A 556,553-nucleotide genomic window follows, 5' to 3' on the forward strand; every position below is an offset into this window, starting at 1 on the left:
TGGAACAGGATATTTCTAATAAAATATATTGATAATATCTATATATTTAATTGGAGTCTTATTATATAAGATAATTATTTAAAGCTTTGATATATATATAAATATATTAAATAATAAAAATAAATATATATATTTAAATTTATATTTATTAAATACAGTCTGATCCACCTGGTCAGATATTATATTTTTATATTAATATATTATAATTTTTATATTATAAAGCTTGACTAATTCTTCTATTTAAAAAAGATTAAAATTAAGTTTACTAAAAAATTTTATTGTCTAGATATCTATCTTAATCCTGATCTATGAGAAAAAACTTATCTGAAATAGTTATAAGTTAAAGTAATTAATTTAATCTTTATATTATCTTTAATTACAGGTTCAATATAGGAGATACTTATTTTAAATTTATAATATATATATATATATATATAGTAATCCTGATTCTCCAGCTTCTGTATGGCTGTTAAATAATAGAAAATAATAATTAATATTATTAAAATTCTAGAAATTATCTAGTATTATATACTCTGTTATATAACTATAGTTTTTTAAATAATATTTTATATAATTAAAATTTATTTTTATATATTATTTTCTTATCTTGTACTTAAGTAAGCTATTAAGAATATTTATTTATAAATCATAATTATATTCTTTTTTAAAGTATTCTGCGCGATGTGTAATTAATAACTAATAATTAAAATTTTTTTAAAAAGGTTTTATATTATTATTCTTATAAAAATTAGAGATTAGCCTAGCTAAGATTCTCAGTTAAAAGCTATCATTAGATTTTAAAAAATATATATAATATTTATAATTTAATATTTCTACTTTATTTTTTAAAATTTAATAATTATTATCTACAGAAATTTCTACTACAGAAGGACACTAATAAATTTAATAATTTTAAAAATTTTTAATTAATTTAAAATTATATATATTAGAAGTCTAAGTCTAACTTAATTAATTTTTATAATGATCTCTTTAGTTCAGACTAAGCTAGAGGCTTTAAATCTAGAATAAAGAATTATATATTATGAATTTTTAATTCTAATAACTAAACTATTCTGATACAAGAACTAGAATTTAATTAATAGAATCATTAAGAATATTATTATTTATAAAGATTTTTAGAATCTTAAAGTACAAGATCACAGCTAGACAAATTTTTTTTGATAATATTTTCATTTATATATAATATAAAATATATGTTTTTCTAAAATATAAATATTTTCTAGTATGATATTCAAATTCCGTAAATATATAATTATAATTACTAATATAAATATTAATATGATTAAAAGAAACTAATGTTTTTTTCTATTAATATAAATAAATTAGACTTATATTTATTAGTAATATTTATTACTGGATTATTAAATTAACAAATATTATATATAGAAACTGAACAAGACCTTAAAATATTTTAAAAAAATATTAATTTATATTTAAGCATAAAATTAAATCCTAATTATATTACCAGTTGAATAAAGTATTTAGATATATTATATAGTTAAAAGTCTCAGAACACTCAAAATTTCTTCAATTTCTAATACTAATAACACTCTCACAAATTGAGATATAAGCCTCTAATTCTGAGTATATATAAATAACTATTATTCCTATATATAAATACAATAAATAATAATTAATCTTTTATTATTCACGAAATAATCTATAATGAATTAAAATCTTTACTATTTTTTTCGATGCAAATATATTAAAAAGTTTATATGATATACTATATTTTTTATATTTTTTTATATTACTTTTCAATCGATTCTAAATATTCTTTATATATATTATTTCTTATAAAACTCAAACTTGATCCATTCATATTTTTTTTAAATATATAGATATAAAAATCTATAATTTTTTTCTATATAAATATATAATTTTTTAATTTTGATTATATTTAAATCTGTACAGTTTCACATAAAAAATTATAAAATAAATATTTTAGTAGAGTATCAATCTTTTAATATTTAAATATAATAATATCAGTTTCAAAATCCACTATATCATATAAATTTGTCGAGATAAATAGATTTAAAATAGATAAGTTTTAGTGTAATTGAGGGGGTTATCCTAAGACTTTTAAATACTTATTATAGATATTATATTCTATATTAGCAATTTTAGTATTATAATCTATAATAAAAACATATATATTCTCTTATATAATATGAAAAATATGGAAACTCTCATAAATATTGTCAATTAATAAATAAATTAATTAATTTATATATATATATACTTATGTCAGTCCAATAGTTAAGTATAGATAATATTAATTTAATAACTAGGCATTACTGCCAGAGTGGCTAGTAAAACTATTTATGTCCTAATAAATTATATAATATATATAAAGATATTTATATATATAAAATACTTGTAATTTTCTAGATCTCATTATATTTATTTTTATATATTATATTTATATAAATTAGAAAAATTATAATTTATATATATCTGCCTGAGGTCCTGTTTACTGAATATATTTATTATAAAAATATATATAAGATTTATTTAACTCTATCATTTATTTTTAAATAAATATTCTTATTATAATGTTTTTCTCTGTATAGTTAACTAGCGGGAAAAATATATATTATTATAGAAATATATAAAATTATAGAACTATTATTACCTTATAAAAGAGTATTATTGCTCTAAAAAATCTTATAAATCTGATAAAATCATGAATTAATCTAGAATTTATATTATAATAATAAAAATATTACTTTACAGGCTAGACTAGTAAATCTAACCTCTAGTACTTATTAGTAATTATTTATAAGATATTTATTTATTTATTTTTATATACCTGCGTGTTGTATATATAAGAATAAAAAATAATAAAATTAATTATTTTTATCCTGCGTAAATACTTAATTCATTTTAAAATTATTTTAAAATTTTTAAATTATATTTATCTTAAAGTATAGCTTTATATCTAGTATAATTTATATATATAATAAACATCTTATAACTGAGCTCTGGAAGAATATATTATATATATTATATATATAAATTAATTTTTCACTAGATTTTCTATATTATATTAACTAAAATTTTTCAGAAGAAATAGCATGCTGAAGGCAGGATTAGTTTAATAGTAATAATAAATATATTAGTAATCTCTATAAATAATAATTTTAATACTAGTTAGTCTTAACAACAATATAATTAACATATTTATTATTGAGAATCTTTTCATGGTTTGATAATTATCATATAAAACTTTATAATTAAGAATATTAAAATCATTTTGTATATATAATAATACTTTATCAAATATATTATAATAAATAGTAATTAAAAAATCTAATACAGGCCTGGATAATAATCTAATTATTAAAAAATAATTCTTATATACCTTCAGCATAAATATACTATAATATAATAGAAGAACCAAAACTTAAATTATTAATTATTTTATATAATATAATTATTTAATAGAAGACCAAATTATATTAATATTAATTAATTTTTTAATATATATTATATTATATATAGTAATTTAAAATTTACAGGATAACAGATGCTAAAGAATCTAAGAATTATCATTATATTAATATTAATTTTATAACTATTGCTATCAGTATAAAGATAAAATCAATCTTTATTAAATTATTAGTATTATTTAAGTATTAATCTATTTAAGTATATAATTTCTGTGTACAGTAAGCTTCTTAAAGAAATATATTATAAAATTAAAAAATTTAAGATTAAATAGATCTGCTGGATCTTTATCTAAAATATAAAATAAAAATTATCTTAAACCTTTATAAGACAAAGAGTATAAGGTCTTAGAACTTTTATAATTAAATATTAATCATATATATAATATATATATAATAGAATTTCAAATAAAATAGTGATATTCAGAGCCGCAGATAATTATTTTTAATAACTTTAGAAAAATAAATTAGAAAATAATATAGATCTTAAAAAATTATATGAAGTACTATATAGAATATTTTACCAATTTAGTAAAGTACATAGTATAAAATATTCTTATAATTTTGAATAATATGATAATATATTTTCTTAAAAAACTTTAATATTTTATATAAGCCATGTGGAGCAGCTATTTAAAAATTCAAAAAATGAAATTATAAGGAATTTTTTCTATTTTTATACTAATAGTAGTAACTGTAGTAATAATATTAATATAATAATAATTAAAAATTTTTTATATTATTAGCTGCCTTGTAGAATTAAATATAATTTATATAATATATATAAAAAAGTTTCTTAATATAAATATAATTCTAATTATTATTAAATAACTATATATTATAGATTTTATTTATTTTAACTGTTATCTCTATTATATTGAGCTTCACATTTCCAAATATATAATTATAATATACTTATTTTTAATAATAACCACATTATTATCCAGGCCTGTACTAATCTTTTTAGTAATTATTATTATATATATTAATTTATTTTGATATATTATCTAGAGAGTGTTTTTATAATAATATTCTAATTATAACAGAACTTCTAGTTATCTCATCAAAACTGGTACTGAGACTATTATATAAAAATAAAATACTAATACTAAATATATGAATAAACTAATCCTGTTCTTAGCATGCTATATATATCTTAAAATTCTAGTTAAAAATAATATAAAAAATCTCACTTATATCTAGTTTTTATAATTTCTATATATTAAGGCTTCTTCCAGAGTCTATTTCTAGAATATTTATTTTATATAAAATTTACTAGGTATAAAGTTAAGTAAATATTGATATATTATATAAAATTAAAAAATAGTTAGTCTAATACATTTTATTTTTATATATATAACATGTAGGTATATATAAATAATCCTATAAATCATCCTGGCAGTAATACTTGATTATTAGATTAATATTATCTACTACTTGGCTATTAGGACTGATATAAATATATATAAAGAATTAACTAAGGTGGGGAAATTAAAAAATAATAAAAGATTCTAAAATAATGTTTTATATTATTAAGTTTTCAAAGCAATTAGATTATGCTAGTTTTTTAGGTGATATTATATACAATTTTCTAAATTTATTTATTTTTATTTTTATAAAACTTTAAAGGTAACCTGCATAGTGTATTATTATTTTATATTATATATATAACTATCAATTAATTATGAAAAAAACTTTAACAAAATATAATACTTTCTTTTATGAATATTTATAATAGATTTTATTAAATTTTGAAGCTGTTTTAATCTCAGTATTACTAATTATAGAATAACTTTTTAGTAAAGCCTACTATATACAGAGATTATGAATTTATAGAAATATTTATGTAGTATTAGTAATTTAATATTAATTATTTATTTTATATCTTTACTTGTAGTAAGTAGTAACTAAAGAATGAAATTAATATAATATTATCACTAGATTGTCCTGTATTTATTACATTATAGATTTTGAAATTGCTTATATAATATATATCAAAAGATATTATTAATATAATTCTAGTTTTTCTTTCATAATTTTATTTTATAGTTGACGTTATAAAATAATTCTAGGAGGTCCTGGTCTTAACCCTAGATATAATTTAAGATTTTTCAATTTACTAATTTCTATATCTCTAAAAATATATATTATAATTATTTTATAACCAAGCTGTTATCCAGGCCTGTGTTAATTATTATTTATTAAATTAATATAGTCTATACAATATTATTATATAATTTAATTGTAATATCTAAATTAAAAGATCTTTCTGCAGTAACTTCCTAATTATAAAGTTATTTTTACTAAAAGGTATACTGATTATCTTGTAAAGAGTAATACTGAACATATTAATGATAAAATACTTAATATAATAATCATTATTAATTAATTATTTAGTGAGTTTTCTATATTTCTTAGCTAAAGTCTTAACATGTATTTACTATACTAAAGGCAAATTTAAATGATCAATTTTTATAATTTTTATATATAGAGAATTAGTCTAAAGACACTTTTACAATATATAATTCATATATGTATATATATATATATATATATATATATATATACTATACATAGAGCTCTGTCCTAGTATAGTCATAGATGAATAATTGATTTTATAATGTTATAGAATTAAGTAAATATCTATACAAATGAAGAGAATAATTTATTCATTTTATTTTCTTGTATATATCATGTATAGATATATAATATATTTATAAAAAATATCTAATTTTAGTCTTTTTACAAATAATCATGAGTAAATACTAGAAATCATATATTTTAATCTAGCCTATAAAGTACTATAGTCTATTGAATTAATATAATTTCTAGATTAATCAGGACTTTCTAATTAATATATATATTAAAGAATAATAATCTTAATTTATATAGAATTATTTTTATAATAATATCGCTCTTATTAATCAAATAGAAAAAGATAATGTTATGGTAAAGATAATTATATAAACTTGATTAATATATAATGAAATTGATTTTATAATTACTTAATAATAAGTATGTCCAGTAAACAGAATCTCGGATGCTTATAGAAATAGACTTATAGAAATTAAATTTAATATTTCTAATATATTTTGGTGAAGTAATATATTAAAAAATAAAAAAAGTTAAAGAATTATAAATATTTTATATATATAATATAGTATTAGATACAAGTATTCTGCCAGCTATTCTAGTAATAATATCTAGTTATAAAATAAATATTATCTGGTATTCAGTTGTTAGAGCTGATATAAGTATATATAAATTAAGTTAATTGAACTATTGATTAATCAACTGTTAGGAGTCTTGTAGGAGATATAAGGTTAATTATATATATAAATACTAACTACTGTTTTATTTAAAACTGATCACTAGCCCCTTATAATATTGAAAAGCTAGTAAAATATAATATAATAAATTATATAATCTTACCTCGTTTACATAATCTGTAATTTTATATTACTTATATGATCTATTAAGTAATAATAGATTAGCTGATTTATTTTAATATTATTTTATTTCTTAAGGCTGTCTCCGCAGCTGTAAGAAAACTTATATAGTTTAATATATTTTCTAATTAAGAAGTCAGAGAATTAAAATAATTTAATTGATTGATTATTTAAAATTAGAGTCTTCGCTGTTAATATATAATATATTTTTTAATCTTGAAATCTTATATATAAATATAATACTACACATGTATCCACAGTAGGCTGATATAAAGTAAAATATATTTATTATTTATTTTAATGATATATTTTATTATTTATTTTAATGATATATTTTATTATTTATTTTAATGATATATTTTATGATTTATATACAGTTGATACCTGACTTTATATAAATTTATATGAGTATAGATAAAAGTTTTTTAAGAAATAATATTAATGTTTTTCTTACCAATTATTTTGAAATATATTTCTATTATATAGTAGTATTATCTTTTCTATCTTTAATTAGTATTTAGATTCTGTTGTTGTAGTTAGGATATATCTTGTATTACATTAAAACCTTATATATTCATAATGTGGAAGCCGTTCAAATGGTCAAATTCGGTGCTATCTAATGAGAATTTTCTAGCGTGAGGAAAGAAAAGGAAGAAGCTCAGGGAGGAACATATAATTATATAAAGATAAGTAAGTCATGCAAAGTAAATAAATAAAATAAATAAAACAGATATCATATAATCTAGAAATATATTTACTATTATATTACTCTTCTGCTTAAGTCTGGCTGCCTTTAACTAGTAGTAGATTATTTTTCTTATAATCAGATATAAATTTATTAGTCTTTATAGCTGCTAATTATTATAGAAAGTATTTAAAGAATCCAGAACAGGTAAGATATTTTATATAATAATTTTAAAATTAAAAAAAAATATTCTTGAAATTTCCTGCTAGATACCAGATATAATTTATTATATTAGATACTAACTATTTAATCTTATACTAAAGATAATCATATTATAAACAGCTTATTAGAGTATCTTTAATCTTTTATTTTATTTAATTATTAATTTTGATAAATATAATAGTATTATAAATTTATTTTAATAATAAATTAAATATATTATACAGGCAGAGCTTCTCGGAATAAAATATATGTAGATATATATATTCTTAAATAAGTAAATTTTATATATATTATTTATCTTATTAATAATAAATACAGGACTGTATTAACTTTCAGATAATTTTTATAAAAACTAGCTTTATTTTTAATTATAAATATTAATAAAAATTTTATTTCTAAGATTAAAATTGATAAAATAACAGAATTAATTAATTTATTATATTTATTAATTTTATATTTTATAGATGCTAACTTATATAAAGATCTAGATTTATTTTATATAATAAGTAAACTCGCGAGCTTGGTTCTAGATAATAATATATAATAATAAATTAATTAGAGAGATCTAATTAAATAATATATAAAATTTATATTTTTTAATTATAAATAAAAATAATTTAGTAGATTTATAAAGCAGAGCTATAATAATAAAATTAATTAATAATAATAATTCTAACTAGTTATCCTGAAAGTAATTAATAAATAAGATAAATTATTAAATTATATATTAGTTAATAATCTTTATTTATTTATTAATTTATAAATAATATATTATTAAAAATTTTACTTTAATCTACAAGATTTAGCAGAATTTATTTTAAAAATTAATTATAGATTAATTTTCTTAAAGATATTAATATCAGGAAGCCCTGTCTAAATATATATTTAATTAATAAATAAATAAATTATACTTTATATAAAGATCTGCTTTATACAAAAAATAAATATTATATATTTATTAAAATAATTTATTATTATAAAAATAGTACTAAATCTATAACAGTTCTTTAAAAAAAATAAAAATCTATAGATATATACTGCCAAGGCTAATCAAGAATTAGAAAAAATTAAAATAATCTAGATAATAAATCTTAATATATATTCTTTTTTTATAAATCAACTAATTATTTATATAATATTATATATCTCTGTTCCAGGTGCTCTAGAAGTATTAATATTTAATTAATATTATTATTTTTATTTATCTAGAATAAGCTAGTAATAATTACTAGTAGATTTTATTTGATAACTGGATCTGTAAATTATCTTTATTAATAATTATCAATTTATTTTAATATAAAAGCAGTTTATTTTATAAAAAATAATTAATTTTTTAATAGCAGGCTCGCTCCCGGAGATTTTTTAAAAAAATAATTATAATTAACTATCAGAATATAATCTATAATATAAAGATTTTATTTTATAAAAATTACTAGTATTAATTTTAAAATTATATCAGATTTTAGAAACTCGGGCTTTAGCAGTATTTAATAATAATAATTACTAATTATCTCTGAACTAGTCTTTTTTTATATAAAATAATTAATTAATATATTATTCTTTCTAAATTAATATTTAATAATAAAATAATATTTAAATAATATTTCTGCTCAGCAAGCCTGCCGGATATTTAAATTTTTTAATAATTATAAAATATTATATATCTTTAATCTACTGTTAAAAAACTTTTATAATTATTTTATTAATTATATTAATCTTAATATATATAGATCTAGATAAATTATAATAAATTAATATTGGAATTAATATTAAAATCTGTTTTAAAGCCTGGAAGATATCTTTATAAAATTAGTTAGTAAACATAAAATATTTTTTTAAATAAATTAATTTATAGACTTAGTAATCTGGCTGTAATTTTTTATAAAATATTAATAAAAATATTAAAATCTAAGAAATGATTAAATTTTTTTATTATAATTATATATTATTATTTTATAATTATAATAATCTTCACAGAGTTAATCTAAATATTTATAATAATAATAATAAATTCTAGAAATCTAGTTTTTATTATATTAAACTCATATTTATAAATTACTATTTAAAATCTAGTTACTTGAAAATATTTAATAATTTAATAAATATAAAACTTATACTCTGCCTCATTTTCACTGAAGATTAATATATTATTAATATATATTATAATAAATTCATCTAGGAAATCTATAAAAACCTTATTAATAAGATACTAGAAAGCTATTAATTTATTTATAAATTTAAATAATAATATTCAATACTTAAAAGTCCTATAGCAGGTTCAGAAAATAATTAAATTCTTAGATTTAAAAATTTATATAAATATAGTAGAAATTTTAATAAATATTAAATTTTATAAATATTTCTATATTCTGGAGGCGGTCCATCATCTTATAAATTAAAAAATAAAATAAAAATTATTTTAAATTAAAATATTAAATTTCTAATAATTATATTAAATATAATAATTTTTTTTTAATTTTTAATAATATAGTTCTAAGCAGCTTCGAGTTCTTCTAGAATTATTTTATAAAAAAAATTATTTTTAAGAAATAATTTTCTTTAAGCTAGATATGATAATCATAAAATTAAAAAAAATAAAATATTTAATTTTTTTTAAAAAAGATATCTACTAAATTATGATAATATTTAAAAAGAATTTATTTTATTTTTTTCTTTAATCAATTAAGATATTTTATTTTAAAATTTAGTTTTTTTTATAATAACCTTTTCAATAATGCTCACGAATATAATAAATATTTTTAATTTAAAATTTTATAAATATTTATAAAGATAGTAGTCTTAATAAAAGTTATTTTAATTTTTATAAAAATACTTTTTTCCTAAAGATTCTAATAGATTTTAAAAATTATATATTAAAAATTCTAGTCTGTTAGATTTTAATATATCTTTATTAAAATTTTTTATAAAATATTTTAATAGATTCAGAGTATCTCAAGTATTTTTTAAAAGGGATATTTATAATTAAATATTAATATTAATTATTTTTTAAAAATTATAATTTTATTAGGTAGTATCCTACTAGTAATTTTAATTAATAAAATATTATGATAAAGTATACTAGAGAATTTATTATAATAATCTAGTTTTAATTTTATTTAATAAAGACAGGTAGTCAGGCTATATAAATTTATTTTATTAATAATTTAATAAGATTTTATATTTTATAAATTATATTTATTTTAAAATAATATTATAGCAGTCTAGTTGAAGTATTAAAATAGTATATTATAAAATTAGTATTTATTAATTATAAATATAAGCTAGATAATATAAATTAAAAATATTATAATTTTATTATTAAAGTCTGTAATAATATAGTTAATTTTAAAAAGAATAATTTTAATTTAAAAATAATAAATTATCTAGATAATAAAAATAATATTTACATAAGGATAAATATTAGCTCCAGTATTAATAAAAATATATATAAATATTATTAATCTATTATTTAATATTAAAATTTTAATAATAAAGTTCTTATTCTCTTGACCTAGCAGATCTTATAAAATTAATAATTCAATATAAATATTTATTTTATCTAAAAAAGAGACTTTTCTTAAATATTATTTTTTATTAAATTATTATTTTTTATTATTTTTAATAGCTTAATCTAGTTTATTTTCTTTTTTAAATAATTAAAAATTAGATATTCCTATTCCTGGTAGATAAAATAATATTTTTCAATTATTATATAAATATATTTTTTCTTTTTTTTATACTAGTAATATAATTTATATTATAAGAGGTCTTAGCCAGGATAAAGAAAATTATAATTATAATAATAATAATTAATATAAACAGCTAGTAGTTTAGAGTATTTATTTTATTATAATATTATTTTATTATATTATTAATTAAATTTAATAATTAAATACATTTCTTAATATATTATTTAAATATTATATTATTATTATTAGAATAGAATATTATTAGCTCCTGTAGCTTTAGTAAAAAATATTTTAAAAAAATTATTTTTTTAATAAATTTCAGTAATGCTTATCTTTACTATAAGATAATAAAATATAAATATAGAATTATAAATTTTATTATTTACTATTATTTTGAGCTTCTGATACTGCTAATATATATTATAAAATTTAGTTAAATTAGTATAAATAATTTTTAGATATTTAAATATATCAGTTATATTTATATATAAATTTAAAATATTAAAATAGAATTAAAGAACTAGATACTTTTTAGTATTATTTTTTAAATAAAATTATATAACTTTATAAATACTAGCTGTGCTCAGGTAGTCTGTATTAATTTTTTATTTTTATTATATTATAAAAAATTAGTCTTTAGAACTGATAATCTTATTATTACTAAATAAAAATAAATTAAAAGTTTTTATTAATTTTATAAGTTTAGAGGTCTCAGCTGCTTAACTATTCTAATTATTAAATTAGAAAAATTAAATTATATATAAATTATATTTATATATTAATTTATTATAATTATTATTATATTTATTTTATTATTAGACAGTCTTGTATATTTTTATTTTTAATTTATTTATAATAAAAAGAATTATATTAAAAGTTTTATTAAGAGTCTTTATATACAGCTTATAAAATTAATTATAAATAATATTTTTTTAATTATTAAGTTTTTCTTCTAGCAGGAGAATCAGATATTATTAAAAATTTATAATATATAATATTAATTTAATATAGTTTTTTCTAATTATTATGAGCATTCTTGCTGATTATTCTAGTTTAGATTTTAATTAAATTATTTTATTTTAACTGTATTTAATATTATTAAGTATATATAAAAGATGATACCAGCTGTTAAGCTAGATAATTAATAATATATAATATTAATTTAAAAAATAAAAGATGAAATAATACTAGAAATTATATGGAAGCTATTTAAATAGTTAAATTTAGTACTATCTAATAAGAATTTCTAATATAAAAAAGAAAAGGAAGAAGCTCAGAGGAGAATATATAATTATATAAAGATAAGTAAGCCACACAAGGCAAATAAATAAAATAAATAAAACAGATGTCTTATAACCCAAAAACGTCACTCGCCGTCACATATAATATTATATTACTGTTAGCTATTCTTCTTTTATCTTATAACTTATAATATTGATTATAAGATTATACTATTATATAAGAATATACAGTGCCCGTTTGAGATCTTTATATAATAAAAACTAAATAAAATTATGTATAACTTTGTTTATTACTAGTTTATAAGATTTTATATATAGTTTATAAAATATATATTAATACAGGACTTTTGGATATATTAATTATTATTTATATTATAATAAAATTGAAATTATTTTATAATTCAAATTCTAGTATCACTACCGCACACAGGACTGAAATATTTAATTTTTTTATTTATATCATATTTCCTAAAGAATAAGTTATTATAGATCAGTTTCTAGTATCTATAGTGTTTAATATTAGATATAGACTTATTTATTTAAAATCCTTCTATATTTTTTAAAAATCTATCTTGAATTTTAGAGATTATAAAATTTAATTTTTTCTATTATAAGCACTTCATGCTTTAGTATTTAATCCTTAATAATCTATAAATATTTAAAAAATTATATAAATTTTTTCTAATATTCAGACATATAGATAATCTCTATTAATACTTAATGTATAATTTTAAAAGCTAAATCTACTATTATTAAATATATATTATATAAATTCGTGTATAGGCTGATAATTTTTTATTTTATCTCTGATAATAATAATTTATCTAGATATATTTATAAAATTATTAAATCATTGAAAGAGCAATAATAATTTAACCAGATTAGAGCAGGCTACTTACTAATAAATATTTATTATTATATTATCTTTACTGGATGAGTAGCAGGGAGAAAAAATGAGAAATAATATTTATTATCTCTAAATTATCCTAAATAAAATAATATAAATCTTAGATAAGATGATTTTTTATATAAGTTATATAAATATAATATTTAATTATCTTTTTATTACACTATTTTTATCATTATAGATGGATCTAGCTAATAGTTTTATTATTTATAAATATATATAAATTTTTAACTCTTTCTTAGGAGTTTCTCTGTTATAAGAAAGAGACTAGTAGAAAGATCTTATAATTTATAATATTATTATCTTATATTTTTTATTATCTTGTAAAGATCTTTGAGTTATTTCTATAAATATGTTTATTAAATTTAATGTTTTCTTATATAATTACTACTTTAATATAACAATGTTTTTATTCTTGAAATATTTATAAATTCAGAAATCTTATTAATTTTGATATTAGTTAACTATTCTCTTTGCAGTTTTAGTTATTAAGAGAAATTTTCATGTCTTCTAACTTCTTCTGATATACTATTTGAAATATGATATATTATTTTATTTATTAGATTTTTATTATAATAGAAAGAGTTATGAGACCTGTGAGGGGTCTTATATAATATATAATAAATTTCATTATCTATATAAATACTAGCTATCATTTTATTTAAAACTGATTACTGAATTTTCATAGTATTAAAGAGACTAATTAGATATAATATAAAAATAATTTATATAATTTTATCTAATTTACATGATTTATGATTTTAATTTACTCTTATATTCAATTAGATTATAATAGGCTAGCTGACCTACTCTAATATTAATTAATTAGAGATTAACTGATTAAAGCTAGTTATTCTTATATAAATAATTGAGTTAAATATTTATATATACCTGCTGCTGAATATTAGATTATATAATTTATATTTCTATATCTATTTTAATATATCAATAAGTTCCTACTTCTTTATTTTATTATTAATAATATAATAAGCTGTTTTAAAGACCAGTAATATAAAACTTATCATGATCTTTGAAGTTTTAATTTATTATAAGTAAATTAAAAAATAATTAAAATCTTATCTGATACGTAAACCAAGACTTTTTTAGATTAGATTATATAATAAGTTTATTTTATAAGTAGTAATTTTATATATTATTTATATTATAATCTATTTTAGCTGAAAATATTTTATGAATTGTTATTATTACCACTACCTTTACAGGCTAGACAGGCTATTTATTAAATATAAAGGGAGGCATTATCATCATACCAGCCAGGCTTCCTCTATACCAGCCTCCGGTCATGCTATATTCTTTATCTTTTATTTAAGATAAGGCTTGCTTTCTTTTAGGTAAGGCTCACTCCTGTTTCAGTAAGGCTTGCTTTCTAAAATAAGCAGAATCCTATTATTTATTATCTTAGAATTACTATTATATGAGACAGAAAAATTCAGACCTCAGGCAGTATATATCTAAAGTAATAAGTAGTAAGATTCTGCCTGACTCAAAAAGTAAGTCTTATCTAAATAGAAGTGGGTCTTATCTAAAGGGGAGTGAGCCTTACTTTAGGAATATGGTATGAGCGGAGGCTAGTATAGAGGAAGCCTGGCCAGTATGGTGGTAGTGTCTCCCAATATAAATAATAATGAATAATATTTTTTATTTTTGACTTTTTATCTTAATTCCTATGATTATTTTATATTAATTTCCGTAATCTTACCCACCCATATTATTTATAGAAATTGAAATAAAATATATATTAAAAATTTTTATAAGTTTATCTCTGATTTAATAAATTAAAAATAATATAAAGTTACTTTAATATCTTCTACTACTTATTTCTATAATGACTATTATTATTAAATTGTTCTAAGAAAAATTATTAATTTCTTTATATAATTGCAGAATAAGAAATTTATAATATAAAATTTTTTAATTTGCTGTATTTATATATATAATAATCTTATATTAATGTAGTATATATTATAAGAAACAGGAAAAATATAAATAATAATATTTTAATTTTATGAATATATAGAGCTTTATTATATTATTTTTTGTATTAGTCTAATAAATCTAATATTTAATATATATCTGTAATTTACTATAAATAATCCTAATTTATATAATTTTTATTGATATACCTTTATGTTATATATATAGGAATGAAATATTTTAAATGAATTATGTTAGTATATAGTATAGACGGTATATTTTATAGTATTAACATAATGATATTAAATAATTTACTGTAATTGATAGAATTATCTTTCTAGTTCAAATTTATATTAATATATAGTTTTATATTTAATATAAGCCTGTATATAGAATAAATACCTAAAGTCCTAAATTTAGAAAAGATTATATATATATTTAAATTTTATATATTAACAGATTCTCATATTTTTCATATTTTATTAATCTTTTATATATAGTATATTAGAATCAAGTCATATCTAATATTATTTTATAGTTAGAGTATTCTTGATACTACTAATAGTTAATTATTAATATATTGATTAATAGAGATAGGTTCCTTTATAACTAGGAAGCTAGTTTAGAAAGATTTTAATTAAAAGATTTAATCTTAATTAAGATTTTATATTTATATTCTATATGTAATAATATTAATAATTTCTTGAAATAATATTTTATAAGATTAATATAGGGATGGTTACATTATGGCCAGGTTATTAATAGAATAATTAATTTTTTAATAAAAAAATTAAATTTATTAAATTTATTAATATTGTAATATATAATTTTCTAAGTTATATTCTATTTAATGGGCTTTTATATATATATAAAGAATAATAAACGTCTGAGACTATTGTGATAAAATCTACAGTGGGATGTCAAATATTTGCGTTAATCTGAATTATACGCTAGCCATATTTGGTTCCGCATTCCAAATCAGGTTAGATGCAATTTATCCTGCCTACCAAAACAACGCGTATGAAGTCCCAAAATATGGAAATTCTATCAAAATATCTAGATAGTAATATTATTTCTCTGTAATAAATTATATTTATATAAGCATCCATACAAAGTATCATGATAACGGGCTTTATACGCGTCGTTTTGGTAGGCAGGATAAATTGCATCTAACCTGATTTGGAATGCGGAACCAAATATGGCTAGCGTATAATTCAGATTAACGCAAATATTTGACATCCCACTGTAGTTAGTTTTTTATTTATATAATTATAAACTATATTATTAATACTAATTATTAATATTATATGAGTATTTTCTTTTTAAATTCATGATCTTAATTAATATATGGCAGATCTCAATAAAGAAAAAGTTACTTCAAAAATTTATATAATTTTAGAATTCAGTAAATCTACTAGATTCTTATCTAAATTTATCTAAAAATCAAAAAATTTTTTATGCGATTATATACAAAGATATAAGATCTTGAGATGTTATTTTATTATAAATTTAAGATTATATATATTATAAAAATTTTTAATAAGATAATAGGACATAGATTTACAGATAGCTTACTTCAGTTGTTAAATTATATGAAAATAAAAAATACATAATAATAAGAACTGTGGTAATCTGATGGATTATATAATATAAAATATATTCTAATATATAATATAAATCATAATCAGGCGGCCTGTATAATCACGCGGCATATCAAATAATATTATATAAAAGTTTTTTTCTGTTTCTCTAATATCTCAATTATAATAGAATGATATGACTTTATCTTAGAGAAATAAATTATAATAATCAAATATTTATGTTTAATATTTCTTTTAAATATTAATAATTATGTATAATAGCCGGTATTATGTGATACCTGTAATTTACTTAATATTTAAAAGAATATCTAAATAAGATATAGATAAATTTTTCAAAAATGTGTAAATATTATTAATATATTTATTTTATTATTATTATTCTCTATTTATTATTGTAGACTTATATTAAGTATAATTATTAAAATAATATAGTATTATAGAAAATAAATTCTGTATAGCTTTACAAGATGGGCTGTGTAATTATACAATATATTATAATATATCAATCAGCTGTATAAAAGCTAGAAGATTAGATATAATAAATATATATATATATATATATATATCAAGATTAAAAATAAAATAATATTTTAATTATTCTAGATTATAGCTATCTCAAACACAATTCTTCTAATTTAATAAAATTAGTAATAAATTCTAACATAAATAAATTTCTTTTCCGAATAAAGTTTTAATATTTATAAATAATTATTTATTTAATCTCTCTTATTCAGAAATAATAAATAATAAATAGAATAATATATTATTCAATTAGATAAGCCAGGCTGTACTAAATTAATAAAATAATATATATTATCAAATTACCTATGTTGAAAAATAAATAAAATATAAAGAGATAAGAAGTCTTATAGAATATTAATTATTATTTGATATCTTGTTAAAATACTTCATATCTGTAAAGATTACATATTAAAAATGAATAAAATATTTTATTATAAGTTTTGAATATTTGAAAATCAAAAAATTACAATAAAATACCCGTAAATTAAATAGCTTTTAGATATTAAGAAAGTATGTCTTTAAATATTTTTATACATAACATAATTTATTTCAATAGATTATAAATATAGAATTGAAATGAGAAATTATTATAAATGTAAAAATAGCTCACAGAGATCTGAGTAATTTTAAAGATTTTATTATATATCTTAAATATTTTAATATTTATATTTACTCTCTGCAAAATAATAAATATTATAATATTAAAAAATATGTATTTACTAATCATTTATTATTTAGTAAAAATCAATTATTGAAGTAAATAATAAACTTAAAAAATAAAGAATTATATATTATAATAATTTTCTACATTATACTTCTAGTATTTTCTAAAAAAAACTATGATTAGTTACTATAGTTATAATAAAAGAAACTATTATGAATCAAAAATCTGAATAAAAAGTTTTGATAATAAAAGGTAGAAGACCTGGTTATGAGTATTCAAAATTGTTTTAAAAGAGAGTTTTATAAATAGTTTAACAATTTTTTATAAGATAACTAACTCTTACTGATACAGTAAAAGTCTTAATTATTATCTTTATAAATTAATACTATATTTATAAAAGAAAGCTAATTATACAAAAATAACTAGTAAAATATATAAAATACAGAATACTACAAAAAGTATTTATTATATATACTTTAATTTGTGATTATATAGAGAAGATTTCTTATATAGTAAAGTTCTAATATTGTTAGAGCAGGTTAGCTGGCTTACTGCGACCCATGGGGGTAACACATGGTCGCAAATGATGTAAAATAGGCGAAGTCATGTAATCTGTTTTTAATAATATATCTTGCTATCTCTCCCAGTATCTAAAAAGGATAGTAATCAGTTTAAAATAGAATAGTAATTAGATTTATATATATTAATTTTATCATGTTTTTATTATATTTCTAATAATTTTAATTACTTATTTGAATAAGAGATCTGAAAAATAAAATAATATCTTATATTTAAAATATTATATTAGAAGAAAACTTATAGAAATTCTGTAGTAATCTTATTACTAGATTTTCATAATAACTAAAACTGCAAGCAGTGAATATCTGATCAATATAAGAATTAATAAGATCTTTAAATTTTATAGATTCTCTAGTAATAAAAATATTATAATATTAAAATAATAATTATATAAGAAAAGAAATCTTATCAGGAAATTATAATAATAAAAATAATTTATAAATCTAGATTAGATAATAGAAGATATAAAATAATAATATTTTAAATTATAAAGTCTCTTTACCAGTCTTTCATAACTGAGGAAATTCTAGAAAAAAATAAGAAAAATTTTATATATTTAACAAGATTATTAGCTAGATTTATAAAAAAATAAGAAATATTATAAAGAAGAAATAATCAAATACTGTACCTATATGGCTTATATAAAGAATTATTTTATATAAAATATATATTATTTTATTTAAAATAGTTTAAAAATAGTGGATACTGTTTTCTATTTATATTTTTATTACTTTTTTAATAAAAGTAATATAGTAAAGAAATATTTATTAATAAATAATTTATTTTAATCTAGCCAGAATACTATAATTTTCTTTTTTAATAATTTAATAATTTTATAAATCTATAAAAAAATATAAATTAATATTATTAAAATATAAAATAAGAAAACCACTAATTAATATATAAATTTATATAATATATTTATTAATAATATATTTAACTTCTAGAGCTATATACTAAAAATTAATAAAAAAAATTATTTATATATCCAGATACTAGAAAAGATTTATAAAAATTTTTAAAATATTCTAGGAAATTAGATATATATAATATTTTTAACGTTTATCTATAAATTATTAAGAACTAAATACTAAAACAGTAAGAAATATTTATAATAAAATAGAAGAATACTAGAATATCATTTTAAAAAGATTATAATAATCTAGATAATACAGGACCCAGAAAATATAAATAAAATTATAAAATAAATTCAAATATAAAAAAAAAAGATTTTAAATAAATAATTTTATATTTAATATTAGATATTACTAATATTAAAAGCTGGATTATATAATAGCTTATTATTTAAAAAATATAATATAAATAAAAAAGAAATATTTTAGTTTTATATATAATGGTATACTAGGACTCCAGCTATGAAAAATTTCTAATTTTTAATATATTTAAAGATCCTGTACTAGTATGTACCTTAATAAATTATAATATATAAATAAAATTTATAATTTAATTATAAATAGAGTAATAGCTGGATTTATTAAATCAAGTTTTTTATTATATAAAAATCCTGGATAAATACTGTATATCTTTATATAGATAATATAATCTTATAGTAAGTATTATACTTTATAAAAAAGAGAAAAAAATTAATAATATTTTAATAGAATAGATATATAAGAATTTAATATAATATTAAATATATTTTAACTGCGAAACCAAAATCTAGATATTAATTAAAAAAACTAGTATTATTATATAAAAAGGATATAGTCTGAAATAATCAGTAAAAAAATATTAATATTATTTTTAAAAAAAGGTATATATCTATATAATATAGATTTATATAGACTCAAATATTATTTATATATAAATAATAAAAATAAATATTATATCTGAACTTGTGGATAAATAAAATAATTTTATAAATATTTTTTTTAAAATATAAATAAATATTTTTATATTATATTCTAGCTATGACCACATAATTAAATTAAAAATAAAAAAAATAATTTCTATATTAATTAATTGAAAATCCTTAAAAAACTGAACTCTAAATCTTATATAAATTTATTATAATTATATTATAATAAAATAAATTTATTTTTTTGAAGGTCAGCAGGTACACTAATTCTATTTATTTTTTCAAGAAGTATATATTATATCTATATATGAATTATTATAGATTAAATATAATTATTAAGAACTACTATCTTTTATTTTTAATTAATAAAATTATAGATTATTCTAATAAAATTAAGATCTTTATAAAGCTTGACCTATGTAATATCTACTATTATATTTAAATTTAAAAAATAATAAAAAACTGCTTTTTATATTTATTATAATTATTATAAGTATACTGTTATATTATTTAATTTAGTTAATATATTTATTATATTCTAAAGTTATATAAATTATATACTTAATCATATAGTTAATATTTTATGTATTATATATCTTGATAATATTCTTATATATGTATAAAATTATAAGAAATATATTAAATATATATAGATAATATTAAACTGCTTAAGAAAATATTAATTAAGAATAGAAATTGTTAAATATAAACATTATATACAGAAAATATGCTACTTAGGGTTTGAAATCAGGTTAAAAAAAGTAAAAAAATAAATTAATATAATTTAATTATAACTAAAGTTAAAAACTGCATGTAAAATCCTGGTATTTATAAATTTTTATATATAATTTATTAAAAAAATTGTTTTTATATTACTCTCCTTCTCACAGGACTTATATATAAAAAAAAGAAGAATCGGGATCTCTTATAATATTAAAATAAAATTATTAATAGTATATTTTCAGACTAACTCTTGAGCCTTTTACCTAATATAAAAAATATTGAAAAAATTAAAAGAAGTCTCTTAAAATATATTATTTTTATAATATCTTAATTTAAAATTATGAATTAAGCTTGAGACAGACTCCTCAAAGTTTATTATTAATATAAGTATAATATAATTATAGATAAAAAATAATATTTTATTATATTTTTTCAAGGAAAATAACAGATGTAAAGTATAGAAAGTTTATGAATAATTAAGAATTACTTATTATTATAGAAGTATTTGAATTAAATAATTAAAAATAATATTATCATTTAAACAAAAGTAAATTCCCCTGATTATAATAAAATCTGATTATATTAATTTTAGAACCTTTTTAAGCTCTGTACTTAAAAAACTAAATTTATAATAAATTAAATAAATAGAATTACTTATAGTATTTAATTTTATAATCAAGTATTAGTCCGGGAAGAAAAATCTTGTAAATATATTAAATTAATATTTAAATCTTATACTTTTACTAGAAGAAGCAGAATAAAGCTTATTATTATTTATATTATTAATAAAACTATTAAAAGATTTAACAAATCTAGAAAAATAGATGGAACTACTAGAAAAATACTAGTAGAAAATAGCTTAAGTAACTATATAAAAGATTAACTAAATATTCAAATATATATTTACAAAACAGAGTATCTGCAGAGATTAAAATATATAAAAATAAAAAAATACTAATAATAATATAGAAATTCTAGATTTTTTAATACCACGGATCTATGTATATATAATAATTAGATCTAAGATAATATACTTTAATCTAGAGAATTTTATAATAGATCTACTTTATAAAATACAGGAAAAAAACTCATGGGTGTAAGAATAAAGAATTAAAATTTTTATTAAAAATTATATAATTTAATCTAGAAAATAGATAAAATACTTAAATCTATTTAAAAAAAAATAAATATATAATTATCCCAGCCAGCTTATTAATAAGATAAAAATTATTATAAATAAATTATAATATACCAGAGAGCAGACATTACTAAAAATAATATATTTTAAAAAATATTTGGTATAAATATTAATAACATAATATATATACTGAGATAAAGAGATATATAAAAATATATAATTTCTATCAAAGAATTTTAATTTATTATTATATATTTTATGATAAACTAGAACTGCTACTATAGTTTAATAATTTAAAAAAATAATAATTATAATTTTTATTATAAGTTTATTTCTGAATAAATAGCAAGAGAAAGTTTATAATATAATTCTAATATATATATATATATATATATTAAATTCATATTCTATTGATTCTGTGAGAAGAATATTATAATTTTATAATCTATAAAATTAATATATAAATATATTATATTTATTTTTAGAAATATAAAGAAATTAATAATTAATAAAAAAACTATTTTTATAAGTAAATACTAGATAATTCTATATTATTATATAGATATTTATAAAAAATTATTAATAGTATACCACTCCCAAACAGATAGATAAATTAAGTATTAAAATTAAATTCTTAAATATTACTTATAAATTTATTTAAATTTTTTTTAAAATAACTAGACAATAGCTTATAATAATCTAGATAATTTATAATAATATAATTCATAGTATTATAAGAATTTTATTTTATAAGATACTAATGGACTTTATATTTGAATTATAAATTAATATAGGTTGAGAACTTTTTCTGGATAAAGTATCTATCATAAAAAAATAAACAGATATTTTTACGAAAATTAAAAAACATATTTAAAGTCTTATTAAATAAGAAAAAAAATAATAGTAAAGTAATATAATTATAAATATAAAAAAAATCTTAAATAGAATAGAAAATTATAATATAAGCTAAGAATATTATAATTATTTACTTAAGTATAGAGCTTGATTATTAATAATTCAGATTCTTTCTAATAATTAATACTTAGAAATTATAATTATATAAATTATGATTATTATTAAAATATAAAATATATTACTTCTAAATAAATGAGTTTTATTGATTATTTCTAATATTAATAAATAAATATTAGGAATAACTGGTAGAAAAAATCCTTATATATAGAATTACAAAAATTTAAAAAAAATTCTTAATATAATAATATGATTACAGCCCTGAGAAAGATATCTAAAAATTTTTTATAAATATTAAAAATATACCAGCCTATTAGAATTAATTATTTTAATCAATATTAAAAGTAATATTTATTTACTGGTAAAAATAATATAAATAATTAATGTCATATATTTATTTATTTAGGCTCTACAAGGATATATTATATGTATATATAATTATTATTATTTAATAATTAATTATATATAAAAGAAAAATAAAATCTTTAAATATATTAGATTGATTATTTGACTATATACTAATATCTAATTAAAAAAATATTATATAAGTTAGCTAACTTATATTTCTATATTATTTTTATAATATTATATATACATGAAGAACACACTCCAGACATAAATAAAGAAAAAAAATAATAATAATAAATTACATTTATTTTTTACTTCTATAGCTGGATTCCTGGGATTAATAAATTATATATTAAAAAGCTAATATTACTATTTTAAATATGATTTAATATAAGATATTGCTAAGCTGTACCTAATAATAGTAATAAATCTTTATAATAATAATTATTAAGTAGTGATATTCACTAGAAATTTATTATATTAATTAATTTAATATTATATTTAACATATCTAATATAAGAAAATTATTTATCAGTATATAGGAATGGCAGTAAGCTGAATAATAATTATATTTAATATAATTAATAACTATTATATAATAAAGATTAATATCAGAGACAGATCCTGTAAAAATAAGATACTAATAATATTAGAAATATATAAAATAACTATAATATATGAAAAAAATAATAATAGTAATAATAATAATAATAATAATTATAAATAGGGGGACGCTACTGCCACACCAGCCAGGCTTCCTCCACACTGGCCTCTGCTCATGCCATACCCTCTAGCTACCTTCCGCCTACCTTAGTAGGTAAGGCGCGCTCCCATTTAAGTAAGGCTTACTTTTTAAATCAGATAGAACTATATTATTTATTATTTTAAGATTATTATCATCTGAGGTAGAAAGTTCAGACCTCAGGCAGTATACAAGAAGATCTCAGGTAGTATATATCTGAAATAAGAAGATAATAGGATTCTGCCTGAGCTAAAAGCAAGTCTTATTTAAACAGGAGTGAGTCTTACCTAAAAGGGAGCGAGCCTTACCTTAAATAGAAGGCAGAGGGTGTGGCATGAGCAGAGACCGGTATAGAGGAAGCCTGGCTGGTGTGGCAGTAGCACCTCCCTATAAATAAAGTAAATATAAAGATAAGACAGATATAATAATAATAATAATAATACTAATATAGGCAGCAGCACAGGTGGTAGTATAAATATAAATAATATATAAAATATATAAAAAAGATTATCTTATAATTTCTTTCTGTAAATTTCTTAGTAAACAGTAATATATTTAACCATATATTTTTAAAAAAAGAAAAGAAAATTAGTAATTAATATATAAATATATGTAATATATAACCAAGCTGTATATAAACTTAAAACTATTTAATATAATCATTTTCTTATATAAAATATAGATTATGAATTTTTATTATATAAATTATTATATAAACCGCCACCCACGCAGAACAGTAAGAAAAGTATATTAAATAATTACTTTTTATAAAATATTAAAGAAAAACATGTAAGTTATTTTATATAAAAAAATATCAATAATAAAAAGAGATATTAGAAAATATTATTATTAAATAAATAACCTAGTATAATAATATACTAAAGAAAAGAAAAAAGAGATAGTTATAAAAAATAAAAGAAAACTCTTAATTTTATATAGTTTATCATTATAAATTAAATATAATGAATAATATTATATCTCTGCAGGCAGGGCCCCAGAGTAAAAGACATATTTTATATTAATAATAAAGAATTATGATTCTGATATTTTAATTAATTGGATTATTATAACTTCTTGATTTTTTAATTAGGAAATATGTGAGGCTATATGAACTATTTTATAGCTGTAGGGACAGCGTCTCTGGAAAAAGAAAATAATATTAAAATAGGTCAGCTGGCTTACTATAATTTATAGAAATAATATATAATCATAAATCACGTGAAATAAGTAAAATTATATAATCTACTTTTAAAAAATACACCTCACTGCTCTCCCAGTATCTAGAAAGGGCAGTAATCAGTTTAAAGCAGAATAGTAAGTAACTAGGTTCACACATAATAATTGAACTTATCATGTATCTTACTACACCCCTAACAATTCTAAAGGTTTTTAAAATTAGTTAGATACCTTTTTTACAAATATTTATATTAATTTAGAGATTTTATTATACTAGAAGATAGCCTGCCTGACTATATAGCCTGCTGGACCATTAATTATATTACTATTAAATAGATTCAATAATATAACTACACTTTATTTCTTATATATAACTCTAATTATAAGAAATAAGAATAATTAAATTATTCTATATTTATAATTCTTAAGATTACATGCAAAGCTAGTTTTATTATTAATATATATTTATAATTTTTATTTTATATTTAAAGTGTATATTCTTTGAAAAATATATTAAATTTTGGAAAATACTATTATTATACCAGCCAGACTTTCTCTATACTAGCTTCCGCTCATGCCACACCCTCCAGTTACCTCCCATTCATTTAATAGATAAGACTTACTTTTTAAACAGATAAAATCCCACTATTTTCTTATTTTTTAATATACTTTCTGAAATAATAATAATCCTAAAGTAATAAGCAGTATGATTCTGTCTAACTTAAAAATAAGTCTTATCTTAATCAGACGAAATCTTACTGTTAATAAATAATATCTTATCTTAAATAGAAGATAGAGGGTGTGGTATGAGTAAAACCTAATATAAAGAAAGCCTGGCTGGTATAACAGTAGTACTTTTTTAAATCATTAATTATATTATAGTTATTTATTTATTTAATAAATCAATATTTATTTCTTAGGATAGTATGAGCAGTCAAGAGATTTCTTCAATATATTATATGAATATTCTTAATAAGTTTTGATATTAAGATTATTAATAATTATACTGAACTTCTGTAAACCTTTATAATAATTTAATATATATCTATTTTACAGCTATTTATTAGAAACTCGGATATAATATTGATGAAAAATATAGTTTTATTATATATATATATATTAAATTAGATAATTTAAATATATACAAGAATTGATCTTTCTCAAGAATTATATATGTAATCAATAATAAGTCTTAAATTAATATTGTTAATTTAAAAATAATATCTAAGATAATAATTATAATTATAGCTATAGAAATCACTTTCCACGCAAGCATTTGTTAAATTTAAATAAGAAAATAATCATAAATATTTGAATTAATATACTTATTATATTTATTCTGCCTGTATAACTATCTAAAATTATCAATTAATATAGTTAATATTAATCTTAATTTTCTTAATATTTATGCTGCATTAGTTTACTTTAATATTATTATAATAATTTTAAAAAGATTAATATCTGAATTATCTATATAATTAAATACTTAAGCCTAGGATTATTAAAATAATGATTTATCTTAAAAATTATTTCATATTTTTCATCTGATATATATACAGTCAAAAATTATTATTATTAGAAATTTTCAGACTATTAACTACAGTTTAATTTTAATTGAATTAATATCTAGTTAAATCAATAAATAAATGGGAAAAATCTTATAGATTTTTAGAAATTATTTATACTTAATATATAGCAGTAATTTTATATTGGGGGACGCTACCGCCACACCAGCCAGGCTTCCTCCACACCGGCCTCCGCTCATGCCACACCCTCCACCTACCTTAAAAGGAAAGGTGTCTTCCATAAATGGAAGGTAGAGGGTGTGGCATGAGCGGAGGCCGGTGTGGAGGAAGCCTGGCTGGTGTGGCGGTAGCGCCTCCCTTTATATAATTTTGTTTTATATAAGTAACTGGTATATCAGGATATTCCTATATATATTAAAATTAAAGGATTATTATTTTTATCTAATATAATAAATAAATTAGCTTTATTACTGTTAAAAATATTTAATATATTTTATATATAATTAATATTACAAGCTGTAAGATAATTTAGATTTTTTATTTTAATATATTGATTATTTTCTAATCTTATTATTAATACTATTAAAAATACTTCTTTTATTAATTCTAATTTATTATATATATTATTATACAGCTCATGCCTTTGAGTAAAAGATTTATAATTTTATAAAATATATTATAAATTTTAATATTGAAAAAGATAATTTATTAATATTCTAAGTTCTATTTTAAATAAAGAAAATACAATATTAGTTATTTTTTATATTAGGTCTCGTAATCTTAATCTATATAATAAAAACTTTATTTATTTAAATATTTATAGACTATTATTTACATATAATTAGATTAATATATATTATTTTATTAGTTTTTATTAGTTTTATTAATTATATTTTTTAATATAAATAAATATTTTTGCTCAAAAAACACAGTAAAATATATAATGAATTTATTATTTCATAGTATTGTCTTAAATATTAGTTAAATATTACTATTAAATATATATAATTAAGTATATATATAGTAATAATATATCTGACTATTAATTACTTATATTTTATTATTAATAATAAGATATTAGTCAGAATCCTGATCTGTAGTACTGTTATAATCTTAATTTAATTATTAAGATTAAGAACTGTTATCTGGTTAAATCTTATATATTAATTATAATAAAAAACATATTATAATCTAGAATAAATATTATATAAATAGTATAATATACTTTAAAACTTTTTGATAATTAATAACTTTAAATATTTATATATAATTTACTCTATTTTTAAAGAAACAAGTCTTTTTATATTTATTTATATTAATAATATTTTTTACTTATATTAGACAGCACTGTAGCTAATGTTTTTAAAATATTACTTATTAAACTTATAATAATCTCTACATCCCTTCCCTATATATTATAATATTATATGAGTAAATAAAATATTTATCCTTTTTAGAAATGTTATATATATATATATATATATATATATTATTTAAAATACTTTAGTATCTTTACTTATAAGATTTCTTCTATATTATATAATTCTAAGAATTTCTAGTAAAGTATAATAGAACAGCAGATCCTGATAATATTAAAATATAATAATATATATTTATCTGGATTACAGTTAATACTTATTTAATATTATATTTATAGCAAATAAATTCTTATTTTTTATGAGTAATTCAGGTAAGCTATATTTTTATAATAATGAATTTTATTTTATATTATTTTTATCATATAATAGGCCTGCACTTTAACTCTAATAATATTAATTAAGTTTTTTTAATATATTATTAATCTTTATTTACATATTCCAAGTCACTGGAAAGATTATTTTGGATAAAAGATTTTTAAAGATTAACTACTATTATATTTTCTAAAAATAAATATATTATTCAAGTAATAATAAGCCACAAACTATTCTAGCTTTAGCTGTTATTCATTAAGCTTAATATTTAATATTTTAATATTATATTTATTTTAATAATTTATTCTATTATCTCATACGGATAACTAACTAGTCTATTATTATTCTAGCTAAGAATTCTAAATTCTATATTTATATAAGATATATTTTTATTAAATAAAACTTTATATATTACAAAGTATATACTAAGAATATCAAATTTATTTATATTAATAGAACTGAATAAATATTCTATAATTTTATTAAATTACTTAAATTTTGTCACCTACTTCTGCTTTTCCAAATAATTTAATATAATAAATTATACTTAAAATCTTATTTAGTATTTTTATTCTTATATACTCTTTATCTTCTGTCTAGAAAATATATAAATCTTATTTTTTTATTTTTATATATAATATCACCCACCATGTCTTTGCTTATTGAGGGAGTAAAAAATTATATAATCTTAAATTTAATGTAGTTATCGTCTTATTTAGTTAGCTAATTAATATATATATATATATATATAATATTATCCATATTACTGTCATAAATCTTATATCTAATTTTAAGCTTATATGATATTTTATATTGCCTTGGCCGCAGTACTTTCTGTATTTTTATGAAAATATATCTACCAAGTCTTGTAAAAGTCTAAATATCTTAGTATATTATATTTATTTGTTTAAGTTTATCTATATTACTTTTCCAGTATTTTTTAATATTATAATATTATAAAGAATTACTAGAAAGGCTATATGATCTTAAGTAATCAAACTAACTGTATATAAGAATTTATATATTTAAGTATTTTCAAGAGTGCAATACTGGATATAAATCTTTGAAGAATAAATTTATAAATACTATAATTATATATATTTAAAGGGGGATATTATTATTACATCAGCTAAACTTTTTCTATATCGGCCTCCGCTCATGCCACACTCTTTATCTTCTATTTAAGGTAAGACTCACTCCCTTTTAGATAAGGCTTACTCCTGTTTAAATAAGGCTTGTTTTTTCAGTCAGGCAGAATCCTACTGCTTACTACTTTAGATATATACTACCTGACATCTGAATTTTTCTGTCTCATGTAATAATAATCCTAAAGTAATAAATAATAAGATGCTGCCTTATTTAAAAAGCAAGTCTTATCTAAATAGAAATGAGCCTTAAAAGGACACAAGCCTTGTCTTAAATAGAAGATAGAGGGTGTGGCATGAGCAGAAACTGATATAGAGAAAGCCTGGCTGGTATGGCGGTAGTACCTCCCTATTCAAAAAATAATAAAAAAATTTTATAAAGATTAAAAATATTATATACTTAAACTGATCAGATGAAATTAACTAAATATATTATTGTGACAGCAATATGATGATATTATGTGGTGTGTGTAGGCTATCTAGCTAACTACACAAGGAAGTAACTAGGTAACTAAGTCCGAGATCATGTGATCTTCTTTCATATCCTCTATAAATGAGGACGTAGTCAGCAATATTATATATAAATAAGAAAGATATAAGGTTATTAACATTTCCTAACCAGAAAATAAAAGATATATAGATACAGAAATATTAGATAAGATATTAAATATAATCTACAATATTAAGTTACTTAATAAAGCAGAAGTAGACAAGATATTTAAACAACTTAGTAAGATTATCAGCTACTTATTTATTTATATTAATATAAATAAATTTAATACTCTTAATATGTACTTTATAATATATAAAATTCAGGATTCTTAGCCAGAGTAATAACAGACTAGTTATCTGTATAAATCATAATAAAATAATTTATTAAAATAAATATAGTTTTAAAACATTAAATATCCAGCTTAATAAAAAAATAGGTAAAATCAGATTAACTTTTATATTATTACCGCTTGCGTGATATGCATATTTTCAATTAAAGATAATATAATAATAATTTATTTCTTTAAATTTTATAAGATAAACTTTCTAGTAAATTAGAATATATAACCAGAGATTAATATTATATTAAAGAAGTAAGAACCAGTCTAATTAATATTATAAAAATTAATAAAATAATATTAAATAAGATTTATTACCTGGAGATATAATTTAGCAGGATTACTTATTAAAAATGAGGTTTACTTATTATATATATAATATCAGGATATATATTAACTATAATCTAAATAAATATATTACTATATTTCTGATATATTCTAATATTATTAGAGTTTACTGTTCTATTATATCTTAATAAAGAATTCAAAAAATTATATAATATAAAAAAATCTTACAGGTAGAAAGACTAAAGTATTTTCAAGAATCTTATATATATAATTTCTATAAAAGATAAATATTTTTATTTATTTATATAATCTTAATATCTAGAAAGCAAGTACAGGGACTATTATTAGTAAATTTAATTGATTTAATAAATAATATTTTAAAAATGTCAACCACAGTACTGTCTGATATAAATAGAAGAATATTAATTATTATTAATATAAATAAATATAAAGAAATTCTTCCCTGTAAATATGAAATAATTTATATATAAATATTTAAAATTATTTATTATTAGAAAATTATAAAGTATATTATATTACTTATATAATATCTATTTCAGATCATATAATAACTTAAGAAGTTTATTATATATATTATTTTCTTAGAAGCTGTCCAGCAGCTTAATATATATTAATTTATATAATTTTATTAATATTAAGAAATTGATAACAATATCAGGATAATATAAAATCTAATAAAGCTTAATAGCCAGAATAATAAAGATTTTAAAATTAATACTCTTAGTAACAGCTGTATATATTTCTTTAATTTAATAAATTTTATTTATATGCTGCTGGAAGTCTTTGATAATAAAATAGATTTCATAAATATTATTATACTTGATTTTAAATATTTGAATAAAAGGAAATATATATTAAAAATATTTAATCTATTCCTGTATCTCGTGATATATTAAAATATATTATTTAGATACTTTTATACAGGCTACAATATCAGTATATAAAATAAAAATATAACTAGTATCTTAAGATATTAATTTTTTATTAAAAATAAATTCTCCAGCCTGCAGACTGGCAGAAAACTATATAATTATAATTTCTAGAAATAAAGTACCAGTAAGAGAGTTATTAATAAAAAATTTATAAAGAATATTGATATTTAAGTTTGAATTATTATTTATATTCATAATATATAACTCTAGAGACTCAAGAAGCACGCATAAAAACTTATAAATATATATAAGATAATATAATAACTGTTCAGATAGTAATATAAATTTTATATTAAAAAGAACAGATTCTGTATAAAAGATATTAATAATTAAAACATCTATAATAATTAATAAATCTTCAGACTTATTATCCTTAATAATTTCTAGTTCCGATATGATATTACAGATAATATCATTGATTATAGATAAAAATAGAAATATATTATTTTATTTATATTCTAGTAGCCAGTCCAGTTTCTTGTTATTATTTTAAAAATCTATAATGAAATAATTAGAAAAAGAAACAGAAGCAGGCTGCTGATATTGAAAAAAATATATTAAATAATAACAAGTAATAAGAATCTTTCTGGACTGAAATCTTTATATTAATTTTATTATAATATACAGAATTAAAATTATATATAAATATTATAAACAGCATTTATAAAATAGGTTTTTTATGAAAAATAATATTATAAATCTTATAAACTAAATTAAGAGTAATTGATAAAACAGTTTTTTTATATATAATCTTCCAGTTTATTATAAGTCTTTTTAAAAGTAAGATACCAGTAATAATAACCAAAAATCTTTTATTATAAAATCTCTGGTTATATACTATACAGAATTTCATAAAAAACCTTTTTAATAGTACTGTATATAAGTCTATTCTATATATAATTAACTATAAGAATAATATAATTCTATAAAAAATAACTAATTATCTGTTATAACTAATATATAGAGCCTAACTAGATAATAATTTTTGTGTTTAATAATTAAATTAAGATTTAAGTAGTAGTATAAAGTAAATCTCTATATAAATAATTAAGAAATTTATTATATGTATTATACGGATATTCTTAATAAGCTTTATAATACTAAGATTATTAATAATTCTACTAAACTCCAGTAATTTTTTATATTAATTTGAAATATATTTATTTTACTGCTGTTTATTATAAATCAATAAAAGTATTTTTCTTAATATTAAAATTCATAATATATATAATAAAATTGTATAAATATATTAATATATATGAAATATAATTAATTTTTGAAATTAATAGGATATATTCTGCTTATCTGCTAATTTAAATAAAATAATGTTATAATTAATAATATAAAAGATTCTATTAATAATAATTTCAACTGTGTGTACACAGGAAGTAAAAAATATAAAATAGGGAGGCACTACTGCTATACTAGCCAGACTTTCTCTATACCAGTCTCCGCTCATGCCACACCTTTTACCTTCTATCTAAGATAAGGCTCGCTCTTTTTTAGGTAAGACTCAGTTCTGCTTAGATAAGACTTATTTTTTAGATTAAACAGAATCCTATTATCTTCTTATTTTATTTTAAATATATACTGCCTGAGGTGTGAATTTTTCTGTCTTAGATAATAATAATCTTAAAGTAGTAAGCAGTAAGATTCTGCCTGACTTATAAAGTAAGTCTTACTTAAATAAAACTGAGTCTTACCTAAAAGAAAGCAAGCCTTATCTTAAATAAAAGATAGAAAATATGGCATGAGTGGAGACTGGTATAAAGAAAGCCTGGCTGGTATAACAGTAGCATCCCCCATAAAATAATATTTAAAATGAATTATTATTTTAATAATTCGAGAGTTGAGTAGATTATCTAATCATATAAGTGATTTAAATATTAGTTTTTTGATCTATAATAGTAGTAATAAAGCAGACTAATATAATATAAATATTTTAAAAATTAAAATTAATATTGACTATATTAGTTAATAGTATTTCAGATAATATTGTGGATAATAATATATAAATAAACTAAATTTAATAATTATATTAATTTAAATACTTATAATTATTTTTTTTCAGATTGCACAAGTACTTAAAAGAAATAATACCTATAATTTCTATAAGAAATATATTATATAAGATTATTATTGGCAGTATTAAGTTACGCTTTTTTGTATTATATAAAGATATTTATTTAATCTTTATTATAATTATAAATATTACTATATCTATGTTTATATTTATAACTGTAATAGCTATGATTACTACCTTAAATGTTATTATTATTATTATTGTTATTTTAAAGCTTGCTATTAACTATATATATAATTAATTAAAAAGATTAATTCCTATATATACACTATGTACTCAAAAGTCTCGGGACACTCAAAATTTCTTCAATTTCCAACATAAATAACTCTCTCAAAAAATGAGATATAAGTCTCTAATCTTAAGTATATATAAATAATTATCATTTCTATATATAAATGTAAAAATAATAAATAATATTTATTATTCAAGAAATAATCTATAATAAATCAAAATCTTTACTATTTTTTTCGACGCAGATATAAGAAGAAATTTATAGAATATACTATATTTTTATATTATTATATTACTTTTTGATCAATTCTAAATATCTTTTATATATATTATTATTGATCATCTCGTGATTTTTTAAAAATATAGATATAAAAGTCTATTTTTTTTCTAGAAAATTTTGTACGGGTTCCCATACAAAATATATAATTCTTTAATTTTAATTATATTTAAATCCATACAGTTTCACATGAAAAATTTAAAGAAAAGAAATTTTGGTAGAATATTAATCTTTTGATATTTAGATATAATATTATTAATTTTAAAATCTACTATATCATATAAATTTCTTGAGATAAATAGACTTAAAATAGATGAGTTTTGGTGTGATTTGGGGGGTTGTCCCGAGACTTTTGAGCACCTATTGTATATATATATTGAAATCATATAAGTCAAATATATATAAATAACAGAATTATATTTTTTATTAATTAATATTATATATTGATTTATAATAAACAGCTGTAAAATAAATATATTTTAAATTAATATAAAAATTACTGGAGTTTAATATAATTATCAATAATCTTAGTATTATAAAGCTTATTAAGAATATCTGTATAATACATATAATAAATTTCTTAATTATTTATATTATCATAAGAAATATTTATTTATCTATTATATAACTACATAACTGTAGTAAAATTTAACATCTTATATATCTTCTAGAAAAGCATATATCCTCTAAATATAAAATTATAATTTCAAAAATATATTACGGGACTGGTCTTACATAAAATTTAAAAAAATATAGATATAAAATAATTTGGTTATTTCTATTTTTCATAATTAAAGTTACATATAATAAATAAAATATATTTTATATTATTTAGCCGGCTTTATATTATATTATGTTTTTTATTTAATAAATAAAGTACTACTATCACTAGTATAAATAATTAATATATATATCTTTTTTTTAATTCTCAGAATGAAAAACTAGTTTTTTTTAGAAAAATATTTATTTTAAAATAGATTACATGTGTCTAGATTATATGAATATAAATAGTTTTATAGATCTATTTATTACATGAACTAATTAACATAGTTTTTAAGTTTAGAAATAGCTTTAGAGATATTAATATTAAATAAATCTTTAAATAATATTATTATATAAGTTTAGCCATGTTATTCATATGGTAAAAGATCTAGGTAATTAATAAATATTGAGTTTAAGTATTAAGCCAGTTGAATTACCGCAGAAGTATATATTATATTAATTCAAGTTATAAAATATCTTAATATGAAGATATTTATATATGATATATAAAAATATTAAAAAATGATAGAAAATGTAAATATTTAATGATTTATAATTATAAGAGCTCATAACCTGTTAGCAGCAATATAATAATATTATATATATATAAATTAGCTAGCTAATTATATAAAAAAATAATTTAACAATTATATTTAAAATTATATAATCTTTTTCTCAGCTTTCTTAGTTTTTTTTCTTTTATTTCTTAATTAGTTTTTATTTTGCCTTCTAGTAAGGTCTGTATTTTTATTGTTTCTTTAAAAAATTCTTATTGATAATATTTTATATTTAGAAAAGTGCTTCATTATTATACAGAGAATATATAATATAATATAAAATAATCAAAATCTTTTAAGACTGTAAAAGCTTATTGACTAATTTCTTATATAATTAAATAATTTTAAAAAGTTATATTTTACTACTAGTTCTTTTTATCTATATTATCTTTTTCTGTATTCTTTAATATATATAACTATAATATTATAAAGATCTATAAGAAAAACTGTACAATCTTAAACTAATTATATATAAGAATTTTATATTTAAATAAATTTTTTAATTCTGGCTAAGTCAGAGCTTCTGATAAAATCTAGAATTATATATAACAAATCTTAATATAATAATAATTTAACTACTACAATATAGAAACCAGACATTAATTACATTAATGTAAATTATTATTCATAAAGATTTTATGATTTTAAATCATGAAATTATATTTAGATAAAAATTTCTAAGTTATGATAGGGGGATGCTACTGCTATACCAGCCAGACTTCCTCTATATCAGCCTCTGCTCATGCCATACCCTCTATCTTCTATTTAAGATAAGATTCACTTTCTTTTAGATAAGGCTCACTCCTGTTTAAGACTTACTTTTTAAATCAGATAGAATCCTACTATTTATTATCTTAGAATTATTATTATCTGAGATAGAAAAATTTAGATCTCAAGCAGTATATATTTAATTTAAAAAGATAATAAGATTCTGCCTGACTTAAAAAGTTAATTTTATCTAAATAAAAAGTAAATTTTACTCAAAAGAGAGCAAACCTTACCTTAAATAAAAGGTAGAGAATGTAGCATGAGCGGAGGCTGGTATAAAGAAAGCCTGGCTAGTATGGTCGTAGCGCGTCCCTTATAATATAATATAATATATTATTTATAATAAAAAAATAAAAAATATTTTATATATATGATTATTTAGTGAAAGCTAAGCTTAGATATAAATATAGTATATAATTATTATAGATCTTAAAATAATTTAAAATAGCTTTCTAAAGTATTAAATCAAATTAATTAAATATTTATTCAGTGTTAATATCTAATACTGGACTGCTATATCAATAAATATTATATATATAAATTGAATAAAGTTTTGGAGAATTTTCTAAAAATTATATATATATAATAATAAACTTTAATAATAAATTATAAAATATATTATCTGTATGCAAATTCTGCTTAGTAATAATAATTTTTAATTTTTTAATTTATAGTTAAGATTAGTACATTGATAATATTATAATATTATATATATTAATTTTATTATAGATATCAGGTTTATATATATTATATAAAAGATTATAAAAATATTAATTACAGTTATAAAAGTAATATTGATAAAGTTAATTATATTTCATCCTTTATAATTAGAAATAATATATTTTTAACTATATCTATAAATATAAAAAGTTATATTTAGAAATCATTTATCAAAAATATTAAATTATATTATTAGATTTGTTACTAATTTTTTGGTTATGTATTATAAAGCGAAACATATTTTTTAATAATTTAATAATATAATTATAATTTATATATAGAATATCATCTTACAATATTAAAAATTTCATTAATTATAATATATTAGGTAATCCTGTTCAGAGGCTAAAGAAGGTTTTAATTTTTAATATAAAAATAAATATAATAAGAATTATAAAGCTCTTCCTAGAGAGAAGTAATTATATATTAAATTATAAAATATTAAATAAAACTAAATCTAGAATATTAATATAATAATTTAATAATAATATTACTAGAAAACATTTTTCTTTATTATCAAATTTGGTAATAAAATAATAATAAGTATAAAAAAATAAACTTTTTTTTATACTGGGCCCCTGGTTGCCTAGATTAATAAAATTAAATTAATAAATTATAACTAAATTAATGAATATATCAATCTTAAAATAGCAGAGACAAGGACTCTTTAAATCTTAATTTTAGTAATTATAATTATAATAATAATAGTTATATATAATTATCATATAATCTAATATATTATAAATTTAAGTATTAGAAAAGTTCTTAAATGATAAACTATTTCATTAATAAGAGAAAATATAGAATTTTAATATAATATTTATCTAGAAGTTATATTTCTATTTTATATTAATATATAATGATTTAATTATTATTTTAAAAAATATATAAAAAGATTTATACTGGATCTACTTCTTTAGTAATATTAAAAATCAATTTTAAATATAATTTATTTAAAATTATTTTTTATTTCTTAGTATCCTAATTTTTATAAGATTTTATTTAAAAATAATAATATATATATACAATGTTTATAATACTAAGCTATAGAAAGTTATTTTAATATTAGAATTTTCGTATAAAATTATTTTTACAGTAATAATTTCATTATAAGTAATTTTAAATTATATTATAAATTTTAAACTATATTAAAATATAATTATTATAATCTTAAGATAAAGATTAATTAACTGAAATTATTAATTAAGAAATTTATTAGAGCTGCTATTATAGAAAAATTATTATATATGAAAAAAATGCATATGATTCCTATTTATTTAATATAAATTATTTTATAATATAAAATTGATTTATCAGCCGCCAGCTGTTTAAAAACTAATAATAAGATATTTACTTTAAATTAATATTAATCTAACGATATTTTTAAAATATTAGAATATTTATATCAGAGAAGTAGAATTACCTAATTAGTAAATAGAAAATTATATTAAAAAATTTAAAATATATAGAAATTATATTTAGATACAGGTACTATATTAAATAATATGAATATTTATAAAGATAATCAAATAACACTAAAAAATAAACTATAGAATAATTCTACCTAGAATATAGTATTAAACCTAATTAAAAAAGGAATAAGGCAGGTGCAGAGATAATATAATATAAATGTATATATCAAAATAGAAAAAGAGATTTTATATAATTTAATATTTAATAAATATATTAATTATTAAAATATTACAAGTAATATATATAGAAAATAAATTTATATATGATTTCTGGCAGCTGGTATAATAAATATAAATTAAAATTAATTTAGAATTAATTTTTAAGTTTATAATATATGATCCTAGTAGTATAAATAATGTTATTATAAATAATCTGGAAAAGAAAATTTGGTAATTGAAAAATTTATTTTTGATTATTACTGACCTGAGTAACAGTATGGAATATTAATATTTATTATTATTATATTTATCAAAAATTATATTATAAGACGATTATAAAAATATATAATCTAGATAATAATTTAAATTTTATTATTTTATTATTTTAAAGTAAATAAAAATTTTTGAAATATATACTATATACTTAAATCATACGTATTATTCTATATATTTTTATATCTTAAGTATTATTATACTGTATACGCTAGATAAATATAATTATATAAATCTAAAAAATTACTATTTTATAACTATATCAAATATACTCAATGAAATCCTTAGAGTTAGTATAATTATATACTATTTATTTAACTAAACATTATATATCCGTTTTGCAAAAGTATACAAATAATTAATAAAATGATTTATGAATATTAATATTATATTTTTCTTGATAATTTCGCTCTATCTAATATAATAAATATCTTTTATTAAAATCTTTTTTATTTTTCATATATCTAGAACCTATAACTATATTTTATATTTATATTTATATATAATTTCTCAAAATAGCAAGTATTTATAATACTTATTAATTAATTAATTCATTTTTAATCATTGAAATATAATTATTATTATATTTGCAAATAGTTTTAAAAAATTATTATAATTAATATCTTACAGAGCTCCCTATTATCTTATATTTCATTTATTTTATAATATTAATTTAATCAATAATAATAATATATAAATCTTCTATCAATTAAATATATAATATATTTATCTTTAATCTACAGATGAATAAACTAAATAAGGAAAATAAATACAAATATTTTAATCCCTAGTAAGTACAGTTTGATTTATTAAAAATAATTATAATTTAAAGTATTTAATCTAGTCTCTATTCTATGTTTAATAATTAATTTAATAAAAAACTATTTACTTTAAGCTTTTACTATATATATTCAGATTTTAATCTTTTACCTTTTATACGCCTGCTTTACATAATTTATAATATTATTAAAATTAACAGGATTTTATTCTAAATACCTTATCTGATCACTAGAGGTTTTTTTTATTCATGTTATTTTTGAATAAACTATTAAAAATGACAATTTGTAAATCTAACTATTATTATTTTATCAAGTAATCTTGTAATATATATCATTAACATTCAATTATTAAAAAATCTTAAATAAAATCTAATACCTTCTTAATATAAAAGTTTAAGATAAATTTTTTGAATAAAAATACAGTAAATCTACTTAATCTTAAAATTATCAATTCTTATAAGGAATTTTAAATAAAGTTTATTATATATATATATAAATTATTGACTTGGCGGAACCAGTATTTAAATAATACTAATAATTTAATATAATTAATATATTTTATATTGATACTGAGAGAAGTAATTATAAAAATATTATTGGTAAAATTATAAATATTAAATTCTGTAATTTTTACTGCTTCATGAACTTTAGTATACTTTATATAAAAATTAAAAAGATTATTAATATTAATCTAGTCCGGGTTCTTATTAAATTTAAATAATTATATTATATAAATTATATTAATATTTATATCTCTCTTGTTTTATCTATCTTTGTAGTTCCAAAAATATCTATTATATTTTTATTAGAAATTAAATTATCATCTAAACTTGTATTATTTTCTTCAACTCTTATTCTCAAAAAGTTGATTAAATAATTCTCTTATAATAATTTTTGAATTATATAAAGATTCCTGGTAACAAGCACACTGATTATTCTTTAAATTATTATTTAAACCTAATATCATATTTAATTCAATGAATTAATTATATATTTAATATAATATACATGCTCTAGAACCCTGATTATTGAAATATAAAAACTTAATAAAAACTAATATTATAATCCTATATAAAAGATCCTTTGACAGTCTATTTTGCAAGTTAATAGTTTTCTAATATATACCAGGTATAAAGTTGTATCTCAATATAAATTAAAAATAAATAATTATCTTGATATTATTAGAATTACAAAAGTAACAAAATATTTATGTGAAATAAAAATATAATAAATTAATATATTTTATCTTTATGAATTTAATACGCAAGTATATATATAAAAGTATTTAATTATTTTATAAATAATTATTAGAAAAGTTATTATAACTTACAAAGTATTATAATATCTTAATAATAATATAAATCTTAAATTAATTAAGAACCCTATAAAATAAGATATCAAAAAATAAAAACAATCTTTATAATAATAATAATATTTTTATAAGATAATAATAATTTTCTATTTTTTTATGTTTTATTTATGTATTTTAATAATAACACCTCTCCCTGCTAGTCATATAGAGAAGAAAAAATAAAATATATAAATCTAAAAATAATATTATTAAATTGATCTTCTATTCTTTGCATTATAATAAAATAATAAATAAATCTAGTAAACAATATTTTTGAAAAAATAATCTTTTTATAAAATCTTTTTTAATCCACGTGGATACAATGCATAGAGATAAATATTCAAAAATTTCGAAAATTATAAGTTATTTATATATATATATAATATAATCTTAGACAGATAATCATTCCAGCTATTCTAGTAATAACTAATATTTTATTATTGAATTAATATTAATTACTATTTAACTGTGGGGTCATAACATACAAAAATTAATTTTTATAAAAATCTTTATTTTAATGAAAGCCTCAAGCAAAAAGCCTGAAGAATCTATAATGATATATATAAGAGATCTTTAATATAATAGGTTATTTATTTTAATACAGGAATCAGGATTTGTGCAATTATATTAATAAAAGAAATTTAAATATACAAATTTTAAGATTTAAAGTTATAAGATTACTGCTAGAAAATTCTTTTTAATTATACTTTTTATTATTAATAATATGAAAAATATAAAATATTATATATAGATATTATCCATGTGAAAGCCCTGAGAGTAGATATAATATATAAATATTATAAATAAATTTGAATCTTTATTAGTACAGATATTAATATAATTAGAAAAATGATTTTTTCCATGATCTTATCAAGTTATGTAGCCTATATATATAATTTTATTAATATAATAATATAATAATAAATATCAATAATTAAAAGATATTTAATAAATTTATATTAATACTTTGAGAATTCTTTATTACATTTATATCTATATTAATAAAAATTATATTATTAATTAAATTATCAGTTCAAGAGTCCTGTTCAACAATAATAGTTTGAATATTATACTTAAAAACTATATAGATATTAGAATACTATAATTATTTGAATTATAAATATATATATATTATTATTTAATTTATATATACTGTACAGAGGGCTATTAAAATATTGATTATTTTTATAAAAATAATATTGATAAAAATATTATATATTATATACATTAAATGAATTCTTTGATAAGAGAGACATAAATCATATAGAAAAATATTAGAAAATACTTTTATTAATATTATTAATTAATGTAATAAATTAATGTAATAAATTGAAATTTAAATTTAAAAACAACTATAAAAGAGAAGAATAAAAATTCTTAAATTTATATACATATTTTTAAAATGATTAGATATAAATTATAATAAATATTTAATGACTTTTTATTAATACAGGACTCTAATATTGTATTTATTATTTTATGTTAAAAAAATTGATATAATACTATTTATTAAAGTCACAATATAATAATATATTACGGATTAAAGGTAAAAATAATACTTGCATAAATATCCAGTTAATCAAGTAATTTAAAATATATTTTTCAAAGATATATGTCTTTCTAGACTTGTTTATATAATTTCAAATAAAAAAATATTATTAAAATAAAATATCTTTTTCTATTATAATTCAAAATATTATAGTATAAATTATAAATGATAAAAATAAAATATAATTATATAAAATATTGATACTTAGTGCATGACAAAATTATGATAAATATATATATATATATATGCATATATATATACATTTAAGACTATTAATAATAATTCTTTATATCATATATATATCTGTCAAAAGCGCGCAAAAGGCCGTTTCACCTCATTTTGTACACTTTCGCCTTTTCTGATTAGTTAATAGTATCTCACCGCCTGCAGATAGATTCTACTGTCTTCTCCTATTAATTTTATCTTGCTAATCTATGTTTATTACTTATTATTTTATACTCTCTACTTATCTTTTTATTATTATTATTCTCCGCACCTGCCTCCTACTGCGTGGCTGTCTTGATATCTGATTATATTACTTATATTCATTTCCCTTTTTATTTATTTTATTTATATTTGCCTGCATCTATATGTTCTTGCCTGGGCTTTATTTTTTATGTTTTTATCTAATAATTTAGTATCTTTTTTCTTATTTATATCTCTGTTTTATTATATTGCTAATCTATTTATTTACTTTAGTAATTAAGTTTTCTATTACTTTATTCTCTGCACTCGCAATTACTTATATTATTATTTATTATATTTATTTCAGAGTATATCTGATTCTGTATTAAGATTATTATTAATATATTAATACTATTTTTTCTTGTTTTTAATATTTTTATTTAATTATATTATTCTTTATTTTAAATAATATTAATCCTCTTAATACTTTATATATCTGTTAAAAATTTCTTATAATATTTTAAATATACTTTTATTACTAGTCTCTCATTAATGCTTGGCATCTATTTATTATATATTAATATATTTCTTATTTTAAAAAATTTTAATAATTTAATAAAATTCTTTTTATTTATATTTATTATAGAGTAAGTATTTCAGGTAAATATCAGTATTTTTAATTATAACTATATTATTTTTTATTTTCAGTATTGGTTTCTTTATCAGTATTTTATATATTCTATAAATAAATCTATAATTTTCTATATTTAGAGATACTATCTTAACAGTTACTAAACAACAATAATAATAATAATAATAAGATATAAAAAGATATTTCTATATTACTAACCTTATTAGAATAGAAAATAATAAAAGAAATTACTAGATCTCTAGTATTATTTAACTTTTTTAATATTATATAATTATATTTTTTTACTTATATTATATATATCTGAATTATCTAATCTATTAACATCTTTAAATATAAATTTAGTTATATAAATTAACTTCTTTATTTTTTATATTATATATTCTTCTCTCTTACTCTGCTATATATTTTAGTATTATTTATTATTTTTAATATTTTTTCTCTTTATACTCAGCCAATACTAAATATATCTTTACTATTAATTTTATTCAGTAATATTATTTAATAAATTATTTTTAATACTTCAGATATTCACTTTCAGGTATCTCTAGATTTTATATAATATTCTTTAGTTATATTAATCTTTATACAAGATATAATTAAATCTATTTAAATCTAATATTATATTATAATATATTTATTTTTTTCTTTAATAGGTTACAAGAACTTTATTATTTTTAAATAATATTTTTGTTTTTAATTTTTAAAGTTTAATTAGTAGTCTGCAGTCTGGTAATTTTTATTATAAATATATTTTTCTTTCTATTAATACAGTAAATATATATAAATATAATATAATATATTATCTGTCTGTTACTCTTTACTAGAAATAAAATATAAAGTATTTATTCCTGCTTTTATATATTTAAGATTTATATTTATTTTATATCTTTCTTTTTTTATATTTCTAGTATTTTATTTCTTTATATAAATAAGTGTTTACAGCTTTATTAAAAATATTATAATATCTATTATTTTCTTATATATATATATTATTCTGTAATTCTGGTATCTCTCTATTTTTTATTATAAAAATTTAGATTAACTATTATATTATATTTTATTATATTTTTATTTTTATTTATTAAAGTCTTGCTGCCTCCTTTATATTTCTTATAATTTACAAGAATTTAATATACTGTTTTTTAGGCTCTATCTTAATATCTTTATTTCATTATTTAATATATTCAGTATAACTGATATAAAAAGATAGATTTTTATATTTAATAATAATTAAATATATAATTTATATAAATTTTCTATTATTAATCTTTTTTTAATTATATTCTTAATATTTTATTCTATGATTTTATTTGCCTGTAGATATATAACTTTCTATTATCTAATATAATATTATTATTATATTATATAATAAAATACTTTATTTTTTTTATTTTTATATAATTTTTTTTGTCCTGCTATACCTATATATATATATATATATATATATATATATATATATATATAATATTATTATAAATCTGAATTTTTAATAATTATAATTTTATTTTTATTTATTTTTATTATTCCATCTATTTAAATATTCTGTATAAATCTAAATTTATATATTTAATATTTTTTAAAATTACCTTCTAATGATTATATTCTATTTTTTTCTATTTTTATTTTACTATTATGTATATTACGCGGCTTATTTACTGTTTAATTTTTATATTACTAAATATTCTTTCTATAAGAAGATTATTAAAAGTAGTAAATCTATATTTCAGAATCAGTTTTAGTTTTATATATATTATACCACTGCTATCACCGGTTTTTAAGTATTATATTAAATACTAGATTTACTGTATATTAATAATTCTTTTTTAATTTTTTTGAATATTTAATCTATACAGCCTACTCTGACTTCTAATATATTTATTTAAAATATTAATAATATTACTGCAGCTCTAATATATATAAATATTTTTAATTTTACTAATTGATATTCTAATATCTCTCTGGGGTCTTTATTTAAATTATTTAAATTATTAATAATATATTCTGTCTCTTCTACTTAATAATAAGCTGAATAATATTAATTCTATAAAAAGAAAAGAAAACTATATATTTTTAATAATGATTATTATATTCTTAAAGAGAAATCTGTTAGCTTAACCACTATCTTACTAATCTTAATATTATTCTATTTTATACTTATTATTTATCCCCATTTTAATAGCAGTTATTAGATCTAGATATTGTAGATATTATATATTTATATTATAATATTTCTTTCAATATTCTGACATCTACTTATCTTTCTCTAATTAATTTTTATATTTATAAGACTGGCTTCTTATTTTTTTATTTAATATTTTATTTTCTTCAGTAGTTTTATTATTAATTAAGTACTAATATAACTCAGGTAGAATTATTTCAAAAAAAATATTCAATTACTGAATAATTCTTTAATATATATTTCTATTAGTTATTAATAGGATCCTTATCTATAATTATATAAGAATTTCTATATCTTGAAATAATAAAATAATATTTATTATATATAAAGTTCTTTATCTGACTAGCTTTTTTCATATTTATTTTTATTTTCTTAATTATCATACTGCTACTAATATATGTTTTTATATAAATTTTTTCTTAGCAAATATTCTGTTATATTATATAAATTTAATATTATATTTTGTTTTTGTAATCTATTTTACTATTTTCTTTTTTATATTTATAAGATTTATTCTTAATTTTTATAAATTTTATCTCTTTCTGTTACGCCACAGGTATGTTATAAATAAATTATATATATATATATAATTTATTTTAAATACTAATTTATACAGCTTTATTTAATATTAAATTAATTTATTAATGATCCTTATAATCATGTTTCTATAATTTCTGCGATTATTGCTTTTATTTCTAATATTTTAAATAAATATATATTAACTAGCTATCATAATATTTAGTTATATTTATATAAAACCTTTATATATAAGACTATAACTTTTTTATTATCAATGTTTGGCCTGATTATTATTTTTAATAATAATATTTTTTTCTTTTCTAATTAATTCTACTTATATTCTTGATCTGGATCCAGATAAGAATATAACCTTTTTTAGATTTATATTCATTAACAGCTGTTTTTATTATTTATCTTATATTTATTTGCAATATATATTATATATATCTTTATATTTATTTTTTATACTATTGGCAGTTGTAGCTTATATTATATTTATTTAATTAACTTAATTAAGAATAATCAGGTCTACTACTAAAGTAATGTAATCTTGATAATATATTATTAATAATCATTATATATATATATATATAAATAATTTTTAACATACTTTAATATAGTAGCATATTCCTTAAATAAAAGATAATTAATAATTTTCTATCTTATAATTCAAAGTATATGGAAGTTTCCTATTTTAATAAATATATAATCTATATAAATATATATATATATACTGATACTTTATAAACCTTTTTAGATAATATCAATTTTGTTAATATTAATTATGACTTTATTTTGTTTTTCATAATTAAAGAGAAGTATATACTACATATAATAATATTATTAAGATTTTATAATAATTATATATTATTTTAACAAGCCCTGCTTATTTATTATTTTTATTCATAATTTTTACTGGAATAAGATTACTGATAATCTTATTTATAATTATTATAATATATTTATATAAATATAATATAATTATTTTAATTTAATTATTTATATATTCTACCTTAAACTACTAATTTTATATAATAATATTACTAGATTAGGTGGATTTTTTGGTCCTTATATTACTAATATATATATTATTAAGTATTAGAAATATAGAATATCTTATTTCTATATTTTTCTTTAGCTAAAGAAGGATTATAATGTTAATATTATTTAATTTAATTAATAAAGTTACTTTTGCTGAGTTCTTAGATAAGAATAATAATAATCTTGAATATAAATTCTTTAATATTATAATATATTATTTAATTGATCTACTTCATAATAATTATAATTTTTTTATTTTATATATAAAGATTAGAATTGCTAAGCCTGTTTATAATTAAAATCTTTTATATAATCTTATTTAAAAAATTATCTTTATTTTTAATAATCATTTTATATATTATTATTTCAACTGTACTATCAAAGTCAAATATCTAGTTTAAAAAACAAGTTTAATAATTAGAAATAAGTTTATTATATTATATAATTATTATCTAGCTTAAAAATATAAAACTTATATTAATATTAAAATCTACAATTCTATTAAAACTATATTAAAACTATTAAATATATATATAAATATATATATAAAAGCCCTGACCGTGGAACTATAAATTTTAAGATTAATAACATTTATTAATATTCAAATAGTTATTTTATAGACTTTTTTAAGACTGTATAATATTTTTTAAAGTTTTCTGTTTCTTTAATAATATCTTTAATTATGATTTTAGTTATGTATTATAAAGATAAATATATTATTAAATATAATTTATTAATTATTTTTAATAAAGTTGTAGAATCAATAAAGTTATAAATATTGTTTTATATTTTAAAATATACCATTGTATCTTATTTAGAATGATAAATCTTAAAAAAATATTTATAACAAAATTTAACTTAGTTATCTTTATTTAATATCTCTTATTTATATGTCTTTTTATTTTTGCTATTTATTTATAGTAGTAAAGAATTTAAAATTATATAAGGATTTATAGACTATCTGATTAGCTCCAGAAAAAATTCTAGTAAATAATTATAAAATATATATTAATAAAAGATATAAGAATACTAATTATAATATTTTTTATGATACCCGTTATGCTTGAAATATTTTTCAATATAATAATAATTATATTACTTTTACAAGATAGTTACTTTATATATAAATTAGAAATCATATTACATATTCATCATTATAATATTATATAGGGATCTAGATGATGCTCTATCTATTTAAAATATAAAAATTATTTTTATAAATATTTATTAGAGAAAATCTATAAGAAAGAGCTTTTCTATAATCTTACTCTAGAAGATTCTTATTTAAATTATAATTTTTTAAATTTTTACTAAACTTCATATTAATAATGAACTATTTAAAGATTTTAATTTTTCTTCTTTTATAAATGACTGAAATTTAGTGGTTAATTTTTTTTTCAATTAAAGAGAAACTAAATTATTTATATAATTAAGAATATAATTCAATTATTAATATACTTAGGAAGCTTGATATCAAGCAGTACTATACTTATAATTATATTATAATAAAAATATTAATATTTATAATATATTATAATACTTATTTCTTCTTATATAAATCTAATAATATGAATAATCTTTTTATATTATATTTTTTACACGTTCCTATATACTGAAAATAAAATTATAATATATATCATTTTAACTAATATTACTTTTCTACTTTTTCCAGGCGGTTATACTGCTTGTTTGTTTGTTTATTTGTTTGTTTCATTCCTTACTCCGTTTCAGCGCCTTGCAGGCCACGCTGGAGGTCCTAGCTAGTCACGTGAATATATCCCGACTTTTCAGCCAAAAATACAGTTATCTCTCTGCTATACTAATAGAGCTATATAAATAACAGTATCATAATAACTACCAGGCTTAATTCTGTTAAAGAGATAATATATATTTACTATTTAACTGTTCTTAATTCTACTGTTTATTATCTCTATTACCCCTGTAAGCCCCTGTATTATTCTATTAAAATAATATTTTTCTGTAATAGTACCCTGCTACATATCCCGTGTTCTCTTATATATTATATTTCTCTTATTTACTTAATCTTATATTATTTATTATTTTTTTCTATAGTATCTATCTTCTTGAATACCTGCTTTTATATCTACTTAAATATTTATTCTAATTATCTTTTTATATATCTATAAATCTTTTATTAGCTGCTACTTGAATACCTTCTAAGTATTTTTTATTTATTATATTAGTTATCCTGCTAATAATTATTATACTTACTATTATTTATTCAGCTTTATTCTTAGTCTCTTTTTATATAATTTTACTAGAATAATAAAAGTTTATTCTATTAAAATATTAAGAATAGGCTCTGGGGTGACAAGTCCCAGTACTTTTATAAAATATATAAAGTATATATAAATAAATATAAATAATAGAATAATTTTATCTGCAAGGACTCTCTGCAGCTGGATACTATTAAAAATCTAGTCTAGAAATAAAAATTTTTATAAATAAAATAAAGTTATTGGTATTATATTAATCTTTCTGTATGTAGCATGAAATAGATTTTTATTAAATATATTCTAATAATAAAATATTTATAAGATTTAAAAATATAATTAAGTCCTAAGTAGTTGCAGCAGGATTAAAAATATTAGTATTTTTTATATTTTAGATTTCTTATTAAAGTGTATTGTATTTCCTGTATATAATTAATATATAGAAAATAATTTCCGGGGTCCTGTATAAATATCTGTTAATATTAATTTATTAAATATTATAAAAATATATATTAAACCTGATCTTTCCTGTATAGAGCTATATAATAATATTTTATTTAACTAGAAAAAAATTATTATATAAAATTATATTTTAAAATATCAGCTCTAGTAACAGCTAATATAAATAATATTTATATAAGAAGTATTTCTAGTTCTTTAATTATTTTATTTTTATAATTTTCTTAATTTAAATATCTAGCAGGACCTGTACTAAAGTATAAGATTTAATTAATAAGATTAGTTAGATTTTAACTAAAAAATCTATTATATTTACTAGCTTAGGCTCTTGCTAGTTTATAATCTTTTTAATCTTAAAATTTATAAACTTATTACTAATAATTTTTAGATAAATTATGATTCAGTAATATTAAATATTAAAAACTTATATTAATTTATTATATAATTTAAATATTTTTAATAATAAGTACTAGCCAGAAGCCTGTATAGAATATTATAATATTTTTAAAACTTTCTAATTATCTAAATATATTTTTATATAAAAATAATCTGTAGTAATCTATATCTAATATTATTTTTTTTAAAAAAGCTAGGTTCTTAACTAGTCACAGAACTGATAATAAGCTAGCTATTTTTATAATTAGTATATTAAATTTAATCTATATATTAAGATAAATTTATTAAATTAATAAAGGGTCTAAATATACTACAGTTATATTTATATATTTATTAATATTAAAGCTATTTATATAGATTTAAGTAATTCCAGGATTAACTAGTTTCTATATATTATACTCTATAATTAAATAGTTCTTATTATTAGTAATATATATTTTTTAAAATTATTATTACAGGGGAATTATCTACAGGAGATATATCTTAAACTTTTATATATTAATATTTTTAATTAAAAAAATCTTTTTTTATGAGCTCTAGCGGGCTTTATAATAAGAGATTAAAATAATAATAATAATAATTTAAAATATTTATATATACTAGAATACTAGTAATTTAATTTAAGACTTAGATTTATTAAGCTCTCAGTTACTTTGTTATTAGTAGTAAATATAATTTTATATTATATATTATTTTATTAATTATATAAAAGTTTCTAGAGATTAGCTTACTAGTCTATTTCTAAAAAATTATTAAAATCTGAATTTATTTATTATAATATTATTTAATTCTGCAGATCAGGAGCGTGTATCAAACTAATACTATATATTTTTTATATATATTATAAATCTTATAAATAGAGACTATATTTTAATTTTTTGAGTACTGTAATAGCTTATAGATATTTTATAATAATTATATTAATATTAATAAGATATTTTATAAAAATAAGATACTTATTAAGAATAATCTTAAGTAGTTTAACTAATTTTTAAGCAGAAATTATCTAGTTTCTGAGAATAAGTAGTATTCTATAGATTTTAGAAATTATTATTAGAATTATTCCCGGGATTACAGGTCTTTATTTATTTTATAAAAAATAAAAATAAATAAGTTAAAACTTTAAGACTTTAAAAATTAATATATATATTTTTAACTAGTATAATAAATTATTATAATATTTTTAAATTAAGATCTTATAGTTTTTTTATTCTGTAGATCTCTGCATAATTAAGATTATATTATTTATATATTTAATATTATTTATATTATTTAAGAAGTTCTTCTGGATCGTAATATCTATATTATAAAAAATATATAAAATTAAAAATAATAAGAATCCCTGGAAGAGACCTGTATTAATTAATATATATAATATTATATATTCTAGAAGAATAAGAGTAATATATCAGTACTAGAGGAAGTTATAGAATTAGATAATATAAATTAAAAAGATTTAATATTTACAGAGATTATATAGTAGATATTTATATAATATATTATTAAAAGCTCTAGAAATATTTAAAAATAAAATAAAGATTATATTCTTGATTTTTTATCTAATATATATAGTTTTGAGTACTGTATATAAAGCTGTCTCAATACTCTATTTTTTATTTATTAAAATAATTATTTAGAAGAAGTATATAGATTTTAATAAGATAATTTAACTAGTTAATTAACAGGACTTCTATAGTCTTACTAAGTATATTTAATAAAATAATTAATTAATAAGTCTTTAGTATAGAATAATTAGACTTACTAAACTTATAAAAAATGATTATTTTAGTTTTATAAAAGTATACAGGGCAGTAGCTGGCCTTGATATAATAATTATAAAGTTTTATTAATATAAAAATTAAAATTTTTATTATTATTTATAATATATAATTAAAAATAATATTTGGTCCAAGGGTCTTATCCAGCTTAAATATCTTAATTATTTAATAAATCTTATATTTATTAAATAAAAGAATTTCTAGAATTTCTAGATAATAGAAATCTTAAAGATTATTAAGATTTATAATTAGTAGAAGTAAGAAAAAGATTATAACTAGAATTATTATTTTTTTTTCTGGAAGATAACAGGTACTGTTCAGAATTTTAAATAATAAAATATATATTTAATAAATTTCTTATTTTTTTATTTTTTATATTACTTTTTATACAGATTTTATATTACTAATATTAGTGATTTACTGGTGATAGATTATTTTATAATATTTATATATAATATATTTACATGCTTATAATATTTAAATATATATAATATATATTATTTTCAGGATTTTTCTTTTCCAGCAAGAGCAGTAACCTGTAATATTTTATTTAAAATATTTAGTTATTTACAGTAGTTTCTGGTAGATATTATTAAAACTAGATTTTATTTATTAATTTAGACAGGTCTATAGGACAGTTTTATTGATAATTATTATAATTATTTAGATAATCTGGTTTATATATTAATTAATATTTATAGAATTTATTACAGTACCTGTAGTGCCCGGGGTACCTGGAATAATTAAAATATTATTATTAATTATAGAAACTAGTAAATATTTATAAAGAATCTTATTTAGTACTACAGAATCCAGGATCTTCTAATCTTTATAAGACTTGTTTTACTGGGACTAAAATATAATTATAAATTTAATTTTAATTAATAGATAGTCAGAGTTACTCTAAATCTTTATTATATATATATATCTAATCTAATTAGCTAGGTTCTATAATATTATATAAAAATTAATAATAAAACTAAGTTATGCTTCTAGTAAGCTCTGTATATTATTAAATTTTATATTATTTTTTATATTATTTTCTATATTACTTTTTATATTATTTATATTATCTAAGTCTGCTATAGAGATCAGCCGGGTAATTAAATTAATAAAAATTATATAATTTAATAGATATTATTTTATAGTTTATTTCAATTTCTGGGCTTTTTAAATATTATTTTTAATTATAAAAAAATAGTTCATCCCTGCCCATAAAGAATTATATATATTAAAATTATTGATTATAATATATTCTACTATTTTATTATATATTTATTAATATTAATTATATATATTTAAAGTCTTGAGCAGGGTTCAGACCTTCTTATTAATTTTTATTTATAAGAGATTATATATATTATATATAAAGATTAATAATTATACTAAGATTTATTTCAGAATCTATTTCAGGGCCTGTTCCAGAATTTATTTTATAATATATTCTAGAATTTATTCTTCCAGGATCTGTTCCAGAATATTAGGAGCTAGATAAATACTAATTATAATAATATATATTAATATATATATTAGCTATTAATCAAGGTCCTTCTGTATATATATACAGATCTAAAAGTCTTTATTAAATTAAATCTATATAAAATAATTTCTTATTTTAATTAAATAATATATTTTCAAGTTCTTGCTGCAGATGTTAATCCATAATTTTTATATTATAATTATTATATATTTCTGGATTTATTTATTTTATAATAATAGATTTATAATCTTCTCCAGTAAGTTTTAAATATTATATTGAAAAATCTTTATCCTCTGATTTTTTATTATATATTATACTCTTTTTTAAGTCTGGAAAGTAGTTTATAGAATAAATAATTAATTTTAATAAATTATTATTATTTAAATTATATATTAAACTGCCTGTGTCAGTCTTTATTTATTAGATATAATTATATTTAAATATTTTAAAAATAGAAACTATGCTTACTAAACTTAATATTTATTAATAATATTAAAATATTAAATATTAGAAATACAGCCGGGAAAACAGGGTCTTGAAAAATAATTTAAATAATAAAATATTTAGAAATCTTAATAATAGAAAGTCTATAAAAGAACTTAGAAAAATATTAGTATAACTATTTAATACTGTATATAAAGTCCTGAAGATACTGGATAAAATATTAAATAAAATACTGATTATTATAATTAAAGCTCCGGAGGAGGTCCTGAAAAAAATATTAATAAAAATATTTAATAATAAATCTAAGAATATATCTAGTAGAATTATTAGAAATTAAATATTAAATCATAGAATACAGGCCTGAATTAAAGATTTCTTATAAAAATATATCTTTATATTTAATCTTATTAATTTAATTAATTTAATTAATTTAAACTCTGCTAATTTAGATATCTTAATTAATTTTAATATTTTTATAAAAAGCAGTACTGGTGGTCTTATTTTTATTTTTAATATTAAAATTATTAATAAAGTCCTGTTCTCTGTATTATATAATTTAATAAAAATCTTATAATAACTGCTGCTTTTAGAAGAGTCTAAAAAATCTTTATCTAGATTTTTATTTAGATAACTGGACAGGTCCTTGCTTTACTAGATAAAAAAATAATTTAAAATAATAAAATTAAAAATATTAAAATTATCTTTTAATAATAATCTACTGGTTAGGCTTCCTGAGTATTTTTATTTTTTAAAAATATTTAAAATACTTATGAAAGAGAGACTATTAAATAATAAGATTTCTATTATGATTAGACCCGGGAAAGGGCTAGATTTTATTAGTAAAAAAATATAATTATTTTATTTATATTTCTGGCTGGCTTAAATAGATAGAATTAAACTAGATATTTTTATTAATATTAGAATATATTTTAAAGATCTGCTGCAGTAAGCTGTACTTAATAATATTATTATTAATTATATTACTAGCTATATAAGTCCCAGCTGGAAGATTAATAAGAATAATTATAATAAATTTATTTATTAGTTCTTATGAGGCTTCAGATAGAGTTACTTATTTATTTTTATTATAATAATTAGATTAACTATAGCAATGTGTCCGTCTATTAAAGAATACTAGATTTATTTTATTTATATAGAGGATTCCTGTATTAGACTCTGTATTAAGCTTTATATTAGATTTTATATTAGATTTTATACTAGGCTTCATACCGGACTTTATGCCGGTACAGCTAGTATAACTATAATATAACTACCAGAAATTATAGAGAGAGCTAATACTATAGAAGTTTTAATAATTATGATAATTACAGGGCTTATCAGGGTTATAGAAACTATAATAATTATTAAAATCAGGATTAAAACTAGATTATATATAATATTTCAGAGAATATACTTTTTAACTGTTTTAAAAATTATAAAAATAAGTTTTTTTTATTATTATTATTAATATATTTATTTTTCTTATAATTTCTAAATTTAATATATTTTATTATCAGCCTGGTAAGATTTCTTGTAGTTAATATATTTATAAAAATTTAATTATAATTTAATCTTATAGTATTTCTTATTATAACTTTTAATATAATATAAATATACTATTCTTTAGACTATGCAGATAAACTAAATATATTTAAATTAATAATATTAACTATATTAAAAAATCTTATAATAAAAATTATATAATTTAATTTATAGAATCAGGCCCTGCAGGATTATCCAGACTTTTAATATATTATTAATATTCTATGAATCCTGAAATATAATAATTAAAAAAAATTTATTTTAATCTAGTCTAAAATACCTGCCAGTCTATTCTACTAATAAAATCTAGTTAATAATATTTAGATTATTCTTTTACAGGTTCTTCTTAAGCTGCTCTACTATTTTTTTTTAAAAAAAAAGAAAAGAGATAGAAATATAATAAACTAGAATTATATACTAATATTTAATAATATAAATAAGATTATTATTAAACAGAAGAAGAAGCCAGATAATATTATTATAAATAAATTTTTTTTATTTTATAATTATTTAGATAAAAAGATTAATATTTTTATTTTAAAATATTTTAATAATTATAATCTTAGTAAATAAGATTATAACAGGATCCTGGTTCAAGAATTATTATATTTTATTATAAATTACAGAATCAGAGATAGTCTTATACAGAAAGTATATATATTATAATATATATATTAAATTTTTATTTTATATAAATAATACGGCCGGGGATAAGTACAGGAATTAAAAAGATTAAAAATAGAAATAAAAATTAGAGAATAAAATAACAGGATTAATTATTATTTATATTTAATAAAAGGCCTGTCTGGCTCCCAGAATTATTAATAATAATATTTTTAAGATATTCTTCAAAAATCTGTTTATAAAATCTGCTAGATATTATTTATTTATAATTTAATTTATAAGCTAGATTATTATCTATAAAACTTATTAAATAAATAACTTAATCCAGATAATCTTTATCTTTTATTTTAGATAAGTTACTATATACTAAATAATTTTTTATAATAAATTATAAAATTATATATTTATATAATAATAAAATCAGTATTACTAATTTCTAATATTAATTATTATATTATTATAAATAATAACAGAGAGACAGGGGCTAGAATTATAACAGTATATAAAATAAATATAAAATATATATAAAATATAGACTTGCCTAGGGGAGTATAATAAATATTTAATTTAATATATAATAATAGATAAATAAGCTAAAATATTTTATTTAATTAGATACTTCCATACAGAGAATTTTTTTCAGTAAATTCTTTTATAATAATACTAGTAATACTAGTAGTTATTAAGAGTAATATATTATAAATACAGATATATTATATATATATATAATAAGAATTAAACTGAAGAGCTTTATCTTTTAAAGTTAAATAAAGATTTTATTTAATATAAATTTTATATTTTTTATAACTTATACAGGGCCCTGCCTTTAGTAATTATATAAAAATCAAAGATAATATCTTAATATCAGCTTCACTGCTGCTCTGCTAGATATTTTTAAAGATATTTTTTTACTTTATATATTTTTAATATATTTTTTATAAGAAATTTAATTTTCTAATTTAATTTATCTTTTTAAGCGAAGATAAGAACAGCGGAGAAATATATTAAATTAATAATTTAGAAAATAAAAAAATAAAAGTAAGAGTAACAGAGAAATATACTAAATTAATAATTTAAAAAATAAGAAAATAAAGATAAGAACAGTAGAGAGACATATTAAATTAATAATTTAAAAGATAAAAAAATAAAAATAAGAGCAGCAGAGAGACATATTAAATTAATAATTTAAAAAATAAAAAAGTAAAGATAAAAGTAATAAAAAAATATACTGAATTAATGATTTGGGAGGTGAGGAAGTAAAGATAAGAATAATAAAGAAATATACTGAATTAATAATTTAGAAGATGAGGAAGCAAAGATAAAAATAATAAAAAAATATATTAAATTAATAATTTAAAAGATAAGAAAATAAAGATAAGAGCAGTAGAAAGATACATTAAATCAATAATTTAGAAGATGAGAAAATAAAAATAAGAGTAGTAGAGAGATATGCTGAATCAATAATTCAGGAGATAAGAAAGTAAAGATAAGAGTAATAAAGAAATATACTGAATTAATGATTCAGAAGATAAGGAAACAAAAGTGAGAGTAGTGGAGAGACATGCTGAATCAATAATTTGGGAGGTGAGGAAGTAAAGGTGAGAGCAGCAGAGAGATGTGTTGAATCAACAATTCGGGAGGTGAGGAAGCAAAGGTCGAGTAGAAGGTATCGCTGGGAATGTAAAGTCCGTGGGGAAATTGTAGAGGCGCGAAATTACTAGCAAAGCAACGAAATAATGAAAAAGCAAGTGAACGAACGCGAATTGCAGCAAAAGAGTGAGTTCCGGTTATACTGCTTATAAATATTTTTATTTTTTATTTAATTTATAATCAGGAATCCCAGGAAATATTAACCAGGATATTTACTTTATTAAATTACTTTATATTATATTTTTGATTATTTAGAATAAGATTTCAATAATATATCAAGAATATTCTAATATTATTTATCATAATCTACAGAATATCTAAGTAAACTTACCTGATACTGATAGTAAGCAGTCTTTTAAAGAAATATTAATTATTTTTAATAAAGATTTTTGGCAGATTCTACCAGTTATTTTATGATTGAATTAAATATAAACTGTTGATATCTATCTTTAGAAACTAATAATATAATTATATCTAGAATATTTTGTCTTATATTAAAATTAATAGCTTAATATTATATTTCGTATTAATAATTATAATTTATTATTCTGGTTATAATATATAGCTTATAATAATTTTTATTATAATCAAATATCTTTTCCTGCTGTAATTAAGTCCTGTAAAACTAAATTAATATCTTTTATTAATTATATTTATTTTTTTATATTATTATACTATGCTCCTGACTATTCTGGGTTTTTTTTATAAATATATTATTTTAATATATCATAATAAGAATATTTATGAGCTGGATAATATACTGCTTAGATATATATTTAGTATTATTTCTGTTTGCCTATAATTCTTCTATTGTGGATACAGGGAAGATTATCATGGTACTAGCTGTGGAGTACAGCCCGGACTAACTGCCCGGGCACATGATCTAAAAAGACATAAATATTACCTGTCTCCCAGACCCCATCTGTAGCTTTGAGCTATATCTTATCTATCTTTTTATATATAATCTGACTGTAATTAGCCAGCTAATCTTTTATCTATTTCTGTTTTTTATTTAAATTACTTTTCTACTATCCTGCTTACCCGCGTCTTAATACTATATAATTTTTTCTTTTAGAATAGATAACTAATTAAATATTTATTATTTTATAATTCCTGATTAGTTTTAACAGGCTCCAGGAATTCATATAATATATTATAAAGAATCCTGAAAAATAGTATAACTATTATAATTAAATCTCAGCTTTTATAATAGAAGTAGATAATAACTATTTTTAATTCTAGTAAAATTTTACTGTAAGAAATATAATAATAATTTATTAAATTTAATAAATTATAAATATTAACTGCCAGCTTATCAAGGCATTTATTACTAAAGAAATTATTATTAAAAAAAATTAAATATTAGAAAAATATACTAAAATTATTTAAATTATTATATCTGTAGTTAATATCTCTGATTAAATATTTAAATTTATTATTAAAAATATTATAACTGCTCTAGTAGAAGCAGCTTTATTAATTAATCTTAATTTTTTTATTTCTATTTATTTTTTTAAATATATTTCTAATTTTAATAAGTTTAAAGATAATTATATTAATTTTACCTGATTTATCTTCCAGATCTAAAAAAAATATTTATTAATTATAATTATTATCTAATTTTATAAGCCTGTATATCTTATATTATAAATTATTTAAAAAAATATTATATAATTAAATTTAATCTTATATTAAAAATAGAATCTATACCCTGGCAGATTATATAAAAATTCTAAAATTTTTATAATATATTTTTAAAAATTTTAATTATATTTATAATATCTGATTAGAGCTGTACTGCCTAAAATAAAATAATTAAAAATTTAATATTTATTTTATTAAATTTTAATACCTGGCTTCTCAAGCCAGAATATATTTAAATATATTATTTTTTATACTAGAAAAAGATATTAACTATAAATTAAAAATTATATTTCTAAATAATATTCTGTTTAAAAAAATTATTATATTTTAATTTATTTTTTTTAATTCCTGAACAGTAGAAAATTATAATATATTTTAAATTTTTATAATAAGTCCTGGAAATTATTTACTAAATTAATTAATCTTATTTTTTTAAGAAAATCCTGTAAAAATCTTTTATAAATTCTATTAATAAGAAATTCTTTATTCTAAACTATAATTTTATAGATTTTTTTATTTTTTGTTATTTATTACCCCAGTCCAGATCTATTTAAAAAAATATTTCTATTATAACTTCAGCTAGTATTTAATCTAAAATTATTTTAAGTCTAATACCTGTACTCAGTATATTAGTTACTTTATATATCTAATTTTATTATTAAAAATATATTTATTATCTTATTATTATTTTTTATTTATAATTTTAATTTTAACCTGTTTCCTGACTTTCCCGGTATTTTAATTTATTAAAATATTATATTTAAAATATTTATATTCTCTAGACTTGAATAAATAATTAAAAAAAATTTATTTAATCTAAGCTACTGCCAGAATATACTTCTAATATAAATTTATATCTTATCTAAAATTATTATTAAAGAACTTTTAATTAAAAAAGAACTTTAAAGAATTAATTTAATAATAATTTTTATTATACTGAATTCTGAAGAAGAATAAATTTTTATTTATATTATATTTAAGACTGGCTGTACTATATCCTGTATTATAAATAAAAACTAGACTAAGATTTAATAATTATTATTATATTCTTTAAAATACTTTAAATTTATTATAAGATTTAACGGCTGTAAAAATAAGACTAGAATAATTAATTTTTATATTTAAATTATTTTAAAAATATATAATTATATTAGAAAAAATATTTTTTTCTTAGTTATCTAGCTAGTTTATTTTCTGATTATAATTAATTTATTTTAACTGAAGCTTTATAATTCTTATATAAATTTTATTAATTATATTTTTTAATTTACTAGTTTTTCTTATCAGAAGCTTTATAATATTTTAATTTAGTTAATTAAAATCTATATTTTTATAATATTCCAGCCTGTATCTAACCAGTAAATATATATTTATTTAAATTCTTAAAAAAAATATTTAGTCTATTTTTCTAAATATATATATTTTATATACCTGCTGAAATTATCTTATTTATATAATTATTATTATTTAATTTAATATAATACTTTATACTATCTCTAACCAGGAAAAGCTCAAATTATCTAAAGAATTTTAAAAATTTATTAATATATTCTTATTCTAGAAAACAGAGAAGCTTCTATTCTATTATATTTATAATAATATTATTATTCTAGAGAAGAGAAAGATTCTACTATTTAAATTTTTATATAAAATATTCTAAGAAGAATTAATAATTTTTTATAAATAATTAATTAAAAATTTATAAAAAAAGTTTATCCGCCCCAGCTTTTTTTTTAATAATTTTCTGGTTTTATTTATTAAAAAACTAGATAAAGACTTAAGATTTTATATAAATTATTATATTTGAAATACTATTTTTATTAAAAATTATTATCTGCTACTGCTGGTTAAGAAAACTTTAAATAATTAAAAAAAATAATATTTTATTAAGATTGATATTATTAATATCTTTAATAATATCCAGATTATTAAAGGCTAGAAATATTTAATAATATTTTATATAAAACTAGGCCTTTATAAATTATTAATTATATTATTTAAGTTATCAGGAATCCTTATTATTTTTAAATATTATATTATTTAATAATATTCTACAGGATTATTTAGATATATTTTATATAATTTATTTATATAATATTTTTATTTATGATTAAACTAGAAGCAAGTACCTGGACTATATTAAAAAAACTTTCTAAAAATTTTATATAATTAGTTTATTTATTAAATTATTTAAATATAAGTTTATTATTTCTAAAACCAAGTTTCTGGACTTTATTATAGGCTGTAATAAATTTTATATAAATTTTAAAAAAATTAAAATTATTATTAACTAGCTTATTTTAATTTATATTATTAATATATAAGACTTTCTAGACTTTAGTAATTTTTATTATTATTTTATTTAAAATTTCTTTAAGCTGATCGCTCTGCTTATATATCTTATTAAAAAAATATCTTTTTCTAGTAGAATATAACCTGCTAAAATATTTTTAATTATTTATAAAAGATTTTTATTAATACTTCTGTGCTCCAGCCTTTTAATTAATTTTATAAAATAATATTTAAAATTAATATTTCTAATTATATTTCTACTAAAATCTTATTTTAATATAATAATAATGATTTATTATATTTTATTATCTTTTTCTCTAAGAAATATATTCTGATAAAGTATAATTATAAAATCTATAATAAAAATTTTTTATAATTATTTATTATTTTGAAAAATAGTATTCAGAGCTTAAAGAAATTATGTTTCTAATTTAAATTATTATAAATTATTATAATCTAAAATATTTTATATTTATTAAGCTTCTGAACTGCTATTAAGCCTAATAATTAAAATTTTTATTTTATTTGAACTTTTATATTATTTATTATTTTAAATATTAGAAAATTAAGCCTGACCTCCTGATTAAAAGATTAAAAAGTTTTTTTAAAAAAATAAATAATTATTATATCAGAGCCAGATTATATTTAAATAAAAAAGTCTAGATTTTATTTATTTTATAAAAAAAGATCCTGACCTGTTATCTATATATAAAAATTCTATAAAAAATTTCTATTAATATTTTTTAGATCTAATTTATTTTATTAATAATAAATTTAAATAATTATAAAAACCTGATCTACCAGCTACCCGGAGAATTTTATAAAAGACTTTTATAAAATTATTTTAACTTTTATAACCCAACAACTAATCTAGATTATTTTTAAAAATAAGATTTATAATTATTTTCTGAAATCTAGATTATTCTATAAAATATATATAAAAAGAATAAACAGATACTAAATATTTTAAAAATATTAATAATAAGTAAAGACTAATACCCAGGTATTTTTTTAATTTTTTATAAAAAAAGAAAAAGTCTGTTATATTATAAAAAATATTTATAAATTCCTGATTATACTGACCTGAAAATTAATTTAATTTATTTAATTTATAATAAATTCTTTTTAGGGTATCCTGGAAGACTCTATATTTATAAATTTTTAATTTAAAAATATTATTATCTAAACCAGTACTACTATATAGAATAATAAATAAGAAATTATTATATTTATTAAAAAATAATTTTTTCATAAAAGATTAAGTAAAGTATTCTAAAATCCTTACTAGTTTTAGAATATATTTAATAAAATATATTTATAAATTTTATTTTTTATTTACCAGAGAGCGGGAGCTATAATATAAAATTAATAATTATTAATTATTTAATTAAAATAAAATATCTAATTCTCTGTAATATTATAATTAAGATTATTATTATAATTTTTATATATATCCAGTATATATAGAAACTATATAAACTATTTTATTTTATTATTTTTATTAAAAGCTTTTAATTTATTACTAACTTCTAGAGATACTTAATCTAGTATTTAAATATTATAAATAAGCTATTAATAGTTTATTATCCAGAAATTAATAAATAAATAGAATAAATAAATATTATACTTAAATAATATCTTTATATTTATATAAATTATTTATAGAATAACTAGTCCAGCTGGTTATCTTTAATTAAATTTATTTTAAATATTATTTATTCTATTATTAAGATTAATCTATTTTTTATTAATTATAATTTTTAATTCCTATATAAAATTTAAATCTGTACTTATACTGAACTGATTTATTATTAAAAATATAAAATAATTTATTATTAAAAGATAAATAATTATTAAATTTATATAAATTAAATTAATTATAGTCTAAGCTAAGCACGCAGAATAGATAAATAAAAAATATTATTTTAATTTAAGATTTTAGAAAAACCAGAAGGTCTAGCTAGATATTTAATTTATTAAAATATTATAATTTAATAAAAAACTTAACTGGAATACTCTAGGTCTGTATTTAATTAAAAAAATTATTAATTTATATATTTATTATTTAATACTTCTATCTAATATAAAAATTTATTTAATATTTTATATAAGCCTGCTTATTTTTATTAATAATAATTTATTATTAAATTAATACCAGTCTCTCCCTCTTTATATTAAAATTAATGATTTTAAAAAATAAAAAGTAAAAGATATATTAACTTTTTTTTTAATTATTATAAACAAGGCTGATCCCGGCTGTTTTATTTTATTAAATAAATAAAATATATTAATCTTAATACAGAGTCTGCTAAATATCTAGAAAATACTTATTAGATTATTAAGAACCTTTATTATTATTATTTAAATAAATCCAGATATTTCCCTTACAAGAGCTTGGCTTAAGAAAGAAGAAAATATTATTATAATATTAATTATAGAATATAACTTAGACTGATTATCTGGATATATAATCTGAAAAGATATAAATATATTTATTTTCTAGATTTTATCTATAGCTTTAAGTTATATCTTATCTATCTCCCTGTATATAGCCTAACTGTAGTTAGCTAGCCAGTCTTTTACCTGTTCCTGTTTCCTGTTTAAGCTATCTTCCTACTACCCCGCCTGCCCGCGCCTTGACAAAAATATATATTTATTTTGTGACGGCGAGTGATGTTTCTGGATTACATAACATCTGTTTTGTTTGTTTTATTTATTTATCTTGTATAGCTTACTTATCTTTATATAATTATATATTCTTTCTTAAGCTTCTTCCTTTTCTTTCTTTATACTAGAAATTCTTGTTAAATAGTACTGAATTTAACTATTTAAATAGTTTCTATATAATTTCTAATATTATTTTATCTTTTATTTTTTAAATAAATATTATATATTACCAGCTATCTAGCTTAGCAGCCGGTATTATTTTTTATATATATTTAATAATACTAAACACAGCCAAGACAGAATAATCTGTCTAAAATCTGAACTAGAATAATCAGTAAAAATATTTATAATAATTAAAAAAAACTATACTAAATTAATATTATATATTATAAATTCTTAATAATATCTGATTCTCCTGCTAGAAAAAAAAAACTGATAATTAGAAAAAATTATTCATAATTAATTCCACAAGCTATATATAAAGAATTCTAATAAAATCTTTAATATAATTCTTTATATTATAGATAAATTAAAAATAAAAATATATAAAGCTACCTACCAGCAAGATAAATTTAATAATAATTATAATAAATTAATATATAAATATAATCTGTATATAATTTAGTTTTTTTAATTTAATAACTAGAATAACTGAGCAGCTGAAATTTCTAAATCTAAAAAATTAATAAAAATCTCTAATTTATCTTTATTTAATAATAATAAAATTATCAGTTTTAAAAACTGATTTCTTATAATATAATAAAAGCTAGAAATTAATACAGATTATTTAAATATAATTATTATTAGATAAGCTTATATGATCAGTTATTATAAAAATAATATTAAAAAATATTTTATTTCTTGACTCTGTCCTGATGCTTTAAATTTATATATAAATATAATTAATATATTTAAATATCTAAAAATTATTTATACTAATTTAAATAAATCTTATAATATATACTGACAGTATCAGAAACTTAAAATAATAATTAATAATAAATTTTATAATTTTATATTTATATTTTATTATCTTGCAGTAGAGGCAGGCATTATTAAAATTTTTTAAAAAAATAATTTTTTTTAATATTTTTTACTAAAATTACAGGAACTAATAATATTCTATTTTAATAATAATAATATAATATTTAAGTAATATATTAATAAGTATACCTGATTATTAGATTTAATTAATAATATAATAAAATAATATTATAATAAAATAAGTATCTTAAGCTGCCAGTTATTTATATTAATTATTATTATTATTATAATTATAATTTTTTTTATTCTAGTTAAGACCTTCTGTAATACTAGCTGTATTATAAATATAAAATTAAAAAAATATATTTATATAATAATTAAAAAATATTACTTTATCTACTAAGAACAGGAATACTTAATTTATAATTATTTAAAAAAGAAAATAGACTAGATTAAAAAATAAAAATAATAAAAAATAATAATTTAGTAAAAGATAATATTTAGGGAAAAAAAATCTTTAAATAAAATAAATATTAATATTAATTTATTAGATTTACAAGATCTGCTAGATCAAGAAAATAAAAACTTTATTATTAAAATTTTAATATTAAATAATAGACTAATAATATTTATATATATTCTTACTAATACTAAAGCTAATATTTATATTTATATAAATATTATCTTTACTATCTAAATAAGTAATTATTTTTAAATTAAAATTATTTCTTTTAAGATTAATTATATTATTATAAATTTTAATAATAAAATTATAATGTTTTTAATTTATATTATCCAGCTCATGCTTATAATTAATAAATATTAATTTTATAATATATTATTTCTAATATTTAAACTAGACTGCTATGATATTATTTTAAAATAAATATAATTTATAAAATATAGAATCTTATTAAATTATTAATAAGAAAAATTTATATAACCTGACAGTCTTTCTTTATAAGATAAAATTAAAACTGGATTACTATATTAAATTCTTTAATATATTTTATTATAATATTTTATTAATTAGAATTACCAGCAGGATACTATCTAGTAAAATTATAATTTTTAAAAAATAATTAAATTTAACTACAGATACTTTTCTCTAAAAAAAAATTTAAAATATTTTAAATTTATTAAAGTATCCTACAAGAGACTTTAATAAAAACATACTAAAATCTAATAATTTAAAATTTTTAATATTAAATTCTTAAAGTCTTTTAGAGCCTTCAGAAAAGAAATATTTTTATAAAAATTAAAATAACTTTTATCAGGACTGCTATTTTTTATAAATATTTATAAAATTTTAAATTAGAAATATTTATTATATTTCTAAGTATTATTAACAAAGTTATTATAGAAAAGACTAAATTCTAAAATAAAATATTTTAATTAATTAAAGAAAAAGAGATAAAGCAGATCTTTTTTAAATATTATTATAATTTAATAAATATCTTTTTAAAAAAAGAATTAAATATTTTATTTTTTTCTTGATCTTATAATTACTATATCCAGCTAGAAGTAATCCGTTAAGAATAATTTTCTTTTATAAAATAATTTTAAAGAAATTTAAAATTACCTGGGACTATATTATTAAAAATTTAAAAAAATTTATTATATTTAATATAATTCTATTTATCTCCCCTATTCTAATAATAAAAAAATCCGGAGAAAGATTATACTTATATATTAATTATTAGAAGCTTAATATTCTAATCTAAAAGAATCTTTAATTTATTTCTTTAATTATTAAAATGATGGACCGCTTCTGAAATATAAAAATATTTATAAAATTTAATATCTATTAAAACTTTTATTATATTTATATAAATCCTGAGTTTAAAAATCTAATATTTTTTAAACCTGTTATAAAATCTTTAAATACAAAGTATTATTATTTAAATTTATAAATAAACTAGCAGCTTTCCAGTATCTTATTAATAAGATTTTTATAGATTTTCTAGATAAATTTATTATAGTATATATTAATAATATATTAGTTTTTAGTAAAAATAAAATAAAATATAAGTTTTATATTTATTAAGTTTTTGAGTATTTTCAAGCAGTTAAATTTCAAATAATAATTTATAAATATAAGTTTTATATAACAAAAACTAGGTTTCTAGAATTTATTATCATTATTATTATAAATATTTAAATTAATTCTGTGAAGACTACTATAATTAAAAAATAATAATATTTAATTATAATTTAAAAAATTTAATTATTTCTTAGATTTTATAATTTTTATTAATATTTTATAAGAAATTATAGCTGGATTACTAAACTTATAAATTCATTTATTTAAAAAAATATTTTATTCTTTTAAAACTAGTCCTGTAAAAATATCTTCCAGATTTTAAAATAGATTTTAATATTAATTTTTATATTAATCTATTATAATTTATCCAGACTTACATATATTAAAACTAATATAATTAATAAAATAATTATAAAAGTTCTTTATTAATAAGTTAAAGATATATAATATTTTATAATTTATTATTTAAAAACTATATCTCTATCTGAGTATAATCATAATATTTATAATAAAAAATATTAATAATTATATATATTTTCACGGAATAGAGAGCAGAGCTAGAAGACTTATAATAATTAAAAAAATTTATAATTTTAATAAATTATTAAATTCTGAAATATTTTATAATTATAAAAAAGTTTAATATCTGACAAACTTACTAGATAAAAATATTATTTTAATATTATTTTATTATTAAATATTAATCTGAAAAGAATAACATGCTAGCTGATTATTTTATATAAAAAAAATTAATTTAAGATAATTATAGATTATTATTATTAAATATTATTAAAGCCTGAGTCCTTGGAGCCTGGTATAATTTTTAAATTAATATTAATAATTTTTATAAAATAAGATTTTTATATTATAAATTATATTCTGACAGCTAATTATATTTATTTCTTTTTAAAAAATCTCTGGAAGTAAGTCTATTAATAAAAATTAATTATTTCTTAAAAAATAAACTACTTCTATATTAAAATAAACTAGTAATTTTTAATAAAAATAATCTACAGATTTAATTATTAAATAAAATTTATTAATAGCTATTACTGGCCTATTCTAGATAAATAAAAATAATAATATTAATAAAATATTAATATTCCTAGAATATTTAGAATAGAAATATCTGATACTATATAAATAATTACTTAATTTATAAAAGAAAAAATATATATTAAAATTTATTATTTAAATTACTTTAATCTCTTCTAATTCTAAATTAATTATAATAATATAAATTTATAAATTTCTACTTCTTCCTGAAGGATTATTATGGATTTAATATTATTTTTATAATAATAAATTATCTTAATAAGTATATAATATTTATTTTTTATATAAAATAAATCTCTATATAAAATATAATTTATTTATTTATTAATTAAGTTTATACTTGAACAGAATTCTCTAATATTATAATTTTTAATTATAAAAATTAATTTATAACTAATTTTTAAAATAAACTCTGCTAAATTTTTCAAATTAAATTAAAGTTTTTAATAATATATTATCCATAGATTAATAAATAAATAAAGATTATTAACTAATATATAATTTAGTAATTTGTTTTATTTATTAATTACTTTCAGAATAACTGATTAAAATTATTATTATTAATTAATTTTATTAATATAGTCCTGTCTTATAAATTTACTAAATTATTTTTATTTATAATTAAAAAAAATATAAATTCTATATATTATTTAATTAAATCTTTTTAATTAATTTATTATTATATAATATTATCCAGGACTAAGCTCGTGAGTTTATTTATTATATAAAATAAATCTAGATTTTTATATAAAATAGAATCTATAAAATATAAAATTAATAAATATAATAAATTAACTAGTCCTACTATTCTATTAATTTTAATATTAAAAATAAAATTTTTATTAATATTTATAATTAGAAATGGGGCCAGCTCTTATAAAAATTATTTAAAAATTAATATAGTTCTGTATCTATTATTAATAAAATAAATAATATATATAAAATTTATCTATTTAAAAATATATATATATATTCTATTTTTTATCCTGAGAAACTCTATTTATATAATATATTTAATCTATTATCTAAACAGATTTAAAATACTATTATATTTATTAAAATTAATAATTAAATAAAATAAAAAATTAAAAATATTCTAGTAAGCCGCCTGTAATATAATTACTTCTAATATAAAAATTAAATAATTAATATCTAATACAGCAGATTATATCTAGTATCTAGTAAAGAATTTTAAGAATATTCTTTCTAACTCCAGGACTATTATATAAAATATCTTATTTATTTCAGATTTTCTAAGTATTTTCTATAATAGTTAACAGCTATAAAAGCTAATAAATTTATATCTGATTATAAAAAAATAATTTACTACTAGTTAAAAACAGTCAGACTTAAGCAGGGGGGTGATATAATAGTAAATAATATTTTTAAATTATATAATATCTATTTTATTTATTTTATTTATTTATTTTATATAATTTATTTATCTTTATATAATTATATATTCCCCCCTGAACTTCTTTCTTTTCTTTATTCACGCTGGAAATTCTCGTTAGATAGCACCGAATTTGACCATTTGAACAGCTTTCACATATTTAAATAAAATTATTATAATATTTTTAATAGTATCTACTATAATAATTTATTTTTAATTTATTTATATTTGAAGCATGGTACTTTAATGATAATTATATATAATATTAATTTTCTAAATAATTTTTGTAATAGTATGAGATATATGATTAAATATTTTATTAAATATATCTTTAAAGTTAGAATCAGTAATTCTTTTTTAAAAATTTTTATTAATTTATCTACTACTACTATCAATTTATCTACTACTATAAGTTATTAATAATAGATGTTATCTTATTATTTACTTTAATATAATATTAATTTTCTATATATCTAGTATATATTATAATAATTTTTAAATTACAGAATTAGTTACTTACTTATATTAGTCTAGATTTATGGAATTGAATATTTTTTATAATTGATTTTATATTGCTTTATTATAAATCATAAATATATTTAACATTACTTTTTTAAACAGTCAAAATAAAGATAAATTAATTAATAATATTATTTATAGTAAGATTCTTAATTTTTTTAAAATAATTATTAATATATTTAAATATTCTTCTGATTTTGTACACAGAGCCGCTAATTTCATTATTTTTATAATATCTTATATTATTCTTATCTATATTTTAGCTATAAAGATTATATAATTATATTTTATCTTAAAATTTACTACAGCTCAGATATCTTCTTATATTATGATTTAGTAATAAATTTATTTAATATAATTATAATTTTACATATTTGCTATTATTATTTTGATATATATATTTCTTATAATTTTTTTAATTAATTGATTAACTGTTCTATATTTTATTTTATTTTATTATTTATTTTTTTGTTTTTATTATGTCTGCAGACATAACTTATTATAAATATATTATAATAATAATTCTATAGATATGATATTACTGCTAACTACTAGTATTTTTTTTTATTTTATCACCTCCTGCGATGGTCCAGAATAGGATTAATTAAATATTTTTATTATTTCTAAGAAGCTATAGTATACTATATATTATTATAATAAATTTAATATATCTTTTCAACAAGATTAGGCTGTTAATGTTAATAATTACTTAATTATTAATAAAAAAATAAATAATTGTTTTAAATTTTTTATTTTTATAGATCTTATAGCTCTTTTCTCCAGTAATCTTTAGAATAATAATTATTTAAATACTCTATTTCTAATATCTAATTCTAAGATCTGTATATCAGTATAATTTAAATATACTAATTCCCAGGATATTTATATATTTATTTTTTAAATAACTATTTATACCGGATATTAAGATAATAGAAAAACTTATACTATATTTTATATTACCTGTACTATTCTAAATATTATTTATTACAAAAATAATTCTTTTAGATTAAGTTATATTCTCTAGATATCTGGCTGTTTTATCTGGTTTTATTTTTAAAAGAACTGCTATATTATATATATATATTTTTATAATCGTTTTTATATTTTTTAGATACAAAATTTTATTATAGAAACTATAGCAGCTTTTTCTATTCTCAGTAAAAACTAGAAGTCTAGGATATTTAGCTATTAATTGTTATAATTTTTATTTAATAATTTCCTTAGTAGTATACCTGCTAGTTTATAAGCTAGTAAGACTAGTAAATTTTCTTTTATTAGTAGATTTTTTTAACTTTATTTTAATCTTTACTAATATAATTATGATATTAGATATTATGATTAAAATATCTTAAACTTCTATCTTTTCATTATTGTCTCCAGTCTACCAGACCTGCATTATACAGGTAAGTAATATAAATTTACATATAAGACGAAGAATAAGTTAAAGAAAAATAATTTATATAATTACCAGTTATATAATACTCAGAATTATAAGAAAAAATATTAGTAGAATTTGTCTGATTAGCTAGAGTTTAATTAATTGTATTATAATTAATTATTTAAATATGTATATACTGTACAAGAAACCCAGGTGTTTAAGAGATTAGTTATTATATACGGAGGTGTGTTTCAAAAGTCATTAGCAAGCGCTAGTAGCTTGGCGGTAAGCTTACAATCTCATATAAATTAATCTATTATATTTATAAGAATAAGCAATATAAAGCTATTCAAACTAATCTTTTTATATTATTTAAGATCTTTTATATTAATTCTTTTAATTATCTACCTGCCTATCTGCCTGCCTGCCTATCTACATACCTATCCATATATTCATCTATATATCTACCTATGTACCTGCCTGCTAAACCCACTAATCTTGATAATATATGAGGTTAATATTATCCAGTTAGTATATATATTCAAGCGCTTATCTTGCTCTACTATAATATTTCTATCAGTTAGATTAAAGCTATTACTGGCATGTCAAGCAATTCAGTAGTAGAATAAAAAAGTAAGATAACATAAAATTTAATCCTGCTCATGATCCACAGATTCTAATTAATTATATTAAATATACTCCGAGGTCTAGATAATCTAAGATATCTAAGTTTATATAAAAAAAACTATTAATCTTATCAGGGAAGACTGTAATAGCTGTAAAAAATCTTATAAAATTCTTATATTTAAAATCTTAATATCTCCTACTTCTTTATAGTGAATTGTCTAGTAATATAATTCTTGATTAATCAAATCTACTACCAAACCTGGCCTGAGTGATAAATAAAAAAATATTTTAATTTTTATCTTATTCTTAAAGATTAGACCCTGGATAATTTTATAAATATTATTTTTATTAATAAAATATTTATATCTTTAAGATAATACTGAGATATCTACTGTATATAAAGAATTCTTGATAAAATATAAGATATTATCTATATTTATTACTATTAGAAAGGCAAGAGTAATTTTATGCTTTAAAAATATTTCTTCTATTATAAGAAAGAATTTTTATATATTTCTAAACCTGAGACTGCTAAGTAAAAGTATAATATAATTAATAAAATTAAATAATTAAATAAACAGCTTGAATTAATCAGAAAATATAAATAAAAGATCTTTATCTTTTTAACTAAAATAAAATTATATAGTAATTATACACCTGGTCAAGAATCTTATTAATTAAAAAATAAAAAAATAATAGTTTAGAATATAAATTTAATAAAAATATTAATTAATATCAATAGTATCAGGTCAGTTATTTCTGCTTATTAAATTATATATAAAAACTAACTATCTCTTAAATTCTAGAAAATCCTTGTTCTAATATTAGTTTTTTTACTTGGAAATATTAATATAAATATTTAAATACTATTATTTATAAAAAATAGAGTACCTGCTTACTATCATCACTTTTAATATATCATATATACTATATATAATATATATAAAATCCTTGACTGGTCAGGAAACTTACCAGATCTGAATATAATTAAGTATATATAGCTCTGGATGAAATAATGTATAATTTATATAATATATCTCAAGATAAAAAGACTGCTGAAGAGGCTTAGTTTTAAATATAAAATAAGTTATTATAGAAAAAGATTTAATACTGGATTAAATACTTAATAAGATATATATAAGAGATTATTTACTTAGAGAGAAATAATAAATACAAGAAGGATCATACAGAAGTTAATAATTATATATAAAAAACAGTTAGGATCAAAGATTATCTATTAAAAAATAAGGATATAGGCGAGGGATCTCTATTTTAGTAATTTAAATAGCTTTAAATCAGCTGCTTTAAGTAGAGTTTATAGATATTTAAACAGGGATTACAGGCAGTCTCCCTGCTTTACATAGAATAATGATCTATTATATAAATTATTATGTAAGAGGTCTTAACATAATCCACAATCGCGCGGCCCACCCCCCTACCCGAATCACTCAATATCTTCAAAATAAAGCCTTTAATTCAACATAAATGCTTATAAAAATGCTATATAATTAAAAACTAGATGGTTTTAAACACTATATATATCTATAACTAATAGTGAAGTAATTAATGCACCATAAAGACACCCGTAAGGAGATCTCTATAAATTAAAATATTTATTTAATCTTATTATTAATACTATTAATTTTACCACTAATCTCTGTATCTTGATTATATTAGATAGCTTATTATATATCTTTAACTGTAATATTTTTTATATAAATTATTTATCTCTTTAAGTACTTTTTCTTTTATAACTGCTTTTCATGGCTAATATATAATTTCTTATTCTTTTTAGTAAATAAGATTAAATTAGTTATTATAAGCTCATACTTTTTAAAGAGCTGCTGTAGTGTAAAGTAAATAAGTAATATTAAATTTATTTAATATCTCTGAAATAGATATTCCACGGTATTCTAATATTTTAAAAAATATTTTATATTATATAATATTTAAAGCATTGAACCACTTGACTGGCTATCTAGAGAGAATAATATTTTTAAATAAATATTTAACTAATAAAGTACTTGATCAGGATTTAGAAAAACTAGATTTATTATTTTAAATTCATTGATGATATTTGATCTTGTTAAAACTTACTAGTATACTTTAAAATATATTTTTAAAAAATTAAGTTTATTAATATAATTACAGCTGTAGTATATCTGCTGTTTAATTAAATCTTTATATATATATTTAAATATATTAAAATAACTAATATCCAGAGATTAAAGTAGATGGAATAAATATAGAGATATATAAATAAAAATAATCTTATTTTTAGTATAATATTAATTAAATTCAGAGGTTAAATAACTACTGTAGCTATTAAAAATTAGAAAATTATATTTATTTATTAATTTATCTCTAACTAATGGAACAAAATATTTTTGAAATTATTATAATCTAATTATATTAATTATTTAATTATTATTACTGACTTTGATCTTTCAGGTAGAAGAAATAGACTAATTTTTATATTATATTTAAAAATATATTTTATTTTTAAAAATTAGAATCAGAGATAAAATCTCTTTATTAAATTAAATATATTTAATTAAAGTGACTCATTCCCTGTTTCTTAATTGAATTAAAAATAGCTAATTAATTCTTTAGAAATTAATTATTATTTTAATAATAGTAATCAGTTTTATAGCAAATCCTATTTCATTAAAATTATATATATTATCTAGTAAGATTCTATACTTTTATATAATTTCCTATATTTATTTAAATTAATTTTTAATAACTTCAGGATTCTTTATTCTAGTTTTTTAATAATTATATTATCTAGTATAGTGGGTTCGGAGAAATTTATAATATTTAATAAAGTTATAAGCCTAGTTAATACTGATTTCTTAAAATATTATATAATCTTGCTTAGAGAGTATCAAATTAACTATTTTCTTAACTTTAAATAATTATAAAAATATATCTTACTTATCTAGAGACAAAATCTATTTAATAAGTAATTCTTTTTTATTTTTTAATAATTTTTAATATGTATTAATCATATTTTTAATAAAGTCTTATCTAGCTAAATGCATGTGGAGGATGGTTCAAGAGATATTAAAAATATATATAATCTTATAAATACTAGTAATTTGGTGTTTCTGAATAGCTTTAATAATAAAAAAAATCCTACCTTCTTGCTCAGCTGCAGATTTTAATAAGATAACTGACTTTCGTGGTATTTGTGGTGGTCGAATTGCCTCAGGTAAATGGTTGGGGTGGTGTTTTGGAAGGGGGTGGGCCGCGCGATTGTATGGGCCGTGCGATTGTGGATTACGTTACCTGTAGGAACACGCCAAGACACTAGCACATGCTAATGACTTTGAAACACACCTCCGTAGATAAAATATACTATATAGATATTATCTATATGTTTTTTTTTATTATTTACTATATGTAGTATTTGAAATAGTAATTATAGAAAGATTATATTTAAGATAAGTAAATATAGAAAGATAAGCACTGATCTTATTATCTTTTGTTATTCATATTATCTGTTTTATCAAAGTACTAATGTCAACTGGCGGGTTCTAGGTTTCTTAGTTAATTAATAAAAGGCAAGGCGCTGCCCGAACTGCTTGTTAATCTTAATATCTACATATTAATATTTTTATTTATATAAATATTTATAGATTACTGCTTATATATAGCCAGATTTAGATATATTAATTTATTAGAAATTAAATTGTTACTTTTGTATATTCTTATTCATATATCTTTAAAATTTTAATTTATTTTTTTTATTATCTTATTAAATAAAAATTATAACCTGTGATTTTATTTGTTATTATTATTTAAAATTTTATTTAAGTATCAAGTTTAATACTGTTATCTAGTTAAATGCTTTATATTAATTAATCATTTTTATAATTAATAAAATATTATATTTACCATTCCTATGATCTTTATTTTAGATAATCTTGTGATAGAAAATTATATATACAGAAAATTTCTCTAATAGAAAATATATAGGATTCAAACTTATCTAATTAAATATATTTATAATATTACCTGTGATAAATGTCTTTTTTAGATAATATTAAATATATTTAAGATCCTGATTCTATATATTAGATCATAAAATTAATATAATAATTTTATTTTAAAAAAAGTCTTGTTACTCGTAAAGTTTTATTTAATATAAATTTAAATATTACTAAGTTTTTATTTTTTATATATTTATTCTATAGTCCATCTATTAGTGAATAATAAGAAATTAAATAATTAAATATTTATAATTAATAATATAATTTATAATAATATACAATATGGTTCAAGAGTCTCGGGACATCCTGCTCCCGCGCGACGCGTGTTAAAAATCTCACTATCTTCAACTAACCACCATACTACTAAGATAAGGTCTTTTGGAACAGAAATTAATGTAAATCATAGTTTTTCTTATGAACTTTCTCCTGAGGCATACTCTGTAATCTTATTTAGACTAGAAATAAAATAATCTTTAGTTAAATTAATTAATTCAGAGTCTCATGTTTAACAATTTATTATATAAAAGAATACTTTTAAAGTTATAACCAAGTTAAATCTTTATTTTATTCAGGAAGATCTTACAAGCTTAATTATTCTATGTATTATTATATCTATTTAATAGTATACTATTTACTAAAAATAAGCTGGAAAATACTGGTTTCTGTCACTTATATTAATATAGGTATAATAATCTTGAAAACTATAATTAAATAAGTTTTATATATTTATAAAATATATAAATAGAAGGCTAAGAAGAGGATACTCTTAACTAGAAAAAATATTAAAATATAATATAATTTCTACAGAGAATAGCTTCTAAAATATATCTGGAATAATATTATATTCTTTAATAAATATTTAATTAAATATCATATCTTAAAAAGCACTAAATATATTTTTCAGATAATCAGTAAGGCTTATAGATCTGATTCAGTTAATATATAATATTATAATAAGATTTACCGGTAGATAATTTAGATTATTATCTGGATTAGTAATTATATGAATCTGATTATTATAAAGCATGATTTTAAGATTTTCTGGAGTAATAATATTTAATCTTTATATATCTAGCTAGGTATTAGAGAATGGTTTATAATTTATATATAAGTCTGGAATTAATTCTAATAAGATAATATATTAATCTATCCAATGTAAAAGGTCTAGAAATAGTTTAAAGTATATAAGATTTAAATTACAGATTAACTATCTTATTCTTTTAATTTAAATCTAATTAAATATACCTGGGTGTTTTGAAAATATATTTTTTATAAAGAATATTTAAATCTCTAGCAGGAGGGCCTCAAATTAGAGGATAAAGAAATATTTAACAATATATTATATATATATTAAAATAGTATATCTTAAATAGTATTAGATAATCTTATTTACTTAATGCTAAGATATATTAAAGCTATTTATAAAGTAAAAGGTTATTATTTAAATATTAGAGCTAGAAAAGGCCAACACCAAAGATCTTTTAAATATAGAAAGATTTGGTAGAGATATCCTACTTTGAATAGAGTCATTTGGTAGGGCAGGAGGCAGGTGTCCCGAGACTTTTGATAATATATTATATCTAAATTGATATTTTCTGTTGAAGATAAGTATGAGAATTAAGTAATTATTATTAAATCTATAATGGTTAGTATCTTCTGTATAAAGTCTAATATTTTTATATAAAATTTATAATATTATTATATAACTAGCCTGGTTTGGGGGCTATATTAATAAGAAAATATTTATTAAAAATAAGTCTTTCTATTATATATATATATATATATATATATAATTTTTAATATAGTATATATTTCCATATAGAACAAAAATATTAGAAAAGTTTTGGAAAGTTTAAATATAAAAATTATATATATAAAATATTGCTATTATATAATCTTTTCTTATATTCATTTTTACTTATACTATACTTTCTGCTTATTTGGGAAAATAATATAATTTAAAATAAGATTTGATTTTTATTAGAATCCTACTGCCTGTTATTTTAGAGATATTATTAATATAGTATGATTTTAGTATCTCAGGTGAATAAATTACTAATTATTATTATAGAAGAAGTTATATTTCCGATTAATAATAAATTTTATTTTTTAAGTTTAACAATATAAAATAAATAAAGACTAATATATAATTAATCTAGCTAGTATATTAGTAATATCTGTTTATATAATTCAATTAGAATATTAAAATATATATGTAATATACTAAGAGATTAACTTATTAATAATAATTATAATTCAATATTATATAATCGCAGATCTAGTTATTAAATTTTATAGAGAATTTAGATAATTAAAATAATTAAATCATATATAATATTATTATATAGCTTCTAAAGATTATTCGTATTTATTCTATTAAAATGTTAAATATTTATATTCTCTATATATTTTTATTATTTCTATATATTATATATAATATTTCTATTTTCTATATCTAAGATTTCTTATGTTTATAATTGAATATTATATACAGAAAGAAGTCTTCTAGTAATTTATTTGATTTTATTTAAATATTATAATATATATATATCAAGAAATTCACTCACATTAATATAATGCTAGTTTTTATTAAATAATTATATAAATTAAACTAAAATTCCTAGACTTGATTTTCTTATTATACTAACAATTATACTATTGATAATATATAATATAATTTCTTTATTAACAATTAGATTATTATCTAAGCCTGTACTACTTCAATTATTATTTATTAACTTTAATTTATTTTATGAAATATTGTTATAAGACTTATTTCTAATATTTTAGTTGAATAATTTTCTTGTAGCAACTTCTTCATTATGTGAAGTTTACTACTAATAAAATAATATTAATCCTAAATTTCTAATAAACTAATCCTACTCTCAGCATGCTGTAAATACCTCAAAACTTTGAAATATATAAAATCCTATAGGCAATAGATCTGTGTAGTTTTTATATATATAAAAATCTTTTAAATTTTAATTCTAAAATACTTACTCTGTATAACATGCGCCGGATATAAAATTTGATTTTAATATAGATATAAATTAGAAAACTTATTTTATAAGTTATTTTAATATTATTAAAATTCTAAAAATGACTGGATATCTATATAAAAATAATTGATTTAATATATTTTACTCTTATACATACAATATGAAGGTATATATATAAGAAAATTTAAAAAATTCTTTGAATAAACACAGATAAGTACTGGAAAATAAACTTACTAATTTGGTTTATATAATAATAAATTTATCATTATAATAAAGATCCTGGGTTAATTCGGATCTTATTCAATGCAAATTTTAGAAATATCTGTTATAAAATAATAACAAGATCTCCTGCAGTATAATAATCAATTTATTTCTTAAATATTTATTCAGATAATAACACCCTTCTCACTAGTTATGCGGAGAAAGAAGTTACTATAATAAAAAATATTTTAATAAGAATAATCAGTATAACTGAATGTCTTATATCTTTTCAATAATAATATACCTAGTAAATAAGATTTAATATAGATAAATATATTTATATAGATCAGGGAGATCTTTAATCTATATAAAAATAAATATAAAAAGATTTAAGGAATTATAGATATTTTATATATATATATATATCCCAGTATGTATTACATAATCTTAAATATAAATAATTTTGTCAATTATCCTGATAATAATACTTGACTATTAGATTAATATTATTTACTACTCAGCTGTTAGGGCTGACATAGGCTTATATAAACAAAGTAATTAATTAATTAATCAACAATAGTTATATATATAATATATTATTAAATTTTTCAAGGATATTTAGAAATAAAAAAACTATACTCCTTATCCTCTATCTAGCAAGAATCATTATTGATATTAATTTCCATACTTTATTTTTTTACAGTTTCTGAAACTATTAGACAAAAATAAATTATAAATATTAATTAAATAATTTAGCTAATTAACTAACAGGATTTTTATGATTTATTAAAGATATTAGATTAAATATTTGGTTGATATAGTTTTAATATAAAAATAATCAGATTTACTGGACTTGCAGAGAGTTATTATTCTAATTTATAATTTAATTAAAATAAGTAAGATAGAAGCTAGTCTTGATATATTAATTTCAAGAAAATTAATTAATATCAAAATAAATATTTCTGTAACTACTATTATTCTATAATATAATCAAGAATAATATTAGAGCCAGAGACTTGATTTAATTATTTCAATAATAATTAAATAATTTATTAAATCAAAAATCTATTAAACAGAGGTATCGGGTATCTTGATTAGTTCCAAACAATAAAAATTATATTATTAATATTTATAATTCACTGTTAAGAAACTATTCTGCAGGTTTTATTTATAGATTATTTATATGTTTAAAATATTTTCAAATATATAATATATATTCTGCTTCAAAATCTTACTGTTAATATATATATAATTATTTATAATATTCATTTGATTATACCAGCTTCTGGTAAGTCTTATTAAAGCTCAACTTTATTTCCAAAATTAAATCAATGTAAAAAATGTCTACTTAATAACCCGAACGAATAATAATTTGAATATTATTTATTTATAACATATTAAGTTGTATTTATTATCTCTGGCAGTATCTGGAAAAAATAAATAGTTATAAGTAATATTTTTATAACTTAGTAAAATCCAAGGCTTCTAGAAAGTTTTAATAAAATTTATTCTGATAGAATAAAAAAATAATAAGCTAAACTTCTATTTAATAAATAATCTGAATCCCCGTGTAGATTTCATATAGGGAGGTGCTACCATCATACCAGCCAGGCTTTCTCTATACCGGTCTCCGCTCATGCTACACTCTCTGGCTATCTTCTGCCTACCTTAGTAGGCAAGGCCTGCTTTCTTTTAGATAAGGCTTGCTTTTTAAAGCAGGTAGAATCCCACTGCCTTCTTATTTTAATATATATGCTGCCTGAGGTCTGAATTTTCTATTGGGGGACGCTACCGCCACACCAGCCAGGCTTCCTCCACACCGGCCTCCGCTCATGCCACACCCTCCATCTGCCTTCCGCCTACCTTAGTAGGTAAGGCGTACTCCCTTTTAGGTAAGGTTTGCTTTTTTGGGTCAGGCAAAACCCCACCGCCTTCCTATCTTAGATATGTGCTGCCTGAGGTCTGAACCTTTACTGCCTGAGGTCTAAACTTTCTGCCTCAGGTGATAATAACCTGAGGTGGTAAGTGGTAGTATTCTGCCTGACCCAGAAAGCAAGTCTTACCTAAAAGGGAACGAGCCTCACCCTAAATGGAAGGTAGAGGGTGTGGCATGAGCGGAGGCCGGTGTGGAGGAAGCCTGGCTGGTGTGGCGGTAGCGCCTCCCTTTCTATTTTAGATAATAATAATTTTTAAAATAGTAAGCAGTAGGACTCTGCCTGACTTAGAAAGTAAGTCTTGTCTGAAAGGAAGCAGGCCTTATCTACTAATATAGACGGAAGATAGCCAGAGAGTGTGGTATGAGAGGAGGCTGGTGTAGTGGCAGCGTCTTCCTTTAAATATATTTGATTGATGATATTTTGTAATATTATATAACAATTAATAATAGAGCTATTAAACTAAAGTAGATCTCTAATAATAATATATTATTTTTATATCATCTTTTATATTATTTCTTTACTTAGTTTTATCTAGATCTGTAATAGAGATTAGCTAATTGATTATATTTATGAAAATTATATAAATAAGTAAAATTTCATTCATAAGCTACATTAAGTTCTAGATATATTAAATATTATTTTTAATTCAAAAATTAGTCTAGTTCTGTCCAGAGAGAGTTATATATATTTAATTTTCTAATTATAATATATTTAATAGATTCATTAATAGATTTATAATGAATTATTTATGTTAGTTATACTCCGGTTGATCCTAGTAATCTTATTAATGTAGTAGAGAAATACAGGGGGTTAAATTCTGATAATCCTATTACTTATATAATTATAATAATTATTCATACTTTATATAACTATTTTCTATATTAATTACTACCTGGTATCTTACAGGTATACTATTAATTAAATTATTCAATAATATTTTTATTAAAGTATTGTATATAGCTTATATAATCTCGTGTAGTTGATTATAAAATAATTACATATTCTAAAAAATAATTATTGACTATTTTTAACCAAACTACAAACAGCTTTAATTAGGTTAAGATCTGCTAAGAAAACTGGCTAAATAATTAGAAAAGTTCTATATATATTAAGATTCAATTAATAATAATCTTACTTACATGACCAGGAATATATAAGGGTGAATGTGTTGAGATAGTGTGAAGAGTATATCTTATTCGCGAGAGTCAAATGTAGGGTCTATTTCCTTAAAGTATTATTACTAATTATCTTATTCTTTATCTGTAAATAGTCAAGTATTTACAGGCAGTCTATGGATCATATAATAATACTAACTAAGTCTTATAATAGGACTACTATCAGTATAGATATTCTTTATAATAATCTAATTACAAGAATTATAAGAATTTAAATTCTTATAATTATTCTTCTCCTATAAGGTCTTAGTCCCTAAGACCACAAGTATTAATAATAATTATAATATCTATCTATTTATAAAACTAGTAGTTTATACTGCTATTTACAAGGATTAGATACTATTAAAATCTTTATTTATAAATCTTTATAAAAGAAATTAAATAAGAAAAAGATTATTTACTCTTTCTATCTTATAATATTTTTATAAAGATTTTCTTATACTGTCCCCCGCAGAGTCTTATTATAAAATATTATTATAAGATTTTATTTTATCTTATATTCTACTTATCTTTCTTCAGTACTTTCTATAAATATATTTCTTATAATAATCTTTTTTAAAAGTCTCTTTCAGTAAGACTTTTTATAAAATAAATAAAGTATTACTCCCTGCTTACAGGATTTTATAATTTATTATAAAGTCTCAGGCTTCTTATAAAACATCTTTTAAAATTTAACATGTATTAATAATAAATTTATTTTAAAATATAAATCAAGATTCAGAACTCAGGATTTCTAGTAAAATTTTATATAGATTTTTTTTTACTCAGAATCTAATCTTTTTTTTTTATAATTTTTTTTTTCTTTTATCTTCTCCCCTCCCCCGCAAAAACATTTATATGTAATTCTTTTTTATATTCTGTGGTAGCCAGCTAATCTGTCAGGTATAATATATTTTATTATATTCTATAATAACTAGCTAGCCTGTCAGATATAATATATCTTATTATATATTATAGTAACTAGCTTGCCTGACAGGTACAATATATTTTTTATTTTTTATAATATTATACTGATGTCCCTCTTTTATATAATTTAATAAAATACTTATTATTTTTATTATATATAGTTACTGCCTGCTTCTTTCTTTCTATAAAAGAAAAAGTAAATAATTTCTCTACAGGTAATCATTATATTTTATATAATATAATATTCTTATATAAAATTTATTTTTTTATTATATACTAGTATACCATTGTTATTATTGCTGTTAAATAAGTTTATCTTATAGCTATTACTATAACTCTGTTTTTTATTAGCTTATTCTTATTATCTATAACTTTTTCTTTTAGTTTTTTTTCTATAATAAGCTTTTTCTTTTTTATAAGATTAACTAAGTTTACAGCTAATAATAGCAGTTATTTATTATTATTATTATTATTAATATAGCTTCTTCTCTATCCGCGGCCCCTGTACCTTTTATTATAATAAATTATTTTATTTCTGTAAATATTTATATACATATATAAATATTGATTTATTATAATTTATATTTCCTGTAGATGTGTCCAGTACTATCTGATTTTTTATAATATTTATTATTTATAGTTTTTACAAAGATAAGATCTGCAGGAAGTAGTATACTTTAATTAATATATTAATAATTTTAATTATAAAAGATTTTTATATTTATAGGCTATTCCTGTCTTCTATAAATATTTTTAAAATAATTTAAAACTAGCCAGTCTTATAAATAATAGAATTTATAAACTAATTATTATATTAATTTATAGAACTGCTCACAGAGTTCTAGTTTATTAAATATTTTATAATATATCCAGCTATCCTGCCTGATCTTTTTTTCTAGAAAATATTAAAATTACTTTCTAGCTAAGAATATTATTAAATAATAATATCTATTCTCTGATCCATATTTTTTATTAGATAAATTTTATAAAAATAATTAAAAAAATATATCCAGCTCTGTAAGATTATCTTTATAACTTAAATTAAAATATTTTTTTTCTTAATAAAAAATTAATATATATTATAAAAACTAGGACAGTACCCGGGCTTTTATAGTATATATTAATAATAATTATAATAAGAAGTATAATAACTGTCTCTATATTAATTACTAGATATATTTATTCTAGTAATAACTAGAATAAATATATTATAAGACTAGTATAATTTATTTTTTATTTTACAGTATAAACTCTATCTGTATGTAATATAAAAATATCAAATAATTAAAATTTACAGAAAATTAAATAATTATTTTCTTTTTACTCTTATAGTATAATCTCTGTTATTTTTTTTATTTTAATAATAAAAACTACTTCCCGGCCATGAATTTTTTATATAATTATAAATAATATAGATTCATGGCAGGTTTCTATATATTATTTTTACTAGAATATTTTTTCTATTTAACTAAGATTTCTATAATCTAATTTTATTTTTATAAAATAAATAATATTTCCAGGTAGTACTTATAAAATTCTTTTTATAAATAAAAATATTTTTATAAATTTATTTTATCCATTTTATAATACTCATAGAGTAGAAAGATATAGAATATATTATAAATTTAAATATCTACAGGTAATTTAAGTCTATAGATTTATATATTTATTTTTTTTAATATATAATATAATTTTTTATTTTATAGATCTAGTTTCTTACTAGTCTGCTCTTATAAAAGATATTTTATAAATAATTAAATTATTTAATTTACCGCGAAGCTCTTGAACTGTTTTATATAATTATAATATTTTTTTTATTTTTTATAAATAATAATCAGATTCTTCTTAATTCTCTTATAAATATTCTTAATTTTTTTAAATTTTACAGAGATATCTGTCTTCTTCTAAGTTTCTTTATAAGAATCTAATCTAATTATTTACAGGTGCTCTGCAGAGATAATATAAAATAATATTTTTTTAATTAAAATTTATAAAAAGTTATTATATATAAATTTTATAAATAATAAGAAATTAATTTAATTATTTTATTTAAAATTTATATAATTTTATAAGTACTATTTAAGAATATTATTTGAATATTTTATTTAATTATCTATTTACAGGTAGTAGACTATACTTAATCCTTACTTTATTATAAAAATATATATAAAATCTAATTAGAATTTCTTTATAAATATATTACTTTAATCTGTAATAATCTTTACAGGTATTCTATATAATTAGAAAATTTTTTTTAAAAAAATTCTTATAAAATTCTCTTCTGTAAGACTTTTTTATAAAAAAAATAAAATAAATTATTTTATTATATTTATTTATTACTACTAGAATACTATCAAAGGTTTTTTATAAATTCTTTATAGTATTAGTACTCGCAGGTAAATTAATAATAAAATTTATTATAATTTTCTTCCATAGTTTCGCGGGTACTGAAAATAATTTTAATAAATTTTATTATTTTTTATAAATTATTTTTTTTAATAAATTCTGCAGGTCTTATAGTATGCCTGTATAAAATTTCTAATTTTTATTTATTAAAATTTTTATAAGATTAGTATTATTATCTTTCTACTTATAAAATATCTTATAATAAGATTATTATATAATTTTATAAATATCTGTAGTTTTAATTTCTGTTTATCTAGAATATATAATTTTCCTGATTTCTAGAAAAGATTTTTATAATTCTTTTATCTAATAAGCTTATCTACTTTTTTATTTTTTATAAATTTAAAACTTATAGAATTTCTTAGTTCTTTATAGATCCTCTAGGCCTGTTTATCTTAGATTAATATTTATAATATCTTTTTAAATAACTTCACGGATAGGTCTTCATAGTAAAATATTTTTATAAAAATAATTTTCTTTATTATTTCTTTTTTTATAAATTATTTTTAATTCAAAATATTTTTACAGATCAGGATCTATCTAATTATTATAAAAATTTTTTATTATATTATATTCTTAATAAGTTAGAGAATTATTATAATATTATCTTTTTTAATTTTTTATAATCTTCCACAGATACCTCTCTTTTATAATTTAGTTATTATAATAAAATATTTATAGAGTTTTGAGTCCCTGGACAGTATATAATATAAAATTTAAATATTATAAAATATTATATCTATTATATTTATTTTTATAAGAGTTCTTTATTAATTATGAAATATTTTAATATTTTATAATTTATTATAATTTTTATTATAAGATCTACTTTTTCTAGCCAGTATTTTTATTTTCTAAAAAACTTAACTATTATAAGTAATTCCTGGTCTGGAATTCTGTAATTTTACTTTATTATAATTATTTTTTATAAATAAAATATAACTAATGCCCACTGGCTATTCTTATTTTTTTATAATAATATTTTACTAATTATAAACATTAATATATTTATTTTAATATATATTTATTTTTTTTTCTAGAAATAAGCTATAATAACATTCTCTATAAATATATTCTTTAGTTTATAAAAATTCTTATAAACTTTTTTTATTAAAAAATCAGGATTAGACTTTCTTTTTTCCTCTTTATAAGACTTTTTAATTAGATTAATAAATAAATTAAATATTTATAAATATCTCTGTATAAACTAATAATATTAATTTATAAAGTTTATGAATTATAAAATCTTTTTTATATTCTGTAGCTCAGGCTACTTATAGATTATTTAAATTTATTTTAATTTTATCTGTATACCTTTACAGCTGATAATAAAATTCAAAAAATTAATCTCTAGTTTTATAAAGTAGTATTTACTTTATTTTATATATAAGTTTATCTTTTCTAAAATTTATAATATCTTACAGATCTGCTTTTTATATATATCCAGGTCTTATAAATATACTATAATATTATTTAAATAAATAATAATAAAGTAATCCAGGTACTCTGTGAATAATAAATTTATAAAATTCTGGAATCCCGCGGGGGTATTAATTAATTTAAAAAATATAATTATATATTTAAATAATTTATATTTTATACAGAATACTATTTTCTACTTATAGTCTTTTATAATTCTTATTCTATGGTAAGCTTTGTAAAGATTAAGCTAGATAAATTATAATATTTTTATAAGATATTTAATATATTTATTAATTTATAGTAGAAGGTACTTATTCTTAATAATTTATTTATTTAATTTATAATAATTAATATATATTTATAGATTTCTATTCTTCTTCTTTATAAATAAAATTAGAATATTTATAAATAATTTAAAGCTCTGAATCTATTTTCTTATAAAATATTCTTATAAATATTTCTATAATATTTTCTATTTTATAAGAAATATCTTATAGATTAGACCTGCTTTAAATTTATATCTTTTTATAAAATTAATTTTTAAATTAATTTTTAATTATAAAAGAAGATATAATATTACTTTCTTCTTTATAAATATTTTTTAAAACTTCTGTAACTACTTAGACAGTTTCTTTTTCTAATTTTTATAAATATCTTAAATTATTATAATATATATTTATTCTATTTTTTTCTTTTCCACAAAGAACTCTTCCGCGGATATTTAATAAATTTAAATTATTTAAATCTTATAGAATCTCAGGTAGTAACAGTTAAATTCTATAAAAGATTTTATAATATATATCTAAAATATTCCCAGTATAATCTTCTCTGTATTAAATATTATAATTATAATATTTTAATATTTTTTATAATTATTCTTAATATCTTTAAGATTTATTATAAATATAATTATTTTTTTTAAATAAATATTACTTTTATTTATAAATTTTATAAATATTTTTACAGGTACTGGCCCTTATCCTATAATCTTTATAAATATTATTAAAACTAGATTTACTTTTATTTCTATATTTACTAGTATTTTTATTTTATAAAATATATCAGAATCTTCTTTTATAAGTGGTCTTTTATATATCTGTAAACTAAAATATATTATAAATAATATTTTTTTAATAATTCTTATTTTATATAAGTAACTAATTATTTTTTTATAACTAGTTTTTTTTTATATATACAGTATTCTGCTGTAAAGTAGCCTTATTTTTTATATTTAAAATAAATAATAATTCTAGAAATTATTATAAATTTAATTACTGGTATTTATAAAATAATATTTTAATTTTCTTTTTTTTATAAATAATAATTCCGCGGCTTTTCTTCTTATAAAATATATTTATAAAATTATTTTATTCTGTCTGTAAAAAATAATTATTATTTTTTTTATAAATAATTAGACTTCTTATTCTGCTAATTAAGATTTAATTATATTTTTATAAAAAATATAATTAGATTTTACTTATTTATAGAAAACTCTAGCTACTCATAAATCTTATATTTTATAATTATAAAAAATAATTTAAAAAATAAATAAAATTATATTATATCTAGCTTCTAGATCTTATAACTAAGTTTTATTTTTATTTTTTTTATTACTAAAAATATATAAAATTCTTTTTTCTCTTATAAGATATAGCTTTGAGAATTCATAACTAAATTTCTTATTTTTTATTATTAGAATTTTCTAGTTAGATTTCTAGGCATTTACAGAAATTCTTTTATTTATAATTATAATAGGTGCTCGCAGTTTCTTTTTTCTAAAAATTACTAAAAGTATAGTCTAGATATACTACTATAATATATATTTTTTATTTTTTATTTTAATTATTTATTTCCGCGGTTGACTCCTGCTAAGTAATAAATAATTAATAAATAATATAATTATAAATATTATAATATTTATTATCTTACAGAGAGCGGATGCAGATATTAAAATATTTAAAATTTATAATAGAATTTTTAGAATTACTCAGATTCCTGCAGATTCTTTTAGACTTTATAATAATTCTTAATTTTAACTTCAGGTTCATAATCTATTTAAATAAATTAAATTATTTATAAAGATTATTTAAGAAAATTTATACTTTTCTAGATTCTTTTATAATTATTTTTATATTAGTCTTGTAGACTAGTAAATTAGAGAATTTAGAAAACTCTTTATAAGTACAGTTTCTGGTATTTCATATAAATATAATTTAATAAATTATCTCGCGGGGTTTGAGCAACAAGATTATAAGAATAAATATATTAAAATAATATAAAAAGTATATCTTATTTATAAAAGTTAAATATAGGATCTATTTTCTTAAAATATTATTATTAACTATTCTATCCTCTATCTATAAATAATTAAGTATTCGCGGGCAGCCCATGAGTCACATGATAACACTAACCAAGTCTCACGATAGGACTGCTATCAGTATAGATATTCCTCACGATAGTCTAATCGCGAGGGTTATAAGGATTTAGGTCCTTACAGAATATCATCTTATATCAATTAAAATTATAAATATTCATTTTAACTAACCAAGTATTTAAAACTATTAATAATAGAAATAATATGATTAAAATTATTTTTAATATTAATGAATCTTTATTCTTTCTTCCAAAAGGGGATGGTCCTTTTAGATTATTATAAATTAATTATATTTATATAGTAGATTTATATGAAGATAAATCTGTGATAGGATCTACTTGTCAGGGTAGAAAGTCTGTTAACTAGGTAAGGAATCAGCCACTAAACGCAACGGATTGGTTTAATAATGTTAAAGGTAGCCTATATCCACGAGATAGACTGATCCTTGAGGAATCAGTAGTATACTACAGAGAAATCAGTATCTTTTAGGTGTCAATAAGCTGCGGAACTGTTATTAATGATCTCACAATTCTTATAACCACTTTAATACGTCATTCCGATGCCCAAGGCCCCGATAGTGTGAGACCTCGGTCATTCTATGCCTTATCACATGACTATCACGCACAGATCACATAACCTCCTAGACCTAAAGAATTGCTGATAATAATTCCTGAGAAAATAATTAAAATATAAGACTTATCAGAGACAAGACAGGAACTAGCTAAAAAACAAAAAAATGAAAAATTAATAAAAGTTAATAAGAGTTTAGCAAGAAAAAAGATAGAATTTACTAAGAAAAAATTATTTTTTGAATATATATAAAATAACTTAATCTCTAGAAAGTAGATAATTTTTTTAAAAAATTATTAATCCTCATGAATACACAGGCTTTATTTAAATATAATTAATTATTATAATCTTTAGATTCTTATATAACTAATAAATCTTACTTATTTTTTTATAATAAAAAGATAATATATAATTCTCTTAAAAAATCTCTTTTTAAGAAATTTATTAATTATTATCTTTTCTTAAACATTTTCAGCATTACTTTAAAAATGCTGATAAAAATATTAATTAACTGAAATATAAATAATTTTAAAATATTAAAAAAAATATTTTTTTTAATTCCAGAGTTTTCTATAGTAAGAAATCCAGATAATATATCTTAAATCTAAAAAAACTTTAATTTTTAAATTATTTTAATACCAAATATCCAACTCCTGAAAAAAGAAAGAAAAAGAAAAAAATTATTAAAATAAAAATAGAAAAATAAATATTTTCAGAATTTAATAAAATTATAAGGATCTTTTACTAAGCCAATAAAAAAGATAGAAAAGAATTAAAAAATATCTTATAATAATCTAATAACCAGACATAGATTATTTATTAAATAAACTATTAAAAAAATAAATATATAAAACCTAACTCATTCTATTAGAATCTATTATTATTATAAAAAAATACTAAATTTCTAGATTTCTTAATATTAATTAACAGTAAAACTTGTTATTACTAAGAATAAGAGAACCAGATATATTGAAAAATAATAATTAATATTAATTACTTTAATATTTTGGTCAAGTATATATTTATAATTATTATAAAAGTAAGATTTTAATATATATTATTATATTTTATACTAAAGCCTACAGATATAATATCTTTTAAGATACTAAAAATATACTAAAATTTCTTAAAAGATTTATAAAGATCTAAATTGGACTACTTATTATAAAATATAAATTTTATATTTTATAACTGAAGTACAAGTCGTTATATTAAAATGATAAAAAAAGTTTTATTATTAATTATCTAATAAATTAACCAAGTTAATTATATTAAAGATAAGTAAATTATATATTATTTTTCATAATTTTACAAATTATTATATCTAAATATCCAATTGGCTGAAGAATATTAAAGTTTAAAATATTTAAAAAAACGTTTATTTTATTATTTTAAAATTAGACTTAAATTATAACTCTCCTAGATTTTTTATCATTAAATTTTTTATAATTAAATTTTGGAATAATATTATAGTTCCTGTAGCCTGGACTACTAGTAAAATATAAGATATTATAAACTAATAATAATATATAAAAAAAGAATACTGCTCTATTTATAATAAAGTTAATTATTAAATTGAAAATAACTATTTTAAATAATTTAAGACTCAAACTAATAGAATCTGAAAATATAGAAAAAATAATAAAAAAGTTCTTAGAAAAAATTAATATTTGAAAAATATTTTATTTTGAATAAAATTAATATTAATTATTAACTATCTAATATACTTATCTCTTTAAATAATCTTTAATTTAATTTTTTTATTGAACTTTTAATCTTCCACTCTGATATAACCATAAAAATTGGAATATTCATTAATTTTAAAATAAATATTTATAATTATATAAGTATTTAATTATTAATCTAACTAGCTAAATATTTTAGTTTCAGTATAATTTTATTAAAAGCTTTTATCTGTATTTTGGAATTTAATAGAAAAATTAGATTTATTCATATAATTCATTTAAATCTCACCGTGAATAGCTAATTTTCTTATAATAAATTATTTTTTATTCCAGATATTAAAAATTATAATATTATTTTTAAATAAATATAATTTTGTAAGTAAAGATTACTCCTGGACTATACTAATAGCATTATTATATAATTAAATTTTTTGGAAGTCAAAGAAAAGATAAAGATAATCCTATTATAAATATTTATATAAAAGAATAATAAGATTAATATAGCTGATTTTGGTCTTTAAATAAATAAAGAATATTAAAATAAGATTTTCTACTAAAGGTTCTACTAAAATATTAAATATATCTTTAGTCTATATAAATTATAAATTATAAATATATAAAAAACTTTCGGGATCAAAAAAACCTAAGAATTAATAGAAAAAGACTTATATTTATATAAAAATAAATATAATATTTATGAATATTTTTATAAATAAAATATTATTTTGATTTTATAAAGTATATATAGTATATAATAGTATCTCTATTAGAAATCCTTTTTTAATAATAGAATACTAATCCAGTCTTTCTTTATTTAATTATTAAAGATAGTAAATAGCTGTTTAATTATATGATAAATATTAATTACTATTTTATAGCATTTTTTGTATTTATAAATATTATTTTAAATTTTTATAAATTAATTTATTCATATTAATCATAGATTGTATATATAAGACTAATAAATATAAAATAGCTATATTTAATATTATCAATATTAATATGATCAAAGTCAGCTTTTATATTAGTTATATATGTATAATAAAAAATAGTTTTTATATACATTTATTATGAAGACTTTTTCTAATGTATATATTGATCTTGAGATTTTATTTTTATATATAATTTAACATCTGCGAGAAAGTCTTTTTATTTATAAAAATATGAATTTATATATAATATAGTAATAAGAATATATTATCAAAGATATATTTTTATATATATAAGAATTTTCTATCTATAACAAAGATTCTTGATTTATATAATAAAAATATTATAATTATTTCTTTATACAGAAATTAATAAATAATAGAATAAAATACTAAAATATTAGTAAAAGACTTTTTAAGTAAAGTCTTATATAAAAGTAATAATATTCTGGAAAGATCTTTAAGTGAAACAAATAACTTATATTTAGAGCAGGCTAGCTGGCTAACTGTAATCTAGTAAATCACAGAAAAAATATATGATCATAGTCTACATAAAATAAGTAAGATTATATAACTTCCTTTTAGTAATATATTTTACTGGCTTTCTGGTACTAAGAAAGAAAGTGATTAATTCTAATATAATAATTAGATTTGTATATAGTAATAAAATTCATTATATTTTTTATCTAACTTTAATTAATTCTTTATATTTTTATAATTAATTTTATTTATTCTATATAATAAAATTATAGTCAAAATATAAAAATAAATAAGGTAATAATTACAATCTAGATATATATATATAAGTCATTAATTTTATTTACTGTAAAATAATATTTACTATAAACTAAAATTTAAATTACTATTTATACTAGATATATAATAAGATATAATATAATATAATCCTGTAAATCCTTTATAGAATAATCTATAATATATATATTAATAATAAATAAATATTTTGTTACTATCACTTAAGTCAGTGATATTTAATTTTTAAGAAAATATCTTTAATATTAATCTGACTTTCTTTTCTAGATTACAAAAATAAAATAATATTTTTACTTATATTAATATAACTAGATAATAAAATATTATAATAATAAATTATTAGTAACCCTCACCGCCTTATATCTTTAAGATATATAATATTTTATTTTACTTAATTCAGTTAAAAATAAAGTAATTTAAATATACAGATAGTATTTCATTAAAATAAAATATTATAACTTATCTGTAAAGTCTTTAACTGAGATTATTTTACTATAAACAATATATAATACAGTATTCAATATTAAGATAAGTAAATCCTAGAAAATACTTAATACTAAATTTACTATATTATGATAATTATAATAACCAAGATTATAATTAGTTTAAATATATATAAATAAAATTAATATTTAGTTTACTTATATATATTTATCTGTATAGTACTGTATTACTTTAATTTAAATTAATTATGATAATTTCAATAGAAAAGCAGTAATTTATTATTATACTAATTTATTATTTATTTATATTATAAAAACTAAATATGAACATAGAATTTAAATAATAATATAAAAGTTCTTTATAGACTTATTTCTTTTTTAATTTATTTATAATATATAATTCTTCATACCTTAATAGTCCTTTAATTTATTATATATTAGATTATATATAATATTTCTTTATTTTTCTCTAAAATCAGCTATTTGTGACGGCGAGTGACGTTTCTGGGTCACATGACTTCTGTTTTATTTGTTTTGTTTATTTGCCTTGTGTGGCTTGCTTATTTTTATATAATTATATATTTCTTCTAAGCTTCTTTTTTATTCTCATACTAGAAATTCTTGTTAAATAATACTAAATCTAACTATTTAAACAGTTTTCATATAGTTTCTAGTATTATTTTACCTTCTATTTCTTAGATTAATATTATATATTACCAGTTATTTAGCTTAATAGCCAGTATCATCTCTTATATATACTTCATAATGTTAAACACAGCTAAGATAAAATAATTTAATAAAAACCTGAACTAGAATAATCAGTAAAAATACTTATAATAATTAAAAAAAGCTATACTGAATCAGTATTATATACTATAAATTTTTAATAATATCTGATTTTTCTACTAGAAGAAAAGTCTGATAATTAAAAAAAAATATTATTTATAACTAGTTTCATGAGCTGTATATAAAAAATTTTAAATAGATTTTTATTATAATTCTCTATATTATAAAAGAGTTTAAAAATAGAAATATATAAGATTATTTACCAGTAAAATAAGCTTAATAATAATTATAATAAATTAATATATAATTTTATTTTTCTAATTTAATAACTAGAACAGTCGAGCAGCTGAGATCTTTAAATTAAAAAAATTTAATAAAAATCTTCAATCTATTTTTATTTAATAATAATAAGATTATTAACTTCAAAAACTAGCTTTTTATAATATAATAAAAGCTGGAAGCTAATATAAATTATTTAAATATAATTATTATTTAATAAGCTTACATAACCAGCTATTATAAAAATAATATTTAAAAATATTTAGTTTCCTGACTCTGTCCTGATACTTTAAATTTATATATAAATATAATTAATATACTTAAATACCTAGAATTATTTATATTAATTTAAATAAATCTTATAATATATATTAGCAGTATTAAGAACTCAAAATAATAGTTAATAAAAATTTTATAATTTTATATTATATTCTATTATTTTATAGTAGAGATAGATATTACTAAAATCTATTAAAAAAATAATTTTTTTTTTATTTTTTATTAAAGGTACAGAAGCTGATTGTTAAGGGTGTAGTAAGAGACATGATAAGTTCGATTACTATGTGCGAACCTAGCTACTGTTTTACTTTGAACTGATTGCTGTCTTTCCTATGTACCAGGGGGCAGCGAGATATATTATTAAAAGTAGATTATATAACTTTATCTATTTCACATAATCTGCAACCATATATTATCTTTATAAATCACAGTAAGCTAGCTAGTCTATTTTAATATTATTCTTCTCTTCCAGAGACAGTATCTCTATAATTATAAAGTAATTTATATAGTCTCACACATATTTCTTAATTAGAAAATTAAAATATTATTATAATCTAATTAATTAAAATACTAAAATTATAATTCTTTTTATTATTAATATATAGTATACTTCCTACTCTGGGGCCCTGCCTGCGGAAATATAATATTATATATATATCTTATAATAGACTAATATAAAATGATAAATATAATCTCGCAGTTCTATACCCTAGGAAGTAAAAACTTATTTATAAATAATTTTATTATTTACTATATTTAGTTTATAATAACAAATTATATAAAATCAGAAATCCTTTTTTTATTTTTTTTATAATTATCTCTTCTTTCTTCTCTGTAGTATATTACTATACTGGTTTACTTATTCAGTAATAATAATTTTTAATATTTTTTATATTATTTATATCTTTTTATATAAATAGCTTACTTATATATTCTTCTTTATAAGAAATAGTTATTTAATATATTTTCCTTGCTATTCTGCATAGATAATAATTTATATAATAATCTATATAACAAGAATACATAATCTATATTTTATATAGAAAAATAGCTATATTAAGCAGATTTCAAATTTATATATAACTTAATTATATATTATATATATTTTTATATTAGCTACTAATTTTCTTTCCCTTCTTTTTAGAAATACGCGGCCAAATATATTATTATTTATTAAAGATTTTATAAAAATAAATAATAAAGTAATCTATTTTTCTTATATTTTATATATTATCTATATCTATATTATTACCTGTACTACTGCTGCTGCTATTATTATTAATATTATTATTATTAATTCTGTTATATCTATCTCATCTACTATACTTGTCTTATCTACTATATCTATTATTATAATTATTATTATTATTATTATTATTATTATTATTTTTCCCCTTCCTGTATATTATAGCTGTTTTATTTACTAGTAATATTATTAATATCTTATTTTTATAAAATCTATTTTTAATATTAATCTTTACTACATAATATCTATTAATTATATTAAATATAGCTATTACTCAGCTCACTGCTACTTTTATATACTAGTACATAATTCTCTTATTCTAGATATATTATATATAATATTTAGTTAACTAGTACAGTAAATCCCCAGTAAATATTATTATTTAATAATTATTATTATAAAAGCTTATTATTACTACTGGACACAGCCTGGTAATATCTTATATTAAATTATATTTAAAATAGTAATATTAATTTTCTAATATATAATTTATTAGCTCCGGGGGTCCAGCCGCAGAGATAAAAAATAAATATAATTTATTATTACTATTTTTTCTTTTTTTATTTATATCTAGAATACATTATTCAGATATATATAATATTATAAAAATAATATAAAAGTATAAGTTAATTAACTTATATAATATTAAATATTTCTTCTAATTAAATATTAATATATGACTAAGTAATTAGTTAAATATATTTTAGTTTTTCTTTTATTTTTCTTTTATAAATAATTAATTATTAAATAATAATAACTATATATATATATATATATATATATAATATATTCTTATAAAATATGAACAGTAAAATATATAATACTAATTATTTATATTATTTTTACTAATAAATAGATACTACTTTTAGTATTAATTAAAATAGTCAGTTTTAGTAGACTTATATATCTTTAACATTTATAAGAAATTCCCAGATATCTTTCTTAGAACTGTAATTATATTATTATATTAAAAATTTCTTCTAGATTTGTTTAATTCTATATATAAAAATCTTTTTTACCAGTTATTCCTGATACTTATTAATTAATATTATGAATAATTAATAAAATTTATTTATCCAGAGATAATACAGCTTTAAAAATAAAATATAAAAAACTAGATATAAATCTTTATATTTTAATAATAATTATAATTTATATAATTATGATTCCTAAGTATTAATTATCAGAAAGAATCTAATTTATTAATAATTAAGTTTTATATTTAAATAAGTAATTATAATATTTTTAGCTTATATTATAACTTTCTACTTTATCTGGAAAGTCTTTTTTTATATTTATAATTATATTATTTTATTATTATTTTCTTTGCTTTATCTAATAAAATTTTAAGTATTTTTTCAATTCTGGCAAGAATATTTATTTATTTTTTTATAATAAATACTTTACCTGAAGAAAATTTCTAATTTATATTAATTTATAACTAGAATATGAAGTCTATCAGTATCTTATAAAATATAATTTTTATAATATTATATATTATATTATTATAAGCTACTTAAGCTATTTAAAACCATTAAATTTAATTATCTTAAAAAATTTAAATAAGCTTATAAGTAATATTTAAGAATCTGGTTTTAATACTTAATTTATTTATATTTAAAACTAGTATACTATTAATTATTTTTTATAAATACTTATATAGTGGCACAAAATTATCTAATATTTATTTATAAAAATAAATTTTTTATCAGTTATTAATTTCTTCATATTTCTAAGAATAAATATAATATATTTATATATTAATTCTGTAAATTATAGAGCTCTAATATCTTTTTAATAAAATAAATAAAATATAAATTTAATATATATATTTACTATTACTAGAATTATATTATAGACTTTTCCTTGCTATTTATTTAGAAATAAATTTATAATAAAATCTATAATTATTATCTCTCTAGATTTATTAAATTATAATAATAATTTTAATTTACTATAAGATATATAATAATAGATTTAAATTTTTTGATAGAAGTTATATATTTTTATATATCTTTTTATCTCAGTATATATATTATGCCATTAATATTTATATTAGATATTCTTTAAAATATATTATTCTCAGTAATACCCGTCCTCTAATATATTATGATTTATTTATAATATCTTTTATTTTACTAATAAGCTAGCCAGGATTATTATATATTTATTCTTTTTAAATAAACTTATTTATTTTCCAGGTCAGATTACTTAACTTTTCTTTTATAAAAATTTTAGTTTTTTATTCTTATACCCACGGGTTCTCTTTCTATATTTTATAAAATAAATTTATTATAGAAACTTCTAGATTAAAATATATTATCTCAGATTTAATTATTATATATATATAGATCCGTAGTACTAGAAAATCTAGAATTTCTGTATTACTATTAATATTTTTTTTATTTATAGATATATTTTAATATTTACAGATACTTTTTTTATAAATATATATTCAGATATTTAATTAATTTTTTATATAATTATTTAAACTATTTTCTACTAATATATTTCTGGTAATTCTATTTATTCTTCTAGATTTATTAATCTTTTTAATAATTTTATTTATAATATAAATAGTAGTGAGCTTCATCCTGCTTTTTTTAATAAAAATATAATATTTAAATATTAATTAAATATATTTATAGAATTCTTCTCCCCGGACTAATATTTAATTATAAAATTAAATATTATAAATAGTTTTATTTATTTAATTTACTAAAAACTTAATTTCTTAAATACAAGACTTAAAAAGATTCTAAGATTAATATAATTAGACTTTATTATAATCAGAAATTTATTTTCTTCTTAATAATAATACCATTACTTAAATACTTTTATTATAATAAGTAATTCTTAGTTATCTATAAAATATCTATACTTTATATTTATTATTTTTCTTAAAAAAATATAATAAAATACCATACTTCTTTTACCTGTAATTATAATATAATTATATTAATAATAAAATTTAAAAAATATATCTTAAGCTTAATTTATAACTCTGGATTAAAGTACTATAAAAATAATATATTTTTAAAAAAAAATTTAATCTTTTAAATATTTTTTTATATCAAGTAAAAGACTCAAGAATCAATCTAGAAATATATATTATTAATAATTCTAGTTTAATATTATAAGAATTCTTAATTTCCTTTTTTTTCTTTAGCATGTGAGCTCTGTAAGGAAGAAAATAATATAAAAATAATTTTTAATAAATTACTTATAAAAGTTTATAAATCCTGTAAATACCAGGATTTTATATATAATTTTTAGTACTAGTTATAATTAGATTATATTTATTTTTTTTATTAAGACTTTCTCTAGCCCAATTTCAAATTCTAAGTAATATATTTTCTATATATAAAATTTATATTTTAAGAACTTTACTATCAGTTAATATTTCTTTAAATAATCTAGTATTATTTATATATACTTAATATAGTCCTCATAACTCTGCAAATATATAAAAATATTATTAAAATATATAATACAGCAGATATTAAGTAAATTATTAAATATATAATTTATATAGCTCTGGAATATAATAAATATATTAATTAAATTAAATAATATAATTATATATTTATAATAACTATAATAAATATAAAAAGCAGTTTTTTATTTATTATTCTTTTTAATTTAAATATAATAGTAGATATTATATAAATTAAGCTTTATAAAAATTTTAGCCCTACTGAGGTAATTTATAATTTTACTAACTAAGAATAAAGAATAATAATCTTTAATAATAATTATATTTAATCTACAGTAATCTATATAAAGGTATAGTATATTAATTTTTTTTAAAAAATAAACAGAATTAATACACCCGCTGAATTTTAAGAGAGGTAAATCTATTTTTATTATAATATAATTATAATATATTTATATAAAATCTGGAGCTTAGTCTCTGAAAAATTATAAATCAATTAATATAAAACTTATTTCTTTATTTTTAATTTAATTATATAATTATAATTAAAATATAATACAAGAATACCTGCCTATTCTTTAAAGAAATATTTATAAAATTATTATATTTATCCAGAAACTTAAGTATAATATTTATATTTACTACTTATATATAAGTAATTTTTAAGTCTATATAAATCTGTATTACATAAATGCGTGCTTCCTTTTTAAGAATAATATTAATAATTTTTTATTAATTATTTCTAGCTATATTTTCTTTATATAATAATATCAGTTTTTTTTAAATTAATATCTAGATTTTAGCTTCGCAGCCAGAACATATCTAATATTATATTAAAATCTTATATATTAACTATATTAAAATACTATTAGTTTTATTAATATACACGCCAGTACGGGGCCTTTAGATATATTAATTTCTATTTATATATTAATAAAATTAAAACTTTTTTATAATTAAATTTCTAGTACTGCTGCTGCATGTAGAATTAGAATATTTAATTTTTTATTTATATTTTATTTTCTAGATAACAAGCTGTTATATAATCCAGCTTCTAGTAATAATAATATTTAATATTAAATATAGAATTATTTATTTAAAGTCTTTTTTCTATTATATTTAGATTTATTTTAAAATCTTATTTACACTTCCTGGGTCCTGTATTATTTTAATTATTATAATTTTTTAAAATAATATTTTAATATTTTTTTACTTTATTATAAGTATTTTCTATTATTTTAATATTTAATTTTTAATAATTTATAAATAAGTTATAAAAGTATTATATATATCTAGTTTTTTAAAATATTTTAAAACTTTTTTATAAATTTTTTTAATACCTGGGCGTGCAGATGGTTTTTTTATTAATTTTTAATATATAATTCTAAAAATTAAGTATACTATTAATAAATATATTATATATATTTATATGTAAATTAGTAATTTTCTTATTTTATAATTTAATAATATTAATTTATATCTTTCTACAGGTTTATAGAATTATTAAATAATCAAAGAAAAAAATTATAATATTCCAGTTAAGTTAAAATAAGTTACTTATTAATAAATATTTTTTTATTATATTACTCCTACTAAAGAAGCAGTGGAAAATATAAATAAAAAATAATATTTATTATATTCAGATTATCTTAGATAAAGTAGTATATATTTTATATAAAATAATTCTTTATATGAATTATATATATACAGTATTTAATTATTTTTTTTATAATATTTTTTATTCATTATAAGCCTAGCTGGTAATTTTATTAAATATATAAGATTTTTTTATTCTTTTTCCAGGATTTGTTTTATTATAAAAGACTGGTAGAGAGGCTGTATAGTCTAAAATATTATTATTTTATATTTTTTATTATTTTATCCAGATTTGTAAGTTATTTTTATAATTATAATTTTAATAAGATTCTTCTTTTTATACAGCTATTACTTTAATATTATAATATCTTTATTATCCAAGAATTTATATAACTCGGAGGTCTTACTAGTTTTTATATTAATTAGATATTTACTACTCACAGTTTCAATTATTAAAAGAGATTAAATAATAAAATTATTAGAAAATTCCTGTAAATCTTCTCCTGGTATTATACTTTAAATATAAAATATTATATTACTTATCAAGTCTCTTATCTAAAAGAGTAATCAGAACTGTTAAGAGTATAGTAAAAGATATAATAAATTTAATTACTATATATAAATCTAGCTACTATTCTATTTTAAACTGATCACTGCTTTTGTAAATACCGGAAAGTAGTGAGATATATTATTAGAAGCAGATTACATGACTTCGCCTATTTCACGTGATCTGCGACCGTGTATTACCCCCATGGGTTGCAGTAAGCCAGCTGGCCCGCTCTAACACTGATAATATTCTATTTTAATAATAATAATATAATATTTAAATAATATATCAAGAAATATATCTGTTTATTATTAAGCTTAATTAATATTATAATAAAATAATATTATAATAAAATAAATACTTTAAGCTGCCAGTTATTTATATTAATTATTATTATTATTATAATTATAATCTTTTCTATCCTGGTTAAGATCTTCTATAATACTAATTATATTATTAATATAAAATTAGAAAAATATATTTATATAATAATTAAAAATATTATTTTATATATTAATATCTAGTCTATAATTATTTAAAGAAAAAATAGATTAGATTAAACTGTTAGAAATAATAAAGAATAATAATTTAATAAAAAAATAATATGTAAAAAAAGTTTTTTTAAACTGAAATAAATAATAATACTAGTTTATTAGATTTATAAGATCTGCTAGACTAAAAAAATAAAAACTTTATTATTAAAATTATAATATTAAATAATAAATTAATAATATTTACATATACTCTTATTAATACCAGAGCTAATATTTATACTTATAGAAATATTATCTTTATTATTTAAATAATTTATTATTTTTAAATTAACATTATCTTTTATAAAACTAACTATATTATTATAAATTTTAATAATAAAATTATAATATTATTAATTTATATTATCCAGCTCATGCTTATAATTAACAAATATTTGTTTTATAATATATTATTTTTTATATTTAAATTAAGCTGCCATGATATTATTTTAAAATAAATATAATTTATAAAATGTAGAATTTTATTAAATTATTAATAAAATGAATACAAATAATCTGACTATCTGTTTTTATAAGATAAAATTAAGACTAGATTATTATAAATTTGTTGATATATTTCATTATAATATTTTATTAATTAAAATTATTAATAAGATACTATCCAGTAAAATCATAATTTTTAAAAAATAATTAATATCTAATTATAATTATTTTTTTTAAAAAAAAGTTTAAATTCTTTTGAATCTACTAGAGCACTTTACAGGAGATTTTAATAAAAATATATTAAAATTTACAAAAAATTAAAATTTTTAATATTAAATTTTAAAGCCCCCCGGAGCTTTCAGAAATAAATATTATTATAAAAATTAAAATAATTTTTATCAGAACTGTTATTTTTATAAATATTTATAAAATTTTAAGTTAAAAATATTTATTATATCCCTGAGCGCTACTAAGAAAATTATTAAGAAAAATTAGATTTTAGAATAAAATATCTTAATTAACTGAAGAAGAAGAGATAAAATAAATTTTTTAAAATAGTATTATATTTTAATAAATATTTTTTTAAAAAGAAATTAAATATTTTATTTTTTTAGTTTCATAATTATCACATCCAGTTAAAAAAATTAATTTGTTAAAAATAGCCTTTCTTTATAAAATAATTTCAAAGAAATTTAAAGCTCCCTGAAATTATATTATTAAAAATTTAAAAAAAGATTTATTATATTTAATATAATAACTCAGTAATAAATATTTATAATAAGTAAATATTTAACTAGCTTATATTAATATACTACAAGATTACTTTTTCCAATTATATTAATATTTTTTGGGAGGATTATAATACAGATATATAATATTTAAATATTATATCTATATTTAAGGTTTTAACCCAATAAATAGTTATATATATATATATATATTATATTTTATATTTTTTACATTATTACTTAAAGATCTTTTAATTTAATTTCAGATCTTAAGGTCTCTATAACCAGTAATATCTTTATTAATTTTATTAATTAATAATTAAGTTCTAGTTCCTATAGTATAACAACTGAATTAATTTATTATAAATTATATATATATATATATATAATTCTAGATTTTTTATCTAAGATTTTCGCTTTACTAAAAGTAAAATAGTTATAAATAAGTTAAAAATTAATATAAAACCTTATATTATTTCTAAAATATAAATATAATATTAAGGCAGGTACAGAACCCTCTTTTATAAATTTAAAAATAAATTTAACTAATTTAATATAATCAGCCTGTTATAAATATATAATATATTTAAATATAAAATTTACTACAAAATTACTTATATTAAGATTTTAATTATATTAATTATCTAATCTAAAATAACTATAAATATTACTTTATTACATATTTAAGATTTTTTTTCGAGAATATCACATTGCTGTCATGCTAATATATATAAAAATATTTAATTAATATTATTTTATTATTTTTTATATAAATAAAGATTATATAATACCTGCAGAACTTTAGTAGATAAGATAATATAAATAATAAAGTCTTTACTATTTTATTATTCTCTTTGATTTTATTTTAAACTGCAGTCTACTGGTTTAAAAGAATATTATCAGTATTATTAATATTATTTATCATATTATAAACGTGCTCTTCTAAAAGATTTAAAAATTAATTAATTTATATAAAATAATAAAATTAAGAATATAATTATAAGCATTATCTAAACATATATATATAAATTAATAATAAATTATATTATTTTTTAAATTAAGATTTTATATAAATATTATCTAACAGAGTACTTATCAAAAATTTATTATAATTTCAAAACTATATTTCTAGTATATTTAATTATTATATTAGATAATAATTATTATTTCCAGTAAACTTTCCAGATCTGGATAATATTTTAATCAAGTAATTAATATAATAGTATTAAATTAGATAATAACTATATAATTAGAATATTTAATAACTATATTTCAATCTCTTTATATATAATAAACTAAAATAAAATAAACTTTATAATAAAATAACCTGCCGGCTAATTATTTTTAATTAAGTCATAAAATTATTATTTAAAATTTTTAATAGTTATCTAAATTTTTTAATTATTTTATTATTTATAATTTAATTTCTTTGGGTTTATACCTGTTATTTAAGTTTTTAGAATTATTTATATATTAGTAAATCATAGAAAGATATCAGAGATATTAATTTTATAAAAAAATAAGATATAAAATACGGAAAATTAAATAATTTACTAATTATATATAGCCTTAAACTCCTTAATAAGATTTAAATTAATAAGAGTATATATTAATTTATATTAAATATATAAAGCAGCTTTTCAAGTATATAAAATATAATATTATTATTATTCAAAACTCTGCTTTAACATAATACTTAAATAAAGATATTTAAAATAATCTTTTTAAACATCTAATATAAATAATTTTATATAATAAAAGATCAAGAAATTAATATTTTACTAATAATAAAAAATATAATAATTTTCTATGATATAATAATTCAGACACAGTGGCCAATTACTTATAATATAAAATTATTTTTATAGAATATTATTTATAATTATACTCTACTCATTTTTTAAATTTTTCTATAATTTTTTTATAATTTTATTTAAAGAAAAGACTTTTACTATCTTATAAATATAGTTATAATATCTGAAAAAATTATAAAAATATATTATAGAAATATATTTACTGCTACATTTCTAATAATATTTAAAGTTATTAATATCTTCTAGTAAAAGATTTAATTATATATGTAAGTTCTTCGCGGTCAGGTTAATTATCTAAAATTATATAATTATTAAAGCTATTTAAACAGTCATAATTAATATAATATAATAAGAATTTCTAATATAAAAAAGAAGCTTAGAGAGGTATATATACCTATATAAAAATAAATAAATAATATAACATAAGTAGAGAAGATAAATAAAATAAAAGTTATATAATTCTAGAATATTACTTATTACTATATTAATTTTTTATTTAAGTCTTGCTGTCCTTAACTAGTAGTAATTTATTTTTTTTTATAATTTAATATAAATTTATTAGTCTTTACAGCTGCTAGTTATTATAAAAAATACTTAAAAAATCTGAAATAAATATAATATTTTATATTATAATTCTAAGAATAGAAGAAGATATTCTTGAAATTCTTTATTAAATATTAAATATAATCTACTATACTAAATATCAGTTATTTATTTTAAAAATATTAAAAATAATTATACTATAGATAGCTTACCAGAATATTTTTAATTATTATTTTATTTAGTTATTAATTTTAATAGATATAATAATATCTTAAAGCTGGCCTGGCAGTAACCTAAATATATTATATAATTAAAATTTTTTAAAATAAAATACAGGATATATATATATATATATATATTCAAAAAATAAATCCCATATATATTGCTGATTTTATGAATAATAAATATAAAATTATATTAAATTTTTAATAGTTTTTATAAAGGCTGGCTATGTTTTAAATTATAGATACTGATAAGATTTTATTATCAATATTAAAGTTAATAAAATAATAAAATTACTTAATTTATTATATTTATAAATTCTAGAACTTCTAGATTCTATTTTATATAAAAATTTAAATTTATTTTATATAATAAGTTAAATTCACAGGCTTAATTCTAGATAATAATAAATATTAATAAATTTATTAAAAATTTAATTAAATAATATTTAAAACTTATATTTTTTTATTTACAAATAAAAATATTCCTATAAATTCATGAAACAGAATTATAATAATAAAATCAATTAATAATAATAATTCTAAACAGTTATTCTAGCAATAATTAATAAATAGAATAAATTATTGAATTATATATCAATTAATAATCTTTATTTATATATTAGTCTATAATTAATATATCATTAAAAACTCTAGTTTAATCTATAAGATTTAATATAGTTTATTTTAAAGATTAACTATAAATTAATCTTTCTAGTTAAAGATAATAATATTAAAAAATTTTTTATTTAAAAATTAATTCAGTTAATAAATAAATATGCTATATCTTGGGCGGAAATCTGTATATAAAAAAATATTAAATCTGTAATAGTCTTCTAGAAATATTTTTTGAATATATATTATTATAATTAATTAAAGATTAGAAGGGGTTGGAGTAATCTAAATAATAAATTTTAATATATATTCTCTTTTATATATCAAGTAATTTTTTATATGATATTAGATATCTCTATTTTAAATATTTTGATAATTATTAATAGATCTTATCTATTAACTAGATTTATAAATTATTTTTGTTATAAAGATTACTAATTTATTTTAATATAAAAATAATTTATTTTATAAATAAGAGGTAATTAGTTTCTTATTAATAAATCCATTCCTAAAAATTTTCTAGAAAAGTATAAGTATAATTAATTTTTAGAATATAATTTATAATATAGAGATTTTTATATTATAAAAATTATTAATATTAAATTTACAATTATATCTAATCTTAAAAACTCAGGCTTTAATAATACTTGATAATAATAATTACTAGTTATTCTTAAATTAATCTTTTTCATATAAGATCATCAGGTAATATATTATTCTTTTTAAATTAATATTTAATAATAAAATAACATTTTTATTTAATAAGTCTGCCGGGTATTAAGTTCTTTAATAATTATAAAATATTTTAAAACACAAAAATTTATGAAAATTGTAAATCTTTTTATTTATAATAGATTTTTTAGCTCTGCTTTCTATTCTGTAAAATTATATATAATAATTAATATTCTTTATTTATAGATATTATCGTTATACTTAGATAGAAATATAGTTTCTATATAATAAATTATAAAATATTATATATTTTTAATTTACTGGTAAAGGATTTCTATCATCATTTTATTAATTATATTAGTTTATATATATATATAAATTTGAATAAATTATAATAGACTAGTACTGGAACTGATATCAGAATCTATTTTAGAATCTAGAAGATTTTTTTATAAAATATATTTTAAATAAATAAGATATTCTTTTGAAGAAGCTAGTTTATAGACTTAATAATTTAATTATAATTATTTTATAGTTATAATAATTTTTATAAAATCTATCTGGATACCTGTACTCTGTAATAATAATAAAAAAATCTAGAAATTTAATTTATATAAAATTTATATTTTATTTATTTTTCTAGATTAATATATTATTTATATATATTATAATAAACTTACCTAGAAAATCTATAAAAATTTTATTAATAAGATATTAGGAGATTACTAGGTTATTAATAAATTTAAATAATAATATCTAATATTTAAAGATTTTATAATAAATTTTATAAAAAATTAAGTCTTCAGGTTCAGAATTTATATAAATATAATAAAAATCTTAATGAATATTAGATTTTCTAGATATTTTTATATTCTTAAAATAATTTATTATCTTATTAATTAAAGAAATAAAAAAAGAATTCTTACAGGTCAGAATATTAAGCTCTTAATAATTGATATATAAATATAATCTTTTTCCAGACTTCTTTAACTATCAGACTACAAAAATAAATAAAATTATACTATATAAAATATTTCACTAAACTTTTAATTATATAATTACAGGCAACTTCAAGTTCTTTTAAAATTATTTTTTAAAAAAAATTATTTCCAGTAAATTATCTTTCTTTAATTAAAAATACAATTATAAGATTAAAAAGCAGATAAAATAACTATTTTTTAAAGAAAATATTTATTAAATTATAATAATATTTAAAGAGAGTTTATTTTATTTTTCAATTAATTTAAATATTTTATTTCAGAACTCTATCTTCTCTGTAAGAATTATCTTAATTATATTAAAAATATAAAAATATTCTTAATTTAAACTTTTCTAAATATTTATAGAAAATAGTAACTTTAATAAGAATTAACTTAAATTTTTTTACTCAACATCTATTATTATCTATAATTAAAAAGATTTCATTCTTAGGGCTTCCAGGAAGTTCTAAAAATTTAATATAAAAACTTTTAATTTAAATTTCAATATATTTTTCTTAAAACCTCCTGTAAAGTACTCTAGTAAATTGAAAATATTTTAAATTTTATTTTAGAAAAGAGTATCTGTTATACAGTATTAATTATTTTTTAAAAGAATTTAATTTTATTAAATAATCTTTTACTAGTAAATCTAATTAATTAAATTTTATAATTAAATATCTTGGAAAAGTTATTAGAATAATTTAATCTTAGTTTTATTTGATAAAAAAATAGATTAAATAACAAACTATACTAGCTTATCTTTATTAATAATTTAATAAGATTTCTTACTTTAAAAATTATAATATATTTATTTTAAAACAATATTATAATAGTTTAATTTAAATATTAAAAATAATATACTACAGAACTAGTGTCTATTAATTATAAATATAAATTAAATAATCTAAATCAATAATATTATAATATTCTTTGTAAAGTTTATAATATACATTTAGTCTCAAGAAGAACAATATTAATCTAAAATTAGTAAATTATATAAATCCAAATATTGGCTCCGATATCAGCAAGAATATATATAAATATTATTAATTTACTATTTAATATTAAAATTTTAATAATGAAGTTTTTATTCTCTTGGTCTAGCAGATTTTGTAAATAATAAATTAATATTAATATTCATCTTATTTAACAAAAAGACTTCTTCTAGATATTACTTTCTGTTAAATTATTATTTCTTATTATCTTTAATAATTTAATTTAATCTGTTTTTTTCTTTAAATAATCCTAGACTAGATATCACTGTTTTTGGTAAAAAATTTTCTGGCTCCAGGCTGGTAGCGCAGCTGGTATTATAAAAAAAGTTAATTAAAATTAAAAAAATAATTATAATAATAGTAATATTAACTTAAGTTCTTGAATTTAATTATATATTTTTATTTTTTATTATTTATTATTAACATAATATATTTCCAGTTCATGGCATTTTCTATATTCTTCATTAAAATTTTATAAAAATTATAAATCTGTATACACTACTAGCAGTTCTAATATTTTTTTAAATATTATTTATTTATGTTGTAATTATATTATTAAAATTAATTATAATATTTTTTATAAAAGAAGATTTTCTTTAAGTTAATAATAATTTATAATAAAATATAGCTGATTAAATTCTTTGATATTATAATTTTAAAAATATTTTTTATATTATACCACCTGTCTGAGTCAAAATAATATTAAAATTTTTTTAAAAATTTTTAAAATTCTTATTATCTTACTGAAGAAAGTATAATTTTTATAAAATTTTATTTTTTAATTCTTATTTTTTATAGATTTTATTTAATTCTTTTATTATCTCTTTATAGATAGCTATATTATTTATATTTTAATATTATAATAAATTTTTTTCTATATTTTTCTTTAATTATTTAAATATATAAACTACTCAAGATATATTATCTGGATATATAACTAAATTTATAAAAAATTTAAATTTTAAATATATTTTAAATTTAAAATAATTTCTCTTATTCTGCTTACTAAAGGGCTTGATTTTTAAATATATAAATTTTAATTATAGAATTATATATTAGAAAAGAAAAATAATAATATAATAAAAAATATTATCTATAATTTATATATTAATAATATTCTGTCATTTAATAATATATTAATTTAGTTATTTATATTTATTCTGTTAGATTTATTAATAATAATTTTATTATTTTATTATTTATTATTTAGTTTCTTCCAACTTGCTTATAAGATTAGTGAGAAATTATAATTATATTATATTATTTATTATTCTTTTATTTTATTTTATTTTAATATATTTTATTAGCTGTATAGTCAGACTCTATCTTATAAATTATTTAGAAATATTATTCTTAATATTAGAAATTACTTCTTGATTCTAAAAGTATATTATTTATTAAATAAAAAAAATAATTACTATTGTAATAGGGTCTCAGAGCTTCCAAGATTTTATATATTATAATTAGTCAGCACGCAGCAACAAGGCCGGGTAGCTGAGTCCTCCAGTAGGGACCTGTCCCATAACAATAATATTAAATATACCTATAAAAAGTATAAATTATAATAAATCAGTATTTATATATATAAATAGATATCTGTAAAAATAAGATAATTTATTCTAATAAAAGATATAGAGGCCGCAGCCAGAGAAAAAATTATATTAATTATTAATCTAGTTAATTTTACAAGGACAAGATTACTTAACTATTATAAGTCTAAAAGACTCAATATGGTATAAATAGATAATAAATAATATAAATAACCATCTAATACCCCTCAAAGAGTCAAAAATATATATAAATATGAATAGTATCTGACTATAATACAGTATATATATTTTATCTGTAATTTTGGATACATTAACATAATTTATATAAGAAAGATTATATGTTATTCTTTATAATGTCTATTATCCATACATGAAGTTAGAACTAACTAGCTTCCGTATTAATTGAGATATAATAGATTCACAAAAGCATCTTTTATAAAGATAACCAGATGGGCCGCCCAACCGTGTGAGCTGTCCAACCGTTGATTATGTTATTAAGATTGTAAGCTTACCACTAAACCACTCGCGCTTGTTAATGACTGTTGTAGCCCACCTCCGGACATCCTTTTGCCAATATTAAGTAAGATAGATGGTTAGTTATATATAGGGGAAATGATGACTGGGGACTTACTCAGCTGAGTGGGCAACTTGTTTAGGTTGCCAAATTATCAGAATCAGTACGAGCGAAGCAAGCAGTTATAATTGTCTGTTGGTAATCCGTATATAGATTATTATATTAAACATATTCATTAGAGAGGTTCTGCACTATTATAATAATAATATTATAATAATAAGTTGCTAAAGGGGTTTAGCGCGGGCTTAAATAGGAAGGCGGTCTTTCACCTGACTAAGCAATGGATCCATATTTAGTATTCTCATTATAGTATTATTATAATGAGAATAGTAATGTAATGGGTTTAGCGCTGTTTGGAACAGGTTTAGCACTGTACTAGGAATCCAGCACCTAGAGGCCCCTACCTAGAGATCTTACGTAGGGACTCTACGTAGGCACTCAACGCGTTGAATTTATAAGCGATTTCTGCTCTCTGCCTCTGCCACTACCTCCATCTCTTCATCATTCAAGAGTAGTAATATAAACATCATTCCGGCTATTACGAATAGCTTCATCCTGTCCCTTTCGGGCAGGCGTTCCATGGTTGGGCCACGTAACTGCCTGCGGATGCCTGGAAGCAGTGGTTGATGTCCACTAAACAGCCAACACACCAAGAATTATTGAAATTGCCTTATTCCTAAAGAGTTGAATAGCTTCATTAGTAATAGAGTTGATGCTATTCCTAGTTAGGTTCTGCTGGCAGAATTTATTATTATAATATTATTATTATAATAGTGCAGAACCTCTCTATTGCCTGGTACTATACCTATGAAGGACAGATGACGACTGATTGTCCGGCTGTTGATCAGAGAACTGTAAGTACATACACCCCACTAGTTATTCATGCAAGGGTCAACGGAGCCACTGCATCATAACTCTCATCGACGGCTAAGTAAACCCCCTCCCCACCTTTTGTGTACAATACGCTGTCTAAGGTGGTCATGAATGATGCCCAGTCTGACTTGTCAGGCAACAATGGAATCTGTGGGGCCCAGTGTCAGCTACTGTATATTAGGCTGCGATGGAGCAACAGATGATCTGACTTTTGTTAAGTCCGTCCACAGTACGAAGATAGTCATAGTTTTCAGCCTAACATGCCGGAGAAAGCCTACCAAGTCACAAGAAAGTAGCCATTGGTGGGTACACCGCTAAACGGAATTGGTGCCCCTCAATGGATCCCAAACAGACAGCCAACAGCCTTTGCGCTCCACCCCCCTTTTTCTATTTATTACACAGTAATCAGTACTCGACCCCGCTTTCCCATGGCTGTTGTCGTCATGTGGTAGATCATTTACCAAACCCTCTCATCATATGGCTTTCCCATAACATCGTATCATTCGCTGTCAAAGCGCCAGGCCGTTCCTTCTGATTCATATTTGACTTGTAATTGCTCAAGCGCTAGGTCACCAGCCTCAACCTCTGATCTTGCTCCCAGCTATCCGGTGTTAGGCGTTTGGGATTAGACGCTGGCACGGTTCCCCTTTACTGCCACGCGCCAACCCCGCATGAACAATGTTGATGTATTTCATTACTGCTACTAGTAGTTCCCATCCGGCACATTGACTCATACGCCTGAGTGCCGGTTCTTACCCGTCGATAGGAACCAGCTCGCTGTCCTACAAGTCTTAATTGATTCTGTCTCCTCAAGGAACCCAAATTTTCGAGTAAACTTGGACACGCAATACGGAACACCAGGAGAAATAGATTGATTACTCATACTCAGTAACTCTAGCCTACTCGGCCATTGTGAGCCTTATCGCCGAGACCCAACCAATATCCATTTATTGCCACCAGACAAAGAGGCGGCCCTGACAAATCATTTGCACGTGTGTCTGCCAACATTATTGCCAAACATCTGTTCCATTGACTTCCATATCACCATCTCATCAGCGTACAAACGTTCTCTCGCCTTCAAACAGATGACTACCTGAAACTGACCTCAGAAGCAGATTTCCTGTTGTATTTATTCTCAGCTAGTCGTCCCACCACATATTCTGCTCACTTTTCCATTGTGAAGCAATCAAACCATCAGATTGTTTCAGGCGATGACCTCATTCACTGCTGCTTCTTTGACCAGTCGTGGTGATAAGGTCAATATGAGTCGTCTGCCGTCTGTTTCGAGTTTAATGTCCCCCCCAGAGACTAAGCCCCTCGAGAGCTTCAGTCCCACCACAATCTCACCGTATACAATGGCCCAGGATCCGCCGTATAACCATGAAGTGAGGCTTCCTCCCATGCCGAGTGATCACAAGCGAACACAGTCGGAAATGAACTTGCCATCGCCGCCAGTCACTCCCTATACTGGGAATAAGAAACGGCGATCGAATGGACCAGAACCGATTGATAAGGATGCCGTCGTCGGTTCCTCCAGGGACCCTGTTCTCTTTCCCCGCCACGAAGGCCTTACTGATATTGCCACTGATGAGCCGTTGTTTGGGTCCATGCTCCCCCCATCGGCGGAAGCGTTGGTTGACCAGCATATAAATTCTCACATGGCGAGATTTGAAAATAAACTTAACAAGCCGACGCGTGACGAATATCTTCTAGCTCTTTCATGCGTGCCGATTGTATCTGCCCAATTTAACCGGAACCCAGCAGCATGGGCTAGGGAAGAGCGGGAGACCTTAGAACGCCAGCTTTTGATGATGAATCGGTGTCGTCCACGTGCTATAGATGCGAAGCTGAAGAAGATCGCTCCGGCTCCCGCAAAGAGGGCAGTTGCTGCCCAGCCTCGTCTGCAACGGACACCAAGGGTAAAGCGGACGCCAAAGTCCACACCGAAGCAAAGGATCCTCGATACATTTGACTCACCCCCGTCGAGTGCCAAGCCGCCTCGCGCCATAGGCACAAACCGGGATGATACAGATTACAACTCCATTAAGGACTATTGCCCCTCAATAGAGACCCTTGGAGGCAACGCAAAGGCACTAAAGGCAGATTGGAAAGGCCAAGTGTTAGATCTCAGCCATGATCCGGATCGGCATTTGCTGAGCTCTGCAGAGCTCAACCTTGCTGCTACTTTAAGGCTTTCATGTGCGACCTACCTATGCAGCAAGCGTCGCATTTTCGAAGCCCGCGTGAAGGCTTTGAATGTTGGTAAGGAATTTCGGAAGACCGATGCTCAGCAGGCTTGCAAGATTGATGTCAATAAAGCAAGCAAGCTCTGGACGGCGTATGAGCGGGTTGGTTGGTTCGATCCCGAACATTTTCGACAGTATCGAAGATAATATGCTTGGAACTGTTGAACCCTGTGGATCCCGATGACCTGCCTTCCCCATTGATATACTGGTAATGATGCGTCAGAGACGTGGTCGCATGCCTGTACCATCATTAGTCCAATTGCATTTCTCAACTCACAACTTTCGCGCCCGTCAATTAGCCATCGGATATTGGTACGGTACTTACATTTGTCACTGAGCATAGCTGGATTCTCTGCAACAAGTGGCAAGGCTGCATACGGTGTTATATTGCTCTTTCTTTTCCCCATTTTCCTTTCGCTGCGTTAGGCCATCAAATACGGATGTTATTGATTCGATTCAACACTTGGCGTCTTCAGACAGCTTTCAATTACCCTTAGTTTTTTTTGTCTGGCGTTATTGTTTCTCAAGGGCTGGAACAATTGGCTGCGATAGGTTAGGTTTTGTTTCTCATGTCGTTCTCCCGATCATTATGCCGACGGCTTGCCATGGCGTCTAGTTTTCATTAGAGTGGTAGATTGTTTCTCGTTGCTCAATTGACATGTTTCCAACAATAAGTTTACACTGGGGTAGCATAGTCAATATTGTAACAGTAACAATTCATGCACTGCTTTTGAGCGGATCAAAATTTTCGGAGCGTCCGAGAACAAAAAGTAATGTTCATGACAATGTAACAGTATCCCCCAAGCGGATATCGGGATGTCAAAGCCCGCCAATTACGCAATCCCGTCGCCTGCTAAGCCTGCGCCACCATCATTCATCCTCACTCTCTATCCATCTTTATAATTACTCTCTCAAAATATCACTTCTTCTACTGCTTCTGCAACTGCTGTAGTAATTGCCCAGGACATTTAATGGAGGATTTGAACAACAATGTCCCATCCCGAAGCGACCCGTGCGGAGTCTTTGGACGAGCAAGAACATAGGGGGGGAGCTGACGATAAGAAGTCTAAGAACAGGAGACCAGCAAGTGAGACTTTTGACTCTTTGTGAATGAGATGGGCCATTCTTTACTAACTCTAGTTTATTACCACAGATACTGCGTTCAGACAGCAGCGCTTGAAAGCCTGGCAGTAAGTTAGTTTGATGGTATACTTTGCCCTCGTGCTGACGCATATAGACCAATATTGACCCCAAAGAGCGTACTGCCTCTTTTTTTTGTTATTGGTGTGATATTCGCCCCCATTGGTGGTCTCCTGCTATGGGCCAGCTCACAGGTATGTAATACCTACCATAGAGTTTCTTCTCAATAACCGACGAGCGATCATCAGGTACAAGAGATTGTCATAGACTATTCTGAATGTGCTGAGAAGGCGCCCACCTCCTATGCAGCCTCTATTTCAGACCAAGTTAAATCTTCCTTCAAATCATCAGGCGATAGTTCCATTCCAACGTGGCAAAGATTCAATGAGAGCGGAACTACAGTCTGTCGATTGATGTTTGAGATTCCGGATACCTTGGAGCCGCCTGTGCTTCTATATTATCGCTTAACGAACTTCTATCAGAACCATCGGAGATACGTTAAGTCCATGGACACAGATCAGTTGAAAGGAAAAGCAGTTGACAACAACACCATAAATGGTGGCTCTTGTGACCCCCTCAAACTTGACCCCTCAACTGGCAAAGCATATTATCCATGCGGCCTTATAGCCAATTCTCAATTCAACGATACCATCCGCAGCCCAAAGCTTATCAACAATGGTGTGACTGCTGAGACCTACAACATGACCAATAAAGGCATTGCTTGGGACAGTGACAAGCAGCTCATCAAGAAGACTCAGTATAATAAATGGCAGGTGGTTCCTCCGCCTAATTGGCACGATCGATACCCTAACGGTTATGTCGACGGTATACCTAATCTTCATGAAGACGAAGAGTTTATGGTATGGATGAGAACTGCTGCGCTGCCGGCTTTCAGTAAGCTATCCCGCAGAAACGACACAACGGCAATGACTGCAGGAATTTATCAGTTGGACATTGAAGACCGTAAGCTTCCAGATTCAACTTAACATCAAAGTCAACGCTAAAACGCGCACAGGCTTCCCTGTCACCGAGTACGGAGGTACTAAATCGATACTCATATCAACGCGGACTGTGATGGGCGGGCAAAACCCATTCATGGGTATTGCCTACGTCGTTGTAGGTGGACTATGCATTGTTCTTGGGGCATTATTTACCATTGCACATCTTGTTCGGCCGAGGTAAGGAGATTTGGTGAACTTAACGTGTTTTGTCCGTGCCTAGGCTGATTTATTAGGAAACTTGGCGATCACACTTACTTGACCTGGAACAATGAGCAGGAGAGCTCGGCTGTGGCAACCGGGCGGGATGGCAGATTTGGTTCTCATGCTACTTAAGAAGCATACTTTCATTTTCCCCTTATTGTTCATCGATGTTGGTTCTGCTCATGCTCTTCTTGGTCTACGGACCTAACTTACAGTGTGAATCTTTACTAGGCGTTTGTAGGTGGCGTTCCTAAACAGGATCTGATACCCACAGGTATTTCCCGTGGGCCTATGTTTTATGATAGTTTCGACACATCTGTCTATCTAGGAAAAATAAACCGCACCTGCTAGTCGCTGTGCCCTTCCTGTTGGCGCGATCTGGGAGAGTGTCAATCTTCTCGGCGAAACGCGTGTATCCCTTCTGTGGGACATTTCCCTGGCATGCAGCATTCCTGACACGGGGGATTGTTTGGGATCTTTACAGATTCCACGTAGCGGTTGGCAATGAGGCTTATGATCTTATATCTCTCACCTCGTCTCTTGTCTTCGGTGCAATAGAAAACCTTCACTGCCCTATACACAATATGACATTGTTACTCAACTTACACGCGCTCTTTACCGCCATTGTTTTTGCCAATCTTTCAACCAGATGCAGCGCACTGCTCTCTGGACGTGACTTTTGCTCCACACCGGCGCCCGATGAGTCACTCCGAGCAGAGCACAGGAGATTGTATGATCTACAGGCCCAACGTGGCAGCACCGCTGAGGAAAGCCGGGAGGTGGTGTCTATGATTGAAATCGAGACATGGTTTCATATCGTAAGCAGCAATGAAGCATCCAACGCAGTATCAGACGACATGATCACCAGTCAGGTCCGTCACCGTTGATTTGTTGGCTTATGCCTGCGCAATATCCTGTTTTGGACTAACAACTCCTAGCTTTCCTATCTTCAGAAGGCATATGAAAGTGCGACTATCAGCTATCGGTTGGAGGGCATTACTCGTCATATAAATGACTCTTGGGCGCGAAATGATGACGAATTGGGGATGAAGAATGCCCTACGAAGGGGCATTTATAGCACTTTGAATGTCTATTTCCAAACAGATCTTCAGGCGTCTTCCGACGACACTTCTCGGGGCTTCCCCTATAACGGCAATCGACGAACAGATGTATCGGGTCAATCATCAACAACTGTCCTTGGCTTCTGTACGTTGCCTGATCCGAGCGTGAATTCCAGCAGCCCACGTTCTAGTTACATCAAGGATGGTTGTAACGTGTTAGCCGATACCATGCCGGGTGGTAGTTTAGCGCAGTACAACCAGGGCGGCACAGCGGTTCATGAGGTTGGCCATTGGAATGGGCTGCTGCACACGTTCGAAGGTGAATCGTGCTCCCCTGATAATGAAGGAGATTACATTGATGACACCCCTGAGCAATCGGAGCCTACGAGCGGATGCCCCGCCGAGAAGGATTCATGCCCAGATCTTCCTGGCCTTGATGCAATCCATAATTTTATGGACTATTCATCTGATGACTGTTATGAGAGTTTTACTCCAGATCAAGCTGAGAGGATGAGGAGCATGTGGTCCGCTATGCGGGAAGGGAAGTGACGGAGGACGCATGCAGGGGTATATATAATTTGCACATATACCAGCTATAGATAGAAAAGAATGGCAGCACGAATATTAATGTCTCATTCCTGGCCCCTCGAGTTCCTTGGGAACTGACGATTACAATTTATGAACATCTCGTACAATTCAAGTATTAAATAGCGATTGATGCAAATTGAAGGCCACTTGTTCGAAATTCACAGCTGGCTGTCATGTAGTATGCGGGAACAGATCATCGCTTGCGCTTTTTCCCACGATCTTCATCATCCAGACCACTTTCCCTGTCCTTTTTCTTTGCCTTCGTTTCGAGTTCGTCCCAGTCTTCACCACTCTCTTCGTCGGCACTGAAGTCATCGCTAGCCTCGGCACTGGCATCATCGTCGAATTCACTGTCGTCTTCTGAACTCTCGTCGGCGGCCGCCAGCTCTGATTCAGAAAGCTCAAACGCGGACTCCTCGTCTTCGTCTGATCCGCCCTCTGAATCCGACTCTGCGGCCAAGAATGACCAGCCCCCATCGGCGAAGAAACCGTATGGGTCACTTACGACTGTCTTCATGATTGTTGTCCAGTTCAAGTTCAGTGGACCCTCTGTGAAAGCTATATCAACAGAATCTAGCCAGTCTTTGACACCCTCTAGCGATTCGACAGGGATTGTATTGATATGAACAGGGGCCCTGTGGAAATCCTTGAAAACAAAAACCAGGTCAAAGTTTTTGAGTCCAAACTGGTGACATTAGCAGCAGTAAAATACCAGTGGTAAAATTCGCACTTACCTGTACTCTCTCTAAATGAGCAATCTCTACCTCATTCAGAGTAATCACCAGGAAGGGCGGCTCTGTCAATTGGACAAGAGCATCTGTTGTGGGTTGGATCAAAACATTAGAGCGGTTTGGTACGCCAGTGAAACCAATTTCTCTGAAAGGGATGTCAACATCCACGCTTTCGTCTTTTCCGGCATCTGCAATCTTTTCGGCGAAAGCCTTGAACTCCCGATCCAGAGCGGCTCTCCGCCGTCTCTCTTCCTGTTCAGCTTCGAACTCCTCTTCATCCCCATAACGATGCTTGCGCCTACGATTGCCGGTTTCATCAAACTGCATTTCGGTTGCCTCCCGGTAGAACTGCACATCTCTAGTCTTCCTTTTCCCTATCATAATAGGTGTTTTCAGATGAACATGTATCAGAACGATCAATTCGTGAGCGCAAGGTTGGAAAAACAGGTGCTTCACGTTGCTGAACAGGACATCTACATGTTCATTTCGGAAAGGTGACATGTAACGAAGACCGTTCTGATGGATCTCAACTTCCCCTGGAACGCGTTTACCATCCAGAGGAGGCCGAAGGTATACATCAGGCAGTTTTACAGGACGACGATCTAATCTAGTCAGTCCCCGTGCATTCAGATGGTTGAGTAGCAATACTTACTCCTGATTTCAACCAACTTGTCTTGTTCTACCACATCTTCCATTTCCTTCTTCTCTTGTTCCCGCCGCAGAGCATTCTTTCGAAGTTCTGTGATGTCTTGAGCGATCTGGGCCAGTCGGTCGTTGTCCTTGGACCGGAGTGTCAAATTGCGCAGAAAATGGGCGGAGAGGTCTTCGAAAGGCTGATCATCCTTTCGGCCCACGCCTTGACCCGGTGAAAGGAAATTGATTCGGAGATACGCATACTCTCCCTCGTCACTCTTGCTAGCATTCTTGATCGTGTTAATATGGAAGGGTACTGGCCGACCCATAATTGGCACAATAACCGTGGAAGCCTTCTGATCTACATAAACGGTTAGGTCTTTCACCCTCGTTGGGAGCTGATTGTCTCTCTTGTAAGACTCGAATCTCTTGAACTTTTTCTGTGTGACTCCGTTATCATCGCCAGTCGTACCGGCAAATCTGTCCAGACCTTCCTTGGTCTTTTTGCCAGCCAACTCCTTTTGATGCTCACGTCGCCGTGCTTCGGCACCTTCATTAATCTGAGTGGGTCTTTCAGCACGAAGCTTCGTTCTCGTAACATTCCTATTGGCAACAGAGCTTGATTTCGCCTCCTTCTTCTCCTTTACTGGTCTCTGTGGCTCTTCTTCATCCCCAAAGTAGAACGATACAGAGTCCATGTCAACACCAGCATCTTTCGTAAACACCAGAGGCCCGGTTTCTCCGACGCGAACAGTGTCTGTAATGATCATCGAATAAACGGTTCTATTCTTGTCTTTGATGCTCGCGTCTTCAACGTCAGTCAGACCAACTGTGACAGCGAATGTCATTCCGCTCTTCAAAACCTTATCGTTCTTTCCGTTAAGAACCATATTAGCGTCTCGAAGCTCAATTCCTATGCCAGCGCCGACGGTTTTCAGGAAATGAGATTCAAGCTCAGGCTTCTTTGTCCGAACCATATTCATCGCCTTGCTGTATAGGTCCTTAGCCACGGCCCCGTCACGGACGTCTTTCAAAATCGCTTCGCGGACGTTTAGTAGAAAGGCGTAATTTGCCTCCTGAGTTTTCGTCGGGTCAACTAGGTAGGTGCGTGCAATCATCGAACTGTAGGTCTTGTAACGAATGCCGAAGCCAGCAATTATTATCCCCGGCTGCAAATTGTTGTTGTCGGATATCGCAGTCAGCTTGAGATCATATTTCCCTCCACTTTGGATCACTGGTCCATATGCCCAATCGATTTGTTGGGGGTCAAATTCGGCCGGCAATTTCGCTAACTTGTTGAAGAATTTTGCGTCGTCTATTTTCGCATCGATCCGCATTGAAAGAGCTTTGTGGCTCATCTGCTTCTCTTCATCAAGTAGGCGGGACATTTCATCCACGAAGTACTCAGACATCAGACCACTGCATGCCCGCGATGCATTACGTATAGATACCTTTGTCGTGTCAGCCAGTCACACCTCCGAAGACATGTAAAAACTTACTAATTCATCAGTATCCTTGACAGAGAGAGTAGCTGAAAGAGCGGGCGAAATATCAACTTCCTCGACTTCATTTGACAATGTTGCATAAGCCTTCTTCCAATCTTCTGCGAAAGGACCTGCGGTTGTGTCTTTCGGCAATACGCCAACTTTTTTCTTATCATTTCAGGGCAGTCAGTTCCATCCAAGATTGCTAACGCTGAGGACAGTAGGACTCACACCAGCATTTTTGATAACGTCAATGCACTTTTCGAAAGATTTCATCTTCTCATCTGGAGTCTTGGATGTCACTAATATCTCCACCGGAATCTTGCCACCTTTCAAGGGTTCAAGGTGCTTGGCTGCAAACAAAATGTGCCTGTCAGTAATCGAGGCCATGCTAAATTCATATCTTATGAAAGAACTCACCTTTCTTCGCGGTAGTCACCACATACACCATCTCCGTCGTAAAAACAAGAAGCGTAGCGGGAAATTCATAGCCAAGGAGCCAGAACTATTTATGATGGCAGGTGAGCCGACAAGAATAGGATTAAGGGGTAATGAAAGACATACGTGCATTGCGTTGTTCTTCTGAAAGCTGTTCGCTTCGTCGGTTTTGCCCATTAGGATCACAATCGACGACACACCACCGAAATTGGCATGACTAGATCGTTTGTCGGCTTTCCATGCATTATAGAAGCTTGATAATCTATTGAAGAAAGTAGATTTGTCTATCACAATCTCTTCGGCCATGATGTGAGTGTATCAATCGGTGCAGCCTGCCAGCTTGGCGTAAACACTTCAGCTTGTGCAGAAAGTCCCCGTAGGAACCTTAGAAGGTAGGGTGAGATTTAGTGGAGGTCAGTGAGCGAAGTTTCGTATTGAGAAATTCAATGTACCAGATTTGCGGAAGGTAAAGAAAGAGATATACTAGAGGATATCTTCACTTGAGCAATGGAAGAAAGTAGATTGAGACTCATCGACTAGCTCTTACTTCTGTAGAAGAGACTAAGATAGGGTAGCGCAAACGCGAAACCTCCGAAGGCGCGTTCGCTCAAGTGTTCCTGACAAATCAGCGGTGTTTGAGTTGTTTGCTCATTGGTACCCTTCCATGCTTAGTACCTCTCCACCTCAAGGCTAAATATTTCATCTCGGACATTGACTTCTTAAGTATCTCGTGGGCTATTCACTTCTAGCTCCTCATATGAAGCTGCCACTCTATTTAGTCATCAACAGTTTTCATCATAGCTATCCTCACCTTACGAGTTAGCCCTCATTCAGTGTATGATGTGCCTCTAGTTAGGACATCTTTCATGGAATCTTGCAGCGCGGGCTGGCAATGTCATTGGAATAAGCGCTATGCTTATATTTGTATATCACCGATAAACTGTCACCTCTAATGCTTTCTCACACGCCTCAGCATGGCCACTACTCAGACATTACCCGCATTTGATCATACCTCGAGCTTGGACTCGGGGAATCCGTCACGCAGAAAATCGCGACAGAATGCAGCTACTGGTGCCTCTGCTGCGGGGGTGCGGGCTCTTAGTGCACAATTGGTTGCATTCTACTTCAGAGCACCTATTAAGGCATTTTTTCGCACCCGAGTTGAGTATGATACTAGACGTCTCATAAGTATTGTCCCTTCAGTCACTGACAGCCCATGCTCTTGTTCAGTTATATGGTATGCGGTTGCATTGTTCCTTCGCCGGCCCGGTTGCACTGATCTCTGGAGTCCATGTCAACTGATATATATGGCTCTTCCTGTTATTTCGCTAGGCCTTCGCTAGAGCTGTCAATCCTCATTCTGCGAAAACCGGTTGGTCTCTGCATACAACTACTCCGGGGTTACTTGTCCATGCCGTTCGCACATATGGGTGGCGCTTCATCCCTAATCAAGTTATGCCACCTCTCCTAGCCAATGCTGGGTTGGTTTACCTAGTCTCAAATTTAATTGCCTGGGTTGTCTAACTGTTATAGATAGAATTGGAGCCGTCCTTTACACGTCATATTTACAAGTCCTTGGCGCTTTGTACGAACCTGCGTCCCAAGGCATCAAACGCGTATATCCACCTGCTCCCCCTTCAAACACATTTGCAGCTGGGTTTATAGCGGGTACAATTCAGTCAGTAGTAGCCGCTCCTCTGGATGCGCTTCAGGTCCGTCTCCGAGCGAGTGACTTGCTTGAGGGCCCATACAAGAGCATGTGGCATTATGGCCGCCATAAACTCAATCAAATTGGAGTTCGTGGTATATTCGCAGGGTGGGGTTTATCCTTTACTCGCGACGCTTTTGGTTATGCAGTATTTTTCTCTTTCTTCGAGTTCGTGAAGTCGCAGGCCTACTATTCATTTCTGACCTGGTACTACGGCTCACGGCGGACTCATTACGCGGAACAGTTACACCACATCCAATCGAGTGACCGCGGCGTACCGCTCATAAGACCACATTATGCTCTGGAGCCATGTTTCTTGATGGCTGCAGGTGTTGCAGCTTCAGTTGCTCAACAGAGTATACAGCACCCGCTAAGTGCTATTCAAAGTCTCCATGTTGCTCGCCTGGAATACATTGACCATCAAGCGAGTCTTCATCCTTCAAGACGGGAAATGCTACGCCTGTATTACTCTGCATACCAAGAAACCTTGAAGAGATGCAGGAGAAAGGCATCCAGAGCAGGTGGCTGGCGTCGTTGGCTGTTCCGTGGGTTTGCAAGGGACGCCATCCGTCAAGTACCTAGCACTAGTGCAGGCTTGGTGATATTCGAGCTGGTGCGTCGTAAGTACGCTAATATGGCAGACGCTGTATATATCCAGAAAGATGGCTATGACATTCTTTTGACATGATAAATATGCTTGTTTAATCATTGCGCTTCCCCCAGGGGGAAGAAAAAGCCATTGGCTATCGAGAAACGATGTGTAGTGTGTTCGGTATAACCGCTAAGTTGATTTCGGATAGAAACTGTCAAGATGATAAGAGTTCGTTGTCGCTCGTGGTCCATGAAAGCTAGGTATACATAGTAACGACGAGTAGCAAAGGGGCTACCCGTGCTATGATTACTATCTACTAGAATCAAAACAGGCGATAAACAACAATGTTTCTAACAAACAATGTCCTACGGACGAATCATCATTATCTGCTAATACATACAAGGAGTCTGTCTACTTGTGTGCTCCAGACGATAGCCGCAATGACCAGCCAGCTTTGCGTCACTCCTTTGAAGCATTTCGTTGTATCACGAGTAATTAGCCGAGACACCACAAGGCTACAATTACAGGTCTATATATAGGAGTGTATAATACAGAGATCAACGATACGATACTGATTCCTGGGTCTATATGGGCTCTTTTCACATAATCTAGGCTCTAAGGGGATCCACCCAAAGATATGCCTTGCATGACAGTATCATTGAAACAATACCACCAAATGAGATGTTATAGATAGTCAGAATTGAATAGCGACCCTTGTAGGTGAGAATCATGAAATACCGCGCCTCATATTAAGTCATCTTGATCTTCGTAAATATCATTAGGCACGTACTGGAAGGGTACCCTCGTTGATCGCACCGCCACAGATGGAATCGCTGATGGGCACTGCCGGTAACATGGTTGTTGGTACACTAAAGTACTACGTATGTAGTCTAGTTTACTGGGCACAATCTCGTACCCACTTAGCGTCAGTGTTTGCGGGGTCTCCGACAACCCCATCAAGGTACGTAACGGTAGTCACATCGATGGCTTGACAGCTGCCTCCCTAAATCATGGCTTAGTCCCCCTGGGAAACCCAGCAAGCAACCTTGGGACGGATTTATGTACACAAGCCAAAGGTTACCTCTGGACTGATTGTCAAACATATGCTATTTAGCCTTAGCTCATCTTGCTTTCCTTTCTCCCCTCTTAAGTTTTTCACCTGATCATTTTTAGGCCGTTGGACCTCCGGGCACCGTCATCCTGCGCTGTTGATCTGCCAAGTATTGCCTGTCTCGTGAGCAAACCCCCCAAAGGATTGTCATCACCGCTTTCTACACCCTTTCGGTATCCTTGTGAACAGTTGGTTCACCTCACTCGCTTGTCTCCGCTTTGGCGCGTGGTCTTCCATCCTATTGCAGCGATTACTCTGCACCGCTGTCCTTCTGATCCATCCCTTCCAAATAGACTAGCAGTTGTCTTTACATGCCGCTTTGATGAAAACTCACAATTCGGATTGTTGCGGAGCGTTACGAAAATTACCAGCTCTCCCTGATTTTTACTCGCAGCGATCTTATATTCTGGTCGCGTGAAAGAGTGGTGACAGAAAGAAAAAAGCTAATATTCAACCAAGAAAGGGGGGCTGTAAATCCCAGCCCATTACAACCGCCAACATTCCTCTCACAACGACCCCGACCCATACTTCTTCTGGCATACCCTTGCAAAATCTTCCTTCAAGTTCAAGGTCCTCTGTCCCTCAACCCGCTACGGTAGTAGAACCTGCTAGTGGGAGGAGCAGTCGACGCTCTTCCTCTATAGCGACTCACTCCACTGGGTCTGAGCATTTTACCTGGACTGACAGTGGGGATCTGACGGAACAGCTTGCTAATGCCGAAGATTATCTTCGGATCCCACTCAGAAGCTCTGAAGATCGTGAAAGCTCTGGTCGGGTGGAATCCAGTGTACGGACCGAGAAACAGAATCGTGTCCATTACCCCAGCCAGCTTGTTATCGGCGAAGACGACTTTGAGAAGATTGAAATACCCTGCCCTCCACCCCGGAAGATTCCTCGGGCAGAGCGCCTCTTAGCTGTCATAATGTCACCCAATAATCGACAAAGCGCACACTTGCATGGCTTGGTTGGGAAGCCATTACTGTAAGAGGGTTTCGTCATCGACAAATGTTACCTACTAGCTCTGCTGACCAGCTATGTAGGTACTTTACGAGTGTTTTCGTATCCTTGGGCGTCTTCCTTTTTGGCTATGACCAAGGTGTTATGTCTGGGATCATAACGTCCGTCTTCTCTTTCTTCAACGGAATGGAGGGCTTTGCTGACACACGACCAGAGGCTGGTATTTCAAGGATTACTTCAATCAACCCTCGCGAGCTGCAATAGGTACGGTGGTTGCGATCCTCGAAGTAGGGGCTTTCATATCTTCTCTACTTGTCGGTCGACTCGGCGACTTAATCGGACGCCGCAAAACGATCTTGTATGGATCCATAGTATTCTTTATTGGCGGTGCATTGCAGGCCTTTGCTACCGGGTTGCCTATGATGATGGCCGGTCGAATCGTCGCAGGTTTGGGCGTTGGGGCCTTATCGACAATTGTACCTGTCTACCAGTCTGAGATATCGGTATTCACGATCACCCTTGTTGCATATTGCTTCGGTTGTTTTGCTAATGTTCTCTAAGCCTCCCCACAACCGAGGGAAACTGGCATGTATCGAGTTTACAGGGAACATCTCCGGATACGCAGCCAGCGTCTGGGTGGATTATTTCTGTAGCTTTATAGAAAGTAACTACTCGTGGCGCCTACCATTATTGTTCCAGTGCGTCATGGGTGCTCTTCTTGGTGTGGGTAGCCTCATCATTTGCGAGTCTCCAAGGTGAGTCCATGCGTGATGCAGGAGAAAACTTAGCTTTTCACCATGCTAACGCAAGACTAGGTGGCTGTTGGACAATGACCACGATGAAGAGGGTATGGTTGTCATTGCAAATCTATATGGAAGTGGAGACTTGCACAGTGACAAAGCCAGACAAGAGTATAGAGAGATCAAGATGAATGTTCTTCTGCAAAGGCAAGAAGGCGAAAGATCTTACGCTGATATGTTCAGGCGTTACTACAAAAGGGTCTTGATAGCGATGTCGGCACAGGCCTTAGCTCAGCTCAACGGTATTAACGTCATCTCGTATTACGCCCCGCTTGTATTCGAATCAGCAGGTTGGGCTGGCCGTGACGCTATCCTAATGACTGGGATCAACGCAATCTCGTATCTGGCCTCTACAGTACCTCCATGGTATCTGGTGGATCGCTGGGGCAGGCGCCCCATCCTTCTTTCTGGAGCGGTGGCAATGATTGTTTCACTCTCCCTGATTTCCTATTTCATATATATCGACGTCGTGGCAACACCTACTCTCACTGTCATCTTTGTCATGATCTACAATGCTGCTTTTGGTGCATCATGGGGACCCATACCATGGCTCTACCCACCGGAAATTCTCCCATTGAGCATTCGTGCAAAAGGCGCAAGTCTTAGTACAGCCACTAATTGGGCTTTTAATTGGCTTGTCGGAGAGGTCACGCCTGTTTTACAAGCTGCTATCAAGTGGCGCTTGTACCTGGTGCATGCGTTTTTCTGTGCCTGCAGCTTTGTCCTGGGTAAGCGCCATGTCAATTTTCCCATAATTAACCAAAAGTCTAATACATTACAACAGTTTACTTTTTATATCCGGAAACGAGTGGTGTCCGCTTGGAAGACATGAATCTGCTGTTTGGGGATGCAACTACTGCCATGCCAACACCAGCAACTCAGGGAGAACGTGGCTCTCTCATGAGTGCAGGCTCTCCTGTACCTTCGCTTGACATCAGACGCCAGTATGGCCGTCTGGGGGCAGACAGCGCCATTCCTGGCTTGGACATTGACCCACCGAATGTAAGTTCTAGTACCGGCAGCAAGCCTGGCAGGACAGGCTTCCGGGAAGACACTAGTAGTCGACCAGAGGGCTTTGGAGGCTGGATTTCGAATATGATTACCCGACACAAAGGATCGGAATCAACAGGACAGGCCGGTCAGTATAGACGTCTTGGGCAGGAGGAGAATGAGTAGGGCCACCGCGTATGGTCCAGTCTCATGTAACAGATACAGACATATAAACATCCTGTTGCTGTACCTACCTCTTTCACTCTTGTTTTCTCTTTTCATCCTTATGTACACCGACTTAACTGTATTCTTTTCCTTTTCTCGTGGACTGATACTAGGATATTCTCGACCCTGGTCTCGCATATGCTGATCTTGTCGAGGCTCTATTTATTTACTGCACCGTTTTTTTCTGACATCATCTATATGTATGCATGTAAATATATACCGAGACGTATACCACGCCCCAGAATAGGTTCTAAAACATGACAGTTTGTGAAATGTTTGAAGCGTGAGGCACATATCGCGCCATCTGCTACTCCGTGACTTCAGAAATGAGAACCCGCGTGCAACTATCATCTCGAAGACCCAGTATTATCACGGGCCTTTCAGGCTCAGAGGTAGTTCTCTGACTTGCATAATATGCTACCACAAGCCATCGATGTGGAAGGGTGGTAATAAACGATTAGAGAAAACTGGTCCCCTTGCATATTATAGTACCAACGAGATTTTCGGGGGGGAAAAAAAAAAAAAAAAAAGAAAAAAAAACATCATTTCGTACGTTTTATGCAGACCTAGATACATGAGAAGCTTGGGGAGCTTACCATGGCACGCACTTGTGTCCCTATGTCAATTGAAGCACCCTGCCTCTCATAGTGCTAGCGTAGACGTTATTCGTCTAGGTTCGGGTTTACGACCCTCGTTGCGTACACACAGCCAGCGCAGATTCATTCATTATCAATCTATACCCCGAACCATCTACGAATTGTCCGTGGCTCCTTATGCCCTGAAGCTAATCACCAGGCAGATCACACCGCCTTCCTCCTCCCTGAATAGAGGTGGAGAACCTTTACACTCGAACATGGAATGTCTAACCAACAGCCGGTGAGGTAGGATACGCTGACTCAACCAAAATGTTCCCATTCATAATTTGTGCGTTGCATAATCGCATTCAATTCGACAGATTGGCTTTCGTCTCCGTGAACTTTCGCAAAATACCGTAAAAGGCAAACTTCATCGACTCCATGGTACCTGGCTGATAAGTACTTTTCGTTAATAGACTGTCAGATGCCTGTTCTACTGGTGATACTCAGTCCAGTTTGAATTGAAGGAGAGCAGCAAAAGCTGGAATCGCCAACCTACGGCAATCTCCGTTTTTGCATCGCATTTCTTCAGAATCTTTAATCCGCGACAGTGAGGCACGACGGTGATGAATCATGACAGTAATCAAGCCCGGCTAGACAAGTATGGGGAAAATTGGAGAACCAGTTGAACAGCAAAGCCACTTCGAAGCATCTGGGACCCGATTTTTGTCCAAGGATGGGAAGTTTAATCACCCTTTGAACAGTCAGTACAATTTCCATTGTAGAGGTCACACACATATATGATGCCACAAATGGCAGTGACATACATGCCTGCCCCCATTAGACACGCTATACCTCTTTCAGTAATTCGCCGTCATTGCCGACGAACAAGACGGAGGATGCAGTCGAGGTTTCAGAAGTGGCCCAGGCGGAACGGAGCTTTCAGGCCACGCGCCCGAGCTTTCCGTGTTATCTCCAGGCCAACTCGCCATTTGCGCTTCCACTCCGTCTTACATTCTGAGTAGGGAACCCTTCGAGAGGCTGACTTTCTTTCCCACCCTCAACATTCGACCCCTTTTCTTTTGCTTCCGATCTTTCTATTCTTCCCTTTCATTGCCTCAAATTTTCAGATTGCCTTTATCATTTTAACAAACCTTCCATTCTTTACCTTACTTTACCCATTTGACCCTGGTTAAGCGGTGTCTGCTCAATCTATCCTGATTTCCCCTCCATACTTTTGCCTTGTGTTCTCAAGGTACCTTCTCATCGGCCCCTCTCTTTTTTCTTCTTTCTTCTCTCCAGACTCTCAACAAAAGCTGGAGTACTGCACGCTAGACCAATCACTGTGATTTTCTCATAAGAAATGTTTGCAACTCACACCTGAAGTCAATCCCAGCGAGCTGCTCTACATTCAACCAGCTTCCTGTGGCAGTCTGATACACTCTACTTGCTTTCTCTTTCGCCCCTCCCTGTCCCTGCATTTGTTTAGCTGCTCATTATACCGCAATCATGGCGGGAGTAAATCAGGCGTCAAGCTCTGGGGTTGATCTCTCCTCTGAAGTGCGGCGCAGAACTGCCCCTCTTACGCAGGAGCCCAGCCGTGCTCCTGATCATGATGCATATGATGCCAAGAAATCAAAGCAAGAGGTATGATGCTCGCCTTAGACCGAAGCTTCATAAAGCTTTACTGCACCTGATAGCCGATAATATTGACGCGTGTCTTAGCCCTCCTCGTTTCGTTCGGCGGTGGCCAGCTGGGAGCCTATATTTGCGCCTCTCTTTCTGACTGCTCTGGCAATTTTCACTCGAATGTATCAAATTGGTCGTTCAGATATCGTGACATGGGATGAGGCACAGTATGACCAAAAACCTTTCTATCTTAATCTTTCTTTTTGCCAGTAAAGGGTGCTAACGTCTTGTCCTGATAATAATATGCAGCTTTGGAAAATTTGGCTCACACTATCTGAAGCGCGAATTTTATTTTGATGTACACCCGCCCCTGGGGAAGATGCTAGTTGGCTTGTCGGGATTTCTTGCTGGTTATAATGGCTCGTTCGAATTCAAATCCGGTGAGAAGTATCCCGAAGACGTCAACTATACGTTCATGCGTATTTTCAATGCGGCTTTCGGCGCGGTATGTGTCCCGCTTGCTTACTATACCGCACGGGAGCTGGGTTATCGCAAGGCTACTGTCTGGCTTATCAGTCTGATGGTGCTATTCGAAAACTCGTATGCCACCATCTCGAGATTCATCCTCCTTGATTCCATGCTACTTTGCTTCACGTTTACAACCACATTATGTTGGGCCAAATTTCATCGACTGCAGAAAGCTAGTTTTTCGGCAGAATGGTTTGCATGGCTCTTTCTCACCGGCGTGAGCATTGGCTGTGTCTGCAGTGTCAAATGGGTCGGTTTCTTCTGCACCGCTATTGTGGGCCTTTATACCGTTGAAGATCTATGGAATAAGTTTGGCGACCTTAAAATGCCTGAGGTAAGCGGCTTACTGGAATGTAAAACGACTTCAGCTCGGTGGTTAATGCTCGGCAGGTTGTGGTAGCGAAACATCTAGTTGCGCGCATAGTGGGCCTAATCATCGTGCCCTGCATTGTCTACATTCTGTCTTTCTATGTTCATTTCTGGGTTCTCGAGAATAGTGGTCCAGGAGATGCCCAGATGAGCTCACTTTTCCAGGCAAACTTGAAGGGCACCGAGGTCGGGAAGGATAGTCCTCTTGAGATAGCACTGGGATCGAGGGTGACACTGAAAAACATGGGGTATGGTGGTGGACTTCTCCATTCGCATATCCAAACGTATCCTGAAGGGTCAACACAACAGCAGGTGACGTGCTATCACCACAAGGATTCCAACAACGACTGGTTCATCTACCCCAATAGGTATGAGCCGGACTATGACCCCGAGGACTCCTTGAGATTCGTTGGTGACGGAGACATCATCCGTCTAATCCATGGGCAGACGGGTCGGAACCTACATTCGCATGCTATATCTGCACCAGTTACTAAGAGCCAGTTTGAAGTCTCCTGTTATGGCAACATTACCATTGGCGATGACAAAGATCATTGGGCGGTTGAAGTCGTTGATGATGTTGCATCCAGGGACAGGAGCAGAATTCGAACTCTTACTACGGCATTTCGCCTGAGACATCCTGTCCTGGGCTGTTACTTGCGTGCAGGAAATGTAAACCTGCCCCAATGGGGCTTCAAACAGATTGAGACCACATGCGTGAAGGAGAATAAGCCCAGTGATGTCTATACTCATTGGAATGTCGAGTCACACTACAACGAGAGGCGTAAGTTTACCCCTATTCCTGGTCTATTCCTTCCAGATTGTGGCGACCGGATATTGATTTTGTTACATAGTTCCACCAGGTGATCCCGGATCTTACAAGTCTCCGTTCTGGAAGGATTTTATCCATCTGAATGTCGCTATGATGACGTCCAACAATGCTCTTGTCCCTGATCCGGACAAGCAAGATGACCTCGCCTCTAAGTTCTGGCAATGGCCTATACTCAATGTGGGCCTTCGTATGTGCTCCTGGGATGACAACACCATCAAGTACTACCTTCTCGGAAACCCTTTCGTATATTGGGGGAGTACTTTGAGTCTTGGAATATTTGCCCTTCTGGTTCTTTGGTATCTCGTGCGTTGGCAACGAGGATATACTGAACTTACCCAAGCGGATATTGACCACATCCACTATTCCGGTCTTTACCCAGTCATTGGGTGGGTGTTGCATTATCTACCTTTTGCGGTCATGGCACGAGTGACTTACGTTCATCATTACTATCCGGCACTCTACTATGCCATACTCACATTCGGATTCTGCGTTGACTGGTTCACACAGCAGATGAGCAACAAGCTACGTTGGGCGATCTATACCTTGCTTTACTGCGCGATCGTTGGCTTGTTCGCATACTTTCGGGCTATTGTTTTTGGTATTGAAGGGCCCAGCCAGCAGTGGTCTCATTTGAACTGGTTCAGTGGCTGGCGGATTGCCAACTGAGCCGTTCCATCTCATCACCACCACCGTAATCGCCACCCTTATCGTCAACACCTGTTTACATATACCGCTTCTCGTCATCGCTGTACCTCATGCAATACCATACTTGTCACTACTATTGTTGGCTCGTGGACTATCTACTCTAGTCAGCTGTAAGATATTTAGATTGGCTGTGTTTCAAATTTTGGTATATGCGCCCCGCGCCTCTGTTATTGTGTAGCATTCAATGTATATTGCTTCGCTCTTCTGTACCAGTTACCTCGATCCTCATTAGCCCGAGATGTATATAAACCAAGATCACAGAGATTACTGGGCGAAATCTGTGCCTATTCCATATTCCTACACAACCATACCTCTCCAAGGGCGACTATAAAGGACCGTTACATGTTTGCACAAGATATAGTCCCGTGACAACTTTGAACAACAAGCTTGATATAAGGTATAATATCCTGTATCCATCAACAACAGCCTCCTGCCAGGCCACTTCCACCCTTGCGCATGGCATCATCCAAGCCTAAAGTGACAGTGTTTGGGATACCTGAGTTTGATCCACCAGTAGCACCATAGCCCTTCACACCACTTCGACGGTCGTGGAGGTCATATTTGCCAGCTTCGATGTTGCGGTATATCATCTCGGCTACCTCAAGAAATGCACGCTCCACGTTCTCTCCGGATTTCGCGCTTGTCTCAACATACCGTGTGATGTTATTCAAACGGCACCACTCCTCCGCTTCTTGCCTAGTGACTGTCTGATGCGATCTCGACTCATCAGCGGCAAGATCGCTCTTGTTGCCGACCAGAACAATTACAATGCCATCTTCCGCAATTTGCCGCAGATCATGGAGCCACTGTGTGCACGATACAAATGTAGAAGGTCTAGTGATATCGAAGACCAGTAGGGCACCCGAAGCACCACGGAAATAAGAGCGGGTAATAGATTTGTACGTTTCTTGGCCAGCGGTGTCCCATAGCGACAACTTCATTCTTTTCTGGAGCTCCTGTACCCGACGTGGAGGACTGGGCAGTCCAGAAGCGACTGATTCGCTGGCTGTAGTCGTAGCGGGCAATGAGGGCGAAGATGTGAGTGAAGGGGCACGATTGCGGATAGAATCGTCGAACTCGCCTCCCAAGGCCTTTGAAGCCGGCGGGCCCACCGGAACAATCCGTGAACCGAACTCGACACCAATTGTAACATCATGGGAGGACGAAAAGCGCCCTTCGCAGAGTCGGATCGTTAACTAGAAAGTCGCGGCCGTGTGTCAGCGGTATGATGGTCTGTCAAGCGTGAGTGTACCCACACTAGACTTCCCAGTTCCCGAGTCCCCGATGCAAACAAGTTTAGCAATATAATCCCATGGCTGTGACATGGATACAGCAGAGGAATGTCGCTTATGCCGGCACTCGAGACTTTAGGTGAATAATTTTTTTTTCTTTCTTTTTTTTTTTCGATCGATCAATGCCCGTGGACTTTCAAAGGTCTGTAGGAGTCATGCTCCCAAAAAATCAACTGATGGAAGATGGCGACCAAATAAAACGGATACTCGCCTTGGGAAATGGAAAGGTTGGCTCAACCTGGTGTCAGTCGGCCTATGGGGAGATAATCGTATGATAATTAATGATGCTAAGTACTCTGTGAACTTCTTCGTCCTCAGCACGGGAAGGGATTCTCTTTTTACGTTCAGCCTTACTAAACTCAGTCGGGTATAACGCTGGATTCCAACCTCTTAGGAAAGTGCGGGATAAGATAAGTAGTAGGACGGAATCGATAACCAGTCTGGAGTAGCCAGTAGATGACCAACCAAGCTATAGTGGAGCTACCGAGGAATGCTGGGTACAGAACAAGTAGCTGTTATGTAATGGATGGTCTTTCTGACTAGTTATCCACTGGTTAAGTACGGGAGGAGCTGCGATAGTTTAGTCCCCTCTAGTAGTAGTTCCCCAAACTACTGTTATCTACCTTGTTCAAGCCTCACATATATTGACTGCAAGGAAAATTCCACCGCAACCCCCTTGTTTTTTCTTTCTTTCCGGTATGGTCTGAAGTGCTCCAGTTTCCTGCTCTGCACACCGAGAACATTTGTACTTACTGGGCGCATTCTGCAGTCCAAGCGAATTAAACCGATCAGACGAATGGCATGGATGCTGAGTCATCTATCACCATGACCTTGCCTGATGACGCTTGCAACCTCACCTACTGATCGCAAGGGAAGACTACTGCTACCTTCATACGCTTTCTGCCTGTCTGAACTCTTTCTGCAGGTTTATACCCCAATCCGTCATCTCTTTTCTTTTTGATGGATAGCCCTATCCCATCTGGCTTCTTTGCTATGTAGTCCTTCGATTCCCACTGAATTTCAACTGCATCGGGTTTATACCGCTCACACCGCTTCGTCTGCTATAAGCTGGATAATCAGTGATTTGAATATAAGAAGGTTTAGCGGCTCATTGGTCAAGGGTCGGGTCAAGGTGTCAAGAAGACGAAAACAAAGATAGAGAACCAGGTCCGACATGTTCTCCGAATGTATGAATACCCTCTACTATTCCATCTCTTATACATATACCGTGCTCCTCATCGCTCACTTGCTGCCCAGATGCCTCCCGTTTTCTCGCACAGTCCCAGTCACGGGTCGTGAACCATCCAGAAGAACCCCGAAGAAAGGGGCATGAACGTCTCTTGCAACAACCTCGAAATTCTCTTTTGCCCTCTTCGCGCTCTTTCTTCCACAGGAATGCGGCCGACCCATACCAACCTGCCGGTTCTCAACTATCAGGCTTCCCGTTTGGTTCAAGGGTTGTGTCTCAACCTGCGCCTCTCTTCTACAGCGCTACCGATGAATTCCGAGAGGAGGATGATGAGGTTGAGCATGAGCGAGAGATTGCTGACTTCTATGCCTTACAAAAATCTCGGCGCCAATTTGGGAGCAGCTACCTTAGGGAGTCTTCAGAAATTGGCGACGATAACGAATCTGCCAGCTCGAAGGAACAACAGCCCCCTTATACTAGGGGGAAGGGCATTTGGAGCTCCTGGCGCGACGCCGAAACTAGTGACAGAGCGCAAGATTCGCGTCTTGAGTACGACGGGGAGCCAAACGGAATGGAGGAGTCTATTCACACAGAGCGAAGTAGAAGCAGGCTCAGGGGGAAATTAGTTGACGTTCACCTGGAAGATACACTGGCATCCGATGTTGGCCGCGACCGGGCTGACTCTCCCGAATTTGGTGATGATAAACCGCCTTCCGTTCAACGGTTTCGAGAGCAGCCACAGTCACGAACGGGCAATCTCGGACTAGACTCAGATCTCCTTCCTATAGATTCAGATAACGCAGTAGTGCCAGAAACATCCCAACCGCCAGGCACGTCACGGCCATATCGAACGTCGACCCCACCGGTAGGCGCTAGCTCTCCAGCTCATGATGGCTTTTGGGGTCACTTGTTTCTCATATCCGTGGCCTCTCTCTTCGCTACGTCATTTCTTATCTACCTTCACACTTCACCTCCTTCCGGTGACAAGTCGAAATGGGGTGACACTGTCTACTTGACCATCCACAGTTCATTTTACCTGCTGGGTACCTATACCATCGTGTCGATATCTATATCTCTGCTTTGGCTGGCACTATTACGCTCCTATGTACGTCCATTGGTTTACGCTATCCTCGTCGCCGTTCCCATAATACTGTATTCCTTCTTTCTCTACCCCTTTATCTCGAGCTTTGGGGGTGTCTGGCACGGATCAAGTGTTCAGGACAAAGTCATGAGATGCGGGTCTATTATTCCCTTTATTTTGGCCAGCGCATGGATTTACAACGTCGTTCGAGGCCGCCGCGCTATAGGAAGGGCCGTCGACATACTTGAGTTTGCATGCCGCATCCTCGCCGTGAATCCAGAGCTTCTAGCTTTGGGGCTCGGTGCCCTCATTCTCATTGTCTTATGGACCTGGTTATGGATGCTCATGTTTACGCGAGTGTTTTTGGAAGGCCATATTTCTCGGTCCAGCCTTTTCGTTGTCGATTCAAGCAGCTGGTGCTTAGGAATCTACTATGTGCTCGTTTACGCATGGTCACTGGGAGTCATCGCTGGTATTCGACGTACAGTCACAGCTGCCGCGGTGAGTCAATGGTATTTTCATCGCTTTACGACGCCAGCGCCGACCTCCAGGCAAATAGTCCAAGCCGCAACTCTGCACTCCGCTACAACCCTTTTTGGTACAATTTGCCTATCGAGCCTCCTGGCTCTAATGATCCGCGTCCCGCTTTTGTTGCTTCCCGGTCGTATCGCGTCACTTTTGAGTTTCTGCGCCTATTCCTTTGTACCAACTCCTATAACTGCCCTCACGGACCCTCTAACCCTCACCTATGCGTCTATTCATTCCCAGCCGCTTACAGTGTCCGCTCGTGGTCTGGTGCAGATGACAAACCTGACGCCCTCCATAGCGACGACTTCTCTACACCCACGGTCGTTCTCTTGGTCTCGTGGGCATTCTGCAACTCTTCTCCCTTATCGACTTTCCAAGCTCATTCTGCATGCGGCCCGTCTCATGATGTCTCTTGCGCTTGGGTTTGGTGGCTGGGTGAGCACTGCTCGGAGCCTAAGTGTGATGAGTACCAACGGTTCAATCCGCGGAAGCATGTATGCCTACATGGTCGGGATCATTGCTGGGACGATCGGTTGGAGTGTGCTGGGAGCAATTGAAGGTGTACTTGCAGATACTGTCGATGCATCAATCATTTGTTGGAGTAGCGAAGTTGGAGCCTACGGCCGGGAGGCAAGGTACTGCCGAGAAGCTGGCTGGCTCTTCGGCCAAGAGCCTGGGTCTGTTTCCAGGAATACGCGCTTTGAGGATCCATGAGCTATCACTTGGTAGGTATACCTGTGCGACCATGAAAGGAATGTCAGATTCTCATTGAGAGGACATCTACGGCTTAGTAATTACCGCACTGTCAATCCTGAGCTCGAAAAGGATTTTCGAATCTCTGGTGATGGCGGTATTGCGCTTCGGGGGGAGGGGGGGTTGAGAGGCTTCGGCTTAGCGATTGTGTTTATTCTTTTATCACTATGTCTGCGGGAGACATCTGCTGCTAATTGAACGACTTATGCCAGGTATCATATCTAGATCATTATTAGAGCCTATATCATCTTATTTGACTCTTTGCCACTTTGGCGTAAGGTACCTCGGAGCGTTTTTAATTCGCCTGGTTGGACTTTCTCCCGGAAGAGAATAAATCATTACATAGAATAGAATAAGAAAAGATAAAAATTCAAGATGGCTACCACTAGCGTAGTAGCGTAGTTAGATTCGCTTTCCAGATGTGGTTACTAAGTGTGCAGGCGCATTACCCTACAGGCCCCAGTGCCCGGGTCTCCAAGCTCCAATCCCATGGATGTACGCTGAATGATATAGCATGTAGTCGATTGAAAATTCTTGCACCCCCAACGTATCTCCCAGACCTACGTTGCAGATAAATAAAAGATGAATGTTTGCCTCCTCTTAAGCATAAGCACATACAACCCGTGGTATCATGTAACAATAACAGCAGGCAAAATATATTCCCTGTACACGCCTGCTGCCACAAACGCCAACTGAAAGCCATTGAAATGGACCGCAGATTGTGACACGAACGACATAGCAGAACGCCTGGATGAACTCGTCACAGTTACAGCTTGAGTCGGCTGTTCCATCCCACACCTTCCTTGGCGCACCACTCACTCAGAAATGCGTGACTGAACCGGACTACCTCTAGGGGGGTGTTGGTCCGTCCAACTGGCAAAAAAAATTCGCCAGAATAGTCGCCAGCTCTCAAGCGTTGCCTTCCCAACTCTGAGAAATTCTTGGATCGTTTAGACCAGGTACTTGGAAACTCACGCGAAAGAACATCTTCGCAAAGACCGCGTGAGCCTTCGAGCCATAACTTCTGGGATTCTCTATAGCACTCGTGCGGTCTATTCTTCAGCTCCACAAACTCTTTCCGGCTCTTCTTATGGTCTTCCGATGCAGCAGGGTTTTCATCGCTCCCTGGAGTGGGCGCTGGCGTGTTCTCCCCAGGTAAAGGTGTGGCGGCAAGTCGCTCAAGATCAAGTGCGTGAATGGCATCATAAGAGACAGCACCAAGTATGAGGCAGAGGCTATGCAGGCGCGGATAGGGAGTGCTATTCTTTTTCACAACACGCCAATATGCGAGGATAGATAGCCAGGAAGACGAATCTGCAGTTTGCCGGGATAGCGCTTTGGATTGATCATCGGCAACAAATGCCACGATGAAGCAAAGAATAGCCTCAATTGCTGTAGCGGCCGCGAGTTTTTCATCAACGGTAGTTACGTGATCTTTGGCTGTGTGCCGCTCCGCAGCATGCTTTAAATCACGTCCCAGGTTTGAATATTTCTGATACTCATCTTTCCAAGCTCGACGGTCGCATTGACGTGATGCCGTATTAGTCGATTGCGGAGATGCGAGTTTTGTAGGAGTGGCCGAATTACCGGGGCGCTTGACGGCTGGATGAGAAGACGGCTTTCCGTCATTGCCGCTGTATGGATCAAACCGGCTGGCAGAAGACTTAGGGTCTTTTACCGGCGTCGTTGAACTAGCTTTCGATCTGTCTGATGGATTTACAGCCAGGTTTGAGGAGAAAGACATAGGCGTTTGAGGCTTTTCAGGGACTTTTGAGTGCTCCCGAGAGACGGTAATTGTGCCCATATGCTTCCCTTTCCCTTCCAACCGTTGTGGCTTGTTGTGATCGGGATGTTCCGACGCTGGAGCCTTCGCTGCCGCCTGCCTGGCTTTCTGAGTCTGAGAGGGCTCAATGTCTAGTGCACTCTTCACAGGTGACCCCGGCGGGGCCGGCTTCTTTTTGCCAGAAAATTTCAGGAGAGCCTCGATCCGCTTCCGGTTTGATCTTCCATATTTCAATTTCACGACCAACTGCGCTCTAGCCGAAGCATCCTGTAGAACCGGTGGCGAGCCGATTGATCTTGACATCGTATTTCCGACATGGTTTTTTGGATTACCTTTGGAGGCCAGAGAATTGTCCAAAGTTGAGACATCCGTGCTTGAGGGCCGTCGTTTGTCATTTCCATGATAAAATTGCTTGCTATGCAAGCCCGAAGAGTGTGTTGAGTCTGGCTGTGACGAAGCGTGAACGGCAGATTTGGCCTTCTGGATTTTTGATCCCGATGATAAATCATTATTCGAAGCGCCGTCGCTTTGTGATGATCCTAGGCCCAGGGGGCCTTCTCCAAGCCCAGCTAATTCCTTCTCAATATCAGGCGGAAGAGTAGGAGACAGAAGCCGAGGCAGTCTTGGACTGTTTGAAGTAGGGGGAAGGGTCGGTGACAGGAGAGCAGGCAAGCCGTTACCCTTCAGCCGCTCGGTCTTTGCAGGACTCGGAGATATCCTCGGCTTTTTGGGGGCCGCGACCTTATGCTGTGACCTCGAAGAATCGGAGGTGCCATCGACAAACGGGCGCTTGCGCTCGATGCCCCCCGAGTTAGACGCAGCTCGCGATTGGACGGGAGGTTTTCCCGCGGGCTTTTGCGAGTCATTGCTAGGAAGGCTAGCCCTAGCAGCTCGCTGACTTGCTTCGGGGGTATCAAGGACTGAGGTGCTTTGCTTACTGACTTCAGGGCCGACAGGGGAAGCGGAGGCGCCACTCTTCCTTCTGTTCCTGTAGTCGTTAAAAGTTATCTTTTTCTTCACCGAGTTGTTGGATGGTGTGCTTGCAGCACTCTGGCCTCCGGAACGCTGGTCGGACATGACGTTTCCTGTCGCGTCAGACCAGTCACCCACAGCCACTAGCAAGGAATCCCCTTCGTGATGTGTAAGGAATGTCATATATTGTAGTTGTTGCTCCTCCGGTGTAAACGGCCCGTCATTACCCACAGCCCAGTTGTTGACAAAGCGACTCCCCAGGCGGAAAGGCACATCAGTGGGAACAGTGAGAAGGAAGGGGTAGAACGGAAGGATTTCTTCCCTAAGCCGCTTCAATCGTTGGTCGATTGAAGATTGACCGGAGTTATGTGTCTGTTCGTTAATGAACTTGGGATCTTTTATTTCATCATCCGCGGAGCGATAGGGCTGGTCCCCCGACATTGCAGTCCGTTGATCAAAAGCCTACGTGGCTGACGGCGAGCAAGCTCTTTTCGACTGACCATGAACCAATACCAAGTATTCCTTCCTTCTCTTTTGACTTCCCTGAGTGGCGTTAGCTCCCAGTATCATGTGGCTACGCGAATTGGAGTTCAATTGCCGCCACTATCGAACATCGCACTTCCCAGGAACAGGTTCAGGGACCACGTAGTGTGACCTTGTGAAAAGTCACCTTTCAAGAACTGCCAGCGCGCCTCCTTATTGTTATTGAGTCTTCCCCTTTCCCTCTATCTTGTGTCAAAATCTGGATACCGAGCGGACTGAGCTCCTCGTTGGCCTTTGCCGACTGCCCCCCCAAAACTGCGACCTGTGACGCTAAGAGAGAGACCGAAATAAACGAGCGTTCAACAACACAAGCGCTTTAAATCCGAATCGATTCACCCACAGCCAGCCGGTCTGGATTCAGCTGGCGGGGGATTTTGCACAAAATTGGCTGGAATGGGGAACGCGATAAGAAACCAGCCCCGACCTGTCGTACAGAAGTAGCGTCGACAAACAGCCAATGTATGCCGGAGCTAGAATGAGACTCTCGAGGCCATAAGGATAGAGGACGGGAGCCTCTGGCTCGCTAATGTTGATGTGGGCGTAACAGCAAGGAATAGACGACAAGGAAGGAGAGCGCCGAGGAGCTTCCTCTGGAGATGGGGATCGCCTTTCCGTCCGACAATGAGGGTGGGTTGGGGGGGCTTGGTCGCGACTGGGGATGCTGGCTGGCGGTCGAAGCGGAAACGCTTGGCAGTAATTGATTTGCTTATGATTAGTCTAGAGCGGGTCTTCTCCGCTTATCTACTAGGCACCTTACTCCGTACCAAACTTACAAAGATTGAAGCTCTTACTTCTCAACCAGTCTTCTCCGACTACGTACCGCTTGCAATTCTCCATGGCCCTCGTTCTTTTGGTCCCTATCTATGTGCAGTGGCAAACGGAAGACTCATGGCTGTATGTCCTAGTACTTGGTTATCACAGGTAAATCTGCATTAAGGGCAACGACCTCAGATACCATTAGCTTGACGGTTCATCAGAAATCACCAGGCTTGAATCTAAATTCATCCAACAATCTCAGAACAGGCCTGAGTTTGACGCTGTATACAAGTATGACCAATAGTTTTCACGAACGATCTTCTGACGCGAACTTTCCCTGCCAAAATGCCCTGAAATGCTTCTGCTGCCCCGCAGCGGAAATATCATCAATCTCCCTAGGAGTCAACTGAAAGGTTAAGGCGCGCAAATAGCTGCTCAAGCGGGATTCTTTGCTACTAGTCGTGATTGTTATACAGCCACGGTCTATGGACCATCTCAGGAGGATCTCCCCTTCACTGACTGCATATTTTTTGGCCAGATGTGGCAGCAGGTCATCCACTGGCCCTCCCTTTGATCGGATGATAGGAGTTAAAGGCCCATAGCTTGCTGTTTGGATGCCTTGGCTCTTATGAAAGTCGAGTAGATTGCCATGCTGTAGATAGGGATGGAATTCAATCTGGTTGATGGATGGCGGAACTGTGGCTGTCTCCAAAATAGCCTCCAAATGGCTTTGCAGGAAATTAGACACGCCAATTGACCGTGCCTTTCCAGCGGCCTTCACCTGCTCCATAGCAGCCCAGGCTGTTTGAAGGTCGCTAGATGAGCTGGCGAAAAAAGGCGAGTGAATTAGATACCTATATGTAACCCCCGTTAGTCCTCGCATCTGGCAGTAAACCAAGGTTCTTCGAGCCGGTAGAAACATATTGGCGGGGCGGATCACCTACAGATCAACGTAATCCAGCTGAAGCTTTTCTAGACTTGCGTCGATTGCCCTCGGAATATCTGCGATGTTTACGCTCACCTTAGTGGTTACGAATAGCTTATCTCGTTCCACGCCACTCTCCTTGATGGCAAGACCAAGCTCAGGCTCAGTTCTGTAAGTCTCGGCACCATCAAGGTGGAGATACCCCAGTCGGATAGCATCTTTGATGGATTCAACGAGCTCTCGGTTGATACTAGTGTCCCCTTCCTTCTTATACCAAGCTGTGCCGCAGCCATATCCAAGCTGCTTCCGTTATCAAATGTAACTGAATTGGTTGCCAAAAGAATAGAATTGCAAATGAGTCTGCTCCTACTACAACTTACCTGGGGAACACACGTGCCGTCATTCAATTTGACGGATGGCATAGATTTCAGGGTGTTGGCCATCTTTGTTGCTATTCAGTATGACTGGTGTGGTAATATCCTTGTTCGTAGACACGACTGATTCCAGTTTCTTTCTTTTCTTTCGCAAGGCAGAGGAGACCTTTGGAAGTTCTATACTTGGGTGCAGAAATGGATGATGTATTAATACTCCGTTCTACGAACCGGATCGGATCAGCTCCGGCTCCACAAGCCATCCAGCTTCATCCCGCGCTGCGGCTGCGCATGTCCTGAATCTCCGAGCCTTCCGCCTTGCCCCGCCATAATCCGACGAAGAGGTTCTATCTTACAATGGTAGGCAATTGTGTTACCAGCCTGTAGTCCATCAAGAGGCAGACAAATGCGGGATCGGTTGGCGGAACTGGTTGAGGAGAATGATGTCATAGCCCAGGTCTCGCCTCGCCGGCTTACTTAAACTGACCCAGGTCAATTGCTAATACAGAGAGTACTCGTCGGTTAACTAACTGATAAACTAAACTTAACAGCTACACTGGCAGTGATAGTCAAAACTCTTCTTATAGAACCCGGTAAAAGCCATCTTCCTATTTGCCTAAGTAGCTTGTCGAGGGTCCGTGTATACTTGACACATCCCTCGCTCACTGTTTTAGGTCTTCCATGGGCTTATTTGTCGCTCATCCTGGCCTTCTCCGCGCTCGTTTTATGTTGGCCCGCAGTACCCTCTATCCATCGCGGATCAGTCGAAATCGCTTAACTCAAATGGCGTCGCAGCTCTCCGACGCAAACGGAGGGCTTTCGTTGGCCGAACTCCCTAAGTCCAATGTCTTCACTTCCAAGCTTCCTCCCGACCCAGCTTTTGAGACCCCTGAGGTGTCACATCGAGCTCCCCGTGAGACACTCGGCCCACGGTTAGTAAAAGGTGCTTTATATACCTTCGTCAGACCTGAGCCGGCGGAGGAGAGCGAACTTCTGGGGGTGAGTCCAAAGGCCATGAATGATCTTGGTTTAAAGCCCGGTGAAGAGCTTTCCCCGAAATTCAAAGCTTTAGTTGCGGGAAATGAATTTTACTGGGATGAAAACGAGGGTGGCATATATCCTTGGGCACAATGTTACGGAGGTGAGAGACGTTGGAGACCTTTCAATTTCTTAGACCGAAATTAATACTCACTAATACCTTCAAGGATGGCAATTGTATGTTTCCGGACAGTAAATATCTTTGTTCCTTGAAATTGACAAATCGCAGCGGCTCGTGGGCTGGGCAACTCGGCGACGGAGTAAGTGCTTATTTCTAGATACAACTTTTCATTGATGGAGCTTAACAATTGGTTGTTTTCCAGCGTGCAATCGGCCTTTTCGAAACTACAAACCCGAAAACCCGTACTCGCTATGAGTTACAACTAAAAGGTGCGGGGCGGACTCCTTATTCCCGCTTCGCCGATGGAAAGGCTGTGCTTCGCTCTAGCATCAGGGAATACATAGTATCAGAAGGTATTGCTTCCGCATGTCCTAATTGTGCAGCTTCGACTAACTGCGAGCAAAGCCCTTTCTGCACTTGGTGTTCCAACCACTCGAGCTTTGTCTATAACCCTATTGCCTCAGTCAAAGGTGTTGCGCGAACGTTTGGAGCCCGGAGCTATAGTTGCTCGATTTGCTGAATCGTGGCTAAGGATCGGAACATTTGACCTCCTACGGGCACGAGGAGACCGTGAGCTGATTAGACAATTGGCGACGTATGTCGCAGAGGATGTGTTCCAGGGCTGGGAGGCTTTGCCCGCTATGCTGCCGTTGGACCAGAGTCAGTCATCCGATACTGTAGACAACCCTCCCAGACATGTATCTTGGGACCAAGTTGAAGGGCCGCCAGGCTCGGAAGAGAATCGGTTTGCAAGGTTGTACCGTGAAATTGCACGACGAAATGCTAAAACCGTTGCTGCTTGGCAAGCATATGGATTTATGAACGGGGTGTTGAACACTGACAATACTTCAATCTATGGCCTTTCATTAGATTATGGCCCATTCGCGTTCATGGACAACTTCGATCCTCAGTACACGCCTAACCATGATGACCATCTCCTGAGATATTGTTACAAGAACCAACCCAGCATCATCTGGTGGAATCTGGTTAGGCTCGGCGAGTCACTCGGAGAACTCATTGGTGCAGGTGAAGACGTTGACAAGGAAGATTTTGTGAGGGATGGTGTGACAGAGGAAGCCGCGCCTGCCATCATTAAACGTGCGGAGGAGATCATTGACCGAACAGGCAAGGAGTTCAGGATGGTGTTCCTGAACGAATATAAACGCATCATGAGCAACAGGCTAGGCTTGCGCAGCCAAAAGGAAACTGACTTCCAAGTACTGTTTTCGGAACTGCTCGATACATTGGAGGCTTTGGAGTTAGACTTCAATCACTTTTTCCGAAGACTGTCAAACATATCGCTGTCGGACATAGAGACGAAAGAGACGAGAGAGAGGACAGCATCTATCTTCTTTCATAACGAAGGGTTTGGTGGCATCGGATACACCGAGGATTCCGCGAGGCAACGAGTCGGAGATTGGCTTGACAAGTGGAGACAACGAATCATAGAGGACTGGGGCGTTGATCAAGACTTGGAAAGACAAAGGATCATGAAGAGTACAAACCCAAAGGTAAGCCTACCATTACTATTTTCGCTGCTGGCCCGCCACGACACTAATGGGTGGCTATATTTCTTTAGTTCCTGCCTCGCGGCTGGATCCTCGATGAAGTTATTGAACGTGTTGAACGCCGTGGAGATCGAGAGGTACTCGGAAGGGTAATGCATATGGCACTCAATCCCTTCAATGAAGAATGGGGACAGAATCATGATGAAGAGGAGCGCTTTTGTGGGGATGTCCCTCGCTTCAAGAGAGCCATGATGTGCAGCTGCAGTTCTTGAACGTGTTCTCAGAAACCGTGACCGATACATTAGTCCGCGGCGTATGATGTGTTTAGAATAATGGAATTTTTTATGCAAGTAGCTGATGCTACGGAGAACTGAAAATGATCACCAAAAAATATTGTTTCCACCCTGTTTCTGACAGATAAACACTACTCCCCTAACGATTCCCAGGAGGTACATGCCGAGCAGGCAAAGGCCTGACTAAGATGGAACCGTGGAATTGAAATTGCTTTCATATGCTAGTTTTGTGGACAAGTTTTCTTCCGCATTACACATCATTTCACATGTTTGCCCACCCGCAAACCCAGGCCACCACTTATCAGTCTTACAAACTGATTCTCCCGCTTTTATTGTTTGGAACACCGGACTTCATCCGTTTGATTCCACGATAACTGGATATCATCTTGGATATCATTGTCAGCCGGCGGAGGAAGTCAATCAGAGACAGGCTCGCAAGCCAAGTCGTGCATTAGACCAGAGAAATCGGGGTAAAGAGATTGTAGATCATCACGGCGAGCGCGATAAAGGTCATCCCGATATCCTGGTCTCGCGTATGATAGCGCGACAGAAGACAAACGATGCAGCATGCAGATCAACTATTTAGTTAGGGCAAGCAGCCTGGACGTGACCAGGTTGCTTGCAGTTGTAGCACACCCGCTCACCCTTGGCCTCCGTAGGGCAGTCGCGGGAGACGTGGCCGACCTCACCGCCTAGGAATACAGTGTTAGCGTGTCTGACTGAACCTGAGAGATTGTGAAGGGTGCAGTAGCCTACAGTTGTAGCACTTCTGTCCGTTGGTGCAGTCGCGAGCCATGTGTCCGAAGCCACCGCAAGAGTAGCAAGTCTGCTGACGGCCGCCAAAGCCACCACCGTAGCCGCCGCTCTGAGGGCAGTTCCTAGCAATGTGACCGACACGGCCGCACTTGTAGCACTCCTGGCCACCACCAGCAGCAGCACCACCGAAACCCTCGGCGGGGCTAGCCTGGCACTCACGGGAGATGTGGCCCACACCACCGCAGCGGTAGCAGGACTTCTCCTTGGGTGCTACAGTGCATTCACGGCCTGCATGATAGGCTTGTTAGCATCTCGGCAAGACAAAGGAAGATATATATATATAATCAAACGACGGAGAACTGGAGAATTTGCTGGTTGACTTACTGACGTGTCCCTGTCCTGTGATGGTACAAAGGTGCGGTTAGATAGAGTGGCTAAGAATCAACGGAAAAGGGCGCAATGAAATTGGGCCAGTGAACGAAAAGGAATGAGGGAGATTGGTCATTGATGTAGAGACAAGGTCGGGAGACATACCACCACAGTTGTAGCTACCGAACTTAGTCAATAATGTTTACAGTAAGAGGAAAATGGACAGTGCAAGTTAAGCATACCAGGTAGGAGTGCCCTTCTTGGGACAGTCACGGGCCTGTAGAGATTAAAGGTTAGAACGTTCCCAAACCATGATTATTGAAACAATTCCAGAAAATGCTGGCCGAGGATGTTATGAGGGGACGATGGTGACAGGGAAAGGTTTACCTGGTGGGAAGCATCACCGCCTAGAATGAATGAAGATCTTTTGTTAGCTTTTCCGTGCCAATCCAGAGATTCGCTTCACCAGGAATGGTAGCCACCGCGCTAAGACGGCAGGACCATTCGCTATGAAGAAGAAAAAAAAATGAGACAGATAGGTGAGTGATCATGAAAAGTCAAGGGATCCCAGCTGTAAACTGAGGACACCAAGTAAAACTCGGTGGATGATGGGCAATCATGATCAATGAAGCCGTTTTTTTCTCCCCCTCGGCTGGAACTGCGGGAATGGAGGCACACAAGGTGCATGACAGAATCGAAGGGCTCAGGTTTAACAATCGACGGAACAGAGCGGGGGGGACTCACAGTTGAAGCAGCCACGACCTCCAGCTTGGAAACTCATTGTGGATATAGGATGTAGGTGAACTGGTAAAGAATTTTTGGGGTGAAGAGGTAAGTAAGAGAGAGGATGGTGATGGCCAGGTGAGGGTTTGAGAGGGGGGTGGAAACTGGGCGATCAGAAATTTAGGTAGGGATTTCTTGCTAGCGCCGATAAATAATAACCAGAAGGAAAAATAAATCAGACATGCGGACAGTCGGTGCGGGGGAGCGCTTCCCGTGGTTCCTGCAGGGCTTTAACGCCGGGAGGCCGCAACACACAACACCTGCCCGCTTCCAGACCTGGGTGAGATCCTGGCTTTTCGCGCCATACCCACACCCATGCTGTGCCCTTAAGCCAAGTCCTACTTAGCTTTTCCAGGTAGCGTTTAGCGATCCGCCATTATGCCGTACATGTGGTGGCGATCGCAGCAGTCACGATGAGAAAGCAGAGGAGGTCTTTGGCGGGAGGGACCCTAACCAGACCGTGAGATTGGTACATTACTCTTGCTTTTCCTTCGCGACAACGAGGACGAAAGCAGGCTCATCCTATCCTAGATAATATTCTCATCAGTCGCTGAAATTTAGTTTCACCCTCCGTGCCTCATATTTAGATGCCTTTCAATTAGCGAGTGTATGCGCAGCCTTATATCACAGGGGTAGAAGTGTGGATATTGTAATGAGATTGTCCCCTAGTAGGCCGCCCGTGTCGAACAGTAAAGAACATCGAGCATGGCGGCGGGAGAAAGAAAAGTACGAGGAGAGGAAAACCATCCGTACTTCAGGGCAGGATGGTAGCGCTTTAAACTACGCCGTGACTCTTATGGCTCCCTCCCAAGGTCCTCTCCGGGACCGGACACCTTGGTTGCTTGCACCTTGAGGTTTCCCATGTCGATCTAGAAAGGTCTACGCTTACTCTTCGGTTTTCCCCATGCTACTGAATGCTCTTGCCATGAAGTCCTCTTCTCGAATGGACGTTCGGAAGTTTCTTAGCGACATGGTCGGACTTTTGGATAGCAGGTGGTTCATAAAGGCTTTCATGACCAGGCTTGAACTCTGATCTATGGTATCTATAGATTACAAGATTTTCATTTCACGTGAAGTCATATAGTTCGAGCATCTGCGTCCCAACTTCCTTTTCGCGGAGTAGAAGGACTCGCTCATCGTCGAAGCCAACACAATTGTGCATCCTTGTTAACCCGGAGGTGTTGTCGACCGAGCTTGATCGGTTTGCGTTGAGCTGACCCTGAGAAGACTCCGACACTAAGTCAAGGCTATCATGTCGCTGATATGCCCTATTCCCTGGGCTTACTCGGATGCTATTCCCGTCCCTGAACGCCCTGTACCCTCCGAGTGAAGAGACCAAAGATTCAAGTTCCCATATTCTGATATCGTCTCCTCTGGAGCTCACCGAAACTGCCTTACCACGATCACTAACCTGCACGGCTGAGACGGACGATGTATGGCCCCAGAGACGCTGGCAGCTTGTCACGGAAAGGCTGGTCGAAGTGGAGACCACAAGGTACACAGTCAAGGTATTGTCCGCGTGCGAAGTCAAAAGGTAAGGATGAGAATAGGACACCGAGGTTGGTGGTTCATAGTGTGATATCGAAGGTCCGGGTGGCCTTGTACTTAGCTCATTCCCGGAGCCTACCACATATGTGGTGCGATAGTCCCTTTTTGACCGGCTGCGAGAAGTTGGGGACACAATCCCGTATTGGCAGTCGACTGTGGTAGCAAGCCGAGAACTCAGCTGCTGACCGTCCAAGCCGAACTGCAATTCTTGAATACCTAGTGACCAGCCGCAGCCTATATGGTAAAAACTGTACACTATAGACGCTACTATTTTGGGACCCGCAGCGCGGACAGATAGCGATATTGGCTCCAATATACTGTCCGCCTTGAGAGTAGTTAGTAGTCGTGGAGTTAATGACCAACCGTCTTCGTCTGTGATTGTTTCATATAGAGATAAAACCTTGTGTTGAGAAACTAAAAGCAGGAAAGGGGAGTACGAGGCCATTGCCGTGATGGCTTCACCGGTGCCTTCGACGTAGGCGAAGCGCGTTTCAATCCAGAAATTTGTTGTGTCTAGAGTGTAGACGCCGAGACGGCCATCCTCAAAACCAATTGTAACATCTATTAAGCTCTGCCGTGGACCGCTCGTTGCAGCCGCCATTGCTGTGGGAGCGGGTAACGATCGCGACGGCGATTTTGCCAAAGGAGACCTTGCTAAGCATTGTCCAGGCTTCTCGGCGGCCCAAGCTCTTAAGCCGTGATCTGAATCCGCTGTAAACACAATACCAGCACAAAATGTTACTAGCATCTGTCGACGAAGCGGTTGTGGAAACTCGATCTCTGTGACCCGACAGGCTCCCCTCGACCAGTTGTGTCGCAGACGATACTGTCGTTTCCAATTTGTGGCCACTCCTTCCTTTGCCAAGTGACTGTGGTCAAGCCAGGTAGACACCCTAGGCGAATACTCGATTTCAGAGCGGGATAAGAGTGTACGCCTAGCATTTGGTAACCGACGTGCTCGAGGCCGTACCCATCGAGAATAATACTGTCTTTTCCAGAGCTCCGAATCTCCAGCTAACACATGGAACCGACGCGAGAGTCTATGTGGGGAGAAGTGATGAGCTGTGAGGCCGGCACTTTAACTGAGGAGGACATACTGTTGGCAGACAAGCAGAGAGGGGAGGGGAAGAAAAGACAATATATGAAGTAGGAGCTCGTCACTTAGTCTGGATATGTGATCGAGATGGCCGTTGGGGGTCATGCGGAGACGCTTTGGCGGGGGAAGATCTTCAGCATTGCGCCTCTTTGGCATTTTGTGACTGGGAATGCAATGCTGGGTTAAAAGGAGTCACGAAAGTCGGAACAACCGACTGCACAAGTCAGTGCTTGCTGGATGAACGCAATCTTAAGTCGGAGGTACCACTTCCTATTCCGCCTGTCCGCCTAATAATGTCAGGGCGGAGCTTATCTGAGGGTGGTTGATACGGTATGTATGGCGGACCGATGTCTCGAACGATACGATACGTGCCGAGGTAATAGAGCGGTCCTCTGTACTTCATACAATCAGGAAACTACTGGTGGTATTAATGCGGGTATCTATCTTTGCGCGTCAAAGTCGCGTGTCACAGCCGCCCTATGCTACTACGTACATCCGGGAGACCTCTCCTGTATGTAGCATAGGCTTTAATCAATGGAGGCTCTTGAACAGTTCCAAATCTCTCTTACCCAAGCCTTTGGCGACTGTTTCAAAGATGTCTACAAGACCCTTCAACGAGAACTTGCTCTCCGAGACGCGAAGGTGCAGGCGGCCGAGGAGAGGGTTAGAATTGCAGATGAAGCACGGAAAAGAGCGGATGCAGAATTGACAGCCTTAAAGGATGAGATTACTATTCTACGGGATGAGCTGCGTCTCGGGGATGTTGGGTCCACTGAAGACCAAGTTACTGCTCAGAAGTCCCTCGAATTGGAAGCAACGTACGCGCCGCATCGCGCTATAGATCGTATATGTGCCAACCGCAAGGACTCCGAGAGCTTCGACTCTACTGAGATAATGGCTGTGAGGGACTTGTATGCCGCGCTTTACACAGAAGCTCAGACGCTTATGAAAGCCTCTGGCGAACTTCGAAGACAAGTCAAACGTCACAAAAAGAAATTAATGCATTGGAGGAAGAGCCTGGACCGCGACAATTTCACATTGGTGCTCGATGGAGAAGCAGTGGATTTTCAGCGGGCTAAGAGAAACAGCTGTGAAGAACATTCACGCTTATTCACTAACTTATCAACGTCTATACCAATAAACTCTTCGAAATCGGCCATGCATCCAGTTTTGCGAGGAGGTTCCGCCCCTATTATGCATACTTCAGGACTAGGTGGCTATGATGAATCTTCGAATGCCGACGTGCCAAGGGAGCCAGCTGCAGCTCAGAGTGCAACTGCTCCGGCCGCAACTATCAAACGGAAACGTTCAGCATCACAACCGCCTCATCAAATATGCCCAACACTTCACGATAATGCCCCTAATCATGGTAACAGTGGTTCAAGCCAGCCTATTTCTATCAGAGACGAGGGTTTATCATCTAGCCCTTTGGGGGGGTCATTATCTAGTTGCGGGGCTACTGGGACCCAGGACCTAGATGAGGTTGGTGTCTTGGTTCAAACGCCAACTAAGAGAAAGAAGTATAAGGAAATTGGCTCCGAGCGAGCGGCTTCACCAGCAATTGAAGCCAGACGCAAAGGCCTGCCCCCAGCAAGATCTCAATCATTCTCGAGACGACCCACGGTACTGCAATCGGTCAATGGCAACACAAGCATCAATAGATATGACCAACGGTTAGGCACAGCAGCCGCGAAGGGATCAAAACCGAGACTCAAATACCCCATCTCGGCGATGGCTGAGGATGGCGAAGAGAATGACGTGAACGTCGCTACACCAAACCGACTTAACACGTCGGCATTTGAAGCTAGGTCGCCACTTCCAGACCCAGGAAAGGAAGGCCAATTTGCCGTACAGAGACTGGAAGGTCTTCTTGAAGGACCGGTGCCTGCCAAACAACAGCTCCAACCCAAGAATATCAATGAAGAATTCACAAGGGGCTGCGCAGTGCAGCGATCTCCTTCTATGTCTAATAATAGCAGGGGAGGACAGACAAATTCTGAATCAGAAATCATGCAGGGGAGTTCGAAACTTGATATTCAACATGGTTTCACTCAGGCCACCTCGTCTTCGGGAAGCGAAGCACAACGGGTGAAGGAGAACGCCACGCGTATAGCATATAGAACTTTGCCGCTGCATCGTCTCGAACTCACCCATTTCAGGATTAATCCAAACTATAACCAAGGGGTAAATTTTGCGTTTAGCAGTGTCATCCGCACCACAGACGAGCGCAAGTGTGCGAAGGGTTGTATGCGCCCCAGCTGCTGCGGAGGCAAGTTCCATGCCATGGCACGCCTGGGCGGACTTCCGACGAACGCAACCTCTAACAAGGACAGAGAACAGGAAGAGCAGAAGATTCTGGAGGACTATTTGGGAGAGGAAGCACATATACTCGATAAACTAAGCACGGAGGATCGAAAGAGCCTTCTGCAAGAGGCGAACGCCAGGCTCATTGCCAATCGGTTTGGGAAGCATAGGCATCACCACCAGCGATCGGGATCGCCACCGGGATACTGGCGCACAGATATGCCTGATACACAGGAATTGCAGCGCGATCATGAGGAGGCAAGGGAAATTGAAAGGGAGAAGGTGCGAGACCGATATCGAGAGGCAATGCGTCCCGGTGGCCTTTGGAAGTTTGCAGATGAGTGAACACAGTACACTGGGCTTCAAGGGCTGCGCTTGGGTTTACAGGAGAACTTCCACAAAAGCTACCTAGGCAGTAGATAGATGCCAATGCTCTTCTATCGGGGGCTTCCAATATAACCCAAGCATTATCGCTTGTTTGTCCAAGTCGCTTTCTAATATAATCACTGTATTGTTGTAATATCACATTTCTTGGCAAGCACCCGACACGTGCCTTAGCCGCTACCCTGGTGCCTACCTCGGCCTACCTCTCCCTACCCACCCGGAACTAGTTCACGCCGTAGATAAAGTCGTTCATCCAGCCCAGCTGACACGACTGGGTACGCTTGGGGGGACCTCCACTCATATTCTTTCAAGCCACTTCTTGATATCAAGGACATCAAGCCCATCCTATATTTTCCATGGTTTTGCCCTGAATATGGAGTCATCATGGCGCGCCCAAAACCCGATACCTGCCGCACTGTTGCAACCTTCCAAATGGCTCCCACTGTACGAGGAGTTCGTGACGAAGAATGCTAGTTCTGTGGGCCAAGTGGAGTCCGCGTTGAGGTCTCTAACATACATCATCCCAGGTTAGTGCATGAAGCTTGAGGTACAGAAACTTGGCCGAGGAAATGGAAAACTGAAGACCATGTGTAGGACGATACCGAGATTCGGAGATAAGCTCAGAGTGCGGTACGTTATTCAAGCGTTCCTAATGGTTCCCTCCTAGACGAAGAAGCCGTTCATTTAATACTGACTTTTGCGAAAAAGTGCATTCAGGGGTACAGCTTCTGTCTCTCTACCATGACTCTTTGGTTTCGCGAGTCATTTCTAGGCTACCTTCAACGATCCCGCGGCCTACACCATCACCTCATGCGCGCTACACGAAGTATTGGACCTCCCACTCTTCACTGTATCAGAGGATCGCCATCGCACTACAGATGATTCAGTATACGGAACTGCTGTGGGAGATGGCGGCTCGGCGTCGTGGAGAGAAGGTGCGCTGGCGTGTCATCGTCCTAATCGAAGCCGCTAAGGCCATCTGTCGCCTGTTGCTCCTTCGTCTCACCAACTCTAGACCATTAGTCAGTCCTCCACTTCCTGAACGGGAAGTAGATCCCAGATCGCTGGAAGAGGAGGACAATAGCGACTGGAATGGCATGCAGACACCTGTTAGCGAAAAGTCGTCGGATTTGTGCTGGACCATGCCTCGCACAGGCCTGTCGCTTCCTTCTCTGCCTAATGTGGACGACCTTTCGAACTATTTGATATCTAAAGTACTCACGGCCGACGATATCAAGCCACCGAAAACGCTGTTGCACCGAGTCACTGGCCAGGGCCAATTCGCTGAGATTCTATACATCCTCCGACCAGTAGTCTATGCGCTCATGCTGCAACGATACTGCAAAGACAGGCGGAGTTGGAAACCCTGGCTCATTGGGTTCGGCATGGAGTATGGCTGTCGACAACTAGCCAAAGCTGATCTTCGCGAAAGAGTTGCAGGCGGCCTTCGGGGATTGACCGGGCTGGAGCGGGAGGAACTGAAGAAGAGAGGTTGGGCGATGGGTTGGTGGTTTATGCGTGGGGCTTTCTATGAAAACATTACCAAGTACGGCACTCCCGCCTTTCCCACACTACCGACAAGGAGATAGAGTATTGTACTGACTTTTACACAGGTCCTGGTTGAAAGGCCTGACCGGCAAGATGAGGGGCAAACCTCTGCTTGATTTGGTAGGCAGTGTCATTGATGATTACGAGTATCTTTGGGACAACTACTACTTTGCGACTACAACACTGTGAAGTTCGCTGTGTTCTGCCAGCGTCAGATGTTTCTGCCATTTTTGCCAGCATTTTGCTTTACCTCGGGAGCCTCCTGTACCTTCACACAGCCCGTCTTCTCGTACTTAACTTAGATACCCGATGGCTTACCATCCCCAAGCTATCCCCTTTTAATATGTTAAACCGCTATATTCTGTTTTTGCTTCAACTTTCCCATATAAGTGCAAAATACAACAATTACATATGCTTCCATAGAACCTAAGAGCAATCACATTGCAAAAGAAAGTGGGTATCATTTGGTCATTATTATCGTCACCTCCGCATCTGCGTATGATATAGGATAAACTCATGTTTGGCTAAGAGAGGACCTCAGTGGACCTTGACCCGTACCATTCCAGTAGCTCGTGCTGAGCTTTAGTAGTGTTACTGGTTGAAGATAAGAGGAAGTCCCTGAGCTGCGTATTTTCTTCTTCTTCTCCAGGCCAGTCGACCTTTGGCCTTCCCTTCAATTCGAGCAACTCTTTGGCGGTGCCCCAACTGAATCGGCATTCGTTGCCCCATCCGAAGATCGGATCCATGTTCTTCTTCAACCAATTAGCGCACTTTGAATCAGAGGGATAGCCGCTTCCCCAACTCTGTGGCACCACCGCCTCCGATGCATCTTCCGAACGGACGTCTTCATATATAGCCTGATGACAGAGATCCAATGCGACGTCTCTGGTGACTTTGGCAGCAACGCTTGCAGCACTCACGCACGGATATAACGAGTCGGCCTTCTTCGCCACGGTGATTCTGAGTGATGGGAATATCTTTTCGAGTTTCTGTTGGTAGGTTGCGGGGTTTCCAATCGTATCGATGTAGACCTCTCGAACATCCATGTCGCGATCCTCAATGATCCCACGGATGAGTTCAATTGTAGCATCCATTGCCTGCGCATTCAAGTTATAAGCTCCCGCTCCAGGCCGCATCATACCGGACGAGATGTCACGCGCTGATAGTAGCTTCACGGCCCATCCGCAGGATTCGTGTAGGGGATTTCCCGGGGTGCATAATAGCTTCATGAGATTAGCGCGCACGCCGGGCGTGAGAACTTTGCTGTCGTTGAAACTGTAATCACGAGTCAAGAGGGAATGGTGCAGATCTTGGGGCAAGTAAAAAGCGCTGTAGACCATGGGGCCTAGAACTGGACCGCGTCCGGCCTCGTCTACGCCCAAGACAAGGCGATTTGGTGAAGAGCTCGTAGCAGATTCAGTGACTTTGGAGGCTGCAATGACAGGAGGACAAGGTGAATAGTAAGAGTAGGACTCTCCGGCGAAGAGCTGAGAGTGATCTATACTTGGAGGGATGAAGAGGCCTGTTGCAGTAACGGGAGACTCCCCCGGGGGAGGGCCAGTGGAGTTGTCTGCTGAATCGCCCATGATTGTGTTGATTCCAGGCGGGACTTTGCGATCACGATAAGCGAGCGAAAGGGAAAGAAAGGTGTAGTCAGGGAGTGCAACTGAGATGATGAATCGTTGAAAGTGAAAGATGGACGCGTCCCAAACGGTTCCGGACTAGCGGCGCTTCCGCGCGTGTTTGTTCGCCGCCCTCACGGATTCCAACTCCCCTCCGCAGCATTCATTCGCCATCCCCAAGACCTGGGATTTTCTTTCCCCTCTCCGCTAAATCGCAACTACTGTGATCTCCTACAGTCGCCTACTTACGTTTTACACGGCAGGTCTCCCGCGCATCCTGCCCGGTCCGTACGCGTCTTACCGCTGAACCCCTCTCGTTGCCTCTCTCAAAGCTGCCGCATACAGCTCCCGAATCTCCGGAACAATGGCTCCCCGGGGCCCTGCGAAGGCTCGCGAGTTCGATTATGCCAATGTTGGCAAAGCTGGAAGGTCGGTATCATTGATGCCATTTCTCCTTGATCGCCCCTGTTCAGTATTTGTTCTATCCCCTGCTCCCGTTCAAGTCGCTTCCACCTATTAGAATTTCGGGAGGCTGATGCAGGTGACTGTCACAGGCGCACGGGGTTAATGTTGAAGGAAGGGAAACGTGATGAATATGGAATGGAAGAAGTTGATGGGATATTCTCTTCGCCCGAGACGTCGCCCGTAAAAGAGAATGGCTTCAGTGACCAAGCTGAGGATTCTACCGGCTCGGATGGCATGTCTATCGACGAAGGTGCGTTTCACAGCTCGTCATTATTGTAGCTGAATACTAACGATGATGACTATTTGGCAGGGAATGGTCCGAACCCCACCGATTTCCTAAAGAGCAGACGGAGCTCTTACTTCCCGCCTCCTGTTGCGCGCTCTCCCATGAAGACCGGGCTGACTGGCTCACCTCGGAGGACTCCCGGCTTGCGATCCTCCCAAAGCCCGCAACGCGAACAACCGTCTTCCAGTCCCTCAGACGGTAAAGGCCTGGGGAGTGCCAGGGGGGAATCACGACGAGATGTATCTCCACTTACTAGTCGTTCCATAAATGCGCCACCGGTTCTAAACCAAGTCAATGGTGCACGGAACAACAAAATTAATGATGAACCAACAGAGGAGCCTATGGACTCCGGCTTTTCCGATAGCGATACCGAGAATCAGCTAAACAGAGACGAGAACGGGCATTCATTTGCACAGACACACGACGACATTATGGACAGCTTCAATGCAGGCGATGATGCCTCGACGGACGACCATGCAGATGAACAAGATGACACTGGCGCCGAACTGGACTCGCCGGTAACCGTCTCCGAATCCCGCAGCAAGAGAGGACAGGCCAAACCTGTTCCAAGGATTGTTAGAGGTGTGAAAGGTGCAAGGGCCGGAGCGTCCACGGCTGCGCAGGCGCAGGAGATTGAGGAAGAACAGCCGGCACCAAAACGCAAACGTCCTGGGAGGCCGCCGCGAACGCAACGCAAATCTGGCGATGAAGTGGAGAAAGAACGGCCGTCGAAAAAGCCTAGGGTATCGGACAAAGCTGATAAAAACCCAAGTCCTTCAGGCAATGCAGAGCTGGACAAGGTGGTGGAGAACTATGTCAACCGCACAGGGCCATTGAAGGGTCGGAGTCTTTATATCCTGAAGCGCGAAGTACCTTCCGAAGGCGCTGCCACCCATACACGATCCGGGCGTGTTTCTGTCAGACCTCTTGCATACTGGCGAAATGAACGATGCGTCTATGGCGATGGTGAAGCTGTGGAGGGCCAACGGTATCCGCTATCGACCATCAAGGAGATCATTCGTACGGAAGAACTCGAACCAGAGAAACCGAAATCGAACAAGCGCCGCCCTAATAAGAAATCTAAATCAAGGAAGGGTAAAAACGACGATTCCTCGGATGAAGAAGACGGATATGTTGATCCCTGGGAGAAGGAAAGCGGGATTTTGCATGGCTATATCAGGAGGTGGGACGAGGAAGCCCAGGCAGTTGGTGAAGAAGAGGAGATCGTTGGTATGTACTCTCCTTTAACTGTGGTTGCCGTGTACTAACGTAGTCGCTCGTAGACCTTGCGTACGCCCCTGCTGGGATGGAGACAAGGAGTGTCAAGGACTCCTCGTGGCGGTTTGCCAAACTTCTCAGTTCGCCCTTCTTGGGCTCTGGGATTGTGGAACTGCCGCCTGGAGGGGTTAAGAAGCCCAAGAATTCTAAGAAAATGCACATGGTTTTCTACATCTGCCAGGGTCGGGTGCAAGTAGACATCTCCGGTGTACGATTCAGTGCCGGCAAAGGATGTGTCTTCCAGGTACCAAGAGGTGAGTGAGCTCCGTATTACAACCTTCCTTGACAATATGGGAGACTTGGCACCGTACCGATGGAAATCCTAATCGAGTTTGCAGGCAACTATTACAGTTTTGCCAATACGCAGAATAAGGATGCCCGGCTGTTCTTCACACAAGGCTGCGTCCCGGTGGAGAACGACGACTCTGCTCCCGGGTCGGCAACCAAACCCGGAGCCATGGACGGGGATTCAAGCACACCGACTGGCCGTCCGACCGGCGTAAAAGGTCGACCGAAGGGCAAACAGAAAGCAGGCGGACGTAAGGCAACGTGATCTCGTTTGAAACGTTGTGTCCGAGTTCGCTCTATACGTCTCCTATCATCTTGAAACACCCACCACCTATATCCTGCCCAGCACCGGGCTTTGACCTCTGGATTAGCGCTAGTTACGTGAAATTGTTGGGATGGAAGTCTGCTCACGTCCTCAAGGCTTCGTCCCCCCTTCTTTTCTTCTCCTGTGTTCTTTCCTTCTTTTCTCCCTTTTTATTTTGCAGACAGTGGGTTATCAATGAACAAGGGGACATGAGCTGTAGATTTATCGGAGTAACTTGAGGGAGATTAGGAGTACATTGTAGCAGGCTTTGCTTTATTTTTGTGTTAATCCGTGTGTTCATACTTGACTCTTTGGAAGAAACGTATCAAATTTCCTCCATTAATTCATCATCCAAGTCATCCAAGTCCAACGGCGGGAAGTCTCCTACCTCGACTTTCTCAGGCTTCACGAAAACACCAGCCTTATTCGGGCAGGTAAAGAACCTTTGGCCGCCTACGCTGCCATCGTTCTTCCCCAACGGCTCATCAAGCTCAATGCCCACCCAGAGAGGGAGAGCCTCGGGATCTAACTGCACCTTCTTAGGGTCCACGCCCGGGAAAGGGATCGTAGGCACTGGACCAACAAATCGAATCGTTCCTCGTCGGATATGAGGCGGGGACGAGGGCAAGACGATAGCACGTTTATCAACAGCAATACCTAGATAAGTAAAACCATCAGAATTCTTCTGCTTTAAGCCCCAGGACAGTTCCTTTTCGAGTGGAAAGTTCGCTAAGCCAACACCCCGATCAGAGTAACAAGCTCAAGGACATCTGGTTACTCACCTCTCTGTTGAATCTCAGCAGCATCTCTCTCAGATTGCTGACGGATCGACTCTTCCGGGGTTAGAGCGTTCGGATCGAACCGGCCAAGTTTTTGGTTCTTCTTCCATGCTAGAACAGAGTTCGAGAGTGATTCGTAGGTGGATGTAGGAAGGACGTATTTCTCGACGGATGATAGGTCGGTGAAATTTGGCCGGGCTGCTTGAGGACGAGTATCGTGCACCTAGGTTGAGACATGAGTAAATGCTCATTATATAAACTGGCAATCTCCTGGTGGAGACGTGTTTTCAAAATGAATGAAAGGAAACCAAGGTCTTCAAATGAAGCAACACATGGATTCGTTGAGCGGGTAATAATCGAAACCGATCATTGACCAGGATCTACTATCCCAAGAGACAGGAGAACGTCGGGGATTCCAGAAATCGAGATGAACAGAAGAACAAGACCTACCTCAATCTCACAACCCTTCATCAACCCCCAGTCCCCAATGATGGAGTCGTCGCCTTCAACCCATTGGTCAGGACGACCGGGGGACTTGAGAAGCAGCCGCTGGCTACCGGGAGGTACGCCTGTCATAGTCTCCAGCTTGCCCTTAAGCTGCGAGACACTCCAAGTGGGAGTGATACGACGCTCTGTTAGCAAGCGTGGCTCGGCACTAGAACTTGCCATGGGCGTGGTAATGGCGACAGAAATGTCCGCCGGAGTAGGTTGAAAAGCCATGGTTTTGGAGCAGTCTGAAGCTATTCAAAGTGGTTGTGATAGAAATATTGTGGAAGCTGAACTGCTTCTGGAGCTCAACGATCTACGTCGTTGTGTCTGTCCGTGTTTGCAGTCCAACAGGGAGGGACTTAGTTCGTTCTATGTTCACAAATTAGATAGAGTAGTGTCAAGGGGAATGTTCAATGAATGACAGATGATGGCATGAATAGACTGGAATTCTCAGTGATTTGCAAGTAATATTCAAGGTCAGGCTATTCGTCATTCATATAATCAAATTGCCCCGCGAGGGGATTCTTCCACTATAGGAGAATGTACAGAATTGGGAGGGGCCACAGGTGCGTTCTTGAAATAGCTTACAATGTCTGAAAGGGGGTAATTATGATACTGACCAGATCAAGATGCCTTCCCAGATGGAGGAAAGCTAGAACTTATATCGGAGCAGTGGCTGTTGATATCTGATATTAACGCCGGGAGGAATTGACAAGCAAAAGAATTGCTGCTACTAGTCTTAATGTTCCTGATAAATCGTGGGGATTGTTTGCTTCCTTTGATGCCAAACCGCCAATGAGCACGTGGTGTACGGTAACTAACGTGATGATTAATATTACATACAGAGAGCTTTTAGGTAGTATTACCGATACCATACAGCATACACAGTGCGAGATGACGTCTTGTGTGTTGAAGGAGAATTTCGGCCCCTCCTCCAAACATCCAAATTTGTTTCGTTTCTTTGCACGTTTTCAGCTCCAATCATTCAATCAACTTCTACATCGCACTGCAGTTCAGAGGTCTGGGTTGCTTCCAAGCCTACAGCGGGCTTGCAATAATCTCTAGAGAACGATCCCGAAACTCTCGTAGAAACAACAAATTTCATTTCTATCGTGGGAGGGGTATCTGCAGGATCAGTGTTATTCAGTGTGGGAAACCAAGAGGGAAAACCACCAACAAAAAAAGATGGCTGCCCCGAATGTTCCAGCCCTGGCAAACATTCCCTCGGCTGATCAGGAATCGTATGAAGAGCAGAATGTCCATGAAGTGTACCAACAAATTGCCAGTCATTTTTCCTCCACTCGTTATAAGGTACTACCGCTTCTTTTCCTGCCGAACTCACCCCCCCTCCTCGATATTCCAATTGCAATATGGGGATTCTGTGTTAACCCTTCGACAGCCTTGGCCCATTGTGGAACAGTTTCTCAAAGGTTTAGAGCCCGGTTCCGTTGGTTTGGATGTGGGATGTGGCAATGGCAAGTATCTGGCCGTGAACCGCGAGGTCTTTATTGTTGCTTCGGATAGGTATGTTTCTTTCCCTTGCAGAATATCTCGTCTCGTCTTGGAATATTGGATTTCAATTTCAGTTTTGTTTCTTTCTATCTACCGTACTTCGTATATGGGTATTCTCATGTCATTCCTGTCCCAAAAAGAGCCTGTTGTACGCAGGCATATACCTCCCATTGTAATCAAAAGCTGATCATTCCATGTCAGATCCGCGAATTTGGCCCAAATTGCACAAAAGCATCAGCCACATTCAACCATCATAGCCGATATTCTCCACCTCCCACATCCTGATTCCTTCTTCGACTTCGCCATCTCGATTGCTGTCGTCCACCACCTGTCCACTCCTGAACGAAGGGTTCAAGCTATTCGCGAGATCCTGCGTACGCTGAAACCTGCTACCGAAGATTCTCCGGGTGGGAGAGCGCTGATTTATGCTTGGGCCCTGGAACAGAAGAGCAGCCGTAGAGGTTGGGACAAAGGTGATCCGCAAGATATAATGGTTCCCTGGGTCATGAAGGGAACCACTTCTGCGGACGCTCCTTCCAACGAGCCCAAGGTGTTCCATCGGTTTTACCACCTTTACAAGGAGTCGGAACTCCAGCAGGATATCAACAAGGCGGGAGGCCATGTCCTGGAATCAGGATATGAGAAAGACAACTGGTGGGCGATCGCAACACGGATAAACCCAGGATCACCATGAGATACATGAATGCAGTGGGATCATCGAGATCCAGCCTCGAAGCCCGTCTCCCACATCTGCATAGCACTCACGACAGGAATGACGATACGAGCATTGGACTCGTCAAATTGAGGCCTCCTCTCGAAGGTGCCTTTTCATGTGTAGCAAGATCAAAGCCAGATGAGGATAATGAAAAACGCGCACACACGCACTCGGAAGAGCTCTTATATGACAAGCCCTCCCATGAGTGAAGAAGATATACCTCCAACCAGCGCTATGCAATTCGTAATAACGCAAAACACACAGGCATAGACATCGTTTTCTTCATACCCTCTACGGGAGGGTTCGAGGGGGCAGACCGAGGTTGGGTCCCAAATGACCACTGTGACCACCCAGGTCCAAGGGTCGCCCCAATCTATAGGGTTCGCGAGGAGCCGGAAAAGTTGGGTGCGGTGCAAATGCAGGAACTCCAGCGGTAAGTTCTTCCACCGAAGGAAGTTGCGGCGGAGGAGGGATTGGACGAGATGTCGATCCTTTTCTCGGTCGAGCTAGAGACGTGCTGGCTCTGCGAGTTCGGGGCGCTGGTGGATCTATGGCGGTACTTGATAATGAGAATGGGACTACTCCCGCTCGACGCGCCATTTCCTGTTCTCCCAGTTGCCAGTGCATGGCTTCTGCAGCCCTCCACGGAATGGCCATCTCCTCTGCTACCTTTGACCACATCTCTGCCTTGAATCTGCAATGACAATCAACAACCGTTTGATTAATCTCGAGGCACCGCCTCGCTGTCGCATAGAACATACCTTTCATATAACCTCGCAAGTTTGTTCTTCTTGTCCTCATCCCACTCACTTCTACGTTCCAAATAATTTTGATAATGTAGACGGCAACTGATGGCACTTCGGCCAGGAAGCCGTTTGCTAATATCCTCCCATTTCATGCCACTCCCTCGTAGCTCAATAATCAGGGCATCTTCCTCCGGGGACCACTTGGATTGCTTCTTAGCCGGCGACTCTGCTGTGTGGGCAGGTTGAAGGCGCTTGGCAGGCACCGTAGCCGGGATCTTGGACGTAAGCTGGGGCACTGGAGGGACCGAGGACAACGACGCTGGGGCAGCCACTGGCAACGTCGGTGCCACCGAGGGTGGTGGGATTGCGCTGGGTTGGTAGCTAGGCGCTGTAGTCACCGAGGCGGCTTCCTCTTCATTCTGAGGCTTCAGCAGCAGTGAGATATCCACTTTGGCGGGAGGAGGCAAGATAGCGTGATTTTGTAACGCAATCATATGCGCGGTTCGCAGCGGAAAATTCCTTTCTCAAGTAAAGATATGTATAGCAAAGAGCACCATATGCCAAGATGTATAGAAAATGATAGCTCAGAAGCCCAACCCGACTAGATGCAGAGGTGAAACGAACTGAGGGAAGGGAAGAAGTTGTAGGATAACGAGAAGATGAAAGAGATCAAGAATATATCAACCGAAAATAGGAGAGAGATAGCCTGGGTTACCAAAGACGTCCCAACCAGTGAGATGAATTAGTACCCTTGTTGAACCTTCTTCTGTTTTCCCGGAAAAAAAATCTCCACTAGTTAGTGGCGAGTGTATCGGTGGCACTGCGGCAGTGTCGATAGGGTAAAATAAGAGAGGCCGCCAGTTAAACTCCGAGACTGTTAGAGTGGGTGTGCGAGGAGGAAATGGATGGAAAGCAAAGCGATAATGCAGACAAGAGTATTCGCCTGGCGACTGTCATATATAATGACGGGGCCTTCAGGTCGGAGAGAAAGTTGATATGTCCGATAGGTGTCGAGGCGATAGCGTCAAGCTGGAATCGAGCGAGATATAGTAGGGATCAAAAAATAGTATGTCTGAACAGTGAAGAGAATACTTCTGGGGCTGAAGAATGTACTAGAGGTAGCAGTGGGCACCAGTTAAGTATAAGCAAGAGTCAAACAGAGTGGAATAGTCAACGAGGGTAAATGGAAGAAGAAGAAGAAGAGGTAAAGAAGTAGAAGACGGGAAGGAAAAGAGAGTCAGGGAAAGGGAGAAAGGGCCAGACAAGACAGATGAAACGTCTGGAGATGCATAAGAAGAGAGATCATCGGGGACCGTTGACAGCTGGTTGGCGCAGCAAATAAGAAGCTCAGCAGTAATATTGCTGCTATGGGGAGGGAAAAGGAAGCTAACGAAGAGGCGAGGCCAGGGCCAGTGGGTTCGAGAAACCGTTTAATAAATAAACATTATTACTAGAGATCATTAGTTAGCGGTCGTTATTATTTTCGATTCTTTTTATTTAATTTTATTTTATTCTTTTTTCTTTTTTTTTCCTTTTTTTTTTCTTTACCCTTTCCCCTCCCCTTCTTCCTATCCTATTCCGTTTTCCTGTTCTGTCTCAATCCCATTTGCCCCTCGAGGGAAAACCGTTAATCCTCCCCTCCTCCTCCTCTCCTCCTCACTCACTGCCTTTTAGTCCAATAGTAAGTCAGACAGAAAGGGTTAAGGTCCACGCCCAGCCGTCAAGTCACAACGGAAGAGTATCAGATACTGTGGTGCTTCCATTAGTGGGATCTAAAAGTAACCTATTTATCTATCTGGTACATTGGCTTGACTACTGTCTGTGGGCGCATAACAAAGTCAATAAGGAGGGAATAAGGAAAAGAAGGGAAAAGGAAGAAGAAAACTACAATAAAATAAATCAACACTGATCATCATCATCATGATAATGAAATGATGAGATTCATCTTTCCCTCAACAATAATCCCACCCCCTCCTCCCCATTCAGAGCAAGAATCAAAACGGCACTGGGCTTAACCAAAATAATAATTAAAATATTATTATCAACGCGGCGATGATTATCAAAACGGTTCCACACCCGGGTACTATACTTGACGGGAAGGGCCTTACTGGCGGTCAAACCTCTCCGGAAGAACGTTCGAGCCCAGCCTCGGTCATGTTAATGACTCGGTTGGTTGGTTCGTGAGTTGGCTGGCGAAACAGGATGGATGCAATCAACTCCGTCCTAGCCTTACCTAAGGTACCTGCCCACCTCCTACCAAGACTTGTTGACTGTCTGCTCCGAACTTACCCAAGAAAAGCTCAAGCTGGGACGCGAGTCCCTTTTAGGTCGACCATGGTAAATCGTCAACATCATCGTCGTCATGACCATAAACGTACTGATAGAGAAAAAAAAAATACAAATATAAATGGATAATAAGAGTGATATTAATGCTGTGAGCAGGATGGAGACACACAGTCGATATTAACACACGACGATGCTCTATTCAGGTGCGTTATCCTGCTCACTCCGGGTGTAGGTCGGTTGGTCCTTTCGAAGTATAGATAGTAGTATTGGTACATAGATGTCTTGTCTGTGTTTTTTATACCCGAAAAGCGTTTTTGTGAGTTGTAGGATGGAATACTTCCTGGCATACGCATGAAGGGCAGAACAATCGAAACTGTCTTGTGCTGCATCTTAATTAAGACCGCATTATCTTCGAACTTTCCTACTGATCCTAACTCGAACTTGGTTGGTCCATTTGGGGTGCTTCTTAGGTGCTTTATGTGGGTGTGGGAGGGAAGAGGAAGTTGCGTACGGAGTATATGCATAGCACACTGTTCGGTAGCTCTCAGGAGGGGCAGCATTGGTATTGCTAGAGAAGGAAAGGGCAGTGAGCAGCAAGTGTCTAAGCCACAGGTGGGTAATAATAGTGGGTAGGTGGTGGGGAGTTGTTTTTCACTTGGCCTTGAACAACCGGGAACCCCGGTATAGGACCCGAAGGTTAGTTAGGGTAATTGTCTTGAACAGAAATTAGGAGGAAATAATCTCATTAGACGGTTGAGGAGCATGGTTCCTCCCTGTGGAGAAGACCACCGCCCTAAGCCGGGAAGTGGAATGGTCTTAAAAGCTCCAACCAGAGGGCGAAAACGGCCGATAATGGGGAGCATGCGTAACGACGACGGCGTCAAGTCCCCAGAGGAGGCTTTGAACCACCACCCGTCGGCCGAAACGGCGAAAAAGGGAGAGGGGATGTACTTTTCACTTTGACTTGGAAAAGGACGGGAAGGAATCGGCTGACTTTCTGTCATTATTACTCTTTAGGGAGCCAAAACTAATACTAGCAGATGGTAAGAAATTCAGTGCTTTCAGAGAAGGACCATAGTATAAAGCTCATTTACTCGCTTCCCGTGTTCTCACAAATTTTGTTACTTATTCATTCCAATTTGTTTCAAATTACTGTTATTTTTCTTTTTTTTTTTTTCCTTTTTTTTTATCCTTTTTGTGGAATTTCCGGTTTTCTTCATGGTATTTTTGATTGGGCGCCGCTCAATCTAATTAAATTTCCGAGGCCCAACGGCCATGGGTTGCTCCAGCCAATTAGTCCCAGACCGTCTGGATGGATCTGTCAACGGCGAACGAACCCCAAGCCTGGAACGGCAAGTATCGTCCTAGGTAATATCGCTAGCCAGGCGCTAACTAGGATCCGGGGTCTTTTAGCACCAGTTCGCCTCGTCCACCTTTCTGCACTTCATGCCTTAATTGACTGGCCTTATCGGTCCAAACGTCAGCATAGTCCCATCCATGATGAATATCTTTCCCGTTCTTCGGGTAAGTCTGAGCGTCCATGTTGTGACCAATTTAGATTGACTCATTTGGCTGCCTCACAGCCTTGCCTTTTTGATCAGTTCAGATGAGAGTGGAAGTAAGTAAGATTATGAGTGAGTATTTTGTAGTGATGAGATCCGTCCCTATGAGATCTGGCAGCTTTCAGCAAGGGAGTGAAAGGAAAAAGTGATACATCCACTCGTGGTGCTGTCAATCAGGTGACAAGGCGGCAAATGGTTCTCTGCCGAGCCTGCACTGGTGGATCAACGCGGGTTCATCTCTCGTAAGTGGGCTTTTCTGTTCCCTTAATGTTCTAAGTGGTAATATGAAGCTTCGCTTCTCTGTTCCTACTTTGTAGCTAGGTGCGTCCTAAGGTTGTCTTTAGTGTCCATTTACCTATTCCGTCAGGCTAGCAGAGATTGGAGAGCGGTCTTTGCTTTTCTGCTGTATTCTAGTTATTCTTTGAATTTTCTTGCCTTTCCCTGTTTTTGCTTTTTCTTGTTTTGTCTTTCCATCTCCCCCATCTCCCAAAAGCATGTGCAGGCAAGGTTTCTACCCTTATCCCTGTCGGGTTTGACGCACTTATTCTCCGAACCCATCAGTCAACATGTCAATGACCCTGTTACAAGCAGAGAGTGATATGGGTATCTTGTCAATACTACTAACAAAGTACTGACAGTAGTGGTAATAACAAGAACGCAAAGATTCTCCCACCCAATCAGCTGGTATAATTAAGATGAGCTATTCAGGCTTTTGCATTTGTTTCTTCTGGGTCTTAGATGTATGAAACATAAGAACCCTAATGTAGGCAAATTTGTATTTTTTGGTCCTTTTCCTTTCTTCAAACAAGAAGAACAATTGTATGAGGTTTGATTTGGATTTCTATGATATTGGTACCATCACCCCGAGTCTATTGCCTGTTAAAGGAGGGGCGCCATGGTGCCATAGGAGAACAGGTGGTACCATAGCTCACTATAGTGTACAGTATACACGACCTTCTATTTCGTCTTGTTTTTTTTTTTTTTATTTTTCTGTACCTCTCAAAATCCAGCGCTTGTTGCCGAGAATCTTGGTCGGCGACAAATTATTGCCTGGTTGCAAAGTTCGCTGTGGCTCTTCGAGTTCTATTCCTGTGGCAGATACTATGGGGTCATAGGTTTCGATTACCGTCCCGTTAAACCCTCACGGATGACGGTTGAGATTTCGCGATCTCCGGGTCTCGATGGCTCCCATTTAATTAGGAACTGTTGATCGTTTGGGCTGGAACCACAGAAGTGCTGGTACGGCGTGCTTCCAGACTCGCTAAACCGAACTGATTGCCGCCAAAGACGCGTCGGTCTCTTTTCTCTCTGCGCTTGTCTCTGGTACTATGTATCCATATGGCAGAGATTGATGGGTCAATGTTCCATTCACATCGTCTTCAACACAGTAGGTCCTTCACACTTGTGATTTCGGGAGGAGGGGACGAGGGCGATGTGCCGTTCGTCTCTAATTTCTTTTTGACTGGCTTATTATGCCAATATTTTTTTTAATTAACTCCCGTCACCTACCAGTCCTAACTAGGAGCTCACTGCTACCTACATACTACTAAGTAGGTAAGGTAAAGTAAAGCATTCCCTTTTCAAAGGTACAATTAACAGAGAACCATCTTCTGGTTCAGGGAAACAGAGGGTAACAATGGGTATATTTGGGTAAAAAGAGGGAGGGCTGCGGAGAACCTGGATCACAGCTGGACATCGAACGACGGGGCCAGCGGGAACAAGGGGTTTCCCGCGCAGCTGCAAGCCTGCAAGATTACCTAGGGACCAGTGGAGACGGGTCAAACGGTGGCTTGCCTTAAAAGCATTCTTCCGACGAGAGTGGCGGAGGCACCAGAGGCCATCCATGCCCAATCAGCACCAGCTTGGGCCCCGTGTTGACAGGCTAAGTGGGACCGACAACGCCAGCTTAGTCCGTTCCATTACTCAGTGACATGGCAAACGCACTGGCGGTCGCAGGGCGCGAGGCTTGATTTCGAAGCTCTCTCTCTCTCTCTCTCTCTCTCTCTCTCTCTCTCTCTCTGCCTCTCTCTCGCACTGATGGGCCTTATTGGGAGAGGGGTGAAGGGGCGGATTACTCGCTACGAGGCTTCTTTAGCCTAACTGTAGTTAGTTGTGTACTATACTCTTAGAAGTACTAGTAGTCCCATTTTGCCCCCCCTCCTCCTCTCTACTTTCCCCTCCTCCTTCCTCCCCTCTATGCTCCAATAATCTCCATTCCCCTTCAAACTGGCTCTGTTCAGCGTTGAGTGTTTACTACTACTTGTAGTAAAATAGTAATTATAGTTAATTGGTATCTAGCAGCTATCTAATCACTCTCACCGGTAATCAAGTCGTTGTCTAGTATACACGCCAATGGGCATTACGTACAACTCGATGTGGCAACGCAATTCGCATCGTAGGTAGCTGCGTACCCTACCTACCTCAAAAGTATCCATGTACCATTCTACCATCCTGTGTAGTAACTTCATGTGCAAAGTAGCTTTCAATTTGCGTTGCCTTGAATTGATTACACTTGCCAATGGCTGTTCTTCCGCTTTCCTGATTTTCTAAGCAGCTCGGTGCGACTCTACCGACAAACCATGGAAAACAGGCTGCGAATTTACCAATTATAGTTTTGGCGAACGAGCAATCCATGAACACACAATGGCATCCAGGGTGACGCAGAAGATGCAGTCCACCTACCATGGAACCAGAGGCGGTAAGTCACCGCCGGATAGATCCATTCGGAGAATTCATGGGTCTGAACGACGCAAACATGGGCCCTTTCGTGACGCGAGCCATGTTACTGTAACACATCCAGCTTTGACCCGATCGATAAACATCATCATCATCATCATCATCATCATCACTATCATGGCAACCTCTCTATGAGGCCTTTTTTTGCTCTTCTGTCGATTGATCTTGACTTTTATCGAAAAACACTCTGCTTTCGCTCTCCCTTTCATCATTCTCTTGGATTTGTCCTCCAACAATATTGCCCAATGACGATGATGATGCCACCGTCCATACCAGGCGAAACACTAAGTATAGCGTAAACAACTGTGGGTTATGCTCTGCCGTTGGTCTAGAACTTTTTCGTGCATCTACTACAATATTCTCTTCTTGTCGAAACGCGTCAAGCTGCTGCTTGCTGAGTCGAGTCTAGGGCCCGAACGAACATGATCCAAATCCCGATTGTGGCCAGACTAAGTGCTTTCCCAGCCGATCATCATAACCATCACCCCTTATGATAGTTGACTAGTACTTAGGGGCCAAGCAAAAAGTACTATAGTCTCTGCTGCTAGTAGTAGTGCTAGTACGGAGTACTCAAGTCTTCCACTGCGTAACGGGTGGCCAGATGGCAAGATCAGCCTCCACATCCGGTTGGTTGAAGAAGTAGACCTTGACTTGTTGCGGTCTATCGCCCCTCCCCTCGTGTTCAAGGCAAGTTCGGAGTTACACGCGCATGAAGTTTGTAAAACAATTCATTTATTTATTCATTCTGTTTTTTTTCTTTTCCCACTCCATGTCTCTTGCACTTCGGTCAAAACAGCTGTAAACTTTTGAAGCTTGTTGTACAACAAGCAGTTCAGTCCCCGGCCGCTAGCATTGGGAGGGGGTCCAACTGTCTATTAGCATCCCAATGAGGGTTCAGGAAGCTCGCTCATCTCCGTCTTTACCGCATTTGAGCATACTCGGTACTCAACCAATGTTTAGTAGCTTTGAACAAGAGCTCACTGAAGTGGACATCTGGTTAAGGCGGTCACACTCCGACCCGCTGGGCACTTTGAGCCGTCGACGGGGCTACATGTCTTTCTTGGGAAGGAGACGGATCTTTCTCCAGTCTAGAGCGCAGTAAGTACGTCTGTTAGCGACGTTGACCAGAAAGTCCAAACGGCTTCGAGGGTGGTTGACAGCCGTCATTGGACCAACGCCAGTGGAGTCGGGCAAGGATTCCATTGCTCTATCTATTCCTGGCTCGCAGTGATCGTCGCAGGAAAATGTCCGACGACCTCAAAGAGGGCCCTCTCTTCTCTTCCCCCCACACACCCATGGTCGCATCCTCATGTCCGTGTGTCATGACTTGAGGGTTCGGTTCTACCGCTTCGGGGGCCATATCTACTTGTCCCCCTTTCCTTTCCGCGCTCTATTTCCTATACATCTCCTCGGCCCATCTGCCAGATAGAAATAACTGCAATGCCGTGATCTAGATGCCAAGACTCGGCTATGGCTGAAACTGGGAAATCATCATCGGACTTGTCTTGTGGTGCTTGTTTCATTTTGGGGAATTGTTACGATCATCCTAGCCTATCCATCCCTCCATGGTGGTGTGATATTTTTTTTAACTCAGCTAGCCCGAGTGACCGATAATCTCGATAGTCGATACTAGTAACCCAACTCTATCCATGTCCAGGCAGCCTTATCCCTTCCTGAAGATACTCCAAAGTTTCAATCGCATGGTCTGTGCCTGTGGGGTAGGCAGGGCCAGGGTGGTAGTAATGGATACTAGGACTTTGGCGTGACCCAACAATATAGATAGAGAGAGAGAGTATGTTACCGGGAATTCCGTGGGCAAGCATGCTGCCGGGAGAGGAAACAGAACAACGGATAGGTTTCAGTCTACAAATCAGACATCGGAAGGCTTGCATTGGGCTGGAAGACAAATCGAAACGGGCATTGGATCACCGCTTCGTGGCAAAGCTGAAAGGTGGTCCCGTGGCTATGGAGCCTGGAGCAGAACGCTTGATACTCGCTCGGCGCTGCCCAACCTGAGTGGATCTCCGAGTCAACTGGAGGCCTAGAATTGGCTGCCACCGAAGCAGGTACTTTGTTGGCATCAAGATGCGAACTTTGGAGGAAGCTTGCAATTATCCCAACTCTACTCCGGTATCTACAGCAATACGCTGTACTACCCGATGAATTGATTCCTTTTGATTAGGTGCCCATTTGCTACGGTAGTAACTAGTGGTAGTAGTACGTATTTATCATTTCCAAAGGCCATGGTATAGATTAGATATAGCCCAGCTTAAAAAAAAGGGCGAGCCTCCGTTCCGACGAGTGCTGATACTCGCGTTGTGTGATGTATAGTGTGTGGCTTTCCGACTCCGCAATTATCCCTCTGTAAGATGATTAGGGAGTCAGTAAGTGATTTAGGGAGCTTTATCTCACGTTCAACCCTCGAAAAGTGGGTTTATGTGGATGCTGGCAAAGGAACTCAGCTGTCACCTTCCCAAGGCAGACTAAACAAGACCCATACAAAGTCCATGGAAGAATTATCCATGTCTTTTTCTTCCTTCCCTTCTCCTGTTCGTTGCCTTGCTTCCATGTCTTTTCATTTCTGTTTTGCTTTTGCTTTTTCGCCCCCTTCCCTCTGGGTATTTGCTTGTTTTGTATACTCCATATACTGTAGGCCCGAATTTTGGGAGTATCTTTAGTTTTTCGATCACCCCCCTCCCTTCCTTCCCTTTCTATAGTTTCTTTTTTTTATGCGGTACTTTGTATGACCTGTTCTCAATTGCCGGTCTCTGCATCTGCATCTACTGGTGCGTAGTTGGTCAGTCAGTTAGTTACTGACCTGCAGGAAGGAATTAATGGTGGGACCTATCTACCACCAACTGTATCCTACCCCTCCCCTTCAGCCGATCACTCACAGCTGAACACGAACAAACGAACCTACCTTTATGCATACATACTATACTACTGGGGATACCTAACTACTTGCGCAGTAAGTCTTCCTACCTTTTGCCTCGACAGCACAAGCCAATAATCATTTTACCTTTAATGGCAATTGAACAAACCCAAGGCAAAGTAAGTATCTACCCACTAAATAGATGTGTCTGGAGTAGAAAGAAAGCTAATCACTAAGTCATTAACTAAATAACTAAGGCAAAAAACCGACCGAGCAAAACCCGGTACTGGTACTATCCTTCTACTGGCAGCGCCGTCCCAGCTACCTGGATAATATTAATGTTGAATGGAGAGCTAACGTAAAGTAAAAAAATATTAAAAATAAGAAAACCGAACCAAACCGAACCCGACCTACGGAGAACTCCGTTAGTTACTTTAGCTACTTATGGAAATTTTGGCAGACAGGTCACTCACAAGAGAGAACGCAATTCCGCGATTGAGGTACTCCGCCCGAATCTATCATCCACTTTTGCGTTCTTTTATTTTCTTTTTTATAATTCTCAAGTAAGGGTTTTCCGACTTGGTTAATCTGCAGGAAACCATGGTTCGTCACAGATTAGATGCAGGTTTAGAGTGTTATCTAACAACTTCCTTCGTAGTTGGACTTTGATTGCTACGGAGGAGTATGGCCCGATGGGTCAAAGGTTCGCTAACCATCCATTTCACATGGGAGGGAGACAGAGAGCGAGAGCGAGAATGGTGTGAAGTAAGTGGTTACATTATTTACTTTGTGAATGTAAAATGTAGAATGGGTTTTGAATTAAAAGCAAGGATAGAATGGCCCCTCTGTCTTTCTGGAATTGCGACGCTCCTGGACTGGGTCTCAGCTCTCTTACCTTGCTCTGTGTAATGTGTATGTTTGTCTATCATTCTCTCTCCCGAATCAGACCATGTGGTCGGTCAGAAGGAAAGAAAGTCGAAGGACTTGACTAGACTAAACTAGAACAGAGAGAGAGAGGACCGACCCAACGGAAAGTTTTGTGGTGAGATTGCCGATAGAGATTGACTTGGAGCGTGAGATTAATTAAAGCTCGTCCCGGTGTAATCAATATATGATGCCGGTCTAGTTCTAGTTCTAGTTCGAGTCTAGTATCTATCTAGCTGACGATGATGAAGAAAACGAAGAGGGGGAGAGGAGTACTACGTAGTGGTGTGAGAAAGGAAGAAGAGGGGTGGTTTGGTTTGGTTTGGTTTGGTCTTGGTTTGGTTTGAAGGGGTCCGTCCGGGCTGTCGGTAGGAAAGGCCAATTTGTTTTTGGGTGGTAAATTAATTCCGCTCCACTTGATGACCAGATGAAACCAAAACCGAGGCCGGGTTGTGGGGAAAGGTAGGAAATTACCACGCGTCTAGAAATGATTTAATTTATCTAGTCGTGGGTATCTTGGTTGAGAGAGGAGTCTTATTGTCTGTTCGACCAAAGTTAAGTCTACTTTAGTATCCATGATCTAGTAATTAAAAGGTTTTTGGATCGCGATCGAGGAAGGACAGAACAATGGGAGAGTATACTTTATTACTTAGGGAAAGAGGAGGGAGGGGAATTTAATATCGCGATGCATATTTTCCGGACACTACTGGACTAGCAAGAACCAGTTCATCGGTGAAAGACGGGTGGTCTAGACTCGAAGGAGATTTCCTTTTTTTTTTTATTTTTTTTCCTGGTTTCGCGTCAGGTTCTCTTCTCCATCCTGGTTGTGTTCGGCTATAGGTTGGTTTGGTGGTAGATTGAACGTATCACTTTGGGCTGGAGGGGGAGAGGATGACGGAGGGAAAGCGGCTGATGAGGGAGCGAATAGTAACTTAACTTGTACTATACAATGGTCATGTTAAGTGTTTCAGATAACCCTTCATCCCTGCCGCTTTATTTGACATACATGAGCAGGAAGGCGGATCGAATCGGATCCTCCCAAAACACACATGAAGGACCAAACGGACACAGCAGAAGCACACTGGCAACGGGCTCGTGTGACATGGACGGTTTGACCATCATAGCTGGGCGCCTCTCCTAACAACCAGTGGTGAACTGATTCCAACGGATACCCGTCATCATAGCCTATCTACTGAACCATTGACACTGACACAACCGTTGAACGGCCAGGTGCCGTATCCCGCTGCAATAATCCTGTTCGAAAACTTCCCGTGTTCGAGACAACTCTTAGAGCTCACGTCCATCTCGTTTGTCGTGGAGGGCGCCAGCCCCGTCATCGTTCGCTACCTCCGTAGAACCAACTAAGGGTAATCTACCCAGGCTGGACTGGCCGGAAACCTGTAGTCCTTGTCGCAAGTACCAGGGCTAGGTACTATGGATTTGTCTGCCGGACCGGGTCAGGGTGTACCTGACTGGTCAAGTCTGGAATTCTCATTTCCGCGCGGGTGGTCTGGCAGCCGGCCAGAACTTGGGTTGAACCCCACTCGATCTCGGCCGTCGGGAGTCTCTCAGGACGTCATTGCAAAGGCCATACAGCATACTAGGATGCAAGTACTCCGTAATCGGGACCCAGTCCCTGCGCTGAATCGCTCCATACAGCTCTTGAGTGAGCAGCTGCTGGTAGAATAAGGAAAACAGTATCCGACGTCCTATAATAGCTGAACACGTCACATGGGCATTGGATGTGTGGTGATGAAGGAAGCAAGAGTCGCAGAGTGATATTAACATGTGACATCTGGTTTAGTCATGTGACTCTAATGTCTACTACGCAGGACTGAATAGGAAATCAAGGACCCGGAAACTTCAATTGAGCTCTTGGTAGATAGATATGTTGGGGCTTCTTTCTGCTCAGATCCTTATGCATGGGTACAACGCTACCCAAGTCCTCGGGCCTACATCGCTTTGGACTATACCACCCACTAGTTCGAACAAACAGGATGCGGAACACTGATGGACTCCAGAAGAACAGCCATAATAGGCACCTTGATTTTTCTTTGTTTAGGCATCCTAATTTCTATTCTGAGAGACCTGGCCATTATAGAGGTGGTCGACAATGACCGCTGCAAAGCTGTATGGTCCTTTGTTTCTCTATATTCACACGGGCTACATTGTCTGGATAGCATTCTCAAACAAAGCCTATATATAAGATCATATTTTTGAATCTCTATGTTTACTTTTGAGTCAATAGCAATGCTGTCATCGGAAACCAATGACCACACGGCACCGTTCATTGTATAGCGCGCAAGGCTGTCTCGATTTAAGCAGTTCAAAGAGATCAGAGGGTGAAGAGATCCCTGCACCAAGTGCAAACGAGATAATGCATTTTCTTTCATTCCCACCTTGTCGCTATGTGGTATTCAGACATAAAGCGAGCAGCACTCTCCTTTGCCGGCATACCCCTTCAGCATGATACAGAACGTCTCTCCATCCTACTAAGTTCGTCTATTCTCGAGCTATACACTCATACAGCCGTCGTTATTTTTACCATTCGCTGGACAAGGAACGAAAGATATTGATAGTCCAAGATATGAGCGAGCCAAAACCGGAACCGGAACTACCACATCGACGGCTGTCACAGTCACCAGAATCGGTATGTACTCATGGATGGCCGAGCTAGCCAAAGGTTACTTGACTAAATGACTGGCAGGATGACCTTATTACCTCTGGCTGGGCCCCTCTGGGATTCAGTCGGGAGAAAATCAGGGGATTCAGAAATCCAGGTACTTTATGCTACCGGAACGTGGTGCTTGTTGTACTTATGAATACACCTATCTTTCTGAAATGGCTTATAAAATATCGCAAAACCCACGAAGCGTGTACTCCAAAACTGCAGAAGTGCTTGACTTGTTGTCTCTATCGTCTTTATTATCTATATTGGGTCGAAAAGGATGATGGAACGCACAGATTGCAGAGATGCCTGAAACCGTTGTGGAGAATACTTGCAAAGACCTCCTGGAAGGGTTATACCGAAGGGCAGCAGGATGCGCGTGATTTCATGGAAAGCATATTCCAGCAGCTACTTGCAGAGGTAGATGAACAGGGGTAAGGTTTTTTCTTCATACGTACGCCACACCCCCGATACTAACTAGAATATAGCCGCCGCGAACTGAACGATATCTTTAAGATTCGACTGAGCAGGAACGACAAGTGCTGCAAATGCGGGAGATCAAAGAATCGGCCTGATGAAAAGTTCTTCATGGTGTATGCTCCTGAGGATGAAAATATGCCTGGGTACGCAAACATCGAGGAAGGACTGCTAGACAAGCCAGAGCATTCGAAGGAAAAGTGTGGCAAGTGCAGGCAAGAGACAGATCATATTATGTCTGAGAAGGCTTTATACCTTCCTGAAGTTCTTCTTGTTCAATTTCCCAGAATGAAATACGACAAAATCACGAATGAGCCCAGGAGAATTAGGGTTCCAGTCTGGCTTCAAAAAGACATAGAACTCCCACCTGGCTTATTGAGTGATACAGTGAAAATCGAAGGCTGCGCTCGTTATGAGCTTTTCGGCATAGTATTCCATGAGCCACATGAGACGGACATTCAGATGGGCCATTACACCTGTGCTGTCATGGGACCAGATAATAAGTGGGCACATCAAAACGACATGGAAACCAATTCTTATGAATCGCTGGAAAGTTGTCTGGATTTTGGTGTGGATAACCACAAAAGATTCAAGCCTCCCTACCATGATCGCGTCTGTTGGGCGGTCTACCACCGTGTGCCTCTCGAGAGGCCATTAGATCTTGGATCAGGGGTCTGGGAGGAAGATCAGGCTCCGTCCATGCAGGCAACTGACAACGATGAACCGCCCAGCAACCTTGGATGTCATGGCGGCCCGGATGCAGGCTCCCCAAGGGGCTCTTCCCCAGAACCTGGCCCAGGTTCGATGAGCATCGCGCCTCATAATGCTGTATGCCTGGAACAATCCATTCACCTAAAGGGACGAAGATTGAAATGGACAGTCGACGACCAGCTGGTCATACCTGAGGGGGATGGGCCCCTTGTCTGGCTGAAACCGGGGAAAAAGGTTCAACATGCCGAGGTCAGGCTTAGACTTGTCTGCCGAAAGACGAGAGAGGTCCTCAGAGGGCGAGCTATCATTCCCCTCAAGCCAGATATTATACCCGAGCCATATGACGCCGGACCACGGCCGGACACACCTGTACGAGACATTGGAACACAAACACGACTCAGTGCCCGCACGGAAGACAACGGGTCAGCAAGACCTTCGGGAAGTGCGCAAGATAGGGTTATCTCTGGGAGAATTACAAAAGCCAGTTGCCAGAAGCGGCCTCGATCTGCTTAGGGGGGGCGGGGGGGGGCTGGCTTCTCTTGAGAAAGACGCTTCATAGGTTGGGCTTGAATCTGCTGGAAGTCGTGTAGCGGTTGAAATGGTAGTTGTGTTGTTCGATTATATATTCTTTCTAGTGTGCGGATACCTCGATGCAATGATTCCATAGTACTTCAGCTTAGCGTCCTGTCGCGTTCGGACCAATTCGAGATTTGATGGATTCAACAATGCCTACGCTGGGTTTTCCATTAGCTATCACCATTTAAACTTTCAGATTCTATTGATATCATACTTGTGAGATGCTAGTAACATGAGACCTTTTATCGAGGACAGCGAAATTCCCTAATCAATCGGGTTGTAACCTTCCCGCGCCCTTTTCTACTATCCAGAACTATCTTATCACGTTTCATCTCCAGCTACACTTTCCCCAATGGCGTCTCAAAACCAGTCAGACCATCAACTCCCCTCCCAAACAATTCCTTCAACTGCCCAATTTATCGATCAATTGATCTCCCACCTCTCCACCTTCACCATCCCGCCCGTAGACAGTAATCATGACCACCGGCATCAACCACCAGCCCGACACCACCACCGCACACCCCTCTCTACTCTCCCTCCATCCCAAATGGCAGAAGTCAAGGCAACAATGTTAACACTCCACTGCATCTTTCCAAATGAGCTTCTTCTCGCTCTGGACATCCTGGATAGGAATCTAGTGAACCGGTTCATCTGCAACGACACGACCAATACCAGCAGCAGTCAAACATCTCACCCTGCAGCCCTCCATCATTCCTCAACAACAAATGTTACCACCAAAGACATTCATGATTATTTTTATGTTCGCTCAGCATCTACCATTGCCCCCGATCAAAGCGACCCATTCTCGACCTCAACTTCAACCTCATCATATCACACCAAAGAACCAGACCCCAAAGGCTACGAAGTCCGCCTAAAGGCCTGGAACTGCACGTGTCCTACTTTTACCTTGAATGCATTTCGAGACTCAGGACCCGATGAATCCGAAGAGGAGGATTCATCCTCCACCACTGGTCACGATAGCCTATCCCTAACAAAGGACAACCACTTTCCGTTCGGGGGTTCGTTCACCAGGAACTCCACTCGCTCCTCTCCCCCCGTGTGCAAGCACCTTCTGGCCTGTTGCCTGGCCGTGCGGTGTCCGGGTCTTTTTGGGGGCGGAGAAGGGAGGTCTGTTTCCATTGTCAGTGCGGAGGAATTGGCGGGCTGGTGTGCTGGGTGGGGTGGATGATGAAGGCTCTAGGCTGGCTTTGTTCGTTGTATGTTTCGAGTCGGTGAAGGGATTCAAACCTATTCTTGGGTGTTTTGTTCTTCTTCTGGGTGGAGTACATGCATGGTATGCTTTGTCTCTGTGTACTGAGGAGTGGAACACTACTCATTGTCTCATTGACTAGGTCCCATTGAGGATCGTGGTGGAGGGGCCCTCGATGTTATTCAGACCTGAGTCATGATGGCTGGGAGCCATTACGTGGAAGATGACCCAGCAACGCTATGGCATGACGTGTGCAGGGCAGTGGGATGATCGTCTGTTGGATACGTGCCGGTCTACAAAGACTACTATTACTGTGCCGCTTGTGAACGGCTCCAAAATGTGGAGTCCACTATGAAAGCTTTCGGAGCTTGCAGTTCCATAAATTCATCCTCGACAATATCTCACGCAAGTGCTGCTCCGAGGATATATCCTACCAATACAGATGATATAGCAGCATCGTTGCTGGCCTATAACAAGCAGATGCCCCCGAGGTCGCAATCGGCCGCGTAGAGATTACCGTAATATACATTCGATGGACTGCATTGTTCTAGATGATCGTATCGCATAGAGTCCCTGACCCGTCTACTCCTTCTGGCTCTTCTTGGCCTTCTCCTTGTCTTGACCCTCCTTCTGCTCTCCATTGGCGGTGCTGTTGGCCTTCTTCGCGGCCTCCTTCTCAGTCTTGGCCGCGTTGGCCTCTTGCTCCCTCTTCAGCTCATTCTCTTCTTGTTGCTGCCGGTTCTGGATCTTGTTCTCGATCAAGTCGTGGAATGCGGTGATGGCGCGGATCAAGCTACTCAAGTAGATCGCCATTAATTGATCGTTGGTCTTGATGCTCATGGCCCGTGCGAGTTCGCTGTTCTCCGACGGCTGTTCGGGGGCGCCACTGATGCGCGGCGTGGCGGCTGGTGTGGTAAGGTTGGGGAGGAGGTTGAAGACGTCCTGGAGATTGCCCAGAATGGCGTGGTTGACGGGGAGTTCGTGATCAAGAACCTTCTGCAGGTATTGGCCGATGTCGCGCAAACGCAGGTGCAGGCCCTGCAGCGACTGAAGCTGCGACGTTATGCGGGTAGAGAGGGTTCCGACAGCGACATCCCTGATATCCCGGAGAAGGTGCTCCACTCCAATTTCCTCTGCTTCCTCGGCTTCGATTATAGACGGGGTGTGGACGAAGGTCTTTGATGTTGTGGTGCCATCCTATTACAGAGATTGTGATGATTAGTTCGAAGAGTCCACAGACGAGGCCCGTCACGATGGCGCGCATTGCTACTCACATCCTTGATCTCATCCACGGCAAAGTAAGCATCCGTAGGAACGCCAACCTCCTTCGGTTGGACATCCACAATCACCAGCAGAGGGTTCGGTGTGTAGCGCTTGAAGAGTTCGTTGATTTCCAAATCCGAGGCCCGCAGCTTCGGGCCCGAGTGATACCACCCAACCAGCTTCTCACGAGCATTGATCTTCTTGAACATGTCCCTCATCGACTCGACAAAGTTGTGATCTAGGAACCAAACAGAGGGATCCTTCTCATCTTCCTCGAAGGGCACTGGGAGAGGAACTGTCAGCATGTGGACACTGAAAGAGATACCGAAGGTAATAAAAGGTCAATGACGCACCCGCAAAGCTGTTCGATACCCGGACATTCTGACCCGAGTTCTCACCCAGCAGCACACCAACCACACGTTTCCGGGTACCCTTGGCCGAGCGGCCGTAGTGATCTGCGACGGAGAGAAGGACTAGAGGAGCGACCGTGACGGTGCGCTGAACGAGGGAGAGGGCGTCCGCCGTGGTGGCAGGCATGGCGGAGACAGAAGGAACGCGAGACGAGCTGTCACCGGTGGAGATAGGATTGAGAGGGGGAGGATGAAGGGTATGTCAGAAGAGAGTGGGAGGGATTGTTGCGGGATAAGCAAGGGGATGAAGATGGGAAGATGAAGGAGGAGGAGGAGGAGCGATGACGATGAAGAGGGAAGCTGTTGTTGGTTGGATCAACGGAGAGCCTCTGGATTCATTGGAGCTCCGTGCTTGAGCCACATTTGAGTGGCTGATGGTTGGACATTGACACCTCGACACCTGAACATCAGCCACACATCTACATTACTGGTTCCTTTTTGCCTCAGGCATACAATACGGGACACGTGTTCCGGGACTAGTCCCAAGCTGGACTCCTTCAAGGCTCAAACCAGTGGAGATTGGCTCAAAGAAAGGACGTCATGTTGGAGATGAGAGATTGCTTCCGGGTCAATGGACGCCTCTGAAGGCCATTGAGGATCTACCAAACACCTCCGATCAGAACCCCGAAGACTAGGGTGCCGGTCGAGGCGAATTTCCCAGGGCGCAGGAACCTCGGGTGGGAGACTCCACTCCCTCCGGTCGGCCTCTTTTCTCCCCCAACATGCACTTTCTCCGTTCCCTTCCCTTTCCCCGGTCTGGTTGATATCTCTTCCTCATTCCTAGCCACTTCTCTCCTCTCTTCCCTCCTCCCTCCCCTCCTGTTCCCTTTCCGGACACTTTCTTGAAGCGTTCTCTTTTTCCTCTCCTCTTTTCACATCACAATGGCTCCCATTACGGACGAGGTCGTCAACGGCCTGAAGGACACTATCGGAAAGCTGGAGGCTCGTGTTGAGGAGTTGGAGGGCCGCCTCAGCAACCAGGTCAAGCCCAAGTCGGTTGCTGAGCAGATGCGCATCATCCTGATGGGACCTCCTGGTGCCGGTATGTTCTCCATTGACAATCCTTGGACTCTTTTCGCATCCTCTTGTTCCCTGCTTTTCCGTCCTGCCGGAATTCTGACCGATTCTCCAAACTAGGCAAGGGTACCCAGGCTCCCCGACTGAAGGAGAAGTACTGTGTCTGCCACTTGGTAAGTTAATCACTGGGATGTTATAAAAATTGCTTTTGAGCCCGATGCTAATGTCAATTTCCACTTGTGCAGGCCACCGGTGACATGCTGCGCTCCCAGGTCGCCAAGAAGACCGCATTGGGCAAGGAGGCTAAGAAGATCATGGATCAGGGTGGTCTGGTCAGCGATGAGATCATGGTCAACATGATCCAGAGCGAGCTTGACAACAACTCCGAGTGCAAGAACGGGTTGGTAACCTGATGCCTATTCGATTCTGCTTTTGGCTGACGGCGCGCGCGCCTCTTTTTAGATTCATCCTGGATGGTTTCCCTCGTACCGTTGCCCAGGCTGAGCGTCTGGACGACATGCTTAACGCTCGCCAGCAGAAGCTCCAGCACGCCGTTGAGCTTCAGATTGACGATGCCCTTCTGGTGGCCCGTATCACCGGACGTCTCGTCCACCCGGCTTCCGGCCGCTCCTACCACAAGATCTTCAACCCCCCCAAGGAGGAGATGAAGGATGACGTTACTGGCGAGCCCCTCATCCAGCGTTCCGACGACAACGCCGATACCCTCAAGAAGCGTCTCGGCACCTACCACGCCCAGACCGCTCCCGTTGTCGAGTACTACAAGAAGACTGGTATCTGGCGCGGCATTGACGCCAGCCAGGAGCCTGGCCAGGTCTGGAAGAGCCTGCTCGGTGTTTTCCGCCAGAACTAGATGCCTTTAAATGGCAGAGGACGTCCACCTCTGAAGGCCGGAGTGATGTACCTTAGTGATACCCATCGTTCCGGTGCTTATGTCTTTGCCCGGAGGTAGAGGCTTTTTTTTGATTGCCCTCACGGGCCGGCGAAGAAAGGCAGACAAAACGACCTGCATTGTCCGGGAATGGAAGTTGTCTTTCTCATGTCCTTATATAGACTCATGCCTTCCGGCGGGAATCTCTGTTTGTATAGTAGTAATTTCGGAATGCGAATAACGTCCGACAAGTAAACCGCCATGATCATGTAGCTATTGATCTTTTGGACTGGCGTATACAGGCCAAGGGTATATACTCTCGACCGTAACACATGAACAAAACTTGAAATTCCAGATCATATTATCCAAATTACATGACTACTAGATCTACAGCTGCGTAGGATACACAGTCGACTCGATCTTCTCCGGATAAGTCAACCCACCCTGCCGTCTGACCTCATCCATCACCTCCATAATCACAATACTCTCCTCCCATGGCAGAGTCTCGCTCTCCAGCTTCCCGTCTCTCAAGCACCGCGCCACCTCATCCGCCTCCCAGAACATTCCCTTGCCATCGCCAGGGAACGGGCACTCAACCTCCTTCACCTCACCGTTCCCCTTGGCAGGGATGATACGGTACCGCTCAGGCCGGAACGCCGGTCCATCCACCTGGATCTCACCCTTCGTACCCTGGATCCGGATGGCCGGACGGGCGGTGTTTGCCTCGTCGGGATCAGTGGAGACGCGGAGATGCGTCATGGCCACAGCCTGCGACTGGCCCGGGTGAGGAATATTGGAGGGGGTGCTGGTCGGGAAGCTCAGAAGGATGGTAGTGGCCTCATCGGCGCCGGTTAGGTGGTAGAGGGTCATGTGGGCAGAAATGGCAGAGGGGGGTTTACGTTGCTCCCGGGGGAGGGTGTGGTAGAGGGTCTGGAAGACCCAGGTTAGGGAGTAGATTCCCACTGTGCGTTCGAATATAGTCAGTTATCAATTACTCGTTGTCATCATTCAGGGGGAGGAGGGAAATGGTAGGTAGACACCACATACAATCCAACAAACAACCACCCGCCAAATCCTTATTAACCATACGGTGTTCCGTACCCCATCTCTCCTCGACCGGGTCTCCGAAACTGTTATCAGAGATCACCCGCAAGACCTCACCAATAGCACCCTGCTTGATCAAGTCCCTGATCTGGATACTGAGAGGGAAGTAGCGAGTCCAGACAGCTTCCATGAGGAAGAGGTTCTTCTTCTGGGCGGTCTCGCAGAGGATCTTGGCCTGAGCCGCGTTGACGGTGAAGGCCTTTTCGCAGAGTACATGCTTTCCGGCGTTAAGAGCCAGCATGACATTCTGGAAGTGGTGGGAGTGTGGAGTTGCGACGTAGACGACGTCGACGTTGGCGTCGGCTACGAGATCTTCATAGGAGCCATAGGCGGCACAGGGGGACGGGATGCCGGTGTCTGAGATGAATTTCTCTGCTCGTGCGGCGTTGGAGGAGGATGCTACAGCCACGACGGTGTGAGAGACGTCGGTGACGTTGCGGATGCTGGGGTCTCTTAGGAGATCGCGGGTGAAGACTATAGTGTTGATGTTAGATATATCTGCTGACTGTGAGATTTCGGAGGAGGGGCTTTACCTTCGGCAATCCACCCCGTAGCTGTAGAGGCGCAATGCCATCCATGTTCGTTAGCCTGGGATCTTTTTGTTTGTTTGGTCTGGATGCGGGGAAATTGGTCCCTACCCATGATACCCCACCGGATATTGTGGGGAGCCATTGTGAAGATGGAGGACTGGAGATTTTCTTGGATGCTGAACAGAGATCAACAAGGCTAAGGAGTGCAGGGCAGTCGCACGGATGTCTCGGGTTCTGAAGAATGTTCGACAGATGTCGTGGGGAAGTCAGGAATAAAAGTAATTCTAGCTGTGCTGGGCGGAGTTGCGCCGAGCGGGGCAGCTTCATTTGCCGACGTCATTCGCCGAGACTATAAAGACTGGGGGGGTTAGTATCTATATATAGTGGTTCTACGTTATTAATCACATAGAAGACATCCAGGATGTATATGAATGACCTGATATTTGGTTCATCTGGTTCTACAATGGGATACTATATACAAGGCAGCGAGCCCGGGAGTGCTGTATGTGTCCTGTGATCCATCACCATCGTCACTTGCCCCGGAACGCCCAGGGGAAGGGGAATTCATTCAACCTTCCCATGCAAAATACAGCCGTGAAGCTGAATGAACGATGCATCTTCGCTCAAAAGCAGAGAATCATCAACAAAGAGTAGGAGAAGAAGAGAAGGGAGTGTACACCCCGATCACACGGGCTCTGTTTTAATCCGTACATTGGATCCAGGAGAATCGGTTCCCTATAATACGTGTTAGTCACAAAAATTTCCTAGATAACTCTCATTGATGAATAACTCACCTCGGCCTTGCGTTTGCCCAAAACAGACTCGGGAGTCCCAGTTCGTCCTGACGGCGTCCCCCGGTTGGCTGGCGTAGGTCCGTCCTTGGTCACTTCGGCATAGCAACTGGCGTGGTACACGCGACTTCCCACCTTGACTGCGTCCTGCCAGATCCAGTCCTGTACATCCTCTGACCACGTTGACTCAAACTTCTCTTGGCAGATAGGGCAAGGGGTGTTTCGCAATGTCGCGTCATTCGGGGCGTGGATCCACTGCTTAGGAGGCCCCTTCTTCGTCGCAGCGCCGTCAGCACCAGCAACACCCTCAGCAGTGGCCTCCGTCTCCGCAAGGTCTTGTTCATCTCCCGCCTCACGGGATTTGATCCAATCCTGGAGATAATTAGTATTGCAGGATAACTGGTTCGGAAATGGTGCGTGACTTACCCGTTCATCAACGTACCAGCTGCGGTTTTGGGCCCGCCTAGCTGCCTCAGACATGCGCTGGTTGGTTCGGAAGTGCCAATCCAAATGGCGAGCTTTCTTCTCCTTCCCTTCTTCCGTTGCAAAGAAACGTTGACCGCATGTTCCACACCGGTTTGACCGGGTCTCGTAGAGGCTGGAGAGCAGCATTGGTCGCGGGCTGGGGGTTCATTTAAGTTAGTGATAGGAAAACCAATGTAGCATGACATAGGAAACTCACATCTTGATGGACGCTGTACTCATTTGAACGTTTATCTGCGCATTCGATGTACCTTGTTGTGCCTGCGGCGTCGCGACGGGAGGCGTGACTCGCACCTGACCCGGTACGATTAGTGGGAAAGCAGGCGCGACATTTGGTGGCGGAGCAGCAGTGAAAGCGGCCGGAGGTGCCGAGGCCGGTGGAAGTAAACCCTGCGCTCTTAGGGCTGCAATGAGAGGATTTTCTGGTGCGGCGCTGACGGATGGTTGCGGCGCGGTGGTATTAGTGGGCATCTGTGGTAGGATATTGTGGATTTGAGGCGGCGGAGTCGGCTGCTGACGTGTAGCAGTAGCTTTGAGGAGCCCGGCAAGCGTGCCAGGATTGAGGAGCTGTTGTAAAGGTTGCGATAGTGTTTGGGCTGGGGGGGTAGCCATGGGGGGCGTTGAAACAGCCGGAACAGTTGGAGCAATAACTTGAGGAGCCGGAATTGCAGGCTTCGGAGCGAGAGCTGAAACCTGGTCGCGGACGAGTCTCAATTGCTCCTGGGTGAGTTCTTGCCGTTGCAAGATACCCTGAAGATCCAAAAGAGCCTTCAGTCGTTGCTGTATCGAGGGGTCTAGTGGATTGTTGGCAAAATCGCTTCTGGCGGTGGCAATAAGAGCCTCAATATCTCGGTTGAGAGCCGCGAGATCAACCTCTGTTGTACGTGGCTGGGCTTGGGGAGTCGGGGTCCCCCGTGAAGAGTACGATTCACCCTGCTAATCGAATGAGACCTTCCACCACTGTACTTAAAATGTGAGATGATACTTACCGATGGTGGATATCCGTGACCAGAGCCATTGCGCTGGTAATGCATGGGTAAAGCCTGATTTGCAGCAGGTGGATGGCGGCCCATGCCTTGCGGTGGTGTCGGAGTGCTGTTCCAACCTGGAGGAGTGCCAACTCGACCGCGAGCGAGGATGTCTTGTTGAGTTCGAGCCTGCTGCTGCTGAAGCGCTGCAGTCCTTGCTTTGATCAGAGCACTCTCAATACTGCGAGTGATTTCTGGAGGGAAAACGGGCCTGGTGTCGAGGGAACCCGGCACCGGCTCCTTCCAGGTTTTGAGCATCTCATCCAACTTCTTGCGCGTCTGCGAATCGACCAGTGTGTAGGCGTTCATGAAGGTCTGATACAGATTGCGACCCAGGAACAGAGTGTAGGGCGTGCCTACGTTCTTGACAATCGAATCGACTACATACAAGGCGGGCAATTTCTGAGCCGGCGGAGTCTACAGAGCAGATTAGAATTCGTTCATCCCAAAGAGAGACTACAGACGGGTTGAGCGCCCTCGTCAGATTCGACGAGGGCCCAACCGGTGGTATTCTGAGAGCGTGTCACCTACTGTTCGAATGTGGTTCTCCAACACGCGGGAGATGGCCATCGCATGTTCAGTGTTCTCCTTGGCTATGACAGTCAGATTGCTGATCTGAAACCTGTCATTGTTGGTTAGATCTTCCAAGGAATTCTTGTAGTCCTCGGCAACTTCGTCGGAGGCCAACCCGGATGACATGGTGGGCAGATACAAAGGCTGGTGAGGCTGATGAAGGGGGAACAGGGGGCAAGTGAGAATAAGAAAAGGGTATCGACAAAGAAGAAAGAAATGAACAATGGACAAGCGCTAAAGAAGGGCGTAACACTCGGAAAGAATATTTATGTTCCTTGTGTTTGTTCTTTCTCCTCTGAATCCTCCTCTTTATATTAATTATTTGTTTTTTCACTGAATTTTCCAGTTCCTTTCCTCTTCCTTGGACTTTGTTATCTTCTTGTTGTTCTCTTGCTTTTTTCTTTTTCTTGACTTTCTTCCCTTTTCTCCTTTCTTGTTAGGAACTTGTCCTTCTTATTGCTTTGTTTTCTCTCTTCTTTTCTCCTCTGATTTTTTTGTCCCCGGCTTTGTCCCTTTTACCACCGTATATAAAGATTCCTATATCCGCGTGCTTTGTTTCTCTCCAAGTAAACGTATCTCCTGAGTGCAAGAGATGGAAAGAGCTGTCGGAACTTGTAGAATGCTTGCTAGCTATCTTGGTCAGACTTGAGACAACAACAGGAGGCCGCAAGCGCAAATCCTCCACCAGAACCCGAAAGTCAACAAAGAACCCGCGCTACAACACCCCGTCAACCCAGTGTTAATCAATCTATCTCATACAATCACCCGTACTGATTGACCCTTCCAGTAGACAATAACTAGTAGAGGAACCAAACTGGGGCGAAGGGGAGTGGATGAGAGATGGAGGGGAGGGGGAAGGTCTCGGAGTGAAGTTGGAAATACCCCCAGCAGTTACACACCTCGATGGGGAGATCGGACGTGCAGAGGGGACCAAAGGAAAAGAAAACCAGCTGAATAGAAAAATCAAAGCTCGACCAGAATGACCAGGAAAATAGCAAAGCAGCCAAAATCGGCCGGGAAGAAGCGAGGGAAGGGGAAGCGAACAGGGAGCAGGAGAGGCAGGCAGAATTGCGGAAGTTGCGCTCACGAGGTCCGAAGAATAGAAAGCGTCAGCGCCGCGGCGTGACTGGCTGAGTCAGCGCACTAGTTTGAGACTCTGGTTCCTTATCCGTTACCGACTAACCCTATTCGGGCAATGCATTCCAGGTAGTATGACGCAGTCACACCTTACTCTCCCAACTTGACTAGGTACAACTCCTTCTTCATCGCCTCTATCTCTATATTACAACCACTGGTACTTGAATCTGGGCCTTTGTAATACTATCATCGGTTTTTTAGGAAATATTACCCTGTGTCGATTTCTTCACCATGAAGTTATCTGCTACTGTTACCGTCTTGGGGTTGCTCCCCTTGGCCCTGGCCGAATCGATTCTGGTCACGTTCCCTTCAGGTACCCCTGACTCGGTGGTTGATCAGGCAAAGCAATCAGTTAAGGACGCTGTATGTGACCGGGTGCTTTGAACAGCGTTGGCACATCTATATGTTACTAACTGGCCGTTTCTGGTAGGGTGGCAAGATCACCCATAATTACAGTAAGCAATTATCCCTAGTCATCCTTGCGTTTTGGGTAGATAGTGGCAGTGCTAACATATTGCTCTCTATAGCTTTGCTCAAGTAATTCTCTCTTGAAAGTCCTGAGGTGCTTGCTTGGTCTGACATACATACACACAGGGGCTTCGCAGCCGACACCAAGGCCGACTCGGTTCAACAGCTGTCAACTGAATTCGCGGCATATAATCCAACTGTCGAGAAAGACATGACTGTCACTATTCAGTGAGGGCGATATTGGATAGTCCGGGAGAAGAAAGCTCCCTTTTCTCTATTCCAAATTACTACTGTATGATGGATGGGGTTCCCGCTGGTTTCGGGGCTCGACCATTGATGGTCGATAATGGATGGGAAAAAATTAGCTTAGATTGTAATTCAGGATTCTTGGGTATCATTTGTCTTCTTCTGTTTCTGGAAAGAAAGTTTGTGTCTTGTTATTGTCTAATGAACCATCTAATGTCATAACTCTTAAAGCCGGCGACTGTTTCCCATAACTCAACAAACAACACAAAAGCAACCAGAATATGAATACATGATAGGGATCACTTGTCACTTTTCCAATCTTTCAAACCATTTTCATCCTCAGTGGATATTGTTTCACATAGGGAAAGTAGAAAATAAGGAAGCAGCGCTGTGGGTGACCCTAAACCATTCCTTTCCCCCCCAAGCGGGACATCGGTATTTATAGCTCGTCGATGCGCGTAGCGTGGATCCCGCCTCCAACGCCCCGAAGGCGCTCAAAAAAGGATCTCATCGAGGCACAGTCCTCTTCCTCCGCCGTCCAGGTTTAAACTCAACCGTGCTGAGGGGTCGCAATTAGCCCCTCCTGGCCGCGATCCGAATACAATTGCCGGCAATTCCACCCAGCCGTTCCTGGAATTTGCAACAACCGCCGCGTTCCCCGCCCAGTTGATTGCCTCCGATTGCAGTCAACATCGCCGACCATGGCTGCGGAGCATACCGTCACCCAGGCCCTGCTGGAATGGGTCAACAGTTTCGCCTTGGGTAAGACTATCCGGACGACCGAGGAGTTATCGGATGGCACCATCATTTGGGAGATCTTGCAGGACATCGATCCGCAGTATTTCCTCGACGAGATCCCCCAGCGCGCCCCGTCCGACCACTGGCTATCCAAATGGCAGAACCTGAAACATATCCACAAGTTGCTCGTCAACTACATCCGCCAACAACCCGATGGCATGCCCACGGGTCTTGACCCCAATCCCAACCTCGAATTGGTCGCCGAAAAGAACTCCGTCAAGGAGGCCAACAAACTCCTGAAGCTCCTTCTGATCGCCGCCATCCGCTCCCCCAACGCGCAGACCTACGTCGAGACCCTTCAGAGCCTAAGTACCCCGACGCAGGAGACCCTGAAAAACATCTTCGAAGAAGCTCAGAATGGTCAGCATGAGGCTATCGATGGCGAGGACGATGTTAAGGAGGAGCGGGATCTGCCCGTCGACCCGGAACTGCAGTTTGAAGAGCGGGTAGGAAAGGTGTTGGCGGAGAATAACCGGATGGCGCGTGAGAAAAAGGACATGCAGAAACAGATCGATGATATGCACGATCGCCTGGCGCGCCTCCAGGAGAACAACGATACCTTACAAAGCCGGCTTGCATCGACCGAAGACCGACTAGTCAACTTGAGGTCTGGGAAAGGTGATCTTGGACTCAGCGCAAAGGCTCTCGAGTCCAAATCCCGCCAACAAGAAGACATTATCGCAACTCAGGAAGCAAGGCTGGCTACAGCGCAGGATGAGATCGACAGTTTACGCATGACGGTGGAGTCGTTACGCGTCAAGAACCAACGATTCCAGAAGCTTCAGGATGACTATGATGAGCTGAAGACTGAGCGAGATCAACTCGCTCGTAAGGCAAATGCGGCCGAAAAGTACCGCCAGAAGCTGCAGGCTAGCCAGGACTTCGAGAAGGAGAACCAGTCGCTCAGGAACCAGATCAAAGACTTCCAGCAACAGCTGAAGGAGGCGGATTCGCAGCAGAAATGGAACTCCGAGCGTGAGGTGGAGCTTGAAGAATACCGCAGAGTTTTGCCTCGCATTGAGCAGGAGTGCAGTGAAATCCAAAACCTGAAGAAGCAGCTCGAGTTCAACAACCATGCTCTCACAGAGCGACTCAGTAACGCCGATGAGCAGCGCGAACGTGATGATGCTTTGATAAGCGAGCTCCGTGAGCGAATCCGTGAACTGGAAGGTTCTCCTGGAAGCCCATCCCTGACGCCGGGTACTGAAACTCCCAAGCTCGAGGGCACTCTGCAGAAAGACTTTGAGGCGATCGGTGTGAAGGAATCACAGCTGTTAGAAGACCCTATGCTACAGCGACGGAGATCTAGACTAACTCGCTACAGGAAATCTGAGAATGAAGAGCTGAAGAAGGAAGTGGAATCTCTGAAAGGGCCATCCGTATGTTTACATTCTATGGCTACTATCATCTTATATGAAGCCGCTAACAAGGTAATTACAGGTGGGCTTGGACTTTTCCGAAGCCTTCAATGAAACGCTGCAACAGGCCCGCGCAAATTCTTCGCAGAGGTATTTCCTACTAGGAGCAACCTAGTTAGTACAACCGCTAACGATGCATCAGTGATGATTACTGGAAGTTGTACGACCAGTATACATCTGCCCTCAAGAGATTGGCCGAGGCCCAAGAAGCTCTCGATGTATCCAAGAGATCGCTGAACGATGCGCTGGCGGAAAGTGAGTAGCTACTGTTTGGCGAAATCCGTGTGTATGAAATTTACTTACACGAATACAGTTGAACTCTCCAACAAAGAGAACATGGATCTGATTACCGAGATCAAAGCGAGCAGCGCATCGGATTTGACTAAGGCTCGTGAAGGAGAAGATGATGCTATGCGCAGACTGTACAATTTGCAGGCCGAGCTTGATTCAACCCAGGCTCTGGTCCAGGTCACATGTGCCGAACGTGACGATCTGCGAAACTTGCTCGAGAAGAAGCAAGCGGAGTTCCGTGCGGAAGATCATGAAGCCGCAGAGGAAATGAAGAAGCTGCTGGCCGAACTCACTGCACAGGAAAATGGCGATGATCCCGAAGCCGCCCAAAAGTCGGCTGTAGAGCTCATCAGACAAGTCGCCGCGCAGATTGAAAAGAATCTGGAGAGGCTGGCGAAACGTGCAGAGGTCAGTTACAAGAAACCCCATCGACTCTCAACTTGTGTTATCCCGAACCAAGCAAGGGCTATTCGCCTCGGTAGCCTCAGTGGCGACAGGAAACGTCTCGATCTTCTTGCGGATCGGCCATTTGGCGATTCGACCCAGATATTAGCAGCGAAGGCACCCGGTCTATCGCGCCTGGGTCGATTAATCGCCAAGCGGTTCAGGCGCTGAGGCTCGGCTGCCACCTTGACCCATTGATACATCCTATCCCGTTTGCACTTTACGGCCTACAAAAGACTAATACGAATCATTCTGCAGTATATCCATCAACAGAACGAACACATCAAGTTCCTCCAAGAGCGGATAAAGCAACTTGAAGAGGATACGGATGATGGAATCAGCAAAGAGCGCGAGGTAAGTTGTCATTTGACACGGACTAGCTATTGCAAGCCACTAATATTCAAATTTTCCAAACAGCTCGAACTCCAGAAGATCATCGATGCTCAAGCGCGGGAGCTGACTTTGATGGGCTCCTCCTGGTACGAACTCCAGAATCGATTACAGAACAACAACATTGGCTTGGCCCGGTATCGGAATGGATCCCTGGCCGATGCTCAGAAGGGCTGGCTAGCCAGGCAAAGAAGCGTGGTCGCTGGTCGATAAAGCTCCGGTTTGTATGTTGGCGATATGGTCTACGTCCTATCTCTTCTTCGTACATGTCTTTCTAATTCTGCCCTTTCCCCTTTTTCCTCCCCTGCGCATTTTCCATCGTTACCAAGACTGTGTTTATTGTTGCTGCTATACCTTTTCCTTTCTACATACATATGTTTTTGTTGCTCGCCGCGCTATACCAGCTCGTTGCGGCTCAACTACTACGACTACTACTACTACTACTACTACTACTACTACTACTACTACTACTACCCCTGGGTTTTCCGTTGGAGCTTGATCGGCATTATAAACATATCATACGCACCTTTATGGCATTGTTGCATGTGTTAGACAAGTGTATATTTTGAAAGTCTTTCTTTTTTCTGATTTCTAAAGACAGTGCTGCTTTTGACGTGACGTAGCCCATAGATGCAGCTCATAAAATAATATACATGCAGATAATACATAATTTTTCAGGAAAAGAAACCATATCCTTGCCGATGATCCATGATTCATCTGATTCAGCAGCATTACACCCACTGTCTAGGATGTTTCAGAACATCCATGATCTCCTTCTCGCGCTCCTTGCCCTCGCCCAGAAGTGCCTCATCACCATCTACAGAATCCTCCGTCCGGGTTCCCGACACGGGGTCCATGTAAGCCCAGCTTGCGGTACGGGGCAAACTCATCAGAATACTCTCAATGCGGGCATTAGGGGTGCGGAGACCGAAGCTAGTACCGCGATCATAGACGAGATTGAACTCGACGTAGCGACCGCGTCGAAGCTGTTGCCACTCCTTTTGCTCGGGTGTAAAAGGCATGTCCTTCCGGCGTTCGATAATGGGGACGTAAGAGGGGAGGAAAGAAGCGAGACCGTCCGAGACGAAGGAGAAAAGGGTCTCCTGGGGGTTCTGTGAGGACGTTGACGAGGACTGGAGGAAGCTGGCGTCCAGGTCATCGAAGAAGATACCTCCTACACCGCGGCATTCGCGGCGGTGGGGGATATAGAAGTACTTGTCGCACCAGGCCTTGAACTTCGGGTAGTATGTGGCGTCGTGGCGATCACAGGCGTCTTTGATCGTCTGGTGGAAGTGTTTGGCGTCTTCGGGGAAAAGGTAGGTGGGGGTCAGATCTGTGCCACCGCCGAACCACCAGTTCTTGTCGCCATTGAGAGGGTCCTTGGGGTCTGATGTCTCGAAGTACCGGTAGTTCAGGTGGACGGTTGGGGCCATGGGGTTGTGGGGGTGGAGGACGAGGGACAGACCGGCAGCGAAGAAGCTCAAGGAGTCCACGTCGGCGCCAACAAAGGACTTATGGTCTGCCCGCATCTTCTCAATGGCTGGCCGGGGGAGTTCGCCGTAGACGATGGATACGTTGACTCCGGCTTTCTCAAAGACATTCCCGTCTTGAAGGACACAGGATATTCCACCTCCGCCGTTGGGGCGCGTCCAGGTATCAGTCTTGAATTGCTTTCCATCTATCCGGCTCAGCTCTTCAATGATTTTCTGTTGGTGATCCTTGATCAGCTTCTCCATGCGCAGGCGCATGGGAGATTGTTCGCTGATCGTGGCTTGCTTCTTGAGCGTTTCATCGAGTTCCACGAGGGAAGGCGAGTCGAGTTCGGTTACTTCTTCTGTCATCTGCATTGAATCTAGTCAGATTAAGACGTTCGCGCAAAGTACATGGTGGGTAAAGTCTACCATGGAATATACCAAAGCACCGATGAAGGGCACACCAATGGCCAGCCGTAGGTATGGTCTCCAGACAGTGAATGGCTTGGGTTCGGAAGGGGGTTTCTGTTCCGAGGAGTATCTGCGAAAGGGTGCTGAGAGGTTGCGAGGTGTGCGACAGGATCGAGATGACAATTGGCAGAGCGACCTCCGAAGAGGCATATATGGCCGGGGAACAGCCATTGTTGCAGAGTAGATGGAATTGGCTGATCTGCCAAAGATCAGGTGGTGCCAGGTATAGTGCCTGTCGAGAATCAACCGGTTGTTGTTCCCTCCGAGCTCCACCTATGGTCTAGAGCCAGTAGTGGGAAGGGATTTGGTAATGGAGGATTTGTTCAGATTATCGGCTCCGAGGCACAGTATGGGACCACCTGCGGCCTCGATATTCCCGAATGTCGTGAGGATATGAATCCTGTTTGTCCAGTTTGCAATGATTGTTGGGTTTGTCTGAACATGGGACCCGGCCCGGCTGAGATAAGCACTTTTGCATGTTTGCAAGGCTGCCAATGCCAATGCCGAAGCCAACCCCTGGGTCCGAACAACCCCCAAGGCAGCAGCACAACATCAAGCGGGATTGCTCCATGAGTGAAGACTGTGTCAGTCACTAGCGGAGTAGACTTAACTACTAGGCAAATAGTGAGCGATCTTGAGTCACTCAACAGCAGTAACTAGATAGAGTGCAGGAGATGTGGGTGCTGCACCGAGCGGTAGACAGTAACCATTCTAGCATGGGAAACCCCATAATCTAGGCGCTGATCCTAAGTGGAGGCTGGAGGCATCGCCCGCCGAGCTACCACTTCACTACCGATGCAGTAACGCAAAGGCGGCCCAGCTCGATGACAACCAGACGGTATCATCCGCATTGGTCATTCGGATAAGTGCACGACATCCACGTGCCAGGATGACGACAGGAACTGCCCTGACGAACTGGCTTAGATATCCGAAAGATGATCGAATGTGCTATGAATCGAGCCAGCACATGACCCGACCTGACTCACGTGTGGGGCCGCTCACCGCCTCCACCCCGTGATCCACGCTTGCCTGGCGGCCTTATCAGCCGTGGAAGCCGTTCCCTCACCAAATGACGCGGGGCTGTCGCCTTCAACTCTCTACAACTGCCAGCCTGCTCACCTTTTGTCATCATCCATCTATCTCTCCATCCCATCCCATCCATCTATTCATCGACCATCTCACCCTTGCTCTATTATCTCTTAGCTTTCATCCAGTTTCTGTCACCATTTCGCTCCTCTTCGTCTGCTTCGTCACTATCTCCCCCTTAAGGGACCCGTCGGACCAGACCTATTAGCCGCCCTCATCAACTTATCAATATGCGTTCCAAGTTTAAGGACGAGCACCCCTTCGAGAAGCGCAAGGCAGAGGCCGAGCGTATCCGCCAGAAATATGCCGATCGCATTCCAGTACGTCTATCCTCTATTTTACATTCTACTGTGATTTTGGTTTCACGGTCTTTTGGGGGGGAGAAACCGGGTTCCTAGCTCACCGCTTGTTCGAGTCGCTAACCTAGCTTCTATCCTACAGGTAATCTGCGAAAAGGTCGAAAAATCGGACATCGCCACCATCGACAAGAAGAAGTACCTTGTCCCTGCCGACCTTACAGTTGGACAGTTCGTCTACGTGATCCGTAAGCGGATCAAGCTGTCTCCTGAGAAAGCGATCTTTATCTTTGTCGATGAGGTTTTACCACCTACAGCTGCTCTGATGAGCAGTATCTATGAAGAGCACAAGGATGAAGATGGCTTCTTGTATATCACGTATGCCGACCCCTCCGATACCCTAGTATCTCTGTTCTGCGTGCATAGTGCTAACCCGGGATATTTATTAGGTACTCCGGCGAGAATACGTTCGGTGACTGCTAGGCGCTGGTCGATCTCATCTTTTCCCTTTTGGTCTGATTTCCCTGTCTCTTGAAGTGAATTCGCTGCCGTCATCGTTAAGTCACTTCCTTCAGTTGCCTTTTCCTTCTTTTGGGGAAGTTGCAGATTGACTTCCTGGATGTAGGGGTTGGTTGCTGTAGGACAGGGGTGGATGGCGAGCTCGACCACGCTGTGATGTTTCTATGCTGTGCTGTACGCGGGCGTTATCTTGGGGGCTCTTCATTAATCTTCTTCGTGAACTCTCTTGGCGAAATGAGTATTCTTCTTCAGATGGTAGTTTAAATGAGAAACAATCGTTGCTATTGATGGAAGCTTGTCTTGTGTGACCGTAAATACAGGTTTGACAAAAAATGTGCCATGTGATTGAACAAGCTACTACTACATATACCTGGACATGGAATAACTAAGGTAGAATTAGCTAATGTATGGATTAGTAGTTTAGATAACTAACTAGATTATCTAAAACCAGTTAGTTTATCACCGGCTGCTGAGATAATCAGGGCCGCTCCGCTCCGATCCAGGGCCGGTAGTGCCAGGCCCAAAGGGGGCTAGTGGCGTTGAAGCACCGGCCGCGACGCTTGGAGCGGTTCCGAGTCGGCGCAGAAACAGTCAGTCAGTCCATCTTTCTCGGTCTCTTCCTCTTCCTCTTGCTCTTTTCCCTCCCCTCCCTCTCTCGTGCATCCGCCTTACCCATCATCCTTTTCTTTGCTGCATTGCCTAGCCCCGGCTGTGGTCTCTTGTCCTGTCTTTGTTGGCATTTCTGTCCTATATATAAATCTTTCCGTCCTTCCCTTTCCTTCTGAATCGCCTTTTCATCTCCCCGACGGAAAAGAAGCCTCAGGCCCGGAAAATTTTATACTCTCCAATCTCTACCCCGACTACGCCCAACTCAGCCCAATTCCCCATAATCAAGATGTCTCCCGCTATGGCCCAAGCCGGTGCTGGCTCTGCCGCTAAGGATGTTAAGAGAGAATCCGCGACTGCTCGTCTTCTGGGTTCCGGTATGTGTCACACCCATATTGTGCCCAGGGCGTGGGGGTTGCGCTCAAGGACTAACTCTCCGTCTCAGGAACTGCCGGAATTGCCGAGTTGATGGTCTTCCACCCTGTACGATTATACACTACCCTCTCGAATATTGGCGCATCGATTGCGCTCTTCTCGCCTGAGAAATAACAAAACTGACTCATCGACCAGGTTGATACTATCTCCAAGCGATTGATGAGCAACCAGACTCGGGTACGACACTTACTATCCCTTATCCATACCATCATGTAGAAATGCATTGTACTAACTGTGCGCTTGCTTAGATTACCTCCACCGCCGGTCTGAACCAGGTTGTCTTCAAGGAATACGCCAACGCCTCTTTTGGCGGAAAGTTCACCTCCCTCTTCCCCGGTCTGGGTTATGCCGCCGGTTACAAGGTTCTCCAGCGTATCTACAAGTACGGTGGTCAGCCTTTCGCTCGCGACTACCTCGCTCAGCACTGGGGTTCCGACTTCGACAATGCTTTCGGCAAGGGTACCGGCAAGGCCATCATGCACGCCACTGCTGGAAGGTTCGTTTTTGTGTTCCCGCCATTGATAGTAACACTCTGGCTAATCATATGGAAATAGTTTGATCGGTATCGGAGAGATTGTCCTCCTGCCCCTGGACGTCCTCAAGATCAAGCGTCAGACTAACCCCGAGGCTTTCCGTGGCCGTGGTCTGTTCAAGATCATCTCCGATGAGGGTATGGGTCTCTACCGTGGTGCTGGCTGGACTGCCGCCCGTAACGCTCCCGGATCTTTCGCTGTATGTTCCCATGGTCCCGATTGTTGCCTTCTTCATGTATGAGTGTTTGATACTAATGCCTGGAAATAGCTCTTCGGTGGTTCCGCTTTCGCCAAGGAGTACATCTACTCCCTGAAGGACTACAACACTGCTTCCTGGAGCCAGAACTTCGTTGCCTCCATCTGCGGTGCCAGTGCCTCCCTGGTTGTGTCGGCTCCTCTGGATGTGATCAAGACCCGTATCCAGAACCGCAACTTCGAGAACCCCGAGTCCGGCTTCCGCATCCTGTCCAACATGGTCAAGAACGAGGGTGTCACCAGTTTCTTCAAGGGTCTGACGCCCAAGCTCCTGATGACCGGACCCAAGCTCGTTTTCAGCTTCTGGCTGGCTCAGACGTTGATCCCCGCCTTCGGCCAGGTTGTTTAAGATGTTGATGATTAGCTGATCCGAAAAGCGAGTGTCTTTCTCATTTTCTACCCATATCCGGGGTTATTTTTGACATTATTACTTTTTATGTTCGATTCGGGGCTTTGTTTTGGTGCTGTTATAGAGCATTCATTCTGTTAAGCCTTTGTGTATTTATGATAGACTCTTTTTTCCCTTCGGCACTGTTCCGGATGATGGGTGCAAGATGGTATGCTCTTGGATACGAAATACAACTCCTCTTAATCATGAATTCTGTCAGTAGTAGGTGTCAGTCTACTGGATTTCAACCGGTATGCATCCTTCTGGCTGCAGCCGGTATTGAAGAAAATGCCATTGTAGGGACTAAACGTTTAGAGTAGCTACATATCGACCAGTCACCAACTTTGCATTTACATTAGCAGCACCAGCACACTGCCATCTACAACTTAACAGACATTATCATCAATCCGAATCGAGATACACCTCAACCAGCCTATATATCACGTGACCCATGACAACCGGCGCGGAGTTGCACCAGCTACAGCTTCCAACTAGTATCCATCTCAAGTCTACAACTCATCTTGATCCAGCGCACATTCTCCACCAGCCAAAACCTGCACAGCCAAGCCGCCCAAAATGCCAGTCTACCTAATCTCCAAGTACGTCGTTCTACCTAGCGCACATATATCCTAAATTCCCTCATTGCCGCATGCATGCACCTCTACCCATCCACCTACCTACCTACCTACCTAATATGAAGCCGACATCGCATGGCAATAATCCCTCTCTACCTGTTCCTTGAATTTAATCGACAGATCGCATACATACATACATACATACATACACCCAGCGCACATCATCAATCAGTACACATATACACATATCATTCAAGAATACTAACGAATAATGCGAATTTTTGGGGAAAAAAATAGAATCGCAGACCCCATCTTCGCCCTCAGCATCGGCACCTCGGCGGCATTATTGCGCATTCAGCGCGACCAGCGCGAAAAGTTCCCCGATCAGGCTAAGGATATTGGTATTGGACATGTGGTTTCGGTGGGCGCGGGGAGAGTGAGGAGGTGGTGGGCGGGGGATTTTGAGGGGTTGTGATTTTGACTTCGTGTCTCTCTCTCTCTCTTATACCTACCTATACATCCCTGTCGCTCGATCACTGTGGACATTGCTTTGGTCCTTTTTATATCACTGTTGGGGGTGGTGCTGGGGTATGATACTATGATGGGTGGTGGTGTGCGTTGGGGAAGAATTGGGGGAGGATTGGATAAATGAGGATGTGGATGTGTTGTTGGCGGGGAAGGTGCGAGGATTATGTTTATTTATGGGTGGGTTGGGTAGGGCGTTGAGGGTTCTATTGTTATTATCAGTCACTTTGTGGGATTGAGCGATGTTTACTGAATACATATGATGCGATGATTAATTGAGTATTCCCAGATCATTATAAAGTACTAAGTAGTATCTTGGTTTAGAAACCAGACTAGGCGGAGGGTCTAGACAAGGTAGTTCTGACGGGATACAACAAAGTTCAAATTCAAGTGAACAATAAGTGGGCAAGTTTTAGTATGAAAAGTCGATTGTATCTACAATTGCACGAATTCGAATTAAAGTAATGTATTCGTCGAAAGGAAACTTTTTCCCTCCCAGAGTCTGCAGAGCAAGTCATCATGCAGTAACAACTAGCAACTCGAATCTATGCATAGACAAAGAAAAAGTGATTCCCATAAATTCGTTAACATGATACTAGGAAAAAGAAACAAGCAGATCCATTAAAACCGCTCGCCTATCTGCAAACGGCTGGAGGTATAATGAAGAAAGAACAAGAAAAGAATCGAGACCGCAGCTGGTTAAAGCATTTAGTCGAGCTCCTCAGGGCGCTCCTCGACCTCGTCAGCAGTGCGGGTAGCACCGGGGGCAGCACCGCCGGGGGCGGCACCAGCGGCACCACCGTAGGCAGCGGAGATGATGGGGTTGGCAACACTGTAAGTCAAAAAGTTAGCATCATGATTCAAATAGATCTTAAGATGGGAAGAGAAAAGGATGAACATACCCCTCAAGCTCCTTCTGCTGAGCCTCGTACTCGTCCTTCTCGGCGGTCTGGTTGCTGTCGAGCCAGCTGATGACCTCGTCAACCTTGGAGGTGACCTTCTGCTTGTCCTCATCGCTGATGGTGAGCTTGCCCTCGTTGATGGTGTTCTTGAGGGAGTAAGCGTAGGACTCGAGACCGTTCTTGGCCTGGATACGGGAAGCCTCAGCCTCGTCCTCAGCCTTGAACTTCTCGGCCTCAGCAAGCATGCGCTCGATCTCCTCCTTGGAGAGACGGCCCTTGTCGTTGGTGATGGTGATCTTGTTGGTCTTTCCAGTGCCCTTCTCGATGGCAGAGACGTTCATGATACCGTTGGCATCAAGGTCGAAGGTGACCTCAATCTGGGGAACACCACGGGGGGCGGGGGGAATGCCAGTGAGCTCGAACTTTCCGAGCAGGTTGTTGTCCTTGGTACGGGCACGCTCACCCTCGTAGACCTGGATCAGGACACCGGGCTGGTTGTCGGAGTAGGTGGAGAAGGTCTCGGACTTCTTGGTGGGGATGGTGGTGTTACGCTTGATGAGAGCAGTCATGACACCACCAGCGGTCTCGATACCCAGGGAGAGAGGGGCAACGTCGAGCAGGAGGATCTCGTTGGTGGACTTGGAGGAAGTGTCACCGGACAGGATAGCAGCCTGGACGGCAGCACCGTAGGCAACGGCCTCATCGGGGTTGATGGACTTGTTGGCGTCCTTGTTGAAGAAGTCGCTGACGAGACGCTGGATCTTGGGGATACGGGTGGAACCACCGACCAGGACGATCTCGTGGACGGAGGACTTGTCGATCTTGGCGTCACGAAGGACACGCTCAACGGGCTCCATGGTGGAACGGAAGAGGTCCTGGCAGAGCTCCTCGAAACGAGCACGAGTGATGGAGGTGTAGAAGTCGATACCCTCGAAGAGAGAGTCGATCTCAATGGAGGTCTGGGCAGCGGAAGAGAGGGTACGCTTGGCACGCTCGCAAGCGGTGCGGAGACGACGGAGAGCACGAGCGTTGGAGGTGAGGTCCTTCTTGTGCTTGCGCTTGAACTCGTTGACGAAGTGGTTGACGAGGCGGTTGTCAAAGTCCTCACCACCCAAGTGAGTGTCACCAGCGGTGGCCTTGACCTCGAAGATACCCTCCTCAATGGTCAGGAGGGAAACATCGAAGGTACCACCACCAAGATCGAAGATGAGGACGTTGCGCTCACCCTCGGCCTTCTTGTCCAGACCGTAGGCAATGGCAGCAGCGGTGGGCTCGTTGATGATACGGAGAACGTTCAGGCCGGCAATGAGACCAGCATCCTTGGTGGCCTGACGCTGAGAGTCGTTGAAGTAGGCGGGGACAGTGATGACAGCGTTGTTGACGGTGCCACCGAGGTAAGCCTCAGCGGTCTCACGCATCTTGGTGAGGATCATGGAGGAGACCTCCTCGGGAGTGAACTGCTTGGACTCGCCCTTGAACTCAACCTCGACGATGGGCTTGCCACCCTTCTCGACAACCTTGAAGGGCCAGTGCTTCATGTCGGACTGGACCTCAGCGTCGCCAAAACGACGACCGATCAGACGCTTAGCATCGAAGACGGTGTTGTGGGGGTTCATGGCGACCTGGTTCTTGGCGGCATCACCGATGAGACGCTCGGTGTCGGTGAAAGCCACGAAAGAGGGGGTAGTGCGGTTACCCTGGTCGTTGGCGATGATTTCAATGCGGTCATCACGGAAGACACCCACACAGGAGTAGGTGGTTCCCAAATCGATACCGACAGCGGGGGCCATGATGAATGTGTATGTGTGGTATGTGTTATGAGTGTAAGAGGAGGTTCGTTAAGTGGGAGAGAGAAGAGGGAGAAGGGAATTCGTTAGGAGAGAGTAGTGTACAAAACACAAAAGAAGAATGGGAAGATTGGGGTATAAAGAGGAAGAGATTGATGGAGAGAAAAAGAAATCGAGAGGGCGAGAATTTGTGCGAGAGCGAAAGCTGATATAGTGGCGGGCGGTGAGCTGCTGCTCCAGCGAAGCTTCTAGCAATTGCCCGTTTCGATGGGCATCCATCGGGTTCGACTGGCTTCCATCCGCGCCCCAGTCCTGCCCAGCATTCACTCGACCCTTCGAGAATTCACTCGTCAGGGTTTAGGGGAGAAGGGGGGCATGGGCATGATCTGGGGGGGAAGGCTACGATCTAACACTAGTTACTATCTCCCTCCCTCTCTCTCTCTCTCTCTGTGTGTGATGCTACGATCTACTTCCCTGCAGCATTGAAGATAGATAGATCTAGAATGACTCTTTGAGGGGATTTTTTTGGTGGGCGGTTGGCGGGGTAATCCGGATGACGTAATGGGCAGAATCCGAATTTTCTTTGACATTTTATTATTTTTGATTTGATTTTACAATCTTTGGTTCACAGCCATGACTCACTCGCGTGTAATTCACTTTTTTTGAGTTATTCTTCTTAGTTTACCATGTTAGTAGTGTTTTATTATTATCTCATGATACTACTGTTTCCGAAAGAATGAATTCCCAAAATGAATTGCCGCCCAATCCCCCCTCTTCAATTCCTAACCTGAGAAGAATTGTGCAGATAGTAGTAGGATAGAAGTGCTAATTGTACAACATAGCTTACTCTGTACTCAATTCTCACCTTGTTTGGGGAAGATTTTGGACATCCATGGAATTGGGCAGAATAGAGGCCGTCATAATGACGCTGGTTCATATCATTTTCTCCTCTCTCTTTCTTCTTTCTTCTCTTCGGAGAATTTCGATGGATTTTCCATACTTCCATTCTTGTTCTTTTCTTTCCCACGCATTCTTGGCCAGTCCAGAACTGTCACATGATTCGAGTCACTCTTTGACAAGGTACCTGGCACAACATGAAATTAGTTATAACTAACGAGTCTAGCCCCTTTCTAGCGGAGCCATCAATCGCTCCAGCAATATTCCTCAAGAATACTCCTTCAAAGAATCCATTACATTCCACATAATATTATTCCTCGTTTTTGTAGCTGTATATCCATCCTTTTGAGAAACTTCCACTCCAGCTACCCCTGCTGCTAAATCTTCCCCGCGAATCAAAATCCGTTGTCTGAGAAACCGCCGCTGCACTGCTCTCCAAACAAAACTTCTGTGGTTTGTCACTCTGCCAGTGTGCAGCAGTTCTAGTAGAACAAACTCATATCCTATTCGTAGTGACTATGTCTGATTATAGAGAGCAGTAATGGCAACTCCCTTGATTGCAGGGCCAGAACTTCTAACATTGTTTGTTATGAGCCCTCCCAACAGGGCAAAGCCCCATCACGGGAGCTGCAGCTGATCGCCACCCCTGGCAACCAATCATCGTCCCAATGCCCGCCGAGGTGAATCTCCCCTTGCGACAGGAACTGATCTTGCCTTGAAGAGTGAGAGAGACAGACGGACAGAGAGACTGTGTGTTATCCTCGCTGCCCTTGACACCGCTGCCTACTTAAACTCCACGCTTCCTGCTATCCCCTGGTTTCGAATTTCCTGTTCCTTACGAATTTTCTCTTGCTCCGGAGTATTTCCTTCCTCCTCGATTGGCTTTTGCCTTTAACTTCCAACACCCCTACCAATCCATCTTCAGAACCACCCTCCCGTGTACTACCACTACTCCTCTTCTTCATTCATCATGGGTGACAACAACCAAGCTACCACCGGCTTCGACCCTGCCGCCAATGCTCCCGATGCTGCTGCCTGGGACAAGGGCAAGGGCAAGGCCACAGACCCCACCCAAGACATGCGCATGGACGATGATGAGAGTGACGAGAGCGAGGCCGAAGAAATGGTGAGTTTCCTATCATCCACTGACTTGATCTCCCAAGTGGAACGTGTCCAGCTAACTGATTTCGTTCCTGTTCCGTTTAGGTCGATGATGGTATGATGCCCTGATTCTACTCTCCTCCGTTCATTGGACACGGATCTCTTGCTTCCTAGCTCGAACCCCATACTAACTGCGCATCTTCACTGCCAGACGACGATGAAGACAACGATAACTTGGAGCCTATCTCCTCGGAGAACATCATCTCCGGCGGCCGCCGTACACGCGGCAAGAACATTGACTTCCAAGCCGCCGCTGAGAGTCTGAAGGATGAGGGCATGGACGAGGATGACGATGAGGACGACGACTACGTCGGCGCTGGTGATGACGACGAGGACAACAAGATGCAGGATTAGATTTTTGGATCAAGCTACAACGATACCAACACACACTTAGGGGCGGCGAGCGCACATGGGATTTGGGATGGATAGGCGCAGGGTCTGTTTTGAGGGTTTCTTCGGTTCCTTTATGCCGGTTACACTTTCATCTCTTAATCATATTATGATGTTTTTCTTTTCCAGGTTTTGGGATGGATACGGATCATTATGATTGCCTATGCGCTTTTTTGTCATTCCAATGTTATTTCCCGATAGGCACACCCTGGACCCTTTTTCTCGCCGGGCCAGGTTCGGCTGCAACTATCGCCTCGCAATGGGGTTCAACTGAGCTATCGCCTCCATGCTAAACTCACCTCATGTTCTGCAGAGGGGATCTATATGCAAATATCTCGATAATAAAAAAGAACCCATGTACATTGTACAAACAAATTTCTTCATAATGTAGAGCACCTGCTAGGTTGTACTTTCTAGAGAGTCACGTGAGCTACCCCGTGGTCTCCGGGGATGGCCAGCTATTAGCTCTCCGCCGCGATTTGTCCTCACTTCTTCCTCTCCTCGAGAGCCTGCTCGCTCACCCATCGTTCCCCTGCTGTTTAGGGCCTCCGTCTTGCGACATGTGCCCCCGCTGGCTGTGATCGCCTCCTTTAAAATATCATTTCATATCCACCTTAAATCCTACAATTAATAATCTGACGATCTGTTATGGCTTCACGGTATGTTGACGTTATCCCATCTGTCCTTCGCCAGATACCCCAGCCGATACTGATTCTTGGCTTGTATGTAGATTCCCACGCTCCAACCTACACCAGCGCGATCCTCGTGCCTCCTCGTCCCTTTTCGATTCATACGGTGGCGGTTCTCGACCCGCCAGTAAATCCCCGGGCAGCGTAGGTGGTTACGGGTATGGAGGATACACGCCCCCGGCCGGGGATGGCTCCGTGAATGGCAACTCCAGGGGAGGCTTTCGTTCTGCGACCCCAAACGCCAAGTACGTTCTTACAACAATGGAGATAGAAGCTGGATTTAGACCTTCCCGTGCAAGAAGCTCACAATTCCGGTCTATAGGGGTCATTACTCCGACGCTGTACTCTCCCATCTAGAGTCTCAGAATGACGCAGAGGTCGAGGGAATCAGTGCCAAGGTCAAGATGTTGAAAGATGTGAGTTTCGCTTCTTCTGCTCACCAAAATTGAGTATGTACACATGCTGATACCCCAATGATAGCTCACGGTTGCTATTGGCGACGAGATCCGGGATACCTCCACCATATCGGACCTCAATAACACCTTCGAAAACACTCGTGTTCGTCTCCGCGGAAATATGAACCGTATGCTGCGGATGGCAGAGCGCACCGGCGTTAGCTGGAAAGTGTGGCTCGCTTTCTTCTTCGCCGTCTTCTTGCTCTTTTTCTACGTCTGGCTGACGTGAGGGACGGGACATGCTGCTGCTGTTAATCTAGCCAAGCATGATATTTCGGGAGCTCTATTGGCCCAGTGCGACGGTTTTTTCTCTTGGTATGGCTGTATAGCAGAGGGCCATGACCTTGAGCTATTTATCCATATACAGGGACACAATTGCGTCAATCCCTTCACCTTCATCCGCCCAGCTCCTTGCCCAGAGAACCCATGGCTTGAGGCCAAGGACGTTTCTTTCGACATCGACATAATTAGCATCTTTGCACATAAGCGGCCTATAGGAGCATACCTATTCTTCTTTCTTTCTCCCGCGACCGACAGTTCTACCTGGCTGGGCATTCCTAAAGGTTGCATCCTTGTGCTCTACCGATGATAGTGCATGCTGGGAGTTTGGGCCTCTGCGATTTACGTTATGAATGCTTGCTTGTTCGGTCTGTTCGCCATACATAGGACGGCATCTGCTCCTCTGCTGTACAATGATATGTGAGATGTATAGTATACTAATTTCATACCCATCATGTCATCTACCTGCCTATCTACATGCATTTGATATCTGAACCTTTTCGTTTGCAATACGATAGACATCCTTGACCACTACCTTGAACGTCATTTGTACCATACGTAATAGTTATACATATAGAATGAGTCTATTAAATTCTGTATGTGCCCAAGACGCCGTCTTCGGTTTCATGCAATTATATAAGCACAATCATCCCTCCTTTTGCGATATACCCAGGACTCCATAACCCCATTCCGAGGAACTATAGTACACTCATGCATTTAACAAGTGAACTTGCAGTCATTCAAGGCTGTCTCTCGGCCCTCCCGTGCGCCGTCTCGGGAATCGACTAAAGAAACTCCGTCGGCTGCCCTGACTCGTCAAAGAAGCGCGGAGGTCTTCATCGTCGACGAGCATGCTGCTAGTGTCAAAGGCATCTCCGCCACCACTCCACCTCTGTAGGAACCGCCGTTGGGCTTCGGTTTCCCTCTCCCGTCGTATCGGCGGTGGCAGGCCTCGACTGCTAGTTGTACTGGCACGGAAGCTCTGCGTAAAGGGGTCTTGCGAGAAGCTGACATCCTCCTCATCGTCAAATTCGGCGTCGGTGTCGGTATGTTGCCATTCCTCTTCCTGCTCTGACCGGTCCTCGACTGCCTCGGGGATGTCATCATCCAGGTCCCGATCCATGTCTTCCTCGCCTTCGCTCATTCCCTCATCGTCGTAATCTTCTTCAGCTGCACTGGGGAAATCATTGTCCAGGTCCGGCTGATTGTCAAAGTCGTCATTTTCTTCCTCCAAGTCTTCCTCATCCAGATCATCATCGTCCGGGAATGCTTCCGGAATATCATCGTCTAGATCACGTTCCATGTACTCTCCCTCATCCACGACATCATCCTCTTCCAGCCCTTCCTCGCCTTCCTCAACCAGTCCATCAGCATCCGCGTCAGGGATATCATCGTCCAGATCTCTCTCCATGCCCGTGTCATCCTGGCCATCGCCATCAAAAGTACCTTGCGTCTGGTTCCCGAGCTCGTCTAACCCATCCACGCCCACCTCCGCCGCTGCCGCCGCTGCTCTCTCTGCCGCTGCGGCGGCCAGCGCCTCTTCTCGTTCTGCCTCCTCCTCTTTCATACCCAGCATCGTTTTGGGACACCCGGCCGGCCTGATCCACGAGTATCCGAACGAGGCAATATTGTTCTTACGCGCACGTAGAGCCCGCTCTTCCAACAGAAGGGATGAAAGCATGTTTCCTGACGCAGAGGCTGAGGCACGTCCACCTAGCGCAGTAGAGCCATTGCGACGGGCATGTGGTTGTGTTTCTCCGGCGGACGGCTGGTGCTGGGAGGAGGTGCGGTAGGGTTGTGAGGAGCCGAACCAGAGTTCGTGAGACTATCATAGAAATAAATCAGCCAAGGATGCACTTCAATTGGAGGCCAAGGGTGTCTGTGTGAGGAGCTCGCAGAAGCTGATAGCACGTACATCGCGAGGTGTAATGAGTGGAAGGGAGAGCATTCTTGTTGGCGGTGCTATCCTGAGCTAACACAAGGAATATGGAAGTACTCGTTCAGACTCAATTGAATTGCAATGTATAGATGGAAAGAAGTTCGAGTGATTCGCACTCTATATAGGTCGGTTGGTTTTTATCGTGAGGTGGTTCTGAGCCAGAGTTGTTCCGTCGTCATGCGCAAGACCAGCTAGGCAATTTTATCGGAATTTAATCGAGTCGAATTTGTGCCGCTAGATCAGTAGTAAGAGACCACTGGTAGATAGCTGAAGGGGGTATCTTGAAATCTGTTTGGAGAGGAAGAAGCGGAATTGGAGAAATCGGAGAGGTCGAGAGGGGAAACCAAAACAAAAGCAGACAAGCTCCCGCGCGGGGATCTCCCGACTTACCGCATCTGGCAGGATGCGTCTCGCCGCTTCCTTTTGCGATTACTCTTTTACTGGCGAACTGGTCACGCAGCAAGATTGGAGATCTGTGTAACCCTTTCATAGACACTAACAAGAAGAGTGTATATAAGTTTGTTGGAGATTGCTTTGGAGTCGATAGGACTTGCATTGTGTTGCTTCATGTCCCATCTAGTCCTCTGTACTATTTTAATAATATATATTCCGAGACTCAATTCCCGATTGTCACACTTCATACCTCGGACGGTACGAAGTAGTATTATCTAAATCGCCCATGATTCGACAACAGGAATTGAGCTGCATGGTACTTTGGGATTAGTATCGTGTGTTAAGCGGGGACTCCAGTCTACTACAGTACTAGATGAAGGATTCTGGCGAACTACTATTAACCTTACCCTCATAGAGACAAACTTCCCTGCACTTCCATCCTAGCGTCGGCCTCGTGTTGTGAGACAGACCATCCGGCTAAGTAGTAACACTGTATTATTCACAGAAGACTGGCTCATCGACTAACCAGTGACTCATGTCTCAAGTCTACTTGACTATCTACCGACGGGCAAATATTCGTCCCCCAAACGTGCAGGTCAAGACCATATTCTCCATCGATGATTGGATCACTGTGCATATTGACATTGCTGCTGGCTGGCCGCATTGCAGCATGTAGACAGAGGCTTGACTCTGGACACGCCGTAAGCAAGGGAAACCCTCATGCAATGCCTCTGTCTGCTTCAATGCGTCGCACCAGCCAGACCAGAAACAAGGACGCATGCACAGCAGCGGTTGTATGTATCTATCTCTCACCCACGCTCCGCACCAAGGCCCGCATCAGCCCACAGCGAGGCATCCGGGGTTCTCCGTAGTCCTGCATAGCTGCCGAGTATAACTGCGCAAAGATCACCTGAAGCATGAGCCTAGCCAGCTGTATGAACTGTGCAAAGCAGCAACAGCGAGCCGTGAGAAAATCAGGCCATGGACGGACTACTCTGCTCCACCAATTCGCACAGCTGTAGATGTTGATCTGACATCCTCGTCAGTGTCCTTCTGCAGGAGGGAAGCGTTGTCTTCAATAAAAGAAAATTGTGGCAGTAGCAACTCAGAAATAGCCAGGATAGCCTGGAAAATTACACATGGTAGATCCAGATGCCATCCAGTCAGATGGAGACATTTTACTGGGTCTATGGCGCCTCTGCAGCGGGAGAGATGAATCAGAGTCACGCTGAAATTAATTCGGTCTGCATAAAGACCTACTAAACTAAACCAAACCGTTTGGTACCTTACCGGATGCTACTGGTGTTGTTTGTTCCTGTAATCACGAAAACCGACCTCCTGCTGGCCGCCCCCCCTCCTGCCCGGTTTTCGGTCGCTTCCGTTTGCCAGGCCCGAGAACTCCCGAGAGGTTGCAGGCTCCCGCTCCGTTGTCAAGGTCACATTCGGTGAGCCCAAAGCGGACAAGCCTGAACAGGAAGGATCGGGAGAAAACGGACACCGGAAACATTGGCATCTCCGCTCGGTCATGTGATGCCCGTCGCTCCAAAGCGGATCCTTTCAGTCTGCGGATTGCCAAAAGGCTGGCCCGAATCGAGGTCTGAGATGCGATGGATACGCGAAGGGGGAGAATCGGAACAGCAGTTGCACCTCTGGACAGAGGTAACACGGCAGCTTTGTTGCGTAATACTCCATCTCTCGATAGATCGATCCCCAGCAATGCACCAGACGCAGTCTTGCAATTAGTGATCATTCCACAGCTCCGAGTCATCCCATCCCTCTCGTGCCTCCCGAGCAAGTAAGTCTAAGAGGACCAGTAATTAGCGAGGCGTCAGGACACGCCCACTAGTAGTAGGTGCTATTGCTTGGCCGTTGGAGAGACAAGTGAACCACAGAGAGGATGGGCGAATTTCTTCGGCCTTCGCAGATCGGCCGAGAATTTTAGTCGTTCAGAGGTAAAAGGAAGGAACCGTCTCAGTCATCTGTCTCAAGACAATCCTTCCCGGGGAGCTCACGCCTGAAGCCGTGAAGCCAGCCCTCCAATCGGGCCATCCTCGTACTCATGCGAACTGTCGGACACCTCCTAGCTCCAAGTTTCCCGGAGCACGCCAAAAATGATTATTAAGGATCTAGAGAGGGGGGAAATGAAATTGGCTGCCAGTCTGGCATGGTGGGATCCATTGATCTGTCAGCCAGTAGAAGGTGAACACAACACCGTCCAGGCAACTCGGACGAGGGAGGGGGGGTAAGGGTAAGAGTGGGAGATTGGAAAACAATTGATTTATGTATTACCATAATCATATTCATGCTATTAATTTTCGAATAAATAAGCTCTTATCGGGCCAGGGTTCCGAGTTAGCCAGCATAAAACACCCCCGTGATTATTCCGAAGGGGAAGAAGGAGGGGGGATAGGAAAAGGTTACTAGTTCGATAGCTGGTGAAAGGATACGTTAGTATGGGCAGATCCCGACCTGAACTTGACCAGTGTAATCAGAGCCATACCGGCTTGGTACCGCTCGTATTTCCGGGGGTGTTGGTGTGTGTTCTTCCTGCATGCTCATTGGTCGGGGCCAGTCAATGGCCACGGTCCTACTCCTACTCCGTCCGTTCAGTCCTGTCCGGAGACCCGGACAAGCCCATGGGAATCATTTCACGGGGAGGGTGGGTTTTCCCCAGAAAATTGACCTAGGTTTGGGTCAATGGAAGGTTTCAAAGATCTACGGATGGGACGTCTAGATGCCAGATGGACAGATGGGCGTCGAGTAAGAATGTGGCTATTTGAAGAGGGTGACTGATAAGAGGTTTGGATGACCTCAAGAAATGAGCTTGAGAAATTCGACCGGGTCGAATCCACTGGCATTCTTGGAAACGCAAGGTGCGTCTCGGGGCAGTGGCGGGCCCCGAAATCGGCGGGGCAGGGGTACAGGAAAGCTACTAGGCAGTAAGCTACGGGTGAATGTAACGGAGAGAAGGCAGCCTAAAAGACTGTATTAGAGGGAACGTGGCTCGGAGAGGGGTTGGGTTAATTGTTTGGGGAGGGAGGGAGGGACTGAGAGGGAGGAGGGATTCCGGGACGGATAGGGAAAGGTGCCTAGCTTGGCCGTTGTCGGAAAGGTTGGGCTGACGGAAATTCAAAAAAGGTGGGCGGACAACAGCACTCAGCCATGCTTCTATTGCTGAGGTGAGTGGTACCGCTCCGTGCCAGTAAATTACCCACCATTCCACCTGGCCAAAAATACATATACCGGTTACAACAGCGTATACGCTTGTAACGGGCAAACTTACCAACTTACCATTGATCGCCCGACCACCTGCACCTCAGCGTGGGGTATGCGAGTTTTAGTTCAAAGGCTCTCTCTTCTGGCTTAGGATGGGCAAAGGAAGCGTCTGTTTCTATTAGGGCCCTCCCTCGGTCTAGAGAGCAGCCCACGGGCGAGATCACCTATTGCCCAATGCACCACTTAGCGCCTAGGTCAAAAGTCCTTCGGTTGCAGTCCTCTTGCAAGTTGCAGGCCGCGTGTGCCGGTTGTTCTGCCCTGTCCCTTTTTTTTTTTTTTATTATTCTTTCTTTCTGACTATTTCCGATTGATCAACTTCACAAAGATGTTTAGGCGGCAGATTTATGCACCATGCAATCTATTGCCTAGCCTAGTCGGAGAAGCGAGTCACCAGCCTAGTATGGGTGCACCTTACCACTTCGTAATTCCTGTGGTATACGATGTAGGCAGAGGCCACTTGCGGGCCGTGTACTTAATCACGGTATACTGACACACACCGTAGGGGCCACCCACTTCCTCAATTCCTATGACTACATCCCAATTACTATGACTACAAAAGTTCATCTCCCAGGACGATCTGGGATTTTCTCTTATACATAGAAATAATCGACTTGGAGACTTCATCTCCTTACTGTTCTAATGTGACGCCCAGTGCCTGCCAAGCAATTTTGGAGTAGAAATAGAATTGCTTCTTTAGTAACCTTTAATTTTTGCAGTGCCGCCGGATTTGTCTTCTTTTCCGGGTTTCCCAGGCCACTTGGGGATGACTTACCATGTGCAGCAGCGCACTTTCAGCACAGGCCGACCAACTGATTGGGACAGAATCGGGGATAAGCACTGTATCCCTGCGTTGCCCCACTTATACAACGCCCAATCATTCCATCCAGCTGGGCCCTTTCCCTCCTGCTCTGGTCGAACAGTTGGAGGAAGATGAGAAACTGCGAGTCGTGTAACTAGCCCAGACGGTCTCACCAACCATTGACCATCATAGCCATGGCTTGCACACGGGCATTGAGATGGGCCCTCTGGTATATGCGGTGCTCCAAAAATTTAGTAGCTACGGAACGCTTGACGTGTCTATGGGGCTCCTGCTCGGTACTTTCTACTACCTGCTATACGTATACACTCCTACTAATTTGTTGCAAATATTCCTTTGACTAACAGTGCTTGCACCACCCAAGGCACACTGTAGCTCATGATATGAACCGAATCTTTGCGAACTGTTGGTAGATACAGTTGAATTGGATTGAGATTCGATCATAACCGTCACGACCAGGATTAATCATGCGAGCATATACGAATCAGTGTTCAGGGAATAAGACCACCACGTACCTACAGTGGTTTGTTATCGCATTGATAGGTTTCGTACATTGGACCAGAGAAAGGTGAGTTATGATCCCATGAGCATGAAGTGGAACAGGCCACCCAGGGCATCTACTTCTTCCATTTGTGGATGTTGTAAGTATCACCACCAGGACGATTATGTTCCGGTTGATCCAACCTCTCCAACAGCACTCTGGGTCCTCTTTTGACCTGACTGGGTATGCCAGCCAGCCCACTTGATAGAAGACCGGCCAGATCTCTCACCTGATGGGTCAATTTGTAATTAAGAGTTATGGTGCAGACACGAATGCCAGAATGGAGCTCTGCATGATGGGGAAAAAAAACGTTTCATGCCCACTTGGAGGCAGTGCATTAATACAATGGAGACCAAATACTACTACTACTTTGACTACTACTATGTTGCGTCCCGTAATCTGATTGAATACCACAAACTCGACGATGCCCGTATTGAACGAACGAGGGGAAACAGCATTACGGGACGATACGAAACAAAGTACCCAGTAGACTCCCACTAGCGCCGTCAGCGGACAACCTTTTTCTGTTTCCCTTTTTCTTCTTTTTGGCCCGGGCCCCACCGGCCTGGATCTTGACGTAGCCAAAACCTAATCTTTCTGCGGAAGGTTGTAAAACCGTCATGCTGATTGGTGGGCGCTAGTCTTATCTCCTTCTCTAGAACAAATCCCCGGCTGGAGGTGAAGTACTGTAACAGTCAGTTCAGTCTCCCTTGGTGAATGGGCAAAATGGCTAATCTCTCTCTCTCTCTCTCTATTCCACCTCTCTCCCTCCCTTCCAATACAATGAGCGGATGGAAAAGCTTTCTTCTCTGAGACAAGTCAGAAACCCTGTTGCCAGACTAACTAACAAGCCAGACAACATTTTTAATCCACAAAAAGTCGACGTAAGCCACTCACTCTTACACCACCCACCTTTTTATTTTATTTTATTTTTTTTTGCCTTCTGCACCATGATGACAGAAGCAATAACAAACTTACCTCTTGTAGATCACCATCGTGTATGCATATGGAACTACATCATACACGGGATATTTTGGTGACTGCCGGCAGTGATGCAGCAGAGAGAGGGCAACAGAATGATGAATGATTGATGGGATTGATTGTCATTCAATGCGCCTTTCCTTCCACCCACCCCCCTTACAGTACCCTCCGTAGTCCACTCCGTAGTAGGCGCTAGAATTCATTGCCATCTGCCAGCCCGCATTAGTTCCTTTTTCCCTGCGCCCGTCAACAACCACCGTCTGACTGCTTACACCTGCCTGGCTTTAACCTACTAACTACAACTGTCTTTCCTTTTTAGCACTCCGTCTTCGCTCCTGAAGCTAGGGTAAGCTACGATTTGCCACGGGAATCTCTTGATCATCCCCACCTTCGGTAATTTTCGGTTTCCGTACCATTTGGGCGTTTTTAGAGTAGATTGGATCTGGCGGTGGATTCACCCGACTTGAGCCTACTACTGGAGGTGCGTTCATCCGCCCAGAAGACCGAGAAGGGAAGGGGGGTAACCCCAATTTTACATACTGGTTTGGTACGGAGTATCGGAGGAATCTCGAGGTGAATCCCCGGACCGCACCCCCCCGTAGTAGGAGCTCCCGCTCTCTCTGTCTGTCTTGCCCATTTTATTATTCCCTTCCCTCCCTCCCCTCTCCCCTGGTCGCTTCTCTCCTTCTCTCCTTCTCTCTCTCTTCTTTCTCCCATTATCCATCCCACAAGGAGTCAGACGCTGGGCCATCACCATTAAAAGTTTCTGAATTTTGCCCCTTCCTTGCCCGCGTCATTGTACACCACTCCCCCCCGTCTTTGTGACGACATCGTTCTTATCTATAACAGAACGAATTGCCCCCCTCCCCCCGCCCCGACTTGTTCCGCGGCGATCCCATTGTCCCCCCCATCAACAACCACACCAATTCCCCTAGATTCGCTACTCCATTTTCTGTCGGCCACCGGCGGAAGAATGGGTCTGAACTTGGAGGAACTCTATGGCAAACCTATAGTGGACGAGGAGACTCCGAATGAGTATTCGGAGTACCAGCCGAAGAAGGGATATGGCTGGGCAAACACCTTGCCCGAGAGGCAAGGTCTTTATGACCCCGAATACGAGAAGGATGCTTGTGGTGTAGGCTTTGCAGCGTAAGTGCTCAGCAGGGAACCATCTCTCCCTCAAGGAGTGATCCTCTTATGATTGCGCCTTGGGCTTCATGGATCGACGGGCTAACAGCAACTCTCGCAATCTAGTCACATCAAGGGCAAGCCTAGCCACAAGATTGTCAGTGATGGTAAGCATCTACAATCCTATATGCCTGGTAGGGTTGGAGTATACTAACTGACTTCTGCAGCTCGCAATTTGCTTTGCAACATGACCCATCGCGGTGCCGTTGGCTCGGATGCACGCGATGGTGATGGTGCTGGTGTGATGACCAGTATTCCCCATAAATTCTTTATCAAGAACTTTGCCCGTGAGGTCGGAGTTGATCTCCCTCCCCTCGGTCAGTATGCTGTCGGCAACCTGTTCTTCAAGCCTGAGGAGGAGTCCGTAAAGGAGTCTGTACAGAGCTTCGAGGAAACTGCCACATCCTTGGGACTACGGGTGTTGGGCTGGCGTGAGGTCCCCCGCGACTCTACCATTCTGGGCCCCGCCGCTCTCTCCCGGGAGCCTACCATCCTGCAGCCGTTCGTCGTTCTGAAGTCCGCTTATGGCGAAGGAAACAAGCCAGAGCTTACCGACCCAGAGCTGTTTGACATGAAGACATTCGAACGTCAATTGTATGTCCTGCGAAAGCGGGCTACTCACGTCATCGGTCTCGCCAACTGGTTCTATCTGTGCTCCCTGAGCAACAGAAACATTGTCTACAAGGGTCAACTGGCCCCCGTTCAGGTATACCAGTACTACCATGATCTGGTAAACGTTGACTACGAAGGTCACTTTGCTCTCGTCCACTCCCGTTTCTCTACCAACACATTCCCTTCTTGGGATCGTGCACAGCCCTTGCGCTGGGCCGCCCACAACGGTGAAATTAACACCCTTCGTGGCAACAAGAACTGGATGCGCGCCAGAGAAGGTGTGCTGAAGTCGGACATTTTTGGTGAGGAGCTGGATTCCCTGTACCCCATTGTTGAGGACGGTGGTTCCGACTCGGCAGCGTTCGATAACGTTCTTGAATTGTTGATGATCAACGGTGTGCTTTCATTGCCTGAGGCGGTTATGCTTATGATCCCGGAAGCCTGGCAAGATAACCCGGCTATGGACCCGGCCAAGGCTGCTTTCTACGAATGGGCGGCTTGCCAGATGGAGCCGTGGGACGGCCCGGCTCTCTTTACCTTCTCCGACGGTCGCTACTGCGGTGCAAACCTCGACCGTAACGGTTTGCGTCCTTGCAGATTCTACGTGACCGATGATGACCGCATCGTTTGTGCCTCGGAAGTTGGTGCTGTAGACATTGACCCCGAGCGCGTGGTCCAGAAAGGTCGTCTGCAGCCTGGAAAGATGCTCCTGGTCGACACCGTGGCTGGACGCATCATCGATGACTCTGAGCTCAAATACACTGTATCTCACAGACATGACTTTGCTTCGTGGCTGGATAAGGAGCTCCTCAAATTGCCTGCCATCAAAGAGAGCCTGGACGAACAACGCGTGGACTTGACACATGCCTTGGACGAAACGACCATTCAGAACGACCCTCGTCTGAAGGCCTTTGGCTACTCATTCGAGCAAGTCAGTCTACTCCTTGGTCCCATGGCTGCAGACTCCAAGGAAGCTCTAGGATCCATGGGTAACGACGCCCCCTTGGCTTGTATCGCTAAGCAGCCTCGTCTTATCTACGAATACTTCCGCCAACTCTTCGCTCAAGTTACCAACCCTCCTATTGATCCTATCCGGGAGGCTGTTGTTATGTCCTTGGAGTGCTACGTTGGTCCTCAAGGAAATCTTCTGGAGATGGAACAGTCGCAGTGCCACCGTTTGTTGCTTCCTTCCCCCATCCTCAGTATCCCCGAGTTCAACGCTCTGAAGAACATTTCCCAGGCCCACAAGGACTGGACTGTGAGGACCATTGATATCACCTTCGAAAAGGAGAAGGGCGTTCCAGGATACCTGGAGGCCCTCGATGCCATCTGCGATGCCACCACTGAGGCTATTCAGAATGGTGACAAGATTCTCGTCCTCTCAGACCGTGCCACTGGTGCGGACAGAGTTCCGGTATCTGCTCTTCTAGCAACTGGTCTTGTTCATCACCATCTGGTCCGCAACAAGTGGAGATCTCTTGCTGCCATCGTTGTGGAAACTGCCGAGGCTCGTGAAGTGCACCACATGTGTGTCCTCGTTGGTTACGGAGCTGACGCCATCAACCCCTACCTTGCTATGGAATGTATCTTGAAGATGAACCGGGAGAAGCTGATCCGCAAGCAGCTCCCCGATGAGAAGGTCATCGAGAACTACAAGGCTTCTTGTGATGGTGGTATCCTCAAGGTTATGAGTAAGATGGGTATCTCTACCCTGCAGTCATACAAGGGTGCTCAGATCTTCGAAGCCCTCGGTATCGATGACAGTGTTATTGACCGTTGCTTTGCTGGAACTGCAAGCCGCATCCGTGGTCTGACCTTTGAATTGATTGCCCAAGACGCGTTTGCTTTCCACGAGCGTGGATACCCCTCTCGCGAGATTGTCGATATCCCCGGTCTCCCAGAGTCGGGTGAATACCACTGGCGTGACGGTGGCGAGGAGCACATCAACGACCCTGTCAGTATCGCAAACATGCAGGACGCTGTGCGCACGAAGAACGACAAGTCCTATGAGGCATATGCCAAGGCTGAGCACGAGCAGATCAAGAACTGTACCCTCCGTGGTATGCTTGATTTCGATTTCGAGCAGCGCACACCGATCCCTATTGATCAGGTCGAGCCCTGGACCGAGATTGTTCGTCGATTCGTTACGGGCGCCATGTCGTATGGTTCTATCTCCATGGAGTCTCACTCCACCCTTGCCATTGCAATGAATCGCCTAGGTGGAAAGTCGAACACTGGTGAAGGTGGTGAAGATCCCGAGCGAAGCAAGCTGTTGGAGAATGGCGATACGATGCGGTCCGCCATCAAGCAGATTGCCTCTGGTCGATTTGGTGTGACATCTCACTACCTTGCCGATGCCGATGAACTGCAAATCAAGATGGCACAGGGTGCTAAGCCTGGAGAAGGTGGTGAGCTCCCTGGTCACAAGGTTGTCGGCCCCATTGCGCACACCCGTTACTCTACTCCCGGTGTCGGTCTTATTTCGCCGCCACCCCACCACGATATTTACTCTATCGAGGACCTGAAGCAACTCATCTACGACCTCAAGTGCTCCAACCCTCGCGCACGTGTCTCTGTCAAGCTTGTGTCGGAAGTCGGTGTTGGTATCGTTGCATCCGGTGTCGCAAAGGCCAAGGCTGATCACATCCTGATCTCCGGTCACGATGGTGGTACTGGTGCCTCTCGTTGGACCGGTATCAAGTATGCCGGTCTTCCTTGGGAGTTGGGTCTGGCCGAAACTCACCAGACCTTGGTTCTCAATGACCTGCGTGGACGTGTTGTTGTGCAAACTGATGGTCAACTTCGTACTGGTCGCGATCTTGCGGTCGCTTGCTTGCTCGGAGCCGAAGAGTTCGGGTTCGCTACGACGCCTCTGATCGCCATGGGCTGTATTATGATGCGCAAGGTAAGACGAATATGGAATTTCCCCTTAGACTCGTGCTAACTCATGCTTAGTGTCATCTCAACACTTGCCCTGTCGGTATCGCAACTCAGGACCCGGCACTTCGGGCCAAGTTCCAGGGTACGCCCGAACACGTGATCAACTTCTTCTACTATGTTGCCAACGAGATGCGTGCTATCATGGCCAAGTTGGGCGTCCGCACCGTGAATGAGATGGTTGGACGTGCCGAGCTTCTCAGGGTCCGTGACGATATCCGGAATGCCAAGCAGGAGAAGATTGACTTGTCGCTCATTCTTACTCCTGCCCACTCCCTGCGCCCCGGCGTCGCTACCTACAACGTCCGCAAGCAGGACCACCGTCTGCACACTCGCCTCGATAACAAGCTGATCGCCGAGTCTGAGCTTGCCTTGGAGAAAGGCCTCCCTTGCAGAATTGAGTGCGACATTGTCAACACTGATCGTGGCTTGGGTGCTACCTTGTCTTACCAGGTCAGTCGCCGTTATGGTGGCGAAGGCCTTCCCCAGGATACCATCCACGCCAACATCAAGGGCTCCGCTGGTCAGTCATTCGGTGCTTATCTTGCTCCTGGTATCACTCTCGAGCTGGAAGGCGATGCCAATGACTACGTTGGTAAGGGTCTCTCGGGAGGTCGCCTTATCATCTACCCCCCTCGTGGTGCTGCATTCAAGGCTGAAGAAAACGTCATTGTTGGTAACACTTGCCTTTACGGTGCCACTCGCGGTACTTGCTTCTTCCGCGGTATGGCTGCTGAGCGTTTCGCTGTCCGTAACTCCGGTGCTACCGCAGTCGTTGAGGGCGTTGGTGACCACGGTTGTGAGTACATGACTGGTGGTCGCGTCCTTGTTCTTGGCTCGACTGGTCGTAACTTTGCTGCTGGTATGTCTGGCGGTATCGCCTACATCCTGGATATGAAGCAGGACTTCCACTCCAAGGTCAACATGGAGATGGTTGAGGTGTCCGGCTTGGAAGATCCCGCCGAGATCGCCTTCGTTCGTGGCTTGATCGAGGATCACCATCACTACACCGGATCGGAGCTCGCCGCCCGTATCTTGCTGGACTTTACTCGTGCCCTTCCTCACTTCGTCAAGGTGCTGCCTACGGATTACAAGCGGATCCTACAGGAGGAAGCTGCCAAGGCTGAAGCCGCCAAGAAGGCAGAGTTCTCTTTGCCTCAGCTTCCTAGCACTCCAGTTCCTGCGGAGAAGCCCAAAGCTCAGTCCGACGATGCCAAGAAGGTTGAGATGCTAGATATCGAAGATAGCATCAGCGACTCTAAGACTGAGAAAAAGCGGTCTGCGCTCATTTTGGACAAGACCAGGGGCTTTATGAAATACAACCGGCGCAGCGAGAAGTACCGCAACCCGGCAACTCGGACGCGTGACTGGGCTGAGCTTTCTAATCGCCTGAGCGAGGATGAACTCAAGTACCAGTCCGCGCGCTGCATGGACTGTGGTGTACCTTTCTGCCAGTCTGACACTGGTTGCCCGATTTCCAACATCATTCCCAAGTGGAATGAGTTGGTGTTCCAGAACCAGTGGCAGGATGCTCTCAACCGGCTACTCATGACGAACAACTTCCCCGAATTCACTGGTCGCGTTTGCCCTGCTCCTTGCGAAGGTGCTTGTGTCCTTGGCATCAACGAAGACCCCGTGGGTATCAAGTCTATCGAATGTGCCATTATTGACCGTGGTTTCGAGATGGGCTGGATGGTTCCTCGCCCTCCCAAGACTCGCACGGGCAGGAATGTTGCGATCATCGGCTCTGGCCCTGCAGGTCTCGCTGCTGCCGATCAACTTAATCGGGCTGGCCACACGGTCACTGTTTACGAGCGTGCTGACCGTATCGGTGGTCTTCTGATGTATGGAATTCCCAACATGAAGCTGGACAAGAAGGTCGTGCAGCGTCGCGTTGACCTGATGGCTGCTGAGGGTGTCAAGTTTGCTGCCGGTACCCCCGTCGGCCCAGAGCATGAGATCACGCTAGACTCTCTGCGCCAGACTAACGACGCTGTTATCATTGCTACTGGTGCCACGGTGGCCCGTGACCTGAAGGTCCCTGGTCGTGAGCTTGACGGCGTTCACTTCGCCATGCAATTCCTGCACCGTAACACCAAGTCTTTGCTGGACTCCAACCTTGCCGACGGGGCGTACATCTCCGCCAAGGACAAGCACGTCGTGGTTATTGGTGGTGGTGATACTGGAAACGACTGCATCGGTACATCTGTGCGTCACGGTGCCAAGTCTGTCACCAACTTCGAGTTGCTGCCTCAGCCTCCGCCGGAGCGTGCCCGCGACAACCCGTGGCCTCAGTGGCCCCGTATCTACCGTGTCGACTACGGTCACTCCGAGGTCAAGACGCACATGGGCAAGGACCCTCGTGAATACTGCGTCATGTCTAAGGAGTTCGTTGACGACGGTAGTGGCCGTGTCAAGGGTATCAACACGGTTCGTGTTGAGTGGACCAAGAGCGCTTCTGGTGGCTGGGACATGAAGACCGTTGAAGGCAGTGAGCAATTCTTCCCCGCGGACCTTGTTCTTCTTTCCATGGGCTTCCTTGGGCCCGAGGACCGGGTCCTGGGCGAGGAAATTGAGCGTGATGCCCGCAAGAACGTCAAGACCCCACCAGGACATTACTCCACCAGCGTTCCGGGTGTTTACGCTGCTGGTGACTGCCGTCGTGGCCAGTCTCTCATCGTGTGGGGTATCAACGAAGGTCGTCAATGCGCCCGTGAAGTAGACACTTTCTTGATGGGCATCAGCTCCCAACTCCCTGTCACTGGTGGTATTGTGCGCCGGCCCGCTATCGATGCCGTTCCTCAGGCTGCTCAGCAGACAGTATCTGCTTAAGTCCATCAGAGGTTGCGCCTTGCCGCTAAACTCGCTAGACTGGTTCTAGCTTTGACTGCATGAAACCTCAGTCATGATAGCAACGAATCTACGATTTTCTATGTCGAGAAGAGAAAAAGTGTTTTGACTCGGCCAGGCCATGTTGGGTGGCTTAAAATCTATCACGGCAATTACTTTTATCTTTACTACGATACGTTGCGTCCGTCTTCATGGAAGTTTAGGGTGGGATACAGTCCGATGAAATTATATTTTATTTGGTTTTGCTATTTTGAAGGATGATTTGCAGCGTTCTGTTCCTTCTCAAAAGAGGTGCGAGGTGTCGGAGCGTTTGTGATTTCCGTCCAACACATTTTGATGTACATATTCTCTTCATGACCATATCAATCCCATGGTTCAGTCCATTTATCCCCCCTTTCCAATTCATAAGAACGCACTAGTAGAGATCCCGAAATACCATCTATCAAAGTAGTATGTATGGCTCCGCAGAGTAAATGCATATGACCGGACTCCCATATACTTGACGCATGCCAGTTGCGTGGTATATACCAGCCAAGCCAGTCTAAGACAAGTACTATAGTAGAATAGAATAGGACGGGCAGCTCTACACCCAGTCCCTAGTATCCATATCCTCATCCTCATCAATCTCATACCCCTCCTCCCTCTCATTCACCTGCTCCCAGAACTCCGCCCCCATAACATCCGACGCCTTCCTCTTCTTCATCATCTTCCTCATCTTCCTCTTCTCCACCCGACCCCCCTTAACCGGACTCGGCCGACGAGGGATCACCGCCCCAAACCCACCATTACTACCAAAAGGGCCAGCACCACCTCCACCAGCAGCAGCAACAGAAAACCGCGCAAAATCCCTCTGCTGCGCCTGTCTCGCATGCATCACCGCCACCTGCATCAAATATCCCTCCTTCATGAGAAGGACCTGGTCCAGGAAGTCACCGCCCAGAAAACTCAGCGCGTCGTAGACGATGTTTAATCGAAGCGTGCTGATCTGGGACATGTGATACAGGTTGCGGTAGAACATTTCGTTGTCGAGTTGGGTTGGAGGTTTGCGGATGGGTTTGAGGGGACGGTGGATGATGGGGTGGCTCCGTGGTGGGCTGGGTTTGGGGATGGTGGGGGAGAAGGTGGATGAGGAGGTTAGGGCTGCGGTGGAGGAGGTTGCTGATGTTGTTGTTGTGCTGCTGAGGTCGATCCAGGAGGTCGAGGGGGAGGGGGAGTAGATGGGGATTTCGGTGATGGGGCCCCAGGTTACGGATTTGGGGGGATGGAAGTGGTAGGGTGGTTGTTGTTGTTGTTGGTGGTGAGGGTGGGTGAAAGAGGATGGAGATGGGAATGGGAATGGGGGGTGGGTGGTTGTTGGGGCTGCTGGTGGTGGGATTGATGTTGATGTTGATATTGATGCTGGTGGTGGTGTTGGTGTTGGTGGTCTGTGAGGAAGTTGACGAAGTTGAGCTGGGAAGGCAGGTCCTTCGATAGTATCCAGCGTCTTCTCCGTATTCGTGGTCATATTCACGTCCATGTTAGGGTAGTTCCTGGTGAGGCTGCTAGCCTTCATAGTAGTAATAGTAGTAGTAGTAGTATATTCAGAATTCGAGTCCTCTGTATAATTGTTGGTGGTGGTAGTCAGCATGGCAGAAATGCGATGGAAGAGCGTGCGCATGCGATATGTGGCGGTTAATGGGAATTTCAGTCTCTGCTTGATGCGAAGAGGTTTTTTGAAAGATCCAAAAGGACGCATCATATCAGATGTTTATTGTTCCCGAAGGAGTTCATATCGTAGCCATGGTGCTTGAGTGGCCCAATGGTTGGCTGTTGGTGATTGCTGATGATGACAAGGGTGCTGTTGTTATGTGAGGTCTATATATAGGAGCTGCACAGAGGAGAACAGGTCAAGAGGAATAAAGACACATCGGGATTGTCCGTCGGAAGCAAGTCGCTTTATTGTGTGCGTGAGAGACGGAGACTTCCTTTGTCCTGGGGATGGTGGCTGAGACAATTGGGATGCTCAGATGATGATGGGTGATTGATTTCTGCTAATGCTATTGTACAACGTGCCCCACGAGTTCGGGAGACAGGTATCCATCTACATGGTATCAAATGTGAAGAAAAGGGGAGATCCCTAGGTATGTGTGAAGAGATCTGACACAAAGACGAAAAAATGGATGGGGTCATGATTGGTTGGCTTCTTTTTAGGCCGTAGCAGCTTTCTGCCGCGCTGCTTCTTCTTCCTCTGCCTGCATTTCCCGTTCCAGGGCCGCGAAATCCCCGGAGAATGCATTCTGCACCGGCTCTGTCCGCACGTCCCACACGTCTTCGCTGCTGGGCCCTGTCTTGTACTTGATGGCTTTCTTCCGGTTGTGATCGCGGATTGCCTTCCGGCGCTGCTGATCCGGTAACGTGCGGGTCTTCATGCACATCCAGAAGTTGTCCCAGTGTTCGCTGCAGGACCGCAGCTCACCATAGCGGTAGACGTTGACAAACTGGCCTCCGAAGGACTGGCAGAAAAAGGCATAGTCGAATGCGGAGCGACAGGACATGGTATCATCGTATAGGGATTCGGGGGCAATGGACGAAGGAGGTGCTTGAGGATCGGCGGAGTTGGATGGGGATGATGCGGAATCGGATGATGTGGTATTACCAGCAGATGGTGTCTGCTGCTGCTGCTGCTTTTGACCACTGATATCGCTTTCCAGGCTGGCGATCAGCGTCTTCCATTCTGCGTCGGCCTGCTCCTCGCGGGTGAGAGTCCGGGGTTGCGGTGGTTGTGAAGGTGCGGAGGTGGTCTCTGGAGGGGGTTGTGAAGCAGGAGAACTGGAGGCAGCAGGCGTGGAAGACTGGCCCTCTTTAGGGGCGGAGCTCCACCACCAACCCATGGCAGTGACTGGTTTCAATGGAGGATAGAATGGGAGTCTCCGGGGGATGTTTGGATGGGGACCAAGAAGAGACGGCGGAATTAAGTTGAATGGATTCAAAGCGGATCGAATCCTAAATTTCACCCGAACGCGCCGTGACCGTAATGCGGAGCTGCCCCGCACCACCAAAGATATAATACCCGTCACATCTTGTATTGGTCCAGATCATCCAGTCGACGTCATAGTTGGAGACTCCAGGTACAGCGTCTCTTGTTCTTCAGGAACCCCTCTAGCTTCCTGCACAATGCTGTGAGGTCTGCAGAGATGATGCGAATCCCCTATCGAGCGGTGGTGCCACGCGCAACTTTACCCCATGCACGCTTCAGTAGACCTTCTGCGATTCTTTCCTTGACAAAGGCGTTCATCGTCAATCGGCGTACTTCCTCACATGCCTCTTTCATCGAGACTGGGCACATTGATGTGAAAGACGACGAGGGTCTTGTATTTGTGAATAGTATGGGTTTCGCGCCTCTGATACTGTATGCCTTGCTAACAATCCATGTTGGGGGTAGATATCTTTCCGTCGAAGCTACAATGGTTGCTACAAGGCCCGCTGAGCGGGACTAAAACCTACGAAGAGGCGTTGAAACGAATCAACAGACCCCATCTGGCGGCGTCGGATCCATTGCATATAATCCGCCGTGTCTTCCCCCAGAGCCTGAACGTCGACATCCGGGAAGTCATTCCGCGCTTCAGAGAAGGCGGTGCTTTCGTGAAATATGTTCGCAAGGATGGTGTCCGAGACACTGACATTGTAACCGCCGTGCAAGACCATCTGGAGCACAATCCTATCCGGCCCTGGTTCAACCCGTTTCAGCAGGTCAAGGTTGCCCACGTACATGGCAGACCGTGGATCGAGGATCTATATCGCATCCCAAGCCAGCGGCTGCGCGTGGAATTCCTGCCAGGCTCTGTTGATGGAGCCGCAACGGAACTGACCACGGAAACGTTGTATTCTTTCTTCAGAAGATATGGAAAATTAAGGGACATTGAGAGACAGCCGACCGATTCGAAAATCGCTCCGAGATATGCCTTTGTGTCGTTCACGCGGCAAAAGTACGCAGTCATGGCCAAGAACTGCATGCACGGGTTCACCATCCCGGAGCAAGAAGGTGGCGGCAAGTCCGGAACGAGGATTAAGATCAAGTACGAGCGGAAGATCAAGTTATCAGTCATCAAGGACTGGATCCTGAACCATCCGAGGATCGTGATCCCTGCCATTGCCGCACTCATTGCGGCCATCACTGTGACCATCTTCGACCCTATCCGCACATTTTTCATCGAAATGAAGATCAAGGCCACTCTGCAAACTGAGGAGAACAGTGTCCTTCAATGGATCCGGAATCAGGTCAACAAGGCCAACATCATCTACTTCGGGCGCCAGAGAACAGACCCTCGTCGTCTCACTGCGATATGGGAGGATCGCCAGGGAGACATTAAGCAGTTGCAGTCCTGGCTGATGGAGAATGCCGAGACGTTCATCGTCATCCACGGCCCTCGGGGCACGGGAAAGCGAGAGCTTGTGTTGGACAGAGCACTCGAAAACTACAAGTACAAGGTCGTCATCGATTGTAAACAGATCCAAGACGCCAAAGGCGATACTGCAAAGATAGCCCGTGCTGCTAGCCAGGTCGGTTATCGGCCTGTGTTCTCATGGATGAACAGCATGAGCAGCTTTATCGACCTAGCTGCGCAGGGCATGATCGGCACCAAGGCTGGCTTCTCTGAGACATTGGATGCGCAGCTGAGCAAGATCTGGCAGAATACTGCCACTGCCCTAAAGAGGGTTGCCCTGTCTAACAGGAAAAATGATGACAAGGAGGCACACCTCTCAGACGAAGAGTACCTAGAAGCTCACCCCGAGAAGCGTCCCGTCGTAGTCATCGACAACTTTCTGCATAATGCCTCTGAGAGCAGTGTGGTGTACGACAAGATCACCGAGTGGGCCGCAGGCCTCACAACCGGAAACATTGCTCATGTAGTATTCTTGACTACTGACGTTTCCTTCTCCAAACCTCTGAGCAAGGCATTGCCAAACTCAGTGTTCCGGACCATTACCCTAGGTGATTGCTCGCTCGACGTGGGCAGAAAATTTGTCCTCAGCCACCTTGAGCATGGGGAGAAGGATGGAGCCAACTTAGGCCAGAGCATGGAAGAAGTAGGAGACTTGGGTACCCTGGATAGCTGCATAGAAGTGCTGGGAGGCCGAGTGACCGACCTTGAATTTATGGCACGGCGCATCGAGACTGGAGAAACGCCCAGAGGTAGGTTGGATCCACTTTGGCTGATCAATGGCGCGTATGGCTAAAAATAAAACAGCGGCAGTTAATCGCATCATCGAACAATCGGCATCCGAGATCTTGAAGATGTTCGTCTTTGACCCGGACATTGAATCCAAACAGTGGAGCCACGAACAGGCCTGGCATTTGATTAAGACGCTAGCCCACTCTCAGGATGGCACTTTACCGTACAATCAAGTTCTCCTCTCCGATTTGTTCAAAGAGAACGGCGAGGCCACCCTCAGAGCTCTTGAACAAGCCGAGCTTATCGCAATCAGTTCCGTCAACGGATGCCCTGACGCAGTGAAGCCTGGCAAGCCTGTCTATCGGGCGGTATTTAAGCGGTTAACGGAGAACAAGACGCTGAGTAGCCGGCTGGACCTGGACATCGTCAAGCAGCTGCTGAGTAGTGAAAACAAGAGCATTGGGAAATATGAGCAGGAGCTACAGGTATTGGGTTCTCTCCCCAAGCAGCCCCGAGAGCTCAGCGCACGGATTCAGTGGCTCCTGCAGAAGGTGGCAAGTTCGCAGAACAAGATCAGCCAGTATGAACACGAGAGTGCCATCTTACAGAAGGTGTTGCGCCGAGAGCATTGACCACGAGGAAAATATGTATATTTTCTGTATCATTGATAGTAATGACTAGTTAGTTGCACCGAATGAATGATGAGCCATAAATAGTACAGAGAGTACGTAGTAAACAAGTTGAAGATGAAACCAACCGGGAACGACTTTAGCCGCAGGCCAGATCAGGTGTGGCTGAGCTAAGCGTCACAGCCCGTACGGTAATTTACTGAATAATCCAGTTTGGCCATCATTTCAAAGCAAGAATCAAACTCTCGTTTCTTTTCTTTGCTTCAGGCGTTGCACAAATTTTTCTTTACTTTTTGTTTTTATTTCTTCGATTTTCCCCTTCTGAATGGGAATTGTTTATTTACCTTTGGTGTAAATTGCGCTCTCTTTTTCTGGATATCCATGTCATCTCACCTGTGATCGCATCCCCCGTCCTTCTTTTCCCTAATTCTGCCCCCGTTTTCGGGCCGGTTCTTCCTCGTTCATTACGATGGAACAGTATGACTTGTTAGCGCCAGGGAATCTTGTACGATTCGTCGGCGATGTTCTCAAGACTATCGGATGGCCAGCCATAGTGGCTATTCTGGTCTCCATCTGCGTGGTGACTCGTCTCATCACCGAATATCAAAGTCGTTCCCGTGGGATCTCCGAGGGACGTCCGCGTCCCGTAAGGACGGTGCCATATTGGCTGCCCTGGCTAGGCCATGGCCCGGCTTTTGCCTGGGACCATGTTGATCTCATTCAAAAGTCCAGGTTTGTCTCCAAATCAGCCAAATAGCTGCTGCAAAGTTCTCACAAATTCTACAGAAAGTCGATGAAGGAGGCCGTGTTTGGAATCTACATGGGTGGCACCAAACACGATATTGTCCTGGCCCCATCCCTGGTCAACTCGGTATTGGCTGCTCGGGGTACCTCCTCGACGGACTTGATCAATTATGCCCTTGAGAAGATCTTTGGCGACCGAGGTGTGGTTCGTAAATTGAATCCTGTAGACCATCATACGCTCAACCACAATATTCCCAACCTTCTCATGCGGGAGCCTTTTTTGACCGAAGGCACCAGAACCGCTACCCGCTTGATTGAACGGGAGATCCCTAATTTGGTGACCAACTGCCGAAGCATCGTGGACCAGATGCTGTGGGAGCGCGGAAGCCAGGCTATTGTCGTTGACGGGGAAGACCCGCTTGCCTGCGAGGTGAACTTTTTCGCCCTCATCAGAAGGTTCGTTGGACACGTTACTACGGCAATTTTCATGGGCGAGGCCATTCTTGAGGCTTTCCCTGCCCTGCTGGAAGATGTGTTCACGCTGGACAATCAGTTTGTGCCTCTGTCCATGGGCATCCCTCGGTTGGCCCACCCTGGGGTTTCTGCAGCGCATGTTGCCCGTCGACGGCTCCTCGATTCTCTTACAGAGTACCATCAGGCCTTCGTTGCTTGGGATGATGGGATTGATCCTGGACTCACGTTTCGAGATCTTGACGACATCTCGGAACCTATAAAGGAGCGGATCCGCAAATGCAAAGAGCTAGGACTTTCTGCAAGGTCTAGCGCACCAATACATCTATCCTTGCTTTGGGCGATGAACGGAAACTCCCCGAATGTTGTCTTTTGGCACCTTCTCCGGATGTATGCCAGCCCTACGCTCCTGGAAGAGATTCGCAAGGAGGTCGCTCCTTATGTGAAGATTGTCCGGCAGGAAAGCGGCTTCGCTTTCCAAGAAGCCCCCAAGCTGTCAATCGATACAGATGCCCTAGTCAAATCGTGTCCTTTGTTGAAGGCAAGCTTCTATGAGACATTGCGCTTAGATTCAGCGCCTCTGTCGTTTCGGGGAGTTACCGCTGACCTCACCATCACGGAATCCGCTGAAGATGCCGCTATCGCCGGCGTAGCGCAGCCTCGGTCATATGAGCTCAAGAAGGGCGATACCGTGGCTATTCCGCACGCTGTTCTCCATACAGACCCCAAATACTTCGCTAATCCTCGTGATTATGACCCAATGAGGTTCATCTCTACCGACTCCGAAACCGGCCAGAGGAAAGCGAACGTACACACCATCAAGCCATTTGGTGGCGGAGTATCGGGATGCGAGGGCCGTGCCTTTGCAGAGAGGAAGCTCCTTGCGTTCGCCGCGGCAATCATCACCATGTGGGATGTCAAGCCCGCCCAAGAGGGAGGCTTCACCATTCCTGAACATCGGCCGTCTGGCGCGGCATATCTGCCTCGGAAGGATGTCCGGGTGCGGATCACGCAGCGTGCTTAAGGAGCGGTGGGGGCTATAGTACATTTAATTACGAGTATAATCTGAAATACCTCTAATCAATCTAAGGCGTCAGTGATTCTGACAAAGTTTGTAGACCGACTAGGAATAGCCGAGTCCTCATGCGGCATTATGACGCTGCACACATATTCCTCAGCAGTTGTGCCTCCACAATATCATCACCGTCTTCGACCCTTATATGTGCATACCTGCAATATTCGTCTTATTCGTCTCTACATATCATCTGCAATCACTGATCCTTCCTTTATCGTTCAAGGGTCTTTGAAGATTCTTCCTAGATGACGGAGAATCACGGTGCCGGGATCATTTCCCAGATGTCGACTTTGGGGTATCTCAAAGAAAAAACATTATAGAGGCCCGCTACTTGTGACGGTAGGCCAAAATAATCTGCTGTTAGGAAAGACTGCCATCCGTGGCATGATCTTGATTATAAGACCACGTCTCCATGTTTATGCGGTGCCAGCGAAGATACACGCAAATAAGATGGTTAAAGATGGTTCTGAGGTTACATGTCCAATCTCTATCAAGTCCTTTACATGCTTCGGTCTTCCGAGCGAATCTGAGCAATCGAGACCAACATAAGCACTCTGGCCCCTGCATCCGGAGTGCCATTTTAGCGCTCCGATAGGACAATTGAGGGGAAAAGTAAGTAGGATCTTTGGGTTGAGTGCGCTGATCAGCCCATGCCCTCTGGGAATCCTTCAAGAAGACTTGGTGCTCCAATCGGAGGACTGGATTTCACCTAACCTGCTGTGTCAGCGGAAATGGACTGGGAGTCACCTGGATTTCTCGTCTTTTTGTCGGTTTGTCTGGACTTTGTCAGCCAGTGACGGATATGTTAATAATCTTGATGCCTCACTTCACGGAGGCGCCAATGGGTTGCCGCTATACATGCATCATAAGCGACACTACCATTTCTCGTCTCCTCGGACCATTTCATGATCAGTATATATGCATTTCAACCCTTGCGATAACTCCTTATACATTCATTGGCCTTGCATTGATCTAAGTCTCTTCTAATCATAAAGAATATCTCCCCTGCCGAACAACTTCCACAGCGCACGGAGCTCTGTGATATGGAGGGAGTGATGGAAGACTATTTACAGGAGGCTCGAAATAAGCCTGTGTCATTGCCAAAGCTATCTTGCGCTTCCAAACTCCCGTTCCCTCCACCTTTAGGGGCCGACGGTCTGCCTCGAAGTGTCCCAGATACTTCTTATGACGCTATCTGATCGCCGAAGAATTGAAATTACTTGGGAACTGTGTCCGACTCTCACTACCCTAGCTTACCAACCACGCTTGAAAGACTTCGGTTGGGTTGTATCTTCGTAATGCGGAGAGGGAGCTGAGACTACACAGCCAGTTTGCTAGTGCAGGAGTTGCCTGTGCCTTGGCATTGTACCAGAGAAGGACTAGATTATTGACACGAAGTTTAGTTCCATTATGTTCTCGTTCATAGATCCTCTAAGCTAATTGAGGATGATCGGTTGGTTATCAATGCTCGGGCCGAAGAGTTGCATCGTTCTCTTCCGTTCCGTCTAACAGCTACTGTAACTGTTCGCTAGCACGTCGATTGAGAAGGCTCTAGCGACTTAGCCCGAAGGTTAGGTAGGCTACCCATGTACCCGAACCTAGTGCTTTTTCGGTTTGAAGCTAGCAACTAGTCATACGAAGCCAATGGGGAGAGAGACTATGCAGGTATGACAAGCTTTTGCTGCGGAAAAGAATCCGGGCAACCCTACCCACAATGTCGCCATCGCTCGTATAACATCATTACGCCCCATCTTCAATTGCAGACAACATTCAATTTTCGGGGAAATAACGTGTTGCTTTTGCCCTCAGAAGATATCAGTCATGGATAATATCTCACACACCTCGCCTCGAAGCGACTATGACCTATCGACCCCCATAACCTCCACCTCTGGACTCCGTCAAGGCCTATCATCCTATGGCGATGCGCATTTCTCTCTATTCCTGCGAAAAGTCTTCATTAAGGCCCTGGGATACTCCGATGAAGCGCTCTCTCGCCCCATAGTTGGCATTATCAATACCTATTCCGGGTTCAATCCATGCCACGCCAATGCCCCTCAGCTGATCGAAGCCGTGAAACGGGGCGTTCATCTCCAGGGAGGGCTTGCTATCGAGTTCCCGACGATTAGTATCCAGGAGAGCTTTTCTCATCCAACAAGCATGTTTTTGAGGAACTTGATGAGTATGGATACCGAAGAGATGATTCGTGCTCAGCCGTTGGATGCGTGCGTTATGATTGGAGGTATGGACATGCCACCTTTCCCCTTCCTATCTCTAGAGACACAGAAAATAAATTCAGGAATTGCTGTTCAGCTAACATCACATAGGCTGTGATAAAACTGTTCCTGCTCAGTTGATGGGCGGCATCTCTGCCAATAAACCCATACTTCCGCTTATCACGGGCCCGATGTTGCCGGGGAGTCATCGCGGGCAACGCATTGGGGCTTGTACGGATTGCCGGAATAACTGGGCAGCATTTCGAGCGAAGGAAATTGATATTGAAGAAATATCGGCTATCAATGAGGAGCTGGCCCCGACGGTTCGTATTATAGTATATGATGCTCGAGAAGACCTTAATCTTTGCTGATTATATTTGCAACAGGTCGGAACGTGTGGGGTTATGGGAACTGCCAGTACAATGGCATGCATCACAGCAGCTCTGGGCATGATGCCGCTCCGTGGCGCGTCCGCGCCAGCAGTCTCCTCAGCGAGAATCCGAGTGGCCGAGGAAACAGGGGCAAATGCAGTGGCGGTGGCACGCGCTGAACGACGACCTCAAGATATCCTCTCGAAGGAGTCCTTTTTAAACGCCATCACGGTGTTACAAGCTATCGGAGGTTCGACTAATGCTGTTGTACACCTAATGGCTATTGTGAACAGACACCCCAAGTTACAAGGGGTAATCACTTTGCAGACTATAGAGGAAGTCGGCCAGCGGACACCGCTCCTCATTGACCTAAAGCCAAGTGGTGACAACTACATGAACGACTTCCACAATGCAGGTGGAATGTTGGTGTTGCTTCATACTCTCCGCCCACTTCTTCATCTCTCAGCCATGACCATAAGCGGTCAAACGTTGGGCGAAGTACTGGATTCTTCACCGTTCAGGACATTTCCCCTTTCGCAGCAGATCATCAGACCGCTATCTGATCCTCTCCACCCTTCATCCTCGCTAGTCGTCCTCCGGGGAAATATCGCGCCCGATGGAGCCGTCATGAAGGCATCTGCATCCAAGGATCGACGCTTGCTCTCTCATTCTGGACCAGCCGTTGTTTTCGAGAACTCCATAGATCTTGCTAAGCGCATCGATGATCCCAACCTCGAGGTCACTCCAGATTCAGTCTTGGTTCTGAAGGGCATCGGGCCCATAGGCAACCCCGGAATGCCCGAAGCAGGCCTGATACCTATCCCTCGTAAGCTTGGCTCCGCAGGCGTCAAGGACATGCTGCGTCTGTCCGATGGACGCATGTCAGGAACAGCAGGAGGTACTATTGTTCTTCATATATCACCCGAGTCAGCGCTGCGGCAGTCGCCATTCGGAGTGGTACAAACAGGAGATTTAATTACTTGCGACGTTACAAAGAGAAAGCTTCAGCTTGAGATTTCAGATGAAGAGCTGAAACGGCGAATTGACGCCCGGAAACAGGCGCTCAAAGCTAACGGGGCGGAAAGATCGCATGCTAATCAGAGGGAAAGAGGGTATCGGGGGCTGTATGAACGATCGGTGAACCAGGCACAGGATGGCGCTGATTTTGACTTTCTCGCAGCGAGTGGGCCATCATTTTATGATGGAAAGTAAACCATGGATATTGAGTTGTTGTTAGGAATGAGACAGGTAGATAATCGGCAGCCCTGACCCAGTGCCCTAAGCCCTTCATTCCCGCCCGAATAGGCAAAAGTAGATGCAACGCGCGGAACGCGTTCCCCAAATCGGGCGGCGCGTTGCAGGAGAGCCGGAGAGAGTCTCACCTCCGCATCGCAACCACGAGCGTCACATACAATGTCAGATCGGGGCTAGATCGATGCGCTGAAATTACTTACTTTATTTTATCATAACTCCAGAGGCATCGTATTTCTCGTCACCCCACCATGGCTACTGAAGCTATGCGTCCCCGGGGCCGACCAGCCCGTGAGTATACAATCGCCCTATACCTTCCTCGACTTGCTAACATTGTGTGATTGCCTGCCAGACACCCCCGGGACTACGGTACTAGCATATACACCGGACGGACGTCGCGTTATCACGGGCGGTTCCAACTCTGCGATTCGGATCTACACTGTTGGACAGGATGGAGAGCCGAAGACAATTGATGAGGGTGTGGATGGACATCTTGGAATCGGAGCAACTGTATGCTCTCTGACACGCTATGCGTAATATATATGCTTGGATAATATGCTAATACATCCCGCGGCAGAATGAATCATTTATCATGGGCGCCGAAGACGGTACCGTCTGGCAATACGAAATAGAGTCTGGCCGGATGGAGAAGCTGCTTGTTCGATGCGCTCTACCGGTGCGCGATATCGCCGTCTCGAAGGACGGGGAGTGGGCGGCTGTTGCAAGCGAGTCAGTAACCTACCTTTATATTGAGCACTTGATGTATCAGGGATGAGGCTAACAAAATGTGCGCTACTGCTAGTGAGCTTACGGTCAAGATCGTGAACATCGAGGACATGACAAAGGTTAAATATCTCCGGGAACAAGCCAAGGGAACAAAGCATGTCACCTTCGACCCCAGCGGGCGGTACGTTACAGTATCATGTACAGACGGGATGCTCTATATCTATTCGATGCTTTCCGACGAGCCTGAATTGGTCCGCAAGGTGGATGGAGTGATCCGAAGGCTGGAACCGGAGGATGAAGCGACCGCGCGGATTGTGTGGCATCCGGATGGAACTGCCTTCGCGTCTGCGGAAGCGACAAGGGATATTGCTATCTTCTCGGTGGGCGAGTGGAAGAAAGAGAAAGTGTTCTCTGGTGGGCATAACGGAGAGGTCACGGCGATTAGCTGGTCGCCTAATGGGGCACTACTGGCGACTGCCGGTAAGGATGGCCAGGTTTTGCTCTGGGAGACGAAGACGCAAAAGGTTCTGGAACGGTACGATTTTGCGAATGTGATCAATCTCGCCTGGCACCCCAGCAATAATTCGCTGTCGTTCACGACATCCGACGGAGAGTTGTTCATCTATGACGGTATTGTTCCGAGAGAGCACCAACCACTCCTCCAGAAGCCGCTTCAGGCTGCACCGATTTTTTCTGGACCTTTGACGGAGATTTCGAACAACGTGAGACCACCGCTGGCGAACCGGCCCAAGCAGTCAGTTGAACGGCGGGCGCGCACACCCGATTCATTGGATGATGTCCTCGACTATGATGTCGGCATGGAAGATTTTGTGGAGGATGATGATGGAGCTGGGTATGCTGAGGATCTCGCACGGGGCAAGCGTGCGGGCTCTCATCTCGATGATGCAGATGGCCGTCCGGACAAGCGGCTATTGACCTCGTTTGCAAAACCTAAGGTGCATCCTCCTCTTCAGCCGGGAAGTACGCCTTGGAGGGGTAACCGACGCTATCTGTGTATGTGTGCTCGAGCGGCTTGAGTGGTGCTGGTCCCAGGTGTGCTGACTCTACTAGGTTTGAACCTGACCGGCTGTGTCTGGACAGTCGATCAAGAAACCCACAACACAGTGACAGTGGAGTTTTATGACCGTGAACTTCATCGCGATTTCCATTTCACTGATCCCTATCTATACGACCGGGCGTGTCTCAGTATGTTTAATGGATCCCCTAGACCAGATCAACGGTGTGGCTAACGATATCTAGATGAGCACGGAACGCTATTCTCCAATAACCCCACAGACGGCAGCCCTGCTACGATCTTCTATCGTCCGCATGAGACGTGGACGACGCGTGCGGACTGGCGGACACAGCTGCCGAAGGGCGAGTTCATTCGAGGTAAGCATCAGCCGAGTAAACACCCAAGGAGACTGAGGGTGCTGATTTAATGGCAGCGCTGGCGCTCAGTGATTCCTACATTGTCGCTGTCACGACAAAGGACTATGTCCGCGTATATACGCTATTCGGCACACCATTCAAAGTATACCGACAAAAGAGCCCGGCGGTTACTTGCGCCGCTTGGAGAGATTATATCATGACGGTGGGCAATGGCCCGCTAGGAAGCGATGGTCGTACCGCCACGCTGCGGTACACTGTGGAGAATGTCAAGCGAGATGAAGTGTGCCAGAATGAGGATGTGGTCGCCATCCCTGAGGGTGCCGAGCTGCGGAGTGTCTTCTTTTCTGATGCAGGAGTGAGTAAACCCTAAGCAGGTTCACCAGGTTCGATGTGCTAATGACCGTCTGTAGGACCCGTGTATCTACGACTCTGAAGGCGTTCTGCTCATCCTGCAACACTGGCGCACAAATGGGCAAGCTCGCTGGGTACCGCTGCTGGATACGAGACAGCTCGAGCGTCTCGCGAGCGGCCGCAAGGAGGAGACTTACTGGCCCGTTGCCGTGGCTCAAGACAAGTTCCACTGCATCATCCTCAAGGGAGGGGATAAATACCCGTACTTCCCTAGGCCTTTGCTGAGTGAATTCGACTTCCGCGTCCCCATCACGGACACGCCTGGGAAGGGGCCGGATGAGGATGAGGAAGAAGGCAGCACACGCGGAGAGGGGCCACGACTCGAGGAGGCGTTCGTTCGCAGCAACATCATGCTGTCCCTGTTTGAGGACCTCTTGGGATCTACCAACGCCACTACCGGCCAGCGAGCAGAGTTGGCGCGGAAGGAGTTGGAAGTGGACAAGTTCTTGCTGCAGCTACTGGCGGTGGAATGTCGCGAGGGTGAAGAGCGAGGCATGAAGGCTCTGGAACTGGTGCAGATGATGCGCGACCGCAATGGCAAGATGGTGGAGGCAGCTGTTAAGGTTGCGCAGCGTTATGGACGAGGCGTGCTGGAGGACAAGATTCGCGAGCTGGCAGAGCGACGGTACATGGGGGCAGATGATGATGATGAATTGGCATGAGAAAGCAATTTAATTATATGCTACGGATGTAAATTAGATACCAAATGCACGGGGTTTTGCATTCTTGATCTTCGTTTTCTTCGTTCTTCGATCTATAATCTTGTGTTGCCTCAGGCTGCGACGGGGCGGGCCGACGTCATCTTCCGCTTACTTTCCATTGAACTTCATTTGCATTTCGATGCCATTTCCATTACTTTTCGACTTCCTTCCATCCTCACTCCATCTTCCCTCTGCACTTGCTGTCTCATGCATCTGTTAGCTTATGACTTGACTCAACCCCTCCGCTGCCATCCCGCAAGGCATGCATTGATCTGTTCCCAACACAAACTCCCTGGGTGAACCTCCGGGAATGCCGCCGAAGCTGGTCTCTGGCCCTGCGCCACGCGCTCTCCGACGTCGTCTACTACCTCCTTCAACATCCTCTCCGATAAAACCGCCTGTCTCCCGAGAACAATACTTCGTCTCTCCTTCCCCCGGGACTCTGGCCCAACCACGACCCGATATCATACATGGCCCGCAGTTGACCCGCGAGTCTCCGACACTTTTCTCGCAAACTGGTTTCCGACCATCTGTATCGGATCCTCTTGACGGGGGCTCGAAACGAGATCATGAACCTCCCGACGAGCGCATCCTGAAGCTTGGAAAGAGTGAGTGCTCCCCAACAGGAAATCCTACAGAACGGACCCGGTGCTGACCGAGCCAACCTCCCACAGCTCTCCGCATCCTCTCGCCTCTTCTCCCCACCCTTCTCATCAACCCGCTACCCCCGAATATTCTCTCCCCCAGCATAGCCCTGCACCTCTTCCCCTCGACGCACCCACATCTCCCCACCGTCAAGGGCCGAACACTCTACCGCGCCGCGCTCTGGACCGTCCCAGTAGCATGGAGCAGCCTCCCCCTACTAGGAAATGTGAAGCTTCAAATCCTCAGTGAGCGCATTGTCCGCGCAGGAACGGTCCTCGAACCCGAACGACCGGACAACGACCACGATACCAGCGACGAGCGTCTCGTCGTGCGTTGGCGAACCGAGCCGCGGAGCGAATCCACCACCTCCAACTCGGAACATTCCAGCACATCGTTCACCGCCGCATCTCCTACGCCACCAAGTGATACCCAAGGCACCAACAAGAGTAATGGCAGTCACCTCTCATCTTCGAAAGCCGGGATCAACAAAGGCCTTAGCGTCCTGCTGGGCGGGGACGCTCCGATCTTCAAGTTGAAGAAGGAAGAGCAGTTCACGGGCCTATTCATCTTCTCCTTTGACGAGGAAGGTCGCATTGCGTCGCATACGATCGAGCACGCGGATGATGCGCGTGGATGGAATCGCACCCCGAAATTCGTGACTTTGACTGACTGGTTGATCGGTAAGGCGAGAGGATCGCTTGACCCTGCTGCAGAGCCGGGGCTAGCCATGCAGGGCTGTCATTGGCAGGATGCGCAGGAGTACCTCGATAGGGATCGGTACCATCGTGAACAACATTATTATCCTCATGGTCGGTGTTCGTAGGCCCTCAGGCCTCGTTTTACCCTTCCGATATTACTGATATGGTTATACGGCCATGTTGGTTTCCATTTGCTTATTCAATACTCCACTATTTGAGACTCTCTTCTATTCCCATTACCAAGGGGCACAAAATATAGAGGCAGTTTCGGCGCGGTATGATGCGAAAAGGAATTGCACGGTCTCAAAATCGTGTTCAGATATTCTGATTTTGTTTGTTCACGGTGGCTGGCTATCTGCTTTGCTTGTTTCAGCAGTTGGTGGCAATCTCTTCAGAGTTCTAGATGTTCATATTTATTCTCCTCTCTTCTCCACTCCTTGTCTTGTTATCTATATGTATTCTTTCGCTTACCACCACTCTCCGATGTGTATTATACCCAGCACTACTATTAAAGTCTGTTTTTTTTTTTTTTTTTAATGTAATGTAACGTGAATATATGTTTTGCTAGTACCACTACTCACCGATACAGCCACTCAGCCAGTAGATAGTAAATTCTATCTGATCTACTGTACATCATGTTGATAAGACCGCAAAGATGAATAACGTACACTCAACAGAAGACTTCAATCTATAAATCTATCTTTATCGTCACAGGATTTTTCAAACAATCCAACAGAAATCAACTGAGAGCTAACTACGCCTTGGCAGGAATATTCGGCGACTTCAAGCACGTGAACACAGCCACGCAAACGGTGACCATCGCGATTCCACCCGTGGTGTAGGCGATTTCGCGCCCAACCCACCAGAACAACGAACAGAAGAGCAACGGTCCCGCCGCGCGCCCGACCTGGCCCCAGCTACGGAGTCTACCCAAGACCGCACCGCGGTCTGACTCCTGTGCCTCGAAGCTACCCAGGCTGTTGAGGCCCGTGACGACCGTGGCGCTGGTGATAGCGAGGAGGCTGCCGGCGGCGTAAAGGCCGGAGAGGGAGGAAACGCGCGCGAGCATAAAGAAGGATACGGTGCAGGCAAGGACGCCGGCGCGGACTGTCACGAGTGGGGGCAGACGGCGCACGACAGTGCCTTGGAGGAGTGAGGCGATTAGACCCATCATTGAGAGGAGGCGGCCATTTAGAGCGGAGGGGCTGGCTTGGCTGCCGGCGTAGAAGGTGGCGGTTAGGAAGGGGAGGGAGAACTCAAGTCCGGAGAAGGGGAGGAGGAAGAGGAAGTGGATTGCGTTGAGGATGGCGGGGTTGTTGGTGTGTTGTTTGCGTTTGGGAGTGGGGGTGGATGTGGACGTGGGGGCCTTCGAGGCAGACGTGGTGGTTGAAGAGGTATGAGTGAGCTTGGTGAAACGAGGGTGAGTTTCCGGCAGACAGAAGTAGATGTATGCGGTTTCGACGACAATGAGCAGAAGGGAAACGCCGGCTGCGGTTGCGAAGGGGTTTGCTGCCACAGTGGTGATGTTCGAGAGAAATGCTCCTAGGGCGGGTCCGCAGGTGAAGGCGATGCTGAAGCAGGCGCCCACCAGGGCCATGGTCGAGCCGCGCTGGCTGGGGTCGCTGATGTCGGTTGCAATGGCGTTGGCCAGCTGCACATTCCCTTCACTAAGACCACCGACGATGCGACTGGCCAGGAAGGTGCGGAAATCCGTAGCAGCGACCCAGAGAGCGACGCTGAGAGTGTTGCCAACCATGGAGTAGAGTAGGGCGGTCTTGCGGCCGCGCTGGTCGGAGAGACGGCCGATAAAGGGGGCGGCTAGGGCCTGTAGGAAGGAGAAGAGAGATCCGAGAGCGCCACCGAGGAGAACAATATCATAGCGCGAGTCGATGGGCTTTGCGAAGGAGTTCTTGTAGGCATTGAGATAGTGGAAGACGCGGTTCAGCAGCGAGTTCGGGGAGGGGTCTTGGTTGCGGTAGAAGGAGAGGAGAGATGGGAAGAGAGGAAGAATGAACGTAAAGGATATCTAGACCGACGGTTAGAGAGAACAACTCATGAGAACGAGAGTAACAGCAGCAAAACATACCAAATCCAAGAGCAACGAGGTCATCAAGACCTTGAGGATCTTCTTCCGCTGGTCTGCGGCGACCGCCATAGTGGTGAGAGACGGCGAGGTGCGGGGGACACTAAAAGGTCAAGACGAAAGAGAGAGAAAAGAGGACCGGAAGAAGAGAGTGAATAGAAGGGGTTTAATTAAACATGAGGAACAGAAATGGAACGAAGGATAGCAGCGTTCAGCAGCATAAGAAAGGCAGGTCGAAGAAGAACAACAACACGATGGCATCTTCTCCTCCGAGGCACCTGCCAATTATGTCATAGCCCTGAGCCCTATCAGATGCGGGACTCGGCCTTGGCTGCCTTTTCGGGTAAATTCGAGTTGATCTATTCATTTCGCTTACATTCATACTTGCATCTACAATGGTCTTATACTGATTCGTCCAATCTGGCGAGGAAAAAGTAAGTGTGCCGCTGGCTTCCATTGCCGCCGAGCTGCACTTTGACCCTATATTCCTAGCAACTTCGTCCCGGCCGTCAACGGCCAGACATTCTCCCCTGCTCCTGTCGCTGCGAACCGCCCTGGCCTGCAACCCTCCATGTCAACATAAGATGCAAATGAATAAAATACAGGAAAAGAATAGTAGATGGCCAATATGACGAGCTTTGCCGCCACCATCCGAATGCAATGGCCCCGTGGAAGCGGTCATCACAGCTCGAAAGACAAGGTAAAAGAAAAGATATGAAAGAGCAACATTATGCACGCTCAATAACTGCAAACATATACAACCGGAACCTTGGGGAAGAGAATCCAAAAGAAACGTCGAGCAATGCTACCGGATGACTGGTTCATCGGCAGCGTGTCGCCCTCATAGCTCCGTGTTGTAATCATTTCAAGAGTCATTGCTTTCGTCAACCATGACACCACCATTACCCATGAGTTTATTAGTATGAGAGAGGATAGACAAAGGAAAGCACAACGCCCCGACGGCTGCAATAATAAAAGCGGGGAAGATGTAAAGATGTAGCATGGACAAGGCCCAGTGCCATTCAGAAGGCAAGGAGCCAGCATCAGGACCGCGTCGGCATTGAGATGTACTTCTCACAGAGGAGCACAACCCACAAGCCAGGCGACGGATCGATCCTGTTCCGAGCTGCACTGGCTTACTGGTTTCCAGCAGGAGCGGCACTGGGAGCGCCATTGCCATTGGCGTTGGCTCCGCCACGGCCCCGACCACCACGGCCCCGACCACGACCGTGGCCACGGAACTCGCCGCGTCCGCGTCCCCGGAAACCATCACCACGTCCACGGCCATGTCCGCCACGACCACGTCCGCGAACACTAGGCTGTCTCTGGTGGTGGTGTACCTGCTCGAAGCCGTCCTTCGGCACAGTAACATTCTCGGTGCCCTGCTCGGCAGCCGGGCTGGTCTTCACCTCAGCTTGCGCCGCTGCAGGTGTGGCCTCCAGGCCAGTATCGGTCTCGGCGGGGTCCCGGGGGACTTCTACCCAGCCTTCGGTGTTGGCCGAGGAGACACCAGAAGCATTGGCATCCCAGTTGGCCTCCGCGACTGCGTTACCACCCTCGCCAACGAGAGTCTGAGCAGGCGGCTGGACCTGCTCCGCCTCAGGCTCGGCGGCAGTAGCGGACTCGTTAGCAACGGTAGCAGTAGCGTCGGTGTTGTAAGAAGAATCCTGGAGCTCGGTGTAACCGGCGTTGGCAAGAGTAGGGTCCGACTGAGGAGCGGCCTCGGTGGTGGCGGTGGTGGTCTCGTCAGTTGGTCCAGCAAGCTCAGCAGCGGCCTGCTTTACTCTTCCGTCTGATCAACAGATTATCGTTAGCAACAGGCAAAACAAAATACATGGGATGACGGCAGTGCTCACAGGTGACATCGAGGAGAGTGCTGTCAACGCCAACCACCTTCTCGTCCACGCCCTCGATGATCTTAAGCATGGAAGAGACAGCATCCTGAGTACCGCCGTAGATCTGGTAAAGGACACCCTCAAAGGCACGGCTCTCATTCGAGGTCTCGTCTCCAGAGTTTCTAACCCGCGCAGCCGCACAGAGGAACTTGCTCAAGTTAAGCAGCTTCTGTCTGAGCTCCGTCTCTCTCACACCGCTAGCAGCTTCGGTGGCCTGCTTCTGAACAGCTTCAAGCTGCTCCTTGTGGGCCTGCTCCAGCTCAGCCTTCTGGCTGACCAACCGTTCCTCGTAATAGGCAGCGAAGCTCTTGAACTGGGCAATCTGTTCCTCGATCTGAGCAACAGCGGCCTGGAGGGAAGGCTTCTTCAGGGCCTGAGCCTTCTGATCGACGTTGATCTTCTTCTCCGCGACGAGCTCGTCCAATGACTTCCCAGGGTTTTCGGCGATGATGGCGTCAACCTTAGCGGTCGCATTCTGGATGGGGCAAATGTGAGCGGTGTACAGGGACCTAAAATTGAGTCAGGTGAACGAACCAGCTTCTTCATAGCATTGCGCAGACTCCTATAGCACTGTGATTAGCATCCTATCTAACTTGGTCTCCTTTCCCCGGTCAAATGGTGGGAAGCGCCGAGGCTGATTTTCTCGGATGACTCACTTCTGAAGTTCTTTGAAGTGTTGATGCTCATGGTTATCGGAACCGTTGACCTCTGCCTTGGAAGCGATCGAAGGGCTAGAAGCATGGTTCGGCTTGTGCTTCTCTGAGGTCTCGGACTGTGCAGGAGGGTTGGTGTTGACAGCGGCGGCGGCCATTGTAGCTGAGTTGTGAGATGCTAGACGCTGGGAGGGAGTCTAGTTGTTTGGTAGAGAAGGGGGGTAGTAGGACAAAGAAAAAGGGTAAAGTAGAAATAAAGAGGAGAGGAGGAAAGGAAGAAGGGTATTTGCGCAGGTTGAGGGAAAGTAACTGGAGAAGAGTAGGAAGAGAGAAGAGAGAGAAGAGGAAAGGAAGCCAAGGCGGCAGAAGTGACAGAGCGAGAGACACAGCGAAAGACGACGAAGATGCGGGTGGAAGGCTTCCGAACCGCAGCGCCGCCTTTGCTTTGTCGCGTGGTGTTCGCCGCCAGCCCAACAACTTTTGCCCCCAAAACGACGCTCGGACGATCGCGCAGCTTATTGTGAACTCAATGGCCTACAAAAGAAACTGTGGTTGGAGGAGCGTCTCAGACGCATTACAGATTTGATATTCAACAGGGGGAATCCCTGCTGCTTTAGATCAACATGATCGTTGGGTATCATCACAAACAACTCCTAAGTAACGCCGCGCACACCTCCCATCATCGTCTGACCAAGTCCCATCGGTCATTGTCCCGTGGGGGAGGCATGGTGCGCAAAAGAAAATAAACCCCAGAGCGAAAGTTAACCGCCTACGGATATTCCTCCCCAAGTCCAACGCCATCTCGTTATAGTATAATCCCGTCACTACAAGGCCATTGCGACATCATACATGCTCTCCAGGAGCCCGGAGAAGAAGGCCGAACCGGCACACGGTGCACAAGCTTATCCTTTAAACTTCCGAAGGGTTCTCTAAATCGCCGGAAATCCATAGTCAGCCTAGATGATAACAGGCTATCCTTGTGATCCAACAAAGCAAACATACCTCAGTCACCTTTCGAACACTGTTGGGGGAGATGTTCTTTTCGCCCGCTTTGCGCGATTGAATTGAGGATTCCCGCATCAGTCTGCAAAGACAAGCAGACGTCAGCAACTAGCTTCATATTACTCCGCCCAAGCAATCCCCAGGTGATTGTAACCCGTAAACAATGACGTCGACTCACTCTTGCATAAACAGCATGTAATCCAGGAAGATCTATACAGTAAAGACAAACACGTCAGTTTCTGAGTGAACATGATAGTAATTAACAAGGGTTTCAGGGTCGCAGCTTACCAGAATATCGGCATTCTTGCTCACGTTGCGGTTGGAGTGCGCCTTGACGACGCGTTTGACGGTCGCGCGGGGGTATAGCTTTTGTGTAGCTGCCATAATAGCTCCTGGCGCAAAGGATTGGCAGCACCGAGGTTATCAGTTGAGGCGGTGGTGCTGAGGGTAAGTGAAGTGGATCAGGACGGGCGGCGGAAGGGGAGAATAGATAATGGGAACAATAAACATGACTACTAAGATTCAGCACTAGAAGTTGATCTCGACTCGAGCTCTCAAGCTTAGCTGCTTTTTCCTTACCGCTTGCCCTGTTTGTGTAATTTACCCCAGTCCCTAACCAAACCGTACCATACGCAGTCCCAATCAACTTCTTATCTAATCGACAACCGGGCAATAGATAAATATTCGCCGCAGATGGGATCTGCTTTGACACTTTGAAATATATAATGTGAAGGTGCGTCGTCATCAACATTGTTACTCACAGAGATTATATATAAGACTTGAACCATGGGCATATTTGATATCTACTTTAACCGACGAAGCAGCTTCCATGCATAGATGGCGGCTGTAGAGCCCAGTGCGATCCTCCAGGCCACAATGATGTAGATGCCAATCCGCACCCGTTCATAGTAGCCCCGGAGCATGATACCCACTGCATATGCACTGCCGCTAGGATCCGTATCAGACGACCCAAAATATCTACCTACTCCAAGCCCTCCGATGCCGACTTGGTTGTGTTCTGCATTCCCATTGGTCGCTGTGGTCTTCGTGACCGGCAGTGCGGCGGTCTGGCTATCCACCGCCGTGTTGCTGGGCCGGGCACCCGACCGGACCTGGCTTCGGTTGTGCTTGCGCAGACGATATGTCAGAACATTTATGATGAATCGCAAATCTAGTGCTGTGAAATTGGGATATTTCCATAACTGTACAGCGGTATGAGGTGGAAGCATATCTAGAAAATCAGCCATGATACCCAGTGTCAAGCCCCAGAGAAGGAGTGGCCGGTCTTGGTTGCTGAAGTGCGTTTGACTGCCCATGCACCACGCTTTCCATCGCTGAAACAGAGATGTGGACAGTTGGTTGCCTTCTGGAAGATAGCCCGGGGTCGAGTTGCACTGTAGGCTTTCAGTTGGAGCCAGCCGGATGGCAGAAAACTGCATGTAGCCCATCATGGAGCGATATGCAAGGCGGGCCAGAATTCCGCCCATATTCGCCAACCTCTGAGTCATGTCCACATGTTCCACCGTTCTTAGGGATGAAGAAAGCAAGGCTCTGAGGGGTACCCAATGTGTCGAAGCGACTTCCGTAGGCTGCAATCGGAGGGTGGGAGAGTCACTGGACGTTAACAAAAAGACATATGGACATAAAACCATCAATCTAGAAAGGATATAGTCAGTGTCATGCTTTCTTGAAGCGACAATAAGGAGACGGCGGAAGACACGCACGGTACTGTTCCCCAACTTGAAGTTACTACTCTCTCTGGTAAATTTCCCACATGGATACAGTCACTCGTTGACAAGTCCAGTCCAATCTCTTCCAGAGCTTCTCGAACCGCGGCTGCTTTATCGTCGACATCTTCTGGATCCCGTTTCCCTCCTGGCAGGGCGACATGGCCAGTCCAGCGATCGCCTACGCGCGACGCTCGTTTGATAAAGAGAGCTTCCGGTTCTCCATTCTGAACCCAGTCCTGGGCGAAGAACGTCTGCAGCCGTTGCGGAACGGAGGCAGAGACATCTGGAAGTGAAACAGACGAGGCATCGGGCCAATGGTGGTATGTGGGACGGACACGGAGGATCAAGGCGACAGAGGCACGTTTCTTACACGACGGCGGATTGGGGACATGGGGATATGGACGGTTGTGTAAGTCTGCCAGGACGTCATGGAGGGACGGGGCCAACGAGGCGGACATTGTAATCGATGGTGGATCCATTTACCAGGAGCCTGTGGGGGAAAAGGGAATTTGTGTCAGGCACGGAATGCCTATAGCTGAGCCTATAAGGTGTCAGCGAAAGACAGGCAACAGAAAGGATGCGAATAACATCAGGATGGAGGCCGGAGATTAGTGATGGGGCCGAGGCTTAGTATGGTAATGGTATTACTGATACCACAATATCAAGATGATACTAGCTTTCAACTGGCTGGGGATAGCTTGAACTCAATTAACCAATCAGAGTGTCATAAGGAAGACATGACGGGAGCACGTGCGAGGATACGGCGATGGCAGTCCTTCTGGCTTGAAGCTGCTAAAGTAGTCGCTATCTAGTCCTCTTTGCTAGTCATGATGCTGTTGCTGCTTGATCCCCTCGCCACTTTCTTCTTTTCTTTTTCTCTTTCTCCTCTTCCTTCATGAAAAATTTCTTCTCGACCCCGATAACAAAAATACGGTGCATATAGCTAATTGCTTATCCCCCCTTGCATCGATCGCCCTCCGTGGTTCCCGGAATCGTCTCCGCTAGGACGGCATTCCTTACATCTCTAGTCTCTCCCGGAGTCCATCTCTCTCTCTTCCCCGCCTCGGATCTTCTCAACTGTCGCGTGCGTACTTGCCCATCACAGTCATGCGTTTCGGGAAGACTCTACGCAACTCTATCTATGCCCCCTGGGCGGGCAAATACATCGACTACAATAAGCTAAAGGTCTTGCTCCGAGAGCATGATGTCACTGGTGATGGCAGTGACTCCGAAAGCAACCCATGGACCGAGCAGGATGAAGAAGCCTTCGTCCAAGAGCTCATCAACGTCCAGCTCGATAAGGTCAATGCTTTCCAGATGGAGACCCTCCAGCAGTTGCGAGAGCGTACCACTACCTGCGAAGCCCGCTTGCGCCCGTTGACGACCTCACCCGAGGATGATGCACCTACCGTGGTGGATGGAGAGGAGAAGAAGCGTGTTGCTTCCGATGTCCTGCAGGAACTGGACAATATCACAAAGGAGGTGACAGAGCTCGAGAAGTACAGCCGTATCAACTTTACCGGCTTCCTCAAAGCTGCAAAGAAGCATGATCGCAAGCGTGGTACCCGCTACCGTGTCAAGCCTCTGCTGCAAGTGCGTCTTTCGCAACTTCCCTTCAACTCGGAGGATTACTCCCCTTTGGTCCGTCGGTTGTCCGTGATGTATTCCTTCGCCCGCGAGATCCTCAGCCAAGGTATAATCGAAGCCAAGGACCCCGTCGAGCCTCGTGTCGGTCAGGATGTCTACTCCTCGTTCAAGTTTTGGGTTCATGCAGACAACATCCTGGAGGTGAAGACCTACATCCTCCGACAACTGCCTGTCCTTATCTACAACCCTGGCACTTCCAAGGATCTCAACACCATCCCCGATGACCCCACGATTACCTCCCTCTACTTCGACAACCCGCAATTCGACCTTTACACTCAGAAGGTGGCTCGTGCCCCTGAAGCGGGCTCGCTGCGGCTGCGCTGGACCGGCAACTTACGGGATAAGCCCGCCATCTTCCTGGAGAAGAAGGTGGTCACCGATGATGACCGCAGCCGAGAGGTCAAGGTGCAGCTCAAGCAGAAGCATGTCAAGGAGTTCCTGGACGGAGAGTACCGTTTCGATAAGAAGGTGCATCGCATGGAGAACATGGGCAACGGAGACTCCGAACAAGCGGAAGCTTTCAAGAAGGATGTCGATGAGCTCCAATCCTTCATCAAGGAGCACAACCTGCAGCCCATGCTCCGCGCCAACTACACCCGCACTGCCTTTCAGATCCCTGGAGATGACCGAATCCGTATTTCTCTTGATACGAACCTGGCACTCATCCGGGAAGATGCGCTGGACGAGCTGCGCCCGTGCCGTGACGCACATGAATGGCACCGGAGGGACATTGACGATGCTGGCATGGAATATCCCTTCCAGTCCATCAGAACCGGCGAAATCGCTCGTTTTCCCCATGGCCTGCTGGAGATCAAAATCAGAGGGGATGTGGCACGTAGCGCGGAATGGGTCAAGGACTTGATGGTGTCCCATCTCGTGAAGGAAGCCCCGCGGTTCTCCAAATTCGTACATGGCGTGGCCCAGTTGTTCGAAGACTATGTCAACAGCTTCCCCTTCTGGCTCGGTGAGTTGGAAAGTGATATCAGGCGGGACCCTGAGACGGCTTTCCACGAAGAACAGGAGCGTCTGGCGAAGCGTGCCGAAGACGATATGGCTGTCGGGAGCTTCTTGGGAGGCAAGACACCGTCAACTCGACACATTGTCGGGTCCCCCGTCCAGATGTTCACCGAGACAGGGCCTTCACGTCGCCGCCAATCCTCCCAAATTGTACAGCCGATCCCTCGTCCGTCTGCCCCAACAATGTCACAACCGACCCCTGAGCGTCAGGAGCCTGCCGAACAGTCCGCCGCAGAGGCGGAACAGCCAGTCACCATGAAGCGCCTGGCTTCTCTCTTCCCCTCCTTCACTATTTCCCGTCAAAACCGCGCACCTGCAGACAATGTAGTCTTGCCCCCCGGTGTCCGTGAGCCGGGCACATGGATCAAGGACTCGGGGCCAGTCCGTGTCGAGACCAAGGTCTGGCTCGCCAACCAGCGTACCTTTATCAAGTGGCTCCACATTAGCATCCTGCTTTCTTCGCTATCTTTGGGCTTGTACAACGCAGCTGGCAAGCACAATGACATTGCTCGCGCCCTATCTATTGTCTACACCTGCTTCGCCATCTTCGCTGCCGCCTGGGGATGGTACATGCACGAGAAGCGCGCCCGCCTGATCCGCCAACGGAGCGGAAAGGACCTGGATAACATGTTTGGTCCGATCGTGGTCTGCGTGGGTCTGGCCGTTGCCTTGGTATTAAACTTTGCGTTCAAGGTAGGCTCTTATCCCGCCTGCATCCCTACTAAAGAGCTCAAACTAACCTCTAATCCAGTACAACTCTACCATGGAGAAGCTCCGAAACCGTGAACCTGCGGTCATGGAGCCCCTTCCCGGGCTCAACTCGACTGCGTTCCTGAACAAGGCCAACATGTGGCAACTCGTTAACCAAGGTGGTCAGACTCTGTGAGATGGTCCCCTTTCTTTCAATTCTTATGGCGATATGTGGCCCCAGAATGTACTCAGTCACAGCCACAACCACAACTTCTGTAAAGTCCAAATAGATTGTATGAGACGGTCGACACACCCACCCCCCCTTTACTTGAAGTATATATGGGGGTGGTGTATTGTCAATGTACGTATCTTTAGCATGTTATTATGTGATTAGATGGGTTTTTGTCATGTCGACACGAGCGAGTATCATTAAAACGAAAAGTGAATATCATGATTATATGGTATGTCTTGGTCGGTATCTTACTTTTCATGCATTAGTATTAGTGTATTAGTATAGCCACGATCTCATAATAAACCATCGAGTTCTCTTCATACAAGTTATATATACAGCTGAACATGAAAATTATATACACACATACACACACTATCCAAACGCCACGCCTTACAATGAGCATCACATCATAGTATATCGTATCTAAACATAACTGTCATAACCTTTATTACGTATACCTCGTCCCAGGCCCTCCCTCAGATTGATAGTGAGACTGAGGAAGCAACGGCGCCCGCTCAGGATCCACATCCAAAGTATCATCAGCAGGGTTATACGAAGACTCAGCTTCGGCTACTCCTACCCCTGGTAATGCGGGACGGCCGAGGAATTTGCCGTGGGGTGTCGCGTTATATAATATGCTGGGGACGTAGCCTTCGAAGGAGGTTCTGCTGGCGGTCAGTATTGATGATGATAATATGATGTTTATGGGGGAGTCCTACCGATCAAAGAACCCACAGAAGAGCCACAGATAGATCGTTCCCAGGAACGCAATGATCCACTCGAGGATACCAGCCGTTCTGTAGTCATTTGCGTCCTCAGGAATGGTGAGGGAGATAAAGGCCACGCCGAGGAAGAGTTGTATTAGGATGAGGATGGTGGAGAGGGATGCGCTATATATTCCCGGCATGTTAGAAACGATGTGTGTATCTGGCGATGTAGTGCAGAAGAATAGAAGGGATATTGTGCACATACAATATCCTAACTCGATTACTCCTCTTTCTCCCCCAATCGTTACCCCATACCCCCCAATGGTACAGATACGACACGAAACTCAGGACCTCCGTTGAGTAAACAATCGCGGTGCCGGCCGACTGTATAGCAAGACATCCGAAGCAGATGCGAAGGAAGATGTGATGGGCAAATTTATAGCGGAATGTATCCATTACCCCGAGGAGGATGAGCGCTGTGCTGGCTGTTCCGGCTGCGAGGATTGATAGCAGGGAGATGACTTTGAGAGTGCGGGTTGTTTCTTGGTCTTCTTCTTCTTCTTCTTCTTCTTCTTCTTCTTCTTCTTCTTCCTCACTATGTCCGCCTCCGGTTATGTGGTTATAGGCGTTTCGGTGGCTGTGGTCGCTAGAATGGGTGTAGGTATTATTGTTCCCCTGGTGGTTCGAAGTCTCTTCAGAGATAACTGGACACTTCACCAAGGCGAAACCGGGCTCGTAGCGCATGACGTGCACAGCAGCTACCGTGAAAACGAACCCTACGGCGGTCATAGAGGCACCTATGAGGAAGAGGGGTTTTAGTTCGAAGGAGGCAATGTCGGAGATGAAGCTATCCTCCACATTAATATCATTTAAGTATGTAATGTATAATTGAGATAGAGGAAACACCCACGCGACATCAGGATTACTTTGGCCCGGATAGACGGGCATTCCACGAGCCAGCCATGTCAGAAGCAGGGACGCCAGAGTCAGGAACCAGACCGAACCAGCCAAGGTAGGGAAGATATAGAGTCGGGATGGAGGGATGTTGAGGATAGTGGCATGGAGAAAGGCCCAGATGGAATCATGACAGCGGAGAAGGAACGAAATGATCATGGAGAGGAGAGGAGGCAGCAAGGCAAGACTGGCTCTGGTTCCTGAGATCTGGGAGGGTAGGGTGAGATGCAAAGAGTACTAGTAGTCAACAGGTAACAACTAATAACTAGTTAACTATTCGATGCCAGCCATGTGGTGAGCGGGGGTGCCAGAAACAGTTGCCTTTTATTGAACTGTCGGTCTGCCGCGTTCCACCGCCTGTACTATGACGACACTGCTCTTAGTGGTCGAGGATCGCGCCCGTGTTGTTCTTGCTGCTTTTATAACTATAAAACTAGCCTTAGGACTAAGTCAGTCACCTGCCGCCTCATGCCTTCCGCCTACTTGCCCGATAGCCGCTATTAACCGCCGTATGCCGCCCAATTTAGTATATAACCCGTCTATCTTTCGCCAAAAAGTCGACTGACTTTCAGGGCAATATCACGGTAATTCATGCTTGTGAGGTAAGTCTAATAGTTAACCACTAACTCTATAGACTGTATATACTATGTATAGCGTGTCGGTCACTACTGAAACTGTTCCGATTTAAGGCCTTCAGTATATAGTTTGAACAGCAGTGCCTTTCTACCATCAACCACTGATGGATTGCTAGTACTGTACTTCTACTAAATAATAAGACATTCCATGTAGATGACACCATTCTGTAGACCTAGCTGTTCACACGGAAGCTGTCTGTAGGCTTCTCCGCCAATAACATGATGTTCTGTGTTCCTGGATGCTCACTAGCATCGGTCCCATGCGCGCTATTAGATTCATCATGTGCTCCTGCTGGGCTTCCGACACATTATGCCACACTTTAAGGAGAATGTTGTTTTAGACTGGTTAGAAGGATGCCAGCTTATTCATCGGAGATAAGAAGCCTGCGGACTTGATTCATAAGAGCACACCTTTGTCCTTTCGTTTACTTTTTCAAGCATCTCGCATACAAATCTATAAGACAATCAAGTCTAAATCTACCACATATGCCTTACATGCATTGGATCTGGTCCACAAGGCCATAAGAAACCTGTAATGACTGCAGCTGCATGAGGAGGACGTAACCAATCCCAGGTTAGGCTACGTAGAATGCCTGCGTAGCTGCAATCGAGGACTTCGACCCAGTTACCCTTGGGTTTGTATGTCAACACCACAGCCAACGTTAATCCTCTCGCTCATTCCGCAACTCCAATTCGGCGGCCCCAGCAGCAGGGCCCCCCTGCTGCCTTGACCGGTCGGCCCCCAGCACGGCGCCCTCATTCTCAGTCCGAAGCTTATGCGCTCGCACGAACAAATTAAGGACGGTAGCCAGTCCAGCAAAGGCCACATACTAATAGCACACAGGGAATAACATTAGCACAGATGCACTGAAGGTTTTGAAAGAGAGCAATGCGACGTGTTGATATATCGCAATGACCTACCATGACCCACACCATTCTCAACGCCTCAAAGTAGGTCTTCCTAACCAAGGCCTCTTGAGCTGCATCTAGTCCGAGAGTGCTAATCTCCTCCACACTGGAAGCGGCATTGTCGCCGTTGAATTCGCTGGCCAAAGTAGAGTTGGAACCCAGCTGGCTTGCTAAGTCCTCGTTTTTCGCATTCATCTCATTCTGAAACACAACACCCCCGACAACAACCGAAATAGCCGTAGAGAGAGACCGGACAAACCCCATTGTCGCAGTGACAGCTGCTGTATCCCGGATACTGGTTGCCGCCTGAGCAGCAAGAATCGGCGCTTCAATGTTCATGCCTACACCGATACCGACTAGGATCTGGAAGATGACTAGTTTGGTGATATTAGCTTCAAAATCAAGACTAATTAGTAGGCCGGAGCCGAGGACCAAAAAGCCCTGGGCAATATACATCACCGGGAGATATTTCCCGGTTTGCTGCATGAAGATCCCGGCTGCGGCCGCAGCCAGGGAACATGAGACAATTAGTGGTAGAAGGTAGAGGCCTGATCTTAGCGCGCTTGCGGCCAGGACGGACTGCGCATATAACGGCAGGTAATATGCTTGTCCAATAAACACGTATGAATTACACGCGAAGACAACGTAAGGCGCTATCTTGGTCGGCGAGGTGAACAGCCAAACTGGAATAATTGGGTTCTTGGCAAACTTCCATTCGTTGACCACGAACAGCGCCATCACTGCCGTTCCGAAAACCAATAGACAAATGACGGTTGCAGAAGACCAGGAGTAGACGACGTCGCCAAAGTCGAGGGCAAGGAGGACCATTAAAGAGCCGCCTATGATCAAAAGACTGCCTGTCCAGTCAATGACTTTCAGGCCGGCGGCAATGGGTGTTCGAGGGCTCGGAACCCTCATAAAGAAGAGCAAGACCAGGAAGGAGACGGCACCGACTGGTACTATACAGTCGAGAATGTAAGCTAAGGGCTATCAGGTTAGATGATAATGTCTTACAGTTAATCCAAAAACACCATCTCCAGGTGAGCCTCGACGTAAAAACGCCACCCAGAACAGGCCCTATGGCACTGCCAACTGCCCAAACGAGCGAAGTGATTGCGAGGTACAACCCCCGATCTCGTAGTGAAAACATATCACTGACAACAATATTGACCATAATCCCCATTCCGGAGCCGCCTAATCCCTGAATCGCCCGTCCCGCGATCAGAGCATCCATATGCGGTGCAAGGGCACAGACAAGACTGCCGACGAGAAAAACGGCGACTGCAATGAGCATAATGGGTTTTCGGCCCCAGATGTCGGAGACCGAGCCCCATACTGGCGTAATGGCTGCGTAGGCCAGGGTGTAAGCACTTCCCACCCAAATATAGCTGGCCGAAGATTTGAACGTGCCAACTATAGCAGGAATTGCAGGAGTAACAATTGTTAAGTCAAGAGCGGAGAGGAGCACAGACAAACAAAGCGACATCATAGTCCACGCAATTGTGGTGGTGGTGAGACGCGCCCCAGGCTCCCTGGATGGGGAGGGTGCGGGCGCGGGAGTGGCATTGTCAAGAGTGCTGCTGCCAGTCGCATCAGTGCGGGTATTTGGCGTTGAGGAGACTCTAGCAAGTCCTCGAGCCTTGGACATTGTCAGGGAGAAGTGGAGAGGAAAATTACCACCAGATGGGGAATTCAAGGGAGGAGGGGAAAGCAGATGGAGGAGAGGACGTCTTATAAAGAGGGATTACACCCCCCGGTCCTGTCACCTGACCTGGCTGTGTTTACAATGAAAGCAGTATACTAATAACATGTATGGTTTAATCCCAAATAGGACATTCCCAATCATCTTAGGGTAAAAATCTTGCTACTTGTATCATTCTACGGTCCAGACACTCCCACTTCTTCCTGTGCCCCCCGCCACGTAATCCTCACTTTCATACCGAAATGCGCTGTCAGCCCATGGTTAGCCCATCGAAAAGGCTCAACTGGATCGACCATGGCAAAATCAAACCGCCGAAAGAGCTGTTAAAATATTCAATTAGTGCGAGGAATCGGAGTATCTAGGAGATGGCACCTACCTCAAAAATCGTCTTTCCCAGCTCTATGTACGCAAGCCGCTTCCCCAAGCACTCCCACCTTGTTCCAGTCGCAAATACCAGTCCGTACGAGGCATCCATGTCCTTTTTCTTTTCCACTGGTGCGTCAATCCAGCGTTGCGGCTCATATACATCTGCATCATCTCCAAAAATGTCTCTATTCCTCATAATGGCAAGCGCCGACCAAGCAACTTGGGTGTTTGCAGGGACCCTAAAGCCACAGATAGTATCATCGCGCGGACACACCTTACCCATAAGACCCATACTGGGTGGGAATATCCGTAACCCTTCTTTGATGCATGCCTGGAGGTAGGGAAGGGCTTTGGCCTCGGCGTCTCTGATCACCGGGCTGGTGACGGTTTCTACAGCACCGTCAATCTCAGATTGAAGCGCGCGGTATGCTCGAGGGTTGGTCGACAGGTAGAAAATAATATTCCTTAGGGCAGTAGACGTGGTGTCTGTTCCGCCAAAGACAGTCACAAGAGCTTCGGACTCGACTTGGGGTCTGCTCAAACCGGAGTTGACGAAGGACTGGAGGATATCAGTGTGATTTGTTTTTAAGTCATCGTATCGCTCGTCAACAAGGTCCTTGATATAGCCGAGGAACCGGCCAACTCCGCTGCGGTCATGGGGCTTGGGATGAAACGGTTTTAGCAGACGACTTTCCAAAATTTTTCTGAGAGTTGGGAGCAGGGTAACCATATGGACGGGTCTGTGGAGATTCTCGGACGTTTCTAGGATCCCATGTATGTCGCTATTCGCCTCCAAGTAGCCCGCTGGTTTGCCAAATCCGACGGCCGTGATGACATCCTGCGTCAAATATTGCATCGTTCGAGCTAGATCGCATGGTCGCAAGGCTGCTTGGGTAGAGATATATCGCTGCTTGATTAGTGCTATGAGATTTTCGATCTGTTCGTCGACTAGCTGTTCCTCATTTGTGATTCCCTTGCCTCCGTACCCTGGCATGAGGTGGCTTCGAAGCCGGTGGTGCTCCTTGTTATCAATGACCGACAAGACGTTGTTCACCTCGCTGTTCAGACGAACAGCCTTGTACCAATCCGAGCGGTGATAGCCAGATTTGATCCCCCATATTCGGCGGATCTCAGCGGGATCACCGCACAGCACCCACTTTGGGCCGATGCGGACGAGGGGACCTGGCAAAGGACATCAGTCTGTGTATGATATTCGCAGGACAAGAGGCTGTTCTCACCATATTCTCTACAAGCATTGTAGAGGCTGTCACAGAGCCTGCCAGACCAAGCCTGTCTTACCAACCACAACTTTGTCCACCCAGTTCCTGGGGGTCCTGCAATGTGCCGCAAACGATTCCATTGGTAGACTCGTTGCCCAAGGAAATACACCAGAAACCAGAGAGCCCCAAAAAGCCAAACATGAGGGGCCGGCATGATCCAGGAGCTATGATCTATCTGTTTGATAGAACCTCGCAAGTCTTCCGCTCGCGCGTAAAAATTCGAGGACACGCAGGAGACAATGGACGGGACATCCACTGCATCAATGAGCACAGTCTGCTAGCAGTAAGTAAAGCAAGAGCTGTAATATATTTGCATGGCTTTCTTTTTGCAAAATGAGATTTGCTGCCAGTCGAGACACACAGCTTACGCCGTAAATACATACTGTAGACTAATCAATATCGGGTGCTTATCGCGTCACTTGATGCATCATGCAATGCAACGCCGTCACCTATCTTACCCTAACTTGCAGCCAGCTCCTCACCAACACCCGCAAGTTTAAATGACTGGCTGGAAGGCACCAGATATTACAGGAGTAGGCCTGAACTACAACAGCTGTGATACCTTGCAATTGCCTAACTAGGTAAATTCCCATGTGTTCCGAAGTGAGACATATTTGGGGCTTACAAGGATCGGAGACGAAACGGGCGCTTCGGCACAGAATTACCAAGGACTAGTATTTTTCAAAAGCCCGGAGCTTGCGCCTCCTACTACAAATGTAAATATAATTCTATAGCTGAGGCCGCGTGATGATGCTATGCGCCAACGTACATTGCTTTCTCAAAAGGGAGCCTGAGAGAACATCACACCTAGCTGTGCAAAATGGATCCTCTTAGGCGAGCAAAGATGATACTACTTTTTTCGAACATCGGCATTGTTCTGAGCGTTGTGATTTTCATGGCCGGGTACTTCAGTCCTCCTCAGAAGCTGCCATTTGAAGATGATCTTGAGCAGACTGGGTTGCAAGGAGCTGGAGAGGAGGGACGTTATTCTCAGCCACCTGCGCCCTTTGACAAAGTCGTCTTTATGGTTATTGATGCGCTACGCAGGTGCGATACCTCCATTACCCCGTCATCTGTGCCGTGGGAGCTAAGGCCGGCTAACATCATATTCATACATAGTGATTTTGTCTACGGAGAGGACTCGGGCTTCGGCTTTACACAGAGGTAATATGCGGTCCCCATCACGCCAATTCTTCCTCTGACACCGTACAGTCTCATAAGATCCGGGTCCGCAATTCCATTCACTGCACTTGCTGCCCCGCCAACCCTAACTCTGTCTCGTATCAAAGCCATGACTCAGGGGAGCGGGCAATCCTTCCTCGATGCATGGCTCAATGTTATGCACTCTGCCGATGCGAGGCGGCTCGTCGGAGAGGATACATGGCTGTCTCGCTTCAAGACAGAGAGTGCGCCAGAAAAGAAGATGGTCTATTATGGCATCGACATGTGGTGTATGCTGTACCCCGAGATATGGGACCGGTATGAAACCGTGGACTCGTTTTATTTACCAGTGAGTTCTCATTCGTTCGATGGAGTCTTGATGGTCTATAAACTAACAATATGCCCGTTTACATAGAATTTCAGCGAGGTCGATAGCAACGTCACGAAGGGATTAATATCCGAACTCGACAAAGATGACTGGAAGGGGTTGGTTCTGCATTACCTCGGCCTCGATAATGCAGCTCACTTTGGGGGCGCAGGGAGGTACGTTAATCCTTACTATTATACATGTTACTATTTATGATAATATGCTGATCCCAAGCCTACAGCTCGATTGTGAGAGCAAAGCAAGTTGAAATGGACGATGTGGTCCGCCAGATATACAAAGCATTGGTGGATTTGCCCAGTCACGCCAACACTCTATTTGTCCTAGCTGGTGACCATGGGATGACGGACAACGGCAACCACGGGGGTGATACACCAGCCGAGATTGCTTCTGCGCTGCTCTTCATCTCGCCCAAGTTCGAAATTCTCGGCAACACATTCACGAGTCCTCTGCCGAACAATCCAGAGTTTACCTACTATTCTGTTGTTGACCAAGTTGACATTGTTCCCACGTTGGGAGCACTCCTGGGCTTCTCAATCCCCACTGGAAGTGTAGGAGTCGTAATCAAGCAGTTGCTCGCACTTTTCCCGGAAGTCAGTCAACAGGTGCGAGTCTTGATGCGCAATGCGCGACAGATGGTCAACCTTCTGTCCTTGAAGAATAGGTTGGGGGCTTCAATGCGTCTGGAACTGTGCGACAGTAACTGCCATTGCGGTTCCGATAGAGCTCGTCATATTCTGTGCCTATGGGAACGGCTGAATGCCGAAGGCTCTGCGACAGTGCAGAGTGAGGATTCCAATATGCACAATATAGCCCGCTTGCTACAGGAGGTAAGTCAATTCGGCCATGAGCAGCACACGTGGATGTTTAAGTAACCTGGAACAGATCTGCTTTGACGCCCAGCAAGCTCTTGGCGTGGCACACAATAATCTCAACATGCGTCGCATGGCCACAGGCATAAGCCTTTTGGTTCTGGTGGTAATCTCTCTACTTTCAACATTGGGCGTTCGGAGAAGCGAGCAGAGTAATCTTCATCGGCTAATGTCCGGAGCCGTCGTACTTTTCCATGGCATCACAATGTTCTCTAGTCGCCTAGTGGAAGGGGAGCACCTTTTTTGGTATTGGACATCTCTAGCATGGTTTGTATATTTGGCTCTCAGATGGTATGACTAACCAGCTATGCTATCCCGCTTTACCGTGATTAATCTTTCTAACAAATATCTAGGTTACCAACAGCGACAAGCAAGGCCGGCGCGATTTTTATGCCTCTTCTTCACATTGTCGGCCAAAGCTTGAATCCAGCTGGGGAAACCCCTTGGGGAGCCGGCAAATACCTGCATGGCTTCCTCGATAACAGTCCAGTGTGGCTCTGGATTCTGGCAGCGGGTGCGCATGTACTGGCAGTGCGAACGTTATCCGAAGCTATCGGCGTCGCCGTTGGGGTTGGAAGATACGCCTCAATATTCGGTGCGTGCTTGGTGTGCGGCTTGACGGTGACTTTCAAGATATGCTCGACACATACCTTCAACCCAGAGCTCTTGGAGTTTCTGCCTCCATGGCTCCAGTCAACCTTTAACGAAGATGTTGGAAATCAGGCTCTTTGGTCATTGTGGAGTGGGCTACTGGCTCTATGCATTGTCTTGCTTGTCCGCCGTCGTGCGGGGACTACCACCGTGAGCCAGGCGACTAGTAGAGGTTGGTCTGTTTGCCAAGTAAGAGGTTGGCTTATTGCTAATGATATCTGCTGCTCTTAGCTGTTCTTGTTGGAATTGTTGAGCTCGGCAATGTATATCTGCGCGCACAAGCACGACCAAAGAGTCTCATTCTCTTCCTAATCTTCGACCTGCAATTGCACTGGCTCCGTATGTTCTCTCAACTTTTATTCTTGCTTCAGAGTTACTAACCCTGCGTAATATGTTAGTGTCGGCATCCTCCAAAGTCCAAACCAATGTCTCCACAGTATCCCTCACGACGCTCCTCCTCACCCAAAGCGCTTTCTTCTCTGGCGGCCGCAGCAACTCCCTCGCCTCATTAGATATGATGAATGGGTACAACGGCATCTCGCATACTGACAGCATGCTGAATGTTATCCTCGTCTCGCTACAGACCATTCTGAGTAACTGGCTTGGTCCGGTATGGTGGTCGCTTGCTGGGTTGCGGCTCCTAAGCGAAGCAACTGCATCAAAGAATCGAGACTCCAGGGTGCAATGCTTTCTGGAGTATTGTACCTACCAAGCACTCTATGCAGCAGTCAGTGCTCTCGCCGTTATGGCGTCATGTCTTTGGTGGCGCGATGATGGTGTCCTGTGGACGGTGCTCGCACCGAAGTATGTCAATGTTGCGCTTTGGGCTGGATTTCACCAGTTGCTGGTTAATGGGCTTTTGGGCATGGCATTGTGGTTTGGCATTGCGGTGTAGGGTGACTGCATTAATAGTGTGGAACGTTGGAAAAGCATTTGTGATAGATTCTGCTTCTATTATCTTAACTAGAATATGTCGCGGTTTCCGAGTTGAGGTAGGCATCCTATATATCACAGACTTCTCCCTGGCGTCGATATATAAAAGAATAAAAACCTTGATTATCAAGATCACTTCTTCCCTTCCATATTCAAAAGGCGCTGCACCCACTCGGTCTGCACCTGATTGACATTCCCCTGATGCGCCCCCTCCAGAATATCCATGTGAACCGCGCCCTGCTGTACATACAATTCTTTATCCGCCGACATCAAAGTTTCAAAATGCCTCTTCTGCGTCTCCGTGCCTACAACTGCATCCTGTTCAGCCAGAACAAAAAGCACAGGGCTCTTGAGATACTTCCACATATGGCTTGGCTCCCAAAGCAGCATATTCCGATACGTTCCCACAGTCGTGCGGTTAACGTGGTTAGGCGCCAGCTCAGCCCTGAGCGGGTCATTTACGTCTTGCGTATTGAGCAGCCTGATGGCGACCTCGCGCTCAAAACCCAAGTTAAACCCGGCTGGGTTCTCACCCGTTTTCGTGAGCATGGGGACGTAGAATGGATCGTTGCCTTTGAGGCGGGACTCGCGGTCCTGCGCGGCTTTGGCGAGTACGGCAGAGAGTTTTGGCAGGTTCTGCGTGGCGCCGACGACGGGGCATACTGCGACGGTGAAGCGTGCGCGTGGGTCCAGGGCCGAACTCACGAGAGCAATGCTCGCGCCGAGTGACATGCCCCAGAGGCCTACACCTTGGGATCGGTCGATGGTTGGGTGGGAGAGGAGGAAGGTGAGAGCGTCGGAGAGGTCGTCGACGCATTGGAAGGGGTTGATGTCGTTGCGGGGGCTGCCGTCGCTGAGACCGACGCCACGAGGGTCGTAGATTAGGGCTGTGATGCCGGCGCGTTGAAATGATGCTGCTGTTGTTGGGAGGCCGAGCATCTCTTTGGTTGCGTTGAACTTGGTTATTCCATTAGATTGAATTGAGTCAATTGGGGGGAAGCGGGGAGTTGTTGATCGTACGTACGCCGGGAGTCATGATGATTCCTGGTCCTCGCTCGTCAGCAGGGAAAAGACATCCTCGAAGGATTGTGTTGTCGAGGGTGCGAAACTCGATGTTTTGGTGGGAAGGCATCTTGTGAGAGGCTATACGTGGTAGAACGGAGAGGAGCGAGATGGACAACAATTTTTCTCTCACTGCTCTCTATAGACCTGGAGAAGCTGTCTGTGAGAGGCTCTGGGGCTCAGCTGGGGCAAGAGGTATTTGCATATTCGGTTACTAGTTGCAATTGTTCGTACTGTAAGTTTCAATTCTCAGCTTGCGGGCGCCACCATTCCTTCGAGTGTCGTCAGCATGGACTGGACCGGCCGGTCACAAGAGTAAATGCCATTTCTGGATTAAGTTGAATTGCTTCCTGACATACACGTAAGCAGAGTCCTTGTTGCAAGTGTTGGAACCAGGGGTGTGATAGGTGGGACGCAAGGTCCGACGCTTGGTTGACTCAGGTCATACTATACTAGTATACGACTTAGCGTGTCTTGTTGGTGATTGCCTTCTTACAAACCCCCACCTGAAGCCACCCGAAGCCATCGGATCTTTAGGTGGAATCTTATCTTATATCAGCAAGTTAACCCTCATGGCACGCCATGCGTGGGGTTTAGCTAGCGCCGAGAATTAGTGCTGAGCACATCAATTAGTGTAAACAAGGTCTTGCTGCATGTAGCTATTGCTATTGGCCTATTACATACTAGTAGACTGTCCTGAAACTCCTCAGCAGCGTGTGGCTCGCGTGCTCATGGCTACTCCATGTCGGAGCTTTTGAGAACAATATGATAATTTGTACCGTCGGGGATTACATGACTCTATGCAAGATATTCAGACATCGGAGTTGGTCAACTTGGTATTGTAATTATTTATGATAAGTCCTGAAGCTCTAGTAGGTTGAGGTACAATACAGCAGACATTATAATAGTATATTGATACGAGAGGAGTAGAAGATTTAAGATATCCATCCTAAGATAGGTATCTAGCATTCACTACTAATCACGATAATATGTTGGAGCACTGGTGCCTGGTTTATTCCTGCTTGTTGCAATCTGCAATCAGCAATGGTTTCCTGATCGAGATGCGTGCATACTAGGAATGGCACGGGACCGGGGGTTGCCACATGGGTAGGGCTGTCTGGGGAACAAGGCCCTTGGCAAGATCGATATGAAACACAAAAATGTAGCGAATAGTTGACTGGTTAGTTATCAATCAGTACTAGTGCTGATGTTATCTACGCGTAGTATAACTCATCATATGATTCAATGTCGAAGCACTAACCGCTAGACCAAAAACAATTGATATCGCGTCTAGTCAGCCAGGCGACGGAAAAATATGTGTCCCAAAGTCCGATTATATCTATACGAAGTAACAGTTAATTGAGTTGTATTCTTATAATTATGATAGAGGCTCTGTGCATCTACAGAGTGAAGCTTCGAATCTATCCTTTATAACTCCCGTATCCGGTGGCAGTTATCACGGTAGTAGGAAGCCAGTTCTTTGGTGGGAGGTTTCTTTTATCAACATCTTAGATGAGATTGAGCAGGATCAGCATGGAATCAAGTTTCCGTATACCATCAGCTGGGGGACACGTCATCTGATTGAAAAAAAATACCAGTGGATTAGTCTTACAGCACTTGCGCTAGCCCTTACACTTTCGGTACATTCTCCGTACCTTCGTCTGGCTCCATGATCTACTCTGGAAGTAGTGCAATCAATACGGATTGATTTCCATACATGTGGCTTGCTCTCATCAGGCTATACCCCTTGTCTGGCCCCCATTATTGCGGGGGAGGCCAGGATAATCTATATCTGTTATTATAGCTCGGACTTTGAAACAGGAGAGCATTATGCCATAGGATGCGCTACCTTGATCACTCACAGTTCAGAATGCGTTGGGGTTTGCGCCCACCTGATAGGACGTCCTAGTGTAGAGAGATGGAACGTTGGCTATTACATGGATGCCAACAATGGCCAGGGAGAGCTTCGAGATGGCATGGCCGAGTTCCACTATATGTAGCGAGGGTAATACTGGTATTATGACTCTATCCAACTTCTACTATTTATTCTGGTCTGCAGTACAGTTGGCAAAAAGTCCGACTTCACAAACGGTAACATGAACGGTAACATGAATGAACATCCCAAACTCAATGGAGTCAGTGGCACAAACCACGCTCCGAGCCAGGATCCTCACGTGGAGTTTCCCAACAGCAGCAGTCCCTACATCCAAGAGCCTGTGGCTGTGGTTAGCATGGCCTGCAGGCTACCGGACACATGTCACACCCCGCGAGCCTTCTGGAAGTTCCTCGAGCAGGGGCGAATTGCGATCAACACGCCCCCAGGCACTCGGTACTCCCTGAACACCCATTACGATGGTTCACTAAAGCCGCAGACTATGGCTTCCCCAGGTGGAATGTTCCTACAGGATGTTGACCCCCGCGATATCGATGCCCAGTTCTTTCACCTTTCCGGAATAGAGGCAACCTCTATGGATCCGCAGCAGCGTCAATTGCTAGAGGTTGTCTATGAGGGCCTCGAAAACGCAGGCGTCACCCTGGAACAACTCGATGGGGCGTCGGTTGGCTGCTTTGTTAGCTCGTTCGCCAGTGATTATGGCGACATGCAGGCGCGAGACCCGGAGAACCGTGCATCGGCCACTGTTGTTGGGGTTGGTAGAGCCATGCTCAGCAACCGTCTCAGTCACTTCCTCAATATCAAAGGACCAAGGTGCGTTGATTGCTTTCCAAACATCTGCAACTATGTAGGCCGCTACTAAAAGTACCCGCTAGTATGACAATCGACACTGCCTGCTCCGGGGCTCTTATCGGAATTGACCTCGCTATGAGATATCTTCAGTCCAAGGAGATAGACTCGGCGATTGTTGCAGGCGCCAATCTATACTGCAGCCCCGAGCATGTCATGGATCATTACATGGGGGCGAATGGCGCCGCGTCGTTATCCGGGCGTTGCCACACGTTCGACTCCAAAGCAGACGGATACATCAAGGCCGAGGCAGTTAACATGGTGTATTTAAAGCGTCTGAGTGATGCTATTAAGGAGAAAGATCCTATTCGCGCCATCATTCGTGGAACTGCTACCAACAGCGATGGCTGGACAGCTGGCATCGCGAGCCCCAACCCCGAAGCACAATCGGCTGCTATACGACAGGCTTATAGGAATGCTGGCATAGCTGACCTCTCGCTGACGAGCTACGTTGAATTCCACGGCACTGGGACAAGAGCGGGTGATTCTCTAGAGGCGAACGGGGTTGCCACCGTCTTCACGCCGTTCCAAGCACCCGATCGCCCCTTGCGAATTGGCTCCGTGAAAAGTAATATTGGTCACTCGGAGCCGGCGGCCGGTCTATCCGGGCTGCTGAAGACTGTACTCAGCCTGGAGCACGGAGTCATTCCTGGGAACCCGACATTTATTGATCCTAGCCCGAAGATTGATTTCGCAGCATTGCGGTTGTATACTTCGCGGACGCCCACTACCTGGCCAGAGGTTCCCTTTCGGAGAGCCAGCATCAACTCGTTTGGGTATGGTGGTTCGAATGCCCATGTCATCGTCGACGAGGCTAGGGACCTCGGTCACCATCATGTCTCTTCTTATGTAAACGAGGAGACAGATGATCTATTTGCGGAGGAATCAGCGACACGACCTTATCTCCTAGTCTTCTCCGCAAACGATGAAAAGGCGCTGGACGCCCAAGCCGCTGCATTGGATCGTCACCTGTCCGATCCGGCTGTCAAAGTCTCTCTTCGTGATCTTGCATATACTTTGAGCGAACGAAGATCTCGCCACTATCACCGATCCTTTACAATCACGAGTAGCACCACTTTAGACCTTGCCACTCTAAATCAAGGCCATATATCCGAGCAGGAGCCCAAGGTTGGGTTCGTCTTTACAGGACAGGGCGCCCAATGGCCAACAATGGGGAGAGGGCTCGTTGAAACATTCCCTCTAGCCGCACATACGATCCAGCACTTGGACAGAATACTACAAGACGCCCATGATCCGCCATCCTGGTCGCTCTACAAAGAGTTGACGGCCGACGGTGCCCAGGTACAACGTCCGGAACTATCTCAGCCGCTTGTCACGGCGCTTCAACTGGCACTGCTAGCTCTATTTCAGGCTTCGGGTGTGGTGCCTCAAGCGGTCATCGGGCATTCATCCGGGGAAATTGCCGCAGCTGTCGCGGCAGGCTACATCACCCCTGAGCAGGCTATCTTGATAGCGTATTATCGGGGTAAAGCTACATCCGAAGCTGTCTACCAGGCACCTGTCGGGATGATGGCTGTCGGTCTTGGACCTGATCAGGTCTTACCATACTTGGAGGGCTCTACTATTGAAATTGCCTGCATCAACAGCCCGCAGAGCGTCACCCTCTCAGGCATCAAATCGGAACTTGTTCCCATTGAAGAACGTGTCAAGAATGATGGGTACTTTGCACGACTACTTCGTGTGGATGCAGCATATCATTCCCACCATATGAAGTCCGTCGCTGGGCGATATGAGGATCTGCTGAGGCAACATGTCGAGTGGCCAAAGCATAGTAAGAACCAGAGGCAATCACTAATGGTGTCGTCGACCACCGGCAAGGCACTCGAAACCCCACCCGGGCCTGCCTACTGGGTCGCCAATATGGTTTCGCCTGTGCTCTTTAGCCAGGCGGCACATGAGCTGGTAACGGGACCAGAGGCTGTGGATTGCCTTTTCGAAATTGGGCCAAGTGACGCACTATCCGGACCAATAAACCAGACCAAAAACGCCGCCTCCTCATCAGTTAAGTATGTCTCGGCCTGGAAGCGCGGCCCTAACGCGATCTCAACCTTGCTACATGCAGCAGGGACGCTATTCACCATGGGCTACCCCATATCCCTGACAGCATTCAACGATGATGGAGGCGAAGCTCACCCTGTGTTTGTGTCGGACCTGCCCAACTACCAGTGGAACCACTCCGTGAAATACTGGCACGAGAGTGAATCCAGTCAAGACTGGCGCTTCCGCAAGTTCCCCTATCATGACCTCCTTGGCAGCAAAATCCTCGGCAGCCCATGGACTAATCCAACATGGAAGAATGTGTTGCGGCTAAGCGACATCACTTGGCTGCGCGACCATCTTCTCGGAGACAGCGTCATCTTCCCCGCGGCGGGCTACATTGCTATGGCCATCGAAGCCATCTACCAGAAGACGTATGCGACGGGGCAGATCCCCGAGGGGACTTCCATCTCTGAACTCCCTTTCAAACTGCGCAACGTGACATTCCCCCGAATGCTCACATTGGACACAAAAGCCGGTACCAAGATCCTATTGTCGTTGCAACCGTGCTCCAGCACTAAGGAGTCCTGGCACGAGTTTACGGTCAGCACGATCACGAAGGATGGCTCAATTGAAGAACACTGCCGAGGCCTTGTAGGCGTTGCTAATCAAAGTCTTCCTCGACCACTTGCCAATGCGTCAGATATTGCACCTTTGCAACACCCGGTCCCAGGCGCCGTATGGTACAAGGCCATGCGTCGGGTTGGCTACCACTTCGGCCCTGCCTTCCAGCCCTGCCAGCAAGTTGAGGCCAAGGCGGACTCGCGTCAGTGCCGGGCGCTGGTACGACTGCAAGCACCCGAATCTCGTTACCCGCAGAGCCAATATGCAATGCATCCCGCCGCAATCGACGGCTGCTTACAGATTGCTACTGTCGCCCTTAACCGTGGTCATCATTCTGCCATTAACACCCTCATGCCTCCTGCACTCATTGATGATCTCGTGATATTCCCGCACACGGTTGCATCTGGCGATGAAGCGATTGTAGCCTCGGAGGCCGTATGGAGTGGTGTTGGGCGTCCAGATGACAATAAACGTTATGTCAGTGATATCAGAACAATCGCTCAGGGAAGCAATGAGCTCGTCTTCCACCTCGAGGGACTGCGATATCACGCAATAAATGCGAGTGTTGACCGTCCTCATGCGTTCACGGAGGTCGTTTGGAACCCAGACATTGACTTCCTCACTTCCACCCAGATGGCATATATACTACAGCGAGCGTTGCCATCACAAAACGGCAATGACGAGGGCAATGGAGATGCCGCCGCGGCAGCCTTGACGCAGATGGCCAAGCTGCTGTCACTGATAGCCCACAAACGCCCATCGGCCAAAGTGCTGGAGGTGGCGGCGCGCGACGGCCCAGCAGCTGGCGAGTCCCTGTACCTCGACCATATCCGATCCAGGGTGGGTCCAATTGTCCAGGGGTGTAACTATCGCTACTTGGCGCCATCCCAGCAAGCTGGGCTGGTGGCCCATGAGAAATACGCGGCGGAACCGCGTGTTGCTGTGCAGGTGGTGGATGCAGATCATGGACTTTTTGATGATACCGATGGGAAGTACGACTTTATTATCTTGAAGGTCGATGAAGGGGCGCATGAAGTTGAGCAAATCATCCGGCAGGCACGAGATATCGTGACAGTGAATGGATATTTGGTTGTGGTGAGGGTAGTAGGGCTCCCATTTCTGAATGGTATGTATTTTTCACAACGGCCTAGAAAGTATATGGCAGTCGAAAAAAGCTGACTAGGGGTACTACCAGGTGACTCTTCCAGCTCAACTGGTCTCGACACTGTTAATATTATCCAGACCTCCAGGAGTGGCGTCCTCAATCTGCTCTATGTTGGAAGACTGAGGGAGAAAGACCTAGAGACGGACTTTCAGAACAGACAGAGTACAAAGGTGCACTTGCTTCATTTTGGCAGTCCGGTCCCCTCCACAAACGCGGTTCAAGATGTTCTTGAAAAGAAGGGATGGACCGTATCGCAGCACAGTCTACCATTCGAAGAAGTCCTCCCGGATAGCACGGTCGTGCTGATAGAAGAGATGGAACACCCGATTCTCTCCGCCCTATCAGATGAGCAGTTCACCGCACTACGAGGTCTGCTAGAGAAGCAATGCCGTGTGGTGTGGGTCACTAGGGGGTAAGTCTCGAGACCATGTTGATCTGACCCTCCTTTGCAGAGTTTCTAAGAGTATATAGATCTCAGATGCAAGTTACCCATCCAGAGCAAGGCCTCATGTTTGGGGCTGCACGCTCACTTCGGGCAGAATATTCTTCCAACCTGCTCTTGTGTCTGGATGTCGAATCTCCAACCAGTTCCGGCAGCTTGGAGGCGATTGATACGGCTCTTCGCCATATCACATCTGTCGCTAACCTCCAGGATGCTGATAGTGAGTTCGTGGAGCGGGATGGGATGTACCATGTCAGTAGAGTGGTCGCAGATGCTGTGCTCAATCAGGCCCAGAAGGAAAGTGAAGACGGAGAAGCAGGAGGGGGACTACCTATTCGCGAGGACATCATCCACGATCACAATTCCCTCATTCGATTGGTCAGTGAACGACCTGGTACATTGGATACACTCATATATAAGGAGATCCCCGATCTGCCGAAGCTCGCAGACGACGAGGTCGAGGTCGAGGTCCACGCCGCAGGGATGAATTTCAAGGACCTGGCCAACGCAATGGGATTCGTGCCGGCCAATGAGCACCTGTTTGGCTTAGAGTGTACTGGAGTCGTCACAGCCATTGGAGACGCTGTGTCCACTGTCAAACCCGGAGACCGAGTGCTCATGGTCCGACGAGACGGAGGCTGTTTTGCCAATAGGGTGAGAAACCGCTGGCATGCTGTTCACCCGTTGCCCGAATGGATCTCGTTCGAAGCTGGTACAACCCTTGGGATTGCAGTGCACACAGCAGTCTACGGCCTCGTCACGTTGGCCAACCTTCAAAAGGGGCAGTCTGTCCTGATCCATTCCGCATCGGGTGGAGTCGGCCTGGCTGCCATCGAGCTCTGTCACTATCTCGGGGCAGAGATCTTCGTAACAGTAGGCACGGACGCGAAACGGGACTTCTTAGCTGAGAATTACGGAGTGCGGCGAGACCGCATGTTCTCCTCTCGCAGCACGGCCTTCGCGAAAGAACTGATGCGGGCGACCAAAGGCCGAGGGGTCGATGTCTGTCTCAACTCCCTGACCGGAGACATGTTGCACGAGAGCTGGAGATGTATCGCCGAGAACGGCACTCTCGTTGAAATCGGAAAGAAGGACATGCTCGATCGAAACAGTCTCTCCATGGAGCCCTTTGACCGCAACTGCTCTTACCGTGCCCTGGATCTCTCGCGAAAGAGCATCAGTGATGAGACCACCTATCAAACGGGAGTCTACATCATGGACCTCGTGAGGCAACGCCATATTAGACCACTGTACATCGGCGCGACCTTCCCCTTTACCGAGACTGTGGACGCATTCAGGTACATGCAGCGAGGAAAGCACATCGGCAAAGTAGTTCTCTCCTTCGAGCAGAGCAAGTCCGTGCCCCTACCCTTTCGGCCAGCAGGACCTGTCTTCCGCCTGCGCCCAGACGGCTCATACCTCATTGCCGGTGGACTCAAGGGCCTTTGTGGAAGCATTGCAGTTTACCTGGCGCGGCATGGAGCGAAGAATCTGGTGGTCATCTGTCGCAGTGGGTACGAGGACCCGCGATCGCAGAAGATCATCTACGACTGCCAGTGCCTGGGATGCCATGTAGATCAGGTAACAGGGGATATCACATCCCTTGAGGACGTCCGCCGTGCCTTTACCACCGCCTCGTTGCCCGTCATCGGCGTGATTCAAGGCGCAATGGTCCTCCGCGACAGCATGTTTTCGAATATGACGCCTGACGAGTTTCGACAACCTATCACACCCAAGGTTGCCGGAACTTGGAACCTGCATCACGCGTCGCTCGAGCTATCGACCTCATTGGATTTCTTTACCCTCCTCTCCAGCGTGAGTGGCTTAGTAGGACAGCTCGGACAAGCGAACTATGCGGCGGGCAACACCTTCCTCGACTCCTTCGCCGCGTACCGCCTGCAGCAGGGCCTTCCAGCCTGCTCGATCAATCTCGGTCCCATCGACGATGTTGGCTATCTCGCCAACGACGAGCAAGGTACAATGCTCAATCGTGTCTTCGAAAATCGCGGCTGGACCCCCATCCACGAGGCCCTGCTGCATCAAATCCTGCGCATCAGTATCCTCCAGCAGACGCACCGTCTCAATCCATCCCACACCGGGCAACTCGTCACAGCGATTGTACCCGGCGAGACTCCCTTCGAGCCCGTTCACCGATTCAGCGCCCTGGCAGGTCATAGTACAGCCAAGACCGCCGGCGGCGTCGACGCCGAAGCTAAATCCAAGCTGGCGCTCCTAAAGAAGGCCTCATCGGGCGACACTGACTATGCCATTTTGCTCGCTGCCGCCGTGGGACTGGTGAATCCTGTCCTCATGCGCAGTTTGGGTGTCGGGGAACCGTTGGACCCGACTCGACCGCTGAGCAACTACGGAGTTGACTCGCTGGTCGCAGTGGAGTTGAGGAACTGGGTCCGTCAGCAGTTGGAGATCGAGGTTAGCGCGCTTGAGATCGTGGGTGCTAGGACTCTGACGGCGTTGTGTGAGACGCTTCTGGGCAAATTGGTGCGGTAGACTTGATGCCTTTGCGGTATCCTTCTTACCATGCTTGTTTTTAGTCGCGGCGTAGTCCTAGGTTCTATATGCCTTGCGTTATATACATATCCCTTACATAGGCAATAGCCACAGAGTACTGAATGATATTCTCTAACTAACTCAGTTATCCACGACCCGATCTTTGTTCATGCCATACCCTGTCTCCTACTTCAAAAGGTAAGGCCTAGTTCTAAATACTGGCAGATAGCCTACCGCTTGCTATCTCCATCTGATAACTTCAACCCTCCTTATCCGAACGGCGGTAGCAGCATTTCTGCCCACACTATGTACAAGCCTTACCATAAGAGGTAGGCGGCAGGGGTGTGGGCGTGAGTGAAAACGCCGGTGGTGGATGCTGTGGCAGTAGCGCCTCACCGTGATATAATATAGTCGAAACACTCTGTTTGACTCTTTATTGGAAAAAAAAAAAAAATAAAATAAAATAAAAATGAAAAACTCCACCCATTGGACTCCTAACAGGAGAATACATCAGTCTGCCAACCATCTTCTGTGGAATTTCATCTGTCAATAAAACCGGTGAGATGATGTCATATGGGGAGAAGAATAGAGGGAGGATCAGCCGTAGCATCACTAGTACCTAGTACTCAACTGCACTCCTCCACGCGATCTTTTCAACTGGTCAGATGAAGACCAGCCCCGATACTCCTAATATATCTGCTATTAGATGGATCGGAACTCGGCTCTACAAGCAGATCACCAATGACTGTTTCCATCGCAGTCCATGTGGTTGAATCTCCCCCACAATTTGCTAATCTGCTGACAAATCCATTGCGAATATCCCTATTAACCAGCTAACTATACAGCTACATCTTTCTTCACGATTCATCTTCCTCTACCTACTACAATACACGATTAACATATAGTGGGACATACACAATGACCAACTTCAACATCCAAATCATCTCCGACACCGTCTGCCCGGTACCTACCCTAGTCCCAAACCTCCCATCACTCCCCCGTCCATCCCACCATACCAACATATAGGTAGTAGTAATACTAACATAAAATCAATTCAAACAGTGGTGCTACGTCGGCTACCGCCGCCTCACACGCGCCATCACAACCCACAAAGCCACCCACCCGGCAGACACATTCACCCTAACCTGGCACGCCTTCTACCTGAACCCGAACTCGCCGAGTTTCCCCGGCCTGGACAAGACCGAATACTACAAGTCGAAGTTCGGCGCTGACCGCGCACTTGCCATCTTCGATCGACTGGGTGCCGTGGGCCAGAGCGAAGGAATCAAGTTCAGTTTTGGTGGGAGGACGGGGAATACGCGGGACTCGCATCGGTTGATGTGGTATGCGGGGCAGAAGGAGAAGGAGAAGAAGAATGTAGAAGAGAAGAAAGAAGAAGAGAATGTGATTGGGGGGTTGCAGACGAGGGTGGCGGAGGAGTTGTTCCGGGCGTATTTTGAAGAGGAGAAGAATGTGACGGATCGAGAGGTGTTGGTGCAGGCGGGGGTGGGGGCAGGATTGGAGAGAAGTGAGGTTGAGAGGTTGTTGGATGGGGAGGAGGGAGGAAAGGAGGTTGATTTGGAGGCGGAGAAGGCGAGAAGGCAGTTGGTGACGGGCGTGCCGTACTATATGGTTCAGGGACAGTATGCTGTAGAGGGGGCGGATGAGCCGGAGACCTTTTTGGAGGTGTTTGAGCAGGTGAAGAAGAGTACTTAAAAACTGGGGTTACGATGCTTAAATGGGTATATAAGGCAAATCTACAGGTACTGTTGATCCCATGCAAATTACATTGCTCTATGGAGGCAGCAAATATGTAACACAAGCAGAGAGAAGTGTAACGTAGTGGAGTCTAGTCTGATAAGACATGCCCATTCTTTTGCCCATTAATAAGTCCTCCGATAATTCACAACCATAAGTCTTTGCAGTGGGGAGGAGAATTTGCAACCCCAGAGAGAATCCCCAAACGCCCGAGTTGACAAATGCGAGCAAAAGTAATATCCCCGGATGAATTCAGAAAGAGGAGACAAAGGCATCCCTTCCGGCGCCGGAGTAAGCAAATGCGCGCTAAAGCCAAGACCCAGTGAATACGCAACTGGACGTCTTCCCGGGATAATACACGTATGCGAAAGGGAATGGGGGAAGCAACAGCTGGCAACCAGTCCAGCGTAAGGCTCCATAACACCGAGTAAAAGCAGAAGAGAAAAAGCAAAGTTGGAGAAAGAAACGTCGTCAAGAGTCATTGCTCGTAGAAGGCATCTGTAAGGGGAGCAGAGATGTCACTGATGTCGCTAGACCACAGCCATGGTGTCATGGCACGGTACAAGTAGAACTAGCGGAGTCTAGTACTGGGAAGTCTGCTGCAACTTAAAGTCGGGAATGTAGTCAAACCAGTCCGTATCGGTATTGTAACGGTACGCCTTGAATTCAACACCGTACGGCTTAGGCTCCAACATGTAAAGCATCCCCAGAGGCACATCCAAAGAAGCAACCTCATCGCGCTTCAGGCCACGGAAGTACGCCAGCAGGACGCGGGCGACCGACCGGTGAGTGACCAGCAGCACATGGTCGGTCGTCCGCTCCACCTCAATGATCACGGCGCGAAGCCGGTTGATCACATCCAGATACCCTTCGCCTCCAGGGCCCGGGTAGCGGTAGTAGAGCTTGTCCTTCCGACGCGCTGCGTACTCCTGAGGGAACTTTTCGCGGATTTCATCGTAAGTCATCCCTTCCATCTGGCCAGCATAGAGCTCATCAAGCATCTTCATTTGCTTGACATCATACTCATCTTCATTGAAGTAGTCGACGGTTTGCACGGAACGTTGCATCATCGACGACCAAACACAGAAGTTGCGAGGCCGGTCACGGGGGATGTACGATGGGTTGGGAGGAGTGCTATCGCCAGCACGAGGGGGCAAACGCTGCAGCATTTCCTTCTGTCTCTGAACCAACTCCCACTGCTGCTTCTGATGGTCGATGAAACGGTTCAGCGCCTTGGCATAGCGATGGCCATTCTCACTCAATTCCGAGTCACCACCAATGCGGCCCAGCTGGTTGTCCTTGCTTTCACCGTGTCTGGTAATCCAGATTTGACGCGGGGAGAGGTTAAAGTTGAGCAAATAATAGACGACCTGCGACGAAAGGAAGCCATGCGTCTGATGCGAGACGATCTTGCGTCCAACATCAATCATCTGGATGTACGCCATGCTGTGCTTCTCTTCGTACTCGCCGAGAGGAACATAGGACTTCTCATAGAGCGCCACACGTCGTTTGAAGTCTTCGAGGGCCTTGACAGGGTCCTGATCCTTGTAATCGGGGCCCGACAGCTTCAGACGCATGTTGGCTTCCAGCAATTCCGCATCCACGCAGCTGCTTTCAAGGAACAGGATGTTGAGCTCGGGACCAGCGCGATTGCGGATATGATCGACGATGGCTTTGCGGCGCTCCATGGTGCTGTTGGTGGCGTCCAGAATGCCGACACTGCCGCCCTCATCGAGGATGTAATCCAGAAGTTCATCCAATGTGTCCAAAGCCACCTGCTCTCGCAGCTTCACGGCCAGCTGATTCTTAGGGTCGAAGAAATTGGCTGACTGGTCGATGGGCTCGGGAGATGCCTCGCGTATGGCATCCTGTTCGGCCGGGGACGCATTCATCGGTGGGACGATAGTGCTCTCGGAAGGATCCTCTTCCTTTCCGTTGACCAGAATCTTGGTAGGGACCGCAGGAGGCGGGAGGCTGCCATCGAATGGCGGGACGTTGCCTTCAACTTCAGGGGGCGAGGTCACAGCGACCTCGGAGGCATTCGCAGCTGCTTCGGCCCTAAGGTCACTCTTCTTCGACGGCTGATTCATGGTGCCAACGCTGACACTGAGCCGACGCACGGAATCAACGAGCTCGCTATGAATGGTACTGGCTCTGTGACTCGGACGCCGTCCATCGGTAGCTGGAGACTTTCCGGCGGCCACACGACGACGTTCTCCTACGTTGAAGATCTCGGTATCGTGCTGCAGCCAGTTAAGGTAACGGGCCAGCTTCTTGGTGACATAACTCTTGCCCCGAGCAGGGAGGCCGACCATGACAATAACCAACTTTGAGCCCACATCACGTTGAGCAATACGTCCATCGGGAGAGACCTTCGACTTGGTGAGACCTGGAATATCGAGGGTAGTGGCACGAATTCGACCCGGGGTCGACGGAGTAGTATTGGCAGTACTAAAGTGGATAGCTGGTTAGCTTGCAACGCCACAAACTCTGTTCCTGACAGTGTCCAGAAACAGCTGCGACAAATAATGAGACGACACCCGGGAAGATAGACACATGGCCCAATCCCAGAACCAAGATAAGAGGATGAACTCGGAGAAAAGGAAGTATGAAGCAAACGCGCGGGGAAGACCGGGTCATCAGCCGGGCCAATATAACCCGAATTGACAGCCGTCGATCATTCCGGGGGGAATACATAATAAACTAAAATCTTAAAAAAAGAAAAACGGGCTTTCACGATCTAGAATTCGAGAGCAAAACGCCCCGAAACAGATCTAGACAGCAGACGAAAAAGAAACGGACCAACAGGAGCAAGGAAAAGGCGGGAGAACATACAAAGGTGGAGACGAGGGTGCGGTAGAAATCGGAGTGTCTGTTAGGGCAAACCCGACACCATCCTTGGGCACCTGCGATCCCCTGTGGGAATCGGAATGCAGTTCGTTGCCTAGCGCTCGTCCGACCAGTGATTTGGGGGGAGGCATAAGATTAGCGTCCTTCCCAGTTCCCGAGTGAGAAACGGATCCATTTGGTTTTCCTGGAGCACCGGCACGTTGGTGATCGGGGGCCGACGCGCACGTCATGATGGCGGATCGTGCAATATCGGTGTGTTGAGACATCCCCGCGAGTGGCGCAGGGATGCAGCCGAGATGCAAAGATGAATCGATAAATGAACAACAGAATAGAGAGAGAGAGAGAGAGCCAATGAGAGGATGACAACAGTGAGAATCACCTCCGATCCAATGCTGGCAGCGACCTCAAAACCGGGTCAACCACAGTCTTTTACTCACGGAGGCGATGATGATGATCGAGGGGTAGTAACTGTTAGTTATTTGGAGAAGGATGGAGAAAAAAGAGTGAGGGGGAAGATGTTGTGTTGGTCGTCGCGCTTTGAGGCGGGCGGGATGAGTCAAATCCGCGCTCCCAACCAAAACGTCACTTCAAATTCACTTGTTCAGCACACAACTCGTCACTCTGCTCGCTCTTTCCGTGAATGCAAGCAAGTCCACTTCTTTCTGAAGAGAGAGAGAGACCCTACGGTCGCGCTCGTGAATTTTTATACCACCACGCGGTCGCAACTGCACCACCGCGTCTTCTTAGGTTAGATAGACGCTGGCAGAATCCCGCAGAACGGGGGCTAAAGTTCACAGCACGCAACGCTCTTCCAGGGCGGCGGAACCATGCAATGCAAAGCTCCTTATTCCGGCTCTTCCGAAGGCAAAACTGCAGGGCGCAGTTGAAACTAAAAGGTGAAGTTATAGGCCAGGGTTTTGTGCACGAGGTGAGAAAGGCTAATTCGGTTGGATGATTCTTATCATCAGGGTTGACGGAGGGTCTTGGAGGTCAAAGAGATTCCAACTGCGACCGGGCATATAAGAGGGTCACGTCCGTTGCTGATGAAGTCACTCCCGCCCACTCGTTCATGACAAACGGTGGAGCTTTTCCGCGGATTGATCAACATCCATGGCCACCCCATGATGTCAAATTATATCCACTCTATCTTGCTACTTCTGACAATATGTGGACTTATGTACCAAAGTACATATTTAGAAAGTAACACTACCTGGTACACCCGGTTTTAACTATGGATCAAGTTTACTGCAGCTGTAGAATGTCCAACCAGGTCCGCTAGTCATTCTGCACTGTCGATCTTAGAGCTAAAAGCAAATAAAACAACCATTAAAGTGAATCCTTTAAATTCCGCACTAAGTCTGTAGATAAGTAGACTAGTACCGATAGTCACCGAGAAAATCTAGAATGCTTGGCCCAGGTAAGGGTGTCAGATGTCTTACTTAGTGCCAGCAAGGCGAGTCAACAATTCTTCCAAGTTTCATCTACATTGTCCTGCACTGTACAGATCCGATCACCTCCGTTGCAGCTTACCCAGTCTTGCTAGTTTCGGCCTCGTATTTTCTCCGTATACATCCAGTTATCATGTTCAATCAATTCAGAACTAATCATTTCAGTGCGGATGCGAGCAAAAGTAGTGGACAGAGATATCGACCGACTCAGCATTTTATTTGCCAGAATGTAGTTCGATCTATCTCACAATCTGGTCATGGATTGTGGTTTAAATCCAAGCCGGATGTCTGCAGGACATGCAGTTCCCTGTCCCGATTCAGCTAAACGAAGCGACAGCCATCAGCATCCGCTAGGCATCCAAACAAAGAGCTGTTGCTCTTCCCTTTCTACACTGAAACCGGATGTTTTCACAATAAGTTGAGTTACAGTAGTGCTACGTTTCAAGAACCCTTCGCTTCAAGTCTGGCTAGTACTAAGCACTCTTTGTTCTGGATGAATAGGGTCAAAACATGACGAGTATTCTCTTCTATTGCTGGCCGAAAAGTAGTATATACATTGGCTATACCTTCAACCACTAATTTTGTATATATATTTGATACCACATTGACTTGTGAGCTGCTATAATTAAATTCCATATGTCATATCCAAACATCCATATGTCACTGATGATTTGCCAACCGAGTGTCTAAAGTAAACCTCTCTATTGCTCAGAATGTCTCTTATCTTATGCAATGGAACCCATGGAACTTTAATTCCCCCAACTGCAAGAAGAGAGCCGGCTATATTTCGTACCAATGAGTCCGGTACTCGACTGTAGGCCTCATGCAAGACACAAATTTTGAAGTCACCGAACTTGATACTTATCAAGCCCTTCTGACAGAAACATGCCCCCCATAGCCTGTCCCATATTCTGATTGAATCTTCCTTGCACTCCTATCTCATCACTTATTGGACGTCTCCCCAGACACTCTTCTTCGACCAATATATATCTCGCAAGGGAATAACAATTGATCTCCTGAGACTCCATGGCGTTTCTGCCATTTGGCACAAAACAGAATGCCGATGATAGCGTGAATTATTTTTGCTATCATGTTAGATGTAAGTATTAGGGTACCAACAAACCACCCGGTATCTTATGGCTGATTGCGGTTGACTCTTCGTTGGACATCTAAATTAGATTCTGTATATCGGCCACTTTCTGCCCAGTCCGATGATCAAGTGCATCAACCCGTGTCCACGCATCGGTCTCCTTCAACCTCCAAGGTAATATATACTCATATAATGGGGCACTGAGTTGGTTGCATACCATTGCCATTGTAGCTACTCTATAAGCAACCAAAAATCGCTTTGCAAATCGCTAGACTAGCGTCTTCCAGGACGCTTTAAGTTGAACCAATAAGGGCACAAGTAATTGGGCCAAACTCTCGCAATGTATCTAATAACCACGGGACATTTGGGTCCCTCACTGTGGGAAGAGACATCGTCTCCATTCCAGGACATACCTGTAGCACAGGTAGTGTAGTCGAAAATCTCCGTTTTTTGATATCAGGCCATCTAATGCAGAGGCCCGTGATATCGAAAGGACATCCCTTGATAATGATGAGCTTTGGTAGTTGTATTATACGGACTATCTACTCGCTGCAGAGTATATGGCAGCTTGCGGTCCGTATCGGCTCTCTAGCATCTGAGGATTAGTGTGATGGAGCGCTGTTATAATTCGCTCGATTTAATAAGAGGATATTGCCACTGGTAACTGAATAATTCTCTAATAATATAGTCCAGAATCTCTTCTGTTCACTAACAGATCCTGTGGCATGTCCGCGATAATTTGCCATTAAGGGTGTTGTGCAGCCCGTAATCGTGTGCCATATGCGTTGTGCTAACACGCCAGTGCAGTACCATTGCTCTGACACTGCTGCGTGGCTTCAACTGCTGCATCTAGGAGATTCTGCATCATTTCGTCCTTTCCTAGTGTCACAGAAAGCCAATAGAAGTATATAAGTCATGTCGATGAGCAAGACATTTACAACAGTCAAGGTTATCTTTTTCCAGAGATAGTAGGCTTTTGTGATTATTAGCTTTTTAATGCATATGATACTTTGGCTATTTGAATTACCAAGTTCATCGACTCGGCTATTAAGAAGCCACGTATCTAAAATGATGGGAGTTTTATGAAGGGGAGAGTTGGATACGGAGGATACTGCAGTTTATATATTGGAGGGCTACATAGGGGCTGGTGAAGTCGGAAGAGGTCGTGAACAGAAGTATGAATATGAGCCTGAGTAATTGAATACGAAGAGACAAATTAACCATACAAGAAGGTAATGTATAAAAAGGATACCCTTTGGGACATGTTGTAACTTGGAAGGAGAACTGCAAATCAATCCGACGATTCGACATGCCGTCCCGAGCACGCTTCGGACTGTCACGTATCGTCAGTAGCGCCACCATAGTTTGGAGTGGACTAGACTGGTAATCATCTCCCGTAGCGAGATAGAGGACCGCGTAACGAGTTAAGCGCATTGCAGGCAATAGTTCGATCATAGACAACATGATGATCCTAGACAATGAGGCTGCCAGTTCGGGTGGCTGAAAGCGGTAATGCTCCATCTCGTCATGAACCGCAGGTCCCACATACCCGGGCAGGAAATGTCTTACTCGTGTTGCAAGTTTATCCCTGTCGGGCCACCCCTCAACTTTGCGCTGGAACGTCGATATGGCTTGATGTTGGCGGAAGTCGGCTCGGCACACCCGCGTGCCACGTCTCTCGACTGCACTTGGAGCAGGAAACGAGGAGCCTGGGATGAGCCCGTCGCATCCTGCATGTACTTGGCAGGTACGCAGTAGGTTGTAGACATACTGCCTAAAGTGTCTTGGCGAGGCGTGACCGCCTACTTGTCCAGCCTCACGGTCAGCGCGATAAGGGTCGCGTAGGCGGCAATGCTAAGGGCCGTTAACACCACCACGGCATTTCCACTAGTTCTGAACTTGTGACGAATGCCATCCTCCCCTATCTCGGAAAAGAATTGCCGGTTGCCTTGTTGGCGACGGAAGAGTCCGATGATAAGCACGCCCGTGCCGTAGATGGCGAAAAGCGCTCCAGTGCTATAGAACTCGCTGGTGAAGATCTTCAATACTACCAGGGCGAAAGAGAATTGGGATAAAGCTGTACGGATGTAGGCGCCTTCGAAAGTCCGCTGCGCTGCTCGTACTTCGACAATCTCATCCGAGGTTAGCGCGACTGTGCGGGCACGGTGCATCCGCAGTCGGTAACGGTCCGCGGCGCGACGCTGGAGCCAGTCAGTACAGACACCATTATAGATGCAAATCTCATTGTAGGAAGAATAAGCCGTGTGGTAATCGCCAGTCAGCCAACGCACCTCAAACATCACGACGTGTCATGTAATATATGAGTGGTACGACTCGAGTTCTCCGATCGACGGGATACTGGAGTGAAGGGGCGACTGTTTGGCTCCTCGTTTGGTGATGAGAAGCGAGCTGAGGGGACTTCCGATTTGGCTGAAGTTAGGCCCCAAAAAGTATGCCGCGTCGAAAGTCGACAAGTCGACATGAAAAATTCAAGATGGACGTTGGGCAAGCCGAAGGATGATGAGGGGATTAAGCTAAGCAGCCTGGTCTTTCACGTGGTCTAGCTGCACTGGAAGAGGAATAGCACGCGACCATGGCACCTGATGGCTCAACTTGGCGTTAAGCTGCATCGTTTGCTGTAGCCTGTAGCCTATAGCCTTTTCGTAACGTGGAGGACTTGCTTTCCTGGATCAATTGTAGAGCTGCAAATGGGTTACTCATACCAAATTCATGAAGCTCAAGAGCATAACTAAGATAAGGACTTTTCCGAAAGAAAACTGGAGACAGGCTTGAGCCATGACATCAAGGGCCCCCGGATTGTCCACCAATGGCCGATCGTCCTTCTCTAAGCAGTCCCCGTCGGCGACCGACATTTCCCAAAACAGGCGGCATTTCAATCGCCGCCCCCAACTTTGTCTCCTCGTCGGAGTTCAGGCCGAGCCGTAAATGGGGGTGGGTTTAACCGGGTTAGTTGAATGCGAGGAGGCATTTCGAGGCTACCGCTCCGAACACTTCATCTCCTACCGTCTTTTTCTCTCTTGACTATCCTTGATTTCTCCTCATCTCTTCTTCCCTCTTCCCTCTTGCGGGTCACATTCGACAATTGTAACAAAACCAATTGCTACGACCCAAACATCTCTTTGAATAGCAAGATGAGCAAGGTATTCGACGCGGCGGAAGGTTAGTATACCCCGGAATTCCCCATGCAGCGCACAATTGTCATCTCAAGATTGAGTCACAGTCTTGAAACTAACTGAAGACCCTCAGTCGCAAAACACAACACCCCAGAGAGCTGCTGGGTAATACTCTACGGAAAAGTTTACGATGTATGTTCACCCAATCATACATCTTTTTGTGGCTTAACCGAAACTAAACACTCCAACTCAATCAGGTCACCGACTTTCTCTCAGAGCACCCTGGTGGTGCCAAGATAATTCTTAAGCTTGCAGGAAAAGATGCCACAGAGGAATACGACCCTATTCACCCTCCGGGCATTCTGGAGGAGAACCTGAAGCCTGAAGCATTCCTGGGAACGGTAAATGCTGACACGCTGCCGAAAGTACAAGCGGAGCCAGCCTCAGATGCGGGGGAGAAGGAAGGCCCGCCTCCGATGGAGAGTCTACTCAACATGGACGATTTCGAGCAAGTGGCCACCAGAAATGTCAGCAAGAAGGCATGGGCCTATTACTACTCAGCATCCGACGACAAAATCACGAAACATTTCAATACGGAAGTTTACCGATCTATCTTGCTGCGGCCACGGGTATTCATCGACTGCACGCGATGTGACCTGGATACTACAGCTCTGGGCAACAAAATCGGCATGCCCATCTACGTCTCCCCCGCAGCCATGGCTCGACTGGGCCACCCAGCAGGTGAAGCTGGTATTGCGGAGGCCTGTCGCAGCTTCGGGGCCATGCAGATCATTTCCAACAACGCTTCAATGACCCCAGAGCAGATCGTTAAGGATGCCGCACCAGACCAAGTATTTGGATGGCAATTGTATGTCCAAACAGATCGGAAGAAGAGCGAGGCCATGCTGGCACGCATAAACAAGCTCAAGGCGATCAAGTTCATTGTTCTCACTCTGGACGCGCCTGTGCCTGGAAAGAGAGAGGACGATGAGCGCGGCAACACCGTGGGCGCATCAGCACCAGTTCCGAGCGCCACAAAAGCTGCAGACAAGTCTTCGAAAGATATCAACAACGGAGGGGGAGGTGTCGGACGTCAGCTTTTCGCGGGCACGGATCCAACCCTCACATGGAAGGAGACTCTGCCGTGGTTGGCTAAGCAAACCGATATCCCTATTGTTCTCAAGGGTCTTCAGACGCACGAGGATGCTTACATTGCATCCCTTCACACTCCTCAGGTTAAAGGCATTATCCTTTCCAACCATGGTGGACGTGCTCTCGACACCGCCCCTCCAGCTGTGCACACATTACTCGAAATCCGGAAATATTGCCCGGAGGTCTTTGATAAGTTGGAAGTATGGGTTGACGGCGGCATCCGCCGTGGCACAGACGTTGTCAAGGCACTCTGTCTCGGCGCCAGGGGCGTCGGTATTGGACGCCCTGCTCTGTGGGGCTTAGGAGCCGGTGGTGTTGAGGGTGTCAAGCGCACTCTGCAGAGTACGTATATGGATCCGAGATTCAAATAGGGCGTCTGCTGACTGGGATATTAGTTCTGTCCGACGAGACCAAGACATGCATGCGGTTACTTGGTGTTGAGCGTGTGGAGGATCTAGGACCCCAACATGTAAGTGTCGGCTGCATTCCACTTCTTTTGTCGTCTTTCCAGCACTAACCGACTATGCGACAGATCAACACCCGCCTTGCAGAACAGCAAATCTACGATGGACCGTCAGGGCTGGAAGGTATCCGAAGCACATACCGTGCCAAACTATGAACCGAGCGACGTCTGGAATGCGAGTATACATCCTAGCATCTCTGTTTTTTGTAGACTGCACAGAAATAGACATGGCGGTAGCCATTACTACTTGCAAGCCTGACTTGACTGTCCGTAGAATGCATATAGCGTCTACTGCAAAGAGTTTCGTAACAGTAATAACTTGGTAAACGAGGGAAATATGAAGCTATCTATAGACTATCAACAAGTATAGCAAGCTTTCTGATACCTCGTATGTTTTTGATGGTAAGCAATGTTAGTGTCCAGTATTGATACATGAAGGAATATCCAGTGGCCCAAAAAGGAGATGTAGTCCGTAATGGAACAGTCAGTATGGAAGTGACCAATGAAACAATCCTATCAGTAACCAGAAACAGAGAGGTGTTGAATCCTTCTTAACCATATCAAAACAACCAATTCTTAGACAAGATATAACAAATATGAGGCCAAGAAAGGAAGGGGTTTATGATCTTATAGTGCCGAAACATAGGTTCTCTTGTCAACAGCAGAGACTCTAAGACCAGAGGATTAGCATTCTTTCTGTAGAACAGTTGAAGCAAATAGGAAGAACCCTTACTAGCAAGATCAACAGTTGAAGAAGAGCCATCACACATATGACTTGAGCGCCTCAACCACCTTATTCTTGAATTCACCCACTCCCCATCTTAGAATGGCGTAAATATTTCTCAGAATCTTATAACAGGCTTTTTCACCATTTGCATGCCATGACTTGACATGTGCAGAACAGTATTCGATCTTGTCCGTGCTATTCCCCGGAACCATTTTCCGATAATGAACCCAGAGTTGGAATGTTGCTCCCTCCGAAACAAGTGAGAATACCGGAAGATTGGTGATATCAAAGCCCTTCTTGGACTTCGCGCTTTTCGTTTCACGCCTATTGTCAGAGAGCATCTGTAGCATCCAGAGTGCCCCAGCAGCACCAACTGCAGCTCGATTCTGGGCCTGGTGCAGATTATCTCCATTAAAGTCGGCCCGGACTTCCACGATGAAGAATGGAAAGCGCAGATACTGCGGCTTCGCGTATGGATCACTCAGCACTCCATCCTTTTCCTTCAAATTATTCCAGAATTCCTTTGCAGCTGCATCATCCGGGTCTTTGTATAGGATCTCTCGTAGGTGAGACTCGCTCAACCCAACACAAATGTCAGGCCGCGATCGGTGTTCTGAACTTTGCATGAGCTTTGTCATTATGTCTCTATGCAACTCTTTCTGGAGTGTCAGATCTGGTGCTGAAGATGATCAAAACTTGGGGAGATTATGTCTTACATACCTTTATCTTCAACAGTCCTGAACGCTACCCTGTTCTCTAGGTTCATATGAAGAATAGCATTATGTATGAGCCCTACCCACTCATGTTTCATGTTGTTTCTGCGGCTGAGCTCAGCTATCTTCGCCATGAACGCTTCCACTACTTTGCTCTGCTCCACCATTCGGAGCTTCTTGCTACCCAAGACTGTGCTATCTGCATATTCTTTGATATCATCCGGTGGCTTAACGTCGACTATGATGCCGGACGGTTCAAGGTCGTCAAAGCGCTCGAGGCGTTGATGGAGCTTGAAGGAGACGTTACTGGACAATGAGTCTACCGGGCTCACAGGCTGAGCCTGGAATGAAACGGTCGGTTGAGGAACAGCCTCCTCGGACTGGTCAGGTGCCTCAGGAGCTGTCTCCACGACCTTGCGACGTTTGGATGATGAGGGTTTCGATTTGGACTGGTTTCTCTTCTTCTTAGATGAAGCCATGGCTTGTAGGTATTCAGTGAGGTGGTCAGTGTCTAATGATGAGATGCTGAAAGGAAGCAAAAGCACGATCACTGGGGTTGGGGTGCAGAAAGGCGCGCCGTTTGACCCTACTTCCCAATAAGGTAGGGCGCGCCTATTCTTAGAAAAAGGACTTCTGTCACTGAATCAACCGGAATTGTGCACGATTTCTCGGTCAAGTCTCCTTGATAGCTTGGCTTATGGTTCAAGGGTGGGTCCAGGTAGGTGAATTGTCTCTCACCGTGCCACCCGATATCACGGCTGATTAGATACATAGAGAACATAGTTTAGATCCTGAATGATCTACCGATCTCGAAACAATGACTTCCATACTCCTTCAAACCAGCTCCTGTCCTTTCCCCAGGCCTTGGTGACGATATCTCTACCCAGACGAACAGCATCTTCAACCTGCTGCGAGGTACCCCAGCCAGGAATTAGAGGTGCCCAGGCAATGAAATGGACGCCAACGTGGATCAATACCCGAAAGGCCGTCTCATCATCCAGGTTCTGGTATCCCTTCATGAAGCCTTGGATAATCCACGTCGCCGCATCGATATCCTTGAAATGCTTCAACAGGTAGAGCTCAGCGAACATTTGGCCCAGATCGAGGGCACGAGCACCGCAGTGGCAAAGTTCCCAGTCGATGATGAATAGAGGAAGGTGATTTGGTTGCTCGAGGGCGGTTTTGGGGATGAGGACACTATGTTGCATCAGCTTGCTTGTTCTTCGTTCTATCAAGGCAGGGAAGGCACGGACTTTCCCGACCAAAAATCACCGTGAATTATCCCAAACCCATTTCCGTCCTTTCGACTCAGCTCTCCGGCCGCCATTTCCCGAACCTTGCTGAACACTTCCCGGGAATTTCCTAGTATAGTCGGGTATTTATCAATTGTATTCACCAGAGCATCATAGTTGACCATGAATTTCAAGTCTCGCATATACTGGTTCTTGTCCATCTCGGCCGCCACCCCAGACTGGGCCTCATTATCAGCCCAGTGATGGAATGATTGTAGCCAATTCCCTAGTGCATGACCTATGGAGGATGCCCATTCTTGAGTCAGGTTGTTGGAAGCGGCTGTGGAGATTAAGAAGGACTTGAGGTCCAGGGAATCGGGAAGATCTTCTATAACAGCAGTGTTGGTTTCGCGATTGAAGGAGAAGAGACGAGGCGTTTTGACTGTCACTTCCTGAGTTTGCACATCAGAACTGTTGCTTCTGTTCTGTTTGCTAGGCAACCCATCGAGAGCCTTCAAGATGGATTCCTCGAAAAGCTACATGCCATATGTTAACACGATGTTTGTAGTAGGTTTGACTTCACACAAGGGATACTAACACAGCGTTCAGCCGGGAGTTTGAATTCCCGGTTAAGAGCAATGAATGCCTCTGTATGCTTCACTATAACGGATTCTGTTCCATCTGGGAGCGGTTGATCGAGCTGAGCCCGATAGACAAAGTTGGCGGTTCCCCCGCTTAGTGGGGTTAGAGAGGACGAGGCATACTGAGTCCCGGCGAGTTCTTGGGATACGATGTTGAGGAGGTCTTTGTCGGACATGTTGCTTTATTTTTAGGATCTTTTGAAGCTTGAATTTGCCCTTCTGTATTGTGTATCTGGAATTATTGGGTTTTATAGCTAGCTAATAATTATTTGGTGAAAGAGGGTTGTTCTGCTGAGTCATGATGTCGGGGTCCCTTTTGGGATACGATGTTGCATCGTCTGAATTGTGGAATCTAAAACTCCCCACCATCTGAGACCACCATCAATCTCCCTAACATCAGGACACTAACCCCTTATTAAGAGAAAAAGGTAATGGAACAAGTCGCTTTTATGCAGTCACGCATTGGCTTGCCCATGATGTGGGACGAGCTATCGCGACTACCTCTGGTTCAAGTGTGTAGGGGATCAACAATAACCACCCAGGTATACTGCATCGAAACGTTATTAACTGGAATCAGAACTATGCATACGCTGAGTCTGGAACATGGTCAAACGTGTCAATTCAAAAGATCATGTCAATTCCTCAATTGAGCATTTCCCGACACGAAACCTTACCATACTCCACCTCTACCATGCGTGCTTCTGTCTACTGTGGGATACGCTTACAGACGGACAACCTATCATCAACTGGCTATCTATGAGCCACATCCATAAAACGGACAGTGGGCGGAATATGACAATCATTACCTACATGCTATGACCTCCCCTAACCCTGAAGAAACCTGTTCATACATACAGACGAAACCTGGCTACAGGACGTTAATTGAAAGCTTAAGATGCCATCATCTGCGCGTAAGTATAATTGAGTTTCTATCTTTGAACGAATAGGTTTTCGACTTTTATATACTCCACGGCGTTATTATATATAGGATTCCAAGGACCCATCCCCTCACAAAGCTCGGCATGATTCTTCGACATACAAGAATGACCGCCAGAACTCACACTCCGTCGTTCCAGCCTTATACCCTCACGCCTCTGGACCACCTGCTCCCTCCTCATCATGTGTTCGCTTATATGTCTTTTCGACCTGAACAGCCGTCTGAAGCAGTGGATGCGATAGAATCCGGCCTATCAAACTTGGTATCCCAGTGGCCATTCTTGGCTGGCAATGTTGCGATGGTGCAGAAGGAGAAAAGAGGAAACGTCACAGAGTTGCAGCCACCGACAACATCGGACCTCCTCCAATGCCCCCTGTTACGTGTCAAACGCCATCAACGCACTATATCGGATGCTTTAGCCTCGCCAGTCATCGATTATGAAATGCTAAGCGTTCCGAAGACGCTCTCGGATTCCAGCCCCATACCTGCAGTGCGGTTCCAGGCCAATGTCATGCAAGACGGAATCATTTTATGCCTCGCCTGGCATCATCAGGTAATGGATTCGCTAGGGGTCACCATAATTTTGCACGCTCTAGCTCGATCTTGCTCTGGACGGGATCGAAAGAGCGCCGATGCCAGACGTCTTCCGATGGACCGCGATAAAGAAGAGCAGGCAAGGAGGAGGATAAACCAAGCTGCCACCACCAGCAACCCCGACCTCAAGGATGCATACTGTGAGACTAGCTATGAAGAGATACGTGGACGACAGCCCGGCCCAATCATCTGTCGTCGTTATACTATGCATACAGACAGAGTCAACTACCTCAAAAACTCGTGCAACAATCTTGCCCATGAGCTTGCCAAGGGTTATTCAACGTCACAGAAAATCTCACAAAGTGAAAGCCAGTACAAACTTGAAAACATCTCAAGCGACGATCTGGTAACTGCTCTAGCATGGCTCTCTGTATCCCGCGCTCGTCGTCGAGTTGCTTCCAAGCATTCGTCAGACTTACCGCGCGTATCCTCTTTATCCAGAAATATAGAGGTTCGCTCAATACTCCAACCTCCTCTGCCAAGAAGCTATCTGGGGAATAGCCTCGTGTTGGCGAAAAGTCAATGCGACTGGGAAGATATTCCTACCCCACAGGAAGCCTTTCCCGTAACCCGAAAGCGAATGGACAAAGAAACAATCAACGCATTGCTTAAACTAGCCCTGATGTCTCGAGCCAAATGCAAGTCGATTCAAGACGAGCAAATTCGCGGTCTCATAGGCCGTGTGGAAGAGTGCGGTGACTTCTCGTCGGTTTCCGGTGCCCCTGCCGAGGTCATAATGTCCAGTCTTCGTAAAACTGACATATATGCCTCGGACTGGGGTAAGAGACTGGGACCACTGTTGGACTTTGATACTATCGACGGTCGGACCGATGGGTTGACTCTAATTCTACCTGACAGAAATCCTGCCAAGAGAGGAGAGAGCAATTGGGAAGTCCGCGTGAACCTACCTGTAGAAGTTATGGAAGAGTTTGGGAAAGATGAGCTGTTGCTTTGGGTAACGGAGGCAGAAAAGCCAGGAGCGAGGCTGTAGGCTTACAGGCATTGAGCTTTTATCTACACTTATATATATATACTACTCCAGCTTACAATATGTTCAATGAAGTAACTGTTGCACCCTCAAGTTCAAAATTGATATGATTTGACGTGCAGTAGGTTCATGATGAAGCTTGTTGCTGAGCGTGAGAAATTCAGATATGAATACACTATAGTATCATGAAGAGCTGTCCTTGCGAGTGGTCGGTTTAGGATCCTTAAATGTCAGGAACAATGAAGCAGAACGGCTACTACTTGATAGTATCTACTATAAGCTTCAGAGTTAGAAAAAAAAAAATCCCGCGACTCCTTCTACGCACGTTTCCTGGACCCAGTAGATTATTTGCTAGGAAAAGATCCGATTATTGATCATCTAGTAAGGATGAAGAAGTAATGAACAGGAATGGAACAGCCGCTACATACATCACCTAGAGAAATATATCCGCTACTAACCATCAAGAAGAGACAAAAGGTTCCCGCCCCCATAGTTCTAGTTTACATCTAAGACGAAATCTGAACAGCAAAAGTGCCATTCAGCTTCAGGTCACGCGAGCTTGCACCCACATAGACCTTGTAGTCACCCGAGGCAACAAGCCACTGCTGGGCACGGACATCCCAGTACGAGATATCACGGCGGCGCAGTTTGAAGGTCACCTCGCTCTGCTTGCCGGAGGCGATCTCGACGCGCTCAAAGCCACGGAGCTGGCGAACGGGTTGCTGCGCAGCAGTGGGGAATCCGAGGTAGAGCTGGGGGACTTCGGCGCCGTCGAGCGAGCCGGTGTTGGCGACCTTGACGGAGACGCTTCCCACGATATCCCAGAGGTCGCTGTTGCCTCCGACGGTTTGTTTGCCGGTGGGGTACTTGGATAGGGTGGAGGGCTTTTCGATGTTCAGGTCGGAGTAGGAGAAGGTGGTGTAGGAGAGACCGTGGCCGAAGGGGTATCTGGGGGTGATATTGTAGGCGTCGAAGTAGCGGTAGTCGAGGTAGACACCTATGAGGGATGTTGTGTGAGTACGTGCGAGGATGTGGGGAAGAGTGCTGTGTTAAGGCTGCTTACCTTCGGTGAAATTACACTGCGCTGTGTAGCAGATCTTGACGTTGTAGTCGCTCTCGTTCTTGGCGATGGTGTGGATGAGGCGGCCAGAGGGGTTCACGTCTCCGTAGAGGACGTCGACAATGGAGTTACCGGACTCCTGGCCCAACAGGGATCCGTAGAGAACAGCAGTAACGTTGTCATGTTCGATCCACTGGTCCATCAAGCGCGGGCCGACGGTGTTGATGATGACGATGGTGTTGTTGCAGTTATCGGCGACGGTGTTGACCATGGTGTCTTGGTCGTCATTGTAGAGTTCAGTGCGATCAGCGCCTTCTCCGGAAAGGGCATTCAGGAAGACGAGGCAGGCATCGGAGTTCGTGGCATAGTCGGCATACGAGGGGTCCACAGCGGTGCTGTCAGTCCCCTCTGTGATCAAGCCGGAAGTGCTAGAAGAGGTATAGGTATCGTTGAGCACCCACCGCATCATGGTTCCATCCTCAATGATTCTGTTAGTTAGTGCAACGTAAGGTGGCACTAAGTAAGGCAGGGATGCTTGAGCAGAACCGGTGCCGGTGGCCAAGTGACCCTGGTACGTCGGTCCTGAACCCTCGATGTCCATGGCCGTATTGGGTCCTCCCAACACAGGACCAGCGTGGGCACCGAAAACGCTCATCACACGAGGCTTCTTCAATGGCAGAGCGTTCTTGTTCTTCAGCAGGGCCATTGACTTGGCTCCATTTTCCCGGATCAGCTTGGAGTGGTTGCGTCTCACATCCACGTACGCATCTTCACTTTGTTCCTCGGGTTGGAGCCCGTTGTCCAGGTTCACATAGTAGTAACCCATCAGATTGCGGATGGCCATATCGTCCAAGCGAGCCTCACTTAGAGAGCCATTGGACAACAAAGTCTCCATGGTAGACGTGCTCCAGATACTACTGGAACCGTAATCCTCACCGCCGAGAGCAGACTCCAAAGCACTGCTCTGGCCATTAGTATCAGGCCATACCAATCCCGGGAAGCCAAGCTCAGTCTTCAAATGCTTCATCAACAAACCGGAGTTCTGGCAGCTTAGTGTGCCATTAACCTTCGTCATGGCACACATCACAGCACCCAGACCATGTTTGACTGCGTCATAGAAAGGCCAAAGATACGTCTCGTGCAAAGTCTTGTCATCGACATTGGAAGAGTATGGTGCCGAGCCGCTATCCAACTCAGAACTGGAACTGGCAGCACGACGGCCCATTGATCCTGTAGGCTTCGCGCCCATGGATGAAGTATTCGACGAGCCGGGCCCCATTCCTCCAGAAGGCATACCGCCGCCGCCAGGACCACCGCCGCCGCCGCCGCCGCCAGTCCGATTTGTTTCCTGTTCGTAGAGAAGGAAGTGCTGTGCAGTAGTGCAACTTGGGTCAGTCAAAGAACAGCAGTATCCTAGGGGGACAACATCTACTACCTACCTTAGCACCTGGGATAACGCCAGCGTCGATGTAGGCTTTTGTTGTTAACCCAGTGGCTAGGCCATTAAGATAAGGGTCGGGGCCAAAACCCTCAACATTACGGCCACTCCAGGGCGTACGTCCCAATGGCTGAGAAGTCGGGCCAGCGACAACTTGGATTCCCTTGTTGTAAAACTCAGAACCGACAGCTTTGCCCTGTGCGTAGATGGCGTCGCGGTCCCAGGTCATAGCAAGTGCTGAAGACAAGCTGAAAGCGGATACATAGTAGAAGTTCTGGAGACCCATGTCACCGTCAAGGAAAATAAGGCCACTAAAGCTGCCATTAGTGGAGTTGACACTGCTGCCCGTGATCAAAGCCAGCTTCTGATCAATGGTCAGGCCTGCGACAAACGTAGAGGCCTTCTGGTACGCGGATTCCCAGTCACCCAGGGCCACTGTATACGACATTAGCGGACCGACTCAGCGAAAGCATACAGGTGAGTGTCCAGTACTTACCACCGTCTGACTTCAACAGCCCCTGGCTGGAGTTCGAAGACGCACCAGTCAGGCCCAGAAGGGCCGCGGCCACGATGAAGGAGAGGACTTTCATTTTACTGAGGGTCCATATAAAGTGGGACAAAAGGAAAGAATAATGAGTGACGAAACAAACAGTAAGTTATTGCTAGGGAAAGCGAGTGAGGTTATCTGAGAACAAACGATCCAGATTTCTAGATCAAGGTGGGCATTTATTGTACCATTTATCCTCTGCTATTAGACTTAGAGCATCCTCATTGTGAGACCTGCGCTGACCCCTTGTGAGGAATGATGTACGGCACGAGTCGTATCATCCTCGATTTACTGGTCAGCGGACTTGATAGATCCACGCATCTTACGTATGGCTACCTTAATGACCGCGAGCTTTCCTAGATAGCGTGCCTGTCCTGAATATACGGCTTCCGGGATGCCACAAGTCGGAAATCCCGACGTCTTTGGTGTTTGGCTCGTGAAACCGCCGGCGTCCCGTATGACGCGATAAGTTCGGCCCTTTCGGGGGTGATTGGCGACAGTCTAACCCCAGGCAACGCGTCATCTTGCCCTCTGCTGGGTTTGCCGACATGCCTTCGGGGAATGTGCGCTAATTGGTCCCGGTGGTTCGTCTGAGAGTTATCATTGTAAAAAGGTGGACATTAGTCACGAATCTTGCCATGTATGCACCGGTCCTTATTTGGGAGACACAAGCTTCTGGTTAATCGGCAAGATAGAGGATCAGGCTCGGGTACTTTTTGCTTCTTAGTAGGAAACAATGATAAGTCCCAGGGAAAGCCAACAGGTGCCAATTGCTTGTGCTCTTGAAAACCCTTGAGGGTCCACGTCAGCCCTGATGGTGACTGGTCCCTTTCTCAGGCAATAATTCATGGGCAATGTAAGTAAATAGCCATCGAACTAAATTAGAGATGCTAAGCCTTCGAGGACATGCACTAGGGCTGAGGTGGTGGGTCTCGCGTTGAAGGAAGTGTGGGAACTGAAAAATGGCCGGGATTTGCTCTGATAACAGTAATGCTGGTGAATCCAACCCGGAATTACACCGAGAATGAACATTAACCATATGCGCCTTTTCTCAGAGGAACATTTCTCCTAGTAGATTAGGCCTAGATCCAACGAGGGGCTTCTAAGCTCGAAACAAGTCTTAAGTGGCGTAGTTTCAAACAGGCGGGGTCCGTTTGTTAAGACTGGCATTGTGGGTGCGAAGAAGCCTCGTAACGCGAACTCATTGCTTAGTTTAGTTCCCTGATGTTCTTCTTCCGAAGTCTTGCCGAAGTAGTCATTTGGGCATGACAGATATTCTGTCAGGTTGTACGAGACAATCATGGCGTCTCGTATAGCCTTTCCTTGCTTGGTCAACTCAATCTGGTCAAAGACGGTGAATTAGGGAGGAAGATGAGGGAGAGGACTGAGACCAGATCAAGAAACATATCATGTGTTTCTCCCTGGTGGGTTTGATCGAAATGCAAACTCCAGGGACTGCTCTCAGCGTCAGATTTGACACATCCAGATGCCCTATAATCTAAGTCGGACCACTACAACTATTTGTCGATAACAAATACAAAAATCCTACGAAATCAGTCATATTCCATGAATCCTGTGTTTTGCCTCCACCGATAATAGAATCTCTATATGGTTATCGCGATCCATATCCGAATTTCCAATACTCTGGATTGCCGAAGTAGCCAGCCAGGGTACTCAACCCCACTGGACCCAACTCCCCACAGGGGCAATGCGTGGCTGGGTGATGTGGACAGCAATAGCTTGCTGCACACATTGTTGCAGTAGTTTATCTGCTTCCACTAGGTGCTGGAGACGTATAATCTAGGGAGACAACACTTATGGGAGCAATCACGCAGTCAAAATCCTCATTTCTCATTGATATTGTATGTCAATTGCTACCACTGTGAGATTGGTTTTACGATGCTTATTCTTCACGATGCTGATGTCGCCTTCATTGCAGAAGATGGGTTTGTAGAGCAACCAAGGAGCTGTTTTACTCCGGCAATAATCGCAGGCATCACGCTCTGGATGATGTCTGGCAAGAAGAGCAACCAGCGTCAAATCGGATTCTTGACATTTCTATTCACCAACTACTACTTGAATTAATGGTACTCGGGCAATGTGGAAGTTTATTCTGCCCTTTATTCAAGAAGACCGTGACCGTACATATCGGTCACATCCTGAAGCGAGGGTTGTTGTTGTCCAGTAAACGTTTGCACGAACAGTCTTGAGCCTCTTGACTACCAATTGAACGCATGACTAGTAAGTATTGAAGCCTGAAAACAATTACCACAGAATCCAAATGGGTACTTCATTGTTTTCTAGCTAGTAGGTTTAAATTGAGAGTTTGCTTTCAGTACGGTTATATATTTAATAATGATTAGTAGGTACAATATAAGTACTGGGCCTACAACTCAATAGTACATTGCTCACAGCATACTTTGCTCTGAATCGTGCTACTTACCTCAGCCCCTGAGTATAATAATTAGAGTATACTGATTGAGAGATCCCATGAAGTCTGAGTGACTAGGGTATATCCATAGTGTCTGGCCAACCGATCTACTCACCAATCACGTGACGAGAGAGCCAGCAGCAGGAGGAAGAGACCACAGTTCTATCAGGCAATCCGCTACCACTAGAACAAGGTAGGAAAAGGTCCTCTGACATCTGTTCATGCATCTTCAACATCGTCTGGGAAAGTCTCCAGACTGATCAGCGATTTCTAACCAATGCGTCCATCCGAATGCCTAAATCCCTGTTGGGTCCACAATCCGACCCAGGCCTGTCCCTGTTGAACCATCGATGATTAACAAATCTGACAATATCCAAGTTACTTCTAGACTTGAGAATGATTGAGCGCCATCAGAGAAAGTGAGCCTGTCATTGAGGTCAGCTGGGACACCATTGAAAGGCGCATCGGATCCAGCCGCATAATGGTCGGGGATTTGCTTGATGATGGGGGTTGACCACACCCCCCCCCCTCTCTCTCTGACCTCTCTCCCACCCCCCCCCCCCCCCCTCCCCGCTTGTCCACCAAAACTTTAGACCCGCGTTTGTCTGAACTCCTTTCTCAACAACGTCGCCCAGATTTCAATCCTGTAAATCATAAGTGATAGGGTCAAGTCAGAGAGCAGCGGATTGTTCCCATCACGCGTCTCACTTGGGTTTGCCTGACAGCTTCGAAGTTGGGACCTAGGTGTTCCATTTCGAGCTGCAGGTTGAGATCTCTGGCCCCTGGATCTGGTTCACTTGATCCGCGCGACAGGAATCTCTCGAAGAGGTTCTGTTCGAATTACCCTTCTCAGCCTTCCTCGTTCCTAAAAGCCTTCCTCTCGACCGCGCCGGATTGCGGGGACGACGTCATGAACGACACCACGACCACCCCTTCTCCCACTCCGGGTCCCGCCACGAAAGCATCTCCGACTTTGAATTCCCCCTCAGTAGCGGCCGGAACGAAACGCAAGCGCGCATCCGCAGCGAAATATTATGCCGTGAAGGCTGGCTATCAGCCCGGTGTTTATTATGAATGGCGCGATTGTTTGACCCAGGTTACCGGGTACAAGGGAGCTGTCTGTAAGTGACTCGCGGATAGTCCGCATTCAGTTGCCTGAAACTGACTTGTTCTTTCCAGTCCAGGCCTTCCCTTCGTACGAAGAAGCAAATGCTTTCCTCACTGGGACCCGTGCGCCCGCTGCGCGCGGCGGTACCCCCCTAGATTCTGAACCCACGAGATTTTACGGTGTTCAGCGCGGTCGAATACCCGGTGTTTATACGGACTGGGCAAAAGCACAGGAGCAGATCAAAGGCTTTCCCAAGCCGCGTTACAAGAAATTCTCGACCAGGGAGGAGGCAGAGGAGTTTGCAAGGGAAGGCCAAGGATCCGGCGCTACGTTCGGAAAGACCCCGGAATCGCAGAAGCTCGCCGGTGCACCGCGGATGATGAACGGGGTCCCTGCAGATGCGCAGGGTATACCTTTTGAGGCGGGCACTGGTCCTCTGCCGACCGGAGCGGAGGATGGGTTTGACCCCAATGTATTGTTGGATCCCAAAACAGGAAAAGTGGTCTATAAATCACAGGACCAGAAGGCCGCGACCAAGGTGAAATCTACTGGTCCGCCGGGGATGCTGCGCATCTACACGGACGGTAGCTCCTTGAAAAATGGCAAAGCGCTTGCCTCAGCGGGCGTTGGGGTTTACTTTGGACCTGGCGATTCCCGGTTTGTCCTCCCTGACGCTCGTCGTCTTTATCCCTGAGAGGGTCTACCTTTGACTAATACTGACGCCTGTTCTCCCAGCAGAAATGTTTCCGAGCCCCTTAAAGGTAGTCGCCAGACCAATCAGCGTGCCGAGCTGACGGCCATCCTCCGGGCGCTTGACATAGCTCCACGACATCGGGACGTGACCATCTTCACAGATAGCCAATACGCGATCAACTGTGTGACGGTGTGGTTTACAAAGTGGCGGCGCAACAACTGGATGACCGCTGGCAACAAGCCGGTGGACAACAAGGATCTGGTTGAATCTATTCTATCGAAGATCGAAGAACGCAATGAGCTGAAGGTGAAGACCTTGTTCGAATGGGTCAAGGGACATAGCTCCCACCCTGGGAATGAGGCCGCCGATCGTCTGGCGGTGAGTGGTGCTCGACGAGGAGTTTCGGAGAAGGCTGCAGCATTGGAAGCAGTCAAGGACATTCCGGACGAGGCTTTTGAGGAGGAGGATGACGACGACTTCTGAGCTACCAATCGCGAGGTATCCTCGTAGATGCTCCCGGAGACAGATCAATGATGGCGATGGGTATTGTTTGTCGACGTATTGAGTAGGACTGTTGTGATGCGATCCGTGGACTTCTATCATGTCGGTCTCAAGAAATGACGTGTTCTCCCCCGGGCGGGAGAGAAAGTTGACCTAGAACTGCAGCATGAATTGATGCCTTACTTGGCACGAACCGGACCAGCTGTAGGTGATATGACCTGTATGACAGGCAGCTGAAAGAAAGAGTCGGTTGTAGAGTTGTAGGACATAAAATACCACGAGGGTGTGCCTTTCCCGAAAGCGGCACGGGCCATTAGCAAACCAAAATGGAACTGACTGGGATCCCCGGAACTTTTTCTCCTCTCCCCGATTAGCTTTTCTTCCTCTTCCTTCCCACTCCCCACGTACCGCTGCATCCTCGCATCGCTTCTGGCGTAAAGTCGCTCATATCGAGTCTGATCGTCGCTGGAGGTCATTCGTCGCGTCTGTGCTTGCCTGCGTCTGCTTGCCTCGTGTCTGGTCTCTCGTATCGCCCTTTTTTACTTCCTCCCACCCCCCGAAGTTTATCGGGCTGGAAACTCGTGCTCTCGACGACGACGTTCGTCTTGTTAAAGATCCAGCTGTTGGAGGAATATCACATTCTTCCGATGCCAGGAGAGCTTGCCATCAAAGATATCTATACTATTATGATTGAATAACACGTGCTTGTGACTTTGTTTGAATACTTCTGTTCTCCCCACATTTTACCTTCTTTTACCCCGCGCTCCAGCTGGATAGCGAGTTGTAAACCTTCAAGATTCCGGCATCCTTGCTTGGGATCAAGCCATAATCAGCAATAGACGTTGTGCGCTGCACCTGGGGGAGCGCAACTGCAAGATGCCTACCCTATCGTTGATCAACTTCAACATCGTCTGTGCGACGCTGGGAGGATTTATATCCGTCTTCGGACTGGTGTCCTACCTCTTCAAGGAGAGATTCTATCTTTCTGAAGCATGTCCGTCCTGCCTTTCCATCTTTCCACCCGATACTACCGATCTCTCCTCGGCTATGTGTGTCGTCGCTGATTAGACGGTGGATGACTGACGTTGTACAGTGATTTCATTGCTAGCTGGAGTGATCTTCTCCCCTCATGCAGCCAACTTCATAAGACCCCAAGAGTATGCACTTGGTTCCGAGCAGAACCTAGAAGAGATCACCCTGTACTTCACCCGTCTCGTTCTCGGGGTCCAGCTAGTCCTTGCCGGGGTCCAGCTCCCCAAACGATACCTGCAGATAGAATGGAAGAGCCTGTCGCTCCTTTTGGGCCCTGGGATGGCTGCCATGTGGATGTGTAGCAGCCTGGTCATTTGGGCGATGGTACCGAACTTTCCCTTTCTCCATGCCCTTGTCGTGGGTGCGTGCATCACTCCTACCGACCCCGTCCTGTCCAATTCCATCGTAAAGGGGAAATTTGCCGACAAGAATGTGCCTCGGCCCTTGCAGCGCATTATTGTGGCTGAGTCAGGTGCCAATGATGGTCTCGGCTATCCTTTTCTCTATTTTGGATTGTATCTTCTCAAGTACATTGGAATGGGCGGCGAGGGGTACAGTGGAGGCGCTGGGAAAGCTATAGGCCTGTGGTTCTATGAAACTTGGGTCTACACTGTGATCCTGAGTGTTGTCTATGGGATCGTAGTTGGGTGGCTCTCCCGTAAGCTGCTTCACTGGGCAGAGGAGAAGCATTACGTTGATCGGGAGAGCTTTCTTGTGTTCGCTATCGCTCTTTCTGTAAGTTCAATTCTGCCTAGGCCATCACATGTTACTAATATCGAATGCAGTTATTTATCATTGGTACATGTGGGTTGATAGGGACCGATGACCTCCTGGCCTGCTTTGTTGCCGGCAATGTGTTTACGCAAGAGTAAGATTTTATACATCCATTCGCATTGATTCGGCTACTAACGAAGGTAGTGATTGGTTTCGCCTGGAAACCATGGATGACTCTTTGCAGCCAACCATCGATATGTTGCTGAATTTGGCGGTCTTCATGTGGTTCGGTGCTGTCTGCCCGTGGTCATCGTTCCTGAACAACAGCGTGATTCCCATCTATCGCTTGATATTCTTGGGAATCCTAATCCTGCTAGTTCGACGAATGCCCATCATTTTCGCCATGCACAAGCTCATACACCAAATCGAGCACTTCTACCAGGCAGCATTTGTTGGCTTCTTCGGACCTATCGGAGTCGGGGCTGTCTTCTACCTGTCGGTCAGCCGGGAATTTCTGAATCAAATCACCGTCGATGGTCAAGTCCGCGAAGACGCCGCGAAGGTGTCCGAGGCCGTGAACGTCGTAGTCTGGTTCCTGGTCATTTGCAGCATCGTAAGTCCACGCACCACCAACCATATAAATAATCTTCTGACTCCCTTCGCAGATCGTCCATGGCCTCTGTATCCCCCTAGCAAAAGCCGGCTACCATCTCCCCCGGACAATCTCCCAGGCCCTCAGCACCAGCATCATAGCTGAACCTGACCCCGTACCGATCGCCAATGTGCAACATACGCACAGCACCGCGACACGCGGCGTAGGTCCCACGAACAACCGGAACCGGAAGCGCGGTCAAGCAGGACGGGAACCGCCCGACCCGGCCGTCTTCCAGATCGGTCGGTCTGTTATTCGGACCACCTCTTCGCAGGAGCAAGTTCAGGTTGGAGCAGCAACTGCGGATGAACCTGCTCGACCTGTTAACCTGATTGTTCGGGAGAATGAGCAGGATAGTCCACAGGAGAGCAGTAACAGTAACAGTCCGACTCCGGCAGTCGAACAGCATGTTTAGACTGCTTGGAGATGTATCTGGGCAGGATTCGGAGACGAATCCTTGCTGTTGCGAGCTGGAGCTGAGGCTGGAGCTGCATGAAGATCTTTTGTGATTGGTCTCTACTCACAGAATGATGCTCGTGTTGTATATATGGTGACGATGCAGCTGAAAGGCTGCACATATAGATGATGAACGTTAGAGTTGAAGGGGATGTGTGTGGCTGAGAATGTGTGGTTGGATGGGGTGGTGTATAGATGGGATGATAATATGTGGGAGTGAGAGAAGTGATACTGTATAAAGAGACGTTCTGCCTACTAGTCAGCATCTTGTGACAGTGATCCATTAGAACTTAGTCCACTACATAGACTACTAGTAGTTAGCTGGATTTATACATACGCTTCATGACGTGCTTGATACCTACTACTACTAGTTGATGTAACGGAAGCCCATGATGATTTTATAAATATAATACTATTGCCTAAACATGCTTTTTTATCAAGTCGTGCCTGAAATAGATCAACAAATAAATAAATATTCATCCCACCCTAAACCATGCCTTGATTTTGATGACCACCCTATTTTGCAATCCGCCGTATCTCGTCATTAATATGATAGTGAGAGTATAGGAAACAAAAGATATGTGTGATTTGTGTTGAAACGAAAGTTTGTGTTCGTGTGTGTAATGGTGCAAAGAGGAAACAAGAAGAAAAGAAAAAGACATAGAATAACCAGCCATGAGCCCAAAATCATCTGGGAGTCAAAGAAAAATCAACAGTAGTTCCCATCATTTGACCTGAACTCAACTCCATCATAAGGCGTTATTGTATCATGCTCATCACCATCCTCCGGACTCCTCATCTCTCCAACTTCGTTCAAATAAAGCATGCACGCCAGCCGCCGACCAAAAATTCCACAGCCCTTCTTTTTTCTGGATAGACATGTCTATTGGGGGAGAAAAGGAAAATCATGCAGTCGTTATAAACCCGTCCACGCCACATCAAGAAAAAACCCATCTGCATCAGCGAGGCAAACCAAGGGGCTATGCGAGGAAACTAGGGGTATATATCAGAGCGACATCTCACCAGATACAGCACCGCGAACACACAAGATCATAAGCGAGATAGATGGATAAGCTACAGGGAAAATGTCATCAGGAACACGGAAGGGAACGGGAAAATAATGACAAGTAAAAGCAAAGCACACAGCAATGGTCTGGGAAATGCCCACCATTGGTGTAGATTTGAACGCGAGCAAATAAGACGGGGTCCTTGCGCGACGGAAGTTGTCCGGATAGTCGGAAAGAAGGGCCCAACAACTCCCCGAATATCCGTTCCACTTCCGCAGCAGCGACCCTTGATGGTCGGTGAAAACACGGACCTCTAATGAACCGCCGGGTCGATGTCATGTTGTATGCGCAGTCGACAGACAAAAATTGAGTCAGTGTATATGGTTGATACGTGTTTGGGTAGGCGCCAGTACACATTAGGCATGCCACCAGGCAGCATTGGAATGCTGTGACCTCTCCCTAAATAAGGAGAGGACGGGAGGATGTAAAGAAGCAAATTGCGCTTGTTGGTTTTCTCTCTCGTCTCGATAGTTCACCGGTCGCTCCTGGAGATTGATTCTCTCCAGAAAATGCCAAATCAATCGATGCGTTGGTAGAATAGCAGGTAAGCCACCTTGTTATCTCGGGATCCATACCGTCCAAGAGGAGTGCGGACACCGGAAGACGGTGCTGAAGCTGCACCTGAGGTTGACTTCTTGCTTGAATGGCCGCTGGCGCCGTTGACCTGGCTCCAGCCTCTTTCGTTATCAGACTGCTCCAAGTCGTCTTGGTCAATATGATCAAAGATGTTGGCATTCGGTCCGTCACGCTTGTGTTGCTCGAGCGCCGCCGCAAGAACCTTGGGGTCTTCCTCGCCCCCAGCCTGCGCAACATCCTCACTCCGAACCCGACGAATAAGAGTGTCGTCCAAACGGATCCATTCACGTCCGTCTTGACGACGGACGTCGACGGTGTAGTGGCCGCCACTAGCGTTCTTGCCGTGATGGTAGATGACGCCGACGAGGCGATACTTAGGCAGGCCACCCTGCGCCATCATGATATTGCGCTTGTTGGGCGGGAAGACCTCGCGAGGAATCTCCAGGTCGAGCGGGTATCCAACCTTTTTCCAGATCTTCTGGGTGCCTCTGGTCACACTGTCGTACTGGAACCGTTTCAGGTGAAGGATAAGAACTGGCGGCATAGTTTCAATGAAGATCTGTTTGGTCGCTGTAACATTGGGACCGCGGGAAGAATTGAAGTCCCCTTGAATGCTTTCCGGCTTAGTGAGTCCTTTGAGAGCATCAACAATATTGTTGATCTCAGGAGCTCCAATGTCAAGCTGAAGTGGCTGGTAGGGCTCGAGGGTCACAGAAGTCTTGTTACCAGGCACCCTGAACTCTGACCGGATCTTTCCACCGAAGATCTTCGTAATGGGCGATTCCAAAGCAATATGGCCAGATGAGCGCGTAACAGCAGCCTTCTGCTTGTGACCGACCTCCAACCAGCCATCGCCGGACTCTTCATTTGCAACCTCTGCCTCGGGGTTCGCAGAGGCCGAGGTAGTTGCAGGGGCATCTTTGGCGGCACGATTGCACTCTTCGTGCATTTCTTCCAAAAGGAAGCCCAAGAACTCTTGAGCATCTTGCTGATGGCCTCTCTGTATTGAGAAAACATTTACGTATTAGCTGGCATGGACCCATGAATTAGGGAATGAAACAGACTTACCCGCATGTCCCTAAAGCGTGGCAATTGCCTGATAACCTCGTAAACAAATTCCGGAACAAAGGCTTCGCCGTAATCCTCGAGCTCGTTTGGTTTCAGCCTGAGCTTCAGCTGTTCCTCAGTGTGTGCAGCATCAATGATGCGGAACTCTCTCATGAACATGATCCTTTAAGTGGTTAGCAAGGCTGACGAATAACGACAAGAAGAACACCGAGGAACTAAGAATGGAGAAAATCAGGTTACTCACAATGCGTCGATCATCGGAAAGTCGCTGTTGAAACTGTGGGACGCCCTCCGTCCAATATGATCCAGAAATTGGTAGAACGGCACGCAGGAAACCAAGATTTGAAGCACCTGGAGGAAAGTCATCAGCTAGTAGAACTTCGTGCTGGCAACTTGGATAAACATACAGAATTCATGTAGCACATGTTGCCGGTATTCACGAGTCCTCTGGGTTGGAGAAAGGCAACTTTATCGCTATACTGTGACACATCGTCTCCTAGTGTCGTCAAGACATCGGCCAGAGACTCGCTCTTGGGCTTGATAACGCCATTTGACACAGCAGGCGACGCGTTGGGAGCACTCGCTCCTTTAGCGAGTGCTTTTGACCGGACCAAATCCGCCCACGACTTTGGCGCTGCAGGGGCAGGCGAGGCCTGCTTAACAGGTTCCTCCGTCTTATTCTGGGACAACTCCTGAGTGTCCTCATTTGTCTTCTCCTGAGCTGTGCCACTGACCGACTTGGGGGTTTCCGACGAGCGAGTCGACTCATCCTTGGTAGCCTGACGAGGAGTACTAGGCGCCGGAACGACTGGGACCACGGGGACTACTGGGATCGTCGGTTTGGCTCCCTTGGACTGCGACTGAGGACGCAGAGGGAGGTTCTGCGCAACTGAAGATGGAGTTGTGGGTTGTGTCGAATTCGCAACTGATGGCGCGGCGGACAAGGTTGGTGTTTGGGGTTCCGATGGCGACTGTTCCGGCTCCAGTCTTTGAACTTCGGTTTGTCTCTCAGGCTGGTCAGCCCGGTGCGGGTCCTTGGTAGGAAGCTCGACGGACACAGATGACGTAGGGAGAAGACGGCTTTTCCTACGTCTTCCCGGGATCCGAGCAGGGAAAGGGTGGTCGGGAACGGAAAGCCAAGGTAGCTGGTGATTTATGTTAGGCGAAGTACTGAGTGCGTGCCAGTCTACACCACTTACCGGTGGGCGGAAAGGCTCCCTAGGCTCGGGAGAAACCTTTGCAGGAGCAGGAGCGGGGGACGATGACACAACGGAGCTCGGCGCTGGGTGCACAGGAACAGTGGCGGGAGACTGTGCCTGAGTCGTAATGGGCAAAGGTGGAAGTCCGACAGGCGGAGACATGGTGCTTTGTAAAGGAGTGGAGGTCCTCGGCTGCATGGGAAGAGACACGGGAGGAATATGGGCCGGCGCCATTATGGGCTGAGAGGGCGGATAGGCAGAAACATACATCGGTCCGTAAGGGTGTTGGTATGGGCGTGGAGGGAGCTGCATGGCAGGATAAGGTGGGTACCATTGAGGGTATTGCTGGGGCGAGTATGCGGCCGGGGGAGGGTGGCCGTTCATATGGGGATGGTACCCCATGTAGGCAGGAGGGGATCGCATGTTGGGAGGAGCTGCAGTGTAAGGAACATCTTGCTGTCGACGAGGAGTAGGCATGGGTGGCTGCCCATGGGGCATTGCGGGCATATGATGGTTCATCATGTCCAGGCAGTCGTAGAGTCGCCTTGACTATTCAGCCACGCGTTGCCTCAATGGGAGCCATACGAGGTCAAGAAGCGAAAGGAAGCAGGACTGGGGGGCGAGCACCCGTCTAAGCAGCCATCCTAACGCCCCGGGCGGGACACTGGAAGCTAAAATAAGGTAATTGTAGACCGAAGCTTGGCGCCTATTTGTGCTCGAAGGATCAGCGTGGTGTACGACGCAAGTTGGACGTTGCGCAAAAGATCGGGGAAGGGTTGGTTGGGCGAGACGTGGTACGAACCTTGTGCAGAACGCGGGGTCAAGCTATAAGGATATGTGGATGAAAGATGAGGCCGGAGAGATAATAAAGCAGGCTAGTAAGACAAGGAAGGGAGGTGGTGAAGAAAGAGGTAAAAGGCCGGACAGCACAATCGGGGGGAAGTGGGTGGATTGCTGGAGCTGAGATGGATGATGTTTTTTTGGGCGGACGGCACGTGCCTGAGGCTCCGCTGCGGCAGGATCGCCGGCCCTGGAGATTCACCAACAAACCCAACAGAGCCTCACCAGTTGTTACGTTCTTTCTTGAATCAGGTATACTTACTCTTGGAATAATGGTAATAACAGGCAAGCTTGTAGTAGTCTACTATGGATTGGGTCATGATCAAAGTTCTCATATTTCTTAGATCTCTCTCCGATCAGTATTCTCTTGAGACTGTGTTGTCCTGATTAGGAAAGAGAGCTAGGTTACTAGCACCTTCCATCTGGAAAGACGCGCCGTGACTCCGAATGAGCCCAACAGAAAAGCTTCATCTATCTAGCTGTTTATCATTTTTATCTATTTATTGTAATTGGTACACATATGTGGCCATCAAAATTCATAAAAACACGTTCGACTCCTGACCCATGCTCTTCCCAGAATGTATCTGCAAACAACCCCCCACATATGTCTATAACATAATATTCGTGATATAGTTGATAAAAATCCACAGAGTACCGTATAGAAAAGATTGTAAACGATGAAGTAGATCACCAGGAGCTGGTGGACGAAAACGCACAGGTAGTCGCACCTTCTATGCCCCTCTTTGGATATTGGTCGACATAAGTGTAATTTTCTTGTTCTTTTTCTTTTTCCCGCCGGAGGAAGAGGCTACAGTGTTCGCCTCAGCAGCCGATTGAGCCATGAGCTCCCTTTCTTGCTGGGCCCACAGCTCCTCTTCCCAGCCCTGCAGCCAACCATCGGCAGGGGCTTGTGAGCTCGATGGAGCCGAAAGTGTCGGAGCGGCCACGGTTCCCCACACCGTACGAGATCCGGGGGGACTCGAGGAGGGAGGAGGCGAGGCAGAGGAAGAACCTATATCAAAGCCAGAAGGCTCACCAGCAGAGCCCGATAACGGCTGAAAGTCGCGGTCGGAGAAGGGAGGTTCATCGATGGGGCCAATGCTAGGCCTCTTCCGGCGCGCCGCTGCCCAGCGCTTTTCGTCCTCTTCTTTCTCCGCTCGAATGCGATCCTTCTCTTCTCGCACCTCTTTCTCCTTGTTGCGCTTCCGCCTCTTTTCAGTTTCAGACTTGAAAGTCTCTAGCACCTCCGGTACAACTACATCTCTCCAGTCACACTCGAGAAAATTCACCTCACAACCTTGCGGCAAGTGGCTGAGATACTTGACTCGTTTGCGTAGCTCATCATCCACAATATGGCCGCTTGAAATACGCTCAACCCGGGGAAGAATGGTGGCTGGGAATGAAGAGTAATCACCAAATGCAGCTTTCAGGATGCGGATGTCCAAGGGCGAAAGGTAGAATTGTGGTAGAGCTTGGTAGAAAAAGAACGCATGGTCAGATGTAGTAGGACCTCGCTTCGAGGGCATGTTATTCCGGCCGTGTCCAGGATCCTTCTTTTTCTTTTTCGGGGTAGAAGTTGCGTTCAAGTCAACCTGGCCCAAAGCTTCAGATGTGCGATCCACATCATTGGACGTCTCCGGAGTGGAGGCCGAACCAGGCCCAGTATCTGACGCGGGAATGGATTCCGCGGACGAACTTTGGCCTGACTTAATTGCATGCTGCGATGCATACATGGCAGCAACTTCCTCTGGTGGCGAGTGTGCAGCGACGGGTTCCTTTGTCTCCTGGCTTGGGACGGGCTGTCGCACGATCTCAGGCGGATTCCCTATACCTTCTACCTTGGATTTGGCATCTGCAATCGCTGCAACCGCCTTCCGTGTCCAAGTAGTATCATCCCCGAATAGAAGCTCATCCTCAAGCTCCTGCCTGCGGAGCTCATCAATCTCAATGTCGTACTGTTCTTTCATATAATCTTCACCTCCTTTCATTATGCGCGCGTAGTCAGCCACTTCCGCAGCATGATACCACGGGACATCCTCATCTGGCGCAATCCCCTCAGCTCCATCCCGTGGCAGTGCTAAAGTGCTTCCAGGCTCTCTTTTCACTAGCCGTAGTACGACATCACCCCCCTCAAATGGGAGGTCCCCTTCTTGGCCACGAAACCATCGCACAGGCCGAGTTTCGGAGATGTACACAGAGTCCCAACAAATGGGGCACTTTTTCCAACGTGGCTTCTTCTCAGGAACCGGTTTTTCTTCGTCACTCGAATGCATGTAGCGAATCAAACAAGGAAGGCAGAATATATGACCACAACGAGCCATTCGTGGCGCTACCGGCGTGGACAAACAGATGGGGCAACTAGCTGACTGCGTCTGCTCCGATACCAAGACCTGCATAACTGAGTCCCAGTCTAAATGGACATCAGCATTGGCCGCTTGTGCATGGTAGTTGCGATTCGGCGTCACGATAAAGCGATAGTTGGCATGAACGTAGCGAGATTTGTCCATGGCATGGTAGCCAGAACCTGGACCCCAAGACGTATAGCGGCGAGTATTACGGGGTGGAGGATGGTACTGAGGACGAGGGGGAAGGGAGAAGTTCATCAGATGAGTGATGGACGTCTGTCCCTTGCGACTGGTCGTGGATCTCATGATGGCCTGCGGAGAGGGATGAGTCAGTGGACGAGGCTAGCAAAAGACATAACTCAAGTCATAGTGAGTGACTGCGGCCACAATTGTCGCACTTCTGCTACAACCCCCAGATTATCTTGCATGCGTAGGCCCCTCCTTAAGCATCTTATGTAAGCCCTTTGCGTATGCGATGTCCAGGGAATCCCAAGGAAAATTCCCAAAGCTCTTCACATAAGGATCCACAAAGAGCATCAGGTAGGGCTGATACAAGGGAGGGAAATATGGCAGTATGATGTGGCTGGAGTGAGGTTGGTGTAGCTGTAGCCGCTCCCTAGACTTCGAGATACGTACCGATTCGCTATAATCCTCATCATCCAGCAATCGAGGACGCCGCTGTCGTTTATGTTGACTCCTGAGAGCCTGATTGTGCCTAGGAGAGCCTGAGTTCCTAGCCTGAGATGTCAAGCCAGCTCCAAAGCTGCCAGAACCTCCCGGGCGCCGCTGAGACCGCGGAGAGCCGCTATCGAATGACGATGGAGTAAATGTCGCAGAGGCTGGCTGACTCGGAATGTTCACCGCTTTCATAGATGTGGTAGGAATCTGACTAGGATTGCCCGACATTATTCACTCTGCCTTCTAAGGTAAAGGCGTGAAAGTACCTTCGTATGGCGGGGGCAAAAAAAGCAGTTATGAAGGAAAATGCGGAGATATGACTAGAGTTGCGGTACAGCCTCCGACTGAGGCAGGCGGGGGATTGTTTCTTAGCAAGGTAAAGTCGAACAATGAAGGTTTAAAAAGAAGGGCTACAGAAGCCCCGAGGGCAGCACCAGGAAAGGAGAAGCACCAGAACCCTGAAGCTTCCCCTACCGTATAAAGTAGTAGAGGCAGAACGGAAGAGGAGAGGCAGATTGAGGGAGGGGCGAGTATGTCATGCCTTGGCGGCCGACCGGAGCCTCAGGCACGTGCTGTACGGCAGGCGATTAAGGCACGGGTTTCATTAGCAGAAAAAGTATACCCACTACTGCTCTTCCGCCAATATCCCAAAACATACTGATGTTTGCACAAACATTGCTGGATTCATCTCAAAGAATGCCTGTGGCTATGTGTGGGGCTATATGCATGACAGTTCAACGACGTGGAATGCTTTCGTGATATGCTAAATATCGAATGGCTGCTGTTCCTGTCTGTTCTGGTTGGTAAAATATGGTTGAAGCCAGCGAGCCATGACCCTTCTGTATGACCTGATAGTACTAGTAGTTATTGATCGATTAAATTAATCCGTTCGTCTTATGATAGTCCGTGCTTTATGTCGGACCCTTTGCCCCTTTCATTATTGTGGGATTGTACAAGCCTTCCGCGGGTAGTATTATTGTTGGTTGCAGTAATAAGCTCCAGGGACGATGATCCTGCCGCAGCGGGCAACGCACCCACTCCCTTTTAGTGCATCCCCAACCTGAATGTTGTTGTTGTTCTTGCGACCGCCTAAAGATTCTCCCTCATCTCCCTAACCCTTCTCCTCGCGTCAATTGCGCCCATTCTTCCCTACACTTATACTCAATCAATTATAAAACCCTTGGCCTGAGGCCTCTTATGGTCAGCACACAATGACCGTCACTCGATCCCAAACGGGGAAGACCCCAAAGTAAGTCAATTTAACTGCGCAAGGGAGTGAGAGTTCCTTGGGAGAGAACAAGAAGGCACGATGAACCAGGGACCGAGTGAGGAACCCCAGTCGTGAATTACCTTATCTTCGGTCTACCCCAATTGCGCTTCGCATGCGAGCCTTTCATTCTGCTTGTTGTAATTGTTTTTGGCTGACCGGTCGATCAATTCCTCTAGGAAAATGGAGCGACCCGGCTTCATCGAGACACCTGGCCGCCGAGTAACCCGCAGCGCCAGCGCCAGACTGTCAGAGGAACCTTCCGACTCAACAGCTGAAGGATCGAAGTCGACAACCCGGAGACGCACTTCTGTCAAGATCAAGACTGAACCTGTGGAGGAAGAGTCAAAGCCATTCGCGACCAATGGTCATGCCGAGAATTCTGGTGTCAAGAAGGCTCGGATTGTGGATGGTTGGGAAGAGGGGAAGGACCCCAAAGTCGACTACAGCGGCCACTTTGAATTTGGAGGCTCGTTCGGTGTAGCATCCATGATGATCGGATTCCCGCTACTGATGTACTACATGTGGATTGGTGCCACCTACTACGATGGCAAGTTTCCTCGCCCCGCCGATGGGCAGAGTATGACGGACTTCTTTGCGCATCTGGGACACTTTGTATACGAAGGTGCTTTCCCGTCTCTCAAGGCTTGGACGATTTATTGGGTGTTCTTCATCTTCGAGGGAATCTGCTACCTGTATCTTCCCGGTATCACTGTGATGGGTCGTCCTCTGCCGCACTTGGGAGGCAAGCAGCTGCCCTACTACTGCTCTGCTGTTTGGTCCTTCTACACCACCATTGTGCTGGCCTCTCTGCTTCATGTTACTGGTATCTTCAAGCTGTACACTATCATTGACGAGTTCGGCCCTCTTATGAGCGTCGCTATCCTTTCCGGGTTCCTTGTTGCTTTCGTGGCCTACTTTTCGGCATTGGCACGCGGGGCGCAACATCGCATGACCGGGTACCATGTCTACGACTTCTTCATGGGTGCCGAGCTCAACCCCAGAATGTTTGGGATCTTGGACTTTAAGATGTTCTTTGAAGTTCGCCTTCCCTGGTACATTCTGCTCTTCGTTACCTTGGGTGCCGCGGCCAGACAGTATGAGGTCTATGGCTACGTCTCTGGAGAAGTTGGCTTCCTTCTCATGGCGCACTTCTTGTACGCGAATGCCTGCTCTAAGGGTGAAGAGTGCATTGTGTCAACTTGGTAAGTACTTCCCGAAACTTGCGACAGTGTGTCACAGTCTGATTTGTATGCAGGGATATGTACTACGAAAAATGGGGTTTCATGCTGATCTTCTGGAACCTGGCTGGTGTTCCTCTGAGCTACTGTCACTGCACAATCTACCTGGCCAACCACGACCCGGCCACGTACCACTGGAACCGCTACTTCCTCACATTCCTCTACGTTGCCTACCTCTTTGTGTACTGGGTGTGGGATACGACCAACAGCCAGAAGAACCGTTACCGCCAACAGGAGCGTGGAACGATGGTGTTCCGCAGCACCTTCCCTCAGCTGCCTTGGCAGACGCTGAAGAACCCCAAGACAATTACGGCTGAGGATGGTTCGAAGATCCTCGTCGACGGCTGGTGTAAGTGCTGCTCATATCTTTACCTTTCATGTCATACATTGCGCTGAACTCGTATACTACAGATGGCAAGGCACGCAAGATCCACTACACCTGTGACCTGTACTTTGCCCTTAACTGGGGTCTCATCACTGGGTTCAGCAGTCCCTTTCCTTGGTTCTATCCATTGTTCTTTGCCTGCATGATCACCCACCGTGCTATGCGCGATATCGAGCGTTGCCGGAACAAGTACGGCGAGGCCTGGAGGGAGTACGAGAGACAGGTTCCTTACCTGTTCATCCCGGTAAGTGCGCTGCCGAGTGTTGATAATGCAGACCGACAGCTGACTTTCACGGCTAGTATGTTTTCTAAGCGTCTCGATGCGCCAGCCCACTCCTCGCAGCGCAACCTGGGGGTTTCACATCCCCTGGTCTAAGGTGCAGGTAGGGCCTTACCATTTACAAGCTTCATTGCTTTTGACCGATTTTACCATATCTTGTTGTAATCTCTTTATTGCTCGATCCATGCGCTCGAGTCGTGGCTCGACTACGTTGCAGTACATGCATTATGTCTTGATTTTAGTTCTGCATGAGGATAATTCCTCGAGTATCGCATTTCACCCTACCCTGTTAGATTATGAACATTCTATGTACATTATTAGATTGTGCTTCTTGTTTTCTTCTCCATTCGTCTCCGTTCAACTTTCTTTTCACTCATCATGTATTCCCGAACCTAGTTGCGACCAATAGGTAGCAAGCATCTCACTGTATTTTAATTAATACCAGGCAGATACCAATTATATGGTCAAACTGCAGCTCCAACCAAATACAATTTATCACCCTACCACAACTTACTCATATAATGGTGGCTTTCCACATTGTCATCCCAATGCCTTCCTCAACTTCAAATCACATGACTACCCCTCCATCTTCGGGAATCTTATCGCAACAACAACTGAGCCCCGCCATAACGCTCTATTCAGAATAAAACACTTCAATTGACGATTTGTTGCTTGTCGTGAGCTTCTTCAGATATTGAATAACTTTGTACTACGTCTTATCTACGACAATCGCCATCTTGATCCACCATGTTGATCCAGGAATCTTTCCACGATGTGCCGACCAAGGCGGACGGCAGTGGAACTATGCGTATGTTACCCAGAAGTAGTTCGAGTTTGAGATTTACCTATAATCCACCAGTAGCTGCGGCTACATTTGACGATGTCTACTAATCTTTCAACGAATTGAACATTGCTGACTTGGTTCCCCATTCAGGCATTTACGTGTTCCACCCTACTATTCCCGGATATCCTAAGGCGCGGTTCCCCGGTGTAGTTGTCTTTAGTGAAATCTACCAAGGTAAATCGCAAGCTCGATCTCACAAATCAATTCCAGGAGGATTCCCTGTGGTGAGAAGGTATCATTATTGATCACACCTATACATGTAGTAACCGGCCCTGTCGCGCGATTTGCTCGCCAAATCGCCGGACAGGGATACATCTGTGCGGCACCCTCGAGTTATCATGAATTCACAGGTCCTGAGCCGTTGAAGTATGATGCCGAGGATACGGATAAGGGCAATCAGTGGAAGATTAGCAAGGTGAGTAAATTCTCTGTCGACTATATCTATTTCCAATTTGAGTTGTGAAACATGAGCAAGGCCATGCTGAGGGATTTTTATTATAGAAAATCGCGGCTTACGATGAGGACGCCTCATTGTGCGTCGACTATCTTCTGTCACTCCCCACGTGCAATGGCCGTGTAGGTGCGACGGGTATGTGCCTTGGTGGACATCTGGCGTATCGCTGCGCGTTGGACAGCCGCGTGAAAGCGGCGGTGTGCTACTTCGCCACGGACATTCATAGTAAGACGTTGGGGCTGGGGAAGAATGATGATAGTTTGGCCCGGGCGGGGGATATCAAGGGCGAAATGCTCATGGTGGGATAGGACCCCCCCCCCTACCCTTTCATTATTTCAAGTCCGCTTCGCGTGCGCGAGGGAATGAAAAGGAGTGCTAACGAGAAGGATTGTTCGTGTGTTGTCGCAGATTTTTGGAAAGAACGATACCCATGTTCCGCCCGAGGGAAGGGATTTGATCCGCAAGACCCTTCATGACAAGGGAGTCTTGTTTAGCTTTTACGAAGTGGCTTGGGCTCAACGTAGGTTCTTCATTTTAACCTGTTTAGGAAAGGGGGGAAGTAGAAGGGTGTGGTCGCTGACAAGGGTTCAATAGATGCCTTTATTCGCGATGAGCTCAGCAAGGGACGGTATGACCCTGCTATTACCAAGGTGTGCTTTGAGATGTTGCTGGAGTTGTTCGGGCGGACGCTGAAGCTGGATCTGGGAGAGCATGATGGGAAGGAGTTGAAGATTGAAGACGTGTGCTAGACCAGAGGATGGGATCTGCGGACTCTGTTGCAGTGGGTGGATGATGGTATCAATAGGCAACGACGATATATCGGGAAACTAAATCGGTGTGACGACTTCATCATCTGCCCACCATGGTTTGGCATTGACGGCATTCTCCGTCCTGCAGATTGTTCCATCTACTAGTTTACGAAGGGCAATGTTGCTTTTTGGACCTCCCTTTAGATGATTCCTTTGTAGTATGATCAATTGGATATACCACAGGTAAGGTATGGATGCAAGGGTGCCGAGCAGACAGATACAAGACAGAGATCCTGGCTGATGACCCTTCCGAGGGCGCACCACAGTGGCTGTGAGTCCCACTAGGATGAGTGAGATTGGGTGAGATATGCTACGTAGCTACTTACTTTGTAAAGCGGGACATGCATCTTACTACAAGAGAACACGACATTATGCAGCATCAGATAGTTTCCGGGAAGCATAAGTAAGAATGAATACAGGATAGATGTTGTTGAACCATGTCTGACCGACAGGGTGTGTGTATGTGTGTGGCTGGGGAGGTCCTGCAGGCGTCATTCGGCGAAGGAACCGCGCGGGTAAGACACATCATAGGAAGGATGGAAGACCTAAGAAGATCGCAGCGGCAGTTCACATCCGGATTTTCATGCAAGATCGATCAAGCTCCAAGGAAAATGTTGCCTGTCAACTGCTATTCTTAGCCCCAGTACGTAAGTAGTATGTAGTGACTAGCGACTTCTTTTTTTGCCATGATTCATGACTGGGACTAAGACGCGGGTTGAGAGCGGAACCAGAATAGAAAAGAAAAATGGAGAAAATAAATTTCAGGAAAAGCCCGAGCCATGGATGGCGAAAAGGGAGAACATGATCCATGGTCCTGGAGTGTAATTTCTGGATATGTTTTCCACAGGGGAACAAAACTCTGATGAAGTTCCAGTACAGGGGTTGTTGTTGTTAGTATAGAACTGTGTCTCTGTTCAGTGTTCACACAGTCCTTGACCAGCCGCATGAAGTAATTCCCGCTTTCCAGCCTATCTGGTTCCTGGATCTGCTGCGCTTCAGCTGCAGGGTTTGGTTTATGACGGACAATGCCTTATTTAGGGGCCATTCGTTGGCTGTGGATGGCGTCGCGCAACGGGCCTTTCTTTCCTTCTGGGTCTTAGTAGTCTTAGACTGACTGGTGGGATGGATTCGCACTGCCTATCATCGTCACCCGAAAGATCTCCCATTCAACGCTAAACCCGCGCCAGTCTGGAACTAATACCATCCCATCTTTTTCCCTCGACGCTCTGTTTTCCAGCACAGCAAAGCTAGACTCGACATTGATTAGTCTCTTTCTTGTGTACTGAATTAGTACTATCTCTCTCTCTCCCCATCATTTCCCCTCCCCTTCTTCTTCTTCTTTTTCCTTTTCTCTCTCTTTCGCTTTTCTTCCGACGCTTTTCGCCCGGACAGCGTGGCTCAGCATCTTCATCATCTTCTTCTTCCCCTCCTCGTTCCGTTGTCTCTCTATCTTCTCTCTCTCTATTAGTATTCTCACCTCATCTTGATCGTTCGTTCATCTTTCCACACAGTCTCATCTAGGCTTGTGTATGACTTTGTTACTCGACGACGCTGCTTGTTCCCGTCCCCACACATAACTACCACTACAACACATACCCACTCGGCCCTACAGATCATCCACCTGCGCCGGTGTTTGAGATTATCGCTTTCACGATTCTTTGGCTCACGCCCTCGGTCTCCCTCGACTTGCTGATATTATTTACCCTTCCTTTCCCCTTCGGTTCCTCTTTCGTCTTTCAATCTTCCGATCAATCCGCTCCATCCTTTTCCCGCTTCCTTTCAACTGTCCGACTGCACGTCGAATTGTGAACCCGGCCTCTCAGGCCCTCCCCTCCCCCTGGTCTCTCTTCCTTCTCTTCTTTTTTTTCCCTTTTCGTGGGCAGCCTGTCTCTCTCACTCTCTGTCCCTGTTGGCCCCATTCTTTCTCCCGTCGTTTCAAGCCGAATTTCCCACCCTTTTACAACAATTAATTCTTATTGCTCCTTATCACCCTCCTGTGTAATCATAATTGGTGCCCTCCTCTTGTTCCCACATTCCAGATCTGCAGCGGAGCCATCGTGACCGACGTGGGTCTGCCGAACTCGATCGAATTATTCACCGTCATCACCACCACCACCACCACCACTACCGTCTGACCACACCTACTCTCCGTGACCTTGGTTGCATGGTGTCGCGCTTTGTGCCTCTTTAGCCATGGGTTCGACACAGTTTGGCAATTTCAACGTGGGTTTGCGATTGATCTATCGTCTACATCTGCCGGAATATCGAAGAAGCTGACCGTGAATGATCTGCATGTGCAGGACTTTTGTCGAGATTCCACACTGCCCGTCTGCAATGTACGTTTTCCCTTCCCCAATTTACTTTATCCCCAGTTGCCTTTTTCTGTCCCTGTCATCGGCTGTCAATGCTCAATTGATACATTCCATGTGGCTGACCATGTGCTTCCGATAGCTCTTTGTCTCCAACAACCAACCCCCTAATGAGGCGTACGGAGGATGCCCGCTTCACGGTATCGAACTCAGCGATAACCGCTACCTCAGCAATCTGGGTATGGCATACCAGACAGGCTCATGGTGGAATGCTTAGCGCTAATTTCCACAGGCTCGATTCTTCTCGCGTTCGTTTCCATTCTAGTATCGCTGTTCCTGCTCTTCAGGTCGGATCGCAAACGGGCGGCAGTCGGAAGGAGGTACGCGACAAATGATTGGACAAGGAATATGGAGGAAAAAGTGCTGATTGGAATAGGGAAATGCAAATATTTCTGCTGGCATTTATCGTCGTTGAAATCTGCGAGATCTTCTCTGTGGGCGGCTTCCCTCTGGATGCAGCAGTGCGCAAGGTTAGTGGTGCGACTCCTCACACGGATTGCTGTGTCTAATCAGCATGCATAGGGCTTCTCCGCTGCACATGTCGCTGCAATCACCGCAACGTGCTGGATTCTTTTTCTAAATGCCGTGGTGGGCTATCAATTCCTCGACGACGGTACCCCGGCCTCAATCGGTCTAATCCTTGCCTCCGCCCTGGTTCTCTTCATCGGTACGGGCTATATCGCCCTGGACACGGCTTTCGATTGGACCGGTGAATTCGCGACAACCGAGGCAAACAACTATCGCAACATTGCCCTCTATGTGCTGTACCAACTCTTTCCTCTCATCTGCCTCGTCGCGTTTTATGTGTTGGAGGCTGTCCTAGTTGTTCGGATTTTGGGCGAAGTTCGACCAATGAGTATGTTTACGAACTATCTCCGGATGATCTTCCTCTGTTGCATCTGATTCTAACCTGTCGATAGTCTACTTGACTGCTGCCGCCCTGTTATTCGCCATCGGACAAATTTTCGAATACGTGATCAGCGTTCACCTCTGCCACGCCTCCGGCAGCAAGATCAACGGCGCATTGTTCGAGACACTATTTACTCTTTTGGCAGTTGGTACGGTATGGAGCTTCTGGAGCAGCATTACCGAAGACGATTGGCCTATGCCGATAACAACCGGGGGTGCATACCATTAGAGCACTCAGTGCGGAAAGCTCCTCGTCCCTATTAATACTCCCCTCTTTCCCTCCTCATGTCCGACTTGTTTATATTACTTCTCTACGATCCTTGCACATCGGTGCTTCGATACCCGCCCTTTGCTCTTCGCATACTCGACGCGTCCACGGAGTTTACGACGGGCTATGTTCTCGCCATCTTTTGTGATACCTTTTTACGTTTTATGATGTTTTTGATGCGACGTGGTGTGGTTTTATGCTTCGACTATGACTTGATTTTATCTACTGTGAGATGTGATCTACTTGCCCTGTTGACGAGTATGTGATCACAGCCGGTACCTATCTATCTTTGGGCTTAATTCTTGCTTCCAGCTAGATACCTATTTGCATTGTAATTAGTACGATGACGTTACTTTCCTTACCAACATCTGCAGCAGAGTATGGATTCGCGCTTGATATATCACCAGTACTATAATATGACCTCGGGTGCAGAGACCGGCGATAATGATATGACTATCTATACCCCAAGAATTGCTACCGTACTTCCACAATGACCAACATGGCAGCATGAACATAAAAGATGATTACTATATGTACCGCGTAGTAATCAACGACAATCCGTTTCAGCAGACGACAGAACAAGGAAGAAGAAGATAGTTATGTACATAAAAGCCCCGCAGGTTACACCGGAGAATTTTCCCACGAACCCACTCCATACCAGATCTTTCTTCAAGGAGGACATATATAATATGCATCATGTATGCAGCTAGCTGCAAGTCCACCGCGATTTCTCTATGTTTATATGGACGTCCATCTCGACTTTGGACTTGAACAGTAGAAGAACAGGAGAGAGGGTGCAGAGAGGAGAGAAGAGATGAGGGGAGGTGGTGATGTGAGAGTGAGAAGTGAGAAGATATACACAACATGCGAATGCCGATCTCTTTCAACAAAGAAGAAACAAGACACGACAAGACAAGACAATGAAATGAAATGAACGGTGAGGAAAAAGTGAGAACCAAACCACAAAAACTGAAACCATATAAATCTAAATCCCACACCCCATCACCCACTACCTCCATCCCCCTCTCCTTTTCCCCCACCCAATAGAGTATATAAATATAAGTGAACACCCCCCCTAAATTACAACCTCACCTTAACATCCACACACGGCAACGTCCACTCCCTCCTCCCCAAAAGACTCCTCAACCACTCAAGCCCAATACCCGTCCACTCATCATGCGCGGAAGTCGTCACCGTCCCCGTCGACGACGACGCCGCCGCGGCTAACGTTCCATTCAGGGCGAGTCTGCGTTGCGCTTCTTCGACGACGGCGCCGGCAAGGGCCTTGGTGGTGCTGTTGACGGTTTCGAAGACGTAGCTGGCGAGGGTTTCGTTGACAGAGGATGATGATGTGGTGTCTAATGTGGTGGTGGTGGAGTATCGCGGAGAGAACCAGTCACCGCGGAGATCGAAGAAACATTTGTCGGACCAGTGACAGGAGGAAATGAAGAGGATGAGGAGGAGCGCGGAGCAGTAGATGCAGGGTCGGTGGAGGATGTAGGTTAGAGTCACGAAGGAGATGATGAAGAGGGGAGAGGCGTTTGTTGGGATGAAGAGGAGGGGGAGCCAGCTATATTTTGTGTTTGATTTAGTATATATGGATTTTGGAGACATCGGTATGGATGGGTTAGGTTGGCTTGCTTGCTTGCTTGCTTACCTCCGGAGACAGAACATGGTGCTGGTTGTGGTTTTTGGAAGGGTTTGTCGGTGGTCGTTTGGGATAGTGGTTGGTGAGGGTAGGTAGGTATTGGGACGGAATTGCGGCAATGATGTCGATCGGTGATAAAGTGTTTGGTTTGGTTGAGTGACGGTGACAGTGACAGTAAGAGTAGTAAGAGATGGTGGCGAGGGAAATGTAAGGGAAGGGTACCGGTAAGGTTGTCGAGGTACCTCACTTCCGAGGATGGACAGTTAATTGGTGAGGTGTGAATTTGAAATTGTAAGTGAAACTGATGTCGGTGAATTATATGACTCGATTATAATACCTAGTACTGATCATGATAGTATTTATGGTTCGTGATTCTTTTTTCCTTTCCCTTCATCCTTTTTCCCATACATACCATACCTGACCATACAGAGCATCAGCCACACCGCCTGCCAATTTCATTAGCCACAAAAACCTCTCCGCCGTTCATTTCTTCCGCTTCTCGCTTCGACTCGCTCTTCGCCGAGCTTTCTCTTCTCTCTTCCTCTTTTCCCTTTCTTCCTTCCCTTCTCCCCTTTCTCCCCCTTCGTTGTGTACTATAGTCAGTCCGTCCTTTTGGTCTTCTTGCTTGTTCTGCTTGCATTCCTTTTTTCTTTCTCCTTCGCGAGTCTGCCTGCTCCTTTTTCTCGCGTTCTCTTTCCTTTGCCTCGCTTGTTGTCTCTCGAAAGAGAGCTTCTTCGCACGACCTTTGGAGCTTGAATTTCGTTTGGAGGTCGCCTTTTCCACCCCGGCGAGCGACAGAAATGTCCACCCCCAATGATCTTCAGGCCCTTCTGGCCAGCATCAGGCCGCGCCCCTCGCCATCGGGCACCCCTGCTCATGATGCTCCCATGCAGCAACAGCAGCAGCAGCACCCCGGCCAGTACCAGCCTGCTTACCGCCAGCAACAGCAACAGTTCCAGCCGCCCTATGACGGCCAGAGCTACCCTCACCCTCAACACCTTCACCACCACGGCTACCGTCATCCATCCGTCTCGTCGAATATCCATAGCCCGTCGCCCGTTAATAATACTCCGCCTCATCATGGCTCGGATATCCTTAGTCCCAACGTTTCCACTCCGCGTGCGGACATTTATCCCCAGCAGCAGCCGCAGCGGCAGCCGCATCATCAGCCCTTGCCGCAAAACCCCGACCGTGCTGTCAACCTGTTGAACCTCCTCAAGTTCAACCAGCCTCCGGCTGCTCCTGCTCAGCAACAGCAGCAGCAGCAGTCGCCTGCGGTGATGGCTGGGATCGATCAGCCCAAATACCCCGAGGCGCGTGCTGCTGCTCCGGAAGAGGCTTCGTCGGGCCATGCGAGGAACATCTCTGCGTCCGACCTTGTCGCGTCGCTCTTTGGACAGGGTCAATCCACTGCTCCACCTGTTCGACCGGCGGGTACTCACCCTGGTCAGCTTGGGGCTGCGGCTGCGAGTCCCGGTGTGGCGGAGAGCTCCTCTTCTGCTGCTCCGACCGCAGAGAATACTCAGGAGATGTTGCTTCGTCTGCTGAACCGCCCCAAGCCCGCTCAGGACGTGTCGGAGGGTCCTGTGAGACCGGTCTCTCAGTCTCCATCTACTGTCTCTCCCATCAAGTCCCCTGTGCCGGAGGCAGAGTTGAGAAACATCCTGCAGCCATCTGGTCCGGTTGTCGGAGAGTCGGCTGCCCGTCCGGAGGAGCCTCTGTCTGGGAAACTGGACAAGCCTTCTGGAAAGGAATCGATGTTCACTTACGTCAATCCATTTGAGCAGCTGGCTGCCGCCTCCCCTCGAGTCAAGTCTCCTCAGCCTAAGTCTCGGAGTGAGAGCCCAGCCGTGGAAATCATGAAGACCAAGAAGGTCAGCATTGCTACCAAGGCTGAGAACGCGCCGGCGTCCAACCCCGTGGAGTCCACCGAGGATAAACGCGCCACATCGCCCGTTCTGGCCGAGGAGCAGAAGGAAGCTGTTACGCAAGTGGTTGACAAGCTCGTGGAGGAAATCAGCCGTGAGGTGGATACTGCTGCTTCCAAGTCTGCGGAGCAGCAGGTGTCTCAGATCGCGTCAGCTCAGGAAGAGAGCGCTCAGGCAGTTATCTCGTCTGTTGCTTCTCACCTGCGCGAGACGGCGGCTGAGGCGAAGGAGGATACTGAAGCTGTCAACAACAAGGCCGACAAGGAAGAAACCGAAGGCACCGCCCCGTCCGCTGCTGCGAAGGAGACTTCTCAGAGTGGCAGCGGCGATGCGCTGGCCGACAGCTGGGAGAGCGCGGAGGACAGCGCTGAGAAGGAGGAAGAGCGTGTCGTCTCCGTGCATAACTTCCCTCTGAAGCCCTTCATCTCCATCATCGTCAAGGCCCACACTGGGAAACTTGCAACTCTGCGGGATGACGGCATCATGGACATCGCTCGGCTTAAGAAGGACTTCGATCAGCTTGATCGCTCTTTGACGTCCGCTACTTCCGACTACATCGTCTATGCATTGGCAAAGAATGGAGGCATGCGTATAATTCGCCAGGACGACGGAAGTGACAAGCAAGTGTTCCGCTCCGCTCGTGACCGCGTGTTCAACGTTGCTGTCTGTACTTCGCAGGCGGTAACTGGCCGCAGCACCGAGGAGCAGGCGCTCCTTGGTATTGGCGTGAGCGGTGCAGTCTACTGGGCCTTGATCTCGCGCGCCGATAAAGATCTTTTCGAACTGGACGCTCTCGAGAGCGAGAGCCTCATTTTCCCACCTTTCCCGGCCTCGGACGAGAACACTTCGGGCGGCCAGCTGAAAACGCGGGCCAAACGGAGCTCTCGCCATCCTGGTTTCTTTGCCATTGGCCGCGGAAAGAATATCTACGTTGTTTCGCCACAGGCTGCTATGAACCCTAGCTATGGTGTCGCAGGCCCCCAACGCGTCGTCAACACTGAGAAGTTCTTCAAGGAGCGTGCTCTGAAAATCTCGACCGGCAAGGCCGGCAAGGACTTCATGTTTAGCGACGACGACACTGTCATTGCTTCTCTGGACAAGACCGGCCGACTGCGCTTCTGGGACATCCGGGAGGCGATTAGCAATCCTGCCTTCTTTACCGCTGGGCCTGGCCCGGCTGAGGTACGAGTTCCATTGAACACTTTCGTTACCGGTTCCCCTACCGAGAAGTCGTGGCCCACTTCGGTGCTCTTTATCGACAAGCTGCGTCCCTATGTCAAGTCGATGGCGCTTCGTTACGTGCTGGTGGGTCTTAAGCAGAACCACACCCTGCAGCTCTGGGATATTGGGCTGGGCAAGGCTGTGCAGGAGCTCAAGTTCCCCCATGAGAACGAGTCGGACGCCATCTGCAGTGTCGCCTACCACCCGGCATCCGGCATCATTGTCGTTGGACATCCCACCCGGAACTCCATCTATTTCGTCCACCTGTCCGCCCCCAGGTACAACCTGCAGGCTATGTCGCAAGCTTCTTTCATCAAGCGCTCGGGTGAGAAGGATAGCAGCCTGCCCAAGCCGGAGTCGACCGCATGCATGAGCGGCATCCGCGAGATCTCCTTCGCTTCCAAGGGACAGCTGCGCAGCTTGGACCTTCTCCCGGTTACTAAGAGCGCTGGCGACGAGAACGGCTTGTTCGAACTCTACGTTATGCACTCCCGCGGAGTGACGTGCTTGAACATTAAGAAAGAAGACTTGGGATGGACCTCGGACAACAAGATCATTCGCCCTGTCAATGCGTTGGAAGAGGGCCTCATCGACATCGCTGAACTGCAGACCTTCCCCACATATGTAGCAGACGAGCCTTCGGTCAACGGTGATTCTGCCCCTACTCCTACCAAGCCTGCAGTCAAGGAAATCGCCAAGAAGATCCCTGAGCTGAACACTGAGGCTGCCGCTGCTCCTGCCGCCGCCGGTCCTAGCACTCTGCGTACTCAGTCGCCCACCAAGTTGGTGACAAGAAAGCCTGCCCAAGAACAGCCGGAGCCTGTCACTACTGCTACTAGCACCGACAAGGCTGATAAAAAGAAGAAGAAGAAGAGTGCTGCGACTGCCACCCCAACGGGTGAGCCATCCGTCAAGGGCAAGGAGCCTGCAACTGGAACTGAGCCCATCACTGGTGACTTTGTTGCCTCTATCCAGACTCCTGCGAATGCTGAACAACCCAACGGCGATGCACAGAAGGCATCTCTTGCGCCTACCCCCGTCTCGGCTTCTGCTCCCTCGGCGCCCTCTGGAGCTGGCCTGGTGGCTGTTGACTCTGCGGCTGTTCTGAGTAAGCATCTGGAAACCTTGCAGAGTGCTGTGTCATCCGAATTCAGCAAAAGCCTTGGCCGTGAGGTAGAAGGGCTGTATCAACGCTTCGATGAAGAGCGCCGTAGCTGGGATGCGGCCTCGGCAGCCAAGCAGGATCAAGTCCTGCGTTTGGTCTCTAGCACCCTGTCTGACAATGTGGAGAAAAATCTGGCTCGCATCGTGTCGAGCAACATTCAGACCGAGGTTGTGCCTGCTTTGAGCGACATCACTACCGCTGCTGTCAGTAAGCAACTCAACACCGTTATTTCTCAGCAGATCGGAGGTGTTGTTCCCCGTGAACTGCGCCAGGCCCTCCCTGAAGCCGTCACTCGCGCCGTCCAGCACCCCGATTTGATGAGAGTCTTGTCGGATGCTGTGGGCCAGAAGCTGGCTAGCCAGGTAGAGACCGAGGTCTCCAAGGCCGTTCACAACACCGTTGCCCCGGCTATCCGGAACGTTGCTGCGCAGTCTGCGGAGAAGGTTGCCAGCTCCATGGAGAAGCAGATGCAAGCCCAGGCAAGACAGTTCGAGCTGCAGCGTCAGAATGACGCCGCCAAGATTGACCAGCTCACTTCCCTCGTGCGAGAACTCTCTGAGACTGTTTCTTCCATGGCGACGGCACAGACCCAGCTCCAGGGCGAAGTTTTGCGACTCAATCGTGCCCTGGCCTCCCCGGTGGCCCAGCCGGAACCAGTGCAGCAGCAACAGCAACAGCAGCAGCCGCAGCAGCCTGTCGCGCCCGCGGTTACCGACACGAGAACTCCTGAGCGAGTTGAATTGGAAGAAATTGCTGAACTGATCAACGCGGGTCGGTTCGAAGAGGGTTCAGTCAAGGTGCGTCTTTATTCATGAAAATGTTACGGACTTTGCTAATTGTGATGTAGTGGCTCCAATCCTCCCAGCAGGCCGACCTGTTCGACAACCTGTTTGTGCGCCTGAATCCCTCCTACCTGACCAGTCTTTCGCCTATTGTCAGTCTGTCTGTGGGCGTTGCCGTGACTTCGTCGCTGCAGACCAACATCATGCAGCGTCTGACATGGCTGGAAGTGGTCCTGCAAACAGTCAACCCGATGGTATGTTTAGTCACCTGAACTCATTGATAGCGCCAAGTCTAACAAGACACCAGGACCCGGATATCCGCGAGCTTGTGCCTAGAATCATGGACATCCTCAGCCAACGGCTCGAGGCGCTGTACATGTCTGTTGCCGAAACTTCCCCTCATGACCCCATCATTCGCAAGATTGCGCCTCTGTCGCGCCGTGCCCGGCTTCTGCGGGGATGAATTGGAAAAGAAGAAGTTGCAGAACAAAAATGGTCTACGTCCTGGTCTTTGATGAAATAATGCCTGGATGAGTAAACGCGGAAATGTCTAGCCGCCGCTTGCTTGCATATGAGATGCGAATAGTTGGTTGGTTTTATGGAACCAGTCATTGATTTGATAATATCTTAGCTTAATATTATGAATGACGAGGTTAGCATGATGCTTTTTGTAACTTATATGTAGACGTAGCCTTCTCGAATGCTTTTAGTGTCCATTGGACAAGACCTGGTAGTTATACTAACACTACTACACCCACCCACACAACGCCCCTTTCATGACGCCTATACCATATGCATCTATACCCATCCATACCTAAACCTACCCACATCATAAAATCAAGCATGAAACGCCACCCCCAACTCTGCACTCCCCTCTGCACTCCCCTGCTCCTCCACAAACTCAAACCCCAACGCCCGCCAATTCAACTCCTTCCGCCAATGCAACCCATAATACTCCCTTTCCACCGACCCATCATCATGCTCATCCTTCCCATCCTCATTTTTATGCTTATCTTCCTCCACAGGAACCGGCCCAACCACCGGCTCCGACGCCAACCCACCCGAGACCATCCTCCCGGACCGAGGAAACACCACAGCCCGGAAGCGCGAGAGCAACAGACCCATACTGCAGCAGATGCACGGCTCATGGGTCAGGTATACGTCTAGATCAGTGCAGAGGTATCCCCCCTGAGAGCGGGGGCGGATGCGCGATGTCGATGTTGATGCTGATGCTTGTGTCTCAGTGTGAGTGTGAATAGGCTGTGCGGAGGTTTCCGTGGTCTTTTGATATTTCTCCGGTGGGGGGACGGGGGTGGATTCTTTTGATTCGAATTCGGAGATGGGTTCGGTTGGTTGTGTACTAGCAGCAGCGGTAGTGTCGACGTCTGATTTAGATAGGAAGTATCTCTCCACGTCGGTAAGACAGGGCCGGTTTGTAGCTGATGAGCCTGGGCGGTCTTCGCGACGTTTACTGGCGATGAGGTCCACGGCGCGCATTAGGGCGTGGAGTTCGGGCCCGCCTTCGTGGTCGGGGGAGTAGGTTGTTGCAATTTGGTTCGGAGGGTTGGGGGCTTCTGTGTCCGTGGCTGCGCGCGAGTATCGGCCGTCGCCGGCTACTGCCACGACGGCGTCGGACCAGTGGATTCCATCATCGTTATCATTGTTGTCGGGTGCTGCTTCTGCTTCGAGGTCTGGGTCCACGACGACGGCGCCAACACGGCGGCCTAGACCGGATCGCTCTGCCTCGTCTGCGACCTTTTGCGCTAGAGCGAGGTATCGGCCTGCTTTGGGCTGGATGGAGTCGCGCGCGCGGGCGAGGATATGCGGTGGCGGGGCGATCATGGCGCGCGGTGCGGCGGGGTTGTAGACGACTGGCCACATGCTTTTGGACCATGCGTCGGCTTGGACGGGGGTGAGGGGTGGTTGGAGGGGGATACGGATGGTGTGGAAGGTGAGGGGGCTGCTGGTCTCCCCTTCGGTAGGGTTTGGGGGCGCGAACGGTGATAGAGCATCTTGGAGGGACTCGATATCAGGGAGAGGCGGAGAGATGAGCACGAAGATGGTTTGCGCGGGCGAGGATCCCTCGCGCAGGAGGATGGGACGGAGGTGTTCGGGGATTTGGTTGTGTTTTGCGAAGCGGCGGAGGTGGCTGAGTGGTTGGGAGGAGTCGCGGGGGAAGCGGGAGTCCAGGACTCTGTGTTGTTGGAGACGGAGGTGAGCTGTGAAGGGGTGAGGTGTGTGTTTGGGAGTGGAGAGCTCACTTGATCACTTTGGAGGCACATTTGACGTTGACTTCCGTGACGTAGGCATCGGCTGGGGGTTGTTGTTAGATGCGTGTAAGGTCATTGTGGGGTAGGTTGGGCATGGCGCACCGTAGTCTTCGCGGGGACGTGTTTCTTGGACGGTCCGGATTGCGGTGACTTGGCCCTCGAGGGGCTTGATGCCGCGAAGAAGCTCCTCGACGTCCATTGAGTTTGGTGGTTGATCTCGCGGGGGAGATGGCTTTTATGGCGGGGTTGCGGGTGGAGGAGGGGCAGGTAAACGATGGGAAGGAAGAAGTGAGGATGGCCGATGTGTCCGGTCACGGCATTCTTTCAATGTGGATACTCAATTTGGCGGAATTAGCTGCACCGTATGGGTCGAGATGTGACAGCGGCAAGATGAAGCTGAATAACTTTCTGTCTGGATGCACGGGATTGCAGACCCTGTGCCCTAGGACCTAAGCCCTAGCAGAGAAGATGGATTGGGACTAGAGGAGTAGGATCAGACGTCATGTCATGTTTCTTCACGGGTAAGCAAATACAGCCAGCACTGTCTTTTTCGATGACGCCTAAACCACTCGGGGTAACGGAGCGGGCCCAGCAATGGGTCGAGTGGGTGGAAACATAGTGGGCCAATCGATCCCCTCTATCGTCCGAGAAGAGTGAAATATATCATGTATTGTGAATGCTGTACAGGGTGTGTATACGAGTAAAAACCAGACACGACACTAAAACGGAAAAATTCAAAAGAAACAAAACGGGAAAGCAGTAAATCAAACAACACCAGCCATAAAGGATATCGATCGCTCCCCGCCATCATAATATGCAGAAACAACATCAACTCCATGTCCGTGTATGTGTGATATGTACTGGTACAAACACATCGTCTTCCCACAAACTCTCCAGATAGTAGTAGTAGTAGTAGTAATCCATAGCTTGCGCCATCCAAGCCCAGAAATATATGCAATCGATCTAAATCTTCATGCGTGGCTCGCAAGCACCTCAAATGTCGACGTCGGAGGAAAAAAAAGGATCAACTGTCACGTCCGATCGCATACCCATCACATCGCTCGACCAAGCTCTTGTAGTAGTCTACAAGCACTTCGGGTTCGGGCACGATGCGCCACTCTACGCGGAACAGGAACTCCAACTCAAGCAGAGCTAGCTCGGTCATGGTGATACCACCCACCCGAGCGTAGGTTTTGTTGGTCCAAAAGCTGTCGCTTAGACCCTTGCTAGCTACCGTGGCGCTCGCAATAAGGAATCGATGAATCGTCAGACTGGACACGGTGAAGGCGGGGTATAGAGCACAGAGCCGATCAATGTAGTACACCATGCTCAGAAGGATCGGAGGGGACAGCGTAGCATGGGTGGTGAGTCGCTGGAGGTAGTCATGCACGGAGATTCGCGGCGGCGACCGCGAGTGGAACCGAGTCAAGCGACCTTGATTCAGAGGGATCTTGTCGTTAAACCGGATCAGCTCCATCAGCATGCTCGAGATCAACACAACAATATCCCGAGGATCCGCCAGCTCGTACCGCTCCGGCAGCAGCTTGACTGCCGGAACGTCCGGTCGCATTCGTTTCGTCTGAGAGCCCTCGAGGTCAGCGTGAGCTAAACCCGCGGCTCGCTCACTACCGACCGGAGGGTCGTTCGGGCTGTTACGTTTGTTGGACCCGGAGCCAGCACTGTTGGGGACCGGCATTGGGGGAGTCGACGTAGATTGGGCACCTGAGGCGGGAACGGAGGCTGCAGGTACGGCTGGGACAGACACGTTATTGGCAGGACGATCCTGAGCAGGGCGCATGGGATTGGAGGCGGGAATGGCGGCGTCAGCAGGCGGATGAGACGTGGTGCTACTTCCGCCCCCAGAGGAGGTCAGCCCGGCGGACATGCGACCGCGAGGGATATCCCCTGAGGGCCCGGGAGGGGATGAGCCAACGGTATGCCGGTTTAGGGCCGATCGAAGTTCTTCGATGGCCACCCGAGAGGAGGATTGCGGGTCGAAACGAGAGTTGGTAGATGCAGCTGCAGCAGAAGCGTGCCCGGCGGGCTCATAATGCTGACGCGCAGGCTGTCGTGGGTATGAAGTGTAGGAAGAGGAAGAAGGAGAAAGTTGGGAATGAGGGGACGGATGAGGGTGCGACTGAGAATGGGGAAGGGGATGAGAATGAGAATGATGAGTGGTAGTGGTAGTAGTGGTGGTGGTGGAAGGGGAGGGGGATGGTCGCAGGGCGGCGGACGGAGAGGGCGACGAAACTAGCATTTCCGCCCAACGAGGCCACCACGTGGGCGCACGACTGAACGACGTGCAACGGAGCTGGCAGACGCTGCGAAACCTTGTGCTGCTGCGAGGGGTGAAGGTGGCGTGCACAGACGCATCGTGATCTGCGGGGGAGAGAAAGGGAGAGGAGCGAAAATATTCAGCTCTTCAAGGGATGGAAGGAGGCTGAAAGGCGGGGAGAGAGAGAGGAAGAGAAGAGGGAAAAGGGAGAGGAGAAGGGAAAGAAAGTGGAGGAGGATTGAGATTAGAAGAAGTAAAAAAAAGTACTAGTAGAGAGCAAGGAACTCCGACGAGCGAGAAATCATATACTAACAATGACGCCGATCCAGCAGAGAGAGAGGGGGGTTTTCATTGGGAAAATTTCTCTTCGAACCGGCCCGTGTAAGTTTGACAGTAACTAAAAGTGAGTAAAGTCAGTATGGGGCAGTACGAGGACGGTTTGATACGCAGGGAACAAAGCAGGGAAGCCCGCCCTGCGTGGCCCCATTCACCAATAGGAGTCGCCGCTGGTCGGTCTAATCTCGGTTTAGTGTCTGCCGTATTACAACTCCCCTGTTTTTGACGCATCTCGGCAAAAGATCCAAATTACTACTTTGTACTTTGCACTCGCTCTTTTGCTGGTTCGTATTAGGAGATAGATACTCAATTGGGTACAGTGCAGGGTCTTTTTGACACTCCCCGGAAGATCTTACATGACATATATGGAGCACTGCGTAGAGCTACTCAGAAGTGCCTGTTCTGTATTTTACTACAGTGTGTGTGTATACTACTACTAGTAGTCCGTATAGATAGTAACTTGGCGTCAGGTGATGGTGACACAGACCTATCAATCTATCGATTCCAGGGGAGCAAACGAGGCGAGGAGCTGCATCCCTTTTGGTCTATAGGCCAAGAAGCTTCTCTCCTGTCCTTCCGAGTTTCAGGGAGACCCTTTCTTCTACATCCATCTCCCGGTCACTTGTTAAGATCATGCGATACTGCGTACCAATCTAACCCCCATCGCCCGCACTTCCGTTTATCACTAGTAACAACTACTCCAACTCCTCTCCAACTCTTCACGAAACCCCCAAGCAGCAGCTTCTACTTAGTGACACCATTGCTTCCCTTCTTCCCGATTATTGAAAGCCATAATTCATTATGCATGTCTCCTTACGGTTCATGATTGATTGCATCCCTTGTTCGGCAGTCGAAGCACGACCCTCAATACCATGGAATACCTGGGTTACTAGTACTACCTCTTGAGACTTGAGAGACTGCAGCCAATACTGATAGGGCTGAATCACATGATGGCCCTGCTGTGTCCGGCGATAGATGACTCAGCACCGTCAGCTTACTACGCAACCGCAACCATCAGGTGACATCACCTGACGGCTCCGGCCGAAAGCGGTAAGAGGCAATGGCTCCCCCGGGCAGCAGGACCAAAGTATCACCACTAAGTCAACGTCCAGAAGCTCCCCCCAATCTCCCCCAGTCCAGCTCAAACCCCAGATCCCTTGGTCGCGGATCTCGTTTCTATCTATTATCTCTCTGCTTCATTCCGTACATAGCCTGTACTGTTTGTTATTACTCTGTCATATTTGCTAGACCTTTTCGGAATCTCATTTCCTTTCCTTGTGGTACTAATCCGGTACTTTCACCACTCATTCCAGTTGCAACGCCATTACAATTCACAATTGCTTAACCATCGCCTCCGGCCAGCTGGCGATACGCACGCAACCTTCCCTCTGGTCAAACACATCCTCGAATCTTTTATCCTCCCTATCCCCATACATTGGCCTGTTTATTCTCTCTTTTATTCCATACCGACAATTTACACGCGATCAGCTTGACCCTCTTAATTCTCCGACGTAATCCATTCAAGATCCCTCCCGCGGGAGGCGGCGATTGCGCACTATGACTCGCGCCTCGGCCCCTCCACTCCTACTACAACTACAGAATGCAGAAACGTTGTCTGCCCAGGCAGCTGCCCTACGAAGCCTGAAGAACGAGACAATCGGTCATGACCAGCGCAAAGAGTCCTGGGTTCGGTGGGGGATTCTTCCCGTGTTAGCCAATATCCTGGCCGCCCGGCAGTCTCCCGGAAAAGGCACAGCTTCCGCGGAGCTCAATGGGGGATCCAAGCTCCGCTATCCTACATCGGAGGAAGATGAAGCTTGCCTTCAAGCAGTCATTATTTTGGGGAGTTTAGCACAAGGTATATAAATTCACGTTCTGGTCAATCGGGTACTTTACACGTACTCTTATCTCGGCACGGGAACTGATGATCGAGCAGGTGGTGCGGCCTTCCTTTCCCCCATTTTCGCCAGCGGTGTTCTCCCGGCCCTTCTGTCCATCCTCTCTGCGCCGGGGTGTCCCTCATTCTTCGTTCTGCCGATTCTCCGAACCCTCAATAACGTGGCGGATCGACTGCCGCTCCAGAGTCAACAGATATCGTCCAAGGACACCCGCTTGGCCGATCTGCTCTTCTCCAACGATCACATTGGCTGCTTAGCCCGTATCCTCGGCCAGGAGTATGAAAGCCATCACGATCAAGCGGCCATTGAACTTACTGCATCTCTGGTTGGTAAATTATGCACGGAGGAAATTCATAAGGCCATCCTGGCGGAGTGCGGGGTTTTAGACGCCTTGGCCGTGAAGGTGGCTTCTTTCATCGTTGCCCAGGGCTTCGTGCTCCCCGGTGCGGAAGCACATGTGCAGGATACAGGTGCTCTCGGTTCTCTGCCAGCCCCTGCACCAGCAGGAGCCAAACTGGCACCAATTCTTCGCGCCGTTACGGTCATAATCGAGCATTCCAAGTGGCGCGCAGAGCACTTTCTCTCATCCCCCGGTATACTTACTGTGTTTCCCAGGCAGCTCCCCGAGTTTGCTCCGACAGACATCAAGAAGGGACCATGGGGCTCAACTTACTTTTCTGGTTCCGCCGTTCCCCGCCATGCAGGCGCAAGTCCCTTGGAGCATCTTTTGCCATCGGTTCCCTTGTCGCAGAGCAAGTCACCGGCGAACACTCCCAACTTTCCGCCTTTAGGCCATCAGGGTACCACGCACCGCCGACACAGTCAATCGTATTCTACGCCGATGTCCGCTTACGATCCTCCAACCTCTGAAGACGAGGAAAATCCCATCATTCCGTGGCTCCTGTATATTGTCCGTGCGGAAGGTGGTATGGTTCGATTGATGGCGGCTCGTCTTGTGACCGTACTTTTTCGCTTGGGGCTAACTAAGAAGCGTCGGGTCTCGATGTTGTGCTACCTGCTGATACCAATCTTGATTCGAATGCTTGATAAGGACTACGAAATGAACGGCGATGATGGAGTACAATACGGGGGCTTGATCCCTTCAACCGAACGTCTTCGTGAAGAAGCCCCGTTTGTGCTGGCTACCCTAGTGATCGATGATTTCGAGCTGCAAAGGCATGCAGTCGATGGCAATGCCATCAAACGGCTCTCTCAACTGCTCAAAGAAACATACAACCCGGTCCAGGATGTCACTCGTCCCATGTGGCATGCCGATGCTGAAGAAAATATCGATAGTCCTCCCGACACATTGCCCGCAGAGTGCCGCCTGGGTTCCCTGGGCTTCTCTCCTGTTCACTGCCATATCATGCGATACCGGGAGAATATTCTTAAGGCTCTAGCAGCTCTAGTCCCTTTCAAGGACGAGTATCGCAAGGCTGTCTGTGAGAACGGCGTGGTACCGTACATTATCGACTCATTGAAGCCGTGTTCGGACGACCAATCGGCGGACCCGTCAGGTCCTAAGAATACCGCTTCGCATGGCAACCCGACTTCAACCCTATTAGCTGCTTGCGGTGCCGCACGGATGCTGACGCGCTCTGTCAGTGTTCTGAGGACGAGTATGATCGATGCCGGGGTGGCGACGCCTCTCTTTGTCTTGATTAAGCACCCCAATATTGAGGTGCAAATCGCTGCCACACAAGTGATATGTAACCTAGCCTTGGATTTCAGTCCAATGAAAGAAGTAGGTTCTGCCATCCTGCTGCCACATGAGAGAATGCGCTAACAGGTCTAGGCGATTATTACCGCCGACGTTCTCCCCACCCTTTGTGAGCACGCACACTCTCCGAACACCAAGCTTCGCATTGAGTCGCTATGGGCGTTGAAGCATGTAGCATATAATTCCACCAACGACGTTAAGGTGAGAATTATTGAAGGCTTGAGCCCCGCCTATATCCGGCAGATTATCACCCAAGATCCCACCAACGCATTGGCCAAACGAGGGATGGATGAGGAGATGGACAACGTTTCCAACGTGGGGATGGGCCGAGCCAACTCAGCAGGGGAGCAGGTAGACCTGCTCAACCCGGTTGATAACGCCGCTGGGCAAGATGAGGACATGAAGATGGCAGACACAATGCCCCCGTCCAAGATGAGCCTGGATATGTTCCTTCCGGATGCCACGAGACGGCGCAAGTTGACATTGCACGGTAATCTCGACCAGACAACCCAGGCCCGGCAGGATGATATTGCAGTACAAGAACAGACCTTCGACCTGTTGCGCAATATCATCTGCGGGCCAGGCGCAGCCGAAATGATTGATCATTTGTTCAAAGTGATAGGACAGGACTTGATTTTGGATGCGTTGGCGGATAAGCTCCGGCCCCGGTCGATCCAACTTCCCCACCGGGGGGAGTCGTCAGCGCACCGGCCTCTGAGTGTTCCTACAGAAATTCTGGTGTCAGTTACCTTTGTCATGATTCATCTCGCTGCGGGCCTTCCGTGGCACCGCCAGCTTCTGGTGTCACATCGGGACTTGCTACGCTACTTAATGGGGTATTTCAATCATACCCATCGTGAAGTCCGCACCAATTGTGTGTGGGTGGTGATTAACCTTACATACAAGGATGATGCAAGTGAGGAGGAAGGGTGTCGAGAACGGGCGTTCCGGCTGCGAGCGATGGGAGTCATGGATCGGCTGTCCAGTCTTGCGGATGATCCCGATCTGGACGTGCGGGAACGGACACGGACGGCCCAGGATCTGGTCAATCACTTGACGCACACATAGTGAAGAAAAAAAAGATTATTCATGTTAGGCTAGCCATGCATTCGGGTGCCTGGATTCTGCGGACTATTTGGACTGGATAAGTGGAAACCCAGACAATCTGGGAGGCGTTTGAGGGGTCGTTGTGTACAAAGCGTTGGTTTACTCACGTAGACGGTGCTTGACCTGCACCAGGAGACTCATCCATTCCTACTGTGTGAATTCTGCTCGTGGCGCTTTGGGCCCTCTTCTTTCCTATGACATCTTATCCTCTCCCATTATCCACAGTGAAAATGAGCACTCCTCAACCTCAGGCATCAACAGCGGGTTATCTTATCGATAAGATAAGGTCCCAGCGACGTCATCGGAAGGCCTGCCGCTGAAATCGTTTCCGGCCAATCTTCGCTGCTGTTTGTTTTCGTCCTGGTTTCCCCTTCTTTTCCGTGGTCCCCCCCTTTGTTCTCCTCTCTGTTCCTGACTTTGACCCTTGTTCCATCTTCAGTCGCGTGTGTGTTGATTGAGACGATGGCCCCCGTGCCTGCCACGCTGCTGCGTGCCCTCTCCATCCCTGACCCCGCCAAAGCCAGCCTGTCCACCGCCGGTCTGGGGTCGGGCTTCACAAACACTGGTGCAATACGAGCCACAGTTCCCCGCTCCGATGGCTCAGGGGAGGAAGAACGTCGCTACTTTGTCAAGACCTCCCCGAATGGCGAGGCTGCAGAGGAGATGTTCCGTGGGGAGTACGAATCACTCAATGCGATCGCGACGTCCGTGCCCGGTTTCTGTCCCCGAGCACTCGCCTGGGGCCCGCTGGAGGAAAGCGCTGGGGCAAGCTTCTTCCTAGCAACTGAGTTTTTGGAATTAGGAGGAGGTGGCCGTCGAGGTCGAGGAGATACATTAGCCCAGCGATTAGGCAAATTACATTCGACGCCAGCGCCCCCCGACCCTGCAACGGGACAACGTCGATTCGGATTCCCTGTTCCGACCTTCTGCGGGGACACCAAGCAGCCCAACCGCTTCTGCGACTCGTGGGCGGACTTCTATGCCAATGAACGGCTGCTCACCATCATCGAGTCATCGGAAACCCGGAATGGTCGTGATGCTGGCTTGCGGGATCTGGTGGAGCGGACGGCGCGGACAGTGGTCCCTGCGTTGCTGCGGGACGGACACTTAGGCTACGACAGGGACGGGAATGGACAGGGCATTATACCTGTCGTTGTTCATGGGGATTTGTGGAGTGGAAATGCAGATCGCGGTCATATTGTAGGTAGCGGTCGCAAGGATGACGAGGAGGTCGGCGATGTGGTCTACGATCCGTCGGCATGCTACGCACACAGCGAGTATGAATTGGGGATAATGAGAATGTTTGGCGGGTTTGGATCGGCTTTCTTCACAGCTTATCACAAGATTGTACCGAAAACCGAGCCAGTGGAGGAATATGAGGATCGCGTGCGATTGTACGAGCTGTGAGTTGTCCTCCTGGCTTTCGGTGTAGAACCGCGAGAAAGAAGCTAACCAAACACAGATACCATCATCTGAACCATCATGCGATCTTTGGAGCCGGATACCGATCGGGCGCTGTATCTATTATGCAGAAGTTGCTGAGGAAATATGGAGATTAATGTTTGACCCGGACAGAGTAGCTGCTATTGAGCTCGTTTCTAGAATGCCTTGAGATGCCATCTACGTTGATTGTTCTCTGCTCGTTAAAAGCGACATTCATGCTGGTATCACAATTGAGCTATTCTCTACTCTTATCTTTAGTAGATTACCATTATCAACTACTTCACTGTAAGCATATCTGTCCCTTACCGCATGCGGGGTTGTGATGCCATCAATTAATAAGCCCATGACACCATCCCTTGAGTATAAATAAACAGCCCCTGCCGCCCACCGGATCATCCCATCGTCAATTCCACATCCATCTCACAATGCCCGTCCCCGACGCAGACGTTCACCCCGAAGCTACCGGTGCAGCTAAAGCACTAGTCGACCGACACCAAGCCGAGCAGCCATTAAAGCTGTATGCCGGCTGGTTCTGTCCGTAAGTTCCCCAACCAAAGTACACCATTCCCGATCTCCGACTAATGCCTTCGCAGCTTCGGTATACCTCTCAACCCCCATACCTTCTCACTACCGCATTCGTAACCAACTAATCAATTTCCAGTTCAACGTGTTTGGCTTGTCCTCGAAGAAAAACAAATTCCCTACCAGTACATCGAGATAAACCCCTACCACAAAGAGCCCTCCTTCCTCGCCCTCAACCCACGAGGCCTCGTCCCCACCATCTCCGTGCCCGACCCCTCAACCAACACCTCCAAACCCCTCTACGAATCCACCGTCATCCTCGAATACCTCGAAGAAGCATACCCAAACCACCGGCCTCTCCTCCCCTCCGACCCCTACCAGCGCGCACGTTCCCGCATTTGGATTGACTACGTCACCTCGCGCATCATCCCCACCCTGCACCGCTTTCTCCAGTACCAGCCCTCGACGCGCGGAATCGAGGGTCTGAACCAAGCCCGTCAGGAATTCCTCTCCACCTTGAAGGAATGGGCTAAGGAGATCGACTCCACGGGCCCGTATTTCTGGGGCTCGGAGGTGTCGCTCCCGGATCTGGTGCTCGCGCCGTGGGCGTTCCGGCTTTGGGTGTTTGATGAGTTCAAGGGCGGATTAGGGATTCCGAAGCCTGGGGAGGGAGGGGAGGATGAAGAGGTTTGGGGAAAGTGGAGGAAGTGGTTGGAGGCTGTGGAGGGACGGAGGAGTTCGAAGGAGACGACGAGTGAGGCGGTCCATTATCTGCCCATCTATAAAAGGTATGCGGATGATAAGGCGCAGAGTTGGTTGGCGCGGGCGACGAGAGAGGGAAAGGGGGTTCCATGATTTATGATCAATGATTCCATGGGTATATGAGACGATAGATCCATGCTATCACGCTGTGCTTTGGAACTAAGTATAGTCTCAACAACCTATATACAAACTATATAGTCTGCTCCTACTCATGTGAGCTTCTAGAGGAAAATTACTAGAGGTATTCCGGGTACTCAGTTGGTCCAGGCTACATCTGACAAGGAAATCAATTAGTTCTATCAAATCTCCTTCAGACATGGATCCCAACTTAGCCTGCGCTAGCCATACAGTATTGGGTTGAAGTAGATAGGATTGGTATTGATAGTAGGCAGAGATACTTCAATACCACTCCTAAGCGAACAGAAAAGCTAAGTGTGGGTCGCTAAGCTAGAAGCTCCAGATTGTAACCATGGCTAGTAATTAGTACCCACCACTGTTATCTGCTAGATTGAGAGCAGTTTGTTTTATTTACAATAATGTCAAGATGTTCACTGTTATGCAACTACACGGGTTAGTCATCATACCATACTGAATTTCGTAATTTATGTATTGTAATTCTTCTTTGAAAATGCGCCCGTCACATGACCAGCCGGCCAATGGCCGTCGTCGACTCCATCAGCAACAAGAAGCATCCCATCAATTCCATCCCGACCAGAGTTTCCCTGTCCAGCCATCGCTCATATATCAATATCCCCAGCATGGCTCCCGACAAGAAGGATGAAGCATCCTCCCCGGATGCTGCCATTCCCGACCCGCCGCCCATCCACCCGTCCTTCATCCAGGTAGCCAAGCCGTACATCTTCGAGCAGACCATTCAGCGATGTATTGCCGCGATGGGAGTCAATCCGCTGCGCGAAGAATCCCTTCGCTTGCAAGGCGTGACCTGGATCGATAACGTCCGCCGTGTGCTTTACCTGTAGGTGCCCATGCGCCGGATTATTCACTGCTTCCCAAAGCTCAAAAATAGCTAACCAGGTAGTTAGCCCGATCCGCACTTTCAACACGGCTGTGGTGTACTACCACAAGTTCCGACTTGTTCATCCTGACAACGAGTATAATTATATGGTACCGCGCACTTCATGTCCCCTATTGTATCACTTGACGTATTGTTGACTTTGATCCAGGACGCCGCTGCAGCTGCGCTCTTCACTGCCTGCAAGATCGAGGACACGTTGAAGCGGTCCCGGGAGATTGTTTGCGCTGCGTATAATCTCAAGCTGCCGCCGCAGGAGCACATGGCTCCTGATAACCCGGTATGCTGTGTAGTTCCGACCTCTCTCAAGAGGTGCATGCTAATAAAGGCAGGTCTTCGAAGCACACGCCAGAGGCATCATCGGCCTGGAGAGACTGATGCTAGAGGCATCCGGCTTCGACTTCCGGACCCGTCATCCGCAAAAGACGCTCATCAAGCTCGCCCGACAGTATGGGCTGACTTCGCAATCGGAGGTTTCGAACCTGGCGTATCGCATCTCGCAAGACCTTTATCGCACGTACGCGCCTATCAAGCAAACGACCTCCACCATGGCCTTCACCTGTTTGGAACTGGCAGGGCGGTTACTTGACCAGCGAATCGAGGCCGTAGAGCAAGGCGTTGACTACGCGAACTGGAAGACGAGTCGCGAGGAAGTAATGGGTAGGACCGAGCCGCCTTCCCTGCTTTGAATCTCTCAAGGCTAACCCAATCGAAAGAAACCCTCTTCGACCTCCTAGAACTCTACACCCACAACCGCGGACACACCACCGTCGGTCCCCATTTCCCAGCGGATCGCTTCCTCACCGTCCGCATTCCACTAAACACCGAAGCCGAGGCCCAGAAACTGCCCCGGTACACGAACTGGGTTCCGGAACCTCGCGAAAGCAAGGCCACGAACGGCGACAAAGCGACCAAGGACGCCACCGCTAAACTGCACCCTCTCACTCCTGTTGCCGCTAATGGCGACCGTCCCAGGGCGACTGAGAAAGGCCGTGACGGCGCCGTGCGCTTCATGCTGGATCCGGAGTGCGCTGATGCCGAGAAATCCCACGTAGCCGCGTATTTCAAAGTCGAGATGGAAGAGTACGAGGTTGAGGAGTGAATTGGTTCAGAAACACACACTCTCGATTTCTCATATATCAGATGAATATTGGGTTGCGTTCCCGCTGCAAGGACCGTGCATCGCTCTGCATGTGTTACTAACGCAATGCATCCCGCATAGAGGCCCGCTTCGTCTGAGCAGGCGGGGTGAATCACCGAGCATGGTCGTTACTCAGCGGATCTCACCCAGACGAGCGAGCACATCCGCGCTCTACTCAATCGTTGATCGAGTGATGGATGGCCCTCGGACAGATATCTTCAAGCGACAAGGCCGGAATGTGACTCCTGGTGAGCGAGCCCACTGGTGGGTTTTTTTCGTGCGCCGTGCGCCGACATATTGAGTACGGGAGACACCCAGACAGGCCATCAAGTTCCTGGTTGATCCGTTGGGTTCATTGGAATTGATGACGGAGGGTCACGAGGAGGATGGAACCAGTCCATGAGAATATGACTGCGCCTATATAGAAGTGCTCTAATAACACATCGCATAGATAAAAGACAAAGTGAGGAATATATTGGATGCAATGTATATTACTATCTATCTATACGGTCAAACTTCTATTGTTATATGTTGTACGTTAGTATTATAAGTGTTATGTAGTGCAAGTGCAGTCTGAGTAGCTGAGACATGCGTATCTGATCAGCAGGCGGGTAAATGTTGAGATTATAACTTAGATATAACATGACGGTGACACAGTACGAGCTGAGGTTGTCGTTGACCGCAATTTCCTGTGTTATTGTCTTGTTTCTTACACTATTACATTCCTCATTTCTTATCACAAAACAAGAGCATATCAGGAGAAGAATACAGCAATCGGAAAGAACTTCAACGAAGAGAGAGAGAGAGAGAGAGAGAGAGATGGAGGACAGGAATAAAGAAGATAAGATGACTATAACTACCATAGTATGTGTCATGTCAAAGTCATGTTGCAGGGTTCAGTAATTCGTATCCGTGCTTCCCTGCTGCATTCCAACCCTCACCCTCCATTTGTTTTCACCTATGCCTGATTCCTGCTTCCCCCCCATTATCGCCCTTTTGAAAAAAACAGGTATACACCAATGAACAACAACCCCCAATGCAAGAGCAAGGAATAGTAAATATAAGTAGCGAAAGCGTGATAAATACATGCATGCATGCAGGGTGCTGCACATTTCCAAAAGAAAGAGCTTCCCGGTACTGTCCTCACGAGTGAGAGAGCATCCCGGGAGGCTAGAAGACGTGATTAGAAAGGTGTATAGATGGGACATAGCTCATTTTTTACCCTCAACAGCAACTATAGAGAGAGAAAGAGAAGGATAGGATTTTCGTCACGGAGATCCGTCGGATCAAGGGTGGGTCGATTCATCATACCTCCACTTTAACGGCGGAGCTCGGTGTTGATACAATCAAGGATCTGCAAGTAGGGGAAATGAATTAGTTATGATTCCAAAACGCAGACAGGGTATAAGGCTGGCTTACTGTTTCAGAGACAGTACCCTGGTTGTACAGGTACTTGCTCAGGCCCCGGACGACCTCGAGCTGCTCCTCGACCGTCAGACCGTTGATGGCAGCTTCAATGACATCTCCGACGCTCGCCTTGAACACGGCGATGAAGCTGTGGTAGTACATGTACGAGAAGAAGCCCATGATGAACTGGCAGTCCATGCGGTCGGTGATGCCACCATGACCCGGGATCGACTCGCCAAAGTCCTTGATCTTGAAAGTACGCTTAAGACCGGAAGCGAAGAAGCCGCCAAAGGGAGCAATGAGGGAAGCGAAGGTGGCGAAAATCAGAATATGGAACTGGATGGGCTCGATTTGGAAGGTCTTATGCATGCCGGTCCATTCCGGGACATGGTAGGGCTGAGGCACGAAGGCCGGGTTGGGCGAGCATTGAAGACCCGTCAAGACGTTGGCACCCAGATCATTGACGGGGCAGATGAAGTACTTGTAGCGCATCAGGATGTTGGTCATGAAGTAGCCGAAGATGATGGTGCAGATCCACGCGCCAAGGAAGCCCTCGACTGTCTTCTTGGGGGACAGCTGGATAAGCTGGGTGCGACCAAAGGTGATACCGCAGACGTAGGCAAAGATATCGTTCGTGATGACGAGAGAGGCGGGAAGGAAGAACCAGATCATGCCCTCGAGGATGTTGTTCATGACAAAGTGGGCCTGGACGACGATCAGGTAGAGCGCCATATGCGTCCATGCGAACTGGGTGAACTGGAACCGGTACTGTCCTTTCTGCAGGGAGGCGACGAAGAAGACGAAGCCTAGGAGTACCTGTCAGCAAGACAATAGGCGAGAGGGAAAATAAATAAACTGACCCATAACATAAAGAGTGAAGCTAATGAAGCGGTGGTGAGTAGCCAGAGGCAGCAGCACCCGGTCCACCAGAAGCACATGCTTGAAGTAGTAGATGACGCTCTCTCCGTATAAGAAGTACATGGTTGTAGCCAGGAAGTACCAATTCAGCGACTTGGTGAAGCGGAGGTTTTTCTCCTTACTGGGCACGTTGGCAATGGCGATAACCTCCTTGAACGAGATGATCTGGACCGCGGTAACGATGCCGATGATGTAAATGTGGCCGGAAAACATGGCCACGAAGAAGCCGAAAATCATCACAAAGGTCCATATCGTACGTGTAATAAAGGTCTGTTTCTTCTTTTCGTAATCGGACAACTGAGGTTTCTCGGATTTCTGGTTCGTCATGTCAGCTTTAGTCTAACAGGTTTTAAACAGCTTCACGGGGGTTTCCGGGAAGCTCGCAGTAGCTAGCTCTCTCACCTCCTCGGGAATAGTGGCAGGCGCGGTGACGCTGCCATCTTTGGCCGGGCTACCGGGGTCGGAGAGGACATCGCTGGCATCCGAGATGCTCAAGCGGCGACCTTCAGAGGAGTTGGACATCCGACGTGGGAACCTGACGTTCCGACGCGATTTGGACATGACGGGAAAGTTATGTACAGGGGAGCAGGGGAGAGCGACGGAGCACGGCGGCTTCTCGAGATCGTATGGCTGCGGGGAGAGTAATCAAGCTCGGAATTTGACCGACCAGGCGAGACGCGCGAGCGCAGGAGACAATCGAGTTTGGTTAGGAATAAAAGAAAGGGAGACGAGACGGAGCAGGCGAAGGAGCAATGATCGTCGTCTAGCGAAAATTCATGTGAAATAATAGCGACCGGGGGAACAGCGGGATGGAGCACGAGCGGTGGGCAACTAAAGTAAGTAGTAGATCAGATCCCCAGGAGGAGAAAAGAGTTGAGGGTCTTGGAGACTATGCGAACTGCTGTGGATCCGGGTCAATTCAGGATGTCACCAAGGGAGAAATTCGACGGTGGGAAAAGGTGCGGGTTGGTCGGAGTGAGAAGGAGAGAGAGAAAGTTGTTGAAGAGGGAAGAGAATGAGATCCCGTGAGGCAGCAACTGGCAAGCAACAAACCAACTTTGAGAGTTCCATCTGGATTTCTCTCTCTCTCCCAACACGACGTCAACTTTTCCGCATCCCGCATTTCTTTCCTTCCTTCACTTTCATTTACTCAACATTCATCCTTCCCCCCAATAACTCAACCAACTAGCGCTTTCCATTTTTCAATCAATCTCCACCCTCTCCGTTCATGGCGATCGTCCAATCCAGGGCATGGAAGATAACGACGATGATTTCTTCTCCGATGATGGCTTCGACGACATCCCTCCCGGTACTTTGTTCCAATTGGAGCAGAACGCTTATCGCGCAACTCAGGCCCCAAAACCTGCCCAACAACAACATCAACAACCACAACACTCAGTCTCTGACGTAAAGAGATCGTCGCGACCCTTTTCTGATCCGAACCGTGGGGCATTTTCTGATAATGCATTCGTCTCCAACGCTTCCTTACAACCTCCTCCTGCCTTGCACACCGGGTTGAGTAACGACTACGATGTGTGGGATATAGGGGAGCTGGATGCCGAGGTTCTGGACAATGGGGTCCCAATTCAGTCAAACGCTGCACTGGATCAGGCGGCGACTTTTGCTACAGCTCAGCATCAGCCAAATGCTGCTGCTGCGACGGCCGTGGCAGAGGATGACTATGGCGATCTACTGGACCCCATGGAGGTCGAAGAAGATGGCGCCTCTCATTTTCAGGACCTACACAGAGCTTATGCCGAGCTTAGTGAAAAGGTAGTTGTGCAAACCACCATCCTTGAGTTTATGTGACCTAATCATCTCGATAGCTAGCTTTAGAGAGCGCGCGACAAAAACAAATGGCCGAGGAGCTGGCTGCAGCCAGATCAATGGCGGCAACGAAAGCCGGCGAGATCTCCATCATCCGGGCCAACCAGGCCAAACTCATCGCCGATTATGACCGCCAACTGACAGCTCTGCGAAAGGCAATGGCGGACGAGATAGCGAAACATGAGGAGGAGGTTGCGGCGGCTCGTGCGGAGGGCAAGATGTTCGCCACGGAAAACGCCTTTTTGAGGCAAGATTTAGCAGAGGAGGCCATGCGCGCCAATCAACTCAAGGCAAAAGGTCGAGCAGAGGAAAAGGCACCACCGGTGACTCCCAAGAAGTCGAAGGTGCTACCATTCCGCGACGGCTTCGACGATGATGAAATTCTCGCCGTTTCTCCTAGCAAGTCAGCACGTTCCCGGCGAACCACACCACTCATACCGGGAAAAAGGAAAAGAAAGCACAGCCAGGATACCACGACACCCTTGCAGTTAAGTCCGCAAGTGGAGCCAGTGGCAGCTGATTTGGCCGCAGATCTGTCGGACGATGCAATGCTAGATGCTGTGCCGGATAAAGCTCAGATAGGCGCGGTACCTAACATTGTGAACCCCAGCATTATAAAACGCCTCATGAACCACAGAACACACCCGGATGAGAAGCCTGATATCGAGGTCATGGCTGGATTGGCATTCCCGTCAGAGCCACAGCGCATGCTTTCCACCATTCTTTTGGAGGAGACTGAGAAGCTGAACCTTGGGAACTATATGGTAGAGTACGCGCGGGCGATCATATCGTTGTGGTCGCGTGCGTTGACAGAAAAGTTCTTTCAGCCTATCCCGATGTTCATTTCCATCATGCACTACCTCATATCGGAAGACCTACAAGCATTCGATCCCGACTTGTACGCACACCTAGTGCCGGTTCTGCAAGTATCCGCGGAAGTCAACGCAATTCCCCGGTTCAAGGCCTCGCCCGTCTCCCGACAAAACCTAGGCCAGGCGCGGAAGACTCCCTTATCCGAACTGGAACCGCTGGTTGATTCGACCAATGTTCTTGGCCTGCTGTATGACATGGCATGCATTCGGATGCACGTAGGACAGGATGTGATTGAGCTGTGGCGACATGTGCGCTACGACTTTGTGCTGACAATGCTGAACTGCTCGCAGCGCATTGACGACATAACACTGATGTTAAGCTTACTTTCAGCCAGCATCCGCGCTGATTCATTCGGTCCCGTCCAAGATACCGAGCAATTTCAGCTCACCATTGAGAACTACATCGTGGATCGCGTCGCCAACTTGCTAAGCGAACCACCGCTGCTCGACGAAGGACAGGAGCCGTACAGTCCAGATGAGGTCTGCGGCATGCGGCAAGAAGCATTAGCCTTCCTTACCAGCGTCGCTTTCAATCCCCGTATACCGGACAGCACGCACGGCAGCATGGTCATCGCATCCCATCCCACCGCACTGGCGCGATTAATCCGGGTGATGCATGATGAGTTGGAAGCTCTTTATACACAACCACCGGAGAAGGACCTCCACGCGGCCTTGGTCAACGGACTCATGTGTCTCGTCTATAGCGTCATACAGCGCCATCGCGAGCAGGCAGATCTGCAGCCCAAGTTGTCCCGCGTTCCTGGAGGGAAGCAAAAATTCCTGGTGGTCATGACACGATTAGCGTTCAGCGAAGGCCTAGTGCTAGAAGCAGGGATCGACGACGATACGGTTGAAATGGCCCATGACATCCTCGATGATGCCGTAACGCCGCAGGAAGCTGAGGCGCTAGAGGAGGCATTTCCGAATGCCAAGCGGGAGGATTAAGCTGCTGCCTGTAGCTGAGGCAGATTTGATCTGCTGATATGAGTGTTCACGGATAATCTATGATGCTTGGATATGGAGAGGTGGATGTTTGAATATTTATACAACGATACCAACGATACCAGAGTAATGATATACGATATAATATGATAATGCAAATGTCCCGTCTGTTGAATAAATTCCAGCTACCAATGTATTCATAGGCATCTAAACATCCACCCCGGAATCCTAATTATAAATCCAGTTACGGTGGGTTTGTACTTGTGATCTATTTCCCGCGCAATGGCAAGAAACTCACCCAGCAACAAGTCGACCGCGGACGTGGGGAGTAGCCATGTGTGTTGCGAAACATTGCCATTGATGACTCTGGGAAGTATTCGCGGAGGTCGAAGACGCCGATGTTGGCGTACCGAGATGTAAAATGTAGGGGTTTCGGGGTTCTGCGTGCCTCATGAGGACCTTGATGTAGGCGGCATGGATGGCTGATGTGACGGAGAAGCCCTTTTTGCTTGCAGGCTTGGACGTAGGCCGCTGTGGTCTCTGGGGTGAATGGATGCTCTCTCTCTGCCTCATTGCCCATTGGTTTAGTAAAGTGGGTATTCTCATCATTCATGGATCAGAGGGTTCTTACTCAGGTTGTCGTGTAAACTCTGTTGCTCCATGCTGTCTTTCTTTGTTGACTATCTGCAGTGCTAGTATGGAATATAGTGTTACTAGGTCTTACACTAATGATATATTTCACAGTGTACTTTCAGCTACGCGCCAGTGGTGTCAGTATTCAATGTAATGCCATAGTACTTCCGCCGTTGCTGGTTTGCTTGCGCGGTGGATGCCGGCACTATATATAAAGACGGAGGAGTTGAAGGGTAGATCCGTGAGATGATCAACAAGGATGAATTGGTCTCCAACTGAATACTACAGGAGGCGAAGAACACAGAAGAGAGAGAGGCTGGGAATAGGTCACGAAGAGGTACTGCTGTAGTAGAGCGTGTTTGTTACTATCCACCGTGTGTTGTAGTCGCAGCCGGAGTAAAAGATTCCCATTAAGACTGAGTAACCGCCGGATTGACTACTCATCTAAGCTCTATAATCTACAAGAAATATACGAGTCAAGTAGAGACAGTATCATTTCCAAGGTTCAATGGGAAAGAGTCGATCGAGCACTGCTTACCCCAGAATATTACAGGAAGGGTAGTCTAAAAAGGCAGTGATGGCGAACAACAATGATAAGTGCCACCACCAGACAGGACATACGCGCCGTACATAGCAGTAGGCTGTGCGTGTGACAACTATCCTTTGCGGCAAGCTGAGCTTCTCGCAACAAGAGACACTACTAACACTTGTCTGACGCGAATCCCAAGTCTACAACATATTTAATTGCTACATAGTGACTACATTTGTTCTCTTCCCCATACCCCCGCACATGGCGAAGAAATGATGAAAAGAAATGAGATTCCACAAAGTGGAGGAGTGCCAAAGAATACGCCTGTCAATGACCCGAAGGCCGTTGAACGGATTGTTCCGCCGCGCTGTGCAATGCAGGGACCAATCCGTGGTGGACCGCCTTCTTGATCGCAGCCACCCAAACAAGGTAAGTATGAAGAAAAGAAAGGAAAAAAAGATTCTAAAAGGTGGGCGGGCGAGCGAAGATTATATACCCGTCGGTGGAGGCGGTGAAGAAACGCTAAGAGTAAGCGAGCTTGGTTCCGCCAATCAGAGACATAGGTTATTAGAGGCACTTGATGCCTCAGATAGATGGCATCAAGCCATCACTCCCACACGTGATTGATATCACGTGCGCCTGCGAAGTTTTGGGCGGCCGGGAAAGCATGGGAAAAGAGGCCGACGGGCAGCGAGACAGACAAGAAGACATCTGCTAGCAGGCCATACCCTGCCCATCTCGCCATCATGAGGAACAGGGCGACCCAGCATCTGAGCAAGCCGGTATGAACATATTCATTGCTCTGTTTCCTTGCTCATCTGGCCGCAATTGCTAATTTTTGTATGCTTTGCTTAGAAAGTCCGGCAATCATGGAGCAAATGGAACCTATATAACTTGAAGCGGTTCTCCATCAAGAACCCCATGTTCCGAACCCATTTCCAGCAAAAATGGGATGCCAAATCGATAGCCCGTGGATATCATGGTGAACAGGTCTCCGAAAAGCACTGGGTGCGCATGTTTTCTCCCCGCATTCGCAGCGTGATGCCCATGGATCCCGCCAAACTGGCCAAAGACGATGGTTCTGCCCTGTCCGCCGGTCGTGGTATGGGTGTTGAGCCGCGGCCTGATCCAGCCGCGTACTCTAAAGTCTCGAAGCTCGAGAGAGTCGAGACCGATCAACTAGACAGACCTTTTCCCTATACACAGGCGACTTTTGCTCCCCTAGAGCGCCGGCTGGATGTGGCCGTCTTCCGGGCTATGTTCGCCAGCAGTACGAGGCAGGCGCGGCAATTTGTCATTCATGGAGCGGTCACGGTCAATGGAAAGAAGGTGAGTGTGCCTGGGACGCTGCATGGTCCTTTCCATTTAGGCGCTGCCATTGAAAGCTGATCGATTACGTTTGACAGATGAGATACCCCGGTTACCTGCTCAACCCTGGTGATCTGTTCCAGGTCGAGACCGACCGTGTCATGTTTGCCACCGGTGCTCCGAAGAACAAGTACGACCGGCGCGCGGCCCGTATTGCTGAGAAGGAAGCGGAGAAGGCGACAGAAAAGAAGGCTGAGGAAGCCGAGGAAGAGGGTGAGGCCAAGGAGGAGGATAAGCAGGAGGATAAGCAGGAAGTCCAGTCCCCGCGCCAGACCTTGCAGGCTCTGCTGTCTCAGGCCAAGAACATCATGGCCGACAACAAGTCGGTGCTTCCGGCCAAGCGGAAGCAGGAGCTGCGTGGATTCCAGAAGGCCGTCCGTCGTGTGCTGTCTCGCTCTGATTCAAACGTTCTCGCCGACAACCTGGAGGCTCAGTTTTCCGAGCTGACTCTGCTACTCAAGGCCAAGAAGGTAGAGAAGAAGGAAAGTCAGGATACCACAGCTGCCAATTCCGAGAAGTCCACCAACACCAAGGCCGCTGCTGAGGCAGACAGCGAGTCTCAGCCCGGTGATAAGCTGTCCGAGGCATTCCGCCAGGCTGCTGAGAACCCCGAACAGGAGGTGGACACGTCCGAGTTGACCGACGAGGAGTTCCAGATTCTTCGTCGTGCCCTTGTCCAGATGCGTGATAACCCGATCGACCATTCGAAGCCGTACGCTACGCCCTGGCGGCCGCGGGACTTCATGAGCGCTTTTGCCACGATCCCTCGCTACTTAGAGGTGCACCCTAAGGCTTGTGCTGCCGTTTACCTGCGCCACCCTGTGGTTCGTCCGGGCTTGTCGGAGGTGCCGTCGCCCTTCAGTCCTGCGACTGGAGCGCTGGCATACCACTGGTACCTGAGACGGCGGTAGACGCATGAGAAATGCTTGTACTAATTAGTTGCCCCCCTCTGTTTTTGTTCTTTGGGTTTATTTTCGCTGTTCTGCGGGCATGTTCCACAGTCTTATTGTATTACTGGGTCGCTGGTTTGATTGTTTCTTAGATCTTTCTCTCTGCATTGTCGGTGTGCTCACCGTGTATCTTTATATCTATCTGTCTGGTCCTCTGTTGATAGGAGAGGGTCAATATCATGTTGCAGCGGTGTTGGAGCAGGATGATCACAAATGTAAATCACCAATGAAATATATCCTCACTTCTTACTATAATTCCCACTCTTCTATATTTAACTAATCCTATACAGTTTGATTATCTTAACACAGTCCCCGTATGATCTTTTTGTCTACCATTTTGACGCGATACCGCATGTATTGTATACCTGCCAAAAAGGGAAGTGACTATGGTGGTCGGCTTACCGTCAGCTGAAAAATACACGCCGGGCCCCGATCGGCGGGGGGCTTTTCGCCTGTCAACCCTCGAAATTGCAAATCCGACCGAGCAATTTTCATTTCGATTTCGACCTCGACCTTCGACTTTCCTTTTCCTCTTTCTTTCCTCTTCAATCTCCAGCACGCCGGCAGTGCGTCCACTGCTGCTGCTTCATCCCCATCGTCCTTTTTTGCTATTTCTTGTCCTCTTAATTATACCCCGCCAGTCGCACAGACAGTCCAGTATCACAGACCATGTCAATGTATCCCTGGCATGGCTCCACGAACAATGCCGCCGCCGCCTCTTCTGGACCTCGCATCGACTCCCCCTCCTCCACTACTCAATCCTCCCTACAAGTGCCTGGTTTACGATGGCTCCCGTCTATGATATCGCGCGCAACACCTCTTCCCACCTTGTCTTCTTCCAATCTTCGTATAGCCCAGCAACAACAGCAGCAGCAGCAGCAGCAACAACAGCACCCATCGCCGCAGCCTTCCCAAACACCACCGCAGCCGCAGCCGCAAACTGCCCTCTCCCATCCTCATACCCATTCCCATCCACACAATCACCAACCAGCACGCCCGCAAACCCGTCAACCTGGACCAGCCGTTATCGATTCGCGATCACAACAACCACTGACTGAGACCCTTGAAAGCGAAGCTAGTGACCATACGGATCCCGGTGCGCGCGACCCCACCCACGCCGACGCTCTCGCAGATCCCGATTACGGCACATCTCCCGATAATCTGGCTGGAACGAATATTTCCCGACAGTCCGGACATAGACCTACAACTACCGCCGGGGTTATGCCTAACGGCACCGCGGCTAATCGAGCCGCACTCCATGCAGCAGCAGCCAGTGTCGTTAGACCCTATCCAATGGAAGACCATGACGACGATCCCGATGGCGCGCCAAACGGCGATCGGTCGCGCAAGCACGGAAAACGATTGACCACCCTGGAAGAAGTCTCGTTGTTCAACATCTGCAACCGGCATGCGAGCGAATTCGGACAGCGCAGTAACCTCTGTAAATGGTGGATGACTGTTACAGAAGAGTTCACCCAGGACCAGGGTCATCCATACTCGTGGCATTCGGTACGCCGTAAGGTGGAACTGGTTACAAAACAGCGGATGAAGTTCCTCGACGAGCAGCGCGACAAGGGTGCGGACGCGAGCGAAGACCTGTCGAATCCCCGGTGGCGGGCAGCAGTGGACGCATGGATTCCTACATGGAGGAGGTGGGAGGACGCAGAGGCCCGGCGGATCGAGAAGCGCGATTCGCGCAAACCGAGGAAGAGGAAAGATCGGCCATGGGATACATGGACTATGAGTCCCAGTGACGAGTGGAAGGGTACAGCAAGCCCGCTTCCTACTGTCAGTCAGCACCAACCTGGACCAGTGACTCCTGTTTCGCAGAGCACAGTGCGACTACCCCCAGGGTTCGATAGTATGTTTTCGAATCAAGGACTACAGACCCCATCTCCGGCGATTAGTGTGCCGGATGGGCTTGCGACACAACAGCGGGCAACGCCTTCCTCCACTCCAGCAGCAGCAGCAGCAGCAGCAACCACAAATATTCCACCATCAGGGACGGATAATTCTATGATGAGCGCTATGCTGGAGACACTGGGAAAACTGAATCGTCACCTCGACTCGGTCAATACCCAGCCTACCTCATCTGCGCCCAAGAAACCGACGTCACCCTCCAGATCCCGTGCTCGCGAACAGCGCCAGGACGCTCAATCAGCGGAACTCAACACAGCTACACATGATCCCCCTCCTGCGTCCGTCGCACAACCCGGACTCACGCACCTATCTTCCGACTTCATCAACAAACTTAAAGATGAACTCCGACAGGAAATGCGCGCTGAAGTGCGTGCCGAGCTAGAAAAAGATCGAGCCACACTTGAAGAGAAACTGGACTCGGTGCAGCGGACGCAGGAAATGATCCTTGAAATGTTGAGACAGGAGCCTGCTTGAGAACTTGGTTTTTCTTCCTCTCTCATTTTCACTTTCTTATTTTTCCTCTCATATTCACTATATCCTCTTGCTTTCTGTTTAAATATTCGTGCGTCCTCTTTTTTTTACCAGATGATACCCATGGACGAGTATGTCGACTATCTTATATTCTATCTCTTTTTATTAGCTTTCTTTTCTTTTCCTATACTCTTTGACTGCTGCAGTACGGATATGTGACCGGACTGAGTGACTGACTGCTGGCAATATCCTTTCTCTTCTCATTTCATATTTATTTTCTTTCCATTTTCATATACTATTCACTATGACCTTTCGGGGCAACAATACATATATACAACCTACCTATACTTTCACCACACAAGTTCCATATCTGTAGGACGTTGTGTTTACTCGACACTATCGACAGACATCTAAGCTCCCAGAGGCATTACCCCCTAACTTAATGCTTTACAGGTATAGACATACTAGCTAGTAGGAGAGGACCTGAAACTTCAAGATATTGAAAGCTTGGAGTAATGCAAAAAATATAAATAAAAACAGAAAAATTTCCCGGGCTAAATTACATAGTAAACATATCCATGGTATGGATGCCTTTGCGTAGTAAAGTAAGTAGTAGGTAGGAGCCTGCCAAATCCCAAATGGTCTGGTTGCGTGATGTGTGTGCGTGCGTGCGCGGTCTAAACTTTTGTGTTTTCAAACAGAGAGAAAAAACAAAAGGATGACCTACTTCCTTCACTTGCTCCTCCTTTCTTCTTCCTTTTTTTTTTTTTTTTCATTCTTTCCTTGTCATCATCATCCAGAGTTCTTGCCAACTGAAGGTTCATTTCTTCACACTGGAAAATAGGGAGCCTTGTGTTTTTAAAGAAACATATCTAGATTTGGATTGGAGTGGTTATGGGTATATCTAGTAGTAGAAGGTCTCGTCGACAGTGCGACCACGCATCCACTTGGGCTCGGAGCCACGGACGTAGATGTCCTCGAAGAGAATGCGGGGGGTGTTGTCGGGAAGGGGCATCTTCTCGGCGATGGCGACCTCCTCGTCGACGTGGGCACGGGCGGCCTTGTCGAGGGACTTGAGCTCGTCCTCGGAGCAGACGTTCCAGTCGAGGATCTTCTGCTTGAGACCGGCGATGGGGTCGTTGGTGCTGCGCATGCGCTGGATCTCCTCACGGCTACGGTAGGTGGTACCGGGGTCGGACATGGAGTGACCACCGTAACGGTAGGTGACGTACTCGTAGACCAGGGGGCCGTTGCCGGCCACGGCCCAGTCCTTACCGTACTTGACGGCGGCCTTGGTGGCCAGGACGTCCATGCCGTTGACCTTGATACCAGGGATGTACTGACCACGCTTGTAGTACTCGGTCAAGGCGGAGGAACGAGCGGCGGAGGTACCCATACCGTACTTGTTGTCTAGTGGAAGATTATTAGCTATGCCTGTCGCGACGAATGGTGTCGGAGGAGGGAAGTTGACTTACTCTCACAACCGAACAGAACGGGGAGGTTCCACAGCTTGGCCATGTTGAAGGCCTCGAAGACCTGACCCTGGTTGGAGGCACCATCACCGTAGAGGACGATGGAGGTGGTGGGCTCCTCGTTGTACTGCTGGGCGAAAGCGAGACCAGCACCGACGGGGACCTGAGCACCGACGATACCGTTACCACCGTAGAAGTTGGGGGCGAACATGTGCATGGAACCACCCTTTCCGTAGGCGATACCCTCACGGCGACCAAGCAGCTCACCGATGATGGAGCGGACGGTACCACCACGCATCATGGCGAAACCGTGGCAACGGTAGGCAGTGATGACCTTGTCGTCGCGGGTGATAGCGTGCTCGATACCGGTGGCGACGGCTTCCTGACCGGTAGACAAGTGGCAGAAACCTCTGATCTTCTTCTCCTTGTAAAGACGGTCGGCGGCCATCTCCATACGTCTGAGCAATAGATTAGATCCTGCATGAGGCTTGTGGGAGAAAAAGCAAAGGGCCTAACGGCGGCCATACCTCATCGAAACCATGTCGTAGTACATCTGCTTGAGCTCCTTCTTGGTGATCTCCAGGGTGTACGGGGGAGGGTCGATCTCGTAGGTCTCGAAGCTCTCGTCGGAGAGGCGGACAGTGAAGGGCTTGTCATCCTCCTATAGACAGATGATAATCGCATTAGTTGAGGCCATTGCGGAGGTCAATCCGGGATATCCAGGGAGCTCTCAACGAACCTGGGGGACATTTTCAGCATGCGACGAAGCGGCGTCGGTGGTGACGGAGCGACGAGCAAGAGGAGTGAGGGCCTGACGCCTCAAGGGCGCGGACTGACGGACCGCAGCGCGGAACAACATGATGGACGAGAGGGAGGGTCCAAACCGGGGAGGGTATAGAGGAGCTGGAGGAGAGGAAGGGAGATTCTGTTATCTTCAACTTCCTCAACGGAGATGTTGGGAACAAACTTTCCCCTGCGGCTAGGCGGAATTCGGCAGGCGGCTTATCTAAGCCCGCTTCCCTTCGGGGCCGTCCGGTGTAGGGCCCCTGCAAACCACACAAACACCTGTTCTTTTCACGCCTGCTGCTTCTTTTATTCTTCTACTGGCCTCAATTCACTCATTCCCTTGATTCTCTCTCTCTACTACCGCTATCAATACACAGGCTCATCTTTCTCCCATCAATTGAGCTTGTCAATTGCGCCATTGAGCTCGTTACGGCGAACGGGCCCCTCTGATCGCCATGGCCAACCAACCACATCACTCCTTCGCTGTTTATCGGACCTTTGTTCACCCGATCACTGGCCAGACCGACTCTTAGCCTAAGGCACTACTGGGTTCCGTGTCTTTCCGAGCCTGTCTCAGCGTTGATTCAATAAAGGCGGTCACGTCCTCCCAGATAGTATGGCGACATGCGTGATAGCATGTTGATATGGGCACCATTACTACTGTCCCAAACTAGAATCAGCACATTTCTATCCAGCAGAAGTGATCGCGATGCATTAGCAATTGAACACCAGCGGTCATAAGCTGCCATCAAGCTCATGCGGACAAAAGTCCGAACACATGGTTTCCGAGCTAGGATTTATATCCGATAAGCGCAGCAGCTCACCGCGTCTATCTCTTGACACTGCCTCCAAATGCAAATGTGGGTGAGACGAAGCCTTTAACTGAGTTCGGCTCTCCAGTCAGCTTTGCCTCAGACAGCTTCGCCTATCCTACAATACCTGAAACAGACGCCGCATGCCTTGCATACATTCTGGCCCCATGCATACGGGTCTGTCAAAGCCACGATCACTACGACTACACTATGGCGGTGTTAGTTGGGGCCAGAAATAGAAGTCATTTATAAGTTGGTATACTTACAATACGAATCCTGTAAGACCCAGCTTGGGGCCAGTTCGTTGCGCCACGTGCTGCTCAGCCATGTGCGACGGGCCAGCAATCTGCATGACAGGCTGACACGATGGCTGATAGCCAACAACAATGGCCGACTACCCAACAGATATACGCGCAAGGATTCCAATCCTCTAGGATACCCATCTGCATGAATGCTTGCGAGATCTGGCCCATGATAGGGATCCTGCGGGAGCTTTGCATTGCCAGGGTAATCCCGCGATAGCCGATATTCTAGCATATACGCGATTGGTGAGAATTTAGCACACGGAGGAAGCTGGTCAGGCTTGGGACTGATGTCACACAACCTGGAGTCGAGCCCAGCAGTGATATAGGATCTGGATCTGATTCGACTGCTCCGTTGCGCGGAACGAGACAATCATGGTAGAACCTACTGTAGCGAAGCATTAACGGCCCGAGGCCTCCGATCATTGTGGGCTCGATTGCATTGTCGAGAAGTCATATGCGACTGGCTAGCTTCCAGCAATGGAACGTAATGAAGCAGAGAGTGATAAATGCGCCCCAACCGAGGGTGTATAACATGTAACATGTTCTGCGTAGCGTCAGCATCAGTATCCAGCCATGGGGCGAAAGTGTCATCTTCCGTCGGCAGAGGACAGGAATGCAAGTACAGCGCAGAAAGGAGTCAGACAGACACGACTCTGAATCCTAAGAGGCAGTGCTGATGTATATACAACTTCACACAGGTATTATAATGACGTTGACTACGACATCGGCCGATGACGCAGCCATAGACGTAGATCGATCCTCAAATCCGAGCATCAAAGAAATAGACGGAGCAACAACCTAGCGAAAGACCGTCGGCAGCATCTCAGCCCAAGACGGGAGCGACCCCCTTGCGAAACGTGGCAAGAGAAAGTGGATAAGCTGAAAGGTGACCCAAATTAAGAAACTATATTATTTTACGCACGGAGATGGTTCATCACGGGGCTAGAAATGGAAATCCAGCGGACCTTCCTTTTCCATCGGCGCTAGTTGCTTTTCCTGTGTAACCGGTTAGTACGTAAAATACTACTTACTATTCCAGATGGGAAGGAAGAACGAGCTATTCTCGATTTCTCAGAATCAGGGAGAGAGCAAGGCGTAGCAGGGCTGGGTGCATACACGGGAAAGTTGCGGATATATTTGGGGGCCAATTCCCGTCCAGTTACTTTTTTAATTGTTTAACCCGGAATTCCAGATTTTGGGTCAGCGGGTGAGATGGATGCAGATGTTGTAGATCATGGCCTGTGTGTGTGTGTGTGTGTATGGCCTTGACCCCAACTGGAGCGGTGTTGGTCAGTCGCAAAGTAGGAAGGTAACATTCTTACATTACCAGGATGATAGATTACTTGCGATTTGTAATTTTTGAACTTTCTTTTCGTTTTCATTTCCACACTCCTTCGAATGGAAGGGACAAAAATGAAACCCCATTAACTAGTAGCATTGAGCTGGAGAAAACAGAAGAGGAAAAAAAAGGACATACTGCCTTTTCTGGACTGCTGTCCGACGATAGTTTTCCTCCCTCTGACTCGGATACCAACCCTAATGGCATTCTGGGGTGTTCTAGAAAACCAGAGGCTATTTTCCCATTTGTCGTGTTCTGGGAGCTGTGAACTTTGTTCGTTATAGTGGGGGTGTTTCTCTTGCTGATAAAGTTTGGTTAGCGGGTTGAAAATGGGCTTGGTAAAGTATGTTACAATGGCGTTGTTACCTATGAATGAATGGTTGGTTTTCTTGGTATCGGTGAAATAATACCAACGTAGCAAAAGTAACATGTTTTCAAATCTTTCCTTGGTTAATGGGCTTGGGTGACACAAGTTCATTTAAGCCTTGGAGGATTTGTAATTCGCATTGCACGACATAGTCGATAGTTATTGCAGGTATTATGCATGCAGGGTGGTGTTGGTGTCACATTATGTCCTGCATGCCTGGGTCTTTTGTGTACTATGCGGGGAGGGGCATAGTCGGCTACTATTGCCCTGGGAAGAAGGGAATGAAATGAAGCCGTTTCTACTGAGCCAAGGAAATCAATATTCTTAATTAGAAGTTGTAATACGTAGGGGTAACAGGGATTTATTTGTGTATGAATATAGCCCAGGACAATTATCGGAGACTGCGGGGTCAGTTCCAACCTGACCGTGGCCTAGATCTGGAGACTACCATCATAGTATCCTCCAATCCTATGGAGCCCACGGGGCATAGGGCCTCGTCAGAGAGTTTTGTTAGGCTAAGTTGAACCTTACTTGGTCTTGTCATCAGTCAATGTTACATTGTCACAAGTCAAATTCTCCCTATTACCTAAGACATAGACTTAGCGTGCCCAGCCTTCATAGATGCCAATAGTGCGAATGATGAAAGTAATCTACAATGCCGTAATTAAGCAGGCATCATTGAACGAGCTCTACTAATGTACATATTGAAAGTTGACATAATTTGGCATCCCTATATCAAATGGAACCCCTCATATATCATCAACATCGCTGCCTTTCATAGCCCCAGCCTGTACCACAACACTGATACTTTGCTCCCTTCTCCATAACAATGGACACGTGCATTTTGCCGCTCAAAATCCCCTTATTTCCTACATAAATCACATACATAGGTGCACAGCATATTGTGGGTCAGACTGGCATATCTATTCCTTACGACCCGGAACAAAGTTGCGGACATTATCTCGCACCAGCGGACCATTATGCGAGAAAATGGTGCAACATGTTGAATCAGAGCGGGAAGGGATCATCTACTTGGTATGATCTACTGAAACACGTCCAGCTCGCTGAGACTGCTGCGTAATGAGTCCGGATGCAGACAACTGCGCGGTTTTATCACGGAGGCTTCGGGCTTGTAATAGTATTGTACTTAGTATTAAGGGAATCAATTCTCGAAATAATGTGAGTTGATTGACGGGGAAATAATAAGAGATCTGCCAAGTGATTATGATATCAAAAAGAATTGAGGGGTTGAGGTTGGCACAGTGAGGATTATGGCTCTGCTGAGGCATCAAGCTGTGTCGTTGAAAGCTGCTTGACTTATCAACCTATAACATGGCACAATGGTATACTATACTTTCTAAAGTGGTCTATTATCCTGGTTCTGTGTACACTGGAGGAATTAAGTAGATAAGAAGGTCATCACAGAAGTTCATACTGTTCATGGTCGTGACCGGACTACTTGCCACGGAATATCATCCATTGTATTACCTGCTGTACTGCTACGATTTTGCATAATTGATAAGTGACATTATTTTACTCAGTAAGTCAAATCAATAATCACAGATCTTAGTAAGTAACCACGGTGTCTGTTCACGGACATCTAGATGGCTTAGATCTGTGACAGAGTATCGGCCACTCCGAGGCTATAGTAGCACCATAATGGTATTGTCCTCTTGAGGGTTTCAAGTTGATGCATTTCAAATTAGTAAAACTAGTATCTAAGAAAATAGTACTTCTGTAACTGATCTTGAGAATACTTCCCGGATATCTAATGGTCTAGCCTACGTGTCCAGAATTACGATTAGTGCATGTGCTTTTCTCAACTTCCACACCGTCTACAGTTACAAATAATCCAGTGCAAAGAGATGAAAGAATCCATGTTCAAAAAACAAATAACATCGTAGCTAGACAGCGTAATCACAAGATACCATCCCACAAATCAACACCGAAATCTACAAAGAGTAAACAATCCCACAAACCAAAACCAAAGTAAAGTGCTGACCGAACATCCCTAAAGAACATACGATAACTACCCAGATAAACCGCTCATGATCGACACCTGACAGCAACCGCCTAACCCATTCAAGTCATCTCTGCGATTATAGTACTTACTCCGCGAAATCTCCTCCCTCAGTCCACCACAGCACCGCTCACCTAAACGGAAAGCGGGCCCGAATACTATGGGTACTAACCACCCAACCCCAACATCTATCAAAGTAAACTTCGAGTCTAACAACTTAGTCCGACAACTCGAGTCTCGAAAAAACCAGACATACTCCTTTAGCAATGACGTGCGTACTTTCGGCCTATCTGTGTTACATGTTTTCTTTCCCTCTCCCGTGTCCCTTTTTTTACGACAGCCCGCACAGTGGGGATGGGTTTATAGTTATCCAATCCCGCTGACAAAGACAGGGATTATGGGCAATGAAGGTATTTTGATTGGTGTTGAGAAATCTAGAATCAGTATTAGGGTTTGATGAATCCGCCAATCAATGCTTGGAATTGGCACTTTCAGACATGTCCATATGTAAGTAGGTAGTAGGTCGGGTCCTTACGGGGTACTCCGAAATGCACGGCAAGGTTATAGTAGTAGTAGTCTACCTACCTAATCTTGTACTCGAACCATGGTAGGCCAGCGACAATCCCGATCCTGGGTTATCAAACGCCGGAGGAATCGACTTATCTACGGAAGATCGTCGGGGAATCTACTTGCTTAGTTTCTTAGTGACAAGTTATAGTTATAGTTACAGTATGGGGGGTGGAATCTGGAGGGGAAAGCAAAGTACCTTGCGTCAAAAGATGGACTGTGCGGGAGTGTCAATGCTGCATTGGATACTACCTATGTCGGGAGCCGAAGTCGGGGTAAGACGAGTCAGTAAGTAACAGTAAGTGCGTAGGTGTCGGGACTCGTAGCATTCCGGGAAATGCGAAGCAGGAGCAGGAGCTGAAAAATGAAGCGTCCGTGCAGTAAGTGGCTACTGTATGCAGGTTTAATTGATTGAAGGATGCAGGTCATTGGACGTATGCAGAAATTGAGGACAAGAGAAAAAAAGAAAAGTAGGAAAATTGCCTTGTAAGTGGCGCTGCTGGGCAGAGGGGGGAGTTTTACATATCATAAACTTAGGGCACATCGGCCATGACAAGTCGCATCAATTCCAAGGAACGGATGCACTGCTCTACACTAGATTCTACTGTGTCCATCTGTGCGTCTAGTTAATTTCGTGTTGCCTGACAATGAGGACAGAGGTGATCAGACCACACCTAAAAGCAAATCCCGCAGGTGCCTGCATCGATGGGAGTGAATCGGTACTTTGTGTGTGTTTGAAACATCGAGTGTCATTTGGCCAACCTGACCATAAGGGGAAGGAGGCTTGGATGGCATGGTGAACCTAGTCTAGTCAGTAGTTGCTAATTTCTGCCCCAAAGTTGGATGTTGGAGGGGTGGTTTCACGATTGTTTCAGGGGATATATTGGATAACAAGAATACTATTACTGCCCGCCCCGGCATTTCTGTATTCTTCATACAGTGAGCTAGTAGCCTAGCTCCTATTGTCAATTACTTAGGGGCCGAAAGGAACGAGAACGAGAAGAAGCTAATAGACACCGTCAAGTCTTGGTGCGAGTGGTATTTTATTTCAGATATTGCAATGTGTCGGGATTACTCTTTCCAGCATGGTTGCGCCCGTAGTCATGACCCGAACTACGCCGGATAGAGTAGCGGATAATACGCCGTATTAACTATCAATTTGCAGAAAACGTCAGTCTAGATTAACCCAATACCACATGTACCAAAGCAGTTCTTTGTCCGACTGGTCCATTAACCAAGATTTGACCCTGGCCGTTGAAGTCATAAGGCGGATATTTGACCTGTCCAGCGCCATGATGGGGTAGGGTCAGGATAATAATCTAGGGGTTTTGGGCACTGGCAGGTGAGGGCGTCTCTCATCACCGACCCAAGACCCGTGCATGATTATGGGGCCAATGCACCCTTCTGCATATCATTGCGATAGTTCCTGAAAACTAGTGAGTAATGTTGGGGTCTTGTTGGGTAGTTATGTGATCTTGCATCATTATATTTATTGCTGAGGTAACACGGATGCGGGTAGTCATATTCAACTGCTAATTGTGGCCGGATCGTCCTCCGATCTGTAGGTACCATGTAAGTAAATATTTTTCCACTGTGCGCATGCGAACTGTGCCGTCATCTGAATCTGACAGCGCCCAAGATTGATTGTTGTGGAACGTGATCGCGATTTGGTTGGCTCAGCTTTGCTTGCCTTCTTGCCACGGTTCGCGGTTCCACGGTTGAGAAGAATAATGGAAAAGGCGAAGAAAATGGGCGATGTATCTAAGTGTCGAGGGACCGACCATGGTATGGAGTTGATTAAACAGCCAATCGGATGAAAGACTGACAGTTGACTCAGTTTTGAGGCAAAGAGCTTTAGAAATGATGATGGTGCACGATGCGCTTAGTATGGCGTACTAAGCCAACATACCGAGGTTGCCTCCGTGGTGGAAAGCCCGTCTCTAGGTATCTAGTGTGTCATTTTGACTATTTGGTCGGTAGGGACTAGTAGGATAATATTGCCACATCAACAAACGTATCGACTTTGACCTTGGAGGCAACTTCGGAAATGGCAGCCGTGTTCAGAAGAGAAAGATACCCGTCAAGAAGCCAGATCGCCCATGTCTAAACCCCCAGTTGGTGACTGAGGTTGTGCCGGGTAATCCCCAGAAAAGCCTTATGCTCCTTAGCCTGGACCAGAGAATCCTCTATTACGGCGCGAACCCTAGGCTGATCATCCGTCGTCATGAAATAGAGTTGCAGAGGGTAAGAGTCAGCGTGTTGGTTTTTCCGTTGTGATTACCTTGGATCTTGCTGACTGGGGGCTGAATCCTTGGGTCCGGTTCCATAGTCTCATCGATTTCAAGTGTACAGAGGGTTGGGGGTACAGCAAAAAGCATTCTATAGCTGTGCAAGGCAGTGGCAACACAGTCTGCACTAGCGGGCAACCTCTTTCTCTACCTAGTACGGACTAGGTATATTGCGACTGCCCGGTGTTGTGTAATATAGAGTTTTGGCAACATGGTATTATCCAATTTGATGATACGGGAAGGGACGAGACGATGTAACTCTGGGTATTTGGTTACCATACTCCGTACCGAACCTGCGAAGTTCCGATCGGGCGCAAGTGGGGAGAACCGCCACCAGCACCACGGTTCCTCCACAGCACATATTTTTGGACTTCAGCGCGCACCTTCCCTCAGGCAGCCAGCACGATGGTCGGTCATATTGATGATCGTCATTCAGAAGAATCCCCGCTTGGTGGCCACTGGCGCATAAGTGGATGGAAATATATCAGAGGACGTGCTGCTTCATTGTCCGTGTGGTGCGCTCTCCGTTACCTCCGTTTCTCCGGAGCGAAAATGGACCAGGTTCCTAATAAGCCCAGGGCGACTCAATGCTCTCAATAGCGATTGTGACCAAGTGGACTAACCCCCAAGTGAGTATAGTGCCGTCCCAGGGAACGCTGGAAGGGGAAGGGAGCGACCCGCCCAGACAAACTAACCTTTCGGGTGGAAATCTTCCACGGTGGGGATCCCGTTGATATGCAGCTGTACCGCTTGCCGCTTACGTATCCGGTTGAGACTCACTTTTCTACTGGATAAAGGGGAATAACAACACCGACGACCTAGAAGCTCAGGAGAAGCATGCCAACCGGACTTTCCGCTTGCTCCTTAGCTTACAGCGCTTGGATGGGACTCGATTTGCTTCCTCGTCATGACAGCAAACGTTCGAGGATCGACGGTCCAGTGCCGAGATTAAGGCCAATCGTTGCTGAATTGTGCAAAAGCACCAGCCTATCGGGATATCATTACCGGGTCCAACGAGGATCGCTATATATGAGTGTCAATAGACACGACCCCGATGTGTTATTTTCGCTGCTGATGGTCACTCAATGAGGGGCGTAATCCACTCAGACACCGTTCATTATACATAGCTGGCAGGCAGCCTTCAATAATCGACAGTGGGCATTGGAGCCTGCAGAATCCAAAGCCTCAGTGTGGCTAGGCTGATAGTGATGGTGAAAGAAATCTCCGATAATTGGCAGCAGATTGATGCAAAAGATAGGTCCAAGTTCCGTGTAGGGCATTAGCACTGAAGCATTTGACTGGACGGACCATTTTACCTGAGGATGCAAGGGATGGGAAAATGACGGGTCTCCGGGGGATTCAGACTGGAGTGAATAGTTAAGATATCTGTTGGATAGTTGATGCAACTTTAACCTGGAGAATTCTCAGCTCATATCTGACTACATCGTGGCTGCACGATGACCTCACGCCTTCCAAACCGGGTGATTTCTGTACCATATTTGCTCGCATTCTCTGAAACGTTAGTCCGAGGGGGTTAAGTATTTCCAGCATTTCAGGGGTAGTTACTCAGATACCTAGGTTTACCCGTACCGAGAGTCCGTCCTTTTGAGACTTGACTGTATCCAGTCCCTGGATCGGCCCCACTGCGTGGTTTAGTGAGCTCCAGACATCCATGGCTCGGCGGTCATGGCCCCACTATAGACCAGTAATCTCCAATTCACAAAATACGCCGATGGCTTTTCCTGTCAATACCGTTCCGAAAGAATTACCCCATTTGAAAGGAGAGTACAGGTCATGGAGTATGTAGCACTCGATATAAACCAGGATGAAAATAATTATATCTGGTGTGTGTTGTGTCTGTTGTGCAAGTAGTCTTTTAGACTGGTACTTGCTAAGTGGTAGTGGAAATAACCATGGTTACTCAGTAGGTAACAACGGATACTAAATACTACAAAATAATTAGTACACAAAAAAAGGTAAAGGTAGTATTACCATTTCTCGTAATACTGATCGCTCCGCCCCAGCGACTATCAACGGCTTCGCTGAACCGGCTCGGACGCCGTCGTAAAATTGTTCGCACCAGTGCGATATCTCCATCTTTTCCTGTTCCGCCTTCTCCTTTCCCTCTCCTCTCCCAGATTCTCGTCATCTTCAACACACCCTCCCTCCCTTTCGCTCCTCCCTCCTTCCCAGTCTCACGCGTGGCCAACCAACGTTTTTGTTGGTGATTCTCACTGCAGCCACTCATCTTCCTCCACTCTTGGTCAATCTCATCCATCCTCGGGGCGTTTCCCTCAGGTTCAACCCCCACTACGTCTTGACCCCCCCCACTTGGCACCCCTAAATAGTAAATCTCTCTGCTTGTTTTCTTCAAAAGTTCCCAAAACCTCCTCCTTCCTGATCCTGTTGTCCTCCTGATCCCCGTCAGGAGCTTCTTTTGCCGTGATCCATGTGGAAACATCGGCCCTCTCCCAGATCGGATTTCACGTCTGGGAATGACGATTCTTCTGGCCCTCACACATCCGAGCGTGGCAGCAGTGCTCGTCCTAAAAAGAAGTCTCCGCTCCGTAAGTATAGTGTCTCGTACTAGTGTTACTCTTGATTCTTCTTAACTTTCGGCTGCTGAATCTTATATTATTATTATTGTCCTTCTTATTCTGGTTATCATTTACACTTTTTTGCCCTTTTCTTTCTGTTTCTTCTGGTTGCTGTCTGCCATCCACTCTCCTTTTCCCTCCTTATCTCTCTTTCTTCTACTGTCTCTCCTCTCTTTTGCTGGAGCTGCACCCCCGTTCTTTTCCTTCTTGAGCTCTCAGGACTTCTTTTTTGTCCCTTGTCCATTACAGTTCATTCATTGCTATACCCTCCTTGGGGTCAGCACGTGAATTAGAAAGTTGACTCATTCTTCCAACCTTCTACACTGGTGTTATGTGAGACGACTGCATTGCTTTGTCTTTGCTGTCGTCCGTCTTGGCCTCTGCGATTTACCTGGCCTCCCATCTCACTTCATCACCACTGACCGTGACAAATCCGATTTATTGGCAGACTTCTTTTCTAATTCCAAATCTCGTTCGCCACCTCCTGCACCCCGAACCTTCACCTATATACCACTAGAGCGCCCTGAAACCGGCTACTCTGCTCAAACTGCCCGGTCTCGCGCCCCCTCTACCACAGCCAACTCCGTCTATTCCAGCCAACAAGACCCCGGCTGGCCGTCTGATTCCCACAACTCGTCGCGCGTGTCCTTCAACTCCAGGTCAGGCAGGCCAATGGCGGGCTTAATGGATGTTGACCGCACTCGGACGCGGAGAGACAGAACGTTCGTCGGCACTGAGTGCGCTATCTGCGACGAGCCACTGGAACATACCTTGCGCGGTGAACGTGTTCTCCAATTCTCCTGCACTCATGTTTCACATGAAGCCTGCTTCTACGAATATATTCGCGAATTCGAGGGCCAGTACTGCCCAACATGCGATGCGCCGTTAGGGCTTGATACTAGCCGTGGGGGAAATATGCTGGATCTCGGTAGGTCTTCTCTCCCTTGCAGGGATCGGAATAACGGTTATGCTGATCATTACCGCATACAGAGAAGCTCAGCAATATTGTCCGCTCTGTGACTAGTGACGCTGCGACTCATCGAAGTGGCATGTCTAATCTTCCTCCCTGGGAACCTGTTCCAGCTCAAGCACGGCGGCCCAGTGATGCTGGAAGTCATGCAGGAAGCCGGCCTCATAACCGTGACAGTCGGGATACTTACGTCAGACGCGACAGCCGCGACAATAGCAGCCACCGCGAACGGGTCGAACGTCTGACCATGGGATCCCGCCAACATCACTCGCGGAACGGAAGTGTTGCTGGTTCATCGGACTATAATGAGTCGCATCAGCATGCCGCCAATGGAAGACGCCATGATTACGACGTGCAAGCTATGGAGTCTGACCTCAGCCCCCGTCCCGCCGTCACGAAGAATCCCATCCCGGCACCAACGGTGACAATCCGCAGCGAGTTCCCGACGCTTAATCGCTCACGCCAGCAGCAGTCTTTGACGTGTCTGATAACGGTGGAAGTGCCTGAGGGCAGCTGGCAGCCCGATGCAAGCGACCTAACTGCGAATGGCAAAGACCAGCCCCAAGACGAACCTTACGGCGCAATGCGTTTCCCCCCAAACCAGGAGCCGAAACCAGTACCTTATGAAAGCCAGGAGAACCTGGACGATCTGGCAGAGGACCTGCGGAACAAGGTGGACAATTGGCACGGCCTGGAATTCAACCGGTAGGTGACTCAATTTGGCCGTTACAAGATTGCAACGCTGACGGAAACTCAGATTCGGAAAGCTCCGCTTGCACGGCCACATGAGTGTGGGGAAAGACCGTACCTCCTGGCAGGAACTGGAATGTTATCTCTTCGGAGAAATGCTTATCTGCGTCAAGGAGAAGAAGAACACCCAGCGCCGTCCGTATGACGATGAACAGTCTAAGCCGAAGCCAACCCGGTGCACCTTGAAGGGTTCCATTCTCATCAAGAAGCACCTGAACAGCATGGAAGCTGCCGCAGACGAGCCTATCCTTGCACTGAACCTGTCTGTCAGTGAGCTTCCCTGCTTTTACCTTCGTTTCCCGAATCGCAATCAGTTAGAGCTCTGGCGCCGTTCCCTACTCGACCTCCATCCCATTGAGAGCACGTCTCCAAACAATGATTACGACTATGATAATTCTGGCGCAGAGGAGGAGGAATACCGGAACAACCCAATCAAACGCCAGGCCTCGATCAACTCGTCTTACGGGGCAGCCCGATCAATCAACACGGCTATCACAGACTATACGAGCATGGGCAACGAGAGCCCAGCGCCATCCATCCATATTCCTCTCGACCTTGTAGTCGTGATTCCAGTGTCTTCTTCCATGCAAGGACTGAAGATCACGCTCCTTCGAGATGCACTAAGATTCCTCGTACAAAGCCTTGGCCCTCGCGACCGTATGGGACTGGTGACGTTTGGGTCTAGCAGTGGAGGCGTCCCAATAGTGGGAATGACCACCAAGTCTTGGGGTGGATGGCCCAAGATCCTTGAGTCCATCAGACCTGTCGGACAGAAGAGTCTTCGTGCAGATGTGGTCGAGGGTGCTAACGTGGCCATGGACTTGCTGATGCAACGAAAGTCGTCGAACCCCATCTCTACCATCCTTCTGATCAGTGATACATCCACCTCCGATCCCGATAGCGTTGATTTTGTTGTGTCCAGGGCTGAAGCTGCCAAGTAAGTTATTCTTAATCCTTGGCCCAATGGACGATTTGCTGACGGTGCTTGCAGGGTTAACATCCACTCCTTCGGCCTTGGGCTTACCCACAAACCGGACACTATTATTGAACTCTCTACTCGGACTAAAGGCTCATACGTCTACGTGAAGGACTGGATGATGCTTCGCGAGTGTGTCGCTGGTTGCTTGGGCGCACTACAGACTACCTCCCACCAGAACGTGAAGCTGAAGCTTCGTCTACCCGAGGGGTCTCCTGCCAAGTTCGTGAAGATTAGTGGAGCTCTGCATACCACAAAACGTGCTACTGGCCGTGATGCAGAGGCAGCTCTAGGAGACTTGCGCTTTGGCGACAAGCGTGACGTTCTGGTCCAGCTTGTTATACCTCCCGACAACTCCACGCAAGACACTACGCCTCAAGATGCCTGGGAGAGCCTGGTGTCAGGACTAGAGGCACTAGGGGGTATGTCTGATGGCGATGATCAGCGTGTGGCGAGCGTTGAGGAGGTCCCCCTGATCCAGGCAGACCTGACCTATGGTGACTTCCTGCGGGAAGGCCATCTTACTCATTCTCCAAGACCGTCGCTTTTGGCCATTACTATGCTTCCACCTAACCCGAAAGCCAAACCTGGTCGCCCGTCTAGCCCACCCATCCCTCCTCATCCATCCATCGTTCAACGACGCATGGAGCTTCTGACGTCCGACATGCTGACGCGGGCCTTGACCTTGGTGTCCCGTGGCCAGCATGACCGTGCGCAACACTTGTTGACCGAGACTCGCAGTATCCTGAAGGGCCTGGGCAAGGGTGGTCTTCCTCCTCTGCCCCCCGGTGCCAGGCCAGCGGGTACCAGCGACTCCGGTAGCCGAGCAGACACTCCTACCTCTTCTTCACCCAAGTCGTCTATGTTTGACGGTCACTCGTCGGCGGCTTCGGATACGGCGACCATCACTTCTGTGTCTGCAGTCGATGGTCAGACCATGACGGCGTTGGACGCAGACCTGCAGTCGGCGCTGGAATGGATCAACCATCCTGCGGTATTCTCCAGAGACTCGCGCAAGGCTGTGTTGCAAGGCATCGGTGTAATCTCCTCGCAAAGGGCCTATACTTTCCGATCGCCGTCTGAGGCCCACTGGGCCCAGCGTGTGGCAGGTGTGCGACGCCTGACCGAACGATCCAAGGAATGGCGCGAGACTGGAGACGACGCGTTGACTGAAGAGTAAATGTGATGACTCTTCCAGCTGTTTATTCCTTTCATCTCGGATGCGGTCCAAGTCCCTCCTTCGTTTCTTCCGATTTCATCGCTTTTACATCTTCTCGATTATGATACCACTCTGTTCACCACGACTGTGCGACATGATACCACGGTTTTGATTTTTGATTATTTTTGTACATCTAATGGGACCTTATGTATATAGCAGGTCCCGGTATTAACTAATAGGCTGTTGGTATATGGGTTGGATTTGAATGATTTACGGCTCTTGGGATATGGGTGGCATTCATGATGTTTTCTGTACTAGTCTACTCTCAATTCAATAATCGGGCGATGCATTTGAGTTTAATGATTCTTCCTATGCTGTAGTCAGACCCTCAATATCATTAACTATAGGACTCGTGCTGACCAGTCAACTGGCCTACGTGATGGAGATCACCGCAGTGAACTTACCCGGAGTAGTATATTAGTACTCTGCAGGTCCATACTAGACCCAACTGATTCCCGGATACAACTACTCCATCATGTGATACACTAATCTGTCAATACTGACACTATGATTGATCTAAGTCTTGACACTTTTTAAGCACACACATGAGTCAACTCAGACAACACACCAGTACCACAAAGCTCTTCCTTACTATATTGATCAAGGGATTTCTCAATACTAACCTGTCCGCAGGGTAACATAGCTGTATCCAGTTGATTGCGCTTTATGGGTAATGCTCTTATTATGTGGGCTATTGTGCGCGCGAAATAGCGTATGGGGTGATTTATGCTTTGAGGTATGTGGGAAAGGTTACTATAGTGGGGTTAATTAGATTGTATTTGATGGATGAAAATGAGGAATGTCGTGGTGAGTAGGGTAGGTGTGATTGTGAAGGGTTGATAGATGGGATGGATGTTATTGGGGTGTTGGTAGAAGTGAGATTGGGAAAAAGGGAGGGGGTGGGGTATATGAGATGGTCCAGTTGAAAAGTTATGGGCGACAAGAGATAGTAACACTGCTGACGCCGGGTTCAGTCTCTTGAACTTTTCTTCTCCTAAGGGTAGACTTGATTATGAAACTTCTTGGTCAGCAAAGAACTGGGAATACTTATGGACTGAGCTGAACCCGTTGATGTGGCTTGATGGGGCACTGCTTCGCAGGATAAATGAAACAGTAGCTGCAATCAATCCAGAGACGACCCGGTCCTGACGGTGTGTGGGAGGGAAAAGGCAAAGTTGTTTTGGAGGTAGCTTGAGAAGGACCCTCTGGGTGTGGGTTACCAATTGTGCAAGGTGTACACATGACACCGGTTGAGGATAAGTCTATGTTTATGCTTGAGACAGGAAAGAAGAAAGGCTGAAGGGGTAAGTTGGGAGGGGTAAGATGTTATAAGAGAAGTACTTTACTCACACTAACCACCGATAATGCACACCTATGTAGTATGGACAAGACGTGAGATATGCAGGAGAGTAGACAAGGCAATCTTCTAGGCCATGCCGAAGAGTGACTGGAGTATTGTAGTAAATAGAGTCGTCGAACATACTTCGGTTCCTAATATGAAACCCCGACACGTGAATGTATAAGGAATGAGGGGTATACATGGCGGACATGTGTTTGTGTGATATCCTGTGAAACCAAATCTGCACTTCGTGGGCCTGACTGAAGGCTTACTGACCAAGGTGATGAAGGTGGGTGTACCCCTGACTAGCCCTATGAGGGGTAGATGACAACAGCAATGAGCTGGATGTCCTTCACACTGAAGATCTTCCTCATGGAAATGAATGATGCTATGAAGTGAGGACTACTAAATATAGCAGATGATTCGAAGAGCAAGTCATTTACCGACATCCACGTTGAAAGCGCTAAACAGAGCAGAAAAGGAGCTCGCCCTATGCAATTCTAGGGGGAGATGATCCAATTTTAGAAAAGGATGTGATAAATTGTGTGATTAAGCATGGAGTAAGAAGTTAGATAGCTGGGTAGAAGAAGAATGCATCCGACTGGATCGATGGAGGGACAATCCCTGTGTGTACGGTACAGTATCGTACGAACATACTAAGAATGACATACAAAGTAGTCATTCATGCAGCTGAACAGAAGGATAGACAGGAGATGAGGGGAGCAGGAGGTCGATGCAAGCGCTCAATCGATAGTATGATCTAAAATTAACAACCTCGAGGCGGGGGATATCCCTCAACAGGAGTAGATCGCGCTCATAGTGGGGACAAGGGATAATGAGGGTGTGTGATGGGAAGAGAGATACGCACTTAAGTTAATGACATGCAAGTATGATTCCGAACTTTGCGGGATGAGAAGGACGCTTGTTTGACTAGTGAAGAGCAACCTGATATGATTCGGTCAGCACATTGGAAGCACATTTGAATAAGCGCGGAAGGGACCACATGGGGAGATAAGAATAGAACAAGCTATAATGATGGTAGATTTCTGGTTGTGAAAAACCTGAGCTATGCACTAAGGTATTCGTGCGACGAAGCGAGGGACTAGTCGACCATAGATCAGCTGGGTATTCAGGTTTGCAGAGGGTGGCGGGGGTTGATGAGGGATGGGGATTTGCTAGCAGGTTAATACGAGCGAAGTTCGGATCAGCGCGACGCTTGAATTCTGCCATTGGATTGGCTGACCCAAATTGGCTTTGCAGTTGCGGAGGTATGGGGTTTGGTAGTCATTTGAGACTAAGTATGTGTGGTTGCAATGGACTGTTGATACTGGGTTAAGAAGGCGATCTTGGTTCATTTTCAGATCAATCCAAGGTTGATATGAGATGAAACAGAACGAAAGACATCTTATAAGCAACCTGAATACTTTCCTACAGCACTCCTAATGCTATTAAGATCCAGTAAATACTGGAGGTGTAGCCGTGAGGTTGAGATAGCGTGTAGTAGGAATCCAAAAATAACCTGAGCAGGGATCATATTCTTAGAACAGCGGTAGATCTAATCTTAGTACCCGCTCGGGGTGCCAGTTGCCAAGAATATCTTGCCCGGCGCTTAGCACTTCGCATGATTGGAGGCACCATCTTCCTGAACATGCACGAGAAGAATTTGAGCAGCCCATACGTTGACTCGGTTCCAGGAGAACAGCCATTCGAAGCATAATTGGTGCAGGGATCCAACCTTGTCATTGCGCTTAATATAGTATCACAGCAGATGGTGTGTGTTGCTGTTTTTAGATACCTACCCCCCCTCCATGTTCCAATCATGTTGTAAAGATGGCACTAAATGGTCCACCCAGGCGCCGATTGCTTGATTGTGGAGATGATATCACAGACATAGTCTTATGTTATTGTGTGGTGCATCCTCTGGATGGCAATGTGATGGTGAACCAGCAGGTTTGCTAGAAGAGCGGGGTAAATGGTGATGAACAGTTATGTTGCTCATCACCGAGGCTAGCCTTCTTCCCTGGAGATGTCACCATAACAATCGTTTAGTATTTTGCGAAGGAGACACTTGTCCATGCCTTAAAGTCAATTGAATGCACTAATAACTGTTTCGTTGTCTAAGCGCGCCAGGTAGAATGAGCCACGGAGTAAATAGGCGCTTAGCACACTACCCGGCATAGTCTCCTATGGGCGTTAATACGTAGCACAGCTCGGCCAAAACACTGCCTCGACGATATTCACTGGCCAAAACAGAGAAGATACTTGAGGATAATGCATGCGTATTCCCGCTCCTGTGTTTTGGGAAAGCGCAGCGGCAATCGACATCGTTCCCATTGGCAACAACCGGCATGGCTTATCATAATCGCTTAGGGCCAGGGTCCAGTCACCTCCGCAGAACGCCATATCCTCGACGTTGCCATGTAAGGGGCCATCTTTGAAACCGACATGGCGATTAGAAGTTTCGGTTAATGCTTTACGATTGGACCGCAACATGCTGAAGGCGTTTCTGCCGCAATTCACCCTAGATTATCTTCTGCAGACTATACCACACACGTCGTTAGTACTGCAGGAGCATGTTTCGAACCACCCCATGCTTTGCCTTCACCGTGGCAATGATCGGGTCAACACTGGTTGTAGAACCGCGCGCGTTGCTTCAACAAACCACAGACGAGATAATGCAGAGGAATTGAGGAGAAATTCGTCAAGATGCTGAAGGAAAGGGGTCGTCGACATGAAACTTGCTTCAGATGGCGCGCGACAATGCTAGATGCGCATACTCCGGTGTTTACAGACAGGAAGAAGTGTCTTCGAGATAGATATAAAAGAAGGTAATGTTCCTACTCAATATTGACTTTCTACCATCATCATCAAGAATCTTAATTGATCTTTTACTTTGTGCCCTTCTTTACTGCAAACTATCGGGGTCATCAGCGGGCCTGTGGACCTTCACTAGTTCAACGGGATCCTTCACGATTAACCAACTTTGCCACGTTGAACTTCATACAAGGCTGGAAACCCTGTCTCCAGGCTGTGCAATAATCCCTACCGCACGCTGTTCTTATTTTGCTGTCAGATACATAGTAGGTGGATCGATTGCAGGTTGCTATTTTGGACAGCTGAACGTGCTAACCAGGCCAGGTTAGGTAATACTCGGCCCTGGCGGTCATACATACGCATAACTCTGTATTAATACCGTTTGTTACGGAATTTCGGTATGTTTACGCCTGACATCTGACGGGATGTATATGGTTCTGACGCCTATCCACAGATCCTGCCATTGCCAGAAGGCCACGAAAGATAGTCCTTCGCTCATCGGTCTTGCCTAGATAAAGGGCTTGATCTCTCCCTGTGTCCAACTTTCATCTCTCAACACCATCTTCAATCAACTGCCACACACTCCACTCAAATACCTCAACTCTTCTCTTCAATCTTCTACACATCTTTACTGCTCCCCTTCTCCTTGAACACATCCCTTTCATCTTCCATACATCAGTATGGCTCCAACAAGGCCAACCCTCCATCCATTGACGACGACAGCTCCCAAGCACTTGACCTTCCCCTCTGAACTTCGTGAGCGGACGTTCACAACATGTCTCGACCTGGACAGACCTGCCAACGATGACAAGAAAGATGAGGACAATGAGGCTACCATCACTCCTCCTTCTGCCTACACAGAGTTTCTCAACACTTTCAGTCCTATCTTTTCCAGTCCCACGACGTCTCGGGCAAACTTCTACAAGTACATGGCTGATAAGCCTCGCTCGCCTCCTACTTCTGCGCCTTCCAGCACCACGTCTACCACCTTTCCCAGCAGCCGTCCTTCAAGAAGTGCTAGCAACTCATTGCACCAAGCTTCCAATGCTCTTTATACCTCAAAAGGCCCTGTCCAGCGCATGCGCCTGCCCCCACCATACGTCTACACTCCATCGTCTGAGTCTCCTCGGAGCGGACACCCTCTTCATTCGCCTTTCTCTCCCTCGGATTGGCGGACTCGTACCTTTGAGTCCCCTGTCAGCGAGGCAGGAAACTCCTTCACTGTCCGACAAGTCGTGACTACTACAATCAAGTATAAGCGGGCTCCCCAGCTGGACCCTCCGCCGCAGGGCAAGCGGAGAAGAAACCTTGACCGTCGCAACACTTAAGACGGTTGGACGATTTTCTATGATGTTGTTTCACTACTGTTACTACTGGACAGGATCCAGGAGCACCCAAAACCACTGTATCTCATAGTTTACGGATGCATTATACATGGCTGGTGATGCGTTATGCTTTGTATGGTTTCTGGTTGCGGTCTTACGGGTTATCATTGGGTTGGTTCATTCGTTATTGCCTCGGGTATGCACGCTGAGTCTGGCACTACTACTGGAAAGGCGTTACTGTTCGTTATGATTGGTGATTCTGGCATTTGTTATCTGTTTTTGGTTCCGCTTACTATGATATGATGCATTCGTTTTCTGGTCTATTACTCATCTGCTTATCCATCGTTCAAGTACCATAACATCCGCAATGACTTCTTGAAATAAATTACGATCTCTACCAAAAAATCCCCCGCTATGACCACCAACCAGTAAACCAGAAAATGTCCTAGCTAAACCAATGAAGCCAATCACCAGGCCCCGAACTCTACAGAAGGAATAATCCGCCTACGAAGCACACCAAAGTAAGTAGTCCAAACAATGAAAGATAACCCTTCTTTTCCGAATCCTCCAGGATCGCATCCTCCCACCGTGCTCCAGCCACCTGTCCAACCCACGACCCAATCAAAACGACAAACAGAACAATCGCATCCAAGCTCAACGCAATCCTACGAAATCATGTATGCGTTACATAAACCTAGAGCGCATTCCTTCCAACGCGCGAGCGAGCCGCGTGGGAAACACTCATTGGTCAGCTATTCCTCCTCCGTGCTTGCACGACTAGTTGAGGCTGTGCCGTCCGCGCGGCTACGTCCTGTTTCTTGGATGCTGATAGGGTAGTTGGGACGGTCTACGCGCTTGATGGGTATTGCTGTATACCAGGTGTCAAAATTATTTATCCTATTTACTTTTTTTTTCCTTTTCTTTTTTTCCTTTTTTTTAGTTATACCCTTTTCTCCTCCCATTTTTGGTATTAGATGACATTTCCTTCCCGTTGGCCTTGATGATAACTAAGTATTTAGGCCGTACTTACGAAGTTATCGCTTGGTTTTGGTTTTTTGTATGAGCTTTAGCCTCGCACGGGAAAGGATTACGCCTATTGATGTGGTTCTTACTGAATTAACTTTTGTTTGATTTTAGTTGTTGGGTCGTGGGAAGAGAGTGTGTGGAAAGCTTGTTTGTTTTGTTGCTGTTACTATTCACGTATATTGGTTGGGATTATGTGTATTGTATAGGATGGTGATGATGGGATAGACGGCAGGAATGAGTTGCTTGGGTGATGGCTGTCTCGTTTATAAGGCTGCGTGGGAGCTCGTTCCGCCGGTTGGACTGCGCTGATGCACAGTTCAGCGCGTAGGCGCTGGTGGGAATGGCTTTTTTGTAAGAAAGTTAGGTAGGTATTTTGGGTGACAGTGTATTTAGCTCATTGATTAGAGGACGTGTTTAAGCATATGCGGCCTTCGAAGGATGATACTGACTCGTGGTCATTGTGTAAATACCAAGCTAGATACTATTACGAGTGGTTGGTTCCGGACTAGGTGTCTTGCAGCCTTCTTGTTTGTCCTTGATGACCTATCAGACGAAGTTTTAGCGATGTTTGTGGTCCATGATCTGCTTTAGTCGCTCCTTAATGTCGATGTATGGCCATGAAGCGCTCATAGCTCGTGGCCCACGTGGAGCGCAATGTGTTGAGTGAAATCCTTCACTGAAAGCTAGCATCAGCAGCCCGCTGGTACATCGCGGCCTTAATTTCGAGGATTCTGCTAGTCGCTTTTAGCGGTAATAATGAAATAAACAGTACCTTGGTGGTTTGCGTCAGTACAGGACATGTCTGTCGGTGAGCTTCGAGTAGTTCTGCTAACATAGCATTGATTCTATGCCAAGTATACGATGATCCTCCACGGCAGATTGCTGAGAGTTGAAGCCACATCGTCCAGGAAGGAGTGTAACCTCAGTCACGCGGCTTAGATATAAGGTTAGATTATTGGAGAGTTGGAGGTCCATGATGATCTCATCGTTGGTAGTCCTATTCTCTGTTAAGAAAGGCTAGTATGTATTACCAAATGTTGTACTATTTTTGCCAACGCCACATGGTTATAGATTACTAGTGCTTGTCAGACTTGCGAGAACAGGTGCAAATGGGACGTGCGTTTGGATAGCTGGGTAGCCGTAGAGAGCTCATGGACCTAACCTTCGCTTGGGTTCCCCCAAAACACATTCCTGGCGTTGTTGGGAAAAGCGTATCTTCCTTACTTGGTCCTTAATGTGCTATGAGAGGCTGCCGCTGCAGTGGATCTATCGTACGCTCGGTTCGCGTATGATAGATTCGTCCTTCCCAAAGGTAACGTCGTGAGACGGTCCAAATTCATCTACCTATGATGGTAGTATACATTCATCCCTACCTGCTTCATAGCGACGTCGTCTTTCGAGTCCGAGTATGAAAAACAGATCCCCTTAGTATTTTTGATGCACAATGATTCATTCAAAAGCGCGAATTATAGCGGCATGTTGATAAGGGACAAAGATTGGGTTCGTTCCCTTGCATGGGCTGGCTTCGTTTCGAACTTTCCGCCATTCTCATCCATGGATGAATTAGATGGACTTTAAGGATTTATATATGAATTCTGGAATGTCTCTTCGTGTCCACCGTCCTTGCACTAGGTAACATTTGGGGTCCATGGATTGTGGTTGGAATTGGAGTTATGCCTGTGAACCTTTTTGGAGTTCGTCGATTCAGTGACTTGGGAGCAGTGGATGTGCCTCCTATTACTGGTCATAGGTACGTTAGTGGTCGGTAGACATCCTCAAACTAGGCTCACAAGTGGCAGGGTTGGCTATATGTACTTGATCTATCCAAATCTCAAGATGATGGTCGGAGACCACTTAAGCAGAGGTGGCGGATGATCAGGTGACGCCTCACTGCAGTGAATGTCTTAATAATATACATAATTCAGAATGGTGGTGGAGGCCTTATGGACAAGTGCTTGCGTTTTATTGCTAAGTGCCGTTCACTGTGTATGCCCTACTGCCCTTCCTTTTCCATTATTGAAACATTGCACCCAGTGAAAGATCCGACAATCTTGTATGAAATTCTCACGAATAACATAACAGACGATGTCTACGTATTGTCCCTAACTAGGTCGTATATTTTACGGCGGAAGTTTTCAGCAGAACGGCCAATTTCGCATTAAATGACTAGCAAACAGAGAGCCTCGTTAACAGTTAACGAAAGGATATAGTGGGAACAGCAAAGTCAGCAGCAAGAGCAATAGTAATATTGAAAAGCAAAAAGCAAAAAGCAAGAAGCAAGAAGCCAAAAGCAAGAAGCGAAAATATAATGTGCAATCGGAAGCAAAAGCAAAACAGAACGATGGTATAACGAGGGAATATATACTAGTGATCATCAATCATGAACAAATCATAAAAGCAAGCATCGAAAGAGTGTGAAGGGAAATCACGTTGGTGTAACATATGAGCAAGCGTCGATATATAAGAGTGTTGGGGCAGAGGAATGATGGCTAGTCAGATCACGAAGGAAAGGTGAAAGAAGTAGTAGCAAAGGAAAATGAAGAAGAGTAAGAAGAAGAGTAGAAGAAAGGTAGAATCGAAGGAGTAATAGGGGTCAGGGAAAGTGGATAGTTGGTAGGGTTCGAACATCAGCGGAAAGGAGAAAGGTGAAAAAGGTGAAGAATGCGAGTAATCACTGACTAGCCAGAGCCCAGAGCGAGAGGATCAATAGCGAAAATGTAGAGAAAGGACCCAAAGGGCCAGGAAAATCGAGACTTACCACACCACCTTGAATATAGAACAGAAGGGCAACGAAATTTGAATGAACAAGGGGATAGACGGGAGGAGGGTCGAGAAGAGGACGCGCAATGGAAAGCAGCAGGGAAACAGAAAGCCCAGAAAATAAGTATCAAATACCCACTGCGTAAGCCCAATGGAACTCCAAATGTCAGAAAGCTCAGGAGATCAAATAGCCACTGCTAAACACCAACCGAACTCCATAACTTCAGATAGCCACCGCGTGACAAATGTCAAAAAGCCATACCAACTCCAACAAGCAACAGCCAGCAGCCAACAGCCAACACCAACGCCAACGCCAAAGATTGAAATAGATTTAAAAAGAAACAAAAGACTGCACTCAATCGGTGCACCTGTGCGTTGACATGTCAGTGACACCTATGATCGATGCTGTCATACAGTTGCGCGTCTTGTTCCCCTTCTGTAGGTTTGTCACCTCGTCCCATCGTCCCCTTCTTCACCTTTCAACTGCTCATGGAAATAAGCATTGCAAGAATCTTCGTGCCATGTTCAATGGAAAACCCCACTAGAGCAGTAGGTATTCCCACTTCCTACTCCGCATGACCTCTCGCCAGTGGATATACTTGGACTCCTGCTGGGGCTCTTCCACTTCCTGTTGCTCCAACTCGTCGGCTTCCTGCTCTTCGAGATCCCCGGCTTCCTCGACTTCCTGCACCCGCTGCATCAGCTGCGATGGATGAGTGGTGGTATCACTGAGAGTGGGATTGGTCGGCTTCTTGGGAGGCCTGGTACCGCTTCCAGGAATACGACCAGTCTCGTCTGAAAGCCTCCAGACCTCCTTCAGGACTTGATACATCCGACCAATACTCCCAAAGTCGCCTAGGAACCGCAGTGCTGCAATTCTCTCTGCCAGGGTCTTCCGGAAGAGACTGGGAGGAGCGGAGTACAGACCAGCGATGAACAAAGGCCAGGCCAGGCAGCGATCAAAGCCACTAGGCCCGGCCGGAATAGTCTGCAGAAGATCACCCATAGCTGCAACCCAGCTCAAGACGGTCGCGTCGTAGCTGTCGAAATTGGGAAGGAGGCTGTGCAGGTAAAGGCGAACAGCGATACGGAAGATGGCTGTCACAAGCTTGGCCAACTCTTCTGACTGGATGGCCCCGCTAACATCGTAAAGTGCCCCAATTGGGGACTCGGTGGCTTCTGTCCAGTTGATCTGGTCATTCATGGCCGAGACATGCTGGAATAGTGACTGCTCATCAATGACTCCGCTGTTCCACAGGGACTCGAGACACGCAATCTCCGAAATCAGGTACATGAGGCGATCATCACAACCCATCATATGCTGCAGCCCAGAGCTTATGCCGCACGTGTGCTTTTGGCGATAAGTGTGGGAAAACTGGGGCGTTTTACCGATCATTGTAGCTCCAAGAATATCTACCCAAGCAACGAGTGTGATATTCATGGGACTGGGTGCGCAGTTGAGCTTCTTGATGAGGTTCGAGACACCCTGGAAGTGGTAGCTCCAAGGGATGTCGGACAAGTAGTCTTCCGTGGTGGCAACCGACGAGTGATAGTAGATCAGACCGAGTGTCGCATCCATTACCTGTGAGTGGCCGGTGCTGTTGTCCAACATCTCAGTGAGATAGTTGATTGCGGTGAAACGATGCTCCATAATGTCATGATCCATTTGGTCGTCGAGGCGGAGACTGTTCTTCAGGTGGATCGCAGATGCACTCAGGCAGCAGTGGAGATAGGACTTGTTCGTCTGCATCAAATCGAGGATTTCCTTGGTATGCAAAGCAGGACCGGGTCTCACTTCGAGGATGGGGAAAACGAGATGCACAACATGGTCGGCGAAGTGGTCGAGAAGTGGAAGGGCACGGTCTCCTACCGAAATCAAGCTGCGCAAGGTCTCTGATAGAGGAGGCTTCTGGGCACCTCCGAACAGTGGAGCACCACCGTCCACAGGGTTGAAGGACTGCTGCGAACTTGACTGTACGGGACTGAGACTTGGCTGACTCCACTCAGTGCTGGAGAGGAGAGGGGTTGAGGGAGGCAGATGCGAAAGACCGGAAGACGCAGACGTCGGCATAGCTGGACTCGACATCATGGACCAAGAGTGGGAATAAGCCGGGGACTGAGGGAAAGACGGAGTCGAGAGGGCCGACGTCGGAGTGGGAGGAAGTGCTGACGTGTGTGAGGAAGACCCCAGGATGGGTAATGTGAACGTGTTGACCGGAACGGACGAAGTGCCTTGAGGCAAGGTCGGGGACGAACCCAGACCCATACTCTGAAGCACGGCATCCTGCTGGGACTTCAACTGGTCATCACCGGGGCTTACAGGCGTCGGGAGAGACTGACTGACAGCTCTGGGGAGCTCTGCGAACGCGGGGCGGGGGGTGCGAGGGGGCGCATTGACAGGAGGGCGCCGGGCGAGTGCTGAAATCCGATCCCGATACTCTGTACGTGATACTAGGTTGGACACCATATTAGGCATGTGAGAGGTGCGTGGGACTTACCTTGAAGCCCACCCTCCTTCTCCATGATCTTGGTCTGCCTTATTCTCTGCTTTATCCGCTCCTTCTGCCTCTTGCGCATCTCCACCGTTGCCCACCACTGAGGAGTCCGGTATTCACACCTCAGCCCAAGCTTAGTGCATGCGGCGCAGTTTGGACGAAACTCGTCGCATTTCTTTCTCCTCACCCGACAGGTGAAGCAGCCTGGAGGCAACATGATTAGCAATCAGATCAAGAGCATAGCTGTAAGCCTGAGATAGCCCTGTATCTTTTGTGACCACTGAGTCCTGCTGTTATGGGGGAAGTTATACCTGAGCGAGACCTCTGTCTGGACTTGCCATTGGAGGATCCGCTTGGCTTGTCAGAAGCCTGGGGCGCCTCTGAACTGCCAGTGACCTCCGTATTGTCCGCCGCTGCCGGACTAGCAGTGGCTTCCGGACTGTCCCTATCCGAGATGATGGGGTCGCCCAAGACCGGCAGGCTGGAAGAAGATGCCATTGGAGCAGACATTTTCCAGAAGTTCGCAGGACGGAGGCAATGGTCGAAGTGCGGTGGAAAAGTGGGGTGCGAAACGCGATATCTGATGTAAGTTTTTTTTTTCTAAGAGGTAGTATATAAAAAGCCTGATAGCAGTGCGAAAGAAGAAGGGAAACAAGACGAAGAACAAAAGTGCGAAGTTGGATTGATGCTTTGATATCCTCTGGATGGGTCTCAACTCTTGAGTCCTTGAGAGGATGGAAGACAGAATTCGAGTGGAATCGAGCTGCTCTTTATGAAGCCATTCTGGTTAGGATAGTAGATATGATAAAGTATGCGGTTTACCTGCGCCAGCATACGCATAGTCTGATAGTTGCTATTTTTTGCCAACCTCAGCGGTTGATGGACAAGGGATATTGTTCGAAAACAGGTCTGATATGCACGCCTTGTGGGGACCGATCTCGAAGAGCAAATCATCATAGACTCGAAGATCGTGAATAGAAACGCGGCGCTGCTAAATTGGGAACTGTAGTAAAGGAAGGAATGTTGGTTGACAGAGAGCGTGGGAGGTCGAGACGCCCGCGCTGTTAGACGCGCAGCTCTGACGGCTGCAGGGAACTTCCTCGGTCTCATAGGTTCTTGTCAGGGTCTTCTTGGTTCGTCCTTAGCGCGAACGTGAGGTCGGCGCGTAGAGATGGCGCCGGGTTGGTCAAGCGAATGTTCCTGTTGGCTTTGGTCAATCAATAGTTCCAAAACACCAACACTTGCGGAGTAGATGAATAGCGTTACAGGTTATTGCTATCACACCATTGTGGTCGCAAGGACGTCTATCACAATCTAGATGGTCTGTATGCTATGGCTACAAATGACCATGGAGATGCGTGGTTTTTTTTCTTGTATGCGGGAGACATTCACATCAACAGTAAAAAGGGTGAGGTGAGAACGAGATGTTTAGCGACGCACCGCGCATGGGCGATACTGATTTCTCCCTCCAGGTAAATCGTGACCCAATAGATCTCCGTCACAGCATTTGGGAAGGATATTCAATATGTGTCATTGGCTACCCGTCCCCAACGGGCGTCAAATGAGACGTGCCAAGCTTCCAGGATTAGTTTTTGATTTGGTCAAAGCCAGTAGTTAACCCACCGGTGCAACGGGGTTGGTTCTGGGTGCCATGCAGCGGAGTAAGTGGGACTCGGCCCGTGCAAAGGTGGGGGGAAAGGAAGGAAGGAAAAAGAAAGGAATGCAAATGACGCTCGGAGCCCCGGAGGCACGACGCAACTCTCTTTTTTCGAAGAAGATCCCTTAATTAGCAACCCGTAACCGCCCGGACTTCTCCCCTACGCGCCCGGCCGTATCTTGAGCGCTTCGGTATAGGTTCGGCCAGCATTCATTGGGTGCTCCGGAGACTACAAATCCAGCGATTCGACTTCTACCATTACCCCGGTTTGTTCCTATAAATAAATTGCAAGGAGAGGTCATAATTAGCAACTGGCCCTGGAATCGCCGCCCGGCAATACATCTTATTGGCTGCCATAGCTTCAACTCTAGATAACAGGGCTGCACTAAGCTCCACCTAAATAACGCTTTATCAATCTATTTATCCGCGAATCTAACCAAATCCAGTTACTCTGTTGTTAATTTCGTAAACAGTATGCATTAGTTGCGATTATCGTTCAATGGTCGCACCCACAGACCATGCGAACAAGGGGTAAATTGACTATTATTATCACTCGGGGTCGGATAGACACTGCGAATTTCCACGTTCTCGAGCTGCGCTGATCTAAATCTATCCCCACTAATGCATATCTGAGAAATCATCGGTAGTTTCGGGCCTCATTGCTGCTTGACATGCTCCAGAAGAAAACACATGTTCTATTTTTATGTCAATCTATATTCGATCTGGTGATGCGATCTAGCTGGACCAGAATCATGATCAAAAATAGAACAAAGGGAATGTAAACACAAGACCAGCAAGGAAGAGAAAGCATTCCGAACTGCGTTTGTGTCTACTGCAAGGAGGAGAGTGTGGAAGAGTGAGGGGAAATGGGTTAGAGTAAGATAAGCCGGGTTTGCGGCGAGCAAGACCTCAACAGTCTTTGAAAGAAGCTAACATACAGTATCAGACTGACCATCCAACATGAAATCAACTACATTGTGGCTAGTAGTCGTTCGTTATAAGACCTGCAGCTCCTCCCATGGACCGGGCCGTCTCTGCTGCTGACGGTTGCCGCCTTCAAGCAAGACGGCGACAAAACATAGGCAATGGGGGCAAGGAGCACAGCGGGCAACAGTGATCACACTTGTGCATAAAGCCAGGATGAACTACCATAGTATTGGTATCCTACTAATTACCCTGAGTTATGTATGTGCCCAGAGCACTAATCAGCAGCGTAAATCATGAACTAAGCAATTACAGAAAAAAAAATCACGGGAAGAGCGGACAACTCCACAACGGGCCGTTCGCTACTAGAGCTTCCATCATCATATAGCATCTCTTAGATTATCTCTAGGGTAGATGTTGATCCGCTGGGGATTACGAATAGACGCCCATTTGGAAGAAATTGTATGAATTCACAATAGAGACAGCGATGGCAACCCTTCATAAACAAGGTAAATGTGCCTGCGTTGACACATGAAACTGGACGATCACATCTCGGGTATCTTTCGTTCCGGAGGTGGGGCGCCCAAGGAACGGTGTGATGAGATTGTGATATGGGCTGATGGCACAGGTTGGAAGGATCTTCCACCCTCCTGCATAGCGATAATCAAACTTGAACTGTTATACCAGCTTTCGATATAATGGTTGCCATGCGCCTGGTTCTCGGAGCCCTTTTAGCGAACACCCGAAACCCATCTGTGATTCTCTGGCACAACAAGTCAAACCGAATTACGTGCCCAGTATCAAATATCTTCAGATACGCAGTTCCCATACATCGATAAACCCACTGGAGTAATACACAAGCTGTCTGCCATCACTATTCCATGTCGGCGGCAATCACTGGATATCCAGACGTCCTCCATGGGACTTAGAGCTATCATTACAGGGATTGCCTCCTCCAGTCTCCTTAGGACAGTTGACTGCCATTGCTTTGACATGATCTTCAGATTTGACGGGTATACTGCCATATCCATTGGGTGTACTGGCGCCGATGTTGGACTCAAGCTGAGAACGTGGACCGGCCTTAGGCGTTCCTGGCCACGAGACCACGAGGTTTGGAGTTAGAAGCTGATTCTGATAGGTGATGACGAGGACGGCTCCAATTGTGTGGCATTCAGCGCTCGTTTGGAGAACTCTGTAACGGGCTGGCGGTTCGCCGAGTGCTGGTATCCTAGGTGTCAGAGCAAATGATACCATCGCATTGGAGGGCGGGGCTGGGAATGGAGGTAATTCAAAATGGCACTAAGGAGATGGTGAAACCTGCAAGCTCCTGGGCGCGTACATGTTGCGAAGCAATCAGAGCCTATGGTGTGTTGCTGCAAGAGTCGTCACAGCAGTAGCGCCGACAAACCGACCTCTCACGGGGCGCCGTCACCCGCCGACGCCCACCCGGCTGCATGTCGACCTCTGGTATCCAAGGAAGTCACTGCGATCGCCGTCCACTCTCGTTTTTCTCCGCCTTTTTGACAGTCTGACCGTCGGTCTAGGGCGACTTGGACGTGCCAACCATCGTTCTCATCACAGCGGCAACCCAGGCCTATGCTGCCGCTGGCCCAAATCCTCCTGGGTTGCTGCCTCCCCTCCTCATCCAATTCGCTCGATCCAGCCCACGGGTGACGGCCCTGCGTATTTGCCGCCGGCACAGAAATTCTGTGCAAAGTGACCGCAAACCCTTGGGCGACCGTTGTACATAAACTCTTCCTTGACCCGATCCGGCCGTCCTCAGCGACGCTACCGCTCAACTGCCTCCAGTCTCCAGTGTTAACCCGTTTACTAGATATCACATCCCACACCCTTTCCCCAACCAACATACTGTTATCCATCAACAAATTAACAGCTAGATCGACTAGCCTAGTTGGTTTCTGCATATTCCCCTCTTTATCACGGCCCTTGGGGCACCAGACATACGCGAGACAATGGTAAAGATCCCTGTGGCCTGCCTCCACTTGAAGTGACTCGGCTGACCAGAAGTCAGTCAACCCAGTTAGCCTACGATGGCAGCCTACCTGGCTTGCGGAAAAGTGAAGCGGCTTCATACTATGCCGCCAGAGCTTCCTTTGGCCGACCCCTCTCCCAAGAGACGATCATGGAGGAATCAGATCATGGTGATGACGATGACGATAACGATGATGATCTGAGTTACCTTGATGATTCCCCTTTCACAAGCGTCGCCTCGGTAAGTCTGCATCTATCGGGTGTCTCTCTGATGGCACACCAGTTACTAACGCTACCATCACAATACAGTTCGGGACTGGAAGTGTCTCCTCCGCTTCTACCCCAAATGAGGCAACCACACCTGACTCCACTGGGCTGACGGCGTTTGATTTTCACATCGATGAAAAGGCCGTCAGGGGCCCAAATGGTCCTCATCTGTTTCGGCCGTCTGCGGATCTCTCAGACTTCTACAGTAACTACGGAGAGACTGAAATGGGCTGGGAAAGTCGGCCTCCAAGTGCCATGGCACCTTTCTACCAGTCCGCTTCCAAGCTCGATCCTGTTAGAAGAGATACTCCTGTTCCTAACCGTGCTACATCCACACCACAACCTCAACTACAACCACAACGTTTGTTTCAATCCCCAGCTCCAACCCAGTCTTCGGTTCAATCCCGGGAGCGACACCGGCCCCAACAACTTCAACTTCATGACCAATCTCGCTCTATATCTAGTCAGAGCACAGTCTCCACTGAAGGCGAAATTCGACAGTGGTCTCCTGACGATGTGGTCAAGTGGCTGCATGCCCGCGGGTTTGACACGGGCGTCGTCGAGACTTTCTATATGAATGACATCTCTGGATCTATTCTTCTTGAACTTCAGAATGAAGACCTGAAGGAACTGGGTGTCCAGTCTTTTGGCAAGCGTCACAACATCATGAATGCTATCAAAACCCTTCGGGATCCTCCAAGATCTGCCTCTGTAGGAACTTTCAGATCCTCAGAGATTGCATCTGTTCCGCCAACCCCGCGCACTCACAGCAGTGGGTCAACCTCCGATTGCCAGTCAGGCTCAGGATCCGACAGCTACAAATCCGCAGGATTCAGTGAGAATCGCCGCCGTCGTCAACATGGCGGTTCTGCTCCACATAAACCCGAGGACCTGAACACTGAGAACCCAGTCTCAATTGTCGCAATTGAGCAGGTCTTGCCCAAATTACACAGCTGCTCAAAGGGGGAGAATTGCCGCAAGTGGCAAAAACAGCAAGAAAAGCTTTCAAAGCTCTCGCAGGATCTCCCTATCGGTAACGTCAATGGCAGAATTGTTCTGACGGGCGACCCTGGAAACCCGAAGACAGCGCCAAACCTGATCAAATCACCCAAATCAGAAATTACTCCTTCTCTCATCGCTTCGTCTGATGTTATGGGCCCGTTACGCACACCCGGACTTGCCAGTCTGTGCAAAGAGAAACTCAACGAGGTGCAACCCAGAGACCCGCAAGAAAACGTGAGAAACTTTTTGAGCTTCCAGCACCTGCGCAAGATTCAAGCAGTCAACGATCCTGTCACTCCTCCAAAGGAGGTTCTTGAGACGGAAGAACCTTGCACATCTCCAAGGGCGAACCCCACTCTCTCCGAGAATCTTCGTCATCTCCCGAAACTGATGATTCCGGGTACGCAAGACCGGTTGTCCGATTACACCCCAGAGCTGTCCTCTCAAAGGACTGTTACACAAGAGTATCCAACTGCCATTCATAGGGGGTATGACTCTTATGGCTATGATACTTCTGAATCACCTGCCGACTTCTATCGCAGCGACCCTCATTATGCGCAAGGTACTCCTTACTCCGAGACGGATGTTCCTCTGACTGCCGTTCCTGCCGGGCTCGTGCCGCGAGAGGACTCTCAGTCCGTCCCTCCGAACATGCGCTTCGGATCAGACCGGCTTGTTCTAGCCGATCCTATTCATCGCTCTGCATCAGTGCAACCTGGGACTCACCGTCGCAACACTTCCTCCGATGAGCGACCCACACTGAGGCCAATTGAAACCCCCGAGGAGTACTCGAGAACCCCTCGGATGGGTTACAACTCGCCCACCAGACGGTCCCCGAATGATGTCACCCACAGTGGCTGGATGAAGAAGCGGAAGACAACACGCCTTCTCCGCCATGAATGGGAAGAAAACCTTTACACCCTGAAGGGCACTCAGCTTGCCAAGCACTCTAACGAGGCCCCAACGCAGCGCCACTCTAAAGCGCTGGAGTACATTGATGTTGACGACTATGCTGTTGCATGCTCGTCGCTTGCGTCAAGCTCCAAACTCACGGCTGCCTTCAAGAAAACTGTCTTGAAGCGCAAGAACAGCACTCAGAATGATTCTGCCTTTTCTTTCTCCCTGATCCCCGCCACTGGAGCTGGCAACAGCCAGGTGGATAAAAAGGCATTGTTCCTACATACCGGAAAGAGCCACCATTTCGCTGTTAAGACCCGGGATGAGCGCATCGACTGGATGAGAGAGCTTATGCTTGCAAAGGCTCTGAAGCGCGGTCGCGAAGGAAGTGTTGATCCGAGTAACAACTTCATTTAAGGGGTTTGTGGACTGACTGTAGCTGAGTGTGCTGTTGCCCGTCCTGTTTAGTATCAAAGATACCCACCATTGGAGTTATAATGTCATGTCTGTTGCATTCATTTCACCTCATCTTATTCTTTTCTCTCCCAATTCTGCATCGCTACAGCTTGTATGAAGATTGATGAGTCTTACGAATTTTCTTTTTTCTTTTTTTTCTTTTCTCATGATCACCTTTTCCTTGGGTTCTTCAATTTCTGGCATATGTCTTGCACCAAGAAGTGTGGACCTCGATTTTCTTGCTACGGATTATACTGTGGCCTAATCATGTACATTTCACCTTTCATTATCTATGAGTTGCTCTCGAGACTGAACATAGATGCGACTTGTGTTGTACGGGGAATAAAATTACCTTTTCCAAGACATAGAACCAATGTACTTCAACTAGCAGCACTTCCCACAGGGTTGGGGGGAAGAGAGAAAAAAAAAAGTAAAGTAACGAGCAGATAGATACCACAGATAACCATGGGAGTTCAGGGTCAAATGAGACAACCGGTGGTGCCATGTGTGCTGAGTAGGTGTCGGGCTGATAAGTGTCTGCGGGGTGCCCATCACCCAGCCAGTCAACGGTGGAAAGGTGGCCGACTAGCGCACGAGCCGTGAGATTGTCCCAGCCCGGCGCTTAATGCAGCCCGGGGACTGGCTTGCCTCATCAAAGAGCATGGCCAACCATCACACGCCATCCACCCCCTCGTTGCGTCTTGCCTTCCGTCTCTTTCTCTGCCCCGGCGCTTACAGGCAGCCAACCTGCTTCTACATCACACCGTAGTAGCAATTCAGGTACCCTTCTTCCGGACGGATCTTCGCTCACATTTGCCCACGAATCCACCGCTCTCCTACTTTCTATGCAGCTCAGATGCATTGTCCAACAGCGGATGGCCTGGATACCGCAATGTTGACGCCCATCCCCTCAGTTCCTGGCAGATCCATGCGGGAGGGTCCACGCCGTCCATGTTCGCGGTCGGCCATGTGAGCATGAGCAGCAGCAGGACATCCTTGGATGGCTGTTGTTCCCTTCCCCGCTCCAATCTAATTAGCAGGCTAACTAGGCATGCCAACCCACTCACCACCTCCTTTGGCGCTGAGCCCAGCACTTTCTGGCGGCTAACCAAGATACTAGTAGTAGCTGGATTTCATCCTAGCCAAATTTTATCTAGCGATAACTGCTCTTGTTTCTCTCCCAGTCAATGCTCAACTCGAGTTTCTCCTCTCAATGCCACATGTACTCAGAATAATCCCGAGCGGAGAGGCTTGCGCTCAGCCGCTCGCTCTGTCTCCCAACATGGTTGACGTGCACGCCGTCAATTGCCGCCTTGCGCAAGCTGCTCATTCCGTACGAGCTGCCATGCGTTCCCTCGGTGGTGGACGGGAGTCACAGGATTCCTCCCATAAGGCCATTCTCGCTATGAGTGAGATCATAGACCTTTTATACCAGATCCGGGAACAACTGAGTTCAGACGAGAAATGGACTATCGCTCAGGCGCGGTTGAATGCCCTCGAGGAGCTCTTGAACTCCTTCGAAATTACGATCGCGACGATGGAGATCAATTTTCAGCCAGGAGGGGTGGGAAGTCGTGTCTATAGAAAGGGCCTACTGGAACAGACGTTCATCCAACGGTTGGAACAATACAGGATGGCTTTCCTCGTCGCAATGCAGCCTGATTCCCGGTATTTTTGCACCCCCGCGACGATCCCCCGTAAGGGAAGCTTAATTCTGCTCTGAGAAATCCGCTGATTGTGTCTTTAGTGAGAAAGCTGCGATGGAGCACCAGCTACGAACCTCAATACGCACGTTCCGTGACTTGGAGCCCGGTAAGTATCTTCGCTCGCTCTCCCACTTTTTCACCATACAAATCACTGAACTCGTCATCCTTAGAATGGCTGCGACAATACCCCTTTTGCGGGGAGGACTTCCACTGCATTACGAGTCCAGTCACGTCGAGAAACCTGATGAAATTTACTGGGATGTGCAATAGGCGGGAGCAGGGAACATGCCAGTGGATATTTCAGGAGGAGAGCTACAAGGCTTGGCTTTTTGGCTCCTACCGGACGTTATACTTCATCGGGCCAGGTATGTGAACATCATCGTGACGGTAGAGCCATGAACAATTGTGCTGACTGGCGGGCAGCCGGTGCCGGGAAAACATTCATGGCGTGAGTGAATAAAGTACTCGATATGTATAAAGGTGCTGGCTAATGTGTTGCTCTAGTGCATCTGTTACCGAAAACCTGCGAAATACCTTTGCTCTCTCCGACGTTGCAGTAGTCTTCCTGTTCTGTGAGGATGAGAAAGAAGACAGCCCGCGGTCTTCGATATCTATACTTGAAAACTTTCTTGCTCAACTTGTCCATCGCAGGGGTGCTGCATCGCATACGACTGCGGCCTTGTACGAATCCGAGGAGTTCTTACGGGGCCAAGCATCAGCAAAAGCTTACCAAAGCGCAATCCGGGCAGAAGTCAATCATTTCTCCAAAGTCTTTGTCATTATAGATGGACTAGACTCGTTTGGTGAAAAAGATCGTATACTAAATCGATTTCACAAGTTACCAGAGCACGCACAGTTGCTCATTACTCTACGTGAAGCACGGCATGAGAAGGATGTCTGCATACCTATCATGGCGTCTCAACGGGACCTCGAGACTTACATCGATGCTCGACTTGGCAGAGATTCTGGCCTTACGGCTCTTTTAGAACAATATCCTCCTGAATATGAACTCAGAGATGCAGTCATTGCGCAGGTGGCTCTGAGATCGCGTGGTTTGTGCGTTGGCCCGATTTGTCATGTTTGCCTGTGTACTTGCATTCGCTGACTGACGGATAGGTTTCTCCTGGCCCAACTTCACATGGATCTTTTGTCAAGGTGCCCTGATGCGAGCGTACTTCAAACGACTTTGTTGCACCTACCGAATACCCTGAATGATGCTTATGCTGAATCGATGAAGCAGTTGGCAAGTCATAATCTCCATGCCAGCCGGTGCATTTCTTGGACACTATATGCCTACCGACCACTTACCGTGGCGGAGTTGGAATATGCTGTATTCTTTGAGCCTCAAAACGGCGCTGCTCAGAAACAGCCTTCTTCGTTCGAGCATATCCTTTACGTCGAAACCGCAGGCATTCTCATCGTTGATCAGATTACCACTACTGTCCATCTTGTCCACAGAACAGCGAAGGAATACTTGACGGGAGCAGCAGCGAGGGTGTTTTTCCCTACGGCGCGGAAACACATAGCTGAAACATGTCTCACTGTCATTGCGTCGGATGAGGTTGTGGATGACTTTTACCTGAATCACCGTGCAACCCCCAAAATCTCGAACAGCAGCCTTCTCGCCTATGCAGCCACCTATTGGGGAGATCATGTCCGTGAGCTCCCCGAAGAAGAGCAGACAACCCAGGTCCTTATTGGAACATTTCTCAACAAACTTTGCTGGAGGCGGCCTCCAATCTACGAAGATTACAGCGAGGATGATACCGATATATTTCCAGAACTGGGTCTGGCAAGATATTATCCTGACTGGAGTGCACTTCATGTCTTAGCCTACTTTGGAATAACAACGAAAGCCAAACGTCTAATAGAGAAAGGGGCTGACGTAAACGCCAACGACAACGCCTTAGGTCTCACGCCGCTTCACTGCGCTGCTCACCGTGGTCATGAAGAGATGGTAGAGCTTCTTCTTGATAGCAAAGCCAACATAAATGCAACCAGTAACGAAGGGTATACTGCAATGCACCTTGCTGCAGAACAAGGTCAGAGAAGAATAATGCGCCTTTTGCTTTCCAGACGCGCCAACTCCAGAACGGCCAATCGAAAAGGTGTTACGGCACTACATCTGGCTGTCGGAACGGCATTGGATGAAGCGACTGTGCCCCTACTTATCAAGAGCCGGTCTGACATGGACGCCCAGAATGCACTCACCGGAAATACAACGCTCCATATTGCTATAGAACTCAGGAGACCTCGGATTCTTCTTTTTCTTCTCGAAAAAGGTGCGAATCTGAACGTTTTCAACAAGCAAGGCCTCACTCCTTTGCAATTGGCTGCTAAGCTCGATAACTGTGAGGCACTTACTATGTTGCTTGAGAAGGGCTCAAAGGTCGACTTCTGCTCTTTGACGGGCTTGACAGCTTTGCACATTGCCGCCATGGAGAATAACTGGATAGCCTTTGACATACTGATAGTCGGGGGAGCGGACATCAATACATGGGACGAGGATGGTGAAACGCTGCTCCATAAGCAAGCACGGCAGGCGTCAAGATCAACTGTTGCGTCCCATCTCCTAGAACAAGGAGCCAACATCGAGGCCCGCACCTCACAAGGCTACACACCGCTACAGTGTGCGGCCATGGATGGAAACAAGAAGATGTTCTTTTTCCTGTTAGACAATGGCGCAAAGGTCGACGTTGAAACACCCAAAGGAGAGACACTCCTCCACATAACACCTCCCTCTAGCCAAGACTGTCTAGACATCCTCATGACGCTCCTGAACATGGAACTGGACGTCTCGGCAATTTCCATCAATGGCTGGACACCTCTCCATCAAACAGTAATTATGGGCACAGGTGCCCCAGACATTGAGTTCGACAAGACATCGGAATACATAGATCTCCTCCTCTCGCATGGCGCCGATATAAACGCTGCTGCGGAATCACCGAAAGGTGAAGCACCACTACACCTTGCAGCTATAGCGACCATGCAGCGACCATCCTTGGTGTCCTATCTTGTCAGCCGTGGTGCTTCCGTCAATTGCACGACGAGCGAAGGGAAAACACCCCTCCATTTGGCCGCTGAACAAGGCCGCAATTCAATTTTCCAGGCTCTCCTCACTGCGGGAGCAGACTTGACTATCAAAGTTCCAAACCCTACTACCGACGACGAGGAGGATTCCGACGATGGGGATACTCCTCTGGATATAGCTCGAAAGCACCCACTGAGTTCCCACTGGTTCGACGAAACGGGCAATTTGCAGCTGTCCGTAACTGGCAGCCAGTGCGGCAGTCTAGCAACACCAATCGAGGAGCTCGACACAGATTCAGAAAGTGATGGCGAAACCCACCGGTCGACCTCGGCTTCAGTTGGAGACGGAGAATCACAGTGGGGATCAGTGGTTTCCACACAGGTGGCCTCTACACTTAGCGGAGCATAGAAAAAGACGTGCTTTTCATATAACATTCACTACATGATGTTGTGATGAATTATTAGCGGAACAGCATCTCACAGTCATTAGCGAGGAGCATTTGGAGTTGAATTAACTATTCTATTTTCCTTTGCCAACCAGAGCTTTCTCTATCTTGCTACTGTAAAAGGCGTAACACAGAAGACTCTACCAAGCCGGGCCTACATCTAACCACACAACTATAAGGCTCAAGAAGTTCCCAACCCCATATTCAAAGTCCTAGTTATCTGACCTCGGACATTGGGGGGGGCATCAACCCAGCAAAAATGCAACACCACCAACCGTCTAACCACCGTAGTACAACTAACAGTGAAAATGACGCACGACCAAGCACACTGTCGACAAAGAAAATGGCAAGTAAACCCCTGCATGAACTCCATGCCCATCAGGCAATGGGTACATACGCGCTGCCTCATCACCAACGGCATACATTGTCACACATCCACCACATGCATGACCAGGCACCGCAAAACTCACGTCACACACCGCAGGCTAAGCGCCGCTTTACCGCCGTTACGTACACTGTGTGTGCGCGTGAGTGTATGCCCAAAAAAGTGGGAATTGGAATCTATCTTCCTTGAAAACTGTGTATGCCATTACTCTAGGATGAAGCCCAGTTTCCAATGCGTCTGTACAAGCAGTAGTGGATAGATATAAGAGAGCGTCCTGCAATTCATATCATAATAGAAAGAAGGAACAAAGACCCATAGTCTAGCTATTAATTCTATTAGTAGTAGTAGCTAGACGGGCCAGAAACCGCAGCGCATGCGCACAGTACTACCTACGCACCTCCTCCTTCTTCTCGATCCCCAACCACCACCACCACCACCATCACCAAACAAAGTCTAGACTTTTTCAAAATCAACCGGAAGAAGGCAAACAGGGGAGAGGGAGAGGGAGAGAGGACAACCTCATCACCCACCCACTCCTTCCCCCTCATTCAGCTCTTTCAGCTGCCCCCCCCCCCCCCCCAACGCATCGAACACATCATTCAACCTCTATCTATCTATCAACCGCAGCCAGAACCTAAGCGCCAGAAAAATGAGGGGAGGGGAGAGAAAATGAAGTGAAATGTGACAGCGAACTGGTACCCCGCTCCACGTATCTCTGCCACCTCATATGCAGTCAAAGCTACTTAAAGCAAGGTACATATCTACCTTGTCCTATTCAGGTAGGTAGATAAATACTAGGCTTAGGTCCACTGTACTATCTCCAGTAAAAGTGAGACAGTGACGGTTAGGTAGTATAGTAAGTAGGTAGTTAGTTAGTTAATACTTAATTGTGATTGACCCTAACCCCGCTTTTTCCGGACACGTAAGGAAATCCACCAATCATGTACTCAGCTGGTGTGATGAGATTGTGATGGGCTGGGGTTGGTGAGGGGGGAAAGAAAAGGAAAAAAGGAATTATGACTAGGGGGTGAATTTTTGGATTGTTATTGTTGTTATTTCTTTTTTATTCTGCTTTGTGGTTAATTAGCTTTATCTTAATTAGGGGATGAGATGGGATGTCAATTAAGGGTTTGGGATAGGGGGTAAATTAGGGTTTTGTTAATTATGGGGACTGCGGGAATTTGTTACTTTTATGAAGTATTTATAGGAGGTTAATTTGGAGGGGTCTAGATTGGGAAAGGTGGATTGGGTACCTAGGTTGTTGGGTAGTTGCTCGTGACTCGGCTTTGGAAATAACTTGAGGGTTTCCGGTTAGTATTGCACAATGGTGCTATGATTCTTGGTGATGAAAGAGGCGAGAAGGGATATGTCTCTTGATCATAGTTTCCGGTGTCGCCCTGCTAAATAAACTCGAACAAAAACGCGCAAACTGTTGAGTGAATTCCGCGGTATATTGAAGTGAAGTAAAGGATTTGAGAATATCAACGCTATCTAACAGCAGTGCCGGGCTAATTACGGCGCACCACTTGCCAATGATGCAATCGTATATTACCCCATCATCCTGATCACAATGTAAAGCCACCCGTCGCCATACCCTGAGCACCTCACCACTTCGTCTAACGGGGCCCCCATTGGCACTGCGGCACCATGCAGCACTGGTTTCGCCAGTACAGGTGTCCTTCGACTAGGAAATAGATGCGGTAGGAGTGAGTGAAGTGCTGACCCTATGGTCTGTGGTTGAGGCCCTCTGGATGTGCTTAGGATGGATTGGCTCGCCATGACACTGGCGCTGGGTCCGGAGATCGGTTGGATTGTTGGTGGAATAGGAGATTGGACTACTTTGAGAGATGGCGAGTCTGAGTCCGGCGGGAGGGGGAGAAAGAACCGGACGGGAATGTTGCGGAATGGTTGTGACTGTGGTGGTAGGAGAATGTTGGATATTCGCTGGAAGTTCGGCAGGTCCACTGATCGCATGTTTAGCACTTAATCTCGCTGTCAAGTCCATGTAAGCGACAACTGGAATAGCGTACCATCTCTGACTGACTTCCAGAGCCCCGCCGAATCTTCCCTGGAAAGAGTCATAATTCCTTTGGCGGTCCCGTTCCTCAGGAAATCTGCCTCTTTGACACTATTGATGAAAGCATCATGCATCACTATCCCATCCGCATCAAGTCGGACGAGTTCTTCATCGGGCCAGTCGCTGAAATGCACGACTAGACGCCATGGTAAAGGGTCTTCATCCGATGTAGATGCCAAGTCAGTGTCAGCACCCCCTTTAGAGGCAGGATCAGCTCCAGCATAAAGGTCATAAAGGAGGCCAACTGGGTAGTGCCATTTCAATGGAACGCCCTCGAAGGAGAACCAGCCTTCGTGTGGGCGGGAGCCGGGATCAATGAGGGAGGGGCCGAAGAAAGCTCTCAGCCTTGGGAGAAGCGATGGTAGGTATGATATGCGGGGACAGGAGATCTTAGTGAGTTAGCTCTGGGTTCATCAGATTCTAAAAGAGGACGTACTAGGTATGGATCTGTTTGGTCAAATGTACGGCTCTCTGATGGAGCCAAGGTGATTTGTAAGGGTAGCTTTCCGGCCCAGACGGCTTTCTGGATGCTGCCTAAAGTGACTTTCGAATCCATTTTAAGGGGAAATGCACTGCATCACACGCTGAAATATTGCGTCAGCATTAGTTGTTAGACATAACAGCGTGTTATGATACTCACAAGAAGGGATATTCCTCGATGGTTGCAGTAGAGCGATCGTCGCTACGGGTCGCCGGTCGATTGCCCCGCAGGCTTAAATCATGATTCACCCACGGCGAGTCATGGAATACAGCGAATAATTTCGTATGATGTGACAATCTATAGGCTGTCAAAATGGCGAGATGTCGACCTGATGAATAAGTAAAGGGAAAGATGATCATGGGGTCGTTCATTCATCCTCTGCGATGGGCTTCCCAGTCAGTCCAATACACACGTGACTTAATTCCTCAGGCAGAAAGGCATTGCAGCCTGATCACGCGTCGCGCTTCGTTCATCAAGTTTCACTCTCTTCAGCACCCCCAGACAGCCTTCTAGGCCGGCCACGTCTTCTTGTTCAACTACGCGGCCTTACTATGTATGGCCTCTGATAGCTTCTCTACAATTACCAAGCTATTACTCAATATATTGAATGATCATTGACTGAACCCGGAGGAATGTGTTTCCTATCAGTTTCAAGTCGGATTGCTCCACATCAGACCGATCGTCAAACTCAAATGAAATGGTGCCGTCAAACCACTGGGGTGACAGAGTGAGACATCGAGCTCTCCATACTTTTTCCATCATGGAGACTGCATTTGTGGTAGAACCCCAGAAGATTCTATCAACAACGTGAAATTATAGTCCCGAAGAACTCTGCGGAAGTAAGAAGCCAGGAAGGCCTCGACACTATGAAAATGGCCTTGATGTCGATTGATTGTACTTTAGATGTCCTCGTCGGTACACCAGTCATGTGTGGGCAGATCTTCGTGTCAGTGGTATCTGATGCCACAAACCGTCATGATCCGCACAGCTCAGGCATTTCGAAACAAGCCGTTGCTGCCCATGATGGGAGTATAAGCGTCTGTGACGCTGGCATTCCTATCAAGAATTCCAGAACAGTTGGTTCGTGCTTAGCTGAGGAGCTTCATGCTACGTGTAGTGAGACTGTCATCGACTCGATCTGCGAAAAGAAGTAATCACCCAGATTAATCACAAAATACCTTTGCAGAATAGATCTCTATGCGCCGATCGCTTTATTCTTCGAACAGGTATACCTCACTATGGGTTTGGGCCTCGCTTGGCGACTCTGAGACCGCCATCTCCGTCAGGTCAAGGCCTTGACGGTGCCTGTGCCTGCAACACAGTAGATCGATATCCCCTTCAGCAGTGTGCCCAGTCTACCTGTGATTCTATAGTATTGGAAAACCATGCTATCTTCAAGCACTATCCTCATGATTTATGTAAGCGGACTCAAAAATGCCGACCTAAATGGAGCGAATCACGCAAATGGTCCACTTAGAAGGCATCAGAATAACAGACACAGGTTACATGACGATATGATCATTCGGAACTTGGCTAATTTCTGGACAACACTATTGAGGTAAACCCCAAACAAATGATCTTGCCATTCATGTGATCTATGCACGTTCAGGAGTAGAAGAAGATCTAGACTGCTGAGCCATTGCCCCTGATGCCTACAATTACCGATTGATCTGCCTGCTTGCGTGCAATCGGACCAACCACTCCAAATCCCATGAGTACTGATCATGGCCTGATGCAGAATAGATTATCCGCTATATAGGGCAGATGGAAGGATCTAAAGCCAAACTGTTACCCCTGATTCACAATTCACCCCTTCTGGTATTTACCCCGACAAGATGTCTCCACCTATCCAAGCGGAATGGTGATTAAACAACAGCCAAGAACCCCTTGGAGCTTTAATCTGTTAAGCTATTGCCCTACAAAGCTAGCAGTGGCCCGTTCGCACATCACTGCCGAATGCGCTTGCAACTTCCACCCTGAAATACTGATGCTCATCTATAACAAACGTCAATCTCCGCTGACTCCACCAGTCGCGGCACCACGTTTCAAGTTTGATCCACTAACAGCTATCGATGGCCCAACGTTACAGTCAACCATGATGCAGTTGACTATAAATCCTCAGCATCTCCCTACGTCTCTTTCCGTCGCATCAGCCCAGAGCCGGTATCTGTATAGCTAGTCTTACTATCACCCGAGCAGTGCTCAGTTCATTCTTTTACATACATTTCTTTTGTCTCACCACCATCAATATGAAGTTCACCTCTACTCTGGCTCTGACAGCCCTTCTGGCTGCTCCCGCCCTGGCCGGTCCCCACGGTCACGTCCGTCACCAATTCGAGTCCGACCAAAACTTCCCCGGCGCCGGCAACCAGGGATTCAATGCCCCTGGTCAAGGCCAAGGTCAAGGCCAGGCTGCCCCCCAGCCAAGCATCCAGCCCAGCAACAACGGCTACCAAACCCAAGCCGCTCCACAAGCGCAGTTCACCCCTCAACCCAGCGTCGCCAGCCAGGTCGCTCCCGCCGTGACCTCCGCCGTCAGCACCAACCACAAGAGCAGCTCCACCTCGTCGGACAACTACGAAGTCAACGAGAACTGGGCCGGTGCTGTCCAGGAGACCAGCGGCAGCGCTACCTTCTCCTATGTGGCCGCCACCTTCACCCTCCCCAGCGTGACCCCCACCGCGGCTTCTTCCTCCTCGGATGACCAGGCCGTCTCCTTCTGGGTCGGCATTGACGGCGCCACCGGCCAGAACCAGATCTGGCAGGCCGGTGTTGACATCTACGTCCAGAACGGCGAGACCACCTTCCTCGGCTGGTCAGAGTGGTACCCTGCTGACACTGTCGGTCTTGACATGGAGTTCAGCATCGGTGATGTGATTGTTGTCTCGGTCGAGTCGACCTCCAGCAGCGAGGGTACTGCCCTGATTGAGAACTTGACTACCGGCAAGAACGTTACTTCCACTGCTTCGGCCCCGGATAGCTCGTCGACTCTGGTCGGTCAGACTGCTGAGTGGATCGTCGAGGACTTGGCTATCGATGGTGATGGTCTGACCTTCATTAACTTCGGTGAGGCTACTTTCACCGGCTGTGTTGCTAAGGCTGGTGGAAAGACGATCGGTCTTGATGGCTCGTCTTTGATGGCTGTGGAGGATAGCACTAGTGACCATGTCCAGGCTGTGCCTAGTGTTGTTAGTGACTCTGAGTTGAAGGTCACTTACCAGAGCTCTTGAGGTGGAAGTGGTGAGACATTGTTCTTATTCTTCTTCTGATGTTGTGTATATACACATTTTGTATTGGGGATGTTAAGTGTCGACCTGGGGTTGATGAGTGAGATAATTAGTTGGCAAGAATTCGACTATCGAAACTAGCCTTTGGTATTGCATATACGTGTATATTAAATATCAATTACACCCATATCCATACCACATTAAGCCTCATAAGGCATATATACAACCCAGAACAAACTCCATCCCAAGCAAAGCCAAGTTTAACCATTCCCTCCAGACAATACTCAATGAAACAAATACTATACCCTCTATACACCCCACGACCCCCTCCTCCTCCTACCACCACTTCTCCCGCTCTCATAACTCACCCTCCCCAAATCCTCATCCCTAACGCCATACCCAACCCCATAATACTCTTCCCCAATACTCCCACTCCACGCATCCCCTCTACCACCCTGACCAGCTATATACACCCCCCTCGGCGCCACAATCCCCACCTCATCCGCAATACTACTGCCCCCCTCCCCCCAACTCCCACTACTCCTCCCCGAAACCGACACAGACCTGGACCTCTCCCCATCACCCGAAAAGCTCAACGACGGCACCGGCGAAATCACCCCCTCGACCTCCCCCTCCGCGTGGCCCCTCCACGTCGGCGAATACGGCGGAGGCGGCGTCTCCCTCGTCGCGGTGGAGGTGTTTCCGTAGCTGTGGGTTGTGCTAGGAAAGGAGATTTGCGAGGAGGCGTCGTCTGCTGTTGCTGCATTGTTGCTTGTAGATATACCGTCGGGTGGTGTGGATGAGGTAGGTGTGGTGGTTGTGGTAGTGGTGTAGGGGTGTTTTTCGTCGAGAGGGAAGGAATTGTTGTTGTTGTTGTTGTAGCTGGATGAGGAGATGGGCGGGTCGCGGAGGTGCAGGGCAAGGGTCTTTTCGTTTAGGGTTTCGGTGTTGGGGTGGGGGGTGTAGGCTGGGAGGGTGAGGGTGGGTTCTAGGGGGGGTTGGTATTGGATGCTGTTGTGGTGGTGGTGGTTGTAAGTGGTTGTGGTTGTGGTGTTTGGTGGTGGGGGAGGTGTCGGGCTGGTGCAGGAGCATGGACAGAGGGCTGCGAGGAGGGTTGATAACATTGTTTCTGGTCTGGTCGTTGGTGTTTGTCTTTGGATAGGTTTGGAGGAGGTGTTCGTGGTGTGGCTGTTGGAGTGAGGTGGTGAGTCTGCTGTAGATGTTCGCAGACTATTGTAGTCTCCGGTGTTGACGGGTGTCTGATGGTTGGAGGGGCAAAGTGGACAAAGGTTGATTGAGACACCAGAGCACGTCAATGCGATGCAGAGACTACGTGTCTCTGTGTTAATGAGCGAGAGGTGATGTCTACAAGAGTGAACGAGGAAAGAAAGTTCAAAAGTCACGACGAGGCTGCGCCTCAGCATCCAGGCATCTACGTTCCCCGCATCGCTGATTGGTGGAGTTCCCCGCTCCTGGTCATCACTTTATCGATAAGCGGATAAGATAGCATCAATTCCATTGTAGTTTATTCTCAGCCTGGTATGCAAGCATTCTCGTAGTCTTCTATACACTCTGTTGGAAACTTCATAAACTCATCCCATCCCTCACCCAAGTACCACGTTATTGCCGTGATCTCTGACCTCGCTCGCGTCTCCACCCAGTACATATTCGTCCCATACATCAAACCCAACCACCAACTCAGTAGTATCAGTGCCGGTGGATCCTTTTCCATCAATCTGGCAAAGAACTGCGGTAGCAGCCTCCCCATCCATCCTGTGTAAGATGCAAAACTCCGGACACCTCGCTCCAGCGACAGCAGTCCTGTCAGTATCCGCGCTGGCGCATGATACGGGTTCGTCTCTGCGGTGGTCGTGTCATCAATCCCACACAGATCAGCTAGCCCTGGATGAATAGCCACCCGTCCAGGACGCTCATCCTCAAAGAGATCCACCGTCTCATTTTGAGACTTCATGAATACCTCCCACCACATGCTGCCAGCTTTCCACTGCGCCGTAGCCATGATCAGATGGCGTAACCCCCCTTGCAAGGTCAGCCAGCTCAGGGAGGCAATATCGTCTGAGAAGACGAACGAGCTGAGGGGGTCGTATTCGTCTAAAGAAAAGGAACGAATAGTCAACAGCAAACACGCAGAGATAAGACTATCCGTGTTCTTCGGGCCGATGGTGGTAACTTCCCGAGAGTACTGAGTAATGGCCTGCTGCCAGTGGTAAGTTTCCGTGAAGGTATAGACACGACCATCCGAAGCCAGATGCCGGATGTGCGAAGTGGCTGCTGCGATAATAGTGTGCAGTAGAAAGGGTGACTATGCTGTCAGTAACAGTACACCCGAGTAAGATGAAGTCCAGCATACATTAAACCCTAGCTGAATGATCTTCGCCTGCATAGCGGATTGAGCGCCTTTCGGCCCGAGCGCCGGATTTGTTAGGCCATGGTGGAAGTGCTGCAATGCCTGCACGACGGGCAATGGGCCGCTTTTTGAATCCAACTGCAGTATCTCGTTGATCTTCTTGGTCACGGTATCCACCGACATGCAGTACGCTTTTGAATCGGGCGGACTCGCAAGGAAGACGCTGACGCTGTCTTTGTCTTTGGTCTCGGGCTCATAGCTGCAGTCGAACCCGAGTTTCTGGCATCGGTGGCAGGATGGTTTTACCTCGTCGCACTGTCGTAAAGAGTGATACGATTAGAAAGGGAGCTAACCAGAAGAGTAAGGCGAATACCTTGACCCGTCGCTGCTTGCAAACGAGGCAGCCAGCGCGGGATTTGCGATGCGGGCGCCGGGGATGATAAGTACGGGGAGAAGGACGAAATTGGAGGACAGACTGCATGGCAGCCACCAAAGTTGCTAATCCTTGCTACGTTCCATGAAGGTGCATAGCTTGCACTTATGCAATGTTGATAAGTGAAGAGAACAAGACAGTAAGACAGATAGACTCATGACATATGACGATGAGAGCAGCCAGCCTCGCGGGAGTGCCTGACCAGACTAGTCCTAATACGGAAGCCAGCTATATCCCACCAGCATAGCATACCAGCATAACATACATTTCCAACAACATCATAATTCATATACATCTCACTATATACCTAACCGATCTGCGCATTGGAGAAATCCATCTCTACAAACACACACGCACACCACATTAGCACAACCCACACTCAAGAAAAGAAAGAAAAGGTAGTAATACTAACCAGGATGTTCCTCCTGAAACTTCTTCAAAATATCCCTCTTCTTCTGCTCATCACTCGTCAACCCACCCATCTCCTTCTGCCTCTGATCATACATCATCTTCTCGACCATCGCCCTCGTCTCGCCATCCAACTCACTCAACGACGAATTCTCCGGCGTAATCTTCGTAACGTCGATCTTCGGCGCACTCGTCACAACATGCGCCCACCACTCCACCTTGTTCACCTTGTCCAGGTGGATCGAGATTTCCTTGCCGGGAGGCTGGGATGTCGATTCGAGGGTCCAGGAGCATTCGTCGGGGATGACGGGGTGGGGGAATTCGCCCTACAGATTTCATCAACAGTTTAGTATTGTCGTAATAGAGGTTGTAGAGTGGGATGTGTACGTCAATAAAAGCCTCCTGTCCCTTAATCGCAACGCGGATTTTCGTCTTCGTGAGAACAACATCCAAATCCCGACCGCGGATGTTCGATGCTACGGGGATCGTCACCTCCACGTCGCGGATCGTTTGGGTCCATTTGTAAGGCAGCTGGGCTTGTTCGGCAGCTTCGCGGGCTTTGCGGGCGGATTCTTCCTCGTCGCGGCGGGCGAGCTCGGCGGGGGTGGGGGGTTGTTCGTCGGCCATTTTGCTGTTGTAGTCGTAGTTGTGTTAGTGGAGAAAAGGCTATATTAGGGGGAAGTTGGGGTCATACTTGGTTGTGGAAAGATTTGTAGAGAAGAAGGTTGTTTGGAGAATTGGATGCAATTACAGATGGTGGGGACTGGCTGGATGGCTGGAAGCTTCCGCGTGCGGGGCAACATTCTACTGTGTTTCTTGTGTAGACATCATAGCAACTACTAGTAGACTACAACAAACACTTAATAAATGTAGATAATGGTAGGATATGGTGGATATCGTATGTTATTATTTTATTACATACAGTTCCTCCAGCAATGACCCACATATTCTCTTCTGTCCTCCTGGGACAACCGGACCCCTCAGCGCCCTGCGCATCAGGGCAACCCGAACAGTATCATTTGCTATGCACGCTGCTATATCTGCAGGCCCAGATAAAGAGTAACTCCGAAAAGAATCATCATTCCGCCCATCCTCGACGCCCATAGATCCCTGCCAGCCATATTTTATTTTCATTCCGTACTGTCCGTCAATATCTCCTCGCCTAGATCCTCGGTTACGGGTCCAGGATACGTCGAGGCTTCTTCGATATGCTGCACCTCGCCGTGTTCCTCCCGCTCGATAACGTCGAAGAACTCGCCGGCATACTCGGCCATCTTGTTTGCCATTTTATTCGCCAGTTTGTCCTGCACGATTCCCTCCAGCAGACGCATGTCCTCTTTCCATTTGCGCTCCCGACGGGCCTTTTCTTCTGCCGGCCGGCGGCAGGTCCCGTCTCGTTCCCGCATCTTCAGGCAGTTCGGGCACAGGTAGTTGGCTTCGCAATAGGAGCAGTTGCACGGCGGGAAGGCGATGGTGCAGTCCTCGCATACGTACACCGAGCAGCTGGTGCACTCGCGGAGAACGCTGGCGCACCGCTGTCGCTGGTCACCGACTGCTCGATACTGCGGACAGAAAAAGGACTGACATCCTTGCCATCTGGGCTGGTCGGACGGCGAGTCGCAGTAGACCGATGACGGCGAGGATGAGCGTGAACGGTTGGAATTCGAGATGGACAGACTTCGCGAGCGGCGGTGAACCAAAGGCGTGGGCCGAGGATGGTCGAACGCGCTACTGCTCGCCTCGGGAAAGACCTCTTGGTTGTCCTCGGTAAAACTGCTCGTAGTCGAATCGAGAATCCGCTGCGTCCGATACGGCAGCTCGAACTCTGGCACGGAATTCGTGTAGGGCATCCGCGAAGACACAAACCCGCGAGAGCCGGTCTCGGCGTGGTTCTGGATCGCCAGCTTCTCCAGCGTCAGATCCCGGTATCCACAGATTCTCAAGCGGAGTCCTCGCAGATCATGCTCGATACACAGTGGCTTCGAGCAGCTCTTGCAGTGTACCTTCCACTGAGGCGTGTCATAGCAGTCCTGGCATAGGTTGCGCGGACAAGCGGCAGGCTGTCGGTCGGGCGGCCCAAGTAGCCATCGCATCATGGCGATGTGTCCGGTCTCCAGCGTATAGTCGGGCTTGCGAGGGTCTCCGTAGGCATCCCGCGGGAACGTCTTGCTCCATTCCTGCGCCGAGTACTCCAGGTCCTCCCATCCCTGTCCTCGCGGCAGGGGCACGGCTCGTACCTGGTCCACATCGCGGTTCGGTGTGCCGATACTGATGCCGCCGCCGCCCGAGAAGATAGGCTCGGTGCAGCACCAATGAAACGTGAGGGCGGGATAGGAGGGAGCCGCGTTGTTGGCTACAGTAGTGTTTTCGGAATCTTCGACAGGGTCTTGCATAGAACATGGCGACATCGTAGCTCCAGGAGCCCACCAGAATGGACTGTCCTTAGATACCGATCGAGGCCGGCAGTGCAGATAAGGCCGTTCGTAAGCGCAGCTAGCACACAAAGTCTTTCGACATCCGACACAGTGCATCAATATACTGCATTGCTCGCATCGTTCAGGGATCAACTCGCAGCAGTTGTCGCAGCGGATATTCTCAACGAATTGTGTATGGCTCCGTCGCAAATGTGCCGGCAGCATCTTCCCCTCTCCATGGTCTCCACTCTCTCCGGTCCCCAAAGCCTCACCGTAATAGCCGGTCTCACTGTGTTCCCACAGCTTCGCATCCCGCTGGACTGGACGATTCGCCTGGTCTACCGGACCGATCCAATTCTTCGACCTCCACAGCCGATCGAACACCACCCACACTTCTGCCGACCCCTGTGGAACACGCATAGACACGTAACCCCGTCTCCGAAAACATCTCCCCGCCGGAGTCGAGCACCACGCGGTATCTGTCCAAATGCCCAGCTTATGGCAGAGGTTGACCAGCTCATGTGTGGGTTCCGAGTCGGAGTCTTTTCGCGACAAGGAGGAAGTCAGATACGGCCGTCGTCGATGATGTCGACATCGATATGTGTAAAGACTTTTCAGTGCAAGATGCTTGGTATCCGGTGAACTCCCAATATTTTGCTCCATGTTGACATCATATTGGAGGCCAAACATCGTGAGGTACGGGATGATGTGGTATTTGAGCGACACGTTCTTGCAGCCTCGTACAGAGAGATGTTCCAAGGTCTCGCGCCGCGAATGTAGTACCGTCGACATCAAGATCTGCCCCGACACAGCTGTGTTATCTAACTCCAGACTGCGCAAGCACGGACTAAACGGAATCACCACGTTCATCAACAGCTGGTCGAGGGCATACGGGCGCGACTGGCGCGGCATGACGGTCTCGGAGGAGCCGGTGAAGACAACCCGGAGGGGCGGCGGGGTGCCAGAGGGGTAGAGGAGCCGAAAAGAGAGGTATTTCCATGCTGTCGGGTAAGAGCGGAGGAATGAGCGGAGGTAGCGGGAGGTATGGTAGAGGGCTAGGATGGCCTCGGTGGGAGTTTGCAAGAGGAGAGATTCGAGGATGGGGGCATTGGTAGTGACAACGAGTTCAAAGGTGGATAGCGGATGTCGGGCCGGAAGGACGGTGTGTTCGAGCGCGGAATCCACCAGGTGTTGCTGCTGTTGGTCTCCGCTGGGCTTGCCGGCCATGGCTGTAGTGGTAGTAATAGTAGTAATAGTAGAAGTAGTCGACTCAGGGCCCGATCGATGATCGATAGCGGGCACTCCCGGATTATGAGATACGGATGGCATGACGATCCGAATCGGATGGCGGGACCCTTTACTTCTTCAACAACCTTTTTTTACTTTTGATTTCACTCCCCTGGAAGGAAGCTGGAGGTTAGAGTGACGCGAGATCGCGAGCACAGCGGAGAATGCGGGAGAGGGCCGCACATCATAAGGGAAGTAGGAAGGAGAGCATGCGCAAGGAGGGCGGACTATACCCAAATGTTGGACATGAGCAGAGGCCATCCACGGGAAGGAGAGGAATAGAATGAAATGGAGGGAGAGAGAGAGAGGGTCGGGAAGGGAAGAGGAGGGAGAACAAGTTACAGCAAACCGATTGGGGGTGGCTTGGACAACTCAGCTCAGAATTGGCGATGGGCAACAAAAATCCAACGGGCGGCCGGCAATCATGTGATAGGTCGCCTTGGCCCCGTTGGGATGCCACTCTTTTTGGTTATTGTTGTTTTTGCTTGCTGATTGATGATGAGGATGATGATGTTGATGATGAGTTTAGACTTATTCCTATGACGATATACGTTGGGTCACCGGAGTCTGTGGCCTGACGGGTCTCAACTTCACTAGTCATTCGTCCCCAGTGTATTTTATTGAATATTGAATTCATCCCTCTTAATTTCTTTCCACTATCTGCTGCTAGCTGCGTGGTGTTGTTCTCTACCCCCCGACGATCCAATCCACCACCACAACCACAACCACTAACCTCGCCATCCGCTTTGGGCCGTGCCAGCAGCATCAGTAGGGCACAAAAAACAGATCCATCAATCCATATGGCAATGCAAAGAAAATAGCAAACCACTAGTTCCACCTGACTATGCTTTGCCTTGCCCTCCCCCCCTACTCGTTCCCATACTTTCTACCCTTTTTCAACGGTCGCGCCCAACAATCCGGTTCTCCGAACGCCAGGGGAGCGAGGGCGGCCTGAACTAGTGTCGCTCTATTGTTTCTCCCACCGTATATCCCCTTGCAATACCCTTGCGCCCTTCCACCACCAGCGTGCTATCCTTGGCATCCTCCTCCTCGTACTGGATATCGAAATCACTGCCCAGCCCCTTCCACGTCCGTTGCGACCGAAGGAACTCCGCTCCAGGGGAGATGGTTCCGCCGATCATCGCCAGCTCCCCTTTGGCCCGTCTGGCCAGAGCTCGCGCTGCGGATGGACCTCCAGCTGATGCTGACGAGGCAGCACCTTCTTCTCCTGAGGCAGAAACGCGGGGTGCAGGGTTTCGCATGGGCCGGGAATGCGAGACATACCGGCCAGTGCGCAAGTCGAATTCTGGCGGAGCCGACTCGGGCTCGGACATCTCATCCTCATCCTCCCCGTTCGCAGCATCATTCGTCGACGCATCTCCATTCTCCGCCTCAGCAGCAGACTGATCCAGGACCGTTTGGAAGTCACTCTGCCAGGCTCCCGTCCAGACCCGCTCCGTATCCCCCTTCAGGGTAAGCTCCAACTCAAACGGCGTGATAACCGGCTTCCAGAAATCGCGACTATCAACGAGCGAGCTTTCCCAGCACCCGATGACCACCCAGCCACCGATCTCACTGAAGTTGGCCACCTTGGCCGCATTCAACTTGCCCACCACAAACAGATAACTCTTCTTCCCGGCCGCTGCAATCCTCTCTCGAACATGATCCACAATATGCAGGTAATTCTTCACACTCAACGTGTTGACCAGGATACCAAAGATCGGGGCGGTATTCAAGGACGTCAGGATAGCATAGCGACGACGCAAGGCAGCAGCCGTAGACGCAGGCAGGGGCTTAACATCCTGGCCCGGCTTATCCGTAGGATAGATATAGATAGCCGCCACGCGAGAAGCAAGGGTAAGCAGCAGCGCCGTAGGCGGATCAGAAATATGGAAAAGCTGCCACTCAGCCAGAGACTCAGGGCTCTCACGCACCGTCTCCGGCACCGTCCGGTTCGGAATAGCCGACGAAGGGTCATGAAGCACCTCCGTCGCAAACAAATTCGTATACCCCTCCTTCACCAAAGCCTCATACAGCGCAGGGACATGATCACAATAAGTCACATCAGCGGCCAAAACAACCTTCGTATCCAATTCCGGATACGTCTCCTTGAACGCACGCACCACCTTCTCCAATGCCAGCTCCTTATGCGTAAACACATAAATCACAGGAAGTCTCGCCGTCGGCGACAAACACGACCGGCCGTAATGCACGACCACATCGGCATCCACATGCTCCGCCGCCACCTCATCCACGCAGCAAGTTCCGTAGGACGTATCGGCCAGGATATACAGCCTAGGCGCAGGCTCAGCCTCATCCACCTTCAACTGAGCCACCGACTCAGCCAGATCCTTCCCTTCTTCCTCCGTCCCCGCATTCTCCCCACGAGCACCCTCTCGCGTCGTCGTAGTAGTAGTAGTAGAATCCAACCCCCTACTCAAAAGCTGAAACACCCTCGGCGCATCCGGGAGCATATCATCCGGAAACTGCAGCGCGATGCGCTTATACCGCGCCTGGCGGATCTCCTTCAGCGTGCGTTCAATGTCATATGTGATGGCGATTTCTTCGTCGGAGACCGGACCGCTGCGGTTCGGGACGGCTGCTGCTGCTTCTTCGAGGATGCGGTCGTCCGGGGTGGAGAGGACCGGGGCGGCCTCCATATCGGCGCCCATGGTGGTGGGGGGAGGCTAGAATGTGTATGTGTTGTTGGTGGTAAAGTGTAGAGTTGGATTGAGGGGTGAGGAAAGTGGGATGGGTTTGCAAAATTAGTTCGGAGTTGATTTTCATTTCTGGCGGGCGAAACTTCCACCCCACTTTCACCCCGCCATCCGTCCGCTCGCGAACGGTGAGGGCCAATCGCGGTAGGATGGATTACGGAGATGAGTAGGATTGTAGGTTATGGTGCCATATTTTACTTGCTATGTATGTATAGAAGTGTAGAGGTTTTTAGTTCAGTGGGAATGTGTCTTACATAAATGTACTATTCATCATTCACATATAGAGTTGAACTCTACACACCCACTAGTTACTTATTTACATGCAACCCTCTCTAAGAATCTAATCTACAAATCCGCCCTCGCCGGCTCCCCAGCCCACACCCTCCGAATCAACTCCCGAATCGGCTCACGCTCAATCTCCCTAGGGTTCCAGTACGGGTTGCTAACCGCAATATCCGCCGCCTTATCAATATCCTCCTCCTTCATACCAAAGTCCTTTAATCCACGCTTAACCTGCAACTTCTCCAACAGGACGTTCAGCCCGTGAATCGCATCCCCGTTACTCTCCGGCAGCGCCTCGGCCAACTTCTTCATCGCCTCGGGGATCTTCGGCGCATTGTAGGAGATAGCGTGCGGGAGCACCGCCGTGTGCGTCTCCGCATGGGGCAGGTTGAAGCTTCCGCCGAGCGTGTGGCAGAGCTTGTGGTGGATGGACATGCCTACGCTGCCGAGACAGGTACCACAGAGCCAGGCACCATATTGGGCGGAGGAGCGGGCGGAGGGCGAGCTGGGGTTCTGGACGATTTCGGGGAGGGAGGAGGCGAGGGCCCGGGTACCTTCTAGGGCCATGAGGTTGATTACGGGGTTGGTGTTGCGCGCGTAGAGGGCTTCCACTGTTGGGTGGTCGATTGTGTTAGCTTGACGGTTTGGGGGGGGAGGGTACTGGGGAGGACTAACCCGCATGCGCGATGGCATTGACACCGCTCGTCGCACTCATGGCCACCGGCAAAGTCATAGTCAGGTCCACATCGTAGATTACAGTCCCCGGGAGGATCTTCGGGTCGGAGCGAGTCTTCTTCAATCCGTCGGCGGTTTCACCCAGAATCGGGGTCATTTCACTGCCTGCGTAGGTGGTCGGGATACAGATGTGCGGCAGTCCTGTGCGGATGCTGATGGCTTTGCCCAGGCCGATGGTGCTACCACCGCCGATGGAGACGACGCAGTCGGCGCTCTGGGCTTTGGCGTATTCCAATGCCTTGTCGGTGATGTGGGTGGGAGTGTGCATGGTGGCTTCGGTGAAGATGCCGGCCACTTGGCCGTTCAGGACGGTCTTGACATTCTCGGCTTGGGAGACTTGCTGCGGGGTCGAGAGGAGGAGAGGTGCTTTGAGGTTTTGGCGGGCAAGCTCGTCGGGGAGCTTCTTCAAGGTGCCGCTGCCGAAGATGACTCGGCCGGGATTGGCGTTGTATTCGAAGGAGTCCATGGTGGTTGTGGTGGTGATGGTGATGCTTGGAGTTGTGGATGAGGGGAAGGGATGAGGATAGCGGGGGAGGGAAACTCAAGTGAGAATCATGATCGGTATATATCTTTGCCTAGATCGACCCATGAATTGGTATTCTAGGAACCCGAACAGCCGACGAAGCTTGATCATCATGAATAATCCCCCACACCCCACCGATCCGGAGCAAACGTCATGAAGTTATTGGGGCAAAGGCCTTTGCCGTGGGTCGCCCGTGGAGGGGCTCGGCAGTTGGTTGTTGTTCATGCCGATACTATACTATGAACAGATATGCGATTAACTTCAGTGTTTACAATACTCGGTGATCAATTAAACCAAAAGCGGTTCTAATTATTTGGTGTTTGTGATATTTATGATACAGTGTGTAGTTACCCTACATTGGCAAATCCCCCTTGTCGAGCTTCAACACCGTATCTTTAGGGCTGACCTGCGCCCACTCCAACGTCTTCTTCCATATCTTCTCCTGCTTCTCCCCATCCTGACTCTCAGGCGAGCTCTCATCCTTTCTCAAAAGAGTAAAGTAACCCGCCTCCTCCGCATATTTCTCACTCACGGCCAACTCGACCACATCCTCCCCAGCCTCCGTAGCCGTGCGCATAGTCGGGTCAAGTAGTCTCAACAGCGGCCGCAGTGGCTGGATTATGAAACGGGAGATGATCCTAAGAATTAGCGGCGTGTTGGTGCGCAGCGCGCGAGAATCACTCAGGTTGCCTGGATTGATAGCTACAGCCTTGATTTGTTTTAGATTGTCGTCCTGATGTAGACCCAATGTCAGTATACTGGGCCCGGAAGACTGCAAGGAAGCAAGATAATACCTGAATCAACTGCCCGTTCAACGCATACATCCACATGATAATCGCCAACTTCGATACCGCATACTGATAGAACCCCTTCCCCCTAACATCTTCGTCCGCCTTCTTGATCGGTTTCACCAGCACGTCCAGATCCTCTGGAATGGTAGGCGGATACTTCTCCAATCCATTCTTACCGGGCCAATGAGCATCACTACCGAAGAGAATAACTCGTCCAGAGTTCGATCCGAATGAACCGAGCAGACGCAGTACTAGCGAGGCGTGAGCAATATGGTTCACCTGGAAGGTCTTATCCAGCTCATCGGCAGTTGTTTCGACCTCGCTAGCTAGGTTCCAGTAGTATGCGTTGCAGATGATGCTTGCTAGAGGGGGCAGTGTGCCATTGGTGATTTCAGTGGCTAGGGTCTGCGCGAATGTGGTCACCTCGGAGAGTTTGGAGAGGTCTAGTTTTCGGATTGAGGTGCTTGGATTGAAGAAGGGCGTGATGGTGTCGTTGAGACGCTTGGTGTTGGGGTCCGAAGTGGAAGGGTTGCGGACGGTGAGGACGAGAGTATAGTCTGGGTATTTAGTGAGGAAGTGATGGACTGCTGGGATGGCAAGAGAGCTGTTGGCTCCGGTGAGGAGGATGGTTCCTGGCATTGCGGTGGAGTGATGTATGATGGTGATGGAAGGGTATGGGGTACAATGGCTTATGTGAGATGCTTTAAGGGCTGGTTGGCGCTTATTATCATTCTTTATGTTGCTTTCCCCTGCTGCCAAGACAGTCTAATACAGCTGCTAATCCTGGACAGCTGAAGCTGCTAGCCCTGAACTAGAAGCCGACAAGGCTGTGTGCAACCGCAGTTCTTTGTGCCTGGATTTCATGCGATTGGAGCAAGATTGCGAGATACACTAGTTCTGCTCGGCTACGATGCGACACACTATTCAGATAAGCTGGGTTACACTAATGGCTGATCATCTAGAGATATTAGCATCATTGAGTACGTATTTGCAAAGCACACTCCCAGTTTTGTTTTCCCGACACCAATGCTATGCATAACCTCCCGCTTTGGGTATCAATAAAACCACATTCGATTCCAGTTAATCCAAGTCAGCGAAAGCCATGATTTGCTGTCCACCCTTGCCCTTGGCTTTCGTCTTCTTGCGCTTGTTCTGTGCCTTGTCCTGGCGGCCGCCGGCGTCGCTGTCATCCGAGTCGTCATCACTGTCATCACCTTCATCGCTATCGTCACTGTCGCCATACATGCGCTTCTCTCCCGGCATTGCCCCGTACCTATCAGCACCAACAACAGCCTCGTGCCAAACCTTCACCACCTGTCCACCACCAGTAACCATGCGCCCCTCAACGTCAAAGCCCAGGCCAACCACGCCCTCGGTCTCATCATGCATAACCTCCGAGGCGACCTTGTTAGGGCCGATCCGCACGAACTTGACTTTACCACTGCCGAGGCCGACAGCGACCACCTTGCCCTTGCCCAATTCATCCGGCAGAACAGCCATGGTCTCGAGGGACTCTCCACCACCATCTCCACGCTCCACATAGATCCGCTCGTCCTGGTCATCCCACGCGCCCTTCTCCCAGAGCGTAAGAACACCGCTAGAACCTCCCACAAGCACCTTCTCGCCGCGACTTGTGCCACTGGCTGCCAGCCCGCCAATATACGTCGAACTGATCAACTCCTCCTCCTGATCCTCACTGCGAACAAGCACGCCCCGTCGCAGATCCGTAACTGCCAAGGTCGTTCCACCTGTCGTCACCCATTGCTTGCTGAACCCGGAGGTGCTGGTCTCGGACGCCGGAAGAGGCGTAAGAGACGAAACGTAGTCGTCATGAGGGTGATGAGATTGTTCAGGCTTTGCCGAAACCTTAGAGTAGGGTATGCGGAGATCGTAGAGGTGAAGGGCGCTGGAATCGGTCGCAAGAAGGAGAGTCTGAGGGGAAAGCGCATGGACGATAGTGGGAGCATCGATGGACCTAAAAGCGAATACAATGAGCCATTGAGTCCCCCTCCAACCACATATGTAACGGGATTCATATCCTACCCATTCTTCATTGTAGGAATAGCAATCTTGTTTTCCACAACACCCGTCTCCGCCTTCGCGGCCTTGATCAGTCCGTCCGTTCCGGCCGAGTAGAGCGTCTCGCCATCAATCCCGAACGTCAAGCACCGACAGCTACCCTTGTGGCGTCTCGTCCGCCACATTGTATCAATGTGTCCTCTGCCATTGCGTGACGAGGCATTCGACGTCTCGTCGTCGTCGCTGGCCGCTTCGTCGGTGGGGAGTCGGAATGTTTGGACGTGGCCGGAAGAGAGACCCACGGACACAACTGGCTCCTTGGGGTGCAGGGCCTGGGAGAACAGGTCCGCTGATAGCGGAAGGGTGCAGACGGTGTCGAACATTGCGGGGAATGAGCAATTGCACGAGGGCGAACTTATGCCGCAGTTTTTTTGACCGGCGGAGCTTGCAGCTGCAGGCTGGCGGAGCCGATCAGTCTCGGAGTGAGCGGGCCGACGGATCTTCCGGGGTCGGTTGGCCATAGAGTTTACGCTTAAGGCTACTTTATCAGTTTGCTATCTATGCAGGGCTGATTAGGTCAGGACTAGCGAAGAACAACTGTATCTTGGTTTGAGTGGACTCAAAACAGAAAGGAAGCGAATGTGAAGTGAAGTACAAAATTCTCAACATGAATTGGAAAAAACACAAGAAACAAAGTCTGCATCAATCAATCTGCAGTGAACGAAACATAAATGAAGGCAGCCCGATATACAAAAGCAGTGGCCACTTTTCGGACTATTTACAAGCCTTAACCCTCCCATATCCCATTTCAGGAACCTGTCCTGTCATGTCCGGCATGGTGGTGCAGTTGAGGCTTTGAGCCCAGCGCTTCAGCTTATGCGGAAGCGCTGAAGGTCGAGTTGATGGGACCGAACTTGATGTTCGAAAAAGTCACCGAAGCATCAGGGTGCGCCCCCTCGACTGTGGCAGGGACGCCCGACTCCGAGTCGCATGTTCCGCGTGCAACACCTGGGTCGGTAGCGGTAGCGTTCTCGGGATAGTCACTGTCGAGCCACTCCATGCTGGCGTAGTAATCATCCCACAAGCTCAGGATCAGAACCATGGAAGACATGGCATCACTGATCCCAGCAAGCCCATTATGCGCAGCGAACACATCGTCGTCGCCAAAGGCCTTCTTCTGCGCAGTGCAGAAGTCCGTTGTGATCGAGTTTCCAGTCACTCCAGAGATGCTGGACTCGGCGTTCGCAATAACGTTTCCGTTCTGCACGTAGTAACGCTTGATCTCGCTGAGGGAGCTGGAGCCATCAGTGATGAACTGGGTCACAACGGTCATCTTGGATCCGGTGTCAACGATCTTGCCATCACCGTAGAAAGTTTCGTTGCCCATGCGAAAGGGGTTGAAGTCGCAGCCGTCAGGGTCGCAGGTTCCTGTGATTGGATTAGCCGAAACATCCAGCTCGAGCTTTTATCTAGGTATTCGTACCTCCGTAGCGGTCATCCGAGTAGGTTCCACCGCAGTTGTTACCCTCACACATGGTCTGTTTGCTGCTATCACAGGGATGGGGTGTCAATGCGGTCGAGATACTATTGGCTTCCCAGATATCCATTTCAGGGCAGCAAGAACCGTGGTTGCCGATACCTGTGTTGTCATTATTGCTAGAAGGTTCCCAGCCATCGACGTTGGCCTGGTTCAGGTTAGCATATAAGATTTGAGGAGGCTTTCAAGGACTACATACTTCTCCGTTGATGAACTTTAGGTCTCGCGGACATTGGGAGTCACAGTATCCTGTTCCGTACTTGGCTCCGGCCTTGTTTGCAGGGTACCTTGAGGTGCCGCCATCGGCGTCCATTGCAGTGAAGTACAGCGCGCCGTTCAATCCACATGGGAGGTTCGACACATCGACGTCGAAAGTGAACTCTGCGTCAAGCAAGTCGAACGTCTGGTATTTCTCGTCACTCGTGTCCATGAGATACACACGCGAGCCAACATTGGAACCAGTGACGAATTTCAGTGTCAATGAATCACCGTCAGTGGTGATACCGTAGGTGGACTCGTAGTCTGCTCCGTCCAGGGCGCAGTTGGTCGCACAGGTTTCATCGTCAGGGCAGAGAGTTGAATCCCACTGTGATGTACGTCAGCCAGTGCAGCACATAGATTCCAATAAAACTCACGGTGTTGCCAGTGTAGCAATTGGTGCTACCATCGACAGAATGGGTCCAGCGCCAGTTTGAGTCGATGACGACCGAGCCACTCTGTTCCGTGCAACTGCCTTCAGAAGTGCACTTCTGCCAGGTCAAGGAAGGATGGACTTCCTCCGTGAGCGTTCCGGCTTGCTGGGCACGAACGGCCGTCAGCAGGGCCGAAAAGAGAAGGGCGCGTTGATGCATTGCAATGAGATTGTATAAGACTCGAGTCGTCTCCTTCTTTCAGTGATACTGTTGTCTGTCCGGTAGATGTGATTTCCAAGCTATACAGCGGGATAACCTCCCCATTTATAACATCCCAGCCAGCATTCGGTCTCATACCCTCTTGCGATCCGGAAGAATAGGGTCTCCCATTTTTGCCGGTGCAGCGGACCGTCAGTCCGTCGATGTTTCAAATTAGGCAAGGCTTTATGTGCCGTGAAATGAAGAACGCACGATAATAGAGTGCTGTGTTGCAGAAAGAGGGCTCTGGGTATTGAGGTGTGTCCGAGAGTGGGCCCAGATTCTATCACCAGGATGGAGTATATCAGGCTGCTTGGCTACCGCTGTGCCTTATTGGTTCATGGAGTTTCAGGGATTCACGGAGGGCCCTCCGAGTTGTTTCTGTACCCTGCTTGTAATGAAGCACTGGGGTCTTCCAATGAAGGCCGTCTATGTCATGTGTGGCCCATCCAAAGCCATGCATGTAGAGAGAATCTGCCTCACAGGCCAACTTTGTGAAGTTCTGCGATAGACAGGTTTTGGAGCCCTTTACTCGGGCGCAGGAGCCTTGCCCGAGGCGATGCTCTAGGGTATCTTGCAAAGTATCATACCCAATACTAGCAAATGGCAGCGATCGTGCAGTCCACTCTGATGCTATTTTCCTTCTCCGATACTTAGAGTATCTTCAAATCGAAAACCCTGTATTCAATTAGCCGCGTCGATTAACAAAGGTCATTCGCAGTCCCATTTGGGAAATACGGAGATAATGGCGTCCCATGTAGCCGCTGAGTTAATGAAGATGTGGCAGCGTGTGGCGTTGTTTGGGTAACAGCCAACTCCGATTCATCTCAAATCCTGATGAAGGATTGATTAATTTCCAGGGTCCCTCTTTTAGCCTTGTCGATCTCGGAATGCGGGGTGCTACATCCCATCAATGACAGCTCGAGTGGGTGCCAAAATGATTCGGATTCATGCAGGTGGCTAGGCTGAAATTGATCTATCCAAGCCGGAAATAGTAGACTTGGATGGGGTTATCAACGTCAAACCAAGAAATATTTTTGGTCTTTGCTCCCGGTAGAGCCCGCCTTACCGTCTTTAGACAGGGCGGTTAGCATCTCCGACTGATTAATGTTTCACCACAATTATTTTATATCGAATTTTCATTTGTTCATAACGTAAGGTGTTTTCCCAGGCGCCATCATCCTTTCATTTGCCTGGTTTCGTACCTAAATGGGGTAATACTGAGCCGAGTCACCTGTAAATCGAACCACTGTAGTGAGCTCACACACAGACATCCGACAAAGCCGACGGAAGCCACGATATGGCGCTGTACCTTGCAGATCGCTTCCCGATTACGTTCGGAGGCGTGCAAGCCAACAAGATCCAACGGTTGCTATTTAGCCGGCTTGAATTTGAGGAGGGCGCGGAGTGATTCTCCGCGACATACATGGCGTAGATGCCAAGAATAGTATCCTCTTCTGGCATTGTACTGCCCTGCTTGGATTAATCATGCAGCGAATGCATTGACATTTAAACCTATAACAGGGGTCTTGCTACTCAGACAAGGCCTTTGTCTACATAGTATGAGTAAAGTGACATGTAATGTCGGTTGAGGAGTATCTCCGCTAGCCACAAGAAGATTTCGTGTTCCCGTTCCGGCAGGTATACAATGCCCTCGGTGTGCATATCGGATATCGAGAGTTTGAGTACTCTGTCAAGTTCAAAATAATCGATAGTACCTAGTATAGTAGCGTGGTGGTTGAGCAGACTGCCATGACGATGCTTCAATGAAGCAAATAGAAATATATACTAGTACCGTTTTGTTGAAAACTACTTACCAGCCGTAGAAAATTCCCTAGCAGACAAAACTCGCATGTTCCACTGTCCATTATTGTACCATGTGGTAGACAGGTCCAGACCATAGAAAATGAAGGTGAGGATATGATTAATCATTCATCTAAATTAGGGAGAGGACACAATGGTATTTCCTGTGATGCCTAACTAGTCATGAGCCTCGGCAATTTCTTATCACCCGCTTATCGCTTATCGGATGACTTTTCCCAAGTGGAGATGGTGCATCCTCAGGCCAACCGCCCAACGTCGCCGGTCGCTTCCCCCTCGTTCGTCTGTTTCAAGGCCCGCAAGCTTACCGCTGAGGATGCGCTCGCCGAGGAGCTGCCAACACAGGGTGCGGCACAAGTCCAGCGGCTATCTCGGACGTACTCTCATGTCAATGTTCCCAGTGCTGTCCAATGGCAAGTGGGTGAGCATGCTGGGTTCGTGCATGCTTTCATGTCCAGTATGCGACATGGACCGATTCTGCAGCAACGCCAGCGCGAGACTTGGGAACGTCTTGGAAGATACCTATCGACACAAAAGGACCTCCCGATCGAGGAACAGCGTTTGAATGGTCTACCGAGTGACAAGGTACTCATCATGTGCGGGGACCATGATGCTGTTATCGTCAAGAATGAGCTTGTCCCTGATGCAACGTCGGCACTTCAAGGACATGCAAGCTTCAGATTCTTCAACGCAGGCCACGAGTTCCCAAGTACCAAATATGAAGAAGTGGCCCAATATGTGATGGAATTAATGCACTGAGGACCCTGCAAGGAATCATCCTACAATGCTGATCATTCACTTGATTTACTATCTTTATAGACATTTTGAAGTGGGATTTTTTGTTAGACTTTCTTTTTTTAGATTGTTGCTTCCCATCTTTCTCATGTTGGCCCACATTGCCATTTCCATATAGAGCAAATGCCTAGTTTTATCCAGCGATAATTTAGATGCCACATAACTTTACATTTACTTGGTTAGTGACACACTTCAGTATGTTGAATCATGCAATATCTGTGCGATAACTTGGATAAAATGAGTGATTAAAACATAGGAGACTGGGTATCTGCATTGTCAAGGATAGACGGCGGCGCGTGTTACGCCGCCAGCTGGTATCTATAGGACCTCTATATCAACTTTCCCTTCCTCTTTCCGGTCCAGCGTTGGAGCAAGTGGCTCCTGTTTGGGCATAACGCCTGCCTGGCCAAACTGGTCGTTTTGTCTTCGTCGTCCTCCATTTCCACCTTCAACTTCCGCCTGCCCGTTTCCCCGCAACCCAGGCAGCATATCGTCTGCTTCCCAGTCTCCTCAAAGCGACTCGCAAAAAAGGTCGTCTCTCATAGCGCTTTTATTCTTTCGCGTTTGTATTTTGCCTTTTCTTTCCTTTTTCTTTTTTCTTGATTTTCGCTCATTTTTTCAAGATCTGTTCTGTCGCGTCGAGCTGGCTTGAGAGACGCGACACATGATCAGAGCGTTCTCCCATTCGTGCCCGGGCATAGTAAGGTGCTTCCGCCGCGGATGACTGCGAAAAGCGTTCCATGCTGCCGCTGCTGCCATCCGGGATGTGACTCAGGTTTCCTGCACTGAGGCTGCTGCCCATGCCGTTGGCGGACCTGCAAGTGTGTGAGTATCAACAGGATCTGAAGAGGTGAAAGGTAGAAGCTTACTTGGAGGTATGAGCGTTTCCAGACATGATTGATGAAGTTTGGATAATAGTCCCGTGAACTCAGAGGAAGAGCTTGTGTGGAAAGATTTTGAGAGAGTTTGGACAGACGATCGTGCGTGATGGACTTTGATTGGGTATGAAGAGAGAAGTCTCTTGGACGCAGATGGAGAACTTGAGTGGATGAGAAGGCTTGTTTGGCTTTGGATTCGTTGGTGAGTTCTGACCAAACGGCGAGGAGAGACCTGTCCCTATATACCTTTCAACGGCCCCGGATATATTCCAAGCCTCGCTGTTGCTGACGACTGAAACCGAGAATGTGATACAAGAATAAGTAGATGCCTTGGGAGCATCCAAAAAAAGCTGGACTGCCACAGACGAGGAGGGAAACGATGAGATTGGAAAATCCGAAAAAGGGTCCGGAGTGTGAAGGGAAATGGTAGGAAAGAAGCCAGTAAGTGACACAGGCAGATAAAGATCTTCGGTGGGATAGTGCCTCGGAGTAGTGTATCTCTGACTAACTAGGCTACTTTCAAGGAACGGTTGGGCTGTCTAGTCAAGATCAGCCACTGATCGAGATGAGACTCTGCCCTGCAAGTTCGGATAGCTGCACATCCTCGATCTAGGGTTTGCCGAGAATCAGCCCATTGACCCGATAGACGAATTTAGTCACATTCACCCCAATCCCTAGAAAATTGGAGGCGATGATTGCCAGGGTAAGCACTAGGGTGAAATGTGTGACCCAAGGCCCGGTTCATGAACCATTGGATACAGTAAGGACATTCTGGGGAACCCATGAACGATCATCAGCATGGCCTACATCGGGCACATGAGCCGAGAAACACCATAACCGGTCATTCGGTATGCGTCTTGGGTCTAAAGTCCACTACCAAACCAAACTGGTCATAGCGGATGTTCAACGGCAGTCGTCATCGGATAGGGGCTTTGAGGGCTGAAACGCCCAAATCAGCTTGCTCTGCCCACGATTGAAAGCTTGCCAGAAATCTAGACCACTGCCCCCGATCCCCCTTTGGCCGCCAGCCTACTCCCTTTTCGCACTCGCGCTATGTCATGGTCAAGACCCATCCTTTCTCGGAAAAGAGATGGGGGGAAGTGAGCAGCCAAACGAAGAAAGGATCGAAGGCAGACCGTTTGAAGGATCGCCTGAGACCGCACCGATGTGGACAAAACGTGGTCGATCCCATCCAAGCGATCACGCACTGCCCCAGGGGATAGACGGGCTTTGGGCTTCGTTTTCTCTAACCCACGCTTCTGCATCTCGATAATTCCTTTTGCTTTTCAGGTTCCTTGGTTCTTACTGTATTCAGCTAGGATTGGCGACACTATCCACTAACGGTTCTGCGGTCTCCGAAGAATCAACGGCATTATTGCATTCAGTGGCAGTCACTACGAAAGCTGCAGGTGACAATGTCATCTTTCAACAGCATACAAAACTCCAAGTTGGGCAGCAAAGGCCATGATAAACTGGCTATGGAAAGCCTCACCCCATTCCTTCAACCATTATTACGATACGAGAGCAGTCCTCGCTCCATCAAAGGACGTTAACATCGGTTTTGCTGTTTCCCTTCGCCCTGTCGACAAAAGTCCAAAATTAGCAGAGCTTCAACAGGGATTATTGAACAACCCCCGATCTTTATCCGGAGGCGTTCACATACCTGCTTGTCACAGCCCGCCGGCACTGCTGACCTCGGTCAGCTTGATTGAGGGGTTGTCCCTTTAATCAAACGATCAACTATGTACTTGCTGAAAAGGAGCATGCTAAGCCAAGCCTCGTTCTCCTTAAAAGATTGCTGCTGGCCAGTGCTCTGTCAGATTTGCTTTTTCCTGGCCTTCAGACCAGTCAAAAAAGGGGATATCCACGCCCGCGCGATAAGAAATGAGGATGCGCCCCCCAAAAGCAATTGTCGCTTTCTAAATTTGGCCTGGTCAATCACGGATCGTGATGGCACTACCGTAAATAATGGCAAACTACGGAGTAGCGGCGAAAGTACCCTGCGTCAATCCACGTACCTAATCATTCCTATTTGGCAACTAACGTTAGATTCGCCGAGTTGGTGTAAGTCCGGCTGCCTCCTTCGCATGGCTTACCAGAACGCCGGGTCCGTTGCACAAGCTAAAGTGACTATGAACGGCTAACGGAGCAATGGAGGAGTGAACGGCGGTTGGCCATCTCAGGGATCCTCGGAGAAAGCATTCCGAAAAGGGGCTTCTCCAGAGGTCTCACTCACAAAGCGTTGCGCTATTGTCTCCTACTATCTACAGACAACGCCGACTGATGCCGTTCTGATTTATTTTTCGCTCCCCCGAATATGCCAGCGCCCTTGCGGGCTCGGGCTTCTCCGCTGGCAGATTATGACCCAGAAACGGTCAGTCTCCACGCCATTCCGCGGGGGACGGTATCCATCAGGAAACACCTCCAGTGCTATTGATTCACACGGCCTGAAAACGGACCTGCATTCCGGGTAATGCGAGTTCAACCGGGCTCGGCCGCGAGACTGGGTGAGGATACGAATTTATTGAAGAGCCGAGTAAATAATACTGTCAATAATTTTTTACTTTTCTTTTCCCCTGGTCGCGGACACGGGTTGGTTGGTTTCACTGCGCGCCTGCAAGGCACACTTGGTCCAAGCTCCTAGCTCCAGCAACCTTATCTTTCACATCGCTGCTTCTATTCGGTAAGAAAGCCGGTGCGCAAACCCGCATGGACCACCCTTGGCTGGCTGTCCGGCATGGATAGCAGGTACTCACTAGAGCTAACCGAGTCCAAGGATGACTTCATTTGCTTCATTCAAAGATCCATGGCCTCGTCCAACACCGGCCCTTTTCGAAAAGTAAGTGACAAGGTTATAAAACCACGAACAAAAAGCAAAGAAATAAGAGATTAATCAAACCGGACCAGCCAAGCATGCCTTTCCGCGTGGACTGGCTGGTCAGAGCTGCCATGTCTCGAACCGAGCCGAACTATGGCAGCGGCCGAGCCTTAAAATTACGGGACCAGAAGAAGAGAGATTCGTAGGAATCCAAGCTAACTGCGCCCTTGACCTAGTGTCTTGCGCAGGCTGTGAGATCTGGTGTTCGCAGCCAAAGCGGCAAAGATCTTCGCCGCAACTGCACGTCGCTGATCCTCCCTTCAGCTGAAGCCTAAGGCATAGTGTGATGAAACTATGAAACAAGTTGACGGAAATTCCGGGGAATTGAGAGTTCCCTCCCCTATGTTACCCCCTGTTCTTCGGCGTAACTCTTTTCCCTGTACAGCCCCTTCCGGCCGCCACAAAATTAGCATGACAAGCAGTCGTCATTCACGCGCAGGACAGCTGAAACACCCGCCAGAAGTTAGTTACGTCAACTAGCAGGATTGCAGGAACGAGGTGACGCTAGCAGCTGATGAGGCCTTCATCGGAAATGTGAATGGCGGTGGTCCGGCGTTCTCCGTCATTCAGTTGGCATTCGTCAACAAGCCAAGGACCGTTGCTTTTTCTCTCTCCCTTTTTTTCGAGGTATGCTCGGGCATGGACGACCTCGGCAGGGATCCGCGTCAAATCCTCCTCACCGAGCGATACGTCCAAACTAGGACCCTTTACGCAGGAGCTCTTCGGAAGCTACGGGTCCCCTGACTAGTTCTCAGGTACCATAAAACTAGTAGTCTCTGAGCGTTACACGGAAGCGACATACACCCTTTCGGCCTTCGGGATTTGCTACAAATTCGTATTGCTCCCGTCAAATCCCTGGATTATGTCGCTAAGCAAGGTATGCTCGGCCGGAGTGCTACACGAGGCTAAGCCTTTGGATGTCGGCTCAAGCCGCGACACGGAATGAGTCATTTGCGTTTATACATGCGCGTAAGTGCATTGCCATGATATGGCGTTGGCATGTCTCTATCATGCATGCATGGCTCCAGGATATGTGACAAATGTTGGTACGAACAGGTTCATATCAGTCTACTATATTCGCCAAGGCCCAAAACAGCCGAGACTGAGGAAAGACGTTTGATGCCAGAAAGTTGAAACATTGCTGTTGCCCAATATTTGGTAAGGCAACAAAGTCTGCGACGGAGGACTAGTGTTTGCCATCGACTGCGACTAAATGTGCGGTCAGAATCTAAGTACGAGGTCGGTTCTGTGGTCCTTCAGTAGTGGGATCTTGAAACCCGCTAATACGACGTGAAAATGCGTCTGCTATGGCTGCTTTCAGCAAACTAGACGAGCACATATCGTCGAGAAAGCTCATCTCTGCATAGCAGGTGGGACACTGATGGTCCTTGCTTGTGCACCAAGCGTTACGAGCTGATTCAAGTTAGCACGAGCTTGGGTATTGGTTGCCATTATTGCCGCTAATGTGATTATAATTGTAGTCCTGTGATGATATTCAAGATGTGCTACTTGGGAGGAGGGTTACTGATAGTGAACAAGCCAACTGAGACCTGTAGGTCTTGAGGGAGTACAAAATGTGTGTTGAGAAGCGCTTATCCCTCCAGGTGATGCACAGTTCATGCGTGGAGATCTGGCGTGTGATCATGCTGCTGAAGTGGAACTGTCTAGGGTTCGACGCAGCTGATAGCTGAAACATCGCCTGAATGAAGCGAGGAGTGCAGCGGACGCCTGCATGAACCAGCAGAATGACCAGATGTGATGAAGTGGAACAGCAGGAAGAGCACCAAGGCCAATAGCAGTAACAGAAGACCAGCTGACAAGGAAAACGGCATAGCAATCGGCTAAGAACACGGCACATGGAAGCTTAAGCCTTCGCTTCCGGGTGATCCCTGCGTAAAGTGGATATACTATATACCTGTTCGTGATCCTCGTGGGGAACCCAACATGGTGGCTTATACGAGGATCATGTTCATCACAAGAGTATTCTTTTTTGTCTCAATTGCGCTTCTTGCATAGGATCTTCGTAGACAGCATGACCTAGTAAGTTGGCCAGCAATAGCCTCTAACATTGCATATATTTGCAACCACAGAATCTATAGACTGAAATATGCCGCGATCAGCCTTATGGTTCCCATTATCTGGGTTAACTATCCCGAGGCTACCAAATCCACATGGCAATAACGGCAGCATCCCACCGCCAGACCCGAGCAAGGCCAAGGCAACCGAAGGCAACCAGCGAGGGATGGACGTGGCGTCGAGGCGTTGAGATCTACACTTACATCTCCGAGGCGAGTGGCAGCAGCAACGTCACCTATGTGGCGCGGTTAATGACGGGGTGAAAACAAGAATATGCATGTTGTCACATCTATCCTTGTTCTATGGAAGAGGGCCGTATCTTTGCAGCGGTTGGTCTGTTTCTCGGACACTCTCCGGTATCTGCAGTGCTGAACCTCGTCTCGAAACAGGTTTCGAAAACAGTGCGGGATATTCTGACTCGCTCGATGTCAGGTAGCGTGGACAAACACGATGCAATGCACACCTTGGCATGGAAAGCGCAGTCCCACGCAGTGAAGCGAAAGTATGTCCCAGCTGTGGAGACTTGATCACCTCGTAATGCAGAGGTCATGCGACGCAAGGACGGATCATGCTGTTGCGGGATGTACACGCGAGGTGGGTGTTCTTACGGAAGATGGGGTTGGAAGATCATGGCTGATAGATATTACCTGTTCATGTGCTGAGATTATGACCAGCAGGGATTACGTATTGCTACTAAGTATGGATATCTGCGTGCATTCCATGGCGCAGCCGTGACAGATACTTGTTTTACACTACAGGTGATGGATGTGAGATATCTCAAATCTGTGCAGTGAGTCTGCTTGAAGCAGGTTGTAGTCATCAGACAATCTTCGTAGGTGTGTGATAGAATATCTTCGTTCTAATTGAAGACATTGTAGAACTTGACATGGTGTATGCAGTCGTAGATCATGTCTACTACTATGTATAGTTATTTGGGTCAAGTCCACGTAAGCCTGCTTCTTGCTGCCCTAAGCGAGATTGCATAGTCTTCTTGATAGTCGAAGAGATACAGAGACAATAATGGCTAGAGGTTAATCAAGCTTACTTTCATTAGATGAGTAGACACTGCTATACTCCATCATCATCAAGTGTACACCAGCTCCTATCTCCATACTATCCCAACTACTTGATATACTACAGTCCCAAAATAATCACAATAGACATGATGCCATGCTAAATAACATCCCAATACCATCCATAGAACTACTCAACCCCCAACACCCCCTTAACACCTAACAACCCCGTCCCCTGCACACATCCCCAATACTCGCCCAAGAAATCCCCATCCCTCAACACCGCCGTCTCAACCCACAACTTCAACCCCCCTCCAAACAGCACACCCCCAGGCCCATACGCCTCCATAAACGCCTTCCTAAGCTTAACATGTTCCGCACTCTTCCTCCCCAACGTCTCCATATACTGCAAATCCACAAAGTAAAGCAACTGTACATCCCGTCCCAGCGTCAACGGATACCTCCTCCTCTGCTGCCCCTCCTCAGCAGTAGAATCAGAATCAGGAAGCGTACTCTCCACAGAAGGATTATAACACCCCCTAGAGGAAACCACACCCCCCAGTAATCCCACACTCAGCACCTGGCCCACCCACTCCTGCGACAGGGAATCGAAGTGTTCAGCCCAGTAGGTACGTTCCTCTGCAGATGCAGCAGAGTGATCTTGGCCTTCGACCACGAAGCAGATGTTATCGGGGATGTGAGTGATGGTTTGTTTCCCTGGGAGAATCTTCTCTTCTTTTTCTTGTATATCAGGTTTGCTTTCAGCAATAGCAGCACTGATATCCTCCTTAGTAATCTTCGATTTAATACTCTTCTCCCCAATCCGATCCGGATAACACCCCCAATAGCCCGATAACTCGGGCTTGAGATCTATCGTCCCCAGGTGCATACATCCCGAGGGGACGGGGTGGTTCGTGGCGCCTTGGATGCGGGAGGGTTGGATGGTTAGGGTTTCGTGGTAGATTCCTGCTGGAGGAGTACTACTATCATCACTGTCGGTGTTGAGGGAGGAGAAGAAAGCGGAGACGGCTGGGGAGGTAAGCCATTTTTGGTAGTTTTCTGTGCTCCAGTAGGTTAAGTGGATGGTACTATTGGTGGTATGGTGCTGGTGGAGGGTTTCGGTATGGGCGCAGAGAGAGTCGGATAGGGCGGACGCGAAGAGTGAGGTCAGAGTAGTGGTGAGGCTGGGAGGGGTGTGTGGGTTTGTGCCGGTTATGGTTATAGTGATGGGGGTGTTGGGGGGGAGGGAGGCGAGGAACATTTTCTCTTTTGTAGTAGTATCTTTTGGTTCTTTTGGGGGTGAGTAACTTAGTTGGTGGTGAGAGTGGTATTGGTGTTAATGGAGAGGTGCCGGTTGTGGTGGCGATAGTCAGTTTATATATGTTCAGCAGTAATCAGGCTGTTTTAGCCCCCTCAGTGAATCAAGACATGGAGGGGTTAGTACTAGCTGTCTAGTGCTCACTGAGGATCTCTTTTATCGCGTTGAACCAACTGTCATCCACGATTATCTCTTAGTCGTCTTCCTCCAGACCCATTATATCACCACTTCTCGTCCAATCCCGTCGCTGCAAATGTCATGGATGGGACCTTCTCCCGTGGTTGACTGGCTCGTTTTGCAACGCCGTCATCCAAACTATCTACGATTAGACGGACACTGGTTGATTGGTGAAGGTTTGAAGGGGTATTAGTAGTTGCTAACAGAGAGAATTGTTGGCAATGTTGTGGAAAATATTGACAGTATTGGAAAGAATCTATGTCCGCTATCTCTCTCCCCAAATGTATGTACAAGAATGAGACATCCACAATACAACCTCCATCTACAGAGTACTTCTATGTCTATACACCATCTACACCCCTTTTATTACCCATCTACCCCCTACTTGGCCAGGTTCGGGCACTCGCCCTGCGCCCGTTGGAATGCTCCCGCGAACAGATCCTGCATCGCGCAGTAGTGGAACAAGATCCCTCCCAAGACAGCCAAATGCCAGATGTTGTGACTGCCACCGACATAATCGAACAAACCAGGCCGCCAGCGCTCCGGCACCTGCGACGCATACACACATGCTCCCACGAAGTACACCATGATGCTCTTCACCACGGGTGCGTAGAAATACAAGCACCAGGCGAGTCCACGCGTGTACGTCAGCTGGGCCAACGGCGCGAATCCCGTCAGCGCTAGCGATACGTAAAAGGCCACGCGCGCCCATGCCATATCCGCCCGGTTAAAGGTCGGGTGCCACGGCAGGATCACTCCTCCAATGCCCAGCGACATGGTCAGCAGGATATAAGTCCACCGTGAGACCGGCTCGCAGTAGAAAGCCGTGTACTCGGTCGTCACGATCGAGGCTGCCACCAGCATCGAAATACCCGTGTAGTCCACACAGGCAAACCGCTCCATCAGCGTCTGGCTGGCGATGCTGTTCATCGTGTGCCACAGTGTGCTGCAGACCAGGCACTTGCACGCCGCGAAGAAGAAGACGGCCGCCACGAGAATGTCCGTTCGCGAGCTGAGGTGGAAGTTGGGATTCAGCGGGTAGAAGTAAAAGGCCACCGACAGGACGATGAAAAGCCCAATCAGGTGGGACCAGATGTTGAACGTCTCATTCGAAGGGGTGAACACCGAAGTCAAGCATTCCACCTTGGAGTGTGTGAACCGATACCCCTGCAGAATATGCGGGTTCACCCGCCACGGGTGCGGGAGATCCGCATACGTGATCAACCGTTGCTCCTGGGCCAGCAGGATAGCTCGGTCGATGCTCTCCCGCAGCGCGTCTTTCGCCCGTCGTGCCCGTTCCATACCCTCGTCAACCACCTCACGGGCGTGCACCAGCTTCGAGTCCATCGCCTTCCAGCCATCATCTAGAGTGCCGTAGAGCCCCCGGTCGCGGACCGCATGGGCGCGGGACTCCAGCTCGACCAGAAACGATTCCATCAGTCGAACTCCCGCCTGAGCCTTTTGTTCGAGCGTCTCCTTTGTTGCGAGAGCATCCATGTAGCGGTCCTCCAGCGTCTCGACCAGGATTTTGGCCCGCTTTTTCCCACCACCCATCAGCTCCCCGGAGGCGTAGGAGCAAGAATCTCGCACGGCTTCCAAGGTGGCGTATCCACGGCGGAGACTGGCGTCGATCTGATCCATGTGGGACTTGCGGTATTGTTCGAGCCAGTGGAGGCGTCGTTCGAGTTCGGCCAGGAAGAGCTCCACCTACGGAGAGGTCAGTCAGGGACAGTATTTATGGTGGAGCCAAGGATGCAGCGTACCCGTAGGAAAACAGCATCCGCATCGTAGTCGCAGGACAACTTGCGAGCCGTATGAAAGGAGTGTCTGCGACGGCGATCTCTCAGGAGGCCGGTGTCTTCTCCGGGGGTGGCATAGGCGGAGGCCACCGCGGCCTCCGGATAAGACTCAATGGTGACAGATTGAGATGAGCAGGCCATGGCGTACAGTGACAGATAAACCACAGCGTAGAAGTCAATTCCACATATCCTGGAGAGGGTGCAAGAGTTAGTGGTGGTTGGGCAGACAGCGAAAGGATGTTGTTTGGGTGGGGAAGATCGGGAGAACCGGGAGAGGCGGAGAAAACGAGTACCAAAATACGTACAAGAAGAGAAAACTAATAAATATGCAAGGAGAGGAGAGGATGGAGAAATTAAGGAGAGACGAAAGAGAGGAGAGGGCAATCCAACAGCAGCCAGTACAGTTAGAAAGGGCGAGGTTGAAAGGAGAAGTCAGAAAGAGGAGAAGGAGAAGAACTAAAGAAAGAGGAAGAGGAGAGAGAGAGAGAATCCAATGAAGTGGGGAGGATCCAAAAGATTAGTTCCGGCTGCTTCGTCTCCGAATCATCGACCACTCACTGCACTGGCGCTTGAAACGGCCTTTTTCATTTCCGCCCGGTCTTTCAACCTCATTGAGTCTACGCGCCATTCTTCTTCATCCCAACCTTTCAGTGGCTACTGTCATAAACCCTACCTTATCGTTCAGCCCATCAGCGACCGCAGCTGCTCCACGTTGGCGTTGATTTCCTTGCCACCAGCCACCTCCGAACCAACAAACCGTCTACTATTTTCCACTAAATCATCCTTTTATCGTCTCCGCCTTTCCGTCGGATTTATCCATCCTGTGACAACCCGCCATGGCCATCCGGGATATCGTCGCCAACCCCTCGCTGTTGCCCGTGCTCGGGCTCAGCGCCGAGACTCGCGATCAATGCATGAAACTGTTGGCCGTACTCGACCCCACGGCTGATCTGTCCGATGACCCCCAAGAGCGTGCTCTGGCAGCCTCTCGCGAGCAGAAACAATTGTTTGCTCTTCTGGCTCGTCTGCGGGGGCAGAACCGGGATGCGATCGTGCGGGTGCGCGAGACCAAGCAGTCCACTGCAGAGGCCCGCCAGGAGATTGACCGTCTCCATCTTCAGCTTCAGAACCTGTATTATGAACAGCGACATTTGACAGGCGAGATTGCCGCCTGCGAGTCCTACGAGTAGGTGGTCTTCAATGACAAGATATGGCCGGGGAAAGCTGACCAGAATAGTCACAAATATCGCTCCCTCCCCTTGATTCCTCTCGAAGAGTTTCTGGCTCTGCATCCCGAGCACCAGCAGTCCGATGAACACGAATTGATGATCGCTCGCATCAACCATGAACACGCAGAACGAGAGAAGCTGGAACAGGCACGACAGGAGCTGTTGAAGCGCAAGCAAGCATTGATTGCGGAGAACAACAAGCGCAAGGAGGACTTGGCCAGCTTGGATCAGGATCTGGAGCGGTTTATTGACGTAGGTTACACTGTGTTCCTGTCTGCTGGACCTGACTAACGGGTGTAGGCGGCCAAACCGATCCAGAAGTTATTCGAGAAGGAGTATTAGTGGGATTGTCTTGTTGTTTTAGGATGGCGCATTGGTTAGATACCCCAAGTGAATTTGCAGGATAGATAATATGGAATTATTGGTATGCTGTTAGACTGTTTCCTGTGTCTAGGTATAATCGTAGTGATGGTTAGCAGAATCAAGAGGATCGGCCAACTGGCGGGGCCACTCCGCCTTGGCTGCCGCATCTCAACTCCATCTCCAATCCATCTCCAACTCTCCATCCACCACTCCCTCTCAAGCATGTGGCCATGACGGCCAAGAATGATCCCCAGACGTCTCCCCAGACTGTCTCCGACCACACAATGACAACCACAACCCCCACGCCGCGTCTGCCGCCGCCCGAGAAGCCCGAGGCCATCCGCACCCGCTTCAAGGTCATTGCGGCCTTCTGGGCTGTGATCATCTTCCTGGGCTTTCCCATCTGGTGGAAGACTACCTCGATCTATCGCGCTTCCCTACCGGTCCCGGACATGATTGATTGGGCTGATGGAAAGGTAACCTCACCTCTCTATTGCTCACAACCTCGCTAACCAAACACCAACTCCAGACCTGTCGTCCTGTCTTCCCCCTCGAGATCCGCGTCGAGACCCCCTCCCTGCCCGACGCCGACGCTCAGAATCTCCTCCGCTCTACGCAGCATACCCTCGACGACCTCAATGAGTTCTCCGCACACCACCTGCGACTGAAGCTCTCCAACGAGGACCCCGATCAGCCCCCCGCCGCCGACGCCGCGGACACCGCATTGACCGTCCGTCTGCTGCCTCAGGACGACCTTGCCAGCCCTCGAGTAGCTCTCCACCATGATACCACTCAGCTCGACGTCTTCTATCCTCCCAGCCAGATCCCGCCCCCGTCGGCGTCCAACTCGCCCCTATCCACATTCATCGCAGACGAGCTCCAGCTCCTCTTCGCCGAGGAGAAGGCCATCATCGCCCAGGTACTCTCCGACAACAACATCCCCGGCGCACCCACTTCCCCGGACCTCGCAGAGAGCGTCACTCGCCGTCTCCGCCGCTCCATGAAATACGCCGACACCTACCACCTCGCATTCAGTCTCTTCACCCCCGGCGCATCCCCTTCCTCCTGGGACATCCAAGCTGCCGTGCACGACTACATCACTCCAGTCCTCGACGCCTTCTCCCCGATCAGCAACTTCACCGTCGACACCCAAGTCCAGCTCTACGCAACCTCCTCCCCAACCGCACCACCCCCCGAATACGACGAAACCCACTCCGCCTGGACCCTCAAGAAGGACGACCTCAGCGCCTTCATCAACGCCGCCGAATGGCCCCTCAGCCCCAGCATCGGCCCCGGCCCAACCATCAACTTCATCCTCTACATCCCCTCCCCCTCACAATCTCCCCTCGTCGTCAAGGATAGCCTCGCGACAAGCTGGATCATCCCCCAATGGGGCGGCGTCTTCCTCCTCAACCCCCCTAACCACCCAACTCACCTCACCAAAGAGACCCTCGGCCCAGCCTTCATGACCTTCTCCCACCAACTTCTCACCCTCCTCGGCGCCCCCTCCACCCCTCCGCCTCTTCCTCTCCGTCTTCAGACCCTCACCCGCGTCCGCGCGGCCTCTCTCCTCCTCTCCGCTTCCTCAACCATGGGCTCCCTCGCCCGTCTCACCGAATCCCTCCCCCAGATCCCTATCCCCGCTACAGTGGCTACCTCCGTCTCTACTACGCTCTCTCATCTTTCTTCCGCGTGCGACCATCTCCGCCACGGCCAGTTCCAAGCCGCCCTGGCAAGTGCCCGTGTCGCGGAGGCCGAGGCCGAGCGCAGCTTCTTCGAGAAGAGTATGGTTGGCCAGATGTATTTCCCCGATGAGCATAAGGTGGCGGTGTATTTGCCGCTGCTGGGGCCCGTGGGAGTACCGCTTATTGTGGGTCTACTCAAGGAGGTGAAGAAGGTAGTGAGTGCTTGGAAGGAGAGGAGGAGGTGAACGTGATTACCCTGGTTTAGTGGGTTTGTTTGGTTTCGTGTATGTATAGTATATTACATTTCTAGATTCATTGCATGATATTTATTGCAGAAGTTCAAAAATAGGTAACTAACTAGCTACAAGGTATCTCAAAGACTTCTTAAGAACATACTGAATACAATGTACCACCTTATTACTTTATCAAACCACATAAATCACATAATTACGACGCATCTCGAATCATGTAAGAAAGAAACAAAGTATTATATCACTTCTCCATATCATCAAATGTCCCCTCCGTCCTTATATGCGTTGGATAAGGTTCTGGTTTCAAGACACCCGTTGTAGCAAACACCCCCGGCGGCGTATATACCCTAATGCTTTCCGTACGGGCCAGTGTCTTCTTCGACGGCGTCCGCCCAGGCTGCAACGGCGTCACGGAGATAGGCAACGGAGGAACAGGCACCGGTACACGAGCATGCATCGCTCCACCGCCGTGCTCTGGGACGAGGGTCTTTGCGGGATTGGCCTTCGGTAGGGGAGGAGCATTGTTGGGGTTGAAGAGACTCCGGACTCGGGTCCCGGTGCGTTGGATGCGTGAGCGAGCGCCTTCGGAGTATCGCTTTGTGTTGCGGTTACGGCGGAGGAGGAAGTCTGTTCGGTAGGAGGTTTCGTCGGAGGGAATTGGGGAGGAGATGCCGATGAGTGTGCCTTTTGAGGAGCGGCGGGTAAATTGGGCTACTTTGGCTGAGGGGGGTTGGTGTTTCTGCTGGTGTTTGCGGTAGAGGAAGAGGGCTAGAAGGGCTAGGACGGCGCCGAAGATGGCCCCGGGGAAGAAGCCTGCTATAATGGCGTTGGTGGGGTAGGATGGGCAGGAGGCTTTGGAGGATAGTGCGGCTGCTGAGGAGGTGCCGTTGGTGCTGCTGCTGCTGTTGTTGTCAGAGATGGCGGTCTTGGAGGAGCCAGTCGTGACGGGGACGATGGTGGGATTGGAAGCATCGGTTGTAGAGGCGGAGGTTGTGAAGGAAGTGATGGTTCCTGTGGAGGATGTGGTCCCTGTCGTGGATGTTGTGGATGACTGGCTGGCGCTGAGAGTGGATGCACTGGATGTGTTCATGGCACAGAGCGAGTCCCCTGTGCAGGTGTAGCCAAAGGGACAGCATTTGTCGCCACATTTGGGGAGGGAGTCGTCTAGTCGCGTTGTCTTGACGGAGTTCTTCGGATGTGCTGTTGCATTCTGCAGCTGCACATCGCAGGTTATTGTTTCGATGTAGTCACAGCTCTGTCCGCTGGGACAGCAGATAGCAGAGCTGGAGTCGTCCAGGCTGATGCATGTTGACGAGCTAGAGCAGCAGAAATCATCCGGCAACTTGCTGTCTGCACACTTGTTATAGTTGCTTGGACATGAGTCGGAGCTTCGTAGCAGTAAGCCAAAGGCCTGCGTTGGCGATACCGTCGAAGCAATGAGGGCGAGGAGCAGTATCATGGAGGGCCGTCTCATGAGGGAACAAAGCTGTGGCCTTGTCATTGCGATCTGACTCTAATCCAATACAATAGATAGATGAGATGAAGAAAATCAAATATAGGCTTGCGTAGACTTTGGCTAAGCGAGGAACGCTGTCTATGAAAGAAAGTATGAGACAAGAAACTTGCAACAGTGTTAATGAGTGAAAGAAAGGATGAAAGAACAATGAGCGACTTACAAAGGCATTTGCCATCGACTCCCAACGAATACCCCGGAAGTGCCCATCCTAATCACCCAGCGCTACCTGCTGCCCGACATTCTGCAGCATCATGATACAAACATCCACAGCTGCAGGCGCCGAGTCTCAGAATAGCACAGCGGATGGGGCGCATGGTTCGAGGGCTAATGAGGGTGATTGAGATAGGCGCCGGGAGGAGCCACGGGAAGGCGACGATCAACGACAGGCCATGGCATTCCAAACCCGACCAGAGCTCCTGCAGAGCCCGGCGCGTAGAGCAAGTTGAGCGATGAAGAAACCAGACGAAGAAGATCATGATGGCTGAAATGCTGCCGAAGTAAATCGCAGCATTTTGATTGGCCGAGCTGGCGCCCGCTTACCTAACCAGCGCTAGACCCGAAAGAGGTGAGTTCTGAAGGCCGAACGGGAAATTCTGCGGTGGTCCTGAAATCAACCGCTTGTTGCTCGCCATCTTGTCGCCTGTCCAATCCCCCATCATCATGTTGAACCGCCTCTTCCGGCCGCAGTCCGCGCTGCGTGCTGCCTCCGCCTTCTCCCAGGTGAGCTGACCCCATCCCAATGCCCGGGGTGGGCTCATAGCTAACCAACCTGACCTCCGCCAGAAGCCCGTCTCCGCGCTCCCACGCTTTCAGATCCGGAGCCTGCACCGCGTGCCCCAATTAACCAACGACCAGTACTTCAAGAACAATGGCATTCCGGAGCTGCTATCGCCCGAGGCGTTCGACTTCGCCTGGACGCAATACCAGGGTCTGCTCATCGACAAGCTGAACCTGATGACGCAGGGTTAGTTACCTTGCAGTGCAGCTCAAACTCCGCTGGTATGAAACTGACACCATCTTCCCTCCACTGCAACAGACACCGTCGACGCCGACGCAAAGCCCGGAGAACTGCTGGTCAAGTACTCCCGCCGACCGGAGATGGCGTCCGTGTTCAACTATGCCTCGATGGCCCACAACAACCACTTCTTCTTCAACTGCCTGGTGAGTGTCCCAAGGTCGAGTTGTGTCAGGCCCAGCTTCTAACACACCTGTGCTAGTCCCCCCAACAAACCCAGATCCCCGAAAAGTTCGCCAAAGACATCGTCGATACCTGCTCCTCGATCGAATCTCTGAAACTCGATTTCCTGGCCACCGCCAACGCCATGTTCGGCCCCGGTTTCGTCTGGCTGGCCAAGAACCTCGAGCGGGAGGGTCTGATGCACATCTTCTGCACGTATAACGCTGGCTCGCCCTACCCGGCGGCTCATGCGCGGAGGCAACCGGTCGATATGGCGACACACTCGCCGGACGCGCCGCTGGGCAACCAGTACGCTGGCGCGATGGGTGCGCACGCGGCTAACCAGAAGAACATGGCGCCGGGTGCTCTGGACGTCCAGCCCATTCTGTGTGTGAACACATGGGAGCATGTGTGGATGATGGACTACGGCATTGGTGGTAAGGCGGAGTACTTGGAGCGCTGGTGGGATCGGATTAACTGGGAGGTGGTGTTCGACAACTACAATGCGGTTGGGCCGGTTAAGGGCAATGCGGCTAATGCTGGACGGAACTTGAGCATGCTGTGATCTATTCTCTCTTCCGGTCATTTCTTTTTTGTTCATGTGATAAACTGTATTATACAATGTGTAGCTTCTATTTCATATTCTATGTATGCACTGATGTGTATCATATCCCTTTCCTTTCCCTCCATAACAATATTATAATACATCCGGTCCACCTCATATGCATCCATAATAATCCACAAAAGAATAGAGAGAAAGTTCAAGGCCTTCCCAACACATCATAAATCCTCTTCTCAAACGCCTCGACCATAACACCAGCCATCTGTCCCTCCACAGCGCCCATCATAGCAGCATGCAGCTGACTGCGGAACTCAAACCGAATATCCAGCTTCACCACCGTCCCCTTACCCTCACCCTGACTCTGCAACTCCCACCGTGTACTCAAGTACTCAAAGAGCCCCTCATCCTCACCCGGAAATCCCTGTCCGTCTTTCTTGCCCACGCCGTACTTAGCGCCGCTTTGCGCCTCCACGACCCAGTTCTCCGCGTCGCAGGTCACCTTGGAGGTAAAGGTCTCGCTGAGGGGCCCGTAGCCGACGGTGAGGAAGGCGCGGGTCGGGTAGTTGGTTGTTGGGTCACGGTGGGTGACGGTCGAGGCGGTTAGGAAGGGGAGGAAGGAGGAGTAGGATTCGACGGAGGAGATGATATCGAAGAGAGGCGCGGGAGCGTGTGGGAGCGTCCGGGTCGCGGTGAGGTGGCGGGTTTTGGAGGCGGAGTCGGAGTTGGGGAGAAAGGAGGAGAGGAAGGGGCGTTTTTGGATTGTTGGTTGAGAGAGTGAGGTGGTCGAAGAGATTGAGGTTCTTGATCTGGTGATTCGTAGGTTGTTGGTCTTATTTGTTGAGTGATGAGAGAGGTGGTTGGAGAAGGCTGATGTGGAGAGGGAGCGATGCGCTGCTCGTGGGAGGGAGACCCGGTTGTAGAGGCTGCGTGGTATCGGTGGTCGCATCATTGTGGATGTGTAGTGTGTAGTGCAACGTGGTGGTGGAATTTGAGTATATCAGTGGTTGGTCTGGGTAGAGGGTAGAATGGTGGTTCAACTTTGGGTGGACTTTTTGTCGGCTTCCGAGCGGATCTCCGCCCCCGAGCTTATCTCGGGTTCCTCCCGGTTGACACTTCCGCTGTGGTTTACTACAATCCTTCCCTTTCTATATGTTTACAGCTTCTGGTATATTATCCCCCCATAACCCCACATCCGTGTTGGCGGCACATTGCATCTGCTGATCCCAGAGATTCTACGCCTGTTAGCTAGTTTCAAATTCTAGTTGCAGCGGCTCACTTACCCAGTCGAGATTGGTTGGCGCATCGAGCATCTCTCCGATAACATCGAGTGCCTGATACTCTGGGGTGATGCCCATTGGATCCACTCCAACTGAGTATGGCTGCCCATTCCAACTTCCGTATAGTGGTGGTTGTGCTGCACTCATTAGCAATGTACTTCGGGTTATCCCGTGCCACTTACCGGAAGTCAGTTGTTGGCTTTCCTGTTGCTGGAAATTAATTCGCCGCAGCATGATTGTCAGTGCCACATATGCCTTCTGTGCATCTGCCGAGCGTCTACGCTGCTGCTCAAATATCCGATGTGACGTTTTAATGGTCGCTAGCAGTTCCTCCCGGCTCCGGATGACTGCCGCTACGTCCTCGTCCGTGCTTCCCGTCGGTGTGCCGGTAGGGTTCTGCGACAGATCCAGACAGATGATCATGGCGGCAAGCAAATAGTCTGCGGTCTGAAGCGAGTTCGGGAATTGTCGGTCGCGGTAAAGAAGTCCACCCGGCTGAGTCTCGTGGTAGATATCCGCCTGGTGACGGAGGATCTCCTTGGAAGCACTCATGCAAACCTGACGCGAGTAGGCATAGCGGGGATTGGTATGCACCTCGCCCAGGTAGCGCCGATGCAGCACACAGCGGGCCTTCTGGTACAAAAGTTCCAATGTGTATCGTCTCAGGATCAGGTATGATGAATCCACGAAGCACTGGTCAAGTGGGCGTATCTTGAATGCAGTGGGCACAAGGTCCCGAGCTTCCTCCAGCTGTCGGTCCAGGGCCAGTATGTCATCATATGTCATAGGATCGCGCGAGTACGCTAAATCAGAGATCTTCCCAAATACGGCCATAAGTCGTGACTTTCCGCGGATATATGCAGTTGTACTGAGTTCAGTCTCGGGTCGAGATGGCGGCAGTTCAACGGTAGACTCCCCAAATTCCTCATCAGAGATGTTACGCGGTAGCTCCACGTCCTGCTGCCAGTCCTGTATACCCCGCGGGACCCCAACCTGGAACGAGATCAAAACATCCAGTTGACGCATGATAGCCCAGACCCGCCGCCTCATCTCGCCTTCGTATGGTGTGATATTCGGAAAGTGTTGCGGATCCCGGTGGTACCCTGAACGCATAGCAAGTCGAATTGCCATGTTCAGCAGAAAAGATACTCCGACTTGGGCATCCTCGCTGCGGAAGAATTCGCACATTGTGTAAAAAAACAGAGCCTCCACTTTGAAACGCCCCGGAACGGTGTAGTTCGACTGAACTAGACACTGCGCGGTCAATTGCCTGAGACGCTGAACGGCTTCATCTGCTTCCCCGAATTCTGCCGGTAGCGGCTCCCCGGTGCGCATATACACGGACATTGTTATTGTGAGAGCTGCGTACAGCAGTGCCAGCCAAGAGATAGAAACTTCCTTTGGTCTTTGCCAGAATTGGTTATACTGCGCGCGTCAGCAGCATCCTTTGTATCTCCCACTCGATTGAACTAGCATACCTGTTTCTGGAAAGTAGGAAAGTGCACCATCACTAATCCAATCAGCATCACTTATCAAGGATCGATACAACAGCAACACCTACCTGTGGTCGGCTCATTAAGGCCGACAAACATAGCCACGACGCGATCCACGACCGGCCGAGCCGGCAACCCGTCCAACAACTCGTCCATGGTCATTTCCTGGTGCAGCCCAAGTAATAGCGTTGGCGCATTCGACGGCCTTACCATCTCGTCGTCTTCCCCTTCCTCATCAGACAACCCCAACTCCTCATTCTCCCTTAGATACTCCTTGACTCCACTAATCTGCACGACATCAGCCTCACCCAACTCACTCCACATATCAGAAAGGACGGCCTTACTTCCTCGAGAATCGCACTCCAATGCGCCCCATCAATATACCTCATGCCCGTCTCCCTAACCACCAACCTCCCGGGATCAGGAGGCGGAGTTTCCGAATCTCCGCCCTGCGCTTGCTGTACCTCCCCAAATGCCAATGACGGTTGCACCGACGATGCCGGCGTAATCTGACCACCATTATTAATCACCTGTTGGTGTTCACCCACACTATTCGACCTCTCCTGCTGCTGCTGCTGTTGTTGCTGCTGCGTAAACGACAGAATCAGATTCTCCAGGTGCTGCAACCGATCCTGTACTTGCGTCGGGCTGGTCCGTCCATTACTCGAGGTCTTGCCGCGCGGGCCGCGCCCGATGAAGGTGCAAGTGCCGGCTTCGTTGCGCTTCAGGCAGTTTGTGCAGGGGTGCGTGCGGCAACACTTTAACCTATTGCATGAATTATGATTATTGGTATGCGTTCTTTTATAGAGTAATAGGTGTTGATGGTTGAAGGTAGAGGGAGGAATGTGGGATTGGAGGGGTTGCCGCTTGCTTACTTGCGGGCTCGGCAGGCTGTGCATGAGAGTTGCACGCGGGTGCGTTTCTTTTCCATAACCGTTTGATTCCTGTATATGTCGATGAATAGTGGAGTATGTAGTGGGGCTACTATGTACCAAGTATAAGGGGGGATGTGTGGAGCGTGGGGTAGTTGTGGTAAATAGATAGTGAATGTGAAGTTGAGTTCGAGTGTAATTGAAGTGGAATGGAGGCTGCCGCGATGGCGATAAGGATGGGGGTGGAGTGGTTATCTCCGGAGCTAAGCCCGAACCCTACTTTGGGGTGGAGTGGAGCAGACAAGTTGTGAAGTCAAGTTTCGGTACTTGTTTAGAAGAGTGGTACTTACAGTATATATTCTAGGGTCCGTCATTTGTATCCTCGTGTAACATCATCTGCACATAGCTATAGTAATCACAGTATACCCCTCGCAGCAGCGAAACAGATCAAATATCTACACAACCACTCTACTATATCTACTGAATCTCCGCCTTCATTGCAACCACCTCCCCCGGCGCAACAATCTGCACCCTCCCAACTCCATCCCCTCCATCCTCCAACACAATCCGATACTCATCCTCCGCATACAGTGGGCTCGTGGCCCTGTACGAGATCTTCTCCGGAAGAACCAACTCCCCACCTTCATGCTTCCTCGTATCGCGCCACAGATCCAGAATCGAAATGAGATTCAATGGCCCATGCACAACGATATCCTTATGACCCTCGACATCTCTCGCCCACAGCGTCGAATAATGGATCTTGTGCGGGTTGAACGTCAACGCCGAGAACCGGAACAATGTCACTGCCGTTTGGCGCAGCGTGCGCGTATGCACATTATCACTCGTCTGGGTAGACGAACTAGCCGGGCCGTTGAATGCCTTCGTCGCTGGAGGAGTAGATGAAGTCGTAGGCGACGGCGAGGTTAGAGCTTTGCGGAAGACCCAGTTCCTGTATACATCCACATCAGCACCATCCCCAACTTCACAAAAGACAATCCCTACTCACCTCCTATCCAGAACCGCCACCCCATCCTCATTTCTAAACTCCTTCTCGACCCCCACAACAATCATCTCCTCCCCGGTCTTCCTCACAACCTTCGGCTCCGCACTCAACACCCTCGTCGTCTCCTGCACCTCCTGCCCCACCCTCAGATAATTCGGCTTCCCATCTTTCCCTCTCGGCCAATGTACCTCCCCACCAGCCCACATGCGGCGCGTGAACGGCGACGCAGGGTTATACGAGGTGTCGGTGCCGTCCGCGCCGAGCTCATTTTCCAGGAATGCGGGGGTGAAGTACACGAGGTGGTAGCCGGCGGGTAAGGGCGTGCCGGTGGGCAGGGAAGTCGGGGTATTGGATAGGGATGGGGAGTTGGGGAATAGGGAGGGTCGGTTGAGTGTTAGGGAGAGGAGTTGGAGTTGGTTCGCGTCGAGGGTTTGGGAGCGGGTTTGTGGGCCGAGGGATTGGAAGCGCGTGAGGAAGGATGTTGCGATGCTGGATGCGGATGCGGAGGTGTTGGTGCGGAGGGCCGGGCGGTTGGAGAATGCGCGGGTGAGTTGCGGAGGGAGGGATTGCGGGCGGAGGAGGGGTCGTGTGGAATGGCGGGCTAAGGAGGGGAGGGACATCGTGGTATGAGTTTTATTGTGGTTGGGGAATGTATGATGATTTGGTTTGATCGATCGTGGTGGAAGCGAGAGGGGAGCTTAACAGGGCGTTGTCTCGGAAGTGCTGGGGTTTTGTACCTCGGGTCACTGGGGGGGTTTCCGAGACCGAGATCGAGAGGCTATGTTCCGAGTAGCCTTTATGGTTCCGCCATTTAGCCGCCGCATTCTCTCGGTCTGCGAGAGATGATGCCGAAGATTTATGGTGCGGTAGTACTGGCCTCAGCAGATCTCAAAAATACTTAAAGTGCAATTCGGTAATTTATGAATGGAATAGAAATTATGTTAGGAAAGAGTTCTGCTACACCAGGTCATGCATGGGACACTTTCTCAGTAAGTCTCACACGACAAAGTATTGGAAGAAAATGTAGGCCAGTGAAGATATATATATCGGGATCCGAAGATAGGCAGTATTTAGTTTACCCCGATGGCGACAACAGTTAGAAAGAGGGGAATCAATGACCCACGGTAATTGTTATTCAAAAATCCACAAATATATGAACGTAATGTCTGTACCGCTGATATAATCATGTATTAAGATACATCGCGAAGGGGTGGCATAGGGATAATTAGATTTTCCGTTTGACCTTACTACTCATACCACTTGATAGGTGTCCAACGCGGCTGTCCGATGATTCTCGCCAAGATGGGACTGCCAATACAGTTGCCTAGTGTCACGCTGAAATGCTCGTCGAACGGGTAGATTATGTGGACATGGGTACCCCACTTTTTGTTTCTTCGACTTTCCCCATAACAGTTGGTACGAGATAGTGTAAACGGAAGACCTATAAATTCTTTCGATACTGTTTATCAAAGTTCGAGCGCCGATGATACAAAATCGAATTCTTTTTCATTATATTGTTCTCTTCGAAATGGATATATATCAGATAAGAGTAAGGAAAACATGAAGTGAGAAATCAGCTGATAAGGCCCCGAAAAGGTATATATAAATGTACGGGGTTTATAAGAAAGGAAAAAGAAGTAGAAGAAGTAGAAGAAGGAGCGATTGGAGGAGAATATTGTAGGAAAATCCAACATAAAACACGAATAATAAACAGAGAGTCTCAGACCAAGCAACAATGACGGCGTCTCTGGTGGTAACGGAGGTGATCCTTCCTACCAAAAGATTGGCCACAAACTGAACAGGAATACGCATCGGGTGAGATATGAATCGATTTAAGATGGCGGACAAGGGTCCCCTCAGTGCTGAAACATGTGGAGCTGGAGCAGCCTTCCCATTTACACTCAAATGTTGGTGGGCTATGAGCACTAGAAGGGGCACGAGGGATTCTACTGCATAGATGTGGTACCGTTAAATGTGCCATGTTGATGGTAGATAAAGCGGGTCACATACCTTCCCGGAGCTGGGTGTAGCTGGTGGCTCATGGCGCTATTGGAGGCAAGCCAGGTTGGGTTCGTGTCTGCATTGGTATCCATCCAGTCTACTGGTAGTCGCAGGGGCTGACCACCAGTAATACGAGTGGAAGCATACAAGGCAGGGATTTCCTCATAGTAGGCAAAAGGCGCTTGGGCAGTCTGCGCCACACCGCCTTGTGGGTGGACGTTTCTCTCACTTGAAAGACTCCCCGTCGGATTGACTGTCCAAACATGAGGTTCAATACTACGGGGTGGACCAGCAATCGAGGTAAAGGCCCCATAGGGGTGATTTGAAAAGATGGAGGAGTCTGGCTGGGACACTGGAGCGGCTGATGGCTGATGAAAGAGGTATTGACCGATGGGGAGGCAGTCCGGATGAGTACCAGCAGTAGTACTAGTAGTATCCTCTTGGAGCCCTAGGGAAAAACTGGTCGGCCACTCCATGATGAACTCGGATGGGTAATAATAATGGTGAAAGAGACGATTCAAGTCTCAATGTGTGCTTTGATGTTTGAATTTGGCCAGAGGTCATTTAGAAAAGGTGCCCTTATATATGCTAGAAAGGGGCCGTGTGTCGTGTGTTCCTGTATAGATCGGCTTACGCTGGCACAAGTTGATGATCAAATTTAGGCGCACGGTTTATCAAGCCAAATTTTTCAGGATCCCACCAAATCCTCAGGAGATGCGCGGGCAAGACGCTATACATGGCTGCGCTCCACCGACGTCGATTTTCCATTCGTGCAGCCCCCTGGCAGGGCTAAAAAGGTGCATCGAGATCCTGGAAACCGCCAATAGATGGAAGGAATTTGGCCGGGTACTTATGTTCCTCCGCATCCACTCTTCCGGCAGACTGTGCCATTGTAGTGGGTCTACGTGTAAGTACTTGGACCTTTTGGTAAATCAGGCTGATGTGGGCCTAGCCTTTTATCGCCATAGTAAGTTACAGATTGGATTTCACCAGAAAGAACGCTTTTCCTGCTAGCTCTCAGACACACCACACCCAAGCATGGCTGACACCATCTGGGAGTCCTACCGGCCCGAACTGGAGCGTCTCTATATCCATGAAGGCCATAAATTAAGCGAAGTCAGGAAGTATATACAAACTAAGTACGGGTTCGATGAAAGGTCAGTACATTCTTACCCTGCTGCACCTACAGACACAGAGAATCTCATATCAAAAGAGAAAGTCACAGTACGAAAAATACTTCAAGCAATGGGGCCTGCGAAAAATCATTCTCTGACCTCAGTGGAGGGCAAGTTCATCGGGCGGCGAATCAACAAGAGAAAGAGGGAATACCAGAAAGAGAGCGAAGTGTATGTCGACGGGGTTCAATATCCCCCAAGCAAGCTGAAAAAGTCTCGATACAATAAAGCCTTTGTTTCGACGGTGGATAACCTTCCAGATGATCTGTTCAGCGTGTTCCCATATCATCCTGCTCGCATGAATCCCAGGCAGCTAATAGAGTCTTAGCTCCTTCTCCCAGCACTCCAGAAGGAATTGTTGTCTGCACTCCTGCAACGCCGGTATGCGGCTCATTTGAGGTCACTCCCTTCCATGGCTGCAATTTTCCAAGCTCCTCAAGCCTGGACAAGACCCTAGTATGTTTCTGGGGTTATTCCCACTACTCTTCTAAAACTGACCTGAACGGTTGTATAGATTTGTCGTCGCTACCGTCCGCCCTGGCTGTGACATCGCCACAATCCCCTGGTGCTTTGACAAACAACATCGACCGAGACTTGATGCAACGACTAGGCTCGATAGTTCCTTAGAAGACGCTGTCCAATCCACCCAATATCAATAGCCTGTCCCGTATAGTGACTGGAGTTAGTATTCTGATGCCGGAAGAATTCGAAGGCCAGCATCGTACCCTCGGAACAAGGCTGTGTAACACTCCACGAACGACACCAGAGGGTCATAACTTGGAACTATTCTTCTTGTCTAATGACTTCGTATCCCACGGTCCAACTGGCAAACCCAAAAGAACTATGGCTGCCCATGACCGGAATGTGATGAAGTTGTTCCACGCGTCTGGCTGGAAGACTATGAAGCACATCGAGAGCCCACCGCAGAGGCCATAGCAGAGAAACTGTTGTCAGTGCACTGCGACTCTTAGATCTGACAAACTAGGGAAGGGCGAGGGTCGACGCACGGCGCTACAACATGCGATGAACAACGGAAACATAGACCTGATCAACCTCCTTGACCACGGAGCCAATGTCAACAGTGCACCATCAGAGTATGGCGGGGCCACCGCATTACAGATTGCCGCCATTCAAGGCTACCTAGGAATTGCTCGCAAGCTCATCGACCTAGACGCAGACGTTAATGCTGCTCCTGCACGACTCAATGGCAGAACAGCTTTGGAGGGAGCGGCAGAGCACGGTCGAATTGACATGCTTCGGCTACTCCTTGACGAAGGAGCATCGCTGGTAGGCAATTATGGTGAACGGCAATATTGGCGTGCCGTGGAATTGGCTGAGGGAAATGGGCATATGGCGGCTGCGAAGCTTTTGACATCGTTCAAGGATAAGGTGGAAGAAAGTGGCAATTGGAATTGATTGGCCAACTTACCGCGATACGGCAAGTTTCACTGCTGGACTTTCCAGTATTATATTTGATTGATGTATTGTCTTACTGGCTCAGAATGATCTGATTTGTCTGTTTGCCTTATTTCCTCGTCCTCGGTCCCGAGACACTGTAAGGGTTATCTATCATATAGCGCCAATGGGATCATCCCAGCGGTTGATTGACTGGAGACCCTTCTACATGTCCCTGTTTTGGAGACTATTTATTCAGGAGCTTTGTTTGGTACCTTTCAACGCTGCTTTTCAGAGGATATCTGATATTACTCACTATATCATATTAATAGACTGCTAGTATGCGCAGAACTATATTCGAGTTTCACATTTCACACACGCTTAGTGTGTACCATGACAATCATTGATGTAGTATGCACAACAACTACAGCACATGAGTTTAAACAAGATGACACTCGTCTACTAACATGATACAGCGTTATAGATATCGACACTTATCTAGTATCCAGAAACTACTGACTGAACCAGCTCACAGCTTGGCCTGCCCAGCCTGTAGTCGGTCCCAATCCTTCGACTCAAACGGCACATACTGGTTCCCCTGGAGCCAGTACATCCGGTCACTCGCCGGAACCAGCGCAGGATCCACTCCTTGTGTCCGGAGAGTATGTTTCTGCTGCTTGTTATTTCCCGTAGCCTGCATCTCAGCCGTGATTCGGAGAAACTGTGGAGCAGCAAACCGCGGAAGATTCTTCACCACATGCGCAGCCAGGCTGTTTAGACTCTCTTCAGATGGAGGGAGAACCACAGTCTGGTCCTCGGAGCGTGTCTGTTGCTGAAGAACGATGGCGGCGCAGCCAGCACGGCCGTCATGGTTTGGCAACGCCACTCCGTAGACGTTGGCTTCGTGCACGTCCGGATGAACGCCCAGCACCTCGGCCACCTCGCTGGTGGACACGTTTTCGCTCTTCCAGCGGAAGGTGTCACCTAGACGGTCGGAGAAGTACCACCGACCGTCTTTGTCCCATCGGATCAAGTCTCCAGATCGGTAGTAGGCGTCGCCTTTGCGAAACACGTCGCGGAGTATCTTGCCGTCCGTGGCTTTGTTGTTCTTGTAATAACCGACGAAGTTCTCTCCGGGATCCTGCGGGTTGAGTGCATATAGCAACTCGCCCGGATCGCCCCGCGGGACCTTCTTGCAGAAGCCAGACTTGGGGTCGCGCCAGGGTTGTTGGGTTTCTTGGTCAACTTCGACAATAGCAACACTACGACCGATGATCATACTGGTGAGAAACCCGCTACGGCCAATTGCACCCGCAGTAAAGTCGTTGGAGGAGATGTTGAACAAGCCGCCTGGGCCTTCGGTAGAGGCGTAGAATTCGGCAATCGTAGGGATATTGAACCGTTCCTTCACCCGGTTCCAAATGTCTGGACGCAGACCGTTGCCCAGAGCCAGGCGAATCTTATGCTTCTTGTCTAGGTTTTCCCCGGTGATGGGATCGATGGCGGGCGGCACTGCCAAGAGGTATCTCATGGTTTCACCCACGTATTGCACGATAGTTGCATCATTCTCCCCGGCTTCCCGCATGAAGCTACGAGCAGAGAACTTGCGACCGATGATCAAGGCCGATCCTGTCCACAAACACGGCATGAGACCGAGGATGGCTGCGGATGAGTGATAAAGAGGCATGCACTATGATGAGATTAGTATTGTTGAGAGACAGTACAGGGGTATCAAAGAAGCCTACCGTGAACATCCGGTCATCCTTGGTCATCTTCAGCCAAGTATTGGTCATTACAGCACCAGCCCAGACCTTCCTCCAAGGAAGAATCGCAGGCTTGGGTAGGCCGGTAGTTCCACTCGTGTAGATCAGCGTGGCCATGTCGCGCAGCTGAGTGCCGCTCCGAGCTGTGTCGTCCTCCCGCGTAGGCTCCATTCTGAGGATCTGAGCCTCGACTTCTGGGGTGAAGAAGACCAGATTGACTGAATCCCCTCCATCTCGGAAGTCAGGAGAAGCAAATAGCTCTAGTTGTTCGGACGTGAATTTCTGGCGAAGTTCCTCCTCAACGAGCAGCAGTCGTGCGCTTGAGGCCCGAACCGAATGTGTCAAAGGCTGCCCTGTCAGATTGTAATTAATAAAGGCGGGCGCAGCGCCAATACTCCAGAGACCCATCCAGATGAAAACGAACGTCGAGGAGTTCATGAAATCCATGGCGACGACTTCCCGGGACTTGACTCCGTGAACCTGCTTGAACCAGGCGCCATAGCGCAGCGCCAGCACGTACGTTTCGTGATATGTCCAGCTTTGTCCATTGTAGACGATGAACGGCCGATCCTTGGTTTTCGGGTCGCGGGCATGCTGCTCCAGCACATAGAAGAAATTGACCCGATCGGTTCGCTCAGAGGACTTGGAGTTACTAGCTATACTGAGCATGGACGAGATTGAATGCTTGTCTTGGAATAGAGAGAATTTGGCATTTAGGTATGCGAGCGTGGCTACCAGCGCCGAACCGGCGATCGGGAGAGGGACGGGGAGATCTGGTAGATCATCCAGTCAGTACCGGAATTCTAGCTATACTTCATATATGATTATGGTAGGGAGCTCGCAGACCAGGTATCGCAGACATTCTGGGAGTTATTCCTACTGATTATGTTGGATGGTTCGGAAGAAGCGGCACACTGTTATGGTCTGCCCGTTGGTGATCACCGGAAGGAAAGGGAAAAGGAAGGGAAGCACGGAGACGAGCAAATGAGCCGGAAATGAGGATGCGCGCGGGGTATTAAATACTAGCAGAGGAACAAAGAAACTGTTGGAACGCGAGCTGGCATCGATGGAGCTTTTAGTTGACAGCCATGAGGCTGAGCCAACGAGATCCTTGTCATTCAATTCACCTTTTAAGTACTAGTAAGTATGTCCTTACGTGGAGAGGAGCGGGTGAACAGAGTTACCTCGGCTGGACGGAACAAGCGCTATGATGGGTTGTGCATTAAATGAAGCTGGTCACGGTCTCCACTAACCTGGAACTATTGTAATTCAATGGTCCAACAAGAAACCAGTTAATCAGGTGGAGACTCGCCAAGTTGGCTGGTGGCTGAACCGGCCAATGGGTCCGTGGAAAGTGTGGGAATAACCGAAAATAAGCCTTCGCTGAGGCTAATTCCATCCATCGCTACTACATTAAAAGCAATAACTATGGCCGGACTTATTGATTAAGTAACATTGATGTTCGGGTTGATGCACGGGCTGATGCACGGGTTGTACCTGATTTCACCTTTCTTGGGTCAATGCATGCTACATGCAGGTTTGGCTTGGCTGACTATTAAATTCATTTTCTAACTTTACGCAGCAGATCTCTAACTCCGGCTCCTCACCGGCACGTTCCTATATTCCCCGTCCATGAATGATCGCAACGCCTCCATGGCTTGTTCCAACACCTCCGTTTCACACACATACCCAATCCGAACATATCCCTCATAATCCTCTCCTTCCCCAAAACATGAGCTTCCAGGGACAAACATCACCCCAATCTTGGCCTGCAGTTGTTCACAGAAGGCTACATCGTCCACTGGATGGCCTTGGTTGTTAAAACGCACAAATGCCGTTGTACCTGCTCGCGGCTTAACCCAGTCACATGCCCACCGATGAGACTCGATGAATTTCTCCAAGATTGCCAAATTCCGGCGGGCCAAGTCAAGGTTCCGCTTAAGGAGGTTGGGCTCACACGCGGGGGCTAACGCGTAACTGGCAATAGCATCATCCAGCTGGCCGACGGAAATGGTTGTGTAGTCCCTGGCGCTGGCGCAGGCCTCAATGATTGAGCGGTCTCGAGATGCAATCCATCCAACACGGAGTCCTGCCAAGCTATATGCCTTGGACATGGAGCCAGTCACTACGGTATGCTCGTATCCTAGCGACAGGAGCGATGGCGGGGCTTGGCCTTCCCCGACAGAGTGATACAGCGGGCGGTAAACCTCATCGGCATGGACAATGATGGACGAGCTTCGAGCGATTTCAACGATTTCCTTCAATGTCTCCTGGGGTATCACCGCTCCGGTAGGATTTTGAGGGTTACTGTAAGGCGAAATATCTTGATCAGGGAAGCCGGTCAGTGGAAGTCGAGGGGTTTACTAACTTGAGGATAATCATTTTGGTATTCGGACGGATAAGGCTCTTTAGTTCATTGATATCCAGCCTCCAATTGTCTGCCTCTTTCGCCTTCCACAGACTCACCTCAGCCCCGAGCGATTCCGGCACTGAGTAGAGCTGCTGGTACGTGGGGTAATGGCAGATCACATGGTCGCCGGACCCAACCAGAGTATAGAGCAGGAGAAAATTGGCTTGGATGGCGCCAGCAGTGATCAAGACATTGTCCGATGGCAACGGTGTTTGATCCGAGTACAGCCTTGCCAGGTTTCCCCGGAGTCGTTCCGACCCACGAATAGCTCCGTAAGTGAGCTTAATGCTCAAATCCAATGGGTCGGACTTGTCCTCCGACAGCTCCCGGAGATCATTAAATGAGATTGACGCACAGCATGTTTCTGCCACATTGTATTTCGCTGTGGTTTCATATTTGTCCATCCACTTGTACAGAGTAGCACGGTTAGCTTCATCTAGATAAAATATGCGGGGTTGTCCGGTTGGGGAGGGGTCATACTTGTTCCACGGCGAACTCTTTGATGTGAACCATCGCGAAGGCTTTTTGAAGACAGACACTCGTTTACTTCTAACAACAACACGATCCTTTCTCAACAATGACTCAATGATTCGGAATGCGTTTGATTTATATCTCATGGAATTCAGGTACCGAGTCACGTGATAATTGAATATGGCGTTTCCCGATTGGGTGAAACGGAGGAGAAAGTGGATGAAGCGAGGCAAATCCAGCAAATGACCGGTTAATTTACGCTTGCCGTCAACATGAACCATCGGAATATATTCGAGGCCATCTCACTGATATCCACCGCGCCCTGTAGGTGACAGCATGATCCACAGTAGACCAATATATGCCGTAGTTACTTTGAAGCAACGTAGGTCGCGGTAGGTACCCGATAATACCACATCGCGCCGGGCTATCATTGGGTGGGTGCCCCAGGCTGTCAGGCCACAGATTAGCGCTTCTCCGCCCTCGTCATCGCCTCAACCGGTTTCCCCATCCAGCCTCTCCTCTTCCCACCCACCTTTACCGCTCCTTTCGTGTCTCTTTGGTTGTGGTTTCTGTCGGTGCAATCACGTTGGTGGATATTCTGTTTTCCTGAACCTGTCAGGGAAGCCTTACAGTCCTTTAGATTGTATCCAGATGTGCTATCCTTTATCGTGATTTCAGGCGTTCATTGTCGTCGCTGCTTACTCCGCACCCGGTCTCTCGGTCCGACAGCCCATCAGCTTGCCAGCTACCTGCTAACTCAAGTGCGAAGGCAGCTCTCGCACTTTGGAGCCAGCATGCGGCTGCCATCGTCACTCCAGCTATCCCTCGCCCTCTCCCTCTCACTCTCGGCCTCTACGGTCGCAGCACGGAGCAACTACTCCGAGGCCGCCCTCGTATCTCCGCTCTTCTCCGCACTCGACGATCGTCCAGACGGTTGCCCGCCGTGCTTCAACTGCCAACTAGACGCGTTCCAATGCGCCCAGTTTGCTGACTGCGATAAATTCACTGGGAAATGTGTCTGTCCACCAGGGTTTGGTGGCGATGACTGCGCGCAGCCTCTGTGTGGGTCGCTGGCCGATGGCCATCAGAGGTCCCCCCGCCAGGGCGACCAGTGCTCGTGCGAAGATGGCTGGGACGGCATTAACTGCAACGTGTGCCAAACGGATGATGCATGCAATGCGATGATGCCAGAAGGTGAAGGGGGTGTTTGCTACAAACAGGGTGTTACGGTCAAAGAGAACTTTCAGATGTGTGATGTGACCAATCGCAAGATCCTTGATCAGCTCAAGGAGCGCAAGCCACAGGTGACGTTCTCTTGCGAGGCCGAAGACCAGACTTGCAACTTTCAGTTCTGGGTGGGCCGAGTAGAATCGTTCTATTGTGGATTGGATAAATGCCAATGGGGCTTGGAGACTACTCATAGTCAGAACAAAACCCACTACACATGCGAAAACATCAACTGCGAGTGTATCCCAGGACGCATGCTTTGTGGCGAGGAAGGATCTATCGATATCGGCGACTTTCTCCGAGAGTCAATCGCGGGACCTGCTACGTTCTCCTCGATCTCCACTGAGGGTGGCAGTCCGGAAGATGGTAGCACGTTCCAGGAGCCAGCTATGGACGAGTTGATTAAAGCTGTTTTTGGCGACAAGAGTATTACTTTGAATTGCAATGCCGGCGAGTGTCTGTATCGGACAGATGTTCCTGGCTACACGCGCCCGGTTAAACAGATCAACACCCCTCTTATCGCCGGCGTCATCGCGGGATGTGCCCTCTTCGTCGTTGCTGTCATTCTGTCTGTATGGTATCTTTCACGCAGGTCGTATTTTGGTCGCATTCAGCTGCCCCTTTCGGACGACGAGGACGACGAAGCGGCCAAGCTCCTGGCAGAACACAAACCAGCGGCCTTGTATTGGGACAGTGTCTCGTACTACTTGAACGGAAAGGAAATTCTAAGTGGCATTCAGGGTTCTTCTCAGCCTGGTCAGATCACAGCCATCATGGGCGCCTCGGGTGCAGGAAAGACGACCTTCCTTGACATCCTTGCTCGGAAGAACAAGCGGGGTACTGTCCGTGGCGATTTCTATGTCAATGGGGAGAAGATCAGCGACCATGACTTCAAGAGTATGATTGGTTTTGTAGATCAGGAAGATACTATGCTCCCCACCCTGACTGTACACGAGACTATCTTGACAAGTGCTTTGCTCCGGTTGCCACGAGACATGAGCAGAGCTGCGAAGGAGCAGCGAGTGTTTGAAGTTGAAAGACAACTTGGGATATCCCATATCAAGGACCAGTTGATCGGATCTGAAGAAGGCAGAGGTCGGGGCATCTCGGGTGGTGAGAAGCGCCGTGTTGGCATCGCATGCGAGTTGGTTACCAGCCCGAGTATTCTTTTCTTGGATGAGCCTACAAGTGGATTGGTAAGATGCATCAGCCCATCTAACACTGTGCTTTTCTGACTAGCTGCATAGGACGCATACAACGCATTCAATGTGATTGAGTGCTTGGTGACCTTGGCAAAAACATATAATCGCACTGTCATCTTCACTATTCACCAACCGCGCTCCAACATTGTTGCTTTGTTTGACCGACTGATTCTCCTAGCTAAAGGAAAGACCGTCTATTCCGGACCATTCTCCACTTGCCAAAGATACTTTGACCATTCAGGTTACTCTTGCCCACCAGGCTTCAACATTGCTGACTATCTTGTCGACCTCACGATGCACGCTAGCGTGACCCGCTCTCACAGCGACGAGATTAACTCCCCCTTACTAGATGTGCGGGTCGATCCCCCTAAGACGGCGTCAAGCAGCCTGCGAGCCGTCAAATCTGTGGCTAGTGCATCCAACGCGAGCTTCGAGGATAGCAGCAGTACTTTCGATGCGAACCGACGACCGAAGAGTAAGCGGCGCGTCTCCCTCAAACAGAAACAGGACAGACAGCTCTACTCGCGCAAGAAGGACCCCGAAGCTCCCCCTACTCCGAAAACCGATGAAGAAGACGAGCCTTTGGATGATGCCGCCGAGGACAACCAGCAATGGCTGCGTCTTTCTCGTCAAACGGGAACCGCTCCATCTCAAATCATCGATGACCCTGATCAGCTACCCCCAGCGGCCCCCGGACAGACAGACCTTGACATCTTGGTTGCAAATTATGCGGCATCGGACATCGCACGCTCCGTGCATGATGAGATCGTAGCGGCCATACAGCATGCACGCGTGGCGAACGGGTATACCAACCCCGAGCTGATGTCTGCTCCTTCTGGAACCGGCAAGACATATGCTCGCATTGGCCTCTTGCGACAGTTCCTGATCCTGTCACAACGAACCTGGCGTAACCTGTATCGGAATCCTATGTTGATGCTCACGCATTATGCCATTTCTATCCTGCTCGCCGTTCTGTGCGGTTATCTCTTCTACGGTTTGACCGACGACATCAAGGGCTTCCAGAATCGGTTGGGTCTTTTCTTCTTTATTCTCGCATTGTTTGGATTTAGCACGCTTACCAGTCTAACGGTATTCTCCGGGGAGCGGCTTCTGTTTGTACGCGAGCGAGCTAATGGCTACTACCACCCGATTACCTACTTTGCGGCCAAGGTGGTCTTTGACATTGTGCCCCTTCGCCTCCTCCCTCCTATTATCATGGGTATCATTGTGTATCCCATGACTGGCTTGATCCCGGCTTGGGGCGAATTCTTCCGATTCATCTTGGTCCTTGTTCTCTTCAATCTGGCGGCCGCCAATATTTGCTTGTTCATCGGTATCATCTTCCGGGATGGAGGCGTGGCTAATTTGATTGGGAGCTTGGTGATGCTGTTCAGTCTGCTCTTCGCTGGTCTCCTGCTCAACCACGACGCCATTCCCAAGTCTGCTTTGTGGTTGCAAACTGTGAGTATCCACGAAACTTTTGTCGCTGTATTGATAAACTCTTCGTGCACGTTACTGACTCTTGATAGCTTTCCATCTTCCACTACGGCTTCGAGGCTCTGATCGTCAATGAAGTAACGTATCTGACCTTGATTGATCACAAATACGGCCTGGACATTGAAGTTCCCGGTGCATCCATTCTGAGCGCTTTTGGATTTGATACTCAAGCCCTGTGGACCGATGTCATCGGACTGGCCATCATCTCGGGTGCATTCATCGTAATCGCATATGGCGCGATGCATATTCTGCTAGTTGAGAAGCGGTGATAGTCTGATAAAGGTGTTGGCAATTATCTATGCCGACACACTTGATCTTGTTTTATTATGCAGCCCAAGGGCTATGGTTGTTTTTGTGTACTGGTATTGACTCCGTGATGAGCATTCTGATACGACGTCTTCTTCCTATTTCTGCTTTTTAGTCCTGTTTTCGCCACGGATCTTCATTGCACCGTTAGCTAGCTAATGATGGGTTATATCTATGTAAATAGAGGTCAATTATTGAAGGTGCTTCTACTGCATATACTTGGTGATGGTGATGCTATAATGCGGACTTGCGGGCTGGCCAGTAGAAGCCGCCAGATGCGGATGGAAGCACGTGTTTCCCCACGTCATCGATATGTGTTTGTGATGGCAGAAATACTATGCTATGCTGTGTGTGCCCATACAGACATTTGACATACTTTTCATTGAATAGTTGAGCCGTCGTATTCTGGTAGTCCTTGGCATTAATGATATCATACGCTTGCTAAGCTCTGCAGCCAAAGCTTTCGTAATCGATACTGCAGTGGTGGTGATTGGCAATAGTGGCCGATGCCGCGATTACTAGTATCCGATAGCGGCTGAGCATCAACAGGCGCATAGTCCGCGGTCATGGCCATAATTGCTTTTCTCGCGCACACTGGGGTTATGGCCCTGATTTTCAGTGTCAGACAGAGAGTCGTAAGTCGTAATAATGAGTCGAGATTGGAAGTAAAAGTCACCAGTAACGAACTCCACGGACTTGACAGCAGATCGCGGGTCACTCCCCCGGAAGAGCCTCACCGCCTGCCAGCTCCAATCGCGGCTTTCCCCCATCGGTTCGAATCCACAATCAAGTCCAACTTCCTTCGTCTTCAGTTCTCACCTTCCACCCCTTCGCCTCTGTTTCCTCCTGTTCTATCTTCCTGCCCCCGAGCACGGCTACCTCTCCGCTCCTCTCCTCCCCCTTTTCTTCTTGTTAGCACCCTTTTCGAGTCTTTCGAGCATCTCTTTTCCATCTTGCCCACCATGTCCGGTGAAGCCTGGCTCTATCTGTTGGCGGTGTTGATTAACGCCGTCAACCTGTTCCTGCAGGTCTTCTTTACTATCATGTACAGCGATCTGGAATGGTATGTCCTTGTCTCTATCTTCACTCTTGTCTCGCCGGTATTTGTCGTGTGCGTGGACGAGCTCTTGTGAGCCGCATGAGAGCTCGCCATGGATTGCGACAGCGTGATGGAACCCAACCAGCTAACCATCCCGGTTCGCTCCCGCAGTGACTACATCAACCCCATTGACCTCTGCAACCGCCTCAACGCCTACATTGTGCCCGAGGCCGCCGTTCACGCCTTCCTGACCTTCCTGTTCATCATCAATGGCTACTGGGTCGCCATCGTCCTGAACCTGCCTCTGTTGGCGTTCAACGCTAAGAAGTAATGCTGTCCTTCCGGCTCCGCCATGGTGTAGCCCAACTAACACAAGCGCCCTTTCTACAGGATCTACGAGAACCAGCACCTCCTGGATGCGACCGAGATCTTCCGCAAGCTGAACGTGCACAAGAAGGTTAGACTGCATCATTTCAATCCCGCTATTCAAGGCGGACCGACCGCTGACACACATTGCAGGAATCTTTCATCAAGCTGGGCTTCCACCTTTTGATGTTCTTCTTCTACCTCTACAGCATGATCGTCGCCCTGATCCGCGACGAGTCTCACTGACTTCGTGGCAAGACGGAACACGCACTGCGCAACGGCCGCCCGGGCTGAAGTGTCATGTAGTGCGATTGTCTTGACTTCTCCTTTGGCTAGGGAAGATTGGACGGAGCATGGTTCTGCGAGTATCGGTCTCGCTGCTGTATCCCGACGCAACGTGCGCCTCTCGTCCCGGCTGCTTGACACTGTCGTCGGTGTGCCGGCGCGTGCAGCAGAAGAGACCTTGTATATGACGTGACTATGAAAGCATATCATTGATGACAGCGAACGCGTGAGGTCTCAAGATCTTGATGTTTTTTTAGGTTTGCGGAAGAGAGATGGGCGATAGATGAGGTAATCCGATCGCCTGGGAGCAGCACGCCGGAGAGGCTGCTTGAGTTGTTCTTGTTTGCTTAGTGTACTTTCCTTGGGTTTCTGATGTTGCTAATTTCCTGTTAATGTCTTCAATAATGGTGCTGTATATACCTCAGCGGTGTGACAATGTGCGCGTACGATATTGTGATTCCTTGTAGAAGAACAGCTGTTTAGATAGTAGATAGGGTTGGTTGTCCGCCGGAGAATCTTGCGCGGGCGGTGCTTCCGCCTTCCGTAAAAGTCGGGCGTGGGACTTCTGCCGATCGTAGAAACCAAGCTTGCTTCCACTTCATTTCTCGCCGCATCGGGGAAGTTCAATTTGTTCTCTCTTCCCTGAATCACAGCCATCGCAGCAATCATGGCATCATTACTCGGCGCCGGCTACGAGTCTAGCGACGATGACTCGGCGAAGCCCTCTCAAACCCAACCTACGGTGCCCTCAGCGACCACGATTGTCGCGGCGCCAGAAGTGAACACAGAGGTTTGGTCCCCCAGTTTCTCTTGAGATCGCTGCTATGCAATGAATCCCCTATGATTACCCAATTCGGAATGTCTGGTGTATCTAACAAACCTACAGGATCAAGCGCATATGCAGATGATGCTCGCTAACACCTCATCCACCGCGCTCACCTACAACGCTACCTACGATGATCTCTCCCGGCCGTCTCAAGGCCCCGTCAACCCCTTCAAGCCTGCCGGACCGGCAAACGGTCTTAAGCGCAAGAATGTCCCGACCGGATTCGCCGAAGAAGCAGCCATCAGTGAGGCGACCTTCGCCGCGCAACACCGCACCTTCCAAAGTCTAGGCTACACGCGCAACCCCGGTCTCCCGGGCCAGTTTGTCGGCAATCTTGATAACGCAGCCCAATTTGGTGGCCGCGATGTCATCCAGATGAAGCCGTCCAAGGAGGCCTCTGCAGCGCTGCGCGCGAAGCGGCAAAAGAAGGGTGACCCCAGCATCGTTGAAGGTGAAGGTGCCTACCTCGGCCCATGGGCGAAATACCAACGCGAGGAGTTTTACGAGGAGGAGGCCGCTGACGAGGATCGCGAACTCGCCAGCGACGAGGAGTACGTCGAAGTCGATGAAGAGGAAGATCTGGCCCCGTCAGCCATGCCCGCCATGAGCAAAGAAGCCACCGACTACCAAGACGACACGACCAAGGTCGAATCCACCGAATTCCACGGCACAGAGCAGTTCGACTACCTGGGCCGCACGTACATGCACATTCCTCAAGATCTGGACATCGACCTCCGCAAAGACCCCGGCAGCGTCAAGAACTTCATCCCCAAGAAACTCATCCATACCTGGAAATCGCACACCAAGGCCATCACCTCCCTCCGCTTCTTCCCCCGCTCCGGCCACCTCCTCCTCTCCTCCGCCGCCGACGGCAAAGCCAAGATCTGGGACGCCTACCACTCACGCGAACTGCTACGCACTTTCTCCGGCCATTCCAAGGCCATTACAGACACCGACTTCCACCCCAGCGGCACCACCTTCCTCACAGCCTCCTACGACCGCCAAATCAAGCTCTGGGACACCGAATACGGCAAATGTCTCGGCCGCTTCAGCACCGGCAAAACCCCCCACGTCATCCGCTTCAACCCAGGCGCCGAACACTCCCACGAATTCCTGGCCGGTATGTCCGACAAGAAGATCGTGCAATTCGACACCCGCTCTGGCGAACTGGTCCAAGAATACGACCACCACCTGGCAGCCATCAACACCATCACCTTCGTCGACGACAACCGCCGTTTCATCTCCACCTCCGACGACAAATCCCTCCGCGCCTGGGAATACGGCATTCCCGTCCCCATCAAATTCATCGCCGAACCATACATGTTCGCCCTCACCCGCGCCACCCCCCACCCCAACGGCAAATACGTCGCCTTCCAGTCCGGCGACAACCAGATCGTCGTGTACGGTGCCACAGACAAATTCCGCCAGAACCGGAAGAAGAGTTTCCGCGGCCACAACAACGCCGGCTACGCCATTGATATTAAGATCTCTCCTGACGGTCAGTTCATCGCGTCCGGTGATAGTGGCGGCTATGTCTGCTTCTGGGATTGGAAGACGGGTAAAATGTACCATAAGATCCTGGCTGGTGGGAAGGAAGGTGGCGCGACTACTTGTCTCGATTGGCATCCGCAGGAAACTAGCAAGGTTGTTACGGGTGGGTTGGATGGGTTGATTAAGTATTGGGATTAGGGTTGTTTCGTTCGCTGTTTCTTTTTCTGTATAGGTGTTTTTGTGTGTTGTGTGTAATAGATATAGTATGCATGAAATGGGTTATATCGGCTATATGATGATGCCTTCTTTGAACGTAACGTATATCGTTGCTTGATTGTATTGTCCTAACAACCTGATACGTAAGATAACAGTAATAGATAGAAGAAAAGGTTGGTAGTATGATTAGTTTTAATCAAGTCATGATTGATCTACTATTTCCATACTATCATGCTCTCACACACACACACAATAAACCTAATATACAAACCCACCTATTACTACTCACATCCACAGAAAAAAAAGAAACAAACACCTAAAAACTAGCCATCTCAATCCAACTCGCGACAAACGCCAACGCACGACCGCGATCCATCGCCATCCGCTGTGCAAACTCCGAGAAATTAAGCTTTGCGCCACTGCCGCCGCGTTCCTTGGCTTCGCGCTCGACCTTCTCTAGGTAAGCGAGATGGGCGATGCGAGCCTTGGATGGGGGCCGTGGCGGACTGGCTTGTCGTGCGAGAGGAGGGGCTGAGGACGATGATGAGAGGGGTAAGGGGTGGATAGGGGAGGGGGAGAGTTTGGGAGCTGTGGCTTCGGCTTCGGGGGAGGAGATGGAGGGGGAGGTGGGGGCTGGGAAGGAGGTTGTGGCGGTGGGTTCGAGACGGAGTTCGGCGGGGAGGTGATGGCTTTGTTGGGGTGGGAAGGCGGGACTGTTGGTGCTGCTGGAGAGGATGAGGTCGGAGTCGTCGTGGTGGTTGTGGTAGGACTCGTCGGGTTCGTTGGGTCGGTGGTGCGGGAGGGTGGGATCGTAGTAGGATGCGGTGGATGGGGGTCGGGATGATTCTTCGTCATCGTTGACTATTTCGTCGTCGTCGTCGTCGTCTTCTTCGAAGGTGGACGCGTGGGAGGAGGGGGACATGGGTGTGTGTTCTGTTCCCAGGGTGCGGAGGAAGTCGTGGCTGGATCGCGGGTTCATGGCCTCTTCTTCGTCGTCGCCTTCTTCTTCGACTTCAGGAACGCCGAGATAGACGACATCGTCGTTGGGTACACCCAGGTCTGGGGTGGGAGGGGGAAGAACTGGACCGTCCTGGACGGGTTCGAGAGGTGGACTGCGGACGGAGTAGCCTGCCCGGCTGAGCAGTTCGTCCAGGGAATGGTCGCGGAATGGATTGACCATCGACGACTCTGGATGCTCGTCCGGCTCGTTGTTGGTTTGCTCCGGTGCGAGTTGTGTGCCGGATTCCGCCTGCTCGACTTGTTCGATTTCGCGCGCCCACATCTTGCGCTCGGCCCGGGTCCGGAAGGCCTCCATAAGAAGGTCCTCTTTCGGCTTGAATAAGAGGTCGAGCAGCTCGTTGAACCCTTGCTGGGTGACTTGATACAGGATCTCTTTGCCGACATCTCTTTCGACCTCTGGAATCTCAAACCCGCCCCACCGCTCACCCACCAGGATGCTGCGAGATGAGGTTGACGGGTTGGAGCGCACGTCGTAGTCGTCGGTGAGATCATCTTGGAACCGCACCTTGGAGGAGGAGCGAGATCGGGGAGACGGGGGGTGAGACTCGGGCTGGGGCTCGTCGACATCATCTTCGTCCTCATCCTCGCTCAGGCCATCGACGTCCATGTCGCTGCGATAGCCGGGCGGAACAGTTGCGCCGTCTTCCTCATCAGTATAGAACCGTCTGCGCTGCCAGCGGTTGTGGATGCCGGTGCTGCGAGCCATGTTAACCCGGAGTCGGTCCTGAGCACACATTCTGTTGTAGACCGCGGTACCAACACGGGCTCGATCGACTGGATCAGTGATATCGTTCAGAGGCACATGATATCCAAGAGCGTTCACGATATCGTAGTCTCGAACATGTTCCGGCGGAGGCCACCTGTCACTGGCACCGGAAGAGTTGGAGACATCGTCAGGGATATTACTACCATCGTCACCGTTGACTTCTCTTCTAGTGTTGCTTCCTGAAGTATGAGCCACGCCAGATCCGGACGGAGTCGCCAGGCGAGCCGCAGTTGGGAACATGGGTCGCACGCTGCCGTATTGGCTTCGCACCGCAGCGTCTCCCACAACCGAGTGTCGGTCTGCTGTGTCCGCGCGGTCTGCTCGTACAATCCCTTCGTTGTCCACGAGCTCCATGTCGCCGTCCTGATTCAGACGCTTACCCTCCCCGGTCCTCGAGACTTCCCCGGAGGGAATGCTGCCAGGAAAGGCCGAGCTGATCGGCTGACTTCCCAGAACAACATCCCGGGCACCGCCTTCAAGAAAGTCGTCCTCCATACCTGCCACCATGTCTCGAGTCAGCTCTCTACTAAGCGCATAGTAGGCCCGGAAAACCCGTAGGAAGTCCTTCCGCTCGATGTAGCCGTCACCATCAATGTCATAGCCACGGAATACGCGCCGTAGTCGCTCGTCATTGCTCTTGTTGTTGAGACTGGCAATTCCTTTCAAGAACTCCTCGAATCCAATCAGACCGTCGCCGTTGGTATCATAGAAGGCAAACATGCGGTCGTAGATCAGGCTAGGCGGCGGTGGGCGGATGGATGTGTTCGGCACGAAACACCGGTCAAAGGTCTTCCTATCGATGGCCATGTAGAGCTTGTTCGGATCTTCTTCCCACTCATGGTTGGCCAAGCAGCGGAACTGGTCCCAAAGTGCATCCAACTCGGTATTCTCGAAGCTCGTCTCCTTCATGAGGCGCTTGGCCAAAGACCGAGATAAGCTGCGCGGCAGCATGGTAGGCTTCCCAGGGTACCAGACCGGCTGAGACTGTCGGGGATTGCCCAGGAATGGTGCAGGTATCCGGACCTTGTAGAACAGGTGAGTCTTGATGTGTACTCCCATGGCTTCGCACGTTTCACACAGATCGTAGTCGATGCAGTTCGCGCATCTGTACCGAATACCCTGAATGGGCATGGCTCCGCAGCTATTGCATGTCACGCCACGATGGATATACCCATCACGTCTGGCCTGGTCCTCAGCGATATGGTACAACAAGTTGAGCAGATTCTGTCCTTCTCTCGTTGGCGAGGCATCGTTATTCCCGTCCCTCCATGAAAACACACTCTGATCATCCACGACCGTCTCCCCACCATCCATATTCGGCGCCGGCGGCGACTCTTCAGGGAAGGTCGATGTCGACAGAGTGACCCTCTCGCCGTTCTGTCTTCGCCGCCGTAACTCCTCCCCGTAGTTATTGTCTGCATTGAATCGCATCAAGGCCCTCTCGATTCCGGCCTGCGAGATCCCTCGCCGCTGGAGCTCTACCATCAAGTATTCCCATTCCGGACAGCCTTCCTGTATGAAATGTGTGGGCGGAAAGTCCAGTGCCAAGAAAGATTCCAGAAATGTGTCTTCCATCATCTCGCGCATCCGCTCCGCATGAGCTTGGGGAACCCCCACTTCCTCCATGAGCTGGTCCCGGGTTGCGAGAAGAGACGGGAGGAGGCCACTTTCCACGCGCCTTCCATCCTCCGTCTCGATGCGAAATGTTCCGTAGACTCCATTCTGGCGTTCCAGTTGTTCCAGGTGCGCGATAGCCCGCGTCGACGGGGTGTCGTCAACGGGATGGTCACTGGCGTTGCTGGCTTCGCTTCTCCGTCGCCGGCGACGGACGGCTCTGCGGCGTCGGAGGGAAGTTCGGGAAGGCGACGGAGGAGAGGAGGAAATGTAGTTGTGGATGTAGACGATCGCGTAGGCGGCGGCTACCCCAGAGAGCAGGTAGAGAATGGGACGATATCGTGACAGCGCCAGCCGTGGGCGTGTGTCCGACATGGCGGGCGACAAAGGAATGTGACGGTTAGGCCGATAGGATCATGCTTGTGAGATTTCCCTGGGAGTCGCCGGTGGAACTCTTGGGGGCTGCAGGTGCTGTTGTCTCTCAAACTGCGACAGTGTAACTTGGAGAGGCTGACAGTTTGGGGTTCCGGGGAAAGTTGGCGGAGCTGGAGCCATCCAAGGCTTAAATATTCAAAGTCCCATCACCGCCTTCTTTTGTACCTGACTCCAACACCACTTCTCTTCTCTTTTCTTTTCTTTTCCCAACGTTGACTACTCTTCTGTATGAAAATGCAGCTCGTGATCATGGTGCTGATTACTTTCAGTTAATTTTATCGAGGGAACTTGGGTATCTCATAATTGCTGACACATATGCTACGCCTGGCACTTGTATCCTGGGTTGCCTGCTGCCTCGGTCAATATTGGCTGTAGCAAGGGCTGCACTAACATGCATCTGATGAATTAATTTTGGTCCAAAATAAAGCAATAGATACACCCGGGAATGCATGCATATGTACAACAAAAAAAATGTCCATCATCAGTCTAGTATTAGACGATCTAATGCTTCCTTTTCCCGAATCCATTTTTGTATCCGCTGGATCACAAGTTGACCCAACCCTTTCATCACCGGACCAGATAATGCCATCTGAGTCACCATATATATAGTACCACCTCTAGCATCTTTTCAAACCATCCGACAGTGGCATATACAGCCACTATGCAAGTGTATAGGCCCCCCCTCATCTATGCAAGTAAGCATCCCCGCAAACCCATCATCATCTACCCAAGTCCCCTTACCACCAACAGCCAGAGTCCAACCCCAAAATATATGTATATCCTACCGCGACAACTTCTTCTCTCTGATAAAGAAACTGCTAATCAACGCACAAAACACAACCGCAACCAAGAATGCGAAGCCCTTATTCGTGGCCCAGCCATAACAGCTACGAACGATCTTCCCGGTAGTCGGATCCAGCGTCTTAATGAAGTCGAGACTTTGACGGACGCCGTCGACGATCTTATCAATGTCTTTGCTGTCGCGGAGGGCAAAGTGCAGGCGTTCGCGGAGGAGTTGCTGAACGACTGTGGAGGAGAGGGAGAGGCCGATGACGGAGCCGAGGGAGCGGAAGAGGTAGGAGCAGGCTGTCACGACGGCTTGATCTTCGGGTGTGGAGTTGGAGACTATGGGGTTGAGGTTAGTGAGTCGGGCTGTGGAACTTATGGAGAGTGAAGTGGGGAAGAGGCTTACTGAGACTGATTAAGGTAGAAGTTACACCGATGCCGTTTCCAAAGGCGCAAGCGACCATGCCTAGTACTAGGACGGTGGTGTTCTCGGTGACCGCACCAGAGGCCATGAAGATGGTGGTAAGGCCTATAGTGAGGCCTGTGTAGGCGGCAATGGTGAGCCAGTAGAATTTGCCCGTCCATTTCATGATGTAGCCGGCGAAGAGGGAGCCACTGACGCCGGAGATGATGCTAGGGAGAAGTCGAAGTCCGGCAACGGTGGCGGAGACGCCGTCGACGGCTTGGAAGAAGAGAGGGATGTAGAATAGGGCGGCGAGCCAGCCGCCAAAACTGAAGAAGTTACAAGCGTATGCGGCGAAGAAGGTCCGGTTGAAAATGATGTGGCCGGGGGCGAATGGTTCAGCGGCGTAGAAGACCTCTATAACAATGAAGAGAGCGAAGAGAGCTGTGGAGACGCTCAGAGAAATGATGGTAATCGGCATTGTCCAGGAGACGTTGCTGCCACGGTCCAGACCGAGGAGGAAGCCAAAGACTGCGCCGACAAGGACGATGGCGCCGGGAAAGTCGATGCGGCGCAGTTTCGTCTTCCAGTGGCTGTCTTCCTGGGCGGGGAGGTCGAGCATGACAGTCACGGCAATGAAGGCGAGAATGCACAGGGGGACTTGAGCGATGAAGGCCCTGGGTTAGGTTAGAGGAGAATGCGTAACGAGAGTGGTTGAAGAAACATACCATCGCCAGCCGATAAAGTCGGATAAGATACCACCTGCATAATCGGTTAGAGAGTTCCAAGCGTTGCCATTGATCGAGTGTACCTAGAGGGGCACCTATGCCGGAGCCCGTCGCATAGATGATATTGATCACGCCCTGCCAAACACCCCGGTCCCGGAGAGGAACAATGTCACTCATCAGGATACTCACGACGGTGGTCATACCGCCACCACCAATACCTTGGAAAACCTGGCCATCGTCAATTACTGTCTCGAGGTGAAAATACAACAGATCAACCTACGCGTGCAGCGATGAGCTGATCGATGTTCTGCGCAAGACCGCAGAACAAGCAACCGATGCCGAAGACGGCATATGCGAACAAAAGACATGCTTTGCGACCAAAGATATCGCTTAATTTGCCGTAGAGCGGCTGGAACGAGGTCAAAGTCAGAAAGTAGGAGGTGGCGATCCAACTGGTCAGGTTGAGGGCCTCCAAGTCACTGCCAATCTGCCCATAACTGGCCATAATGATGGTTTGGTCGGCTGCGGAGAGGAATACCTGGGCAGCATTAGTATTACCGAGAAATCTCCTATGCGCAAATAGATGAGGAATCACATACTCCCAAAGAGATAGCCGGAATGATATACCTTAGGCCCTTCCCCGCCTCGGAAGCATCCTTGGCCTGGTCCTCCTGGGGCGGAAGAGTCTCGCCGGACTCAACATCCTGACGGCCAATGTTGGGAATAGCCCCCGTGGTAGAGACATTGCTTTGGGGATTCAGCAACGGGGAGGTCTCGGAAGGAATCCTTTCTGGAGACATGGTGGGGGAATGACTCTAGAGAAGGGCAATCTCCATTACCAAGGGGGCCAGGGAGTCGACACAAAAGTCGAGAAGGTGGAGAAGAAGGAGGGGAGAACGAAGCGAGGTAAGAGTCACCGATTGCAGAGGCAGAAGGGCGAATAAGTAATAACTGCTCACTAAAGGACTCACTAACTAGACTTCCACTAGTTGGGATAATGGGCCCCTGCGCTATTGTCACGTGGAGATAAGCATCTTTTCCCCACTTGCGGAAATACCGTCAGAGTCCGTCTTGATTGGTTTTATCGGCAACATAACTGCCATCTCTCACTCGGCCGAGGCACGACATTGAGGGATCACCCTCGATGGTTACACAGAAATGGAGCCGCATAGGCAAGTGTCACTTGTGGATGTCGATTTAGACATAGCCATACATACTCATCCGAGGAGAGTTTTCAGAAAAATACAGATAATGGAGAGACCTCCTCAAAACGGAAACGGGTCCGCCCGCCCCGATGGCGATGGTCTCTTCTCGGATATCGCAATCGCAACTCTATCGTTAAGGCTATCTTCTCCGATCCGGCCGCGTACGTAATGCTAACTACGCTCTCCTGTTATAATATCGCTGGTAGTTTGCCTTATTCCACCTTCATCCTATACTGCGACAACGCAATGCCAGACACCAAAATACACAAACATGGATATGGTCATGGTCCACTCCTATACACTAAGGATATCTTCAACGACGAACAAAGACAGCGGCATAATAATCACTTAGAACACCCCGAAACAGTGCCAATACAGCACGCATCACACCCCACCCTCGTAATCATAAACGCTCTATCTCGTTACGCTACCTGCATGCAATGTATTTGAAACTCACGCTTCCGCAGCAGCCGGAATGGGCACAGGCCCACCGGGCGAATCGGGGAAGCGCGCCGTCAGCACCTCAACACCATCCTCCGTAACCAAAAGTGTATGCTCGAACTGGGCGGAGAACCCTCCGTCGGCCGTGGAGCTGGTCCAGTCATCGGGCCAGGTACGATCGCGGTGGGTACCCTGGTTGATCATGGGCTCGATGGTGAAGCACATACCGGGCTTGGCAACACCAACGGCCTTGTTCTTCGCGTAGTGAGGAACGTTAGGAGCGCAGTGGAACAGCTGGTTGATACCGTGACCGCAGTAGCTCTTGACTACACTGCAGTCCCGGGACTTGGCGTGCTTCTCGATCACATTACCAGGGTCGCGGAACAGCATGCCCGGCTTCACCAGCTCGATGGACTTGTCCAAGCACTCACGCGCCGTCTCAACCACGCGCACCGCATCAGGGTTGGCCTTGGCCTTGTCACCGACATAGTAGGTCTCGTTGATGTCTCCGTGGAAACCGTTGTGGTACAACGTGACGTCAATGTTGACAATGTCGCCGTCCTCGAGGGGTCGCTGATCGGGGATACCGTGGCAGATAATCTCGTTGATGGACGTGCAGACCGACTTGGGGAAGTTGTAGTAGTTGAGGGGGGAGGGGTAAGACTGTAGCCAATCGCATCAGCACCAAACCAAACCACCACTAAACATCATAACTCAATATGCCCGGAAAAGCACTCACTTCACGCTCGATACAGGCCTTGTGAACCACCTCATCAATGTAATCGGTCGTGACACCGGGCTTCAACTCCCGGGCAGCAATATCCAGCACCTCACGGGCCAGACGGCACACCTTGCGCATGCCCTCCTGTTCCTCCTTACTCAGGATCTTGATGTTGTTGCGGCCGACGAACTTCTGCTCGGAACGAGGAATGCCATCCTTGGCGTAGTCGGGGTGGGGGATGGTCTTGGGGACGGTTCGCGGAGCCGACAGCGGGTAGACAGGGCGCAGGTTGCCGGCAAACTGGAAGGCGGGGAAGGGGTTGTACAAGCCGGTTGCTGGATCTGGTTCAGAAACTACTTTAGGAGTGAAGAGGTTGGCCAGGAGATTACTCTTCTTGTGAATAGTCTTGTGTTCGCTCTGTATCAGACCAGTCAGCATTCGCAGATTACCTCGAAAGGCGTTCAAACCCACGTGAGCCGGATGGGTCACGTAAGGTAGCCTACCCAACTCCGTTTGAAACAGTCCTGCGAGCAGAAGAAGCTATCCGTGCCCGCCTTGAGGCATGTCGGACACTGCAACGTGCCTGCGTTCTTGTCACAGTCCAGCCCCATGCATTTCCGCGTTGCGATTTCCGCCATTTTGAGATCGAGCTATATCGCGAGTGTAAGGGAATCAGGTAAATGACCGCTAGGAAAGAAAGAATCGAGAGAAATGGTCGCCGGAGGAATATAAGTTGGGCTAGAAGGGAAAAAATGGGACAATCCCCCGCGGATGGGCCTGGCGTGGCGTGGCGCTTATCCGCCCGGCCAATTCCAGGCACTCCATTCCCGCTTTGGGTTAGTGAGGTATATAGTACTCTAGCCTGAACCGGACTAGTGGGATCCGGTCTTACCCTAAGTAAGCGCCAACAAGCGCGCGTAACCGGCGTCAAGGGTCCTCAATAGGACATGCTCGTTGGTCAATCAGTCCCGATGCTTATCGGCGGGGGGCGGCTAGAACAAACTCCTGTTGGCCGTAAAAATGTTCCACAGACCCACCGCCATATGGAAGAAAGAAGGAATGCGTGTGACGCAGCTGTCAGTTGCCATTTCAATATCAGTTTAAGCTCGGCCGATCTGCAGGTCTTTATACTACGCAGACTCGGGATCATACTCAAGTCTCCCAAATCACATCCAGTGTCCAGGTAAACTCTCTCGATCACGGACTCCGGTCAACATGGCGGAACCGTCTGCTGGACGACAGAAAGTGGTCGTCGTGGGTGCTGGCCCGGTGGGGTCCCTGGCGGCTCTCTATGCTGCAGCTAGAGGCGACGATGTTGAGATGTACGAACTACGCGGAGGTTAGTCGCTATACGGTGCCAGGTCATCCTGGATATCCTGCTTCCCTTGCCATCCGACAGGCTGCGATGACTCTATCATCATCGACCCCGCATCTTCCTGATGACTCGATCTCTATCAAGCATGGGGCCATTCTCACACTACATGTTGATTTACAGATCTACGTGATCCAAGCACGATTCCCTTGAACTTCACCAAGTCCATCAATCTCGCCCTCTCCGAACGGGGCATCACCGCCATGCGGCAGGCCAATCGAGAGGAACTCATAGAGCGCATCCTCGCCGACGCCATCCCCATGCACGGACGTATGATCCACGGCCGAAGCGACGGCAAGCTCTGGGAAGCTGCGCAAGCTTATGATGTCCACGGCCGAGTATGCCTTCACTTTTCTCAGCCTTAAACGGAAATTACTCATCTAATCTTAACCCTTAGGCCATCAATGCCGTTGACCGCGGCACTCTCAACAATGCCCTCTTGGATGAACTGTCGCGCACGCCAAACGTCAAGATGTTCTTCAACCACAAGCTCACCGGCGCCGACTTCCGCACCAACCGTGCCTGGCTCGAACGCCGCACTCCGGGCACCGCTTACACTCCGGAATCAGTGACCGAGATTGAAATCACTTTCGACTACCTCATCGGTGCCGACGGCGCCCACTCCGCCTCCCGCTATCACATGATGAAGTTCGCCCGAGTAGACTATCAGCAAGAATACATCGACACGCTTTGGTGTGAATTTCGCATACCCCCACACCCGGAAACAGGAGACTTCCAGATCTCTCCCAACCATCTACACATCTGGCCGGGCAAAGAATTCATGTTCATTGCGCTTCCATCAGCTGATAAATCCTTCACCTGCACGTTATTCGCACCAGCCTGGCACTATGAGAAACTGGAAGAGAGCTCACCGCAAGACCTTGTGACCTCCTTCGATTACAATTTCCCCGGCGTCTGTCCCAACTTGATTACGCCTGAAGCCCTATCTCAGCAATTCACCGAGAACCCACACCTTCCTCTCATCAGTCTGAAATGTAAACCACACCACTTCGGCTCCAGCGTAGTAATAGTCGGCGATGCTGCGCACGCCGTCCTGCCTTTCTATGGACAGGGACTGAACGCCGGACTTGAAGATATTCGCGTTCTCTTCTCTTTCATGGACCAATACGGCGTCTATGACGACTCTATCAGTCCTACACCTGAAGCTCGAGCCTCTGCCCGTGCCGCAGCATTGCAAGCATACACCAACCAACGCACGGCCGATACATGGGCGATCAACGACCTGTCCAAGCAGAATTATCTGGAAATGCGCTGGGGAGTCAAAAGTCCCGTCTACAAGTTGCGCAAGACGGTGGAGGAGACACTAGACCGCTATGTACCGAGCCTGGGATGGCAGACACAGTATTCTCGGGTAAGCTTTAGTAACCAACGGTACTCGGAGGTGATTGCGTCTGTGAAGAGGCAGGGGAAGCTGTTAGGTGTTGCTGGGCTAGGGTCCGTCCTGGTGTCGGTGATGATCGGGGCTGGGGTGTTGATGAGATGGCCGGAGAGGTTGTCGTTGGGAGCTGTGTGGAGGACGTTATTTGGAAGAAATTGAGGGAATCCCCAGTAGTTGTCATTTGTTTGAGCTCTATTTGCGTTCTAACAATGTGTCATGTAAGTATAGCTGATGTTTTTTGCTACAAGACCCGACTGCATGCAACCATAGAATGACGCCAAAAGCACGTAAATCTGCATGATAAGTTTGTCTGACGATAGAATATGTCATCATCTCAACCTTCCTCCTTAAATATATCAATATTTTGTTCACCCCAAAGAACAGAACCACCAACTCCACTCACAACATCAGCACCAAAATGGACCCCCTAAGCAAGCTTCCATACGAGCTCCTCTCCCTAATCATCGACTACACAGCAGACTGGATCACGCTCGAAAGCCTCATTCAGATCTCCCCACCACTACACGACCTCTTCACCACCCCGGCAGCCCCCAGCACCTCACCAAAGAAACAAACACGAAGATCAGCACGAACATCATCCAAAGCCCACCGCGAAGCCATACGTATTGTCAAATGCACCCTCGAAAACAACCCCATCATGTCCGTTGCTATCCGTCGGCACTTCCACATAATCACCAAACTACGTCAATTTTCCTCGCAACCAGCTGTCAGACGCACCATCTGTTATACTACACTCCTAATAGGCGATGATGATTCCTCCCTCTCCTTCGATTCCCCACCAGCCCACACAACCCTCCTCGAAATGATCACCCTCGCAGCCAACATCCAGCGTCTAGCATGCGCATGTCTATCCACCCTCCTAACCCGGCTTCGGAGCGTTCATCCGCACCGCTGGACCAAAGAAGACCTAGATCCAAAGACAAGTGCATCCACAGAGACGTACATGGAAACGTACAAGCTACACGACGTGGGACCTCCCTCATGGCTCGAAGAGCATCGCATCTACCGTCCGTTGTGGCTTCTACAGCTGAGATATGAATTGTTATCTGTTGGCAAGAAGCTGAGGTTGTTCACTGATGATCGACTTCAGAGAATGAAGGATGACTATATGGACATAGATACTGACAATGAGGAAGAGTTCAAGTGGTTAGGCATCAATCTTCGCGAGATAAGAACTGTTGTTGGGTGGTTGGAGGGCTTAGATGAGGATTTGGATCTGTTCAAAACGGATGCAGGTACAGACACAGACTTTGACCTACAGCCGCGAGCTCAACGTCGACCATCTACAAGAGCCCTCGGCAAAATTCGCAAGTTACATCAGAAAGCCACGCAAACTCCACTACCACTACCTCCTAATTTATGCTTCAAGCCTTGGTCCCCTTCAAGAAGCACCGAGTGGCTTGATCCAAGCCGCTATAGCATGATCGGATTTGTCGAAGAACAGCTAACCCGCGAGAATAACAACAACAGCAGCAGCAGCAAGTCAATGTCCACGTCCCCACGCGGTTCCCAGCAGGACCTGTTACAGTCCTGGTACGCACTCGGCATGGCGATATGGGATTGCTGGCGGATGTATGGGCTGGGACTGACCCTGGTGAGGCGGGAGTGCTTCTCGGAGCAGGCGGAGTCTGAATGGGGTGATGAGCTGCCGATAGGGCCGAGGCCCGCGCGTAGGCAGAAGGTGCTTGAATGCAGGCTTTCGGACTTTTTGGAGGGGTGGAATGAGAATAATAGTACTAGTAGTAGGGAGGGGGAGAGAAAGAGGAAAAGGGGTGATTATGAGTAGTGCAAGTAGTGAAACTGGAATAGTAGTAGAAGATATATATCATGATGGATTGGGTGAACCCGCTGCTGATAAAATTGGTTTGATAGCAACTACTACAGCTTGAATGTCTCAGTAAGTACTTTTATTTATGTTCGGTTGGGAGTTAAAACCAGCAAACCATGTTAGAGATAGTACCTGACTTAGGATTTCATTTCATGACACAAGTTAATGCGATCGGATTCCAGTTACCATATGAAAATACTTTGGTAGTATGGACATGTTAGGACTATTGAAAGAAGATGACACTAGAGCAAGATGTTCTAGTGCAACAGGTGGTACAGTTATCTCTGTCACATACCATATGACAGACACTACTAGATACCTAGTCACTAGGCTAGTACAATTACTCCAGAGAGAATGCTAGTGATCATCATGCACTTCCTTCTGGGTCATGCCTCAGGCTGCCCGCTGACCTCCAACGCAATGATTTGTTGGGCCTGTAAGTCGCCCAGTTCTCGTGGTTCTGTTTGGTCCCATTGTGTTACGTATGTTTTTTTGAGAAAGGTAACGAGTGGCACGCCAAGTATGATGGCTCTTTGAGTAGGTCAGGGGTAAGGTTGTACCTAGTTCGTTAGTAAGGGTAGTAAGAATGATAGCCGTCTGCTAAATGCCAGACTATCTTGATCGAGGCACGGGTTGGTTGAGAAGCACTAGGGGTTTAAAAAAAGGCCCCTTCTGTCTCTGTGCCTGAGGCCAATCTTGGCCGATTTTTCATGTCCGGACAGAGAAGGGCGCATGACAGACTATTAATTCTGCGTGAATTTTTCCCAAGTGTGGCCCCATGTATTTCCACCTCATCTTCCTCCAGCAAACGCTCGTATGGCTCTTTAGTGTGAAAATAACACTGTATTCCCGCTTCGTAGAGTCCAAAAAGTATTTGTATATGTCCCTGAGAAAGACACAAAGTCTGGCTGCTGACAACGCTTTATCAGTGCTAGTGGACAATTCAAAAATGGACCAAGCACTGAGCCAGCGCAGAGTTTCATATAAGTGTTCCGCCTGAACTGCCAACAGAATGCAATAAACATGACAATTCAACAGCCATGTAACCTCTAGATCAACGGAAGTTGACCGCAGTGCAAAAAACAAAAAGCCACCCGGATCAGCCAAAATGGGCTGTACAACATGATATTGAAGGAGAAACATAATGAATAGACAAATCCTCAACCCAAACCAAGGCATAAGGTTCAAAAGCATATAACGGCACCAAAAGTATAATCTAAGCCCGAAAGGTAATCTGATCATGGAAATCCAGACAACATATAAAAAGAGACAAATAAACCCGAGGAACACACGAGAAACCTCCATAACGGCATAAAAGAAGCCCTAATATCACCATGGCATACTTCATCATCGTCCAATCAAAGGGGATCTATTGAACCAAACTTGTTTAAAATCTCGGCCGGTCATGGCCTGAGATCATCGAATCGGCCAATCCGGCAGTACTGGGGAATCCATATCCAGGGGCCATATGTGGGACGCTTGGACAAAGTCAATCCATCCGTAAGGGTAAGTTAAAGGTCCGCAGTTCCGCTTAAACAATGGACGGGTAATCCGGATTTTCCACGGGCACTGTGTTTGTTCTCCTTGGGAAGTCTCCTTCCTGGGAACAACCGTCCAGAGGTGCGGAGGGGTAAACCACAAAAACAGGAGCATGGCGGTCTGCACTTGGTCCATGGGAAGGCAGGATCGTGTGGCCATAACTCAAATCATCATCATCATAATTTAGGCAAAGGCTGGCAATTAACCTAGTTCATGGGCTGGCAAATTTGACGCGACGGCTGCGTCGATCATGGATGCGTTTTTCTGTATCAAGATAGAGGCGGTCAAGGAATTCCATGGCATTGGCATCCTTGAGGATCTTGGCCACCTGAGTGCCAGCTGAGATAAGCTGAAGAACATTCCGATCATCCTTGATGGGCCGGGATTGATGCTTGGCGGCATGTCTCATCTCCAGGGAATTCTCCAGCACGGTCACTAATTGCTTGATCTGGCCATTATACAACACCCGGGCTGGGATACGACGCTTGGTCGCCAGTCTCTTCAGGAGATATACCCACTCGGTCCACTCGCGGTCAGAAGGAACTCTCACCGGTCTCTTGTCCGGTTCCAGTGGAATCGGAAATTGATACTTTGCAACAAAGTCAAAGGCACACTGTGACAGTCGGTCGTTTACTGACGAGAGGATTTGATCTTGCTCTGAGACATCTAGATTAGTAGGTAGATGAGGCAAATCCCTCCCTTGGGCTGCTATGACCCGCGGTGACGGTGGGTCTAGCAACTGATGGGGTCCGTCGAACTCGTCACGATTAGATGGCCGTCTCTGCGAGTGATACCGAGTAGCGCCTTTAGGCTTCTCCGTTGCGCGTCGACTATTTCTTTCAATCAGGTACTCCGACGTTTCGTAGGGTCTGACTAGGTCGTAATCACGCCTAAGTGACTCCGCTGGGAGGCGAGCAGGGTGGTCCCACTCTGGGTACAGAGCTGTGGGGCGTGGCAAGGCACCTCCTGCAGACACGGGAATGGTTCCCAGTGCATGTGAGGTCACTGGAAGTCCGCTGTATGGCATAGCAAATTCCGACGAAACTGGTTTGTTGGGCTTGACAGGAGCCTGAGTATCTATGGGTCCACGCTCAATATGCGGAGGGGAGAACCTTCTAGCGCTAAGGATGAGTGACATGAGAGTCTCAGTATGACAGATTCTGCAAAGAAAGGAAGCAAAGTCGATACAAGATAGTGACAAGGTACCTTGGATGATAGATCACGGGCGCCTCGCCCGAAGTCCCGTATACGGACGGTTGTTGGGGCATGATGCCACTGTACAAGGTGAGCTTCCCCCGATAACATCACCAGGAACAAATTAAGGAGAATATTGCATTGGGGCTAACCTGTGGCGAGACCACGAATCATCACTGCTGATGGAATGTGTGCAGGAGCCGCTGCTCCCGGATGCTCGTGAGAAATAACTGAGACCTGAAGACATTGCGATCAATGAGGGTGAAAGGACCGTGGACATGAGGCTGATGATTTATATAGAAGAATGAACGGGTATACACAATGGCGAGGCAACCTCAGCCTGTTCAGTCCAGACCTTTCAGAATGGTGCCTGACAGCGAGTAGAATGGGGCGTTTTATTATAGCAAAGTAGCAGATAATGTGGGAAAAAATAAAATAAAATAAGAGGGCAGACGGCCCACGGCACCAGATAAGCTTTTAATTTCAAAGGCCGCGTGAGATATGGCAAGCTGGAAGAAATATGAAGAACTCCACTGTCAGTGGCAATAGGACTGGATTGCTCAAGGCCGGGCTCCGCTCTGTCAGGGAGCAAGCGCGTGCCGGAAGATACCTCGTACTATACGGAAAACAACGAATCCATCTTGCTTCCAGGGCCAATCGAGCCAGGTCTCCACCGTGCCTCGCCGACAGGGTTGAGGGGGATCGATTGAGCCAGAGACGTCCGGGAGAACAAGGGACGATGAAGAGCAATAAGGAAGTCCGCCGGCGCAGCAGCCAGACAATAACTCCCGGAGCTAGACGCCCTGCCAGTCTTCCGTGCAATCAGTGGAGCTGCACCAGGCATACTGGGGTACATAGCCATGGATGGACCCGGCAGTAAATCACAGCGAGACTCCACCAGCGGGACATAGCCAACTCCTGTATGTTGATCTTGCCCTCAACCGCGCATGTCAGGACAGGAAATGAGGAGTCGAAGGATCCGGTGCTGCATAGGGTTTTGGGCAGCAACCGCAGGACTCGGCAGGGAACATGCGTCCGCTGGGCATAAGGACGAGAACATTACCTACTATTATTCACGGCCTTGGCCCAATTGCCAGTCAGTCCATTTGCTGATGGAACATTGCGGGTAAGGGGCTTTTGTTTTTTTCTTTGGGAGGGGGGAAGTTAAAGGGAATAAAGTTACTGGGCACCGTGTCAATGGTCCCATGCTCTCCACCCACATCGACTGGGCCTTGATTTGGGATCCAATTGTGGACAGGGACGAAGAAGGAGAACAAGACCAAGGCCGATGATGAAGCGGAGGTTGCAGTGGGAAAGAGAAGCAAACTGCGAATCACGGGGCGGACGGCGGGGACTGGCCTGGGTGCCTGAGTCCACCGGTCGAGGGCCAAAATAGACCCGATCTTCCTTTCCCCATCGGGACTTTGCTACCGCATCTACCGTCATTAATTCTTACTCCACTCCAGATCGTTCTTTTGGCTATGCGCATATCGTTGTACTCCATGGTGCTGCTGAACCGAACCATAGTCTGGCGCTTGTCCAGTCCATCTCAAACTCCAACTGGTAGATATCTAGCCCTTGTCTATCTACGGATCCACCCCCACTGTCGAGGATGCGCTTCTCGCATTTGCTCTACAGCTGCCTATGCTGGAGGGAAGGACCCAGTTCAAGTCAACAACCACAGAGATTTGGTGTATAAATTGTGGAGTGGATCGGGAGCACACACACACACCACGGTCAAGGACGGATGGCGGCCTAAAGTCGAGAATCCACAGGGCGGGGAGCTTCAGGTTCCCGGCCTGAAACGTCACTGCTCCTCGATGAGTTGGGCACACACAGCTGCATGTTTTGTCGCCCAAACTCAGGGCGTCCGTGTCAGCCAATACTCCTTTCCCGACGCTGACTTGATGAAACTACTTCTTCGTACGAGGTCACTGACGTGCAAACGGCAATCGAACTAATGATAGATCATGAATAGGGAAACTTACCACCCCGATCTATTAAGGGGATCCTTGGCTATTTGCCTATATTCTGGATACCCTAAATGACCCCATCTGAGCAAACAATGTGCCGAGGCAAATAAAGGGAAACCTTGGACAAGAAGAATCCAGAAGACGAAGCAACCACGGTCTTCTCTCATGGATCAAACCGATTACTCGATTAGATTGAACCAGCACAAGCTGTGAGACATTGCCGGGTTGCGTATGGCGTACATCATTGCGACCCAACGGAAAGTCGCTGAGGTAACCTCCCGAGTAAAGAGTGTGGATGATTCGTGGCGTCTGATATTGCTTTGAAGCTCACCCGATATTATCTCGGCAGACACAAACGCCTGGGGTGTCCTGCCCTACCCACCGTGGTTTCACAATCCCACCAGACCATGCCCCCTTCGTCCTGACTAGCATTCCTGCTACCTATCTCGTTGGTACATCGACGATAGATTAATGGGTCATGGTGATCTCAAGTCAGTATCCGGACAGCCCGGAGATAACATCGCTGGCTCAATCCAGACGCACTGCGCATCAGACTTGGTCCAAATTCTATGACTAACGTTAGAAGGTCTGACATCCTCCCATTGCACGGTGAGGTGTTGGCAATGGCAGCAGAGTCCATGCACCAACGGGAAAGTATAAACTGAGAACTACTATTGTATCGGCTACTCAACGGGGACTCTAGTTCTAACAGGAAGAAAATATTCCGTACTCGCCAATATTGCATGGCGAACCTGTTGCTTATATCAGCGCCGCCACGACAGCTGAGCCATGTGTAAGGCAGCTTCATAAACCGGTGCACTATTTCGATGAACGGTCAAAGCGAGACAACCGCCACAAAATGGATCCATGGGAAGGAGCTCACATGCACATGGATAACAGGATATTGTCAGCAGACACTGCTAGATGCAAGCAGCAGAATCTACTGGATCAGGCAGGTCGGTGTAGAGCTGCAGCAGCATGCCATGATCATTCAAGCACTCTGATTTCAAGGTGCTCACAGGCGGAGCAGTAAGCCATCGGACACTACCGGGTAGTTCTGTATGTCGATAGATGACCTGGCCTGCTGCAACTTGTTGAGAGCATCGTAGTAGTAGAGGGGTTGATCCTTGTGGATGTGCACGAAACCCTGCCTGGATACGAGAATGTCTTCCCGAGTCATTCACCGAGCTCTAAACCTGTTGCTTGGCTGTCCCTGAGGTTCGTTGAACCATAGCTAGGCGGTCTCAGTAAACAAAGACCAGAGCAAGATGAACATCACGAGCAGCTAGAACCAACACCTACAATGACCATCGGCCCCAACCAAGCCATCATCACTAGCAGCCAGCACAAAAGATAAGAAAAACAGGCCTTCAAAATGGTAAATCGTACATGAAGTCACCTAGTTACTATACAAGGTATCCATCCCAAAGTCGCGACATAAAACATACAAAGCATGGGATGAGACACAGCGCGACTGACCAAACTCCGCTATAAATGCAAAACCACAAGAATCAAAAGTAATCCATCTATCATCCTTCCCTCTCGATGTAAAGTCCTTAGCGAATACGGCACAAGACCAAACCACCCAGCTTCTTCTCCACACATTCTCTAGCTTCCAAGATACCCCGGTCCGTAGAGATATACAAGCTCTCACCAGGCGAGCGAATACCCTCAACAGTGTTATCCCGCTCACCGCGAATCACCCGACGCAGACCAGCCACATCGATCGTCACTCGTCGTGTCGGCTTGCTAACCATGCTCAACTTGCCCAGCACGGGCTCGCTCTGCCAGTACTTCAGACCAAGCCAGAGTCGTCGGGTAGCGACGTTACTTTGAGTCACGGGCTCGATGCCTTCGACCTCATCGATTGGGTTCGGGTTGCCGAGGATAGGGTGTACAGGGGGAGGAGTCGGGCCTCCGCGGACGACGGAGGAGAGGTAGCCATCGTTTTGGAGCGCGAGGGCGAGTTTCAGGTGGAGCTTGGAGTTGGGGATGGAGGTGAGGCCGAGACGGGCTTTGCAGGCATTGTTCAGGTGCGAGCAGACGTGGGCGAGGTTGACGAGAGACATCTTGAAAAGAGGTTTGGCCCGGGGGCCTGTGGTGTGCGGAGGACGGGGATAAAGTGACTGGGTCGGAGTGAGCAAACTTGCGCGGCAACTGGAGCTGGTGGAGGGTTGGATGTACCTGTTGCGGTGGGCGGAGAGGATTAATTGAAGGTCACTCGAATCTCTATCGATTCAATCTAGAACAGCAGCAGCAATGGTCGGATTTGAGGTCCCGCTGGCAGACAATCTCCGATGATGCGGAAGCTCAGATGAAATTTTCGGAGGAACATAAACGCGGCGCCGAAAAGGTTTACTGCCTCAGGCACGAATATTTCTTGTGACATCTCCGGCGGCAGCGAATCAGCGGCCAGAAGCTCTCTCAGCCGCTCTGTAGCCGCCGGGCTTCTGCATCACGCTGCATCGCTGCATCTTACAGGCCGGTGTGAATTCCCCTCTTGTCCAGGTATAAATCATGGCGCTGTCGTCTCCCCCCAATTCCCGCTTCGTGCGGAATTCATCTTCTTTTCTTCTCTTCTTCAACACGCCCTGGTGGCCTTATCGACGTTGATCGCCCATTATGCCGCCGTTATCGGGTGAAGAGCGTATACTAACTGTGTGAGTAGCGCTACCCCGCAGATCTCAGCTGCAGTAGCTGTATCACATCTTGTTGCCTGGTGCTTGCTAACCGCCGTGTAGCTTTGCGGATATTCACTATTACTTTGCAGCGCCATGTCCGAAGCCCGTCCATCACCGGTTTGATAAGGGCTGCTATCTATATCTATATCTCAACAGCGCTCTGCAAAAGATCAGGATTGAGGTCGCAAACAACCCGGGGACTCCGGAGCAGGATGCTTTCAATGGCGGTTAGTAGTAGTACCTCAGTCATTATGCTGGCTCATTGCTAAACGCCTGTAGCTCTGGACAACATCCACCTCCGACATTCGACTAAATTCCCGACTCTCTGCACTGTGACCGTGGACGGACAGGTGCCGAGTCCACCCCAAGGCCAACCGGCATTTCCGCCGCCACCGGGCGCCATTTCAAGCGAATGGCAACTGCCTGGTAACGATTCACCGGCCCTATTCCGCCTGCACACTCTAGACATATACTTCTGGACGACGGAGGACGTCAATCAGTTCCTAGATCTGGTGGAGCGTCATCTCTCGCAGTCACAAATCGAGACAGACCGACATCCCTTCCCCCCTCCACCACAAAGCACCGTCAGTTCTGTTGTGCAGCAGCTGGAAAACGTAGCCATCACCGATCCTGGCTACCAGAATGGACAGACTCGCAATTCTCAAGCCGAGGTTGTGTCTAACCCCGTGCCTAGCTACCAAGCCATCACACCACCGAGCAACCTCCCTCCTCCCCCTCCACTAGGCGGCTTAGCGACAACTGCCCAGCCAGTCATGCCTGGAATTCATTCTGTAGCCAGCGAACAACAGGATGCTACTCCGCCGGAACCAACTCCCGCCCCTCTACCCTACAATCCCGCTGCACCCCCGGCGCCAGAGCCTATCAGACACCGAGAGAAAACCCCTCCCCCAGAGGACGCAGAGACAGGAACCGGCCTTGCGGCAGCTGCAGCTGTCGACAACGGTCTTGCTTATCCTCAGTCCTCCCAAATGCCTCCGGGGGTAGCCGCCACAGCAACAGCACCATCAGCAACAAGAGGTCTATCCGCCCCTCCACCTCCACCAGGGCCCGCCCCGCCCTACAGCATGCCTGGGAACTACGTGCCCCCTGGACCTCCGAGTGCTGGCCTCTCCTCATTCCCACCTTCCATGCCTAGCCCAGGTCTGCCCTCCTACTCTGCCTCGTTCCTATCAGGCGAGAGCCTCAGCCATCCAATCGGCACAAATCAGTCACTCCCAGGGCCACCACCACAGCAGCAGCAGCAGCAGCAGCAACGCATGTCCTTCGCCCCGCCTCCCACCGACCCCAATGCGCACCTCTACGGCGGAGGCGGAGGCGGAGCAGGAGCGGGACCGACTCCCGGCATATACAGAACGTCAACCGACTCATCGTCGACATCTACCCCGCCAATGCAGTTGTCGCTAGGCGGATATTCGACCTTCTCGTATGAACAGCAGGGGCCCAAACGCAGCGCCACGGTGTCAGGGAACGAGTACAATGTTCACAATCAATTGTATCAGCCGACGGCGCAGGAGTCGATCTCCCCGCATCAGAAGTATGCCAAGGAGGCGATGGTCAAGCCGGGGGATCCGCATCGGCCGCAGTATTTTGTGAAGAGTGCGTATAAGGTGGAGCACGGGGTGAATCGGTTCTTGAAGAAGTTGGAGAAGAAGTTGTAATCGCCTCATTTCTTTTACGTCTTGTTATGGCATGATGGTTTGTGGGAATCATTTATACTGGCGTTGAAATGCTTCTACATAGTATCCTTTGGTTCACACGTTTGATTCAACAGCGATTAATTCCATTCCATACACATTTACGTTCACATTCTTCATCAACACATCAATCCATAACATACGACACCCCAGGGAGAACATCCCTATCCACCACCACCACCGCCCCTTAAACATTCAATAAACAATATCAATCACTCCTCTAACCCCTTAACAAACAAAAGGATCCCTCCCCCCCTCCCTCCACCTTCTAAACTCCAACACCCTCTCAACCCTCCCCGCAACCTCCTCCCCCCAAATACTCTCCACCCACGCAAACATCAAATCCACACCGGCACTCACACCAGCCGAACTCCACACCTCTACCCCAGCAGACTTATCAACCACCCACCTCGCCTCCCTCACCCACTCCACGCGGGGAGCATCCCTGACCACACTCTCCCAATCATTCTTATTCGTCGTAGCCCTCTTCCCATCCAGCACTCCCGCCCTCGCAGCTAACTTCCCCCCCGTACACACAGTCAACAGGTACTTGAGGGACGGGTAGACGGAGCGTATGTACTCGATGTGTTCGGGGAGCGGGGCGCGAGTGCCCCAGCCTCCGGGGATGAGGAGGACGTCGAGCGGCGGAGAGGAGGTGAGGGTTGCTGTTGGGAGGATGGATTGGGAGAGGGCGTTGGGGAGGGAGGGGGGGAGGGTGGATATGGGGGTGAGGGTGGTGGAGAGGAGGGTTAGGGATATGGGTGGAGTTGGGGAGGGGAGGGTATCTGGGGTGTTGGTGTTGGTGGACCAGGAGAGGACGTTGAGGACGTCGAGGGGACCGAAGACGTCGAGGGCTTGGAAGCCCGGGAAGAGGAGGACGCCGATGCGGAGGCGTGGTGGTGGTGGTGGTGGTGATGTAGTTGTTGTGGTGGTGGGAGAGTCTGGGGTGGTGGTGTTAACGTCAATGGTAATTGGGATGTGGAGGGGGAGCGGGGGAGGGGGGGGGATGTACCTGTCATAGTGGGGTGATAGTGTAGTAGTTGAGATCGGAGAGATGGTTATGGGGTGGTGATGTGGATAGTAGTTATGAGATAGGATCAGACGAGTGAGTTATGAAGAGGGCAGATGACGCCTTTAATACTCCAGTGCTCACTATTTCTATTGCTGTTATAATTACCTACTATAGAAGGAACAAAGTACTGCCAGGAACTAATCCAATCTAGAATAAACAGGTACAGGCACGTGCTATTCTGTTCCGTGAATCACAGCAACGAATCTGACCTCAGCAGTTAGTAGAGCAGTATTGAGCATATTTATTCACCGGATGCCCAGTTTATTTACTGTGTGCACGTACGGCTTGGAATCCGCTTCGTGAGCTGACTATCTCCCTGTGGTCTGGTGATGATGCTATCTATCACATGGTAAGTTGATTTTAAATCGGATCGAATGGAATTGGATTCGGAGTCAATATAATTAGAATCAGTAATTTGAGGTGGAGAGAAGGAAGAATCCTTTCATGGGCGAAGGATCATACTGCTGTACTGTGTAGGGCGTGACATGCAGTCGAGCGCATTATTAGTAAATATGTGCTCGTGGTTCTCCCAAGGTAGACGCTGTCGTGGTCTAGAACAATGCTGCAGGCTGTAGCTGTGTTCTACTTAGCTGTTGGCTTGATCACGAAGATCCATTATGTAAGTAGGAAATGTTGCTGTGTGTACTGCCATGTTATGATAAGATTAACAAACTATCATTTACTGAATACCAATAATTTACACCAAAGCATAAAATAATCAAGGATAAGAATATGCCAGAGGACCCAGTACTATGCAAGATGCAGTACTCCGTACACATCGCTAAGATCACATCCGAATCAACTCCACCTGCAATGCTCCGACATGCACGTCGTCGGTCTTGTTCGACTGTCAACAAGGGGCTTTCCACACCAAGATCCCGAAAGATAACCCGAGACCAAAATGGAAGACAGAGAAGCCAAGAAGCAGAGAAGAAGGGTAAAGCCCAACAATAAAATCAATATCAAGAACACGTGGAGACAAGCATATGTACTTGGTCGCATCACGATTATCAAGGGTATAAAAAGATATGTCACGAGAAAGAAACGAGAAGAGAAGAATTCATTTTAACTGGTCAAGTGCTCCGCAGAGAGTCAGTTGAGAGAGAGCTTGCCCATGTCAACATCAACCTCGCCCGACTGGGCCTCGACAACCTCAGGAGCCTCGGCGACAACCTCAGTAGAAGCCTCAGTAGCTTCCTTAGCAGGAGCTTCGGGCTCAGTGACCTCCTTAGTCTCGGGCACCTCAATGGCTGGCTCTTCCGCCGGCACGGTGGCCTCAGCAACGGGCTCAGTCTCAGCAACCGCAGGGAGGTCGGTAGCTTGTTCCTCAGCGGCTTCAGCAACCTCGGTAGCATCGACTTCAGGGGCAGCCTCGGCGACGGGAGCGGCAGCTTCAGCTTCAGGCTCGACGGAGGTCTCAACGGGCTCCTGAACGGGTTCCAGCACAGGCTCCTGCGCGGGAGCTTCCTCGACAACCTCAACAGGCTTCTCTGGGACAGCAGGGGCCTCAGAAACGACCTCGACCGGCTGCTCGGCCTTCGCCTCAGGCGCAGGCTTCTCCAGCGGCTTGCCTTGCTCGACCTTGGTCGGACGGGACGTGCGGGTATCCAGCTTAGAGGGAACTCGTCTAGGCGCCCGGGCCGGCTTGGTGGCCCGCGGAGGGCTCTTGACCTCAACCTTGTCGTGCGTCTTACTAGCAGAGCTAGCTGTGGGGCGCATCATGCGAGCCAGGAATCCCTCGTCAACCGGTCTGGAACTCGTGTTGCTCACACGGGAATGAGGGCGTTCGCTTCCGCTAGGAGGGGAGGTACGAGACGACGGCTTGCGCGCGGTGGAAGCGGTCGGAGTGATCGCGCGCTTCTGGGTTGCAGTGGTCGAGCTCTTCAGAGTGGACGGCTTGCGGGTCAGAGTAGACGTGGTGGTCTTCTTGGCGGTAGACGAAGTCGACGCCGTTGTCGAAGCCGGGCGAGTGGGGTTGGCGGCCGCTTTGGTGGTGCGAGATGCGGTCGAGGCTGTCGGCTTCGTCAGGTCGCGAGCAGGCACAGAGGGCCGTGCAGGCTTGGTGACGGGCTTCGTCGCAGTGTTCAGGGATGTCCGGCTCGGCTTGTGTGCGACCTTGGGGGCTTCGAGGGTCGCAGTCTTCGTCGCCGTCGGCCGGACCGCCCGTGTAGTCCGAGTAGTCTTGTCCTCGGTTTTGGCGGGAGAGGTGGGGGTACGGGGTTGCGCTGGCGACTTGGAAGCAGGCTTGGGTGCCGTCTTTCCCACCTGGATAGTGGATGGTCGCTTTGTGACTGTCTTGGTCGGCGTCGGCTTAGGGGTGGAGACCTTGCTGGCCTTAATAGGAGAAGCTGGGGCTGGCGTAGCAGCAGGAGGAGCAGCAGGTGCAGGGGTCTCCTCGATGACCTCTTCTGAGGGCTTTTCGGGCTCTACCGGGGCAGGCTCAACTTTCTCAGACACATCATTCTGCGATGTGTCCGAGGCCGCAACGGGCTGTTCGGTGATCTTCTGAGGGAAGCCGTTGCTGGTTGGTGACACAGACAACGGACTTCTCAAGCCACCCTCGAAATCCTCCGAATTGAAGCTCCTGACCCGAGAGGGAGCAGCAGGGCTATCGCTGCGACCACTCACGCTGCGAAGCCCTGCGACAGGGTTCGGCTGGGTGGCTCCATCGACAGCGATGAAGCTAGCGCGCACCTTGGACAAGGGTCTGGCAGTTGCGGAATGCTCGGAGCCAGCGGGAGATCGACCGCGGGAGGGAGGGGAAGTAGTGTTGTTCTGGTTGTTCTCGAACCTAGCGAGAAGGTTGCGCACACCAGGATGGCCGCCTGTCTCGTTCATGATGGCGGCTCGTTTGGGCGACAAGTGGCGGAAGCGGGAGGTCAGTAGAGGGTATTGATCGTGACGGATGGGACTGGGGAGGGGAGAATCGGAGCTCGAGGGGTTGGTCAAAGAATCGACGGAGGTGGAGATGCGAAGAGGAGATTCAGCGCTTCGCACGGATGAAGCGAAGGAATCGGAGGGCATTCACAAGGATGAATGAACGCGTCCCAGAAAGAGGAGGGACGGGGGTGACGTGAGATAAACAGTAGACCCAATCTGTTAACAACACGCGGGAGGCAAACAGTGGTTCGGTAGTGGGGGGAAACAAAGTCAATGCAGGTGAGACAATGTAACCGCGGTGGACACAACCATGGTGGACAAAGAGGGAATTGGAGTGAGGAAGCTGTGAATAGAATGAATGAATGAATGGTGGGGGGGATGAGGAAGAGTAGGTGAGAAGAGAGAAAAGAAAGAGAAGAAAAAGAGGAGGAGGAGGAGGAAGAGGAAGAAAGAGAGACACTTCCAACTAAAGAGAGGAAAGTGGAGAGAGAGAGAAAGCAACGAGGCCCCGACGCCTGAGGCAGCGGGTTCAGGGGTCGGATCCGCGGCTTCAAGTTGATGGCGCTCCGTCTCAGATTCGCTTTCTCGTCGGTCTCTGCCTGGATGGCCTTACGTATTATTGAATAATCACCACCCAGAATACCTAATAATCCCTCTCTTCCTTTTGGTGGATGCTTCCCACCTCACCCCCCCTTGACCTGATAGTCTCCGGCACTATTGACCTCCCCCAGGGAATGACTCTCGTCCTTTCTTTTGCGATCGACGGAATAATCGGCACCAACTCCTTGCAAAGTTCATACACAGTCAATACTGATGCGGTGCTAGTGATGATCCTATTGCTGAGGTGGGATGAAACAGTCCTCATACCAGCTGAAACCCATGCCTCGTACTACGTATACTATCATTCTCATCACAGCAGCATCAATTCAATTGACTGTTTGTCATGGTCACCATGGAGCCCCGACTGGCCGGGACATTTCCTGCAATCTCCTGCACCTCCCCCCGATCGTCTCCCTTTCCCCCCACGCCCCTAAAAAGGCCAGCTTGCAGTTCCTTGCAAGTTGCGACACAAGTTTAGCGAAACCTTGATCGTGCATCCCGATTGTCCCAAACCTTAGTTCACATGCTGGCGCCCCCCCCCCCATCTTGCATCCCTTCTGGTGGCAAAATCCAGTTTCATCATCCCCGTCAGCCGACAAGTGGTTGGTGTAGTAAATATTACTGTGTAGAGATAGTTGTTGCCGTGTTCGTGGACAGGTTCCTGGATGACGCATTCCCCTAGGAAACCCCTGGTGGATCAGGGATGGACGCGAGGATGCTAACGGCGACCAATTTCCCTCTAGTGCCATTCTAGTCCTTCTAGAGCATTCATGGAATAATCAAAGGATGCTGTTAGTGCTTTCCTTTAATTACCCCGGTGGGTTCAGATGCACTGACCTCCTCACTCACTCACACTCTCTCTCCCTTTCCCTCGGACATGACACATGGCAGTAGTCCCAGCTTGTGGTCCCCCCCGCCTGCTGACTGCAGTCCCCCATGGCACGGTTGTCTCCCTTGTCGTCAGCAATATGAACAATCAATTGATTGTAGTATTGTGTACAGAGTAAGAAAAGGGTTTCCGCAGGGCCTTGCCCTGACGCAAACAAGGGGAGACGGGGAAGCTGTGCCAGACTTCAGTAAGAAGATCAAAGCGCCCCCACCCGCGGGATGAACCTTATAACGCAGGGGAGTCCGACTCAACCATGGAAACGCCCCAAAGCTGGCCGTCAGACCGCTGTTACCATTGCCCATTTCCCACTAGATGCACTGATAACCGGAAATATAATCATCGATAGATAGAAATTAAGCAAGGACTTTGACCACTGAGGTCCAGGCTCAAGCTAAAGATGTAGTTATTGCAGGTAGGCCTCCACTGCGCGTGACTGACACGCTGGGCTACAGGCGTCTGTCAAGCCAGTTCGTTTGGATAAAGTATGCGGATGACAGTCAAGAATGTGAGCATGTCTCGAACCAAGGGAGTTGTTGCATCCTGGGGAGCTTGATCATTTTACGTAAAGACGTATCATCATGCGAACTTGCCTCGTCGGCACCACCAGGTAGTATCTGCCATATGTATTTTGCTACTTAGTGCAAGGTCAAAGGCAACTGATCCAGGTGTTATGGTACCACATGTACTTGTAGCATCTGCTTATATGCAAGCAAGTGTTGGTTAACAATGTCTTGGATCTGTCACAAATCCAGCGCCCTTTTAAGGGTGAGATGTTATTGGCGTTGATGAAAGTTGACCTGATGAGCTCTCCCACACCTGGCTGAGTCGTGCGCCGTGCAACACTACTGCCCTCGTTCGCTACTAGTTACAGGAGCACAACAGACAACTATCAAATCATTTCATTATGTCCAAGGCTTGATGTACATGACTTAGCAGACTATCCCAATAACATGCATAGCTAACCAAAATATATTGCAGACTTTTTCATGCATAGCGAACAACGTCCAATGTTTCTCATATACTAAACGCACTACAGCAACTCAGCGGGATCAGAAGGCAACGACTCTGGCATGATACCAGCATCTGCATCTTCCAGGTCGTCGGTGAGTATCCCTACCCCACTGTCTAGTCGCTTACGATGTTTCCCCCGGCCAGCTTCCACGTCGACAAATCTTGTCATACTGACCGGTGTGATGGGCTCGATATTCAGACCATCTGATGATTGGATCTCATCCGAACGGAGCTCCCAGTTCGCAGTGCGAACTCTGGCTTTCCGTCGTTCGCTATTGACGGTTTCCTTCATGATAGCAAATGACCGCGCTTGCTCTGCAGCCCATTTATCCAGCAGGCTGTCCCTTGCTTCAACTTCGAGGCGCAGCTGCTCCTCCAGGCCAGTGTTACTCCGGCGAAGTCGGTCAACATCTGATTTGGCTTCCTCTAGTGACGTGTTGAGCTCCGAGACGAGTACATTCATCGACCCCACTTCTTGTTCAAGGCGCTGTTGCTGCTCCGTTGCTTCTTGCTCCAGATCCTGTATCGTTTGCTGGCGCTCAGCTTCGAGCGACTCAATTCTAGCTGTGAGGTCACGCACACTGGTGCGATTTTGTTCAAGGGCCTCCTCTAATTCCCGGATGCGAGTTTCCCGCTCCGCAACGGTTGATTCGGCAGTACGAAGGGAACGGGCCTGCTCTTCCAGCTGTTGCTGTAGTTCGTCCACTTCCTGTTTGTGTGACTCGTTGTTCTTCGCCTTATCATCCTCCAGTTCAGTTACTAGGGCCTCTAGTCCCTTGACTTCCTCGTGGTACTTGTCGAGGGCTGCATTCAACCGCTGAATGCTGACGGCTTGTTCCTTTCCTTCGCATTCAAGCTCCTGCATACGCATTCGTGTGTGAAGCATGTCTCCAGCGGAGGAGGCAATAGACTCTTCCAAGTCATGAATCTTCTTCGATGCTCCCTCATATCGAGCCAACAGGGTATCGAATTGACCCCGAAGTGCGTTCTCCCGGCCTACGGAGCCTTCCAGTCGTTCCTGCTCGCCCCCAAGGCTCTTGACGAGTATCTCAACCCGCTTTACCAAAGCACCAAGAGTTGCTTTGCCATCACTGAGACTAGCGTTGGCGGTCTCGCCAGGAACTGCGCGTTCGAGTTGAAGGCGCGCGGCGCGAAATTGATCGCGCATCGTAGAGATGATTTCCTCAGCGTTGTTCCCAGGAAATCCGAGACCCGACAACTCTTCTGTAACGTTGTCTAGTGCTTGGGCGGCATCAGAAGCACGCCGCAGTGTCTGGGCCAAGGTAGGCAGAACTTGATCCAAGAAGTCTGGCGGCGGAGAGGACTGGCGAAGGAGACCTTCAATTGCAGTACCACTAAACGAAGCGACACGGGCGCGACAAGCGTCAAACAAGTCACGCTTTTCCTTCCTGGCAGCTGCGAGATCGGCTGAAAGCGCAATAATCTCTGCCTCCTGCCTGTAATCAGGTATGGATGCCTGAGTCGACGCATCGGTATTCGCATGTCCTTGGCTCAGAAGCGAGATGTTATCAGGCACTGATACCCGGGCATCTACGCCTCGAATATCCGGCGAGTTTGATATAAGCATTGTATCACAATCCCATGCGCTCTCATTAATCACCATTGTTTCTCCCTCCGAGTTGCTGATAGTATCATGGTCTGTTGTGGCACCCGGAGAAGGGAAAGAAAGCTGTTCCCTTAATCGGATATTCTCGGACGACACCTGTTCGATCATGGATTGTGGCGACAGCCAAGTGGTTTCTTCGCTAGATGCTATACTCTTGGATACGTCTTGATTTCGTTTGACCGAATCCAACTCATTCTTCAACGAATCTCGTTCGCGAAGTAGTGTTTGAAGCGTCTTCTCGTACTGGGCGGATTCTCTCTTCTCGCGCTCTAGATGGTTGATCTCATCACTTAGGCCTATCCGCCGGATTCGTCGTTTCGTGCGCGCGTCTAGAAGTTGTCGCAGCGGCGTAAACTGCACTACATGCTCTGAGGAGGCTGTACTGGCAGCATCGAAAGCACCCATACTGCGGCGAGACCGCGGAAGAGGGGTTGAGCGCCGTCGCTGGCGACGGCTTGGGCTCCGAATCAAGGGATCATCTTCTGCGCGTTCTTCGAAGGAAGAACGCAACATGGCCGGAGTGAGGCCGGTCGAGTGGGCAGAACCATGTTGCCGCCCGGGACCTGGGTCTGAGAAGCGAACCTTCTTACTCTGATGAGGGGTATTGCAAGAGGTGGCGGAGGTAATATGGTACTCGGTGCGACGAGTCCTTCGAATCGAGACTGGCGTGGGAGGCTCTTGAGGCTCTTGGGGCCGTTGACCAGATGAAGAGCTGCTTTGTCTCTTTCGTTTTGCCTGTCTCGTGTCCATGGCGATTGTGTACTGGTCCGACTGGGGTGAGTCAATTGTCGCACGATATTCTCAGCCCCTGATTTGTTTTGCCTGGAAAAACAAAAAGGCTTAAGTGACACTTGGCTAAGACAATAATGATGTTATAGGGCCGTAGACCAAACCAATAGATATATAGAGTAGTAGTAATGATGATGGTAGTACGGAACAACAGTTGACGGCAATCACCACGGGACTGGAGTATTGTGATTTTTCCCGATTAGGCAAGGGCCCATCGTGCCTTCCTGACGCGTTGAAGGACAGGGCCATTGCCCGATTGGGACCGCGTAAACAAACCCACCCTTGCGCCGGTCACCTGACTGCCCCGGCTGCCTTGCGTTTCAGGCGCTGTGTTTTGCTTTGTTATTACAAATCGTGATTAAGACAAGTTTGTTATTGAGGCACCTGGAAAATGCCTGCCTTGTATGTAGTATTGATAGGGGAAAGACAAGGCGTATTGTATCTGTTGTGTGACTAGCCAATAAAAGACATTGTTTCCGTATCTTATCGCCCATCCCCGTGACGAGCACCAAATTGACGTTTTCCCCCTCAACTCAACTTCTCTTACTGCCGGCGGCCCACCACGACAACTTGGAAGTCCCCGGCGAACTGCTGTGGCCAAATGAATGATCTCCCAGTAACGCCATTCAATACTGGCCATCCCATGCTTCGTACAATGTTCGCAGGGATGCACCGCTCTTTACCTAGACATCTGGCTGGACAGCTCCGTTGATGAGGTGATCGGGGCGGCTGCAAGGGTGATGTCATGCGGGCGGCCAGCTGGACTTGCCTTCCCCTCGCTAATCCACTGGAAGCTAACTTAGTATGCAGATCGTCAACCATTTGTTTCCTTGACTACTTTATCTCCCCTGCTCTTGTGCTCACTACCAACTCAATTATTCCGAGCGCTATCTGGCAGATCATCTGCTGCTGCGCCTGTCACCCTTGGCTTCTCGGCTTTCACTCCATCCAAGAGACTCGTGATGGCTGCTGCGCTTGTCAATCAGCCGGCCTGGGAGGAACGGAAACAGGCACCCGTGGAGATGGACGGCGATCCCCAGGCGTCTTTATCGGAAACAACTTCCAACAATCCCCGAGAAACCAACGCTTCATTTTTAGACCTTCCTCCCGAGCTAGTCCAGCATATATTGTCTTTTCTATCGGCTCAAGATCTCGCTCGCCTGTCATCTACCTGCCGCACTTTCGCTGAGCATGCGACCAACGAACTTTTATGGGCCAATATCATCAACTCCAATCTTCCCGAACCCATACACACAACAGGTGTCTTTGACTCCTTTCGCAGTCTCTACATCGCCCATCATCCCTGTTGGTTCATTCCTCGCAACAAGATCTGGTTTGCGGACACCGAGCACACGGGAAATTTGATCCTCGCCCGTTACGATCACCGACGGGGTGTCATAGAGGCTTACCGGGTCATCGCAGAACGTCGTTCGCACCAGTTCCAACTCTGGGACTGGAATCCAGATGTTATAATCCAAACGTTCAATCCTAAAGTTAGTCTTTGGTTAGATGATCCAGTCTTGCTCCTGAAAAACCATCACGAAGGTCGGCCGTTATATTTGCGCGGTGAAACACGCATGCCTATGCCTCTCGAGACGCAGCATGTCTTCAACTCATTTTCGCTCTGCTCCGCCCGAATGACTTCTGATGTTGTGGCGAACCGACAATGGCCTCCTAAAACCATTCCAACTAAACACCGCGTCTATCGTGAAGTTGATCCGGAGTGGGAACACCACCCTCCACAGCTGGACAAAATTTCCGAGCATGCGTTTCGAATTAGAAGATGGGCACACTTCCGATTGGGTATGCCTATCTTCACCGCTGGGCGGAGCGAGACGCTGTCGACTTATGCTACACTTGACCCCGAGCTGTATACGCCTACAGACAAGAAACCATACCAAGGCATCTGGGTTGGAGACTACTCGGCACATGGATGCGAATTTCTGCTTTTCCTACAACATGATCACGGAGAAGAGCGATGCAGCCTTGAGGCCATCAAGCTCACTGGAGACCCTAACGTCCCTCGCGGCGAAATATCTTTCTCAGCAGATGACGTTGGCCCTGGAGGATTTGTCCGCCTTGCGGAGGAAGCTCTCTTCCAGGGAGCACGTATAGTACGGAGCAAAGGTCATGTAGCGGGCCTCGGTTTCAGAGATGGTAAGTCCGATCTGAAAATGCCCAGCTTTTCGCTATGCATGCTAATATTCCTTTTAGATACGTTCATCTCATCCCAACTTATTCTGATTTCGTCAGAGTGCGTAGCACACTATTGGGAAACCATGGGCCATATCTCCTATTACCGTCGTCTGGACATCGACGAATTACTCCGGACATAGGTTCGATACTTACATAGTACAAAAGTTACGATTGAACGAATCACGTCACTCATTCCATACCCTACGGTGCTTCCAGAACATACCCTGGCTCTTTGTTTTTGGCGATTAGGCTTTTACATGCGTGGACGCCCTTGACGGTAATCATGTTAGCGAGCACTTTCGTGCTATAATAGACCCACACAGGCTTGCATGGACCATCAGTCTTTCACTCTGGGCGCATCTGTTATTGCGAGACCACACTCGCGGTCCAAGGGCGGGTCCTGCGGAGGTTACCACATTGAAATGAACCGGACTCCTGGAATGGATACTCTTGTATAACTCCAAGGCTAGTCAGTGACCTGCACACGGTGACTGTACTGGTGGATAAGAAAATACCGGAAGCAACCTGGATGGGTAGTCCGGTCACAACATGGCCGTTGTTAGCTAAACAGCGGAGAACAGAGATACAGATGAGTTATCCCTCAACAGGGAACCTATGTACAAACAGGCATATCGAGAAGAGATGCAAATGTTCCAAAGGGAGCTGCCATTGGAGCATGGATCAAGGTATACAGTCAACGCAAAATACCCAACGCCATGACTTGCGCTACTCGAACACGAGCCGAAATGCCATCATCAATCATGAGCAACGACCCATCGCAGCCATACCCTCAACCGCGACGGGGTCCATACCCTTTAATCCCTTTCTTGCCTTATATCGCAATCTCTCCTTCAGCCAGAAACCCCCAGCCTCGCATAGTAGTGTACTCGCCCAACCCAGGCATATCACACATAGATGCCCAACCCACCAGGGATCCAACCAATCCATTCGTAAGCCGACCGGCGACTCCGACTCAGGAAAAGCGACGCGATCGGTAATTAAGAAGTATCAGTGGCAGTGATAAATCTACCGCTTGCGCTCGAAGTAGCTCGTGGACCCCAACACAGCCACAGACTGATCCATCACCCACTCGCCAACACCCAGGTAGTTATCGATCCACTTCTTGAAGTCCTTGTTATCGGTGATTTTGTCGGAGTTGAGACTGGGGCTGTGAAAGACCCCACGCGATGCCCCCCAGGGTTTGGGGGATGTGCGCGGGATGAACTGATTAGCTTACTGGCCGTCACAAATAGGGTGGATAAGATAGTGCAGTGATCGAAAAAAGACAATGAGAAAATGAGGTGTAGAATTTACGTTAATCCAGTCGAGCGCTTCACGCCAGCCAGGAAGGCAGAGACTAGATTGCGAAATAGGTCAGCTTTCAAATCCAAACCCCAACTTAATCAACAAGAGAAGATAGGATAAGGGTGTACGTACTAAGAACCGCATCGAATGCGTAGTGGCTGAGACGTCCGAGCTGAATGCACCCATGAATATTAGCATATCCCATCCCATCCTATTTCTTATTCTTCCCTATCCATCCATATCCGGTCCGGTCGAGTTTGGGTACGTGACATACCATGGTGACAGGAAGATTTGGGGATGATGATCTGACAGGTTGAGTGCTTCGCAGCAACGGATTGTATCAATAGGAATAGTGAAGGTTATGACCGTGGGATTGTTCTTTGTGAGTGAGCAATAGAGAAAAAAAAACAAAGATAGGTAGGTAGGTATCAGGTCACCCCACGGAGGAAGTCATCCAGTTCACGTGGCTTTCACATGACGTGGGCGACTGATTTGGTGCGAGGCGGTGAGCGAGGCTGGGTTGGTGGTCATGGGTCAATTGGGTGGCTGGGTTTGAGGGAGTGGCTGGTGTGTAGCTAGCTGGTTAGTAAGTTGTCTAGCCGAGCCGAGCGACCACTGTTGTTACTGCTGCTCATAGTAGAGGGTAAAGTATGGAGGGGCAGTGTCTGCCTATCTACCTACTACTTAAGTATGGAGTATTCTCCCACTTCATAAATAGTACGTACTACGTACTCCGGAATGAACCTAGAGATAGGATGGATTATAAATACTACCCACCCTCCCATTCAGTATCCTATCCCAACAACCAAGCCAACTCAACCCAAAAAGCAAATCTGAGCAAACAAACATCAATGCTAAAGTAGATCAGCATGCATTCATTCATTCTCCGAAGTCCGAAACCAATCTAAACAAAACCAAACAAAACTACTCCGTAGAGAGTACGCAATCACATCACCGCCAAGTCGGCAGTACTTTGCGAATAGTAGCTGAGCGGGTGGATGCAGGATGAAACACTACTGAGAAGGGGAATGAGTGAAGATAACCGGGGCTTGGCTCTGCAGACTAATATCACATTAAGTATGTATCTGTGCTAAGTATAGTTATCCTTGTAAGAGGAAGTGTGCCGAGCCGACGGCGGGCTTTGTAGTTACGGAGTGGAATGGCCTAGCATGCATATTGCAGATTATCCATAGCAATTCATTCACCGGGGGCTGAGTCGGGAGGGTGGTTATGGTGATAGAATCAGGTGCTAAGTAGTAGGTAGGTGTAGATCGGGATTCGTAATTCATGTACTTTGTATGTAGAAGGTACTTGTGCGCGTGGTAGTGAGGGTATGAGTGATGTTGGTAGTGAATACCTTTTACTACTTGCTGTCTGCCTTTAAGGTGTCCAATCACAGAAAATTTGAATGTCTCGATGCAACAACCCATGAATGTTTCATATGACCGACTTACATAATTATATTGAGCATAATAGGCCAAGATAAACTACCAAGCTTCAGTTCGGATATATGTGGTTCAGCTGCTGCTGCTACTACTATCTCCCATCCTAACCTAACCATCTATCTCCAAGACAAAATAGAGGAATCGGCACACCTTCGGAGTTAAGAACCTCCAACAGGAAGAGATAACCTCCGAGTAAATTATTTCCTACCTTAAGTAAAATTGCTTACCCACATACGACCAGGTAAAAAGAAGAGACAGCTTCTCCATAAATGGCAACTGGGTCCATCCGAGCAGAGCAAAATTCAGCCTTATGGATTCCGATGGAGTCAGGGAAATAGTTCTTGCGAAGGGAATGGGGAAAATGGGCTTTTTTTTTTTGGCGAGGAGGGAGAGAAAAATCAGCACCAACAAAGACATCAAATCCACCTCGCTAGGAGAGGATGGATCCGCGACCATGTGGGGTCAACTGGACAGTGAGGAAGGGGATCATGTGGTCCTGCCAGATTTCTACTTTCCACAAAGTTAGTAGTAGATAGATAGATAGATAGTAGGGGAATGTTGTGTGGGTGTATCTGCCAGATTGTGGCTTGGGCTTGAATTGCTTCTGGATCTTCCCAACCAATTAATATTGCATGCGGCGTATGAATGCCTGAGATGCGCGGAAGCAGGTGCCTGAGGATGAAGTGGACAAAAAGCTGCTGCTGATCGCTGGGCGGAAACCCTTGGCTGACCAGTGAAAAGCGCGGACAGAGGCAGCAGGGGTGTATCTACCGATCAAAGTGAAAGAATAGAAGCAAAAGCAGTGAAAGGTGGATCACGAAAGCAAAATATTGAGTTTTGATACCCAGCGATAGTGCCGGGCAGGGAAAAAGTCATTAATAATGGGAATTAGGTAGGCGATGAGAAGTGTGATTGTAACTACTCCGTAGCAGGAGGCACAACTAAACTAAGTACGGAGTACTGATTGCTCTGCTCTCTCAACCCGCGGGGAACCGACCGACAGAAAAAAGTGTCCCAAAGCAGGAATCCCACCAAAAAGGGCCGATCCAGCCAATCACCGCCGCCAACATTTTTCCTTCCCGGGCACCCCTCCTCTAGTCCACCATCTCTCTCTTCTCTCGCTCACCGGCCCCGTCTTTTCCTTCCCTATTATCTCTCCCTCTTCTCCTCTTTCCTCTTCTTCTTTCTCTCTCCATTCTCTCTTCCATCTTCCATCAATCCCTTTCTCTTCTGTCTTTCCTGTTAGTTCAGTAGAGATCAATCATCCGTCAAGATGGCCGCCAGCTCTTCCCTCGACCACCTGAGCAACCGCATGAAGTTGGAGTGGCACTCCAAGCTCAACACTGAGATGGTGCCCTCCAAGAACTTCCGCCGCACCTCCATCATCGGCACCATCGGTATGTTCCTGCCAGTTGTGTCGTCGCGAATGTCATCCCTTCATGAAGACCTCGCACCCCGCACTTGACCTCATTCAAGCTAACCTCCGATTTTTTCTTTAGGCCCCAAGACCAACTCCGTGGAGAAGATCAACTCTCTCCGCACTGGTACGACCGATTAACCTATTCACTCTGGAAGGTATCAATCAGCTGACTAGCTTGCAGCCGGTCTTAACGTTGTTCGCATGAACTTCTCCCACGGTTCCTATGAGGTAAGAAGCGGTCCCCATCCGTGCATTGGCACATGACAGTATGCTGACCCGCCCCAGTACCACCAATCTGTTATCGACAACGCCCGTGAGGCCGCCAAGACCCAGGTCGGACGTCCTCTCGCCATTGCTCTCGATACCGTAAGTTCTCCGGTCCCTTGGCCGGTCGCGATCCCCAAATTGACTCCTCCGTAGAAAGGTCCCGAGATCCGTACCGGAAACACCCCCGACGATAAGGATATCCCTATCAAGCAGGGCCACGAGCTCAACATCACCACCGATGATCAATATGCCACCGCCTCCGACGACAAGAACATGTAAGCCTCCTCCCCGCGTTCTTCCGACCACTGCAAGTGGATTGGGAGACCAGCCCAGACTTGTCTGTGCACGGACTCCGCTAACCAGTCGTCTTGTAGGTACCTCGACTACAAGAACATCACCAAGGTGATCTCTCCTGGCAAGCTCATCTATGTTGATGACGGTATCCTTTCCTTCGAGGTCCTCGAAGTCGTAGACGACAAGACCATCCGCGTCCGCTGCTTGAACAACGGCAACATCTCCTCCCGCAAGGGTGTTAACTTGCCCGGCACTGACGTTGACCTCCCCGCCCTTTCCGAGAAGGATATTGCCGATCTCAAGTTCGGTGTTAAGAACAAGGTCGACATGGTCTTCGCTTCTTTCATCCGCCGCGGTAGCGACATCCGCCACATCCGTGAGGTTCTGGGTGAGGAGGGCAAGGAGATCCAGATCATTGCCAAGATTGAGAACCAGCAGGGTGTCAACAACTTCGACGAGATCCTCGAGGAGACTGACGGTGTCATGGTTGCCCGTGGTGACCTTGGTATCGAGATCCCCGCCCCCAAGGTCTTCATCGCCCAGAAGATGATGATCGCCAAGTGTAACATCAAGGGTAAGCCCGTCATCTGTGCCACTCAGATGCTCGAGTCCATGACATACAACCCTCGTCCCACTCGTGCCGAGGTGTCCGATGTTGCCAACGCCGTCCTTGACGGTGCCGACTGTGTCATGCTGTCGGGTGAGACCGCCAAGGGTAACTACCCCAACGAGGCCGTCAAGATGATGTCCGAGACCTGCCTGCTCGCCGAGGTCGCCATCCCTCACTTCAACGTGTTCGATGAGCTCCGCAACCTTGCTCCTCGCCCCACCGACACTGTCGAGTCCATCGCCATGGCTGCCGTTAGCGCCAGTCTGGAACTCAATGCTGGTGCCATTGTCGTCTTGACTACCAGGTATGTAGCGACGCTTCCATTTGGATATATTCAGTCGGGTAGGATGAGTGCTGACAGATCTGTAGCGGTAAAACTGCTCGCTACCTTTCCAAGTACCGCCCCGTGTGCCCCATTGTCATGGTCACCCGTAACCCCGCTGCCTCCCGGGTAAGTCGAGAAGCTAGTGTTGTTTCGAGAGTCGTGTGCTAACGTGTTGAAACCAGTACTCTCACCTGTACCGTGGTGTCTGGCCCTTCCTCTTCCCCGAGAAGAAGCCCGACTTCAACGTCAAGGTCTGGCAGGAGGATGTTGACCGCCGTCTCAAGTGGGGTATCAACCACGCCCTCAAGCTCGGCATCATCAACAAGGGTGACAACATCGTCTGTGTCCAGGGATGGCGCGGCGGTATGGGCCACACCAACACCGTCCGTGTGGTCCCTGCTGAGGAGAACCTTGGCCTGGCTGAGTAAATGCAAAAGCAGTCTGGCATGCCACCGGTTGGTGGATGACACGGTAACGACAGCGATTGGATAGAAAGCGTCAAGGGTGTGTCTCTGGATATCGTAGACCGGTCTCGCCGCCATGCGACGACCCAGGTAGTCTGCCCGCGGTAGACTGCTTGTGTCTTCACTGCGAGACTCGTTAGTCGGGGCAGGACGAGGAGCACCAGGAGTGCGCACTTGCGTCTACCACCACATTCACTTTGAGCCCGAAATGCGCTGGGGGAAGACACACACCTTGGGAACGTAATGTGTATGTATTTTGATTTGACGTTAGTTAGCCAGCCATGTTTGGTGGACTTTACTGCGATCAAAAGCTAGAATTTAATAAGTTGTTCTCATGTCTTGAACAAAGTAAGCGGCCTGAGAGTCAGTCAGTATGATTTGTTAGTGGAAATGCAACCCGGATCATTTGAAAATCCATCATTCGTCGAGCAAAAGAGTTAATATTCGTCGATAACGAATCGCATCGACGTAAGCCATGAACGGCATGTCCGAAGACATGAATCGGACGTAGTTTGTAAACAATCAACAGTCAAAGAAGACAGTTGCAGAAGGAAAGAAGGAGCTGAGTAGTAAATCAAAAGAGAAAAGGAGAGAAAGAGGGCGCAAGAGAGAGAGAGGAAAGCCCCTCGAATCGAGTCCTCCTCTCTCGTGCGGGGGAACGGAACAAGAAGCCCCCCCCAACCGAGGCAAGCAAGCAAGGCATTTGTCAATCTTTCACATTTGAAATCCAGCCTATAGCTCGTGAGTGGTAAACTAGTAGCAGCAGCCACTGGCAGTAAATCAGTTAGTCATGGTAAATAGTGAGTTCGTCGTAGCGCACAGCGCAGCGCGGAGCATAAGGCTACTAGGTTTAAGTTATCCCGATAGCTCTCTTACACCCCGGTCTGGGAGCAATAGAGAGAGAGCAATCACAGTCAACAAAATTGACGAACACACAAAAAGCAAGAAGAAGGGGTGAATAAGAGAAGAGAAGAAAAAGAGGAGCCACACGAAAAAGAAGAAAAAGAAAAAGAAAGAAAATCCGCGCACGCGACGGTGTGGGAAATGCGAATTGCCCAAAACTGAATTGAAGGAGAACTAAAACCGCGGAGCAGCAAATCAGATTCCCGAGTGGTAACCCGAGCGTCCCGAATTCAGCCGATGGTGTGTTCGGGATGTGTGACACTCGCGGGGTTCTTCCGGAAAAAGGATTACTACTATGTTTTACTACTTCGGGTATTGTTTTTAGATTATTGTGTCTGTTGAAATTTAATGTAAGATGGCTACTTCAGATTGATGTTTTATTATATTATGCTTGTGTTATCATCATGGTCATTATGGCTGGGTGTGTGGTATTATGATAAGTCCTAGTCTAGGTAGTGGTGTGGTGGTGTGGTCTCGTACACTCATTAAAATGAAGGAATGCTTGTGGAACGAGGAGAAAACAGCAAAAGTAATAGAAAAGAGAAAATACCGCTCAAAGACCGTACACAAAAGTTGGATCGACACGCCAAGTGCAAATGTAGCATCAATGAATGAACTGGAAGTGGGAATTTTTGGTACATCATGTCGTGTTCGTCAAGTCATATCCGTCATGAGGGTCTTAATCAGTACAGAACGGTCCGCGGGGGAACTAATTCGCTCAGCTTGCCATCTCCTCGAGGGCATCAGCGTCCGCGGCGGCATAACTCTGGCTCGGGTAGTGTTCGACTGGGGCGTATCTGTAGAGCTGGGAATTTTGGAATTGGTGCCAACAGCTTATGGCCATGTCAGTAAATGCTGCGGTTTTAAGAATGTGAGGTTTCAGAAACATACCTTGGGGCCTGGAGCACGTATCGCGCCATCGCCTCTCTAAATCGACTCTTGTACTCCTTCGGACTGGTGACGGTAGGTCTGTTCTTTCCACCACCAGCGAATCCACGATCTTTAATCCAAGATTCTAGTTTCTTATCCCAGGTGTACGTGCGGATGCAATCGATCACGCCAACCACGAGCTCTGAACGGCTCTCGTCGATAGCGATCATAAGTGAGTAATCCATCACGTTTTGGCGCCCTAGGAATAGAGTATCATTCCAGACGCTCTGGCTCAGAAGCTTCTTTGAGTGCTCCCGCGCAAATAACGGTGTTTCGTAGATGAAGTCCACCATGTTCTCATCTAGCAAAACCTCGTTGCGTTCTCCCGTACTCTGGACTTTGCGATTCCGCATGGAGCCCTTCAAATCGAAAATCCGAGTAGGAACACGATCGTAGAACAAGTTCTCCATCAACAGGAGGAACCAGTTAAACTCTGTCCCAGTAGCGGGGTTCTTGATGATCACTTGGTAGAAACCAAACATCTTCGCAATTGCAGACGGCAGCTCATGAAACAGTGCCTCGGACATAATCTGGAAATACGCTGGGGCGAATTTCAGGAATGCCTGTGTTTCAATGGGCGACAGCGATTTGAGAATGAAGCGATCGTCGAGAGTCTTCAAGAATAGGGATTTGGTCTTTCCTCCCTTGGAGTCCCATTTGGCACATCGAGAGAGCGATTCTACAATCCGCTCTGCGACTCCACATTTCTTCCGTAAGGCATCAAACTGCTCCGCATAAAATACCTTGCACAGCATTTTCGCTTGACCTTCCTGGAATTGATACTTCAGATGTGTACCTGTCGACCTCAAGAGTGCATGTTCGACCCGGGTCTCGTCCAAAGCATCGTTGCCATCCTCTTCATACGTGTCCTTCTCGTCAGGCTCTTCGTAGCGCCTTTGGATGGCTTCTAATTTCTCCTTGTAGTCGCTGGAGTCCAGCGCGAACGCGATCAGGGAGCTTGGTTCGTCCTCCCGCACGATTATGTCGCAATCCGCAAAAACGTGATCGGACATGGTAAGCGGATAATCTAGAGGTGCCCAACCGCTGGCAGAACGCTCTGACCAGAAGTTGGTCAGCAGCTTCAATAGCGTACTCCTCTCATGCTTGGGGAACTCTTTCAGGTCCATCGACTCGTCTTCAGGCGACATCTTCAACTCATCATTCGAGTCTAGTCTTTGCAGGTCGTCTCGGTCTTCATCACTGTGTTCCTCACCTTCGACCTCAGATAAGACATGTTCGTCCTCCGGGCTAGCGCCCTCCTTTTCTTCCTTAGCTGCAGAAGGCTCCTGTGTAATATCCTCCTGCCTGCTCTCTTCCTCAGAATCCCGCCTCGGCATATCATCACTGTTTCTGCCTGACTGGTCCGGCGGGACGCGTGATGCTGGGGGTATGAAATCTTCCCCTTCGCCAGAAGGCTCCCGTTCTTCAACTGCTTCCCTGACATTCTTGTATACCTCGACGATTGGTTTCGAGGAAGCTATTGGGATTGCGCGAGAATGAGTACCTTTGGCAGCTCGTCGCGCTCTTTCTCGTTGTCGTTCCTTTTCAAACTCACGGCTCAATTGTTCGAAGTGTTTAGCCAGGTTCGAGACTCGGGTATTCTTTCGGGTCGGAATAGAACGCGGTATGAGAGATGAGCCTGGTGTCATTCTTCCACTTCGGAGGGCCAGATTGAAACGTTCCGAGAGCTTCTTGTTGTCCGAAGACCTTGACCTGGAGTCCAGTGGAGGACTTGGAGCTCCATCAGACGGTGTCAATCTGCCAAAGGCGATTTTCATGCCCTTTATTGGGGTTGTATCATTTCCGAGGTCCCTGTGGAAAGGAGCAGGTTGCGTTTGAGCCCGAAATAATGGTGGAGATGTAGACTTTCCACTGCGTCGCAAAGTAGCTTCGGCAAGTCGGGGAATAGCAGATGGGAAACGACTTGGAGTTGGAGTTCTTTCAGGTTCATCGCTTTTCTTTCTCTGACGAACACTTGGCTCTTCAGAAGTGGGTTCCGTCGAGTTCACGTCAGAATCAGTAGGGGTAGCCTTTGGCTCTGATGGCTCCAGTGGCTCCGAGGTTTCCCGGGGCTCCTGACTGTCTATTGCCTTCGTGGTGGGCGGGGCTAGGACCGGATGCTCAGAGTGATTCAAAGGTGTTGCGAGATCCAGATGCTGCACCTCTTTTTCGGCCGCAATCTCAGCCTGCGGGGGTGAAAACTGCGAGCTCCCTGAACTGGAAGAGAGAGTTGCAGAGCCGACATCATCGGACTTGATGGCATCACTCTCCTGGCTTCCTGCAACATCTTTCTCCCCCGAATGCTCTTCGACAACAGATACTAGGACATCCTGGGCCTTCTCCGGGGAAAGGGTCATACGGCGCGTTAGTCGCATCCGTTCCGGCATTTCGATGATTTCATTGTCAGCCTCATTTGGTGTGGTAGGAGGCTCTTCGGGGATCACCGACACATCCTTGTCCAGGAAGATTTTCTTCAGCTGCAGAGTAGCCAATCGTTTGATATCTTTTTCCGAGGGGAAGAAATTCTTCTCAAATTCAGCGAAGGCAGCATCCCATTCGACGACTTTCTCCTGAACGGAGCGGAGCACTTCATTGAGAGGGATTACTTCCCAGTATCGCGAGTTGGTGTATTTTTCCTGTAGCTGTTTGATCAAGAGGATGTGGTCCTCGTTGGCCTTCTTACTCAGATGCTCTATCTGTGTTTTGCAATCTTCGGCTTGCTTAGGGATAACACTCTCAACATTGATCCCCTTCAGCCGCGCCTTGACTGAAACCATGAACCGGGTGATGCGATGCTCCATTCGCTGATACACCTCGTTTCTGAGTTTCAAGTCATTGTCCACTTTCCATGTAACCCGGGTTCTAGGAACAATTATCTCAAGCAAGTTGATGCTGTCGTAGTGGATTCGTATAGCAACATCTTTGAAGCCAAAAAAGCGAAGGTGGTCACGCTGCAAGTCATGAGGGCAAATGCCCGCTCGAGCATGGAGGTTCTTGCTCCAGAAGGAGAGTTCCAAATACTTCCCAAATGAGTATTTCCAAGTACTTTCCGACATCGGAAAGACCTGAGTCTCATTACCACAGATCTTGCAACAACTCCACATCAAAATTGTGTCTTGGAGACCTCGCAGTTTTGAGGGGTAGGGCTGGGTGAAAACGCTTATCTGGGCTTCACCATGCACATACTGACGGTGGTGCTCAAACATTCGCTTCTCGCAACCATTTGCCGTACATACTGCATTTGCATGTAGACAGATATCCTCGACATACTGTCCTAAAGTACAGTCTGGTTCGAATATCGGGTCGCCGCCATGCTCGTTGTAGTACTCGAGCGCAAGAAGATCTGGACCAGAGCAGGGAATTGACGTTGTAGTGCAGACAAGGCTGAAGAGGACGACGATGTTTTGGTGGGCGTACGGATCGAAAAGGCCGACGCTTCCGGCGACATAAGCCTCCCACTGACGTTTCTGGGTTTGATAATGATGAAGAGCTCTATCATACTCAGCATCATGGGCTGCGCGTAGGACTTCTTTAACCTTAGGTGGAGCACCCTCGGGTGACTCATGAACCATTTCAGGGGTTATCAGTATGAATTTCTGGGATTTAGCCTTCTCATCTGCTGGCTGGTCAAGGTTAAGGTCTTTGTCGCGGAGGCGCTTAAGATAAGCCAATTTCCGCTCCATCTCTCGGGCACGCATGAGCAGGTAGGGTGGCTCAAACTGGACAAACGGAGACGCGGATAGAACCTTCGTTTCATGGTCCCGAACAATATCTTCGTAGTAAGTTGGCCTCGGAACGTCGTCGGGCACTTCGCTTGCAGTCTCCGGGTCGGTTATTGTGTCTTTAGGCGAGGAACTGCTCAACCCCTCGTTAGAGTCGTGTCCTGCATCTATCTTCTTTTCCTTCTCAGCATCAGTCAATGCCGGCATCTGCGCAAATTCATCTCTCATCAAGCAGGTCTCCAGTTTGAGGTTGTAGACAACGTAAGTCATGAATTCAGTGATTCTTTTGACCTTTGCAAGCACCTCGCTATCACCGCCGCGCAAAACAATCGTGCAACCCAATTCTTTGCGGCAGCCAGAAAGATACATGTACGTCTTTTTCCGGCCATTGTACACGTATGTCTTGACATCGAAACTGCCGCAGTCACTATGCACCGGGGTGGTCACCAATTTGTCCATAGAGGTGATGATCCTTGTTTGAGTGCATCGAGACACAGCTTCAAGTACTGACGACTTGACATTGTATGCGGTTGCGATATTGGCCTTTTCCAACAGCTCCAAGGCCAAGCCGGAGACGTTCTTCTCAACGAGAAGTAAGTTAGGTCGCAAAGCAGCTATTCTGCTCACCAGATTCGCAAGGAATTCACGTTCCTGCCGGATCACAGGTTCCAGGCTCATAAAATGTTGCTGATGCCTTGCATATTCGAGGGGGAAAGCTATTATCAAGATCTTTGGTTGCGGTATGCTCCTCGACATACTTTTGAGGGCAAGATTTTTCGTGAATACCAATCCGGAAACATAGGAAGTATCTCCTGGTCGGCCACCCAGGATCTTTTTCAGCTTTATATAGTGACGAATATCCATATCGTCACCCCCCTGTACGTCCGGTACGACCTCGTCCGCTGCCTTAAGAAGTATCGGCAAAAGAGCCGTTTCCCACTTGGAGACGTTTGGCACGGACGAGTCTTTGAGGAGCTGTCGCAGCAGTTTGCGAACATGCTGCAGGCTAGCCTTGTTTAACTCGACCGGAGGCGCACCTGCTCCTCTCATAGATGAGCTTCTGGTCATTTTGAAGCCGCTTGGTGGAACTCCCGGGGGCAGAACATGAACAGCAGGCGGTTGTTCAAGGGAGTTAAACATGCTATCTTTCGATGCTCTCGGAGAGTGACGCTGATGAATACTACTTGCAACACTAAGATTGCGCCGACGGGAAGCGCGAGGCAAATTTACTGCTCTCGAGCTGCTAACACTACCATCATCTGGTTCGCGGCCAAAAGAGTTTAAACCAGCAACACTTCGATCTCCAAACGCGTGTCGGCCTTTCTTCATGGCTGCAAGCAGTCCGCTAAATGTAGTACGCTCACTTTCTCCACCACTTTTGGACAACGAGCCTTCTGATACAGCAGACATTAGATTGGGCTGTTCCTCGCCACTGGAGGCATCATCAGAGAGGTACTGTGCCAGGTCAGGATCGATGATATTATCTTTATGAAATGCAGGCAACCGGGACTCATGCACGGCATCATCTATTTGGCGCCGCTGGAACGGTGCACGGTCATCGTGGTGAGGTTTGAAGCTTCGGATGTACTGCTGACGGGAATGGTGACGCTTGTGGCCCATTGAATGAGGTCTCCCACTCAATGACGACTTCAAGGATCTTGAGGACGTCGGCCGGGCTAGAGGTCTATCTGGGCTAATCTCAAGCACAGCTGAGCGGCGGTTGTGGCCTTCTCCTGCACGCCGTGTCGCGGGAATGGCCATAGTAGGAGTCTTCATCACATGTTCGATGGACTGAGACACAACCGATGAGGTATCATCCTCCTCAGAAGGAATACGCGGATAAATTCCCGCCCCGAATTCGGACATCCGGGGATGGAGCGGTATGGGGCTTTGTTCGCTGTCAGAGAACTCGGAAGAATCGTCGTCATGGCCATTTATCATTGCCTCGCAAGGCTTGCACACACGTATTGTTCCGGTTTGGCTAAACCGGTCACCCGGGATTAATAATGTGCATTTAGAGTCGAAAATTTGCCCGCAGGTCCGACAGTGGTGCTTTCGTCGAAATGTAGAGAAAGGTTCGCCACAATGGAAGCAATCTTTGGCATTTTCGTCTCGCATCCAAAATTCTTTGCTTAGTAGCTTGCTTCGGAGCTGGGACATGACGCCATCGCCACTCGCATGCGGCCGCCAGCTTCTTCCATCCGTGCCAGAAACGCGGTCCACAGACGTGTTTAATGGAGCCAGCGGTGGTGGGCCAGTTACGGACTCTGCTGTGGAGGCTTGGGATGCCACATATCCTGGCAACCGGCTGGCACTCGATATGGACTGCCTTTCTCCAGTCTTATGTTTGACTAGCGGCTTTGGTAATTCCTTCCGTTGAGCCTCATCATCGGGCATTGGCAATGGCGTAGCAACTCCAGAGGGAACTTGCTTTTCAATGAATGGAGCTACCTCATTGCTGTTGTACTGAGTGACGCTATTCGTCCTTGATCCAGAGGCCGTGTTGATTCTGTCCAAGCTGAATGACGCGCCTGAATTCGATCGTAGCCTTTCAGGCGGGAAAGGGATACCATCTTGGGTTCCATCAATTGAACGTTTAGCCTTTCGCAGCGGGCCAGGCAAAGCAGCCTCTATCTCATGAGTTCCCTGTGAATCCGACCTTCGAAAATTTTCAGGCACCTGACTTCCCATGGTAGACGTTCTGCTGATATCATGGCTTGCTGGAGCTTCGTTCGCGGAACTGGATTTGACCTGTAATACTGGGGAATTCGAGAGCCGCTGGCTCCAACCCGATGAGGACATGGATGCAGTATGAGGGCCATCTTCCCTGTCCGTGCCAGCGGACTCCACAGTTTGCAGGCTGTTAGTGGAAAGATTGACCGAGTTCGTACTTGAGGCATGAGTAGCATTCACATGAAGCTCGGTTACCATCGGGTCAATGGCTGTTGAGCTACCCGTAGCTTTGGGTAACGGTGGCACCGGGGATTTCAGCGCAGGTGATATTAACGGCTTCGAAGATGAATTCGTTGATTTGGGAGGATGTTTTGCGCTCTTCCCGGCTCCAGAAACACTATCCTGGAAGGAGTGCTGGCTCCCAGGAGCCGGTGAGTGAAGCCTTGAGCCTTGTGACGAGCCCGCATGTTGCTGATGGGATTCCGAAGACTCATGGGTAGGCTTTATGGAAGAGCGCTCTGACGGAGGACTTTTTAAACCAGTATCATCCGCGGTATTCTTGTCTGAAGATTTCCCAACCCCGCCCACAATACCACCCACCGATGTCCTAAAGCGACTATATAGCCCGCTCAGCCCACCTTGCAGCTCGCCGGATATGGTTTTCTCGTCTGTTGCAGATGATGGGGCAGGAGGGCTCGTAAACTCGTTGAAAACTGTCAAGGCGTCCGACTGGTAGGCAGCGGTATGTATTTGATCGAGGGCTGCGTGCAGACTTTCACGTTCCGCCTGCGTCGATACAGAAGCTCGAGAACCGCGGCGACCGAGAGGAAGGAAGACAGAAGAGGCGGAGGGGCTCGAAGTCCCCTGGGACTGTTGGGAAGCCATACAGGCTTCTTCGTACCCCGAGATGGGACACGAAAAAGCAGATATCCCCGCGGAATCTTATCGAACGTTAATCAGACGGGTTTAGCAAGGCAAGGGGTGGCAAGCATTTGCGGTATCTTGCTGCGGAGAAGCTTCCGTTGCTCGGTGATCGGAGTCTGTGCGGTGAGTGTCCATGCATGGGTGAGTTGGACTCCACATTCTCTGGAGGGAAGTCGGATGAAAAGAAAATTAGTCAGTCGAAGACACCGAGGAGGGCAGGCAAGGCAGCCTTTGTCTCCGATGAGAGAAGAGGAGCAAAGCGGGGGAGAAGAGATGCTGAATGAGACAGGCTGCACTGTCTACTGTCTAGACCTCGTCGATTAGCAGCAACAGGGATTCGGGCGGTGCCCATGACATGTGCCGCTGCCCAATGACGTGGTTCGCGCCGACCACCGCGTTGTGGCTGGTGGTGTGGCTAGTGTATTGAAGCGCCACCGTGAAGGCGGTCAGGCGCGTCGGTTGCCGACGAGGTCGCGTCTGCCGGGAACAAATTAATGAGCTGCGCAGCTTGCGCTAGGAGCCAGACTCAAATAATCGAAGCGATAAGATCATGAGTACTGCTACCCACTATACAGTTCTGCTCCTACAGATGGAATGAAAACCAACGCGGATCCGTATACGTACACTAACCAAATCTTCATCTGCTGAAATCTATCACCAGACTATGTGGCCCTATACCAAAAAGCTCGCTCGCCTTTGCCTGCTTCTAGATCCTCACGATGGCCTCCGCCGAGATCTGGATTGCACCCGTCATTGAGAGATGTCTCGCATCTTATAGTCAAGGTTCAGCTAGTAGTACTAAGTACGAAGATGATGGTAGTAACCTTCGTTTTTCTGCCCATGTTCAGCATTCGGCTTTGATCCAAGGTGTAAGTTTGATCAACCTCCTGCCGCTATGAGGACTATTGTACTGACTATATTTCCCGACTAGTGGAGGGAGCAAGAGGATGTACCCAAATTAATCTTGACCGACTCCAAATCCCAGATCGAGGCTGTTCTTACACATGAGGCATTACGGGTATACGGAAAAACAGCACCGGAACATCCATTGGGCGCGGACCTGGCTCGGGGTTACTATATCCAGTTGTTGGACTTTCAGATAGTCCTGGAGTATACGATAGTTGAGCCAAAGGTTCATCTATATGTTCAACGTTTCGATATCGACTGGGGCCGCGGCAAAATCAAATCAGCCCCGCAGGGCAAGCTCGTCAATAAGAATCCTTCCGTCAAGAAATTGATGCAACATGTCGTTCACGGTCTTAGAGGCTCTGAGGCGCAAGATGTGGCACATGCGGAGCCATTTGATGATACCTTTGGAACACAGGCTTACCAAGACACTCGGATATCTGCTTCGCAAGACATTCTCATGTCCCAACTACCCCCAATGTCCGCTTTCAAGAGTCCAGCGGCTCGTACCTCGTCTGTTAGCTGTTCTCATATGACAAATAGTTTATTGGGGAATGCAGAAATGCGTGCCGGAGCGCCGAATGTTCCCGAATCAAGTAGTGACCCTGTGCACAGACGAAAGACAAAGGCTGGAGAACAACTTCGGAGTAGACAGAACAGTGCCGAGGTCACCAAACCTTCCCCCAACTCCATGACTGTCCGGCGAAGTTCATCGGCTATCAGCCCCACGAGGCTTGAGAATGCCACGGGGACAGGGAAACCTGATACCCTCATTCGACTTCCAAGTGAGTCGGCGACCCAGAGAGTCAGCCAGCCACCCTGTGATCCACCAGGCGAAGAATATGCAAAAGAGTCAAATGCTGCTGTTACAGAGAATGAGTCAGCATCCATTACGATTCAGGGAAGTCCTATTAAACATTCTCCTCAATCTATGAAACCGGAGAGACCGTATCCCAGGCATACCGATCCATGGCATGGGATGACAAAGATTCGACGGAGAGACATAGAAATCCCAAAAGAGCAAGCTGAACTGCTGGAACAACATAGGCGCCGTTGGATACCACCATCTCCAGGAGAAAGCACGCCACAAGGGCATGTGCCGCCCAGACTCCTTGATCAATGGAACAAAACGGCACTCCGAAGGAGTCGCATGGCTCGAGAGGAGATGTCTGTGGATATGGAGACTGAATCTCGCCAGCTTCTTCCTAGCCAGCCCAGCCCTACACCTCAAACCGATTCGGAATCAGAGGGCGAGCCTTTGACGTCACAATGGTCAAGTTCCCCAGAGCAGGGGTCACGTTCACGTCAGGTTTTGCCTGCAGATAGCAGCCCAGTGCGTGTTCGTACCTTTAGGAAGGGAGGAGAGTCAAAAAACGAGACATCCGAACAGCCGCCGCGAGGTAGCTTGGAGTCTGCTCGTGGCAATCAAAGCATACCACAACCGATGTTCACGACTAAGGAGGGCCCTATTGATCTCGGCCCCAACGGGGATGGTCAGCTTGTTGGCCGTGAGGCGACTCCGATGAAAGATACAGACCACATTCAGGTTCTTCAGGATATGTCCGATGCTGAAAGCGAAGACTCGATGATGGACACGTCCGTTCCGTGCCCGCTTGGTGATGCCCAACAAGTGCAACTTACTAGTCAATCAGAACAGGAGGTTACAAGCTCTGGCTCATCACTTCCTGGGCCTCGCATTCGCGAACATGTGCAGGTTGTGGACACGCCGGACAACAATGTTAGCCGTCGATCTGGAGACTTTGCTAAAAAGGACGCTGGTTCACAAACTCGTCACGATGGGCAGCTGTCATCTGACGCAGCGAAATCGTCATCTCAGTCACGGATCCTGAACACGTATGCCAGTAGTGGATCCAAAGGGTCTTCATCCCAGGATCGTCAAGATAGCGCCACCGCTACTAAGAACTCCGATATACTTGGCACACAAGTGAGCAACGGCAGTCTGCATAAAGACACAACAACGTATACGACGTCGGACATGGGGCTCAATTCATCTGCTTCAGGAGTTCAACCGCGCAGTGTGTCGACCAATGGCCAGATGCACAACTCACAGAAGTCAGATCCGTTCTCCTCATACCGAGAAATGCCTTCGTCAATACCTTCGGAGATCGGGGCAGTTGTAGCGGGCCTTGATCAGCCCGCAATGTCGCGCCCAAAACGTCGTGTGTCGGAGGTCGAACAAGAGCAAGAGTCCCCTGCAAAACGGCCTAAGATGGAGTCTCATCAACAGCCAGCTCAAGAACCAGCGTTGAACATAGTTGTTCGTCGCCGAAGCTACATCAACGACTCCACCCAAAAGCTGGAGGAGGCGCAAAGGGTGTATGAAAAGTTTCGGCGTGATTATCCGAACTATTCAGGGGACTTCGCTCACTTTACCGAGCTTTGTTCGAAACTCCAGGCCGTCCGCTCCAAGGGACACTTGCAGCGGTCTTTCTTATGGGATGACTTCATAATCAAGCACCTCGAGGAATATCCACGCTATATTGAACAGTGTCTCTCCGCGGGTACCAAGTCGTTGGCATATGAAGAATTTTTTTCGTCGTCCTACTCTAGGCCTTCATACAAGAAACGGAGCATTACCACTCATGGGATTGAATCAAATGCGGCCCAGTATGTTCCCGCTGATCAAGCCGGGGCACCCGATGCCGATATCGCATCTCAAAAAGCAAACGCTTCTTTTACGGGGAGTCTTGTCCAGCGATTCACTAATTTCCACGCCCATTCCTTTGGTCCTGAGACTCAGGGAACCCAGTCTGATACGGATATGGATTATATGTCGTGTGTTATGTCGTCTCCCACACCTCAGACAAAGGTCAGGCGCGACACAAATGCACCAGACCTTCCAGTATTGGACGAAGAGGCTATGGAGACAGACTCGGAACGGGGTTCGGTATCAGGTATTCCAGTCAATGAGACTGGGCACGGGCGGGATAGCCCGCCGGTGGACGATCAACCCTTGGATTCTTCCGTGCCTGCAGGCGAAATTTATTACGACGTTCAAGACCCGTTTGTGAATGAAGACACCCCGTCTGCGCAATTAGAACAGTACTTAAAGTCTACTTTGGACGAAAAGGAGACACGAAGCCAGGTCAACACTCGTGAGGGAACAGCCATTGCTGAAGAGCTGGCAGAGCCGGGACAGCCAGAGTCCAGTGCCGTGGAGAATGCCGTCGATTGCGCGGAGATACCCTCAGCTGCGCGCGAAGCCTCACAGGAAGATAACTTGGACTCTAGCGTCCCAGAGAGTGGAGAGTATATCATGGACGAGCAACCCAAACCGGACTTGGACTCCAGTATACCCGAGAGTGAAGCTGCAATGGCAAACCCAGCAGGCACAGAGCAGGACGATGAGTTGGAACTAGAGCACCACTCAGTCCCCCACTCCCCACAAGGTTCAACCGAATCCGACATGGTGAGCGAGTCCAGTTACGATGAAGACGATGACACCGATTCAGAAGCAAAGCCAAACGCAATACCACTCCCCCCAGATAGTGACGCAGATGCCGGATCCGGCCTTTCACGCGAGGAAGACAAAGACGAAGACGAAGACGACGAAATGATTGACGAGACGCACGAAACAGCCAGCATTGAGCTCGGCGCAGAGACCCAAGATGCCGCCCAGCTCGCGCAGCAGCTTTCAGACCTTGAACCCGAATCCGACACGGAAAGTATCAATGAGAATTGGTTCGTGTCCCTTCGACACATCCGTCCCAAAGGCCCTGTCTGGTCCGACGACCCCAACACGCCCTTCAAGCAATGGGCACGAGCGGACCAGGCCGTTCTTTCAGAACGCAACCGACGAGGCGGCGCATACCTGCCAGTTGACGAGAAGGGAGTGATCCAGCGTCCTGGATATCGTCGATAAGGGCGATTCTATCCCCTATTCATGGTTCTATTTCATTTATCTTCTGGGAGATTATTCTTCGTATACCCTTTTTTTCAGCTGTATTTTTAAGATGGTTATTTTGCCTTCTTTGTTTGTATTACTATTATTAAGGTCGCTACTATATTTCGTCTTCTAATTTAAATTTTTATTAATGAGAGATATGAGGAGTGTGGTTCATATATGTTATGATCTTTAAGCCAGTAATCCCGTATTCTAATGCCTCTTCGATGGGAAGAATGGAAGTGGATTGTTTTAACAGGGGTATTGTGATTCTCAGAGCAAGGCCAGATGGTATTTCAATCGAAGAGTCGCTATACAGCTAGAGGTGGCCATTGTCCACTTCCCGAATAGGAAGCATTGTTCAGCTGAACCAAATGACAAATGCATTGTTAACGTAGTAGGTAAGTATCTTACTTTTCCAAACAGCGACTTGCATCTTTCCCTTCACCCTTCTTCCCCTTACTAAATCAGGTATCGATTGATTATACCTTGATCGGCTCCACCATGAATGAACAGTATCAATCACGCAGGCAATAATGTAAAACTTATGTCTATCCCTTTACGAAAGAAGTACTAATGGGCCAGTTACCAGATAAAATAGTGAAAATGGATAAAGGTAGATATTTTCAATTCATATACAATAGATGGATGCAACTAGCATTAATTCATCATGCCAAGAGTCGCAGCACTGAATGAATCAGACCGGACCAAGGGCTCTATAATCCAAGTTCCAAATCCTCCATACTCGGGGTATCACGGGTATGCACACTAGCTTTCCTGCCTTTTCTTTGGCTGGAAACAAAATACACAAATAAAATATAAAAAAAAATGTCATCATCAGGTTGTTGTTGTTGTTGTCATGACCGAGCCAACCCAAACCAGAACGCCAGTATGAACAAATGTTGAATGAATTCCTTCCTTTTTTTTTTATTCAGGAAGTGTTTTTTGAGATTGATTTTGGTAATAGACCATCATTTAAGCATGACGGAAGGGTTCATAGGCGTTCGTGCGACCCGTGGTCTGGTTGTTGTGGATCGGAGGCGGGGGAGGGTAAGAGGTGTTGGTGTAAGGGATCGGCTGGGTCTGGCCGTGAGGGCCCAGAGCCTCGTAGGTGTAGGGAGTCTTTTCGGCCATGACAGCGCGATTGCGGTTGCGGTGGTTGTAAGGGGAGCGACCGGAGCAGCAGCAGGAGCTGATGATCCAGAAGAGAGTGGCTCCGAGGGAGAAGGCGACTGCGAGCCAGGTGGCGACGTAGATGTTCTTGCCCATTTGACCCTTGATGCCGTATTGCTCGAGATCGGACTTGAAGACGCCCTTGAGGACGGCGAACATGGCGGTGGAAGTGACGGAAGCGGCAGCGGTGAAGAGGAAAGCAACAGCAGACACCAAGCTGGTCACGCAGCTACCCCAGCGACTGCAGATAGCAAAGACACCGACGACCAGCTCGACGATGGTGAGAGCGAAGGCGATGACGTAGGCGATGAACATCCACTTGGAAACGGCCTTGTAGGTGTTCAGGGCGCTCTTGACGTTGCTGGGAAGGGCATTCTCCAGACCGGTCTCTTCCAAGTTCCAGATCTCCATAGGGTTGAACCAGAACTCGGCCTCGGGCTTGGAGCAGTTGCTGGTTTGATAGCTGTTGTTGGAGGTGATGTTTCCTTCACAGTAGCCCCAAAGACCGATGGCATAGAAGTCCTCGATGTTGTATTGTTTCTCGATTTCCTCGAGCGCAGCGGAGAGATCGCCATCCGAAACACCGGTCAGGTCACTCACGACGGAGGATACTGTTGATGCGGTGGAAGAGGCTTCGGAGGTAATGTTCTTGAGGTTGGCCTGGAGCGGAGTCAGTACGATCGGACATTTGGGTGGGGGATGCATATGAAATGTAAGCAAGACGTACTCTGAAGAAGTAGAGATCATTTAGCGTGCTGGAGCTGGATTTTGTGCAGCCCAGGCCCACCATGATGATGCATATTAAGGAGGCGATGGTGAGGACATATGGAGTGAAGATGCAGACAATGCGACCGCCTTTACCCATGGTGACGGTTGATGTGGAGGATGACGTGGGGATGTATGTATGCTGTGGTTGTTTTCCCTTGCTTATCGGGGGGGTAGATTTAATTTCAGGTCCGAACAGGTGGTTAAATAAATAGAAGCAGGACACTGAACGTGAGTGTATCAGAGTTGATGGGTGGTGGTGAAAAATGTGAGAGATGTAAGATGAGAAGAAGGCTGGGACAGGATGATTTTATAAAAGAGGCTGCTGGGGGATCAACACAAAATTACTTGTTATTTACTGCGTTGAATTTAGTTTATTGGGGAGGCGCAGTCAGATGGAGAGAGTTTGGTTGATCAGCGGACCAATCACGGAGGGCAGATGATGGACTACGCCACGCTTGTTTCTATAATAAATTCGAGCGAGTTTCCACCGCAACCCAAACGCGGGATCCAGCACGGTTGATAGTGGAGCCTTTTATGTTAAAGGGTTCTAGTCATGAGCAGATATTTTCATAGCAAGCAATATTTCTGTTGACATTGCACAGAACACACTGCAAGGGACTAATCCCCATTGAGGAAATTGACCCTCGTGGCGGAGACTCACCAGCCCTACCGCCACGTCAGAAAGTGGCTGGGGTAATACGCGTCCTCTTCCTCATTATTATCATTATTACTCTGGTATTAACCTTGTTTTCTAATATTTGATCAAGTCAGTTGATGTATTCCATTTTCATCAATTTTATACACACACGGGAATTCTGGCTATTAACTGAGTAGTCCTGCGCAATTTATGTCGATCGGGTCGAGTTGGATCGTATCACCACAACCAACCTATCTGATACACGGTGGACCAAAGAGGCACCGTACAGTGAAGTAGCGATCGTCATCATCGGGAATCTGCTTAACCATCTCATTCCCAAGATTTCCTGTGAGCCTGGATCTCTGGACGAGCGTGTCTCACCCTCAGCCCACCAACCACGGAACCTCCACTGACTAGGCTTCATCATTCTGAGCTTGGCAATACGCGGTCCATGTTGGATGCTTCTATTGGTATGCATGACATTCTCGGAAGTTTCTTCTGCATCGACAGATTCCCTGCTGTCCGTCCCATGGTACTGCCTCAGGGACGTCCGATGAAGTGCCCCGTGAGTTATCTCGACAGTGATTGATGGATCATCACCACGGAGTATTCTTAGCAAGGCAACTGGCGTAATCAACCACAACTAGTCGAGTCATGACTTCATGACCACCTATGAAAAGAAGCAAATCTGCTGTTTCAATTCTCAACCGTCGCGGCAGACGGGAAAGTGCCGGGATTGACCCTCATCCGATCGACCAGACTATTAACCCGGGCTTACGTTGAGCGTCTTGGCGGGCCCGTCTCTCATCCATGGTTCCTCCTTCGGCCTCGACCATCCCTTCACTGCCATACCTGCACTCGTTGCTTTCTCTTGCATTCAACAACATCGCGGTGTTCATCCACGAACATCATTTATCCGATAAGGCTGATGAGGAGAACTATGTATATCCTATGACCAGTGGGTCGTCAGATCCCTACTTCATACGCAATTCGTTGAGCTATACTCGAGGATCGTTGATAAGAATCCACTGACTACTTATTACTGTGTACAACGTGCACTATTTCAGCGACAGGCGTGCCTCACTGCCTAGTGCCTACAGGTAACACTCAACAGAATGCACAAGGATGGAGCGTCCAAAACGGAATGCCTTGTGACGTCAGTCAGTGCGCTGCCACTAATGTATACTAGTTCTCCTCTCTGTACCACCACCGCCCACCCGGACAAGATACTCCGTATAGTTCTCCGATGCACCGCATCTGCGACCCACCCAGACCTCAAAGATATGCCTCCAGGATATCCAGCATACCCGTGTACGCAGTTCCATCTGGGGGCTCCATGCTGAAAATGTAGTCTCCCCACCATGGCCCGGCTGCCCACCACGACGCACCCTTCCATACGTCGGTGTTATTCGCCATGTACTCCAGCATCCCCGACACGGCACTCCGACATACATCATTGGAACCCCCGGCATATTCGCCTATGAAGCCGACCTTCTTATTGTCCTTCAGCCACTGTGTAGCTTCAGTGACCCGCTCTTTTCCGATGGTCTCGGACACGCAGGTCTCCGAAGTGCCGGAACCGTCGGAGTCTAGGTACTGGTGCATTTCATAGACGATCTTGTCTTCGGGGTCGGTCAAATTCTTCATGTTGTCGTTGACGTCGACCCACGTCCAGGCGCCGGTCCAGGAGTTGCCTTCGACGAAGATGTACTGGCTGGTCGCACCTGCGGCGCGGATGCCGTTAATGGCTGCTTGGTTGAGGTTCAGCACGAGATCCTGGTCCATGTCGTGATATTCGTTGTCTGCCTTGTCAGCATGATTCTTGACAGGATTGTGGGTACTTACTAGTGTCAAACATGACCAGGTCGTTATCTTTGTACTGGCCCGCCAGGTTCTCCCAGAAGGTCTGGAAGTCTGACGTGCTGGAGATGATCTCGCCGTTGCTGTTTTGTTAGCAGGCATCACCTACGGGGACTGCATACTTACTATCTGCCATAGTTATGAGGGTCGACAAGCGCATGGGCGCCTCCATCCGTTACCGCTTTTATCACCTATCTCGTCAGTACTACTCAACATAGACTGGAGTCATCTTACTGTCGTCAAGTTGGCCAGATACTCCTCATCATATGAACCAGTCATCGAGTCGGGCAGCAACCTCTCCATCATGAACTGGACGCGGAAGAAGTTCATCCCCTTGTCAATCAACGTAGAGATGGCAGAGGGGTCGGGGAAGATGTAGTCGGTTCCCTGCGACATCAGTATACGTCTATACTTGGGCAATGATACATACCCAAACCCCAGGGATATTGGTTCCAAACTCAGCACCCGACTCATTCGATCCGAACCCTATTCTGTCAGCTTCGCAACGACGAGGTAATGGACCCTTACATTCAAACACAGACGCCCTCTTCTTATGTCCAGGACCATGAGGCACAGCCAACGCGGAACCAGCCGCGGCGGCAAGAAGCAGAGTGCTCTGAAACTTCATGATGACTGCTCGATTAAGAGTCTACATTTAGTGTCCAAGGAGATGAGAGTATCCAACCTTTATATTCCTCTTCTACCCCAACTATCCCAATCTAGCACGGAGGTAACCAACTTAGCCAGACATCTCCTCCGCCGTTTATTCAAGTTGAAACGTCCGAATGTAGAGAATAACGGATATTCAAACAGGAAATGCTGCAGATCTTCACACCTGCAGATATCATCAATGCCTATAGGGCGGATAAAGTCGAAGCAGGGACTACGCTCGGTCAATGATCCGCCTTGGCAGGGTCAGGGTCATGAAACTGATACGGAAATGAGGTCCGTGACGGGAGAAGAAGGATCAACATCTGAGAGGATAGAGTAGTGCATAGGTGGAGCTTTCATGTCAGTTACATGGTAATAGTAGCGATGCATTCAGCCAGAATACGGTAGGGCAGTCCCTCATTTAAATATATAACCGGTGCAGTCTATACTACATATCAACAATGAACCAATGAACAAACCGAGCTGAGCATTGACGACAGTAACTAGAAGTTCCATACCAAACCACTACTAGTATATATATCATCTCAAATACAGTAGTATACGTAGTAGTAGTACTATCCAACAAATGAATAATATACTATAAAAATAATACTACTACCACCCCCCCAACCCCCCCATCACCCCCTTCATATCCTCCGCCTGCAAAAGATGATACTTCATCCCGGGATGATAATTATTCCACCAAATACACGACGTCCCATCATCATCGATACACGTGGCATTAGGGAATCCATACGCTGTCGGATCATCCAAGATTTTCGTCATGAATGACCACGAGTCATAGAGGACGGTAGTTACCTTAGTACAACATCCTTGTTAGTTCTTCACCCCCACACAAAGAAACCAAGAAAAAGAGAGAAAGGAAGAAAGAAAGAAAAAGAAAGACTTACATCCCCCTTCTCCTTATTAAATTTCTCCACCATCCCCTCCAAATTCTCATTAAAAACCGCCAAATACTCCGCATGCTGCTTGACGACCTCCTCACCCTGATCCAAAAACAACGGACTGCGACTCGTCGGCGGGACATTCAGAAACAGAAACTTCCTGCCCCCGTTCTTATATACCTCCTCCACGAGACTTTCTAGTCGGGATATGAGCTTGGGTGTGTATGTCGCTGCGTCGGTGGAGTAGTATGCATTTCCTATACTATAATTCCATACATTTCCATTAGCATATACACCCACCCCCCACACCCACATAAATAATACACAAAGAGATTAATGAAGAAGGAGGGAGGGAGGGAAAAGGGAGGAATATACTCATTAATCCCAATCCACACCCCAAACACCGCATCCTTAGCATCCCAAGGCGCAGTCTCCGGCTTCTGGGCATACACATCCTCAAACAGCCGGAACTGCGATGCTAAGTCACCCGGGTATGCGGGGACAAGGGCATTGTCGATTGTGGCGCCCCCCGCGGCGAAGTTGTAGTTGAGGACTAAGGAGGCGTTTTCGGTTGTGGTTAGGTAGCCGATCCAGTTGGGGCCGTTGGTTGTGGTGCCGATTCCTTTTTACCCTTGAGTATTAGTATGGTAGGGAAAGATGGGAGAACTTAGGAAATGGGATGGGATGGGTATGTGTATGGGTGCTTGCCTAGGTCTGGATTGCCCATGGGATTGGAGGCGGAGGGTTGGGTGCCTGAGGCGCTGAAGCCGGTTTGGGAGTAGGAGTCTCCGCTATATTCATTGTTTAATGTTTAGTATAGGGTTAGTGGTGATTAGGGGTAGGGGGTTGTCGAGGACGTACAAGGTGAAGAAGTAGGTGGGATTAGTGGTGGTGTTTTCTGCTCTTGGTCGTGGTACTTGGGTCCATGGTCTGGCTGTGGCTGTGGGGATAGCGGTCATGGTGATGGTGAGGCTGGCGAGGAGCCAGGAGGGTGGGAGTTTCATGTTGGACTACTGCTGCGGTTGCAGTATGGATTGTAGATTTGATGAAGATCTTGGCTATGTAGAACGTGAAGCTTCAAGCTGTGCTGATCTTTCGGATACTATTATATAGTATCACTAAAAGAGGGGTATGTATCACACCCATTCTAGACCCAGCTGTAACCCATTGGAATTTGGATCCTGTGGAATCATTTAGCCGACTGCGATCAGACCTCAATTGCGGTTGATGGAAAGAGAATTCCCCGTCCTGAACCCTGGTGTTGCGGGGTAGCAATCGAGCAATGCATGCTTGCTTGCATCCTGCAGTAGCAAATCGGAGGGAGAAGAACATCACCAAGACATCAATCAAGCAATTGATCGAGCAGACTATGCCGTTTTGGCTACGGGGTGGCTTGCTTAGTTCCCCGGGTAATAGCGTAATCCGCGGTACACTCTATTCTATGTCTCTATGTTTATTGGTATAGTATGTGCAAATCATCTAAAGTAGGTACTACAACTGCAGACGCAACATCTCCATGCCAGTACCACACACCACCAGCTTACTTCCCGACGCATCGTGGAGGACGTCCAGCGACGAAATGTCCGCCACAGAACTGTATCGCTCCGCTGCCTTGCTGATCTGGATCCGGTCCGCCCCGCTCATCTTCGTGTCAATGTCGACCCACCAGATCTTGACTTGGTGGTCATTGCCGGACGATGCGACAGCGAATCGAGCAGTTCCGTCGCTTGGGTTCACGTGCTGCGTGAGGATCTTCGTCGTCGTTATGCAGGCTGCGTGGGCGTCGGGGACTGCGATGGTGCATGTGGCCGCGCCGTTCTCGATGCTTGTATCTAGAAGAGTGACGGTCATCGAGTTGTCGTCGCCGGCGGCAACGATCAAGGACAGGGTGTTTGATAGATCGGCCAGTTCTAGGCTCTTGATGCTGTTCCAATGGATTTGGTAGCGGTTTTCGCATGAGATGGTTGCTGGGGTGATGGATGCTCCTTGGATGGTCTGCTTCATACGCAGCGGTGATGTGATCGTGTAGAAAGGTTCCAGAACGGAGGTCAGGTCCCAGAGTGTAAAGTAGCCGTCTGTGGAAGCTGTGATTAGGCTCAGTGATGAGCCGTTGCGCAAAAAGTTCGCTTGCGTGAGGCAGTTGCTCATGTACGTGCCATTCGCTAAGAGGGTGAAGCTGCCTCCTTCGGTCGACGAGGTGTAATGGAAAATCTGCAGAGTTAGCATCGCTTTAAAAAGAGTGTATGGTCTGCTTACCTTGATGGTGGAGTTGGAATAGGTCAGGCAGATTAGGAACGAACCCTCTGCCTGCTCGTCCTCCACCTCCAATACGTCGAAACTCGTTGTCCGAAGATCCGAGTTGGGGTCGCTCTTGGGACATTCTCCATCCGATGTCGTTCCAAGTCCAAACCGAGGAACCGAGTGTGTCCGCCAAACGAAGAACTGCTCGTAACCACCGCTCGTAAAGAGGAAGCGCCCGTCAGTGGACCAGCCCACACTCTGAAGACCCGTGTGGTGCTCTCGCAGGAGCCGTAGACATTTGAACGCACCCCAGCGGTTCTCAGACTGCGGATCGCGAGGTGTAAAGATACGCACATTTGTGTCTTCCGATCCCGTCGCGAACAACGGGCCCAGTCCACCCTGCTGAGTCGCAGACATAGCTTTCACCTCTCTTCCGTGGCTGCCAGAACGCAAGGTCCGGCTGGCGTCCGGATGTATCTCCATGCCACTAAAGCCGGATTGAATCCATAGGAGTGACCCAGCCCAAGCTTTTGTGTTGTTAGGCTGGAAAGCCCAGGCGCGCCGGCCGCCATTACACTTGTGCCTAGCGACTTCTGTCTGCGCGGATTCGTTCCAAAGCACAAAGTCCATGGGCTGAAATCCGTAGATCATGAGGTCTTGAGATACCTTGTCGATATAGGCTCCTTGGATCTCACAGTTGAAAGCCAGTGAGGCCAGATGCAGGGTTTGAAGAGAAATTGAAGGCTCCGCGCCTTCTGAGATAACCAGCTTGTGCACGCCGTAGGTCCCGCTCCGTCCGCAGGTCAAAAAGTACGGATGCAGCTGTTCTTCCTCACCGTATAGCGACGAGAATGACGTGATGTAGCTAAGTCCTTCACGGCCGTGTAGCTTGCTTGGGGGCATGACGGGTTCGATACTCTCGGTATTGGCCACCTTATACAGAGCGAAATTGCCAGTGAGGGAGCCGAGTGCCAGGTACTGCTTACCACATACCAAGGATGCAGATGCCATACCGAAGCCGTACGGGAGATTGATAGTTATTCTATCCACGCACGGTCCATCACCTGACAACGATACCTTGAAAAGCTCTGCTATCTCGGAGTTTGGATAAGACACAGTGAATACCAGGTTTGCTTCTGATTCTGAAACCTCGTTATAGTCGAGGGGGATCAAAATCAAAGGTCTCTGACCAACGTCGACAAGCCTTATCAAGGTCTTGACGTTATGATTGTAAAGCCGAATCGAACCTCTTGCGTTACCCACAAGGGCAATACCTTCCTGTGGTAAGCTGCCAACAACTGAATAAGATCGCAGGTCATCTTCGACGAATAATGTTTCTTTAAAGATATGTTGTTTAGACAAGTCTTGGGCATTGATATGACCGACCTGAACCTCGCCGCGGGCAGTCACAGCAATGAACTTGTTCTGTGAGACAAAATCAAAGCCTTTGATGGACGTTTCAACGTGGGGTTCCGGATTTTGAGTATCAACTGTCATCGTAATGCGGTCGTGTAGATTGGGTAAAACGAGAGATCCATTCTCGTCTGCCTTAATGGTAAAGTTCTTCACGGCTCCATCAGCGCCGCCGGTATAAATCACCGCCTCAGTATCGGTGCTGCGCACCTCCAAGGACCAGACGTGCTTGCCAGTGTGTTTGCGGATGGAGATTCCCTCGGTCAGCTTGAACTGGGGTGTCTGTGACGACGGGTCCCATGTGAGATCCCATAGTATGCACGTCGCATCTTCACCACGAGATACAAGATTCACTTTGCCTAATCCCTCTCCCACAGGGAGGAAGTTAACGCCCCAAATTCGAGCCAGATGCCCAAAAGCACTGGCAATGGTTTTCTCGGAACCGACCTCATTGTCATGAGCTACAGCGCCGAAGCCAGTGCTCCGGAGCTCAAATCCATCGGTCGAGTACGCCGGCGCATCGTGGCGAGACGTACGCTCGCAGTCAGAAATGTCCCAGATTCTGATCGTTCTATCGTCACTACAACTAGCCAGCAGTCGTCCGCTCTGGTCACTGCGCAAGGAAGCAATAGAAGGAGATATCCGGACCCCGAAGATTGACCCTTCATGGCCCGTAAAAAAGTGATGAATCGAGCCGACTGCTCCTCCAGACTCATTCAGATAGGAAGACCAAACGATGATCTCTCCGAAAACAGTCCCTGCGGCAATCAGGATGTGAGAGTCCGAGAGGGCGACAATATCTGCAGAGTACAAAATCGTGTTGACACCAGTAACAAGTGGCTTAATGTGAACAGCCTTTTCATGTTTTGACCCGTCTCCATCTACTATATGCAGACCAAGAACGGCATTGTGGGCCGTCAACACATATGCAGTCGTGGACTCCTCCTGGCTGGACGCACAACCAGCAAGGATCCAATCCGGTCCCTGATATTCAGCACTTGAAGCCACAAGTCTTGCACTGGGCTCCTGAACAGAGAGGAACAAGTCGAAAGCCCTCACGGACTGTCCTCCCCAAGCAATGAACCGGGCATGTGAGGGTCCGGCAGCTTGCTCTTGTTGGCTGAGAGCAACGAACCCGTGCACATGGTTTCGCTTGAAGGCCTTCAACTCTGCGAGCAGATTCCCACGCGCTTCATCAATGAGTCTGATATAAGTGCCTTGGGCTTGGAGTAGAAGCTTGACATCCCTCAACTCAAGCGCTTTGAGCGCCGTTACGGGGACGCAAGTGTCAATGTGCTGGAGACGGTCAGCGATGTTGAATATGATTGATATATAAGAGTACCACTGACCTCAACGGAGGGATGCATTCTTCGAGGCACATTATCTACAAATGGTGGCTTCCCCCGCATGGCGATCATCGTTCAAAATTCCAGAATTTCCATCCACTGTGAATATGCTTACGTAACGAGATGGTGGGATGTGGTGGGACACGTGACACAGCCTGCCAGAATCTGAGGGGTTTGCATTTGCTAGTGATTAGATCGCTGCAGATAAGTCATAGTTCATCAACGAGGAACCCAGTCTATGGTAGAAACTTGTATGGCCCCTATTGGGAATTGAGTGCGAAGATGATCATAAAATCATCTCTGGTCAATACTACAGTGTATGCAAATCATGCTTCACGTGATTGAGATCACTTGTCACTCTTCGGATGCATATTGTTGCTTCTACTTTGTTGCTTCTACTCTGTGTAGCTGCAAATTACTGTGTGTGTATCGAAAAGTGGGCTAAGTAATAGGACGAAGCCGCAATGCTTCAGCCGACTATTACGAGATTTCTTCATGACACACAATAACGGCAACATACTACACAAGATAAGATTAAGACGCGTAAGGGGAGGGCTCATTGTGTAGTGTGGGTGAAAACATATTGAACGGAGAACAAGGGCAGTAGTAGCCGTGCAAAGGGTTGGAAAATTGTACTTTGTACACAAGTAGCTGCTGCATCGGGTGGGTGGGAAGCGCTAACAAGACCAGCTTAACAGAATGCGGTCCATGCTGAGACAGCAGATGGACTCCACAGGCTTATATTATTCAAGTTTGAAAAGATTAGCATGAGACTTGACTCTCACCACCATTGAGAAACAGTGTTGACTCAGGACCTGTGGGGCAGCGTTGTCGAGGGTGTAACTCCTGGTGACGATATGACTTGACTGACCCGGAGCGTCAAAAAAAAGTACAAAATCTGGCGTAAGCTACTGCCGAATCTCATCTGAAAGGGGTATAAGTGCCTGTGTCACAAGAGCTTGATAGCCATAGGCAAAAGGACGAAAAACTCTGCATAACATCATGTGTTGACGGGAGATGAACAAGGCCCCCCCACCGTTCGTCATGATGTTGCAGAATCACTAAGCAAGTGCCGCTGGACCCGAGTTCCAGGAGTTCTGGTCCTGGGCGATCCGAATGCGGAGACGGCGATCACCTAGGCGATGGGTACTATCTGGACCTACTATCTGTACGTTTATATGAGACTAAATTATAGTCCCGCAGCGGTCTGGACTATCGCCCTGATTATCTCGATCGTGTGGTTTCGAAAAGGGGGTTTTTGGTAGAATTGCTCGAGCCAGCCATCGGGGCGGTTCTGTAGAGGACATCTACCTAGAATGAGAAGAATAATCAATTAGTTAGGATCATTGTGGGCATGAGACAAAACAAAAACCCCAGCTAGCAAGCCACAAAACAGTCACCATCACCATATGAGAATAGCTCAAACTCTGTATGACATTGACGAGTTGGTCAAACTTTCGCTTCATCTGTTGGAACTGATCGAGGGACCCGAAATCGATGACATCAGTTATTTTTGAGCGGATTCTTTGGGTCGTGATGACGTCGCGGGTTCCGGGGAAACCAGAATCAAAAAAAGAATGGGTATATATGAAGCTTGCAGTGAGAGATGATCCCAATTCCCCTGCGAATCCCCTTAAATTTCTAATAGGTTGTTCCTCTGGTTCCTCTGGATTGAAGTTAATTGCAAGAGAAAATTTGCCAATCGCCTTGCGTTGCTCGTGATCAACCAAAATTACTGCCTGATTTTCACCTTGTAATACTGGAGCGTCTCAATCGGGTTTAGTGCTGGTCTAGTCTCGACGTCACGAACGAGACTCTAGAGTTGCAACCACAAGCAGTTCATTTCATTTCCAGCCCAACTCGCTCCACTCTTCCCCCAGCCTTCAAAGGGGAAAAAGCACCCAAAAGCCCACTTCTTCCCCCTCTGGCTTGAGTGAAGGAATTTCGCAAGTGTCATTGATCCATCTGCTCATCGACTCTCAAGCGTGGTTCCTTACCATCATCACCACTCACCACTCACCCACCTTTCCCACTTTGGACCATCTCGTGTCTCGATCTCGGACCCGTTGCATTGCCCACCCCTCTCGCCTTGATCCCTCTTCCGTCGCATCCCGTCGCGCCCTCCTGACACACGTCACTCCTGCGCAAAGAATCTCTTGAAAGATACCGCCTCGTCCGATTTGCAGCCAACCTCGGTGGCTTTCTTCTCTATTCTTTCGTTTCATCCCTTGTGTCTAGCCTTTCGCACTCGGACAATTCGCCATGCATCGCACCTATTCTATGCGCCAGTCGCGCCTGCCGACGGCCTCGCAGATTGAGAACCCTCCTCCGCCATTGTCTTCCACCAAGACAAACAGAATCTTTGGAAAGGGTGGTTTTGGTGAGTGATCCCCAAAACTGTTGGATCTTTATTCTGGATGGAGGTCAATGGCTCTGGTCACTCCCTATGCTAGGGGCACTAGGCAACCACTATCTGCTGAGAACAAGCCGAGCCTTGTATGGTGATTATACTGACAATGTCAATTCAGGCCATGCCTTGCGCAAGAACACGGCTGGCGCCTTCGGGCCCGACCTTGCCAGGAAGCTTTCCCAGTTGGTGAAGATGGAAAAGAACGTCATGCGCAGCATGGAGATGGTTTCTAGAGAGCGTATGGAAACTGCTGTATGTCTAGCAATTCAACTTCTTGGGACACACGAGGACTAATCATGGGTGCTGGCAGCAACAACTCTCCATCTGGGGTGAAAACTGCGACGAAGATGTCTCCGACGTCACTGACAAGCTGGGAGTCTTGCTCTACGAGATTGGTGAACTGGAAGACCTCTTCGTCGACCGCTATGACCAGTACCGTGTCACCATCAAGAGCATCCGCAACATTGAGGCTTCTGTTCAGCCCAGCCGCGACCGTATGTGTTTTCCGTCCTATTACCGATTGTTAGCACTAACATGCATACGCTTCTAGGCAAGCAGAAGATCACCGATGAGATTGCTAAGCTCAAGTACAAGGACCCCAACTCTCCCCGCATTGTCGTTCTGGAGCAAGAGCTTGTCCGTGCCGAGGCCGAATCCCTCGTGGCTGAAGCCCAGCTCTCCAACATCACCCGTGAGAAGCTCAAGGCAGCCTTCCAGTACCAGTTCGACGCACTCAGGGAGCATTGCGAAAAGGTGGCCCTCATCGCTGGTTACGGCAAGCACCTCTTGGACCTGGTCGATGACACGCCGGTTACTCCAGGCGAGACTCGCCATGCTTATGATGGATATGACGCCAGCAAGGCCATCATCCAGGACTGTGAGGAAGCCCTCGCCAACTGGGTCACCTCCAAGGCGTCGGTCAAGCCCGCTCTCTCGCAGCGCTCGCGCACCCTGTCTCAGCGTCACCGTGAGACCCTCAAGGGCCGTGAAGGCGTCGATCTTTCCGGCCAGGACCAGCCCATGGGCCGTGACTCTTGGGTGCCCGCGGATCAGCATGCGACCTACCAGCACGAGGTAGAGGATGGTGAGGAAGTGGCCAGCACTGTGGACGGAGAGTCGCGGGGTCGAGAAGAGGAGCGGGAGCCCGTCACGGTGTCTGTTTAAAATAAGATGAGAAAGTGGTGAAGATCAGCTTACCTTGGTGGATCATATACGATCATTAAGACCGCCAAAGTACTGATCAACCTCTCATCTTTGTCTCTATATTTGCGGTTTGAGATTCCCGCTCGATATGATCTTGTCGTTCTTCCTTGATGCCTTTTGTGTTTTCGTTTTTACCCCTAACGAGTTTTCCGTTACCTTACGATTAATTTATTCCCTAACGACGCATGTCCCGACACTAGTCATCGAGATTATTTCCCTATTGGTGAAGGAAATGAATTCCGACACAAGTGGTGGGAATATTTGCGATCCAAAGAGACATGGCCGGGTCAAAGGGGAACTTACTCTACTGTCGAACTGATTAATGTATTACTATACCACCTGCGAGGAGGATGGAGCAGAGAGAGAGGAGAAAGACAGAGTATTTATAGTTGGTGCATTCCTTGAGTTCGTCTTGTGCTCGTGGTTTGAATCTCTGTGTTTTTGGGATAGGAGTAGTAGGTACTTAATGAACTTGTTAATGAGCTGTGCAATGGCCTATACTTATTACATTCTATTAAACGAATGTCCTACGGAGAAGTGCAGTCACAGGTAAGCCTGTGTCTACTTTGAAGCACGTAATCCCAGGTCAACTCAAGCAGCAGCAGCAGCAGCAGCAGCAGTAGTAGTAGTACGTAGTAGTCATCAATCATATTCACAGCCTACAAACCAAGCACACCACACTACCCCCTCCCAAAAACGAGCAAAAAGCAACGAACCAAAAGAAATAAGAAGATACAAAAGACACCCCCACGTCCAATACATACAATTTGATTTAATTAAAAAAAAAACCAAAATCGTGACCATCTCTCCATATCACGTCATTCCTCAAATCGATTCTTTTCATTTACTAAAGTGACCTTAGTTACCTTCTTAGATCGATCGATCGGGTCTTACTGTATGTAGTACATAGTTTTCATAAGATACTAGTAAGTAGTATGAAAGGCACAATAATAAAATGGATCCTGATGTATTCTTGAACAGCAGTAGCAGTATGGATCTACTAAAGAGGAATACAATGAGTAAGAGAGGAAGACTGTTTACTTTGTAGATGTTGGAATCATCACGGAGTAAAGATCAGCCGGGCTTGGATAGCTGCTAGTTTGCTTCCTTAGGCAGTAAATTAGGGAGTGATGTCACGGGCGGAAGAAGTGGCGGTCGGGGCAGGCCGGTCGGGAGGGAGGGAGGGGGGGGCCACCAAGCGGCCGGATTCCCCGGATTGGTGGTATTGGGCGCAGCAACCATGTGACCCTTGTCTTTGTTGCCTTATAGAGATTACTTACTAGGACTACTACCTAACTAGGGACTGTGGCTGAATACCGTCAGTCAAAGACAGTCTATCTCGTCTACGGCTTCTCTGATAACTCGCTGGTCTGTAGAAATAAGCCGTGCAGTTCATTCTGGCACTTGGGCTCGGCTGAAACCCATTCGGCATATAGTAGATAGATGATAGTAGTATGAGTCTGGAACACCGTGTACAAGAGTCGAATCTTCAAGACCACTCAGTTGCACGTAGGCTGGTCAATGCGTTTAACAGCAACAACAACACCAACACCAACAGAAAACACAAGAGATGAACAAGCAACCCTTCCCAGTACTCCGATTGCGGGGGCACGTATGTATGTATGTATAAGGGGTTCAGAGGACTCTATCCCTGACCCACGGCCCGCTGAAAGCTCACAACAACAACCATAAGTGAAACCATGTCCATGGCCCTTGAGAAATAACCGAACCAGGCTGAAGACGACCCACAAACCCTCACCTTCGCGCACACAAACAGGAGATAGAAGAACATAGGAAACAAGTCATTACATCGTCATCTGACTCCATCCTAGGATGGATAACCAGCCTAAAAGAGGGAAACGAAAACAGATGCGACGGGCCACTCAGTTTGTGAGTAAGCCCATACAAAAATAGACCCATGGAGATCCACGCAGGTACTATGTAAATATCGAAATGATTGAGGACGATGAAGCAAGGCAAAAAGAAGCTCAAAAAAAAGAAAGGAATCAAGGATGCAACTTCTTTTTCTTTGACTTCAGTTGTCGGTCCCGACGCCCTTCTTTTTTGGCTGAATATGTTTTTGCCCGGGGCCAGTAGCGTTGGTACCTTGGGAGGCCAAGGCTGTGCTGTCAGTTGGGGGAGGAGCCATGCGAGTCGAGCTGGCTTCGTGCTTTTCGGTCAAGAGGTTCTTCAGCCAGCGGTTCTCCATTTCGAGCTGCGCTACACGCGCCTCGAGAGTTGCGTTCTTTTCGGTGGTTTCGCGCACGGTGCGTTCGAGGGCCTGTTCGCGCTGTTTCTTCTTCATGCGAAACCGGGCGCTGGCAGCCGTATTGCGGCGTCGCCGGTCTTCTTCGGCAGCACGGCGGACGCCCTCCTCCTGGCCAAGGGCGGAAGCAAGGTGATCGCCAGGAATCTGCGTGCTGTACTTGCTGTGATTGATGTGGCCGTTTGGAGGTGAGATGGAAGAGGAGACATCGGAGGGTGTCATAGCACCCGCACCGTGCCCCAGGTCATCGGGAGGACCATATGAGATAGGTGGATAGATGGGATGAGCTGAGTAGGACAGCATTTGGTCTGTATAGAGGAGTCAATACACTTGTCCCTTGGTAGTAGGTAGCGTGGGGTGGTAACACCCAAAGCCAAGAAGTGATATGGAGACAGCAAGAAGGGGGACAATGTTCAAGATCGGAAACAGAAGCAGGGGGAACATGGAGCACTTGAAGGGGGCCTTGGATGATCAAGAAGAGGTAAGCTCGGCATAAGGGTCCGTTAACGACAGGGTTCCCGACGTTGTCATTGGTGTGAACGATTGCGTGCTCAAATAGAGCGCTCATCCAGACATGGGGATGGCAACCCACCAGAACCTCAAGCTAAAGACACCAAAGACGAGCGAAAAGCATAGAAATAGAACCAAGGTGGGTAAGGTGTCCCGGAGCTGCAGAATTTTCGCAATGCAGCGAAAAATTAAACAGAATTCAGAGAACTCCCCCGAAAAAAGTAAAGGGGGAAAAGTGGTTACAGAGGGTATTCAACGTGGCCATTCTCAGGCAGCCAGAATTAAAGGACGCAGGGAGGATCATGTTCAAAACAATCTGGTCACAAGCAACAGGGACAAGGCATCTGCGGTTACATGCGCTTCCACAGCAACTTTCCAGCATAACAAAGCCATCCAATGCCGTAGGGCTAGCGAAATTAAAGCGAACCACAAAGCACGAAAATTGCGCAAACGATGCAACGATGAGAGTCATAGATCTTGGGAGACTTACCATGATACGGATATCCGCGCACATCGATCGGACTGCGTTCGTCCTCAATGCTATCATAAGAACTGACGGAGAGACCGCCCATCCCCTCAGTCTGATCATAATCCATGTTTAGATTCGAAAAGGCAGCCAGGCCGGTAGAATCTGCGTCAAAGGAATAGTGACGACTCTTGGCCAAGTTAGGATCGTGTCGAGAGAGAAGAAAGTTGAAGTTTTCGAGCCTATCGAAGCTCGAGGCTGTCTGACGAGCGAGGTGCTCATCTGACATATTGGCAGTGGAGGAGGTATTTAGAGGGATTCCGGCCCTTGCCCTCTAAATTAGGTTCGTTTTTTGGGTATTTTTCTTTTTCGTAACCGCCTGCCTCCCTAATTGCTTGGTGGCTGCGTCCCGGACAGGCAGGATCCAGAAGTGGTTTAGATGACAACAGAATGGTACAGAATTGACAAGCCAATGTCAAACCCCAGATCAGCGTGTTTAAGAAAATAAAAATAATAAAGGAGGGGAAGGGGTGTGTGTGTGAGTGAAAAGGTAAGGTTCGGAGATAATACAGGTTGGCAGGAATATTTCACAGGATGCAGATTGGGTGACTTGTAGCAAAGATATCTGTTCTGCATTCACTCCATCGCTCGCTATGGTATGGCCCGGGACGGCTAGCCACGTACGCAGAGAAGCACGAGCAGTAATGGGACAATGGGCCGGGAGAGATGAGTGGGAGGGAGGGTAGAAGGGGGCGACCGGGAAAGCTAGTCAGGTTGCGATGTGGATCGAGACCAAGCGTGGCCAGATTAAAGAGAGGGGTGGGATTTCAGGTAAGTAGAGTTAGGTGCAGAAGGAGGAAACGACCAGCAAGCAGGACCATGTATCACCAGGGCGAAAAGATGAGAAAAACGAGCGTCAGGCCGGGGAATAAGCATGAAGGACCACGCAGTTGTGGTGATCGTCTCATGCCCGGGCAAGGCTAGTGGATGATCTGATAGAATGGAGAAATGTCGTGATCGCACGCTGTGGTTGGCCAGTCACAGCCTCGGAATTGTCCAAATGATTTCACCGCTTTGGGAGGCGGGCAGTTGCGGAGGAGTCCGGAGAGCGGGAGAGGAGGAGATGGATAGATAGATATAGTTTCCAGGGGAAAGGAAGGAAAAGTTGGGGAGAGAGGGGTGGGAAAGATAAAACAAAAGAAGATTGGATCGGATAGATTTTTGGGGAAGAAGGGGGTTGCGTGGTCCAGGGTAAAAGAAAAAAAAATACCATTTACTACTTCCTGACTGTACTTACTCATTCCAGAATGTTAGGGAGAAGGTCCGGGTAGGGGAGAGGAGGGGGGGAGGAGCACGGCACTGGACACTACGCAGTAACGTACTAACTACTAACTACAACTACTTACTACTTACAGTACAATGCGGACGTCAACCTGTTCGATCATCATCCAGACACGACAAAGACAGGCGAACGCCGTCCGAGAGGAGCGAAAAGTCCACTCCCAGTCCCGCCCACTCCAACCACTGAAAAGGGGAAGTGCCACGGCACGGAGAACCAATTGGTAATCATGGGTAATTTTGATACCCACAGTTGATTGTGGCTTAACTATGATTCCAACATCTCTGTTACGAGAACGTGACAGAGAGCCAACGACCTTCAAATCTAACATTATCCGCCGCAGATTAGTGTGGCCCGTCTTGGGGTTAGCTTCCCACCAGGGGTTGGACCATGAGCCAATCCCCTTCCCTATGCACTGTCTCCTCCCAGATATTAATATTCTCTCCCAGTCCACCCATCGCTGAGCCAGACCTTGGATTCTCCACTGCTCTCACAAAAGCACCTTTGTCCGAGCCCTGGGATATTCTGTTTTGCCGTTTCACTATTGCTCGGAGCAAATCATAATCAGTTAAACGCGTTGCTGAATGACGCGGTCCTTCCGGCCGTTGCTTCCTCGATCGAACTTTCGAGGCATCTGGTCAACTAACCATAACTACCAACATACGGAGTACTAACATGCAAGCTTGGCGCTTCCGTCCGTCTCCTGAATCCATCTTCTTGCTCCTCGGTCTGTCTCTATTTCTACTGGAGGGACTGCTTTCCCCGCGCTCCACGGCGGAATATGACCTCACTCTGCTGGTGGCCATCTTTGTTTGGCTATGATCAGACCGATCGACCACACTGCTCCCCAGTCCAACTCCCTAAACGGGTTCCCTTCAGGTGGGAAGATCTTTCTCCCCTTACATAGTCCTGTCGAGTTCCGAGGATTTGGTTAGTTGCGTCCTCGACTGGCCTGCAGAGTATACTTAAGTACGGTCCTTACACCTGCACTGGTTTCGTTGCACAATTCCCGCAATGTGCATTATCGGGACCATGCGGTTGCTGTCAATTACAGTTCTTCTTTCGCGGGTCACCACAGACTACGCACTGTGTTGACCGGGTAGTCAAAATGGTCCCTGAGTGACGGGAGTTCTCCGGTAGGTGCGACTGACCTAGCACATCATTCCGTACCCACTGCATCCTGCTGTCATTCAGAAAGACCTTCCGATGGATGACACGGTCCACGGAGGAGTCTCGAATCTTACGGAGAGTGGATGTCCTCTTCTCGGGACCATCTCGGCGCCGCAATGGACCACAATAACTCCAATCATGCATTAACCTACGTAAAGAAGGCTTACCACGTCGACAACCTAATAGGTTTTTCCGCGGCCGACTGGATAGGCTACTATCCACTTCTCCAACCGCCTACTGCGCCGCTGGAAGTTGATTCTCCACTGCCAATTCGTGCCCCATGCCACCCATCTTCATGCTTGAATTCTTCCTGCCCACTTGCCAAGAAGAAGTTTTACTTGAACTCTCAGCTCATGTCTTACTCGCGCAGTAGCAATGCCCTTAGGGCTCGTATGTTCGGGCCATGTTACCTTTTCGGAATGTATACATACCCACTAGGAAGAGACCAAGCGTAAAATCCAATATGACCACGAGAGATCCCGCTCCATGCTGCGTGTTTTAAAGTTTCGTGAGCTGATTGGGACTTTTCAGCCCTCTGCTACTTGAGTGGCGTAGATTGCCACTTACTACAATTAAAGCCTAGAGTAGCCGTAACCTGCCTAGCACAGCGATGGTCACTAGTCATCGCCCCGGCTGGATTATGGTATACTGCGCCAGCTTGTATAGTAGAGTGGCGAACGTCGGAGATGTACAACGGCAGTAGTCCAATTGGGTATGGTTTACGAATGCCAATCGTTTGCAACTGTCTGTTGTTGTAGAGACAGTACGCAATAACTACACCGGCTGATGAACTAGCACGTGCTCCAATGTTTACCAAAGCGGAAGTTACGATCCATCTCTCCTTTGACCGTCAAGCTTTCTCTCTTTTTCTTTCTCGCGTATACTTGCTTATTTTTACCTCATCGAAGATTTCCGGATGGAGCAGGAAAATGTGATTCAATTCTATCAGACAAGAATCTATACGACCTTTACCGAGTCCAATTGCCATCATGTTGGCAGGAAAGACAAGGACGAGAACGAACACGGCTCACTGAATAGCGTGTGCGTCTTCTACCAAGCTCTGGTACATCTATCAAACAGAGGAGCACCTATCCATTGGATAATCCGTTTACGTCCCAATATGACATGTCACAACCTCCCGCTCCCGGGACCTTCAGCTGAGCAGAGTAGGCAACTTCAATGTTACTCCTTGAGGAGGCAGAGAGGTATAGCACTGCATCTTCCACGAAATGCGGGGGAGTTTGAGCTTTCCTTGACTGGGATAGTTCAATGAAAATTCGATGCAGGCTCTTATCTGATCGAATTCTGACCTAGTCTAAACCTTAGGCGCTGCAACAACTATGGGTTCGTAAGGCTACCAGCCCGCGTGATCACTTGCTTTAATCCTCTATCGTGCTAACAATGAGCTTCTGCTAGTGATCACCCTCCTCTCTAAAAGCATCCACGAAGCGCGGAAAATGGCCTGAGAAAGAGCGGTCGTCTGGAGAAAAACTCAAGGGAGAGGTTCGCATGCCTGCGCGTTGTAATGGCAATAGATGGCAAGCATTTATAGGGTTATTCGAATCATCTTCAGGCCACAAAGGAAGCCCACGTTGCTTCGAGTGCAACTACTGGGTAGAGATCATACTACCTCCATCGGAGTCGAAGGAGCGACGCTCATTGGTACACCCGGGTTTGCAGCGTTCGGTGGCATCGAGCACGCCCAATGAGATAGAAGGTATCCTACTGGATCGAGAAGTATTTCGTCCGAATGGCAGACGCGTGTGTAGCCACAGACCTGGGGCTATGAAAGGTATGGACGTTTGGTTCATTGAGAGCAAATAAGTGCGAGCAGGCATCGAGTCAGTAGCTGACAGGGATTCTAAATCGATTCAGTTATCAACTCATCACTGGCATTACCGATGACATCTAAGGAACCATGGATTCTAGCCGTAAAGAAACCTTTACTCTCTTTCTCTCCTATACGATACAACTACGTCATTATGTTTTTCAATATAAAGCAGCTAAAATTCTTGAACGGGTGCAGTCATTCTCAAAGAGAGCAAGCGTCAGGGTTCAAAGAGCAAATCTTCTGGAACGGACTAGAGATACAATCGAACGAACCATCGGCGCCAATGAGCCCGACGGAGACGGAAGCGACCGAGTGCCGACCGCCGAGCGCCTCAAAGGCTAGAGCGTCATTAATAATCTTGGCGATGACCCTCGGTTGGCTGTTCAAGAGGAAAAAGGAAAAATCTTGCCCAACGTTGGTCATCTGCTGGCAGTTGCTGTAATATCAGCCAAAGTGATCGGAGGGTCTATTCTACAAACACAGTATATGACACATCGTCCCTAATCTTGCTCTACATCGACCTCCCCCTATTCCATCGCTTGCTGGGCGGAATAAGCTACACGCCACTTCACCCGAAAAATCCAGCGCTAAGCGGGACCGGCTGTGCCATATTCGATCCATCGCGTGAAGCGCTGTCATAGGCGCGCCGTCAGCTTCCAACTAACGTTCGTTTTCCTGTGTATATCATTGCTTGTGCGATTGGAGCGCCTTGAATGTTTTTAGTTTGCTTTTCATTCTTGTCTCCGGGTTCTATGCTTTCATAACTGTCAGCCAATCAATACCGGACATAATTTCTAGTGCTTTTATCACAGACAAGACGACTGGCTGCTCTGTCTCCATCCGGTCCACTAAGCCCCTCTATGGGCCTTCCTTACTCATGGTCACAGTAAACAGTTGCTTTGTGCATACAAAGCCATGCAGAACTCAGAAGTAGCTGCGGGATTGTTGCCCTCATGGAGTGTGCAAGATAATCATCCCATCATCCAAAAGGGTGCAGGCACCCACAGCGGCCAAGATCTGAGGAGCCGGAGGCGCAACCCACTGGTGAGCGACATCCTCTTCCGCTCTTGGATGTACATCAGTTGAACTTAATGGTGGCAGGCATGCGAAGCGTGTTATAAGAAGAAGGTCAAGTGCGAGACCGAAGGTTCCGGCGCAACATGTATACAATGCCTGCGTCGTAATACAACTTGCAAATTTACCACGAGAAAAGAGAAGAGAGATGACTTGAAGAGGTAATTATCTACTGTCTAGATTCTCTATACATATCCGACCTGAAGGCATTTGCTAATAAACACCCGTAGGGCACACTACGTGAGGACTCTGGAAAACCGAGTGAAGAGGACAGAGTCTATTCTCAGAGCCGCTGGCCTTCTAAGCGATGACCTGATGAGTTTGGATGATGGGCTCAGCGACGATGATGATAGAAGGCCCGACTATGGAAGTGACTCGGAAGATGAATCGATCTCGCCTTATTTTAGCCCCCGCGAGGTCTCCAGCCGGCGTAGTTCGGGGGCATTGACCTCGGATGGCTCAAGGGACTATGATCATCTGCAGTACCGTGCGCCAACTGAGGAAGACGCAGGATCTACTGCATCTCATGCCACACCATCTCGTCAGTCAATCGGCCCTACCAACTCGTCCAAGCTTCCTGAGGACGGGAGCTCTTTTTCGAAAAAGTGCCCTCACACCCATGCCCCCGTATTCAAGTTGGATAGCAGAGAGGATTCGAGGTACTACGGTATGGCAACCGTCTATAATGCCACTTTCTGGCACCTATTGTGTTTCTAACGTATACTAGGCCGGTCATCCTCACTGTCTATTCTTTCGCGGGAGGCACTGGATTGGATCAAGCACAAGACGGGCGAAGACACGATACTAAACGTCGTATTTTCCGACTCCAATAGTGATAACGCCTGGGATGCCTGGCGACCGGAAGTTTTCCATGACCTGTTTGCCTCGCAGGTGTTCAAGCCTTTGCCCCCGAGAGCAGAGGTGTTCACTCTGTTGCGGGACTATTTTCGCACAGTAAACCGCCTATTCCCGCTCTATGATGAATCGTCTTTCATGCAGCTTGTTGAATGGCAATACACCCAACAAACGTGTGACGATGCTGCTCGATGGGCCAGTATCAATATCATCCTCTCGTTGGCCTACGAGTACCGCTTCTCTAACTGTCAAAAATCGGAGAAAGATCGAGAACGTGCATGGCTTTACTACAAGAACGCAATGTCAGTTTTTGCGGAGCTCTCTCTGCGACGGACTGACCTCCTAAGCGTGCAAGCCCTTTTAGGCATGGCTTTCTTTCTTCGTGGAAACTCGGGGACCCAGTCAGCATTACCAATAATCACGGCGGCCATGCGCATTTGCCAGCGGATGGGTCTACATCGCAATATACCAAGGCCTTACCTCACCCCAAAGGAACAGGAGCAAAGAAGGAGGGTATTTTGGATTGCATATATCCTCGATCAAAGGTAAGAAGTGCAAGCTTCAAACCTACAGTCCATCCTTTCTAAAGCTGACACAACCTGTGATTTTCATATAGCGCCTGTGTTCGATCAGGAAGCGCCCCAGCCCAGCACTTCGAAGACTTCGATGTTGATTTTCCTGTTGATCATATTCACGATCCGTTTGTGAAAGCTCGCGACGGCTCGTTCTTCCGCCATCTTTGCCAGCTTACGGTGATCAAAAGCCGCGTGTTCAGCAAGCTTTATGCAGCGAAAGCTTTGGAGAATAAGTCACCAGAGGAGATCTACAACAATATTCGGGAGTTACACGACGAGCTCGAGGAGTGGAGGCGTGTCAATGCGCTCGAGTTTCGAATGAAACAGAGAGGTGCTGGTCAGGACTTCCTGCTCGGCTTTGCCTCGGCAGGACTGCAGTTCGTCTATTATAATACCATGATTATGATACATCGACTGCCTCTGATGATTCAATTTGCCTCGGCGCACTGTATCGCGAGAGGCAACCACCCCCCAATGGACTATGACTTGATATCGAGCGAGGCGTCTGCTTCAGCTGCGATTTCCGTCCAAGCCGCCCGGGACACCGTGAGACTAGTGAACAATTTGCCATGGGGTGATATTGCATGGATATGGTAAGCAATAAACAAAATCTTTGTTTGCGCGGGGCTCTTTGACGACTGACAATACCCAGGTCTTTACTGTACTACATCTTTTTGGCGGTCATGAACATTTTTGTGAATATTCTACGAGATCCGCAGAACGAGAAAGTCAAAGACGACCTACAGTCCTTGAACATGGCGGCGACGTTCTTCGCAACCCTCATTCCTGGCGATGGGCCTGGTCACTACGCTCGCTTCATGACAAGGATGTGTGCCAATTTCGAGCGCATAGCCAGGGTTGTCGTTGAGCGAAATCAGAGAACCGTCAAACCTAGTGAAACGAAACATCACAGTTCATCCCGCAAATCCAGCACTACCGCAAAGGATCAGAAATCCGTGCGTGCGGTATCCCCTCAGTCATCACGCACATCCGCCTATTCTAAATCCGGATCAAGCCCTCCCGTGCCTTCCTCCGTCCGCCTAAGCATCGACATTCCGAATCTCGAAGGCCTTCCCCCAGTCAACTCTGCCGGCTACGTGGTCCCCGATGACCTGACCCCCAGTCCAGTACAGGGTCCGACATTCTCCTCTCACCCAGTTACAACCACAACCACGCAGCCTCTTTCTCAATCCACACCTGCACCTCCATCCGGTCCCCCTCGATCCTATGATAGCTCTTTACCAACAGGCCTCGAGAGCTCCTTCTTCCCCATCACAGTCAACAGTGACGGCTTCAACTTTTCCCAGCCCGAACTCTGGCAAATTCCCTTAACAGCAGACTGGGAAGTCACGCCACACGCCTTAGGCAGCTTGTTCGGGCCCGACTTCAACTATCTTTTCCCGGGGCAAACAGATTCGAGCAGTAATGAATTCCAACCGACGAGCCAGGTTGCCGGCCAACCCATGACAACTGCACCAGCGCCCATGGAATTCGCCTATGCCAATACCATGGCCGACGCGCAGAATCCCAGCCGGAACCGCAACCGCAGTCAGCATGGCGGGGTGCCTACAACTGCAGATCAGTCATTGCAGGAAAACGATATGTGGATGGCCGGCATGTATTCGAATCCATATAATCTCCCACCCTGACCGGACCAATATTTCAGCTTCATGTATGAATCTGAGAAATGGAATTGTACATACCGAGCATGAGTGACGATTAGATATTCAAATTATTACTATCATTTAACTAGTGGAATAGGCTGATATTGTAATAAAAACTTCTTGATATAGTTCATCTGTACTGCACTTTGTACCCTTGTGTAAACCAGTAAACCCATGGAAAGGAGCAAGATACACAGTATGAAAAAGAACACCATCCCCTTCCCTTTGTTGATCCCAGAGTAAGAAAATAGAAAGAAACAGCCTAACCACAACCAAACCAAACACCACCAGCCCCATCCATATACACAACCGGGAACTAAAAAATACTTACTAACGAAACAGAGAAACCCAATACCACCAAAACCAAACCAAACCAGACACCTCATCAGACAAAAAAAAAAAAAAAAAAAAAAAAAAAAAAAAAAATCACCTAACTAAAACACAACCCCGCTAAGTTTCCTAACCGCCATACTCCAAATCCCACCCCCAAGCTTCAACGCGGCCGCATCACCACCCTTCTTCTCAGCTCCACCACGCAGCCCCTTCGAAAGAATCTTCCGCATCTCAACCTCCGAAAGACCAGCTTCATTCCCGCTGCCGAATCCATACACCTTACTAGCGATCACATCGGTCTTGATATCCAAGGTACCGATATCACTCTTGTCACTACCACTCTCCTGGCCCTCATCACCATGGGTGTTATGTAAGATGCGGGTTGTGACAGCAAAGTCGACGTCAATGCGTCGGCGTTTGCCGTCGGGTGTGGTACCCGTGGAGAGGAGTGTGCATCTTGCGCGGAGGGAGGGAGAGGAGTCGTTCGCTTCGAGGAGCTTGAGTTTGGTGACGCCGCAGAATTCGAGCATGCGGGCTTCTTCTTCGAGTTTAAGGGTGAGGTCCCAGGCTTGGGAGATGAAATGGAGGAGGTGTTTTGGGGTGGGATTTTGTTGGGGAGTGGTGGTTGTGATGTGCGATTGGAGGGATTTGAGGACGAGGAGGGAGATGGGGGAGAGCTGGGCGGTGGGTGTTGTGGTGGAGCGCTTGGTATCGGATGTAGGGGCGTATTTTAGGTCGATTGGTGTGGGTGGGTTTGTGTTGTTGTCGGTGTTGGTGTGGAAGGAGGCAGGATGGAAGGTGAGTTGGAGTTGGTTGCGGTAGGACATGGTTATGGCTGGGCCGGCGGAGGATCCTTCTGGAGGGGAGGTCGCGGAGATGATGCTCCAGCCGGTTTGGCGCTCCAGGTTGCGGACGGATTCTTTCAGCTCGCTAATCTCTTTGGCGCTCCAGCCGCGGCATTCTTCTTTGATTCGTTCTGCTTCCTCGATCTGAGCGGTGTATTCTGCTTTGAGTGCTGTGCCGGACTCGATCGTGTCGGTTTTGGTTTTGAGTTCCTCTTGCATCTCCTGAAGTCGGCGCTTCTTCGCTTCGATTTCGGCTTCCACGCTGGAGAGCTTCTCTCTTGTACTGCGGAGTTCGTCCTGGTCGCAGTTCTCCATCTCATCTGCCAGTTGCTGGAGTGTCGTGGCTTCTTTTTCGAGGGCGGAGTGCTTTTCTTCGAGACCTGGTACGACTCCGGTCAAGAGGGCTTCATGCTTGGATAGGGTGTCGCCGTCGGCCTTCATCTCCTGCACGTGCCGGTCAAGTCCGTCTTTCAGGCCTTCGAGGAGCTTCATGCGCCACTCGTACCATGTGGCTTTGCTTTGGAGTCTGGCGTGCGTCTTGACGTTGCGGAACTGGTTGTCCATCAAGAGACGAATGTCGGGTGGTGCTGTCATGTATTCACGGAACAGCGGCGGGTTTTCCGCGTATGTCTCGGTTTCGATCGAGCGAATGATCTGTCTTCCTTCGGAGATATAGGACTTCAGTTCGCGACAAGACTGTAGTATTGTAAGTAAGAAAATAAAAGCAATAAGATGGAAGCGCGGAGGCTTACGTGTTGATAGAGCTCGAGCATGGGGACAGTGCAGAAGCCAGCTGCCACGCAGGCTTCAAAGTCAGAAGCACTTGACTTAGTCTCGCTCTCAGTGGAAAGTCGCATTGCTCGTTTGGTAGCACTGTCAGGGGCAGTGGTATGCCGCCGTTTTGTCGTCGTAAGCTCCATGAAGTGGATGTTGGTCATGTTCAGGAAGTCCTGCAACTGTATTGGTTCAAATTGCGGACCAGGCTCTTCAGCAACAGCGTCCTGTTCTTCCGTTGGTTCGGCACTAGACGGTGACTTTGAGGACACTCGGCCGGGTTTCTCCGGACTGGTCGCCAGGGAGCTGCCTTTCGGCTCCTGGAGAGGAGTGGTGCTCATCTTCAATGGAGAGCCACTGAAGAGTTTGAGAGGCGAACGGGCTGCACGCCCAACCGTTTCATCCTTGGACGGAGGTGCAGGAAGCCTGATGTTCTTCACCGGACTCACGTTTTCACGCCCCCTCAAACGCTTTGGTGTGCTATCAACATCTTCATCATCCATATCCAGCTCGGCTGGCCGTTTGCCAAGGACGCCACGAGCGGCGCCAACATGCAAGCTCTTTCTCCCACGCAGCTTATTCTTCTTCGGGGTAAGACTTGAGATCATGTCTTTCAGATTAGCTGTGGGGTCCCGATCATTGAGGGGTGGGGGCGGAATGTGCCCATCTTCTCGGTTCTCTTCCTCTTCGCGCTCCCTCTCAACCTCCTCCTGAAGCTTCACGGGATCTTCAAAGCGCACTCCCTGTTTAGACGGTTCCTGGGGGATGAACTGCGGTGCCTCTTCACCGATCGATCGACGCTTGTCAAGCATAGCGGCCACCTTGGGCGACCCAAGGCCTTCTTTATCGATCCCGAGACCTGAAGATCGTCTTTTTCCATGAGGTTGTAAGACAAACAAAGGAGCGGACTCTCCGGATGCAGACTTCTCGAAAAGACTTTTACGCCTTGGAGATTTCTTCCCGCTTGCAGGTCCTGTAGGGTTCGGCTGCGGTGGGTTCTCGGGCGATGTACTCTGATCATCAGTGGATTTAGACGGAGTTTCGGCAGGTGAGAGTCCGCTGGCCTGCAGTGCCGGTTCCTTCGGGGATGGCTGCGATGTCTGAGAGGTCGGGGTGCTCAAAGCAGCATGGCTTAGGCTTTGTCGGGTCCGTCTGGATCTCACACTCGCCAGGCTAGGGCTTCCGTTCTCTGAAGCAACGGCAGCGACATGGAACGAGGCAGGTGATTTAGCTGGGGATTGACGAGCGGAACCCTGGAAGGGTGAGCTACCGAGGCGAGCAGCAGTCGCTTCGGCATTTGGCTCTACTTGGATTGGTTCTTCAACAGTCTCCTGTGGCCCTGCTTGAGGTGAGATTATCTTACCCACGGCAGCCGTGAAATCCATGCCCTGGGTTTGATCCTCATCTTGTGGTTCGATTTGCTCCTGAGCTGCGGGAAGTATGCCACCAATGGCCCCGGTCATTTCCATGTCCATTCCTTCATCCATGTTGTCATCTTCGTTCTCCCAGGCAGAGAAGCCTGGTGCCTTGGAACTTGGCGAGAAGGATTCTGCTAGGCCATCGTCGTTCTCATTGGCGACATTAGCCGTAAATGGTTTGTTCAGGACGCCACCAACGACCGACGTGAATTCCATGGTCATCTCCTCATCTTCGTCTGCGTTGCTGTAGGCTCCTGTGGACTTGGCTGGCGAGATAGGTTGCGCTATACCTCCAACGACATTGGTCAATTCCATGGTTTGTTCATCGTACACGGTCTCTGCGCCAAGTGACATACGACTTCTCATGCTCTGACGACGGCTCTGCTGACCTGGAAGAATACGTCCAATGGCATTCGTCACTTCCATACTGAGGTCCTCATCCCCATTATCGCTTGCCGCATCTGCCTCAGCTGGTTGGTCGGCCACGAACCCTGAGGGTTGCATATTCTCCTGGTCATGTCGAGCGCTAATGTCTTCCCAATCAAAACTTTGGCGTTCACCTTTCTTGATCCAGGGTTGGAAAGCGCCTGTGATCTCCTGATCGGCAATCTCCATCGACATGTCACCGTCATCATCGTCCTCAATGCCACGAGTGCCTGCTTCTCGAGCCGCTTGCCGTAGAGCCTCATTCAGCCGAGCACTGGAGCTGGTGCTAGCCTCAGACCCATCTGACCGTGTCGTGACTGCAGAACGAGCGGTCATATCGTCCATACTCATCGCGGTACTTTCCCCGTCAGAGCCGGAAACGGACGAATTGTCATCATCGTCGATGTCTTCCTGAGAACCTTGTAAACCGGTATATTCACTGCCGTCCGCCGAGCTCCCGCTGAATGGGCTTGAAGACATCTCCTGCGACGAAGTTGAGCGGTTCTGGAGCTGCTGTAGATCAGGGTACTGAACGGGGGAAAAGCCGATATCTGATTCTGCGTCCAGGTCGGGAGAAGGAGGATCATCCGGGGGATTCTTTTGCGCGGGGGTCTGATTTGCCAGGGACGATGCACGCCTGGTTGAGTTGGAGGTAGACGAAGAGGTCGAGTCATCAGGTATCTCCACAACATTCCACGTGTGCAATGTTGCTTCTGGGGCAAATGAAACACGGCGATTTGCTGTCGCGGTCTGTCAGCTTAATGTTAGAAGAGGAAAGCTGTATGACGAACCCATAGATTTCCGGCGCGCCTCTCTTCGCTCAAGAATCGTCTTGCGCTCGCGCTCCCGCTGTTCCTTCTCTTCTCGCTCTCTCACCGCGGCCATTTCATCCCGGATTGAAGCGGCGGTGAAGCTATCGAAAGGATTGGACGGGTCGTCACCCGCAGAGCCTGACGGTTGTGCCGGAGTATCGAAGTCTATTAACATGCCCTCTTTGCCCTGGTCCGGGGCTTCACCTGTGCCGTCATTGTGAGGTGGACCGCGAGCAGGAGTCCGTCTGCGTGTCTCCTCAAACGTAGGAATGTTGCGAACCGGGGAAACGGGAACTGTAGGTTTCAGGATAGACTTGAGGGGGAAGGCTGCAGTAGACTTGAGCGCGACAGGATTGACATTAGTATAAGCGACAGATAAGGGCATCGGGGGGCAGAGTGCGGAGCTACCTTGCGTCGATTGCCATTTGAATCTTGGAGCGCATCTAGACCACCAGGTCCCAGACTCTTACTGCGCGACTTCTTATCCTTTGCCGAGAGCTTTGAACGCTCACCAATAGGTTGAGAAGAGCTGATATTTGTGGTGGCATTCTCCTTGTCCAAGGTAGAGGTCAACTGCGATCGGGGGACATGGGCGATAGAGCGACGAGATCGCGGGCGGGAAGACCCCGCGGAGTCACTTCGGGACGCCATGGGGAGTCTATAGTGAGGGGGACATGAAAGATGAAGAAGAGATTAATGAGGTAGATTGAAAAGCGTCACCCGCGATATCCAACTGACTAGTTAGGGGGATCAGTCCGGGGAATGACAACAATCAACGAGTCTACTCCCCTAAAGTTTCACCATAAACACTTAGATGGATTGGGCCTCGAGCTTCCCGCGCGTCACCCGGTCGGCGCTCATGTGACCGGGGGATGTAAACAAACCAAAACGGATAGCCCTAGCCGAGTCCCAAAACAGACTAGCGCCCCCATCGCACACTCACAGGCCGAATATCCGCCATCGTCGAATAAATCTTCTCCAACATCGACGTCGACCACCGCAGGCCCCGACACCCACCCTCCGCGACGAATTATACCACCCAGCTCGACTTCGCTTCCTCGTCGGACTGAATTCTCGCAACAATGGCGACCGAGTTGACCGTCCAGTCGGAACGTGCGTTCCAGAAGCAGCCTCACATCTTCGTCAACCCCAAGGCTCAGGCGAAGAGCAAGAAGGTTGGCACCGGCCGCCGTTGGTACAAGGATGTCGGTCTTGGTTTCCGTACCCCCAAGACCGCCATTGAGGGCTCCTACATCGGTATGCACGACCTATGTTGAAATTTTACTTTGCGGCGTTATCGACTTCCGATCATGCGGGACCGGGACTGGGAATCTTTCGGAGGCTATGGGGAGATGAGAATATGCCGCATGGGAAAGGGAGAATCACCTGGAGAGCGCCAGCATGAGTCTACGATAAAATGCAACTACACCATGCAAAGGATCTGGATGAAATGCGACAAGAGAAGGAATCAGAGATCAGACCTGGAAAGAGCGCTTGGCGACAGATTTGCGGACCTCGGTTTATTCTCATCTCTCAAAGGCTCCGGAGAAGTCCAGTCATGTTGTTCAAATCCCAGGTGGGACAAAATAACTGATATCGAACAGACAAGAAGTGCCCCTTCACCGGTCTGGTTTCCATCCGTGGCCGTATCCTGACCGGCCGTGTCGTCTCCACCAAGATGCACCGTACCATCGTCATCCGCCGTGAATACCTCCACTACGTCCCCAAGTACAACCGTTACGAGAAGAGACACAAGAACCTTGCCGCTCACGTCTCTCCCGCTTTCCGTGTTGAGGAAGGTGACTGGGTCACCGTCGGCCAGTGCCGTCCCCTCTCCAAGACTGTATGTCAAACCTTTCCTCGGAATATCTTCTACGATCGCTGGTGGCAAATGCGTTTCTTTCCTATACGCCTGGAAAGAATACGGATGATACCTAGTGCTACTGAAGATATTCCACATGTGACTCGCACAATCGTTTGCAATGGATGCGCTAACATACTATTCAGGTCCGCTTCAACGTCCTCCGTGTCCTTCCCCGTACCGGTAAGGCCGTCAAGGCTTTCTCCAAGTTCTAAGCGTCTCGATGAGGAAGGGTGTGTTTTCGCGAGGACGAACCTAGGGCAGCGGCGTGACTGGATATAAACGGAATAGTTTCTCGGGTTGGGATTGTTTCACGATTTCATGTCCCAGGTACCCTTGTGGAAGGAATATCCAATGAAAAAATTACTTTGATTCTCCCACATAGACTTTTTATATCTGTACGAGATCTCAGAGCACTGAGGGAGAGTTCAGTATGCTAGTGTGAAATCTAGCCTTTCTAATCGAGTCACTGCCGCTTCCAGTTTGGGTCTTTTGTAATCTTTCTTATCGCTTGCACTGCGGGCACTTAGCGCCAATAGTCAAGAATATTCGTAGATTCACTGATCCATTCTAATCAGCTAATTATAGCGACTACTAGATACATTTTAGTAGCCTTTCAAACATCTCCAACTCATTAATCAAACACTATGGAGTACATCTCTCCCCTTGGTACTAGCGTGCGCCTTTCCTTCGACCACACCTGCCGACCCTTATCTTACAATCTCCTTCAACAAGCAAGAGTACTGAACCGATAATAACATCGACGACGAGTCCGCAATTCAGGGTACCTCATATCTGGGGCAGAAAGAAGAACGAGACTACTGGAGAAGCCAGCGTCGTCGACGTTCTCGATCTCTCACAAACCGAATGTGGGGCAGGACATCCTCTGACAACTCACGGGACATGCTCAGAATTGAATAAATAGTCTCAATATCATGCATAATGTCGCTTTCGCCTTCCACGGATATACCCCTCATTTCCTGAGTATCATCGCTGGATGGCGGCTGCATATAAGATTGACAGTCGTCCTCTTCCATTTTCTGCGCGAGTCTCGCTTGTTCTTGGACCCATCCGCCAGTTTTGGGGTCGAAGATCTCGATGGTAGGGATGCGGGTCTGAGATATGTGCAAGTTCAAGGATGACAGTACTTGAGTGTCTTCTTCAGGCCAATCCGTAATCAGCTCAGCTGATCGGTTAGAATCTTGCTCAGAAAATAGGTTAATTTGTCGTCCAGTGACTTCTTCTTCTCCATCTTCGTCTGTTATCAGTTCATCATCTGTATCCCTCATGAAGAACCCGTCAGGAGTGGAAAGGGGTTTTCGTTCTGAGGTATGTGCGGCTAACTCGCGCCCCATGCAGGGTGAGCTGGCACCGATATCCTCAGATTCGCTATCACTCATATTCTCGTCTTCTGCAATAGATCCACACTCGGTGATTGAGTCGTCATCCGATACATCATGAACAATGAATTCTGGACGGCCGACTTCGCTGACACTGGTAGATGGTATAGAGCGATCGTAGCCAGCACATACTCCCTCATGAAAGGACTCCCAAGTTCCTTGCCTCTTCAGTCTCCAGGAGTGGAATAAGCCCTCGCTCACCTCCCTGCTGAACTCGAATGGGAGATTGATAGAGTTAAGAAATTTTCCTATTGCATATCCCGAAGTGTGGTCAAGTTTGCCGGCATCTCTAGCTAGCTCGCCATGCAACTGCTTTCTGTTGTATTTATGAGATGCAAGTTTATCAAGCTGTAGGAAATGCCCAATCTGAGCATGCTCATCTGCGAGCTGTTGTATCGTGCTTATTTTAACAGCACATATTATAGCAGCAGGTGGTATCTTTCCCCATACCAAGAACTCGCCTCTACCGTCGTAGCCTCGGATACGCGGATTTTGTTCCCTGAATAGCTTAATCGCGGGATATACGTCGGTATCAAGCTTATGTGTGTCAATGATGGATATAATAGCGCCTTCTTTGTTCCAGAGTGCTCTGTGAACAGGCGATAACATTGAGCGAAACGTAGATATGAACGGTGATGGCGTTTTGTCGATGTGAACATGTCTAGAGAAGTAGTTGATAAATTTTTCTTGAGATATATCCCCAGGTGTGAAGAATTGGCGTCCATCTGCGAAAAGTCCGGCCAGGAATAGCATTTTTGAATTGACGCCTTGACTGTCGATATTAGACCATCTGTATATGACAGGGGGCACTTCATCAGTCCAACGTGAACGAGATCCCACCGTATTCGGTTCTTTACGTGCTTTCTGCTGAATGTGGTATTAGTTTATATGTTACTCGGTTATCACTTGGGTCTCACATTCAAAATCTGCTCTTGTACACACCAAAAGCATACTTTGTCACCGCCAGTGCATAGGCTAATATCGATCTGAGTTATATCCACGATTTCTGGTACTGGGGCTTGTTCCTGCACTTCAGTAATACCAACATCTCTTCTCTCAGGGCGCTGTGTCATAGACGTGTGCTGAGGAGTTATCTCTGGCATCTCGACTTGTGGTGCCAGGCTCTGCTGATGGCTGCAAGTTTCCTCATTGTCGTCGACATAATTCGGGACTATATGTAGACCTAATAACCTCGCAGTCCTTCTAATCCGTCTCAAGGTTGGAATCCAGCGCCAATGTCCCTCGGATGTATGCTGCTGAACTTCTTTCCACTCCGGGTACGAATATCTCACCATTTCACCCCACTGCGTGCGTAGAGTACTTGATGGGATGCCCTCGGTAAATCCGCATTCTGTCACCTCCGATTCAAACACTCGATTGAATATGTCTCTGAAGGCGCTTGTGTTTCTTTGAAAGAACTCATATAGACAGCAGAGGAGCAGTCTCTGTTCCCGTGTCCATTTGTTTTGGAGTCGTGGAGTCCTATAGTCAAGACCAATCTCGGGATCCATCACGACAATCGAGTGTTTCATAAGAGAGTAGTGAAACGAAATAGTATGAGATAGTTTCTAGATTAGGCTTCAGCAAGAGAATGGTGGGCGACACAAGTGGAGTGAGCGAGCGATATTGCTAGTTTCTATTGAGCAGGAATTTGTGGGTGAAGAATAAGCGAGGAAGCCATGATAGCTTGATCATAAATTTCAATCATAGCTACAAGCCTGTATTGTGAAAGTACTTCTGTGGCAGATGCAAACAGATTCAAAAAGAGGCGTTTGCCCACTTTTCAGACAGTATAAGTGGGCTAGCTCTTATTGATATCAATTTGGGTGTGGCCACTGGAACCAGTATCTGTACGGCAAGAACCTCACTCAGTATAAATAAGTCTAGGTCTTTTTATAGTATCGTTGTCAAAAGTTCAAAGTTGGCGGATTTGGTATCTGAAATTCTTTTGGAGATTGACCGTGTGGTTTCTATTGCTGGCAGTTACTGGCCACAAAGATATATATTATTGATCACGTGAAGACGAATCGCAGAGCTACAATTGTAATACTTGGCGGAAGGTTCAGCTTCTGGATCATGTCGACTTAAAAGTGAGGAAATCGAATAAGAGTATTACTATGAAGTGACACTTTATTTTTCCCTCATCTTTCTTTTGTACCACTGTGGTAGAGATCATCCTCAACAGCGTGGTACCTATAGTTCGTCGGATAACATCATCGCGCCGACCCAAACAGCACTAGGCGGTTCCTAGCCTAGTTGGGTGCAACCGGGCGCTCCACTGCGATGCCGCTTTGAAGTCCAACATCCCGAACTGCCTGAAGCTCTCTCTCTCTCCCCCCGACTTGTTCTCATAAATCTTCCCCTCCTGTTCCCTTGACCGCTTCAATCCTCGAACCCCCCCACCACCCTTCCTTTGGGGGATTATCAGGCAGATCATCCCTGTCATACCGAAAGTCCCGATCCCCCTCCCTAGGAGTCGGCACTTCACCCCCGTCCCACTTCCCTATTGACAGCTTGCGTAAGAATCACCAGTTCCGCGACATGGCAACTTGACGCATCATGATTATTTTGGAATTGGCGTGGGCAAAGCATTCAGAACACGACTATAGTTTTGGTACCTTCTCAACTTCGATCGATCTGGTTATCGTTCCACCCCGAAAACCCCCCTCCACCTCGAATCCAGCTGCCTGCCAGATTCCCCTGATTTCTGTTTCCGACCAATTGCTGTGACGGAGGACAGCCATCTTTGAACATGTCTCACAACTTTGAGAAGTCGGTGAAGGGAGCCACCAAGATAAAGGTTGGTAGGAGGTTCCGTGTCTTTTCAGGGGATGCGTGATCTTGCGCAAGTGCTGACGATCTGGTCTTCATCAACAGCTTGCGGCCCCCAAATCCAAATACATTGAACATATACTTGTTGCGACTCATACAGGCGAGGCAGGTGTTGCAGAGATATTTCGGACGCTGCAGCTCCGACTGCGCGACTCAACATGGACCATTGTTTTCAAAGCTCTTATTGTTGTCCACTTGATGATAAGGGAGGGACAGTTGGATGCTACATTGCAGTATATGGCAGAGAACCCCAGAAGACTTGCCATCAGTGGATTCTCAGAAGGTGAGGGATGGTGTGAGAACCTGCGCGGGAGGTTACTGACATGTTGATGTCACAGTACAGTCGCAAGGCCATAATATTCGAAGATACTCCGATTATCTCATCGCGCGTGCGCGTGCCTTCGAGGATACAAAGACCGACTACGTGCGAAGCGGACAAGGTCGGATGAAGAGACTGACAGTAGAAAAGGGACTTCTGAGGGAGACAGAAATAGTTCAACATCAGATCCATGCACTGCTCAAATGTGACGTGGGTCATCTCCTTCCCTTGCATCATGACATCTTCAACTGACATGTTTCAGCTTCTCACTGACGACGTCGAGAACGAAATATCGTTGACCGCATTTCGCTTGCTGGTTTTGGATCTCTTGACCCTATATTCGGTGATGAACGAAGGAACAATAAACGTTCTTGGTAGGTGCTCTGCTTAGCAAACCCGCGGCATGCTCTGACTGAACTGCGCACAGAGCATTACTTTGAAATGTCGCGACCCGACAGCGAACGTGCGTTGGAAATATACAAGACATTTACGGTCCAAACGGAAGAAGTCGTGAAGTTTCTGGGAGTTGCTAGGCATTTCCAATCTGCGACGCGATTGGAGATCCCTAAGCTCAAACATGCTTCTACGGATCTTACGCGACTTCTGGAGGACGATCTCAATGACCCTGATTTCAACCTTCGCCGGCGAGAATATTTGGCACGGAAGCAAGGGAAAAGCGGCGGAACTCCTCCGCCTGTGAGTAAAACTGCGACAGGCGATAGGGCCGTGAGCAACGCGAACACTATGCCGGCACGGCCTCAAACCCAGCCGAATCCACAAACACAGAAGTCAAACCAATCGGACCTTATCGACTTCTTTGATTCAATCGAGCAGAACCAGCAGCCGATGGCCCAGACCAATCCGTTCCAGCAAGCGCAATTACAGCAGCAACCGCAGGCGATGCAGTTCCAGCAAACCGGGTTCCCACCGCAGCAACAGGCCTTCTACGCGCAACCGACGGGCTTCCAGCAGCCCCAACCGACTGGGTTTGACCAACAAGCGGCGTTTGGAAACCAGTTTGCGCCGCAGAATATTCAGCAATTTGGCCAGCCGCAGCAGCAGCAGCAGGCTCCCCAACCTCTTCAACCCAACCACACGGGGGCCGGATTTGGTGGTTATTCGGCGCAGCCCCAGACATACGGTTTCCAGTCAAACCTCGCTCCCATCCCGCAGCATGACATGAGTGCATTCTCCCAGCAGCAACAAATGCCAATGGCTCAGCAGCAGTTGCAGCCACAGTCAACCAACCCCTTCCGACAATCGATGTTAATGAGCACGCCGACCGGATCGGCCACGCCTGCCACTCCCCTTAATCGTCAAAATACGAACCCCTTCGCACGACGTTTATCAACAGTCAACCCGCAGCTTGATACCGGTGTTCCCCAAGCCTACCCGCAGGCGCAGCCGCAAGCGCCCCAACAGCCAGCGCCACTCCAAGCCCAGCGGACGGGAACTAATCCGTTTGCCCGTGCGTCCTCTGTTCCCCCACCGCAGTCCCAGGGCCTGCAACCTCCTGCTGCGGCTCCTCTGCGACCAAACCCTACGGGGAGCACGAACCCTTTCCGTCAGAGTGCCTTTGTGAACCAACAGACTGGCCAAGGGTGGCATGTCGGCGGGCAACAGGGCACAATGGGAGGCTTGGAGCAACTAGACACGGTGCCCATATTCCCGCGACCGGGGCTATCATAAGGGTGCTTACAAAACATTGATCTCTACAACACCACACGAAAACAAAATAGTGTGTTAGGACATAAACCTTCCTCCTTTCCCTTTAACACTCTTTAATTGGCTTGCATTGGGTTTCTTGATTGAGTGTTTTGAAAGCATAATGGCGGGGCTCGCAGTGCGGGCCCGACCGTTGACCATGTAGCGATAGCAGAGGTTCAGTGATAAGAGAATATAACAAAGGATTGCAGCAACCTGAAACAATCGCCCGTTTGTGTCGATGATAAGCAACAGTTAGCCAGTAGGACAAGGGCAGTACTTGGGAACAACCTGCATGAGTGCCGGTCATCAGCAAGGGGAGATCGACATCCTGACCCTTGTGAAACCCTCCTAGTTAACCCACAACTATCGATTGCCCGACTGACTTCTTGTGTAAGTAATCGTTCCCACAGTATGAAGTCTTATCATTCGCTGCTATAGATCAGCTATGTTGGCCCCATCCACGAGTATACCTAGCATGTCGTTAACGGCAAAAGCACATGGCTAGAGTGGCTCCTCTGGATGCATTTCCCGCTTAGGATTGATAGATACAAAGACAGTCACTTCAGCCGTTACTGACCGCCAAGATGTTAATGTGGTTATGAGGTATCCTTGTATAGTACAACAGTTTGGGTCCACCACTGATGTTATTGTTGCCATGCGGTCAATGTGGAGAGAGCTATAAGCGAGGCCTTCGTAGAAGATATGCTACCACTTTATGCTTTTAAGCCCTGGATAACTAGATACATAACATCACGAGGCCAAATGCGAGCCGAGGGCTTTAGAAGAAACCGTCATGCACAGGATCCTGGCTCTTATTGCTCACACTATGGACTGTCTATAGCAAGTCTGATCATGGTGGGAATATTCTGCTAGTCGGATATCTTTCCGGGTATCACAATCCTCGTTCAAGCCTATTCGTACTACTCAAGAGTGAGGGCAGAGTGGCTTACTGCTGGCCTGATGAGAGTGTTCTACTACAGAAGTAGTCAAGGCTTGCTCCTTCGTCATATATAATTTCTCCTAGATGCTCATATCTCTCTTCCTGCTCTTTCAATTTTTCAACAATCCGTCAAAGTTGGTCGTATCTCGTAGTTACCATGGTACTTGTTCTGGTCTAGAAAGGGTATATTTGCATTCAACATTTAGTTCGTATGGATAAGAGCTGGCAATCGCCTTTCAGGTTACTACGAGCAACTCTAATGAGCCAACACTGAGACTTACGCCCATACATCCTTGAATTTAGTGTAGTGTGCCCAACGTGTCTCCCATTGCTTGGCTTTTTTAAGAAGCCCGGAAGCTGTCTAGACAACGGTTTACAGACAAGTTTTCATGGGCAATAACAATATTCGGTAGTAGAACAGCAAGCCCCTAATATCGAATGGGGCACTGACTACGTACGTTCCCGATGTTTCGTATATAGAGAGATTACGATTGGTCCAGAGTAATAAATCCCGGCTGAACATGTCGAAGAAAGAATCCACTTCCCTTGACCAGCAGTCCTAAGAGAATATAGAGGTCTTGCCTGCTAAGAGAGGGAAGACAGAGGTGTTAGTAGCAGGGAACTGAATCCATTGCTTCATAGCTGCAGCTGCTGAATCCAGACTCCTTGGCTTCTTCTGCCTTCTCATGCGAACCGAGTTTTCAGAGTTGAGGGTATCGGATATTGCTCCCGAGCCAATGAACTTCTTTTCTATCAGTTGAGACAGTGAAGCCAATATCTGGGCATTAATAATATGATTCAGTTTCAAACGGATCTTCCTCGGCTATTAGTAGTCTACTATGGAGTACGTACTATGTTTATTGTTCTGTTCACTACTTAGTCATTTGCCAGCTCTTGTATCTCAGAAAACATACAATGCAGTAACCTGGTCTCGACCATAAAGCCTAAATACCCAACACATAACTCGCACTGTATACTAAGTAGCAGTAATAGTACCTCCAAACACGATCAAATCTCCGAGCACCCAACCAATCACATCCGAACCATTCATACGCACGGAACTTTTCATCCCGGTATGCCGGGCCAAGTAACTTGTCACCGGGCTCGAATCTCCGACGCCGTCCGAACAATATCCCCAAGTCCACTTTATCCACACTTTTTTACACTCACACACGCCCTTTCTTCCTATTCCCTCATCCAGGCGAAGCCGGAATATCCGAATCCAAAGACTGTGCCCAGGCCTCAACCAACACGCAAACCCGCTCTCTGTTTGGTTGACCTATACCTTGGCGTGCATTGGACTGGATCAACTAACGGTGGACCGGGTGCAGACCGATCGGCTCGTTCCGATAGAACGTAAATTAAATCACCCTACCTGTTCACGACTCCATAGGTGGGTGGGTGGGCTGAGATGATTGCTAACTACGTACTTAGTTAACTAATTACTCCGTAGGTACTAGTTAGTAAAGAAGTTGCCGCTGTTGAGTTGTAGTGTTTCAGTATGAGTCTAGATAGAGTTTGATGGGCATTGCGGGTTCCCGTGGTTTTGGTCGATATTTAGTTTACTTTACATAGGCTTTTCTTCTATGCGTATCTTCGTATAAGGGGGTACGAGGTACGTAGTTGCGTTGGTGTCGATGCTGCTGCTGCTGCTGCTGCTGCTGCTGGTTACTTGTGGGTGAAGAATTGTGCTTGGTGAAGATGCTTTGCTAGCTAAGTCTAGCTAGTCAGTTTTCTAGCTAGTTTGGCCCACCTTGGACTGTGGGAATCCATCCCGTATCCACTTGTAGATGTGTAGCTAGTCGACGTGCCGACTGAGTTTTGGGACTTGAGATGTGTACTATGTACTCGTCGCTAAGAGTATACATACTTCATATTATTGTCCAGATTTTGGGGTGATTTAATATACTGTCAGCAATAATGGCTGGGATCTAATTACTCCGGACTCCGTATGACTGAATCCCCTTTCCTTTCTCTAGAAGTAGGTATGGCATTAGAAGAGAGCATCCCAGCTAACCAAACGATTGGTCCTAGCCCAGTGGAAAGCGGATATGACAGCCGTCACCATCCTAAAACAATCCTGTCCCGTGCTTGTGGCTTCAAACAGAGATATATCCGACGTTTCTCGTAAAATTTTCTTCTCCTCGGAGGTTTAGTCAGCGGAGGTAACGTAACCGGCAAGCGAGTCGGCCAGGCAAGCCAGTCGGCCACCTGTGTATCCCATACTAATCTAACATTCATCTAACTCTAATATCTCACCCACCGTAAGTTCAATTATAATAGAATATTAACTGAAGCTATATATATACTTTAAGAAACCAAATATCAAGAATATATAATATAATAGGATTCATGTTATATATAATACAAGTTTAAAATAAATTACCAAAAAAATACAGCGTAATACATTTTACTTGATCAAATATTGATATTTATCTTATGATATCTGTATACTAATCTTAGATATATTCTAGTATGCCAATTTCATTAGATAAATTTGAATCTATAAAGTTTGGCTGTAGTATTACAGCTCAAAAATCGCTGGATTAGTATGGGATATACAGGTGGCCGACTGGCTTGCCTGGCCGACTCGCTTGCCGGTTACGTTAACGTTAAAAACACCGTGATTTACTAGTTAACTAATTATCCAGTTAAATATTAAGCGACGCACTAGATTCAAGGAACATCATTTGTAGTTATGTTTCTACGCAGCTCCAGGAATATAAACCACATTATGATTGAAAACCGAAAAATCTCCATATCGGTCGTAGCGTGCGGACTTGAGCGCCCGATCTGGATGGAGTCTATGGAGACTATCTATGTAGTAAATAGCGAAACGCCTACTAATTAGTTACTACATGGCTAGAGACACATGCAGGGAGACCGATTCGGACGTAACCTGGCGGCCATGTTGCGGTCAAGTTTAGTAGGCCACAACACCCTCCCAATGTAACTCTGTGCAACTGCAACAATCACCACAGGGGAGGCATGTACATATGAGACTGGCCTGACTCGTGTGCATAAACTCCGCAGGAGAAAGTATGTAAGCCAACGGCACACACACATACAATCACACAGAGGGACAGAGGGAGGGAGGGGAAAAAAGGGAAAAGTCACGGGGAGCCAAGAACGAGTTGTTCGTTTCTCATCCCTGTATACTTCAAGTATGGGCGATCGCTGCACGAAAGGTAGCAGTCAAGGCGCAGTGCAGGTAGATGCAGGCAGCATAGCATCCTGTGCGTGCTTTTGCTGTTTGTTTGGCGGGTTGGCTGGCTGAGTGGCTGTTGGGGCGTTGTTAGTTACTTGCTTACCACACACACTAGTGGAAGGATTTGTGTGTGTGGAAAACCATGGTATGAGAGTGAAACATGACTGAAGAGTAGAGGATGATATGAAACTGAATATCAATGGCACTTAATAGTTGACTACTTTTATAAATCGGCAAGCAATACTTGATTCAAAACATTAATGAGAACCGTTATCCATCCCTTAGGAGGGTCGTACAAAGCGGAACGGACAATCTGGAATAACGTGCTCAAACCGTTGCGGTCAATCGTAATGGCGGTGGATCAAACCGTCTTGGCTCGATTTTAGTTTCTCCCCGACGGACGGGCGTGCCTGCTTGTTGGGAAACGAGCCGGCAAAAGTGTCAGCCCTGAAGACTTTCTTAACATGACGTACGTGAAGTTGCAAGTTTGATTGCCGTGGAGTCGGAAAATTGACAGATGTTAATATATCTCTGGCTAAGTTGGTAGTATATCTGACGATGCACAATTATTGAGTACACGTAACCGAAGTGGTGTTCTCGGTGTTCGGTTGAATTGGAAGGGAGAGAGAGATACATCATATTTTTGACCGCGCAAGGAGAACCTCCAAAACCATCCAGGAGGGAAAATTTGTCCGATCTCCTCCGATCGAAAAGAGTGGAGCCCGCCGGTTTGTTATGGGTTTTTCGGATGTCTCCTGCTGGTCTTGGGCTGGATTTTAACTTCCGACTAACGCGGTTTTCTGTATGTGCCAGAGGGAAACCCGCGGAAGTACGGGGGGGAGGAGGGATGGTTTGTTCTGGGCAGGGTTGTGCCTGAGTGGTCAAATGATAAGTGTGTGTAGTGTGTGCCTATGGTAGTATCGATCAAACATGTGAGAAGTGGTATCTCATCACACACTCTCTTTGTTTGTCTAAAATTCTTGATACTATCTATCTGATTCCTAAGGTGCATAACAAGTCTGGGCACTACTTTCTGGATGATATTAAATGTGGTCGCCCCTACTATTAATAACCTGCGGATACTCGTAATGCAGTGTATTACTCATGTTTGGAGTCTCCAATTCGCATCGAGAATTCTTAAGTTGCTGCTCCACCCGGCACCGGCTACTGCAACATCCGAGATCTGGACCTCGTGTCTATTCTGTTGCATTCATTGTATTGTTCATTATGAGGCATTACCATTATTGTGCGCCGTTAGCATAATATAATTTTCATTTTATACAATAATTGCTGAAAAGAAGTGATTGTGAACCTGTCAGGGTGACTCGTTTATGTACCTGTGCCTGCATTTGTTCCGGTATTGTTGGCCGCCAAACAAACCGATCATTGGCTACGCGTCCAGACAAGCAGAAAATTAGAACGGGAAGGAAAATAAGGGAAAAAAAGGAACGGGGGTTAAAAAAAAAGGGAAAACAAGGAACAGGAATTAAATCTCCTCAACTGGCTGCTTGATCTTTTCTGTTTTTTTCCTTTTCAATTTTTTTATCTTTTTCATATTTTTTTTTCTTCGCTGGGCCTTACCCAATTCGAGGTCCCTGTCCCCTCCACTTTGCAGCCCCTCTCCTCCTCCCACTCAATCAATCAATCATCGGCCCTTCCCCAATCACTCTCACACTCTGACTCCCTCTTTATTACTATCACTTAGTACTACCACTAACTGCTCTTCCGGCATCCTTCCCTTCCACCTCTTCCTTGAACATCCACCTTCCGAGAGATGGGCTTTTCCTGATAAGGGCAGTGCGCTGACCATTCAGCATTTCCCTCCATTCATTCATCCTTCCCCCCCCCCCGGATTCTTCTCTCATCATCCCATTTCCCACCCTTCCGCCTAGACGGTTATCGTTCGATTTTCGCCCATTCTAGAACGATGAACGTCGATGAAGATCGCCAGCTGGATCTGTGAATAATACTTTAGACTCGCGCGTGCGATGGACGCTAGAAATTCCCACCACTATCAGCCAACGGCGCGCTCTTTGGCCACCGACCACGAGCACGTCTTGCCTGTGTTGAGCAAACCAGCTGCTTGGGCCTCTCCCACTACTGCTGTCCATCCAGTCACGATTAATAATAATACCTATCAACATCCTCATCATCCCTACTCTTATCCGATCTCGACATCCAGCCAACCGCTTGCTTATGGTCCTGTTCCGCCGCCGCCCCAGCAATCAATACCTCCGGCCCCCGTCCATGCCGACGCGCAGACCTTCACCACTGAATCTACCCGGCAGGATGTAAACAGGAATGGGGTCACGAAACCCCGCAAATCGCGGAAGTCCAACAATGCCGCCGCGGGGAAATCGACATTGTTCTGGGTGCATACCGATCCACAGTCCGTGTCTGAAGGTACCAGGGAGGAGACACTCAAGCGCATTCGTTCCCATGTCATGTCCGAGCACAACCGCAAGAAACGGCTAGAAAACACGAAACGCTACAAGAGTAAAACCTGGAAACATCTTGCCTTTCAGCCGGTGGAAACTACAGCCTCCAGTTCGTCAGCTGCAGCTCCGTCTTCTTCGGCCCCTTCTGCCGGATCCTTCCCGAAACCAAGTGTCACCGAATCCTCTTCCTTCGGCACACGGATCGTCTCTGATTCTCCCTCCTCTTCTCCATCATCATCCTCTGGTTCATCGTCGCCCGAACAGCGACAGAAGGAAGTACCGCAGCAAGAGCTGGTGGTCACCGACGCGGGCAGTTATCCATCTGTTTCTGCCGAGACAGTGGACAACTACAGCGTCGACACTCCTTCGCAGAATGCTCTCGCACCCGTGCAGTCCGCAACTCCGTGGACTTATCTGGGCGGTGCTACCGACCCCTTCAATTCAATGCATACGGTCATGTCGGACCGTATGTGTCGACATCTTCAGCACTGTAGGTTGACTTGCAATATGCGTTGAAAGACGTAGTTCTAACGATCTTTCTGCAGTCTTCGACCTGACTCAGCAGGCCTATCCTTTGCAGCGCCGGTATGGACCTAAGTTGCGGGATCACTGGACCGCATTGGTTCAACAAGATCCGGTATCGTTGCATGCTTGTATATGTGTAGCCGCATCGAATTCCGCCTTGGCAGCAGGGGAGCTCCCGCTGACAGACCCCAACAAGCGGCGTTCTAGCGTGCTACTTCTGGACACGTTCCACCATCGGGGTGAGACGATTAAACTAGTTAACGAGGGATTATCGGATCCGATCAAGGCCTCCAGTGACCAGCTGATTGCCGCCGTGTCAATCCTTTTGACTATTGAGGTTAGTACGGCTGAACCATTATGTAAGAGGTTAGCTAACTGGTCAGATTGCATCTGGCAATGCCGACTATCTCAAAATCCATCTGGCCGGTCTCCGACAGATGGTAGGCATGAGGAAAACCTTCGCGGATGTACCGCCCGACGTTCGATTCCAGATATCATGGTCAGTTTAACCCCAAGCTTTGGTGGAGTCTGTGGGCCGGGACTGACTCGAGTAGGACTGACATCCGTGTGGCGTGCATGGCCGGCACCAAGCCCATATTCCCTTTTATTCGTTACGCCCGTCCCTCGCAATTGGCGCTTATGCCTCCTAATGAAGATTTACTAATTTTAGCTACGCGTTTGACACAATTAATTGAGATACCCGGCATCTTTGGGGATGCCATGTCCAAGATGATATATGACCTGGCCGCACTGACGTGGTACTGCGAATGGATCAAGAGCACAACGCAATACCAAGACTTTGACGACGAGACGGAGGACTACTTCAACACCGAAGTCCTGTACGTCGAATACTCCCTCCATGAGGACCGGTACACGGCGACAGGTGAAATCAAGATGGAAGCCACCATCGAAGGCTGCGTTCGGCTGGCATGCCTGGTGTTCCACAACACCGTCATTTGGGGCTTCTACCCGCACATCGCGCCGGTGTTCCCCAAACCGGTGACTGCGCTTCGTTTTGCGTTGGAAAGCACGATGAGTGCTGGATACTTTGAACTGTGCCGGGATGTGCTGATCTGGATCCTGTTCATCGGGGCGTGCAGTTCGCGGCTGCTACCGGAGCGGACCTTTTTCGTGAACGAGCTTGTTTCGGTACTTCGAGAAGACGGAAGCATCCACTCGTGGCAGGACCTCCGAGCCCTACTTCTAGGCTTTTTCTATGCGGACCGGAGCTACCTGACTCCGCTACGAGAACTATGGGAAGAGATTGAGATGAAGCTCCGCGCACCGCACGAATGTATATAGACCCGACATAACACTCATACATAGGACTGATCGCATGTTTCATGTGGCATGTATGATAAATTAATGAGATATGGTATATATGACAAAGCTGCCACAATCGTTACGTTTTTCACAATTCTACTACTCATCCACACATGATCCTCTCGATCATGAAAACAGGATGATCAACCAATCAGCCATAATCCCAAATATCACACCATTCGGGATCCCGACTAAACCAAGCCCGAAAACAGGACAGTAAGCCCAATTGAAATCAAGCCTTGTACAAAAAATCCCTCACCCATACCAATTGAACAAGCAGTCACCTCCCAATAACACAATCCCAGCCACCCACGCCCTCTCCCACACCAACAAACGATGAAACAAAAAAAAAGCAACCATGAAAAATAATCATGATTAAAGAAAAGCTATGAAAAAGAAAGAATCCACTTACACGAACACATGTCAAAAAGTCCACATTGGCAGAACCCAGCCAACAGCAGCGGATTGGACAATCGATCTCGGGATCAATCAACTAAGTATGAACTAACTAGTGTCCGTAAGTAGTGAGGTTATTTTTTTCTGACACTTCCGAGAAATTTCCGACCGAGCGAATCCCGCCCGAATGCCGAGTCTCTGCCGCTGCCGCTGCCGGTCGGTGTAGGAGATAAATACTTACGTCGGTCTCTTCGTTTCGCTGCTAGCTAGCCTTGCGCTTTTTTTTTTCCCTTCATTTCTTTATCTGTATACTGAAACATATAGCGATTTATACATACCCTCTGATTACATAGCAGGGAGTGTGCATAGTTGCTTGCTTGTTCAGGACTATCTACTACTTACTACTACTATTGCTATACTACATTTCTATACACTAACAAAGTATATTTACACAAATAAGAAAAGCTTTGAACAACAGGGAAGAACTAACTGACAGCTTGGAAACGGCCCGCCGACTTACCTTCCCGTTTACTTGATTGATTGTTTGACTCATCCCTGGGGTTCAACTTGTGCGACGTCGGAGAGTTTGCGACATTGACAAAATGTCAAGCGACCGGGATATTATTTCTTTGTTTCCTGCGGTCGGGGATTACTTACTACTTCTACTACTGATTATTGAAGCTTTTCT

At 43.9% G+C, this 556,553-nt stretch overlaps 151 protein-coding genes across 151 annotated transcripts; 72 read left to right on the forward strand and 79 right to left on the reverse strand.

Annotated features, from left to right (window-relative positions):
- Positions 1-115,038: 115,038 nt before the first annotated feature.
- Positions 115,039-116,220, forward strand: AKAW2_11256S (SWIRM domain-containing protein; the record flags this gene model as incomplete). Its single annotated transcript, XM_041683633.1, has 1 exon — positions 115,039-116,220. The coding sequence occupies one exon, from the start codon at positions 115,039-115,041 to the stop codon at positions 116,218-116,220; it is 1,182 nt and encodes a 393-aa protein (XP_041537976.1).
- An 843-nt stretch (positions 116,221-117,063) lies between these two features.
- Positions 117,064-118,547, forward strand: AKAW2_11257S (CDC50/LEM3 family protein; the record flags this gene model as incomplete). The annotated part of the gene is made up of 6 exons (XM_041683644.1): positions 117,064-117,160; positions 117,227-117,263; positions 117,311-117,407; positions 117,462-118,176; positions 118,229-118,391; positions 118,448-118,547. The coding sequence occupies 6 exons, from the start codon at positions 117,064-117,066 to the stop codon at positions 118,545-118,547; spliced, it is 1,209 nt and encodes a 402-aa protein (XP_041537977.1).
- A 452-nt stretch (positions 118,548-118,999) lies between these two features.
- On the forward strand, positions 119,000-120,025 carry AKAW2_11258S (zinc metalloprotease; the record flags this gene model as incomplete). The annotated part of the gene is made up of 2 exons (XM_041683655.1): positions 119,000-119,287; positions 119,354-120,025. 2 exons carry the CDS (start codon positions 119,000-119,002, stop codon positions 120,023-120,025), a joined length of 960 nt encoding a protein of 319 aa, XP_041537978.1.
- A 232-nt stretch (positions 120,026-120,257) lies between these two features.
- On the reverse strand, positions 120,258-123,656 carry spt16 (chromatin-remodeling protein SPT16; the record flags this gene model as incomplete). Its single annotated transcript, XM_041683666.1, has 7 exons — positions 120,258-120,749; positions 120,799-121,397; positions 121,448-122,879; positions 122,928-123,080; positions 123,144-123,265; positions 123,333-123,417; positions 123,477-123,656. 7 exons carry the CDS (start codon positions 123,654-123,656, stop codon positions 120,258-120,260), a joined length of 3,063 nt encoding a protein of 1,020 aa, XP_041537979.1.
- A 668-nt stretch (positions 123,657-124,324) lies between these two features.
- On the forward strand, positions 124,325-125,746 carry AKAW2_11260S (putative mitochondrial carrier protein; the record flags this gene model as incomplete). The annotated part of the gene is made up of 4 exons (XM_041683678.1): positions 124,325-124,515; positions 124,581-124,587; positions 124,683-124,831; positions 124,888-125,746. The coding sequence occupies 4 exons, from the start codon at positions 124,325-124,327 to the stop codon at positions 125,744-125,746; spliced, it is 1,206 nt and encodes a 401-aa protein (XP_041537980.1).
- Positions 125,747-127,683: 1,937 nt separating this feature from the next.
- AKAW2_11261S (putative MFS monosaccharide transporter) lies at positions 127,684-129,694 on the forward strand (the record flags this gene model as incomplete). Its single annotated transcript, XM_041683689.1, has 6 exons — positions 127,684-127,742; positions 127,802-127,879; positions 127,933-128,221; positions 128,280-128,473; positions 128,534-129,246; positions 129,303-129,694. 6 exons carry the CDS (start codon positions 127,684-127,686, stop codon positions 129,692-129,694), a joined length of 1,725 nt encoding a protein of 574 aa, XP_041537981.1.
- A 2,123-nt stretch (positions 129,695-131,817) lies between these two features.
- Positions 131,818-134,329, forward strand: pmt2 (protein O-mannosyl transferase; the record flags this gene model as incomplete). The annotated part of the gene is made up of 5 exons (XM_041683700.1): positions 131,818-131,955; positions 132,034-132,164; positions 132,247-132,799; positions 132,856-133,615; positions 133,686-134,329. The coding sequence occupies 5 exons, from the start codon at positions 131,818-131,820 to the stop codon at positions 134,327-134,329; spliced, it is 2,226 nt and encodes a 741-aa protein (XP_041537982.1).
- A 455-nt stretch (positions 134,330-134,784) lies between these two features.
- Positions 134,785-135,693, reverse strand: AKAW2_11263A (uncharacterized protein; the record flags this gene model as incomplete). The annotated part of the gene is made up of 2 exons (XM_041683711.1): positions 134,785-135,564; positions 135,625-135,693. The coding sequence occupies 2 exons, from the start codon at positions 135,691-135,693 to the stop codon at positions 134,785-134,787; spliced, it is 849 nt and encodes a 282-aa protein (XP_041537983.1).
- Positions 135,694-139,977: 4,284 nt separating this feature from the next.
- AKAW2_11264A (uncharacterized protein) lies at positions 139,978-142,407 on the reverse strand (the record flags this gene model as incomplete). The annotated part of the gene is made up of 1 exon (XM_041683722.1): positions 139,978-142,407. The coding sequence occupies one exon, from the start codon at positions 142,405-142,407 to the stop codon at positions 139,978-139,980; it is 2,430 nt and encodes an 809-aa protein (XP_041537984.1).
- A 1,165-nt stretch (positions 142,408-143,572) lies between these two features.
- Positions 143,573-144,633, reverse strand: AKAW2_11265A (aldo/keto reductase; the record flags this gene model as incomplete). The annotated part of the gene is made up of 3 exons (XM_041683730.1): positions 143,573-144,119; positions 144,210-144,490; positions 144,571-144,633. The coding sequence occupies 3 exons, from the start codon at positions 144,631-144,633 to the stop codon at positions 143,573-143,575; spliced, it is 891 nt and encodes a 296-aa protein (XP_041537985.1).
- Positions 144,634-145,778: 1,145 nt separating this feature from the next.
- AKAW2_11266S (YdiU domain protein) lies at positions 145,779-147,500 on the forward strand (the record flags this gene model as incomplete). Its single annotated transcript, XM_041683731.1, has 4 exons — positions 145,779-145,859; positions 145,923-146,073; positions 146,126-147,231; positions 147,300-147,500. 4 exons carry the CDS (start codon positions 145,779-145,781, stop codon positions 147,498-147,500), a joined length of 1,539 nt encoding a protein of 512 aa, XP_041537986.1.
- A 603-nt stretch (positions 147,501-148,103) lies between these two features.
- AKAW2_11267A (putative zinc knuckle domain protein (Byr3)) lies at positions 148,104-149,427 on the reverse strand (the record flags this gene model as incomplete). Its single annotated transcript, XM_041683732.1, has 7 exons — positions 148,104-148,213; positions 148,278-148,565; positions 148,662-148,676; positions 148,812-148,825; positions 148,889-148,923; positions 149,034-149,053; positions 149,391-149,427. The coding sequence occupies 7 exons, from the start codon at positions 149,425-149,427 to the stop codon at positions 148,104-148,106; spliced, it is 519 nt and encodes a 172-aa protein (XP_041537987.1).
- Positions 149,428-150,495: 1,068 nt separating this feature from the next.
- On the reverse strand, positions 150,496-152,229 carry AKAW2_11268A (WD domain protein; the record flags this gene model as incomplete). Its single annotated transcript, XM_041683733.1, has 2 exons — positions 150,496-152,017; positions 152,075-152,229. The coding sequence occupies 2 exons, from the start codon at positions 152,227-152,229 to the stop codon at positions 150,496-150,498; spliced, it is 1,677 nt and encodes a 558-aa protein (XP_041537988.1).
- Positions 152,230-152,607: 378 nt separating this feature from the next.
- Positions 152,608-154,722, forward strand: AKAW2_11269S (SAE2 C-terminal domain-containing protein; the record flags this gene model as incomplete). The annotated part of the gene is made up of 1 exon (XM_041683734.1): positions 152,608-154,722. The coding sequence occupies one exon, from the start codon at positions 152,608-152,610 to the stop codon at positions 154,720-154,722; it is 2,115 nt and encodes a 704-aa protein (XP_041537989.1).
- A 412-nt stretch (positions 154,723-155,134) lies between these two features.
- PEX16 (peroxisomal membrane protein PEX16) lies at positions 155,135-156,498 on the forward strand (the record flags this gene model as incomplete). Its single annotated transcript, XM_041683736.1, has 4 exons — positions 155,135-155,288; positions 155,356-155,391; positions 155,470-156,307; positions 156,375-156,498. 4 exons carry the CDS (start codon positions 155,135-155,137, stop codon positions 156,496-156,498), a joined length of 1,152 nt encoding a protein of 383 aa, XP_041537990.1.
- A 335-nt stretch (positions 156,499-156,833) lies between these two features.
- AKAW2_11271A (ribonuclease H2 catalytic subunit RNH201) lies at positions 156,834-157,895 on the reverse strand (the record flags this gene model as incomplete). Its single annotated transcript, XM_041683737.1, has 1 exon — positions 156,834-157,895. The coding sequence occupies one exon, from the start codon at positions 157,893-157,895 to the stop codon at positions 156,834-156,836; it is 1,062 nt and encodes a 353-aa protein (XP_041537991.1).
- A 400-nt stretch (positions 157,896-158,295) lies between these two features.
- Positions 158,296-160,513, forward strand: AKAW2_11272S (Cupin domain protein; the record flags this gene model as incomplete). The annotated part of the gene is made up of 5 exons (XM_041683738.1): positions 158,296-158,360; positions 158,486-158,646; positions 158,707-159,912; positions 159,966-160,214; positions 160,299-160,513. The coding sequence occupies 5 exons, from the start codon at positions 158,296-158,298 to the stop codon at positions 160,511-160,513; spliced, it is 1,896 nt and encodes a 631-aa protein (XP_041537992.1).
- A 364-nt stretch (positions 160,514-160,877) lies between these two features.
- On the reverse strand, positions 160,878-162,051 carry AKAW2_11273A (TBCB family protein; the record flags this gene model as incomplete). Its single annotated transcript, XM_041683739.1, has 3 exons — positions 160,878-161,209; positions 161,335-161,554; positions 161,782-162,051. The coding sequence occupies 3 exons, from the start codon at positions 162,049-162,051 to the stop codon at positions 160,878-160,880; spliced, it is 822 nt and encodes a 273-aa protein (XP_041537993.1).
- Positions 162,052-163,018: 967 nt separating this feature from the next.
- Positions 163,019-164,026, forward strand: TRM9 (tRNA (carboxymethyluridine(34)-5-O)-methyltransferase; the record flags this gene model as incomplete). Its single annotated transcript, XM_041683740.1, has 2 exons — positions 163,019-163,344; positions 163,534-164,026. The coding sequence occupies 2 exons, from the start codon at positions 163,019-163,021 to the stop codon at positions 164,024-164,026; spliced, it is 819 nt and encodes a 272-aa protein (XP_041537994.1).
- Positions 164,027-164,338: 312 nt separating this feature from the next.
- AKAW2_11275A (MYB DNA-binding domain protein) lies at positions 164,339-165,287 on the reverse strand (the record flags this gene model as incomplete). The annotated part of the gene is made up of 2 exons (XM_041683741.1): positions 164,339-164,741; positions 164,809-165,287. 2 exons carry the CDS (start codon positions 165,285-165,287, stop codon positions 164,339-164,341), a joined length of 882 nt encoding a protein of 293 aa, XP_041537995.1.
- A 2,493-nt stretch (positions 165,288-167,780) lies between these two features.
- AKAW2_11276A (uncharacterized protein) lies at positions 167,781-168,083 on the reverse strand (the record flags this gene model as incomplete). Its single annotated transcript, XM_041683742.1, has 1 exon — positions 167,781-168,083. The coding sequence occupies one exon, from the start codon at positions 168,081-168,083 to the stop codon at positions 167,781-167,783; it is 303 nt and encodes a 100-aa protein (XP_041537996.1).
- Positions 168,084-173,746: 5,663 nt separating this feature from the next.
- AKAW2_11277S (uncharacterized protein) lies at positions 173,747-174,055 on the forward strand (the record flags this gene model as incomplete). The annotated part of the gene is made up of 1 exon (XM_041683743.1): positions 173,747-174,055. The coding sequence occupies one exon, from the start codon at positions 173,747-173,749 to the stop codon at positions 174,053-174,055; it is 309 nt and encodes a 102-aa protein (XP_041537997.1).
- A 3,705-nt stretch (positions 174,056-177,760) lies between these two features.
- AKAW2_11278S (uncharacterized protein) lies at positions 177,761-179,542 on the forward strand (the record flags this gene model as incomplete). The annotated part of the gene is made up of 3 exons (XM_041683744.1): positions 177,761-177,823; positions 177,881-178,275; positions 178,330-179,542. 3 exons carry the CDS (start codon positions 177,761-177,763, stop codon positions 179,540-179,542), a joined length of 1,671 nt encoding a protein of 556 aa, XP_041537998.1.
- Positions 179,543-179,957: 415 nt separating this feature from the next.
- AKAW2_11279S (uncharacterized protein) lies at positions 179,958-180,794 on the forward strand (the record flags this gene model as incomplete). The annotated part of the gene is made up of 1 exon (XM_041683745.1): positions 179,958-180,794. The coding sequence occupies one exon, from the start codon at positions 179,958-179,960 to the stop codon at positions 180,792-180,794; it is 837 nt and encodes a 278-aa protein (XP_041537999.1).
- Positions 180,795-181,397: 603 nt separating this feature from the next.
- On the reverse strand, positions 181,398-182,615 carry rpn8 (proteasome regulatory particle lid subunit RPN8; the record flags this gene model as incomplete). The annotated part of the gene is made up of 3 exons (XM_041683747.1): positions 181,398-182,012; positions 182,090-182,361; positions 182,432-182,615. The coding sequence occupies 3 exons, from the start codon at positions 182,613-182,615 to the stop codon at positions 181,398-181,400; spliced, it is 1,071 nt and encodes a 356-aa protein (XP_041538000.1).
- Positions 182,616-183,370: 755 nt separating this feature from the next.
- adk1 (adenylate kinase ADK1) lies at positions 183,371-184,376 on the forward strand (the record flags this gene model as incomplete). Its single annotated transcript, XM_041683748.1, has 4 exons — positions 183,371-183,530; positions 183,626-183,678; positions 183,751-183,905; positions 183,968-184,376. 4 exons carry the CDS (start codon positions 183,371-183,373, stop codon positions 184,374-184,376), a joined length of 777 nt encoding a protein of 258 aa, XP_041538001.1.
- Positions 184,377-184,781: 405 nt separating this feature from the next.
- On the reverse strand, positions 184,782-186,170 carry AKAW2_11282A (Gfo/Idh/MocA family protein; the record flags this gene model as incomplete). Its single annotated transcript, XM_041683749.1, has 4 exons — positions 184,782-185,356; positions 185,442-185,972; positions 186,032-186,052; positions 186,137-186,170. 4 exons carry the CDS (start codon positions 186,168-186,170, stop codon positions 184,782-184,784), a joined length of 1,161 nt encoding a protein of 386 aa, XP_041538002.1.
- A 542-nt stretch (positions 186,171-186,712) lies between these two features.
- On the reverse strand, positions 186,713-189,029 carry AKAW2_11283A (putative mRNA cleavage factor complex component Pcf11; the record flags this gene model as incomplete). The annotated part of the gene is made up of 6 exons (XM_041683750.1): positions 186,713-186,763; positions 186,823-187,191; positions 187,246-187,441; positions 187,502-188,235; positions 188,292-188,747; positions 188,862-189,029. 6 exons carry the CDS (start codon positions 189,027-189,029, stop codon positions 186,713-186,715), a joined length of 1,974 nt encoding a protein of 657 aa, XP_041538003.1.
- Positions 189,030-190,271: 1,242 nt separating this feature from the next.
- AKAW2_11284S (uncharacterized protein) lies at positions 190,272-190,740 on the forward strand (the record flags this gene model as incomplete). Its single annotated transcript, XM_041683751.1, has 4 exons — positions 190,272-190,403; positions 190,471-190,495; positions 190,568-190,577; positions 190,635-190,740. The coding sequence occupies 4 exons, from the start codon at positions 190,272-190,274 to the stop codon at positions 190,738-190,740; spliced, it is 273 nt and encodes a 90-aa protein (XP_041538004.1).
- Positions 190,741-191,455: 715 nt separating this feature from the next.
- On the forward strand, positions 191,456-194,308 carry AKAW2_11285S (putative microtubule binding protein HOOK3; the record flags this gene model as incomplete). The annotated part of the gene is made up of 6 exons (XM_041683752.1): positions 191,456-192,931; positions 192,993-193,060; positions 193,113-193,225; positions 193,284-193,669; positions 193,964-194,059; positions 194,123-194,308. 6 exons carry the CDS (start codon positions 191,456-191,458, stop codon positions 194,306-194,308), a joined length of 2,325 nt encoding a protein of 774 aa, XP_041538005.1.
- A 518-nt stretch (positions 194,309-194,826) lies between these two features.
- On the reverse strand, positions 194,827-196,209 carry hem13 (coproporphyrinogen oxidase; the record flags this gene model as incomplete). Its single annotated transcript, XM_041683753.1, has 2 exons — positions 194,827-195,936; positions 195,997-196,209. The coding sequence occupies 2 exons, from the start codon at positions 196,207-196,209 to the stop codon at positions 194,827-194,829; spliced, it is 1,323 nt and encodes a 440-aa protein (XP_041538006.1).
- A 1,145-nt stretch (positions 196,210-197,354) lies between these two features.
- Positions 197,355-197,903, forward strand: ATG8 (autophagy-related protein 8; the record flags this gene model as incomplete). Its single annotated transcript, XM_041683754.1, has 3 exons — positions 197,355-197,444; positions 197,566-197,798; positions 197,870-197,903. The coding sequence occupies 3 exons, from the start codon at positions 197,355-197,357 to the stop codon at positions 197,901-197,903; spliced, it is 357 nt and encodes a 118-aa protein (XP_041538007.1).
- A 931-nt stretch (positions 197,904-198,834) lies between these two features.
- Positions 198,835-200,117, forward strand: GGC1 (putative mitochondrial GTP/GDP transporter Ggc1; the record flags this gene model as incomplete). Its single annotated transcript, XM_041683755.1, has 6 exons — positions 198,835-198,922; positions 198,991-199,028; positions 199,116-199,157; positions 199,229-199,476; positions 199,535-199,712; positions 199,782-200,117. 6 exons carry the CDS (start codon positions 198,835-198,837, stop codon positions 200,115-200,117), a joined length of 930 nt encoding a protein of 309 aa, XP_041538008.1.
- Positions 200,118-200,732: 615 nt separating this feature from the next.
- AKAW2_11289S (uncharacterized protein) lies at positions 200,733-201,206 on the forward strand (the record flags this gene model as incomplete). The annotated part of the gene is made up of 2 exons (XM_041683756.1): positions 200,733-200,755; positions 201,029-201,206. 2 exons carry the CDS (start codon positions 200,733-200,735, stop codon positions 201,204-201,206), a joined length of 201 nt encoding a protein of 66 aa, XP_041538009.1.
- A 758-nt stretch (positions 201,207-201,964) lies between these two features.
- hsp70 (molecular chaperone Hsp70) lies at positions 201,965-203,948 on the reverse strand (the record flags this gene model as incomplete). The annotated part of the gene is made up of 2 exons (XM_041683758.1): positions 201,965-202,088; positions 202,159-203,948. The coding sequence occupies 2 exons, from the start codon at positions 203,946-203,948 to the stop codon at positions 201,965-201,967; spliced, it is 1,914 nt and encodes a 637-aa protein (XP_041538010.1).
- Positions 203,949-205,812: 1,864 nt separating this feature from the next.
- On the forward strand, positions 205,813-206,357 carry CHZ1 (histone H2A.Z-specific chaperone CHZ1; the record flags this gene model as incomplete). Its single annotated transcript, XM_041683759.1, has 3 exons — positions 205,813-205,968; positions 206,049-206,058; positions 206,155-206,357. 3 exons carry the CDS (start codon positions 205,813-205,815, stop codon positions 206,355-206,357), a joined length of 369 nt encoding a protein of 122 aa, XP_041538011.1.
- A 684-nt stretch (positions 206,358-207,041) lies between these two features.
- Positions 207,042-207,766, forward strand: BET1 (SNARE domain- containing protein; the record flags this gene model as incomplete). The annotated part of the gene is made up of 4 exons (XM_041683760.1): positions 207,042-207,052; positions 207,124-207,327; positions 207,405-207,498; positions 207,563-207,766. The coding sequence occupies 4 exons, from the start codon at positions 207,042-207,044 to the stop codon at positions 207,764-207,766; spliced, it is 513 nt and encodes a 170-aa protein (XP_041538012.1).
- Positions 207,767-208,552: 786 nt separating this feature from the next.
- On the reverse strand, positions 208,553-209,764 carry AKAW2_11293A (uncharacterized protein; the record flags this gene model as incomplete). The annotated part of the gene is made up of 2 exons (XM_041683761.1): positions 208,553-209,641; positions 209,732-209,764. 2 exons carry the CDS (start codon positions 209,762-209,764, stop codon positions 208,553-208,555), a joined length of 1,122 nt encoding a protein of 373 aa, XP_041538013.1.
- A 6,972-nt stretch (positions 209,765-216,736) lies between these two features.
- On the forward strand, positions 216,737-223,332 carry GLT1 (glutamate synthase (NADH); the record flags this gene model as incomplete). Its single annotated transcript, XM_041683762.1, has 4 exons — positions 216,737-216,912; positions 217,018-217,058; positions 217,119-220,468; positions 220,519-223,332. The coding sequence occupies 4 exons, from the start codon at positions 216,737-216,739 to the stop codon at positions 223,330-223,332; spliced, it is 6,381 nt and encodes a 2,126-aa protein (XP_041538014.1).
- Positions 223,333-223,933: 601 nt separating this feature from the next.
- Positions 223,934-224,866, reverse strand: AKAW2_11295A (uncharacterized protein; the record flags this gene model as incomplete). Its single annotated transcript, XM_041683763.1, has 1 exon — positions 223,934-224,866. The coding sequence occupies one exon, from the start codon at positions 224,864-224,866 to the stop codon at positions 223,934-223,936; it is 933 nt and encodes a 310-aa protein (XP_041538015.1).
- A 670-nt stretch (positions 224,867-225,536) lies between these two features.
- On the reverse strand, positions 225,537-226,220 carry AKAW2_11296A (EMI1 family protein; the record flags this gene model as incomplete). Its single annotated transcript, XM_041683764.1, has 1 exon — positions 225,537-226,220. One exon carries the CDS (start codon positions 226,218-226,220, stop codon positions 225,537-225,539), a length of 684 nt encoding a protein of 227 aa, XP_041538016.1.
- A 303-nt stretch (positions 226,221-226,523) lies between these two features.
- yme2 (putative RNA12 protein) lies at positions 226,524-229,135 on the forward strand (the record flags this gene model as incomplete). The annotated part of the gene is made up of 3 exons (XM_041683765.1): positions 226,524-226,713; positions 226,772-228,523; positions 228,579-229,135. The coding sequence occupies 3 exons, from the start codon at positions 226,524-226,526 to the stop codon at positions 229,133-229,135; spliced, it is 2,499 nt and encodes an 832-aa protein (XP_041538017.1).
- A 466-nt stretch (positions 229,136-229,601) lies between these two features.
- On the forward strand, positions 229,602-231,371 carry AKAW2_11298S (cytochrome P450; the record flags this gene model as incomplete). Its single annotated transcript, XM_041683766.1, has 2 exons — positions 229,602-229,864; positions 229,919-231,371. 2 exons carry the CDS (start codon positions 229,602-229,604, stop codon positions 231,369-231,371), a joined length of 1,716 nt encoding a protein of 571 aa, XP_041538018.1.
- Positions 231,372-233,243: 1,872 nt separating this feature from the next.
- ilv3C (putative dihydroxy-acid dehydratase) lies at positions 233,244-235,218 on the forward strand (the record flags this gene model as incomplete). The annotated part of the gene is made up of 3 exons (XM_041683767.1): positions 233,244-233,661; positions 233,747-233,958; positions 234,022-235,218. The coding sequence occupies 3 exons, from the start codon at positions 233,244-233,246 to the stop codon at positions 235,216-235,218; spliced, it is 1,827 nt and encodes a 608-aa protein (XP_041538019.1).
- Positions 235,219-235,508: 290 nt separating this feature from the next.
- AKAW2_11300S (WD40 repeat domain-containing protein) lies at positions 235,509-238,448 on the forward strand (the record flags this gene model as incomplete). Its single annotated transcript, XM_041683770.1, has 8 exons — positions 235,509-235,548; positions 235,610-235,767; positions 235,835-235,986; positions 236,060-236,997; positions 237,055-237,189; positions 237,244-237,375; positions 237,432-237,730; positions 237,786-238,448. The coding sequence occupies 8 exons, from the start codon at positions 235,509-235,511 to the stop codon at positions 238,446-238,448; spliced, it is 2,517 nt and encodes an 838-aa protein (XP_041538020.1).
- Positions 238,449-238,797: 349 nt separating this feature from the next.
- Positions 238,798-239,955, forward strand: AKAW2_11301S (uncharacterized protein; the record flags this gene model as incomplete). Its single annotated transcript, XM_041683771.1, has 2 exons — positions 238,798-239,095; positions 239,162-239,955. 2 exons carry the CDS (start codon positions 238,798-238,800, stop codon positions 239,953-239,955), a joined length of 1,092 nt encoding a protein of 363 aa, XP_041538021.1.
- A 629-nt stretch (positions 239,956-240,584) lies between these two features.
- AKAW2_11302A (putative tetracycline transporter) lies at positions 240,585-241,985 on the reverse strand (the record flags this gene model as incomplete). Its single annotated transcript, XM_041683772.1, has 2 exons — positions 240,585-241,856; positions 241,917-241,985. 2 exons carry the CDS (start codon positions 241,983-241,985, stop codon positions 240,585-240,587), a joined length of 1,341 nt encoding a protein of 446 aa, XP_041538022.1.
- A 1,064-nt stretch (positions 241,986-243,049) lies between these two features.
- On the reverse strand, positions 243,050-244,619 carry AKAW2_11303A (uncharacterized protein; the record flags this gene model as incomplete). The annotated part of the gene is made up of 4 exons (XM_041683773.1): positions 243,050-243,705; positions 243,770-244,283; positions 244,343-244,370; positions 244,465-244,619. The coding sequence occupies 4 exons, from the start codon at positions 244,617-244,619 to the stop codon at positions 243,050-243,052; spliced, it is 1,353 nt and encodes a 450-aa protein (XP_041538023.1).
- Positions 244,620-245,363: 744 nt separating this feature from the next.
- AKAW2_11304A (uncharacterized protein) lies at positions 245,364-245,847 on the reverse strand (the record flags this gene model as incomplete). The annotated part of the gene is made up of 4 exons (XM_041683774.1): positions 245,364-245,390; positions 245,464-245,545; positions 245,642-245,673; positions 245,752-245,847. The coding sequence occupies 4 exons, from the start codon at positions 245,845-245,847 to the stop codon at positions 245,364-245,366; spliced, it is 237 nt and encodes a 78-aa protein (XP_041538024.1).
- Positions 245,848-246,266: 419 nt separating this feature from the next.
- AKAW2_11305A (NUDIX hydrolase) lies at positions 246,267-247,672 on the reverse strand (the record flags this gene model as incomplete). The annotated part of the gene is made up of 2 exons (XM_041683775.1): positions 246,267-247,119; positions 247,188-247,672. 2 exons carry the CDS (start codon positions 247,670-247,672, stop codon positions 246,267-246,269), a joined length of 1,338 nt encoding a protein of 445 aa, XP_041538025.1.
- A 628-nt stretch (positions 247,673-248,300) lies between these two features.
- Positions 248,301-250,743, forward strand: VTC2 (SPX domain protein; the record flags this gene model as incomplete). Its single annotated transcript, XM_041683776.1, has 2 exons — positions 248,301-250,550; positions 250,609-250,743. 2 exons carry the CDS (start codon positions 248,301-248,303, stop codon positions 250,741-250,743), a joined length of 2,385 nt encoding a protein of 794 aa, XP_041538026.1.
- Positions 250,744-251,227: 484 nt separating this feature from the next.
- On the reverse strand, positions 251,228-252,599 carry AKAW2_11307A (uncharacterized protein; the record flags this gene model as incomplete). The annotated part of the gene is made up of 4 exons (XM_041683777.1): positions 251,228-251,444; positions 251,499-251,669; positions 251,752-252,333; positions 252,397-252,599. The coding sequence occupies 4 exons, from the start codon at positions 252,597-252,599 to the stop codon at positions 251,228-251,230; spliced, it is 1,173 nt and encodes a 390-aa protein (XP_041538027.1).
- A 1,138-nt stretch (positions 252,600-253,737) lies between these two features.
- On the reverse strand, positions 253,738-255,632 carry AKAW2_11308A (MDR family MFS transporter; the record flags this gene model as incomplete). The annotated part of the gene is made up of 3 exons (XM_041683778.1): positions 253,738-253,905; positions 253,997-254,943; positions 254,999-255,632. The coding sequence occupies 3 exons, from the start codon at positions 255,630-255,632 to the stop codon at positions 253,738-253,740; spliced, it is 1,749 nt and encodes a 582-aa protein (XP_041538028.1).
- Positions 255,633-255,862: 230 nt separating this feature from the next.
- AKAW2_11309A (cytochrome P450) lies at positions 255,863-257,486 on the reverse strand (the record flags this gene model as incomplete). The annotated part of the gene is made up of 3 exons (XM_041683779.1): positions 255,863-256,006; positions 256,063-257,234; positions 257,291-257,486. The coding sequence occupies 3 exons, from the start codon at positions 257,484-257,486 to the stop codon at positions 255,863-255,865; spliced, it is 1,512 nt and encodes a 503-aa protein (XP_041538029.1).
- A 666-nt stretch (positions 257,487-258,152) lies between these two features.
- AKAW2_11310S (uncharacterized protein) lies at positions 258,153-261,296 on the forward strand (the record flags this gene model as incomplete). Its single annotated transcript, XM_041683781.1, has 9 exons — positions 258,153-258,379; positions 258,452-258,496; positions 258,545-258,842; positions 258,909-259,036; positions 259,102-259,708; positions 259,764-260,041; positions 260,104-260,573; positions 260,633-260,740; positions 260,800-261,296. 9 exons carry the CDS (start codon positions 258,153-258,155, stop codon positions 261,294-261,296), a joined length of 2,658 nt encoding a protein of 885 aa, XP_041538030.1.
- Positions 261,297-261,466: 170 nt separating this feature from the next.
- On the reverse strand, positions 261,467-262,466 carry fma-AT (acetyltransferase fmaC; the record flags this gene model as incomplete). The annotated part of the gene is made up of 2 exons (XM_041683782.1): positions 261,467-262,291; positions 262,359-262,466. The coding sequence occupies 2 exons, from the start codon at positions 262,464-262,466 to the stop codon at positions 261,467-261,469; spliced, it is 933 nt and encodes a 310-aa protein (XP_041538031.1).
- A 2,026-nt stretch (positions 262,467-264,492) lies between these two features.
- On the forward strand, positions 264,493-271,876 carry fma-PKS (polyketide synthase fmaB; the record flags this gene model as incomplete). Its single annotated transcript, XM_041683783.1, has 4 exons — positions 264,493-265,103; positions 265,166-268,887; positions 268,957-269,338; positions 269,398-271,876. 4 exons carry the CDS (start codon positions 264,493-264,495, stop codon positions 271,874-271,876), a joined length of 7,194 nt encoding a protein of 2,397 aa, XP_041538032.1.
- A 918-nt stretch (positions 271,877-272,794) lies between these two features.
- On the forward strand, positions 272,795-273,592 carry AKAW2_11313S (DsbA family oxidoreductase; the record flags this gene model as incomplete). The annotated part of the gene is made up of 2 exons (XM_041683784.1): positions 272,795-272,839; positions 272,939-273,592. The coding sequence occupies 2 exons, from the start codon at positions 272,795-272,797 to the stop codon at positions 273,590-273,592; spliced, it is 699 nt and encodes a 232-aa protein (XP_041538033.1).
- Positions 273,593-274,215: 623 nt separating this feature from the next.
- AKAW2_11314A (6-phosphofructo-2-kinase PFK26) lies at positions 274,216-276,750 on the reverse strand (the record flags this gene model as incomplete). The annotated part of the gene is made up of 2 exons (XM_041683785.1): positions 274,216-276,085; positions 276,470-276,750. The coding sequence occupies 2 exons, from the start codon at positions 276,748-276,750 to the stop codon at positions 274,216-274,218; spliced, it is 2,151 nt and encodes a 716-aa protein (XP_041538034.1).
- Positions 276,751-280,824: 4,074 nt separating this feature from the next.
- AKAW2_11315A (uncharacterized protein) lies at positions 280,825-281,322 on the reverse strand (the record flags this gene model as incomplete). Its single annotated transcript, XM_041683786.1, has 2 exons — positions 280,825-281,223; positions 281,314-281,322. The coding sequence occupies 2 exons, from the start codon at positions 281,320-281,322 to the stop codon at positions 280,825-280,827; spliced, it is 408 nt and encodes a 135-aa protein (XP_041538035.1).
- A 675-nt stretch (positions 281,323-281,997) lies between these two features.
- Positions 281,998-283,927, forward strand: AKAW2_11316S (FMN-dependent alpha-hydroxy acid dehydrogenase; the record flags this gene model as incomplete). The annotated part of the gene is made up of 5 exons (XM_041683787.1): positions 281,998-282,202; positions 282,290-282,348; positions 282,414-283,650; positions 283,704-283,777; positions 283,841-283,927. The coding sequence occupies 5 exons, from the start codon at positions 281,998-282,000 to the stop codon at positions 283,925-283,927; spliced, it is 1,662 nt and encodes a 553-aa protein (XP_041538036.1).
- A 606-nt stretch (positions 283,928-284,533) lies between these two features.
- Positions 284,534-285,690, reverse strand: AKAW2_11317A (uncharacterized protein; the record flags this gene model as incomplete). The annotated part of the gene is made up of 2 exons (XM_041683788.1): positions 284,534-285,153; positions 285,219-285,690. 2 exons carry the CDS (start codon positions 285,688-285,690, stop codon positions 284,534-284,536), a joined length of 1,092 nt encoding a protein of 363 aa, XP_041538037.1.
- Positions 285,691-286,011: 321 nt separating this feature from the next.
- AKAW2_11318A (uncharacterized protein) lies at positions 286,012-287,260 on the reverse strand (the record flags this gene model as incomplete). Its single annotated transcript, XM_041683789.1, has 3 exons — positions 286,012-286,408; positions 286,465-286,979; positions 287,042-287,260. The coding sequence occupies 3 exons, from the start codon at positions 287,258-287,260 to the stop codon at positions 286,012-286,014; spliced, it is 1,131 nt and encodes a 376-aa protein (XP_041538038.1).
- An 846-nt stretch (positions 287,261-288,106) lies between these two features.
- On the forward strand, positions 288,107-289,606 carry AKAW2_11319S (uncharacterized protein; the record flags this gene model as incomplete). The annotated part of the gene is made up of 1 exon (XM_041683790.1): positions 288,107-289,606. The coding sequence occupies one exon, from the start codon at positions 288,107-288,109 to the stop codon at positions 289,604-289,606; it is 1,500 nt and encodes a 499-aa protein (XP_041538039.1).
- A 503-nt stretch (positions 289,607-290,109) lies between these two features.
- On the reverse strand, positions 290,110-292,691 carry AKAW2_11320A (uncharacterized protein; the record flags this gene model as incomplete). The annotated part of the gene is made up of 4 exons (XM_041683792.1): positions 290,110-290,600; positions 290,667-292,032; positions 292,103-292,536; positions 292,598-292,691. 4 exons carry the CDS (start codon positions 292,689-292,691, stop codon positions 290,110-290,112), a joined length of 2,385 nt encoding a protein of 794 aa, XP_041538040.1.
- Positions 292,692-295,989: 3,298 nt separating this feature from the next.
- AKAW2_11321S (RNA-DNA hybrid ribonuclease) lies at positions 295,990-297,364 on the forward strand (the record flags this gene model as incomplete). The annotated part of the gene is made up of 3 exons (XM_041683793.1): positions 295,990-296,200; positions 296,259-296,844; positions 296,926-297,364. The coding sequence occupies 3 exons, from the start codon at positions 295,990-295,992 to the stop codon at positions 297,362-297,364; spliced, it is 1,236 nt and encodes a 411-aa protein (XP_041538041.1).
- A 1,329-nt stretch (positions 297,365-298,693) lies between these two features.
- On the forward strand, positions 298,694-300,195 carry AKAW2_11322S (putative Na/H antiporter; the record flags this gene model as incomplete). Its single annotated transcript, XM_041683794.1, has 4 exons — positions 298,694-299,149; positions 299,200-299,282; positions 299,333-299,741; positions 299,794-300,195. 4 exons carry the CDS (start codon positions 298,694-298,696, stop codon positions 300,193-300,195), a joined length of 1,350 nt encoding a protein of 449 aa, XP_041538042.1.
- Positions 300,196-301,820: 1,625 nt separating this feature from the next.
- On the reverse strand, positions 301,821-304,668 carry AKAW2_11323A (mRNA-binding ubiquitin-specific protease UBP3; the record flags this gene model as incomplete). The annotated part of the gene is made up of 4 exons (XM_041683795.1): positions 301,821-302,879; positions 302,948-303,110; positions 303,192-303,298; positions 303,355-304,668. 4 exons carry the CDS (start codon positions 304,666-304,668, stop codon positions 301,821-301,823), a joined length of 2,643 nt encoding a protein of 880 aa, XP_041538043.1.
- Positions 304,669-305,717: 1,049 nt separating this feature from the next.
- On the reverse strand, positions 305,718-308,201 carry AKAW2_11324A (RING-type E3 ubiquitin transferase MAG2; the record flags this gene model as incomplete). Its single annotated transcript, XM_041683796.1, has 2 exons — positions 305,718-307,643; positions 307,968-308,201. 2 exons carry the CDS (start codon positions 308,199-308,201, stop codon positions 305,718-305,720), a joined length of 2,160 nt encoding a protein of 719 aa, XP_041538044.1.
- Positions 308,202-309,220: 1,019 nt separating this feature from the next.
- Positions 309,221-311,214, forward strand: erg4 (c-24(28) sterol reductase; the record flags this gene model as incomplete). The annotated part of the gene is made up of 5 exons (XM_041683797.1): positions 309,221-309,258; positions 309,456-310,481; positions 310,535-310,866; positions 310,929-311,146; positions 311,203-311,214. 5 exons carry the CDS (start codon positions 309,221-309,223, stop codon positions 311,212-311,214), a joined length of 1,626 nt encoding a protein of 541 aa, XP_041538045.1.
- A 715-nt stretch (positions 311,215-311,929) lies between these two features.
- Positions 311,930-313,229, forward strand: AKAW2_11326S (dienelactone hydrolase family protein; the record flags this gene model as incomplete). Its single annotated transcript, XM_041683798.1, has 6 exons — positions 311,930-311,990; positions 312,117-312,200; positions 312,290-312,441; positions 312,528-312,779; positions 312,889-313,000; positions 313,075-313,229. 6 exons carry the CDS (start codon positions 311,930-311,932, stop codon positions 313,227-313,229), a joined length of 816 nt encoding a protein of 271 aa, XP_041538046.1.
- A 2,253-nt stretch (positions 313,230-315,482) lies between these two features.
- Positions 315,483-316,796, forward strand: AKAW2_11327S (chitin synthase export chaperone; the record flags this gene model as incomplete). The annotated part of the gene is made up of 7 exons (XM_041683799.1): positions 315,483-315,512; positions 315,590-315,625; positions 315,741-315,837; positions 315,891-315,978; positions 316,035-316,128; positions 316,181-316,514; positions 316,579-316,796. The coding sequence occupies 7 exons, from the start codon at positions 315,483-315,485 to the stop codon at positions 316,794-316,796; spliced, it is 897 nt and encodes a 298-aa protein (XP_041538047.1).
- Positions 316,797-317,915: 1,119 nt separating this feature from the next.
- On the reverse strand, positions 317,916-318,509 carry AKAW2_11328A (uncharacterized protein; the record flags this gene model as incomplete). The annotated part of the gene is made up of 2 exons (XM_041683800.1): positions 317,916-318,405; positions 318,493-318,509. 2 exons carry the CDS (start codon positions 318,507-318,509, stop codon positions 317,916-317,918), a joined length of 507 nt encoding a protein of 168 aa, XP_041538048.1.
- A 774-nt stretch (positions 318,510-319,283) lies between these two features.
- Positions 319,284-324,042, forward strand: AKAW2_11329S (uncharacterized protein; the record flags this gene model as incomplete). The annotated part of the gene is made up of 3 exons (XM_041683801.1): positions 319,284-323,594; positions 323,645-323,833; positions 323,887-324,042. The coding sequence occupies 3 exons, from the start codon at positions 319,284-319,286 to the stop codon at positions 324,040-324,042; spliced, it is 4,656 nt and encodes a 1,551-aa protein (XP_041538049.1).
- Positions 324,043-324,416: 374 nt separating this feature from the next.
- On the reverse strand, positions 324,417-326,048 carry TAD3 (putative tRNA-specific adenosine-34 deaminase subunit Tad3; the record flags this gene model as incomplete). Its single annotated transcript, XM_041683803.1, has 3 exons — positions 324,417-325,773; positions 325,841-325,892; positions 325,952-326,048. The coding sequence occupies 3 exons, from the start codon at positions 326,046-326,048 to the stop codon at positions 324,417-324,419; spliced, it is 1,506 nt and encodes a 501-aa protein (XP_041538050.1).
- Positions 326,049-326,873: 825 nt separating this feature from the next.
- phoB (regulatory cyclin phoB) lies at positions 326,874-328,106 on the reverse strand (the record flags this gene model as incomplete). The annotated part of the gene is made up of 1 exon (XM_041683804.1): positions 326,874-328,106. One exon carries the CDS (start codon positions 328,104-328,106, stop codon positions 326,874-326,876), a length of 1,233 nt encoding a protein of 410 aa, XP_041538051.1.
- A 1,911-nt stretch (positions 328,107-330,017) lies between these two features.
- AKAW2_11332S (armadillo repeat protein) lies at positions 330,018-333,146 on the forward strand (the record flags this gene model as incomplete). Its single annotated transcript, XM_041683805.1, has 3 exons — positions 330,018-330,318; positions 330,397-332,102; positions 332,154-333,146. 3 exons carry the CDS (start codon positions 330,018-330,020, stop codon positions 333,144-333,146), a joined length of 3,000 nt encoding a protein of 999 aa, XP_041538052.1.
- A 501-nt stretch (positions 333,147-333,647) lies between these two features.
- Positions 333,648-334,744, forward strand: AKAW2_11333S (putative fructosamine-3-kinase; the record flags this gene model as incomplete). Its single annotated transcript, XM_041683806.1, has 2 exons — positions 333,648-334,588; positions 334,648-334,744. The coding sequence occupies 2 exons, from the start codon at positions 333,648-333,650 to the stop codon at positions 334,742-334,744; spliced, it is 1,038 nt and encodes a 345-aa protein (XP_041538053.1).
- A 309-nt stretch (positions 334,745-335,053) lies between these two features.
- On the forward strand, positions 335,054-336,005 carry AKAW2_11334S (uncharacterized protein; the record flags this gene model as incomplete). The annotated part of the gene is made up of 3 exons (XM_041683807.1): positions 335,054-335,166; positions 335,222-335,226; positions 335,290-336,005. 3 exons carry the CDS (start codon positions 335,054-335,056, stop codon positions 336,003-336,005), a joined length of 834 nt encoding a protein of 277 aa, XP_041538054.1.
- Positions 336,006-336,553: 548 nt separating this feature from the next.
- On the forward strand, positions 336,554-338,047 carry CTK2 (putative cyclin; the record flags this gene model as incomplete). The annotated part of the gene is made up of 5 exons (XM_041683808.1): positions 336,554-336,888; positions 336,956-337,037; positions 337,097-337,225; positions 337,278-337,605; positions 337,662-338,047. The coding sequence occupies 5 exons, from the start codon at positions 336,554-336,556 to the stop codon at positions 338,045-338,047; spliced, it is 1,260 nt and encodes a 419-aa protein (XP_041538055.1).
- Positions 338,048-339,404: 1,357 nt separating this feature from the next.
- cds1 (phosphatidate cytidylyltransferase) lies at positions 339,405-340,972 on the reverse strand (the record flags this gene model as incomplete). Its single annotated transcript, XM_041683809.1, has 4 exons — positions 339,405-339,440; positions 339,506-340,299; positions 340,354-340,726; positions 340,814-340,972. The coding sequence occupies 4 exons, from the start codon at positions 340,970-340,972 to the stop codon at positions 339,405-339,407; spliced, it is 1,362 nt and encodes a 453-aa protein (XP_041538056.1).
- A 690-nt stretch (positions 340,973-341,662) lies between these two features.
- On the forward strand, positions 341,663-344,055 carry AKAW2_11337S (putative DNA repair protein Rad26; the record flags this gene model as incomplete). Its single annotated transcript, XM_041683810.1, has 2 exons — positions 341,663-342,184; positions 342,238-344,055. The coding sequence occupies 2 exons, from the start codon at positions 341,663-341,665 to the stop codon at positions 344,053-344,055; spliced, it is 2,340 nt and encodes a 779-aa protein (XP_041538057.1).
- Positions 344,056-344,320: 265 nt separating this feature from the next.
- AKAW2_11338A (uncharacterized protein) lies at positions 344,321-344,714 on the reverse strand (the record flags this gene model as incomplete). The annotated part of the gene is made up of 2 exons (XM_041683811.1): positions 344,321-344,616; positions 344,684-344,714. The coding sequence occupies 2 exons, from the start codon at positions 344,712-344,714 to the stop codon at positions 344,321-344,323; spliced, it is 327 nt and encodes a 108-aa protein (XP_041538058.1).
- A 1,246-nt stretch (positions 344,715-345,960) lies between these two features.
- Positions 345,961-347,493, forward strand: NAM9 (mitochondrial 37S ribosomal protein uS4m; the record flags this gene model as incomplete). Its single annotated transcript, XM_041683812.1, has 3 exons — positions 345,961-345,996; positions 346,070-346,543; positions 346,621-347,493. The coding sequence occupies 3 exons, from the start codon at positions 345,961-345,963 to the stop codon at positions 347,491-347,493; spliced, it is 1,383 nt and encodes a 460-aa protein (XP_041538059.1).
- Positions 347,494-348,201: 708 nt separating this feature from the next.
- AKAW2_11340S (uncharacterized protein) lies at positions 348,202-349,926 on the forward strand (the record flags this gene model as incomplete). Its single annotated transcript, XM_041683814.1, has 1 exon — positions 348,202-349,926. One exon carries the CDS (start codon positions 348,202-348,204, stop codon positions 349,924-349,926), a length of 1,725 nt encoding a protein of 574 aa, XP_041538060.1.
- Positions 349,927-350,827: 901 nt separating this feature from the next.
- PDA1 (pyruvate dehydrogenase (acetyl-transferring) subunit E1 alpha) lies at positions 350,828-352,254 on the reverse strand (the record flags this gene model as incomplete). The annotated part of the gene is made up of 4 exons (XM_041683815.1): positions 350,828-351,333; positions 351,399-351,853; positions 351,923-352,056; positions 352,135-352,254. 4 exons carry the CDS (start codon positions 352,252-352,254, stop codon positions 350,828-350,830), a joined length of 1,215 nt encoding a protein of 404 aa, XP_041538061.1.
- Positions 352,255-353,196: 942 nt separating this feature from the next.
- Positions 353,197-353,721, reverse strand: AKAW2_11342A (uncharacterized protein; the record flags this gene model as incomplete). Its single annotated transcript, XM_041683816.1, has 3 exons — positions 353,197-353,201; positions 353,260-353,523; positions 353,685-353,721. The coding sequence occupies 3 exons, from the start codon at positions 353,719-353,721 to the stop codon at positions 353,197-353,199; spliced, it is 306 nt and encodes a 101-aa protein (XP_041538062.1).
- An 8,607-nt stretch (positions 353,722-362,328) lies between these two features.
- On the forward strand, positions 362,329-366,352 carry AKAW2_11343S (vWFA and PH domain-containing RING finger protein; the record flags this gene model as incomplete). The annotated part of the gene is made up of 5 exons (XM_041683817.1): positions 362,329-362,446; positions 362,925-363,404; positions 363,467-364,151; positions 364,204-365,133; positions 365,188-366,352. The coding sequence occupies 5 exons, from the start codon at positions 362,329-362,331 to the stop codon at positions 366,350-366,352; spliced, it is 3,378 nt and encodes a 1,125-aa protein (XP_041538063.1).
- A 2,308-nt stretch (positions 366,353-368,660) lies between these two features.
- On the reverse strand, positions 368,661-368,960 carry AKAW2_11344A (uncharacterized protein; the record flags this gene model as incomplete). The annotated part of the gene is made up of 1 exon (XM_041683818.1): positions 368,661-368,960. One exon carries the CDS (start codon positions 368,958-368,960, stop codon positions 368,661-368,663), a length of 300 nt encoding a protein of 99 aa, XP_041538064.1.
- Positions 368,961-371,224: 2,264 nt separating this feature from the next.
- On the forward strand, positions 371,225-371,872 carry AKAW2_11345S (uncharacterized protein; the record flags this gene model as incomplete). Its single annotated transcript, XM_041683819.1, has 1 exon — positions 371,225-371,872. One exon carries the CDS (start codon positions 371,225-371,227, stop codon positions 371,870-371,872), a length of 648 nt encoding a protein of 215 aa, XP_041538065.1.
- A 4,324-nt stretch (positions 371,873-376,196) lies between these two features.
- AKAW2_11346A (uncharacterized protein) lies at positions 376,197-378,660 on the reverse strand (the record flags this gene model as incomplete). Its single annotated transcript, XM_041683820.1, has 3 exons — positions 376,197-378,094; positions 378,154-378,354; positions 378,462-378,660. The coding sequence occupies 3 exons, from the start codon at positions 378,658-378,660 to the stop codon at positions 376,197-376,199; spliced, it is 2,298 nt and encodes a 765-aa protein (XP_041538066.1).
- A 4,044-nt stretch (positions 378,661-382,704) lies between these two features.
- On the forward strand, positions 382,705-385,306 carry AKAW2_11347S (uncharacterized protein; the record flags this gene model as incomplete). Its single annotated transcript, XM_041683821.1, has 3 exons — positions 382,705-382,707; positions 382,764-382,964; positions 383,033-385,306. The coding sequence occupies 3 exons, from the start codon at positions 382,705-382,707 to the stop codon at positions 385,304-385,306; spliced, it is 2,478 nt and encodes an 825-aa protein (XP_041538067.1).
- A 1,252-nt stretch (positions 385,307-386,558) lies between these two features.
- On the forward strand, positions 386,559-390,490 carry AKAW2_11348S (NACHT and Ankyrin domain protein; the record flags this gene model as incomplete). Its single annotated transcript, XM_041683822.1, has 6 exons — positions 386,559-387,013; positions 387,093-387,157; positions 387,222-387,416; positions 387,475-387,499; positions 387,556-388,107; positions 388,168-390,490. 6 exons carry the CDS (start codon positions 386,559-386,561, stop codon positions 390,488-390,490), a joined length of 3,615 nt encoding a protein of 1,204 aa, XP_041538068.1.
- Positions 390,491-392,460: 1,970 nt separating this feature from the next.
- On the reverse strand, positions 392,461-393,545 carry ATG5 (autophagy protein 5; the record flags this gene model as incomplete). Its single annotated transcript, XM_041683823.1, has 3 exons — positions 392,461-392,876; positions 392,943-393,378; positions 393,426-393,545. The coding sequence occupies 3 exons, from the start codon at positions 393,543-393,545 to the stop codon at positions 392,461-392,463; spliced, it is 972 nt and encodes a 323-aa protein (XP_041538069.1).
- Positions 393,546-395,719: 2,174 nt separating this feature from the next.
- Positions 395,720-396,700, forward strand: AKAW2_11350S (A4/G1 family peptidase; the record flags this gene model as incomplete). The annotated part of the gene is made up of 1 exon (XM_041683825.1): positions 395,720-396,700. One exon carries the CDS (start codon positions 395,720-395,722, stop codon positions 396,698-396,700), a length of 981 nt encoding a protein of 326 aa, XP_041538070.1.
- Positions 396,701-397,005: 305 nt separating this feature from the next.
- AKAW2_11351A (uncharacterized protein) lies at positions 397,006-397,821 on the reverse strand (the record flags this gene model as incomplete). Its single annotated transcript, XM_041683826.1, has 1 exon — positions 397,006-397,821. The coding sequence occupies one exon, from the start codon at positions 397,819-397,821 to the stop codon at positions 397,006-397,008; it is 816 nt and encodes a 271-aa protein (XP_041538071.1).
- A 407-nt stretch (positions 397,822-398,228) lies between these two features.
- Positions 398,229-399,546, reverse strand: AKAW2_11352A (Zn(II)2Cys6 transcription factor domain-containing protein; the record flags this gene model as incomplete). Its single annotated transcript, XM_041683827.1, has 3 exons — positions 398,229-399,020; positions 399,069-399,380; positions 399,439-399,546. The coding sequence occupies 3 exons, from the start codon at positions 399,544-399,546 to the stop codon at positions 398,229-398,231; spliced, it is 1,212 nt and encodes a 403-aa protein (XP_041538072.1).
- Positions 399,547-399,805: 259 nt separating this feature from the next.
- Positions 399,806-400,533, reverse strand: AKAW2_11353A (NudC domain-containing protein; the record flags this gene model as incomplete). The annotated part of the gene is made up of 3 exons (XM_041683828.1): positions 399,806-399,837; positions 399,911-400,232; positions 400,294-400,533. The coding sequence occupies 3 exons, from the start codon at positions 400,531-400,533 to the stop codon at positions 399,806-399,808; spliced, it is 594 nt and encodes a 197-aa protein (XP_041538073.1).
- A 503-nt stretch (positions 400,534-401,036) lies between these two features.
- Positions 401,037-403,547, reverse strand: AKAW2_11354A (uncharacterized protein; the record flags this gene model as incomplete). The annotated part of the gene is made up of 1 exon (XM_041683829.1): positions 401,037-403,547. The coding sequence occupies one exon, from the start codon at positions 403,545-403,547 to the stop codon at positions 401,037-401,039; it is 2,511 nt and encodes an 836-aa protein (XP_041538074.1).
- Positions 403,548-404,563: 1,016 nt separating this feature from the next.
- Positions 404,564-406,279, reverse strand: DPH2 (2-(3-amino-3-carboxypropyl)histidine synthase subunit 1/2; the record flags this gene model as incomplete). Its single annotated transcript, XM_041683830.1, has 1 exon — positions 404,564-406,279. The coding sequence occupies one exon, from the start codon at positions 406,277-406,279 to the stop codon at positions 404,564-404,566; it is 1,716 nt and encodes a 571-aa protein (XP_041538075.1).
- Positions 406,280-406,669: 390 nt separating this feature from the next.
- On the reverse strand, positions 406,670-407,807 carry AKAW2_11356A (maleylacetate reductase; the record flags this gene model as incomplete). Its single annotated transcript, XM_041683831.1, has 2 exons — positions 406,670-407,217; positions 407,282-407,807. 2 exons carry the CDS (start codon positions 407,805-407,807, stop codon positions 406,670-406,672), a joined length of 1,074 nt encoding a protein of 357 aa, XP_041538076.1.
- A 409-nt stretch (positions 407,808-408,216) lies between these two features.
- On the reverse strand, positions 408,217-409,294 carry AKAW2_11357A (uncharacterized protein; the record flags this gene model as incomplete). The annotated part of the gene is made up of 2 exons (XM_041683832.1): positions 408,217-408,597; positions 408,659-409,294. 2 exons carry the CDS (start codon positions 409,292-409,294, stop codon positions 408,217-408,219), a joined length of 1,017 nt encoding a protein of 338 aa, XP_041538077.1.
- A 441-nt stretch (positions 409,295-409,735) lies between these two features.
- Positions 409,736-411,057, reverse strand: JIP5 (WD40 repeat domain-containing protein; the record flags this gene model as incomplete). The annotated part of the gene is made up of 2 exons (XM_041683833.1): positions 409,736-410,630; positions 410,699-411,057. The coding sequence occupies 2 exons, from the start codon at positions 411,055-411,057 to the stop codon at positions 409,736-409,738; spliced, it is 1,254 nt and encodes a 417-aa protein (XP_041538078.1).
- Positions 411,058-411,548: 491 nt separating this feature from the next.
- Positions 411,549-413,062, reverse strand: AKAW2_11359A (glycoside hydrolase family 7 protein; the record flags this gene model as incomplete). Its single annotated transcript, XM_041683834.1, has 4 exons — positions 411,549-412,102; positions 412,158-412,359; positions 412,411-412,797; positions 412,847-413,062. 4 exons carry the CDS (start codon positions 413,060-413,062, stop codon positions 411,549-411,551), a joined length of 1,359 nt encoding a protein of 452 aa, XP_041538079.1.
- Positions 413,063-415,087: 2,025 nt separating this feature from the next.
- Positions 415,088-415,681, forward strand: AKAW2_11360S (uncharacterized protein; the record flags this gene model as incomplete). The annotated part of the gene is made up of 1 exon (XM_041683836.1): positions 415,088-415,681. One exon carries the CDS (start codon positions 415,088-415,090, stop codon positions 415,679-415,681), a length of 594 nt encoding a protein of 197 aa, XP_041538080.1.
- Positions 415,682-416,327: 646 nt separating this feature from the next.
- Positions 416,328-416,612, reverse strand: AKAW2_11361A (uncharacterized protein; the record flags this gene model as incomplete). The annotated part of the gene is made up of 2 exons (XM_041683837.1): positions 416,328-416,532; positions 416,587-416,612. The coding sequence occupies 2 exons, from the start codon at positions 416,610-416,612 to the stop codon at positions 416,328-416,330; spliced, it is 231 nt and encodes a 76-aa protein (XP_041538081.1).
- Positions 416,613-422,752: 6,140 nt separating this feature from the next.
- AKAW2_11362A (uncharacterized protein) lies at positions 422,753-423,823 on the reverse strand (the record flags this gene model as incomplete). The annotated part of the gene is made up of 1 exon (XM_041683838.1): positions 422,753-423,823. One exon carries the CDS (start codon positions 423,821-423,823, stop codon positions 422,753-422,755), a length of 1,071 nt encoding a protein of 356 aa, XP_041538082.1.
- Positions 423,824-424,438: 615 nt separating this feature from the next.
- On the reverse strand, positions 424,439-425,997 carry AKAW2_11363A (hemolysin III family protein; the record flags this gene model as incomplete). Its single annotated transcript, XM_041683839.1, has 2 exons — positions 424,439-425,764; positions 425,821-425,997. 2 exons carry the CDS (start codon positions 425,995-425,997, stop codon positions 424,439-424,441), a joined length of 1,503 nt encoding a protein of 500 aa, XP_041538083.1.
- Positions 425,998-426,692: 695 nt separating this feature from the next.
- AKAW2_11364S (uncharacterized protein) lies at positions 426,693-427,427 on the forward strand (the record flags this gene model as incomplete). Its single annotated transcript, XM_041683840.1, has 3 exons — positions 426,693-427,042; positions 427,094-427,337; positions 427,386-427,427. 3 exons carry the CDS (start codon positions 426,693-426,695, stop codon positions 427,425-427,427), a joined length of 636 nt encoding a protein of 211 aa, XP_041538084.1.
- Positions 427,428-427,678: 251 nt separating this feature from the next.
- Positions 427,679-429,378, forward strand: PIG-S (GPI-anchor transamidase GPI17; the record flags this gene model as incomplete). The annotated part of the gene is made up of 2 exons (XM_041683841.1): positions 427,679-427,924; positions 427,978-429,378. The coding sequence occupies 2 exons, from the start codon at positions 427,679-427,681 to the stop codon at positions 429,376-429,378; spliced, it is 1,647 nt and encodes a 548-aa protein (XP_041538085.1).
- A 247-nt stretch (positions 429,379-429,625) lies between these two features.
- Positions 429,626-430,885, reverse strand: AKAW2_11366A (uncharacterized protein; the record flags this gene model as incomplete). Its single annotated transcript, XM_041683842.1, has 1 exon — positions 429,626-430,885. One exon carries the CDS (start codon positions 430,883-430,885, stop codon positions 429,626-429,628), a length of 1,260 nt encoding a protein of 419 aa, XP_041538086.1.
- Positions 430,886-431,560: 675 nt separating this feature from the next.
- On the forward strand, positions 431,561-432,642 carry sod4 (mitochondrial 37S ribosomal protein mS42; the record flags this gene model as incomplete). Its single annotated transcript, XM_041683843.1, has 4 exons — positions 431,561-431,620; positions 431,684-431,864; positions 431,937-432,061; positions 432,118-432,642. The coding sequence occupies 4 exons, from the start codon at positions 431,561-431,563 to the stop codon at positions 432,640-432,642; spliced, it is 891 nt and encodes a 296-aa protein (XP_041538087.1).
- A 196-nt stretch (positions 432,643-432,838) lies between these two features.
- On the reverse strand, positions 432,839-433,588 carry AKAW2_11368A (ubiquinone-binding COQ10-like protein; the record flags this gene model as incomplete). The annotated part of the gene is made up of 1 exon (XM_041683844.1): positions 432,839-433,588. The coding sequence occupies one exon, from the start codon at positions 433,586-433,588 to the stop codon at positions 432,839-432,841; it is 750 nt and encodes a 249-aa protein (XP_041538088.1).
- A 196-nt stretch (positions 433,589-433,784) lies between these two features.
- On the reverse strand, positions 433,785-436,340 carry AKAW2_11369A (putative C6 transcription factor; the record flags this gene model as incomplete). The annotated part of the gene is made up of 7 exons (XM_041683845.1): positions 433,785-433,871; positions 433,920-434,053; positions 434,099-435,341; positions 435,395-435,426; positions 435,478-435,697; positions 435,754-436,174; positions 436,285-436,340. The coding sequence occupies 7 exons, from the start codon at positions 436,338-436,340 to the stop codon at positions 433,785-433,787; spliced, it is 2,193 nt and encodes a 730-aa protein (XP_041538089.1).
- A 418-nt stretch (positions 436,341-436,758) lies between these two features.
- AKAW2_11370A (hydroxyacyl-thioester dehydratase HTD2) lies at positions 436,759-437,904 on the reverse strand (the record flags this gene model as incomplete). The annotated part of the gene is made up of 2 exons (XM_041683847.1): positions 436,759-437,230; positions 437,288-437,904. The coding sequence occupies 2 exons, from the start codon at positions 437,902-437,904 to the stop codon at positions 436,759-436,761; spliced, it is 1,089 nt and encodes a 362-aa protein (XP_041538090.1).
- Positions 437,905-439,004: 1,100 nt separating this feature from the next.
- Positions 439,005-439,761, reverse strand: AKAW2_11371A (C2H2-type zinc finger protein; the record flags this gene model as incomplete). The annotated part of the gene is made up of 2 exons (XM_041683848.1): positions 439,005-439,233; positions 439,295-439,761. 2 exons carry the CDS (start codon positions 439,759-439,761, stop codon positions 439,005-439,007), a joined length of 696 nt encoding a protein of 231 aa, XP_041538091.1.
- Positions 439,762-441,483: 1,722 nt separating this feature from the next.
- Positions 441,484-441,876, forward strand: AKAW2_11372S (uncharacterized protein; the record flags this gene model as incomplete). Its single annotated transcript, XM_041683849.1, has 1 exon — positions 441,484-441,876. The coding sequence occupies one exon, from the start codon at positions 441,484-441,486 to the stop codon at positions 441,874-441,876; it is 393 nt and encodes a 130-aa protein (XP_041538092.1).
- A 508-nt stretch (positions 441,877-442,384) lies between these two features.
- On the reverse strand, positions 442,385-444,480 carry AKAW2_11373A (putative long-chain fatty acid transporter; the record flags this gene model as incomplete). Its single annotated transcript, XM_041683850.1, has 3 exons — positions 442,385-443,545; positions 443,601-444,391; positions 444,465-444,480. The coding sequence occupies 3 exons, from the start codon at positions 444,478-444,480 to the stop codon at positions 442,385-442,387; spliced, it is 1,968 nt and encodes a 655-aa protein (XP_041538093.1).
- A 727-nt stretch (positions 444,481-445,207) lies between these two features.
- AKAW2_11374A (putative aminotransferase) lies at positions 445,208-446,780 on the reverse strand (the record flags this gene model as incomplete). Its single annotated transcript, XM_041683851.1, has 2 exons — positions 445,208-445,925; positions 445,987-446,780. 2 exons carry the CDS (start codon positions 446,778-446,780, stop codon positions 445,208-445,210), a joined length of 1,512 nt encoding a protein of 503 aa, XP_041538094.1.
- A 513-nt stretch (positions 446,781-447,293) lies between these two features.
- AKAW2_11375S (putative ATP-dependent permease ADP1) lies at positions 447,294-450,694 on the forward strand (the record flags this gene model as incomplete). Its single annotated transcript, XM_041683852.1, has 3 exons — positions 447,294-448,922; positions 448,974-450,389; positions 450,458-450,694. The coding sequence occupies 3 exons, from the start codon at positions 447,294-447,296 to the stop codon at positions 450,692-450,694; spliced, it is 3,282 nt and encodes a 1,093-aa protein (XP_041538095.1).
- Positions 450,695-451,297: 603 nt separating this feature from the next.
- AKAW2_11376S (cornichon family protein) lies at positions 451,298-452,382 on the forward strand (the record flags this gene model as incomplete). The annotated part of the gene is made up of 4 exons (XM_041683853.1): positions 451,298-451,794; positions 451,942-452,097; positions 452,161-452,227; positions 452,290-452,382. The coding sequence occupies 4 exons, from the start codon at positions 451,298-451,300 to the stop codon at positions 452,380-452,382; spliced, it is 813 nt and encodes a 270-aa protein (XP_041538096.1).
- A 706-nt stretch (positions 452,383-453,088) lies between these two features.
- On the forward strand, positions 453,089-454,936 carry AKAW2_11377S (WD40 repeat domain-containing protein; the record flags this gene model as incomplete). Its single annotated transcript, XM_041683854.1, has 2 exons — positions 453,089-453,211; positions 453,308-454,936. 2 exons carry the CDS (start codon positions 453,089-453,091, stop codon positions 454,934-454,936), a joined length of 1,752 nt encoding a protein of 583 aa, XP_041538097.1.
- A 334-nt stretch (positions 454,937-455,270) lies between these two features.
- AKAW2_11378A (EF hand domain protein) lies at positions 455,271-458,729 on the reverse strand (the record flags this gene model as incomplete). Its single annotated transcript, XM_041683855.1, has 1 exon — positions 455,271-458,729. The coding sequence occupies one exon, from the start codon at positions 458,727-458,729 to the stop codon at positions 455,271-455,273; it is 3,459 nt and encodes a 1,152-aa protein (XP_041538098.1).
- Positions 458,730-459,570: 841 nt separating this feature from the next.
- AKAW2_11379A (putative MFS multidrug transporter) lies at positions 459,571-461,506 on the reverse strand (the record flags this gene model as incomplete). The annotated part of the gene is made up of 6 exons (XM_041683856.1): positions 459,571-459,914; positions 459,982-460,655; positions 460,707-460,740; positions 460,790-460,934; positions 460,987-461,244; positions 461,306-461,506. The coding sequence occupies 6 exons, from the start codon at positions 461,504-461,506 to the stop codon at positions 459,571-459,573; spliced, it is 1,656 nt and encodes a 551-aa protein (XP_041538099.1).
- Positions 461,507-462,364: 858 nt separating this feature from the next.
- MAP1_2 (methionine aminopeptidase MAP1) lies at positions 462,365-463,711 on the reverse strand (the record flags this gene model as incomplete). The annotated part of the gene is made up of 3 exons (XM_041683858.1): positions 462,365-463,015; positions 463,092-463,490; positions 463,577-463,711. 3 exons carry the CDS (start codon positions 463,709-463,711, stop codon positions 462,365-462,367), a joined length of 1,185 nt encoding a protein of 394 aa, XP_041538100.1.
- A 577-nt stretch (positions 463,712-464,288) lies between these two features.
- bna4 (kynurenine 3-monooxygenase) lies at positions 464,289-466,003 on the forward strand (the record flags this gene model as incomplete). The annotated part of the gene is made up of 3 exons (XM_041683859.1): positions 464,289-464,412; positions 464,569-464,783; positions 464,843-466,003. The coding sequence occupies 3 exons, from the start codon at positions 464,289-464,291 to the stop codon at positions 466,001-466,003; spliced, it is 1,500 nt and encodes a 499-aa protein (XP_041538101.1).
- Positions 466,004-466,262: 259 nt separating this feature from the next.
- On the forward strand, positions 466,263-467,651 carry AKAW2_11382S (uncharacterized protein; the record flags this gene model as incomplete). The annotated part of the gene is made up of 1 exon (XM_041683860.1): positions 466,263-467,651. The coding sequence occupies one exon, from the start codon at positions 466,263-466,265 to the stop codon at positions 467,649-467,651; it is 1,389 nt and encodes a 462-aa protein (XP_041538102.1).
- A 1,792-nt stretch (positions 467,652-469,443) lies between these two features.
- AKAW2_11383A (uncharacterized protein) lies at positions 469,444-470,706 on the reverse strand (the record flags this gene model as incomplete). Its single annotated transcript, XM_041683861.1, has 3 exons — positions 469,444-470,353; positions 470,439-470,507; positions 470,579-470,706. 3 exons carry the CDS (start codon positions 470,704-470,706, stop codon positions 469,444-469,446), a joined length of 1,107 nt encoding a protein of 368 aa, XP_041538103.1.
- A 3,249-nt stretch (positions 470,707-473,955) lies between these two features.
- Positions 473,956-474,468, reverse strand: AKAW2_11384A (mitochondrial 37S ribosomal protein uS8m; the record flags this gene model as incomplete). The annotated part of the gene is made up of 1 exon (XM_041683862.1): positions 473,956-474,468. One exon carries the CDS (start codon positions 474,466-474,468, stop codon positions 473,956-473,958), a length of 513 nt encoding a protein of 170 aa, XP_041538104.1.
- A 553-nt stretch (positions 474,469-475,021) lies between these two features.
- Positions 475,022-476,759, forward strand: AKAW2_11385S (uncharacterized protein; the record flags this gene model as incomplete). Its single annotated transcript, XM_041683863.1, has 3 exons — positions 475,022-475,059; positions 475,141-475,307; positions 475,360-476,759. 3 exons carry the CDS (start codon positions 475,022-475,024, stop codon positions 476,757-476,759), a joined length of 1,605 nt encoding a protein of 534 aa, XP_041538105.1.
- Positions 476,760-477,023: 264 nt separating this feature from the next.
- On the reverse strand, positions 477,024-477,814 carry AKAW2_11386A (DJ-1/PfpI family protein; the record flags this gene model as incomplete). Its single annotated transcript, XM_041683864.1, has 2 exons — positions 477,024-477,736; positions 477,808-477,814. 2 exons carry the CDS (start codon positions 477,812-477,814, stop codon positions 477,024-477,026), a joined length of 720 nt encoding a protein of 239 aa, XP_041538106.1.
- Positions 477,815-478,959: 1,145 nt separating this feature from the next.
- AKAW2_11387A (uncharacterized protein) lies at positions 478,960-480,891 on the reverse strand (the record flags this gene model as incomplete). Its single annotated transcript, XM_041683865.1, has 1 exon — positions 478,960-480,891. The coding sequence occupies one exon, from the start codon at positions 480,889-480,891 to the stop codon at positions 478,960-478,962; it is 1,932 nt and encodes a 643-aa protein (XP_041538107.1).
- A 527-nt stretch (positions 480,892-481,418) lies between these two features.
- AKAW2_11388S (uncharacterized protein) lies at positions 481,419-481,781 on the forward strand (the record flags this gene model as incomplete). Its single annotated transcript, XM_041683866.1, has 1 exon — positions 481,419-481,781. One exon carries the CDS (start codon positions 481,419-481,421, stop codon positions 481,779-481,781), a length of 363 nt encoding a protein of 120 aa, XP_041538108.1.
- A 1,485-nt stretch (positions 481,782-483,266) lies between these two features.
- Positions 483,267-485,624, reverse strand: AKAW2_11389A (uncharacterized protein; the record flags this gene model as incomplete). Its single annotated transcript, XM_041683867.1, has 1 exon — positions 483,267-485,624. One exon carries the CDS (start codon positions 485,622-485,624, stop codon positions 483,267-483,269), a length of 2,358 nt encoding a protein of 785 aa, XP_041538109.1.
- Positions 485,625-486,625: 1,001 nt separating this feature from the next.
- On the forward strand, positions 486,626-487,999 carry AKAW2_11390S (F-box protein; the record flags this gene model as incomplete). Its single annotated transcript, XM_041683869.1, has 2 exons — positions 486,626-487,820; positions 487,878-487,999. The coding sequence occupies 2 exons, from the start codon at positions 486,626-486,628 to the stop codon at positions 487,997-487,999; spliced, it is 1,317 nt and encodes a 438-aa protein (XP_041538110.1).
- Positions 488,000-488,885: 886 nt separating this feature from the next.
- On the reverse strand, positions 488,886-489,441 carry AKAW2_11391A (DUF1748 domain-containing protein; the record flags this gene model as incomplete). The annotated part of the gene is made up of 4 exons (XM_041683870.1): positions 488,886-489,021; positions 489,174-489,216; positions 489,297-489,336; positions 489,439-489,441. 4 exons carry the CDS (start codon positions 489,439-489,441, stop codon positions 488,886-488,888), a joined length of 222 nt encoding a protein of 73 aa, XP_041538111.1.
- Positions 489,442-492,230: 2,789 nt separating this feature from the next.
- PYK1 (pyruvate kinase CDC19) lies at positions 492,231-493,953 on the forward strand (the record flags this gene model as incomplete). The annotated part of the gene is made up of 6 exons (XM_041683871.1): positions 492,231-492,257; positions 492,315-492,395; positions 492,450-492,571; positions 492,671-493,504; positions 493,570-493,651; positions 493,708-493,953. The coding sequence occupies 6 exons, from the start codon at positions 492,231-492,233 to the stop codon at positions 493,951-493,953; spliced, it is 1,392 nt and encodes a 463-aa protein (XP_041538112.1).
- Positions 493,954-495,610: 1,657 nt separating this feature from the next.
- Positions 495,611-503,102, reverse strand: FAB1 (1-phosphatidylinositol-3-phosphate 5-kinase FAB1; the record flags this gene model as incomplete). The annotated part of the gene is made up of 2 exons (XM_041683872.1): positions 495,611-495,725; positions 495,784-503,102. 2 exons carry the CDS (start codon positions 503,100-503,102, stop codon positions 495,611-495,613), a joined length of 7,434 nt encoding a protein of 2,477 aa, XP_041538113.1.
- A 758-nt stretch (positions 503,103-503,860) lies between these two features.
- Positions 503,861-507,930, forward strand: AKAW2_11394S (uncharacterized protein; the record flags this gene model as incomplete). The annotated part of the gene is made up of 2 exons (XM_041683873.1): positions 503,861-504,010; positions 504,073-507,930. The coding sequence occupies 2 exons, from the start codon at positions 503,861-503,863 to the stop codon at positions 507,928-507,930; spliced, it is 4,008 nt and encodes a 1,335-aa protein (XP_041538114.1).
- Positions 507,931-508,926: 996 nt separating this feature from the next.
- AKAW2_11395A (SUR7/PalI family protein) lies at positions 508,927-509,989 on the reverse strand (the record flags this gene model as incomplete). Its single annotated transcript, XM_041683874.1, has 2 exons — positions 508,927-509,784; positions 509,852-509,989. The coding sequence occupies 2 exons, from the start codon at positions 509,987-509,989 to the stop codon at positions 508,927-508,929; spliced, it is 996 nt and encodes a 331-aa protein (XP_041538115.1).
- Positions 509,990-511,804: 1,815 nt separating this feature from the next.
- Positions 511,805-513,017, reverse strand: AKAW2_11396A (glycoside hydrolase family 5 protein; the record flags this gene model as incomplete). Its single annotated transcript, XM_041683875.1, has 5 exons — positions 511,805-512,331; positions 512,375-512,472; positions 512,516-512,580; positions 512,624-512,776; positions 512,820-513,017. The coding sequence occupies 5 exons, from the start codon at positions 513,015-513,017 to the stop codon at positions 511,805-511,807; spliced, it is 1,041 nt and encodes a 346-aa protein (XP_041538116.1).
- A 638-nt stretch (positions 513,018-513,655) lies between these two features.
- Positions 513,656-514,949, reverse strand: AKAW2_11397A (putative cellulose-binding GDSL lipase/acylhydrolase; the record flags this gene model as incomplete). The annotated part of the gene is made up of 5 exons (XM_041683876.1): positions 513,656-513,859; positions 513,952-514,207; positions 514,321-514,567; positions 514,654-514,736; positions 514,807-514,949. The coding sequence occupies 5 exons, from the start codon at positions 514,947-514,949 to the stop codon at positions 513,656-513,658; spliced, it is 933 nt and encodes a 310-aa protein (XP_041538117.1).
- Positions 514,950-515,436: 487 nt separating this feature from the next.
- Positions 515,437-519,017, reverse strand: AKAW2_11398A (tRNA (34-2'-O)-methyltransferase regulator RTT10; the record flags this gene model as incomplete). Its single annotated transcript, XM_041683877.1, has 3 exons — positions 515,437-516,156; positions 516,202-518,895; positions 518,949-519,017. The coding sequence occupies 3 exons, from the start codon at positions 519,015-519,017 to the stop codon at positions 515,437-515,439; spliced, it is 3,483 nt and encodes a 1,160-aa protein (XP_041538118.1).
- Positions 519,018-521,207: 2,190 nt separating this feature from the next.
- On the forward strand, positions 521,208-522,519 carry PIL1 (Eisosome component PIL1/LSP1 family protein; the record flags this gene model as incomplete). The annotated part of the gene is made up of 4 exons (XM_041683878.1): positions 521,208-521,325; positions 521,474-521,607; positions 521,666-521,849; positions 521,906-522,519. The coding sequence occupies 4 exons, from the start codon at positions 521,208-521,210 to the stop codon at positions 522,517-522,519; spliced, it is 1,050 nt and encodes a 349-aa protein (XP_041538119.1).
- A 2,074-nt stretch (positions 522,520-524,593) lies between these two features.
- On the reverse strand, positions 524,594-526,089 carry AKAW2_11400A (bZIP transcription factor; the record flags this gene model as incomplete). Its single annotated transcript, XM_041683881.1, has 2 exons — positions 524,594-525,132; positions 525,825-526,089. 2 exons carry the CDS (start codon positions 526,087-526,089, stop codon positions 524,594-524,596), a joined length of 804 nt encoding a protein of 267 aa, XP_041538120.1.
- A 4,966-nt stretch (positions 526,090-531,055) lies between these two features.
- Positions 531,056-534,293, forward strand: AKAW2_11401S (transcription factor domain-containing protein; the record flags this gene model as incomplete). The annotated part of the gene is made up of 6 exons (XM_041683882.1): positions 531,056-531,184; positions 531,242-531,375; positions 531,445-531,881; positions 531,942-532,614; positions 532,686-533,237; positions 533,297-534,293. The coding sequence occupies 6 exons, from the start codon at positions 531,056-531,058 to the stop codon at positions 534,291-534,293; spliced, it is 2,922 nt and encodes a 973-aa protein (XP_041538121.1).
- Positions 534,294-534,742: 449 nt separating this feature from the next.
- Positions 534,743-539,567, reverse strand: AKAW2_11402A (kinetochore-microtubule binding complex subunit SPC105; the record flags this gene model as incomplete). Its single annotated transcript, XM_041683883.1, has 4 exons — positions 534,743-536,182; positions 536,239-538,844; positions 538,896-539,253; positions 539,325-539,567. 4 exons carry the CDS (start codon positions 539,565-539,567, stop codon positions 534,743-534,745), a joined length of 4,647 nt encoding a protein of 1,548 aa, XP_041538122.1.
- A 431-nt stretch (positions 539,568-539,998) lies between these two features.
- Positions 539,999-540,992, forward strand: RPS11A (40S ribosomal protein uS17; the record flags this gene model as incomplete). Its single annotated transcript, XM_041683884.1, has 3 exons — positions 539,999-540,173; positions 540,521-540,759; positions 540,924-540,992. 3 exons carry the CDS (start codon positions 539,999-540,001, stop codon positions 540,990-540,992), a joined length of 483 nt encoding a protein of 160 aa, XP_041538123.1.
- A 603-nt stretch (positions 540,993-541,595) lies between these two features.
- Positions 541,596-543,709, reverse strand: AKAW2_11404A (uncharacterized protein; the record flags this gene model as incomplete). The annotated part of the gene is made up of 2 exons (XM_041683885.1): positions 541,596-543,041; positions 543,095-543,709. The coding sequence occupies 2 exons, from the start codon at positions 543,707-543,709 to the stop codon at positions 541,596-541,598; spliced, it is 2,061 nt and encodes a 686-aa protein (XP_041538124.1).
- Positions 543,710-544,929: 1,220 nt separating this feature from the next.
- On the forward strand, positions 544,930-547,017 carry AKAW2_11405S (ENTH domain protein; the record flags this gene model as incomplete). The annotated part of the gene is made up of 5 exons (XM_041683886.1): positions 544,930-544,977; positions 545,055-545,292; positions 545,348-545,538; positions 545,591-545,702; positions 545,756-547,017. 5 exons carry the CDS (start codon positions 544,930-544,932, stop codon positions 547,015-547,017), a joined length of 1,851 nt encoding a protein of 616 aa, XP_041538125.1.
- A 6,154-nt stretch (positions 547,018-553,171) lies between these two features.
- Positions 553,172-555,448, forward strand: AKAW2_11406S (uncharacterized protein; the record flags this gene model as incomplete). The annotated part of the gene is made up of 4 exons (XM_041683887.1): positions 553,172-554,111; positions 554,167-554,483; positions 554,530-554,645; positions 554,701-555,448. 4 exons carry the CDS (start codon positions 553,172-553,174, stop codon positions 555,446-555,448), a joined length of 2,121 nt encoding a protein of 706 aa, XP_041538126.1.
- Between the last annotated feature and the right edge of the window lie 1,105 nt (positions 555,449-556,553).

This window comes from Aspergillus luchuensis, chromosome 1, assembly GCF_016861625.1.
Source record: "Aspergillus luchuensis IFO 4308 DNA, chromosome 1, nearly complete sequence".
NCBI lineage: Eukaryota > Fungi > Ascomycota > Eurotiomycetes > Eurotiales > Aspergillaceae > Aspergillus > Aspergillus luchuensis.